General features: G+C 43.9%; 3 protein-coding genes, 1 long non-coding RNA gene and 1 pseudogene across 5 annotated transcripts in view; all 5 read right to left on the bottom strand.

The window, feature by feature from the left end:
- The window catches only part of TRIM71 (tripartite motif containing 71), an 87,946-nt gene extending 81,785 nt beyond the window's left edge, over positions 1 to 6,161 (bottom strand). Inside the window, exon 1 of the mRNA XM_040353074.1 lies at positions 4,977 to 6,161. Coding sequence (XP_040209008.1) covers positions 4,977 to 5,768 — 792 coding nt within the window. The 5' untranslated portion in view covers positions 5,769 to 6,161. The remainder of the gene's footprint in view (positions 1 to 4,976) is intronic.
- A 54,963-nt stretch (positions 6,162 to 61,124) lies between these two features.
- On the bottom strand, positions 61,125 to 82,602 carry LOC120940303. Its single transcript, XR_005749416.1, has 2 exons — positions 81,146 to 82,602; positions 61,125 to 62,079 (listed from the first exon to the last, which is right to left on the bottom strand). It is a non-coding gene; the product is annotated as an uncharacterized LOC120940303 (long non-coding RNA).
- Positions 82,603 to 85,802: 3,200 nt separating this feature from the next.
- Positions 85,803 to 133,486, bottom strand: TCAIM (T cell activation inhibitor, mitochondrial). Of its 2 annotated transcripts, XM_040353073.1 has the most exons (11): positions 133,356 to 133,486; positions 124,141 to 124,214; positions 119,239 to 119,374; positions 114,773 to 114,926; positions 109,383 to 109,629; positions 106,719 to 106,841; positions 103,744 to 103,841; positions 103,010 to 103,101; positions 94,019 to 94,251; positions 87,802 to 87,933; positions 85,803 to 86,336 (listed from the first exon to the last, which is right to left on the bottom strand). In XM_040353073.1, exons 2-11 carry the CDS (start codon positions 124,167 to 124,169, stop codon positions 86,105 to 86,107), a joined length of 1,476 nt encoding a protein of 491 aa, XP_040209007.1. In that variant the 5' UTR covers positions 124,170 to 124,214; positions 133,356 to 133,486; the 3' UTR covers positions 85,803 to 86,104. The 2 variants fall into 2 exon arrangements, with proteins under 2 accessions (XP_040209007.1, XP_040209006.1); XM_040353072.1 differs by lacking the exons at positions 124,141 to 124,214; positions 133,356 to 133,486 and adding an exon at positions 121,436 to 121,555.
- A 20,482-nt stretch (positions 133,487 to 153,968) lies between these two features.
- On the bottom strand, positions 153,969 to 419,816 carry TOPAZ1 (testis and ovary specific PAZ domain containing 1). The gene is made up of 20 exons (XM_040354381.1): positions 415,983 to 419,816; positions 376,598 to 379,679; positions 375,733 to 375,818; positions 363,311 to 363,420; positions 355,246 to 355,301; positions 353,936 to 354,006; positions 350,732 to 350,811; positions 348,332 to 348,457; positions 329,269 to 329,332; positions 327,164 to 327,315; positions 311,844 to 311,936; positions 295,149 to 295,264; positions 293,333 to 293,399; positions 290,377 to 290,551; positions 249,468 to 249,568; positions 218,714 to 218,879; positions 204,784 to 204,948; positions 192,931 to 193,134; positions 168,145 to 168,334; positions 153,969 to 154,292 (listed from the first exon to the last, which is right to left on the bottom strand). Exons 1-20 carry the CDS (start codon positions 419,380 to 419,382, stop codon positions 154,076 to 154,078), a joined length of 8,721 nt encoding a protein of 2,906 aa, XP_040210315.1. The 5' UTR covers positions 419,383 to 419,816; the 3' UTR covers positions 153,969 to 154,075.
- A 55,293-nt stretch (positions 419,817 to 475,109) lies between these two features.
- LOC120942186 lies at positions 475,110 to 475,213 on the bottom strand (annotated as a pseudogene).
- Between the last annotated feature and the right edge of the window lie 72,879 nt (positions 475,214 to 548,092).

The following is a 548,092-nucleotide window of genomic DNA, read 5'->3' as shown; positions in this document are numbered from 1 at the left end:
CGGCTTCCAGATTTCTTTTTTTTGGTCAAACATTAAATTTGAACAAGTTGAAAGCTGATTGGCTACCATGCACAGATGCATCAGACTGTGCACTCTCCAGTTTTAGTAAATCATCCCTTGCGGTTGCACTGGGTTTAAATTTACTAAACCTGGGGTGCGCAAAATTTAATACAGCTCTGCATAAAAACAGCTTTCAGGGTTTTTTGTCAAATGGAACAACCTGAAGTCAGAAGCTGATATGCATAAGCTATGTATGGTAGCCAATCAGCTTCTAACTTCAGCTTGTTCAATTAATAATTATTTTTTTTGTCTTTTGTCAAACATTAATAGAACAAGCTGAAGTTAGAAGCCGATTGGCTACCATACATAGCTTATGCACATCAGCTTCTAACTTCAGCTTGTTCAATTAATGTTTGACAAAAAAAAAAAAAAAACACACTAGAAATGGATTGATTTATATGCACAGTTGCACCATATTTTAGTAATTTGGGAAGAAAGTGCAAAATATGGTGCAACTGTGCATAGAAATCAATCCATTTCTAGTATGTTTGTTTTTGTTTTTTTTAATCTTTTGTCAAACACACTAGAAATGGATTGATTTCTATGCACAGTTGCACCATATGTTGCACTTTCTTCCCAAATTACTAAAATATGGTGCAGCTGCACATAGAAATCAATGCGTTTCCAGTTTTTTTGCCAAACGTTAATTGAACAAGCTGAAGTTAGAAGCCGATTGGCTTTTGACTTCAGGTCGTTCAATTAAGCTGACAAAAAAAAAAAAACACTGGAAACTAATTAATTTCTATGCACAGCTGCACCATATTTTGCACTAGTAAATAAATTGGGAACAGATAGTATGCACCCAAGAGCTGACTATTAGGGACATTTCCTGATAAATCCGACATTTAGTGCCATTCAAATTCCCGACTCCATCAAAGAACTATAAAAAAAGGGAAAACTATTCCTCTAAAGGATCAGGAGGGTTTTCCCTGGCAGACATTCATTTCTCAGCGAGGTTCTAGTAATCTCATTGCGATAGGAAACATTGCTCTGGTAGCACAATTTATAAATACACCCCAAATGACATAGCAGGTGACAAGCTGCAACACACCGGTGCCCAATTTTCTGACGCGAGTGTCAAGACACAATATTTACTATGCAATTTAAACATACTCACAACTTACGCTACACGACATACTGTGCAGAAAGGAATGCAAGCACGTGGATGTTGTAACAGGCAATCACGGATGGAGCAATCGTGCTTCAAATCCATATGCACTGCAGGTTTGCTTTTCACCTTTTCAAGGGACAGGTACTTGAGATAACAGACTGGAGTGTAATAATGTAGCAACACAAACAGACCCGTTAATAAGGCAGGACAAAGAGCAACACAGATGTGCAGGAACTTATAGCAACCAGATCTGGAAGGCGTTTCCAGGTTGCTATGGGCTGCTGCATGTTACACACCTTTCTCTTACAAATTTGGCTCCTCTAGAAGTAAATCGTTTTCATTCTATGGTGTCCACGCACACGATTATTGCTTGGAGTTTATAAAGTGTCAGCTTCTAGGAGCAGAATTTTTTGCATGCAGAAAGAACTGAAAGCTCCCGCTACTAAAGCTGGCACAAAAATGCCATAAGAAGCGATTTTCTGGCATTTGTTTCGCTTATTATGGAGCCAAACTACAGATAACCAACAATTCATGTCGGCTTCAAAAAATGCATTTTCTTACAAAATATATATATATATATATATATATATATCACAATCCAGACTTTGGCAACTGAGTGAAGTATATCTTCCTAATGTCACCAAACTGGATGGAAAGATGTCCTCCTAAAAAGGTCACAGATGGAAAGATAGTGCTCTGTCACCAAACTAGATAAAATTGTGTCTTCCTAATGTCACCCAACTGAATGGAATTGTGTCTACTAAGTGACAATTGGATGGAATCAGCTAGGGCCGAAACAACTAATCGATTAATCGACAACTAATAGATTATGAAATTAATTGATTACAATTTTCATAATCAATTAATCGGCCAGTAACATAATGGGGTTAAAAAAACCTAAAATTAGCCCTTTATAGTACAAAAAAGCAAATCGCTACTGTAAATATTACTTTCACTGTCCCACAGAAAAATGAACCCATTAGAGTAGCGATTATTTGCTCTTTTTGTACTTATTTTTGTTTTTTTAACCCCATTATGTTTCTAAACATCTCAGGCCTGGGGTCACACGCACCTCTGTTTTTTGCAGAAACACCCTACAGTTCATTTACATGTTTTTCTATGGGACACGTTCACATCCATGATTTTTTTTTTCCCAGCTGCTGCGTATTTGGAAAGGGAAAGGACTTTTTAATGCAAAACGGTGCTATTTTTATTTTTTTCAATATACTTCAATGGAGAAGCTGCAGAAAAGCATGTAATTCGTTTTTGCGGTAATTTGTGTTTTGTAATCTGTCCAACAACAAATTGGCCCAAAAAAATGTAAAAATGCAATTTTTTTTAAGGCTATTATCCGATTAATCGAAACAATAATCGGCCAACTAATCGATTATGAAAATAATCGTTGGTTGCAGCCCTAGAATCAGCTCTTCCTAATGTCACTGAAAAAAACTGGAGAAAATCTTTGCTTAATGTCACAAAATCAAATGGGAATGAGTCTTCCAAGTGTCACAAACCTGGATGGAATACAGTAAAACCTTGGATTGTGAGCATAATTCGTTCCAAAAACATGCTTGTAATCCAAAGCACTTGTATATCAAAGCATTTTTTTTTTTTTTTTATACCCTGTAAAAAAGGAGAAGAGAGGCACCTCTAAGTGTATCAATACGTTGCTAAATGTTGTACCTTCATTAAATGTAACACTATTGCTACACTTAGAGGTGCCTCTTCTTTTTTATACTCAGTTGTGACCCGACGCTACTCTTATATCAAGAGATTACTTGTATATCAAGGCAAAATGTATTAAAACATTTTTGCTTGTCTTGCAAAATGCTCTCAAACCAAGTTACTCTCAAACCAAGGTTATACTGTAATTGTTCTCTAATGTCACATCTATATATCTATATCTATATTAAAAATAAAAAATAAAATGTCACAAAACTAGATGGAAAGGTGTCCACCTAATGTCCTAAAATTGGATTGAATTATCTCTTCCCGAGGTCACGAAACTGCAAGGAAAGGTGTCCTCCTAGATTGGCAAAACGTGTTCTACCAACGTCACATGTTTTGAAGCACCAGACTAGGTCTTAAAGAAGCATTAACCAGTTTATTGCTGCGTTACTTTTTCTACAGTCCAATATAAAAAAAAAAAAATTATACAAAATACATCAAATCTGTTTCATGAAACACTATTCATAAGACATCAGACTTCAAAATAATATAATTTCACAACAAACAAAATCCAAACTCAAGTTTGTTTTTTCCCTGATTAATATGAAAACGAAGAGGACAAGCTGTTATGACTATAGGCACATTACTGTATTAAAAACAACCAGTAAAAATTATGACATCCTAAATGTCAACATGGCTCCACTGGACCACACACACAATCTTTCACAAATCAGGTTGTTCAACAATCAAATCTCAAAAAACAGAGAAAACGGAGCTTGTCACTGAAAAACACAAATACCAATAGTATAGAAAAGTTACACAAATGTTCCACAATCCACATTTTCTGTTCCACAAAGCAAAAAAAAAAAAAAAAAAAAAAAAAAAAAAAAAAAACACACACACCTTCTGAAACCACATCTAAGACACAAAACAAACCACTGTAAAGTAAAGCTAAAAATAAACACTTAATAATAATAAGAATAATAATAGTGGACAATGCAGATTGGCTTTAAACACACATACACACAATATTTTTTTAATATATATATATATATATATATATATATATATATATATATATATATATATATATATAAAATTATTATTAATAATAATAATAATAATAATAATAATAATAATAATAATAATATAGAGCAGCTGTGCATAACAACCAATCAGCTTCCATATTCAGTTAAGCTGTAAAAATAAAAAGCTAGATTTTGATTGGTTGCCATGCACAGCTGCTCCAGTTTTGATAACAATTCCTTGACAACAGCAACAACAACAACAACAACAAAAAACATAAAGGAAGGCCTTCTGATTGAGGAAACACATTGCTCTTTGCTGAGACTTGTAGTTCACCAGTTAAAATAAATAAACAGTTTACACAAAGCAAAAAATGTAACCCTTTGCCTGCAAGCTGCATTAAATGCACCAAAGAAAAGAAAATGCAATTTATTTATTTTGGGCGAAGTTAAGAATACTATTATGCCACACCAACATTGGTGAGGTTCTTAAAGTGGAGGTTCACCCAAAAACTCAATTATTAACATTAGATTGATGCTCATTTTGTGAAGGGGAATAGGGTGTTTTTTTTTTAAATCGAAGCAGTACTTACCGTTTTAGAGATAGATCTTCTCCGCCGCTTCCGGGTATGGGCTGCGGGACTGGGCGTTCCTATTTGATTGACAGGCTTCCGACGGTCGCATACAGCGCGTCACGATTTTCCGAAAATAACCGAACGTTGGTGCGCAGGCGCCGTATAGAGCCGCACCGACATTCGGCTTCTTTCGGCTACTCGTGACGCGATGTATGCGACCGTCGGAAGCCTGTCAAATAGGAACGCCCAGTCCCGAAGAGGCGGAGAAGATCGCTCTCTAAAACGGTAAGTACTGCTTCGATTTTAAAAACACCCGATTCCCCTTCACAAAACGAGCCTCAATCTAATGTTAAAAATTGTTTTTCGGGTGAACTCCAGCTTTAAGAACCACCAAACTAAATTCTGGTTTCATTTTTCAGTAAATTTAAAGAGAACCCCAATTGGGTTGCTATAGGCAACGGCCTAATTTTGTGCCATTTAATGAATCAGCCTGAGGCGAAGCAACATTGATAAATTAAAGTGGCATCATGGACTCACCTCCTCATCGTGCTGCTGACAGTAGGCCAATCTCTCGGGGTACATGGGCAGAATGGGGAAGGCATTTCCCTGGAAGGGCGATGAGGAGGATGAGGTAGTGGCGGCGCTGGACGCCGCAGAGTTGCAGGGGGACGCTGTGCCGCTGATGCACCCATGTCCTCTGCTTCCTGGTCCAGTGAAGCGCTCGATGAAGTGGTCCTTGGTGAGTCGCACCCTTTGGTGGGCCCGTAGGCAGTTGTCGCACAGGTTCTCCTGGCAGTCAAGGCAGTGTGAGCTCGCCCCGTTCCCCTCGTCGCAGGAGGAGCAGCGCGGTTCCATCTGGTGGGGTGGCGCTCGGCGCAGGAGGCTGGATGAGGAACACGAGGCCGAGCGTGGCCGCTGTTGACGCCGGGGGCCGCTTCCGCTGCCCCTGCTTCCGTTGCTCTGCGGCTCCTCCGAGGCCCCCACCACCGCGTCCAGCAGGTTGCTGAGATGAAGGAAGGTCGAGGAAGGCAAGGCGTCCATGCCCGCCTCCGACATGAGCACCTTGTGGTCGCAAACGGGGCAATGCAGCTGCATGGAGTCGCCGGGGCTCCGGTGGCCCTCCAAGCACTGGCGGCAGAAGGCGTGAAGACACGGCAATACGTGCAATCTTCGGGGGGGCGCGCCTAGGTTCCCGCTCCCTCCGGTGCTGCTGCTGGAGGTTTGGGAGGAAGATGAGGATGAGCTGGAGGAAGAGATGGGGGCAGAGGACACGCACATCTCCTTACACAGCGGGCACAGCTGGAAATCGGACTCCGGGAATGAAGCCATTTACAGGAGGAAAAGGGGCGATGGATGGGAAGGACACAATCAGACCATTTACAGCGGGCGGCTCTCCTCCATTCACCTGGGGCTGGTGGGGCACAGCGGGGGCTTTGTTTACTCGGAAGAATGGACCTCCCAGGTGGGATCAATAACACAGCAGGAGCTCAGCATTGCACAGGTCAGCAGTCCTCCTGGAGCCCGATGCCTACCATGGAAAGGGGGGGCACAGTCCTCCAGGATCCTGATCCCTACAATGGAAAGGGGAGGCAGTCCTCCTGGATCTTGATCCCTACAACAGGGGGCACAGTCCTCCTGGATCTTGATTCCTATAACGTGGGGCACAGTCCTGGATCCTGATCCCTACAATGGAAAGGGGAGGCAGTCCTCCCGGATCTTGATCCCTACAACAGGGGGCACAGTCCTGGATCCTGATCTCTACAATGGGGGGGGGGGGGCACAGTGCTTCTGAATCCTGATCCCTACAATAGGGGGGGGGCCACAGTCCTTCTGAATCCTGATCCCTACAATAGGGGGGGGGTCACAGTCCTTCTGGATCCTGATCCCTACAATAGGGGGGGCACAGTCCTTCTGGATTCTGATCCCTACAATAGGGGGGCACAGTGCTTCTGGATCCTGATCCCTACAATAGGGGGGCACAGTCCTTCTGGATCCTGATCCCTACAATAGGGGGGCACAGTCCTTCTGGATCCTGATCCCTACAATAGGGGGGGCACAGTCCTTCTGGATCCTGATCCCTACAATAGGGGGGGCACAGTCCTTCTGGATCCTGATCCCTACAATGGGATGATCCTCCTGAGCAGGGTGACAACTTGTACTACACAGCAGCACAGAGCTGCATGCCGGACACACCCCCCTCTGCCCGATCACACCATGCACCCACTGCAAGCCGCCTTCAATTATTCACCATCGGAGGATCACCTTTCCCCGGCCATCCTCCATGCAGTCAAATCATCCCGGACCGGATTCCTGGACGAATCAACAGCGATCCACCAAAAGAGACGATAAGCAGATCTACCGAGAGGAGCCACTCAGCACCGTGCAGGCAACGATCCGTCCATACAGCTCCCCCCTCCTCCCCATTTGTGGTGCCGCTCACATGTTGTCAGCGAGCGGCGATCTGCTTCTGTTCTTACACCCAGCTCTGCACGGCGCGTGCTGCCAATCTCCCCAGCCTGCCCCTAACACTGCACTTTAATGAGCAGCGCCGTACAGCGCACTTCCGCCAGAGCTTGGAGGAGAGGGGCGGGGCCTACACGAGGGGGAGTGGTGGGAGCGAGCTTGGAGGAGAGGGGCGGGGCCTGCACGAGGGGGAGTGGTGGGAGCCAACTGGAGGAGGAGGAGGGAACGCAGAAAAACAGGAAACACTGCCATCTACATTACACCACAAAGGGGGCGATTTACTGGGAGAAGAGAGGAGTTCTTACCGGTGGCGTCAGAAAAGGCTAAAATAAATTATTACATTTTTTTATTATATAACTGACCCCGACAATTGTTTCCATTTGTCTCCAAAATACTAATGAGAAGAGCACCAATCCAGCAAAAGCTATTTATTGTATTTTCCATTATTATTTACATATTTTCCCGAGTTTTATTGTATTATTTTTATTTTACTATTTTATTTTGATCATTTTTTTTTGCATTATTATTTTCTTATGTAAATGTTTTCCTAAGATTTATTGTAAAAGTATTTTTTTTTTTTTAAACTTATTGTAATTTCTATTTATTTTGATCGTTTTTATCTTTTTATTACTATTTTTCTTATTTAAATGTTTCCCCAAGTTGTATTGTATTATTTTTATTTTACTATTTTATTTTAATCATTTTTATTTGCATTATTATTTTTCTTATGTAAATGTTTTCTTAAGATTTATTGTAACATTTCATTTTTAACTATTATTGTAATTTCTATTATTTTGATCGTTTTTATCTTTTTATTACTATTTTTCTTATTTAAATGTTTCCCCAAGTTGTATTGTATTTTTATTTCACTATTTTATTTTATTTTGATCATTTTTATTTGCATTATTATTTTTCTTATTTAAATGTTTTCCTAGGTTTTATTGTATAATTTTTTAATGTTTTTTTTATATTAATGTATTTTCTATTATTGTAATATTTTTTATCTTCTTATTATGATTTTTCTTATTTAAATGTTTTACCAATTTTTATTGTATGTTCTTTAAAATGTTTCATTGCCTTAAAAACATGTTATTGTATTTTCTATTGTTTTAATCATTTTTATTTAAATGTTTTTCCACGTTTTTATTGTATTTTTATTTTATTTTGATCATTTTTATTTGCATTATTATTTTTCTTAGGAAAATGTTTTCCTAAGATGTATTGAAACATTTTTATGTTTCTTTTTTTATAATTTTTTTAATATTATTGAATTTAATTTATTTTTTAATCTTCTTTTTTATTTTTCTTATTTAAATGTTTCACTGAGTTTCATTGTATAATTTCTAGTTTATTTTAACCATTTTTATTTACATTATTATTTTTCTAATTTAAATGTTTTCCTAAGATGTATTGTATCATTTTTTTACGGGTTTCTTTTATAAATGATTTTACTATTGTAATTTCTATTTTAATTTTTATTACTATTTCTTATTTAAATGTTTTCCTAAGTTTTATTGTATCATTAATATTAATGTATTTTCTATTATTTTGATAATTTGTATGTTCTTACTAGTATAAATTTTATTATATAAGAAAAAATAGTAATAAAAACTAAAATAATAGAAATTACAATAATAGTACAAAAAAATAATAAAAGAAACACATAAAAAAAAACAATACAATAAATCTTATGTGTTTCTTTTATTATTTTTTTTGTACTATTATTGTAATTTCTATTATTTTAGTTTTTATTACTATTTTTCTTATATAATAAAATTTATACTAGTAAGAACATACAAATTATCAAAATAATAGAAAATACATTAATATTAATGATACAATAAAACCTAGGAAAACATTTAAATAAGAAAAATAGTAATAAAAAGATTAAAATAAAATAGAAATTACAATAGTAAAAAAATGTATAAAAGAAACCCATAAAAAAATGATACAACAAATCTTAGGAAAACATTTAAATTAGAAAAATAATAATGTACATAAAAATGGTTAAAATAAAAATTATATAATAAAACTTGGGGGAAACATTTAAATCTTACTATTTTATTTTAAACATTTTTATTTACATTATTATTTTTCTTATTTAAATGTTTTCCTAAGATTTATTGTATCTTTTTGTATGTGTTTCTTTTATAAAAATGTTTACTATACTATTATTGTAACTTCTATTATTGTAACTTCTATTATTTTGATTAATTTTTATCCTTTTATTACTAGCTTTTTTATTTAAATGTTTTCCTACATTTTATTGCATAATTTTTACGTGTTTTTTTTTTTTTATATTAATGTATTTTCTATTTTGATAATTTTTATCTTCTTACCATTTTTCTTATTTAAATGTTTTACACATTTTTATTGTATGCTTTTTAAAATGTTTCATTGCCTTAAAAACATGTAATTGTATTTTCTATAATTTTAATCATTTTTATTTAAATGTTTTTCCACATTTATAGTATTTTTATTTTGATAATTTTTATTTGCATTATTATTTTTCTTAGTAAAATGTTTTATTGTATCATTTTTTTTATGCGTTTAAAAAAAATGTATTGTATTTCCTATTATTTTGATAATTTTTATCTTTTTATTACTATTTTTCTTAGTTAAAAAAGAATACAATAAAAATTGGTAAAAAAAACATTTAAAAGAAGAAAAATAGTAATTTAAATAAAAATGACCAAAAGGAAATACAATACTAGTAAAATACAATAAAACTTGCGAAAACATTTTAAATAATAATCAAAGTAACAAAAAATACAATACAAGCATACCCCACTTTTACAATGGGGTTTATTTACTAAAGCTGGAAAGTGCAAAATCAGGCTCACTTCTGCATAGAAACCAATGAGCTTCCAGGTTTTATAACCAAAGCTTAATTGAACAAGCTGGGGTAAGAAGCTCATTGGTTTCTATGCAGAAGTGAGCGTGATTTTGCATTTTCAAGCTTTAGTAAATAAACCCCATTATGTACTTAAAAGTGGGGTATGCCTGTAACATGTCTTTAAAGAAATGAAACATTTAAAAAGGCAATTAAAATGTTATTTACATTAATATTTTTCTAATTTAAATGTTTTCCCCCAATTTTTATTGTATAATTTTTAATATTTTGTTGCTTTTAAAAACACGTTATTGCAACTTCTGTTATTTTGATCCTTTTTTTTTGTTAGCTTATTATGATTATTTTTAATTTTTTTTCTAATAAATATTAACAATATATTTAAAAAAAAACATGTTTTCAAAGCAACAAAAAAAAAAATCGTACAATATAAATTGTAAAAATAGTAATAAGATAAAAAATGATCAATAAACAGAAAATACAATAAAAAAAAACATAAAAACAATACAATAAAACTTGGGAAAACATTTAAATAAGATTTTTTTTTTAATAAGATGATAAAAATGATCAAACAATAGAAAATACAATAACATTAAAAAAAAAAACATAAAAACAATACAATAAAACTTGGGGAAACATTTAAATAAGATTTCTTCTTAATAAGATGATAAAAATATTTAAATGTTTCCCCAAGTTTTATTGTATTGTTTTTATGTTTTTTTTAATGCTATTGTATTTTCTATTGTTTGATAAGATTTTTTTTTTAATAAGATGATAAAAATTATCAAACAATAGAAAATACAATAGCATTAAAAAAAAAAAACATAAAAACAATACAATAAAACTTGGGGAAACATTTAAATAAGATTTTTTTTTTTTAATAAGATGATAAAAATGATCAAACAATAGAAAATACAATAACATAAAAAAAAAACATAACAACAATACAATAAAACTTGGGGAAATATTTAAATAAGAAACATTGTAATAAGAAGATAAAAATGATCAAACAATAAAAAATGATAAAAAAAAAACATTAAAATAATACAATAAAACCTGGGAAAACATTTAAAAAAGAAAAATAGCAATACGAAGATAAAAATGAAAATAATCGAAATAATAAAAAAAAAAACGAAAAATAACACAATAAAACTTGGGAAAACATTTAGGCTGGGTTCACACCAGTGTGAATCGGATGCGGGTTTCTCTTTTTCCAATTTGCATGTCAGGAGATTGTGACTGGTTCTCTATGGAGCCGGTTCTGTGCATTTTCTGGTCCGTTTTAGGTTTGAATTCAGCCAGAAATTTGGACCTGAATAGTTCAATGGAGACGCACCGGACCCCTGCTGCGAGCTCTATTTCTCAGTGTGAATGTAGCCTTAAATAAAAGAGATACCAATAAAAAAAATGATCAAAATAATGGAAAATACAATAACATTTTTAAAAATACTACAATAATTACAAATTAGGAAAACATTTAGACAAGAAAAATAATAAAAAGATTTAAAAAAAAAAATGATCAAAATATTTTAAAAAGCAAATAGCATTTTTACAAACAATTAAAAAGAAAATAATACAATAACAAATGATGAAAATATAAAACTGTAGTCACCATGGTGATGTAACAATTCGGAGCCATTCCTGGTATGAACTCTGTGCCTGTGTTCTTGGTGCTGAAATGTGTTACACTTGCGCAAGGCTTTGTTTACTTCCTGATTCCCTTACCCAAGACGACGGCGCCTCTACCTGAGAACCGAGGGACAGATGGTCTTTGGGTGAGGACATCATGGGCACCCTGGACAGGTAAGTGTCCATATTTTAAAAGTGAAATTCCGGCGGAACTCCGCTTTAAAGAATAACTAAAGGCAGCCTATATATTATTGGTGAACGACTAACAAAGCTCATGAAAATGACACACATTATTAAATATAATGAATAAAATCATTGTTACCCCAATTTACACCCACAAATGCTTTCTCTCGCTCCCTGAGCCTGTGCCGCTGGATCCAGATAGTGCTGCTGGGAGGAGTCTTCCAGAGACAGCACCTCATTGCCCTCCACTATACTAGCGTCTGTGTCTTGCACAGGGAACTACAGTTCCCATGATTCAGTGGACAGAGGCAAAGGCGGGACATGGGAGGGGCATAGGCAAGCTGAATGTGAGGAGAGTGGGCGGAGCCTTAGTGTGTTTTTTAAGTTGATTGACATGCTAGGGCTTTCTAAGCAAAGGAAGCAACATCCCCTAATGACGTCATGCCACGCGCTGTAGTCTCCTCAATAACAGCCTAACGCAAAAGGGGACGACGGAGACATTTGTAAAACGAGGAAGAACTGTTGTCTCCGCAATAAAGGAAACTGATAGGCTGGAGGGGGAGCAGGTATAATATATATATATAAATAAACAAACATACACATACACTGTGGGGCAGATCCACAGAAGAATTACACCGGCGTATCTATTGATACGCCGCGTAATTTCAAATTGCCCGCGTCGTATCTTTGTTTTGTATCTACAAAACAAGATACGACTGCATCTTGGCTCGATCCGACAGGCGTACGTCTTAGTACGCCGTCAGATCGTAGGTGCATTTTTCCGCCGGCCGCTTGGTGGCGTTTCCGTCGAATTCCGCATTGAGTATGCAAATTAGCTAGATACGCCGATCCACGAACGTACGTCCGGCGCTTTTTTTAACGTCGTTTGCGTTCGGCTTTTTCCGGCGTATAGTTATAGCTGCTATAATGAGGCGTACTCAATGTAAAGTATGGCCGTCGTTCCCGCGTCCAATTTTGAATTTTTTACGTAATTTGCGTAAGTTGTTCGCGAATAGGGATTTGTGTCGAATGACGTCACCGTCGTAAGCATTGGCTTGTTCTGGTTTAATTTTGAGGGGGTTACCTTGTGGGTGCGCTCCTGAGTCATACACTTGGCATCCATAGACGCCGAGTTTATAACTCGGCCCCTCCCCCCGGCACCCGCGTCATTGCATTTGATTGACAGCAGCAAGAGCCTTATGAATAGCTATCAATCTATCCAATCAAAGCCGGGACTCCGTGGAGAGAAGGATGTAGGTTTACAACCCCTTTAAGTTAAAGTATATCTAAAGACAAATGTTTTAGTAGTATTGAATAGAGAAATGCTAAACCCACTTGACTGTTAAATCCTCCTGATTTTTACTGCTGTATCTGCTGGGGATATTTGCCCTCATAATTTGTCCTAGAAACAACCGAAAATTAAGAAAAATCAAATATTACAGTTGTTACCAAAATAGGAATAGAGAAAAATCTTCAAGGAACGCCTATTTTGGTGACTATCCAGAGTGTATTGCTCTTCACTTTGAAGCAGATGTGCATGACAACCAATCAGCTTCTGTTTTTCATTTTCAAACCTGCAGAACTGAAGGAAGGCAAGGCTCTTTATAGCAGATCCATGCAATGTCTCTTCTACAATAATATGAAACTACCTGTCTGTTCTCAATCCTCTGCGGAATGTACACAGAGCTGCACATGCACAGCTCTGTTTATATTTCCGGCACAATGCCAGGCTGCCAAGATGAAAAGCTCCTCCAGATTCTGTCTGCTCCAGTTATGATAAATACCCCATTCTGTGCCTATTCCTGGTAGATTTGAATCCGGTACACAGACGCACCTGAGATCTGCCATGCACCCCGGGAGATATACTGTAGTCACCATGGTGCTGTAACAATTCCGAGCCATTCCTGTTATGAACTCTGTGACTGTGTTCTTGGAGCTGAAATGTGTTACACTTGTTATATACCCCTCCCCCTCTTTTCTACATTCAGTATCCCCTATGTGTTAAAATACTATTTATTAAACTCAAAATTGAACACCGCCCCCTCCCCCTTCCTATTTTATCTATGGGACAGGAAGAGAAGGGAAAGCCAACAGATAGCAAAAAAATAAACAACTCCATTATTTTTACAAAAAGTTTTGCCTACAGTTCTACTTTAAAAATAATATAAATCTAAACATCGTGGATTTTTCTTGGTTCAAAAAATATATATATTTTATTTTCAGATTGGTTTCTCCAAGTTTAAAAAGGTTTATTGACTATATAAATAAGTAAAACATTTCATGACCTATTATCATCTGCATATTACATGAAATTAGTTTAGCTAGCAAATCAATGGAACATTTAAATGTGGTTTTAAAGGGTCCATCTATTCTAGGCAGAATGTACGATAATCTACAAAAAAATGCAGAAACCTAAACCCCGTAAAGAAAAATAGCAAGCAAAAATACACTACATTCTATAATCAAACTTGAATCTAGAGGCCGGTGGTGGTGGTGGTGGTGGTGGTGGTGGTGGTGGGTCCCCCCCCCCCCACAAAAAAAGAACAGACACAAGGGCCAATAGTGGTGTTTTTTTTTTCTTTTGTTTTCTTTTTTTATTCCACTTCCTTTTCCTTGTGGGGTATAGAAGGACATAGTAGGAGAACACACGATTCAAGCAGAAGGGATGGAGGGTGTAGGGACAGAGCAGAAATACCCCAATGCAGTGAGGGAGAGGAGGATTATACTCTTAAATTTCCTTCTTTTTTTTTTCTTTTTTTTCTGGGGGGGGGGGGGTAGATTTATTGATAAGTTTTTGGATATGACAATTTTTAGATTTTTTATGCAATGTTTAATTTAATTGTGTAGTAAGTAAATGTTGGAACACAAGAATGTACAATGTTGTATGGAATGTGTTGAAAAAAAATAAAACATTTTTGATTATAAAAAAACTTGAATCTAGGGAATTTCTAGTTCAGGAAACTTCATATGAAAGTAATTGAAAAGGTGCGAGAGATTCATGAAAATCTCACAAGTATTAAATAAAATTAAAATAAAAAACAAAGGGTAAAAAAAATAAGAAAAAAAATATGTTTATTTGTATTTCTGACTTTTTTTTTTATAGGCACCAACATGTTAAAAAAGGGAATACTATCAATACAAAAATTTTTGAAAAAAAAGTACAGACAACCTTCATTGCTACTAGATTAGGATTTCTGATTTATTTAGGTCTATCTAAAGCCAAAGGTGTTTTTTTTTTTTTTTTTTTTTGCCGTCAGAATCTTATTGGGGAGATAGAACTTAATTTCCTGTTCCAGAGACACAGCATGATGTGAGATGAAATCTCTTCAAAGTGAAGAGCAATACACTCTGGATAGTCACCAAAATAGGCGTTCCTTGAAGATTTTTCTCTATTCCTATTTTGGTAACAACTGTAATATTTGATTTTTCTTAATTTTCGGTTGTTTCTAGGACAAATTATGAGGGCAAATATTCCCAGCAGATACAGCAGTAAAAATCAGGAGGATTTAACAGTCAAGTGGGTTTAGCATTTCTCTATTCAATACTACTAAAACATTTGTCTTTAGATATACTTTAACTTAAAGGGGTTGTAAACCTACATCCTTCTCTCCACGGAGTCCCGGCTTTGATTGGATAGATAGCTATTGATAAGGCTCTTGCTGCTGTCAATCAAATGCAATGACGCGGGCGCCGGGGGGAGGGACTGAGTTATAAACTCGGCGTCTATGGACACCAAGTGTATGACTCAGGAGCGCACCCACAAAGTAACCCCCTCGGGAGAGTGCTTCCCAGAGGGGGTTATCTAATGCAGGGAGGAGCCGTGAGAGCCACCGAGGGACCCCAGAACAGGATGATCGGGGCCACTCTGTGCAAAACGAGCTGCTCAGTGGAAGTATGACATGTTTGTTATTTACAAAAAAAAAAACTGAACCTCAGTGTCATTTTAAAGCGTATTTCCACTTTTTCAGAATATTTTAAATTTGTGCTCTCGTTCACGTAGTATAGCCTAAAAAATGTACTTTCTTTTTTAGACGTTCTGTTCTGGATATTTGAGTTCTGTTAAATTCTATTTGTTTCCTTTTTTGTGAGGAGCCTGGGCAGACGTGTTTGCCATAATTTACCCAGACTGTGCTGGCAGAGCCCAATTATCAGTTGCAAACTAGATTTGAACACTGCCTGTCCTAAAAAAAGTTGGAGGTTTAAGCCGGACACACATGGACCGAATGTCAGGAGACAACGGGCAGTTAAAAAAAAAACGTCCAACATTCGGCCCATGAGCATGTTGGTCTGACTGACAGAAGCCGGCTTCTGTCGATTGAGAATGTTGGAAAACCAGCATCCGAGCAACTCCCGTTCAGCGCTCTCAGCCAATGGTAGGCGTGGGGGCCATCCCCCTGTCAGAAAACAACAGCTCAGCGGGGGAGATCGCTGAACTAAACTCGCATAGAGCTGTCAGGTTTTATTTTCGTTCAACCCCACGTGTTGAACGAAAAAAACAAATGTTATGTACGGGGCTTTAGCATCTAGGCTTTTTGCATTGTATGCGAAGAGACTCCGCCTGTTCGTGGAACTGTGGGACACTTCGATATTGTTCAGAAATCACTGAGAAGTATTAAAACAAATATTAACGTGATACTAAACACACACTGTTTATTTACATTGTCCCTTCTACAAGGGTTCTTCAAAAGATTTCTTCACTTTTTTTAAACTCTTTCAAAAACAAATTGCATCACTAGTCCATTACTAAACTGCAAGGTCAGCCGGCTTGCCAGAAAGACTAGTCACATGACACTCAGACATGACCAATTACTCCTCACCGTATCCAACAAAAATATAGAAGTGCAGAAACTTTTTGAAGACCCCTCGTATTTCTGTGGAGCATGGCACTAGAATTTATTTTAATAATTTAAAAAAACAACAACATCTAAGTAGCCTTTTTTCTAATTAATATACTGTAAGTAAAATATGTGATATCCCTATCGGATGACATTGAGATGAAAATGGACAGGCAGTCTGTTTTTATCTGACCACCCCATAGAGAACAGCGGGCTGTGTCCGTGTCCCCTCTGCATAGGTGAGTGGACATGGACCTGTCAACTGCTTGTTCAGCGGGGATCAGCGGAGAGCCCCCCCCCCCCCCCCCCCGCTGAGCAAATGCATCCACTTGACGGATTCCACTCTGTCTGAAAGGTGCTGATAAGAAACTTCAGGTATGGAAGCTGTAACACTGTTTTTTTTAAAAAGATACTTAGTTTAAAGTCATTGATATCATTCTTGTTTTACTATTTAGTAAGTCACTGTTTCAGAAGAAACCTGTAACCAGTGAAGTCAGGATACCGAACCTGCATACTCTGACTTTTACATCTCGCTGCTCATTAAACTGACAGTGAAAAGTTGATGCACCATACCCGACAAAGAGGCCAAGTAGCCATAAAATGTGTTAAAGGTGTTTGTTAGAATTCAATAAAATAAAAATGATATTTCTAGACTCGTAGTGGACTGGTGTACCTTTTGGGATTCCCTATTTTCCATATTTTTTCTGGTGAATCTCATTCCTGCCACTCAACAGCCGCAGGTTTTAACAGATACATTGGGCATTTAAAGATACTCCATGGCTGAGACAATATGCAAACAGATATGCAATAGTCATATAATGTTGTTATTATTACTTGCCTCAATGACAAATAAGAATTCATCAAATAGTTATTCTCCTTCAATGAACGAGAGGTTAAATAAAAAGTAAGCAATATGAATTTTGGAAGATTGTTAGTTACCCTTAAAGCAGAGTTCCAGGCTTTTTATGTTTATTAAAAGTCAGCCGCTACAAAAAGTGTAGCTGCTGACTTTTAGTAAACAGACACTTACCTGTTCCACGGTCCAGCGATGCGGCCGCCCGGAGCACCACTCCTCTCCGCCGGCGCCTCCATTGACACTCTGGGCACCCGGTCATGACAGCTTACGGCTTCACGCCCGGGCACGCACTGTGCATGCGCGAGTCGCGCTGCCATCTCAGAGTGGACAGGTGATTTTACAGGACCTATCAAATTGCCTAGAGGGAGGGGCCGCCTAGGTGAAAAGGAGTCGCCTAGGCAGTCCGTAAGCGGAATGAGGAAGCGGGACAGGAAGTTCCGCCCCAAAACGAAGCCCCCCCCCCCCCCCCCCCCAAAAAAATGACATGACAAATGTGGCATGTAAGAGGGTGAATAGTGCTTAAAGGGGAAGTTCCACTTTTGGGTGGAAATCCTCTTTAATGACTGCAAAATACTTTGTCATAAGTGCATATTATTTGAATCTGATAATATTCACTTTCAAACAATGCATTAGTGCCAGCGTTCTGCACTAACAGAAAACAATGCACATCTGATTCTAATGTGAATAAAACAATGCTCTGTAGACTGAAGAAACGTATCCATACCAACTGAAGACGTTTCTTGATTTGGTCACTTTACGACAATAGGCAGACTAGATATTACTAATTAGGTAGAATATTTGATAATGTGCAAAGAAACAGGTTTTACTTTCCCAAAACATCTTCCAGGACAGCAACATGAGAGATTATCGATTAATTCTTCTACAAGAAACACTAGTAGAACAAGTGAAAAATATCTAAAGGAGGCCATACACGGTTCCTGCTGAACCGGCTGAGATTCGAACCGTTAGTGGGCAGGCTTGAAGTACCAAGTTGATAGATTGATCAACTTGGCTACAACCAGCCTGCCAGATTCTTTTACTTAGCAGCTGCTAGCGATAATCACTGTTTTCTGTCGATGGGGACGGTTTCTCCCACCCCTCCACCAGGACCATATAATTGCTCGGCAATTATCTTTACTGAGGTGAATGCCTTCACTGGCAGCAATTGTTGCCATGAGAACATCTTCTGAGTTATACTAATGTTGGAAAAGTGCAATTTTCTGTACCTTTTATACCACGAGAAGCAATATTAAGTGTGATCTCCATATGCCTGGTGGATTTGCTCTTATGTTCTTGCCTCTGACATTTATTTTATGCTGTAATATTCTACCTAAAAAACCCAATCAAAATGTTGTGAAATAAAAATATTACATGAAGAAAATCTTGGGTCTCACGACCGCCTCTATCCGGGCATTAACATGGGTAAAAAACTGTACTTGAGAGCCCTGAAAACATTACTTGTCAACATGGGATCAGAAAAAGGATTTGTTATGCCTTGTACACACGGTCGGACTTTTGACCATACAAAAGTCGTCTGTGAGTCCGTCGGAAAGATAGAGAACAGGTTCTCTATCTAAGGTCCGTCAGACTTCCGAGAGAAAAAGTCAGATGGAGGCTACACACGGCCGGACTTTCCGAGAAAAAAGGCCTGTCTGACTTTCTCGGAAAGTCCGGCCGTGTGTACGAGGCATAAAATGACTTCTTCCTCCTCTAGAAGCCCACCAGAGTTTAAGTTGGTGGCTGAATCTGTCAAAACTGGCAGAGGGCAGACACTGGGATACATTAAAAAGATAACTACACACATCCTTTTTTTTTTTCGTTTTGTTTTTATGAAAATAGCTTACCCTGTCTCACGAGGAAAAAGAGTGTGAAACAGAAGAGTAGTCCACTAAATGGGAAATCTCTTGGCTATTTGCCTGTAGCCAACACAAGCAGTCAACAGTTTCCTCAGCAGAAATCACATCATTACAAAACTGAATCTTCTCACAAGCACACAATTTGCATCATTGCCATGGGCATTCAAAGTCATTAGTCTGGGATGGGTCTTCTTACCTGGATTCAGAAGGTCAGTAACATTGCCTAGTTAGGCAAATTGGAATGTCAATTCGGTTTAATAAAAACTTATATAATGGAAGCTGTAGTTGACACCATGCACAAATTTGCAAAAAATTATGTATGGTAGGTTTAAAAGACACATTTCAGACTTGTCAGATGGACCTTCTTCCTCATCTCCTCATCTCAGGGACCTCACCTGATATTGGGAGATGAGAGTTTGGACTCTCAAGCAGAATCAGAGGGGGAGACAATTCGTTTGACTTCTCTCTGGTTGCCCAGTTTGTCAAAGTAGCCAAGGAGGTGATTGAGCCACAACTCCAGTGGTCTCGTGAGCCAGGTGGAGATGCCGGATTTTTCAGTACAATTTTCTTTGACAGTCGTTGCAGCAAATATATTTTCCTTATCCAGTATGAAAGTCCTTACAATTGTTAGTGAGATCAAGTGATTTGTCTCCAGGCAGGCTTTTTCAGTCACCCTAGCAATCATTCTAAAAACAGATGTTAGTCAGACTGTCTGGGAAGCACACTGTTTAGGACATCAGATTCAGGGCCATAGGCAACATGAAACTTCAGCTTATTCCTAGCAGATAGAGATAACAGAGATTCTGGAGATTTTGAGATAATTTAGAGACTGTGGGCAACCAGTGAAAATTTAAGACAATAGAACATAGGTTGCCTTTATTGAAAAATAAGGCACCAATATTTTGCCACTTTTACAGATAACACCACAGGTATGCATTCCTTGATAGCATCTTATCATCTAGGCGCAATGTCAATATGGAAATGCTGAGATGAATCTTTCAAGATCATAATGAAAGATCTCTGAACCAGTGTTACAGAGGATACATCTGGGGAGTCCCAGAGGTGGACCTAATGGCTTTGAAGGCCAACACATGGCTTTTGCTCGATTTCTATCATTTCCATGATCTGGGGTCTTGGCCAGGACACTCTGACAACGCCATGGAAGTTTCAATCAGTGTACATTTTTCCGCTTATCTCTATGATTCTCTAAGTGTGCCTAAGATACATCACAAAATAATATAGGTGATAACTAATAATGGTGCATATGGATTTGATTTTAAAACTCCAGCAAAGGCCTCATTAGAAGAATAATATAACACAGAATATATACTGTATACATATGCATACTGATAAAGTCAATATATGATCTGAAGGACCATGCAAAATATTAAGTAGAACTGATTGAATATTGGCCGGATATTTAAAGCCGACTTTAAGTCTGTTTATATCTTCCCTTTTGATTTGGAGGCAGAGATTTCCATTAAAAATAATAATTCTAAGGCCCCTCAACACAAACACTTATGCCGCGTACACACGGGCAAACATGTACGATGAAACCGGTCCGCCGGACCGTTTTCACCGTACATGTCTGCCCGGGGATTTCTGTACGATGGCTGTACTAACCATCGTACAGAAATCCGTGCGTAAACAATACACGGGGCATGTCCGCGCCATCGTCGATGACGCGGCGACGTGGGCGGCCCTGCCAGTTAAATGCTTCCACGCATGCGTCAAAGTCATTCGACGCATGCGAGGAATGGCGGGCGCTCGGACATGTACGGTAGGTCTGTACAGACGACCGAGCATGTCCGAGCGGGCAGGATTCCAGCGGGCTGTTTTAAAACAAGTCCAGAAATATTTGCCCGCTGGGAAAAGGCCCGGCGGGCAAATGTTTGCTGGAATCCTGCACGCTCGGGCTTACACACGACCGAACATGTCTGCTGAAACTGGTCCGCGGACCAGTTTCAGCAGACATGTTCAGTCGTCTGTACGGGGCCTTACTGTAACCCTAACACCAACCCTCCTCCTAAGCCCAGCCTTATAACCCTATACTTAAAAATGTAACCTCCTGTTAGCATATTAACCTCTCACGCACCAAGGTCTACTATGCTGAAGAAGAACGTTCCTGTTCTGAAGTCCCAGCAGTGGGTATCTAGCTTAGTTGGTACATATTTTATATTTTTGTTTTTCTAGATTTTTAAGCATGGATTTATGCTTGAACATGAATGTCTTCATATGATTTTGAAGTATCTTTGCATTTTTTTTTCAGCCATTTTCAGGCTTGAGCTTGTTTTTAATTATTTTCTCCACTGCAGGTGGCGCTTATCCACAGCGGCAATGCAGATGAGGGATGAAGTTGAGAGAAAGTTTCTCTATGGTTTACTTGGCTACAGGGAGGCAGCTATCCGATTGGATTCTGGTACCCCATGTGACTTTGGTGAAAAATTTGGGTCAGGCAAAGTCTATATTAGACCCTGGCACTCGGGTTGGCACACATTTTACATGTGGCTAGTGTAGGGACAGGTCACCTGTCTGACAGGGACAGTAATTAGAGCAAGGGAAAGTTACGGAGGAGTAGGGAAAGGTTACGGAGGAGTTGGGAAAGTGCAGGGACCACACCAACCCTCTGGAAAGCTTCACTCTTTGGGTATGAATGGGCCAGGCTGCATTGCGCTCCTCATGGCAGATGCTGTTGGCATCTCCGCGTCTCCAGTTTACTGTCCCATCACTGTTACGTGTTGTAAGTGTTCTTGGCTGGGTTTCCTCCCCATTGGCTGTTGTGGACCATTGAACTTTTGTTACAATATTTCTGTTACTTCGATTCGTGGGGTTGATTTACTAAAACTGGAGAGTGCAAAGTCTGGTGCAGCTCTGCATGGTAGCCAATCAGCTTCTAACTTTATCTTGTTCAATTAAGCTTTAACAAAAAAAACTGGTAGCTCATTGGTTTCTGTGCACAGCTGCACCAAATGTTTCACTTTCCAGTTTTAATAAATTGACTCCTGTGTGCTTTCGACCTGCCGCATCACGCTGTATCTACCTACATGTGCGTTTTTGAGGTGCTCCTATTGAAGTCAATTGGGACTTGCCCTAAAGAATCTCCTGTATTTTCTCTAAAGGCTCTATTCACACCTAAGCGAACTGCAGGAACAGATTTTTGTTTTTTTACTTGAGTGTTTTTGGAGCTGCATCATTCATTTGCATGGGCCTCCCTCTGCTCCAAAAATTTTCAAAATGAATCTCATGTACCAAATCTTGGCACAGAGCCAGGAGCGCTTGTGGTCGCGACCCCACGTTTGGGGCGCCATTAAGAAATAATGGCAATTGCAAACGCATTCTGTGTTTTCACCACGATTCTGCCCGCAATCCAGAATGCCCAGCTGTGAATGGAGCCCTAAGCCACATACAAAATATTTAATTGGACCAAGGAAGCACAAAAGTTTAGACCAAGAAGGTAACAGTAAAACACAAGATTCTACCTATGTTAGCAAATTTTCTGCTATTCTGCATTGCAAATGTAAATACAGTGGCAAAGAGTAGCCAAACATTGTCTGACATTTAATAGAGATGAAATATAATGCATACCTTCCTAGTCTGCCAAGATACCTCTACAGAAAACTCTACGGCCCATTAGTCAATCTTTCTTCTCATGCCACATGCATCAAAGGTAACATCAATCTAATAGTGTAAATTCTGCACAGATATAAAAATGTTTGTGCCAAGAATAGGCACAATGAAGTTGGTTTACTGATGGAGAAGATTATATTCACTTAGCGAGGGTCCCCTCTGAATACCCAGTCGTGTGCACGAAAATTTACAAAAATACAATTTCGGTCACGCATGAATGAACTGAATGTAGTGAACATTTTCTGTTCTATATTTGGAAATTAACCCCAGTGATTTTCACTGAATAGTGGGGATTGCTATATCTTATAACATACTAAAACTTGTATCTTTATAATACGTTTAGTTTGCAACTTAAAGTTATCAATGTGACATCACTTTTTGCCTTCTATGGCTGTGCACTGAATAGCTTGTTTTATTAAAATGACTGCAATGATATACAAAAGAAAGTCAAAAGCCGTCATCTGTCAGAAATAAACATTTGCATCTAAAAACAGTAACTGACCAACAAGCTAAAAAAAAAACTTCTTATTATTGCTTGGAGGTTTTTTCGGTGGAACGCAGCTCAAACCATTCAAGAGGGTTTAAATAATAGAAATGCTCAGAGCTGCTCTAAAACATCTGTTTGGCACGTGATTGAAGTGACTGACCCCTGCCACCAGGCCTAACTTCCTCAGTTAAGAGGGTTCCCGTTTTTTTTCCTGCTTGGTTTGTTACACAACATAAAAAAAAAAAAAAAAAGAACTCCACAAGTACTGCAACCTATAGATGTCTGTTCACAAAACCAACTGAGTTTAAACATGCCCCTTCATTTTTTGTTTTATTTAGGTTGGCTTAATCAACATGTTAAATGAAATTATAATTTACAAACCTCTGGTCAAATTTGTCAGTTATTTATAGTTTTTTTTTTTAATATCATTTGATCATTTTTCAATACCGTCGTTTTTTTTTGTTTGGAAAATTTTGGATTCTGAAACTTATTGATTCTGAAACTGTTGTTTTTTTTTAACAATAAGTCTTCAACATTAAACGTGATTGCATTGATGAAGGCAAATTTGTGTTGTATCTGATGGATATTTCAAACATCAATCTATTAAAATTATCAAATAGGGTAGGAAATATTTGTAATTATAGGTTTCCTCCTTTTATATGCACTAGAACACAGGACATTGTTTCTTTTCATGTAAAATTGACTTAAAAACATGTTTTAGTTTTTCAGAAAATGTTTTGGCATCCATATGTCACTCGCATATCCATACAAACAGACCACAAAATCACTTCCTCCTGTGATCGCAAGAAACACATGCTTGATTTGCAATCATTTTACAATGTAACTGCCAAGCTTGACAAATCTCAGACGTAAGGTTGCTAATGTCCAAGCATACAAATGCGTCAAGTCATGAAACAAAGTGCATGCACTATTCGTATTCTTATGCAATATTTTCTCAACATAATATCAAACTATATTACCGTTAAGAACCACTTAAATTACTTCCTGAATGCAATTGTATTTTTCATTTTTTTTAAATATAGAAAGTAATATTAAAATTAGGGTTGTCCCGATACCACTTTTTTAAGACCGAGTACAAGTACTGATACTTTTTTTCAAGTACTCGCCGATAACGATACTTTTTTTTTAATGTCATGCGACAGTGGCACATGTGTCAGTATTTTATTTTTTTACAATTTTTATTTTTTACTATTTTTTGTTATGTTTTTTTTATTTTTTTTTACAGTGCCTTCTGCTTCTTTTTTTTAGGGGGGGGGGGGGGTGGTGGATTGTGTCAGTATGGTTTTTTATTTACATTTTTATTATTTTTTACAACTCATTTTTTTTATTTATTGCAATTTTTTTTCTTTTTTTATCAGCCCTGTTGGGGGTCTTTGGTGAGATATCGGGGGTCTTGACAGACCCCTGACATCTCCCCTTTGAGACAGAGAAAGGGACTAAGGACACAGATTCCCCAGTCCCTTTCTCTGCAGCCTCAGCTAAAATTAATGGAGAGAAGATCCTCTCCATTCACAAACTGAAGCATCGTAAACACAGGTTACGATGCCGAGTTATGTGAATGAACAGTCAGTGATCACTTACTCTGTACATTCGGAAAAGGTAAGAGCCAGATTTAGCGGCTCCTACCTCCGCTCTCCATCCTGACAGATTGAGGGGGTTGAGGACATTAAGGGGGACACAGAGCGCGGAGGGGGAGAGCAGCAGGAGGGGGACACGGAGCGCGGACAGCGGCACGGAGGGGGACTAGGAGCCCGAAGCACAGACTGCAGCACGGAGGGAGACAAGGACCCGGAGGGGGACACGGAGCACGGAGTGGGAAAAGGACCCGTAGGAGGAGAGCAGCATGGGGGAGGATACAGGGACAGTCAGTGGTGATCGGTGCGACTTTGGGGGGGAGTTACAAGCACTGTTCACCCCTGTAAAACTTTCACTAAAGCAGCTGAAAAAGGGGGAAGATCAGTGCTTGCAACTTCCCTCACCACACCGATCACCCCTGACTGCCCAGGTATCAGGTGAAGCATCTGAGCATTTGCTCGGTATCGGTACCGATACCAATACTAGTATAGGTATCGGGACAACCCTAACTAAAATTATCACAACCTGTGGGTGTTTTTGGGAATAGGTCTTCTGTATTATAGACAGGAATTCCCAGATCACCAGATTATCAACAAAATAGGAGTGGGACAGACTACAGTTGTCAATAGCACCTTAGTACATTACCCAATGCACCTCTGATGTACATGAGTTGTAGAACACCTCAACGTATGATAACAAACAACTGTGCATTTTGGTGGGTTGCATCAGAAAAAAACAAAAGGTGCATGCCTGTTTTTTTGTGTCCGCTCTGATACGTTGGCAGCCCAAACGTTTAAATATGCTACCTTAACGAGATGCATGTAAACAAAAAGCACTGGACAGGTGTGAATGGTCCCTTAAAGAGACCAAGCTTGTCCAAATGAGCTGTTACCTTCACTACTAGATGTACCTGCTTTGAGCACAGTATGGATTGTTTGCAGCCCGGTGATGTTCCGGTGTTCTGTCGAGAAGTGCCCGGCTATCGAATAGTGCCCGGATGGAAGTGCGCATTCGCCGCATTGAGCCGAGTTGACGATCGGCTGTTGAGTTGCGTTGCTGAGGCACGTTCTTTTAGGAGAGGGGAGGATAGATACATGAAGGGGGCAAATATTTAAATGATGGGCAGTGGTGAGGGTGGAATTTTTAATCGAAGGCCAAACAAAACTGCAAAAGGAGATCATTGTAAAATTATTCATACACACAAAAACTACAGCAGGTCCCAAAGGACCACTTTCACAAACTTTTAGGCAGTGGAGTACATGCCAAAGGCATGTCTCAAGCGCTGTTCAGAAAGGACAGCACAGGCACACGGAGGAGGCATGTGGGAAGGCTAGTCTTTCTGTGGATCAGAAGCATACACCTAAAGGTGGCTCTATGGGTCCCTGTAAGGAGATGGTGCCAACTAAAAACTGGATCCAGCGAGAAGAGAATTTGGAGGGATGGAATTGCAAAGCACAAAAACGCTCAAAAAGAAAAACACACATTAGCGATAGTAAGTGCTTAGCTCTGCAACATGGTTTTTACATTAATAGGTTTAGTAACACTTCAAGTAAAAAATCCATGTACTTGAAACCATAATTTGTTCTGGTCTACAGTAGAAATCCAATGAAGCTAAAGCAGGGAATGAATTAAACTAAATCTGCCACGTCACATAGTTTTTATAGCAAGCTTTGAATTGCAATACCTTTATATTTAGTATCTCTTTATGTCAATTAGGTGACCATAGAGTTTACAGCATGTGTCAAGCCTATTTGTGTCCTCATAGTGAACATTTCATTTCCTAGATCCAAGATCCTATTACGGGTTGTGCAGACGTCAGAGTGTTATTAAAAGGGTTTGCTTCTTCAAAACACAGGGCTTACTTTTTTTGTTTTATTTTACACATGCCGCTGGACTGAGGTTTCCCTTGCCAAATACTGTTTTAGGCTACAACCGATAATTTGACTTTAGTGAAGAGAAGCAGGCAGGATAGTTCTGTATTTTTGAAATTCCAAATTGAATGTACTACATGAGTGATATAAGAGAGAGGAAGATACCGTAATAGGCATACATTTGCTGTGGGTTCATATGTCTGAGCTACACATGTTAACTAATAATAGCATGTGACGTTGCTAAACAGAACATCTTAGAATAGCCTTTACGTACAGTAAAGCTTTTGTAGGATGTTGTGCCAGAGGGGACTTGTACTAGAACTGGGTCACAAGGAAATGGAGTAAAAAGAAATCTCTTCTGTTATAGGCAGCAAACATTAAAAGCCGGCTGGATTGCAATTGTGTATATCATAAATGACCAGTTATATAAATAGGCATGCATAAACAGCTGTGGGCATAAATATCAAGAATATTTTTAATAAGACAAATATTTACATTTATATATTAATGTCTTTCAAGAAACCTAGAAAAAGAGATCTACAATTTACAGATGTTATCTGCAGCACCGTCTACTGGTAAAATCTAGTATAACATTGTGACCATGCAAAAAAATCCTGCCAACGTAATACATATTGACTTTACTGTTCCTCATTGTATATACATCAATGCCCTTACCATGGTCATACAAGCACACACCCCATATTGTTATGCCAGTTAACCTAAGGCAGGCCACAGATGTTCCTGCTGAACCGATCAAGATTCGAATAGTCTATGGATGGCCTTACTGTATATTTTTTCAACTATTTTGTTTTAGGGCGAAAAAAAGACACATAGACCATATGCAAACAATCCTAATGGGAACTAAACCAGGGAGCCTAATATTGTAACACAAGTTGGATTCTACTGACGTTTGCTGGAGCAGGGGGTCCGAGGAACACGGGGATCGCACTATGTTTCTACACAGAGGGGCACAAATAAAATATTTTATTCCTGTTAAAGTGGAGTGCCACCCACATTTACATCTTTACACCCTCCTCTTCAGAAGAGTGAAATAAAACATCATTGGCCTTTTTATTTCTTTTTTTTTGCTGGATTTATCTGGTTTTTAATTGAGTAATCTTTTTTTCTCCTGCCAACATCGCAGGCTCTCTGGACAGGTAAGTGTCCTTATATTAAAAGTCAGCAGCTACAGTATTTGTAGCTGGTGACTTAATTTTTTTCCCCCAGGCTGGAACTCCGCTTTAAAACTGGTTCTTTATCCGTGTGTAAAGTGCAGCAAGCTTCAATTGGATTATGCCAAAGATTATAATAAGGTTCATTTTAGGAAGCCTATACATCTTCAGTACTTTCCGAGTCTCTTACAAGGAACAAGTAGAGAGATCAGGAGACACAGAACTCCTAAATTTGGGCGGTTGCACCAGGTCCCAAAGACAATGGATTAGAATGAGTATATTTCAATGGGCGATAAGCAATGGGAGGTCAGTAATGGCAGTCACCTTACTTTTCTCTGGTTTCTTTAAAAATATACAGTTAAGGAGATAGAATGGTAAATGTTAACAGCAGCTCAGCATCAGCTATACAACACTCAAAAAACCAAAGTATATCCGAAGTATAACATTTTCCAACAGGCTGGTTGTACACAGGTCGATTGATAGATTGACTTGTGTACAACCAGCCTGCTCATACATGGATAAAAATTTGGCAGGTCCCTGCTGAAGTAACCAATTTTCGATTCATGTATGGCCGGCTTGAGAACCTGCTCTCAATCTTTTGCTGGCGGAAATTCCGACAGCAAAAATCTGATGGAGCTTACACACGGTTGGAATTTTCAATGAAAAGCTCACATCAGACTTTTGCTGGTGGAAATTCCACTCCTTTGTATGAGGCATTAGACATATTTTATCAAACACCTCTCACCTCCACTGATCGGACCGCTGATGGGTTATTTTTGCAGACTCATCTTGTACCGGCATCAATATCATGGTTGCCCCTTGCACGAGTCCAGGGCCGATCCTAGGCAGGGTGCACAGGGTGCATTGCACCCAGGCGCCTGCATAGGTGGGGGCACCAAACCTCTAACAGACCCTCTAACAGAAGCCCTCTCTGTGTCCATGACAGAGGCTCCCCTCCAGGTCCCAATAAAGTACTCTGCTTCTCTTCCTGTATTTTGTTTATTGTTAAGAGATCATGTAAGAATCCCAGGTTAATGAAGACTTCGTGGGGAAGCATCTCTGTGGTTGAGTCATTGCCATAGACACATATGTAAAGGGGAGGAGTTGGTAAAATGACGGCACCCATGTGGGGGCGCCAGAAATATTTCTGCACCCAGGCGCCTGTGACCCTAGGATCGGCCCTGCACGAGTCACTGAAAGAATGACAAGCTTAAGGTGGTAGTAAAAACACTTTGTCTTTTACCTACATGTATACCTATACTGTCTAAGGCTTACCTGTAGGTACTTTGAATATCTCCTTTAACTTGCACTGTTTAGGAGATATTCAGAGTGCATTCAGCCAGAGACATCACCAGCGCATGTGCTCTGAAGGTCCAGCATACTGTGTCGGACCTTCAGAGCCCATGCCGTAAACGCATGCGTGGGAGTCACGTCATCACGGCCTTGGCCACTCACTTAGCCGGAGGTCGCAAACCCAAAAGGAAGACGGAGTGAGGATGGAAGCCCTCTTAGCGGTGACAGCGCAAAGCTGGAGGACTTTGTTTTAGGATAAGTCTCACATAAAGTGCTAGCACAATATGACAGTGCCTTGCAGGGGATTTTTTTTCTTCTCTGTTCTCACCATTTGTTTCAGGGATGATTAACTAGCATACATTGTATTGCATTGTAAAATGGATGTTTTGCTGCATATTATTGCGACGCACAGTAAAATATGTGTTGCCATTCATTTAAAATGTTACACCAATACACTCATGAAGTAATTGCTAATGTAATGTAGTGTGCTGAATGTGATTTTTTTTGTTTATTAATGTACACTGCCAGCCCATTCAAAATAACGGGCTGAAAAAAGGGAGAAAAACATGTCCTAATGAGCATGCCCTATTGCAACCCAATATGGGAGCTTGAATACATGTACAGAGCATATATACAGCACAGTGGTTGGCATTTTTGCTGTACTGGGGCCCTGACTTTAATTCCAAGCAAGTATCCTATTTGAATGCAAATTGCATGTTGTTCCTATGTTTGCGTGGGCTCATTCCTGGAGCTCAGGTTTCCTCTCATACGAAAGAAAAATACTGGTAAGTTAATTAGTGTCTAACCAAACAGGTTCGAGTGTGTCATAAGGAATTTCAATTGTAAACTCCTTCAGGGGCAGATCTTGTTGTGAATGGTTCTATGAACTAAGTAATACCCTTGTTTTTTTTCTGCGAGTACAAAACATCAACTGAGATCCAGATCTTAATTTGTGGAAGAATGTCTGAATATATGAAGCTTTAAGCCTGCCATATGAAAGCAGTGATAGAAAAAAATGCATGAACATGTGTCAATACAGCATGATGGACATCATTAACATAAGACGGTAATATATCCACACAAAGAGTCATTGAGATGTTAAATCAAAGTTTGTCTAGATAATGCTGATGGGATCTCCCAAAAGAGTTACTGCAATTTTTGCATAGTAGGCCTTTGCATGGCCCATCCACTAGATTTGTAAACAATGTTATGGTCACTGCTGGAACAAGAATACCACCAGTGGATGGTAGACATTTTGGCTCATTGGCTTGGTGCTGGTAGATCTGGTACATTTTCCTATGGTCATTGGTTGAGATCTCCTATTTTATTGTTTTTTGGAAAAGAACCCAAAATAATTAGATACAATTTGAAAACTCATTAGCATCTGGTAGATCTGGTACATTTTCCTATTGTCATTGATTGAAGTCTCCTATTTTATTATTCTTTGGTGAAGAACTCAAAATAATCAGATTTAATTTGAAAGCAATCATTAGCATCTGGTACATTTTCCTAGGGTCATTGGTTGAAGAAGTATCCTATTTTATTGTACTTTGGTGAAGAACCCAAAATTATCAGATTCAATTTGAAGGCACTCATTAGCATCTGGTAGATCTGGTACATTTTCCTAGGGTCATTGGTTGAAGCATCCTATTGTATTGTACTTTGGTGAAGAACCCAAGACACCAAGCTATGCAGTGGAATAACGTCCTAACAGGATGTCGCCAATTTACAAGCCAACCTCGATGCTCTGTCTAATTGGGCGACTAAGTGGCAGATGAGGTTTAATGTTGATAAATGTCAAGTTATACACTTGGAGGCTAAGAATATGCATGCATCATACATATTAGGGGGAGTACAACTGGAGGGATTCCGTAGTGGAGATCTGGGGGTTTTGGTAGATCATAAGCTCAATAATGGCATGCAATGCCAAGCTGCGGTTTCCAAAGCGAGCAAAGTCCTTTCTTGTATAAAGAGAGGTATGGACTCCAGAGACAAAGATGTAATTTTGCCCCTGTAGAAATCATTAGTAAGACCTCATCTGGAATATGCAGTTCAGTTTTGGGCCCTAGTTCTCAAAAAGTATAATCGGGGAACTGGAGAAATTGCAGAGAAGAGCAACCAAACTGATAAGAGGCATGGAGGAGCTCAGCTATGAGGAAAGATTAGAGGAACTGAATTTATTCACTCTTGAGAAGAGGAGAATAAGGGGGGATATGATCAACATGTACAAATATATAAGGGATCCATATAGTGAACTTGGTGTTGAGTTATTGAATTTACGGTCAACACTGAGGACAAGGGGGCACTCTTTACATCTAGAGGAAAAGAGATTTCACCTCCAAATAGGGAAAGACTTCTTCACAGTAAGAGCTGTGAAAATGTGGAATAGACTCCCTGCAGAGGTGGTTTTGGCCAGCTCAGTAGATTGCTTTAAGAAAAGCCCTGGATTCTTTCCTAGATATACATAATATAACTGGGTACTAACATTTATAGGTAAAGGTGATCTGGGCAACATTCGATTGCCTCTCGGGTGATCAGGAAGGAATTTTTTCCCCTGCTGTAGCAAATTGGATCATGCTTTGCTGTTTTTTTTTTGTCTTCCTCTGGATCAACTGTGGGTATAGAATTGGGTATATGTGATTGTACGATATTATTATTATTTTATTTCTTATGGTTGAACTTGATGGACTTGTGTCTTTTTTCAACCTAACTATGTAACCCAAAATGATCAGATTAAATTTGAAGGCACTCATTAGCATATGATAGATCTGTTATGTTTTCTTAGGGTCACTGGTTGAAGATCCCATTTTGTAGAAACTCAGCGTCAGGTAGATGCAAGCAGCTTGGGAGTGTTCTGAATATTACCAGAAATATCATTAGTCGGTCAGTTTAAACAATAACATGAATAAAATGAATCATTCTTTTTGACAAAATTCCTGCTGAGAAGAGATCAGCAAGAGGTACTACAGTAATGTCAGCTGGCCAGTGAGATAACTAATTAAATTGCAGCTCTCATTAGAGTGATTAGCTGATGAGACCAAGATGTCATTCTCTCAATCACTAGGAAAGCCTCCTGCCAACAATTTCAGAGCAGGAAGGAGACAAATAGCGGGGAGCTTGTATTCCAGTACATGTGATGAGTCACACTGAGTCACTGAGACCATGAGCATGTGAATCAGACCTGAAGGAAGACTATCAGCCTTCTACCTGGAAATTTAAACAATCACATTGTAAATCTAGACGCTGCTTTTATTATGTGTCACTTTGTGACTTCCATCTGCTTTGTGTTCATTTTGCTTCTGGTTACATATTGCAAACTGTGGCACTGAGCAGATTGATAGACGTATGACGAGCCTCTGAGAAATGCCATAAATTTGTACGGGAATCACTTTGTGTTTTACTGTAAGTGTTATAAACCTGGATAATTAAAAGCAGCTACTAATCCCTTTAATGTGCTGGCTGGGGATTTAAACTAAACTGATACAGGTTTATAGAAGAAGGAGTGTGAAGAAAAGCTTCCTCCCATAGAGTACCTAATAAGCATTGGAATTATTAAAAATCTCCAGGCTAAAACTCAAATCTCTGTTTCGTATGTGTTAATGGAAAAGTTTCATACTTCGGTCAGCTGCCTTTGAATGCTGAATGTATCTTTTGAAAGAAAACATTACAATTTATATATTTTGGAGCCTGTAGCAGAAGGAGAAGCTTGTCTCAGCAAACATGTAGCTTATGAGCATTAAGGACAACCGGCTACTTTGCCACACTCACTCAAGTATAAACTACTATATTGCAAGAATATTGGTCCAGATCCACATAGAAAGATGCGCTACGCCGCCGTACCTTACCTGGCGTAATTTCGAATCCTTAAAGACGGCAGCGTAGTGTATCTCTGGCGGCGGAATTCAAATCGGCGATTAGGGGGCGTGTTTCATTTAAATGAAGCGAGTCCCCGCTCCGAATGAACTGCGCATGCTCCGTTTCTAAATTTCCCGCCGTGCATTGCGCTAAATGACGTCGCAACGATGGAATTTTTTTGAACTTAGAAGTGAATTACGTCCATCCCGATTCACGGACGACTTACGCAAAAAAAAAAAAAAAATTAAAATTTTGACACGGGAACGACGGCCATACTTAACATGGCAAGTCTAACTATACGCCGCAAAATACCAGCTTTAACTATACGCCGGAAAAAGCCGACTAGAGACGCCGTAAAAAAAATGCGCCGGCCGCTCGTACGTTTGTGGATCGTTGGAAATAGCTAATTTGCATACCCGACGCGGAAAACGACGTGAACGCCACCCAGCGGACGCCGAAATATTGCATCTTAGATCCGAAGGTGTACGAGGACGTATACCTGTCGGATCTAACCCAGATGCCGTTGTATCTTGGTTTGAGGATTCAAACTAAAGATACGACGCAGGTAATTTGAAAGTACGCCGGCGTATCAGTAGATACGCCGGCGTACTCTGTCTGTGGATCTGCCCCATTGTGTCCTGATAACTGTTTGGGGTTAAGCTTTTTTTCCCTCAGAGAATAGGTGCCGGTATTCCCACTTCTAAGCCATCCCTGGTCTCCACCAATATCCACCTCCGAGCATGATCCGCTGCAGCCAGCAACAATAAATCCCCAAGAAACAACAGACCTATCAGCAACAATAGATCACCCAAGGCAACAACTTACCCCCCCCCCTCCACACATCAAAATATTCCAATAATAGATCCTCCTAAAAACAATGGACCTCTGATGTAACAATGTAGTAGATCTACCAGCAGCCAGCATCAATACGTATACCCTACAACAGCCAATAACAATAGACTCTTCCCTCAACAGTAGATCCCCACCAGCAACAATAGGATCCACCACCAGCAACAATAAATCCCTCCCAACAACAATAAACCCTGTCAGTAACAATACAGTAGATCTCTCAGCAGACAACATCAATAGACCCTGCAGCAGCCAGCAACAAAAATCCCTCCCTCAATAGCAACAAAAATCCCTCCCTGGGCTCACTCGAGTATAAGCCGAGGGGGTAGTTTTTCAGCCTAAAAAATGGGTTGAAAAACTCGGCTTATACTCGAGTATATACAGTAATTATTTTTGTAATTCCTTTGTGTTCGGAAAATATGGGTTGCTGTATTACCTTTTTTTGCACTAAGTGCAATCTGTATTATCTGTGTCCTGGTTAAATAGATTCCCCCTCCATAATTATCCTGTTTACGGTTATCACTAAAATTGAAAAAGTCCCATAATTTGGGTTGTCATCAGAATAGGAGAGGGGAAATCTTTTAATGGGGACACTAGTTATGATAACTCTCTTATGACAACCAGGGATTCCCTCACTTTGGAGAGATTTCCTCTCGCTTCCTGTTTTGATTATGGAACAGGAAGTGAAGGGAAATCTTACCAATGAGACACAAGCCAATATAGCCCTCTGGGATTAAAACCCTCCCTTACTCTATCCAAAATGGAAAAAGAAAAGAAGCTTTGCCTTCAGTTCTACATCAGGCCTTTTTTTCCCAGTGGGAACGAGGGGGAATGTAGTTTTGGCACCTCCAGCACTGAATGGACAACTGCTATTTATGCTGACTGCTGGAGGATCTATTGTCCCTTGGGAGGTCTGTTGTTGCCGATGTTGTAAAGGAATTATACAAACAGTATAAATAACACCGCGCTACCTAAATAAACATACAAATGGCAGCCAACACCACAGAATAGATCAATTCTGCAAAAAACAAACAATTTAAACAAAAAAGTGTAGCGCTAAATATATGTGGAAAATTAGAAAAGGTTGAAGCAAATCTAATGACGTGTAATCATATAATGCAAAATGGTTAAAAGTCCACAAATGAAGTTAGAAAAAAAGGCTTAATGATAAAGTCTCTTAAATAATAAGAACAAATCAAAAAATTGGTGAGTCGATCAACAATATAGTGACTTGTCTTCGCAAACATCAAGTGAATCCACCACCGAAATAAATGGAGGCTTACCAGAATCAGTGGACCCAATTAGGCTTATACCTAGTGGGTCATACAGGCTTGTAAAGTGATGGTATCCTACTTCTAGAGGTATCATAGATGGCAGGCAGGAAGGAGAAGTCCAATGCAATGCAGTGAATGTACCAGGAGAAGGATTATCCCAATATCAGCCTTTGATGGTAAGGACTTGGACCCATGTGAATAGCTCAAAAACTCAGTACATGGAGAGGAATATAAGAGAAGGCAAAGATGCACATAGTGTAAATCTGTATATGAATTTTACTTGGCAGTAAAAACAAGAAATTTACACTCACATTTCAGCAGTAAAATCAGGCATAAAATCAAACAGCAGTAGAGTCAGCGGGTTCCCGACGTGTTTCGAATAGATCGTCATCTTCGGTTCCCGACGCATTTCGATCAAATAGATCGTCATCTGGGGTCAGCAATGTAAGTTCTAACAGCGGGCTATACCGCTCTGCAATCCGCGGCTCTCTTCTTCCATCGGAGGATCGCTGAGAGAACAGCTCCTGACCCCGCCCGCCACAGTGCTCGCCCCCTCTCCCACTCCCAGGCAGCCCAGCTCCTCGCCAGACCTTGTGTTTCACTCGCAAAATGCGAGTATGCGAGTGCAAAATTTGAGGTCTGCAGTATTGATCTATAAATGATAAGAGATCAAGCATCCAATAGGGGGCCACAACTCAGGATTCCACCGACTCCACCACCTCCATGGTACTTCACTAGTTATGCAAGTCCAGCACCTTCAAGTAATAATGGGTAGGAGAAAGGGTCCATTGCACCAGACGAAACACGCGTAGGGTGAGACCAGTGACACATGATGTTGTACACCTGCTGTTGATCTCTGGTGTGGTGCATTTTGCATGCGTTACTCTAACATTTTAATGGGTACATCTATTTTTAATAAATAATGTGGTTTTAGCATACTACTCTACAGTCCTTTGTTTTTTCTCCTAACCATTACTATGTTGAGGTGTAGTGAGTGTGAAAGTAGTGAGTACATTCAATTTGACATATCACAGCGATCTGACAATGCTAGTTAAGTCAGCCATAAATGGAGGCTGGTTCAGCAGGTGACTGGCTTACATTTCGATCCATGTGTGGGCAGTCTGGATGTATACAAGTTGATCTATTGATCAACTTTTATACAACCAGCCTGTTCTTTCCCAAATGACCAGTGCTGCTGGTTATAGACAGCAACACTGATCAGAATTTAATACTACAGTGGGAGGGATTCAACCAGCCAACGAATGTGTGGATGGGGGAGTCGAAGCATTTTTTTTTAATTCAAACCGCTGGATAAAAAAAAAAAAAATGTACGGGCTTCCTTACTGAATTGGAAAAGGACAGGCAGTACAGAGGCAGAGACAAGGCACAGGCAGGGGTGATATATACACACTCATTATCCCAGCTCACTGAAGCACTCGTCATGGTCTCTTAGAAAAACGACATAACAGCTTCATAGCATTTACAGTTTGAAGATCAACAATTAGCTTTTGCCCACTACCCGATCATTAAGATTTTAAATTCAGCCACGCAAGGAATATCAGTTTCTGTTAATGAGATCAAGACAGTTTCTGTTATAAAAACATATATATAAAACAGCAATACTAATTTTGTTAAAAGTTTATTATCTAGGCAATTAATTTGGCCTATATGCTAGGAAAAATTATAAGAATACTAAATGAAAAGAAAAATCACATTTACCTGGTTTTCTCAAGATGATTGGGATTGTCTACAATATAGACAATATGAGGTCCTGTAGATCACAGGAGTGCAGTTCTATCTGCACTCCTCTGACCCATTTTCAGCCGACAGTGGGCGTCACTCAGCTGCCCAGGCTCAAGAAAGTCGGGATCCACCTAGATGCCTAGACTGGCAGCTGGCTCATCCTCTCAGCAAGCCGCCTAAGAGTCTAAGCCTGCCGCTCTCACCCCCTCCATAGCCCAGAGCTTCAGTGAGCACTGATGGGGCAGAGCAGAGAGCTCTTTTTAGGTTTTGTTAGTGATGGCAATTATTTATGATAGACAGGCGGGTTGATTTACAAAAACTGGAGAGTGCAAAATCTGGTGCAGCTCTGCATAGAAACCAATCAGCTTCCAGGTTCTGTTGTCAAAGCTTAATTGAACAAGCTAAAGTTAGAAACGGATTGGCTACCATGTACTGCTGCACCCGCTTTTGCGCACTCCAGTTTTAGTAAATCAACCCCAGTGCTTTAGCACACCAAATTATATTTATGGTTAACATCTACCTTATAAGCAGAAATCCGGCCACAAATAAAATACAAATTAGTAGCCCCTTAGAAGATTAATTAACATAACCAACTTCTACTGTCATTTTTGCCTTTAAATTCAGAGGACAAAACCAGCTAAAATAGTCCAAGATTATTTTATTTGTTGGCAAAAACAAATCTGAAAAAACTGCCAACACGTTTCGGGTCAACACCACTCCCCTTCATCAGGGCTCATCAAGGATAACACTTGGATAGAGAAAACAGTGATTTCACAGGTCTATATTAGAACAAGAATTAAACGGTCTTGAAAGCTGTTGAGCAGCACTGGAGTTCTCGTTGTTGGAAAACCGAGGGAGTCGAGGGAAACCTTGCTGTGTGGGAGCCACCTTGCCAGAGCTATAGATCTTGTTTAAAGTATTTCCTCATCTGCATGCACTTGCCAGATTAAACGTTTCCAGTATTTTAGTATGTTGTCCTGAAATATCACTATGACGTGTAGAGCATACTATGCATTACACCATGAAATTTGACAATAGGATTTTCTTTTGATGTACCAAAACTATGCAATATAAGTAAAAACCAAAATAATCCATGCAATGTGTATCCAATCAGTCAGTCTTTTACAATACATAGTTGATAGTAGATCTAAAGGAAATCGTACAATTAGATGGCCAGCATTTGGGGATGGGCTTGATGTTCGATTTGAACAAATGAACATATGGGGCGCTTGCGGCAAGTTCGTCTGCTGAGGAGCACCCCATAATGCACTGCGAGATCGCAGTGCATTGATGGCTGCTGACTGGCCAAAGCATGCACCTGACCTGACCACGTTGTGCTGTGAGAGCCATGATTGGGCAAAGGCAGGGCGCCTTTAGCCAATCATGGCTCAGGGGCCAAGTCCATGCCCCACACTATAAAAGGCTGCTGCTTACAAGACAGCCGTATATAGTGAATGAATGGAGATTAGGCAGGTAGTATGTGTAGTGTGTAGCATATATAGTACAGTTCAGAGTATATAGTGCAGTCCGTGTAGTATATATAATACAGTGGAGAGTATATAGTGCAGTCCGTGTAGTATATATAATACAGTGCAGAGTATATAATGCAGTCCATGAAGTATATAATACAGTGGAGATTATATAGTGCAGTACGTGCAGTATATATAATACAGTGGAGAGTATATAGTGCAATCCGTGTAGCATATATAATACAGCTCAGAGTATATACGAACAAACGAACATATAGGGAGCTTGTGGCAAGTTCGTCAGCCAGGGCGCACCCCATAACGCACTGTGAGTTTGTGTATTGACGGCTGCTGATTGGCCAAAGCATGCACCTGACCTGCAAGCTTTGGCCAATCACAGCATGATGTGCACTGACGGCTGCCGATTGGCCAAAGTATGCACTTGACTTGCATGCTTTGACCAATTACAGCACAATGCGCTGTGGGAGCCATGATTGGCCAAAAGCAGGGTGTCAAAAACTGTCTGTTATGGTTTTTACTTTTTGATGCTTTTTTGGTGAAGGGGTAGGGGTACAATGTACCCGATACCCATTCACATGGGGGGGGGGGGGTGGGCAGGATCTTGGAGTCACTATTTTAACCAGTTGCCATGTACCCACCATCAAATGACAGCGGGGCGGCTCTGTTTCTGGAACGCCGTCATATGCGCATAATTGCCCAGCAGTGCAAGCAATCAGTGCCCATTAGTGATGCCAGTCAGTGCCGACTATCAGTGCAGCCTATCAGTGCTCATCAATTCCCACCAGTTCAGCCTATCAGTGCCTTTTTAGTGCACATCAGTGAAGGAGAAAAATTACTAAATTTACAAAATTACAAAACTAAGTAAAAAAACATTTTTGCTTCAAAAGTTTGTATTTTTTTGTTTGTTTTTTAGTAAAAAATAAAAAACCCAGCAGTGATTAAATACCACAAAAAGAAAGCTCTTTTTGTGTGAAAAAATTCATATGGGTACAGTGTAGCATGTCCGCGCAATTGTCATTCAAAGTATGACAGCACTGAAAGCTGAAAAATGGCCTGCGCAGGAAGGGGGTTAAGTGCTCTGTAGGCAAGTGGTTAAAGGGGGCTTCCAGATTCCGATAAGCCCGCCGTCCGCCCACAGACCTGAACAACCACAGCCCAGGTTTGTCAGGAAGAAGCTCTTGAACCCATCAACATGGGGTGGGGGGTGCAGAACCCACCTCCCCATGTTGAGGGCATGTGGCCTGGTATGGTTCAGGAGGGGGTTATGGATTTGTCCTCAATTTTTTTTTTCTTGATTTTTTTTATCTATATTGCCTGGAACCAGCAATTACCCCCTTCCTGACCAGAGCACTTTTTACAATTTGGCACTGCCTCGGTTTAACTGGTAATTGCATGTTCATGCAATGATGTACCCAAATAAAATTTGCATCATTTTTTTTCCCCACAAAAGAAGCTTTTTTTGGTGCCGTTTGATCACCTCTGTCATTTTTTGCGCTAAAAAAAAAAAAAAAAAAAAAAAAAAAAAAGCGACAACTTTGAAAAAAATAAATAAATATTCTTTACTTTTTGCTATAATAAATATCCCCAAAAACTATTTTTATTTTTTTAATTCTTCATCAGTTTATGCCAATATATATTCTACATATTTTGGGTAAAAAATTGCAATAAGCGTATATTGATTAGTTTGCACAAAAGTTATAGCATCTACAAACTATGGGAAATAATGGCATTTTTTTTTTTTTTTTTTACTATTAATGTCGGTGATACGCGATTTTTTGCGGTATTGCGACGAACAGATCGGACACTTTTGGCACATTTTTAGGACCATTGACATTCATACAGCTATCGGTGCTATAAAAATTCACTATTACTGTGTAAATGTCACTGGTAGGGAAGGGGTTAACACTAGGGGGCGATCAAGGGATAAAAATGTGTTCCCTCAGTGTGTTCTAACTGCATAGGGATAGGACTGAGTAGGAGAGGAGACATATCGCTGTTCCTACTTACTAGGAACAAACAACATGTTTCCTCTCCTCTGACAGCACAGGGATTTGTGCGTTTACACACACAAATCCCAATGCTAGAGCCCCGGCACGCAATCGCGCAGCCTCTGGCGACTCTTAAAAGGAAACCCCGGGTACGAAGTTTCACGCAGGGTTGCCATTCTACCCCCATAAATAGATGTGAGACGGCCAGGAAATGGTTAAGCATTATTAAAATCACTGCCCCTGAAATAAAAAATAAAAATAAAAAATTGCATTGATACATGTCTCCTGGGGCAGTACCCGGGTTCCTATACACCTTTTATGGCAATAACTTGCATATAAGCCTTTAAAATTAGGACTTTTGATTTTTCATGTTGCTGTCCCATAGACTTTAATAGGGTTTGCATGTTCTCTAAAACTTTTTTCCTGTTCGAGATGTTCTGGTGCGAACAGAACCGGGGGTTGTTCGGCCCATCCCTAGCCTTAATTTTTTTTTTATAAATAGCTTACTTGGAAAAATGTTATCAGGAGCATATTTAATGTAGAAGATGGCTTTAGAAGGAGCAGCCCTTTGTATGGTCAAAGGAAACATTAGCAAACAGCCAAGTTTTTTATTAATTAACATTGCTAAGAATTCCATTTTCCGAATGATAATGTCCATAGAAAGCTCTTGGGAATGGCTATTCACTAAAGGTTAATTGTAGGCTGTGAACAATTAATGTACATAAATGAATTACCCCCTGTGATTTTCCTGCCTACAGACAGAGAACAGGCAGTAGCAGCATCTCAGTGTTGGCTTGTGGAGTGGTGTGCATCGCATGCTATACAGTCATTATAAAATGAGACTAATCTGTAGAATTCTAATTTATTATATTAGTGGAAGAAACTCTGACACGAGATACAGCACAAGCCTTTGTCTTCTATAAACAGACTGCATTCATGTTATCTAATCAATTATTTTTAAATATGTTCAATTGTCTTATAGCCTGTTAATCATTTTATTATTACTAAATGGATAAAGGCCTGGTTCACACCTTTCGGGTGTAGTTTGTGTTTTTCAATACATGTCTTTGATCCATTGAAGTGGCCCTTTCCATAAAATGCATAGATGTGAACATGACCCATAGGGAACCATGGTAAATGGACTGTAGTGTGTTTCTGCAAAACTGAAACCCCCTAAAAAGTGCATAGGCGTAAACCAGGCCTAAAAAAGGAGGACCTGATGACATAATATAACATTAAATTATGTCTCTGCTATTTTTAGCAGAGACCCTAGAGAATGAAATGGCAGTAATTGTTTTTTGCACAGCCGTCATACACTTTAATTAATAATAATAAAAAAAGCATAATATATTCCCAATTTTTTGTGTATAATATGAAAGATGATGTTATGCCGAGTAAATAGATATCCAACATGTCATGATTTAAAAATGGGTGCACTCGTTGAATGGCGACAATCTACAGTCTATAGTGGAGCGTTAAAATCATGGTAAAATAGCGGTGTTTTACCGCAATTTTAATGCTCCGCTATAGGCGTATCCAGTGTGAAAGTGGTCTAATGAAGAAACATCAGTGGCAGTCCTAGCTTCACTCAGCAAGAGCCCACAGCGTAGCACTCGCCGCATGTCACTGGAGAGCATATTGAACACATTTTATAAGTGGTCAGAAACTTGTAAATAACTCATGAAAGAATAAAGGTACGTTAAAACCAAGCACACCAATGTTTTTTCTTGTGAAATTCCCAATAAGTTTGATGTGTCACATGACCCTCTTCCTATTGAAAAAACAAAAGTTGGATTCAAAATGGCCGACTTCAAAATGGCCGCCATGGTCACCACCCATCTTGAAAAGTTTCCCCCCTCACATATACTAATTTGCCACAAACAGGAAGTTAATATCACCAACCATTCCCATTTTATTAAGGTGTATCCATATAAATGGCCCACCCTGTACAGTACTTAAAAATCTCCATAGGCGTCGCTTGAAAAAAAAGGTAGCCAGTTTAGAGTTACAGAGGCTGACTAGTGCTAGAATTATTTCTCTCGATCAGACATTTGCGCCGATACCTCACATGTGTGGTGCATTCCCATTTTAACACTGTCCCGTTAAAAAAAAATGTAATGCTATTGCAAAAGATGTATAACAATACAGCATGACAGGCCCTCTCTATGGAGAGATATGGAGTCTAAAAGACAAGGCAAGTGACAATCCACAATGTGTGGCATGAGACGTGGCATGTGATAATCTGCATCTGGTGACATGACAAGTGACAATCTGCATCTGGTGACATGACAAGTGACAATCTGCATCTGGTGACAGGCGACGTGGCAAGTGACAATCCACGTGTGGCAGGTGAAACACTCTGGGCTCCCACTGATTCTGCATTATTTTGAGTTGAACCATTTAATTTTTTATAACAATGTAATAATAGAAATAATGTGCTTCAATCATCCTGACACCATAACAACCATGGTGTCGTGATGACTGAAGTGCTAACACCAGACATTTCCCCGATAAATTTACCCCAACAAAACATATTTTCTGGCAGTGCCCCTCCCGAGACTAGACTCTGGATCCTCCCCTGCGGTATTTAGGGCTACTTTCACACTGAGGCGGTTTAGCACTAAAAATTGCACCTGCAAAGCACCTCTCCTGTCACTCCAGTGCACTGGGGCGGTGTGCTTGTGGAATGTAAAAAAAAACTCCTGCAAGCAACATCTTTGGGACGGTTTAGGAGCGGTGTATACACCGCTCCTAAAATGCCCTGCCATTGAAATCGATGGGCAGCACCTGCAAAGCGCTTCGGCAGCGGTACTTAGCGGGCGTTTTTAACCCCTCCGGGTGGGGGGTTAAAAGCACACCGCTAGCGGCGGCAAAGCGCCGTTTTACTGCTATCGCCTCCACCTTCTCAGTGTGAAAGTGCCCTTAGAGTTGCAGTCTAGGGGAATGTCAACAGCCTCCTGCAGGCAAAATAAGTATTTCCTCATTATCCTCTCCCCCCCCAGCAATCACAACAACATTGTAACAAATCATCAAGTGAATGGCCGTCTGGTTCAATCAGCAAGGGATTTGTAAAAAGATTTTTTTGTGCCCATTCTGTTTTCAGAAACCAGAGCTTTCAGGACCCAAGTTGGATCTAAATGGCTGGATAAAAATGGACATGTACATCAGAACATTATCCATCACACTTACCAGCTAGCCTGCAAAAAAAAAAGAAAAAAAAAAAAAAAAGAAAAGAAAAACTGACCCTAACTATATATATATATATATATATATATATATATATATATATATATATATATATATATTATAGTGACATTGGGGGTTGTTAGCTCTCGTGGTAGATGCATTTTTGTGTAGCGAGTCCACACCAAACAGTCATATATTGTTAAGGGCCTGGTAGCCCATGTTTATTAAATAAGGAAAAAAAAAAAGTCCACTCAGGAGTCCCACGCAGGGGTTTAAATGTTGTTCAGAAGGTAACTGAAAATACTAGCCCATCTGGCTACTCTTCAACAGCACTGGTACCTTAAACCACCAGATCTTCCAGTCCAACAGTCTTGGATGCGTACAGTCTTTGGGCTCCTTAAACGCACACAGCTTCAAGCCCCTCAATGCACACAGCTTCTGGCTTCTTGGTCGCACACAGCTTGAAGCCCTTCAACGCACACAGCTTTGAGCTTCTTGGACGCACACAGCATCTATCATCACACAGACGCTCACAAGCAGCCACTGCTCCAACTCCACCTTCCTTTCACCAGCCCTTCATTATATGAGCTGTGTGCACCTGGGCACACACTCTGCAGGCTATCTATAAGATCTGGACACAGGGTTGGAGATCCCATCCCACCCATATCTCGGAGGAATCTCCAAGCCACAGAGCCCCTTGTAGAGATAGAAAAATCAGAGAAAACTGCCAGAGCAGTTTTCTATGTTTTTAATTTTAAGCTCCGCATTCAGCCGATATGCAGACTCTGTGTCCACTGCAACATCATTTTCATTGGGACAGAGCCTCGCTCTGCCACAATATATATATATATATATATATATATATATATATATATATATATATATATAGTTTATGTTACACACATTTCAAAATATATGTGGAAGCAGCAGTGCCTCGCCAAGGCTCCTCTGTAAAGTTCTTTAACTCAAAAAATTTGATAAACTATAAGATGGAGCATATATAGCAGTGGATAAATTAAGGGCAGGTATGCCCGGAGGGAGCCTATTACACTTTAAAGGGCTCAGGCTCTGATCATGTGCTTCATAGAAATCCATGTGTTCGGCGCCCTGCGTGGAGATTAGGGGCTGGGTGCATGATGATTAGGGGGGTGGCATTCTTGCGCCCCTTAAAGTGGCTGTCACTGCAGTCTCCTGTTATCTGCAATCTAATCCATGACTTACCCCCCCCCCCCCACTCGATAATGCATTTACGGCATTCAAAAAAAAAAAAATGCTTTACTATCCAAAGTTAAAACAACAAGGGCAGAAGATTTAATAGATGGAAAGACGAAAAAAAAGACTAAAGAGCCGCATATTTTACAACCCTGAGGAAGAAGCACTGTATTCCTCAGAAATGCATGCCAGTGAATCACTTCATCACCAAACTGATCTTTAGTGATAAAACATTACGGGATTAAAAAAAAATTGGAAAGTACAAAATCTGGTGAAGCTCTGCATAAAAACCAAATCAACTTCCATTTTATTTTTTGTCAAAGCATAAATGATTAAGCCGACGTTAGAAGCTGACTGGCTACCACGCAGAGCTGCGCCAGCTTTTACATTCTCCAGTTTTAGTAAATGAATCCTTATGCCTGCACCAGATTTGTATCTCTGCTGAAATGAAGAGATCAGTACAACACACTTTAGGGGCCAACCTAGTACCATATCGATTATACTGGTGATACAATATAACATTTTATTGTACAAATTTTCCTTTAGATTTACCAAAACCATAAATTATGAGATGAAACCTAAACATTTTAAATTTGTATGCAATTAGGCAGGTCCTTGCAATAGTTACATAAAAAACGATGTATTATTAAAAAAATATTAACAAAACATTAACAGCGCTAAAAAGAGCCTATGAATGGCTTATGAGTCCAATACTCATGTACTGCAATGGTAAATTGAGAAAAAAGTTTTATGAGACTATATATATATCACATATATCATGTATTCCCACTCTTTGTGAGTCAATAAATAGTCCGTGCAATTCCTCAGATGTACAGTTCTTTGTTAGGAGTGATCTCACAGTATAGTTGTTTGTCTGCTCAAATGCTGATAGGGACTCCCATCACAAATAGAGGGCCACTGACTTCCCAGAGAGAAGTAAGAATTGCACCTGCTCCCAATAACCAAAGAGGCAGAGGCAACCAACAGACTACAAGGGGATCTAATAAAGGACACACGAGGGGTGGATATGGACCCCCACAATACGGACAGAGTACATCTAATCAAGGATATGATGACCACTATGAAATCAGCACACATAATAGATATGATCCTCTACAGGACACTAGGGAGAATACCTATTATGCAACATCACCTAGACCAGTCCCTTTTTTAGGGAGAGGCATGAGGGGCAACTCTCGGGGACGAGGGAGGGGCAATCGACCATGGAGAGGACGAGGACAACCATCCCACAACCCCAACTTTACGAGAGAATGGTGGAACCCACCACAACGGGAGAACCATCACAGCCCGGCCAGGAACAACAGAACAGCAACAGGAGAGGATGCCGAGCAGGGCAACGTATCCAACAAAAAAAGGCCAAGACAGGGCGATTAAGTGGAATATACAACTTATCAACAGCAACCTTGACACAGAAGGAATCCAATATACTAAATGCGGGGTTAAAATGTACCACCACAAAATCAATAAATAAGTTCAATGTATACATTGACATACAGAAATACATTAGAAAAATACATTAAAAGATATTTCTTATCAAATAGTTTTGGTGTGAAAAGCAAGAAGTACTCTGAGATGGTCGGGATAGACAGTGGTCTTAAGAATAAGTCACTCTTTAACCCACAACAAACGAATAACCATCAAGTAGAGGTTTTTAAACAGTTAGTTTTAAAAGATCTTGAAATTTTACCAGCTAAGAAAAGCCTAAACCCCAGATATATAGAGGAAGGCATTAAAGCTCTTGAACAACGCAAGGACATCATTGTCCGACCGGCTGACAAAGGGGGAGGAGTGGTCGTGATGGACAAAACGTATTATCACACACAATTAAAAGAAATGTTGGATGACCAAAACACGTACCAACTTTTAAAGAAGGACCCAATGAAACAATACAGAGTTGATTTGCACAATCTGATAGATTATGGGTATTACATGAAGGTGATAACAAAGAAAGAAAAGTTATATTTATGCCCAAGTTTCAACAGGACTCCAACGATATATACTGTCCCCAAAATACACAAACACCCAACACTACCACCAGCGAGACCTATCGTAAATGGTATAGAGTCCGTCACAGCTAGGATTGGACAATATCTAGATCACTTCATGCAAGGCAGTGTCATCACTACCAAGGCATTTTTAAAGGATACCACCAATTTTATACAGAAGATAAAAGAAGTGAGATTTCCTAAAGATTCAGAAGTGTTCCTAGTAACAGCGGATGTTGCTGCTCTTTATACCAACATTCAACATGATGATGCCCTCCTAGCCCTTAATTGGGCTATGAGTAAAAGAGAAGATTTGCCTTTTGTTCAAAAGAAATTCCTGAAAATGGCACTAGATTACTGCCTCACCCATAATTATTTCTGGTATGGGGGGCAGTTCTACACTCAGAAGATAGGTGTGGCTATGGGTGCAAAGTTTGCACCCAGCCTAGCCAACCTATTCATGAGTGAATGGGAAGACAGATGGATATATAACAATAGGAAGCAAGAGTTGATTTTTTACCAGAGATATATTGATGATCTCTTTATCATATGGCAAGGAACGGAGGAATCACTCATTGCATACTCAGAGTGGCTTAATGGTAATAAGAATAACATCAAATTGGAATTCTCTTGGAGTAAACAGGAAATACATTACCTAGACGTTACGGTCATTAAAGGAGTAGATCACCTAACAACTAAAGCCTACTTTAAAGCAACTGATAGAAACAGCTTCATCCCAATTCAGAGTGGACATCATCCACGCTGGCTTCGAAATATACCTAAAGGCCAGTTCATGCGAATCAGGCGAAACTGCACGGAAGATGATGATTATAGAACACAATCTTCACTGATTCAACAGCGTTTTGTGGAAAAGGGGTATAAAGAAGAATTGCTAGATAAGATAAGACTCCAGGTGGGAGAGAGCTCACAGGTAGCCCTTCTACAACCCAAAGAACGCCCACGTGAACAAACACATGAATGGGGCTTTATATCAAACTATCATGACCAGTACCGTGAAGTGGAAATGATCTTCAAAAAGCATTGGAACATACTAGCTATGGATAAAACATTAAAACCAATGTTACCTGAATCTCCTGTGTTCATCTACAGAAAAACAGCAACTTTTGGGGACCAAGTAGTTCACAAAGTTTTAGACCCCCCAAAAAAACTCCAGATGTTTTGGAACAAACCAGGTTTTACAGCCTGTAGAAAGTGTAAATCTTGTCGCCAGGTATCCACTCATTTGAGGGGCATAAGTAGCTTTACATCCACAGCCAATGGCAAAACTTTTGAAATTAAAGAGTCAATTACTTGTGCTACAACACATGTGGTCTACGCTTTAGAATGCCCTTGTGGCTTAATGTACATAGGACGAACAAAAAGAAAATTGTCCAAAAGGGTGTCTGAACACATATACAATATTACTATTGGATATGAGGAGCATAGTGTTTCGCTACATTTTTTGAAGAAACATGATAAGAACCCCATAGGACTGAAGTTTTGGGGGATTGACCATGTTGGACCCAACTGGCGGGGTGCCAACATGGTCCGAGAAATCTCAAAACGCGAAACACAATGGCTGTACATGACCAACACTCTCAGTCCGAATGGCTTGAATATAGATGTGGACCTCAATTGTTTTATTAGCAACCACTAGAAAGACAGAAATCAGAATAAGATCAAGCCAATCTTGCCTTATTATTAAAAAAAATTCAGGTCCTCTATCTAACATAACATTTTTAATAATTTTAATATTTTTAATATTTTAATATTTTTAACATTTTTAATAGTTTTTAACATTGTAACATAGTAATATTTTCAAATATTTGGAATGCAATGATTATTACAGTCTAGGTGTTATATTTATATATATATGTATTTATAGAACAGTATTGGAATGACTCAGATCCATCTATCAGATGATAATAATGATTACAGTGAGAGGATTCTTATCATTGCTTTCTGTAAAATTAGCTATGTACAATTGTTGTGGATAAATATCAGAGATTGCACTCTAGCTATATTAATGATGGATGCTGCTATATATTTCTTTACATATAATGCTATCAGAGATGCATAATGGTTTCAATGTTTTTCGGCTGTCAGAAGTGTCTGCTCACACAGTAATAGGGTGACAGCCGCACATATATATTGTCACCAAGATATGTATATATTTATTTTTAGTTTGCATAAAACTATTATAAAATTTTAATTATTATAATAATATGCTTTTTAAAAAAAGTTTTTTTAAAAAAATTCTTCTAATTAATCAGTTTAAACAATATGAAATATAAATTTGTTTAAAAGTTATTCTAAATGATCCCCTTACTTCCCTCACTAGGATCAGCGACAATCCGAGAGGAATAACTGAGCCAGAGGGGTAACAAGGAAGGATACACGGCTCCACAATCGCATAAGAATGGCTGGAGTGCGAGTATTCATCAGCCGATTAGACACATCAGCTAATACAAGCGATGGTCAAAACGAGGGCTGGTTTCAGTGACTGGAACGCACGGTCAGCAAAGTGGGAGGACTTCTACCAAGGCTGCTGACGTGCGTCCAGTCAGCAAAGCAGAGGGGTGGGAACTCTGTATCCCGATCCCTTGGACCACGTGACCGCCGCGCACCAATCAGAGGTGAGCGGGAGACGTCACGGCAAATGAACCCAGAGCAATGGTGCACAGCTGATGGGGAGGTTCCCTACAGCCCTGTCAAATGCTGTCCAATAGGGTCCACAGAGGGGAGGAACCCAAAGCAGAGTCCCCACTATAAATTAAATAGACTAATACGTGTAGCCACGCCCTCTGAAGACGTGGACCTATCACGAAACGCGTCAGGGCGTGACTACACGACGATTCAGCTTGCAAGGCAGCCTAGCTTCTACCCGGGACTTACGAAGGGAAATTTGAGCCTGAGCAATTTGGAGCCATATTCCTGAGTGAGCAGAGGCAGCAGCCTTTATGACAAGCGCTTTTTTATCTTAAACTTTGTGTAAGCATGAGCGGGTAGCAGGGGTTTTACTGTTTAAATAAAAGGATTTTACACTATGCAAAGTCTCTCTTGCCTCCCTGCATGACTGCCAAGCTACACTGATTGAAGAGCACACGGATCATCACCATACACCAGAGGAGGAGAACCGATGCGTGATTACTACAAGTGGATGTATCCAATGCCTTTAAAGTACTACATTCTGGTGAGTACAAAACCTTAGGGGGAAATCACAGAGAGTCCCTATCAGCATTTGAGCAGACAAACAACTATACTGTGAGATCACTCCTAACAAAGAACTGTACATCTGAGGAATTGCACGGACTATTATTTATTGACTCACAAAGAGTGGGAATACATGATATATGTGATATATATATAGTCTCATAAAACTTTTTTCTCAATTTACCATTGCAGTACATGAGTATTGGACTCATAAGCCATTCATAGGCTCTTTTTAGCGCTGTTAATGTTTTGTTAATATTTTTTTAATAATACATCGTTTTTTATGTCACTATTTTATTATAATAGCTGCTTTTCTACTGCACAAAACAATTATACATTTAACTACCTTTCCATTGAGCGCTAGGATCAGAACAATCCGTAGGTTTTTTCTGATATAATTTCTTCCTTGCAATAGTTAGTTGAAGATAAATCTAAACAAAAATTAAATAAGAAAATGGTATAATGTATGGCCAGCTTACGTATTCATAAATCCAAATCAAACAATGAAAATGCAGACTTTAAATGTACCACACAAATGTAAACACACAAATCCCTGTGCTGTCAGGGAAGAGGAGCCATATCGTTTGTTCCTACCAAGTAGGAAAAATGATATGTCTCCTCCCCTAGTAAATGCCATCCCCCCATAGTACGAACACACTGAGGGAACACACAATTAACCCCTTAATCGCCCCCTAGTGTTAACCCCTTCCCTGCTAGTGACATTTACACAGTAATTAGTGCATTTTTATAGCACCGATCACTGTATAAATGCCAATGTCCCAAAAAAAACGTGTCAAAAGTCTCAGATCTCTCCGTCGCAATGTTGCAGTACCGCTAAAAATCACAGATCACGCCATTACTAATAATAAAAAAAAAGCCATAAATCTTTCCCATAGTTTGTAGACACTATGGCCCAGATTCACAGAGCCGGCGCACATTACGCCGCCATAGCGCAAATAATATACGCTACGCCAAAGCAGCGCAGAGATGCAAGCATGGAATTCACAAAGCCAGTGCTGCCAAAACTGCTCTGGGTTTCGAAGGCGTAGGTGGAAGTGGGCGTGAGCCATGCAAATGAGGCGTGACCCCATGCAAATGATGGGCCGAGCGCCAGACAGATACGTATCACCAACTGCGCATGCGCCGAGGCGCCCAGCCACACACACGTCCAACGTAAACTCCGTAAAATACGCCGGCTTGTGTTCCCTGGTGCAGACCTTTGCATGTCTGCTGCTGGGTTACACCTCCTTTATGGGGCTTAACTTTACGCCGGACGTACAACTTACGTGCACATCGCGTACTCTGCGTCGGGCGCGCGTACGTTCGTGAATCGCCGTATTTCCCCAATTTGCATATTTGAATAGAAAATCAATGGGAGCGCCACATGCGTCCAGCCTAAATATGCGCCCATGCTACGCCGGCAAGTTACGTCGGCGGGATGAAGCCTGTTTTGAGGCGTATCTTAGTTTGTGGGTCCGGCGCACAGATAGGACGGCGCACATTTGCACTTACGCGGCGTATCTTGAGATACGTCAGCGCAAGTGCTTTGTGAATCCGGGCCTATAACTTTTGTGCAAACCAATCAATATACACTAATAGCGATTTTACCAAAAATTGAGCAATATTTATTATAGTAAAAAATGTTTTTCTTTTTTTAAATTGTCGCACTTTCTTTGTTTTTAGCGCAAAAAAATAAAACCGCAGAGGTGATCAAATACCACTGAAAGAAAGCTCTATTTGTGGGAAAAAAGGGATGCAAATTACGTTTGGGTGAAGAGTGCTCTGATCAGGAAAGGGGTAAAATCTTCCAGGGCTGAAGTGGTAAATTTGCCAAGGCGTTAACGTCATGTGGTTAAAAAAAAAAAAAAAAAAAAAGAAAAAAAGAGATGACATTTATTTTTAGCCGAGTCAAAGGGTATGAGAAAGTTACAGTCACATGGCTAAAATAAATTTACTTATCCTTGTGTTAAAGCTTTGTGTATTGAGCCTATGGGCTCAATAAATTAACAACTTACAGCTAACGGGCACAGTGGTTATTTATATATAAAAAAAACAAAAAAAAAACATCTAAATTTTCTTTACTAATACCGTAGATAGTTGGACATCTGCATATACTGTAGCTCAGCAGTGCCATCATCTGGTCATTTTGCATAAATAGAGCTAAACAACAGCCAGATCTGAATCATCTGTTTTTGTTGCTGCTGCTTCAACTTTGGTATTTCTTAGAGTAGGATTGCTCTCAGTACCAGTAAGGCAAGTACTGGTATCGCAGGCCCAGCCTCATTGAAAAGCCAAAGCTTTAGCTATGTGTGGCACTCCTGGCTTGACAAAACTTGATGGAAACATTAAAGAGGTTGCAGCGAACAGCGACTACATTCAGTCCAACGCAGCCACTGTTTAGATATTCAGGCAGCTGCAAGTGCTGCAGCTGATTGAATATAAAATAGTGTGTATTCAAATAACAAGTAGTGGTGCCAAAAACAAAAATATGTGAAGATATTTGTGCAAAAAAAAGAAGTACAAACTGCCCCTTTTTTTCCAAGTGAAAAAAATTCACCTTAAAAATGATTAGAATAAGGTAAAAATTTGGTGCCAACACAGATAAATAAATCAATATACATCCTTAACTTCTTCAGACCCGGGCCATTGTAAAAAGACGGCAATGCCGGGAGGCCATCTTTTACGGCCTCGGGTCCTCCGGCCACTGGGCGGCGCGCGTACATGGCGCATCACTTGGATGCCGATGCGAATGCCTGGCGGCCGCGATGTCTGCCAGCTACCCGTGATTGGCAGTGACAGAGCAGGGACGTGGAGCTCTGTGTGTAAAGGCAGAGATCCACGTCCTGTCAGGGAGAGGAGACCGATGCTGTGTCCCTTGTACATGGGGACACTGATCGGTCACCTCCCCCAGTCAGTCCCCTCCCCCCACAGTAAGAATCTCTCCCAGGGTATACATTTAACTCCTTCCTCGCCCCCTAGTGTTAACCCCTTCCCTGACAGACACATTTATACAGTAATCAGTGCATATTTATAGCACTGTTCCCTGCATAAATGTGAATGGTCCCAAAAATGTGTCAAAAGTGTCCGATGTATTTGCCGCAATATCGCAGTCCTGACAAAAATCGCAGATAACCGCCATTACTAGTAAAAAAATAATAATAATAAAAAAAAAAAAACGTCAGAATTCTATCCCTTATTTTGTAGCCGCTATAACTTTTGCGCAAACCAATCCCTATACACTTATTGCGATTTTTTTACCAAAAATATGTAGAAGAATACGAATCGGCCTAAACTAAGAAAAAAAAATTGGGATATTTATTATAGCAAAAAAGTAAAAAATATTGTGTTTCAAAATTGACGCTCTTTTTTTGTTTATAGTGCACAAAAAAAACAAAAAACGCAGAGGTGGTCAAATACCACAAAAAGAAAGCGCTATTTGTGGGGAAAAAAAAAGGACGTCAATTTTGTTTGGGAGCCATGTCGCACGACCGCGCAATTGTCTGTTAAAGCGACACGCATGCCTGCTTTGGCTCTTAACCACTTCCCGACGGCCGTACGAATATGTGCGGCCGCGGGGTGGTTCTAAATCTCTGACAGGACGCATATATGCGTCCTCCGCTCTTCCAGGCCACTAGAGGGCGCGCGAGCGCCGCCGGCGGCGTGCGCCCGCCGCATTCCTGAGATACCGATGCGCGTGCCTGGCGGCCGCGATGTCCGCCAGTCACTCGCAATCGGCGGTTACAGGGACAAGGACATGGATCTCTGTGTGTAAACACAGAGATCCATGTCCTGTCAGGGGAGAGAGGAGACCGATCTGTGTCCCTTGTACATAGGGACACAGCATCGGTCACCTCCCCCAGTCACCCCCCACAGTTAGAACACACCCAGGGAATACATTTAACCCCTTCCATGCCCCCCTAGTGTTAACCCCTTCACTGCCAGTCACATTTATACAGTAATCGGTGCATTTTTTTTATAGCACTGATCGCAGTATAAATGTGAATGGCGCCAAAAATGTGTCAAAAGTGTCCGATGTGTCCGCCATAACGTCGCAGTCTCAATAAAAATCGCAGATTACTAGTAAAAAAAATTAATAATAAAAATGTATAATAATTCTGTCCCCTATTTTGTAAGCGCTATAACTTTTGCACAAACCTGACGCTTATTGCGATTTATTTATTTTTTTTACCAAAAATATGTAGAAGAATACGTATCGTCCTAAACTGAGAAAAAAAAAAGTGTTTTTTTTTTTTTTTTTAAATGTGCTATTTATTATAGTAACAAGTAAAAAATATTGACTTTTTTTCAAAATTGTCGCTGTTTTTTTTGTTTTATAGCGGAAAAAATAAAAACCGCAGAGATGATCAAATACCACAAAAAGAAAGCTCTATTTGTGGGGAAAAAAGGACGCCAATTTTGTTTGGGAGCCACGTCGCACGAGCAATTGTCAGTTAAAGCGACGCAGTGCCAGAAGCTGAAATCTCACCTGGTCAGGAAGGGGTATACGTGCCCAGTAAGGAAGTGGTTAAAGGAGTCAATGTACGGGTATGTTGATTCGCGGGAATGGACCATTTTGCCGACAGGTTATTCGCAGCCTTGCCATTTCCTGAACCCTTTTCCCCGCCAAAACATGTGAAATGTTGCATTAACACACGTTGGCATTGCCTTTTTTTGCATGAAAATCTTTATCAGCAATATATCACGTAAAGATTGTGCAGGCATCCAAAAAACATAAATCCAAAATCTTCCAGTGCGTTTTTTTTAATATTTGGTTTGAATTGTCTCGAATGGCAGACAATAGGTAAACATGCCCAATATGCAGCATGGAGGATTTTTTTCAGACACAGTTTAAAATGCATGACAACTCATCTGTTGGAATCAATCCCCAAGGCAGCACAGGACGTATCACAGCCAGCCATTCTTATATTTTTTTATCAAACACAGCTCCCGTCATGTAATGCTACCATCCCTTCTCCACTGCCAGCTCTAGAGATACCTTAGTCTCGGGCTGGAAGTGTGATTTGCTTGTCAGCAAGAGATTTAACTTCTTGTTGCCGTTTTAACATATTGTAAATTAAACTGTTGTTAACCAACTGTTCAATCTCTTCCAAACAAGTGATTCAAATCTGACGTCTGGTTCAGATGTCTTATCATTCGATTTGATTGAGCAGCTTGGCAGAATGTGTGAGGCCTTGTTATTTATGGATAGCGTTTTCTAGAACATCTCACTGTAAATACATTTCAAATCACCCAATCAAAAATGTTACATTTATCTCTAATGCCGCGTACACACACACACACACACACACACACGATCTGATGGACCGTTTTCATCAGACGAACCGATCGTATGTGGGCCCCATCGTTTTTTTTTTCCCCCCATCGGTGAAAAAACTTAGAACCTGTTTTAAAATTATCTGATGGTTAAAAAAACAATAGAAAAAAAAACGATAGTCTGTGGGGAAATCCATCGGGTAAAAATCAACGCATGCTTGGAAGCATTGAACTTCATTTTTCTCAGCACGTCGTAGTGTTTTACGTCACCGCGTTCTGACAGGCAAGACTGATGAAAAAATCCATCAGACCGTTTTCAATCGGATGAACCGATCGTGTGTACAGGGCATTACAGTGTAAAGTGCCTCTATAGCCAAATCCTTCTTTTTTTTATTTTATTTGGATAGAGTGGGAAATGGAAAGAACCTCCTTTTGGGAAATGTCCCTTTACGACCCGTCTTGGAGACACAAGAGAGAGGAAGAGGAAATCTCTCCAAAGTGAGAGGAAAGCCATTCTTAGCCAGTTGTCATCAAAACTACTGTTCTGGTAGCAACTGAAAGATGTTGGATTTCCCATTACTTTCTGTCCCAGTGACCAAATATTATACTGTACATGCAACAGCTCAGGATTTTGCATATTTTGCTCACTCGCGTAAATTGTTTGCAATATGTGATCCTTCCTATCAGCACTGCCAGTTCCCGAGTCTTAGCCTAGGTTCACACTGCTGCGAATTCAAAATCGCGGTAAAATGCGCGATTTTACCGCGATTTCGCGGCTGCGATTTTGGCGCGATTTCGGCCGCAATTTAATGTAAATCGCGGCCCGAAATCGCAAAAAGTAGTACAGGAACTACTTTTTGAAATCGCAGATGCGGCATCGCACTGATTAGGACAGTGCCATTGCCGACAATTGCCGCCGATTTGAGATGCGATTTGACATGTCAAATCGCATCTCAAATCGTTCCAAATCGTACCCAGTGTGAACCAGGGCTAAAGCAGTGTTTCTCAACCTTTTTTTCAGTTACAGCACCTTGTAAAATTCTGCACAATATTGAGGCACCCCATTCTAAAATGTAAAAAGCTAAACAAATAGTTTTATGTATCACAGCAGCATCCACAAACATAGGACACCCAACATTAGAGGTGAATTATGCTTACAATCAGTGCCGATCCTGACCTCCCAGGGGCCCTAAGCAAAATGACATGTCACATTAAAGTTAAGAAGCGGGGGGACTGCCGAAAATGACATGTCGGGGGAGGGGGTGTTCTGCTGTCGGAAATTACATCTTACATAAAAGTGAGAAGCGGGGGATGCTCACTTCTTACCTATTTTCCCATGCAGCCAGCGAGTTGAGAAGCGGGGTGAGGGGCCAAAAATTACTTCTCACCAGGTGGGGCCTCTAGTAATTTGGGGGGCCCTCTGCAGCTTTGCGGGGCCCTAAGCGGCTTGCATAGTGAGCCTATAGGGCGGATCGTCCCTGCTTACAATGCACACTGGTACTGACTAGCATTTCAACTTTTCTCTTTGCCCTCATTTTCTGTTCTTCACTTGACCCCAGTGCTGATGGAGAGGTGCAAACAAGTCCTCAGGCATCTGACATCCAGCTCATCAACCTTTGACGTCATTGGTTGTTCGGACACCGGCAGCTGACCTGCATGGGGCCCAAGGTTGCAATGCTGCACATTAAAAACTGTAGCCTTGTGTAACCCAAAAGCAGGCTTGATCCATCCACTGGCTTGTTGACATTTTTTGGGCAATTGGGGGAAATTTTCTAGGTATTTTTCCAAGGCATCTCAGAAAAATTTGGCATCCACGTTGAAAAAGGCTAACAGAGAATGGCTGGAATGTGGCGATTCTCTTGGAGAACAAAGTCTATCTATTTTTGTCCTCGTACACTTTTCCCTCAAATGTTTTTTGGGCAACTTGGGGCAATTTTTGCCATTTTGTCACGGCACCCCTGAATAACCAAGAAGTCATCCTGGTTGAAAAAGGCTGGTCTAAAGGAAGTGGTCATCCCATGCCCCCCCCTTGCTGTCTGGATGCACCACAGATGACTAAGAAAACTACACTTGCCAACATTCTAGAGACTTCTCTCTACAGTAGGGTGGTGTGCTGGGCGGTATTAGGCAGGAATGGGCAGTGCTGAAGCAGAGATGACTGACATGTGTCTTTCCAGAAAAATTGACACATTATGTCACTGTGTCATGCTGTAGTCCATTAAAAGCTTGGCAGACGCATACTGTTGCCACTGGGAATTGTGGGAAAAGGCAGAAGGGTTGTCACTGCACAAAGGAAGTAAAAAAAAAAAAACCTGGATTTGGAGATAATTTTGAAAGGTACATTTTGACACTTTTCATAAGGCATATGAGATGGCTGCATGGGAGACCCAGAACGAATACTCAGACTTAAAACTGTGAAACTATATAGGACACAATAATATAAATCGGGAAGCTTGGAATCCCAATGGCCATCCTGACCCATACAGGGAACAGCAAGACTCAGATAATGCATAAAAGGACACTCAAATATCCGAACAATAAACCGCCCAGGGACTGCGTTATTTTAACTGACAATTGCGCGATCATGCAACACTGTACCCAAATAAAATTGTCATTTTTCCCCCACGAATAAAGCTTTCTTTTGTTGGCATTTGATCACCTCCGCATTTTTTTTTTGCGCTATGATCAAAAAAAGACAGATAGATAATTCTGAAAAAAAATGGTTTTTCATTTTTTTTTACTTTCTGCTATAAAACACATCCAATAAAAAAATTAAAAACCTCAAATGTCTTCACCAATTTAGACCAAAATGTATTCTGCTACATATTTTTTTGGTAAACAAAATCCAAATTGGCGTATACTGATTGGTTTGCACAAAAGTTATAGCATCCAAAAACTATGGAATATAGTTATGGAATTTTTGTTATCCAACACTTTTGATACTTGGTGGGAACCAGTGACACCGATAAAGTTATCAATGCTAAAAATATGCACTGTCACTGTACTAATGCCAATGGGAGGGAAGGGGTTACAATCTAGGGCAGTGATGGTGAACCTTGGCACCCCAGATGTTTTGGAACTACATTTCCCATGTTGAACATCAGTTCCAAAACATCTGGGGTGCCAAGGTTCGCCATCACTGATCTAGGGTGATCAAGTTGTTAAACGTGTGGCCAACATGTTTTACTGTAGCGCAGTCACTATCACCTACTCATATTTTCAATTTTCTGGCGAGGACAGACTATCAGGTGACTGCAGCAGTGCCCCCTAGCTTTAGTTACCGATAGCGCAGGAGCTTTTCCATTTCACATGTTTTACGGTTTACTGTGTGTGCTGCTTTTACTAAGCAATAGGCATTGCAGGAAAAAAAAAAAAACGCACATAGCTGTTGTCAGAAGAGAGCCCTGTCTTGGTTTACCTACACAGGGATCTCTTCGATAATCTCCGGAGCCGATCTTTGGTTGCCAATGACCAACCAGCGGCCGGCACCCACTTATTACTTCGTGCTGCAGCCAATCACAGCACAGCCGGGGTGGCAAGGGCGCTACCTAGCCCTGCACGCTGATCATATACTAGGTACGTGATCCTGCGAAGGAGAGCCGCTGTACATGTACTGTATACGGTTGGCAATACACCATCCCAAAACAATAATAGATGAAAATCCTACTCTTCAGAATAATATAATACTGACCCTTTTTCAAATGTGAACCAAAAGTATGTAAAGTGCTCTTCAGTGCTCAATCTTAATATGCTGTTCCACGTGAATCCCACATGGAAAATATTGACACACTGCCACTCTGTGTTACTTTCCCAATCGATAAATAAGATGGACCACCCTTATAACGATGGGACCTGGTTACCATAGGTCCATACCACACTTTTCCCTTTTAAAGGAATGTATAAAATGAGCACCAACTCACCTCCTTGAGCCTTTACAACCACTTTAAAGAGGGACACAAGTCCTGTGCACAAGGATTTAAACTCACCCAGAGCCTGCCTTTGTCTCCCTCTGTGTTATTGCCAGCTCTCACAGCACTTTCTAGTTGTAATGTGATGGCGTAATCAAACTCGACCGGACATGTTTCATTATCAAGACTTTATCAAAGTGTTTTTTTTTTTTTTAGCACGATTTATTTCCCCCTTAAATTTCACCTGGTGATCCAGGCAGTAAGACTGTATTTTTCAACTTCCTTAAACAGACCAAGCTGTTCTAGGAGTTAGAGGGTTGAGACAAAGTATTTAAAGTGGAGCTCAAGTCAAGGTCCCTCGTCTGCATCTTCTCCATTGCTTCTTCAGGGTGCTGGTCTGTGGCCATCTTGATTGGCTGGTGCAGCATGACATCACTCCTGTGCATGCACAGGAGTTCAGTTATCCTGGCACGCAGGCAATAAGCAGTAATGTATATTGAGCTGTGTATGGACAACTCAGTGTACAATTTTAAGAACAGTGCGAGCAGGCAGGTGAATTTGCCGTGATTCGCAGCCGCGATTTCAGGGAATGCCAGTCTGAGCTGAATTCACTTCGCACACAGATCAAATTCGCACAGAACCCTTTTTTCCCGCAGCTTATATTCGCAGCGCATTGATGTAAACGGCACGAATGGAAAACAATGTTATTTTAATGACTTGCGAATTTGAGCAATCGCAACGGCTCAAAATTCGCAGCAGTGTGAACCTGTGAACTAATCTGTTAGTCAAGTCCATTTACATTTCTAGTGCATCCAACATTACCTGTTCCACAGGCTGACAATGTTGTTCAAGGGTGGCTTTATTGCCCCTCCATTAAGTGAAGACACCTAAAGGCTAGGTTCACAGACTTGTACGGATGCCGTGTTCATGCTACACCATGCAGTTTTGCGCACCTAAAAAACAAGCTGCCCTTTTCAATGGATGGGGGTGCCATTATGATTTAATAGCACCCATGAACATCTGCCATGTTTTTTTATGAGGGCCGGGGGAACACGATTAACACGCTTTCCTTGACCCACGTACGTGTGTGTGTGTGTGTGTGTGTGTGTGAGCCTAGCATAAAGCTGGCCATCCACAGATCAAAATTCAATCAGTTTGTGGCCATCCCTGTTCAATAAAAGTCAATTGTTTGAAGAAGAAAACTTTCTGGACAGCAACTGCATCCACTGATCAGTGTATTCTGACAGCAACAGGTGCAGCTGTCAGAATACAAAGTCCCAACGGTGGTCCAGGGTGGATAGAGGAAGTCATTAGTCTATGGCCAGCCTAGGAAAGGAAGTGTGGTACTGGCCAGATCACCAGATGAAAATAAAGGGGAAAAAGCCTAAAAACATAAAATTAATGTAGCCACCATATTTAAAGATTGGTAACTCCAAAACATTTCTGTTTTGGGGTTTAGTTCCGCTTTAATGTACAAGAACAAATAAAAAAAGTTATGTTCAAAAAGTTTAATGAGGAAAAACTTTCAAGTTTCTTCAATCATAATTGAATTAAAAGTGAATAGAACTATTAAAGTGATAATAAAAGGCTAAAATTAGTTTTCACACACTATTCAGCACTATTAGTCGCATTTGCATTAGTGCAGAAGGTTTGTCTTTTTAAGAGACACCTTTTATTGGCTAACAAATGTTATTGACTATGTAAGCTTTCGGGCCCCCTAGATCTTTTCCTCAGGCTTTCTAGAATTCATTTTGCATAAAGCGTTGAAAAAGATTTATAAATCAGGAATGCTTGCATCTTTAATAATTATGGTAACCAATGAAAAGTTGTAGCGCTACCCCCTCACGAGCCTCTGAGTATTCTGGGTACCCTGTTCCAACCCTGAGCAGAGTATTGTCTCTGCTGACACCACTAAAATACCTTGGCCAGGTGACTCCCTGGCTGTCACACAAAGGACAAATACGTATAAACTGATGAGATAAATGTTTAACTAGTTTGCCGGAAATGGCAAACTAAGCAAAAGAAACAGTTGACACAGTATTCCAAATGGCAAAACACCAACAAGAAAAGGCAATTTAACACAATACAGTACCACTTTAAACCACTCCCACCCATCCTGCAGGACTGAAGATTTAAATGCGAGATCCCAAACCAAAATATTTCCCCAAGTGAGTGGATGAGATTAGAAGGAAGGAACGAACAAACACTGGGCTAGCTCACTTGCAGGCTCTCAGTGAGAAAAATCAGGGTTTAACTCTCAGGAATTTAAGCAAGTACATTTGCCAACAGATATCCCAAACGCATGAAGAACTCTTCTTTCGGCTAGTTGGGGCCCTAATGTTGGTGCACAATAGGGATGTAGTCTCTTTGACTAAAACACAGTTGCCCAAAGAAGTGGTAAAATAGCAAACAGAGTTCCTCCTTTAGTAAACAATGATAGGGTGAAGAGTCACTTTAAAGATATCAAAGGGTAACTGGGATTGCTTTGAAAGGAAAAAGGGGAGATCGATTTTGGCTGAGGTATGTCCCTTTAAATGGAAACCAGCACTTGAAACGCCAAATTTATTTCTTCGATAGCTTGAGTCCACAGTGGAATCCTGTAGGCAGTGCTGATAAAGACAGTAAAGATGTTAAGACTGCAGGACTGGGTGGGTTGTGGCATTTGTGCCTAAAGATAGAGGCCTGTACTGTGAATTGTTCTGGACTCTGGAAACTTATTACAGTAGTCTTGAAGGAAATGGCAGCATTGTGTGGTTTAAGAACTCTCTCACCTGGTCTCACAGCACAGCAGGGTGAAATTATGACCTTGCGTTTGGAGGGAAACCCCTTTTGTCAGTCCTCTTGTATGGCTGTGTAGATGGTGATGACCGAGTCTACCTATCTACAGGTTCTGCTAACCTGCCTCCTCAGGATGGTCAACTCTCTGCTGTTAGAAGTGGAGAACAGTGTTAATTTAGTCAACGGAAACGTTTTAATCAAAGATTTCATCATTCATCATTTTTACAGTGATGAAAAAGGAAACTAAAAAAAAGTACAGCTCATTTTTATCCACTGACAAAAACTATGACGAAAATCTATTTTTTTTCCGTTAAAGAACGAAAACGGGACGAAAATGGCAAGGAGGGACATTTACTCTTGTGAACTACTGTTTTTATTGGCGTATAACAGTGCGTGCCTAATATATGACCTTATATGTTTTTACCAAAGGAGGGGGGCGGGGATCGGGTGATCAGCCCCAGGGCCTACACATTGGGGGGGGGGGGTCAGGTTGGCCGCCCCACCTCTCCTGGCCCTTGGACAGACCTACCAGCATAGGAAGTTAGTTAGCAAGTTAAAAAAAAAATCACTGCCAGCCCCTTTTACAACGCTCCTCGTGTGTCACTTGCATTATAAAAAAAAGCTTCTAAATACCTCAAAAGCTCCTTTCTTGTTGGCCGCTCTCCTCCTCTAAGTGTTGCTTTAGATTGGAGGAGAGCTATCATATGGCCATCCATGAAACGTCAGAGCAGTCATGTGACCGGGTCAATGAAAGAACCAAACTATTGAGGTATTTAGAGACTTTGATTTACAATGACACTGACACAGGAGGAGCAGTGTATGAGAAAGGCATGGCAGTGATTTGTTAGCTTTAGAGTACGCTGGCAGTGCTGTCCCAGGAGACTGGGGGTCTTTTTTCAACCTGACTAACTATGTAACTATGGTATTTAAATAAATACAATTTTTCATTAATACTCCCTTTCTAGTTTATTTACAGCGACATGTTTCATTTAAAGTCCCATTTCCTTCCCCCCTATTTTCATAAATGTTGGCATAGGTTATCTACCCCACAAACACGTTGGTTAATGTGCCTTTTAAAAACAGTGATTGTTATTAGTATGCAGTATAAAGTACTGTACTCCTTTCTTTAAACACACATCTTGCATCTTCTCAAGTGTGCACATCAAGATCAACAGAGTCATCTCTAAAATGTATTTCTAAAGGTGTGGAATTAATAAGATTTGATGAAAACTAAGTTTTGAAAAGAGCCCAGAGAGATTAGATGATCCACTAAGTTTTTATTTCTATTTCTGTCTGTGTCCCCCTGCTAGGGAGATACACCCGCTCTGGTTTCTGTTATTACTGAAACAAACATGTAGAGACAATTACATAATTTAAAGGAGTTGTAAAGGAAAAAAAAACGTGTTTGCTGAAATGGCTGTTTACAGGGTATAGAGACATAATAGTTAACCGATTCCTTTTAAAAATGATTAAAAATAGATAAAAATCAATCATATAATCTACCTACAGTTTAGTTTCGTTTTTTGCCTGTTGCTTCCTGTCTCTCTGATGTACAGAGCCAGAGAGCCAATAGAGGGCAGTGATGGTTTGTAAAACGAAACTGGATTGGTGCCGAGGGGTTTTAGACACACAGTAATCACACCTCCTTGATTAGTGACCACAGAGAGAAATCTCCCAGTACTGTGGTGATCAAGAAACAGACAACCAGGAAGTATCCAGAACAGAGAGGAAATTACAGCAACATCAAAGCAAAAACGAACAATGAGGACATGAAACCAGGACTGCAGTAAGGTAAAGAAAGCTATTTAGCTAAAAAAAAAAAAAAAAAAAAATTCCTTTAGTGACCCTATAAGTTGTTGCCAGAACAGGAATAAAGGGTAAATCATCCAAAGGGGACATTAGCTCTGGTGGCAACCAGGAAATCACTAAATTTAGAGGGATTTACACTTACATCCTGTTCTGGCTATATGACATGATGTGAAAGAGAAAACTACCCTATGTTAGACACAGATGGCAAAATAGAATCTGACAAGGGGTCATAATGGGGTTACATTTGGGTGACAACAGTGAAGAACAATATAAGAATAGCCTGTGAGAACTTACCCCATAATAGACTCAAAAAGCAAAAAAGGAATGGGCGGGGAAAAATAAAAAAAAAAAGAGAAGGGGGAGCAAGTATCTTGGAGCCAAGGTGAGTTATATCATGATAGGCTTTCCTATAGCTTTGTTGCTTATAAAACATGTATCATACATTTCAGTTGATGTTTAGAGAGGCCATCCGGGTCCGATTGTACAATCTCATTTCGTTTTACAAACATGTGTGTGAAAGCCTTCCTACTTGCATATAAAGTGGGTGTACTAATTAGGCCCTAAAGCCTCATACACATGATCGGACTTCCATCAGACAAATCCTTGAATTTTGGTCCGAAGGGCGTTGCCTGTGAACTTGGTATGCATACAGACGACACAACATTTTCAGCCAACAAAACCGAAACATGTGTTTTTCTGCTCTTTAGCGCCACCCTTTGGGCAACTTCTGCTAATGTTGTCTTAATGTTTAACATTGGTTCCGAGCATGCGTGTTTTTACTTTGAATTTTAGTTAGACGGATTTTCGTACACACGATCGGATAATCCGATGTACCAGATTTATTGCCAGACAGTTGATGAGCATGCACAGCCAACATTTGTTGTCGTTAATTCAGCCAACAATTGTCTGATGGAGCATACACACGGTCGGATTATCCTTCACAACACGTCCATCAGACAATTCTTGTTGTAAAATTGGATTGTGTGTAAGGGCCTTTAGAGTTACTGTTAAGTTTCATCAATGACTGAATCACGGGGCGTGACCGGATGCAGGAGGGAGTGAGAGTTAGAATGGTGGTATGAGCGTGTGAGCGTGTGAGGATCTCGCCTCCCTTCCCCTGTGAGTGATCCATGCTGTGGAACGCCGGCTAAGGATGGATCTCTTCGCCCGGAAAACAACATAGCAACATAGCAACACCACAGTCTCTACCTTGCCTCCCTCTGGTTGGAGCCGGGGTGCCGCTCGGTGCCGGGTGGTGGGTCTCGCGGCTGTGGATGTGAGCTTTTGCTCACTTGTATGGAGCCGGCTTTCGCTGCACGGAGGAGCGGTGGGTGACGGGAGCTGTGACAGAACCTCGAGATCTCGCGAGATTTCGGGACCTCGAGCGAGCGTGTCTTTTCGGATCACCGCTGCACGGACTGGAGCCGGAGAAGTACACCGGCGAGCTGGAGGAAGAACTACTGGCTCTTCCGGCACCAACGGAGGATTTCAATTGAGAATCTGATAGAGGAGCTAACATAAGATCTCCACAATACAACCCGGAGGGTACTGGTAAGGATTTATCTGAGTTATCTGAGGCTCTTGTATACAGTACACAATACATTGTATTAAGCAGATAATGCCCGTATTCTAACCATTGATGGATTTAAAAGGGCTTTATCACTCATAACCAAGGCTGTTACTTGTGGTGCCTCTCAGGTTCTCTTTATTCTCTCTATCCGCGTATTAAGACTCAAAACTATGGGACCACAAAAACTGGGATACAACTATTTTAAAAATATTAACATGTAGTAGCATGCAAATATCCTGCAACTTTTATGTGAATGTGCTTTGAAGCCGATATTTGATATCAATTACTAGGAACTTTCTATCACTCCTTTGAGACGCTCACTATCTATCCGGTCCCATAAGAAGAAAGTATTTACTTTGCCTGAATTTAAGAGTGGCCTAGACACGGGTTAAAATCCAACTAAATATACTTTCTACCCCCGATGTTCACTATGTCTAAAAGTGCACCCCACGTAGAGGGGGCTCCCGTCACAAGGTCCGCTAAGGACAAGGACAAGGACAAAGAAAGGGGTAGTCAGGCAGCAGCAGCCAAACTTGAACGTTTTTTTCATCCCTCAAAGTCCAACTCTCACTCCCCAGCTAAGGGGGGGACGGTATCGGCTGCAGTGCATCCTAAGGGTACACTACCCGTGTCAGCAGATAGGCGGAGCCTGGGGACAGTATCAGCAGTACCCCCCAAGACGCCTAACCTAGTGAACCCTACCGGTCCTAAAAATCATGCAAACAAGGGCCCGGGTGGGGGGAGAAATGAGACCGGGGCAAAATTGGCTGAAGAGACCAATGCAGGACCCATTGCAGACACTGCACCGGAGCTATCTCAGGAGTCCACACAAAAAAATGTTAAAACAAACACGCCAGGTGATGTAACAGCAAGCGAGGGCGATTGAAAGATCTTTTACTCGCCATAAACGCTTGCAAGGACTCAATCACTGGCCTAGAGACCCAGTTGAAAGGCATCAAGGAGGATTTATGTTCAATGGGGGACAAACTGGGTAAGACTATGGAAAGAACCACCATCCTAGAGGAAAGATTAAGTACGGTCGAGGACGAATTATACCCGCTTAGGCAAGAAATCTCCGGGCTAAAGAAACAAATGGACATGCAGGGGGCTAAGATCGATGACTTGGAAAACAGAAGTCGCAGAAATAATATCCGAATTATTGGTATACCGGAGAGGAGTGAGGGAGCCAACCCCATAGAATTCCTCGAGGGCTGGTTTAGGGAGACCTTTGGGGCCACAACTTTTTCATCCTTTTTTGGCATTGAACGCGCCCATCGGGTCCCCTTTAAACCGCGCCTGCCAACTGAGCGCCCTAGACCACTGCTTGTCAAAATGTTCAACTATATCGATAAAGTGACCCTGCTCCGAAAAGCAAGAGAAAAAGGAGAGATTTTGTATAATGGGGTTAAAATCTCACTGTATCAAGATTTCTCCCCCGATTTGCAGAGACGCAGAGCCGAATTTATTCCAATCAAGCGAACTCTTCAAAAACATAAACTCCCGTATGCTCTACTTTATCCAGCCCGCTTGCGTGTCTCTGCCTTGGGGGGAACTTCCTTTTTTGATTCACCGGCAAGCATAATGAGATGGCTTGAAGACAATAAGAAAGACATCTAGAGGTCTTAAGAACCCAGGGAACTTTTGTGTCTTTTTTTTTTCTTTTTTCTCCTCGGCTTTTTTTAGAGGCTCAGCTATTTATTTGCACTTCGCACTTTTTCAACACATTCACTAATTTAATAAACACAGCAATATGGTAATATGCCGAACATTGGTTAGTTAAATCACAGGAAATTATAGGAAATTTTTTCCCCTATATAAATAAAATAAACACTTAGACTACACAAAATGGGAAGAAAAGAAAGCAAGAGGCACTATACGGTAGCTAGGGGGGGGGAGGGAAGAGGGTTGCATGACTGAGTGTGGTAGAGGGAGGTATGAGAGTTCATCAATGATGAGTAGTATGGAGGTCACAGGTAGAGCCCCTTGGGGAGGCCTAAGAGGGCTAAGGGTGGGAGGATTGAGCAGGACGGGTAGGGAGAGGAGGGTGGGATTTAGTGGGGGAAAGGGGGGGGGAGGATGGGATGGGGTACACACCACTGTTAAAAATTCGATAACACTATTTATAACTTTCTTACTTAGTTTGTTCCTTTTTATTACTTTGTTACTTTTTAGGGTATGTCGAAGCAGGTAGACACTTATTGGGGTTTCCCCCCTCTTCCCCTTCTTCCTTTTTTTTCCTTCCTTTTCAAGGGAGGGGGAGGGGGGGAAACAGGGAGGGGAAGAATGGTAGGAAGTAAAGAAGAGCACCCTGGGGAGCCTCTCTCATATAGCCAGTACTGTATTCCCAGATGTTTATGCTTCCAGTGATGTTTCCCATTGGTATACAGAACTGTTATGGTTGACCAGATTTTGGACTTCCCTCCTCCCTTTTTACAGCCGGGAATTTTTTCTTTTTTCTTTTTTTTCTTCTCTTTTTTTTCTTCTCTTTTTTTTCTTTTTTCTTTTTTGTTGTTTGGTGCTTCCAGACACAAATTCGGTATGGGTCAAAGGTCCATGCATTTCTACGACTGCATTAAATTTTTTTTTTTTTTTTTTTTTTATTTGGATCCCTCTCGATACAGATAAGAGAGAATAAAAGGGGGACCAATGTTAAATTTAACTATAGGATATGGTAGATAAGACGTTCTGTATAAAATCTCTGAATGTGCGTGGAATGAGAGACTCCATTAAGAGAATGACCATTTTAGATATGTTGGGGGTGAGAGGAGCAGGCCTGCTCTGTCTGCAGGAGACGCACTTAACTGCAAAGACAGCCGCAAAGTTGAGCGGCCCAAAATTCCAGTCCACTTATCACTCGTACCACTCATCCTATTCTAGGGGAGTGAGCGTGCTGGTGGGGAGAGGAGTGGTATTCTCCTGCAGAGAGAGCAGGATAGACGTCCAGGGAAGGTTTATATTTTTATTTTGCTCCATTGAAAATAAATTATTTGTGATAGCCAGCGTTTATATCCCTCCTCCATTTAAATTTGATGTTTTACACAAATTGTTAGAGTTCACATTGGACAAACCAGGGATACCGATACTTATTATAGGAGACTTTAATGAAGCCCTAGATAGGACGCAGGACAGGTTCCCGCCGGGAAATAGACCTAAAACAAAGGGAGAGGATCGACTAGCACTATTTCTGGATGAAGTTGGACTATGTGACATTTGGCGTACACGTTATCCGCAGGAACGCCAATATTCCTGTTTTTCGAAGACCTACCATACTTTATCCAGAATAGACATGGCGTTGGGCAACGATGAGGCAGCAACACTGGTAACAAATATAGAATATGGCCCAAGAGGTATCTCCGATCACTCACCAGTCGAGCTGATAATAAAAGCTAGGGGTAAATGGTACCCCAGGGAATGGAAAATTAACCCTCAATGGCTCGAGCTAATGAGTGAACACGATACGGTGACGTTTGCTCTTAAAGAATTTTTACAGATAAATGAGGGAACTGCACCAGTAGGGGTGGTATGGGATACCCTAAAAGCCCACCTCCGAGGTCTCCTGATTCAAAAGATAGCAGAAATTAATAGGAAGAGCAGAGAGGGAGAGTGCGAGGTAAGGAACCAGTTGCTACAGGCAGAGAAGAGATACATTGAAGCCCCAACCCCGCACAGCTTAAAAGAGTGGTTAGAAAAACAACAGACATACAGAATGACTATATTAAAAAGAACAGAGGGGAAACGTATATTTCAGAGACAGAACCAGTTTGGAGAGGGAGAGCGAGTAGGGCGTCTATTGTCTCTACTTATTAGAACTAACTCCCCCCCCCTCCACCGTTACAGCAGTCAAGTTACCAAGTGGGGAAACATCTATCGACAAAACTGTAATATTAAACACCTTTAGAGAATTCTACGTATCCCTCTATAGCTCCAAGAGGAGGGAGGGGACTGAAGGGCCGGGAAACTTCCTACAGGGAATGTCTGTCCCTACCTTGATGGAGGAAGATAATATTGATATGGAGATGCCAATCACTCTAGGTGAACTAAAACAGGCAGTGGCTGGGATGTCAACTCAAAAGTCACCTGGCCCAGACGGGTTGCCCGTCGAGATCTATAAAAGATATGGCGATATTCTGCTACCAGAACTCCTCAAGACATTAAATTGGGCATTGACCCATGGAACACTCCCTACCTCTATGATGGAAGCTACCATCATTGTCCTACATAAGGAGGGGAAGGATCCAACTGAGGCCGCGTCGTATCGCCCCATATCACTTCTATGCACGGACGCCAAGATTTTGGCTAAAGTATTAGCAATGCGCCTAAACCGATATATTCAAACGCTCATACATTACGACCAATCTGGCTTCATCCCTAACAGGTCAACCAGTATCAATATCAGGAGATTATTCTTGAATATGCAAATTCCAACAGAAGGGGTGGGCTCCAGAGCTGTCTTGGCCCTGGATGCCGCCAAGGCCTTTGACAGTTTGGAATGGGACTACCTATGGAAGGTCTTGGAGAAGTTCGGGTTCGGCCCCAGGTTTATTGGTTGGGTGAGGCTGTTATACAACCAGCCAAGAGCAAAAATTAAAATCAACAACGAGCTCTCTGATATCTTTCAATTAGAGAGAGGAACTAGACAGGGTTGCCCACTCTCCCCCCTTTTGTTCGCGCTGGCGATGGAACCATTGGCTATTAAAATTCGAGGTTCAGAAGATATACAGGGGTTCCGTAGACTAACCAAGGAGGACAAGATCGCATTGTTTGCGGACGACGTCCTTTTTTTCCTGGGAGATACAGAAAATTCGTTAAAAAATGTGATCAAAACTGTGGGCGAGTTTGGGCTATGCTCTGGGTTGGTCATTAATTGGGAAAAGTCGGCACTATTGCCAATTGACTCCCTTGGTGTGCAGATACCCCATGGTGTCCCCCAGTTAAAAGTAGTAGATATGATGAAATATCTGGGGATATGGATCACGAGGGATATTAACAGCTTCGTCTCAAACAACTTAATTCCCCTCTTGTCCAAATGGGAACAAAAAAGAGACATCTGGTGTAGACTACCACTATCCATAGCGGGGCGATGCAACCTAATAAAGATGCTCTGGCTGCCCCAGCTACTCTATATCCTTCATAATTCCCCTGTCTGGATAGATCAAAAATGGTTCAAAAAGATAGAATCCATTTTCAGAGATCTAATCTGGAAGAAGGGACAAGCCCGGATTGGTCTTCGGACCATGCAGCTACCAGCTAAAGAGGGGGGAATGGCAGTACCCCACCCGAAAACATACTTCCTAGCTTCGCAACTACAACATCTTGCGAACTGTGGATTGGAGGGAGATGGGAATCTCGGTACACTGATGCTATTAGGGGCACCACACGGGACAATACTTGAGGCACTCGAGGCTGCCTCATTTATTTATAAGGGTCCAACTATAAAATTAATCCTTAAAGTATGGCAAACAACAAAAGTACTGTTGGGATACAAGGGAATAACAACGTTTGCCCCTCTTTGGTGCAACCAGAATTTAAGGGAATTAAAAGACATTGAGAGATGCAAGGAATGGGAGAGACAAGGGATAAAATGCTTGAATCAATTGTACGACGGAGAACACATGAAATCCTTTGCAGATTTGCGACAGGAATTCAACATAGCAAATAAAACATTTTACAGATACCTCCAGATCCGGCATGGCATCCAAGCCCAGTTCGGGTCACAACCCATTGTATGGTCCTCGGCCCCTACCCTCTTGAAAATAACCTCTTTAAAAACAACTAAAGGCCTGATCTCTGAACTGTACTCCAGGATAGGAGTTAAAACAATAAGTAGGGCAGGCCCCATCAAGAGTAGGATGGGGTGGGAGAAAGACCTGGGGCAAAAGACCACGGAACAGTGGAGCGCGATCTTGAGGGGGGGTACTGGTCTCGATCTCTCCGGCTCAGAAAGTATCACACCTGTTCCTTTTGCATAGAGTATACTATACCCCCAGGAGAATGTTCAACCTTGGGTGGAGAAGTACTGACGAATGTCCAAGGTGCAGAGCGACAGGCAGTCTCATCCACATGATGTGGAAATGCCCCAAGCTATTCAGATACTGGGAGGAGGTAATAGACACAATAAATAAAACTTTTAAAACGAATCTGGAAGCTGAATCTAAGACATGCTTACTAGGTAGTATCGAGGAGAACAGAGTGCCTGCTGGTGCCCTTGAGGTGGTGCTGAGATGCCTCTTCCAGGCCAGGAAGCTAATTGCGTGGAGGTGGCAGGCTCAGACTCCACCAACTGTTAAATCTTGGGTTGAAACCATCAACACAATGATCTGGAGCGAGAGAGTGACACTCACTAGACAGGGCAACTATGGAAAATATGTAAGGATGTGGAAACCCTGGCTAGACATAACGGGATGCCCTATATAATCGATATATCCTTTGACCAGCTATCTGACACCCCTATATGGGGAGGATTTATTTAATGTAACAAACTAACTTTAAGAAACTAGTCCAAGGTGTGATGGGAGGGTGGTAGGGTGGGAGAGGGGTGGGGGGGGGGGGAGGGCGGATATAAGGGAAGAGAACTTTGGATTTTAAATGGGGTTTTTCCCACTCAATCACAATGACACGGAGACGTAGGGGGGGGGGGGGGGGAAATGTATGCTTGCGTATGTAGTGTGCTAATTCCACGTAAACTGTTGTACCACTTTTTGTATTCTGTGTATGCAAACAACAATAAAAAATGTTATAATTAAAAAAAAAAAGAGTTACTGTTAAGTTTAACCACTTCCCGACGGCCGTACGACTATATACGGCCGCAGGGTGGTTCTACATCTCTGGGGCGCCGTCATTTGACGTCCGCCCCTTTCCGCGTTCCCCGCGCGCGTTTCCGAACGCGCAGCGGGGAACTGCTGTGCTGGCCGTGTCCCTTGGACACAGCCAATCACAGATCGCCGTGAACGGCCAATCGGAGCGGCCGTTTCCTAGGCGATCTGTGCGGCCAATGAGAGATGATCTCATATGTTTACATATGAGATCATCTCTCATTCCCAGCTCTCGCAGACAGCGGTGCTGTCAGGGGAGAGAGGAGACGGATCTGTGTCTCTTGTACATAGAGACACAGATCGGTCACCCCCCCCAGTCACCCCCCTTCCCCCACAGTTAGAACACTAATTAGGATACACATTTAACCCCTTCCTCACCCCCTAGTGTTAACCCCTTCAATGCCAGTCACATTTATACAGTAATTAGTGCATATTTATAGCACTGATTGCAGTATAAATGTGAATGGTGCCAAAAATGTGTAAAACGTGTCCGATGTGTTCGCCATAATGTCGTAGTCGAAATAAAAATCGTAGATCGCTGCTATTTCTAGTAAAAAAAAATAATTCTGTCCCTTATTTTGTAGGCGCTATAACTTTTGCGCAAACCAGTCGCTTATTGCGATTTTTTTTTTTTTTTTTACTAAAAATATGTAGAATACGTATCGGCCTAGACTGAGGATAAAAAATGTTTTTTTTAAAAAAATTGAGCTATTACAGCAACAAGTAAAAATGTATTTTTTTTTTTTAAATTGTCGCTCTATTTTTGTTTATAGCGCAAAAAATAAAAACCGCAGAGGTGATCAAATACCACCAAAAGAAAGCTCTATTTGTGGGAAAAAAAGGATGTCAATTTTGTTTGGGAGCCACGTCGCACGACCGCGCAATTGTGTCAGTAAAAGCGACGCAGTGCCGAATCGCAAAAAGTCCTCTGGGCAGGAAGGGGGTTTAAGTGCCGAGTAAGGAAGTGGTTAAGCAGATTTAAAAGTTTTGTGCAGATTGCGAAGGGTGCGGCCAGCTTTACAAAAGCAGTTTGACTATTCTAAAATACTGTCTATTGCCTTTTAGAAGTCTAAATAAAATACGCAACACAAGTATCAAGAAACACAATTCTCAGTCAAATATTGTTAAGTTTTTATTTTATTCACACACTTTAATAATAGTATAGTAATAATATGCATATTTAAGCAAGATATATTTTATTAAATTAAAAAAATGAAGTAGCAAAACAAAATGTATAGTTTTAGTCAAAGTCTAAACTCCAAGCAAGTCAAAGTATTCTAGTGATCACCCCCCTCCTCCAGATCTGGCAGTGATGTATCTTATCCCGGCAAGATCGCTTCCCATCAATGAATTGTACCCTCTAGAAGCCTCTGATCCAAACTCCTTTTTATGGAATGATCTATACAGGGAGTGCAGAATTATTAGGCAAATGAGTATTTTGACCACATCATCCTCTTTATGCATGTTGTCTTACTCCAAGCTGTATAGGCTCGAAAGCCTACTACCAATTAAGCATATTAGGTGATGTGCATCTCTGTAATGAGAAGGTGTGTGGTCTAATGACATCAACACCCTATATCAGGTGTGCATAATTATTAGTCAACTTCCTTTCCTTTGGCAAAATGGGTCAAAAGAAGGACTTGACAGGCTCAGAAAAGTCAAAAATAGTGAGATATCTTGCAGAGGGATGCAGCACTCTTAAAATTGCAAAGTTTCTGAAGCGTGATCATCGAACAATCAAGCGTTTCATTCAAAATAGTCAACAGGGTCGCAAGAAGCGTGTGGAAAAACCAAGGCGCAAAATAACTGCCCATGAAATGAGAAAAGTCAAGCGTGCAGCTGCCAAGATGCCACTTGCCACCAGTTTGGCCATATTTCAGAGCTGCAACATCACTGGAGTGCCCAAAAGCACAAGGTGTGCAATACTCAGAGACATGGCCAAGGTAAGAAAGGCTGAAAGACGACCACCACTGAACAAGACACACAAGCTGAAACGTCAAGACTGGGCCAAGAAATATCTCAAGAATGATTTTTCTAAGGTTTTATGGACTGCTGAAATGACAGTGAGTCTTGATGGGCCAGATGGATGGGCCCGTGGCTGGATTGGTAAAGGGCAGAGAGCTCCAGTCCGACTTAGACGCCAGCAAGGTGGTGGCGGAGTACTGGTTTGGGCTGGTATCATCAAAGATGAGCTTGTGGGGCCTTTTCGGGTTAAGGATGGAGTCAAGCTCAACTCCCAGTCCTACTGCCAGTTTCTGGAAGACACCTTCTTCAAGCAGTGGTACAGGAAGAAGTCTGCATCCTTCAAGAAAAACATGATTTTCATGCAGGACAATGCTCCATCACACGCGTCCAAGTACTCCACAGCGTGGCTGGCAAGAAAGGGTATAAAAGAAGAAAAACTAATGACATGGCCTCCTTGTTCACCTGATCTGAACCCCATTGAGAACCTGTGGTCCATCATCAAATGTGAGATTTACAAGGAGGGAAAACAGTACACCTCTCTGAACAGTGTCTGGGAGGCTGTGGTTGCTGCTGCACGCAATGTTGATGGTGAACAGATCAAAACACTGACAGAATCCATGGATGGCAGGCTTTTGAGTGTCCTTGCAAAGAAAGGTGGCTATATTGGTCACTGATTTGTTTTTGTTTTGTTTTTGAATGTCAGAAATGTATATTTGTGAATGTTGAGATGTTATATTGATTTCACTGGTAAAAATAAATAATTGAAATGGGTATATATATTTTTTTTGTTAAGTTGCCTAATATTCATGCACAGTAATAGTCACCTGCACACACATATATCCCCCTAAAATAGCTAAAACTAAAAACAAACTAAAAACTACTTCCAAAAATATTCAGCTTTGATATTAATGAGTTTTTTGGGTTCATTGAGAACATGGTTGTTGTTCAATAATAAAAATTAATCCTCAAAAATACAACTTGCCTAATAATTCTGCACTCCCTGTATGCATGTACTGTATATGGGAAGTCCTATGAGCAGGCCCGGATTTACTCCCTTTGCCGCCCCAAGGCCAGGTCCTTCAATGCCGCCGGGGGACTTTTTCGTCAAGACACCGAGTAGCGGGGGGGGGGGGGGGGGGGGGAGGGTGTTGCTGCCGAAAATGACGACATTGAGTGCTTGGCATTGCTACTGCCAAGAACTATCTCACCTCCTCTTCCCTCTGTTTTTTCTCCTCTCACCGTCTGCATGACAGGGGAAAGTAAAAGTGTCCTCTCCTCTCAGCCGCAGTGCCGCCCCTGCACCTACTGCCGCCCCGAGGCCTGGCCTTGTCTGGAATCCGGCCCTGCCTATGAGCACTTCTAAGCAAGCTCACAAGGCATACATTGGAAAGGCCAAAAGGCACGTTTTTGGGCAGTCCTATTAGCGCTTCTAAGTAAGCTCAGAAGCCCTAAACTGGAGGGACCAAAAGCCCTCACATAGTGTATAGTGAAGGTGACCATTCCGGAAGAATTCCCGATCCCAACAAAAAGAAGCACAGTTGAAAATTGTTTAGGAGAGCTTTGTTTCCGACCAGTCAGGTCGGGGATCAGTTTTGGAATACACTTTCTTGTTGGCCTGGACTAAAAAGTTCACAATAATTAAGAAGTCTCCCAATTTCCATAGGGTCAAGCAGGCCATCCAAATGTACATACAGTATCTCACAAAAGTGAGTACACCCCTCACATTTTTGTAAATATTTTATTCTATCTTTTCATATGACAACACTGAAGAAATGACACTTTGCTACAATGTAAAGTAGTAAGTGTACTAATTGGATAACCGTGTAAATTTGCTGTCCCCTCAAAATAACTCAACACAGCCATTAATGTCTAAACCGCTGGCAACAAAAGTGATTACACCCCAAAATGAAAATGTCCAAGTTGGGCCCAATTAGCCATTTTCCCTCCCAGTGTCATGCGACTCGTTAGTGTTACAAGGTCTCAGGTGTGAACAGGGAGCAGGTGTGGTACATTTGGTGTTATCGCTCTCACTCTCTAATACTGGTCACTGGAAGAAGTTCAACATGGCACCTCATGGCAAAGAACTCTTAGAATGTGGCCAAGACCATACCATGGTTTAACAGGACAGGTTCCACCCAAAACAGGCCTCGCCATGGTCGACCAAAGAAGTTGAGTACACATGCTCTGCATCACATCCAGTGTCAAGCATGGTGGTAGGAGTGTCATGGTCTGTGCCTGCATGAGTGCTGCCGGTGTTCTATCAGTTTGGGTTCCCCCATCAGATAGTGCCCGAGTTTAACTGCACATTCACAATTGGAGATCACGGAAATCTCAGAGAATTAATATCTGTTCCGTCAGCTGTTCTTGGAGCATGCGCAGTTAACAGGCCGCTCGCTCCCGATGCTTATCCACGCTCGCCATATCAGATGAGGGACCCATCTAGACAGAACAGCGCTGGCTGCACTCACAGCAATACAGCAAGGGGCAGATGGTTAAAAACCATTTTAACCCGCCTCTTTTTAAAAACCATCCACCCCTTGCTGTATTGCTCTGAGCGCGGCCATCTCTATCGAGATGTCCAACCTGTAAAAAATAAAATAAAAATCACTGCTCAATAATACACCCGCTCCATGCTGTATTGCTGTGAGCGTGGTCAGTGCTGTTCTATCAAGATGGGTCCCCCATCTGATAGAGTGAGCGCCGTCGATAAGCATCGGGAGCGAGCGTCATAACTGCTCATGGTCCAACTACAGCTGACGGAACAGATGTTCAGTCTGAGATTTCTGTGATCTCGGACTGTGCATGCGCAGTCCAACCTGGGCACTATCTGATAGGGGACCCAGAATGATAGGACACCCGCACTGGGGAGCTACGGTTCACTGAGGGAACCATTAATTCCATTGTGTACAGTGACATACTGAAGCAGAGCATGATCCCTCTCCCTTCGGAAACTGGGCTGCAGGGCAGTATTCCAACATAACGACCCCAAACATCTCCAAGATGACCACTGCATTGCTAAAGAAGCTGAGGGTAATGGACCGGGCAAGAATGTCTCTTGACCTAAACTATATTGAACATCTATGGGGCATCCTCAAATTGAAGGTGGAGGAGCACAAGATCTCTAACAACCATCAGCTCCGTGATGTCATCATCCAGGAGTGGAAGAAGTCTCCAGTGGCAACCTGTGAAGCTCTGGTGAACTCCGTGCCCAAGAGGGTTAAGGCAATGATGAAAAATAATGGTGGCCACATAAAATATTGACACTTTTGAACATTTTCACTTAGTGGCGTACTCACTTTTGTTGCCAGCGTTTTAGACATTAATGGGTGTGTGTTGAGTTATTTTGACAGCAAATTTACACCATTATACAAGCTGTACACTCACTACTAAGTGCCATTTCTTCAGTGTTGTCACATGAAAAGATATAAAATATTTACAAAAATGTGAGGGGTGTACTCACTTTTGTAAGATACTGTACATACATAGTTTTTAGGAGAGAAACCACCCATGACTGCAGGTATACAAATTCCTTCTTTCCTTATATTAGTGTGTATATATACACACACACACACACACACACACACACACACACACACACTCACTACTCCACATGTAGTCAATACCAAATACACCTCCAGACCTAGTTTGTGTAGTCTTCAGGACTCCACAAATATATAGACTTTATGTAGCCTTTCTTCTCTAGTGTGCAAATCAAGATCAACAGAAACTTTACATTTTAAAAGGAGTGGAATTGGTAAAATCTGATAAAACCACCCACCAGATCTAGATAAGAAGGTTCACTTAAACAATTTACCTTGGTATCAGAATCGGAATATAGAATTGTATAAGTATTGTAAAAAAAGGCATTGCAATCATTGGTAAAAATGTCTGTGTATAACTTCCTGACTTGTGAAGTTCTCATCATAGAGTAACAAATATGTGATCCAAGCTGTTAGCCCCTCATGTGCATCATTGGAGGGGGCAGAGCTTGTGACACCCTTTATAAACTTCTCTTCAAGACAGCATGTCACAAGCTCTGCCTCTAGTGCACACACTGGGGGTTGATTTACTAAAACTGGAGAACGCAAAATATGGTGCAGCTGTGCATGGTAGCCAATCAGCTTCTAACTTCTGCTTGTTTAATTAAGCTTTGACAAAAAAAAGGAAGCCGATTGGTTTCCATGTACAGCTGCACCAGATTTTGAACTCTCCAGTTTTAGTAAATCAATGCCAGTGAGTGCTTGAGGTTGGCATGAGGTGAAGGCACTGGCAGTTGGCACTGCTTTGGGTACAAGGAGAATGATATTACAGGCTATTCAAGCTGTAAACTGGCCACTTCTACTATAGCTAGCCACACAAGCAATGATTTGTGGGGCTGAATAAGAGGAATCAATCAATTCCCCCATCCATGCTAAACAGCATAGATGGAGGAATCTACACTGGTGGCTGTTATATTTAGACAGTAGCAACACCAGCAGTTGCCTGAATACCCAAAGAGTTAATTTTATTAGACGCAGCCCCTGGTTGATTAACAGTTTTTCACCTGGCTGCTCTCTTTTTGAAATTGACTTTTGTTGAGCCGAGTTTTGCCAACAGGGCTACCCAAGACTTGAATTTCAACAAATTCAGCAAAAAATTGGAGCTGTGTATGTCTTAATAGAGCTTGTACTTAAAACTATACAGTACTTAGCTGGCCTGTGCACTTGCCCCAATATACACAAGTTGGTCATAATCGATTTACTGGACTCAAGCTAAATTATTTAGGTGTGTACACCTGAAAACTTACAGTGCCTTGAAAAAATATTCATACCCCATAAAAGTTTCCACATTTTGTCATGTTACAACCAGAAAAATGATTTATTGGGATTTTATGTAAGAGACTGACACAAAGTGGCACATAATTGTGAAGTGAAAGTAAAATGATCAAAGAATTCCAAATTATTGCCAAAATAAATACCGAAAAAGCATGGCGTGCATTTGTATTGAGCCCCCTTTACTCGGATACCCCTAAATAAAATCTAGTGGAACCAACTGCCTTCAGAAGTCTTATTAGTAAAAAGTGTCCACCTGTGTGCAATTTAATCTCAGCATAAATACAGCTGTTCTGTGAAGTCCTCAGAAGTTTGTTAAAGAACCTTAGTGAACAAACAGCATCATGAAGGCAAAGGAACACACCAGACAGGCCAGGGATAGAGTTGTGGAGATGTTTAAAGCAGGGTTAGGCTATAAAAAAAATATCCCAAGCTTGGAACATCTCAAGGAGCACTGTTCAATCCATCAGCCGAAAATGTAAAGGAGTACGGCACAAATGCAAACCTACCAAGACATGGCCGTCCACCTAAACTGACAGGCCAGACAAAAAGAGCATTAATCAGAGAAGCAGCGAAGAGGACCATGGTCACTCTAGAGATCCACAGCTCAGGTGGGAGAATCTGTCCACAGGACAACCATTAGTCGTGCACACCACAAATCTGACCTTTATGGAAGTGTGGCAAAAAGAAAGCCATTGTTGAAAGAAAGCCATAAGAAGTCCCATTTACAGTAAGCCACGTGGGGGACACAGCAAACATTGAATGTTTAGGCCTAAAATTAAAACACTATGGGTGGCGGAAAACTAACACTGCACAATACCCCGAACACACCATCAGTAGGAACAGGGAAGCTGGTCAAAGTTGTTGGGAAGTTGGATGAAGCCAAATAAAGGGTAATCTTGGAAGAAAACCTATTAGAGTCTGCAAAAGACTTGAGACTGGGGTGGAGGTTCACCTTCCAGCAGGACCCTAAACATACAGCCAGAGCTACAATAGAATGTTTTAGATCAAAGCATATTCATGTGTTAGAATGGCCCAGTTAAAGTCCAGACCGAAATCCAATTGAAAATATGTGGCAAGACTTAAATTGCTGTTCACAGACACGTACCATCCAATCTGACAGAGCTTGAACTATTTTGCCGAGAAGAATGGGCAAACATTTTACTCTCTAGATGTGCAAAACTGGTAGAGACATCCCCAAAACGACTGGCAGCTATAATTGCAGCGAAAGGCGGTTCTACAAAGTATTGACTCTAAATACAAATTGTCCGCCACACTTTTCAGATATTGATTTGTAAAACAATTTGAAAACAATCTATAATTTTCCTTCTACTTCACAATTATGTGAAACTTTGTGTTGGTCCATCACATAAAATACCAATAAAATACATTTACGTTTTTGGTTGTAGCATGACAAAATGTGGAAAATGGAGTACAAAGACTTAAAAACACTGAAAATGTTATAGAACTTGAAAAAGGAAAAATTACAGTGTATACTATGTTTTCAAAGACCTAAAAAACAAAAAACAAAGCTACCACTTTATAAAAGATTGTATAAGTTGTTAAGCTTAAGAAGCTGCACAGAGATGATATACATACAAGGAACACCACTGTTTGTTATGGACATTGCCTTACCCCACCACAGCACTCATTACAGAAATGCAAGTTATAAAACCCAGAAAAGTAACTTCTTTATTAGTCCTTGATTTATGAAATGTTATTGAGAGACCATAAACCTGTAATTAGCAACCATTGTAAGTGCTACTTAAAGTTTCTCTCTCCTTTCCACATTGGTACAATGGTTTCTGCAATTGGTTGAACTCTTCTGCGAAGGCTCTGAATACAGCGATCATAGTTTTTGTATAAAAAATGGCAGTAGTGTGTGAACCACAAGAGAACTACCCAATATTTTAGAAAGTGAAACCGTATATATATATATATATATATATATATATATATATATATATATATATATATATATATATATATATATATATATATTTATTATTTTTTTTTTTGAATTATCAGTTGAAAAGGATAAAGCAAAATCAAAGCTAAAAGGAAAAAAAATATTTTCATCTGTAGTTTTGTTGGTGGGACAACGTAGAGGTAGTGGAACAATATATAATTAAGAACTTCCATTAAAAAATGTACTTTTATTTTAGTAGGAGTGTTTTTTTTTTATTATTTTAAATATATAGCCTCAAAAATAACGTCTACACAAAAGACAAAGTACAATTCACTGACCTCTATATACTTTGCCGCACATGGAATTCAGTAGTCAAATGTAACTCCTATAGACCAATTCTGCAGGAACAAAGGATATACTTAATACTGTGACTCAGAATTTGGTCTAACACTGAACTGACGAAATTACAAGTCGGATTTAGGATAAATACTTAAACAATCAAACAAAACAATTCAATGAAAAATGTGACATTGCCTGCAGTAATACAGTGAGTTCTACTAATCTACTAAACATGATAGGCATGATGTATCTATGGAAAGAAGATGTGCCCTTTAAAACACATGGATCAAACCATAGGCGCTCCATGTAAATAGACCATCATATGGTTCAACAGATTCGTGCTACAATTATTGTGGTACAGATTTCAAACATGTTCACACCTTCAGATTCAGCTCCCTATAACATTATGGCAACCCTTTATGGCAAAAAGATACACTAACATTTAATAAAATATATAAAATTCCAAATATGTGCATTTTTACATTGTTTCTTGAGCATTAACAATCCCAGATGTTAGAAGGACATTACATTTCAATTAAAAAAATGTATATACAACTGCCCTGGACCACTCTGGTCACACAGATCTATTCCCTTCTCCGATACAGCCATAGTTTATGGAGGACCAGAAGCCATGTTTTTAAATTTTATCTGCTGGTAAGATATTGCATTTTTTCACCGCCAATACACTCTATTACACGTAACACGTCTGAGGGTTTATGGGGTCCACGATACTATAAAGAGACTGAATAAAAAAAAATGTACATTTAAAAAAATTGAACCATTTTGATAATGATTAGACACATTTAGAGGTGTGTGTAGAAGTAAGCCGTACCCGCTTATCCTTTGGATTTAGTGCTCTTCTACATAAAGTGCTCTTCTGACCTTACCATTATTAATCTATGTTTTTGTGCAAAAATACATTTAAATCCAAAACCTCATTAATTTGTTTTAAGTATTCCAGTAACACTGATTATACGAAAAAAAAACAAAAAAAAAAAACAAATACAATTCTCTAGAGATCTTTTCACACTGGATTAAAATAAAGTGTTCTGATAATATATATTTACCAGGCAACTATCTAAGGTCTTTAGGTAGATGCTGTAATATCTGTTTAATTTCCAAGAGTTAAATCATAGTGCTCCACTGGAGTCAACGTCTTTAAATCTAAATGTCTGATTTCAAAGAAAAACGCAATGCATCCATGACAGCGAAACATGAGACCCATTTAAAACCAGTATGCTTTGATACACACACACTGGGGTTACTTTACTAAAGGCAAATTGGCTGTTCACTTTGCAAGAGAATTTTCACTTTAATTTGAAAAAAAAAAAACAGCATTTTTGCTTGCACGTTGAATTGTGAAAGTCAGCAAAGCTTCATCTCGTTCACTAAACTCCGGAAAAAAAATATTTTGCAAAGTGAACAGTCTATTTGCTCTTGGTAAATCAACCTCACTTTGGGCCAGATTCACAAAAGGGATACGATGGCGTATCTGCTGATACGCCGTTGTATCCCTGTTTCTATCTATGCGACTGATTCATAGAATCAGTTACGCATAGATATCCCCAAGATCCGACAGGTGTAATAGTTTTACACTGTCGGATCTTAGGATGCAGTACCGCGGCCGCTGCTGGGGGGAGTTTGCGTCGTAAACCAGCGTCGGGTATGCAAATTAGCAGTTACGGCGATCCACGAAACTTTTTCCCGTCGTTACGTCGCCGCAAGTGTTAGTTTGCCGTTGCACAGATAGGGCACCTTTTACAAAGTGTAAACTTACTACACCATGTAAAAGTATACCCGTCTTTCCCGCGTCGCTTTTGAATTTTTTTAAAATGTTTCTTTTTCCCGGAGCAAGTCTTTTTTACCCGTCACGATTCACAAAACTTTGGCGCGTCGTAAGTTCGCGCAAAGCACGTCGGGAAATTTGCGACGGGAGCATGCGCAGTACGTCCGGCGCGGGAGCGCGCCTAATTTAAATGGGACTCGCCCCATTTGAATTGGCCCGCCTTGCGCCGAACGGATTTAGGATACACCGCCGCAAATTTCCAGGTAAGTGCTTTGTGGATCGGGCACTTAGCCAGAACATTTGCGGCAGTGTAACCTAAATCGGTTACGTTACGCTGCGCCGCCTGGCTGTGAATCTGGCCCTTTGTGCCTAAAACGCATCTACGACTCTTTGATACATCTAGCATTGATTGGAAGACATATTACTGTTTAAACGACCAGTGAAAGATACACTGAATGACACATTTCAACAAAAAAGGGGATATCTCAATCATGACTTCCTACAGTTATACTTTAGCCATTGTCCAGCTTCTGTATTAAAGCACATCTCAACCCAAGAACAAAAAATGTGCAGCTTACCAGTTCTAATGCCGCGTACACACGGTCGTTTTATGTGATGAAAAAAAATGAAGTTTTTAAAAACGTCACTTTAATTGACTGTGTGTGGGGGAAAACGTCGTTTTATGTCTTCTAAAAAACGACCAAATAAAATTGAAGCATGCTTCAATTTTATGTGTCGTTTTTCAAAACGTCAACTTTTACTTCACAGAAATTGACCGTGTGTAGCAAAAACGTCGTTTAAAACGACGTTTTTTCATCCGCGCATGCCCAGAAGCTACTTATGAAGCAAGCTTCAATGGAAAAACGTGGTGAACGTAACCTCGCTTTGCTAGAACATTGTGAGAAAAACGATGGTGTGTAGGCAACTTCGTCTTTGAAAATTGAAGTTTCAAAAACGTCGTTTTTTACTTCACAGAAAATGTCGCTTTTTTTCATCACATAAAGTGATGGTGTGTATGCGGCATTAGATTTGGGGGTGCACAAGTTTTATTTTTTCAGACTTTTTTTTTTTTAGACCTGTAATCCTGCCATTAACACACTCCCTATCCTAGGATGTTCACTCTTGCACTGTATTTATAGGAGGGAGCCATGGGTGTCACCTAGGCTGGACTTGTCTGCTTTTACTAAACAACCACCCACCTTATACAGTAAGTGAGAGAAAAACAGTTTACATATGAAAGATAACATTCTTTGTTTCAGATCATCTCACAAGAAGTGACAAGGACACTGTATTTCTAGCAAGATCAGACGTTATTTCGCCTGTACTTGCTGAAAATTTTCTTAGCCTGAAAAATCAAAACCAAAGCAGCCACCATATCTAAGGATTGATAAACCACAATAGACCATGTATTGTTCTTTAGGTTAATTATCCTTCGCTATCCCTATGTACAAGTATGTACAAGTATTGTCTTCAAGCCACAGCAGGACTTAGTAACATGGTCCTATAGGTACTCCACTCCCTTATTAACTTCAAAGCAGAGGAAAACCAGAGAACAGATAGGTACATGTTAAGTCAACAGGGTACGGACAGCTATTAATGCCTGGGAATAGATGGTTCCCTACCTTGTCATATTCACCTAGATTAGTGTATGTGTGCTTCATTGTTAAATCAAAAGTGGAATGGCAAACATTTATGTACACAACAAAACATGACAGTCATACATGGACCAAAATTCAGCTGGTTCAGCAGGGACTGGCCAAATTTCGATCTATTGATTCAGTTGTGTACAACCAGCCTGTTGCATTTTTCCCCAATCAGTGGTGCTGGCAACACTGATCATTGTAATCTGCTGGTAGGGAAGATTTCCCCCGTCAGCAGAATACAATAGATCAGCAGGAAGAATTCCCACATCCACATCAAATGTGTGGATACGGAAATTGACTCTTTTTTTTTTTTTTCATTCAACTTTTCTCGAAAAAAAAAAAAAAAGTTAAAATAATGAATGTATGGGCAGCCTTACCCAAGAGGACTATGCTTTGTTATAATTAGGGTTGTCCCGATACCGATACCAGTATCGGGACCGATACGGAGCATTTGCGGGAGTACTTGTACTCCCGCAAATGCCCCCAATGCCAGATCCAATACTACCCCCCCGCCGCCGTCGCCGCATACCGCAATGCCCCCGCCGCCTAGTTAATCAGCGTGCAGGGAACATTACAGCTTTCATTTGAATAGCTGTCTGTTCCCCGCTACGCGCATAGACACTCCCCCTTGCTCGGGATTGGACGGGTGATCTGCACTTTGACAGACAGATCACCCGTCCAATCCCGAGCAAGGGGGAGTGTCTATATGCGGCGCGGCGGGGAACAGCTAATCAAATGAAAGCTGTAATGTTCCCCGCACGCTGATTAACTAGGCGGCGGCATCTAGGTATGGGGAGACATGGCTGCATCTGTGGGGGGACATGGCTGCATCTGTGGGGGGACATTTTAAAAAAAGTATCGGTATTCGGTATCGGCGAGTACTTGAAAAAAAAGTATCGGTACTTGTACTCGGTCCTAAAAAAGTGGCATCGGGACAACCCTAGATAATAGTGTGGCTCAAAACATCTACCACTGCATTACTGGCTATTTGACAAATCCAGAATAGGATTGATAAAAAAACGTGTTGCTTATTTCGTTTCCCATAGCTTTCTGCAACAAACTTGTTCTTTCGCTCATGCAAAGAAACCCCTTTGTGAAATTAAGTCACAGCCGTCCAAAAACTTTGCTAAAATAACCCAAACTGTGCAGATACAGTAAGGAGCAGGAATTCCCCCTTTCTGAAAGCGGAACATTCAGGGACACAAACAACTCAACCTGCTTAGCCCGTTATTCATGACCCAAACCATTTATTCCTAAATAAGCTACTACAGTACTGCCCAGCATTGTCTCCGTTATCATAGATAACAATTAGAACTTCCAAAGATCATGGCTAACATTCTCTTTGATTTGTACATTAAGGTTGTAATGCAGTCATTCTCCACTAATACAGTATTCACAGTCCAGTAGAACATACTGATATCTGAACTGCTCGATTGCAAAAATGCATAACAAATATATGTAGTTGAGTCTAGATATTAAAGATCTATGCGTATATTAAAGTATGTGTGATTGCCAATTACTGAGGTAAGCTATGATTTGCTTTTCCAGTTCCAGGGGATACATAAGTCTCCATCTTGCAGAATTGAGTAGTAATGAGAGACACAGAGGTGCATGCCATCCAGACTAGGCAATGGTTCTTCAATCAGTCGTCGACAACAGTCAATCATTTGTTTGCTGGATACACTGGGCTCCTTATACAGTCGGCTCAGAGATGCTCTGGCCTTGCAAGCTTTGGTCAGCTCCTGTTCTACAAATTTTAACCTATGAAAAAAAAAATATATATATATAATTTCAGACACCTAGATCGCATTATGGAAGAGTGGAAAAAAAAAACACATTTATCCAGATTACACAAGGAAGGACATTATCACCTGGAATACGAATCAGCAAAATAAAAGCCAATCCAGACACATTGCACCTAGAATGTATTAAATGAGGGCATGTATTAATTTAACCTCTTCCCATACTGTGGCCGAGTATTTACGGCCGCAAGGTGGCTCTGATCTGCCGGGAGGCCGTCTATATACGGCCTCCGGCCGCGCGCCACTGGGGGGCGCGCGCCCGCCGCGTCACACAGGTGCCGATGCGCGTGCCTGGCGGCCACGATGTCCGCCAGACACCCACGATCGGCAGTCACAGAGCCAGGGACGTGGAGCTCTGTGTGTAAACACAGAGCTCCACGTCCTGTTAGGGAGAGGAGACCAATGGTGTGTCCCTTGTACATAGGGACAACCATCAGTCACCTCCCCCAGTCAGTCCCCTCCCCCTACAGTAAGAATCACTCCCAGGGTACATATTTAACCCCTTAATGCCCCCTAGTGTTAACCCCTTCCCTGTCGGTCACATTTTTACAGTAAACAGTGCATTTTTATAGCACTGTTCGCTGTATAAATGTGAATGGTCCCAAAAATGTGTCAAGTGTTCGATGTGTCCCCCGTAATATCGCAGTCGTGCCAAAAATTGCAGATCGCTGCCATTACTAGTAAAAAATAATAAAAAAAAGTAATAATTCTATCCCCTTTTTGTAGGCGTTATAACGTTTGCGTAAACCAATCACTATACCCTTTTTGCTATTTTTTTACCAAAAATATATATATATATATATATATATATATATATATAGAGATAGATAGATAGATAGATAGATAGATAGATAGATAGATAGATAGATAGATAGATAGATAGATAGATAGATAGATAGATAGATAGATAGAATACGTATCAGACTAAACTGAATTTTTTTTTTTAATGGGATATTTATTATAGCAAAAAGTAAAAAATATTGTGTTTTTTTCAAAATTGTCTCTATATTTTTGTTTATAGCCCAAAAAATAAAAACCGCACAGGAGATCAAATACCACCAAAAGAAAGCTCTATTTGTGGAAAAAAAAAGACGTCAATTTTGTTTTGGAGCCACGTCGCACGACTGCGCAATTGTTATTCAAAGCGCGACAGTGCCGAAAGCTGAAATTTATCTTGGGCAGGAAGGGGGTATATGTGCCCAGTAAGCAAGTGGTTAAAAACTCTTTTTGCTAGTGTTGTCTATAGCAACATATCAGATTCCCCTGTATTATATAAGCCATTAAAATCTAGGTTTTGCTTTCTAGCAGAGTTTATATGGTAGATTAACTTTAGAAATATATTGTGATTACCTCTCAGTTGAAAAAACTCTCAAATGCTAGAGACAAATACATCCAAGCTATAGATCTTCATAGGGAACACTTACTCCTCTTTCCTTTTCAAGTTGTCTCTGGCTTTCTGTGCATGCGTCACAAGAAACCATTGCAGGGATGCAGGATCACATACAGACGGTATGCTGAAGTGTCCCATCTCATGTAACCGTGGCACAAAACGATCACTGTAATTTGAGAAAATAATGCTGTGTATTAGCAGCATACATTAAAGACAGAAAGAACAAATATATGGATGCTGCCATTGCGTAGCTCTTTCAAAATATATTGTCTGTCTGGAGGACAGACTGGAGTGCAGAATTGCTACAGTCACTGGTCTGACAGCATTTACAAAGCTTTATGTAAACTTTGGCAGCGCTCTTGAAGTTTTACTAAACCCACAACAGTAAAATCAGTCTGTATATGCAGTATAGCATGCTTGTTATACTCACTGTGGATAATGGGTAAAGAAGGATAATAGCGCAATTATCCTTCTTTACCCATTATTTACTTTGTTTATACCCAATTTAATTGCTGCTTATCAATCCGATTTTTTACCTTAGCGCAGTTGTTTCCAAATTTTTCTATACTCACTGTGGAACCCAAGGGGTGAATCCTCTGCATTGTGTAAAAAGGCCGTTTTATCCTGTACGCATAGATTAGGGATGAGCTGAACACCCCCCGGTTTGGTTTGCACCAAAACATGCGAACAGGCAAAAAATTTGTTCGAACGCGTGAACACCGATAAAGTCTATGGGACACGAACGATACAAGTTATTGTCATAAAAAGAGTTTGGGGACCCGGGTCCTGCCCCAGGGGACATGCATCAATGCAAAAAAAGTTTTTTCGGGAGCAGTGATTTCAATAATGCTTAAAGTGAAACAATAAAAGTGAAATATTCCTTTAAATTTTGTACCTGGGGGGTGTCTATAGTATTCCTTTAAAGTAGCGCATGTTTCCCGTGTTTAGAACTGTCCCTGCACAAAATGTAATTTCTAAAAGGAAAAAAAAAAAAGTCATTTAAAACTACTCGCGGCTATTTATAAATTGTCGGGTCCTGGCAATACAGATAAAAGAAAAAAATAAAAATAAAATAAAAAACACAGCAGGGGTCCCATCCCCCCCATTACCAGGCCCTTTGGGTCTGGTATGTATATTAAGGGGAACCCCGAACCAAAAAAAAAAAGCGTGGGGCCCCCCCCAAATTCCAGATCAGGCCCTTCAGGTCTGGTATGGATTTTAAGGGGAACCCCACAAAAAAAAAAAAAAATGGCGTGGGCCCCCCCAAAAATACATACCAGACTTATCCAAGCACGCAACCTGGCAGGCCGCATGCCCTCAACATGGGGAGGATGTCCGGTGGTTGTGGGGGTCTGCGGGCGGGGGGTGGGGCTCATCGGAATCTGAATCGCCACGAGTAGTTTTAAATCAATTACTTTTTTCCCTTTAGAAATGACATTTTGTGCAGGGACAGTTCTAAACACGTGAAACATGTTCTACTTTACAGGCATACTTAACACACCCCCCCCCCAGGTATGAAATTTAGAGGAATTTTTTACTGTTGTTTCACTTCAAGCATTTTTTTAAATCACTGCTCCCGAAAAAACGGCCATTTTTAAAACGTATTTTTTGCATTGATACATGTCCCCTGGGGCAGGACCCAGGTCCCCAAACACTTTTTATGACAATAACTTGCATATTAACCTTTAAAATTAGCACTTTAGATTTCTCCCATAGACTTTTAAAGGGTGTTCCGCGGCTTTTCGGAATTTCCGCGAATACCCCAAATTGTTCGAACAGCCAATGTTTGAGTCCAACTCATGTTCGACTCAAACATAAAGCTCATCCCTAGCATAGATCCTCCCCTCCTGCACTGTCTATCTGGGGAAGGCCAGCTAACACAGGCAGGGTAGCCGACCTGCACATGCTCAGTTATGTCTTATGCTGGAGAGAACATTTACTTGTTCTCTAAGCTAGCCAGGTCACATAAGGACATCACACACGTGGGCGTGTATATAGGCAGAAGTGGATATCTCCTCCTACTTGAACTCTTAGCACTGGACAAACTGTCCAGTTTATCATGTAACCATGGTATACAGATCATCCAAAAAGGTATACAGTGGCAGTATTTTAAAAAAACATTTATAAACCGGGTGATGCCATGGTACCAGGCGGCACTTTTAGAGGGGCGGCAAACTGACACCTGCCAGCCAACCCGTTCCCCGCTGCCTGCGGGGACACTTTCAGCTTGGCGGGGGAAGCAGTAAGCAAGTGAGCAGGCAGGCGCCGCTGCCTGCGAGGAGAGCCGGCCCCGCTGCTGTTAGTGGTGACAGGCAGCCGCAGAACACTCGCAGGCGGCGGGGGGGGGGGGGATATTGGGAGCAGTGAGCGCAGAGGGGAGCAGAGAGATGATGTCATCTCTCACTGCCCGCCCTCCTGCATCACCACAGTTCCGCCCTCACTGTGCAGCAGAGAGATTACATTATCTCTCTGCTGCCTGCCTTCTATCTGGGACACATGCAAGTGACAACCCACAACGTGTGGCAGGTGACGTGGTGACAATCCGCAACGTGTGTCAAGTGACAATACACAATGTGTGGCAGGTGACAATACGCAATGTGTGGCAGGTGACGTTGTGGCAAGTGACAACCCGCAACGTGTGGCAGGTGACGCAGTGACAATCCGCAATGTGTGAAAAGTGACAATACGCAACGTGTGCCAGGTGACGTCATGGCAAGCGACAACCCGCAACATGTGGCAAGTGACAATCCGTAACATGTTGCAGGTGACGTCGTGGCAAGTGACAATCCGCAACGTGTCAAGTGACAATCCACAACGTGTGCCAAGTGACAATCCACAACGTGTGGCAGGTGACGTTGTGACAATCCGCAACGTGTGGCAGGTGACAACCCACAACGTGTGGCAGATGACGATCCGCAAAGTGTAGCAAGTGACAACCCGCATCTGGTAGTGGAGTCCAAAGCAAAACGAAGTACAAACACACATCACAAGTTGTATGAGACATGAGAGTCTGAGAGGGACTTTCCTTACCCAGCCCTGATTAACCACTTAAGGACCGGAAGGATTTGCCCACTTAAAGGGGTTGTATGGATTTTTTTTAAAATAACAAACATGTTATACTTACCTCCACTGTGCAGTTCGTTTTGCACAGAGTGGCCCCGATCCTGCTGTTCTCGGGTCCCTCAGCAGCTGTTTCGGCTCCTCCCCGCATCAGCTAACCCCCTTCTGGGAAGCTTTCTCCCAAGGGGGTTAGCTTGCGGACGTGCTCCCTGTTATACACGCTGCGTCCATAGACACAGCGTGTATGACTCAATCCTGCCCACCCACGGGCCGTGTCATTGGATGCGATTGACAGCAGCGCAAACCAATGGCTGCGCTGCTATCAATCTATCCAATCAACGGCCAGACTCCGTGGAGAAGAGGACGCTGGGCAGGGCCGTCTTTAAGGCAGAGCAAAATGGGCAGCTGCCCTGTCATTGCTGTGGGGCCCAAAGCAGCTGTCTCATACTTGCCAACTATGCCAGTTTAAATTCCCTTGAATGCACCCTTGGAATCCTGTACCAGTGCATGACCATATAGTAGACCCACCTGGAGCGGTGACTTTTTCTTCTAGCTGCCTCATACTTGCCAACTATGCCAGTTTAAATTCCCTTGAATTTTTAGTCCTGTGCTGTGTCCTGATATCTCAGTGTGAAGTGCTGTTACTAATGCTGCCCAGCTCTGCCCTATTGTTGTGTACAGATCGCTCGACTTCAGACCCTGTGTTTACATAACAAATAACGATCATTCATATGTACATAACGGGGCCATTCATATGTAAATAGCAGCGGCATTTATATGTAAATAGCTGAGGCCGGCAGCATTCATATGTAAATAGCTGAGGCCGGCTGCATTCATATGTAAATAGCTGAGGCCGGCTGCATTCATATGTAAATACAGGCGGCATTCATATGTATATCATGCCCCTCTGCAGTGAGGAGATGATGTTCTGAACCTCTAGCAACCAATCGGTGAGTAGTATTACTGTACAGTAATCTCAAGCAACCAATCAACAAGAAATCATGTCCTATAGCAACCAGTCAGTAAGTGGTAATGATATGCTGTAACCTCTGGCAACCAATCGCAATCACTGCCTGATCTTATACAGTAAACTGATTTTAAAGCGGTGGTTCACCCTCCTTAACAACAGTCTAGCATTAAATTCGGCATAGTAGCGCGAGCTACAGTATGCCTGTCTGTATTTTTTTATCCCCGTACTCACTGTGCAATTGTATATTGAAGATTCCGACTCCTGCGGGGAATGGGCGTGCCTATGGAGAGGGAGGATGATTGACGGCCGGCTCTGGCACGTCACGCTCACCCGAAGACAGCCGGAGTAGGTCTCGGCTCTTCACGGCGCCTGCGCACAGGCTATGCGCAGGCGCCGTGAAGAGCCAAGCCTATTTCGGCTATTTCCGGAGAAGCGTGACGTGCCAGGGCCGGCCGTCAATCACCTTCCCTCTCCATAGGAACGCCCATTCCCCCGGAATCTTCAATATACAATTGCACAGTGAGTACGGGGATAAAAAAAATACAGACAGGCATACTGTAGCTCGCGCTACTATGCCGAATTTAATGCTAGAGGAAAAAAAAAAAAAAAAAAAAATTTTTATATAGGGTGAACCCCCGCTTTAAGTCTAGCTGATATTTATTGGATGTCTCAGAGCAGGTGGAGAGCAAAATTGCATTGGGGGGCCCCCCCAAGAATTTTTTGCCCGGGGTCCAATCAACATTAAAGACGGTCCTGACGCCGGGGGACATGCACAGCAGGTGAATGGGCTCAGGTAAGTAAAACGGGGGCCGTCATTGCCAGGTGTTTTTTTACCTTAATGCATAGGATGCATTAATAAATAATAACAAAACAAAACAAAAAAAAAAAAAAAAAAAGAAGAAGGAAAACCCCCTCTCTCCCCTCCCCCTAAATACTTTCCCTCCTCATCCGCTCCTCCCTCCCTCACTCCTCTGAACTTTCATCTCCCATCCTAGATTTTAACCCCCTCCATTCTATGAGTTTTCCTTTATCTTGCACAGGTGCTTTAAATCCGAGTCAATTGAATGGTATTTTGGACAGCTACTTTTTCTAAGGCTGGGTTCACACTATTCCGGTGCGAATATAAAAATGATTCATTCAGAGGTTCCCATCAGCTGCAGATTAGCGAACAGGGGGGGGGGGGGGTAGGAGGAGGGGGAAAGAATTCCTGTTCACAACAGAACACATCTGCGTCTCAAATGCGTTCCCATTCAAGATTATGTGCCTGCAATTCGCACTGCCTAGAAAACGCACATATGTGAACCAGACTCTTTGAAAACATATTTTCGAATGTTCTGCGAATTGGATGCGGTGTAAGCCGCAAAAACATGGCCTTTTAGGGATATATATATTTGCACAATTGTCAAAAGTTGGTCCAGTGGAACACAAAACCCAAGTTTCTCTGGTGAGAGTCCCAGACTGCCCATGCACAGGAGCTTATATGAGAACAAACTGACATTCTAAAACGACAATGCTAAATGCAAAGTGGTCAGAGAATTAATTCTTTTAAATATAAATAAGAACATGCACCCAACGCAGATGTTAAAGTGGAGGTTCACCCAAAAAATCAGTTTTTAACATTAGATTGAGGCTAATTTTACTAAGCAGAATCGGGTGTTTTTTTTTTAAAACTTACCGTTTTAGAGATCGATGTTCTCCCGCCGCTTCCGGGTATGGGCTGCGGGACTGGGCGCTCCTATTTGATTGACAGCCTTCCGATGGTCGCATACAGCGCGTCACGAGTTCCCGAAAGTAGCCGAACGTCGGTGCGCAGGCGCCGTATAGAGCCGCACCGACGTTCGGCTTCTTTCGGCAACTGGTGATGCGCTGTATGCGACCATCGGAAGCCTGTCAATCAAATAGGAACGCCCAGTCCCGAAGATCATACCGGGAAGCCACGGAGAACGTCGATCTCTAAAACGGTAAGTACTGCATTGATTTAAAACAAAACACCCAATTCTGCTTAGTAAAATTAGCCTCAATCTAATGATAATTTTTTTTTTCGGGTGAACTCCCGCTTTACTCTTACACAATTATGTAGAGGAAACTATTGTATTGCTCAAGGTGTTCGGTCGTTCCTGTTTTATACAAAACGCGCAGATGGTGCTTCAATGTGTTCTCTGGAAAGTCAACTCCTGTCATGCCATCTGTATGCGCACCCAAGAAAATGAAAAACACTCACTTTTCCAAAATCATCTGTAAGCCTCGTAGACTGCGAGGATGGATAGGAACTCTTCTTTTCAGCAGCTTGTTACAGAAGGCATCTAGGGCTGAGCAATATTCCTCTATGGATAGCAGTGGTTGCATCTCTTCGATGTGCATGATTTCGATACCTCCTAATAGATGGCTGACTCGGTCCTGTAGCTGCAGTACCTTTCCTTGAAGGAGGTAATAGCTCGGTATACTTTCAAAGAGCTTATTGATGAAGGGAGGAAATGAAAATGCAACAGGTCACTTTTATGTTCAAAGTACAAACCAGGAAGAGTAGGTAACAAGTGCACAAAAAGGTTTTCGAAAACACCAAAAGGTTCCAACAATTTGTTAACCCCATTGTTGCCTTGATGACTATATCATTTATTGTGTCTGAAAATGGAAGTTTTATGGGAACACAGGCTGGATTCAAATGAATGGGCTGTCAACGCACCAAAACGTCCAAAAAATGTATATGCTAATTATTTTTCAGCACAGCTCACCACAATGAATTGTATACCGTGTGTTGTACAGTTGTTTCCTTGGGGTGCTATTGAAAATGAATAACCGACAACAGTGTAAATGGACCCTAAAAGTTAATGGTTCCAACTTTCAAACAAACTGGGACCTGCAGCCAATGAGCCCGGATGTCGTTTTAAATACGGCACTGGTACAAATAGCCGTTATCCCAATGCCATTTTAAAATGTCACCTGCAGCTCAATTGGTTAAAGAAAAGGTATGCATTGCAAAATGGACTGTAAAAATGGGAAAGCAAAAATAGGAGTTTTGACTCACCAGTAAAATCCATTTGAGTACAGTACAGGACACAAGCACAGACATAGACTTGGCTATATGCAGCTACCTCTCAATTAACTATTTTTAATCCTTATGCTGCTAGCATCAACCCAGAAAGGAATGTATATTATATTTACTTATTTTAAACTTTTTTTTTCTTCATTTGCTTCCTAGAGTCTGGCCTAGGCCAAATTGATGTTATACAGGGTGGGCCATGTATATGGATACACCAAAAACAAAAGTTGGATTCAAAATGGCCGACTTCAAAATGGCCGCCATGGTCACCACCCATCTTGAAAAGTTTCCTCCCTTACATATACTAATGTGTCACAAACAGGAAGTTAATATCACCAACCATTCCCATTTTATTAAGGTGTATCCATATAAATGGCCCACCCGGGTGGATCCATATAAATGGCCCACCCTGTACATTTCATGAGTCATCACAGGCATGTTTTCTTTCATCTAGGAAGAGGGGCTTTCTCAGCCAACCTCCTGCCTGCATGTCTAAGCCATGGGTCTTCAAACTACGGCCCTCCAGTTGTTCAGGAACTACAATTCCCATCATGCCTAGTCATGTCTGTGAATGTCAGTGTGTTACAATGCCTCATGGGATGTGTAGTTCTACAACAGCTGGAGGGCCGTAGTTTGAGGATCCCTGGCTAAGGGTAGATGGCTGCAGCTAGAAATGCTAAGGGGGTGTTTTGCAAAAGGATTCCTCAACAAAGTAAAGCATGGAGACATGGATGGATGGATGGGCGAGTTTGCTTTGAATGTTACTCCGATTTCTTTTTTAAGACCAATGGTACATCTATTAACCCATCTCTGCATGCCAAGGTTCTAGGAGTAATCCTGGACTCTGAACCATCGTTTTGGCCCCACATCCAATCACTGTCTAAATCTTGCCGCCTCAGCATACGCGACATCTTCAAGACATGCCCCTTCCTAACCAATGACACTACAAAAGCTCCTACTTCACTCCATAATCATCTCTTGTCTTGACTACTAAACCTCCTTGCTCACTGGATTACCTTTACATCGGCTATTCCCCCCCTTCAGTCCATCATGAATGCTGCTGCCAGGCTCATCCACCTTACCAACCACTAAGTGTCTGCTACTCCTCCCTGTCAATCCCTCTGTTGGCTTCCGCTCACCCAACAAATTAAATTCAAAATAATAACTTACAAACCCATCCACAACTCTGCCCCCAACTACATCACTAACCTAGTCTCAAAATACCAACCTAATCGTTCTCTTCATTCCTCCCAAGACCTCCTGTTCTCTAGCTCCCTCGTCACCTTCCCCCATGCTAGTCTACAAGGCTTTTCCCCGAGCCTCTCCCATCCTACGGAACTATCTACCCAATCTGGCTGACTGTCTCCTACTCTGTTTGCTTTTAGACAATCCCTGAAAACCCTTCTCTTCAGAGAAGCCTATTCTGCCCCACCTAACAACTGTACTTTTATTTTCTCCTTCAGCTCATCCCCCACAGCTAATAACTTTTGTATCACGATGTATCACTTGACCCTCCTTTTTAGATTGTAAGCTCTAAAACGAGCAGGGCCCTCTGATTCCTTCTGTATTAAATTTTATTGTAACTGCACGGTCTTCCCTCATATTGTAAAGCGCTGTGCAAACTGTTGGCAATATATAAATCCTGTATTATAATAATAAATATAAAAAAAAAAAAAAAAAAATCGAATTGTATTTGCGTTTTTGGAGCTCAGATACAGTTATGTTCCGCTTTTAGGCGATCCTCTTTTTCCTTGTTTTTTTGCTTTTGCCCTTAGGTGATGGATGTCTCTCTACTTAGGGAGATTACTAGTTTCTTTCTTCCAGTACCAGCCACATAGACTAGTAGCACAGTTTACAGATCGGTACCCTAGGTACATCATTCAGACCATACCTGGACTAAGCTGGATAGGGGATGCAAGGCTGGCGTGTAATGCCACGTACAGCAATGGACACTCCTTGTTGGCAAGGTCTCGCTAGTATACTGTTGCAGAGTATCCTATGGAGATCTTGGCATAGATGACCTAGTCACCTTCTGCCATCTGGTGGATCTGTGAGCAGACCCATGTTGGTAGTATCCCACTTATTTGCCATTATTCAGCAGCCTTTGGTGCCTTGTTCACAAGACCATCAGCTTTTCCTTTTTGTGCAGCGAGTTGTGGGCTTTTTTTTCCCTTTTTTTTTAGACCTCTTTTGCACCTGTTCATCCAGATGCACATGATTCTGTGGTTAGAGTACTGATCTGTAGAGCCAGTAGATGAAATGGACCTTTGTGGGAGAACATCTCTTTGGAGGGCACTTGGACTCCCTTAGAGTGCAAAGAAACTTCTATCCTAGATGGTACTCCTTGGGACAAATTATGGCCTTCCTCTAGTCCAATCTGGATTTGCAGTTGGCCTTGAGTACCCTCAAGGGGCATATCTCACCCTGGCTGCCATTTCTAGTGACGACTGGCCTCTCATTACTTGGTGAAGGCATTGGCCTTCGTTTGGAATGGCTCCCAGTTGACACCTAGTCCTTTTTTGTATTCTAACAGCCACTGGCCGCTGTCAGAATTAGGGGTGCAACGGATCGTGACCGTTCCGTGATCCGAACGGGTCGCCCTGGTCGCACCATTTTTGGAGCTGCACTGAACTAGATGGCATGGTTGTTTTGTACCATGCGATCTGATGCAGGCCAGCGCAATGCATCTCAATGTGGGATGGGAAACGAACATGGATTGCAGCGTTTTCTTCACTGCGTAAGTGTGAATATAGCCTATACCAGGACACTGGACTTCGTTTTTTTTTCTGTCCTGCTCCGAAACATCTTAAGGAATTTTCTCTCCACTGTTTGGGATTTAAAGGTTTACCTCTTGGCTATAGATTTTTTTCAGCAGATTCTCACAGAGGTTGTTCCTGCTTCTCATTTCACCTTGTGTCATTGAATTAGGCAGCGCATTGTTCCGACCTATTCATGGAGGATTAGAGCGATTTCACACTGACAGCGCAGCAGCGTTAGTGGTAAAGCTTCGCTAGTTTTAGCGGCGCTTTACCCTTGTTTTAGAGGTGCTTTTCGGCAGCCAGCGGGGCGCTTTTACCCCCGCTAGCGGCCGAATAAAGGGTTAAAAGCAACTGCAAAGCGCCGCTGCCCATTGATTTCAATGGGCAGCGGTGCTTTAGAAGCGGTGTATACACTGCTCCTAAAGGGCCCCAAAAGATGCTGCTCGCAGGACTTTTTTTTTTTTAACGTCCTGCTAGCGCAGTGCCCCAGTGTGAAAGCACTCGGGATTTCACACTGGGACTGCAGATGAGGCATTTTTAGGCACTTTACAGGAGCCATTTTTAGCGCTATAGCGCATGAAAAACACCTCCAGTGTGAAAGAGGTCTTAGGGTTCTTTCCTTTCCTGTTAAGGCACTCTCCACCACCTCTGTGGGTGCCTCTTGGGCTTTTCAGCACCAGGCATCGGTTTTACAAAATTGTTAGGCTGCCACTTGGTCCTCTGTTCACATATTTGCAAGCTTGCTAGGTGGATGTTCAGGTCTATACTGATGCTTCAGTTGCAAGGTGCTACTGGCTGTGGTTAGAGTTCTTGAACTTCGGGTTGTTAGGGCCCATTTTTCTTTTTGAGTTTGCCCACTGTTCTATTTGTATAGCTTTTGAACCTCCTATATACTGTGGCTCTGCCTATGTCTTGTACTGTGTGAGAAAAAAAAATTGTATTTTTGATTTATCTGTAAAATCTTTTTCTTGGAGTACAGTACAGGACCCTCCTATCCTGGCTATGGATCCTTTTATTGTTTGCGAAAAATAAATAAAGAATTGTATGAGTAGGAGGGGGATACTTACAGCTCTGATTTGTGTAAATCCTATGATATTAGCTTGATGTCCGTGCCCTGTAGTGTACGCAGAGGAAAGGATTTTACCAATAAGGTTGAAATGCATACCTTTTCTTTAACCGCTTGAGTCACAGGTGCAGTTTTAACATGGCACTGGGATTGCCACTTTTTGTACCAGTGTTTTGAAGCATCATCAGGACTCTCTGGCTGCAGGTTCCGCCAGCTTCTATTGACACTGCCATTCATTTTAAATAGGAACCCAATGCACCACCATGCATTGTGGAGCACTTTGCTGTAAAATACTATAAAATATAAGTCAGTTTTTGGATGTTTTGGTGCATTGGCAGCCCATCCATTTGATTGAGCACATCATGAACAAAACAAATCATGGTGTGAATGGATCCTCAGTGACAGCTTGGATCCAGTGCCAAGCACAGCATTTAAAATTAAAAGCTCCTTGTTTTCCAATCCTGCTACAAACCACTCCACAAGACAATGAAAACTTGTTTTCTTGACAAACTGACAACACTATGGGACAAAAGGAAGATTCAAATAGAAATCGACTCAGGAACGCACAGGGTTAACACTATTATGTCTCAAACAAGAAAAAAAAATGCATTGTTTTTATGCATAGTTAGTAACACCCACTTAGAACACACATTAGACAAGAATAAAATGCAGAAAATCCATATTCACATGACTAAAGACATTTTGGGAACTGTTTTTTTTAAGAAAAGATGGCTTCAATGGGCCAGATTCAGGTACCATTTAAATTAGGCGCGCTCCCGCGCCGGATGTACTGCGCATGCTCCGTTCGAGAATTTCCCGACGTGCTTTGCGCGCAATTACGACGCGCCGACGTGTTGAGAATCGCGACGTGCGTAACGTACTTACGCCGGGAAAACAAAAAAATTCAAAAGCGACGTGGGAAAGACGGGCATACTTTAACATGGTGGAGTAATTTTACACCATGTTAATAGCAGCCCTATCTTTGCGACCGGAATCTAACACTTGCGCCGGCGTAACGACGGGAAAAACCTTTGTGGATAGCCGTAACTGCTAATTTGCATACCCGACGCTGGTTTACGACGCAAACTCCCCCCAGCGGCGGCCGCGGTACTGTATCCCAAGATCCGACAGTGTAAAACAATTACACCTGTCGGATCTTAGGGCTATCTATGCGTAACTGGTTCTATGAATCAGTCGCATAGATACTCTGAGAGATACGACGGAGTATCTGAGATACTCCGTCGTATCTCCTTTGTGAATCTTGCCCAATGTTCCCTAATTACAGCCCTAAATGTGCAAAGGTCCAAGAGTGTTTGTTTGTATGGTGTGGATATAAACAAATCTGCATCGGTTCTTTCTGGTAGTTGTCCACACTAACTGCTGCTCCGGCTTGCACAGAGCACATCTCTGAAATGCACAAAGAGTTTAGATGCAAATCAGGCTACCTTTCATTTAGCAGAGAATCTGCAGCAGTTTATGTTCATGGTCTCGGACAGTATCTACGAAATATTGATCATTACACTTGCCAAAGTTCTCTGCTTCTAAGACATGACCCTAACCACTTCCTAGATGTGTGCACGTTTTTTTAGCGTAGTGCAGAGGGGAGAATGTATGAATCAACCTGCAATCTTTAGTACCGTATTTAATCGGCGTATATCGCGCACTATTTTCCCCTTAAAATATGGGGGAAATCGTGGGTGCGCGAAATACGCCGATAGCCGCTTCGCCGCGCTCAGTTTGAAATCCTGCGCCGACATATACCAAGTGCAGTACACTCGGGTACATTCGGCCAGGCTTCGCTCGTGCTCACGCATAAACGTCACAGAGCGTGAGCGCGAGCTAAGCCGAGCCTTGCCGAATGTACCCGAGTGTACTGCACTCGGTATATGTCGGCGGAGGCGTTCGAACTAAGCGCGGGAAGCGGGGACTCGACGTGAGGCGCGCGCTGGAGAAGCCGGGAGGACACCATCGAGGCCGCAGACGGACCCTGGACGCTGGGAAGACACCAAAACTGTAAGTAATAAAATCATATAACTTTTTTTTTACAGGAATTTCGGGGGAAACATTAGGGGTGCGCGGTATACGCGGGAGCGCGTTATACCGCGATAAATACGTTATATATAGCACTTAGTCTGGCTTATTCCTCCTGTTCTGCATTGCTTTGCTGTGTAGCAGACTTGATACGTTTCCACACTATATGTTAAAAATCATCTGAATAAACGAGCAAAAAAACATTGGTTTATTTAATTGATAAATATCCTCGTGAACAAACAGATTATTTTTCCCAGGCCCTAGGGAATTGAAAACATATTGAGCATTCTTTGAAGAGAAGCACAGACAGAACATTATTACTAAAGTCTCCTGTATGCTATAAAACTAAACCTTTTCCTACAATATGGTTATAAATCAAACACTAAAACATTTCAGCAGCACATTGCAAGCATCCGGCATCTACCATGCTAGCTTTTCTTGCTTGAGAGCTACTTAATGCAGTTTCTCTTTCATCCTGCTCAGGAAGGCCAGGTCATTAGGACAATTTGGTGACCATGTCAGAACACACAGAAGGAATGCTGCATCAAATCAAGGATAGTAAAGGCTGGGTAGGCAAGCAATAATGGACACCGTGTAAATTAAAGACTTTTGTTTTTTTTGTATGCCTTTAATTAAGCAGTACCCAAGGATCACAAAACCTTTAGTAACTAGATCTAGATGCTATAGTGTTCACTGTATCCTAAAGAGTAACTTCATTAAGACTCAGGGGGGCAACAACATTAAAATGTATACAGAATATATAGTATGTACACTTCTCTTTCCTTCACATCCCTTGTTTCTTCTCCTAGTTGCTCCGAGTTTATGGCAGGCTTAGGTTTAAAAAGGAGCTTAAATTCAACACCAGGGCCTTGTGGCTTTTAGAAAGTGGGCCACACTTTACCCAAATATTACAAGTTATGCAACACATTTGAGCATCTGTATAGAAGAGTAGTGTATATGTTCATTTCCTTAAGGAGAAAAAAAGGTTGATCATTTGTTGGCAACATTGAAAAGCCTATTCATGCAAGGATGATTTAAAGGGGTTTCTAAAAGGTAAATGGTTTCACCCTAATGCATTTTCTGCATTAAAGTGGTTTTAAAGGCAGAAAGCTTTTTTATCTTAACGCATTCGATGCATTAAGATAAAAGCCTTCTGTGTGCAGCAACCCCCTCAGCCCCCTAATACTTACCTGAGCCCCATCTAGATCCAACGATGCTGCAGTAGTGTCTCGGCTGTCCGGGACTCCCCTTCTCATTGGCTCAGACAGAAGCGCAACGCGATTGGCTGGCAGGCTGACTGACTTTGACAGCAGCGGGAGCCAATCAGGAAGAAAAGGGGGTAGGCTGCCGCTCCATGTCTAAATGGACACAGGGAGTTGTGTCTCGTCTCGTAGCTCTTTCCTGAACAGTTCCTCTGTTATCAGCCTGATAACTCCTCGGACAATTTAGACAAAAGCAGCCTGAATATTCAGTTTGGGGAGGTTGCTAAAATAGATTAGCAGGGAGCATGCTCTATTACAAAACACCTCTTGAGAGACTCTGCATATGGTGAGAGGGGGTGTGTGCCTTTCCTCCAATCTCACACTATGTTAACCAGGAAGACAAAATCTCCTAACACAATCTCAACTTTGTAAACAGTATATCAATGTGAAGACAGCAGATATACATGTAAAACCTATGCAGGGACATTTGGTTCATCCCTGTGTATCATTCTGAGGCTGTTCAATGCACTGGGTGTATGGAGGGTTTACAGACACTAAGGTAAAAAAAAAAAAAAAAAAAACTTCTGTTGTTATTAAGATCACCGCAGCTCCCCCTCCATTTCACTTACATGAGCCTGATCTCAATATAGTGCTGTGCCCCAGAGCAGTGGCTATCTCTGCTCGCTCTCTCATCAAATGACAGAGAGGCAGCAGCAAGAACCATTGGCTTCTGCTGTCGATCAAATCCTGTAAAGAGGTAGCAAGAAGTGGGGCTGAGCCAGCTGTCTGTGTTTATGGACACTCAGGATCAAGCCAGCATGAGCACCTCATAGGAAGCAGGTTCTGATGGTGGCATTCCCTGAAGACAGGAGTGCCGGCAGGGGACCCCACAACAAGAGGATTGGGGCTGCTCTGTGCAAAACGATTGCACAGGGCAGGCAAATATGACTTAATAAATGAATTAAAATAAGCTTTAGATTTCGCTTTAACCTTCAATGTTTCTTCCAATAATTGTTGCATGCAGAGATGACAGTTGTTTACTAAAGAGTATTACAAGGAATTATCCATTATTTGTTCACTGGTAAGTGCTGACTACAGAATGATTGTAGCTTACCCTGGTCCAGTGGTGATGGACGTCTGTGGTCCCTAGCATTACATGTCCTGCTGCACTCATGCCTGTTCGATCTGTGAATATCACTACGCGTCCTAAGCAGAAAAATATGATCATGCAATAGCTACAGCAAGACAATTTAAAAAAGTCACAAACATTATTTTGCAAGATAAAGAGGCACATACATGAGGTATAACTGAAAAAACACAAGCTATTGGTGCACATTCAATGGATGTTTAACTACCAAAATAGGTCTGTGGATAAATTTGCCTGTAATGGCCCATTAAGCCTCCAAGTGATTAATTGGTAGGTGAGATAAAGATAAGATAAAGAACAAATAGGAATAATTATCCTGGGATAAGTTGACTATATCTATTATTGTATTGTATGTGTAGACCATGGGATCCAAAAATCCTGTGGCAATACAAATCTGTCAGCAATCAGACTGCTGAAAGGTGGGACAAGTAAACGGACCTTATTGTAAGGAAGCTTATTGCTGTACTAAATTACAGACAAAGAAATCAGGAAAATGCAGTCATACAAAAAAAAAAAAGGTATACATGTTCCACCCATGCCAATTACCCGTTTATCTCCTAAGAAAAGCAGCATGCACACATTATATATTCCCCACATTTCTCTCCAAAAACAATAACCAGACGATAGGTCAAACAAAGCTGCAAGATAATCTAAAGCTTTAGCAATACCACAACAAAATGACGTGTAGATGGAATAATTACCCTTTGCCATCTTTAAAGACTCACTGCTTTGTTGAGTTAGTCGGCTTAGACTATGAAGTTGCCCACAACGGTGAGCGATACCCCAACTTCTCTGCCATCTGTAAAAGAGGAAAAATAGAACTTCTATCCATGAAGCCAACTTCTTAATATAAAAAAAAAACAAAAAACAATAAATAAATGCAAAACGAATCTCCAAAATATAATTTGATAATTAACAGACATTTCTGTACAGTTACCTCTTCTGGTTAATAAACATAATATACATAAGCCAGTAGCAAGATTTGACCTCCGAGCTTTGTTTGTACCCCTTCTCCTGTCTTGTCTTGCTTCGACTAGCAGCAGTTTGCAGTGAAGCGTACACTATCTGCACAAATTCTAATGTACCAAAGCACTTAGAGAATGAAAAAACTTTTTTAAACCCAAGCTTCCTGAGTTCAAGGCAATAAAGCATCCTATGTTTTGGCTTAGTGCTACAAGATTTAATACACAAGCAAACTTTTATTTTTTTATTATAATTTAATTGAAAAAAAAACTTTATCTTATAAAAACACTTTAGTCACATTCAGAAAAACAGAGGCCTCTATAAACTTTACTCACATTTACAGTATGTAACACAAAGAAAGCATAGTATTGCGTGCTGACATAGTACTGTAATTTATCAGGTGAAGTAGGTATAGTACGAGAAAGCATAAACTAGAGGTCTTATTCCAAATTATGCATTAGGATGTAAACAAATCCATATCCAATATGTAGTTGCAACATAGTGAAAATGGTTTATTTATAGAACTGTGAAAGAAATAAAGCCATGCCTGAGAATTTTCTCTACGTCTTCATTATTCCGTACACCATATAAGCCAAAACCCAAAGCCAAGGCATTCTGGTCTTAACATTCAAATAAGAGATGCATGGTCAGGTTTAGTAGGGGTAATCCCTGAAACGGATAACAAGTTCCATATCTTGTTGAACCCATAGGGTGCACCCCTATAATCGGCAGATTGTGCGTTCAATGCAAACTTTTTAACAAGGGAATAGATGTCACCAGTCTGAAAATCTGTAGTTTTGGCATCCAAGTAACAGAAGAGCTTTTTATACAGCGGTATAGTTCCATATTTTACAAATAAACTTCCTTACAGTGGAGCACAGTTGTTGAATAATATTGAAAAATGTGTATAAATCTCGCGCCTGATAAATGTTAAAATTTAAATATAAGCCGCTATCCCCAACTGACCAAACTGGAAAGACGTAGTGAAAAAAAATAATATATAATATGTTAATTACTGTATTTATTGGCGTATAACACTCACTTTTTTACCCTGAAAATAGAGGGTGAACTGTGCCTGCGTGTTATACGCAGGGGGCTGTGGAAAGTTTTTTTCCTGAAACTTCCCTCTTAAAGTTAGGGTGCGTGTTATATGCTGATAAATACGGAAGTATGCTTTTACAAGAGTGCTATTTTTTTGGATATGAATGTTTTACGTGGACATGAATAAAGCCTGCCAATTTTATTAACCTCTTCCATACCGGCCAGTTATACACACACTTCCATACCAGGCCTATTCTGGCACTTCTCTCCTACATGTACAAATCATAATTTTTTTGCTAGAAAATTACGCAGAACCCCCAAACATTATATATGTTTTTTTAGCAGACACCCTAGGGAATAAAACGACGGTCATTGAAACCTTTTATCTTGCACGGTATTTGCGCAATAATTTTTCAAACGCCTTTTTTTGGGAAAAAAATTGTTTCATGAATTAAAAAAATTTAAAAACAGTAAAGTTAGGCCAATTTTTCTGTAAAATATGAAATATGATGTTACACCGAGTAAATAGATACCTAACATGTCACGCTTTAAAATTGCGCACACTCATGGAATGGCGCCAAACTTCGGTACTTAAAAATCTCCATAGGCAACGATTTGAAATTTTTTACAGGTTACCAGTTTAGATTTACAGAGGAGATCTAGTGCTAGAATTGTTGCTGGCACTCTAACGCACGCGGCGATACCTCACATATGTGGTTTAAACGGCGTTTAGATATGTCGGCGGGACTTGCGTGTGCGTTCGCTTCTGCGCGCAAGCTACCGGGGACAGGGGCGTTAAAAAAATAAATTTTTATTTCTTTTTTTTTTTTATATATTTATTTCTTTTTTTACACTTTTTTTTTTAATTTTTTTTTTTTTTTGATCACTTTTATTCCTATTACAAGGAATGTAAACATCCCTTGTAATAGGAATGTGTGTGACAGGTACTCTTTATGGAGAGATGCGGGGTCAATAAGACCCCACATCTCTCCTCCAGGCTGGAAAGCATGAAATCGGTGAAAAAAAATTCACCGATCTCCTGCTTGTGGTTGCTTAGCAGCCGCAATTGCGGCTTTGTTTACTTACGGGGACCCGGGCGTGACGTCATCACATCGCGCCCGGGTCCTCCGACGGTCATAGAGATGACTGGTGACCATCTGGTCACCAGTCATCTCTATGCTTCCTGCGAGCGCCGGACGATTCGTTCTCCGGGCCCCCGATGGCACGGGAGAGCCCGGAGAAGCACCGGATGGCGGCGGGAGGGGGGGGATGTCCCCTCCCGCCGCCTGTAAGAACGATCTAGCGGCGGAACCGCCGCTATGATCGTTCTTACGTTGTGCAGAATCGCCGGCAGTTTAGAAGGATATCTGAATGATGCCTCTTAGCTGCAGGCATCATTCAGATATCCACCCGGAAAGCCCAGGACGTCATATGACGTCCACTCTGAACGGCAGAAGCTCTTTGTGGACGTCATTTTACTATGGGCCGGTAGGGAAGTGGTTAAAGACATGAATAAAGCCTGCCAATTTTATTAAAGAATACCTAGTGATATTTGGACTACATATAGCATTCATCCAAATTATAATACAGCAAGAATGTTTTCACCCCTACTAAGGGATCACCAAATCATTACATAAATATTGTTAACAAATTATGGTGAACAATATCTTACCTGACATCAGACAGCTGAAGTTGGTCGGACAAATCTTTCTTCAAACGTTCTAGTTCTTCCCTTAGAGAAATACTGTCTTGCAGCTTCTTTAGGGCTACTTCTCGGTTACTTTCTAACCATGGACTAAAAAACAAAAACAAAAAAAACAAACAAAAAAAAAAACGAAATTGAGAGCCGGTAAAACTGAAGAAAAAAAATTACACAATAGAGTAATACAGATTGAGATTCAAACAGACATTCTTCACTGCAAGAAAGATCTATACATGTATTAACATTACAAATGGGTCTTACATGGCAGGGAAAAAGGGGAGTAATTATTGCTTACAAATCAATACGTCATAAAATATATTCATTTGATGGCAAGCCACCACTGTTATAAAGAAGAAATTCCATAACAGAATTATATGTGCTGATGACCCAGACCCCTTTTGAAAAGGCTAGTTTTCTGTCTGGCTTGATGATTCTCCAACTTCCCTGTAATGGAACTATGCATGCTGCCTGGACATCGATAACCATCATGCAGTGAGGACTACAAAGAACTGCATGGCTTGTTACAATTGGATTTACCAGATTGTATTCTGAGCTCAAAGGGTTAATTATAGAAGGGACTCTTCCACTGCTGAATGCTAATATTCCCTTTGCATAGCTAATGGACTCTCCTTTGTGTAGTACAGCTTCCTGTCAGGTGTATGCTGATGGGAGTATGTGTATAATTGTTTTAAAGGTTAATTGAATTCTATTGATAAAGGAAGGTGTCTGATCAATTTAATGTTAAATGTAAGCTTGGAGCCAAAACGTCTAGAAGACTGATTGGCTCAAGGGAATGTCATTATTTCAAAGTATCTGTATTGAAGCCCCCCCTGTGTGAGGAGGGGGGGGGCGGAGAGTGTCATTGTTCCTGTACAGTGTTGTAACCACATATAAGCGAGGTGAAATGTGCCATTAAAGACAGTCTACTTGACCCTTCAAACGTAGCCTCGTCTCGTTCTTGGAAGGGCGTTCGATGGGATATACCGGCTGTACCTGCATATTACAACTTGTCAGGGAAAAGGACGTCTCCAACGGCTGATACCCTCTCACTACCAGTGGGTAGCCGTTATATTCTCTTATTTAGTAATTCAATGACCCAGAAAAAAAAATTCATTGCAGATCAAATTATTTTTCCATTGATTTTTATAAAGAAAAAAAAAACATCTAGAGTCAAACCTACTAATTTTCTGGTGCTAGGTTTGGTCAGTAGTGAGGCCATTTCCAGACCTGCGGGCATTCAAAGCAGACTGCAACTGCCCCATTCAACTGTCATATGAAGTATTTCGTGTCTCTAACAAAAATCTTCGTTCAAAGGAACATGCAGTACTTACAATGTAATATAACAATAGTTAAAATGATTATTTTGGCTTTTTGTTGTCACTCTTAAATCAGAGCAACACTTGAGAAAATAAAAAGGTAAAACATTCTTCATAAGGTTAGGGACATTTTATGAAATGAACCGTAAAGAAATGGGCAATAATTCTTTATCGATAAAATCCTAACTGAACAGTGTCTGAGGGGTGGATTTGCATGAAACACACAAAAACAATGCAGGTCATATCAAGTCTTCTTCAAACTATTGCTAATCAACATAAGTATCAGACATGATCATCTAATTTGGTGCCATACACATTGTTGTAGTAAAGTGCTGCAAACAAATTTTTACAGCCCTGATCGGAGCAGCTGTATTAACCATCCGACATTAGTACAGTGATCTCCCCCACTGAGCTGTTGTGTTCTGACGGGGTAGGGGGGGGGGTGGCCCTCCCGCCAGAACAACATTGATTAGTGCCCTCTGCCATTGGGTTGATCAGGAGTCAGTCGGCTGCTGGTTTTCCAGCATGCTCATCCAACAGAAGCTAGACAGGCTGACCTACACACGGGCCGAATGTCTGACTTTTTTTAACCGGTAAATGTCTCCCAACATTCGGCCCGTGTGTACCTGGCTTTAGAGATCAAACAATTTATAAATATTCTGGTTTCCGTGCAGTTTTTGACTGCTGAAGCCTTTCATCTTGTGGCTTGATATAAAGTTGCAATCTGATGATCAGAGAAAGAGAGACAGAAGTAGTTTTTCCTCTTGCCTGCAGCAGGCTAATGATTTCTTCTAAAGCTGCTCATAGAATAATCAAAATTCATCTGGTTCAGAAGAACATTGACTTCTGTTGAATGAGAACGTTTGAATACTGTTGGCAACTAGTGGCTGCAGACGCTGAGCAGTGTATTCTGACAGCAGAGAGTCCTGCTGTCAGAATATAATGTTCTGACAAAGGGGGATTCCTCCACCCACCTCACTTGGATAGAGGAATCTGTTAATTTTTTTTTGTTCTGCCCGCTGGCTGAATGAAAAAATAAATAAAAAATAAATCATGTATAGGCCAGACTAAGTCTAAGTAAATTTCTTGATTGTAGCTCAAGGACTGATTTTTATAAAAAATAAAAGTACAGCTTTGTTATAACTATATTGCTGTATATTGTGACATGTCAGTAATTTATTAATGCTGAAAGGTCAACTTTAATAATGGTAAGAAAGTAGCTAGCAAAACAAGGTGAACAAAACGTAGTCCCTATTATAAGGGAAACGCCTACAAGAAGCAAAGAAACATTACTAATAATGCTTTGGATGTTACTTGCATAATAGTTATTTCTGCTCTATGTGCTTGTTCCAGTTCTGCCTCTGGGTCCTTGAATCCAGTGAAGGCATAATAGCTCTTGTTCCACTTGATGGGTCTGTAAAATGTGGTTGCTCCTTTCCTTGGAGATGCCGTACCTTTAACCGAACACTGGACATGGTCTGTGGATAAGCTGCATGAATTGAGAATACCCAACACCGTGCTGAGCAGGTCTCTGCTATCTAAAGTGAAGCTGACCGTTCGGAATCCTGACAAAAGCAACAAAAAGAAAAAGCTGACTTTTTTATTCATATAGGTACATTTATGCTAAGGATGAAAACACAAACCTAATGAGTCATATGCTGGTGTATTTTCTCATCCTACAAATACGGTACTTCCCAGTGCTATCTATATTTTTTGTACAGAACATTTGCAGTAACATGCACAAAGCATAATTCCCACTGATTAGGTTTAACCACTTGCTGACCGCTGGAACGCACGTTGATGTACGTTGGCAGAATGGCATGGCTGCGTATACTGGAGTACAGGTACATCCCCTTTAATATGCGCAGCCGTGGGTCGTGAGCGCCGCCGGCAGTGTGCTCGCAACCCGGTCGGGTACTCTGACTGCGCCCACGGGAACCCACGGACCCGATCGCCACTGGTGTCCCTTGATCGGGTCAGAGCTGAAGAATGGGGAGAGGTAAGTGTAAACAAACCTCTCCCCGTGCTTCCTAGTCAGACTGGCATTGACCGTCTGTTCCCTGTCATAGGGAACGACGATCAGTGACGTCACACGCCACCAACACAGTAAGAATCACTCCCTTAGGGCACACTTAACCCCTTCAGTGCCACCTAAACAAGCTGATCGCCGCCATTACTAGTAAAAAATTTAATAAAAATGCAAACCATGAATAAACGCTTATTGCAATTTTTTTTACCAACAATATGTAACAGCCTAACCCAAAAAAAAAAAAAAAAAAAGTATATATTTTTTGGGGGGATATTTATTATAGCAAAAAGTAAAAAATTGCATTTTTTTTTTTAAATTGTCGATCTATTTTTGTTTATAGCTCAAAAAATAAAAAACAGCAAAAAGTGATCAAATACCACCATAAGAAAGCTCTATTTGTGGGAAAAAAAAGAAAGTCAATTTTATTTGGGAGCCACGTCGCACGACCGCGCAATTGTCAGTTAAAGCAACGCAGTGCCGAATCGCAAAAAGGGGCCTGGTCCTTTAGCAACAAAATGGTCCAGGGCTTAAGTGGTTAAAAAATAAAATAAAAAAAGAAGATGCAGTTATGGCAGTGTTTAATTCTGTAAAAGTGGAGGAACAAATGCGTGTTGTCAACTGCACACCAACATTGTACTTCAACTTTAGTCAATTTGTAGAATAATTATGTATATAAATACATTACAAAAGTTTTAGGCAGGTGTGAACAATGCTGGAAATTAAGAATGTTTTCAGAAATATAAGGGTTACTAGTTTATTTTTATCAATTAACAAAATATCACATTTTATGTGGCTGTAGGCTGCCTCAAAGCCTTTTGTTACTTCATGTAATCCCAGACAGACTCAATGGGGTTGATTTACTAAAGGCAAATCCACTCTGCACTACAAGTGCTCTGCAAGTGCACTTGTAGTGCAAAGTGAATTTTCCTTTAGTAAATTACCCCCAATCTGTAGATCAGGGCTCTGTTGGGGCCAAACGATAACTTGCAGGACTCATGAATAGGATGTGGAAACAAGGCTATTTGACTCAACTATAAACGGAAACATAGGAACTGGGGTGCAGAAAAATGGCAGCATGTGCTCTGGACTGGTGAGTCACAATTATATATATATATATATATACACACACATACATATATATATACACATACATATACATACAGGGAGTGCAGAATTATTAGGCAAATGAGTATTTTGACCACATCATCCTCTTTATGCATGTTGTCTTACTCCAAGCTGTATAGGCTCGAAAGCCTACTACCAATTAAGCATATTAGGTGATGTGCATCTCTGTAATGAGAAGGGGTGTGGTCTAATGACATCAACACCCTATATCAGGTGTGCATAATTATTAGGCAACTTCCTTTCCTTTGGCAAAATGGGTCAAAAGAAGGACTTGACAGGCTCAGAAAAGTCAAAAATAGTGAGATATCTTGCAGAGGGATGCAGCACTCTTAAAATTGCAAAGCTTCTGAAGCGTGATCATCGAACAATCAAGCGTTTTATTCAAAATAGTCAACAGGGTCGCAAGAAGCATGTGGAAAAACCAAGGCGCAAAATAACTGCCCATGAACTGAGAAAAGTCAAGCGTGCAGCTGCCAAGATGCCACTTGCCACCAGTTTGGCCATATTTCAGGGCTGCAACATCACTGGAGTGCCCAAAAGCACAAGGTGTGCAATACTCAGAGACATGGCCAAGGTAAGAAAGGCTGAAAGACGACCACCACTGAACAAGACACACAAGCTGAAACGTCAAGACTGGGCCAAGAAATATCTCAAGAATGATTTTTCAAAGATTTTATGGACTGCTAAAATGAGAGTGAGTCTTGATGGGCCAGATGGATGGGCCCGTGGCTGGATTGGTAAAGGGCAGAGAGCTCCAGTCCGACTCAGACGCCAGCAAGGTGGAGGTGGAGTACTGGTTTGGGCTGGTATCATCAAAGATGAGCTTGTGGGGCCTTTTCGGGTTGAGGATGGAGTCAAGCTCAACTCCCAGTCCTACTGCCAGTTTCTGGAAGACACCTTCTTCAAGCAGTGGTACAGGAAGAAGTCTGCATCCTTCAAGAAAAACATGATTTTCATGCAGGACAATGCTCCATCACACGCGTCCAAGTACTACACAGCGTGGCTGGCAAGAAAGGGTATAAAAGAAGAAAAACTAATGACATGGCCTCCTTGTTCACCTGATCTGAACCCCATTGAGAACCTGTGGTCCATCATCAAATGTGAGATTTACAAGGAGGGAAAACAGTACACCTCTCTGAACAGTGTCTGGGAGGCTGCGGTTGCTGCTGCACGCAATGTTGATGGTGAACAGATCAAAACAATGACAGAATCCATGGATGGCAGGCTTTTGAGTGTCCTTGCAAAGAAAGGTGGCTATATTGGTCACTTATTTGTTTTTGTTTTGTTTTTGAAAGTCAGAAATGTATATTTGTGAATGTTGAGATGTTATATTGGTTTCACTGGTAAAAAGAAATAATTGAAATGGGTATATATATATTTTTTGTTAAGTTGCCTAATAATTATGCACAGTAATAGTCACCTGCACACACAGATATCCCCCTAAAATAGCTAAAACTAAAAACAAACTAAAAACTACGTCCAAAAATATTCAGCTTTGATATTAATGAGTTTTTTGGGTTCATTGAGAACATGGTTGTTGTTCAATAATACAATTAATCCTCAAAACTTGCCTAATAATTCTGCACTCCATATATATATATATATATATATATATATATATATATATATATATATATATATATATATATATATATATATATATATATATATATATATATATATATATATATATATATTAAGGATGCACCGATATATCGGTGGCCGATACATATCGGCCGAAAACCGCATTTTTGGGTCCCTGCCGAAACACATTAAAATTGCCGATAATGAACTTCGTGGGCGGGACCATTTTGTTTACAAGGGGGCACAGTTCTAATACATACATAGCCTGACAGACACACAAGCTGGCCGCCAGACATGTACAGCGCGGGCAGCGGCAGCCGCACTGTACAAATTGCGTGCCGACTGCCGATCGCGCTCCACCGGATTCCTCCTAGCTCCATTTCCTGTTTTTTGGACTCCCCCCTATGGGGGAGTCTTTTGGTCTAGTCCAGCGGCGTGAGCGGCGTGACGTCACGGCCGGAGGTGAGGGAGGACTCGGAGCGCTGGGCAGGCCAGGAGCTGTGTCGGAGCCTGTGACACAGAGTCAGACTAATCACACTGCCTGCCTAGGAGGAACCTAGTAGCAGCGTAACCTGATAAAATAGTAAGCACTAGCAGCACAGAACTTGTATGAAAGGAAGATTTAACTTTGTTTGTGTTAAATGGCTGGATTCGGGGGGGGGGGGGAGTGGTAAACTAACTGAGACTGACCAGCACTTTCCTAATGAAAAAATGGCAGATAAAAAAAAGAATTATCTGCTATTTTTTCACAGTGGCACAGTGAGGCTGCAATTAATGTTTTTTTTTGGTAGTCAGAGAAGGCAAGCATGGCTCAATAACACAAAGTTTTTTTTAAAAAAACGTTTGTTTGTTATTGAGCCATGCTTGCCTTCTCTGACTACCAAAAAAAAAAACATTAATTGCAGCCTCACTGTGCCATCATACGTCGCCACTGTGCCATCATACGTCGCCACTGTGCCATCATACGTCGCCACTGTGCCCATCAAACGCAGCCACTGTGCCCATCAAACGCAGCCACTGTGCCAACAGACGTCGCCACTGTGCCCAAACGCAGCCACTGTGCCCATCAAACGCAGCCATTGTGCCATCACACGTCGCCACTGTGCCATCATACGTCGCCGCTGTGCCATCAAACGCAGCCACTGTGCCTATCAAACGCAGCCACTGTGCCAACACACGTCGCCACTGTGCCCATCAAACAAAGCCACTGTGCCAACAGACATCGCCACTGTGCCCATCAAACGCAGCCACTGTGCCCATCAAACGCAGCCATTGTGCCATCACACGTCGCCACTGTGCCATCACACGTCGCCACTGTGCCCATCAAACGCAGCCACTGTGCCCAAACGCAGCCACTGTGCCCAAACGCAGCCACTGTGCCCATCAAACGCAGCCATTGTGCCAACACACGTCGCCACTGTGCCCATCAAACGCAGCCACTGTAACCAATTATATACTATTTGTGTCTAATTTTTTAATAAAAGTTTGGATTTTATTATATTGAATTGGAGCTTTTCAATTCTGGTTATTTTAAATCAATGAAGCTAATTAAAATGTCTCATGTAATGCATACAATTATTGGAAAAAAAATTTAAATAGGGGGAAAAAAGAAAAGTAATTTTCGGTTTCGGACTGAATTTTTTTTTCATTTCGGTTTCGTTTCGGTTCTGAAATTTCCATTTCGGTGCATCCCTAATATATATATATATATATATATATATATATATATATATATATATATATATATATATATATATATATATATATATATATATATATATATATATATATATATATATATATATATATATATATATATATATTTTTTTTTTACACACACGTTTGGGGGTTTCAAGTCAATTACTAGCAAAAAATACTGATTTTAACTTGTAAGCAACGAGTGTCATAGGAAGGCTTAGGCGTGAAAGGGTTAAGCATTTGTTACAGAAAGAAAAATGGGATTTATTAACCTGGTATTTTGGAGGATTCTTGGTCATTCTCAGAAATCTGCTCAGTTTCTCGAACATAAAATGTGAGCTGGGCTGGCTTGTGTGAATGATGTCCAGGCTTCTGAAGATTCTCCAGATATCCATTTAACCGTTTTAGGGAGTTTTCATTGACCTCCTTGAAAAAATAAAGACAATGATTGAAAAACATGGTCTATCACATAAAATCCCAATGAAATACATTTACGTTTTTTGTTGCAACGTGACAAAATGTTGAAAATTTCAAGGAGTATTAATACTTTTTTTTCAAGGCACTATAGTTCTTAATGACATTGGCTGTATGTTTTGGGTTGTCCTCCTGCAGAATAAATTTGGGGCCAATCACATGCCTCCCTGATGGTATGGCATAATGAATAAGCATTTGCCTGTATTTCTCAGTTTGGAACAACCTATCTGCCAAGTTCTTTAAAAAAAAAAAAAAAAAAAAAAAAAACTGTGTGTACAAGCACTGTAAACCTAAATTAATTGATGCTGGATTGAAGCCAAAAAGGTTAGTCGCATCAAATGTTGATTTGATTTTTCCGCCTGTTCGCTCACTTTGCATTTTTTTTTTTCACAAAAAGTATAATATATTTTTTTAAAGCATTTTTACTTGACAAATACAGTATCGCAAACATGAGTACACCCCTCACATTTGTGTAAATATATTATTATAGCTTTTCATGCGACAACACTAAAAAAAATTACACTATGCTACAATGTAAAAAAATGTTTTTTTAGATCCTTAGAGCCGGTTCACACAGGGTCAGCCCGACTTGCCAGCGACTCTGCAAGGCGATCTGCCCACAAATTCAGAGGCGACTTTCAAAATGACTTCTGTAGTCGCCCTGAAATCATCACAAAGTAGTACAGGAACCTTTTACTAAGTTGGAGCGACTTGAGTCGGTCCTATTAGAACGGTTCCATTGTAAAGAAAGGGACCGCGACTTGTCAGGCGGCTAAGTCGCTTGATGAGTCGCCCCTGTGTGAACCGGCTCTAAGGCTTCATTCACACCTGAGCATTTTGTAGCTTGAAGCCTGAAGCTACAAAAGGCTGGAGGGGAAAAACAAAATCTATTCTCTATGGAGATGGTTCACATCTATACTCCAAAATGCTTGAAGCTCAAACAAGTTCTGGAACTTTTTTTAGGCAGATTACAGGCGTTTTCCTGCTTTTTCACATTGGTGACCTGTACAAGATTGCGGCAAAATGCATCAAAATTGCGCGACTTTCTGCCTGAAGAGGCTACGCTCAGATGTGAATGGGGCCTCAGAGAGTTCTTTGCCATTAGGTGCCATGTTGAACTTCCAGTGACCAGTGTGAAAGATTGAGAGCAATAACACAAAATTTTAAATACCTGCTCCTCATTCACACCTTGTAACACTAACGAGTCACATGACACTGGGGAGGGGAAAATGGCTAATTGGGCCCAATTTGGACATTTCCACTTAGGATGTACTCGGTTTAGACATCAATGGCTGCGTGTTGAGCCATTTTGAGGGGACAGCAAATTTACACTGTTATACAAGTTGTACACTCACTGCTTTACATTGTACCAAAGCATAATTTCTTCAGTGTTGTCACATGAAAAGATATAATAAAATATTTATAAAAATGTGAGGGGTGTACTCACTTTTATGAGTGTGTGAATATATATATATATATATATATATATATATATATATATATATATATATATATATATACATATACATATATATACATATACATATACATATATATATACACACACACACACACACACACACACACACACACACACACACACACAGCATGGTCAAGTCGCCAGAAGAAAGCAATTGCTACGCAAATGCCACAAAAGTATCCCGCTTATATTACGCCAAACAGCACAGAGCCAAGCCTCAAACCTTATGGCACAAAGTCATTTTGGAGCGATGGAGACCAAAATTGAGCTTTTTGGCCACAACAATAAATGTGACATTTGGAGAGGAGACAACGAGGCCCATTATGAAAGGTACGGAGGTGGATCGGTGATGTTTTGGGGATGTGTGAGCTACAAAGGCACAGGAGATTTGGTCAAAATTGTTCGCAAGTTGAATGCAGTATGTTATCAAAAAAATACTGGAGGAACATTTGCATTCATCAGCCAGGAAGCTGCACATGGGATGTACTTGGACATTCCAACATGACAATGATCCAAAACACAAGGCCAAGTCGACCTGTCATTGGCTACAGCAGAATAAAAGTGAAGGGTCTGGAGTGGCCATCTCAGTCTCCTCACCTCAATATCATTGAGACAATTTACAGCACAGGTGTCAAACACAAGGCCCGCGGGCCTAATCCGGCCCATTTCATGTGGCCCTCACACCTCTCCTGCAGCTGCAGGAGAGCTCCAGCCCTCCTCCAGACCATTACTTTCTGCTTTCAAGCAATGCATCCAGCATCTTCCCAGCAGCAGCATAATGAAAGGGGGTGCACTGTGGTGTAAGGGAGAGTGGGGGACTCAACTTCTGATGGTGGGATGGCTCTTGACATCTAATGTAAAGGGGAGGAGATACGCTGGACAACTAATCTTACAAATTCAACTGGCCCCTTTGAGGGCAATCATAATGCTGATGCGGCCCACAATGAAATTGAGTTTGACACCCCTGATTTACAGGAACTGTAGGCTTTTTGCCAAAAAGAATGGGCAGCTATACCATCTGAGAAGATAAAGAGCCTCATCCACAAAAGACTTCAAGCTGTCATTGATGTTAAAGGGGGCAATACACAGTATTAAGAACTGGGGTATGTAATCTTTTTATCAGGGTCATTTGGGTAGTTACTTTTGCCATTATGATTTAAAAAGAGTAAACACAGTTGATTCATAACAAATGGCTTCAGCCAAACACTAACCATGAGTGAAAGAAAAATGTGTGTTATTATTCATATTCTCTGAAAAATGGTCAAGAAACCATAAATTCTGCGAGTGTATGTAAATGTACGAGCACAACTATATTATATATATATATATATATATATATATATATATATATATTACACACACCATAAAACCAATCTTTCTGGTGGTGCTAAACATTCTGCTATACACATCGAAACGATTATCTACTGCAGACTTCCATTGTAGATTATGGTTTCCATTCTTGGCTGAAGAAACAGAACGTATCTGTGAAATGTGCAACAGCTTTAGCAAGGGATGTTGATGTAGTCTGCTGTAGATATTCATCCCGTTCCCAAACACTGCTTTAATCAACAGCACACTTGTTTTCTGAGAATCAAGCCCTGTGTTAGATTAGTAATCACAATCTATTAGATTTGTATGGGTGAGCAGAAACCACATGCAGTGCACTTGCGTTAGGCTGAAAATGAAAAACACAGAGGCCCGGATTCAAGAAGCAATTGCGCCTGTGTAACCATAGGTTACACAGCGCAATTGCTTACTTGCCCCGGCGTTACGAATGCTCCTGATTCAGGAACATCGTAACGCCGACTGCAGCCTAAAATCTGCATGGCATAAGGCTCTTATGCCACGCATATCTTAGGCTGCATTCTTGCGATGGCCGCTAGGTGGCGCTCCCATTGTGCTCAGTGTATAGTATGCAAATTGCATACTAACACCGATTCACAATGTTGCGCGAGCCCTGCGTACGCAATTTACGTCGTTTCCGTATGGCGTGTTTAGATTAAGGCTGCCCCTTCTAATAGCAGGGGCAGAAAATGCTAAAGTATACCCGTCGTTCCCGCGTCGCAACGTTCGAATTTTACGTAATTTGCGTAAGTGATTCGTGAATGGCGCTGGACGCCATTCACGTTCACTTTGAAGCAAATGACGTCCTTGCGACGTCATTTGCCGCAATGCACGTCGGGAAAGTTTCCCGACGGAGCATGCGCTCTACGCTCGGTGCGGGAGCGCGCCTTATTTAAACGATTCCCGCCCCCTACGGGATCATTTACATTAGGCGCCCTTACGCAGGGCAAGTTTACACAGCGCACACGCAATTTACGGAGCTACTGCTCCGTGAATCGCGGGAAGCGCAGTAAATTTGCGGGGGCGCAGGGCAAAAACGCTGCCCTGCGCCTCCGTAACTAAGGGGCAAATCTACCTGAATCCGGGCCAGAGGAAACAGAGGTCATTCCATTGTCCCATTTGGCAAGATTTATTGGGTAAGAGCATTTGTAGTGAAGATCAACATCATGTTGATTGTGACAAACACATGGGGCACAGGTCACATCAATAAGCTTCTGATGAGATAGAACTTCTTCTGATATATTCAAATGACCTGGTTGGTCTATGCCCCATATGCCTAACAGGTTAGGTTTACCAATAAAGCAAAGGTAAGCAGCCAAGTCAAACAGTAAAACGTGGTATGATGCACCTGCAGATACACATTTAATAGTTTGTGCTTAAGAGTCCTTAATCTGTGTACAATGTTCAAAATGTTGGGAGAGTGGATGTCGGCGTACTTACTCTTTCTCTTGGATGCTGACCAAAGAAATCAGGATGCACAGCAAAATAGAAAGGTCTTAGAGCATTGACTGCATCTGCACCCGAGAGGTTCCTGGTTTGGAGTAGATATGCAAAAAGCACCTTACCCCAACACAGCCTGAAAGAAAAACATATGCATTAAAAACACATAAGTATGTGGACAGTGTTAAGATTCATAGTTACTGTCAAATTGAAAGTGGCTCTAAACCCAGACATAAAATAACTAGAATGATAACATAGCCATTAATATAGCAGAACTTAATATCATTACCCAAAAATAATGGAGATGAGATCTTGGTTACCTGGTAAATAGTTTATATACTGTACATCCCTACCCCAGAGGGATGGGTTTTGCTGTGGCCATGGAATTAATTAAGCCGATTAGTCAATTATATTCACCAGCTCAGATTTTATTCGAAAAATAGTTGGATTTTATTTTGACTTACAAAATTTTATCTTTTTCAGGACAACTACCATCTATAGCTACAAGGCGTTGCGATGGGTTTCAACATCGCCTCATCATTCGCATATATGCAGGATTTTGAGAATACACCTTTTTGGATGATATAATTTAGGAAGTATTGTAACATGGTTGCGCTATATAGATGGCGTGTTCGTGATTTGGCGGGGTGACGTCGAAACCCTTCATGTTTTTGAGGTGGCATTAAATAGTTTCAGTCAGGATATACAGTTTAAAATTTGTGTTGGAGGGTCTATGTCCGCATTTTCATCCATCCGTTGCAGATGAAAACGGGACATACATTGGTCCTTATGTGATTACAGGTGTCAGCGGCTGACCATTCGCTGACACCCGTAATCACCCGCCTCCGCAAAGCTACGCTTTTTCGGACGGAAGAAAATCCTATTTTTCTTCCGTCTGGCGGATCGGGTGAACATACGGTCCGTGTTCATCCGATCCCCCCATAGGGGAGAGCGGAGGAGGAACAGGGCGGTCCCTGCACAGTGTGCGGGGACCGCCCTGTCAGCCAACGGCTCAGCTGGGATTTTACGGAGGATCCCCGCTGAGCAAAGCGGATCATTACTGATCCGCCCGTATGAAAGGGCCCTAACATGCAAAAAAATAATATATATATATATATATATATATATATATATATATATATATATATATATATATATATATATATATATATATATATATATATATATATATATATACACACACACACACACACACACATACATATATACATACATATATACATGCATATATACATATATATACATATATACATACATACACACACACACACACACACACATACATACATACATACATACATACATATATATATGTAACTTGTAAACTCAATCAAATGTAGCCAATCACCTTCTCAGTGGAACACAAAGCCATTTGACTTTCAGCTGTGGTCATTTTGATTAGCTCAAAATTAAAAAAAGCTTTCCTGGAGCATTTCAGTCCCTGATCGTGCAACTGAAACAAACAATCAACTATGGGTGTCAAGGCACTGTCAAAAGACCTCCAGTATAAAAATTGTGCACAGGCACAGTCAGGAGATGGATACAAAAATAATTAAAATGCTTTACCAATGCCTAGAAGCACAGTGAAGTATATTATTAAAAAGTGGAAGATATTTGGTACAACACAGGCCCTCCCTAGATCAGCATGTCCAAACTGAATGAAAGAGCGAGGAGGAAACTGGTCAGAAGCTACCAAAAGGCCTACAGCAACTTTGAAGCAGTTGAAGGAATTTATGACAAAGCATGGTCATTGTGTGCACCCGACACCAATATCACACATTCTCCACAAAAATGGCTTGTATGGGAAGGTTGCAAGAAAATAGCCACTCCTCAAGTAAGGCCACATGCAGTCACCACTGAGCTTTACCAAAACGCACCTTGAAGATTCTAAGGCCACATAGAATAAGGTGTTATGGTCAGATGAGACTAAAGTTTAATTATTTGGCCTGATCACCAAACAATATGTCTGGCAGAAATCCAATACAGCTCATCATCCAAATAACATCGTTCTTACAGTAAAGCATGGAGGTGGCAATATCCTGTTATGGGGGTATTTCTCTGCAACAGGGACTGGAGCACTTGTCAGGGTAAAAAGGAAAAATAGATGGAGCAAAATACCATCAAATTTTTAAGGAAAATCTGCTGCTAGAAAGATGTCAATGGGAATTAGGTTTACCTTTCAAGATGACAATGACCCAAAGCACACAGCAAACATGACCACACAGTAGTTGAAAGAGAAAAAGGTGAATGTCCTTGCATGGCCTAGTCAGTGCCCAGACTTAAACCCCATTGAAAAACTGTGGAATGACATGACATGAAGACTGCAGTCCAGAAATGGTCACCATCAAATTTAACTGAACTTCAGCAGTTCTGCAAAGAAATGTGGGCAAATATTGAAAATTCTAAATGTGCAAAGTTAGTAGAGACCTATCCTAACACACTAAAGGCTGTCATTAAAGCAAAAGATGGTTCAATAAAATACTGACACAAGGGGGTGATCCTTTTTTTCCTTATTTTTTTTTCTGACATGTTGGTGTTAAATCATTCACGTAAATGTTATAAGCTGTACTAAGAAAATACAGCTGGATAAAAAAACAAAAACAAAACAAAAAACGGTGTCTGGATGAAATGTGTAAAAAGATTCAGAGATCAGGATTATCCGGAAAAAACAGGAATTAAAGAAAATTGATCAGTCCAACGATGGGGGAGTGTCACGTAGAGACAGAGGAAATGTTTGCCAATCTGTATGGAGTATCATGGGTACAGTGAGGAGATCCTTAGGATCATAAACAAATACACTGGCCCTTGCTGCAGCGATCTTATACAGAGATTGAGGACTTTCAAGTAGTACCCTTAAAAGCTTACCATAGAAATAACCTTCACCTGACAAGCGAGTACATATGGATTTTCAGGGTCAGAAGAGTGAGGGTTAGGAGAACCTTTTTAGATAGCAGAAGAAATGTGTGCTTTCCATGTCTCAACTGCATACAATGTCATTTAATTAGGAGAGGAGAATTTGTTATGCACCCAATTAGTTTGGATACACCTTTCCTTAGTTGCTTCATTTGTAATTATTGATGTTTGCTTTGTATAATTAGTCAAATGGCGACAAACCTGTCAAGCCATCTTTCTTGCATCTTTTTCAATGGTTTTGATAAACAGTGGTTCACACATGGCTTGAGAAATAGTATAGTATTGCTTGAAACAGTGTGTGATCTTTTTTATACACACACGGATGTTTGAAGGAAAAGATTTTTGCATTACGTGGATCTCTCATTCCACCCCTTTCTTGTACGATAATGGCAGAATAGTAGACCGCTATACTGTATATGAAATTATCCATTTGGACATTTCAAAATGTAAAAGTCAACAGGAGTGGCTCACTCCCTTTCATTCATAGCCATTACCAAAACACAACACAACGCAACCATTAGCAAAACAGAACCAAAAGCAAAGCATTAGCAAAACAGAACCAAAAGCAAAGCATTAGCAAAACAGAACCAAAAGCAAAGCATTAGCAAAACAGAACCAAAAGCAAAGCATTAGCAAAACAGAACCAAAAGCAAAGCATTAGCAAAACAGAACCAAAAGCAAAGCATTAGCAAAACAGAACCAAAAGCAAAGCATTAGCAAAACAGAACCAAAAGCAAAGCATTACCAAAACAAAACCAAAGCAAAGCATTACCAAAACAGAACCAACGCATTACCATAACATACTATTACTGCAACTATATTCATTACCATAACAGAACATAATCTATTACCAAAGCCATAACATTACCATAACCATAACATGATGACCATAAATAACCATCATCAGAACCACAAACATAACAATTACCATAACCACAACCATTTTTTCTCTACTTCTGCTAACTAATACAACCAGGTCTTTTCCCTCCCCAGCTTGTGATTTAGCAGTGAAGGAAAAGCTGTAGACTGATGAGCCCATCTTTCTGTCACACTTCTTTTTCTCCTGTCAGCATGTAAGGCCCCTTTCACACGGGGCGGATCAGTAATGAACCGCCCGTGAACCTCCACTTGCTCAGCAGGGATCGCTCCGTTGATCCCCGCTAAACGGGTGGATGACTGGGCGGTCCGCGCACACTGTGCAGGGACCGCCCTGTCTTTTCTCCGCTCTCCCCTATGGGGGGGGAAATCGGATGAACATGGACCATCTGTCTGTGTTTACCCGATCCGCCAGACAGATGGAAAAGTAGGTTTTCCCTCCGTCACACTTTGGCGGATCGGAGCGGGTCAGATGTCAGCGGGCATGTCACCGCTGACATCCGCGGCTCCATAGAGGAGCACGGAGCGCCCGTTCAGGTCCGCCTAAAAAACTGACAGGCGGACCTGAACAGGCCGCCCGTGTAAAAGAGCCCTTACTTGTTCACACATGGGCCGCCTATGACGTCATTGGCTGCATATACAGTAAATATCTCTTAAAATGGTACATGTTATGTACACAGATATGTACAGTACCTATAGGCAAGCCTTAGTATAGGCTCACCTATAGGTACAAATAATGGATCAGAGTTTACCAACCACTTTAACCTACAGCTGTATTTTTTTGTGTTATTTTATCTGCCTGGAGTTCAGCTTTTAGAATCAGTGACATGAGTCCACTGAAGAGCTGTAGGAGATTGGGAGCACTCCTTTTTATTCACCATTCCAAGATTTTTTTTTTTTTTTGAGAATTTCCTCTAAAATGGAGCAAGAAGATAATGTAATTGTATATTTAGAGATAACTATACACTCACTGTATTCTGAACACTGTTTATTTCTACAGTCACCTTCAGGTCAGCAATGTGTCACTCTACGTGATTTTCAAGACAGGCCTCTATGAAATATGAATGATTGAGGTCAGCTTTGAGTTCTTACCTCTTTGTGGCTTTGCAACCACCAAACATGTCAGTTTCACAGAGTAACTCAGCATGCAGAAATCAAAGAAGAACCTTAAACAAAAGAAAACAGAAAATGTGAGCAAGCATTTGGAGACACAGAAGCTTTTTGTACATAGCAGCTCTATACATTTCACTGCAGTGGGTGGCAATCCTTCAGCACTGCTGAAACGAATGTACAAAGCCTAGCATAAAATAACTTTCCTGGGGATAAAAGATAACTGCACACAGAATATCGCCTTACTCTGACTGAATTCTTATCAGTGCAACCTGAAAAACCAAATAAATCTACAATGTTATGTGTGTTTTTTTTAAAGAGAATGACCATTTTTGTAAAAAAAAAAAAAAATTCATCCGACACACTCCTTGGGAGCGTTGGATGCCGGGTCCCACACCATGTCTTGTGGTTAAAGTGTTTCTTATGCTGTACCATGTACTTGTATTAAAACATATCATGTTCTCTTTATATAAACTAGATAGACTTGTGCCTTTTTCCAACCAGACTATGTATTGCTTCCTTTGTGTGAAATCCCTGGTGTTCCTGCCAGTCCCCTCTGCTTTCTTTTTAAAAACTGACCACACTAGGCATGAAAGCACAGACTGTAATAATCGTGGGACAAAAGTACAGTGAGTGGGATAGAATAATCTAGACAGTTTTTATTTTATGTCACAATGTAGAGTATAATATTTCCTATCATCTGTGCCCAGTCTTGCCACACAGATATATATATATATATATATATATATATATATATATATATATATATAGAAAAAAGAAAAAAAAAATACTAAAATATATGAAAAAAGAAGAGGGGGGGGGGTGGTGCCATCCCGGCCCCTTACAGGTGTACTGCCTGTACCCCCCTGATGGCGGCCCTGACCCTCTCCAATGATATTTAATTGTCACCTGCTATAATCAACTTCTGTCCCCATCTATCCATATTAAACGTTACTGCAGAAGTCTCAACACCAAAAAAAAAAAAAATACAATATTGGTAGAACGATATGGGTTTTTCTCTGGCAGATGCTGATATTGGGGTGGCCGATGGCCGATTTTTGTGGCCGATATTTTAGGCCAATAAAAAAACAAAAAAAACAAACACACACACACACACACACACACACACACACACACACACACACACACACACACCCTCACCCACTCCTTCCTGCTTACTCCGGTCACTCTAGCACACACTTTATGTCCTCAGTACAGATGGCACTGGCACTCGTTTGGAACTGGCAGGTGGCACTGGCTTGGAACTGGCAGTGGTTGGCACTGGCAGGTGGCACTGGTTTGGAACTGACAGATGGCACTAGTTTGGAACTGGCAGATACCACGGATTGGCGGTGCACTGGTAGGCACTGGCGGGTGGCACTGGTTTGGAACTGACAGATGGCACTGATCTGCCATGCCTGCACAAAAGCATCCCGCAGAAAAGCACATATGTGACCCTAGGGTCAAGTGCATCTAACGCACAGTCACATTCTGTGGATACAAGGATTGTGGCTTAGGCCCCTTTCACATTTATACGACTTCAAAGTCGCGCGATTTGGGATCAGTACAACTCCGACTTTGGCATTAACCAATAAAAACATACATGGTGTGAGGCAATTCCTTTTCCTGGCACCGCAGTTGTCATTGCTGCTGCGGCAGTAGCAGTGCATGAGGAAGAAGAGGAGAAGCGGAGGCGGAGAAGACGTTGATATTGGGTACATCCCATCATTGCCAATCGTAAAAACAGGGGTCAATTTTGGGTCCTCTATAATGAAGCATGAGAAGAATGCTCCTTACATTGGTGGTCAGTGAGAAGAATGCTCCTAACATTGGTGGTCAGTGAGAAGAATGCTCCTTACATTGGTGATCAGTGAAAAGAATGTCCCTTACATTGGTGGTCAGTGGGAAGAATGCTCCTTACATTGGTGGTCAGTGGGAAGAATGCTCCTTACATTGGTGGTCAGTGGGAAGAATACTCCTTACATTGGTGGTCAGTGGGAAGAATGCTCCTTACATTGGTGGTCAGTGGGAAGAATGCTCCTTACATTGGTGGTCAGTGGGAAGAATGCTCCTTACATTGGTGGTCAGTGGGAAGAATGCTCCTTACATTGGTGGTCAGTGGGAAGAATGCTCCTTACATTGGTGGTCAGTGGGAAGAATGCTCCTTACATTGGTGGTCAGTGAGAAGAATGCTCCTTACATTGGTGGTCAGTGGGAAGAATGCTCCTTACATTGGTGGTCAGTGGGAAGAATGCTCCTTACATTGGTGGTCAGTGGGAAGAATGCTCCTTACATTGGTCGGTCAGTGGGAAGAATGCTCCTTACATTGGTGGTCAGTGGGAAGAATGCTCCTTACATTGGTCGGTCAGTGGGAAGAATGCTCCTTACATTGGTGGTCAGTGGGAAGAATGCTCCTTACATTGGTGGTCAGTGGAAAGAATGCTCCTTACATTGGTGGTCAGTGGGAAGAATGCTCCTTACATTGGTGATCAGTGGGAAGAATGCTCCTTACATTGGTGATCAGTGGGAAGAATGCTCCTTACATTGGTGATCAGTGGGAAGAATGCTCCTTACATTGGTGATCAGTGGGAAGAATGCTCCTTACATTGGTGATCAGTGGGAAGAATGCTCCTTACATTGGTCGGTCAGTGGGAAGAATGCTCCTTACATTGGTGGTCAGTGGGAAGAATGCTCCTTACATTGGTGGTCAGTGGGAAGAATGCTCCTTACATTGGTGGTCAGTGGGAAGAATGCTCCTTACATTGGTGATCAGTGGGAAGAATGTTCCTTACATTGGTGATCAGTGAGAAGAATGCTCCTTACATTGGTGATCAGTGGGAAGAATGCTCCTTACATTGGTGGTCAGTGGGAAGAATGCTCCTTACATTGGTGATCAGTGAGAAGAATGCTCCTTACATTGGTGATCAGTGGGAAGAATGCTCCTTACATTGGTGATCAGTGGGAAGAATGCTCCTTACATTGGTGGTCAGTGAGAAGAATGTCCCCTTCATTGGTGGTCAGTGAGAAGAATGTCCCCTTCATTGGTGGTCAGTGAGAAGAATGTCCCCTTCATTGGTGGTCAGTGAGAAGAATGTCCCCTTCATTGGTGGTCAGTGAGAAGAATGTCCCCTTCATTGGTGGTCAGTGAGAAGAATGTCCCCTTCATTGGTGATCAGTGAGAAGAATGTCCCCTTCATTGGTGGTCAGTGAGAAGAATGTCCCCTTCATTGGTGGTCAGTGAGAAGAATGTCCCCTTCATTGGTGGTCAGTGAGAAGAATGTCCCCTTCATTGGTGGTCAGTGGGTCATTGTCTTTATAGTTTGTCTTTGTAGTTTATCTTGTCTTTGTAGTTTGGGTCACACAAATCATAAATAGCTGGGCACTCACGGATAAATCGAATGATTTGCTCATTATCGAGGACGTCTCTTATTTTTACCTGTTTGGAGCTCATTGTTCCTGAGGGAATAACCAGGAAGTGAATGTTTGGTGGAAAAATGTGCTCGAGAGGGGCTTCTATGCTGAAAGGATTGGGTGGGACAAGGGTTAAAAAGCTGCTTGTGCTTACAAAGTCGTACTGAAATCGTGTCTATATTATTCAGGTGCGATTTGCATGCTACTTCAGGGGTTTAACATTGAGGTCTATGGACATCAACTTGCATGGAAATCGGACCAAAGTAGTGCAGGGACTACTTCAAAGTCATGCCAGTATGAATGGTGTTCATTGAAAATCATGGAGAATGACTTGTCATACGATTTTGCAGTACAAAATCGTGAGACAAGTCGTATAAGTGGGAAAGGGGACTTATGCGTGGTGTATAATTTCTTTTTTATAAAAAACAAACAAACAAACAATGGCTTGCATCATGGTGAGAATTAAAGAATGCCTAAAATTGTTTTGTATAAGCCCAAACATGACTGGTTCTCAATAAAGCTACAACCACAGTTTAACCTCTCCTCCAATTAACCTCTAAATATTCCCTCGGCTCGGACAGACTGGAAAAGGTAATCATAGCTGCTTTGCACAAGAGATTCGGATAGACCCAACGTAACCTAATAATGTAACGGAGAGAATAGGAAACCACAACATTTCCACACAGTATTACAGAAACGCTGATTAGTTAGAAATCTTTTAGTATTTATCAGTTATACGAGTCAGAATTTGAAGTAAAACTAAAAAGGCAAAACTTTTTTATGTTTCATTTTGGATATAGTAAGGGAGAGCTATAACCCCCTGTAAGGTTGATTTTTGCCATCTGTGTCCCATTGGGGAGATTTCGCCTCACATTGTGTCCCATTGGCAAAACAGGAAGTTAGAGGAAATTCTTTTAACCACTTCTATATTCTGGCACTCCTCTCCTACATGTAAAAATCATCATTTATTTGCTAAAAAATTACTCAGAACCCCCAAACATTATATGTTTTTTGAGCAGACACCCTAGAGAATAAAATGGCAGTCTTTTTTTTTTTTTTTTATCTCCCACGATATTTGCGCAACAATTTTTCAAACGTGGTTTTTTGGGAAACAAAAGTTTCATGAATTGAAAAAACAAAACAAAACATAATATGAAAGATGATGTTACGCCAAGCAAATAGATACCCAACATGTCACGCTTTAAAATTGCGCCAAATTTCGGTACTGAAAAATCTTTGTAGGCGATACTTTATTTTTACGGGTTACCAGTTTAGGAGTTACAGAGGAGGTCTAGTGCTAGAATTGTTCCACTCTAACACACGTGGCGATACCTCACGTGTGATTTGAACGGCGTTTACATATGTGGGCGGGACTTACATGTGCATTCGCTTCTGAGTGCGAGCTACCAGGGACAGGGGCGTTTTAAAAAATAAGATTTTTTTAAATTTACATTTTTTATCACTTTTATTTCAATTACAAGGAATGTAAACATCCGTTGTAATAGGAACAGGTCCTCTTTATGGAGAGATGCGGGGACCCCACATGTCTCCTCCAGGCTGGAAAGCACGAGATCGAAAAACAAAATTCACGATCTCATGCTTACCAGCTTTGTTTACAATCGCGGCCCAGACGTGACATCATAAAGGCCGCGCCCGGGCCTAGAGATGACTGGTGACCATTTCTCCAGGTCCCCGATGGCACGGGAGAGCCCGGGGAAGCACCGGATGTCGCCGGGGGGGGGGAATGTCCCCTCTCATCACCTGTAATAACGATCAAGCGGTGCAACTGCCACTATGCACAGAATCGCTGGCTGAAAACGAGGATATCTGAATGATGCCTGTAGCTGCATCATTCAGATATTCCCACTGAAAGTCCAGGACATCAAATGTCGGCCTTCGGCTGGAAGTGGTAAAGTAAGAAAATCTCCGGTTTGTCACCAGAACTAGGGTCTCAATTGGAAGATGTTCCCTTTATTACTATTCTGGGGACAACACAAAATTTGGGGTAATACTAAATAGGGCAGGGCTCGACAAATCCCGGGCGCCAGGTCGCCATGGCGACTAGAAATAGGGTCCTGGCGACTTGGCTTGGAAGGGGGGCAAAAAAAAAAAAAAAAAAAAAAAATTTTTTTTTTTTTGTGAGCTGGGGCCATCTGGTGGTGAGCCGTTGGTATTACAAGTTATTACCACCAGATGTGTAAGCTGGCGCCAACTGGTGGTGGCTGTTGGTATTACAAGTTAAGCATTACAAGTTAAACAGCAATTCTAATGTAATTTTTCACTATTTTCACTGCCATCTCCTTCCCTCTAATTAGAACCCCCAAACATTATATATATTTTTTATCCTAACACCCTAGAGAATAAAGTGGCGATCGTTGCAATACTTTCTGTCACGTCGTATTTGCGCAGCGGTCTTACAAGCGCACTTTTTGGGGAAAAAATTACACTTTTTTAATTAAAAAATAAGACAACAGTAAAGTTATCCCTATTTTTTTTTATAGTATGAAAGATAATGTTACGCCGAGTAAATTGATACCCAACATGTCACGCTTCAAAATTACGTCCACTCGTGGAATGGCGACAAACTTTTACCCTTTAAAATCTCCATAGGCGACGTTTAAAAAATTCTATAGGTTGCATGTTTTGAGTTACAGAAGAGGTCTAGGGCTAGAATTATTGCTCTCGCTCTACCAATCGCGGCGATACCTCACATGTGTGGTTTGAACACCGTTTACATATGCGGGCGCTGCTCACGTATGTGTTCGCTTCTGCGCGCAAGCTCGTTGGGACGGGGCGCGTTTTCTGGCTCCTAACTTTTTTAGCTGGCTCCTAGATTCCAAGCAAATTTGTCAACCCCTGAAATAGGGGGAATCAGCACAAACAGCAAAAAAACCTGCAGGGGTTCTAATCCCTCTCCTCTATCAAAAAATTATAAATAAAAAGTTTTGCCTTTAGTTACACTATAAATTGAACATGCAACAAATACATACATCAGATCACAAATGCAACACATTATGTACTAAAAATAAATGCCCTCTAGTACACCCGATGACACGAGATATGTGAGATTATAGCCAGTGTCACTAGAAGGAGGCCTCGCTGTCACATTTGTTTCTTCACAGAGCGTACGCCACAGCCAAGGACACTGCAATGTTTAACAGAGCAACACGTCCTACTCAGAAATGAAGGGCACAAAGATTTAATAGCTAACAGCTCTCACATCTAAATGTAAAGCGGTTGTAAGGTCTTATGTAAAAAAAATAAAAAAATAAACAGGTTTATGGTTACCTGCTCTGTGCAATTCTATTGCACAGAGCACTAAATCTATAGAGCAGAGCACTGGATCAAGCGATGACTCAGGTAAGTATAAGAAGGGAAGGTGGGATGGGCAATACTACCCAAATATTTTTTACCTTACTGCAGGGATGCATTAAGGTAAACATTTTAAGGGCTTTAGAACCACTTTAAGGGGAGGATAAACTACACCATTGTATCCCTCTTTGAAAGTTGCAGCTTTTAAGAAAAACTCTAGAAAGAAATGACTTTAAAACTGCTGGTATACAAGGAGTTAGGTGCAAAAGGCTGTAGAGGTGAGAGAGCTCCAGGAGGTGGCATACACCCTAATGCAGTGGTCATCAACCTTGTCCTGCAGGGCCCACTAACAGGCCAGGTTTGCAAGATAACTGAAATACATCACAGCTTATATCATTTGCTGCTCAGTGATTGCAGTATTCTAGTCTGCATCTCCCCAAGGTAATACATAAAACCTGACCTGTTAGTGGGCCCTGCAGGACAGGGTTGATGACCACTGCCCTAATGCACTTAAAGGGGTTGTAAAGGAAAAAAATGTTTTTCCATAAATGGCTTCCTTTACCTTAGTGCAGTCCTCCTTTACTTACCTCATCCTTCCATTTTGCTTTTAAATGTCCTTATTTCTTCTGAGAAATCCTCACCTCCTGTTCTTCTGTCTGTAACTCCACACCGTAATGTGAGGCTTTCTCCATGGTGTGGAGTGTCGTGCTCGCCCCCTTTCTTTGGACTACGGGAGAGTCCAAACCAAGCTGGTCCAAACAAATTATTTATTTTACTTGAGAGGAACTCCTGTGCTCCCATCTACTCTGTGGCCAATTTTGCCACTTGTGGTTTCAGCCGGGTCATTCCCTGGCTGTAACAGCGAATCAACCACAATCTGTGCTTGATTGTCCACTTTGAAGCAGGGAAGACCCCCGATATCTTCATAAAGAGTACCTGCCCAAAGCCATTACATAGGGGGCTTGTTAGTCCTCTTGCGATGGCAATTGAAGTAGAACTTCCGCTTTAAGTACTTGTGACCCCCTGACATGCCACATTTGGCATGTCATTGTTTTTGGGGGAGGGGGGGTACTTAGTATTCACAGGTATTCAGCTCCCACACCTCTCCTCCCTTCCTGCAATCTTCTGGGACACGTCACAGGTCCCAGATGATTGCATGGCCATTCACAGCGCGGCACGCCCAGCTGTGAAGCCACAGCCGTGCGCCCACACATGCAGTGCCGGTGTCCTATCATTCTGGGTCCCCTATCAGATAGTGCCCGGGTTGGACTGCGCATGCACAGTCCGAGATCACGGAAATCTCAGAGACTGAACATCTGTAGTTGGAGCATGCGCAGTTACGACGCTCGCTTCCCATGCTTATCGACGGCGCTCGCTCATCTTGATAAAACAGCGCTGACCGCGCTCACAGCAATGGGCTGGTGTATTATTGAACAGTGATTTTTTTTTTTTTTTTACAGGTTGGACATCTCGATAGAACAGCGCTCACAGCAATACAGCAAGGGGTGGGTGCATTATTGAGCAGTGATTTTTTTTTTACAGGTTGGACATCTCGATAGAACAGCGCTGACCGCGCTCACAGCAATACAGCAAGGGGCGGGTGTATTATTGAGCAGTGTTTTTTTTAACCCTCTGCCCCTTGATGCGAGCATGGCCAGCGCTGTTCTATCGAGATGTCCAACCTGTAAAAAAAAAACACTGCTCAATAATACCCCTGCCCCTGTTTAAAAAGCATCCGCCACCTTGCTGTGAGCGCGGCCAGCGCTGTTCAATCGAGATGGGTCCCCCCCCCATCTGATACAGCAAGCGTCGTGGATAAGCTCGCTCCAAGAACAGCTGACGCAACAGATGTTAAGTCTCAACGCTTTTTGTGATCTCCAATTGCGCATGCGCAGTTCAACCCGGTCACTATCTGATGGGGGGGACCCATACTGATAGAACACCGGTACCGCGGAGAGGATCGAGGCTTCCCTGGACCGTGGAACAGGTGAGTGTCTGTTTATTAAAAGTCAGCAACTACACTTTTTGTAGCTGCCGACTTTAAAAATGGTTGGAACGCCCCTTTAAAATTAAATTTAAAAAGAAAAATGTTAAGGTGTACAATTTTTTTTAATTAATAAAAATAATAATATTAATAATAAAAAAATGTAAATGAAAAGCCCCATGGCTCTGGTGTACAGTTGCAGTACAGAGTGGGACTCCTATGGGGATGGGGAGGTCCTGGCAGTGCAGGGGGAACCTATAGAACAGGGAATGTATCAGCGTGGCTGGGGGACCCTTTCAAAAGCAAACACAGGGGAGGAATTAAAACAGCAAAGTTATATTATCTGTTTTATGAAAAAAAATACTTTTATTTCCAATTTTGCCCCCCTCCTCCTCCTCCCCCAGTTTGTGCTCCCCCCTTACACCTCATATAATATACAGTATTTCCTCATGTGTGTACAGTCAGCCCTCCTCTCTGTATAACAAATTACCTTCTGTCCCCCCCAGCAGCCGGTCACCATTGTGTCACATCCATGACAGTCCTCAGTGTGTCTCTCTGATCTCCCAACACACGGCTTCCTGCTGCTTTGCCCACGTGATCCGGTTCTCCTCCAATCCCGGAGCGCATAGCGGCACGCCTCTTTGTGTACATGTTTCGATAAAACTTTATTTAGATAAAAGCAATCACTGCACCACTTCCAATGCATGGCTACGTGGGAAAAACACGGACTGAATGATGACAGCGCCTCTCGCCGATCCAACACATGAGGATCGTACATACCTCACCGTGTTCTATTAACCTCTATATGTAATTTGAGGCACAGGCCGATACAAAAAGGTATTAAAGTGGAACTTCGGCCATTTATAAGAAGAAAATCAGAGTCTGTAGCTATAAATACATAACTGTCCCTGATTTGGAGCAATGTCCCTCTTTCCTTCTCATTTCGGTCTGATCTATATGATTGTATATAAAATGCACTATTTATCTTTCAAAACGTGTTTCTCAGCGCTAAACCTTTCATGTGATTTCTAAATTGCTGCATTTGTAAATGTCAAAAGCCAATATAAAGGAATAGTAGTGGTAAAAAAAACAAAAAAACACCTTTTCCCCCCAGATTTATCCTTTAAGGTGGCGTGGCAGGGGGAGTGTCCTATGCCTACATACTTTTGTTAATAGCATCCTTCCCAGTTTTATGAGATGGGAATGAGGGGCGCTTATTATCAAAAGTATGCAGGGCAGGCATAGGACCAGTGGCGGCTGGTGCTAAAAACATTTGGGGGGCGCAAACTAAAAAAAAAACAAAACATCAATTGCTGCCACTGTGCCCATTAAACGCTGCCACTGTGCCATCAAACGCTGTCAATGTGCCCATCAAATGCAGCCACTGTGCCATCAAATGCGACTGTGTCCATCAAACACTGCCACTGTGTCCATCAAACGCTGCCACTGTGTCCATCAAACGCTGCCACTGTGCCATCAAACGTGCCACTGTGCCATCAAATGCTGTGACTGTGCCCATCAAACGCTGCCACTGTGCCATTAAATGCAGCCACTGTGCCATCAAACACTTCCAGTGTGCCCATCAAATGCTGCCACTGTGTTAAATGCTGCCAGTGTGAGTGTGCCGTCTGCCCGGCCCTTACCCTGTCTTGTGGAGCAGCGGGTGATGGCGATGAGCGGGGTCCTTCATGTCTCCTGCACTTCTCCCGTCTGGCGTCCAATAGCAGCGCCTGTTGTTTCAGCCAATCAGGTGACAGGTAACCAGACCTGAGCAACCTGATTGGCTGAGAGGCAGGTCAGTGTCATGGAAAGCGATGTATTCGGTTCCCTAACACACCACTAAGTAATCAGCGGGTGCACTGCTGTGCATTCGCTGTTTACCCTTTTGGAAGCCTATTAGAGCCCACAGGCTTTAACCAGACACTTCAAAAACACACCCGCTGCTGTAATTCATATGCCTGGCGCACGACAAAGGGCCAGGCACATGAATAGGGGGCGGCAGCGGCGACTATAGATAGATTCATGCAATGAATCTATCTATGGTGAGAAAGAGAGTGACAGGAGAGGGGGGGGGGGACGGACGGCTCTCCTGTGCCCTTTATGAATGCACCGCCACTGCATAGGACACACCCCCTGCCACACACTTCCCAAAAGTGGAGCCTCCGCTTATTTACTTCCTCTGGTGCTACATTTGGCACCTTTCAGGAAGGAGGAGGGGACGGGGACCTGTTTTTGACAAGTCCCTGTCCCCACTTCTGGGATACGGCACTGCCCCTCGGAAGTTCTGCCCCCTCCTCCTTCCTCTGGGCCAATTATAAAGCACAGCGTGCTTCACGAATGCGCAGTAGGCAACCTTTAGTGGAGATGGCAGCGGCAGCACTTGACAGCCGATCCAAAAATCTGCTGGGGTGCCGACATTGCGGGCTCCATGGACAGGTAAGTGTCCATATATTAAAAGTCAGCATCTACAGTATTTGATCTGATGAATAGCCATTTAAATCTGATGAAGAAACAGATGCTTTGAAGAAACGTTATCACCATGTTCTGACGTCACTTTCTATACGTCTCCGAGTGTGTTCCATGCTGGTTCTGAGACGACGGGATGGATGTCCGGTGGGTTATTCATCTCCTCCCATGTTAACATCTACACACCACCCCCTACTGGGGACCCGCTGAGTGACCACAGTATTTTAATTTTAATTAAATATACCATTCGTTGCATCTTCTGCTGCACTTAGTTTTTGCTGAGGAGCAATCGTGGGTGGTCACCGGGCGCCCACAGTGAATCGTGCCCGAAATTACGTGCCGGTACGTCGTTTCGCGCAATAGGGCCGCCCCCTGCCGCAGTATAAATGCTGTGGGCAGTCCTCAAGTGGCTAAAAGAAGATTTATACAAAAATAATAATAATTAATTATTCGTTAGACGCACAAGTGTTTTTTTTACCATTACTTTATATTGGCTTTCAGGATTTTTCAAATGCAGCAATTTAGAAATTGGATGAAAGGTTTAGCACTGGGAAACACTTTTTGAAAGATAAAAAGTGAATTTTATATACAACTATATAGATCAGACCAAAATGAGGGACAAATGAGGAAGAAAGAGGGAGCTCCTTTAACCGGTTCCCAACCACGTCACGCAGATATACTGTGGCACAATGGCTCTCCGAGGTGAAATCCCGTACGGATAGGTCCTACCCATTTTCGGCCGCCAGAGGGCGTGCATCCGCTGCATGGTCGGGACCCGATCGCCGCCAGCCACGAACGAACACCAGCATGGGGATTTGTGTGTGTAAAACACACAAATCTCTGTGCTGTCAGAGAAGAGGAGCCATATCGTTTGTTCCTACTAAGTAGTAAAAACTATATGTCTCCTCTACTAATCACTCCCATTACCTTTAGAACACACCGAGGGAACACACAGTTAACCCCTTCCCTGCCAGTGACATTACACAGTAATCAGTGCATTTTTATAGCACCAATTGCTGTATAAATGCCAACAGTCCCAAAAAAAGTGTCAAAAGTCTCCAATCTGTCCGTCGCAATACCGCTAAAAATCGCAGATCACCGCCAGTACTAGTAAAATAAATAAATAAAAATACCATAAATGTTTCCCATAGTTTGCAGACGCTATAACTTTTGCACAAACCAATCAATATACGCTTATTGCGATTTTTTTTACCAAAAATATTTAGAAGTATATATATTGCCCTAAATTAATGAAGATTTATTTTATTTTGGGTATATTTATTATAGCAAAAAGTTAAAAATATATATTTTTTTCAAAACTGTTGCTCTTTTTTGTTTATAGCGCAAAAAATAAAAACCGCAGAGATGATCAAATACCATCAAAAGAAAGCTCTATTTGCGGGAAATAAAGGACGCAAATTCCATTTGGATACAGCGTAGAACGCGCAATTATCAGTTAAAGCAACGCAGTGCCAAATTGTAAATACAGGACACAGTATGGAGTAATCACTTTGATGTTCTACAGAGAGAGCAGATTGTCATATTATATTGGAGAGTGGATCTTACTATGTGTGGGGGGTTGGCTTAGACCAGAGAGATAGCTTATTAAAGGGGTTGTAAAGGCTTGTGTCTTTTCACCTTAATGCATCCTATGTAGGGATGGGCTATCTGTTCGAGTCGAACATTGCCTGTTCGCTGAACAGCGAACAACCCTTTAAAAGTCTATGGGAGAAAACAAAAGTGCTAATTTAAAAGGTAATATGCAAGTTATTGTCATACAAAGTGTTTGGGGACCTGGGTCCTGTCCCAGGGGACATGTATCAATCCAAAAAAAAGTTTTAAAAACTTTTCGGGAGCAGTGATTTTAATAATGCTTAAAGTGAAACAATAAAAGTAAAATATTCCTTTAAATTTTGTGCCTGGGTGATATCTATAATATGCCTGTAAAGTAGTGCATGTTTCTCGTGCTTAGAAAAGTCTCTGCACAAAAGGCCCTTTCACATGTACGTACGGACAAACGGTCAATTTTTTACAAGTCCGTTTACGGACTTGTAATGCTTCCCTATGGGATTGCAGACATTAGCGGATGATGCATCCGCTAATGTCCGCAAAGATCCGCTTTTTCAGACGGAAGAAAACCCTATTTTTCTTCCGTCTGGCGGAACGGATCGGATGAATACGGACATAAGGTCCGTATTCATCCGATTCCCCATAGGGGAGAGCGGAGGAAAGACAGGGCGGTCTCTGCACAGTGTGCAGGGACCGCCCTGTCCGCCGACAGCTCAGCGGGGATTTACGGATGATCCCCACTGAGCCGACGGACACACACGGGGCGGATCAATACGGATCCGCCCTGTGTGAAAGGGCCCTTAGTCCATTACCAGGCGCTTTGATTCTGGTATGAAAATTAAGGGGAACCCCAAACCAAAATAAAAAAAAAGTGTGGGGGCCCCCCCAAATTCAATATCAGGCACTTCAGGTCTGGATATTAAGGGGAACCCTGCACCAAAATTTAAACAAAAAATGGCGTGGGTTTCCCCCCAAAAAATCCATACCAGACCCTTATCCGAGCATGCAACCTGGCAGGAAAAGAGGGGGAGACAAGAGAGCGCCCCCCTTCCTGAACCGATGATATGGGAACCTTTAGTGTCACTTTAAGGTAAAGTGAGATCTTCATTATTACACTGGATGGTCTCCACTAGCACATCACAATAGCGAAATATGGGTACCACCAGTTCCAGCACTGCACGACTGACAGTGTACTCTATCAGACAGCTTACCCATGTCATCAGTGGACAGGTCCCCATTAGGTTACAGACATACCACTGATCCACCAGTGTCTCTTCAGCCATGGACAGCAACCAACCATTCATAATTTTATATATATATATATATATATATATATATATATATATATATATATATAAAAATACTTTGTGCGCAAACAAAAAAATGAACTTAATAAATAAAACAAAAACACAGATCTACAGCAAACACAAAATGTGTTCCCACATCAGTAATATTGAAAATGTGTTGCGCTGCTCAAGACAAAATAAGTATGTGTAATAAAACACTCATAAAAAATATGATGAAAGTGTTACACTACTCAAAACAACCTAAAAAAAGTATATATAAAATAATAACAAAACTATACATATGTGATTACACATGCAAAGATAAAAACATAAACTGTGATGTTAATCGCTATATATATATAAAATATATATATAAATATATATATATATATATATATATATATATATATATATATACACTGCTCAAAAAAATGTAAGTTACTCTTTGAAAACACATTAGATCTTAATGAGAAAAAAATCTCATGCTGGATATCTATATTGATATGGGCTGGGTAATGTGTTAGGCTGGGTTCACACTACTACACTACTTTCATCCTACTTTGCTCTGCTACATTGGTCCTACATTTATCCTACATTGGTCCTACATCCATCCTACTTTCATGAACAGGATACTACTTTGGTCCGACTTCAATGATATTCAATGGGCCTGAAGTAGGATCAATGTAGGACCAAAAGTAGTACAGGGAGCATTTTCAAAGTCGGACCGACTTGTGTAGGACGCTACAAGACGCTCTCATAGGGAAACATTGAACACAGAGCAAAGTAGGATGAAAGTAGTGTAGTAGTGTGAACCCAGCCTTAGGAATGAAAGGATGCCACATTGTTTGATGTAAGTGAAAATTATCCACCTACAGAGGGCTAAATTCAAAGAGAAAAGATTATGCAGCAGTCCAGTCTGAAATTTATTAGCAGCAACTCAAAATGTTACATAGTTTGTATGGCACCCACATGCATGTATGCATGCCTGACAATTTTGGGGCATGCTCCTAATGAGACGACGGATGGTGTCCTGGGGTTATTTCCTCACAGATCTGGACCAGAGCATCACTGAGCTCCTGAACAGACTGAGGTGCAACCTGGCGGCATCGAATGGACTGAAACATAATGTCCCAGAGGTGTTCTATTGGATTTAGGTCAGGCGAGCGTGGTGGGCATTCAGTGGCATCAATGCCTTTATTCTCCAGGAACTGGCTGCATACTTTCGCTACATGAGGTCAGGCATTTTCATGCACCAGGAGGAACCGGAAACCCAGCACCTACTGCACCAGCATAGGGTCTGACAATGGGTCCAAGGATTTCCTCCTGTAGAGGTCTGTGCATTCCTCCATGGATATGCCCCCCCAGACCATCACTGACCCACCATCAAAATGGTCAAGCTGAACGATGCACAACAGGCATAATGTTCTCTTTCACATCTGTCACATGTGCTCAGGGTGAACTTGCTCTCATCTGTGAAAAGCACAGGGTGCTAGTGGCGAACCTGCCAATTCTGGTGTTCAATGGCAAATGCCAATCGAGCTCCACGGTGCCAGTGAGCACAGGTCCCACTAGGACGTTGGGCCCTCAGGCAACCCTCAAGTCTATTTCTGATTGTTTGGTCAGAGACATTCACACCAGTGGCCTGCTGGAGGTTATTTTGTAGGGCTCTGGCATTGCTTATCCTGTTCCTCCTTGCATAAAGGAGCAGATACCGGTCCTGCTGATGGGTTAGGGACCTTCTACGACCCTGTCCAGCTCTCCTAGAGTAACTGCCTGTCTCCTGGAATCTTCTTCATGCTCTTTAGACTGTGCTGGGAGACACAGCAAACCTTCTTGCAATGGCATATATTAATGTGCTATCCTGGAGGAGTTGGACTGCTTGTGCAACCTCTATAGGGTCCAAGTAACGCCTCATGCTACCAGTAGTGACACTGACCCTAGCCAAATGAAAAACCGTCAGAAAAGATAAGTAGGGGAAAAAATGTCAGAGGCGTCCACCTGTAAAACCATTCCTGTTTTGGAGGTTGTCTCGTTGTTGTCCATCTAGTGCAACTGTTAATTTCATCAACACCAAAGCAGCTGAAACTGATTAACAACCCCCTCTGCTACTTAACTGACCAGATCAATATTCCAGGAGTTTAATTGACTTGATGCAATACTCTGATTAAAAAGCGTTCCATTTATTTTGGAAGTATCTTCTTGTGAATAAACAATTTCAATCAGTGCTCCACCAGCAACTGAAATGCTTGCTTGCCTATTACATGGACCTATATAAAAATAATGGTCACAAAATGCTCTTTAACCACCTCCCGCCCTATAGGCAAATGCAACTACAGCACGGGCCTTAATTGCCGGGAGACCGTCATATGATATCCTCATGTGCATCAAGTTCTTGCGCACCCCCTGTGGGCCCGCACGGCATGCTCTGTGATCACGGAGTCTATGAGACTCGGCTGATTACAGATCAGAGTAAGGGGCCGAACCCAGCCCCTTACCATGTGATCAGCTGTCAGCCAATGACAGATGATCGCGTGATGTAAACAGACGATCAATAATAGTTTTTTTCTTTCCCCCTCACGCTGTCAGCGTGAGGGAAAAAAAAAAAAGCAGATCACCAGCTTCTGTCAGAGGGACATCAGTCCCTCACATAGAGAGCCATGGCTGCCTCATCTGTGTCCACCAGTGCCACCTATCAATACCCACCAGTGCTGCCAATCAATTCCCATTAGTGCCTCATCATCAGTGCCACCAATCAGTGCTGCCTATCAGTTTCACCTACCAGTGCCCACTAGTGCCAACCATCAGTACCACCTATCAGTGCCCTTCAGGTCCACCCATTAGTGACAAGACCTGAATATCATTAAACATCTGTGGGGTGATTTAAAGCGGGCTGTCCATGCTCGGCATAGTGAAATAAAGGTGGGGTGTTGGCGCTGCCCTACCTATAAACTGTTCCAAGCCGTGAGTGTGTACAGTGACCCTGAGGGGTACAAATATAGGTGATGGTGTGATGGTCAAATAACCAGCATAATGTGTGGAAACAAATGTGTGTCCCAACTACATGTGGTATGCAAGGTACCAGTGTCTACGTGCTGGCATGCATAAATAAACTTAGACAAAAAATAAATCAACACAAACTGTGATGCCACTGACAACCTGTCAGATAGCCTGTGCAGGCTTCCAATGTGTGTATAATGTACACTCATATAAATGTTAATGATGTTCACGAGAAAAAATATAAAAAGCATAAACACGTGAATAGTCCCATCAATATGTGCAATAAAAAAGCTTTCTCAAAAGGGAAAAATAAAATAAATAATGCAAAGTCAATGGAAGAGTGAAAAAACCTCCCAGGATTGGGATGGTTGAGTCCGTGCTTGCAAAGGTGCACCTATAAAGGTGAGTGCTCAAGTATGCAGTAGTGAAATTCCACGCAGTGATCATGGTGCTCCCCCTCCTGGGTCCCCATTCACCAGAGGCACTAACCCCTGCAGGGGTAAAGTGCAAGTAGTTAGCCTCCCACGGCTCTGGGATCTCCTACGACTCCTCTGCTGTACTTGGGACCTCCTTCACTTCCTTGTGATGAGTGGGGACCCAGGAGGGGGAGCACCGTGATCACTGCGTGGAATTTCACTATGGTCATCCTGAGAATAATCAGGATGCTTGGAGCTCACCTTAGAACCCTTTTCTTGGGAGTTCATCGAGTTAAACAGGATTCAGAAACATTTGGTTTATACTGTCACCTACAGAAGAATTTGGACACTGGTAACCAAAAAACAGTGACCAGCTTGGTAGAACACCTCACATTCTCAGCAAGTTGTAACCAAGTTGTCCTGAGAATAAGATTTCACACAGATCCCTTCCATTTTCTTTTCAGACCAGATCAGACCTGGAGGTAGGCAATTGTAAATAGACAAAGATCTGTTTACACCCACCTGTTCATAGGGATGAATGGACCTTCTGATCAGGGCCTGATTGGAATGGCAGAGAAAACGGGCCTAAGTCTCCTAAATCTCAAGTCCATTTCCAGGGAGAAAAGAAGTTCCTCCGCCTCCAGTCGCTGTGGGAGATGAAACTGAAGTAGAAGCCATCCTGGACTGTCGTTGGAGAGGTAGGACTATTCAATTTCTCAGAAAATGGAAAGGTTATCCAGTAGAAGAGAATTCCTGGGAACCCAAAGGCAATATACACACCCCTAGACTTCTACAGAGGTTCTGAGCCCGTTTCCCCAAAAGATGAGCCTGGTTGGGCATCCGGAGGTTGCCCCTTGGGGGGGGGGCACTGTCAGGGAAATAGCCAAGTTATTGGCATTCCTGCCAGTGTCCATCATGGCCGTACCAGACTTATTCCATTGCGCATGCGCGCACGCCAGATGGCACGCACACCAGATGGCACGCACACCGTGACTGTGTAGGCGCACCCCCGGCCTATTTAAACCTGTGTGCAAAGGAAATAGTCGCGCTAAAATAACATTTAAGGTGTGTATAAAAAAATTCAAGTGCTTGTCACATTTTTTATTCAATATATGCTACATTTTATTATTTCATTTTTTTACACGCATGAACATTTGCCATCTTTACTTACGGATTTTTTGTTTCACGCAGAAGGGATCTGTGTGATGTTTTGCATTTCAATATATTTTGCGCTCTTCACTATATGTCACGTATTTGTGTGGTAGTTATGTGCACTTGTTTAATATATATTTTTATTAGAATATTTCCATTTCAATAAGCACTTGAATTTTTCGATACACACCTTAAATGTTATTTTAGCGCGACTATTTCCTTTGCACAGTTGTCTCCACATGATTATCACAGTTTTTTTACGCAGCTTATTATTCACTTAGTTTAATTTTGTCATATAAGCACCATTAGCGCAGTATTTACCCTTTTTCTTACTATTTAAACCTGTCACTGGCGCATACAGGTTGCTGGAATATTATCAGCTTCCTGCGTCTCCGGTATCCTGAATCTCTGGCTTGACCCTAGGCTTACGTCTGAACCTGTGACTCTGCTTATCTCCTCGCATCTGACCCCGACTTGGCTGACTACTCTATTATCTTCTGCTCCTGTATATGACCCGGCTTGTTCCTGTAAATTCCCTTGGACCGATTCCTGTGTATGACCCCTGGCTTGGCTCCAGACTCCGTTCTTGGTTTACCTAAGGTACCGCACCAGAACCCTTCCTTGCACGGCTACCGAGTCCGCTCTTCCAGCGCACCCCAGCTACCGGGAATCCGTGCACCTTTGGGCCCCGCACTCCCTGCCTCATCCCCAGGGGTGCGGTGCACTTAGCCGCAAGGGGCGCCCTCTCAGCAATCCGGCCACACACCAGAGACTTGACAAGAACTATTTTTTGCCTAAGCAGAGGAGTGATTTTTCACGGGTAGAAATGTGCCCTTAACCCCAGTAACAGCCATGATGATGAGGGTGTTTAAAGCAGCTCAAAAAAGATGTTCACCTTTGAAGAGCATGCACAGCCCAACATTCCCAAGAGTTCTCCTCATAGTCACAGGTAGGAGGACTCCTATGAGAAATAGGATAGGAGACATCCATTAACCCCTCTACACTGTTGCACAGGGCTGTTGATTGCTGTTTCCTCTACACAAATAGAGAATTAGTGCAGAGCAAAGCTCATTCCCTTGCCATGAGTTTATTCAATTTCCCCAGTATTTGATAGACTAACATCATTGGTCATGGTAGATTGCAATTCATGGCCAGGCAAGGAACACAAGGTTTTGTAGTTTGTCTCTAGCCAATAATCTATAATATCCTTAATAACTAGCACATTCTTTTCAAGGATCATTCAAGCTTTATTATGGGACACTGCCACACTAACTGCAGGAACAGCCTACTTTTTAATAAAGGCCCCCATAAACAAGTTTTGGACCCCAAAATGTTTGGGAGATGTAAACAGTTTACCAGTTAGGACACAAAACAATCTTTTTTTTTTTAGCTAAATAGCTTCCTTTACCTTACTGCAGTACTGGTTTCATGTCCTCATTGTTAGTTTTTGCTTTGAAGTAGCTGTAATTCTGCTGTGATCTCCACACTTCCTGGTTGTCTGGCTCCTTATAACCATCGTACTGGGAGCTTTTCACGGTGGTCTAAGCTGTCATTACTGTGTGTCTAAAACTTAACAGAACCAATCAGATTCATTTTAAAAACAAAAACACTGCCCTGGATTTGTTTGTTTTTGTTCTGAGGGTCTCTTTACTTCACAGAAACATGAAACCAGTTTAAAACCGAAAGTGAAACTACAGGCACATTATATGATTGATTTTTATCTATTTTAATCATTTTTAAAAGGAATCAGTTAACTTTTATGTCTCTATACCCTGTAAACAGTAATTTTAGCAACATTTTTTTTTCCCTTTAGTGACCCTTTAAGACCCCTTTCACACTGGGGCCGTCCATGCATTAGCACTAAAGCGCCGCTTGTTTTTGTGTTGATTTAGCAATGTTTAAGCAGCGCTTTTTATCTGCTAGTGAGGAGCTTTTAACCCCGAAGGGGTTAAAAATGCCTGTGTCGCTTCTGAATCGCTGCCCATTCATTTCAATAGGCAGGGTATTTTGGGAGCACTGTGTACAGCGCTCCCAAACCACCCCCAAAGATGTTGCTTGCAGGACTTTTCCTAAAATCCTGTAAGCGCACCTCCCCAGTGTAAAAAGACACACTGAAATGAATGGGAGGAATTTTTCAGGTGTTATTTAGAGGCCATTTCTAGTGCTAAAGAAAACCATCTCAGTGTGAAAGGGGTCTTAAAGTAGTTAAGGCAGAATTTTTTTTTTACCTTACTGCAATCTATCCGTCACAACCAGTGACGAGGGAGTGGGGGGTGGGGCCGAGCCCCGCTTTGTATCTTATGGACACACAGAACGGAGCTGGGGAATGAGCACAAATGAGTGTCCCGATAGCAAGCCACTTGCTATGGGGGAAATCGTCAGGGGGGAGGAGCCAGGAGTGCAGGGGGCCCAAGAAGGGGATTGGGGCTGCTTTGTGCAAAACGATTACACAGAGCAGGTAAGTATGTAAATTTTTGTTTTTACTAAAATAACAAATATGTTAATCAATCACTTTAAGCTGGCATGCACCACATCAATAAGATCCAAGTTATGTCTGCTGCCTGCGACGCCTCAGGGACAGCCTCATTAGGCAAGGATTGTTGAGACTACTTATCAAATATATTCTCCACAACTGAAGGCTCAGAGGCTGCCAAGGATGTAGGCATATTATATGATTCTAAAGGGGAAGGTTTTAAGGTATGCTTGTGTCCAGATTCAGCAATTAAAGCGGAGCTCCACCCTAAAGTGGAACTCCCGCTGATCGGAACCCTCCCCCCCTCCGGTGACACCTTTCAGGGGGGAGGGGGGTGCAGATACCTGTCCAAAGACAGGTATTTGCACCCACTTCCGGCCACAGTCTGCGGGCAGAACGTCACCGCCCCCGCCCGTTGTGTTCTGGGAACACTCGGCTCCCAGAGCCAGTCAGCAGGCGCAGCGCAACTCGCGCATGTGCCGTGGGGGAACCGGGAAGTGAGGCCGGAGCGGTTCACTTCCTGGTTCCCTCACCGAAGATAGCGGAGGCGGCAGAGTGACGAGCGATCGCTCGTCCTCTGCTGCGGACGGCGCTGGACTCCAGGACAGGTAAGTGTGCTGATATTAAAAGTCAGCAGCTGCAGTATTTGTAGCTGCTGACTTTTAATATTTTTCTTTTCAGCGGACATCCGCTTTAAAGTTGCATAACTGTGGTGAAAGCCTCATGGGTTAAAACCAATGACGGCTCTAAAGAATGTATGAACTTCAACAGGACACGCTTCAGGATGTTGGTGTCAAGTACTTGAGAATGAACATGGCTTCAGCTAAGCAGACAGGATGTCCCCATACTGCTGCCGAAATACAGCGCTGTATACTGTAAGTAGCTATAGCCAGGGCTCGACAAATCCCGGTTGCCAGGTCGACTAGAAATAGCCTCCTGGCGACTTGGCTTGGAAGGTGGGCAAAAAAAAAAAAAGTTTTTGTCTGAAGTCCCAAGCTCTTCCTTGTGTGAGCTGGCGCCATCTGGTGGTGGCCGCTGGTATTACAAGTTAAGCATTACAAGTTAAACAGCAATTCTAATGTCATTTTTCACTATTTTCACTGCCATCTTCTTCCCTCTAATTAGAACCCCCAAACATATATATTTTTTATCCTAACACCCTAGAGAATAAAATGGTGATTGTTGCAATACTTTCTGTCACGCCGTATTAGCGCAGCGGTCTTACAAGCGCACTTTTTTGGGAAACAAAATTACACTTTTTTTAATTAAAAAATAAGACAACAGTAAAGTTATCCCCATTTTCTTAAATATTATGAAAGATAATGTTACGCCGAGTAAATTCATACCCAACATGTCACGCTTCAAAATTGCGTCCGCTCGTGGAATGCCGACAAACTTTTACCCTTTAAAATCTTCATAGGCGACGTTTAAAAAAATCTACAGGTTGCATGTTTTGAGTTAGAGGAGGTCTAGGGCTAGAATTATTGCTCTCCCTCTACCAATCGCGGCGATACCTCACATGTGTGGATTTAAACCCCGTTCACAAATGCGGGCGCTGCTCACGTATGTGTTCGCTTCTGCGCGCAAGCTCGTCGGGACGGGGTGCGTTTTCTGGCTCCTAACTTTTTTAGCTGGCTCCTAAATTCCAAGCGAATTTGTCAAACCCTGGCTATAGCTACATTTTATACAGCGCTGGCAGCAGCCACATTTCTTAGTATTGGAAATAGTTTGTTTGGGCGAGCAAGTTACTAATGCCTGGAATCAGACTTTATTTTCTGTACATTTTTCTATGTGAATGAGTAACAAATATAAAGTAGGTGTTATTCAAATCTGGCTGCAAAAGTGGAAATATAAGGGTTCATGCACACCGGGCTTACATAGGCATTTTAGATGCCTGGAGTAACTCCCGAGTACTTTCCAGTATGTTGAGACGCACAGGCCACATATATCCAGCCATACAAGTTAACTGATGTATGTGGCCGTGCACTAGTAAACACCAATGCTTCTTTGCATCAATCTTTATTTGTGCAAGCACATATTTTCCTGAAAGCAGGTGTTTTGTATTAAAAAAAATATGTTGGATGAGCATGCACGGGTAGACGCTGATGCAAATAAGCATTGGCTTTTCACTTGTATGGAAAGCTGCACATGTCACGTGAGGCTCCCAGAGTGTAGGAAGGTAAGCCAGGCATTTAAAATGCCTGTGTATGCCCCATGAATTTGAAACCTAGAGATAGATAAGGATGCTGGGCATTTGTAAGCGCCTAAAAATCCTAGTTACCTAGCTGTTTCTAGCTTTATTCATTTTTGATTTACACAGAATAAGCCTGAAAGTTCAGCTAGAACTGCTCATCTGTATACCTGTTCTATTTTTGAAATACAAATATTTAAGCCACTGGATCAGATGCCAGGCAACTTAACATTTTCAGATTGCCTCAGTATAGATTTACTTTAACCACTTGGTTACTGGCCCATAGTCAAATGACGTCCTGTTTTTAAAGATGGATATCTCAGTAACGGCAGCAGCTGCTGCCACAACTGAGGTATCCATCTTTAGTGCCGACGGTCCTGTACACGATAACGGCGGTCTCCGCGGCGAATTCGCCGCGAGATCGCTGTTATCGGTGGCGGGAGAGGGGCCCTCCCGCCGCTGTCCCGCGCCCTCCGCCGCTTACCGGATCCGTCGGTACCGGCGGAGGGGATCGCGACCATCCGGCAGCTGAGCGGGGACGAGACTGAAGGAAAAATCTCCTTCGCCCGTCCCCCATAGCTCTGCTGGGCGGAAGTGACGTCAAAACGTCAGTCCCGCCCAGCCTCTTAAAGAGACATTTTTTTTTTTGTCATTTGAAAAAATGACATTTCCAAATTTTTTTTTTTTTTTTGCATTTAAGCCCAAATATGAGATCTGAGGTCTTTTTGACCCCAGATCTCATATTTAAGAGGACCTGTCATGCTTTTTTCTATTACAAGGGATGTTTACATTCCTTGTAATAGGAATAAAAGTGATAATTTTTTTATTTTTTTTTATTTCAGTGTTAAAAATTGTAAAATAATTAAAAATAAATGCGAAAAGCAAAAAAAAAATTTTTTAAAGCGCCCCGTCCCGACGAGCTCGCGCGTAGAAGCGAACGTATACGCGAGTAGCGCCGACATATGAAAACGGTATTCAAACCACACAAGTGAGGTATCGCCGCGATCGTTAGAGCGAGAGCAATAATTTTAGCCTTAGGCCTACTCTGTAACTCAAAAAATGCAGCCTGTAGAATTTTTTAAACGTCGCCTATCAAGATTTTTAAGGGTAAAAGTTTGACGCCATGCCACAAACGGGCGGAATTTTTAAGCGTGACATGTTGGGTATCATTTTACTCGGCGTAACATTATCTTTCACAATATATAAAAAAATTGGGCCAAATTTATTGTTGTGTTATTTTTTAATTTAAAAAAGTGAATTTTTTCCAAAAAAAGTGCGCTTGTAAGACCGCTGCGCAAATACGGTGTGACAAAAAGTATTGCAATGACTGCCATTTTATTCTCTAGGGTGTTAGAAAAAAATATATATATAATGTTTGGGGGTTTTAAGTAATATTCTAGCAAAAAAAACTGTTTTAGTCTCGTAAACACTGAATCTGAAAAACAGGCTCGGTAACGAAGTGGTTAAGAAGGCAAGTCCGATTTTAAGGATTTTTTTTTAGTCCATACAGTTATGCCGCGTACACACGATCATTTTTCTGCATGAAAAAAACATTGTTTTTCAAAAAAGTCATTTAAAATGATCGTGTGTGGGCTACACATTTTTCAGGTTCTGAAAAACGACAAAAAAAAAATCGAACATGCTGCATTTTTTAACGTCGTTTTTCGGGTTGTAAAAAATGATCGTGTGTGGGCTAAAACGACATAAAAAACCTGCGCATGCTCAGAAGCAAGTTATGAGACGGGAGCGCTCGTTCTGGTAAAACTACCATTCATAATGGAGTAAGCACATTCATCACGCTGTAACAGACAGAAAAGCGCAAATCGTCTCTTACCAACACGGAATCAGCTAAAGCAGCCCAAAGGCGAATAGAACTTCCCCTTTATAGTGCCGTCGTACGTGTTGTACGTCACCACGCTTTGCTAGATCATTTTTTTTAAAATGATGGTGTGTACGCAACGTCGTTTTAATGATGAAGTAGGGTAAACGCTGTTTTTTGGACATGCTGAAAAACTACGTTTTTTTTCATGCTGAAAAATGATCGTGTGTACGCGGCATTATTGTTGACTCGGTTCTGAAAACGCTGGTTTCCTGTTTTAATACTGGCTAAATCACTGAACTAGGACAAGCATGCATTTAAGACTCCTAATCTGCATACTTGCTCAGGTCTGTAGTTTAAAACGTTTTGCAGCCGGTAGATTAACATGACAGCCTGGGAAAGAGCATGATCAGAAAAAAGTGTCATCATCGGCAGTCTCTATTTTTCTCAGCACAGTCTTTCTTTACAAACACTCCCCATTTTGAATTCTGCTGAGGTACACATACAAAAACGCACAAATCTTTTTGACAAGACAGAGAAAGTAAAATACATTAAATCCTTTTCAGAAAGCATTTCTAGCTTTGTTTTCAGGTCAGCACCACGTTCAGCGATGTGTGGATACGCCTGCCAGGTTCCCTGATGTATGTGAAGTCATGTGTGGACAGGTGCAGAGGTTGTGCTCTTTTTGCTACTGGGGAAAATGATCTACTTCTATACTAAAAGTCAGACATCAGATTCTTCCATCAATAATTGCTGATCGGCAGATTAAGTAGGTGGTTTCATAACTGGCACAGATATTCCAAATTTCAGCTCTATATAAATATATGAATATAAAGATATGTTACAGCAAAGTAATATAGCTTAAAAAGGTTGCAGCCCTGGTAGGTTATGCATGCATATTCTCGTTTGTGCAGGAGATAATACTTTGCTAAGCCAAAGAAACCAATTTACCATAAAAGGTTTAGTCATTGTGCTCCTTTTGCCCGCTGCCTTAGTTGGCACACATGGCAGCAGCTTAGAGCAGTAAATCTAAAATGATTTAATAGCTTTAGGGCCACTTAAGTTTGTTTCATGCTATATTTAACTGCTATTACCAAGATACCGTTCTAAATTAACCACCTCACCTCTGGAAGTTTAACGCCTTTACTACCAGGCCATTATTTTTATGATACGGCACTTCGTTACTTTAACGGACAATTGCGCGGTAGTGTGACACTGTAACCAAATAAAATTGATGTTCTTTTTTTCCCATAAATAGAGCTTTCTTTTGGTGGTATTTGATCACCTCTGCGGTTTTTATTTTTTGCGCTATAAACAAACTGTGACCGACAATTTAAAAACACATCCAATAAAGTAAAATGTAAAAATACCTAATTTGTTTCAGCAACTTATAGCAGGACTTCGCTATTACAAAAAAATCAAATAGTGGTGTTGCGCTCCCTCATGAAATAACATATAAACCTAGATATATGAATGCAGAGAGAATAAATTATCTAAAATTATATAAATAAATATATAAAGTGCTGCAAACAAGTGACTACAGGTGCAATGATATAAAGTGCAATGATAATAAATATTCAAAAATTGGTAATAATTCGAATAAAAAACAATGCGTGTAAAATTTGAAACAAATGAAAATAAAGTCCATTGTGAGTGTAGCAAAAGGTGCTAAAGTGCTAGCGAATCTCAGAAGGGGAAAATTAATTCCTCTGGATCCAGGGTGCAGTGTTGCTGGTGCTCTGTAACAGTGACAGGTGGCACTGTGACTTCTGTGAGAGGTGGCTCTTCGGTGTAAGTGACACCCGTGGGTGTACTACCTTCTTACCTTACTGCTGTAAGGTAAGCAGCATTGAAATATATGGTGGAATGCTAGGTCATTCGAATTGGGGGGAGGGGATTCTTCCTTCTCCAGCGTTTCCAGTAATGTGTGGATGCAAGATGGGGGGGCCACTCGGGGGCTCGAGTATGGATGGAGAAATAAGAGAATACAGAGCCTCTTGGTGTAGTACATTTGGCGTTTTAAAATTCACAATTTATTTAGATAAAAAAGGTACTCACATTTCAAATTAAATAAAGTGCATTGCATAAAAACGAGCAGCGAGCTCGGGACCTTGTTGCGTCACTTCCTGTGTTCGTATGCCTGCGTCCTACGCGTTCCATCACTCTCACATGGTTTCAACGTTGAAGTCACGTGAGAGTGATGTAACACGTAGGACGCAGGCATACGGACACCGGAAGTGACGCAACAAGGTCCCGAGTACCTTTTTTATCTAAATAAATTGTGAATTTTAAAACGCCAAATGTACTACACCAAGAGGCTCTGTATTCTCTTATTTCTCCATCCATACTCGAGCCTCCGAGTGGCCCTCCCATCCCGCATCCACACATTACTGGAAACGCTGGAGAAGGAAGGAATCCCCTCCCCCACTTCGAATGACCTAGCATTCCACCATATCTTTCAATGCTGCTTACCTTACAGCAGTAAGGTAGTACACCCATGGGCGTCACTTACACCGAAGAGCCACCTCTCACAGAAGTCACAGTGCCACCTGTTACAGAGCACCAGCAACACTACACTCTGCACCCTGGATCCAGAGGAATTGATTTTCCCCTTCTGAGATTCGCCAGCACTTTAGCACCTTTTGCTACACTCACAATGAACTTTATTTCCATTTGTTTCTAATTCTACACACATTGTTTTTTATTCTAATTATTATCAATTGTTTCAATTTATTATCATTGCACTTTATATCATTGCACCTGTAGTCACTTGTTTGCAGCACAGCAGCACTTTATATATTTATTTATCCAATTTATTCTCTGTGCATTCATATATCTAGGTTTATATGTTATTTCATGAGGGAGCGCAACACCACTATTTGATTTTTTTGTGATCCTTTCGTGGGTAGTGTTTGACCCTTACTGTGTTTGCAGCACACTTGAGCAACTGTTTTTACCCATAATAGCGCAGGAATACCCCCGTTTAACATATAGGACTTCGCTATTGCAGCAGACAAATTGAACACCTGACACTTTTTGGGAGACCAGTGACATTACAGTGATCAGTGCTAAAAACATGCAGTCACTTTATTAAAGAGGAAGTAAACCTTGATGGATTTTACTTCCTCTATCTTTCCCTGCAAAGGTAAAGCAGAATGGGCTACTATGCATCGCATGTGACACTTACCTGCAGTAGAAGCCCACGATGTCACGATCTTCCATACTGGCAGCAAGCGGACATTCTTCACCCCTCTTTTTCCGGGACTGCAAACTCCGGCTCTCTGACTGACCGGAGTCGCGTGGGAGCCACCTTCCACGGCATGACTCCGGCTTGAAACAGCACAGCGTGCCCTTTCAAGACAGTGCATGTGCCATTGTAGTCGTCGTGCGGGGAAATTGCAAATATATTTGAGACGGTGTAGGTCTCGGAGATATTGCAAGCACCTACAGGTAAGCCTTAATCTAGGTTTACCTGTAGGTGTAAGTTGTCCCTGGGGGTTTACTTTCTCTTTAATGACACTAGCTGGGAATGGGTTAACACCAGGGGCGATTAAAGGGTTAAAAGAGTGCCTAGCTGGTGATTCAGTGTATTAGGGGAAGTGCTTTTACTAGAGGAAGGAATGGATTGGTGTTGCTGCTTTACAGGAACACTGGATCCATGCCTTTTGTACTAATAGAATGGCAATCTGCCTTGTTTACATAGGCAGACTGACGTTCTGCCTGTGTACAAAACGATCAGCGGGTGCAGGCGGACATTGGTTCTGCGGAACCCGCTGATTAGCTCTCGCTGTGTAAAATCACAGCTGGAGTGAGTCGCCGGTGGTGCGCACGTGCGCCTGATACCCGGAAGTGCAGGATCGCGTATATATATATATATATATATATATATATATATATATATATATATATGAGTGTGTGATCCTGCGCAGATGGGCAGCCCTGTAGCAGTAAATGTGCTATAGGGTGGTCGACTAGTGGTTAAGTAGTAACATTCTTGATCAGTAATTGTCATGTACAGAACCTTCATTTTCATAAGCTAAATCAAGGCACTAAGTGTAGAAATTTCATACAATACACGTTAGTATGATCCAGAATAAAAGCAACAGGTGCAGTTAATTATACATTACTTTTTTTATTGTTTTGCATAAATCTTTAAACTAAAAAAAAAATTATATATACCCAAAAACAGGTACAGCGGAACCTCGGATTATGAGCATAATCCGTTCCAGGAGAATGCTCGTAACCCAAAGTACTTCCATATCAAAGCGAGTTTCCCCATTGAAGTCAATGGAAACAAAAATATTTGTTCCGCATTGACTTTAATGGCATGCAATACTGCATGCGGCCAGAGGCGCCGGAGAGCCTCGGAAACGGCTGGAAAGGCCCGAGGACAGCTCGGCTGACCTCGGAAAGGCTTGGGAACAGATTATTTCCGAGCAATCCCAAGTGGCGCAGATTGGGCCAAACGCGGTACTGCACACCGCTTTGGCCTGAATCCTGCTTGTTTTGCGAGACAACACTCACAAACCGAGTTAGGATTTTTTAAAAATACAGTGCTTGTATTGCGAAAACGCTCGTTAACCGTGTTACCCACAATCCGAGGTTCCACTGTATATTTGGCTATTATTTATTCACTTTTTATTGCATCACATAAACCTTTAAACTAGTCATGAACATGACATGACAATTAAATCCCATTATAAACAAGTAGAAATAAAACGAAACATATAACCATTAAACGGAATGTTCTTGTCCTTTTATTAGATTCAAAATATTTAACAATGAATACAATTCTGACAAAAAAAAATATATGCATAATATATTTGCTTGTTCAGATGGAGCTAATGATAACTCCAGACTTTCAAAGCCCAATTCCTGTTCCCGTTCAGCCACTTAACACAACAGTTGTGGTCTAGAGTGTAAACCTGCTCATTGCGGTTATTTACAGTCAAGTGCTTTATGAAAAGTCTGGGACTTGAAAGCCTGCTGGCTTCCAATAATCTTTCCGATGCGGCATGGTAGTTGTCTTTATCTTTAGAACTGTCCTCTTCCTTGCTGCTGGAAAACAGATGGGAGAAACAAGACATTTATATATACAAATTTAAACAAACACAAACCACATTGTCATCTGTATAAACAAAATGCTAGCTATAGAGAAAATGATTAATAAAAAGAAATACAGTCAGGTAAAGTTGCTAGTTAATTTGCATATTCCATGTGCACTTTGAATTTGTCTTTCATTTGTGAATTGCAGAATGTGCTAAAGTTAATCAACTGCCAATTAAATGACCTGGATGAGCCAATGTTTAGTCAAAATGCAAAGAGAAACAAGACAATCTTCAAGATCAACCACATTTTAGTTCAATCTTGCTTTATTAAAGTTTTAGAACATATGTTACATATACAAAGAATATGGAAAATACAGAGGTGGTACATTTCAAATCACCCACAAGTGGTAGAATGTACATATTAAAAAAAAAAAAAAAAAAGTATACTGCTTTGGCACTTAGTTGCTGGTGATACAAGACAGAAGGTACTGTACTAGGGTTGGAGTACTGCCATAACAGGTCACCTTGGGAGAAGCTAGGAGGACAGCCCAGCCAAATTGGTTAAACACGGCTCACATCGGAAAACCAGTGAAAAGTAATACTCTGTTGTTAAAGGGGTTGTAAAGGTACATTTTGGTTTCCTTTACCTTCGTGCAGTCCTCCTTCACTTACCTCATCCTCCCATTTTTCTTTTAAATGTCCTTATTTCTTCAGAGAAATCCTAATTTCCTGTTCTTCTGTCTGTAACTCCACACAGTAATTCAAGGCTTTCTCCCTGGTGTGGAAAAAGCATCTTGAGGGGGGAGGGGGCGAGCAGGCAAGTCAGGACACACTCTACTTTGCAGATAGAGAAAGGAGCTGTGTGTTAGTGGGTGTCCCGACACTCCTGCTCGCCCCCTCCCCCCTCAAGAGTCTTTCTCCACACCAGGAACAAAGCCTTGCATTACGGTGTGTAGTTACAGTCAGAAGAACAGGAAGTGAGGATTTCTCAGAAGCAAAAATGACATTTAAAAGCAAAATCGAAGGTTGAGGTAAGTGAAGGAGGACTGCACTAAGGTAAAGGAAGCTATTTAGGGATTTTTTTTTTTACCTTTACAACCCCTTTAAGTGCAACAATTAATAGAAAAAGGGTAATGGAGTATGCAAAACTAGCTTCCAGTAGTGGGTAGTGAGGTGACAGGGAACATAGCTGTTCAAGAAAAAAGTAAGGAGGAAAGAGGATAGCCAGGCTTAAAAAAGAAGAAAGAGCCCACGATGAAGAAGTGGTGTCAACATTTAAATATTATAGCTGAGATGGAGAAGTTGATTTACACCACCTTAGATAAAATCAAAATTTCGGGTATATTGGATACCTAGACAACTTTTCGCGAATCCGGTTATACCAGGAGCTTGTGCAGGATACAAACTGAGATCTAGAGAGAGAATTCTGAATTGAAGTTTCACAAACACACTAACCTCCTACTACACAAATGGTGGTGTCTCTGCAATACATCAGTATTGTAGAGAGGGCAGATGGTGGTATTCCCACCCCCTCTCCCTATTTAAAGCGGAGTTCCGGCCACAATTTCACATTTTTAAATATAAATACCCCTGTAATACACAAGCTTATTGTATTCTAGTAAAGTTAGTCTGTAAACTAAGGTCCGTTTTGTTGTTACAAACACAAAAACCCCAACCTCTTGGGGAAATGGGTTCAGGTAGGGATAGAGGGACCCATTCCCTGAGACCAGAGGCCCTGGCAGGAAAGCAAAACAACCACCCAGCCAGGTACAGAGGAGGGAGGAATCACATAGAAAGACCACCTTGAATAAGAGAGGGGTTAGTTGGCAAGGGAATACATCACAGGCAGTCATAGATGACAGTCCTGAGCCCACCCATAAGGCAAATCATACATGTTTGACATGCCTTCAAGATAGAGCATAGGGAGGAGGGAGAATGACATTCCCAGACAAAAAGAGCCACAGGGAAGCAGGAGAGGACTGGCTTCCAGAATACTTTGGAAGCCAATGCAAAACTATGGCTATTTTAGGGCTGAGCCCAGCACTCCCTTCTCGGTGCTCAGCTGAGAAGTTAATTTGGTTAATTGCCAGCATTCATCATTCCTCAGTGCCTCACCTGGTGATCATTTCCTGCTTGTCAGCCAGCCTCTTCTGGTTATTTAAACTGCCTGGCTCCAATGTCCCATGCCTTCGCCTTGGTCAACATATCTGAAGATTCTCTGCTGTGTTCCTTTTAAAGACTTGTCTGGCTGACATCCCTTCTGATTTCTGATCCTGTTTGCTGTGTCTGTCTAAGCTGATCTCTGGCTTCCTGATTTATTGGCTTGCACTGACTACCCAGTTTGATTACTGAACCCTGCTATGTTTTGACTACGTTTACCATTTGCACCATTTTTACCACTATATTAAAAAGGTGTGATTTTTTTTACTGCATTTTCTGTCTCCGTCTGATTCATGGTTCCTGATAGTAGGTGAAGGCCATGAATTCAGAAGCAATCCACCTAGTAGTAATAGTTTTTCCAGATTGAATGAGCAGGATCACCGCATGAATCCAATAACAATAATAATTTTTGTTGGATATTTTCCGGACCCTATTAATTTGGGTAGCCTCCGTGATGGGCTATGACGCTGTGGAGGCACTACTACTGTTATATGTCATCTTATCCTTTTTATTTTTTCTTAGTGTACAACCTTTTTATCTTTATTTTCGCTTTTAATATTATTATGAGTCATGTTGTTTGAAGAATTGTGTGGGATAGGGAATGCGCGGTGGCCATTTCCAATTAAAAACCCATCCCTCTTTGCAACCCTTTAAACCACGTTCAAATGTACCTGGGTTTTTGTGTACTAGACCATCCTAAAATTTCTTCATTATCTGGTTGAGAACCTGGAGCCATTTGTCAAAGAGACTGGAAGCGGAGAAGTGAATGACCACGGTCAGATGGTCTGTGACGACCTCCTTCACTTTATCCAATTTTCGGTCTCTTTGCTATACAAGTTGAAACAATTTGGCCACATAGACACTATCTGTCAGTCCAGCTGATCGATTTTATCAGGAGCCACACTGTCATTCATTCAGCTCCCACCGTCAGGTACTCAAACTGTGTTGACAACACTATTTGCAGCCACCTCTCGTCTCTGCAAGCCCTTGTTCATTCAATAACCCTTTATGCTTTTAGCAGGAATGGCCTCATAATTATTAAATTCTTCTGTGGAACAGTGTCCCCCCCCCCCCCCCGCTATTTTTGGTGTGTTCATGTTGATCTCATTGGTTATGGGTTAGAAGCAACCTCAGATTATGTACTATCCCATGTTGGAATAGTGGCTCATGGACCTGGACTTTTTGTGCACATAAACAGATACAGTAGATTATTTAGTGCAGGAATTATTGGGTCGACAGCGGGAACAGTCTATTTCTTTTTAAACTCCTATTCTATAGGGTTCAAGGCAACCAAATTGCCAGAAAAAATGACTTCTCCGAGCTGGGTTTATTACTATATAAGGCTTGATCAAGAATAAAAAAAAGGCTTTCTAGGAATAACCTTCTTTTTCGTGCTAAGAATATGTGGATGATGAGCAGCACTAGTTGTGTCCACTCAGAGACTAGAACGCACTGCTTAAACCAATGAGTCCACAGCAGTCAACATATGGCAAGAAAATGAAATCGTAATTTCATGAAACTGGCGGTGAAAAATTTGAAATATTGTAGATCAGACATAGCTGAAGAGTATTCTGCTTTAGTCAGACAGCTGCATGTTGTGTGCCTGTAGGGATCCCAATCTAGGGGGCTGGAGCAGTGTCAGTGTAAGACCTTGTGGACAGCCAAAAAAGCATTTATGGATGTTACTGACTGCCGCTTCTAGAAGTAGCAATAGCCTTTGGAGTAGATCAGACATAGTTGAAGAGAATCCTACTTTAGTCAGACAGGAGACGTTATGCGTTTGTGAGGGAGCTCGATTTAGGGGGTTGGAGCAGTGTTATACAAGACATCACTCCAAAGCAAGGGAACTGCTATCAAGAGAAATTTGGGTTTCCTCAGGGCCTGCAGCGGTATCTCCACCATTTGTCTCATGAGCTCCTGAGTTCTTGTAATTCATCTATTGCTAAGGGAGGATCTTCTCCTGCAAGGTAATCAAGAAATGGATATGGGCTATGGGGGCTCAGTGTGCTCATTATGAAAGAATTACAATAATGCACGCTCTGAGTTCCTGTGGCTGTGTCTCTGAGGTATCAGGCAACAGGTGAGACGGCAAACAATCAGCTTTCATCACCAGCAGCCATGGTGGCCATTAAGCGCGCAATCGCCAGAGGGGAACTTCAGGTAATGAGGTGGAAGAAATGGCTGCCAATTTTGAATAGGTAAACATTATGATGTTACCTATGAGGCTGAGCAAGTGAGAAAATAGTAGTCATATAGTGTAGCATCTACTATATATGTAGGTAATAACCCAACAAGGCATGTATAGCCAGGAACAGGTATGTAAAAAGGTACAGGAAAACCCTTTCTTACCTTCTCCATGTCATTGGAAGGGATCTTTAGTGTCTGGGTGCCATAGGACCACAGCCCTTGACCTGTGTAGCACCCTGTGGCCAATTCACTCCCTGCACCATGTACAAAGATCAGTGCTAAACACAGGAGGAACTAGCTCCCCAAGAAAACATTACACACCAGCTCTGCTGTTGCAGGTTCCGTGTATGGTTCCCCAAGATGTACTTCAAGGGTAACTGATCAAAAAACTGCCATTGAGCTATAGGGGGATAAGCAATTAGTCCATAAACAACATCGAAAGGTGCTACTACCCCAGATTAATAAAATTCCTTCTGAGCTGACGGGTGCGGGATGTGCAGTTGCTCTGCTGCCAAAGTGATAAATGGATAAAAGACAATCCGCAACTCCATACATGCTCTTTAAACCAATCAAAATTTATTATATCTCCATGAAGATAAAAGTACAGCAGAAGTAGACGCGTTTTAGCCGCAACCGCCTTGTTGAAACGTGTCCACCTCTGCTGTACTTTTATATTTATGAAGATATAAGTTCGGATTTAAAGAGCATGTATGGAGTTACGGATTGTCCTTTATCCATTGATAAGCAATTAGATCTTAATAGACGTGTCAGTCAAAGAAAGGAGGACAACTGGTGAAAAATAGAAAATTAATCTTCTCCAACAGGAGAAAGGGTGCATCACCGAAGGACACTAGCAAAAAACTGGAGCCTTCCAGAATGTTCAGTGTTTTCTTGTTACACTGGGGAAGCTTTTGCCAGTGTCCAATTACCTGAAAGTACCAGCACATAACTCATGGTCTAAAATCAACTCCTGTGCCCTTGACCGTATGATCAAGCTATCGAATTTTTGTACTTCTCGTACAATCTATTTCCTAAAGTCCACTGAGGGACAAAGGAATTCAGAGACTGTCATGTTACACTACAGTTTATTGGAGGATTAGACACTGACAAACAAATTAAACTGTGGCCAGCCCAGTGTAACCTTGCTTATTCTCATCATGCCTTAGTGTTTACAGAAAAGCATGAGCATAACATTACAGAGGTGTGGCATCTGTGTCCCTCAATGGGTTTCAAGAAATGGATTTTACAGTAAGTGCAAAAACACAAAATTTTCTTTCTCAACCATTGAGGGACACAAGAATTCAGAGACTGTCAGGATGCCCAGAAGTAATCAAACTGAGGGGTGGGCAACAGCAAAACACCAACAGGCCCACACAAAAAACAACAGAATTGGGGACCTGTTTGCAGTTCAAAAACCCGCATTAAGAACCTTAAGTCTTAAAGGGGTTGTAAAGGTTCATGTTTTTTCACCTTAAAGCGGTAGTTCACCCCCCCCCCCGACACATTTTACCATCGAGACAGGCATTGTAGCGCGAGCAACAGTATGCCTGTCCCGATTTTTTTAACCCCGGACTCACCTTGTAATCGGACATCGTAGATTTCGGCTCCCGCGGGGAATGGGCGTGCCTATGGAGAGGGAGGATGATTGACGGCCAGCCCTGGCACGTCACTCTCCCCGAAGACAGCCGGAGTAGGTCTCGGCTCTTCACGGCGCCTGCGCACAGGCTATGCGCACGCGTCGTGAAGACCAGGCCTATTTCGGCTATTTCCGGAGAAGCGTGACGCGCCAGAGCCGGCCGTCAATCATCCTCCGTCTCCATAGGCACGCCCATTCCCCGGTATCTTCGATGTACGACTACAAGGTGAGTACGGGGGTAAAAAATTCGGGACAGGCATACTGTAGCTCGCGCTACAATGCCTGATTTTAAGGTAAAAGAAAAAAAACATTTTTTTTTCGTCGATAGGGTGAACCCCCGCTTTAATATATCCTATGCATTAAAGTGGAAAAACATCCAATGATTACCGTGACCTCAGCCCCCCGTTTTACTTACCTGAGCCCTGGAAAGTCCTGTGCCGAGAATGCGCTCTTTCTTTGCCCGGGGTTCTCAGCTCCTTATTGGAGAGATTGATAGCAGCGCAGCCATTAGCTCTCGCTGATGCCAATCAAATCCAATGAAGTAAGTGGTGGGGGTCGGGCCGAGTCCTGCAATCGGCGGTTATCGACGCGGAATGCAGGACTCAGGATTGCGCCCACAAGGTAACCCCCTTGGGAGAGAGCTTCCCAGAGGGGGTTATCTGAGGCGGGGAGGAGTCGAGAGAGCCGCCGAGGGACCCCAGAAAATGCCGTTCAGGGCCACTCTGTGCAAAACGAGCTGCACAGTGGAGGAAAGTATGATAGGTTTGTTATTTAAAAAAAAAAAAAAATTGAAGCTTTACAACCACTTTAAGAGGATATCTGAAAAGACCTGAACATCCACCTGGTAAAAATTATGAGAATGCGTGAACAGAAGACCAGGTAGCGGCCTTGTAAATTTGAAAAACAGTTGCTAGATGCAAAAAAGCCTAAGAAGTGCTCACAGATCTAGTGAAGTGCCCCTTGACAGGAAAAAGTGGAACCCGATCAGTGAAACCATAAGAATAAATGAAGGTCTGTCTGTGCCGCCCAGAAATGGTGAAGTGATAAGCAGGTTCCCCTTCACAGGCACCATCAGCAATGTCAAATGGAGAGTCAGTCTTTCTAATGGAAGGCTGTGAAATAGACACACACACACACACACACACACACACACACACACACACACACACACACACACACAGTGCAAACTAAATCCAATGGGAGCAGAACTCTTTCTGATGAACTGGAGCTAGACAAAGGGACAGAAGGACAGTCTCATCTCACAGAGATGATCACTGCAACAAGATATGTACTTTTATGCATTAAAGTGGAGAGGAAAAAATTCCTGATTGGTTCAACGGCTGTTTCTGAAGAGCTGAGAAAACAAAACTGACATTCTATGGAGTCATGGGGGAGTGTACAATTGGAGCCATATTGTAGACACCACACACAAAAAAGTATATTGACCAAGAAGTAGGAGGCCAGCAGCCTCTGGAACAAGAACCCTGAGCCTTGATGGTGCCAAGGGCCAAATGCTGGTCCAGGCCCATCCATAAAAAGGCCAGGATTCGTCCGACTGATTATTTCCTGGGGTGAATTTCCCAGTATTGCACAAAGTGAGGTATGCTTTCCATGTGCAGTAATAGGTTTTGTGGGAAGTAGACTTCCTGGTGTTCATGGTAAACACTGATTTAGAGATGCCTCTATCCCTCAGTCCATGGGCTTCAACTGATATGGTGTTAAAGCCATCGATCCTGAAGCAAGTTTGTAAGTCAGCCCATGAGATAGAAGGTCTGGATGAGCCTACAGAGTATCTGCCAGGAATCGAATCATGTCACAAATGCCATCCATCTAATTCCTGCTGAGCAAAACGGCGCTTTTGCAAAGACACCTGCGCCATGATCTGCCAAAAAAACTGCCAAGTCCAGCGGCTCTTTTGCGAATGCACTGCTCTTGCAAGTGCACGTGCACTATGGCCGCTAAACAAACAAACTGCTGAGCACGGTGGCACTCTTGCAATCGCACGTGCGCCCTGGGAACCAAGGCAAAAATGGCGCACCATCATGAGCTATCATAAGAGTAAAAAACTGCCAGACACAAGCAAAAAGGTACACCTTGCAAACACCAACAGCTAGCCCTAAACTCCCCCATATGGTCACCGCACACAGGTGTCCAGTCTTTAGCTAGCTTGACCGATTGTTCCAATCATTGGGACACCCCACAATAATAATAATAATAAAAAAGGGGTTTCACTTACCCGTCCAGGGGCAGGGCCACTTATAAATGAAGGGCCCAATCTTCACCCTTCACAGTGGGTTTCTGTTACTTGAGGACCTTCAAGGACTGGGTACCCTCTTCATGTTTAGGGTTTATTCCCTTGGACCTGTACTCCCTGGAGTACTTCGCTCCGTGGTATCCAGGATTCCACTTTGCAGGATCCAGCGTACCCGGAGGCCGCATTACAGACAAAACCTTGCAGGATCTTAAGTCTTCTTTGCGAGGCTCGGGTACCATTTATCTAAGCATATAGCCTGTGTCAAATGGATCTGACCGGTCAATCCCTTGATTCATCTTGGAACCGTTTGTGGGACTAGAGACCCGGAGCTCAGAGAGCTCAAACAAACCTTGCCATCCACCTTGCAGACACTGGTAAAAAGCTGAAGTCCTTACTATATGGGAGGGGTTATATCTAATGCTGGCCATACATTATACATTTTTCTTATTCAATTTCCTTTAGATTTACCTTCAACTTTGTAATGAAAGGGTCTGCCTGATCGCATACAAATTGAAAGTGTTTAGGTTAGACCTCATATTATATGGTTTTGGTAAATCTAAAGCAAAATTGCACAAGAAAATTGCATAAATGTATGGCAAGCCTAAATCTGATTGTCTGCCAATGCAAAGTGTAGAAAGCAGGGGGGTAAATGGGAACATTAAGATGGGTATCTTTGATGTTCACAGATGCCATGTATTCCTCTTGTCTCAGCAAGACAGTTACTGACCTTGCCGGTTCCAAGTGAAATTAAAAAATTTGCTGCATTTTAAATCCACAAAAGGATGAATGCCTGTTTGGCTTTGGTTCCGTGATTGAGTAAAATCCTTGGCGTTACTGGCACAACAATCACCTAGGGACAAAAGGTGGTTTGAGGCATTTTTCAAATATAACTGTCCTCGTGTTTGGTTGATTTGGAACCCTTTTGAAACCACCGACTGAACCCATGGGTCTGGGATATTTGTGACCTAGAGAGAGGCGAACTGTAACAGATGGCCCCTTCTCCCCACACTTTTAGGAGGGAGGCAGTGGGGTCGCTTTGGGGGTGAACCGCACCCGGGTGACACTCCCCAGAGGGTGCGCTGCCGACTCGAAAATAGCCTGCCAGGCTGAGGACATTAGATCAGGAGGAGAGCTGGGCAGTATTCTCAGAGAGGGGGTGATTCTCCATATGGGCTTCACGTAACAGCATCATGATGTCAGAACGGTGTGGCCAGTCCTCAAAGTGCAGAGATCCCACATACCCGCCTTTCCTCCCAGCCTGTCTAAGGGGACACAGGAGAGACCGGACAGACTAATGGGGCGGAGACACTGGGGACACACAGACATCTCCAATCACGCCCTAAAACAAAAGGTGACAAGGCCAGTAGAAGGTTCTGTGAGCTCCAAGTGCGTAATCTTTCATTCCACAGAGACAGTCCTGACCCTTCCTCCCGCCCCCTGCTGGTGACATAATTTCCTCTTCCGGTTCAAACTGGACAGCGTGGAGCTGACTACTACCTGGTTTTCCTGAATGTACAGCTATTCAGCACATAATCACACCAGAACCTTTCCCAGCTACCCAGATCGTGCAAGGAGCCTGTGGGAAGCAGTAGAACTGCCAGGACTACATACTTATGATGAGCATGACTCCCACTTATATCTTGTAAGTGTTTTTAATCTTGTGCAATAAATGTTACTGCTTTAATACTACACTTAGAGAGACCCCCCCCCCCGTTTCTTTTATATGTTTTGCAGAGTTGCTGGACACACTCTGAGGATGTCTGCCACATTTTAAATCACCACTTACTGTGGTTCAACTTTGTTTTTACCTAAAGACTGAGTAATCACATGTACATTATTACAAACTAAAGGCATTGCCTCATGGAGTGCCAGATACCCAATTTACCTTCACTAGGACAAAGGTGACATTATCAGTGCACAACCTATGTGTGGAAAAAAGGCAGAGCGATGACATGTGAAGGGCGGATAAGGCAGCAACGTCAGAGGGCGGTCCAGAGGATGACTGCAGTTAGAGAGAGCTGTGTGTGCAGTGTGATATCAGGGTCAGTGGGGAGAGAAGGGGTACTCCGTACACTGTACATCTATACAGTAGTGACAAATCACTAACTGCATGTTCCATACACTGATTTTACACACCATTAAGGATGAGCTCCAGCGTGTTCGCATAGTACACATGCAGAGCCCGCCAGGGCTGCGCTAATCACAGCCAGGGAGACATTTCCCGATCTCTACAGCCGAGCATCGGGACAATGTCTCCCTGGCTGTGATTAGCACAACGCCATGCAGACTTCCTGGCGGGCTCTGCACGTGTACTATGCAAACACGCTGGAGCTCATCCTTACACACAATACACTGACTGTATACAATGCTCACTGACTGCATACACCATATACTGAATGTATACACCTCTCGGTGACTGTACACCAGGGGTGTCCAAACTTTTTTCAAAGAGGGCCAGATTTGATTAAGTGAACATGCGTGAGGGCCGACCATTTTTGCCTGACATTCTTTGAACCATTACAATTCGGTCTAAGTGTGTGTTCGTCTGAGCACTAATACACGGCCCAAAAATAATTCTCTTGCCTTTGTGGCTGTGTGTGGTGAAGAGATGAGCTTGGGCGTGTTATTTAGATATACTGTATATATTTTATTTGTGGCTCCAACAAATCCCAGAGCGCTGCTTAGGACTAAGGATGAGCTTGGGCGTGTTATTTGGATATACTGTATTTATCGGCGTATAACACTCACAGGCTTACCATTGCCATGAATGCAGCCTCACCATTGCCATGAATGCAGCCTTACAATTGCCATGAATGCAGCCTCACCATTGCAACCAATGCAGCCTTACCCTTGCAACAAATGCAGCCTCACATGTGCCATAAATGCAGACTTACCATTGCCATCAGTGCAGCCTGAACGATGCCCATCTGTAGCCTCGGAGGTTAGAGGGAGGGGGCGGGACGAGTGCCAACAGATTACAAACAGGAGAATGTCTTGTTTACCCTGTGGCCTCTTTAATACAAAGTCCTGCCTCCTATGATAGACAGAACAATCGTCCAATGGCATCCCAGGAGACGGGACTTCCAATAGAGACGCTGCTGAGTAAACAGGAGATTCTCTTCATGTAATCTGACAGAACTCGTCCTGCCCCCTCCAAGGCAGCGCCAAAGAATACAGTATATATCTTTTGTGGCCCTGGGGGCCACAAACAATATATATATCCAAATCCCCAGGGGGGCCATATTAAATCAACAGGGGGGCCGCATTCGGCCCTGACTTTGGACATGCCTGCTGTACACACTGCTCACTGACTGCATACACCATATACTGACTGTACACACTATATACTGTCTGTACATACCACTCACTGACTGTACTGCTCAGCACCCTGCAAAGCACTGTGGCAAGCTAGACAGGAGAGCGCTGAATGCGCAAGCCTGCCCATCGACTACTGCTCTGTCCTGCTCTTGCTGTCACTCTGCAGTGGCAGGCAACGCCATGTTTTACCGCACCAGATGATGACACCAACCCTAGTAACACCACTGGAGGGAGGGCACCCCTTCATTGTAAAGAGGTCTTTGACATATGTTTGGTGGCCCAAGAAGGCCAAACCTTGTGCCAAAAAGAAAGGCAACTGCTGTGTTAGCAGCACAATCCTGAAATAAAGAGTCATGTTGGTCAGGGTCTGCAGAATCTTAGAAAGAAGGAAAATCTTCAATAGAAATAGTGAGATGTTTGTTTGTGACAGAGACAGCAGGAGCAAATACAGAAATTGCTAAATTATTTGTGAACACTTTTTCCACTGGATAGAGTTCAGTGAAGATTTTGGGGAGAGTAAAAATCCTTTCAGGAGTCACCAATTCGTCAGACTGCTTCTATGCTGGTATTGGAAGACAATGAGGCTCCAAGATAAATTAATAAAGAAAAATAATAAACTAGTTAAGCTACGGGTAAGCTTCTCAGTGAAGCAGAAAAGGTCCATCACCTTTAGACATGAGCACAACACAGCGATCTTATGGAATGAGGTAGAGTTATAGGGGGAGACACCTACGAGCGTGTCCTCTAAAGCTTTGCCAGTGTCATCTGAAGGTACATGCCTTTAACCCAAGGTATATGAATAATCTGTGTCTAATACTGTACAGTTAAGATAAATATTAAAGAAAACTTTTGGGCTCAACATACTTGGTAAAATGGCCTCAATAGAACCTGTACTAAGATAACAAGGAGGCTATTATTGCTGATCTCCCCCTAGTAAGTGACTGGCTGTCATGTTGATGAAATGGTTTTCGTAATTTCTGAGTAAGTACCTTAACAAAATATGCACAACAGGAAGTCTTTCATCCTGTTTTACTCATCAACATACTTGTTCTTGGTCAGCGACTCAATGCCAGAGACAGCCTGGAAGCTAGAATTCTTAGAAATGGCAACCTCCATATTTCTCCCAGAAACCGTTTCCTTTAAAGCTGAACTTTCAGGGACTGTGGCCATCTGAAGATACCAGAGTGCACCAGGATTGCCAAAACTGAGGGTGCTCTTATGTGCACACAGATTCCAGAGTTGGCTCACCTTCCTACTGTCCTTTTATGCATGACACGATTGGTGGCAAAAAAAAAGAGGTGGTCCAGACCATTCCAGCTCTGATGGTCATTTGATTATTAGAGTACTCTAGGCTTTGGTGATCTTGGGTTGCTCTGGAAGTAATCTGTGAATGCCTTTAAGAACCTGAATGTGCCTGCTTTAAGGACCCGAGACCAGTTTACCAGCTAAGAGGAGCCAAAAGGTTCACAATAAACAAATTACAAACTGAAATATTTATAACTAAAATCTGGTCAACCCATGAACATAATCAATGGTGTTTAGCTATAAGCAAACCTTGCCAATTGTGCTCTTTTATAAGTCATATGTTGTCACTATAGAAAGTAGACATAGAATTATCAGCCAAATAACCAGACCAGAAGAGACAATGGGCCAGATCCACAGACAAAGTACTTTCCAATTTTTCCGCGTCGTATCGTTGTTTTGAATCCTCAAAACAAGATACGACGGCTTCTGGGTTAGATCCGACAGGTGTACGCCTTCGGATCTAAGATGCAATACTTCGGCGTTCGCTGGGTGGCGTTTTCCGTGTCGGGTATGCAAATTAGCGATTTACGACGATCCACGAATGTACGCGCGGCCGTCGCCTGTAGTCGGCTTTTTCCGGCGTATAGTTAAAGCTGGTATTTTTCGGCGTATACATAGACTTGCCATTTTTTTTTTGCGCAAGTCGTCCGTGAATAGGGATGGACGTAAGTCACGTCTAAGTTGCGACGTCATTTCGCGCAAAGCATGGCGGGAAATTTCTTGACGACGCATGCGCATTTCATTCGGCGCGGGGACGTGCTTCATTTAAATGAAACCCGCCCAATTTCAAATCCGCCGCCAGAAATACACTACGCCGCCGTAACTTACGGCGCAGAATCGCTGAGGATTCGAAAATGCGCCAGGTAAGGTACGGTGGCGTAGTGTATCTCTGTGGATACACCATGTATGTGGATTTGGCCCAATAACTCTAATCAGACTAGGCAGCAATAAATATGGTTGTCTATAGAGGATTACAAGCATACAAGTAAAACTTCAACTTACAAGATTTTTCTTAAAATAATCTGCAGATTTTGGCTGCATCCACCTGGGGGCTGAATGATGCTAGAATTTGATACCATGAAACGTTCAATTGTTAAAAGCATCTCTATTGCTGACATTAAAGAGGGAATGTAAAGGATTGTATTATTCACATGTTCATCCAAGGGAGGGTAGAAGCCCAATGATAAAGCACCTAAGCAAAAAAACAAAAAACAAAGTTATTTTAACAAGAACATTTTACATAAAATACACACACATTCACCATTAGTCATTCTTGCTATAGTAATATATGATGTTGCCTAGAAGACAACCAAGTGTATTGTCCATTCCACCTGCAACTCCTCCAAGGCTGGTTTGAAGCAGACAACTGGAAACTTACTGCAGCATTCTATCAAATCGGAGGACATTGAGGAGGAGGAGGGGGTCATTTACCACTGTGTGTGATTCTATAGTCATGTGGGCAGCACAGATAAGAAAAAGAAGGAGCTAAGAGGGAACTGAAACAGAAGCATGCTCCCTAGAGGACATCAGCTGGTCTACACAATCTCAACCTACTGTGCTGACACAGAAAAGATGGGAGGGACAGCTTAAGGCAGGATCAACCAGGTATACTTCACTCTACACAAAGAATGCTTTAGTGGCTTTGTGAGTATGAACACTCTATTATATATCATGTAACTAAAGTTTTTCATACTCTGGGTCTAATGACACTTTGTTATTGTTGTAACAAGAGGGCTGCTATGCTACATGCAGTAGTATAGATTGGTGTAGACAGGTTTTGTTTATGGAGGCATCTGAGGTCTGAATAGACCTACTGTACAGTATCTCACAAAAGCGAGTACACCCCTCACATTTTTGTAAATATTTTAATATACCTGTTCATGTGACAACACTGAAGAATGTACACTTTGCTACAATGTAAAGTAGTGAGTGTACAGCTTGTATAACAGTGTCAAGTTGCTGCCCCCTCAAAATAACAGCACAGACATTAATGTCTAAACCAGAAAGTCACTTAGCGTTAGGGGATGTACCAGCACCAGGCCAGTAGGCAAATCAGACCCCACAGAGGAACACTGAGTTAAAAACAGTGAAGGAAAGAAGCAAGACAGAGACTCATGTCTTCTAAACCTGCCAAACAGGGCAGTGACCTATAACAGTAAGGCAGCAGTCCTAGAATAAATTATTAAAGCAGTCCGAACGAACCACCTGGCAGGAATCTACATAGGCCAGAATCCCCCTTTCGCTTAAGCCCAACAGGGACAGAAGCAACCTTGCATAGCCCAGGGAAAGGATCTTGTTTACTAAAGCAGGTAGTACTGAGCGCACACACTACCACAGCAACCAGTACTTCCTCCAAAAGGACTACCATGCTAAAAAACAAACAAAAAAACAAAGCTGTTAAGCTAGGAAGAAAAAAAAAAACAAAGTCCACCAGAAACACAGAAAACCCAAAGATTTTGGGGAGCAGTGCAAGGTCTCTACCCAGAATTCAATGGCAGAAAAGAACACAGTATGTCAACTGTCCACACCCAGGGAGAGAAATGTTGACAAGGCTGAGAGAAGGAATCTGTCTAAGGCCCCGTACAGACGACCGAACATGTTTGCTGAAACTGGTCCGCGGACCAGTTTCAGCAGACATGTTCGGTCGTCTGTACAGCCGAGCGGACAGGATTCCAGCGTACATTTGCCCGCCAGACCGTTTTCAAGTGGGCAAATGTTTCTAAACATGTTTAGAAACATGCCCGCTGGAATCCTGTCCGTCGGACATGTTCAGTCGTCTGTACAGACTTACCGAGCGGCCGCCATCCCTCGCATGCGTGGAATGACTTTGACGCATGCGTGGAAGCATTGAACTGCCAGGGCCGCGTATCGTGTACGCGCGGATTTCTGTATGATGGTGTGTACAGCCATCATACAGAAATCTCCGGGCGGGCATGTACGCTGAAAACGGTCCGGCGGACCGTTTTCATCGTACATGTTTGCCCGTCTGTACGGGGCCTAAGATGGACACCGTTTCCACTCCAGATTGAACAAGACTCTGAACACAAGTACCAAAAAATATGGTTAACCTGACTGCCCGAAATTCTGAAATATTTGACTGGAACATCAGCTAGTAAAAGGCCCCAGATGCAGCAAAAGAGGAGTTAGATCCAGAGCAGGTATACATCAGTAGCAACCTAAACAAGCCTTGCATAGTTAGAATCACATAATTGGACAGAACCAATGGCGACTCAACCTATTCCAGTCAGTAGGAAGTCATTCAGATATCCCACAGTGGGAATATCTTGTAGATAGATCAATGGCAACATAAGTGATCTAAACCTTGGTGAACCCACACAATGTTGAAACTCTGAAAATATGGGAGTCCCACAGTAGTGATAAGGTGATAAAATGCTGGAATAAAAAAAAGCATACAAGTAAGCATCCTAAATATCCATACAGGCCAGAAAAATCCTGGTAAAGTAGACCAAGAAGAAAATTGGATTTTACACTACTAGCGGAAATATTTTAGGCTTGAATGATACAGATAGAGTCTGCAGCTACAATATAGACCAGACACCTCTACAGATAGGAAAGGCTGGAGTTGAAGATAACTCCGTAAAAAATGAGCCACCGTAGAGCCATGCACCACAGCCCAGAAAAAAGTCGCATGGAGATCTTCCAGGCCATGTGAGGATGCAGGCAAGAGGAACAGCACCAAAGTGAGTCGGGAACAATGCTGAAAGGCAGACCAATAATGGCTAAAAGCTATAAAGAAAATGTATTTAAATTGATCTAGAAGTACATAGTACTGGTAGTGAGACCGGGTCGAATAGTTATTTGTGTTATACTAATCTTAATTCAAACACCTTCCCACCAGAAAAGCTTCACCGCATGAGCGGATTTCTGCAGGGATCCAGCATACCATGTGAAAGAAATAGAATGTCCACATAGTGTAATACTGCTTAAAAATGTATTGTATCCCCCCCCCAAAAAAAACTTACAAGTTAAACGTACAATATGTAAACTGATTAGAAGCAAAATCAAAGTGCAAAATGCAGTCTAAGTCACCAGGTGGGCCATATAGGCCATGAGAAGATGTCTATGCGGACCGTTAGCTCTACTATCTCAGCGTCCTGTGGACCACATGTGTCACTTCCGGTTAACCGCAGTAATTACGTCACTGGCGCGTTTCGTCACTTCCGGACTTTGTCTGAGGGTGTAATCACATGACGTGGTAACGGTATTTAAATCCTAGATGGCAACGTCGCCTTTTGAGTTGTTAACCCTATCCGTAATCGCGCAAAGCTTACCAACATGTCATCAAGCCAAAAGGCCTGATACACAGGGAAACAATGCGTGCAGACGACTTTTTTTTAAAACAATGATAGCGATTGCTCAACATTATTAAAAGCAAATTCATGTGCAATATAGTTAAAGCGGTGGTTCACCCTAAAAACTACTTTTTCTTAGCTCCCCCCCTGTCGCGTAAGCCGCGTCACGATTGGCGAAAGGAGCCGAACGGCGATGCGCATGCGCAGTATAGCGCCGACTCGCCGTTCGGCTCCTTTCGCCAACCGTGACGTGGCTTACGCGACGGGGGGAGCTCGTTTTTGGGCAAAACGTCAATCACCAGCATGTGAGGAACGCCCACTCCCGCGGGACTCGCAACCCGGATGCACGGGTGAATATGCTGTACTAAGGTATGTACAGCATGAAAAAAATAATAAGAGCCTTAATCGGATTGTAATGTGGGGGGGCAGTGGAATAAGAAAAGGTAGTTTTGAAGGGTGAACCACCCCTTTAAACAATTAAACGGACATGGTGTAATTTGTATATGCAAGTACAATCATTATGCACATTAACCACTTAAGGACCGCCTCCTGCAGATATACGTCGGCAGAATGGCACAGCTGAGCACAAGCACGTACCTGTACATCCTCTTTAAGTGCCCAGCCGTGGGTCACGGGTGCACGCCCGCGACCCGGTCCGAAGCTCCGTGACCTGATCGCCGCCGGAGTCCCGCGATCGGTCCCCGGAGCTGAAGAACGGGGAGAGCTGTGTGTAAACACAGCTTCCCTGTTCTTCACAGTGGCAGCTTCATTGATCGTGTGTTCCCTGATATAGGGAAACACGATCAATGACGTCACATGTCCAGCCCCGCCCAGCCCCCTACAGTTAGAAAAACATATGAGGTCACACATAACCCCTACAGCGCCCCCTAGTGGTTAACTCCCAAATGGCAATTGTCATTTTCACAGTAAACAATGCATTTTTATAGCATTTTTTGCTGTGAAAATTACAATGGTCCCAAAAATGTGTCAAAATTGTCAGATGTGTCCACCATAATGTCGCAGTCACGAAAAAAAATCGCTGATCGTCGCCATTAGTAGTAAAAAAAAAAAAAAAATTATAAAAATGCAATAAAACTATCTCCTATTTTGAAAATGCTATAAATTTTGCGCAAACCAATCGATAAACGCTTATTGCGATTTTTTTTTACCAAAAATAGGTAGAAGAATACTAGGGCTGGGGAAATCAAAGATTAATTCCTCGATTAATCTTTAATTTTTTTGATCGATCAAAATTCTTTTGATCGATCAAAATTCTTGACGTCACCGAACAGCCTGGACAGTGAGACTGACCCTGCTGGATGTGACGTCACCCATTGGATTGAGGTACCTTTGCATCTGTGGAGCAGGAGGATGCATCAGGCTCCACCCATTGGATTGAGGTACCTTTGCATCTGTGGAGCAGGAGGATGCATCAGGCTCCATCAGGGGAAGGGGGCAAAAATAACCATTGTTTTCCTGTCCTAAGCAGCTTTGTGCAGACAATTCTTTGTGTATCGGCAACATCTGTTACGTGCGAAAGACTGTTCAGTTCTTCAGGGTATATTGTCAATAAAATTTGATCATGTCTGGCTAAAGTGATGCCTACTTGCCTACTATAAAGTGACTGACAGTCAATATACTAAATACGTTTTATAATTAAAGTTAAATTAACTTTCTACGTTTTTCTTAAAGTTTAATAAGAAAAAATTACTTACGCCAGTGCTACAGTTTGAATTTAAAACGTATTTGTGTGACTTGTGAAGTTAAGTCATGGATTGTGGAAACTAAATAGTGTCGGGTGATTGTATATAGTGTATACCACATCTACCATTGACTAATGCAGAGTTGCAATGCAAGGAGATCAGCTAAAAGTAGTTGGATCTGTATGTGCGTTATAATTAATCAAAATTAGTCGATTAATCGATTAAAAAAAATTGTAATCAGTAACAGCCCTAAAGAATACGTATCGGCCTAAACGGAGGGAAAAAAAATAGTTTTTTTATATCTTTTTTGGGGGATATTTATTATAGCAAAAAATAAAAAAATATAGATTTTTTTTTCAAAATGGTCGCTCTATTTTTGTTTATAGTGCAAACCCCCCCCCCCCCCAAAAAAAAAAATCGCAGAGGTGATCAAATACCACCAAAAGAAAGCTCTATTTGTGGGAAAAAAGGACGCCAATTTTGTTTGGGAGCCACATCGCACGACCGCGCAATTGTCAGTTAAAGCGACGCAGTAGCGAATCGCAAAAACTGGCCAGGTCCTTTACCTGCATAAAGGTCCGGGTCTTAAGTGGTAATAGAAAGAGTTGGGCGAGTGAGACCCCCCTTCTTCATTTCCATGTGCATCAATAGGGGATGCTGACACTAGAAATATATTCCATGGAGCATCCTAATATACCTAATATGATGATTGGACAAACTTTATAAATTGTCTGGAACTGATATATGTGTATATAGGAAAAAAAACAAAAACATACATACATGTGTGTATATATATATATATATATATATATATATATATATACACACACACACACACACACACACACACACAAATATATATCACCACCACCACCACCACAGTAAACACTAAAGAATGGGGATTCGTTTCTGGATTTCATGCCCAATACAAAGAGGTGGAGTCTATATTTAGACAACATTGGCATATTTTACTTGTGGACAAAAATTGAACACGGTCCTCCCACCAACACCCCAATTTATTTACCCTAAAGCCCATAGCTTTGGATATAAGGTTGTTAAAAAGGTCCTAAACCCTCCAGTACGTCCACCGTCCTTCTATGATTGCAACATTTTGTTTGCTTGCAGATGATTTTAAGGCGTAGGGAGGTGGCAAGGCCCATTAGGGGTCTGGATAATTTTATATCAACCTCCAATGGAAGAAACTTCGATATAAAAAACATTTTATCACCTGTAATAGTACACACGTAATTTACGCATTGAAATAGGCTGTACCAAGAGAATGCTGAGGGTACGCATAACCGAGCATATTCACAACATAAAAACAAGGTTTAACCACTTGACAACTGGGCACTTAAACCCACTTAATAACCAGACCAATTTTCAGCTTTCGGTGCTCTCACATTTTGAATGACAATAACTCAGTCATACAACACTGTAACCAAATGAAATTTTTGTCCTTTTCCCACAAATAGAGCTTTCTTTTGGTGGTATTTGATCACCTCTGCGTTTTTTTTTCCCCGCTATAAATGAAAAAAGAACGAAAATTTTGTAAAAAAATGAATATTTCTTCATTTCTATTATAAAATTTTGCAAAAAATGAACTTTTCTTCATAAATTTGGCCTAAAATGTATACTGCTACATATCTTTGGTTAAAAAAAAAATATTATTTAGTCTGGGTGAAAGTTATAAGGTCTACAAGCTATGGTACCAATTACTGAAAATTTATCAATTTGATCACATCTAAAGTACTGACAGCCTCTCTCATTTCTTGAGACCCTAACATGACAGAAAAGTACAAATACCCCCTAAATGACCCCTTTTTGGAAAGAAGACATTCCAAGGTATTTAGAAAGAGGCATGGTGAGTTTTTTGAAGTTGTAATTTTTCCCCACAATTCTTTGCAAAATCAAGGTTTTTTTTATTTTTATTTTTTTTCCACAAAAGTTTCATATTAGCAGGTTATTTCTCACACACAGCATATGCATACCACAAATTACACCCCAAAACACATTCTGCTATTCCTCCCGAGTATGGCGATACCACATGTGTGAGACTTTTACACAGCGTGGCCACATACTGAGGCCCGACATGCAGGAAGCACCATCAGGCGTTCGGGAGCACCCAGACCAGTTCTGACATTTCTCTCCTACATGTAAAAATCATCATTTATTTGCTAGAAAATTACATAGAACCCCAAAACATTATATATGCTTTTTTAGCAAAGACCCTAGAGAATACAATGGGGGTCATTGCAACTTTTTATCGCGCATGGTATTTGCACAGCAATTTTTCGAACGAATTTTTTTGGGAAATAAAACAGTTTTGTGCTTTTTAAAAAAAAAAACATTAAAGTTAGCCCAATGTTTTTGCATAATATGAAAGATGAAGTTACGCCGAGTAAATAGATACCCAACATGTCACCCTTCAATATTGCACACGCTTGTGGAATGGCGCCAAACTTCGCTACTTAAAAATCCCCATAGGTGACGTTTTAAATGTTTTTACTGGTTACGTTTTTAGTTACAGAGGAGGTCTGGGGCCAAAATTATTGCTCACGCTCTAACGTTCGCAGCGATACCCCACATGTGTGGTTTGAACACCGTTTTCATATGTGGGCGGGACTTACGTACACATTCGCTTCTGTATACGAGCATGCGGGAACAGGGGCGCTTTAAATATTTATTTTTTATTTTTATTGTTCATTTTACTTTATTTATTTTAGTTTGACACGTTTTTCCCCAAAAATAAATGTTTTGATCACTTTAATTCCAATTACAAGGAATGGAAACATCCCTTGTAATAGGAATATAGCATGACAGGTCCTCTTTACAGTGAGATATGGGGTCAATAAGACCCCACATCTCACCTCTAGGCTGGGAAGCCTGAAAAAAAACGATCCTGGCTTCGATCGCAGCGGTGAGTCAGAAGAAGCACCGGAGGGCGAAGGGAGTGGGGACGTCCCTTTTTGCCTCCCGTAAGAACGATCAAGAGGCGGAACAGCCGCCATGATCGTTCTTATGGTGTAGAGAATCGCCGGCTGAAAAAAATGATATCTGAATGATGCCTGTAGCTGCAGGCATCATTTAGACATCCCTGCACAAAGTCAAGGACCTCATATGACGTGGGCGGGAAGTGGTTAAAACACATTTTTTTCCCCAGAGTATTTTCTGGGTATTGCAGAGTATTGGCCGGGGTATTGCAAGGTATTGGTGCGGGGGTATTGCAGAGTATTGGTGCGGGGGTATTGCAGAGTATTGGTGCGGGGGTATTGGAGAGTATTGGTGCGGGGGTATTGCAGAGTATTGGTGCGGGGTATTGCAGAGTATTCTGTGGGGGGTATTGCAGAGTATTGTGCGGGGGGTATTGCAGAGTATTGTGCGGGGGGTATTGCAGAGTATTGTGCGGGGGGTATTGCAGAGTATTGCGCGGGGGGTACTGCAGAGTATTGCGCGGGGGGGTACTGCAGAGTATTGCGCGGGGGGTACTGCAGAGTATTGCGCAAGGGGTACTGCAGAGTACTGGCAGGGGGTACTGCAGAGTATTGCGCGGGGGTATTGCAGAGTATTGCGCGGGGGTATTGCAGAGTATTGCGCGGGGGTATTGCAGAGTATCGCGCAAGGGGTACTGCAGAGTATTGCGCGGGGGTATTGCAGAGTATTGGTGCGGGGGTATTGCAGTGTATTGTGTGGGGGGTATTGCAGAGTATTGTGCGGAGGTATTGCAGAGTATTGCGCGGGGATATTGCAGAGTATTGCGCGGGGATATTGCAGAGTATTGCGCGGGGGTATTGCAGAGTATTGCGTGGGGGTTTTGCAGAGTATTGCGCAGGGGGTATTGCAGAGTAATTGCGCAGGGAAGGCAGAGCATTGCAGAGTATTGTGCAGGGAAGGCAGAGTATTGCAGGGGTTAATGCAGGGATGGCTGAGCAGGGATGGATGGATCTGTGACTGCAATAGTCACAGATCCATCCCACACTGCTGCTGCCATCCGCGCTCTCCTCTCACACTGTACCGTTCGGTACAGCGAGAGGAGGGAGGGACCGGCGTCATCAAATGACGCCGGTTTGTTTACCTGTGATCGCGCCGTCATTGGACGGCGCGATCACATGGTAAAAGACCGCTGTTGTCGGTCAGTTACCGAGATCTGTGTAGCGCCGGGTCTCATAGACCCGGCGCGCACAGAATTTTCTGTGTGCACGCCCGAGGCGGCGCGCATCACTGCTTCTGCTGGGCGCCGTTTCAGAACGGCGACCACCAGTTAAGCAACCACCTTGCCGCCGTTTTTGGACGGCGGCTGGTGGTTAACTGGTTAAAGACCATGTGTCCCTGCACTTTAAATTTAAACACAAACAGGATGCATCTGGCCTAGAATTTAGGGGAGTAGAACATTTAGAGCCTCACTGGAAGGGGCATTAATTTAGTCCGTGAGTTATCAAAACGTGAAACCCAGTGGATTTTTTAACTGATGTTTTATCTCCCAAAGGTTTGAACATTGAACTTGATATTAACTGTTTTATTAGTGATACCTAGTGTTTTTAACTAATCGAATGATGCGATACAACCTTCTACTCTATTCACTGATGTTGACGTGGATTTTAATATCAGCAATCTTCATTATTCCACCTTTTTAATGTTTTTTATTTTTATTTTTGATCAGGATTTTTCAATGTTTTAACATTACAATATTTTAATATTCATACTTAACCATTTAACCACTTCAATACAGGGCTTTTATATCCACCTCCATACCGGGCCTATTCTGGCACTTCTCTCCTACATGTACAAATCATCATTCTTTTGCTAGAAAATTACTCAGAACCCCCAAACATTATATGTTTTTTTAGCAGACACCCTAGGGAATAAAATGGTGGTCATTGCACGGTATTTGTGCAATAATTTTTCAAACACCTTTTTTTGGGGAAAAAAATGGTTTCATGAATTAAAAACAAAACAGTAAAGTTAGCCCAATTTTTTTTTTAAATATGAAAGATATTGTTACGCCGAGTAAATAGATACCTAACATGTCACGCTTCAAAATTGCGCACACTCATAGAATGGCGCCAAACTTTGTTACTTAAAAATCTCCATAGGCGACGCTTTGAAAAAATTTACAGGTTACCAGTTTAGAGTTACAGAGGAGATCTAGTGCTAGAATTGTTGCACACACTCTAACGCACACGGCGATACCTCACATATGTTGTTTGAACAATGTTTACATACATGGGCGGGACATACGTGTGCGTTCGCTTCTGAGCGCGAGCTACCGGGGACAGTGGCGTTTTCAAAAATTTTTTTTATTCTACTTATGTAATTATTTTTTACACTTTTTTCTTTTTTTTTATCACTTTTATTCCTATTACAAGGAATGTAAACATCTCTTGTTATAGGAATAGTGTGCAACAGGTCCTTTTTAAAGGAGAGATGCGGGGTCAATAAGACCCCACATCTCTCCTCCAGGCTGGAAAGCATGAGATTGTGAAAAAAAATTCACCATTTCATGCTTACTAGCCGCAATTGCGGCTTTGTTTACTTCCGGGTACCCGTGCATGACGTCATTACATCGCGCCCAGGCCTCCGACGGTCATAGAGATGACTGGTGACCATATGGTCACCAGTCATCTCTATGCTTCCTATACGGCGCAGGGCGATCCTTTCTCCGGGCCCCCGATGGCACGGGAGAGCCTGGAGAAGCACTGGATGGCGGCGGGAGGGATGTCCCCTCCCGCCGCCTATAAGAACAATCAAGCGGCGGTACCGCTGCTATGATCGTTCTTATGGTGTGCAGGATTGCCGCCGGAACACAATGATATCTGAATGATGTCTCTAGCTGCAAGCATCATTCAGATATCACCGCACAAAGTCCAGGAAGTCATATGACGTCCACCCGGGATGGGAGATCCCCTTTGTGGACGTCATATGACTATGTTTGGTATTGAAGTGGTTAATAATAATTAACACACATTTGAAATATATATATATATACACACACATATATGATATTTCTTGTTATGCACACATGCATTTTCCATGCGCTGTTTTTTTATATATGTATATAGTTTTTATATGTGGGTATTGGTATTATTCCTATATACACATATATCGGTTCCAGACAATTTATAAAGTTTGTCCAATCATCATATTAGGTATATTAGGATGCTCCATGGAATATATTTCTAGTGTCAGCATCAACTGTCACCCACCTCTTTCTATTAATGGGCATAATGATTGTATTTGCATATACAAATTACACCATGTCCGTTTAATCACTTAAGCCCCGGACCATATTGCTGGTCAATGACCGGGCCACTTTTTGCGATTTGGCACTGCGTCACTTTAACGGACAATTGCGCCGCTGTGGCTCCCAAACAAAATTGGCGTCCATTTTTTCCCACAAATAGAGCTTTCTTTTGGTGGTATTTGATCACCTCTGCGTTTTTTAGTTTTTGCGCTATAAACAAAAATAAAGCGACAATTTTGAAAAAAAATAATATTTTTTACTTTTTGCTATAATAAATATCCCAATATCCCCCCAAAATATACATAAACATTTTTTCCCCCTCAGTTTAGGCCGATATGTATTCTTCTACATATTTTTCGTAAAAAAAAAAAAAAAAAATCGCAATAAGCGTTTGATTGGTTTGCGCACAAGTTATAGCGTTTACAAAATAGGGGATAGTTTTATGGCATTTTTATTAATATTTTTTTTTACTAGTAATGGCGCCGATCAGCGATTTTTATCGGTACTGTGACATTATGGCGGACAAAAATGCCACTGGCAGGGAAGGGGTGAACACTAGGGGGCGAGGAAGGGGTTAAATATGTTCCCTGGGTGTGTTCTAACTGAAGGGGTGGACTGACATGGGGAAATGACAGATCGCTGTTCATACATTGTATGAACAGACAAACTGTCATTTCTCCCCCTGACAGGACCGGGAGCTGTGTTTGCTGAATGGACTGAACGGCAAGATGATGTAGATCTACGTGATCTCGCCCAGCAGAGCCGACCTGCTTCCGTATAACTGCGGCGGCTGGTCGGCAAGCAGTTAATTGTTTAACTATATTGCACATGAATTTGCTTTTAATAATGCTGAGCCAATCGCTTTCATTGTTTAAAAAAAAATAGGATTTTTTGTACTCACCGTAAAATCCTTTTCTCTGACGTCCATGGACGGACACAGGTCCTTAAGTCTTGACAAGTGGGTTATGTTCCCTGTTTGCAGGAGAGGACTAGGCAGAAACATGTTAAATAGTTAAATACATGTTACATTAACAGAGTTGAACAGCCCCGCCCAGGGGGCGGTCCCTCCAGACATAACCCTCCACACTGCAGCATGCAGCCTCAGTTCGTAACAAGCAGTACAAACCTAAAAAGGAGGGGTGGGAGCTGTGTCCGTCCATGGACGTCAGAGAAAAGGATTTTACGGTGAGTACAAAAAATCCTATTTTCTCTTATCGTCCATGGACGGACACAGCTCCTTAAGTCTTGACAAGTGGGACGTCCCCAAGCAGTGTCAAAACGAGGGGTGGGAAATATATCAGTAAAACCAATTTTAACTTCACCCCAAAACAAGCAGAGCTCCTCAAACGGAGGAGATGCAACTTCAAATGGCCGCCTGCAAACACTAGCAGGCGAAAAAAAAGCATCAGAAGATGCACTCACAGCAACCATGTAAATTCTGGAAAGGCTATGAACGGACGACTAAGTCGCCGCCTCGCACACCTGAGACCGACGCATGTTGTCGGACCGGAAAAGGGGGGCCCGCCCCTTAAGAACACAGGCCTGTATGACAGCCTACCTGATCCACCGAGAAATGGTGGGCAATGAGATTGTCAGTCCCCTTTTGTGGACCAGACACCGACACTAAAGAGTCAGATCTTCCGAAACGGAGCCGTAGCAGGCTAGTATACCCGCAAAGTGCGTACCACGCCTAAAGCATGAAAGGCAACCTCCGTAGGATGCGGCGGCCGAGGATAGAAGGATGTGAGACACAATGTCCTTATTCTGGCGAAAAAGCCGAAACCACCTTCGAAAGAAGGGAAGGTCGCGGACGCACCACCACCTAAGGCTATGAAGGATCAAACATGGCGGCTTGCAAGACGAGAGCGCCAACTCAGAAACCCCTCTAACAGAGGTAAAAGCCACTTAAAGGGGCCACTTCTGAGATAGTGTCAAGAGAAAATCTCTCTGATGTTTCCAAAAGGAAGATTCCCGAAGAACCGAGAGCGCCAGAGTCAAAACTCATGGGGGAAAAGATGGGCCAAGGGGGGAAGGTATAGGATAAGCCCCCTCCACAAAAAAAGGTACCCACCAGGGAACGGCCGCAGAAAGGCCACTGAAAGAACACAGCCAAGGCTGAAAACTGCCCCCAAACGGTGCTCCAAGCTAATTTTTTGATCCACCAAGCTGTAAAAACAGCGAGTACGTCCGTGGACATCACTCCATCTCTTTGCACCCAGAGATGTAGGTCCGCCAGACACGACGGTAGGTTCACCGGAAGAAGACTACCGTGCCCTCAGCATTGTTGAGGTGACCGAGTCGGACAGACCCCGGTCCCTTAAAGTCTGGCTTCCAATAGCCCTGTTGAGCAAGTCAGTGACTGTACAACAACAGGAGGAAGAATGGGACCTCGAGACAGGAGGACCTCCTGCCCTGGCTACCGCCAGGGTACCTCCGCTACCAGGCGGCCGAAATGGGCTCACCCAGGATCTGAAGCTATTAAAATTGTCGGGATTCCTCAGCCTCCACTCTGTGGGGAAGCCACTACAATGGGGGAAAGGCATAAAGTCGCAGAGACAGACCCCACAGGGCCACCAGCGCAACTTGCGCGTCTGTACCAGATCGCTAGATCTGGCCACTAACCTTGATACCCCTGTGGCTGAGACGAGTGGCTAGGAGATCCATGCCCTGCGAGGCTCACCTCCTGCCAGGGAGTTGACTCCATGTACCAAGACCAGTTGTCCTGATTCAACATCAGGCGACTCCAGTAGCCCGCCTGCCGGCATACCTGATGGTAGCCTGAATCCACCGGCGTGGCGTTGTCAGGTTGAATCAAGATCGAACGACCTTGCAACCCCCTCGACCATGAGGAGAGGCATAGCCTGACCGCCCACAGTACTAGGGCAAGTAACGGTAGACAAGGTCTACGGCACCTGGTATTTCCAGGCGGACTCCCACCCAGGTGCTAACCAGGCCCGAGCTTGGGCAGTTACCGAGATTGGGCGCAGATAGGTCTGTGTGGTCCTAGGTCCACTCACGTCCAGCGACTCTGGGCCGACCGGACCCCCCAGACGCCCTCACAACCCTAGAGGTTGGCGTCCGTTGTAATCTCCACAGAAAGGAAGAAATCACCTCCCGGACCGAAAAGTCAGGGATCCCAGCCACCAATTCAAAGAGACACTGACTAGGTGGCGTACCTGAATCTGATGATTCAGAGACCAGAGATTCGTACCACTCGGACAGCATTTCCCTCTGGAAAAAAACACGAGTGTGGAACTGGGCATTCGGTACCGCCTCGGAGGAGGCTACCCACAGACCTAGAATTTGCTTGCAAACGGAGAGACCAATTGCGTGATGTCAATAATCACCACCGACTGAAGAGTCTGCAAGTTCTCCAAGGAGAAAAAAAGACCTTTACCACCGAGGAGTCCGGAAGTCGTAGGCACTCCAAACTGAGTCGGAACCAGGGCCGACTCCAAATGTTTAACACCCACCCGAATTCACGGAGGGTCCGAAAAGCCACAGACACAACCTCTGAGTCAGGAAGTCGTCTAAGTAGCCACGACGGCAAAGCCTCGCTGTCCCAACAAGGATAGGATAAGTGCAAAACTCCTTGGTGAAAATCATTGGTGCTGGCGCCAGTTCAAAAGGAAGGCCCACAACTGACAGTGGGCATCTCCATCGCGAGGCACAGAAAAACTCTATGACTTGCGCAAAGTGGAACAAGCATGTATGCGTCCTTATGTCCAAGGACGCCAGAAAGTCCCCCGGATGGAGCGCAGCTAAAAGCTATATAGGTAGCAGCCCCATGGTGGGTCGTACCTATGACCTTCTGCACCGAAGTGCAAGTGGCTACCCCACTAAACGAATGGATTCCGAGCGGGCCTACCCATCATTCACAAAGGCCTTTAGGTCCTTGAAGCCCAAAATCGGATGGACCATGCCCATCCTTGGGATCGAGAGCAGATTTGGATAGAGTCCCTCAAACCACTAGTCCTGCGGAAAAGATAAAATCACACCGCAGCTTAGCAAGTCCCATACTGCTCAAAGGCAGACCGAGCCGGGAGAGGGAGACACGAGGGAAGAAAACTGTTTGGTGGATCGGAAGGGACCCTATCTAGTACCCCGAAGATACCACCTCACAGACCCACTGTCGGAGAGCAGGGAGGTTCACCGAGCTGTTAACAGCAAAGGCGACCCCCCACTTCCGAGGCGGGCAGGGGAAGCTACATACATTGGCGGGTTCGGGTGCCGGCGCAATTGGCTTACGCACCCAGGGACAGACCAGCCCCCCAGCTGAGCCCTTGTCGGCCCAGGAGGTTCGCCCGCGGCCCCTGACTGACGGAAAAAGACCGCTTTGGAAAAAGAAAGACCCGGCCCACGGCGGGGCCCCTTCCCCCTGGAAGCCTGAGGGAGGAGAGCGCTCTTCCCTCAAGTGACATCCTTGATAATGTCAACCAGCGAGGACCCAAAGGTCTCCCACCCAAAAAGGGTAAATCAGTCAGGGCATATGTTAGAGGCCTGGCCAGCAGACCAACCAGAGAAGGCGCCATCTCAGAAACCAAAGCCCTGGATATCAAGGGCGCGGCTGCCATCCGCCCACAGCACACGGCGTGTGGGGAGGAAAAAATACTGTGGGGAGGAAAAAATACTGTGCGGAGACTGCGGCATCCGAGGGACCTGTGTGTACCGTAGGATTCAGCACTAGGGGTCAGCCAAGATGGCCGCCGAACGTCCTCGGAGCGTGGCTACGGCAATGGGAGTTTTCAATGCAATTGAAAACCACCCCAAAAATGGCGCCAGAGCCGGCCGAATGGCGGCAAAACGCAGCATTTAAACAGCAAAAGCCTCTAAGGCTTTTAAAAGTGTAAAAAAAAAAAAAAAATACACACAGAAACCTCACAGCAAAACTCAGGCCAGACACAGTCCCCTCAGGGAGGCCCCCCCCCCCCCCCGACAGCGGCAAATGTTTGCAATGCAGCAGAGGGAAAGGAGCAGGGGAGGGAGGAGAAAAGGCCCCCCAAACCCCGGAAATGCCCAGCCGTACCAACCCACCTAAGCGGGAGGGACTGTACTTACCTCAGAGCGAGCATTCGCTGACGCATTCCTGACAGAACTACAATCGCAATGGAGGTAGCTGTCGGCCCGGTCCACTGTGAGTGAGACAACACCACAGCCCAGTCATATGTGGACCTCGGAGCAAAGCTCACCGGCCACCTCAGGAGTCATAAGGTATGGCGTGGCAGACCAAGCCTCTTTGCAAAGGTGTGTCCACGCATGCTGGTTGGACTGAGAAGACTACAAGGATCTATAATATCCAGCCTGTCTCTCAGCCGACAGTTGAAAGAAGATTCTTTAAGAAAAAATTAAAAGAAAAGAAAATTTCTCCTCAAGGTGCTGGGCCCAAAGGGAGCCATACGTCCATCTCCTTTGCTAGGCAGAACGAAACTGAGGCTGCATGCTGCAGTGTGGAGGGTTATATCTGGAGGGACCGCCCCCCTGGGCGGGGCTGTTCAACTCTGTTAATGTAACATGTATTTAACCATTTAACAGGTTTCTGCCTAGTCCTCTCCTGTAAACAGGGAACATAACCCACTTGTCAAGACTTAAAGCGGGAGTTCACCCATTTTTTTAAAAAAAAAAAATCTCCCCTTAGCTTCCTGCTCGTTCGGTCTAGGGGAATCGGCTATTTATATTAAAATATGAGCAGTACTTACCCGTTTTCGAGCTGCATCTTCTTCCGTCGCTTCCGGGTATGGGTCTTCGGGAGCGGGCGTTCCTTCTTGATTGACATTCTTCCGAGAGGCTTCCGACGGTCGCATCCATCGCGTCACTCGTAGCCGAAAGAAGCCGAACGTCGGTGCGGCTCTATACTGCGCACCGACGTTCGGCTTCTTTCGGAAAATCGTGACGCGATGGATGCGACCGTCGGAAGCCTCTCGGAAGCCTGTCAATCAAGAAGGAACGCCCATTCCCGAAGCCCATACCCGGAAGCGACGGAGAGGATGCATCTCGTAAACGGGTAAGTACTGCACATATTTTAAAATAAATAGCAGATTCCCCTAGTAATAACGAGCAGGAATCTAAGGGGGAAAAGTGCCCTCTAAGGGTGAACCCCCGCTTTAAGGAGCTGTGTCCGTCCATGGACGATAAAAGAAAAAAAAGTTGTCTTCAGTGCATGGTCCCCTCCTTTTCGGAAACTGGACCACAGGGCAGTATTCCAACATGATACTGACCCCAAACACACCTCCAAGATGATCACCGCTATAAAAAGCTGAGGGTAAAGGTGATGGACTGGCCAAGCATGTCTCCAGACCTAAACCCTATTGAGCATCTGTGGGGTATCCTCAAACAGAAGGTGGAGGAGCGAAAGGTCTCTAACATCCACCAGCTCTGTGATGTTGTCATGGAGGAGTGGAAGATGACTCCAGTGGCAACCTGTTAAGCTCTGGTGAACTCCATGCCCAAGAGGGTTAAGGCAGTGCTGGAAAATAATGGTGGCCACACAAAATATTGACACTTTGGGCCCAATTTGGACATTTTCACTTAGGGGTGTACTCACTTTTGTTGTTAGTGGTGTAGACATTAATGGCTGTGTGTCGCGTTATTTTGAGGGGACAGCAAATTTACACCAGTCCTGCTTGTTCCGAGTGTAAAAAAAGTGCTTATGAAGCCTTTATAATGTGCAAAAAATATGTATTAGGTGCTGATGGAGTGTTACACACTCAGCCGGGTGTTTGCCTTATTGTGTAGAAGAGAAAATGTAAAGTGCTAGTGGTGTATTACACTGTCAAATGGGCGTTTACCTTTTTTGGACAAAAAATAAAATAAAGTGCTGGTAGTGTGTTACACCCTTGGCCGGGTGTTGCCTTGTTTATGGAAAAAAAAAGTGTTCCCTTAATGTATGTGACACATTATAATATAAAACAATAAATTGCATGAATTAAAATCACATTTGAAAGACTATCCATGCTTTTTCTATATATGCACTCACCAGAGTTTTCTGGGGTATAGCGCGGCCACAGTATATGTACTGTGTAGCAACCTGGAAGATAGTCAGCTCCGGATATGTTTGGTGTTCCTCCAAGAGTTATTATGAAGGAGAGAGAAGGTAGCCCATAGCATAATACTGTTAAACTATATATTTTTTAAATATATGTGGAAAAATACTCACATTTTACATATAATGTATAGACAAAACAAAAATGTGGACACTGGTGCTGGAAAAGACTGTTTGCGGCCGTGACCGGAAGTGATGTACTGACGTACTTAGACTCCGCTCTCCACTCCACGGATTCTATGTACGTCGGTATATCACTTCCGGTTAATTCATGCAATTTATTAATTTGCATTATAATGTGTCACATATATTAAGAGAACACTTTTTTTTTTTGCATAAACAAGGCAACACTCGGCCGAGGGTGTAACACACTACCAACACTTTATTTCATTTTTTGTGCACACTAAAAAGGTAAACACCCATTTGAGGGTGTAATACACCACTAGCACTTTACATTTTCTCTTCTACACAATAAAGGCAAACACTCAATCAGCACCTTATACATCATTTTTGCACATTATAAAGTCTGCACCCGGCAGAGGGTGCAACACTTCATAAGGAATTTATATATATATTTTTACACTCGGAACAAACAGGATTGGTTTATTTATAGTACCTTGATACAATCAGAACAGCGCCACACTTACACTCTTTACATTCGTCTGATTATATGTTGTCCCTGTCCATCTTGGTCCTCCTTTAACCACTTAACGACCCGCCCATAGATAAAAGACATCTACAGGGCGGTTCGTTAACTCTGGGAGGACGTCTATGTACGTCCTCCCAGAGTTAACGAACCCCCCCTGGGGCGCGCACAAGGGAGTGTCCGTGACCGCCGGGTCAAATGACGGAGCGATCACTTGTAAACAAACCAACGTCATCTCATGACGCTGGTTCCTCTCTCCCCTCTCTGTACCGATAGGTACAGTATGAGAGGGGAGAGATCCCATCCATCCCTGCCCTACCCTGCCATACTCGGCCACACTCTGCCCATACCCGGCCAATGCTGTATCCTGGCCTAGGCCAACAAGGCCCAGGCCTAGGGCAGCACGGAAAGAGTCTCCACCGGCTTGTGCTACACTGATAGTGTAACGCAAGCTGCTTCTAATTCTAATTTTGACTGTCCTATCAGTGTTTTCTGCTGCACCATTGGCATGGTTATATCTTCTTAGTCCTCTCCATAAAGGAGTAAGGGAGGGTTATAGCCCCTGTAAGTTTATTTTTTTTAACATCCCTGACTCATTGCAGAGATTTCCCTTCACTTCCTGCCTCATAGCCAAACAAGAAGTGAGAGGAAATCTATGCAAATTAAGGGAATACATTGCCGCCCCCCCCCCCCCCCCAGGCCCAAAGAACTAGTGTCCACACTCAAAAATTTCAGAATGGGTCTTAAACAGAAAGGGGTGTGGCCTTGACAGGAAGGGGTGTGTCATATTTAAATTAGGGTGTGCACAAGGTTAATCAGGCCTAGGGCAGCACAAAACCTAAATACACTACTGTACTCAGCCATGCTCGGTCGTACTGGGCCTCTGTATGTGGCCAGGCTGTGTAAGTCTCACACATGTGGCATCGCTGTACTCAGGAGTAGGAGAATCTATTTCGGGGTGTAATTTTTGCTATGTACATGCTATGTGTTAGAAATATTGTATAAATGGACAACTTTGTGTTAAAAAATAAAATAAAAAATGTTTTAACCACTTCCCGCCCACCGTCATACGACGTCCTTGAATTTGTGCAGGGATATCGGAATGATGCCTGCAGCTACAGGCATCACTCAGATATCAGCTTTTTCAGCCAGCAAACGATCATATCGGCTGTTCCACCACTTGATCATTCTTACGGGAGACGAGAGGGGACCGCTCACCGCTACAATCAAAGCCAGGATCGTTTTTATATTTTTATTTCAGGCCTCCCAGCCTAGTGGTGAGATGTGAGGTCTTATTGACCCCATATTTCAATGTAAAGAGGACCTGTCATGCCATATTCCTAATACAAGGGATGTTTACATTCCTTGTAATAGGAATAAAAGTGATCAAACATTTATTTTTGGGGAAAAACGTGTTAAACTAAAATAAATAAAGTAAAATGAACAATAATTTTTTTTTTTTTAAAGCGCCCCTGTCCCCGTGTGTTTGTATACAGAAGCGAACGCATACGCAAGTCCGGCCCACATATGAAAACGGTGTTCAAACCACACGTGAGGTATCGCTGCGAATGTTGGAGTGAGAGCAATAATTTTGGCCCTAGACCTCCTCTGTAACTAAAAACATGTAACCAGTAAAAATATTTAAAGCGTTGCCTATGGGAATTTTAAAGTAGCAAAGTTTGGCGCCATTCCACAAGCGTGTTCAATTTTGAAGGGTGACATGTTAGGTATCGATTTACTCGGCGTAACTTCATCTTTCACATTATGCAAAAACATTGGGCTAACTTTACTGTTTTTTTTTTAAAAGCACAAAACTGTCCTGTCCCCCCCCCCCCCAAAAAAACGCGCTTGAAAAATTGCCGTGCAATTACCGTGTGAGGTAAAACGTTGCAACAGCCGCCATTGTATTCTCTAGGGTCTTTGCTATAAAAACATATATAATGTTTTGGGGTTCTATGTAATTTTCTAGCAAATAAATGATGATTTTTACATAGGAAAATAAATGTCAGAATTGACCTGGGTGCTCCAGAACGCCTGATGTTGCTCCCTGCATGTTGGGCCTCTGTATGTGGCCACGCTGTGTATAAGTCTCACACATGTGGTATCGCCATACACGGGAGTAATAACAGAATGTGTTTTGGGGTGTAATTTGTGGTATGCATATGCAGTGTTTGAGAAATAACCTGCTAATATGACAATTTTGTGAAAAAAATTTAAATAATCTTGATTTTGCAAAGAATTGTGGGAAAAAATTACAACTTCAAAAAACTCACCATGCCTCTTTGTCATTCAAAATGTGAGAGGGTTTAAGTGCCCAGTTGTCAAGTGGTTAAATGATGGAGTCCTACTCTTTTGAGAAGTGTATTGGTTAGTTTGGTATCTTTGGTAGAATGGTGCCAACAGGCCCTTTGGGCATATGTACTATACATCAATATGAGAAAATGTTCTTTTAGCCGTTTTTGGTCCGTCTCCCATACCTGCTGGGAAGAGGGTTTAGCATCCTGGTATATTGCCCTGGATTGGACTACTAATTTCCCAGCCTTGGGCGAATACTGAAGCCCTGACCCAGTGGTTGGCCAGCATGATCTTTGTTACCCTTGACATTGACTTGTAGGTTGTATTTTGTGCTGTGTTTTTTCTCCTTTTAGATGCTGTGACACCCACTTTTTCTGAAGAAGCGGCCTACTGCTGCAAAACATGTAGAAATCTACTAACTATGGAACTGTTTCCCATGCATTTCATTGTATCAATACTGCTATAGAGTGTCTATTGAACATCACTGTTGCAGTGGAGAATTTCTATGCATGGGTACAGTATTACAGCCAATTTTGGAGCCTCTCTGGGCTTTCTTGATTATATATTGTCTTTAATGTATATATTGGAATAAAACTTTCACATACTGTGCCTTGAAAAAGTATTCATACCCCATGAATTTTTTTTATGTTACAACCAAAAACATTAATGTATTTTATTGGGATTTTATGTAACACAAAGTGGCACATAATTGTGAAGCGAAAAGAAAATGATAAATGTTTTTTTTTTTTTTTCAAATACATTTCTGAAAAGGGTGGCGTACATTTGTATTTAGCCCCCTTTACCCCTAACTAAAATCTAGTGAAACCAATAGCCTTCAAAAGTTACCTAATAACCTACGAGTCCACCTGTGTGCAATTTAATCTCAGTATAAATGCAGCTGTTCTGTGAAGACCTCAGAGTTTTTTTTAGAGAACCTTATTGATCAAACAGAATCATGAAGGCCAAGGAACACAACAGACAGGTCAGTGATAAAGTTGTGGAGAAGTTTAAACCAGGGTTAGGTTATAAAAAATTTTCCCAAGCTTTGAACATTTCACAGATCACTGTTTAATCCATCATCCAAAAATGGAAAGTGTATGGCACAACTGCAAACCTACCAAGACATGACCATCCACCTAAACTGACAGGCCAGGCAACGAGAGCAGTAATCAGAGAAGCAGCCAAGAGGCCCATGGTAACGCTGTAGGAGCTGCAGAAATCCACAGCTCAGATGGAAGAAACTGTCGACAGGACAACTATTAGTTCTACACTCCACAAATCTGGCCTTTATGGAAGAATGTCAAGAAAAAAAGCCATAAGAAGTACCTTTTGCAGTGCGTGTGAAGCCATGTGGGGAACACAGCAAACATGTGGAAGAAGGTGCTCTGGTCAGATCAGACCAAATTTTTACTTTTTGGCCTAAAAGCAAAACGATATTCGTGGCCACCACTGTGAAACATGGTGGTGGCAGCATCATGTTGTGGAAATGCTTTACTTCAGTAGGGATAGGGAAGCTAGTCAGAGTTGATGGGAAAATGGATGGAGCCCAATACAGGGCAATCTTAGAAGAAAACCTGTTAAGAGTCTGCAAAAGACTTGAGACTGGGGCGGAGGTTCTTTTTCCAGCTGGACAACGACCCTAAACATACAGCCAGAGCTACAATGGAATGGTTTAGATCAAAACATATTCATGTGTTAGAATGGCCCAGTCAAAGTCCAGACCTAAATCCATTTGAGAATCCGTGACAAGGATTGAGCTATTTTGCAAAGAAGAATGGGCAAAAATTTTACTCCCTAGATGTGCAAAGCTGGTAGAGACATCCCCAAAAAGACTTGGTGGTTCTACACAGTATTGACTCCGGGGGGAATACAAAAGGCACACCACACTTTTCAGATATTCATTTGTAAAACATTTTGAAAACCATTTATCATTTTCATGCCACTTCGTGTTGGTCTAGCACATAAACTCCCAATAAAATATTTTCGTCTTTGGTTGTAACATGACAAAATGTGAACATTTCAAGGGGTATGAATTATTTTTCAAGGCACTGTAATTGTTGTTGTGTCAAAGTTCTTAGAGGTACAGAGAAAGTTCACGACAGCTGAAAAATCCCTAGCTGACATGAACAGAAGGTGGGGATAGAGAGCAGCCGGATCAACCAGTTTTTTTTGCAGAATACAGAAAATGAATCCCATAGTGACTAAGTGAGTATGAACAGCATATTTTATATGGCATCTAGCCATGGTTCACATGGAGCGATTTGGCATGCAATGAGTGAGTGAGTAACTTATATAGCGCTACAAATGCGAACTAAATCGCCTCAAGGCGCTGTAGCCAATGTGGTCATCCAGCCATGCTTCAGAATAGATGAGTCTTAAGTTTTTTTCTGAATGCCCGATTTTGACAATTTGACATGAGGACTCAAGAGCAGAGATCTCACCACTGGAACATCAGAGGATTTAACAAACCTATTCTTTAACTCCCAGGCAACTAACAAAAACTGAAATGTTTTAGTCTTGGGAGGACTGACCCTTTTAAAATGAAATGAACCACTTCCCACCCATAGGCCATCATATGACATCCTGGACTTTGAGTGGGGATATCTGAATGATGCCTGCAGCTACAGGCATCATTCAGATATCATCTTTTTCAGCCAGCGATTCTGTGTACCGTAAGAACAAATCAAAGTGGAAGTTTAGTCTCCCCCCCCCCCCCTTCCGGTGCTTCTCCAGGCTCGCCCCTGCGATCGGCAAGCTGGAGAATGAATCGGTCGTCTCTGCAAGTTTACCATAGAGATTTCTGGTGACCAGATGGCCCCCAATGACCCTCAGAGGCGCATCGTTATGATGTCACATTCGGGACAGAGGAAGTAAACAAAGCAGAGGATGCTGCTGGAAAGATCGAGTTTATTTTTTGATCTCAGCCTTTCCAACCTGATAGAGAGATGTGGAGCCTTATTGACCCCACATCTCTTCATAAAGTGGAGCTGTCACAAACTATTCCTATTACAAGGGATGTTTACATTCCTTGTAATAGGAATAAAAGTGTTAAAAATATTTTTTTTAAAGAGAAAGTGTAAAAAAAAAAATGTAATAGAAAATTTAAGTGCCCGTCTCCGTGTGCTCGCGCACAGAAGCAAACGCATACGCAAGTCGCTCCCGCATATGTAAACGACGTGAGATACCACCGCAAACGTAAGAGTGAGAGCAATTTTAGCCCAAGACCTCCTCTGTAACTATACACTTTTTAAGTACCGAAGTTTGGCGCCATTCCACGAGTGTGCACAATTTTAAAGCGTGACATGTTAGGTATCGATTTACTCGGCATATCATCTTTCACAATATGCAAAATATTTTCGCTAACTTTACTGTTTTTTTGTTTTGTATTCATGACATAAAAAGTTTTAAACGACCGCCATTGAATTCTTTATAGTCTCTGCTAAAAAAAAAAAAAAAAGTTTGGGGGTTCCGATAAATTTTCTAGAAAATGGAGGAACAAAGTGCCAGAGTTGGACTGGATGGGAAGTGATTAAAACAACACAGCTGTTACTTACGCTTATAATGATCCCTTGCTTTACGCCAAAGACCACTGTGTCCAAGTGCTGTGATTAATTCTTGCAGGTTGATATAATCTATTGGTATTTTCTTTAAAACCATGAAGTCTACAATGGAGGAAGATATGCTCAGACTCCGGTTTGACACTGCACAATTCAACACTTTGTTAAAGAGCAAATTGTATTGGGAAACATTGAATTCAGCTGAAACACAAGAAGAAACCAATTAAAATGTAAAATTCCTGACCCCAGTGTATTTTTGAGGATACAGAGCTACATAAAAAACACACAAACAGTGCTATGACAGGAGATTAGAACAAGAGAAATTGAACTTTCCAAAGTTTTTGTTCTACTTTTAACACACAAAAACATTGTTATTATGAAAGAGCACTATACCATCAAGGCTTGCTCAGATTTAAAGTATAAGTTCACCTTTGGGAACATGTTACATGGTCCACCAGACATGTAACATGTTCCCAGTGCTGCAGCCACCATCCACTGTGCCAGCAGTACGGGGAGAAACTCCCATGTCAGCCATCGCTGTTTGAAAACGGCAGGGCTCCACCCACCTGTCCGCGTCATACGTAAACACAGCTCTGTGTGTATGTATGAACTACAAGCCCCAGCTTCCTTATCAGCTGTCGGTTTGTAGTTCTCAATGAACCACCATGGCGCTGTGGTAATTCATTGAGTTTTCCTGTCAGTGAGTATCAGCTTACCCGTATGGCACCAGACCTGCATGGCACCATTGATCTTCTGATCACTGGTGTAATGCTTTACAGGCTTCTACTACAAAAAAATAATAAATGCACATTTTTTTACCTGCAAAAAGATGTGCATTTATTATTTTTTTAAAGAAAGGTAAACTAATAATAATAAAAATCCAGAACCACTGGATAAACTATTGCTTACAATGTTAGCTGTAACTTTCAGTTACCTATTCATGCTTTTCTGAAACATAGGCTTAAGAGAGCATTCTTTCAAGAACTGGACATCCAGGAACCGAAGAGTGGTAATTCTCTACAACTATAAAAGGAAGGCCATAAATACCATAAACTTGTCACTTGAGCACAAGGTATATACACAGTATCTCACAAAAGTAAGTACACCCCTCAAATTTTTGTAAATATTTTATTATATCTTTTCATGTGACAACACTGAAGAAATGACACTTTGCTACAATGTAAAGTAGTGTGTGTACAGCTTGTATAACTGTAAATGTGCTGTCCCCTCAAAATAACACACAGCTATTAATGTCCAAACCGCTGGCAACAAACGCGAGTACACCCCTAACTGAAAATGTCCAAATTGGGTTTAAAGTGTCAATATTTTGTGTGGCCACCATTCTTTTCCAGCACTGCCTTAACCCTCTTGGGCGTGGAGTTCACTAGAGCTTCACAGGTTGCCACTGGAGTCATCACCCACTCCTCCTTGACGACATCACAGAGCTGGTGGATGTTAGAGACCTTGCGCTCCTCTACCTTCCATTTCAGGATGCCCTACAGATGCTCAACAGGGTTTAGGTCTGGAGACATGCTTGGCCAGTCCACCATTGGTCGACTTGGAGGTGTGTTTGGGGTCGTAATCATGTTGGAACACATGAGGGGATCATGCTCTGCTTCAGTATGTCACAGTACATGTTGGAATTCTTGGTTTCCTCAATGAACTGGAGCTCCCCAGTGCTGGCAGCACTAATGCAGCCCCAGACCGAGACACTCCCAGCACCATGCTTGACTGTAGGCAAGACACACTTTTCTTTGTACTCCTTATACAAAAAATGTGGTTTTAACCTGGATCAACCAATCAAATAAATTTGACAATAATCATATATCTAAAAATAATTCAATGAAAATATTCCAGCTTCATCCACAAGGGATGCAGTTCTAATGGTCAAGGGCAAACAACAACAAAACGAGAGAAAATAGTTCCCCCGAAGAAGACCAATATTAGAACACTATGGAAAAAACACTGAATTGTATTAAGTAGAAAAATTATAGTGCAACAAAAGACATATAGAAAATGGCAGATAAACAGAGTGGTATCACAGTTAAAAAAGACAACGTTGTCAATTAAAATCAAGGGAATCGCAGCTGCACATCACACATACATAACCCAATGACCAAACACACCTGGTTCAGGGTGTACTCACTTTTGTTACCAGTGGTTTAGACATTAATGGCTGTGTGTCAAGTTATTTTGAGAGGACAGCAAATTTACGCTGTTATACAAGCTGTACACTTACTACTTTACATTGTAGCAAAGTATCATGTCTTCAGTGTTGTCACATGAAAAGATACAATAACATATTTACAAACATGTGAAGGGTGTACTCACTTTTGTGAGATACTGTATGTTGTAACACTACTGTGCAGCAAATGTACATTAGGGACAATCTTCACCTAGCTCCCAAAACTGGAAAACTATAGCAATGAACCTCTGGAAGCCCTCTAGGTTCAGTCAGTACAGAGGGGATCAGGGAGAAAGATATAATAAAAAATTTACAGCAATGTGAGGGGTGTACTCACTTTTGTGAGATACTGTAAAAACAATAAAAATGCAATGTGAGATGAGTAGGAAAGCTCATGATTCAAAAGAACATATATAAGATGTGTCAATTTGACCATATGGGGCAGCTGGGCTTATAACACAGAAAAAATCCTCATAGTGATAAATATGACCACATCCATTCAACACTTATTTATGTTATTTGGGCGCGGACACTTTTGATTTTGATTATCTTGTATATGTGATGATACACATACATTTTTTGTTTTGAGATTATGATTGATATTAGGTTGTGCTGCACTTGCGTGTATAAAAAGATTATAAATGTTTTGGTTGTAAAGATGATAAATGGTCGTAAATTCAACCACTAAGCTGACATAACCTTTTTGATTCACTATCTCTGTACACTCTCTCCTCTGTCCAATTGTGGGGAACACAAAACAATTTGTAAATCAATCTACACTATGATGGGAAACGATTGTTATTAATACACTATAATCCTTCATTGAGCTGAAACGATTAGTTTTTTTACATGGCAAATGCTCCCCTTTTGCCCTCCCCTATACAGTTTTTTGTCTTGTTCTCCCACGTCCTTGTTCTCCTATTTGTTGTACTTGGTTTTGTTAACAATTTAGCACTGTTTCTTGCCATGGCTGCCTTTAGTGGGGAGGTGTGGGAGGGTCTTATGAATAAAATTCAACAATCACAAAATTCAGGAGAAATTTCCCATGTAGACTTGGATCGAGCCTTTCTTAGACTACAACGTCTCTTAGAAAGAAAAGTAAGAATATTCTGGCACAATAGGTATTTTGAGAAATATACTGAGAATCGTACTGTCCCTTGGGGACTCAGGATTAAAATGTTTCCCAATTTGAGAAAAATTGAAGAATCTTTAAAGTCTAGATGAGAAGAACATTTACAGTCGTGCTCCTTCGGGATGATGTCCATCTTATGCACTCAATATGAACAAGAATTAACTACTTAGTCTTAGATGAACAGATACAAAAATGGTATGCAGATTATGGTCTTGTTGGTACAAGCACCAGATTTAAGAAAAAGGAACAAGAACTAAAAGAACATATTGGGGGTTATACTCTGGATATCATCCGAACTAAGGAGAATAAATTTCTATGCAACAATAATGCCCACACTAATGGCTTTGCCTATAAATGGACTCAAAACACTAAGACCAGACCATTTAGACCGACTAACCAAAGAAATACTAAGAATGATGAAACTGTACCTAATCTGTCTTCTGCTTCTTCCCTTTCTTCCAGTCAGTCAACAATATAACGTGATCTATCCGACGATAGACTACCTAAAAAGCATAAAGTAAACTACGACACTGCTTCTACTGAATCACTGTGACACCAGTTGGGCACTATGTTACCTTGTCGGTCACAGCCGGATCACTCTAAACAAGCACCTTCACAACTTCCTCTATGCTTCACCCTTTGCCACACGCATCTCGTGGCCCCCCAAGTATCAGCCTCACATACTATTGTATCCACGGCACCCTCTACTTCGACTATCGCACCCCCTATGCACTTAGACACCACTACTAAGGTGAGCAACGAGTGACATAATCATTTCTCCCCTAGGAACATCACTAACAGCAGATATTAAGCTAGCACCTATTTTTTTAGGGAAGGACCAGGACCCTATTCAAACTTATAACCTGTACTTGACATCTCTGATCATGAATTTGTTGGCCAAGAATTAACAATTATTAATTTGTCCTCCTATGTATTATCTGAAGCTAAAAAGACAAGTCTTAAAACAGGGCTAAACTTTTTGCCCAGATTCACAGATCGATAAATTATTAAAGATCTACACATTTTTGCCTGCAGGCTCTTATACAAGGACATTTTTGACAAACCAATTTCGGATTCACCACCATCAGATACTTTTTCAAATATTCAGGAAAATATTGAGGCGCACCAGGAATTTGAGAACTTGATGGATCTGTGGTAGGAGGGACATGTCACCCCTTGGTTGGTTTCCCCACCAGGGCTGTCGGTCGCTGGCATGTCCTTCACCCCTCCACAGTCCTTTAAACCAAAATCAAGGATGTTCCCACTCTTGAATACTAATCCCAATATTTGGGCCTTTATTCAACAGACCACTAAGGCTATAGAAGATCTTAATCTTGCCTCTCAGGCATCTTCCAATCTCACTTTACAACAAAAAGCCGCCAGTAAATCACTTCAAACCAATTCTAAAATAATCATCAAACACGCTGATAAAGGGGGAAATTTGGTGATTATGGAAATATCTCAATATGAGACTGTGTGTAAGAATATTTTATCAAATCTAGACTGGTATCTCAAAAACAGTCCTAGATCATTTTTGTGCCAAATATCGTACAATCATTCTCAAGGCCTATCAACAGGGGATCATAGACCAGAGTACCTGGAGTTTTTTTTACCATTAAAGATCCAAAAACTCCTACATTCTACACTTTACCCAAGATACACAAGTCCCTTACCCAAGATCCCGGACGTCCTATAATTATTGTCTGTTTAAGCCTTACCGAAAATGCAAGTTCTTTGGTAGACAGCTACCTGTATCCTCATGTGACATCACTTTTCTCCTATATTGCCCGCGGGACCCGATCGCCGCGATTGGTCACCGGAGCTGAAGAACGGAGAGATGTGTGTGTAAACACACCCTCCCTGTTCTTCACTGTGGCAGTGTCATTGATCGTCTGTTCCCTGATATAGGGAAAGACGATCAATGAAGTCACACGTCCAGCCCCACCCCCTACAGTTAGAAACACACATGAGGTCACACTTAACCCCTACAGCGCCCCCTAGTGGTTAACTCCTAAACTGCAATTGTCATTTTCACAGTAAACAGTGCATTTTTATAGTACTTTTTGCTGTGAAAATGACAATGGTATAAAAAATGTGTCAAAATTGTTCGATGTGTCCGCCATAATGTCAGTCACGAAAAAAAAAAAAAATCGCTGGTGGCCATTAGTAGTAAAAAAAAAATATTAATAAAAATGCAATAAAACTATCCCCTATTTTGTAAATGCTATGAATTTTGCGCAAACCAATCGATAAACGCTTATTGCGATTTTTACCAAAAATATGTAGAAGAATACGTATCGGCCTCAACTGAGGAAAAAAACGTTTTTATATATATTTTTGGGGGATATTTATTATAGCAAAAAGTAAAAAATATTGCTTTTTTTTCAAAATAGTCGCTCTATTTTTGTTTATAGCGCAAAAAAATAAAAACCGCAGATACCACCAAAAGAAAGCTATTTGTGGGAAAAAAAAGTACGCCAATTTTGTTTGGGAGAACGTCGCACGACCGCGCAATTGTCAGTTAAAGCGACGCAGTGCCGAATCGCAAAAAGGGGCAAGGTCCTTAACCTGCATAATGGTCTGGGTCTTAAGTGGTTAAAGATACCGGGGGGGGGGTAAATCTCCCCTATGATTGTAATAGGTAGCGACAGGTACTCTTTAAAAAAATTGGGGTTTATTAGACTCTAGATTTGGCCTCCGCCATTAAAGCATCCGACCACACCAAGATCGGTGTGATAAGATGTATTCCCAATGGCGCAGTTTGTATCCAGCAAAACCAAAGTCATGAAATGCTCGTAGCGTCCAGTTTATTAGGCCATAGAGATGATTGGAGCTGTTCTGGTCTCGGATCAGTTCTCTGGTCAGCAGGCAGAACCATCGGCTGCATTCTCAAGTTCCCCAGTGGGACAGAAGAGCCAGAGAAACCATGGAAGAAGGCAGGAGAGGGACGTTCCCTCCCACTGCTTGTAAATCAGTCTAGTGGCTAATCAGCCGCTAGGATTGCTTTTACATGAAAGCCGATCGCCGGCTGAAAAAAACAATAAGACAATAAGAGGCATCATTCCCGTATAATCATACCATTACGTCGCTGGTCCTTGTTGGGCATATATTGCAATGTTTTTTTTTTATGCAGCCCTTGGGATATACCAAAAAAAAGAACCCAGATTCCTCCACTTACATCGATTGATCTGTGGTATGCCCACCATTAGAATACCACCCTGCATCCACCCACTTCTAATTATGGGCATACATGCACCGTTCTTTTTTTTCGTTGAGCCCAAAAAAAAGGACCCAACAGATTCCTCCATTTAAATTGATTGTGAATGAAGAGATCTCCGCAAAGAAACGTGAATAAAAATATATGCCTAAGCAAAGGGGTGAACCCCCCCCCCCCCCATGTCCACTCCTGCCACCTATGCTTTGGTATATACACTTTTTTTTTTTTTAACTGTGGTGGTGAAATCACCTCTTGCATCGCTGTAATCACGTATTTACGTACAGTGAGAGCAAACCCTGTTGCTGTAAAAATAAATTAGTGCAGCAGCTGAATGGCATACCTGCAAAGCAAGCAATGGTTAACAATAAAACACAGTATAAGGCTTAATTCACACCTCAGCGTTTTGCAGCTTGAAGCTCCAAATCACTGGAGGGGGAAAAAAAACTATTATTCTCTATGGAGATGGTTAACATCTCCACTCCATGTCACCTGAAGCCAAATGCCTGAAGCTCAAAAAAGTTCTGGAGCTTTTATTGTAGCTTGAATCGGGCAGATTTGAGCGTTTTTGGCGCATTTTTCTGCTCCAATAATTTTTTTTTTAATATTAATAATATATGAATAAATAAATGTAAAATAGTAAAATTAATATGTAATAATACATTAATAAATAATAAACATCTAGCCTTGAAAAAAGTTAAATACATTATTAATGATAATAAAAACACAACAAACACACAAACTCGAAAAAAAAAAAAAATAGGGCTGTGGAAATTAAAGATTAATTCCTTTTGGATTCCTTGATTAATCAATGTTTTTGATTGATCAAAATTCTTTTGATCGGTACTAGTGGTGCAACGAATTGTAAATGATCCGTGATCCGAACGGGTCACCATATGCGGATCGACACACTTGATCCGTGGACCTCCGCTGCTGCCTTGGCCATAGGAAAGGCCATGGCTTCAGCCTAGCTCCCGGAGCGGCGGCCATCTTGGTCCACCCGGCGGTGGCCTAAGTGAGCCTAGAGCGGCGCGCTGACGTCATCACCCGGCCTCAACTGCTTGTGTTCTGCCGGCTTCTCTGGTAAGACTAAGCAAGCACTAATCTTCCTATACAGTGGGGGAGACGTGGACCATATAACAGTGGGGAAGATGTCTGTGGATATTACAGTGGTGGGGAAGTCTGTGGATATTACAGTGGGGAGATGTCTGTGGATATTACAGTGGGGAGATGTCTGTGGATATTACAGTGGGGAGATGTCTGTGGATATTATAGTGGGGACTATATATGGTGATGATCTGAAAAATGTATGTGCGCTATAATTAAACGAAATGAATCGATTAACAAAAAAATGATTAATCGAACACGAAAATTTTAATCGTTAACAGCCCTAAAAAAAAACTTAGTAATAATATATTTTGTGTTAGGGTGATTATTTATTATAATTTGTTTTCAAAGGAGGAAAAGGTTAAAGTTAAGGGTTATTTATTGAATTTATGATTTTTATTTACTTGTGTATTTTTTTTAAACATATATTTATTTATTAATTTATTATTGTTTGTATAATAATAAATAAAAAAAATAAAATAACTATAACTTCTAATCCCAACCCTAACCTAAACTCGAACCCCTTACCCGATTGAAAAAACATTGGAATAAATGAATATTAATAATAAAAGAAGAAACAAAAGCTAATGGAAAAGCTATGTTTTTCAGGGATACCCCAAGGATGACAGAGTACATTGTCGCTGAAGTGCATGAACCACAAGATTTTCTCATATCGATTCCTGGCTGTAACGGTCAGGGGTTTACACCGTTTACGATATTCCATTCCACCAACCCAAGACAGCTTATCTGACACTCCACAATCCAGCAGACACGATCCATATGGATTTTCCCAGAATAACGAGACACAAGCTCTGTTCTCTGGTTCCAAACGAATGAATACTTTAATGGTAAACTCAGCTCTTCTCATACAGTTAGCAACCAAATATGGACAATGACTCAACTCCACCCACAACATGACACAATGAACTTCAATACACATTCCTTTAGATGTAAGTCAGACTTTCTGGCAACGAATCTACATGAGTCAATTACTATAGCTGACATGGCAGACATCATGACTTTTAGAGTGTGTTAACTCACAACACATATTAGCATCAATGGAACTTTCACACAATACAGGGTTAGTTAGCATAGCACCATGAAATATCTTAGGAGCCAGGCTTAATTAACACAATAGAATGCAATCACAGCAAGCTTTCATCACTACAGCCAGGTAGCTGGAGGCGATTAACATCAATTAACATCTCAACAGTCTATGTTCCACATTGAAGGAGACACTCTATTGACCTGTTGTGTTCAGAAGGAACAACTTGTAATATTTCAAGATATCCTGCAATACATGAATCATTACTGTCCCATCTCATGAAATCCATGATATCAGTTCTCAGTCATCCTATGCCCCCAGTGGACATAGGATGACCCTAGACCCAAGAGTCATTGGTGAAGCTGACACAGGAGTACCCCACATCCTTCAAGAGCCTCTGGGTCCCACGGGCCATACCGTTGCATCTCTCCCCTTTCGGTGGGAGACTAACACAGGAGGCGACCCCAGACAGGTTGACTCCGAAATTAGTCCATAGTTCCATTCCTCCAATGCTGGTATCCCCACAGTACCCCAAATAAATTGCTCCAAACAGAGCATTACTCACCCAGCCAACCTCTGCCTCTCTCAGAGAACATGCCTGCCGCTGGGGAGAGGCTTGGACGGGCCCTTCTCCCTGGAGTCCTTTCAGCCGCTGGAGAGAACACAGGGTAACTGGGCTCAGTTCATCATGCTGTTGGGGATCTGGGCCAGCTGCCCCCCATCCCTGGGGTATACAAGTGGAGACTGAAGTCCCATCCACTTCCACAGGAACTCCCTGTCCTGCTAGTTGAGAGCAGAGGCCCATGGCACTCTGCTGGGCTGCTGTGAGTGAAGACCACAGTCCCATCCCACAATATCAGCTCAAGCTGCAGTGGTGTGCAGCGGTCAGTAGCATCCTGCCCTGCTGCCAGTGATTCAGCTGGGAGTAAAAGCTTTACCACCTCAGCTTGTTGCTGGAGAGAGGGGCCAACTGCCCCGGCTCCCTGGAACTCCACATCATCCGCTTCGGCTTCAGGGATGGCAATCGTCCAATCTTCCACTGCCGATTCATCAGCCAGGATTTCAGAGTTGTCATCTGAAATTTCCTCATGGTCCCAGGCAACGGGAGCCCCACCCTGCTGCTGAGCAGAGTCTAGCAGCTGTCTGTAGGCGATCTCCAGCTCCCATTCCTGAACGGCCAGAAACTGCAAATCTTCCTGTAACCAGTGTCCTTTCGAGACATTCAATTTTTGCTCACACTTGGTGACACACTTCAGTATCCTTTTTTTTTTCCATAGGCGGCAGTTTAAAAGTCCCTATAGGTAATCAGTTTATAGCTACGCAGCTCTGTTGCTAAAATGATTGCTCTCATTTCGGTGTTCACGTGTTACATTTGTACATGTGTGTATGTGGGGGGCCTCAAAAATGATATGTACTTGGGTGTAACTAGTAAAAAGCCTGAGGCATACTGGTACCTGGAGGGGTTATTCTGAGCTGGCCTACACTTTGTCAATATGCCATCTTTTTGTAAGTAGGCAGAATAACTCGAAGATTCTAAATGATCCCTTGTGGATGAGAAAGAAAACAATTAGAAAGGCTTCTGCAATAGCCAATTGCCATGCAATGCCTGTCTCTTTCGCTTGGCCGATAGGAGATGAGGAGGCAGTCCTGCCAGAGCCAGGTTTGTCACACAGGCAGATGAAAGGAGAGGAGAAAGACCATTAATATAGGAGCTGGATGTAGTAAGGGTTAAATTGAGTGGTGGGCTGAGGAGGGACAGAGACAGACAGGATGGAAGCAAGCACCTGTCATTTAACCTGTGGAGCCAGCTCTCAAGCAAGCAGAAAGAATCGTGTGAGGTGGCTTCCAGAGAGGGAGCAGAAGTGAATAACCTTTACAGGTGGAGAGCTGGCTGGACATGCGCAAGGAGTGTGGCAATGCAGCAGTCAGTGAACTGGCTGCTATATTGTTGTCAGACACAGTAAGGGAGCCCGTGGACCTGGCATGATTAACTAGGTATTTACTAATAGGAAAGAGCTTTGCTGTTACAAACACACAGGTTTCAAATAACATTTTAAAGAAAGAGACACATACAGTTTTTAGGTTTAATTAAACTTTAACTATGATTATTTATTCAGCAAATCAAATAGTTTGGCATTAGAAAACTGGCGTAATTTGCAGTCATACATGATTAATAAATCATACGTCAGTCATTTCAAGCAGTAATATATGTATTGGCTTTATTTTTTATATTAACACTTTAAACAATTGATTTCTTAGTATTATTCCTTTTTTATAAGCTCTACAGTCAACCATCATTAAAGAAGAACTCCAGGATTGTGATTACATTTGCACAGTAGTCCAGTATAGCAAGTTAAGCAAAACTGCTGACAATGTATTGCTCAAAACTCAGTTTTAAAAGCTGTGATGTCATCATTCTGCGCTGAAAGTTTCTCAATCCACAGGGTCTTCTAGGGGGAGGTTTTTCAGAAGCGATGATTCCACTTTCTATTAGTGCTTGTTGCCGCTCACTGAGACTACACATCCCAGCATGCCCGTTGATATAGAGTCGTTTTGGGCAGGTCTGTGCGGTGGTTCAATGTGCTACACAGTGGGCTTCAGGCTCCCTCCACCCACATCGCTTTACCTTTGCGCTCATTTTAGGTCAGTATACTGTACATAGTTTCCCCACGGTGCGGTATGGGAAGTGGATGTGCTAAGGCTTGCTTTCTCTGAGCCACACATATCCTGGTCTGCCAGTGAACCGTCTGGTCATAGGAGATGGGACAGACCAAGATGCAGCGGCCAAACCATTCAATTACACAACACAGTGGGTGGCTGAGACTGGGAGTCCGAGACTCCTTTCTCCACCCACTGCAGTGAGCAGCAGTGTGATACTAAAAAATACATGGGTGATTGAACAAGACCAGTGGCTGAGGGGATAGAAGACACATCAGTCTTGTAAACAGGATAGGAGGGGGAAAGAGGGCTATTCACTGAACAAATAAAGCTTGATTCCTCAAAGACAGATTGACTTTGCTCTGTAAGATTAACAACTTGTTTAAAAGGTATGGAAGCACCTGTACACATATGTAATACAATTTCTGCCCGGAGTTCTGCTTTAATGGACGGCTTTCCTACTTATCAATTGTTTTTAAAGAACTTAATGAATTACAGAATAAAATTACCTTGGGATTCCTTAAAACCAGGTAGATTTTGAAGGACTTCATAGCACATGCTGTACATACTTTTACACAACGCTTCCTGCACAATACTGCAAAGCAAGCTATGACGCTTCAGAACATCCATCTGGTCACAGGGCCACACTGCACTGTGTATATTCCAATCACACTCTAGAATCCGCATTAATGGGAGGGGGAAAAAAAAAAAAAAAAAAAGATAAACGCATTAGAAAGGTATGTGTGAATCAATAATTATTTTGAACCTCTCCTTTGAACAGGAAAAACTTCTCGCCTTGCCAAAGATCCTACAACTCACCCAAGGTAGCCTATCCCTCCCAGACTTTTGGCTGTACTATTGGGTGGCGATTTATATCACCGTGTGGTAGTGGTTCTCTCAGCCAGAGGACAATCCAGCAGTTACTGTGGTGGCAACACTCGTAGGGTCTTGTGCCACTCGCAGCAATTTGGTTTTTCAAGGCCCTAGTTCTCAGTCTTCGCTCATCGGTCTGATGAGAACCACCATCATAGTCTGGAGTCAGGCAAGAGCATGGTATTGCTCCCTTGTCTCTCCTCACATGCCTCTAAGGGCCAAATCTACCTTTCCCCTTAATTGCCCTGCCAGATTCACAAATCTGGAATACTCAAGGTGTCGTAGCATTAAAACATTATGTCTGAGGGCAAATTGATGAGTTTTGCTGAGCTTAAAGTGGATGTAAACCCAATTAATGAAATTTGAGCTGGGCACATATATCTGTAGCGTTTTCTTGTTTCTCTCCAAAACACTGAGTCCTGTGTTTTTCTTCTGTCCCGTAGCTCTGTTATCAGCCTGATAACTTCTGACAAGGTCTCTGACACAGGAGATAAAAGCAGCCTGAAGTTTGTGTCATGAGAGGTAGCTATAAATAGATTAGCAGAGTGCTGCACATTCCTTCCTTTGCCAGTTTGGAAGGGAGGGGGGTTGTCTTTCCTCAAATCAGCTGTCTTGGCTGTATGCCAAAAATCCACTCCCAGTGCTGAACAGGAAGAGAAAATCTGTAATACAATGTGCACTTTCTAAAGAATTTATAAAGATGAAGACAGCAGATATTTATGTAAAACCTATTTAGGGAGATTTGTTTCATCCCTGTGTATCATCTGAGGCTGTTCACTTCACTGGGTATAGGAGAGGGTTTACATCCACTGTAAGGTGATTGTTATTTACAAACAGGTTATACTTGCCTGCTCTCTGCAGTGGATTTGCACAGAGCAGCCTGGATCCTCCTCTTCTTGGGTCCATCGCCGGCACTCCTGGCCTTTCCTTCCTGTCGAGTGACCCCACAGCAAGCAGCTTGTTATGGGGGCACCGGAGCCGAGCTGTAGCTCAGTGTGTCCATTCAGACACAGAGTTGCGGTTCGGCCCCGCCTCTCTTTTGGCTAGCTTGATTGACAGCAGCGCGAGTCAATGGCGCCACGGCTGCGTTTCAGTCAATCAGGAGGGAGAGCCCAAGGTGGCCGAGGTATTCGTGTACATCGCTGGATAGAGATGGGGCTCAGGTAAGTATTAGGGGGGCTGGTGCAGAAGGCTTTTTATCTCAAATGCCTCTACAACCCCTTTAATATGAAATACAATATCCTTAATTAGGATAGGTTGTTTAGATAGCTACAACTAAAACATGTAGTGCAATCACAGTTTCGCCCTTCACCTTTGAATTTGACCCCCTAGAGAGGCTACCCACTTCAACAGGGGAAACCTTTGTCCTTTTATCTATCTGAGACTCTCCGTCAATCATTTGGTCAAATTGAGGAGACTTTTTCCGAAATGGCAAGCTGATCTGGCGGATTTTTTAGATGACTGGGATGAATAAATAAGCCACTATATTACTGTGACAGACTCACCTGGGACAGGGTTTTTTGGAGGGGACTGAATGCTAGCCTCCTACCTTGTGATCATGGGCCCTGGCATTTGGGGGAACGGTGCTCTTTGTGAGCTGTATGCCTGGGGACCCTGTATATGCCACATTAGAGTGACTGAGTCATACTGTTGGGACATACAGTGTAAGGCAGGGGTGGCAAACTCAAATTCATCGGGGGCCGCATCAGCAGTTTGATTGCCCTCAAAGGGCCAGTTGTATCTGCACTCGTTTTCTTGCGCTGCGTAGGGAGCGCAGGGTTCAGGAGTGCGCTGCGTAGGGAGCGCAGGGTTCCGGAGTGCGCTGCCTCCTCCTCTCTGGTGTCACCCCCCTCCTCTCTGATGTCACTGGTATCCACCCCCTTCTCGGGTGCCACTGGTGTTCCCCCCTTCTCTGGTGTCACCCCCCCTTCTCTGGTGTCCCCCCCTCCTCTCCGGTGTCAATGGGGACCCCCTCCTCTCTGGTGTCACCCTCCTCAGTGACCCCAGTGAGGAGGGGGACCCCAGTGACACCAGAGAGGAGAGGGACCCCAGAGAGGAGAGGGACCCCAGTGACACCAGAGAGGAGAGGGACCCCAGTGACACCAGAGAGGAGAGGGACCCCAGTGACACCAGAGAGGAGAGGGACCCAAGTGACACCAGAGAGGAGGGGGACCCCAGTGACACCAGAAAGGAGGGGGACCCCAGAGAGGTTGGGGACCCCAGTGACACCAGAGAGGAGAGGAGGGGGACCCCAGTGACACCAGAGAGGAGAGGAGGCCCAGTGACACTGGTCCCCCTCCTCTCCTCTCTGGTGTCACAGGTGTCCCCCTCCTCCGCTCAGTACAATATGCCATGTACAACAGCCATGCTCCCTGGGTGATCGTGTCTCTCCTACCTGCAGGTGCAGATCTCTCAGTTCTCCTCATGTCTGCGGTTGTGGTCCCGGGTCTGTGAGCTGAGGCGGTGCAGAGTGTCACGCCGTGCACTGGTTACTAGGCAAGCAGACTGTGGTGGAGCAAGATGGCGGCGGCGAAACGTCACTTCCTGACGAGACAGCCGCCGCCGGGTGTACCAAGATGGCCGTCGCTCCGGAGCTAGGCCAAAGCTGGGGACTTTCCTATGGCCGAGGCTCCGGAGCGCATCGCATGGTGTCACATATCGGTTACAAGCCGTTGCATCCGCCGCGCGGGCCACATGGCAAGGCATGGCGGGCCAGATTCGGCCCGCGGGCCTTGTGTTTGCCACCCCTGGTGTAAGGAGATGCTCATGCCATCACCTCCAGCCATCTGTCTGTTCTCTGTGCTAATTGACCCTGATATTGTGTGAAGATGTCCTGTGTTTACACTTATGATAATGTGTATTGTATAGCAGGTGAGCGAGGAGACGTGACGACTATGAGTCACCACGGCTGTCTAAATGATTTAGTTAATTGGCTCATGTTAATTTATGTTCTGGTTACCTCCTCTTTAATTGTATATAAGACTGGCATTTTGGTTCTAAGAAACACTCCATGTTTAGCACACAAACAAGTCTCGTCTCGTTGTGTGTTGAGAGCAGCTGGAATATCCGATATCTATATCCAGCCTGATAGAAAGCGGTATATGACGGAAACACTCAAGCGGAGTGTGGGACGTTCTGTTACATTGGTGGCTAGCAGCAGGATACTTTCTGCAGTCTGGGACATCCAACCTCCACCTGGATCCAATGTCAGGATAGCAGGAGAGGAGAGGTGCAGATACCAGCCGCCATGGAAGAGGAATTCGGAAGGAGGTTGCGAGAGAAGCAGATACAGCACAGAGGACCAGTATCAGAGCAAGTTCTGCTAGGATGGTTTGATTCTATTTGCTGTGAACTCTGGAAGAAAGTGCTAGCCCGTGAGTAGCAACACCAGGGAAAAGTTCTCCCCTCCAACCAGGAAAGGTACTGGTCGCATTATGGATTGCGGGGGCTGTTATTGGGAGAAAAACCGCACAAGGAACAGACAGCTGAATTAAGCAGGCTGGTCTGGGCAGATGCGGCTGGATGAGAGCTACAGAGCTCTTCGGTGGCATGTATCCCAAGCAAGTCCCTGGATAGCGGATGACAGCCCAATGGAAGGCTTAAGCTACGGCAGCCTGGGACTGTTGTATATGAAGCTGACAGGGGACTCCAACTTTGGGAGTGATTGGAGTGGCGGTTGGACGAAATCATGGATTTCAGAGAAGGGCTACTGAACGTCTCGGAAGTGCACTGGAAGATTTGGAGTTTCTGGCCATTCAGGAATGGGAGCTGGAGATTGCCTACAGATGGCTGCTAGACTCTGCTCAGCCCCAGGGCTGGGCTCCCTTTGCCTGGGACTATCAGGAAATACCAGTGGACAACGCTGAAATCCTGGCTGAAGAGTCGGCAATGTGGCAGAGTAACAGTATGCTTTGCCAACCTGCCCCTGCAGCTATAGACGCGGAGGTATTATGGCGGATGCAGCAAGTGCTGACTGACCTTGATGATCCTGTTTCTGCATGGGATGATCTTGAATGGAGGAATGTGCCTGTCCAGCAGCATGCCAGAAAATCGGCAGGGGTAAATCTGGAAATTGCCATTCCCAAAGCTGAAGTGCTGACCGCAGGGCAGAGCTCTGCTAACCTCTGCCCAGTACCTATAGCATCTTCTGGGTTTCATGGACAGGAGATGGTGAACCTCTATCTCCAGACACCAGTTGCAGAGACAGGGGATTTAATAGACTTTTCTGCTGAGGAAGAACAACCTGATGAGCCTCCAGCAGAAGAGCTGGTATCAGGGCCAAACTTCACTGTGCTATGCCCAGCACCAAGGGTAGTATCTGTGGAGTTGAAAGGAACTTCCCCAGCTGAAGCGCTGGTCACCAGACAGAGGGTTCAAGACCTCTGCCCCACACCTGTGGCAGTTCCGGAGTCTCAAGGTGAGAAGGTGGCGATCACTTCCCAGCAGCAGATACAGGGGAGAAGGGAGAGGAGGTGTTCATCGTTAGCCCAACAGTTGGCCAGGGTGGATTATGTGGTCTTTCTTCCCCAAAGATCCGTGCATCTGGGAGACTGTACCACAGACATGTTGTCCCAGCAGCTAGATGAGGGAATGGAAAAGGAAGCAGCCAGCTCACCTCCCCAATGGCAGCTACACAGTTTGAGTGTGGAGGAATCCAGCCTCCTTCCCCAACGGTTAGCTGGAGCGGATGATGTGGAGTCCCCAGCAGAAGTGCTGGCAAAAGGGCAGAGCGCCGCTGGCCCCTGCCTAGCTCATACAGTGTCTCTACAGCTTCAGGAAGCTGGAGTAGGTGGCCCCTCTGCCCAGCAGCAGACCAAGCCCCGGAATGTTAAAGCGGAGGTTCACCCTAATTTGAAAGTCAGCGGTAAACACAAGGGCTCAGTGTATGTATTACAAGTTCGCTGTCCAAAACAAATTAAAAATCAATTGCATACCTTTGTTCTGTCTTTTGAACCAGGCACTTCCTGGTTTGGCTCCCGCGGGAGTGGGCGTGTTGCTTCAGCTGCGATCGCCGCAGTGATTCCTGGGATTACTTAGCTCCTGGGAGCACAGCGTGACGCTGCCCAGGAGACGATTCTCTAGCCTAGCAGAAGAACTCTTGCGTGATTTTACACGTCACATGACTATTGCATTACAGCATTCACCGCATCCCGGAAGAATTTGCTTGTGGACTTGAGAGTGGAAGCAAGATGGAAGCCTCCAGGAATTATTTTTATAAAGTCTCTTTTGCGGCAGAAAAACATTCCGGGGGCCTATGAAATAAGGACACGTGAGTACCCCATTAACTATGTGAAGAGCGGCAGATGGATATAAAAAAAAAAAAACGTATTCCTGCGGAACCCCCTCTTTAAAACCACCCAGCTGAAGCGCTGGCAGCCGGACAGAGAGTCAATGAGCTCTGCCCCACACCTACTGGTGTCCACTACTCCTTGCAGCCAAGATTGGGGGTCATGCGGACAGACTATGTGAGTTCACTTTGTCCGACTAACGCATGTCCAGACCAGGTGGAGGTCTGGGACCTTGTTAGTCGACTTTTGATGGGGGAGAAATGTGACAGACTCACCCGGGATAGGGGCTTTTGGAGGGGACTGAATGCTACTCTCTTACCTTGCGACCATGGGCCCTGGCATTTGGGGGAACGGTGCTCTTTGTGAGCTGTATATGCCATATTAGAGTGACTGAGTCATACTGTTGGGACATACAGTGTAAGGAGATGCTCATGCCATCACCTCCAGCCATCTGTCTGTTCTCTGTGCTAATTGACCCTGATATTGTGTGAAGATGTCCTGTGTTTACACTTATGATAAAGTGTATTGTATAGCAGGTGAGCGAGGAGACGTGACGTCTATGAATCACCTCGGCTGTCTTAATGATTTAGTTAATTGGCTCATCTTAATTTATGTTCTTGTTACCTCCTCTTTAATTGTATATAAGACTGGCATTTTGGTTTTAAGAAACACTTCATGTTTAGCACACAAACAAGTCTCGTCTCAGCAGCTGGAATATCCGATATCTATATCCAGACTGATAGGAAGCGGTATACGACGGAAACACAAGCGGAGTGTGGGACGTTCCGTTACAATTACTAATATGTTTTTTTACCAAGGATAGGTTTATACAAAATTCCTCTACAGGGCACACTACACTCCCCACTGCCTTACTGTTATGTACCCTATAATTATCCCCCTATCATAGGTGTCAGCTTGCCAAAAGCAATTTTTTTAAGTGGTTTGGACCTGCCCCAGGATCCGTCCTTTTTGGGAAGCAGTACTTAAAGGGGTTGTAAAGGTACATGTTTTTTCACCTTAATGCATTCTATGCATTAAGGTGAAAAAAACATAAAAACATCTGAGGATTAGTGCCCCCCCCAGTTTACTTACCTGACCCCTCAAAAGTTCAGTGCCGTGAACGAGCTGGCTTCTTGGCTCATTCATTGGTTGATTGAAAGCAGCGCAGCCATTGGCTCGCGCTGCTGTCAATCGCATCCAATGACGCGGCGCGCTCGCATGAAGGTGGTTGAATCTTGCGGGAGGAGCCGAGACAACCGCCGAGGGACCCCAGAAGAGCAGGTTCGGGGCCACTCAGTGCAAAATGAGCTGCACAGTGGAGGTAAAGTATGTAAGTATAACATGTTTGTTATTTAATTTTTTTTTTTTTTTTTTACCTTTACATACCCTTTAAGGCTAGGTCACCGGCAACATTAATATCCTCAAGTTTGGATCCTAAGGTATTGCTGTTGGGTGTCCTGGGTTGTGCAGAACGGAGCCATTATTTAAAATTGTTGTCTTTTACAGTACTTTTTGTACTTGTACTTTGTACTTGTAAGAAAATCCTTATAAAATGGAAGACTCCTCTAGCCCCTACTATATCTTCTTGGTGAGCTGCCATTAAAAATGTCTTGCCCTTCTAAAAATGAACATAGGAAAGCCATAATTGACTCCTGTGGTGTAAAATAACGATCTCTTATATTTACCCTTTGTCCACCCTTTCCCTGTTTTTACCTACACCCTCCTCTCCCCTGCCTTCTTCCAACCCAACTCCCCATCTGAGTTTTTCCTCCAAATCAAAGGGATTACGATGGTAATGCCTGAATACTTGATTCTACCTGCCTTTATATGGCAAAATGAGGATGTGTGGACATTGGTTATCACTTCCTAATACTAATATCGTGCGTGACCTAGTTTACGTCTGCACTACTGACCCCATCTAAAATGTATACTGTACCGTTTGTGAACCCCGTTAGTCATTTTAAAAATATGTTGTAAGCTGTACTTCCTATGTATATGCTGCAATTTTTTAACCACCTACGGACTGCACGCTGCAGGAATGTCACTACTTTGGAAAGGAATACCGTTATTATGGTAGCAGCTAGCTACCATAATCCCGGTACTCTCTTCAAGGGCGGGCGATCTGCTCTCAGATAATATGTGATCTCTGCGGCAGATTCCCCGCAAGATACCTTTAATCGCGGCCCTCCCTCCCACCGCTCTCTGGTGCCCCCGGCAGCAGCTGAGGCGAACGGATGCTGTCCCTGGCTGGGTATGAAGACGAGTGAGGGGAAGATGGCCCCCACCCGTCTCCATATCATTGCAGGGCGGAAGCGACGTCAAACTGTCACTTCTACCATAAAGCTGGTCAGCACAGGGAGGCATGAAGTGCTCTAGAATTTCCTGGTAGAGGGCTGCTCTGACTTTGGACCAACACCAGCAATGACATGGCTCCCCAAATCATCACTGTGGAAACTGGACCTCATGCAACTTGGATTCTGTGCCTCTCTACTTGTCCTCCAGTCTCTGGGACCTCGATTTCCAGTCTGTGATGATTTGGGGAGCCACGTCATCTGCTTGTGTTGGTCAACTGTGTTTTATCAATTCCAAAGTCATCACAGCCCTCTACCAGGAAATTCTAGAGCACTTAATGCTTCCCTCTGCTTACCAGTTTTATAGAGATTGTAAAAACAGAGAGGAATTGAAATTGGAACATTAATTGAGGAAAGGCCAGGTGACACTGCCGGGTGAGACGGTGACGGTTTTTCCATCTGCGAGCACTGAGGGAGTTATGGCGCCAATTGCCCGACTATATACAGGTGCATTGCGTTGCTCCTCTCGCCCTGCACGACTGCATGAAGCTAGCGGCGTGCCACAGTGTCGGCCGTGCATGATCGGTCCAGGGTGGTGTGTGTCTCCTATTCAACCCCTTCACATTGGACACTGGTAGCACATAGAACCTCGATCCATACCCTAGAACGAGGTATTTTTCAATTTTCAACACTCACTACACTAAGCCCCACTCTTTCCACCTTGATTCTTGTCCCACAATGGCAGACTTCTATTGGCGCGCCGCTACAGCTCCCGGCAATGACCTCCCCTGGGTTGTCCACAGCCTCCAGCTCAACACCATCACTGCACAGACACCCTGTAACTAGAATGCCCTAGGGGGGTCTTTCATATTCACCCAATTGTTGCTCCTTAACAGTATTTGCTCCAGACAATTTTTGTGGAATACAATTATAGTTCTTTATCATAGATCCAGTCCACGTGCTTCGCTCCTGAAAATTGGCCACAGCCATGTAACGCGTCGAACTACAGATGCCGTGCACTTTGTCGTATCCAGTTCAACCATGCTATATTACCCAAGATAATAGGCTCCATGGGTGTCCGTGTCAATATCTTCTTGGATGTTATACCTAGTATCTACCACAGGGATCCATGAGGCCCTACAACGGGCCATTTTGTGTGTGTGTGTGTATGCGTGCGATCCATTGGACCTTGCATTGCCTTATTGCAATATCTTGTTTATTTCTATGATGGGGATTAAGAGAGGGCCCCTAACCACATTCTCTACAATAATTTGTATATGTGTAATTATGTTTATTGTTCGAATTTGTATAATTACCATGTATGAATCGAATTTGTTTTTTTTGTATTATATCATCATAATACACCCTGGTTTTAAAAATATTTAATATCAATTTTACTCAATAAATTATAATATCTACTTTGGACATACTAGTTTCATTTAAAGTCCCAATTTCCCTTTCTTTTCATTCCTGCCCCCCCCTAATTTTCCTCAGTTTGATAGAGATGATGATTTCATTTTCCAGCAGAACTTGTCACCTTCTCTCACTGCCAAAAGTACCAATACCTGGTTTACTGCTCATGGTATCACCGTGCTTGATTGGCCGGCAAACTCGCCTAACCTAAACTCCATAGAAAATCTGTTGGGTATTGTTAAGAGGAAGATGAGTCACCAGACCCAGCAATCCAGAAGAGCTGAAGGCCACTATCAAAGCAACCTGGGCTTCCATAACACCTCAGCAGTGCCACAGGCTGATCGCCTCCATGACACAACGCATTGCTGCAGTAATTAATGCAAAAGAGGCCCCAACCAATTACTGAGTACCGTATATGAACATACTTTTCAGTAAATCAACATTTCTGTTATTAAAAATCCTTTTTTTTTTATTGGTCTTATGTAATATGCAAATTTTCTGGGATACCGAATTTAGGGTTTTCACTAGCTGTAAGCCATAATTATCAAAATAAAAAAAAGAAATGCTTGAAACATATCACTCTGTGTAACACATCTATAAATAATATAGGAGTTTCACTTTCTGATGATATAATTTTATGAGATGCACACACATATATATATATATATATATATATATATATATATATATATATATATATATTACACACACACCAACCACTATATTAGGTCCATCCGTTCAATTGTTTGGGAACACAAATTCCTAATCAGAAAATCATATGGCAGCAACTTAATGCATTTAGGCATCTAGGAGGTGGTGAAGATGACTTGCTGAAGTTCAAATCGATCAGAATGGAAAAGAAAGGGTATTTAAGTGACTTAACGTGGCATGGGCTGGTCTGAATATTTCAAAAGCTGTTATTCTACTGGGATTTTCAGCCACAACCATCTCTAGGGTTTACAGAGAATGGTCCGGGGAAAAAAAAAGAAAAAACATCCAGTGAGCGGCAGTTGTGTGGTCGAAAATGCTTTGATGATATCAGAGAAGGGGCAGACTGTTTCTAGATGACAAAAGGGCAACAGTAAGTCAAATAACAACCACTCGTTACAATGAAGGTATGCAGAATACCATCTTTGCACACACAACACATTGAACCTTGAAGCAAATGGGCTACAACAGAAGACCACACCGGGTGTCAGCTAAGAACAGGAAACAGAGGCTACAATTCGCACAGGCTTATCAAAATTGGACAATAGAAGATTAGAAAAACGAAGCCCGGTCTAACAAGTCTGCGACATTCAGATGGTAGGGTCAGAATTTGGAGTAAACAACATGAAAGCATGGATCCATCTAGCCTTGTATCTACGGCTCATGATGGTAGTGTAATAATGTGGGGGATATTTTCTTGGCACACTTTGGGCCCCTTAGTACCAATTGAGCAATGTTTAAACGCCAAAGCCTACCTCAGAATTGTTGATGGCCATGTCCATTCCTTTACGATTACACTGTACCCATCTTCTGATGTCTACTTCCAGCAGGATAATGCACCACGTCAGAGCGCAAATCATCTCAAACATGAACATGACAATGCATTCACTGTCCTCCAATGTCACCAGATCTCAATCCAATAGAGCACCTTTGGGATGTGGTGGAACGGGTGATTCACATCATGGAGGTGCAGCCGACAATTCTGCAGCAACTGTGTGATGCTATCATGTCAATATGTACCAAAATCTCTGAGGAATGTTTCCAACACCTTGTTGAATCTATGCCATGAATAATTAAGGCAGTTTTGAAGGCAAAGGTGGGTCCCAACCCAGTACTAGCAAGGTTGCTTTCAGAAATAGAGCATTTATAATAGAGTTATTAGTTTATTTTTTTATAAATTAAAAGAAGAGAAATCCACATCAATATTTCGTATGACCGCCCTTTGCCTACAAAACAGCATCAATTCTTCTATTTACACTTGTGCACAGTTTTTGAAGGACCTTAACAGGTAGATTGCACCAAACATCTTGGACAACTAACTACAGATCTTCTGTGGGCGTAGGCTGCCTTAAAGTGGATGTAAACCCTCTTCTATACCCAGTGAAGTGAATAGCCTCAGATGATAGAGATTAAACAAATCTCCCTATACAAGTTATTTGTATATCTGCTGTCTTTGCCTTTATACACTGTTTAGAAAGCACACATCATTTTTTTTCTTCCTGTTTTAGCTGTGGGAGTGGAGTCTTCGCATACACTGTGTGACAGCTGGTTGGAGGAAACGCACCCTCCACATAGGCAGAGGAATGAAGGATTGCGCAGAGCTGTGCTGTGAATAGACCAGCTCTCTGCTAATCTATTTCTAGCACCCACCGACACAGATTTCCAGCTGCTTTTATCTCCCGTCTTGTAGAATTTTTTAGAAGTTATCATGCTAATAACAGAATAACAAGTAGTATAAAGACATGGGACTTAGGGCTTTGGAGAAAGATAAGTAAATACTACAGATATATGTGCCCAGGTTAGATTTCATGAAATCGGGTTTACATTCACTTTCAATACTTCCATCTCTTTAAGTTATCCCAGAAACAGACTCAATGGTTTTTGAGATTAGGGCTCTGTAAAGGCCAAACCATCACTTCCAGGACTCGTCCTTCTTTAATGACATTGGATATATGTTTGGAGTTGTTGTTCTGCAACAAAATAACTTTAGGCCAATCACACACCTCCCTGATGGTATGGGCATGATAAATAGATATCTGCCTGTATTTATCAGCATTGAGGATGCCACTGATCAGGCAACATCGAGGAGTTTTAGGAGGAAAGAAATTTTCAACCCAGTGTTCCGCTAATTGTGAGTGCAGGTAAGCACAGCCTTTATATAAGCTTGGGCATTGCAGGGTTCTCTTCAGGAGACAGGTGTGCTCTCTGTCCAGGAGACATATGTACCCCCCATCAGGGGACAGGTGTGGGCTCCCGTTAGGAAAGGTTTTCCACTTAAAGGGGTCGTAAAAGTTTTTTTATTTTCTAAATAGGTTTCTTTAAGCTAGTGCATTGTCGGTTTACTAACCTTTTTCTTCGATTTCCCTTCTAAATGTTTTTTTTCCTTTGTCTGAATTTCTGACTTCCTGTTTCTCCTCAGTAAGCTTGCCCCCATCATCCAAACCCTTCCGGCTGGGGGTTAATCAGCGTGCTCGCCCCCTCCCTTGGGACTACATCCCTGCGGGGAGAAGCTGTGAACACAAAGTTTCCCCACAGGGATGTACTTCCAAGGGAGGGGGCGAGCACGCTGAATAACCCCCAGCCAGAACAAATTGGATGATGGGGGCAAGCTTAATGAGGAGAAGCAGAAAGTGAGAAATTCAGACAAAGAAAAAAAAACATTTAGAAGGGAAATCTAAAGAAAAGGTAAGTAAACCAACAATGCGCTAGCTTAAAGGAACCTATTTAGAAAATAAAAAACAAAACGTTTACAACCCCTTTAAGAGACAGCACTCAACCTTACAAATGAGATTCCTTGTCCATAGGGCTGGGAGAGTGGAGACAAATGGCCTAGGGGACTTGAGCTGAGACGACTAGATGAAGAAATATGGAGGTCTCGGAGGAGTGAGAGCCCTGGGGTGCCAGGAGATAAACTATCAAGAGGCCAAGGAGTGGGCCCAAGCAGCCGGATGCTGTAACTACAGGCTGAGTGAGCCAGGAAAGCTGGGTCAAACTATCTGAGGGACCAGTGAAAAGAGCATTGGCCCTGCTGAAGTGGGGGCAAGGTGGTTTGGAATTATTTTTGTGTTAATCACTTTGATGGTGGAAACCACTGTGTGGGCAGGTTTTCTGTGTTTTTGGCGTTTTACAAAAAGTGGGCCGAGAAGCCCTTAAACAAAGCTCACACTGGCAGAATCTCACTACTACCACCACTGAGTTAAAAGAGAAGTGCGAGATTCAAAAATAACATACATTCATAGTCACCTATGTAGATGCAGCATCAGTCCAAAGCGGCAGCTGTCCCCGCCACCTTTACACCGAGAACGGAACGATCAAAGACCACTGATCACTCAGTTCTCTGGTCAGACTGAGCGCTGGGCTGTGTAGGGGACGGGAGTGGCTGGCTGATGCTCTCAGCAGTGCGCTGGGAGGCTGAGCCAGCTGCTGGTCAGGCATTTGTGCGGATCCTGACATTACTGTCATGGATCTCTGCAGAGCCTGGACCAATTTTGTGACATTAGCCTGCTGTGGGCTAAATTTGGGTCACAGGAGAGCAGAACTAAGTGCAGTCCTGTAACCCACAGGAGAAGTATAGCCAAAAGAGCTTTGGCCATACTTATTCTTTAAAAATGCCCCAAGATCAAATTACTTGAATTGGTCCAAGCTGGACGAAAAGTAACACGCCTAAATGTCAGCTTTAAAAACATGTAATCTATAACATTTTAAAAATATCCCAAAGCCATTCTAACAATTCAGTTTACTTTTTCTCCAGATACCCAGAATTAGCTCAACATTTTGTATTGAGGGATGATCTTGTGCAAATCATTTATATGTAATGTGGAGCTTAACACATTCTAAAAAAAAAACATGAAATATATTTTTTTTACCTCTTAACGTCTGCACTGCACTGTTTAGTCTTCCACACATAAGAAAAATCTCCACAGCAACGTTTACAATTGCACATCGTGAGGCAACAATTTCAAGACCAGTGATCCCCTTTAACACCTTGTAATTAATCTTCAGCTCATGGAATTTGTACAGCACTCTTCTTCCCTTCCAAAGAAAAAGCATTAAAGCGTACTAGACATGCAATGCACCTTAAAATGAAACTTTGCAAATGAATTTCAGAAAAGGTTTGCGTTAAAAGCAGCATTTGGAGTTTAATCTACATACTGACCACATGGCCCAGTATGACACAGGTGTCTATGTATTTAGAGGTTTGTCTGTAGTTCAGTTTTAACAAGCATAAACGGGCAATAAGTATGTTGAAGAGTCATGGGCATTGGGGGGTCCGGGGTGTATACTGCATGGCAACATGCAAAAAACAGTGAGAATCCAGCCTATGACAATTATTGTATGTAGACCCATGTTTTGTTAAGTTGTCCAATTGTATACCATCTAGGGCACAGGTGTCAAACACAAGGCCCGTGGGCCAAATCCGGCCCTTTGGGCCATTTCATATGGCCCTCGCACTTCTCCTGCAGGAGAGCTCCAGCCCTCCTCTGGTCCTCCTCCAGACCCCTACTTTCAAGCAATGCATCCAGCTTCAAGCAATGCATCCAGCTTCTTCCCAGCAGCAGCATAAGGAAAGGGGGTGCACTGTGATGCAAGGGAGAGTAGGGGACTCAACTTCTGATGGTGGGGTGGCTCTTGACATCTAATGTAAAGGGGAGGGGATGCGCTGGACATCTAATCTTACAGATACAACCGGCCCTTTTGAGGACAATCATAATGCTGATGCGGCCCACGATGAAATTGAGTTTGACACCCCTGATCTAGGGCATTTATAAAATATTAAGGGGGGGGGTTGGCTCTTACCTCTCACCTGTGTTGTCTGGTACAGCTCTAATTATTACTCACACATCTCAAGTTGTCACTTAGGCCCCCTTCACACTGGGGCGGTGGTTATGTCAGCGGTAAGATAGCGGCGCTTTACAGTCAATTTCGTGGCACTATTCGGCTGCTAGCGTGGCGTTTTTAACCCCAGCTAGCGGCCGGAAAAGGATTAAAACTACCTGCAAAGTCCCACTGCAACTACATCGCTTTGCCGGCGGTATAGCCGCGGTGCCCATTCATACCAATGGACAGAAGCGGTATAAACACCGCTCCAAAGATGCGGCTAGCAGGACTTTTTTTTAGCGTCCTGCCAGCACACCGCTCCAGTGTGAAAGCTCTCGGGCTCTCGGAGCGGCTTTTCAGAGCACTTTGCAGGCGCCATTTTAAGCATTATAGCGCCTGCAACGCGGCCGCGGGACCGATCGCCGCTGGAGTCCCGCGATCGGTCCCCGGAGCTAAAGAACGAGGAGAGCTGTGTCTAAACACAGCTTCCCCGTTCTTCACTGTGGCGCTGTCATTGATTGTGTGTTCCCCGATATAGGGAAGCACGATCAATGACATCACACGTCCAGCCCCGCCCCCCTACAGTTAGAAACACATATGAGGTCACACTTAACCCCTTCAGCGCCCCCTAGTGGTTAACTCCCAAACTGCAATTGTCATTTTCACAGTAAACAATGCATTTTTATAGCATTTTTTGCTGTGAAAATGACAATTATCCCAAAAATGTGACAAAATTGGCCGATGTTTCCGCCATAATGTTGCGGTGATGACGAAAAAAAAAAATCGCTGGTCGCCGCGATTAGTAGTAAAAAAAAAAAATTATTAATAAAAATGCAATAAAACTATCCCCTATTTTGTAAACACTATAAATTTTACGCAAACCAATGGATAAACGCTTATTGCAATTTTTTTACCAAAAATATGTAGAAAAATACATTTCGGCCTACACGGAGGAAAAAAATTGTTTTTTTATATATTTTTGGGGGATATTTATTATAGCAAAAAGGAAAAAATATTGAATTTTTTTCAAAATTGTCGCTTTATTTTTGTTTATAGCGCAAAAAAGAAAAATCGCAGAGGTGTTAAAATACCACCAAAAGAAAGTTCTATTTGTGGGAAAAAAGAGACGCCAATGTTGTTTGGGAGCCACGTCACATGACCGCGCAATTGTCAGTTAAATCGACGCAGTGCCGAATCGCAAAAACTGGCCAGGTCCTTTACCTGCATTTTGGTCCGGGTCTTAAGTGGTTAAACTTGTGCTACAATTTTTTTTAATCAGTTGTTGAATTGATGTGGTGCTGATCTTCTCCAGTGTTTTCGCGGCTCCTGGTCTACAGCTCTAATCCTGCTTATTGATAATTACAATAGCGGACCATGGTTGTCCACTTGCAGTTTCCACTAGAGGCACATGTGATGAATGAGGACCTTCATGGTAGAATCACTAGGTTGTAAACCCTTATGCCGCGTACACATGACCGTTTTTCGGGTTCTAAAAAATTACGTTAAAAAATTACATTAAAACGGCCTTGCCTACACACGGTCGTGAAAAAATGCTGTAGAAAAGCGCGGTGACCTACGACACTATAAAGGGGACGTTCCATGGCGCCACCCTTGGGGCTGCTTTTGCCGATTTCGTGTTACCGCGTGTTAGTAAAAGTTTGGTGAGAGACGATTCGCGCTTTTCAGTCTTCGTGCTTTAAAGATCGTTTTCTGGTGTTCAGTTTGTGCTTGTGGGTTCGTATCTGTCTTTCAGTGCTTGTAGTCAGTTCGTATCTGTTTTTGCAGTGCGTTCTTGTCCGCTCGTTACTGTTTTTCTGGTCGTTCTTCAGAGGCCTTGCTGTTCTTCAGTGCGTACTTTTAGTATGTTCTGATTAGACGACCGTTTTCTAGTCATGTTGCGGGTATGTTCTCGTTGCCGAGATCGTGCTGTGCTTGGTGCTTTATCCCGGCTCCGGTCCATGAACAGGGTGAGGAGGAGTTTGTGGGCCAAGAATTGGTTGCTCCAGCAGCACCAATTCTGTCATCCCAGACACCTGTTCTGCTATAATCCAAGTCCTGCAGGAGGACTATATTAACCTCTTTCCCACCGGGCTTGTTTTTCAGATTCGGTGTTTACAAGACTAAAACTGTTTTTTTTGCTAGAAAATTACTTAAAACCCCTAAACATTATATATATATTTTTTTTCTAACACCCTAGAGAATAAAATGGCAGTCATTGCAATACTTTTTTTCACACCGTATTTGTGCAGCGGTCTTACAAGCGCACTTTTTTTAATTAAAAAATAAGACAACAATACATTTTGCCCAATTTATATATTGTGAAAGATAATGTTACGCCAAGTAAAACGATACCCAACATGTCACGCTTAAAAATTGCGCCCGCTCGTGGCATGACGTCAAACTTTCTCCCTTAAAAATCTCGATAGGCGACGTTTAAAAAATTCTACAGGTTGCATTTTTTGAGTTAGAGGAGGTCTAGGGCTAGAATTATTGCTCTAACGATCGCGGCGATACCTCACTTGTGTGGTTTGAACACAGTTTTTATATGCGGGCGCTACTCGCGTATGCGTTCCTTCTGTGCGCGAGCTCATCGGGACGGGGCGCTTTAAACATTTTTTTTTGTTTTCTTATTTATTTTTATTTAGTTAATAATTTTTTACACTGAAATAAAATAAAAAAAAAATTGATCACTTTTATTCCTATTACAAGGAATGTAAACTTCCCTTATAATGGAAAAAAGCATGACAGGTCCTCTTAAATATGAGATCTGGGGTCAAAAAGACCTCAGATCATATATTTAGACTTAAATGCAAAAAAAAATTTAATTTTTCAAATGACAAAAAATTTTTTTCCTTTAAGACGCTGGGCGGGACTGATTTTTTGACGTCACTTCCGCCCAGCAGAGCTATGGGGACGGGTGAAGGACATTTTTCCCTCACTCGCAACCCCAGTCAGCTGCCGAACGGACCCGATCGCCTCCGCCGCTACCGATGGCTCCGGTAAGTGGCGGAGGGCGCGGGAGAGGGGGGGTGCCCTCTCCCGCCACCGATAACGGCGATTCGCCGCGGAGACCGCCGTTATCGTGTACACCACCGCCCACTGAAGAGATGGAGATCTCGGTTGTGGCAGCAGCTGCTGCCGTTACCGAGATATCCATCTTTAAAAAGAGGACGTCTTTTTGACATGGGGCGGTGGTCAAGAGGTTAAGGTAAGTTTTGTCCTTTAACCTCACAATCTATGTATTTAATGCTTGCTAATGTATAATCAGTCCCTAATTAACATGTTTGTAATATGCTGTAAATGTCCCCTTGCTTGCTGTAAGATTTGAATGCTCCTTTTTTGGCCTACATGCATATTTCCAATAGCCAACCTCTCCAACATTCTATCCTGGGCCCAAACACACCTAGCCTAGTCACTTCCCAAAGTATTTTGTCTGCTCCATTGTAGTGCTCCATTTGGTGTCTCCCTATATCACAATGTATTTTGTCTGCTCCATTGTAGTGCTTGCCCAATACCCCCCCCCCCCACCCCTAAAATGTGTGCATTTAATATTTTGTGTGATCCTTTATTTCTGAGGTCCCCAACTTATCTTGAACCCCCCTCCCCAAAAACAAAATATTTTTGGGCCATCAGAGGTCGTGATGAATCTGATCAGTGATCCATTATTTTTTTGGTCTTTTTTTTTACTCCACAGTTCCCTTCTATGCCACAGGAATGGCAGACTGTGGCATGGGAGTTCTCGCAGCGTTGGAACTTTACAAATTGTGGAGGAGCCATTGATGACAAGCACGTCCGCATCGTGCCACCACCCCGTTCGGGATCCTATTATTTTGATTACAAAGGGTTCCACAGTATTGTGATGATGGCGGTGGTGTCGGCCAATTATGAGTTTTTATTTGTGGATGTGGGGAAAAATAGGTGGATGGATGTCTGACGGCGGAGTGTTTGCCCAGACCGAGTTCGCCCAACGGCTCCAATCGGATGACCTGGCATTGCCACCTGCAGCGGAGAATGAAGAGGGACTACCCTTCATGTTCATTGCTGATGAGGCGTTTGCGTTGGGTCCCCCACCTGATGAGGCCTTTTCCCCGAAGAACCCTCACCCCTGAGAGGAGGGTGTTTAATTATAGGCTGGCCAGAGCCAGAAGGGTGGTAGAAAATGCATCATGGCCAGCCGTTTCCGCTTATTTCTCACTTCCATCAACCTTGCGGAGTACAAATGGAACCATGTCGTAATATGCTGTTGCATTCTGCATAACATTTTAAAGAAAAATTCTTCAAATTATTTATCCATTGGGCCTGATGAGGCCATTCAACAAACACAAATGCCATTGCCGGCCCATGAAGCTGGCCCTACAGGCTTGGCCCCCAAAAGCGCCCGTGATGTCCGGCAAAAATATGTGGATTATTTTATGGGTAGAGGGGCCATTGCAATGCCTGATGATCTTTGATGAAAAATGTCAAATACAATTTTATTTTGTAATGAAAGTCTGTTTTTTTTATTTTCTAATTTGGGTTTCTTTTATCTTTCTCCTAGGTTATCCTAGTGCCATGTGTATTTTCCTTTACAAAATACCCCTCATTGTCAATGTAAACACCACAAATATTTATTTGTTCTTTTAGGCAACACTGATATAAGAAGCCACACATTGTTGAGTATAAAACATTTTTTATTGTTTCACATTTTAAATGTGTAATTTTTTGGGGTTATTTTTTTTTTAAATATATATTTTTTTGTGAAAACTTTTTTTTAATTCCAAAAATATATATTTTTTTGTTTTTGTAAAAATCGTTTTTTTTTTTTATAATATTCTAAAAAAAAATGATTTTAGATCAAATTTTTTTTTTTTTTTTATCTAACATTTTTGTTTTTCTTGTTAAAACGCATGAACAATGTAATTCTCACATAAATAGTTCAAGATGTCGTTTCATGTTTGTGTGCACAATAATTGGTCGTATGAATCATCGTTCATTCGCTCACTAATAATAAAATACGATCTTTTTGTCTGATACAGTGTTAACTACATTTGTCCATGCCTAAATAGACATGATGACATTTCTAATACACAGTATCAGACAAAAAGATCATATTTAATTATTAGTGAGCGAATGAACGATAATTCATCCAGATCCAATTATTGTGCCCACAAACATGAAACTTGATATCTTGAACTGTACTACATTAAAGAAAAAGCACATGCAGCACCATGATATTAATAATACTAATCTGAGTACACAGGAAAATTACCGTATTTATCGCGGTATAACGCGCTCCCGCGTACCCCTAATGTTGCCCCAAATCCTGTGAAAATTTTTTTTTTTGTACTTACAGTTTTGGTGTCTTGCGCGGCGTCCATCGGCGGCCTCGTCGGGTCCGGCGTCCGTCTGTGGCTTCGGGTGTCCTCTTCGTCGGGTCCGGCGTCCTTCTGCGGCTTCGGGTGTCCTCTTCGTCGGGTCCGGCGTCCTCCCCGCTCGTTTCCCGCGCCAAGTTTGAATACTGCGCCGACATATACAGAGCGCAGTACACTCGTGTATTGTCGGGCAGGCTCGGCAACTCTCGCGCTGATGTCCTGTACGTCCAGGACGTGAGCGCGGAAGGAGCCGAGACTGCCCGACTATACTCGAGTGTACTGTGCTCGGTATATGTCAGCACAGTATTCAAACTCGGCGCGGGAAAGCGGGTATCGGCGTATACCGCGCACCCACGATTTTGCCCTGATTTTCAGGGCAAAAAAGTGTGCGTATACGCCGATAAATACGGTACTTACTTTTTATAATGACTCTTAATCTTCTGGTATTGCTCCGGCTCCCTCAATTTGATGTCAGACCACCTTTTGCGGAGCTGTTCCTTGGATCTGCACACCCCAAATTTGTGGTACAGACTTTTGACCACTTTGTCCATTATTTTGGCCTTCACCTTATTAGGGTATTTGTATGGGCCATGTTTAACATCATAATCCTCCCTCCTCAATATTGCCACACTTTTCCTCAAACGCCACTTTTCCTCAAACGCCATGTTTGTGGCCTTGTATCTCCGGGATCTGGTGTGTGGTTCCGCCTGGGTTCGCTCCTGGCTTGAGGTTGTCACTTGCTGAGTGTCCGCCATGTTGTCTTGCATTAGACGACCGAGAAGGGGCGGGGAAAGTACTAGAACGAATGTCAGGGGCGGGGAAAACGTGCGGAGCTTCACACATGCGCAGTGTATATAAAGGTATACCGCATGGGTCAAAACGACGTTCAGTGTGTGGAAGAAGGCGGAAGGAACGAACGAACGTGTACGACGACGGTACGTAACATGTTTTTTGACTTTATTGATCAGTGGATGAGTTTGTGGCCTATATATGGTGAGAAAGTTTAGTGGTAGAGGCTTGACTGACATTAGCTTTTTTGTATTGATTTTGACTTGCAGAAATCATGGATGCTTTCAGAAAACATGAGTTTATGACTGAGTTTGTGCAGAGATGGAGGGATCTGCCAATATTATGGCAGACAAAAAGCAACCTCAATAAAAACAAAGAAGCCAGGAAACAATCACTGGAGAGCCTGCTTGTATTTGTAAAGACAAAGATCCCCACAGCAACAATCCAGGATGTGAATAAAAAAAATTGAGACCATTAGGGGCACATATCGGACTCAACGAGCGCTAGTCTTGAAATCAATGAGGTCAGGAGCAGCTGCTGATCAAATCTATAAGCCAAACCTATGGTACTACAGCCAACTCCATTTCCTGGATGACCATCTGGAGTCGAGGTAATCCCTTTCAACCCTTCCCCCCAGAAGTAGCTTCAGCCTTCCCTGCAGCCAACCCTCCAGCCTTCCCTGCAGCCAAGAGCAGCCATCCTCGGAGGAACAACCAGAGTTTCTAGAGGAGACCGATTGTGACACATGGAGCCAGGTATTGTAATTTGCTAACGATTTTTTGTAATAAAAGTATAATGATGTTAAATTGATGATACTAGTGCTCAAAATTTAAGGATTGAACAAAAAGTGTTGGACATATCAATAGACAGTAGTGGCCAAACATGATGGGGACAAGAATGAAAAATGCAGGGGTAAGAATGATTGTCTGAAAAATGTGTGTGATATATGAAGACAAAAAATAAACTATGTACCTTTTTTTTATACAGAGTAAAGCCAGGAGGAGGCAGAGCCCACTGGGAGCCAGGAGGAGGCAGAGCCCACTGGGAGCCAGGAGGAGGTAAAGCCCACTGGGAGCCAGGAGGACAGAGCCCACTGCGAGACAGGAGGCAGGCCCCAGTGGGAGACAGGAGGCACACAATGTCGCAGATTCCTCCTCTCCGTACTCCTGCGAAAAGGGCCAGGAGGATTCTTCAAATGGAGGAGACCCAGGCCCTTATTCGGGAAGCTATTGCGGCCCTCCGAGAGCCCCCCACCGCAGAAGAAGTATTTGCAGGCCTAATTGCCAGCAAGCTGCAAAATCTGGAGAGGGGCCAGCGTCTGCGCTGTGAAACCCTGATCTTTAAGGCTATAAACATGGCCATATTGGGGAAGCCCGATGACGACACCGACATTGTGCGGATCGCTCCTCCTGTTCCTGCTTCTGCTCCTATTCCTGATCCTGCTCTTGTTCCTGCTCCTGCCACAACCTCTACTCCAGGGACCCAGGCTCCGAGGACTCGGTTATCGAGGGCTGCAGGGAAGACTGCAGGGAAGGCTAAAACCAAATCCAGGAAATTAGTAGATATGTGATTCTCTCATGGTCCCAATTATTTTGTTGACATCCTTGGTTGTTTTCTGTGGGGATCTGCGTCTGCACAAATGCAAGCAGGCTCTCCAGTGCTGCCTTCCTGGCTTCTTTGTTTTTATTACCTGAGTTTTTTGTTTGTCTTCAGCCTATATTTTATGTAACACCAGAATAAATGGATTTTTTGTTTTCAGACAAAACTTGACCATGTATTTTTATTAAAAATAGAGAGCTTGCTAGTGAGTAGACAGGGACATTTAAAAAAATAAAAATGTTCTAATTAACAAGGGACACTAACCTCCTTGTGGGTAAATTATACTAAATAATAATGTTTAGAGCCGAAACCACTAATCGATTAATCGACAACTAATCGATTATGAAATTAATCAATTACAATTTTCATAATCGATTAATCGGCCAGTAACATAATGGGGTTAAAAAAACTAAAATTAGCCCTTTATAGTACAAAAAAAGCAAATCGCTACTGTAAATATTACTTTCACTGTCCCACAGTAAAAAAATGAACCCCTTACAGTAGCGATTTGCTCTTTTTGTACTTATTTTTGTTTTTTTAACCCCATTATGTTACTAAACCGCTCAGGCCTGGGTTCACACCTCTGTTTTTTGGTGCTTTTTGCAGAAACACACTACAGTTCATTTACATGTTTTCCTATGGGACACATTCACATCCATTACTTTTTTCAGCTGCTGCGTATTTGAAAAGGACAAGGACTTTTTAACGCAAAACAATGCAATTTTTTTGGTTCAATATACTTCAATGGAGAAGATGCAGAAAAGCATGTGATGTGTTTTTGCGGCAATTTGTGTTTTGTAATCTGCCTAAAAAATAAAAAAAAATAAAAATTTTAAGGCTATTATCCGAATAATCGAAACAATAATCGACCAACTAATCGATTATGAAAATAATCGTTAGTTGCAGCCCTAATAATGTTGTTGTGGTAACTTGACACACTCAACAAAAAAAAAATCAATGGAAAGCAGTCTAAAATATTATCCAATTAATAACCAAAAAAGATCTACATCTAAAAGATTTAAAAGATGCAGAAAACTTTTTAGAGGGAGATCTGGCTTCCAAAAAATCAATAATATTCATGAGATAACAATAAATAATAAAGTAACAAGCGTGTCATAACTATGTGAGAATATCAGCAGCAAAAGATTTGGATTAGTGTAGCATTAAAAAGAAGAAAAGAATGCGCTGCATTACACAATGCAATAATTTACAACGTAACGAATGTGCCATCTCCATTACGAACGCTAGTTTTACCAGAACGAGCACTCCCGTCTCATAACTTGCTTCTGAGCATGCGTGTTTTTTTCACGTCGTTAAAGCCCACACACGACCATTTTATACAACCTTAAAAACGATAACGTTAAAAACGTCGTGAAAAAATACAGCATGTTCGAAATTTTTAATGGCCATTTTTTAGATTGTGAAAAATGATCTGAATGAAGCCCACACACAATCGTTTTTAATGACATTAAAAAAAAAACGTCATTTTTTAAGAACCTGAAAAACGGTTGTGTGTTTACGCGGCATTACAAAAAAAACTGCTTCAAACAAGGGTGGACATTTCAGCAAGACAATGATCCCAAACACGAAGCCAATGAAACTCTTGATTTGGTTACAAAGAAAGAAAATAAAGCTGCTAGAATGGCTCAGCCAATCACCTCACTTAAATCCAATAGAAAATCTATAGAAAGAACTAAAGATCAGAGTTCATAGAAGAGGCCTTCCGAACCTTCAAGATTTGAAGACTGTTTGTGTGGAAGACCGGGCCAAAATCCCACCTGAGCAATGCATGCGACTAGTTTCTCTATACAGGAGGCATCTTTAAAAGCGGAGCTCCGCTGAAAAAAAAATACTAAAAGCCAGCAGCTACAAATACTGCAGCTGCTGACTTTTAATATTAGGACACTTACCTGTCCTGGAGTCCAGCGCCGTCCGCAGCAGGGGACGAGCGATCGCTCGTCACTCTGCTGCCCCCGCTATCCTCGGTGAGGGAACCAGGAAGTGAAGCGCTCCGTCTTCACTGCCCGGTTCCCTACGGTGCATGCGCGAGTCGCTCTATGCCTGCCGATTGGCTCCCGCTGTGTACTGGGAGCCGTTGAAGTCATGCCCGAAGTCTGCCTGAGACTGTGTGGCCGGAAGTGGGTGCAAATACCTGTCTTTAGACAGGTATCTGCACCCCCCCCCCCCGGAAAGGTGTGAAATGTGACACCGGAGGAGGAGCACTTTAGGGTGGAGCTCTGCTTTAAGCTGTCATTACCAACAAAGGATTTTGTACGAAGTAAATTTCAGTTAGAGTGTTCAATACTTTTTCCCTGTGTCATTCCATTTTATTACACATAAGTTAATTTCTGAACTTATTTGCTTTGGTTTACTTGTCTGGATTGCAGAGGTTGTTACCGACATGTAGTTACATTTTTTTTTAATATCAATAGCACCTTTAGAAATGTATTTACCTAGAAAAATTGTGAGGTGTTCAATACTTATTTTACCTGCTGTACACCCAATGAAGTGACTATCCTCAGGTGATACACAGATTAAAGTAATCCTCTTACATAAATTGTACCCGTTTACAGTCATGGCCAAAAATATTGGCAACCCTGCATTTATGTCAGATAACCAGGCACCACTTCGCCCAAAAATGTTTACAATTACAAATGTTTAGGCATTCTCATGTTCATATCTTTTGTTTGTATTGCTAGAAAACACAAAAAGTGGAGAAACAAAATGCATTATCTGACACATTTCAAGCAAATCTACAAAAATGGACAAAGCTATTGGCACCCTCTATTTAAAATTTGGCAGCACACCCCTTGGGGAAAAAACTGAAATCAATTGCTTCCTGTAACCATAATTTCTGCTGGAATTTTGAACCACTCTTCTTTCACCAACTGCTACAGGTCTCTCAGATTGGAAGGGTTTCTTTTCCCAACTGCTGTTTTGAGATCTCTCCACAGGTGCTCTATGGGATTTAGATCTGGACTTATTGCTGGCCAGTTCAGTTCTCCAGCGCTGTCTTAACCCATTTCTGGGTGCTTTTTGACGTGTGCTGTGGGTCACTGTCCTGTTGTAAGACCCAACTTTCTGACACCTGGCCCGACATTGCACACCAGAATTCTTTGGTAGTCTTCAGATTTCACGATGCCATGCACGCCACGCAGTCAAGACATCCAGTGCCTAAAACAGCAAAGCAACCCCACCATTTTTGACTGTATTCTTTCAAGGCCTAATTTTTTTCCCCCTGGAAACAGCATAATGATGGGCTTTATCAAAACGCTGCAATTTTGTTTCCTCTGACCACAGAACATTCTCCCAAAAGGATTTTGGCTTCCTCAGGTAAGTTTTGGCAAACTGCAATGTGGAATTTGTATGTTTCTTGTCAGCATTGGGGTTCTCCTGGGTCTCCTACCATAGTGTCGTGAAGGTCAGCTTGAATTTTTCTGGAAATTGATCGAGGTTCTTTATCCACCATTCGAACAATCCATTGCAATCTTTCTCTTTTGTCCATGTCCAGGGAGATTAGATACAGTGACATGGGCTGTAAACTTATTGACAATGTTGCGCACAGTGGACACAGGAACATTAGGATCTCTGGAGATTGACTTGTAACCTTGAGAGTAGGGTTGTCCCGATACCGATACTAGTATCGGTATCGGGACCGATTCCGAGTTTTTTCGGCGGTACTCAGACGCCGATACCCCGCCCCGATACACAAATAGAATACTTAACCCCCCCCGCGCCGCCGCCGTTACGCCGCTGACTGTGTAATACGGGCGGGAACATTACAGCTTTGAATAGCTGTAATGATTTGCGCCACGCATAGACACTCCCCCTTGCTCGGGTGAACTGTCCAATCCCGAGCGAGGGGGAGTGTCTATACACGCAGCGCGGCGCCAATCATTACAAAGCTATTCAAAGCTGTAATGTTCCTGGCCGGCCGTAGTACTTTACACAGTCGGCGGTAGCAGGTAAGCGGGCCATGGCTGCATATGGGGGGGACACATGGCTGGATGGGGGGATACATGGCTGCATGGGGGGATACATTGCTGCATGGGGGGAGACAATGGCTGGATGGGGGGATACATTGCTGCATGGGGGGATACATTGCTGCATGGGGGGGACAATAGCTGGATGGGGGGAGACAATGGCTGGATGGGGGGAGACAATGGCTGCATGGGGGGAGACAATGGCTGGATGGGGGGGATACATGGCTGGATGGGGGGAGACAATGGCTGGATGGGGGGAGACAATGGCTGGATGGGGGGAGACAATGGCTGGATGGGGGGAGACAATGGCTGGATGGGGGGGAGACAATGGCTGGATGGGGGGGAGACAATGGCTGGATGGGGGGGAGACAATGGCTGGATGGGGGGGAGACAATGGCTGGATGGGGGGGAGACAATGGCTGGATGGGGGGGGAGACAATGGCTGGATGGGGGGTGACAATGGCTGGATGGGGGGGAGACAATGGCTGGATGGGGGGAGACAATGGCTGGATGGGGGGAGACAATGGCTGGATGGGGGGAGACAATGGCTGCATCTGTGGGGGGACATCGCTGCATTTGGGGACACATTTTAAAAAAGTATCGGTATTCGGTATCGGCGACTACTTGAAAAAAAGTATCGGTACTTGTACTCAGTCCTAAAAAAGTGGTATCGGGACAACCCTACTTGAGAGTGTCCATGTCTTTCCACAATTTTTGTTTGCAAATCCTCAGACACACATCAGAAAGGTTGAGTACATTTTTCACCATTTTAACTGGTTGCCGGTGTGATTTCTATATTAACAGCACCCGTTAATCGATACAGGCGAGTTTAATTACTATGACAGGAGCATCACAAACTTGGAATGTAATTATTTCTTACAATTTTAACAAAGGTGCCAATAATATTGTCCAGTCCATTTTTTGAGTATTGCGTGGAATGTGTCAGGTTTGGCTTTTTGCTTCTCCACTTTGTGTCATACCTATACAAACAGGAGAAATAAACATGAGAATGTTTAAACATTTGTAATTGCATCTATTTTCTAGGCAAAGTGGTGCATTATCTGACAAATGAATGGGTGCTAATATTTTTGGCATTGACTGCATCTGCAATTTATAAAGCTTGTCTGAGCCGTCAGAAAAAATTAGGCGGAGAGCTGAAATTACATTTTGCTCTGAGCTTAAGGAGGAGAGCTCTGAGAACTGATTTGAGGGAAGGGACACAGCACACCCCACTTCACACAGAACACAGGAGCCGAGCTGAGGATGTCAATCAGCTGAAGATCCACTCCATTACCTTTCTTTTCATGGTGTAAGGAAAACTTGTCAGAATATGCTCATAGCTGATAGAGGATTGAAGCGGCAGTTAGAAATGACACTTAGTGCTCTTAATTGAGAGAAGTATACACTACAGAGGGATATACTTTTTTAATATTTTTTGTCTGAGGTTTAAAACCACTTTAATTGCTTGCCGACCAGACACTGTCATTAAATAGCGGCAGGTTGACACCGCTGCGCAAAGCACCGCCGGCCACCCACGATCGCTTCACAGAGAGCCAGAACAGGGATCTGTGTATGTAAAGAAACAGATCCCTGTTCTGACAGGGGAGTAGTGTGAGATCTGCTGTTCCTAGTGATCAGGAACAGCGATCTCTCTCCTCATCCAGTCAGTCCACTCCCTCCACAGTTAGAAACACCTCCCTAGGGAACACTTAACCCCTGTCATTGGATACGATTGACAGCAGTGCGAGCCAATGGCTGCGCTGCTTTCAATCAACCAATGAATGAGCCGAGAAGCCGACCGAGAAGCCACCGCGTTCATGGAGCGGGACTTTCTAAGGGTCAGGTAGGTAAACGGGGGCTGCTAATGCTGAGATGTTTTTTCACCCTAATGCATAGAATGCATTAAAGGGGTTGTAAAGGTACAATTTTTTTTCCTAAATAGTAGGGTTGTCCCGATACCACTTTTTTAGGACCGAGTACAAGTACCGATACTTTTTTTCAAGTACTCGCCGATACCGAATACCGATACTTTTTTTTTTTTTAATGTGATGTGACAGTGGCGTTTTTTTATTTTGTTTGTTTTTTTTTTACTTTTTTTTTTTACAGTGGCGTTTTATTTTTTTAGAGGGGGGTAGTGGATTGTCAGTGTGTTTTTGAATTTTTTATTACCATTTACATTTTTTTTTTTTTTTTTTTTTATTTATTGCAATTTTTATTTTATTTTTTAATCAACCCTGTTGGGGGGGCTTTGGTGAGATATCAGGGGTCTTAACAGACCTCTGACATCTCCCCTTTGAGACAGAGAGAGGGACTAGGGATACAGATTCCCCTGTCCCTTTCTCAGCAGCATCAGCTGCGCTGAAAATGAATGCAGAGAAGACAGCGTCTTCTCTTCATTCATAAACTGAAACATTGTAATCAACAGGTTACGATGATTCAGTTCTGTGAATGGACAGAGTCATCGCTGACTCTGTCCATTCGGAACAGTAAGGAGCCGGGTTTACCGGCTCCTACCGCCGCTCTCCATCCTGACAGTTCCGGGGGGGGGGGGGGCGCACAGGGGAGAGACGGAAACAGCGGGGGACGGACGGGGGGAGAGAAGGAAACATCGGGACGCACGGGGGAGAGAAGGAAACAACAGGACGCACGGGGGAGAGAAGGAAACCGCGGGGGGGCACGGGGAGAGAAGGAAACATCGGGACGCACGGAGGGAGAGGAGGAAACATCGGGGGTCACGGAGGAGAGAAGGAAACAGCAGGGGGGGCACGGGGGAGAGGAGGAAACAGCGGCGGGGGACAGGTGGAAGAAGGAAACAGCGGCGGGGGACAGGTGGAAGAAGGAAACAGCGGCGGGGGACAGGTGGAAGAAGGAAACAGCGGCGGGGGGCACAGAGGGAGAAGGAAACAGCGGCGGGGGGGACAGAGGTTGAGAGACTGCATAAAAAGGGAGGGGGGCTGGAGGAGGACACAGGACAAGTATCGGGTAAAGCATCGGGAGCATTTGCCCGAGTACAAGTACTCGGGCAAATGCTTGGTATCGGTCCCGATACCGATACTAGTATCGGTATCGGGACAACCCTACTAAATAGCTTCCTTTATCTTAGTGCAGTCCTCCTTCACTTACCTCATCCTTTGATTTTGCTTTTAAATGTTCTTATTTCTTCTGAGAAATCCTCACTTGCTGTTCTTCTGTCTGTAACTCCACATAGCAAGGCTTTCTCCCTGGTGTGGAGTGTCATGCTCGCCCCCTCCTTTGGACTACAGGAGAGTCAGGACGCCCACTAACACACAGCTCCTTTCTCTATCTGCAACGTAGAGAGCGTCCCGACTAGTCCAAGGGAGGGGGCGAGCATGACACTCCACACCAGGGAGAAAGCCTTGCATCACTGTGTGGAGTTACAGACAGAAGAACAGGAAGTGAGGATTTCTCAGAAGAAATAAAGACATTTAAAAGCAAAATCGAAGGATGAGGTAAGTGAAGGAGGACTGCACTAAGGTAAAGGAAGCTATTTAGGAAAAAAAAATTGTACCTTTACAACCCCTTTAAGGTGAAAAAACACATACCTTTACAACCTCTTTAACACCTTCCCTGCAGGTGACATTTATACAGTAATAAGTGGCTAGTTATAGCACTGATCACTGTATAAATGTCACTGGTCCCAAAAAAGCGTCAAGTGTTCGATCTGTCTGCCACAATCCTGCTAAAAATCACAGATCAGCACCATTACTAGCTAAAACAATTAATAAAAAATGCCATAAATCTATCCCCTATTTTGTAGACGCTATAACTTGCACAACCCAATCAATATACGCTTTTTGTTTTTTTTCTATTCTTTTGGGAGATATTTATTATAGCAAAAAGGAAAAAATATTGTTTTTTTTTTAAACAAAAAATTGTTGCTTTTTTGTTTATAGCAAAAAAAAAAAACAAAAAAACGCAGAGGTGATCAAACACCACCAAAAGAAAACTATTTGTGAGAAAATAAAGAACATTCATTTTGTTTGGGTACAATGTCGCATGGCTGCGCAATTGTCAGTTAAATGGACGCAGTGCCGTATCGCGAAAAATGGCCTGGTCATTAAGGGGGCAAAACCTTCTGGTCCTTAAGTGGTTAATGGGAGCTACAGGTTTAAAGATTATTAACACGCTCTATATTACATTACTATATCCAAAATTATCATAGGATTTTTGCACTCACAGTAAAATACGTTTTTTTGGAGTTTGTCAAGGAACCCAAGAATTTAGATACTGTTGAATTATATTTCCACCTATGAGAGGATTGGACACTGGTAAACAAAAACAATACTGTAGAACAGCCCCAGGATAGGCGCTCTTATGCCTGGCATGCCTCGGTTTAGTGCAAGCGGTACCAAGAGCATGAACAGAAACACAGAGGAAATGGACCTGTGTCCCCCACTAGACTCCAGAAAAAATATCACTGAGAGTATATTGAGAGACACAGGAATTCAGATAGTGTTGGGACATCCAAAAGCAGACCAACTGAGGAGCGAGTGACACAGCAACAACTGCTAAAAGACCACTACTAGTTCAAGAGTGCCTGAAGGACTTAGACACAATTCTAGACTGGATGAAGAAAAGCTCCCTATCAAAAGGAGACTTGATAACATGATCAGAGAGAGGACATGAAGAATCAACCGAATGAACAAGATCAAAAATGAAAAGATCCCCAACAGAGGGAATGACTCCTCATGACAGGGGCACAGCAATTTAAAATAAAAAACACACCTAAAACTGGTGAAACCATGACTAATTAATGAGAACAAAAAAGGTCAATAACAAAAAAAAAACATATCAGAAAAGAATATGTCCAGGTGAGAAGACCAGCCAATCGACATAGAAAGACCCAAGGCCTTTGTACCCCTGATCCTCTAGAATCAAAAGGAAGGAAAAGCTATGACTAAAGGGGTTGTCTGACCTCACTAGGCAAAACCCAACAAGGAAAAACCTAGTATCAGCAAAAGTACCACAGCCCACAAAAGGTGCTCTAGGGACTCCCCAGATGGATCCTGCTAAAGTACTGCCCAACTTGGACAAGCGATAAAGTTTCTGATTCCTCAGATCCCGATGCAGCATTAGATGCCATGGAGCAAGGGACAGGAATCTTTGCAGTACGGCTAAAAGTTATTGCCTTATCAAGGAAAAAACAAGGGGATCTATCTGAAGAACTCTCCGCTAAACACAGAGGATTCACCAAGAGATGGGGATCTAACCCTAGGTGAAAAGATCCTATAATGGTAACAATACATACTCTGTCTCCAGTGAAGATATCTGCAGAGGGAGACTAGTGTGTTCTGCCAGCTGACAATCCACAGACACAGAGCTCTCCAGCAATTATCTCCAGAAACTACTAGTTAAGACGTACCAACTTCCAAGGCGTTGTCCTTAAAGGGAATTATTGTGAGCCAGACAAACTCTCTGCATCACCAAGAGCAAGGACCAGATTAACTTGGTCAAGGAAGGACTCCTACTCCTCCTTGTTAATGAAAGCATGGTATTACTCAGATGGTGTCCACCAGACTCTGAACTAGGCAACCTGACCAAAGCAGGATCCCCCTTGATGTGTAAAGAAAAATCTGTTCTAAAGAGCCAGAAAATAATCCATGGGATGGTGGTTCCAGAGAATGAGGCTACCGGATACGGGAAGAAGAAACCATTCCAGTTACCTGAAAAGGCATAAGAAAGCACCAAGGTTTATCTGGTTGATTGAGACAGACCTGTTGGGCTGCACAGAAACCAATCCCATAACAAGAGAAGGGAGACGAAAATGGGCGAGAAAAAGATGGGGGAATGAAATCCCTCAACAGAGGGTTCCCCCAATGGTCAACGCTCCCTGATGTCGAGGGGCCTGTCAGTGGACCTTTGTAGCGAGGACTCAAGCTGTAAATTCTCACCCCCAAATGACAGTCATCGACATCAGAACCCATAAAAACCTGATCCAACAGATCTTGGGCTGAAGTCACATCTAAGCATTGCATTTGTGTGCATCTTGCTACAGTGCTTGAGCTTCTGCCATTTTTGTATTAGTTAACAGCATCCTTTGTGACATCACTTGTTGCTGTGTGGAGAAATCAACTTAAAAACGTGCATAAATGCTCGACAAATAGTGGACATTGTGGGTTTTTGCACGCTCCAATGTAATTCTATAGACCCCAAAACACCACAATTTGCCTGATTGGAGCACGGCAGGTCACAAGACCAGAAGCGTGTTACAACCAGGAAGTGTCTGCAGACAGTGTGCAACAAGGAGTGGAATTAGCAGAGGCTGTATAAAGGAAAAGAGGACAGGCTGTGCAGCTTTATAGGGTGCACTGACAGAAGGGGAGGATAGACTGTGCTATTTTCTTACACTAGGAGCACTGGCTGAGAAGATCATTTATTAGAAAAAAAAAACACACTGAATAAGACAGGTCAAATTATTTGGTGGGTAACTATTTTGTTCTGAATGTAGGTGAAGATTATAAGAGCTCAGTGTTTTGCATGGACTCTATGTGTGAAAGGGGCTTAGGTATCTAAAGCAATTTGTGGAGACATTCAAGCAGCTCTGCGATTAGGGCTCACGCCTGTACTGGAGATCCAACCAAACATTGTGCCGGTCAGAGGAAACATGAATAGATAACAAAAAATGTGAAGTGCCAATAGAAGAGGGATACGAAGCCTACAATGTCTTCACTGGAGACAGAAAGGAGCCCATATCTCACAGTGTTTGGACATCTTTTCCTTTGGAAATCATACATATTGCTCCCTGGTGTTGCAGGCACCCTTTCCATGACAATGGGTGGACAGAGAGTGTGGGGCAGCTTCAGTTTCCTTTACACACCCCTCCCCCTCAAAGATGGAAACAGTTTTTTCCCATTTTCATTAAAATTTATTTTAATTTTCAGTTTGCACTGTCTCCATGCCATGCCACAGCCGCCACACAGCTGGAGGCCCCTTTCACATGGGCTGTCCGATCAGGTTTGTCTGTCAGTTTTTCAGGCAGACCTGATCAGACCCTCCAGTCTCCTCTATGGAAAGGTGCATTTCATATATTTTTTTTCGAACACCCTAGAGAATAAAATGGCGGTCATTGCAATATTTTTTGTCTAAAATTCTATAGGTTGCATCTTTTGAGTTACAGACGGGGTCTAGGGCTAGAATTATTGCTCTCACTCCAACGATCGCGGTGATACCTCACTTGTGTGGTTTGAATACCGTTTTCATATGAGGGCGCTACTCACGTATGCGTTCGCTTCTGCGTGTGAGCTCGTCGGGATGGGGCGCTTTAAAAAAAAAAAAAATTTGTCTTCTTATTTACGTTTATTTATTTTATAAATTTTTACACAAAAAAAAACCCAAAAAAAAAAAAATGGGTCACTTTTATTCCTATAAACATTCCTTGTAATAGAAAAAGCATGACAGGTCCTCTTAAATATGCCGACGGCTCCGGTAAGCGGCGGGAGGCCCTTCTCCCGCCGCCGATAATGCTGATCTTGCTGCGAATCCGCCGCGGAGACCACCGCTATTGTTTAAAGGACTGCTTACAGGAAAAATGGATATCTGTCAGTGTGAGGCGAGGAGAGCCGAACACCGGCTTTTCTTGTTTACCTGTGATCAGTTGTGATTGGACACAGCTGAGCCCATGGGGAAAGAGTCGCATCATTGGCTTTTTACCAGGACACACCGTGCTGAGACTGGGGCGACGTCATATGACTTTGTCCCAGAAAAACGGAGCATCCCACCCACCGTTATTTATCTATATGGCAGACAGGAGGTAGTTAATGATGTTTTCAAGAGCTGGTCCGCTGCAATGCTGTCCCTCAAAAGCCATGCATATCGTGCCCGCGGATCCCGCATACTCTATGTTCGCCAGTGGCTCGCGATTGCGGCGAGGAGAGGCAGAACAAGGCATTTTCATGAATATGCATCAAGTCTGTCTGCCTACCTGATCTCCATGTGTTCATTAGAGGCAGATCCTGTTCTGGTTCCCCTTTTTATCACTTCCTCTTCCTGTATGGCTCCACCCTAGTCCTCCCAGGAAGCCTATATTAACCTTTGCTCTACAGGTCTGCAGTGCTGTTCAACAGTGTTCCTATGCTTAGTTCCTGTCTGCAGTGTAATCGCTAGTTCCTGTTTGCAGAGTGCTACGATCATCTTCCGTGTACCGTTTTGGCTTGTCCCCGACTTCCTTGTCTGCCTGTGCCCCTGACTATTTGCATGTTCCACGGTTATCCTTGTCTGCCTGTTGCCCTGACCTCGGCCTGTCCAACACCACTGTTTGTCCTGCTGGCTGCTCCCCCCTTCTCCCTGCGGAGTGTGACTTGAGGAATCTCGGGGATGCGACCTGGACCCAGTTGCGGCCAAGACCATCCCTACCATCAAGGGCTCTGGTGAATACAAAACTGGGTCTTAGACTCCGCGCCCTGGGTGATCTTAGGTTCACGCTTCGTCTCTGCTAGCAGCAGTCGGCCATAGGATTCACCACCCTGTGGTGCATCCCTGACCCCTACGGGGTGCACTTGTCACCTGGCTACAGGTGACCTGACAGTTTGAACAGCCATGAATCCGGCCGACATGCCGCTCCCCGCAGATGATCCATTACAGTGCATTGTTCGCAGACTCGAGACGCATGAAGCTAATCAGGATCAGGTGATGCGTTTCCTTCAGGATCTGGCTTCCCGCTTTGATCAGCTTCAGACCTCGCTGGGAACCCCGAATCCGCAACCCCAAGTACAACCAGCAGCTGCACCTGTTGCACCAGTCGCAGAGTCGCATTCACTGAAGTTATCACCTCCAATCCGTTTTTCTGGAGACTCCAAAGCCTGCAGGGGATTCCTTAGCCAATGCACTATTCATTTTGAGCTCCTGCCCCAGTACTTCTTGTCTGATCGGGCCAAGATAGCCTATATAATTTCTCTCCTCTCTGGGGAAGCCTTAGCCTGGGCTGCCCCTCTGTGGGAATTGAATGATCCAGTGGTTTCTAGCCTGCCTGTTTTCTTGAAACTTTTTCGGAATATCTTTGAAGAACCGGCTCGTGTCTCTTCAGCAGCCAGCGCCCTTTTACGTCTCCGCCAAGAATCCCGCTCAGTGGGACAATATTCTCTTCAGTTCCGTATCCACTCAGCTGAACTGAGTTGGAACAATGAGGCCTTAGTCGCAACCTTTTTGCATGGCCTATCTGATAGAGTGAAGGATGAACTAGCAGGAAGAACCATCCCCACTGATCTGGACGGAGTGATCTCCTTGTGTAATCAGATCGATATTCGCTTTCAGGAAAGGACCCTAGAAAAGCGACGCCAACATCCCTTGGCCCTTAGTCAGCCTGAGCTCCCCTCTCTTCGACCCGTGGAGCATCCCTTGCCAACTGAGGAACCCATGCAGCTGGGTCGGACCAGGCTATCCCCTGAGGAACGTGCCAGGCGCAGAACTCTAGGCCTGTGTCTATACTGTGGGGGCAAAAGTCATTTTCGTGACACTTGCCCTCTTCGCCCCGAGAAACGCTCGGGTTCAATACATCTGGAAGGTGGAGTATTGGATCCAGAAATATCTCCTTCACCTTCTCGTCTTTTTCTTCCTGTGTCCCTTCATTTTGGTGCTTCTTCTCATTCGGTCTCGGCATATCTGGATTCCGGAGGCGCTGGCAATTTCATAGACTGGGAAATCGCATCGTCCATGAGACTTACCCTTTTGCCCCTCACCACACCATTGGTGGTCTCGGCGATTGATGGCACTGTTCTCCCGGGGGGTCCTATTCGCTTCCAGACAGTCCCTGTTAAGATGTCAGTAGGCACACTTCACCAGGAGTGGATATCCTTCCTTGTTCTACCTAAGACCTCAGCTCCTATCGTTCTGGGTCTTCCTTGGTTAAGACTCCATTCTCCTCACATTGACTGGACTGCCGGACAGATCCTGGCTTGGGGTCCCTCCTGTTCCACGTCTTGCCTACCCAAGGTTGCCCCAAAAGAGAAACTTCCTGTTGCCACCATTACAGAATCTTTTGCTCGTCCTACCACATGTAGTGGTGTCCGGAATGTGTCCTGCAATAGTCAGGCTGATGCACTTTCTAGCCAATGTAGCACTCTGGATGAGGAGCCCGTCTGTGAACCTGAGCCGATCATTCACTCCAGTTTACCGCTGACTGTCCCTAAAACGCACAGCCAGGCTAACTTGTCTGCGAGTTCTGCAGTCACTACGCCTTGTGATGCGATTCGGGTAATCACTACACCTGACTATGCTATTCAATCGGCCTCTGCATCAGCTATGCCAGGTCAGCCCATGCCCAGTGAGCCTCCTACCTTTTCTTGTTCAGGCCCTCCTGCAACCTGTCTAAGGGGCTCAATCCATCCTTTGGATGGATTGCCTCATTCGGCCAAATGGGGTTTTCTACCTTGTTTTCAGGGCTCTCTGCATTCTGCTGGTTTCCCTGCTATCCAGCTTGACTCCTGTGCCCGGTCACCTTCTAACCAACCTGACTTCAGGGTTCCTCTGACCTCTGCCCAGTCTGATGGTCCTGTGCTTAATCCCCAGTTCATCTTTAAGGGTCTGCTTGATCCTCCTCGGATTCCTGTTGACCCTCTCATGCCCTTACTTATTCCTAAAAGGCCTTTGGTCCTCAATAAATCCTCTCCTCCTGTCCCTACTTCGGTTCTGGTCAATGAGGATACTCAAGTTCTGGATTCTCGTCTCTGCAGAGGCATTCTTCAGTACCTTGTGTTTTGGAGAGGATTTAGTCCTGAGGAGGCGTCTTGGATTTCTGCATCTGAGATCTTTGCACCCCATTTGTCGAGGAGGTTTCTTCTGGGATTCCCCTTTAGCCCTGGCTCCAGGCTGGGGAGGGGCCTTAAGAGGGAGGGTACTGTCATGAATATGCATCAAGTCTGTCTGCCTACCTGATCTCCATGTGTTCATTAGAGGCAGATCCTGTTCTGGTTTCCCTTCTTATCACTTCCTCTTCCTGTATGGCTCCACCCTAGTCCTCCCAGGAAGCCTATATTAACCTTTGCTCTACAGGTCTGCAGTGCTGTTCAACAGTGTTCCTATGCTTAGTTCCTGTCTGCAGTGTAATCGCTACGATCATCTTCCGTGTACCGTTTTGGCTTGTCCCCGACTTCCTTGTCTGCCTGTGCCCCTGACTATTTGCATGTTCCACGGTTATCCTTGTCTGCCTGTTGCCCTGACCTCGGCCTGTCCAACACCACTGTTTGTCCTGCTGGCTGCTCCCCCCTTCTCCCTGCGGAGTGTGACTTGAGGAATCTCGGGGATGCGACCTGGACCCAGTTGCGGCCAAGACCATCCCTACCATCAAGGGCTCTGGTGAATACAAAACTGGGTCTTAGACTCCGCGCCCTGGGTGATCTTAGGTTCACGCTTCGTCTCTGCTAGCAGCAGTCGGCCATAGGATTCACCACCCTGTGGTGCATCCCTGACCCCTACGGGGTGCACTTGTCACCTGGCTACAGGTGACCTGACAGGCATTTTCCTGTTCTGCCTAGCAACACGACAGGGATCTACTGCTCCCTGTTATCGGGAGCAGTGAACTCTGTCTTGTTGTAGTGAGCCCATCCCCCCCACAGTTAGAATCACTCCCTAGGACACACTTAACCCCTTGATCGTCACCTAGTGTTTAACCCCTTCCCTGCCAGTGTCATTTATACAGTAATAAGTGGCTATTTGTAGCTCTGATCGCTGTATAAATGACAATGGTCCCAAAATAGTGTCAAAAGTGTTCGATGTGTCCGCCATATTGTCGCAGTCCCGAATTGCAGATCGCCACCATTACTAATAAAAAAATAATAATAAAAATGCCATAAATCTATCCTGTATTTTGTAGACACCATAACTTTTGCGCAAACCAATCAATAAAAGAATACATATTGGCTTAACCACTTTAGCCCCGGACCATATTGCTGGTCAATGACCGGGCCCCTTTTAGCGATTCGGCACTGCGTCCATTTAACTGACAATTGCGCGGTCGTGCGACATGGCTCCCAAACAAAAATGGTGTCCTTTTTTTCCCACAAATAGAGCTTTCTTTTGTTGGTATTTGATCACCTCTGCGGTTTTTATTTTTTGCGCTATAAACAAAAATAAAGCGACAATTTTGAAAAAAATATGAATATTTTTTACTTTTTGCTATAATAAATCCCCAATAATATCCCCAAACATATATAAAAAAAATATTTTTTTCCTCAGTTTAGGCCGATACGTATTCTTCTACATATTTTTCGTAAAATAATCAATAAGCGTTTATTGATTGGTTTGCGCAAAAGTTATAGTGTTTACAAAATAGGGGATAGTTTTATGGCATTTTTTTTTTAACTAGTAATGGCGGCGATCAGCGATTTTTATTGGTACTGCGACCTTATGGCGGACACTTCAGACACATTTTTGGGACCATTGGCATTTTTTTAGCGATCAGTGCTATAAAAATGCCACTGGCAGGGAAGGGGTTAACACTATGGGGCGAGGAAGGGGTTAAGTATGTTCCATGTGTGTGTTCTAACTGAAGGGGGGTGGGACTGACTAGGGGAAATGACTGATCGCTGTTCATACATTGTATGAACAGACGATCTGTCATTTCTCCCCCTGACAGGACCTGTGTGTTTACACACACAGCTCCCAGGTTTTCGCTCTGTAACGAGCGATCGCGGGTGCCCGGCGGTGATCGCGCCCGCCGGGCACGTGGGTCGGCACCAGGGGCGAGAGTGCCCCTATTGGCTGAAACGCGAGATGACGAATAGCTACGTGATCTCGCGCAGCCGAGCCGACCTGCCGCCTTATAACTGCGACGGCTGGTCGGCAAGTAGTTAAATGGTGGAAAAAAAAATAGTTTTTTTATATATATTTTTTGGGGATAATTATTATAGCAAAAAGTAAAAAATATTGCTTTTTTCCCCCAAATTGTCGCTCTTTTTTGTTTATAGCGCAAAAAATATATAAAAAAGTTGCAGAGGTGATCAAATACCACCAAAAGAAAGCTCTATTTGTGGGGAAAAAAGGACATCAATTTTGTTTGGGTACAACCCCAGATGATGTTCTTTTGAACGAAACACGTCGGGAAGGACTACTGATGTCACTGTTACCCTGATGTTATGAGCGCCTTTATATCACTGCAAATGTGAGTTTTTTTCTTCTTTTAATAAATGCTGTGACATATCTTACAGAATTATGTGTTATGGCATCATAATGTGCACCCCTACTTTTCTTCTTTTACATATCCTATTGGTTGGATGCCATAACACATGACACATGATTGGGAGCCCTCCTTTGCTGTGTCTTTAATACTATTGGAATCCCTGTCTGAGTCTCTTGGACTTACAAGCCTGAGGTTCTATCGAGATCTCCAAGTATTCGAGGCTCCTGTGACACCCTCCCATGGTGTATCGACTCTCATAAAGTTTGATTGACCTAGTGGGTATATGCTCATCTGGGTTCAATCTTTCCAGTGAGCCTTATGACATACGGTGGTGGATCTCCTATAAAAAATTTCTTTTAAGTAGTCACTATTAGAATGGGTTCACTCACTCATTAATTGGACTTTTTATTATTGGACTTTCTATCACATTTTTCTTTCTAGCGGTCATTACTAGAAAGGTTTTAATCACTCAATAATTGGACTTTATATGGAATTTGTTTATATATGTAGTCTTCAAATGAGTTTTCTTCACTATGGTGTACACATATGGTGATGATTATCATTTAATTTTTTTAAAATTTGTCATACTCTAGCGCTACACTTTTCCCAATTTTTATATTGCATTTTTGATCTATTTTGCTGTGTTGGCTGCTGCACTTTTTTATTTTTAGAGATAGCGCGGTATATTTACTTTTATTTTTTACGTCTCTCGACTGCGCAATTGTCAGCTAATGCGACGCAGTGCAGAATCACAAAAAATGCTCTGGTCAGGAAGGAGGTAAATCTTTCCGGGGCTGAAGTGGTTAAAATGGGGATGCACTGAATTGTTTGGATTTAGTTTCCATAAAATTGTGGGTCAGTATGCTGAATGGTTTTAATAGCTGATGTTTGCACCGCAATATTGTATAAAGCAGTTAGTACCCCCCAATCATTATTTTCCTACAAATAAGGTTGGTAAAATAGTGCGGTTAAGATCTCTAAAATGAAAAGTATTAAAATAAACTACCAACAGTTTATTTATGAACACAGATGTTATGTTCTTTAACAGCTGTTCCTGAACCCAATTATGAAATGGCAAAAAAAATAAAAATAAACTACTGCAAATAATTTCACAAACAATTCTATTTATCCTGATTACAGGCACCCCAAAGAAAGCGGGCAGAGAGTTGTTTTTAATGAGACATTTATAAAAAAAGCTCAAGCTATATTTTTCTTGGGACACAAGATATTTTATTAGAAATGATGGAAGATGAAAGTTAACCACTTAAGCCCCGGACCTTTAGGCAGCTAAATGCCCAGCCAGGTTTTGCGATTCGGCACTGCGTCGCTTTAACAGACAATTGCGCGGTCGTGCGACGTGGCTCCCAAACAAAATTGGCGTCCTTTTTTCCCCACAAATAGAGCTTTCTTTTGGTGGTATTTGATCACCTCTGCGGTTTTTATTTTTTGCGCTATAAACAAAAATAGAGCAACAATTTTGAAAAAAATACAATATGTTTTACTTTTTTGCTATAATATCCCCAAAAAAATATATAAAAAATTTTTTTTTCCCTCAGTTTAGGCCGATACGTATTCTACATATTTTTGGTAAAAAAATAGTGTAGTAGGGGATAGTTTTGTTGCATTTTTATTAATATATATTTTTCTAGTAATGGCGGCGATCAGCAATTTTTATTGTGACTGCGACATTATGGCAGACACATCGGACACTATTTTGGGACCATTGTCATTTTTACAGCGAACAGTGCTATAAAAATGCGCTGATTACTGTAAAAATGACACTGGTAGTTAAGGGGTTAACCAGGAGGGTGCGCTGTACGGTTAAGTGTGCCCTAAGGGAGTGATTCTTACTGTGGGGGGGGGGGGGGCCTTGCTGGGCGTGTGACGTCACTGATTGTCTTCCCTATGGCAGGGAACAGACTATCAATGACAGGGTCACTAAGAAGCACGGGGAGAGGTTTGTTTACACTTGCCTCTCCCCGTTCTTCCTCTATGTGCCCCGATCGCGGGACACCGGCGGCGATCGGGCCTGTTGTTCCCGCGCGGATGGTCACGGATAAGAGGACCAGGTCGCGAGCACGCCGGCACTCGCGACCCACGGCTGGGATCTTAAAGGGGACGTACATGTACGCCCTTGTGCCCAGCCATGCCATTTTGTCGACGTATATAGTCGTGCGGCGGTTCTTAAGCGGTTAAATATGAGATCTGGGGTCAAAAAGACCTCAAATTTTCACTAAAATGCAATAAAAAAAAAATGATAAAAAAAAAAAATTTCCCTTTAAGAGCACTGGGCAGAAGTACGTTTTGATATCACTTCCGCCCTGCAATGATTTGGAGACGTCTTCCCCTCACTCCTCTCCATGTCAGGCAAGGAAGAGGATCAGATCGCTCCGTCGGCGGGCGGTCCGAAAGTGGTTAACCTATATATAAGGCTAAAACTTAGTTATTAGTTCACTGGTTAAGGACTATGGGGGGTGGATGTTAAAGAGAAAAAAAAAAGCATCCTTAACAACTAGTCATAATACAGTAGGTCAGCATGCTCAAGCTCCTCTTGTGCAGGAGCAATGCTACCACCGGAGGGGGAGGAAGCAGAGACACAGGGAAGGACAGAAGGGAGCATTGGTTCTCAGAATCTGATGGGAGTAGGTGGGGGAAGGCCGGTTTAGATCAACAGCTACTGGTGAGCACCAAGGGGGTAGGAGGCTGTGCGAGGGGTCACTGTTTATATCCCAGCTTATTGTTAAGAAAGCCAGCATGTGCCAGCTCCTTAAAAGTCATCTATTCACTGGTTAAGCAGGGCTCAAAATTTCAAGTCCTGAGCTACTAGCCAGGCCTCAAGGCCACTCGCCACCAGTTGCCCCGCCCAACCCCTACCATGTCCCGCCCCCTAATCCCGCCCCTAGACACGCCCTCAAATCTCATGAAATTACACTTAAATGTTTTATGTAGAATTACGTTATAAAAATAAATATTAACAACAACTTTATCCGTGCCCAAAAATGCAGCCTGCCCATGTCTACCAATGCAGCAAAATGTCCCCATTTTCCAGCCAGAGTGCCCCCACAATTGTAGCCAGAGTCCCCTCACCCACACTGCAGCCAGAGTCCCCCCACAATTGCAGCCAGAGATCCCCCCCCCCACACACATTGCAGCCAGAGATCCTTCCCCCCCACACACATTGCAGCCAGAGATCCTTCCCCCCCCCCATGTTGCAGTCAGAGATCCTCCCCCCCCCCACATGTTGCAGCCAGAGATCCTTCCCCCCCCACACACACATTGCAGCCAGAGATCCTCCCCCCCCCACACACATTGCAGCCAGAGATCCTTCCCCCCCCCCACACACATTGCAGCCAGAGTTTCTCCCCCCCCCTGCATCCTACCTGTGCTGGGTAGGAGAGGAGAGGAGAGGAGGAGCCGCCGCCGCATGGTTCAAACCGCGGGGAACATTACAGCTTTCAATTCAATAGCTGTAATGCTCCCTGCAGCGCGCGTCTTATACAGCCCCTCCCCTCTTGTCCGGGAAACTTTGATAGACATATCACCCATCCAATCCTGGGATGGGTGATATGTCTATCAAAGTTTCCCGGACAAGAGGGGAGGGGCTGTATAAGACGCGCGCTGCGGGGAACATTACAGCTATTGAATTGAAAGCTGTAATGTTCCCCGCAGTTTGAACGCCGCGGCTCTGCTCTCCTCGCCCCCCCCCCCCCCCTGCTCTCAGGCAGCCCACATTAGCCAGCCCTCAAAATTTACTCCCAAAATGCGAGCAGGCGAGTTAAATTTTGAGGGCTGGGTTAAGTACAGTGGCACGTGCCCACTCCTTAAAGCGGTGGTTCCCCCTTGAAAACAACTTTTTTTTATTCCACTGGCCCCCCACATTACAATCGAATTAAGGCTATTATTTTTTTTTGGCTGCTGTACATACCTTGATACAGCATCTTCACCCGTGCATCCGGGTTGCGAGTCCCGCGGGAGTGGGCGTTCCTCACATGTGTTTGATTGACATTTTTCCCAAAAACGAGCTCTCCCCCCGTCGCGTAAGCCGCGTCACGATTGGCGAAAGGAGCCGAACGGCGATGCGCATGCGCAGTATAGCGCCGACTCGCCGTTCGGCTCCTTTCGCCAACCGTGACGCGGCTTACGCGACAGGGGGGAGCTCGTTTTTGGGAAAAATGTCAATCAAACACATGTGAGGAACGCCCACTCCCGCGGGACTCGCAACCCGGATGCACGGGTGAAGATGCTGTATCAAGGTATGTACAGCAGCCAAAAAAAAATAATAGCCTTAATTCGATTGTAATGTGGGGGGCCAGTGGAATAAAAAAAAGTTGTTTTTAAGGGGGAACCACCGCTTTAACAAGCATAGTGACCTAAAAACGAGCCCTGTGTGAGTTTCCTATTGACTTTAATTGAAGGTGCATCTTTTGTGTGCTTTTTAAATGCGCACCAAGGATGCAGCATGCAGGACTTTTCAAACCGTGGTGCAAACTCAGCGCATGTGATGCGAAAAGTCTCAGGATTTAAAGGCAAATAATTCTGGATGCACTTTTGTCCTGCGAGGTGCGGTCCAGTGCGGCAAAATCGCATCAGTGTGAAAGGGCCCTAAACCAGACTCGTCTCTAACTTCTCACTGGGAGCCTAATCAAAGCATGTGTCCTGGTCACTGGTGCCAAAGAGACTAAAGCAAAAAGCAGATGCAAATAGTGGTGCCTTAGGGGTAAAAAATACATGTGCAGCGGGTGGAGAGTGGATTTATGGAATTATAAACGTGTGCTGATGTTTACTGTAATTCTCATTCCCGAATTACATTTCAAGACAATGAGAATAAAAACCTAATTTAACAACACCTATTGTTAAAGGGTACATCTTTATTTGTATGAGAAATCGAATAATAAATACTCTATGTCAAATATAAACACTGTCAAAATATATTTGTCATATTTCATACCTTTAGCCAAAGTTCTTTCCTGTAATAGAAGAACATGACTGAAATTCCAATTCTTCCCACAATGTTTATGTGCAGTTCATTAAGCTGAGGGTGTTTGAATACTGTAAACAAAACGCATTTGGCATTAGGACATTTACTGTACAAGCCTCATATACCAGGTTACCTATCTGCCACAAGATTAAAGGGGTTGTAAAGGTAAAAACATGTTTTCCTAAATAGTGCAGTCCTCCTTCACTTACCTCATCCTTTGATTTTGCTTTTAAATGTCCTTATTTCTTCTGAGAAATCCTCACTTCCCGTTCTTCTGTCTGTAACCCCACACAGTAATGCTGTGTCAGTCCACGAACGGAAGAGAAATAGGATTTTTATTACAGCTTACCTGTAAAATCCTTTCCTTAGAGTACATCATGGGACACAGAGCCTTAAGTAATTACTTAATGGGTCATAGACCACCTTTAGGTGCTGGACACTGGTTAAACTCAATCCAGGAAGTTCAATACCTATATAACCCATTCCTCCATCCAGGAGCACATCAGTTTTTGAAGCAAAGCAATATACCTAAAGGGGTTGTAAAGGTAAAATTTTTTTCCCTAAATAGCTTCCTTTACCTTACTGCAGTCCTCCTTCACTTACATCAGGGGTCATCAACCTCCGGGCCGTGGACCAGTACCGGTCCGTGGCCTGTTGTCGAGCGGGCCGCCATTGGAGCAGGAGGTGAGCCCTGTCACGGAACGCAGTATAGTTAGCAGCCTGTATGTATTCTGCCATTTCTCCCGAGCGGCCGGCAATGTCAGCCTTTTAGCAAGGCAGGGGGCGGGCTACAGATCGTGACAGAGAGCGAGAGCTGCCAAACTTATATTAACAAGCGGGCGATTGCCCACTTGTTATTATGAAGAGTCTCTCGCTCTCTATCACGATCTTCAGCTGTCCCGCCCCCTGCCTTGCTAATAGGCTGACATTGCCGGCCGCTCGGGAGAAATGGCAGAATACATACAGGCTGCTAACTATATTGCGGTCCGTGAAAGGGCTCACTTCTTGAGGAAAGCATGAGGAAATAGACATAGGCTGCAGGGAAGGCAGCGATTAAAATTGGCACTATGCAGGGAGTACTGTGATTGGAGGGGGGAGGGGGGTGCATAACTGCAGGGAGGACTGTGATTGGAGGGGGAAAGGGGGTGCATGACTGCAGGGAGGACTATGATTGGGGTAGGGGGGATGCATTAATGCAGGGCAGACTGTGATGGGGGTGGGGGTCATGACTGCAGGGAGGACTGTGATGGGGTGAGGGTCATAACCGTAGGGAGGACTGTGATGGGGGGCCATGACTGCAAAAGGGCACTGTGAAGAGAGTGTAATCCTTGCAGTCCAGGCCCCTTTATATTACAGTGCAGGGTGGGTTGTAACACTCCGCAAACCACCCGCCTTCCTTATGACGCCACCCCCCCACCGGGCCCTTAAAAACGTGGCTATACCAAAAGCGGTCCCCGGTGCCACAAAGGTTGGGGACCACTGACTTACATCATCCTTCGATGTTGCTTTTAAATGTCCTTATTTCTTCTGAGAAATCCTCACTTCCTGTTCTTCTGTCTGTAACTACACACAGTAATGCAAGGCTTTCTCCCTGGTGTGGAAAAGGCCTCTTGAGGGGGCGAGCAGGAGTGTCGGGACGCCCACTAACACACAGCTCCTTTCTCTATCTGCAAAGTAGAGAGCGTCCTGACCCTCCTGCTCGCCCCCTCCCCCTCAAGAGCCTTTCTCCACACCAGGGAGAAAGCCTCGCATTACAGTGTGTAGTTACAGACAGAAGAACATTCTCAGAAGAAATGAGGACATTTTTTTTTTCTCAGTCAAAGGTTTTTATTGAACAAAAGTAAAAGAACGTACAAAGAACTCCAGAGCATAAGCAATAAACACAGTCGGTGTGGCGCAGCACACATCTATATACTTGCATGTAGAATAACCCCCGTTCCCTCCCCTGAGTGGACAGTTCACAGTTTTCAAGTACATGCCGACACCCCCTATCCCCTCCACACATCAACATACTCTAGCAAGTAGACAGCATATCACAACGTATACATGCTCCCACCCCATTCAGACCTAAAACAAACGATCATACACAAGATCTATCGGACCCGGGACGTTCAGCCACGGGGCCCACAGTTTATCATATTTAGAGCTGGTCCCTCTCCGTTGATATACAACTTTTTCCAACCTCAGTGTAACCCCTATCTGTGTGATCCACTTCTGCACCGTGGGTGGTTCATCAAGCGAGCCTGAAATAGGGCTCTACCAATAGCCTGCCTAGGGAGATCCTCCACTAGGAGGCCATCAGCTATCCCCAGTAGACAAGTCTTAGGCTCCAAAGATATCTGAACCTGGAAAGCCCTGTTAATAGTGTCAATGATCTTTGTCCAGTACAAGTGGAGCTTTGGGCAACGCCAAAGCAGGTGGATAATATCGCTGTGGTCCCTACAGCACCTGGTGCAGGTGGGATCCACCTCCAGTCCCATGCGTGCCAGTTTGGCCGGTGTGTAATGGACCCTTAGGAGTATGTAGAGCTGTGAAAGTCTATGCGCCACATCCAGGGAGCACATGGGGACCGCCTGCAGGGCTTCCTCCCACTGCTCATCCTCAAACGCGCCCACATCCTGTTCCCACCGAGACACCACCTTCAGAGGGGCGCCCGGTAGGAAAAGAATCAACAGCATGGCGTAACAACTGGATATAAACCCCTTATAGGTATTCATCTCAAACAGATAGTTGAAGACCGGTGCCAAGTCCATGGACAGAACATCTGCCTCCCCCTGTGTATCAAACACGTGTCTAAGCTGCAGGTAATAAAAGTGCATGGATGCCGGGTAGCCAAAAGTCTGTGCTGAGCTCCTGGAAGGATCTCAGGCTGCCTGCTCCAATTAGAGACACCCCATATTGTTTCCACTTCAGACCATAAGGTATTGTAAATGTTTCCAGGTAGTATTGATTATCCCAAATGGGGCTGTATTTAGTAAACCCTGTCATCCCCTGGAGCATCCTGACCTTATTCCAAATCTTCTGCATGAGAACATACGTGGGAAACCACTTGTTAGATTCAGTGTATCGTAGGGCCTCCAACCCCTCCGCCACCTCCCCCCCAGTCATGAAACTGAGCAGCTTGGCCGAAGAGTCCTGTAAGTTCAGCTCCAGGTCCCGTCGAGGGCCCACAACTCGCACAATATGCTGCATTTGAGAAGCCAGGTAATAGAGCCAGGGATTGTGCAATGCCAACCCACCGCCATTCTTTGAGCGTTGCAGTTGCTCAAGCTTGACTCTAGGGGGTTTTGTAAGCCATTTCAGTGAACGAAACATTGAGTTAATAATTCTAAACTTCTTCAGGGGAATGACCATTGGGGAATTGTGGAGCACATACAGTAATTGTGGCATGAGGATCATCTTTATCAAGTTCACCCTTCCCAACGGGGACAGCTTCAGCTTACTCCACACCTTGACCCGATCGGGGCAGCGATTGATCAGAGGGGTGAGGTTGAGATTGACATAGTCCAGCAAACATGCGGTAACCTGGATGCCAAGATACCGAAAAGACGCGGAGACCAGGATGTCTGGTATAGTCTTTGAGGACGAGGGAGGCTGGCGGTCAAGTAATAGGAGAGAGGACTTGGTCCAAAAATAAGGACATTTAAAAGCAAAATCGAAGGATGAGGTAAGTGAAAGTTTTAAATCCCAAAAAAGAGGGGAGGGACCTCTGTGTCCCATGATGTACTCCAAGAAAAGGATTTTACAGGTAAGCTTTAATAAAAATCCTATTTTCTTTATTGTACATTATGGGACACAGAGCCTTAAGTAATTACTTAATAGGATGTCCCATAGCAATGCCACTTGAGGGGTGGGAGAAAACAACCCGCAGGGTACACCCAGACTTGAGGATCTAGACTGCTGCTTGCAGCACACTGCGCCCGAAGGCGATATCCTCACACCTCCTTACATCCACCTGATAACATTTTGTGAATGTATGCACTGAAGACCAAGTTGCGGCCTTACAGATCTGAGCCATGGAGGCCTGATGACGCACTGCCCAAGAAGCACTATCCGACCTGGTAGAATGCGCCTTAACTTGAAACAGGGGAATCTTACCCCTTAAATCATAAGTTTGAATTATAACTTGCCAAATACACTTAGCGACAGTGGATTTCGACGCTGCCTGTCATTTCTTAGGACCCTCTGGCCGAAAAAATAAGACATCAGTCTTACGAATCTGAGCAGTTGGCTTTAAATAGATTTTCACTGCTCTCACCACATCAAGACAATGTAATGACTTTTCTTCCCTGGAACATGGTTTTGGAAAAAACGATGGCAGGACAAGATATTGGTTCAGGTGAAAACTTGAGACCACATTGGTAAAAAAAAAAAAAAAAAACTGGACGAGGGCGCAACACCACACTGTTCTCATGAAAAATCAAATATGGATCTTTACAAGAAAGAGCAGCCAATTCCGAAAACCCCCTCCTTGCTGAGGATTGAGCAACCAGGGCATATTAAGCCACAGCACCCCTTGCATAAAACCCCGGACTAAAGAGTGTGTAGCAAGTGGTCTTTGAAATAAGACCGATAAAGCCGAGACTTGGCCTCTTAACCACTTAACCCCCGGACCATATTGCTGGTCAAAGACCAGAGCCCTTTTTGCGATTCGGCACTGCGTCACTTTAACTGACAATTGCGCAGTCGTGCGATGTGGCTCCCAAACAAAATTGGCGTCCTTTTTTTCCCACAAATAGAGCTTTCTTTTGGTGGTATTTGATCACCTCTGCGGTTTTTATAATAAATATCCCCCATAAATATATGAAAAAAAAACAATTTTTTTCTTCAGTTTAGGCCGATACGTACAGTGCCTTTGCGAAAGTATTCGGCCCCCTTGAACTTTGCGACCTTTTGCCACATTTCAGGCTTCAAGCATAAAGATATTTGCACAGTGCTCCTTGGGATGTTTAACCACTTAAGGACAGAAGGTGTTTTTCAGATTCGGTGTTTGCTAGAAAATTATTTAAAACCCCCAAACATTATATATTTTTTTTTCCTAACACCCTAGAGAATAAAATGACGGTCATCGCAATACATCTTGTAACACCGTATTTGCGCAGCGGTCTTACAAGCGCACTTTTTTGGGAAAAAATTAACTTTTTTGAATTAAAAAATAAGACAATACATTTGGCCCAATTTTTATATATATTGTGAAAGATAATGTTACGCCGAGTAAAATGATACCAAACATGTCACGCTTTAAAATTGCGCCCGCTCGTGGCATGGCGTCAAACTTTTACCCTTAAAAATATCGATAGGCGACGTTTAAAAAATTCTATAGGTTGCATTTTTTAAACTACAGAGTAGCTCTAGGGCTATAATTATTGCTCTCGCTCTAACGATCGCGGCGATACCTCACTTGTGTGGTTTGAATACCGTTTTCATATGCGGGCGCTACTCGCGTATGCGTTCGCTTCTGCGCGCGAGCTTGTCGGGACGGGGCGCTTTAAAAAAATTTGTTTTGTCGGACCTGCCTGGTGTGTTCCTTGTTCTTCATGATGCTCTCTGCACTTTAACCACTTGCCGTCGCCGCACCGTCATTATACGTCCACAAGGTGGCTCTCCTAGGCGAGACCACGTAAATGGACGTCCTACCTCTTAGCCGCCACTAGGGGCGCACGCGCGCCGCCGGAGGCGCGCGTGCGCGCCCCCCGCTCGCCCCCGACTCCCGTGCGTGTGCCCGGCGGGCGCGATCGCCGCCGGGCACACGCGATCGCTCGGTACAGAGCGGGGAACGGGAGCTGTGTGTGTAAACACACAGCTCTCGTTCCTGTCAGCAGGGGAAATGCTGATTTTCTGTTCATACAATGTATGAACAGAAAATCAGTGTTTCCCCTAGTGAGGCCACCCCCCCCCCCCACAGTAAGAACACACCCAGGCATACTTAACCCCTTCCCCGCCCCCTAGTGTTAACCCCTTCACTGCCAGTGGCATTTTTATAGTAATCTAATGCATTTTTATAGCACTGATCGCTATAAAAATGCCAATGGTCCCAAAAATGTGTCAAAAATGTCCGAAGTGTCCGCCATAATGTCGCAATACCGAAAAAAAAATCGCTGATCGCCGCCATTACTAGTAAAAAAAATATTAATAAAAATGCCATAAAAATACCCCCTATTTTGTAAACGCTATAACTTTTGCGCAAACCAATCAATAAACGCTTATTGCGATTTTTTTTACGAAAAATATGTAGAAGAATACGTATCGGCCTAAACTGAGGAAAAAAAATGTTTTTTTATATATTTTTGGGGGATATTTATTACAGCAAAAAGTAAAAAATATTCATTTTTTTCAAAATTGTCGCTCTATTTTTGTTTATAGCGCAAAAAATAAAAAACGCAGAGGTGATCAAATACCACCAAAAGAAAGCTCTATTTGTGGGAAAAAAAGGACGCCAATTTTGTTTGGGAGCCACGTCGCACGACCGCGCAATTGTCTGTTAAAGCGACGCAGTCCCGAATCGCAAAAAGTACTCTGGTCTTTGGGCAGCAATATGGTCCGGGGGGTAAGTGGTTAAACGGACCTCTGAGACTATCACAGTGCAGGTGCATTTATACGGAGACTTGATTACACACAGGTGGATTCTATTAATCATCATTAGTCATTTAGGTCAACATTGGATCATTCAGAGATCCTCACTGAACTTCTGGAGAGAGTTTGCTGCACTAAAAGTAAAGGGGCTGAAAAATTTTGCACGCCCAATTTTTCCGTTTTTTATTTGTTAAAAAAAGAAATATCCAATAAATTTCGTTCCACTTCATGATTGTGTCCCACTTGTTGATTCTTCAAAAAAAAAAAAATTTGTTTTATATCTTTATGTTTATAGCCTGGTATGTGGCAAAAGGTCGCAAAGTTCAAGGGGGCCGAATACTTTCGCAAGGCACTGTATTCTTCTACATTTTTTTTTTTTTTTTTTTACAAAAAATATCACAATAAATGTTTATTGATTGGTTTGTGCAAAAGTTATAGCGTTTACAAAATAGGGGGTAGTTTTATGGCATTTTTATTAATATTTTTTTTTTTTACTAGTAATGGCGGCGATCATGATTTTTTTCGGTACTGCGACATTATGGCGGACGCTTCGGACACATTTTTGGGACCATTGCCCTTTTTATAGCGATCAGTGCTATAAAAGTGCATTGGATTACTATAAAAATGCCACTGGCAGTTAACACTAGGGAAAGGGGTTAAGTATGTTCCCTGGGTGTGTTCTAACTGTAGGGGGGGGGGGTGGCCTCACTAGGGGAAATGACTGATCGCTGTTCATACATTGTATGAACAGACGGTCAGGCATTTCTCCCCTGACAGCACCCGGTCCTCGCTCTGTAACGAGCTATCGCGGGTGCCCCGTGGCGATTGGGCACGCGCACGGGAGTCAGGGATGAGTGAGGGGTGTGCGTGTGCCTCCGGCGGCGCGCACGCGCCCCTAGTGGCCGCTTCGAGAGCCGACGTATAGCTACGGGCTCTCACGCAGGGGAGCCGACATGCCACTGTATAACTGCGGCGGCTGGTTGGCATGTAGTTAATAGTACTTAAGGCCAATTTCATGTCTACCCCTAATTGTAGAAAGGCAAGCATTCTGCCTATAATATATCTGAGGGTGCCAACCCTTGGATTCACACCAGGAAACATAAGCCCCCCAGACCCTATAATATATAGTTCTGGACGCCGGCTTCCTTGCATTAATCAGGGTAGAGATACAGTGCCTTGCGAAAGTATTCGGCCCCCTTGAACTTTGCGACCTTTTGCCACATTTCAGGCTTCAAACATAAAGATATAAAACTATTTTTTTTTTGAAGAATCAACAACAAGTTGGACACAATCATGAAGTGGAACGAAATTTATTGGATATTTCAAACTTTTTTAACAAATAAAAAACTGAAAAATTGGGCGTGCAAAATTATTCAGCCCCCTTGCTTTCAGTGCAGCAAACTCTCTCCAGAAGTTCAGTGAGGATCTCTGAATGATCCAATGTTGACCTAAATGACTAATGATGATAAATAGAATCCACCTGTGTGTAATCAAGTCTCCGTATAAATGCACCTGCACTGTGATAGTCTCAGAGGTCCATTTAAAGCGCAGAGAGCATCTTGAAGAACAAGGAACACACCAGGCAGGTCCGAGATACTGTTGTGGAGAAGTTTAAAGCTGGATTTGGATACAAAAATATTTCCCAAGTTTTAAACATCCCAAGGAGCACTGTGCAAGCGATAATATTGAAATGGAAGGAGTATCAGACCACTGCAAATCTACGAAGACCTGGCCGTCCCTCTAAACTTTCAGCTCATACAAGGAGAAGACTGATCAGAGATGCAGCCAAGAGGCCCATGATTACTCTGGATGAACTGCAGAGATCTACAGCTGAGGTGGGAGACTCTGTCCATAGGACAACAATCAGTCCCTGTATACTGCACAAATCTGGCCTTTATGGAAGAGTGGCAAGAAGGAAGCCATTTCTTAAAGATATCCATAAAAAGTGTAGTTTAAAGTTTGCCACAAGCCACCTGGGAGACACACCAAACATGTGGAAGAAGGTGCTCTGGTCAAATGAAACCAAAATCGAACTTTTTGGCAACAATGCAAAACGTTATGTTTGGCGTAAAAGCAACACAGCTCATCACCCTGAACACACCATCCCCACTGTCAAACATGGTGGTGGCAGCATCATGGTTTGGGCCTGCTTTTCTTCAGCAGGGACAGGGAAGATGGTTAAAATTGATGGGAAGATGGATGGAGCCAAATACAGGACCATTCTGGAAGAAAACCTGATGGAGTTTGCAAAAGACCTGAGACTGGGACGGAGATTTGTCTTCCAACAAGACAATGATCCAAAACATAAAGCAAAATCTACAATGGAATGGTTCACAAATAAACATATCCAGGTGTTAGAATGGCCAAGTCAAAGTCCAGACCTGAATCCAATCGAAAATCTGTGGAAAGAACTGAAAACTGCTGTTCACAAACGCTCTCCATCCAACCTCACTGAGCTCGAGCGGTTTTGCAAGGGCGAATGGGCAAGAATTTCAGTCTCTCGATGTGCAAAACTGATAGAGACATACCCCAAGCGACTTACAGCTGTAATCGCAGCAAAAGGTGGCGCTACAAAGTATTAACTTAAGGGGGGGCTCAATAATTTTGCACGCCCAATTTTTCAGTTTTTTATTTGTTAAAAAAGTTTGAAATATCCAATAAATTTCTTTCCACTTCATGATTGTGTCCCACTTGTTGTTGATTCTTCAAAAAAAATTACAGTTTTATATCTTTATGTTTGAAGCCTGAAATGTGGCGAAAGGTCGCAAAGTTCAAGGGGGCCGAATACTTTCGCAAGGCACTATAACTGACCCAGAAAGCCCAGGTTTCTTCAGAATGTGGGATTGAATAGCCAAGCCGTTTAAATTTAGAGACTGTAAGGAAGGATGGAATATCGGTCCCTGTGAGAGCAGATTTGGTCATAGTGGGAGGGACCATGGGCCCTCCACTACCATCTTTACGATTTCTGCATACCATGACCTTCTTGGCCATGCTGGTGCCAAACGAATTACTGGCTTTCTTTCCAGCTTGATCCTACAAAGAAGTTGAGGCAGCAACTGAATAGGGGGGAATGCATAGATCAGTGAGAACTGATCCCATGGGGTCACCAACGCATCCGTTCCGCATGCGAGTGGATCCCTTGTTCTGGCCATAAAGTTGACTAACTTCATGTTGAACCAGGACGCTAGAAGATCTACGTCTGGAGTCCCCCATCTTTGGCAAACAGCCGGAAATATGTCATGGATGGTGAAGAGACCATTCCCCAGGGAATAACTGCTGGTGACTCAAATAGTCCACCTGCCAATTTTCTACTCCCGGAATGAGGACTGCCGATTTTCTACTCCCGGAATGAGGACTGCCGATAGGCTCCGAACATTCCTTTCTGCCCAAGTTAAGATATGGTTCACCTCTCTCTGTGCGGAGAGACTTTTGGTGCCCCCTTGGTGATCGATATAGGCCACAGCTGTGGCATTGAAATTTTGATTATAGCCTCACATAATGTACAGTGACAATTGGCAAAAAAGTACCATCATCCAATTTAAATAGGAAAACTAAACCAGGTGGGAATATGCTGGCAGTTGCTGATGCTGCCCAACCAATATAACCACCTAAAGGGAGGACATGCTGGACTATCTGTGGCATTGTCAGATTGAATCCTGACAGAATTCTCTTCAGCAGATTCTGGGTTAGAAACCACCAAGTGAGGCTTTGGGACACTCTTGGGGACAGCCGCATTGCCAAGTCTAAAGCTTGAACTGTCTTGTTCCAAACAGACAGGATACTGTTTTGCACCAGTCTTGAATGGAACTGGGCATAGGGAACTGCTTCGAATAAAAACCACCATGGCTCCTAGCAACTTCATGCAAAGGCGAATGGGGGGATCGCCATTTGACCCGACCATCCGCACCAGCTCTCTTATGGAGTTTATCGTTGCCTGAGGCAAGAACACCTTTTCCTGGGCTATGTCTATGATCAGACCCAAGTACTCCAGCCTTCTTAGTGGTATTAACCACTTCCTTACTGGGCACTTAAACCCCTTCCTGACCAGAGGACTTTTTGCGATTCGGCACTGCGTCGCTTTAACTGACAATTGCGCGGTCGTGCGACGTGGCTCGAAAACAAAATTAACGTCCTTTTTTCCCCACAAATAGAGCTTTCTTTTGGTGGTATTTGATCACCTCTGCGGTTTTTATTTTTTGCGCTATAAACAAAAATAGAGCGACAATTTTGAAAAAAAAAAAAATATTTTTACTTGTTGCTATAATAAATAGCTCAATTTTTTTTTTTTACGTTTTTTTTTATCCTCAGTCTAGGCCGATACGTATTCTACATATTTTTAGTAAAAAAAAAAAAAAAAAAATCGCAATAAGCGACTGGTTTGCGCAAAAGTTATAGCGCCTACAAAATAAGGGACAGAATTATTATTATTATTATTTTTTTTTTACTAGAAATGGCGGCGATCTGTGATTTTTATTGGGACTGCGACGTTATGGCGGACACATCGGACACTTTTGACACGTTTTTGGCGCCATTCACATTTATACTGCAATCAGTGCTATAAATATGCACTAATTACTGTATAAATTTTTTTTTTACTAGAAATGGCGGCGATCTGCGATTTTTATTGGGACTGCGACGTTATGGCGGACACATCGGACACTTTTGACACATTTTTGGCGCCATTCACATTTATACTGCAATCAGTGCTATAAATATGCACTAATTACTGTATAAATGTGACTGGCAGGGAAGGGGTTAACACTAGGGGGTGAGGAAGGGGTTAAATGTGTATCCTAATTAGTGTTCTAACTGTGGGGGAGGGGGGGTGACTGGGGGGGGTGACCGATCTGTGTCCCTATGTACAAGAGACACAGATCCGTCTCCTCTCTCCCCTGACAGCACCGCTGTCTGCGAGAGCCGGGAATGAGAGATGATCTCATATGTAAACATATGAGATCATCTCTCATTGGCCGCACAGATCGCCTAGGAAACGGCCGCTCCGATTGGCCGTTCACGGCGATCTGTGACTGGCTGTGTCCAAGGGACACGGCCAGCACAGCAGTTCCCCGCTGCGCGCTCGGGAGCGCGCGCGGGGAACGCGAAAAGGGGCGGCCGTAAAAACACGGCCTCCCAGAGAAGTAGAGCCACCCGGCGGCCGTATATAGTCGTACGGCCGTCGGGAAGTGGTTAAGGAAGATTTCTCCAGGTTGAGAATCCAACCCAACTTTCCAGATAGTTGGTTGTAGTGCGTACGCTTCTCTCCAAACGAGCCACCGACTGATCTATTAGTAATAGATCATCTAGGTATGCTACGGCTGTTATGCCCTGTGCCCTTAACCTGGCTAGAGGTGGGGCCGGTACCTTTGTGAACACCTGGGGTGCTGTGGCTAGCCCGAAGGGCAGGGCTACAAACTGGAAATGCTGTTGTTCTAACTTGAACAGCAGAAACCTTTGGTGAGCGGGAAATATAGGGACCTGGAGATATGCATCCCTGATGTTGATGAATGCCAGAGTTCTCTTTCTAGAAGGGTAGAGACTACTGACCTGATCGTCTCCATGTGGAAGGAGTGGATCTTCAGGAACTGATTTTGATTTTTTAGATCCAAAATGGGTCGGACATCTCTGTTTGGTTTTGGTACCATAAAAAGGTTTGAATAAAACCCCAAAACCTTGTTCTTTTGCGGGTATTGGTATGATCACCCCTTGAGATATTAATCGGTTTAGTGCCTGAAACAGAAATGGTCTTTTCTCTGAATCTTTGGGAAGCTTCACCCCCAGGAAACGAGACGGTGGTGGAAAGTGTCAAAATTCCAGCTTGTACCCCAGCGTTATCGTGGAGATGACCCATCTGCCCTGAATTTCCTCTTTCCAGACGAAGTCTCCCCCTGACCTTGGCGAGGGGTGTTGCCTCTTCATGATGAGGCTTTAAAATTCTGCTTTGCAGGTTTCCGACCCCAGGACTTCTTTTGACCCTGGGTCTGGCTCTGGGATTTCCTTCTAGAGAGACGGCGGAGGCAGTCGCCACTGCCTAGAGGCGGAAGCACCTGGTGTGGGGGAAAGAGCCTGTTTAAATGAAGGGCTATCCAGAGGATAGAAATTTGAAAATCTCTTGGGAGGGAGAAAATGCTTATCCGGATGATCCCATTCAGCAAAAATAAGCTGTACTAGGAATGCATGTGCAGGAAACGCATGCAAAGGCTGCAAAGGTTTTAAGGAACCCAAGAAAGAGACCAAGCTTTCAGGAGAGACTGTTACAGAGGGAAGAAAGTAGAACGAACCATCTCGTAGGAGATTGTATCTGCAATTTCTCAGATTGAGAGGCTAAAAAAGGTTCATCTACCGGTGTTTCCTCCGCAGAGGAATCCATGGTTTGCTTTTCTTCCTGTTCCCTTTGCAAAGGTTCTGCAGTGGGGGAGGGGGATCTAGTACGCTTCCTATCCATTTAAATGGAGGATGCGAGTAAGGCCGCTAATCTTTCTTCCAGACCCTGCAGGAAGAAAGAAAGGACATCTTTAGTCACGCATGCAGGGGCCGAGATGTGAGAAGCAGTTGCACCAACAATTTGTTCCAATTGCTCACTCTGGCTTGCCATAACTGGTAATTCAGGCGAGGATGACAGCGTGGAAATGCAACTCGAGATCCTATCGCCTGGGGGTGGAACCCCTTTGGTTTTTGTGGTGTTTTTGTACTTGGGACTATGCCTACCAAAAAAAGAGAGGCATTATACAATTTGCACCTAATTGTTGAATATAGGCATGACACAATATAGCCGCTATAAAGTTCAGCCTGGTGTTGGGGAAAAAAATGTCCTTCCTGTATCAGGAATGCCAGTTTGCAACCCTCACGTATCCCAAAGTCCCTGTGTGCAGACTGCTTGTTTCCTCCTCATCAGCCGAAGAGAGGCCGACACAGCTTTAGTTTTACCTGTTTGCCTGGCGTGCGTCCTTATGGACTTTTCACGGCACTGTGCTTAGGCCCCACCCCTTCCAAAAACTCCACTTTTTTTAATGTTCCCTCACTTGTACACAACGCTTTGAGGGGGGAAAGGGAGGGGGAGGGGAGGCAGAAACCCGGTTAGTAGCAGGCATAGTAAGGTATGTGCATAGACTCCCTCTAGTGGAGAAGTAAGGCATGACAACACTTTCCCCATGATGGAAAGATACATAGGTGTTTTTAGTACCTAAGTTTCTTCCCTTACCTTATCACCGCTGCAGGATTTGCTGAATAGACAATCCAACCTTCACCCATCACTGCGGGTTTCCGTTTAGCAAACTTTCAAGGACCGGGTGCCTTGTCGGGGGTTCCAACTCCTCTGGACCTGTAGAAAGGACCCCACCAAGAGGCTAGGTAATGTAGCAAGACCAAAGCCCTGGGTTCCTGCCCTTCAAAGAGAGGCATTACAGGCAAAACCTCGTGCTTCAGATACAAGGCCCCAGGTACCATCCTTTTAGGCCTTAGTGGCACTTTGAATGGATCTGGTCTTTATGGAGGCTATTTAAATCCAGCATGGATCCCTCCCGTGGAGCTCCTCAGAGCACACCTTCACTCGTGACCAACACCTTAGACACTGGCGAAAAAAACTGATGCGCTCATGGAAGGAGGAGGGGTTATATAGGGAGTGAACTTCCTGGATTGGGTTTAACCATTCTCCATCACCTGAAGGTGGCCTATAACCTATTAAGTAATTACTTAAAGCTCTGTGTCCCATGATGTACGATAAAGAAATAGGATTTTTTCGTCATAATTGCCGGTAAAATCCTTTTCATGGAGTACATCATAGGACAATAATACCTACTTGGATTATACTCCACCTAGAGGTGAATGGACACTGGGAGATCAATCAGATCAATCAAACAGGAAGTTCTCCCCTATATATCTCCTCCTACACAGGAAGCACTTCAGTTTTGTTACAAGCAATAAATTCCCAAAAGAGGGGCGGGACCTCTGTGTCCTGTGATATCCAAAAAAAAAAAAAAAAAGGATTTTACAGGTAAGTATGACGAAAAAATCCTATTTTCTTTATTGTAAATCACAGGACACAGCCAGTTATTATAATTAACAGCTACTTGGGATGTCCCAATGTGTCTCAACTGCTTCTTGGAGGGGGGCTCAACTGACCATCATTAAAGCCACAGTACTCCCCTCATGTACACTGAAAGAAGCCCCTAGTGAGAGAGTTTCCAGGGAGAATCTCCCTGTCCATCCATGCAGAAGTGCAATGCTTAAGGGAAAAGCTCCAATTGCTACATGGCCGACAAAGGCTCCAGATTCTTCTGCTACATGATTTGCCCATAAAAGCAAAGCCTGACAAATCCACACAAATGCAATGGCAGATTGCATGGCCACACTAGCCAGAGTAGAGTGTCTTAAAAAGTACTTTCTCAATTTTTTGTCCACAGGGCCTTGAACACCAGGACTTAATGCACCAAGACAGCAAGGGCCTTATTTAACTAAAGGGGTTGTAAAGGAAACATTTTTTTTCCCTAAATAGCTTCCTTTACCTTAATGCAGTCCTCCTTCACTTACCTCATCCTTCCATTTTTCTTTTAAATGTCCTTATTTCTTCTGAGAAATCCTCACTTCCTGTTCTTCTGTCTGTAACTACACACCATGATGCAAGACTTTCTTCCTGGTGTGGAGAAAGCCTCTTAAGGGAGCAAGCAGGAGTGTCAGGATGCCCACTAACACACAGCTCCTTTCGCTATCTGCAAAGTAGAGCGCGTCCTGACTTGTCTGCTCGCCCCCTCGAGAGGCTTTCTCCACACCAGGGAGTAAGCCTCTCGAGGGGGCGAGCAGACAAGTCAGGACGCGCTCTACTTTGCAGATAGCAAAAGGAGCTGTGTGTTAGTGGGCATACTGACACTCCTGCTTGCTCCCTTAAGAGGCTTTCTCCACACCAGGGAGTAAGCCTTGCATTGCGGTGTGTAGTTACAAACAGAAGAACAGGAAGTGAGCATTTCTCAGAAGAAATAAGGACATTTAAAAGCAAAATGGAAGGATGAGGTAAGTGAAGGAGAACTGCACTAAGGTAAAGGAAGCCATTTAAGGAAAAAATAGAATTATTTGTACTCATCGTAAAATACTTTTCTCTGAGTCCATGGATGGACACAGCTCCTTAAATCTTGACAAGTGGGTTATGTTCCCTGTTTACAGGAGAGAACTAGGCAGAAACATGTTAGATAATTAAATACATGTTACATTAACAGAGTTGAACAGCCCCGCCCAGGGGGCGGTCCCTCCAGACACAACCCTCCTCACTGCAGCCTCAGTTCGTAACAAGCAGTACAAACCTAAAAAGGAGGGGTGGGTGCTGTGTCTGTCCATGGACTCAGAGAAAAGGATTTTACGGCGAGTACAAAAAATCCTATTTTCTCTTATTGTCCATGGACGGAAACAGCTCCTTAAATCTTGACAAGTGGGACGTCCCCAAGCAGTGTCAAAAACGAGGGGTGGGAAATATATCAGTAAAACCAATTTTAACTTCACCCCAAAACAAGCAGAGCTCCTCAACGGAGGTGGTGTAACTTTTTAAACACTTGCCTGCAAAAACTAGCGGCCGAAAGAAGCATCAGAAGATGCACTCACAGCAATCATGTCAATTCTGGAAAAAGCGTGAACGGACGAGCAAGTCGCCACCTTGCACACCTGTGAGACCGACGCATGATGTCGGAAAAAAATCCAGGAAGTACCAATTGCCCTGGACGAAAGTGCCGTGACCGGAAAGGAGGGCCCGCCCGTTAAGAGCATAGGCCTGTATGACAGCCTGCCTGATCCACCGAGAAATGGTGGTGGACGAGACCGCCAGGCCCTTTTGTGGACTAGACACCGACGCAAAAGAGAGTCAGAACTCCGAAACGGAGCCGTAGTAGGCTGGTACCAGAGTCAAAACTCATGGGGATCCCTTCGCACCAAGAGATGTAGGCCTGCCAGGTGCGACGGTAGATCCTCCGGAAGAAGACTACCATGCCCTCAGCATTGTTGAGATGACCGAGTCGGACAGATGCCGGTCACTTAAAGTCTGGCTTCCAATAGCCATGTTGAGCAAGTCAGTGACTGTACAACAGGAGGAAGTATGGGACCTCGAGACAGAAGGACTTCCTGCCCTGGCAACTGCCAGGGTACCTCCACTACCAGGCACCCGATATTGGTGTACCAAGGACGCCAGGGTCAATCTGGAGCGATTAGAATCATCAGGATCTCCTCAGCCTCCACTCTGTGGAGGAGCAGCCGAGGAAGCAACTACAATGGAGGAACGGCAAAAAGTCGCCGATACAGACCCTACAGGGCCACCAGCACGAGTGACACGTCTGTACCAGATCACTAGACCTGGCCACTAACTTCGACACCCTTGCGGTGGAGACGAGCAGCCAGGAGATCCATGCCCTGTGGGGCTCACCTCCTGCAAGGGAGCCGAAACACCCCAAGCACAAAGACCAGTCGCCCTGATCCAGAATCTACCTGATGGTAGACCGAAGCCACAGCCGCGTTGTCCGGCTGAAACCAGATCGGAGCATAGCCTGATCGCCTAAAACAGTAGGACAATGAACGGCACTAGTCAGGCCCGACCCTGGGTAGCTACCGAGACCAGACGAGAGCGGGCACATTCAGGGAGGTGTGGCCGTAGGGCCGATTGGACCCCCCAGGTGCCCCCACAACCCGTGAGGCTGGCATCCGTCGTAAACACCGACCACTGAAAGGAAGAAACAACTTCCCGGACGGAAGAGTCGGGGGTTTCTCCGTCACCAACTCAGAGAGACTGACTAGGTGGCGCACCGGAGTCTGATGATTTCAGAGATTTTTACCACCTGGACAGTATTTCCCCTGGAAAACCTAAGTGTGGAACTGGGCATACAGTACCGCCTTGAAGGAGGCTACCCACAAGCCCCCGGACCAGCAGGCGCCCGGAAAGAAGACCGAGTGCGTGATGCCAATACCTTCACCGCAGACTGAAGAGTCTGCAATTTCTCCACTGAGCTACACCTTCTGAACACCCACCCGAATCTTTGGAGGGTCTGAATGGGAATAACACATCCACTAGGTCTGAGACAGAAGCTGCTCTCAGAAGAAAGTCGTCCAAGTAGCCAATGAGGCAAAGCCTCTCTGTCCCAACAAAGTTAGGATAAGTGCGAGCTCCTAGCTGAAAACCCATGGTGCTGACGCCAGATCAAAAAGGGAGGGCCACAGGCTGACAGAGACCCTCTCTCATTACGAAGCACAGAAAAAAAAAATGTGACATGCGCAAAACGGGACATGCATGTATGCGTCCCTGATGTCCGAGGACGCCAGGGCATCCCCCGGAATGGATTCCATGCGGAACTACCCGACGTTCACAAAGGTATTCAGGGCCTGAGGCCCATAGAAAACCCCAAACCTCTCATCCTGCAGGAAAGGTAAAATTATCCCGCAGCTTAGCAAGTCCCAAACTGCCCAAGGCAGACCGACGGCCGGGAGAGGAAAACATGAAGAACGAACTTTGTTCTGTGGATAGGAGGAAACCCTATCAAGTACTCCGAAGAGACCACCTCGTAGAACCACTGGTCAGAGAGCAGGGAGGTTTCAATGAATTGTGAATTCCACCCCTTCCACCTAGAGACAGGGAGGGAAGGCTACATACATTGGCAGGATTTGGGTGCTGGCATGATCGGCTTACGCACCCAGGGACGGATTAGTCCCCCAGCTGGGCCTTTGACGGCCTGGGAGGCTTGCCCATAAATAATACACACACATAGTGTGTATATCTATAATATGTAGGTGTATGTACACATGCCTTTGGAGGAAACCAGAATACCCGGAGGAAACCCACGCAGACACAGGGAGCGACAATGCAAGCTCCAGGCAGATTGGCATCAGTGTCCGGATTCGAACCAATGACTCTCTTGCTGCCAAGTAATGGAGTTAACCACTACACCACTGTGTACATTAAACCATTCTGAAAAACAGAAGCCCTGGATAACAAGGGCGCAGCATTCAATGAAGCATCACAGACCTATATGAGGCCCTGGACCAGCTGGTCCGCTAGCCTAATAACTTCGGGAGAGAGTCGGTGCTCCTCCACTGTCTGGTGCAAAATGCTCACTCCGTGAGTGACAAAGACCTCAGAGTAGTGGCGACAATAGGCCGCAAGTCAGACCCCAGCATGTTAAACATGGAACGGGTCAGTACTTCGGATCTTCTATCAGTCAGATCCATAAAAGCGGGGGTTCCCACAGTAGGGAGAGTGGTCACCTATACATGACACCCGGAGGGTCCACCACCGGAGAAGAAGCCCACCTTTTGAAAAGGCTCTCCTCCAGCTGCACTATCCAGCAGTGAGAAGCGCACCCATAACTACCTTATCCTGCTTTTTTTTTTTTTTACTACCCAGATACCTGGTCCATGGCTCCATAACAGAGCATTCCCCAGGGGATGCCACTACCAGCATGTTGGGGAAGGACCCAGATACTGACTCCAAATATTAATAATATTTACATAGTGTGTATGTATAATATGTAGGTGTATGCACACCTGTCCTTACAAATAAACAGAAGCTCCTAGAGCCCTATTCAGGGCATCTCACCCACTTGCTGCGCTGACCAGGGGTACCCAGGGGACTCACCTGAGGATGAGACTGCCCAGCGCTGCCGTCAGCTCTCAGCACACGGCGTGAGAGGAAAAGAACCGTGAGGTAACTGTGTGGCATCTGCAGGGACCTGTGTGCGCTGTAGGATACAGCACTAGGGGTCAGGACTACTCCAAGATGGCTGCCGACCGCAATGTAAGCTGTGCCATAGCGTGGCTACGTCAAAATCGCTGGCAATGGGAGTTTTTAATGCAATTTAAAAACCTCCCAAAAAATGGCGCCAGTGCCGGCCAAATGCCGCGTTTAAACAGGAAAAGACTTTAAAGGCTTTTTAACAGTGAAAACCCCCTCACAGGAAAGCCCCATACAAAAAAGAAAAAAAAAAACACAGGCCAGATAACACAGTCCCCTCCCCCCCCCCTCCTGACAGCGGCAATGTTAGCAATGCAGCAAGGGAAAAGGAGCAGGGAAGGGAGAAGAGGAGCCCCGAACCCCAGGAATGCCCAGCAGTACCAACCCACTGAAGCGGGAGTGACTGTATTTACCCGTCCGAGCGAGGACTTGCTGACGCATTCCTGACAGAACTACAACCGCAATGGAGGTAGCTGTCGGCCTGGTCCACTGTGAGTGAGACAACACCACAGCCCAGTCATATGTGGGCCTCGGAGCAAAGCTCACCGGCCACCCCGGGAGTCATGGGGTATGGCGTGGCAGACCCAGCCTCTTTGCAAAGGTGTGCCCACGCTTGCTGGTCGGACTGAGTAGACTACAAGGATCTATATTATCCAGCCTGTCTCTCAGCCGACAGTTGAAAGAAGATTCTTCAAGAAAAAGTAAAATAAAATAAAATTTCTCCTCCCTTTGAGAGAAAAGGTATTTAGAGGCATACAGTTGTGCTCATAAGTTTACATACCCTGGCAACATTTATGATTTCTTGGCCATTTTTCTGAGAATATGAATGATAAAATAAACACAAAAACATTTATTTTACTCATGGTTGGTGTTTGGCTGAAGTCATTTATTATCAATCATATACATAGATATAATAAATTATAAACAAGCACGCAACCAAAATTTAAATAAAGTGTCATTATAGAAATTCCTATGTGAAATAGTCAAATCAGTAATTGTGCATATAAAAATATACGCAAAAAAACAGTGAACAACAAGAGGCAAATGTATTCAAAGTAAATTATGTGCTAAATGTTCATTGTGTGAAAAAAGAACAAAGTCCCAAAGCATAAAAATAGGACACTTCTAGGATTTAATCCAATAGCTACTGCAATATTCAATGGAGTATCTGGAAGGAGTCTTGGTCTTATTTTCAGCCAAAAGAGTGTAATATTACTGCCGCTTACCGGACTGAGAGCATGTGCATCAGCCTGCCGACCACGATAAATGACCACCTCGATCAAGGAGGGATGCTTCCGTCTAGTTGGATGAGGATTTCACCTTCAGCTGTTCATCAGACCGGATCACACCACACAGCAAGGATCACACAGGAAGGAAAAACAGGCAGAATCCACTCAGCTTTACCAGGAACTTGATCTGGGAATAGTAGGCTCAGCAAAGAAGGGACAATAGAGTCTTCATGGTGAAGTATATCAAAAATTGGAGGTTTATTTAAAAAAACAGTCAAGTGTCACAACAACCAAAAAATAAAAATAAAAATAAATAAAAATAAATTTCACAGCAGGTGTCCACAGCAAAATAATATAAAAGGCACAACGATAAAAAAAAAAAAAAAAGAGTTCCTTTGCACATCAGCCAAGGATCAAACCTAAAGCTGAATAGTATGGTGCTCCACCTGGCGCGGTTCCCCAAAAATGGCTTCAACTGGGATCGGAGGCCGACTTCCCACGCCAGCACATCACACTTATATACTTAAAAGGCAGGCAGGACACTGGAAGTGACATTTTTCAACCCCACCTCCGTAGTCACTGGAAAAATTGAATCAAACTAACTGAATAGACCTATCAGAAATACATCTGACATATCCTTCAGCAAAATAGATATATGTATGCGAGAAAAAGCTCCCTCTTTAAAGAAAGAGTTCTCCTGCATAATCGCATACAGCTATACAAAAAAGGAACAAACACTAAATAGACAATATAAATAAATCATTTAAGACTGCATAAATAAATCACTTAAGATTGCATACAGAGAATGCGAATGCAATGATAAAAGACGTGTATGAAACATATTTGTTAATGCAAATATATATGACCTCCATTGCTATAAGCCCTTTGGCTTAAATGTGGAGTGGGATATCAATTTTTTTTTATTGATAATAGGTAATCATCTTTGGTTTTTACTCCTTTTTTAAGTATTTTTAGAGTATATTTGCATATGCAAATATGTTTCATACACGTCTATTATCCTTGTATTCGCATGTATGCAATCTTAAGTCAGGGCTCGACAAAATCCGGGCGCCAGGTCGCAATTGCGACAAGAAATTGTGACTTGGCGCCCGCCGGTAATTTAGGCCGCGGCTCAGTTAGCGGCCTGGAGGTGTGTTTGGGGTCATTGTCCTGTTGAAAAATAAATGATGGTCCAACTAAGCACAAACCAGGTGGAATAGCATGCCGCTGCAAGATGCTGTGGTAGCCATGCTGGTTCAGTATGCCTTCAATTTTGAATAAATCCCCAACAGTGTCACCAGCAAAGCACCCCCACACCATCACACCTCCTCCTCCATGCTTCACGGTGGGAACCAGGCATGTAGAGTCCATCCGTTCACCTTTTCTGCGTCGCACAAAGACACGGGGGTTGGAACCAAAGATCTCAAGTTTGGACTCGTCAGACCAAAGCACAGATTTCCACTGGTCTGATGTCCATTCCTTGTGTTCTTTAGCCCAAACAAGTCTCTTCTGCTCGTTGCCTTTCTTTAGCAGTGGTTTCCTAGCAGATATTCTACCATGAAGGCCTGATTCACACAGTCCCCTCTTAACAGTTCTAGAGATGTGTCTGCTGTAAAAGGTGGCTACTTTGAAGAACCTAGAATATGAAATATATTTTCAGTTGTTTCACACTTTTTTGTTATGTATAATTCCACATGTGTTAATTCATAGTTTTGATGCCTTCAGTGTGAATCTACAATTTTCATAGTCATGAAAATAAAGAAAACTCTTTGAATGAGAAGGTGTGTCCGAACTTTTGGTCTGTACTGTATGTAATTTTTCACTGCCATCTCCTTCCCTCTAATTAGATCCCCCAAAAATTATATATTTTTTTTATTCAAACACCCTAGAGAATAAAATGGCGATCGTTGCAATACTTTGTCATGCCGTATTTGCGCAGCGGCCTTACAAGCGCACTTTTTTTTGGGGGAAAAAATAAATTTTTTTAATTAAAAAATAAGACAACAGTAAAGTTAGCCCAATATTTTTTTTATACTGTGAAAGATAATGTTACGCCAAGTAAATTGATACCCAACATGTCACGCTTCAAAATTGTGTCCGCTCGTGGAATGGCGACAAACTTTTACCCTTTAAAATCTCCATAGGCGACGTTTACATTTTTTTACAGGCTGCATGTTTTGAGATACAGAGTAGGTCTAGAGCTAGAATTATTGCTCTTGCTCTAACGATCACGGCGATACCTCACATGTGTGGTTTGAATACCGTTTACATATGCCGCCGCTATTCACGTATGCGTTGGCTTCTGCACGCAAGCTCGTCAGGACAGGGCGCGTTTTCTGGCTCCTAACTTTTTTAGCTGGCTCCTAGATTCCAAGCAAATTTGTCAAACCCTGTCTTAAGTGATTTATTTATGCAGTCCTAAATGATTTATTTATATTGTCTATTTAGTACATGTTTGTTCCTTTTTTTTGTATAGCTGTATGCGATTATGCGGGAGAACTCTTTCTTTAACCACTTAAGGACCGGACCAATATGCTGCTAAATGACCCAAGGGGTTTTTACAATTCGGCACTGCGTTGCTTTAACAGACAATTGCGCGGTCGTGCGATGTGGCTCCCAAACAAAATTGGCGTCCTTTTTTCCCCACAAATAGAGCTTTCTTTTGGTGGTATTTGATCACCTCTGCGGTTTGAATTTTTTGCGCTATAAACAAAAATAGAGCGACAATTTTGAAAAAAATGCAATAATTTTTTACTTTTTGCTATAATAAATATCCCCCAAAAATATATATAAAAAAAAAACATTTTTTTTCCTCAGTTTAGGCCGATACGTATTCTTCTACCTATTTTTGGTATAAAAAAAATCGCAATAAGCGTTTATCGGTTGGTTTGCGCAAAATTTATAGTGTTTACAAAATAGGGGATAGTTTTATTGCATTTTTATCATTTTTTTTTTTACTACTTATGCCGGCGATCAGCGATTTTTTTCGTGACTGCGACATTATGGCGGACACTTTGGACAATTTTGTCACATTTTTGGGACCATTGTCATTTTCACAGCAAAAAATGCATTTAAATTGCATTGTTTATTGTAAAAAATGACAGTTGCAGTTTGGGAGTTAACCACAGGGGGCGCTGAAGGAGTTTTGTTTCACCTAGTGTGTGTTTACAACTGTAGAGGGGTGTGGCTGTAGGTCTGACGTCATCGATCGTGTCTCCCTATAAAAGGGATCACATGATCGATGCAGCCGCCACAGTGAAGAACGGGGGAAGCCGTGTTTACACACGGCTCTCCCCGTTCTTCAGCTCCGGGGACTGATCGCCGCACTCCAGCGGCGATCGGGTTCGCGGGACCCGGTGCTTCGGACCGGGTCACGGGAGCGCACCGCGGCAACCGCGATCCACGGCTGGGCCGTGCCATTCTGCCGACGTATATGTGCAGGAGACGGTCCTTAAGTTGTTAAAGAGGGAGCTTTTTCTCGCATACATATATCTATTTTGCTGAAGGATATGTCAGATGTATTTCTGATAGGTCTATTCAGTTAGTTTGATTCAATTTATCCAGTGACTACGGAGGTGGGGTTGAAAAATGTCACTTCAGGTGTCCTGGCTGCCTTTTAAGTATATAAGTGTGATGTGCTGGCGTGGGAAGTCAGCCTTCGTTCCCAGTTGAAGCCATTTTTGGGGAAACGCGTCGGGTGAAGCACCATTTCCTAACACCATCACACTCATATTATTCAGCTTTAGGTTTGATCCTTGGCTGATGTGCAAAGGAACTCTTTTTTTTTTTTTTATCGTTGTGCCTTTTATATTATTTTGCTGTGGACACCTGCTGTGAAAATTATTTTTATTTATTGGTTGTTGTGACACTTGACTGTGTTTTTTTAAATAAACCTCCAATTTTTGATATACTTCACCATGAAGACTCTATTGTCCTTTTTTTCTGAGCCTATTATTCCCAGATCAAGTGCCTGGTAAAGCTGAGTGGATTCTGCCTGTTTTTCCTTCCTGTGTGGTGTGATCCGGTCTGATAAACAGCTGAAGGCGATATCCTCATCCAACAAGACGGAAGCATCCCTCCTTGATCGAGGTGGTCGTTTATCATGGCCGGCAGGTTGATGCACACGGTCTAGAGATCTCTAGAGGTCCTCTCAGTCCGGTAAGCGGCAGTAATATTACACTCTTTTGGCTGAAAATAAGACCAAGGCTCCTTCCAGATACTCCATTGAATATTGCAGTAGCTATTGGATTAAATCCTAGAAGTGTCCTATTTTCATGCTTTGGGACTTTGTTCTTTTTTCACACAATGAACATTTAGCACATAATTTACTTCGAATACATTTGCCTCTTGTTGTTATTCACTGTTTTTTGGCGTATCATTTTATATGCACACTTATTACTGATTTGACTATTTCACATAGGGATTTCTATAATGACACTTTATTGAAATTTTGGTTGCGCTCTTGTTTATAATTTATTATGTCTATTTATATGTTTCTTTGGGCCTTAAGTATTTAGGCTTTCATGAGCAGCAGCACCATTTATTGTTTGATCATTTTTTCACAGTCAATTGTTTGATTTTCCACATTCACTTTTTATTAGATCAAGCGCAGAGTTCTTTTCTCTTTTTTTTTTTCTGCGTTTTTGTTTTTTAAATCATAAATCACAACAGAAACTACCCAAATGACCCTGATGAAACGTTTACATACCCTGGTGATTTTGGCCTGATAACATGCACACAAGTTGACACAAAGGGGTTTGAATAGCTATTAAAGGTAACCATCCTCACCTGTGATCTGTTTGCTTGTAATTAGTGTGTGTGTGTGTGTGTGTGTGTGTGTATAAAAGGTCAATGAGTTTCTGGACTCCTGACAAACTAAAATGTGTCCCCAAATGCAGCCATGTCCCCCACAAATGCAGCCATGTCCCCAAAGAGAAAGCCATGCGCCCCCCCCCCCCCCGCCATCGCTTAGTTGATCAACGCGGGGAACATTACAGCTTTCATTTGAATAGCTGTTTGTTCCCCCCGCCGCGCCTCGTCGTATATAGCCCCTCCCCCTTGTCCGGGCACTTTGATAGACAGATCACCCATCCAATCCTGGGACGGGTGGTCTATCAAAGTGCCTGGACAAGGGGGAGGGGCTATATATGACGAGGCGCGGCGTGGGAACACAGCTATTCAAATGAAAGTTGTATTGTTCCCTGCGCTGATCAACTAGACGGCGGCGGTGGGGGGGGGGCCGGGGGTGAGGTCTTGGCTTTCTCTTTGAGGACTGCTCTGCTCTGCTCTCCGCCCCCTCGCCGCCCGCTCTCTGGAAAAAAATAAAAGTATCGGGTGAAGCATCGGGAGCAATTGCGCAAGTACTAGTATCGGGACAACCCTAGTTCTGTTGAAACCAAACCACTGTCAGGTAGACTAAAATTTCAGCCACAACTGCCAGGAAAACTGTTTGGGATGCAAAGAAAAACCCACAAATAACTTCAGGTGAAAAACAGGACTCTCTCAAAACATGTGGTGTGGCTGTTTAAAGATACACAATAGGGAGGCACTTGAAGAAAGATGGTCGAGTCGCCAGAAAAATAGGATTTTTTGTACTCACCGTAAAATCCCTTTCTCCGACGTCCATGGACGGACACAGCTCTTTAAGTCTTGACAAGTGGATTGTGTTCCCTGTTTACAGGACGGGACTAGGCAGAAACATGTTAGATCATTAAATACATGTTACATTAACAGAGTTGAACAGCCCCGCCCTGGGGTGGTCCCTCTAGACATAACCCTCCTCACTGCAGCTGCAGTCGTAACAGGCAGTACAAACCAAAAAAGGAGGTGTGGGAGCTGAAAGAACACTGCCCCCAATTTTTGATCCAGCAAGCTGTAAAAACAGCAGGCCGATGGACCCAGAGTACATCCGTGGACGTCACTCCATCTCTTCGCACCAAGAGATGTAGGTCCACCAGACATGACGGTAGGTCCATCGGAAGAAGACTACAGTGCCTTCAGCATTGTTGAGGTGACCGAGTCAGACAGACCCCGGTCCCATAAAGTCTGGCTTCCAATAGCCATGTTGAGCAAGTCAGTGGAACTATGGGACCTCGAGACAGAAGGACCTCGTGCCCTGGCAACCGCCAGGGTACCTCCGCTACCAGGCGCCCGAAATCGGCGCACCAAGGATCTGGAGCTATTAAAATCATCTGGATTCCTCAGCCTCCACTCTGTGGAGCAGCCGGGAAGCCACTACAATGGGGGAAAAGCATAAAGTCGCCGAGACAGACCTCACAGGGCCACCAGCGCAAGTTGGCGCGTCTGTACCAGATTGCTAGATCTGGCCACGAACCTTGATACCCCTGCGGCTGAGACGAGTGGCTAGAAGATCAATGCCCTGCGAGGCTCACCTCCAGCAAGGGATTTGACTCCATGAGCCAAGACCAGTTGTCCTGGTTCAACATCAGGCGACTCCAGTAGCCCGCCTGCCGGTATACCTGATGGTAGCCCGAAGCCACCGGCGTGGCGTTGTCAGGTTGAATCAAGATCGGACGACCTTGCAACCCCCTCGACCACGAGGAGAGGCATAGCCTGACCGCCCACAGTACTAGGGCAAGTAACGGTAGACAAGGTCTACGGCACCTGGTATTTCCAGGCAGACTCCCTCCCAGGTACTAACCAGGCCCGAGCTTGGGTAGTTACCGAGATCCGACGAGAACTGGCGCATATAGGGCTGTGTGGACGTAGGTCCACTCAAGTCCAGCGACTCTGGGCCGACCGGACCCCCCAGGCGCCCTCAAAACCCTAGAGGTTGGCGACCGTTGTTATCTCCACAGAAAGGAAGAAACCACCTCCCGGACGAAAATATCAGGGATCTCAGCCACCAATTCAGAGAGACAGTGACAAGGTGGCGCACCTGAATCTGATGATTCAGAGACCAGAGATTCGTACAGCATTTCCCTCTGGAAAAAAACACGAGCGTGGAACTGGGCATACGGTACAGCCTCGGAGGAGGCTACCCACAGACCTAGGATTTGCTTGCAAACGGAGAGACCGATTGCGTGATGTCAATAATCACTGCCGACTGAAGAGTCTGCAAGTTCTCCAGGGGGAAAAAAGACCTTTGCCACCGAGGAGTCCGGAAGTCGTAGGCACTCCAAACTGAGTCGGAACCAGGACCGACTCCAAATGTTTAACACCCACCCGAATTCACGGAGGGCCCGAAAAGCCACAGACACAACCTCTAAGTCAGGAAGTCGTCTAAGTAGCCACGATGGAAAAGGCTTGCTGTCCCAACAAGGTTAGGATAAGTGCAAAACTCCTTGGTGAAAACCATTGGTGCTGGTGCCAGTTCCAAAGGAAGGACCACAACTGACCGTGGGCATCGCCATCGCGAGGCACAGAAAACCTCTGTGACTTGCGCAAAGTAGAACATGCATGTATGCGTCCTTAATATTCAAGGACGCCAGAAAGTCCCCCGGATGGAGCGCAGCTAAAAGCTATACAGGTAGCAGCCCCATGGTGGGTCGTACCTATGACCTTCTGCACCGAAGTGCAAGTGGCTACCCCACCGAAGGAATGGATTCCGAGCGGACCTACCCATCATTCACAAAGGCCTTTTAGGCCCTTGAAGCCCACAATCGGATGGACCATGCCCATCCTTGGGACCAAGAGCAGATTTGGATAGAATCCCTCAAACCACTAGTCCTGCTGAAAAGATAAAATCACACCGCAGCTTAGCAAGTCCCACACTGCCCAAAGGCAGACACTGTTCGGTGGATCGGAAGGGACCCTATCTAGTACTCCATAGATACCACCTCGCAGACCCACTGTCGGAGAGCCGGGAGGTTCACCGAGCTGTTAACAGCAAAGGCGACCCTCGACCTCAGAGATGGGCAGGGGAAGCTACATACATTGGCGGGTTCGGGTGCCGGCGCAATTGGCTTACACACCCAGGGACGGATCAGCCCCCCAGCTGAGGCCTTGTCGGCCCTGGAGGTTCGCCTGCGGACTCCGACTGACGAATAGAGACCACTGTGGAAAAAGAAAGACCCGGCCCACGGCGGGGCCCCTTCCCCCTGAAGGCCTGAGGGAGGAGAGCGCTCTTCCCTCCAGTGACATCCTTGATGTCGTCCAGCGAGGACCCAAAGGTCTCCCACCCAAAAAGGGTAAATCTGTCAGGGCGTATGTTAGAGGCCTGGCCAGCAGAGCAGCATCCAACCAGAGAAGGCGCCAACTCTGAAACCAAAGCCCTGGATATCAAGGGAGCGGCATCCAGTGAAACATCACAGATATATACAAGGCCCTGGACCCGCAGGTCCGTTAGCCTAATAACTTCGGGAGAGAGTCGGTGCTCCTCCACTGTATGGTGCAACATGCTCACTCTGTGAGCGACTGGGATTCCAGAGTAGTGGCCACAATAGGCCGCCAGACAGACCCCAGCATGATAGACATGGAACAGGTCAGAACTTTGGATCTTCTCAAATCCATACAAGCGGGGGTGTCCCGCAAAAGGGAGGGTGGTCACCTATACATGACCCCCGGAGGGTCCACCACCGGAGGAGAAGCCCACTCTCTTAAAAAGGCTCCCCTCAAGGGGCACTGAGCTGCCAGGCGGTGAGGGACTACAAAAGCCCTCAGTGGCTTTTCTCATTCCGCATCTTAAAAATTAGCAAGGAAGGGCACAGAAGGAAAACCTACACAGAGCGGTCTAATTTGTGTGATCCCAAAAAAGGGATTTTTAATACAGCTTACCTGTAAAATCCTTTTCTTGGAGTACATCACGGGACACAGAGCGGCATATTCATTACTAGTGGGTTATATGGAGTACCTTCAGGTGATGGACACTGGCAATCTCAAACAGGAAGTGCCCCTCCCTATATAACCCCCTCCCATAGGAGGAGTACCTCAGTTTTGTAGCAAGCAGTATGCCTCCCAAAATGGTCCCTATAAGAGGGGTGGGAGCTCTGTGTCCCGTGATGTACTCCAAGAAAAGGATTTTACAGGTAAGCTGTATTAAAAATCCCTTTTTCTTTCTCGTACATCACGGGACACAGAGCGGCATATTCATTACTAGTGGGATGTCCCAAAGCAATGCTTACAATGAGGGGAGGGAGACATCTTCCCAAGACAAAAGGATTTAATTTAGAGATATACTCAAATCATAATAAATCCAACTTAGTTGAGAAAAATAAATTTAAATTTTAAATTTTACTCAAAAGGGAGCCCCCGGAATCCGAGGGTCTCAAACTGCAGCCCGCAGCACTGCCTGCCCAAAGGCTGCATCAGTATTCCTTCTTACGTCCAACTGGTAGAACCTTGTAAACGTGTGGACAGAAGACCAGGTTGCCGCCTTGCAAACTTGAGCCATAGAGATCTGGTGGTGTGCTGCCCAGGAGGCGCCCATGGCCCTAGTAGAATGAGCCTTTAATGATAACGGAGGAGGCAACCCCTTCAAGCCGTAGGCCTGAGTGATTAACTGTTTAATCCACCTCGAGATGGTGGATTTTGCAGTTGCCTGCCCCTTCTTGGGCCCATCCGGTAAAATGAACAACACATCTGTTTTCCGGATCTTCTCTGTAGCTTTAAGATAGGCCTTCATGGCCCTGACAATATCCAAGGTATGCAGCAACCCTTCCTTTCTGGAAGTAGGTTTAGGAAAGAAGGATGGTAATACCAAATCCTGGTTTAGATGAAAACTGGATATAACCTTTGGTAGGAAGGAAGGATGAGGGCGGAGAACGACCTTGTCCTTATGTAAAATAAGATATGGTTCCTTACAGGATAAGGCTGCCAGTTCCGATACTCTTCTGGCGGAAACTATGGCGACCAAAAATACTAACTTCCTTGTCAGTAAAACCAAAGGAATTTCAGCCAACGGCTCAAAAGGTTGTTTCTGTAAACCTGACAGAACAAGATTTAAATCCCACGGACAAAGCGGGGATTTAACTGGAGGATTAATACGTAAGACCCCTTGAATGAAGGTCTTAACCAGCGAGTGGGTGGCCAGCGGCCGCTGAAACCATACTGACAAAGCTGAAATCTGTCCTTTGATTGTGCTTAATGCCAGTCCTCTACCCACTCCTAGCTGGAGAAAACGTAATACTCTATCAATGGTAAACTTACGAGAAAGCCATAACTTGGACTCACACCAGCCTACATAGGCCTTCCAGACCCTGTAATAAATCACCCTAGAGACCGGTTTCCTGGCTCTGACTAGGGTAGAGATTACTTTCTGAGACAGACCTCTACCCCTGAGAATCATGGATTCAGCTTCCAGGCCGTCAAATTTAGATGCCGTAAGGCAGGGTGGAGGATCGGACCTTGCGATAGCAGTACTGGCCGTAGAGGAAGAGTCCAAGGGTCTCCCACTACCATCCTTAGGATTAGTGAATACCATGCCCTTCTGGGCCATGCTGGAGCTACCAGGAAGACTGGTATGTGCTCCACCCTGATCCTGCGCAGCAGGCGGGGTAGTAACTGGAGCGGGGAAAATGCATAAAGAAGTTTGAACTGATGCCAAGGGCAAACTAACGCATCGGTTCCGCAGGCCCTGGGATCCCTTGTGCGGGACATGAACCTGTCTAGCTTCTTGTTCAGTCTCGATGCCATGATATCCACGTCCGGCACTCCCCATTTCTGGCAGAGTGTCTGAAAGACCTGTGGATGCAGAGACCACTCCCCCGGCAACAGAGTCTGGCGACTTAAGAAGTCCGCCTGTAGGTTGTCGACTCCGGGAATGAATATAGCCGATATGCAGGGCACATGGGCTTCTGCCCACAAGAAAATCAAGCTCACTTCTTTCTGAGCGGCTTGACTCTTGGTTCCCCCTTGGTGATTTATATATATGCCACCGCCGTGGCATTGTCCGATTGTATTTTCACCGGGAACCCTTGTAGTTTGGACGTCCAAGCCCTGAGGGCTAGTCGAGCAGCTCTGAGCTCCAAGATATTGATGGGCAACTGCTTCTCAGCCGCTGCCCAAGAGCCCTGGCGAGTGCAACCATCCAAAATTGCTCCCCAGCCCATCAGGCTGGCGTCTGTGGTTACTATCTTCCAGGTCACAGGACTGAAAGTCTTTCCCTTCAGGAGATTCTGAGGGTTTAACCACCAAGCTAGACTTTGCCGCACTCTTGGTGAGAGCGGCCAAGGAATTTCTAAGGCCTGAGGCCTCTTGCTCCAGGCTGACAGGATGGCTGCCTGCAGGATGCGAGTGTGGCTCTGAGCGTACGGAACCGCCTCGAATGTGGCCACCATCTTGCCTAGTAGCCGCATACATAGGCGAACAGTTGGCCTTCTCTTGCTTAGAACCATTTGTATTAGCTCTTTGATGGCCTTTAATAGGGGTAGAAACACCCTCTGTTGTTCTGTATCCAATCTCATGCCGAGATAATCCAGCTGCCTTGTGGGCAGGAATGCTGACTTGTCTTGATTTAGGACCCAGCCGAACCTCTCGAGGTACTGAACCGTGAGGGCCACTGCTCTTTCCAGGCCAGGAGACGAATGGTCTACGACCAAGAGGTCGTCCAGGTAAGCCAGGACCGTGACCCCCTGGATCCTTAGATTGGCTAGGATTGGGGCTAGGACCTTCGTGAATACCCGGGGGGCCGTAGTCAACCCGAAGGGGAGCGCCACAAATTGGAAATGACGCTGAGCCACCGAGAAGCATAGAAATACTTGATGTGGCTGAAAAATTGGCACATGAAGGTAAGCATCCTTTATGTCTATGGACGCCCTGTAGTCGTCCTTCTGGAGCACGGCGACAGCTGACCGAATAGTTTCCATCCGGAATGAGCGGACCTTTAGATACGCATTTACTCCCTTTAAGTCCAAAATTGGCCTGACATCGCCGTTGGGCTTTGGGATGATAAACAGGTTGGAGTAGAACCCCAATCCCTGTTCCCGGACTGGTACTTCTACTATCACCTTCTGGCATAGCAGATGATTCAATGCCGCCATCAATGCGGCTCCTTTCACAGGGTCGCCTGGTACTCTTGACTCCTGGTAATGAGGAGGAGGGAATTTTAGAAATTCTAGCTTGTAGCCCGTGGTCACGGAAGACCGTACCCAGCAGTCGGAAATGGTGGCCTCCCAAACCTCTGCAAAGAGACGCAGCCTTCCCCCCACCATCGTGGGTGGGGGCGCCCCTTCATAGGGCCGACTTGGGGGCTGGCTTCGCAGGCTTGCGGTACCACTGCTTCTTGCCCCCAGTGGCTTGGCCCTGTGGCTTATTGTTAATGCCTGATCTTGCAGGAGGCCGTCGATACGGTTTGGTATTAGAGGGCCCCTGCCCCGGGGAGGGCTGGCGCCTAAATGCGGGCCCTCTTCTTGACTGGCAAGAGAGTGCTTTTGCCGCTTGATATAGTCTGAATATATCTATCCAAGTCTTCTCCGAAGAGACGTCCTCCATGGAAGGGAACCCTACCAGGAGTTTTTTGCACGGGGGCTCAGCCTCCCAATTCTTCAACCATAAGAGCCTTCTCATATGGATTAGAAATAAGGATAAACGTGACGCCTGCTGGATGGAGTCCTTGATAGCATCCACCGTAAAGCGTATAGCCCTGGGTATATCCAAATTCCTCTGCCTGCTGGGCAGGGATAAGTTTAAGCATTTGCCTAGTCTTATCTGATAATGCTTGGGCCACTCCAATAGCAGCCACAGCGGGCTGAACTATCGCCCCTGCTGAAGTAAGGGAGGCCTTAAGTAATGTTTCCAAGCGTTTATCAACCGGATCCCTAAACACCTGCAAGTTTTCTACAGGACAAGTTAAAGATCTGTTCACACATGAGATGGCTGCGTCCACAGTAGGGACAGCCCATCTCTTTGAAAACTCTTCCTCTAAGGGTTACCTGTCTGGCTTAGCCCAGTCCTGAAAAATCAGGTCCTTTAACAAAGGATGTACCGGAAATACCAAATTGGCTTGGGGCGCTTTCAGGGAGCCCAATGAGGATACCGCGGAGGCCAGAGGCTGAGGCACAGGTATCTTAAAAGCCAACCGCACCATATCCGTTAGGGACTGAACCCACAGTCTTTCTGCGTGAGAAGCTGAAAAAAGGTTCCTCTATTGTAGAATCCTCAGAACCTAAATGGTCAAGGTGATCCTGACCTCCCTCTGTCTGGTCTCCTTGATCCTCCAATTCGTCAGACGGAGAGGATATCCTCATCCAGAGACTCAGACCTGGGAGACGGGGGATCTAACCCGCTTCTTCCCTGCCAAAGATGCCGTAATTAGAGCGGCCATCCTCCTTTCCAATCCACCCAAGGTGGAGGCTAACATCTCTTCCGTTACATAGGAAGGAGCTGGTTGAGTAGGGCCAGCCATAGCACCTAGCAACCCTGATGGCTCACCTAGGACAACAACTTCCGGGCATTCCGGAGTAGTAGGGGCCACTAGATTTTGGATATCCTCAGAGCCCGATGGAGAACCTTTTGGTTTTTTAACCGTTTTAGCGTTCTTAGCGCTACCTGCACCCTTAGGAGCCATAATATACAAATTCTGAGGCACTCCGCTAGTATACAACTGACTGTAATAGCTGGAGAAAATACACATATAATCAAATAAATGTGAAACAATAGGATAGGGTAATGTTAGAGGGACTCCAAACCTCCCATAACCTATAAAAAAGGGAAAATCAATACTGAGCCCCAAGGGCTTCAACCAGAAAAAATCTTTTTATTTTTTTTTTATTTTTTTTTTGTCTGGTATTGACCCCCTAATGCTGGGCTAGGTGAGCACCCTAAGTGCTCAAAGGCGCTGCTTAGTACACAGGCTTGAATGCAAACTTTTAAGCCAGAGGCTCCTTAGTAAGGTGTACTTCCCACAACTGCCACCGGGTGTCACTGTGCCAGAAAGCTCTGTCAAACCTTCCTATGCTGTAGCCAGCATCGCTGCTCCGTGTCCCCTCACAGCCTTTACAGACTGAACAGCCCTCCAGGATTTATCCTCCCTGTGTGCAGGGGGGAGGAGCCGTCCGGCGTCAACCGCCCCCTCCCCGCGGCGTCACCGCAAGCGCGCGCACAGATAAGTAAAAGCGCGCGCACGCGCGCGCGTCAAACGCCGCTAGGGGAAGCAGGAAGCCATGTGGAGAGGAGACACCAGGACCTTAGACGCTGGAGCAGCAGACACAGGTAAAAGGGAAGCTTTAAACTGTCTCCCTAATGGTATGGTTCCTTCTCTGTGGAACACCCTGCCCAAAAAAAGGCCCTCCTTGTGACAGAAGCAGCAGCAGCCTACTAGCCCAGCCAGGGGAACTATACCTGGGTGTTTTGAGCCATCCCGTTTGAAAACTTTGTGGTTCTCCTTTGCCCATGCACAGGAGGCATAAATAGGCTGCCCAAGAATCCCCTGTAGGAAGCCTACTGACAAACCAAGTTTCGTAGGCCCCCTGCTTACCTTTCCACGCCGCAGGGTATTGCTCTGCAAGAAGCCCAATCTTCACCCTTCACCGTGGGTATGGTCATAGACCTTCAGGGACTGGGGTCTTAAAAGAACACCACAACCTGGACCTATACAGCACCACTGGCAACAGGTATTCTCTAGGTTAGAAACCAGACCTGGAACCCAGGGTCCAGCCCTCCAAGGAGAGGCATTATAGGCAAAACCCCATCCACGAATTGGGGCCCGGGTACCGTCCACTTTGGCTATGAAGCACCTTGGACGGATCCGGTCAGCTGGCCCTGGTCCCAAGGACTACTACAGGCACAGCCTCAACGTGCACCAACACCTAAGACACTGGCGAAAAAACTGAGGTACTCCTCCTATGGGAGGGGGTTATATAGGGAGGGGCACTTCCTGTTTGAGATTGCCAGTGTCCATCACCTGAAGGTACTCCATATAACCCACTAGTAATGAATATGCCGCTCTGTGTCCCGTGATGTACGAGAAAGAAAAAGACAGAGCCCTCAGCGGAAACCCAGCTGCACTATCCAGCTATATGGAGTCCCGTACAGCAGTGAGAAACGCACCTCTAAGTGCCGTATCCTGCACCCCCAGGTATCTGGTCCATGGCTCCATTGTGACAGAGCATTCCCCAGGGGATAAGGGGGGGGGCACTCCTTTGACCCCCGCCCGTCCGCAGTCCCCCACCCTGGCACCAAGGTGTCCAGGACAAACAGTAAAAAACATCTCAGGTATTAGGCACCCGCTGCCATCACAAACATGTAGGGGAAGGACCAGATACTGACCCCAAATAGAGCAACACATAGGCCCGGATTCTTGAAACACTTACGCCAACGTAGCTCTATATACGCCACGTAAGTGCACAGACGCGCCGTCGTATCTATGCGCGTGATTCTCAATGCAAGATACGCCTGAAATGTGGCTTCATCCGACGTAAGTTTCCTACGCCGTCGGAGCCTGGGCGCATATTTACGCTGGCCGCAAGGGGCACTTCCATTGATTTACGCGTCGAATATGCAAATGACCGAGATACGCCGATTCACGAACGTACTTGCGCCCGTTGCAGTAGTATACGCCGTTTACGTAAGGCGTACAGTTCTTCCACCTATAGGAGGCGCATCCCATGCAAAGGTATGGACGACAGAACAGCCGTCGTATTTTACGTTGTTTACGTAGTAGTACGTGAATGGGGCTGGGCGTAGGTTACGTTCACGTCGTAGGCATTGAGCCGTCGTATCTTAGGGAGTATGTTCGACGTGATTCTGAGAATGCGCGTGCATGTGCCATTCGTTCGGACCCTTATTTGCATGGGGTCACGGTTCATTTAAATAGATCACGCCCACAGTCCACCTACTTTGAATTAGGCGGGCTTACGCCGAATGATTTACGTTACGCTGGCGCACTGTAGGGAGCGAGTGCTTTGTGAATACTCCGCTTGCCTCTCTGGGATACATCGGCGTAGCGCATATGAGATGCGCTACGTCGGCACAAAGATGCACCAATCTACCTGAATCTGGGCCATAGTGTGTATGTATAAAACGCCATTGTGTTTTACCACAAAACAGAAGCTCCAATGCCCTATTCAGGGCAACTCACCCTTCGCTGCGCTGGTCGGGGGTATCACCGAGGAGGAGACTGCCCAGCGCGCCATCCGCCCACAGCGTGTTGGGAGGAAAAAACACTGTGAGGAGACATGCGGCATCCGAGGGACCTGTGTGCACCGTAAGATTCAGCACTAGGGATCAGCCAAGATGGCCACCGAACGTCCTCGGAGCGCAGCTACGGCAAAATGGCCGCCAATGGGAGTTTTCAATGAAATTGAAAACCAGCCCAAAAATTGCACCAGAGCCGGCCGAATGGCGGCAAAACGCTGCATTTAAACAGCAAAAGCCTCTAAGGCTTTTAAAAGTGTAAAAAAAAAACACACAGAAACCTCACAAAAAAACTCAGGCCAGACACAGTCCCCTCAAGAAGCCCCCCCCCCCCCCCCCCGACAGCGGCAAATGTTTGCAATGCAGCAGAAGAAAAGAAGCAGGGAAGGGAGGAGAAGAGGACCCCCAAACCCCAGGAATGCCCAGCCGTACCAACCCAAATAAGCGGGAGGGACTGTCTGTACTTACCTCCGAGCGAGGACTCGCTGACGCATTCCTGACAGACCTACATCGCAATGGAGGTAGCTGTCGGCCCGGTCCACTGTGAGTGAGACAACACCACAGCCCAGTCATATGTGGACCTTAGAGCAAAGCTCACCGGCCACCCCAGGAGTCATGGGGTATGGCGTGGCAGACCAAGCCTCTTTGCAAAGGTGTGCCACGCTTGCTGGTCGGACTGAGAAGACTACAAGGATCTATAATATCCAGTCTGTCTCTCAGCCGACAGTTGAAGAAGATTCTTTAAGAAAAAATGTAAATAAAAGAAAATTTCTCCTCAAGGCGCTAGGCCCAAAGGGAGCCATACGCCCTTCTCCTTTGCTAGGCAGAACAAAACTGAGGCTGCAGCGAGGAGGGTTATGTCTGGAGGGACCGCCCCCTGGGCGGGGCTATTCAACCCTGTTAATGTAACATGTATTTAATGATCTAACATGTTTCTGCCTAGTCCTCTCCTGTAAACAGGGAACATAACCCACTTGTCAAGACTTAAGGAGCTGTGTCCGTCCATGGACGATAAGAGAAAAATCTTACTACGCAAATACCACAAAATATCCCGCTTACAATACGCCAAACAGCACAGACGCAAGCCTCAAACCTTCTGCCACAAAGTCATTTGGAGTGATGAGATCAAAATTGAGCTTTTTGGCCACAACCATAAACACTACATTTAGAGAGGAGTCAACAAGGCCTATGATGAAAGGTACACCATTCCTATTGTGAAACACGGAAGTGGATCGCTGATGTTTTGGAGATGTGTGAGCTACAAAAGCACAGGGAATTTGTTCAAAATTGATAGCAAGATGAATGCAGTATGTTATAAAAAATACTGGAGGAACACTTGCATTCATCAGCCAGGAAGCTGCGCATGGGACGTACTAGGACATTCCAACATGACAATGATCCAAAACACAAGACAAAGTTAACCTGTCATTGGCTACAGCAAAATATAGTGAAGGTTCTGGAGTGGCCATTTCAGTCTCCTAATAAAATAATGATAGCGCTAATATCAACTAATGTGAGTACAGTTAACAACCTGTGCAAATAAGAGGGATAAACACAACTGGTGATAAAATATAAATGTAAGATATAAATAAAATTATATAACTGGTGATGATTCAATTGAAACACCCTTGGCTGAATATAAATCACACAAAAAAATAGACGTAGTGACCCATGACTAAGTCACGTGACAAGTGACGTAACGCGTGGGGGAGGAGCCTATGTGACGGGACTCGATCCTAGTAAGGAGACCATTGAACTGAGCGGCAACCTTACATGAGCCTGTGTCAAATGGAGGATTCGTGAGTGCATACACCGTCGGTGTAGTCCCTGTCCCCTTTCCTTATTCATACAATATTGCACTAGGAGGCTTGTCCTCTCTTTTTTTCTCTCTTTTACATGTCGCTGGAGCGAGTTTGAAATATCTGGTGGGGCTGATTTCTTTAAAGCAGTGTTTTTTCCTATCTCAAGCAGCAAAAGGGAAGCGTTGGCTGCTTGTAGGACTTCCTATGTGATTTGCTATTGCTTTTTCACTTAACCCTCACTGAATTTTGTGTGATTTATATTCAGCCAAGGGTGTTTCAATTGAATCATCACCAGTTATATAATTGTATTTATATCTTACATTTATATTTTATCACCAGTTATTGTGTTTATCACTGTTATTTGCACAGGTTGTTAACTGTACTCACATTAGTTGATATTAGCGCTATCATTTTATTATTCACATTTGGTTTGGTTCACCGTTAGATACGCAGCTTTTATCATTTATTGATTTTTGTTGGAGTACTTTCACTTGTCATTTTTTACATAATAGCGCTGTAGTACCACAACTTTATCTGCATTTCAGTCTCCTGACCTCAATATCATTGAGCCACTCTGGGGAGATCTCAAAACCTGAAGTTCATTCAAGACAGCCCAAGAATTTACAACTGGCAGCTTTTTGCCAAGAGGAATGGGCAGCTTTACCATCTGAGAAGATAAGAGCCTCATCCACAAATACCACAAAAGACTTCAAGCTGTCATTGATGTTAAAGGGGGCAATACACGGTATTACGAACTAGGGTATGTAAACTTTTGATCAGAGTCATTTGAATAGTTTATGTTGCGATTATGATTTAAAATAAGAGTAAAAACAGTTGATTGATAATAAATGGCCTCAGCCAAACACGAACTATGAGTGAAAGAAAAGTTTTTGTTTTATCATTCATATTTTCAGAAAAATTGTCAATAAATCATAAATTATGTAAACCTATGAGCACAACTGTAGACTTAAACACTAAGGCCCCATACACACGAGAGGATTTATCCGCGAATACGTTCCAGCGGAACGTTTCCGCGGATAAATCCTCTCGAGGATTTCAGCGGATTTCTCTGCGATGGAGTGTACTCACCATCGCATTGAAATCCGCGCCGAAATCCTCTGGCGATGACGTGTCGAGCCGTCGCCGCGATTATGATGCAGCGACGTGCGCGACGCTGTCATATAAGGAATTCCACGCATGCGTCGAATCATTACGACGCATGCGGGGGATCCCTTCGGACGGATGGATCCGGTGAGTCTATACAGACCAGCGGATCCATCCGTTGGGATGGATTCCAGCAGATGGATTTGTTTAGCATGTCAGCGAATATTCGATCTGCTGGAATCCATCCCAGGGGAGATATATCCGCGGAAACAGATCCGCTGGAGTGTACACACCATAGGATCTATCCGCTAAAACCCATTCGCTGGGATTTTTCAGCGGATGGATTCTATCGTGTGTATGGGGCCTTATACTGTGAGCCAGATAAAGGAGAGGGGCTGCCAGTGTCATTTTGTAAATTTTTATGTACTACGAACAGCGGCGGGGGGGGGGGAGTTGATAAGTTGACACTTATTAAAGGGGGCTCCCAGATTCTGATAAGCCCCCCGCCCGCAGACCCCGACAACCAACGGCCAGGATTGTCGGGAAGAAGCCCTGTCCTTATCAACATGGGAACAGGGTAATTTGGGGGTGGGGGGCCCAGGGCACCCCCCTGCCCCAGAGCACCCACCCCCCCATAATGAGGGAATGCGACCTGGTACGGCTCAGGAGGGGGGGTGAGGGGGGCTCGCTCGTCCCCACTCCTTTCCTGTCCGGCCGGGCGGCGTGCTTGAATACGGGTCTTGTATGGCCGTTTTTTCAGCGTAGGGGATTCTCCTTACAATCCATACCAGACCTAAGGGCCTGGAATGCCCCTGGGGGGGAACCCATGCCGTTTTTTTATTAAAAAATTTGGCGTGGAGTTCCCTCATGATTCATACCAAACGCCGCCGCTAGAATTGGTATGAATGACGCGCTCGCTGGAATGTGCTTTTCCTATTCCAGCGAGTGCGAGATGTTGGCACCATGTCGCCGAGAATCAGCGCGATGCCGTCGTGCTGGAAACACATTCTCGGCGACAGGTACTGTAGATTCATCCTTTCTATCCGGGTGACATTTATCAACAAAATAGAAAATGATGAGAAATTCAAAAGTAACGGTTGTCTCTCGAACTGGAAAATCCTTCACTGGCGACACTTGTTCTGGGGACAGCTGTCAAAGAGAGATATATATTTTTGTGGATAGAAATCTCTCTAACGGGACACAGATAGGAAAACCATAAACTGGCAGGGAGTTTAACCATCACCTACTCTATGAAAAACAGATAAAATAAAATACATACCCTTTACGTGAGCTTCACAAAATCTGCAACTCCAATACAGATTTGCATCAGTGATAAGTCAGAACATCAAGCAAGTATTATTATTTGAACTGATGGGTGTGACATGGCTCCTATTTTAGCTAGGGATTACCTCCACAACCATGTCAGAAAATGTTACATGTATACTTACTTGTGTCTGCAAATTCACAATAAGGAACGTCTGGTCTGTCATCAATGGACTCCTTCATTAGAGCTTCAGCAATGCATTGTAAAAAGTTATTTAAATCTGTTAGGTTTTCACGTCCTGTACAGATATTAACACATAAAGTTCCTAGTTTCACCCAGTCACTGTTGACTTTACAATGCTGAAAAAAAAAAAAACATAACTAAACCAAGTTTCTATTTAAAGTGGAATTTCAAATTACTTATGGACTTTATGGTAAGTTGTTAAATGAACAAAATAAAACATTTCAAGATTACACTCGCCCTAAGGCCCCTTTCACACTTGCGCGACTTCAAAGTCGTGCGATTTTGACGCGATTCCCAGCTGCGATTTTGACAAAACAGTCATATGACTGTGGATCCGACTTTGCCCACGACTTGAAGTACGACTTCAATGAGAAGCGACGCGACTTTGACCCCCCAAATAATTAGGGGGAACACCGCTCAAATATTTTTTAAATGGCATGGGTTCCCCCTTCATGGACATACCAGGCCCATCGGTCTGGTATGGATTTTAAGGGGAACCCGCACGTCGAAAAAAAAAACATGGCGTGGTCCCCCCAAAATCCATACCAGACCCTTATCCGAGCACCAGCCCGGCCGGTCAGGAAAGGGGGTTGGGACGAGCGAGCGCCCACTCTTCCTGAGCCGTACCAGGCCGCATGCCCTCAACATGGGGAGTGGGTGCTTTTGGGCCATGCGCCCCCCTCCCACCCCAAAGCACATTGCCCCCATGTTGATGAGGACAATGGCCCCTTCCCGACAACCCTGGCCATTGGTTGTCGGGGTCTGCGGGGGGGCTTATCGGAATTTGGGAGCCCCCATTCACCGGGGGAAAATTGTGTCAAAAATAAAACACACTACAAAGGTTTTTAAAGTAATATATTAGACAGCTATGGGGGTCTCTTCCGACTTCTCCGCGCTCTCTGGTTCTTCTCCCCGATCTCCGGTGCCTTCTGCCGGGCTCCTCCGCTATCTACTGCCAGCTCTTTTACTAGCGTTGGCCTGGTCTTCTCCGACATCTTCTTCCCTCTTCTCCCGATGTTGACACAATTGCTCTCTCCCGCTGTAATGCCGTGTGCGCAACGACTTATATAGGAATGGGGCAGGGTCACCGGGTGATGTCATCCGGTGACCGCGCCCCCTTATGGCCCCGTACACACGAGAGGATCGATCCGCTGGAATTGATCCGCGGACCGGTTTCAGCGGATAGATCCCCTGGTGTGTACGATCCAGCGGATATTTTTCCGCAGATTTTTTTCCCCGGGGATGGATTTCCAGCGGATCAAAATTTCTTAACATGCTAAGAAATCTATCTGCTGGAATCCAGTCCAACGGATTGATCCGCTGGTCTGTACAGACTCACCGGATCAATCCGTCCGAATCCATTCCTCGCATGCGTCGTAATGATTCGACGCATGCGTGGAAGTCCTTAAATCACAGCGTCGCGCACGTCGCCACGTCATCATCGCGGCGACGGCGCGACACGTCACCGCGGACGGAATTCCGCGGGGATTTTGATCTCATGGTTAGTACAACCATGAGATCAAAATCCGCCAGAGGATTTATCCGCGGAAACGGACCTCCGGACCGTTTCCGCGGATAAATCCTCTCGTGTGTACTAGGCCTATGACGTCACATTCCCAGCATGCCTCGGGGCGGTGAAATCATAGGGGGGCGAGGTCACCGGATGACATCACCCGGTGAGGCCAGAGAGCGCAGAGAATTTGGAAGAGACCCCGAAAGTCAGAAGAGACCCCCGGAGCTGTCTAATAAATGACTTTAAAACTCTTTGTAGTGTACAAAAGGGGCTCCCAGATTCCGATAAGCCCCCCGCCCGCAGACCCCGACAACCAACGGCCAGGGTTGTCAGGAAGGGGACCTTGGCCTCATCAACATGGGGGCAAAGTGCTTTGGGGTGGGGGGGTGTAAGGCCCCCCAGCCCCAAAGCACCCACCCCCATGTTGAGGGCATGCGGCCTGGTACAACTCAGGAGGGGGGCGCTCGCTCGTTCCCACCCCCTTTTCTGACCGGCCAAGCTGGTGCTCGGATAAGGGTCTGGTATGGATTTTGGGCGTGGGGGTTCCCCTTAAAATCCTTACCAGACCGATGAGCCTGGTATGCTCATGAAGGGGGAAACCCATGCCGTTTTTTTTTTTTTTAAATTGGAGTGGAGTTCCCCTTCATGCACAAGTCGTGCACAAGTTGCATGCCAAAGTCAGATCTGCTAATATGGAATCCGACTTCAGAAAAAAAGTAGTGCAGTAACTACTTTAAAGTCGGCACGACTTAGTCGTGCCAATATGAATGGTAGCCATTTAAAATCATGGAGAATGACTTGTCATGCGATTTTGCAGTCCAAAATTGTGGGACAACTTGTATAAGTGTGAAAGGGGGCTAAGCAGTATATTTATTGAAAAAAAAGAAGAAAAAAAAACACACATTTGCAGAGCTATTCATCACGTGAAACTGTGTCCTTGCTGTGTAGATGCACCCTCTCTATACTGGTGACGATCATCATCAAAACAGAAAATGGAGATACAAAACATTACAGTTGTCCTAAATGTGACTGCCGGCAACATCAAATGTTTTTCAAACATTTTCATCCAAAGACAACCCTGTCCTCAGGGCCCACTAACAGGTCAGGATTGCAAGATAACTGAAATACATCACAGGTGATATAATTTGCTGCTCAGTGATTGCAGTATTCTAGTCTGCATCTCCCCAAGGTAATACATAAACCTGGCCTGTTAGTGTGCCCTGAGGACAGGGTTGATGACCACTGCAAACAGCTCAGGTGACTAGTCCGCAAGACATGCATATGCAGTAGCTGAAGTTAGATGCCCTTGGTTATTATGTTACAGCTATGCTTTCATTGTGACCCAATGGTAAACAAAGAAAAGTGCAAAAAAAAATTAATATACCTCAATTTCACCCATTGCTGCCTCCAAGTAATGCTCCAAACTCTTCTTTGGAAGATGCTCCTCAATCCTTGATTAAAAATATTGTTCATAAACAGTAATAAAATACCAGTGAATGTAACACAAGAAATGCATTTTATTTGTAATAATCTCTGCTTTATTTCCCTTAAAGTGGATCTTATAATTTGCCTATCAAGTGTAAATAAAATATTCTCTTAACCAATTGAAGACCAGGCATTTTCTGGCACTTGTTTCCATGTGAAAATAGTAATTTTTTTGCTGAAAAATTTGTTAGAACGCAGAGGCCCTAGAGAATAAATTGTTGGGTTTTTCAATTTTCTATGTAACACGGTATTTGCGCAGTGGTTTTTCAAACGTAGTTCAAATGCAGGAAATTTTAATGCAAAAAAAAAAACACAATACATAGCTCAATTTTTTTCGTAAGATATAAAAGATGATATCACGTAGACTAAATAGAGAACAAACATGTCACACTTTATAATTGCGCACAACAGCGACAAACGGTGTGAATTTTACTATTCATATGCAATGCTTTAAAAACCTTTACAGGTTACCAATTTAGATGTACAGAGGTGGTCTAGTGCTATAATTACTGCCCATGATCTGCGACGATACCTCACATGCAAGGGACAATCGCGGTTTGCATGTAGGGTGTTGGTTCACCATTTAATTTTTTTGGGGGAAAAGGAGAAATTACACTTTTAAGTATTAGCGTTAGGGGAGGCGGGGTTCTGATTAGCAGAACTTGTTCTAAGTGGGCAAGTGACAAGTTAAAGTAAAAGTGTCTACTCCATTGGATTAAAAAAAAAAAAAGTAAGCTTGTGGAATTGATTGCTTGTACCATTTGCCGGTGTATAAAATGACCGGGCGTATAAGACGACCCCCTAACTTTACAATTTTTTGCCTGTACCCACCGTATCATATTTCTTTCTTCTGCAGCCATATTGCTGGAGCCATGTTCTTCTTCCTTCTGGCTGGAGCTGGAACCAATCACGGCGAGCAATGTATTCTATTAATGAATACAAAGCCTGCTTGGATTGGCAGAGGCTGTATCAGCCCATGCCTCTCTGACTCTCAAAGCCAATACGAGCAGGCTACTGTATGTAGCCTGCTCGGATTGGCAGAGGTTGTTACTCCAATCCAAGCAGGCTCTGTATTCATTTGAATACATCACTCACCGGGATTGGCTAATCGGTATATACTGTATGTAACCAAAGCTACATACAGTATTACCGCACATCCAGCAGGCATCCGAGCAGCATATAAGACGACCCCTGCTATTTGGCCATATTTTTTAAGTGTAAAAGTTAGTCTTATACGCCAGCAAATACAGTACTTACAGTAATGATCTAAAATGCCAACTTGAACTTTATCCAAAATTAAAAAGCTACATTTCTCAGCTTGGGAATGAGTACAAAGTATAGAAGAACTAAGGAACTAAACTGGCCTTGGCCTGGGAGGAAGGGATACACAAGTATTCATGGACAACTAATGAGGCCTTAAAGATGCATTCTATGCAGTGCAGCTCTCCCCAAGACCCCCTTATTCTTACCCGAGTCCAATCTCAATCCCTACATGACAGATATACTGCAGCCAACACATGTAAAGACTAGTAAATACCAAATAAAACATTGCAATAATGCGGCAATGTGCCCTGATGCTTAATTTTTCCTGTCAAATTTGAGTATTTTAGTTACTTTATGTTAAAACACAGACGCATGTTTAATGTGCTTCCAGAGACGTGCCAATAAATATTTACAAAAGTGCACGCCCAGCATATTTGCAAGCAATTACTCACTTTGATTTCACAGATAGCAGGAAGTTAATAGCGCCTCTTGAATTGGGGAGCTGGGTGACGATTTCTATTATATGGTCCATTTGTGGTAATGTAAGTATCATTCCAAGATCAAGACACTGTCAAGAAAGAAAGAAAATAAAACAATATAGTGACAATTTCTGACATGAAATGACATAAGAAATGGAAAAATATATTGTGTAAAAAACGTAAAAGAAAAATCACACTGAAGAGAAAAATAGAATGTATTCAAGTATAAATGCGTGGCATAGCGGTAACATTGTAAAAATGTAATATTTCTGCGTTTACCATTTCTGACAGATCCCACTGTGGTTTGGGGCTCATATTAATTAACTAATGTGGCAGATCCATAGGTGTTTACAGGGGGTATGCCTGGGCACACCCTAATCACTTTGTGTGGTGCAAACTCCCTTTACTTCCCCCCGTAGTCCTGCAGTCTTCGCTCCTCTCCCCCAGGCTGCTGCGTAGGAAGTTTCAGGATGAAGAGCAGTGGAAGAGGCTAAATAAATGTGTAATTTACTTGTCCCTTTATTTTCAAAATGAACACACGCACTTTGTCAATTCATAACTGAAGCATAGTCAACTATCTTTACTATGCCTCAGTTTATGAATGAACAGATTCATTTACTGCACCATGCAGCTGAAGCTGCAGAGAAAGGCATGTGCGTTTGAGCTTTGGGGATATGCTGCGCACACCTATGGGCAGGATCCAATAGCAGATGATCTTGCACCATTTCCCAAAAACTTTATAACAAGAAAAATTACTGTCTGGATTAGTGTCCAAAGAAAATAGAGGGACTTTAATGGTGCCTAACACACATAAATCTATAAAAACAAAAAGTTTGTCTATAACTAATCAGCACAGCAAAAGGCTGATTGGAAAAATAATTGGAGCAATAATCACTGTCCCTGCTGGGAGAATACAATAGCTCAACAGGAGGGATTCCCGCATCAACACAGGCTGTGTTGATGGGGGAATCAAGCAAATTTCTTTCCTGCAACCTGTGGTCCATCTGTCCATCTTTGGGACCGAGAACAGATTTGGGTAGAATCCCTCACACCTCTAGTCCTGCAGTAAAGGTAAAATTACCCCGCAGCTTAGCAAATCCCACACTGCCCCAAGGCAGACCGACGAGCCGGGAGAGGGAGACACGAGGGAAGAAATCTGTTCGGTGGATCGTAAGGAACCCTATCTAGTACTCCGAAGATACCACATCGCAGACCCACTGGTCAGAGAGCAGGGAGGTTGACCGAGTTGTGAACAGCAAAGTCGACCCCCCACCTCAGAAACGGGCAGGGGAAGCTACATACATTGGCGGGTTCGGGTGCCGGTGCGATCGGCTTATGCACCCAGGGCTGTTTTAGTCCCCCAGCTGAGCCTTAGTCGGCCTGGGAGGGTTCTCCCGTGGACCCTGACTGAGGAAAATACAACTTTGGTGTGGGAAAGGAAGGACCCAGCCGTTGGCAGGGCTCCTCCCCCCTGGAAGCCTGAGGGAGGCGAGTGCTCTTCCCTCCAGTGACATCCTTGATAATGTCATCCAGCGAGGAACCAAAAGGTCTCCCACCCATAAAGGTTAAATCTGCAAGGGAGTATGTTAGAGGCCTGGCCAGCAGACCAGCATTCCAACCAGAGAAGGCGGCAACCATCTCTGAAACCGAAGTCCTGGGTAAAAAGGGCGCGGTATCCAGCGAAACATCACAGACATATTACAAGGCTCTGGACCAGCTTGTCTGCTAATAACTTCGGGAGAGAGTCGGCGCTCCTCCACTGTCTGTTGCAAAATGCTCACTCTGTGAGTGACTGGGACCCCAGTGTAGTGGCCACAATAAGCCGCAAGGCAGACCCCAGCATGGTAGACATGGAACAGGTCAGTACTTCGGATCTTCCATCAGTCAGATCCATACAAGCGGGGGTTCCCGCAATAGGGAGAGTGGTCACCTATACATGACAACTGGAGGGTCCACCACCGGAGAAGAAGCCCACTCTCTTAAAAAGGCACTCCTCAAGGGGCACTGAACCGCCAGGCGGTGAGGGACTACAAAAGCCCTCAGCGCTTTTCTCATTCTGCATCTTAGAAATTAGCAAAGAAGGGCACAGAAGGAAAAAACCTACACAGAGAGGCCTGATTTGTGTGATCCCAAAAAAGACAGAGCCCTCAGCGGAAACCCAGCTGCACTATCCAGCTAAAGAGAGTCCCTTGCAGCAGTGAAAAGCGCACCCCTAAGTGCCTTATCCTGCAGACCCAGGTACCTGGTCCATGGCTCCATGACAGAGCTTTCCCCAGGGGATAACAGGGGGGAGGGGGCACTCTTAACCCCCGTCCGACCGCAGTCCTCCCCCACCCTGGCACCAAAGTGTCCAGGACCAACAATAAAAAGCATCTGTGGGAATCCCAGGCACTAAACACCTGCTGCCACCACAAGCATGTTGGGGAAGGACTCCAAAGTTTAGTAATACATACACATAGTGTGTATGGATAACATGCCACAAAAAAACGGAAGCTCCCAGGCCCTATTCAGGGCATCTCACCCTTGCTGCGCTGACCAGGGTACCCAGGGGACTCACATCAGGAGGAGACTGCCAGCGCTGACATCCGTCCTCAGCACACGGCGTGTGGGGAGGACCGAAGGGACATGTGTGCACCATAGATTCAGCACTAGGGGTCAGAACTACCCAAAGATGGCTGCCGCCCCCCCCCCCCCCGACAGCGGCAAATGTTAACAATGCAGCAGAGGGAAAGGAGCGGGGAAGGGAGGAGAAGAGGACCCCCGAACCCCAGGAATGCCCAGCCGTACCAACCCACATAAGTGGGAGTGACTGTACTTACCCGTCCGAGCGAGGACTCGCTGACGCATTCCTGACAGACCTACAACCGCAATGGGGGTAGCTGTTGGCCCGGTCCACTGTGAGTGAGACAACACCACAGCCCAGTCATATGTGAACCTCGGAGCAAAGCTCACTGGCCACCACAGGAGCCATGGGGCATGGCGTGGCAGACCCAGCCTCTTTGCAAAGGTGTGCCCACGCTTGCTGGTTGGACTGAGTAGACTACAAGGATCTATATTATCCAGCCTGTCTCTCCGCCGACAGTTGAAAGAACATTCTTCAAGAAAAAATTAAAATAAAATAAAATAAAATTTCTCCTCAGGACGCTGGGCCCAAAGGGAGCCATACGTCCTTCTCCTTTGCTAGACAGAACGAAACTGAGGCTGCAGTGAGGAGGGTTATGTCTGGAGGGACTGCCCCCTGGGCAGGGCTGCTCAACTCTGTTAATGTAACATGTATTTAATTATCTAAAATGTTTCTGCCTAGTCCTCCCCTGCAAACAGGGAACAAAACCCATGGACGGACATACACGGTCGAATTTCGAGCGAATTTTCTTTTCAAAATCAAAAAGTTTTTTTTTTTTTTGGTGATCCGATGGTGCCACCATTGATTTTCAAAATTCGGCCGACCAAGCCTTCATGTTGCTACAGAAAATAATTTTTGTGTCCGGGAATATTTTTTTTCTCTCCGGGAATTTTCTTTTCTGGAACATGCGCATTTATTTTCTATTATATTTGTCGCACGATTCTCCCATCATTGATTAGAAAATCGTTTATTTTTCAAAACATTTCCAACATGTCTGATTCCTCAAATTTGATTGCCGCACGAAAATCGGCTGTTGCTGCAGCCCACTAACGGTGCGAAATTCGTACGATTCTTTGATACGATTTTCGAAAGAAAATTCTTTCGTAATTGGAAGCGTGTATGACTGGCTTAAGTCTTGACATTAGGGACGTCCCCAAGCAGTGTCAAAAAACGAGGGGTGGGAACAGCAATCAAACTTCACCTCAAACAGAGCTCCTCAACGGAGGAGTTGCAATCTTAAACAGCCACCTGCAAAACCTTGCGGCTGAAGCAAGCATCCGCAGACGCATGCACGTCAACCTTGTAAAACTTAGTGAAAATGTGAACGGACGACCAGGTCGCCGCCTTACACACCTGTGGGACAGATGCTTGATGTCGGAGAGCCCAGAAGGCACCAATTGCCCTGGTCGAATGCGCCGTGACAGGAAAGGGAGGCGCCCGCCCTTTAAGGGCACAAGCCTGAATCACAACCTGTCCGATCCCCCGAGAAATGGTGGCCGACGAGCCCGCCAGGCCTTTCTTTGGACCAGTTACCGACACAGTGAGTCTGACCTCCTAAATGGAGCCGTAGCAGACAGATACACCCGCAGAGCACGTACCTAAGGAATTTAACGCAACCTCTTTGGGATGCGACGACCAAGGACACAAGGATGGAAGTACAATGTCCTCATTCAGATGAAAGGCCGAAATCTTCAGAAGAAACGAAGGCTGCGGGCGTAGCACCGCCTTATCCTTGTGGAGTGTCAAGTAGGGGGACTTTCAAGACAAGGCCGCAAACTCCGAAAACCCTCCTGACAGAGGTAATGGCAACTTTCTGAGAGTGTGTCAAAAGAGGCATATCTCTGATGTTCTCAAAAGGGAGGTTTCTGAAGTACCGAAAGCACCAGATTCAAATAAGGCGGAGGTAGTGGTGGTCTAACCGGAGGAGCCACGTCAGACCCCTTGCACAAACGTACTCACCAGTGAATGAGCTGCCAAGGGTCGTTGAAAGAAAACAGCCAAGGCTGAAATCTGCCCCTTAACGGTGGCAGATTTGCTTAAGACAAGTTTCTGATCCACTGTAAAAACAGCAGGATCCTGGAAACCGAATATGCCGTGGACGCCACCCCATCTCCTCACACATAGAGATGTAGGCCTTCCACGTGCGATGATAGATCTACCGAGAAGATGACTTCCGTGCCCTTAAGAAGCCAGGAGATCCACGTCTGATGTGCCCCATTTCAGGCAAATGAGACGAAACACAACCGGGTGCAACGACCATTCTCCTTGGTCCAGCATCTGGCGACTTAGGTAGTCCGCTTGCCAGTTTTCTATGCCCGGAATGTACACGGCTGACAGAGCCGGCACGCTCCGCCCACCGCAGGATGTGAGCGACCTCCGATGCTGCAGTCAAGCTTATTTCTCCTTGATGGTTGACATATGCCACCGCCGTGGCGTTGTCCGACTGGATCCTGGCTGGACTCCCCTGTAGCCTCTGTGACTATGTCGAGAGGCACTGCCTGATCGCCTGAAGTTCCAGTACATTGATCGGCAGGCGGGATTCATGTGTCCAGCGCTCTTGTGTTGAGTGAACACCCCAAAATCCCCCCCCCCCAACCGGTCAAACTGGCGTCCGTCATGATCACTGTCCAGTGAAGGGGAAGGAACGACTTTACGGACTGAAGAGCCGGAGATCTCAGCCACCAGACCAGGGAGGTTCCTGACTAGTTGGCTCACCCGGATTTGACAATTCCTTCAGCAAGACAAGTGTGGAATTGAGCATATGGTACTCCCTCGAAGGAGGCTACCATAAGACCCAGGATTCGCATGCAAAAGCGCAGCGACGACCACCTGCGGGATGCCAACAGCTTCACCGCAGACTGAAGAGTCTGCAACTTTTCCAAAGGGAGAAAAACTCTCGCCTCTGAAGAGTCCAGAATCAAACCCAGGTATTCTAGGCGCTGATTTGGCACCAACACCGACTTCTGGAGGTTCAGTACCCAACCAAATTCTAGAAGGGTCTGACTGGCAATCGTCACATCCTCCTCTAATTTTGAGTCTGAAGCAGCTCTCAGAAGGAGGTTGTCCAGGTAGCCCACGATAGCGATACCTCGCTGTCTCAGCAAGGCCAGAATCGGGGCGAGCACCTTGGTGAAAATGCCAGGCTAAAAGGGAGAGCCACAGATTGGTAGTGATCTTCCCGACTGCAAAACGCAGGAATCTCTGATGCCTGACATATATGGGGACATGCAAGTAAGCGTCCTTGATATCCAAGGATGCCAGAAAACCCCCCAGATGGAGTGCAGCGACCACAGAGCGAACTGATTCCATCCTGAACCTTCGTACCTTTACAAAGCCGTTGAGGGCCTTGAGGTCCAGGATTGGACGGACCCCGTCCTTCTTTGGGACTACAAACAAATTGGAGTAAAATCCCTGAAACCTTTCCGACGAACCGGAGAAAGATGAAGGTTGGAGGGAAAAAAATAGGATTTTTTGTACTCACCGTAAAATCCTTTTCTCTGAAGTCCATGGACGGACACAGCTCCTTAAATCTTGACAAGTGGGTTATGTTCCCTGTTTACAGGAGAGGACTAGGCAGAAACATGTTAAATAGTTAAATACATGTTACATTAACAGAGTTGAACAGCCCCGCCCAGGGGGCGGTCCCTCCAGACATAACCCTCCTCACTGCAGCTTGCAGCCTCAGTTCGTAACAAGCAGTACAAACCTAAAAAGGAGGGGTGGGAGCTGTGTCCGTCCATGGACTTCAGAGAAAAGGATTTTACGGTGAGTACAAAAAATCCTATTTTCTCTTATCGTCCATGGACGGACACAGCTCCTTAAATCTTGACAAGTGGGACGTTCCCAAGCAGTGTCAAAAAACGAGGGGTGGGAAATATATCAGTAAAAACAATTTTAACTTCACCCCAAAACAAGCAGAGCTCCTCAACGGAGGAGGTGCAACTTTAAACAGCCGCTGGCAAAAACTAGCGGCTGAAAAAAACATCATAAGATGCACTCACAGCAACCATGTAAATTCTGGAAAAAGCGTGAACGGACGAGCAAATCGCCGCCTCGCACACCTGTGAGACCGACGCATGATGTCGGGAAAAAAAAAAAAAAAAAAAAAAAAAAAAAACCCAGGAAGCACCAATTGCCCTGGTCGAAAGTGCCGTGACCGGAAAGGGGGGCCCGCCCTTAGGAGTCTAGGCCTGTATGACGGCCTGCCCGATCCACCGAGAAATGGTGGTCGACGAGACCGCCAGGCCCTTTTGTGGACCAGACACCGACACAAAAGAGAGTCAGAAGCTCCGAAATGGAGCCGTAGTAGGCTGGTATACCCGCAAAGCGCGTACCACGCCTAAAGTATGAAAGGCCGAAACCTCCTTCGGAAGAAGGGAAGGTCGCGGGCGCACCATCACCTAATCCTTATGGGGGATCAAGCATGGCGGCTTGCAAGACAAGACCGCCAACTCAGAAACCCCTCTAACAGAGGTAAAGGCCACTAAAGGGGCCACCTTCTGAGATAGTGTCAAGAGAAAATCTCTCTGATGTTTCCAAAAGGAAGGTTCCTGAAGAACCGAGAGCACCAGAGTCAAAACTCATGGGGGAAGAGATGGGCCAAGAGGGGAAAGTATATGACAAACCCCTTGCACACAAAAAAAAAGGGGACCCACCAGGGAACGGGCCGCAAAAAGGCCACTAAAAGAACACAGCCAAGGCTGAAATCTGCCCCCAAACGGTGCTTTAAGCAATTTTTAGATCCAATCCAAGCTTTAAAAACAGCAGGACCCTGGACATTGAAAGTACGCCCGTGGACGTCACTCCATCCCTTCGCACCAAGAGAGGTGCGACGGTAGATCCTCCGGAAGAAGACTACGGTGCCCTGTTGAGATGACCGAGTCAGACAGACCCTGGTCACCTAAAGTCTGGCTTCCAATAACCATGTTAAGCAAGTCAGTGACTGTACAACAGGAGGAAGTATGGGACCTTGAGACAGGAACCTCCTGCCCTGGCAATCGCCAGGGTGCCTCCGCTACCAGGCGCCCGATATCAGCGTACCAAGGACGCCGAGATTAATCTGGAGCGATTAGAATCATCGGGATCTCCTCAGCATCCACTCTGTGGAGCGGCCGAGGAAGCAACTACCATGGAGGAATGGCAAAAAATCACCGATACAGACAACACAGGGCCACCAGCGCGACTGACGCGTCTGTACAAGATCACTAGACCTGGCCACTAACTGACACCCTTGCGGCGGAGACAAGCTGCCAGGAGATCCATGCCATGTGAGGCTCACCTCCTGCAAGGGAGCCGAAACACCCCAAGCACAAAGACCAGTCGCCCTGGTCCAGCATCTGGCGACTCCAGTAGTCTGCCTGCCGGCATACCTGATGGTAGACTGAAGCCACGGCCGTGGCGTTGTCCGGCTGAAACCAGATTGGTCGACCACAAGGAGAAGCATAGCCTGATCGCCTAAAATAGTAGGACAATGAACAGTAGACAGCACCTGGTATTCCCAGGCGGTCTTCCACCAGGCACTAGCCAGGCCCGACCCTGGGTAGCTACCGAGACCAGACACATTCAAGGAGGTGTGGTCATAGGTCCACGCAAGTCCAGCGACTCAGGGCCGACTGGACCCCCCAGTTTTTTGAACCTCCAGGTTCACAACCCGTGAGCTGGCATTCGTCGTAAACACCGACCACTGGAAGGAAGGAACAACTTCCCGGACCGAAGAGTCGGGAATCTCTGTCACCAACTCAGAGAGACTCTGACTAGGTGGCGCACAGGAATCTAATGATTTCAGAGACAAGAGATTTTTACCACCTGGACAGTAGTTCCACTGGAAAACCAGGGTGTGGAACTGGGCATACAGTACCACCTTGAAGGAGGCTACCCACAGACCCTGAACCAGCAGGCGCCCGGAGAGAAGACCGATTGCGTGATGCCAATACCTTCTCCGCAGACTGAAGAGTCTGCAATTTCTCCAGGGGAAGAAGGACCTTTGCCACTGAGGAGTCTGGATCAACACTAGATACTCCAACGCTGAGTCGGAACCTAGCATGCCCATAATTTGAACCCTGGGTCGCACACATGTAGGGCAGGCTTGCTGCCACTGAGCTACACTTTCTGGCCTAAACGTTTAACATCCACCCGAATCTTCGGAGGGTCTGAATGGGAATAACCCATCCACTAGGTCGGAGACAGAAGCTGCTCTCAGAAGAAAGTCGTCAAAGTAGCCAATGAGGCAAAGCCTCGCTGTCCCAACAAAATTCAAATAAGTGCGAGCTCCTAGCTGAAAACCCATGGTGCCGACGCCAGATCAAAAGGGAGGGCCACAGGCTGACAGAGACCCTTCTCTCATCACGAAGCACAGAAAAAAACACTGTGACATGTGCAAAACGGGACATGCATGTATGCGTCCCTGATGTCCGAGGACGTCAGGACATCCCCCGGATGAAGCGCAGCTACCACCGAACAAATGGATTCCATGCGGAACTACCCGACGTTCACAAAGGTATTTAGGGCCTGAAGCCCATAGAAAACCCCAAAACTCTCGTCCTGCAGGAAAGGTAAAATTACCTTGCAGCTTAGCAAATCCCACACTGCCCAAGGCAGACCGACGTGCCGGGAGGGGAAGACACAAGGACAGAACTTTGTTCTGTGGATAGGAGGAAACCCTATCTAGTACTCCGAAGAGACCACCTCGCAGACCCACTAGTCGGAGAGCAGGGAGGTTTCACTGAATTGTGAACCTGCAAGCCGCCCCTCCCACCTAGAGACAGGGAGGGAAGGCTATATACATTGGCAGGATTTGGGTGCCGGCGTGATCGGCTTATGCACCCAGGGACAGATTAGTCCCCCAGCTGGGCCTTTGACGGCCTGGGAGGGTTGCCCCTAAATAATACACACACATAGTGTGTATGTACATTATGTAGGTGTATGCACACATGTCTTTGGAGGAAACCGGAGTACCCGGAGGAAACCCACACAGACACAGGGAGCGACAATGCAAGCTCCAGGCAGATTGGCGTCAGTGTGCAGATTGGCGTCAGTGTGCAGATTCGAACCAATGACTCTTTTGCTGCCAAGTAATGGAGTTAAGCACTACACCACCGTGTGCATAAAACCATTCTGAAACAGACGCCCTGGATAACAAGGGCGCAGCATTCAATGAAGCATCACAGACCTATATGAGGCCCTGGACCAGCTGGTCCGCTAGGCTAATAACCTCAGGAGAGAGTCGGTGCTCCTCCACTGTCTGGTGCAAAATGCTCACTCTGTGAGTTGTATACAGCACTAGGGGTCAGGACTACTCCAAGATGGCCGCCGAGCGTTCAGAACGCGGCCACAGGAAAAAGGCCAGCACAATGTAAGCTGCACCATAGCGTGGCTACGACAAAATGGGCGCCAATGGGAGTTTTCAATGTAATTGAAAAATCTCCCAAAAAAATAGCGCCAGCGACCACTGAGACCCCAGTGTAGTGGCCACAATAGGCCGCAAGCCAGACCCCAGCATGGTAAACATGGAACGGGTCAGTACTTCGGATCCTCTATCAGTCAGATCCATACAAGTAGGGGTTCCCGCCCGGCGGTGAGGGACTACAAAAGCCCTCAGTGGCTTTTCTCATTCCGCATCTCAGAAATTATCAAAGAAGGGCACAGAAGGAAAAAACCTACACAGCGGTCTGATTTGTGTGATCCAAAAAAGACCGAGCCCTCAGCGGAAACCCAGCTGCACTATGCAGCTTAGGAGAGTCCCTTGCAGCAGTAAAAAGCGCACCCATAAATGCCTTATTCTGCTTTTTTTTTTTTTTTTTTTCCAACTAGGTACCTAGTCCATGGCTCCATAACAGAGCATTCCCCAGGGGATAACGGGGGAAGGGGGCACTCTTTTACCGCCCGCCCGCAGTCCACCCCCACCCTGGCACAAACTGTGTCCAGGACTAACAATAAAAACTCTGTGGGAATCACAGGTGCTAACACCTGCTGCCACCACCAGCATGTGGGGAAGGACCCAGATACTGACTCCAATATTTACATATAGTGTGTATTATAATATGCACACCTGTCCATACAAATAGACAAAAGCTCCTAGAGCCCTATTCAGGGCCTCTCACCCACTTGCTGCGCTGACCAGGGGTAACCAGGGGACTCCCTCAGGAGGAGACTGCACAGCGCTGCCTGTGAGGAAAAGAACCGTGAGGTAACTTTTGCAGGGACCTGTGTTTAAACAGGAAAAGCCTCCTAGGGCTGTTTTATTTAAGGATAAGACACAGATACAGCATAAAAAGCAAAACCATTACAGGTGTCACCAATCAGTCAGCGTCTGCTGAAGTATAATCATAAACATCTGTGCTCATCACAGGGCTTTTTACCTCACAGGAAAGCCCAATACAAAAAAGAAAAAACACAGGCCAGATAACAGTCCCCTCAGGAATGTTAGCAATGCAGCAAGGGAAAGGAGCAGGGAAGTAAGGGGAAGGGACCCCCGAACCCCAGGAATGCCCAGCTGTACCAACCCACCGAAGCAGGAGGGACTGTACTTACCCGTCCGAGCGAGGACTCGCTGACGCATTCCTGACAGACCTACAACCGCAATGGAGGTAGCTGTCGGCCCGGTCCACTGTGATTGAGACAACACCACAGCTCAGTCATATGTGGACCTCGGAGCAAAGCTCACCGGCCACCTCAGGAGTCATGAGGTATGGCGTGGCAGACCAAGCCTCTTTGCAAAGGTGTGCCCACGCTTGCTGGTCGGACTGAGTAGACTACAAGGATCTATAATATCCAGCCTGTCTCTCAGCCAACAGTTGAAAGAAGATTCTTCAAGAAAAAGTAAAGTAAAATAAAATAAAATTTCTCCTCAGGGCGCTGGGCCCAAAGGGAGCCATACGTCCTTCTCCTTTGCTAGGCAGAACGAAACTGAGGCTGCAAGCTGCAGTGAGGAGGGTTATGTCTGGAGGGACCGCCCCCTGGGCGGGGCTGTTCAACTCTGTTAATGTAACATGTATTTAACTATTTAACATGTTTCTGCCTAGTCCTCTCCTGTAAACAGGGAACATAACCCACTTGTCAAGATTTAAGGAGCTGTGTCCGTCCATGGACGATAAGAGAAATCTGTTTGGTGGACAAGAAAGAAATTCTATCTTGTATCCTGATGAAACCACTTCGCACACCCACTGGTCGGAAAGCAGGGAGGTCCACCAAGTTGCAAACTCGCAAAGGTGACAACCCACCCGAGTGTCGGGCAGGGGCAAACTTTCATGCAGTCGCAGATTTGTTCACAGGTTTGTTTGGCTTGCGAACCCAGGGACGTTTTTGTCCCTCAGCTGGTCCCTTGTCGGTCTGGGAACGCTTACCTGCGGGCCCGGACTGCCAAAAAAACGCTTCTGAACGAAAAAGGAGGGCCCTGGCCTACGGCGTGGCTCCTTACCCTTCCTGGCTTGTGGGAGCTGCATGCTCTTACCTCCAGTGGCATTCTTAATAATGTCGTCCAGCGAGGCTCCAAAAAGCCTCTCACCCTTGAAGGGCAAATCCGCCAGAGCTTTCTTGGAAGTCTGGTCCGGGGACCAGCATTTAAGCCAAATTAGGTGACGTAGTACTACAGCAGATACTGATGCTCTGGAAAGCAAGTGAGCTGTATCCAGGGCATACTTAAGGCCATGCACCAACTGGTCGGCCAGTTCCATACATACTGAGGAAACCTGCTGCTTCTCCAACTCACGGTGCAACAATTTAGCCTATTCTGTAAGTGTCCGTGACACTAGGGCCGCGGCCAATACTGGTCGCAAGGCTAACCCGAGCATGGTAAACATGGACCGGGCCACCGCTTTGGACCTCCTATCTGCAGGGTCCTTAAAAGCAGGGGTCCCCTCTACCGGAATTGTGGGGGAGGTGCCCATTTGTTCAGAGGCTCTTTTCAAAAAGGGTAACGGGTCGCCATGCGTTTTGGAACCAAAAATCCCAGCTGCGGTTGTTCCCATTCCTTGTCTATAAACGTATCAAAATAAGTCACGCAAGTTAACACCTTAGTAGTGCGGGTTGGCTTGTGGGACCCAAAAGGGACCGACACCTCAGTAGAGGCCCCAGCCACATCCTCCAGTTTGAGGGTTTCCCGCACTGCGGTGATAAGTGCTCCAACAAATGCTTACTCCTGCTCTGACCCGGACACAGAGTCCTCCTCACTGTCCGAATGGTCCTGGTCCGCATACTACTGACAGTTCAGAACAGGGGTCCTGTGTCACAGCCATGCCCGAGTCTGAGTCAGAGCTTTCCCCAGAAGATGATGGGGGGGGGGGGGTTGAGGTGGCGTTTTTTAACCCCCCTTTAACCCGTACACAGCTTCCACCCTGGCAACAAATGATTTCAGGACTGCCGATAAAGCGTACACAGGTAACGCAGGTGCAGGGGCACCAGTTGCTACCATCAGAATGTCTGGGGAAGAAACGCCAGCTTCTGACGCCATGCTGACCCACTCACCTAACAGCCATTCAGGGACTAAGTCAAGGTACAAAAAAATGCCCACCCTTCTAGCTGCCCAGACCGAGGGGTATTCCCAGAGGACTCACCGCCCTGACCCAGGCACTGCCGTCTGCTCTAACTCCTGCACAATGTGTGCCTGAGATGTCTCTGAGGTGATCGGTCATTCGCGCCGTTCAGAAATTACAAACTAGTGCTAGAGGTCAACCAATGATAAAAGCCCAAAAAGAAGGTCGCCGGCTGCCTCAGGAAAACAGACCGCGGCTACAAGAAAATGGGCGCTGCTGTATTAGCAATAAAAACAGCGGTGCAATAGAAACAAAGCGCGGCCACAGGAAAATGGCGCCGGCGCTTCCAAAATGGTGCCAATTCATCCCTGAGTTAAAAATAAAGTCTACAACACTACTGGGTACCCAAACAGGGGCCCCCCAAAAGGCAGACCACCCACACTAGTGCAGACCCTGACACCCTGCGCAGGCCCCAGCAAGGACCTGGAGCCCCCCTTAGGGACCCCCCGGCGAGGTACACAGCAGGCCCAGCAAAGCATAGGGAGGAGGGATGGATGGGGAGAGAGGAAAGGGAGGACTAGAGACCCCCTTATCAACCACCCCAGGAATACCCAGCTATTCCATCCTGTCAAGACAGGAAGAACCTTACTTACCCGTCCGTGCGAGGACTGCTGGACTCGTTCCTGACAGAACCATCATCGAGCAGTACGGAGTGGCTGACGGCCACGGCCCACTGTGACTGGACAGCAGTAGCCCAGTCATATGTGGGCCCCCGGAGCATATAGCTCACCGGCCACCCCATTGAGCAAACAGGGTAAGTCGTGGCCAACCCAGCGCGTAGCTAAGGCCTGCTCACGTTGGACGGCCGGACTGGGGAGACTACAAGGATCTATATTATCCAGCCTGTCATCCAGCCGGCAGTTGATAGTAGATCTCAGGATCAAAAAGTAAAAACAAAAATAAAATAAAAAAATTCTCCAGGACCAATGGGCCCCTAGGGAGTCAGGTCCTTCTGCTACACTAGGCAGAAAAAAACTGAGCTGCTGAGTGCAGGGTGAGGGTTTATGACCAGAGGGACCGCCCCCTGTGCGGGGCTGTTCAGCTTTGGTATAATTACATGTTTTTAAATATCCAACATGTCTGCCTAGTCCTCTCCTAATAGACGGAACATAACCCTAATGTCAAGACTTAAAGCGGTGGTTCACCTGAATTTTTTTTTAAAAAGCCAGCAGCTAAATACTGCAGCTGCTGACTTTCAAAAAATGGACACTTACCTGTCCAGGTCGCCCGCGACGTCGGCAGCCAAAGCCGAGCGGTAGCTCGGCTTTTGGCTTCCCCTGCGCTGCGGCTTTACTGCCCGGTTCCCTACTGCGCATGCACGAGTCACGCTGCGTCGTTCCCACTGGTCCCCGTTGTGTTCTGGGAGCCGAGTGTTTCCCAGAACACAGCGGGAGGGGGGGGGGGGGGAAGACTGACGCGGAGTCTATACCAGGAAGTGGTGCAAATACCTGTTTTATACAGGTATCTGCACTCCCTCCCCCCTAAAAGGTGTCAAATGTGACACCGGAGTGGGGAGGGTTCCGAAAAGCGGAGGTTCACTTTTGGATGAACCTCCGCTTTAAGGAAGCTGTGTCCGTTCATGGACCAAAAAGAAAAGGGGTTTAGCTTATTTCTGCATTACAACAATTTCAGTTTATGTAAATTTTGGGGGATTGTTGAAAATACCAGGTTCACAAACCAGTTTAACAGATGTTTAACCGTCAAAAATTGTATTGGCTATTCTAAAACAATTTTTTTTTTTACTAATTTACCAATACTGATTTATTTACTAATAAAAGTGGAATTATTTGGTCATTTAGTGATTCAAAACACTCTGGGCCAGATCCACAGACAGAATACGCCGGCGTATCTACTGATACGCCGGCGTACTTTCAAATTACCCGCGTCGTATCTTTAGTTTGAATCCTCAAACCAAGATACGACGGCATCTGGGTTAGATCCGACAGGTGTACGTCCTCGTACGCCTTCGGATCTAAGATGCAATACTTCGGCGTCCGCTGGGTTGCGTTCACGTCGTTTTCCGCGTCGGGTATGCAAATTAGCTATTTCCGACGATCCACAAACATACGCGCGGCCGTCGCATTCTCTTACGTTGTCTCTAGTCGGCTTTTTCCGGCGTATAGTTAAAGCTGCGTTTTTGCGGCGTATAGTTAAACTTGCCATGTTAAGTATGGCTGTCGTTCCTGCGTCGAAATTTGTTTTGTTTTTTGCGCAAGTCGTCCGTGAATCGGGATGGACGTCGTTGCAACGTCATTTAGCGCAATGCACGGCGGGAAATTTAGAAACGGAGCATGCGCAGTGCATTCGGCGCGGGGACGCGCTTCATTTAAATAAAACACGCCCCCTAATCGCCGATTTGAATGCCGCCGCCAGAAATACACTACGCCACCGTAAATTACGGCGCAAAATCTTTGAGGATTCGAAAGACCGCCAGGTAAGGTACGGCGGCGTAGCGTATCTCTGATACGCTGCGCTGATCTATTTCTATGTGGATCTGGCCCTCCATGTCTAAAGCCTTAATGTCGTCCTACAACATTATACCCCTCCACCATAATTTGCACTTGGGATGAGGTTTTAGTATTGGTGTGCGGCTTTTCTTTTCTCCAAACAACTGTTCTAGCAGGGCTGTGGAGTACTGAAGTAATCTGAAAGTGTTGAATGATAGGGTGGTCATTACATTATATTTTAGACTGCAGAAATCTGGAAAATGTATATTTGGTTCTTAAGATTAAAGGGGTTGTAAAGGAATTTTTTTCCCCTAAATAGCTTCCTTTACCTTAGTGCAGTCCTCCACTTACCTCATCCTTCGATTTTGCTTTTAAATGTCCTTATTTCTTCTGAGAAATGCTCACTTCCTGTTCTTCTGTCTGTAACTACACACCGTAATGCAAGGCTTTCTCCCTGGTGTGGAGAAAGCCTCTTGAGGGGGCGAGCAGGCAAGTCAGGACACTCTCTACTTTGCAGAGAGAAAGGAGCTGTGTGTTAGTGGGCGTCCTGACACTCCTGCTCGCCCCCTCCCCCCTCAAGAGGCTTTCTCCACACCAGGAAGAAAGACTTGCATTACGGTGTGTAGTTACAGACAGAAGAACAGAAAGTGAGGATTTCTCAGAAATAAGGACATTTAAAAGCAAAATCAAAGGATGAGGTAAGTGAAGGAGGACTGCACTAAGGTAAAGGAAGCTATTTAGAGAAAAAAAATATTTCCTTTACAACCCCTTTAGGGGGTAACCTAATAGCATACATGGTACTCTAGAGTCTGTTTATATGCAAATACTTACCCGTTGCATGTTCTCCTATGTGTTACAATAAAACCGCTTTATTAATTTATATATGAGAAGAGTAAGCCTCTTGTAAAAGGACAACAAAATACCCTCTCTACTATTAATACAGTTACCATAACTAAATGTTTATTGTACCTAGGATTGTAAACACAGCACCTAGCAAAATGAATACATAAATAAAGTACTGCTGCCTCATAAAATAGTTGCATTTCAAAAGAGTTGAAGTATATCTTACCTTGCTTAAGATACCCATTAAACTGGGTACCGTTGCCTGAACACGATAACATGCAACATGCTCAAACACTTTGATGATGTTTTCTACTGAAGGCTGAAATTAAAAAGAGTTTCAGTCTCACATAAATATATCACGACCCAACTTAACTTTCTACTTTTTTTTTATGACTCTTACAGAATATAATAATTGAAGTATTTTAAAGTCCTAAAACCTTTGGTTTATTCAGCTAAAAATATTATATTCTTCGCCAATGAATGTGGCATATGCATCAGCTCCGTTTAGCTACATTTTATTTAATTTTACTTCCAATTCTTTATTTAACCACTTGCTTCGCAGGTGGGATCTCCCATTATGGGTGGGCGTCATATGAGACGCGCCTGCTGCGCCGGCCGTGATAAGGGATATCAAAATCCTTCCAGCCTCGGTAGCCTACCGAGGCTGGAAGGATTTTGATATCCCTTATTTTGCTTTTTTTTGTTTCTACATTTTTCATCTCATTGTTGTCAAAACTGTGATGTTTTATCAAGAAACTTCTTTCATTAAAGAGGTGTTACTTGAAGTCCTCCTTTTTTTCTTTTATCTCTACTTGTTAAACACTCAGAGGAGAAGCTGTGTATGCCGATTATCCTACAACACGGGAGTGGATTGAAAGCGCTGCTGCACCTGGAGAGCACAGGACGCCAGACCCGATCCACCTGCATGAACTACAGCTCCCTTGTGATATGCCTATATGATCTTCCTTCTGGTAAGGGGCTAATCTGCCCGCTTTATACTTTATTATCTACATTGCATGGATGTTCATATATTTCCATATTGAAGAAAGACGATACATCACTGTTGCCAAAATCAAGATTGTGACTTTTCCTTGTGGACTTTCAATTGATTCCAGGCACACAACACCACTATCACTCACTCTTCCTTCAGAGCTGAACCACTCCTGGTACCGCATTGGTGGTTTCTATAGGACACTGCAGTGGCATTGTCGGGCTGAACCTTGATAGGGTAGTCCTGAAGCTCCACCATCCAGGACTGTAGGACGAGACGTACTGCCCGTAATTCCAGGATGTTGATGGACAGGATCTGTTCTGTCCATGACCTGAGGGACTGGCATCTGTAGTCAGTGCTCTTCAAGTTAACGGGAGAAAGGATTTTCCCTTTCGCAGGTTCTGAAACTGCAACCACCAGTTTAGGCTTAAGCATGCCTGAGGAGATAAGCACATTGAATAATCCAGGGCTTGTTCTCTCCTGTTCCAAGCCAACAAGATGTCTTGTTGTAGAGGCCTGGAAGGAGGATATCATCCTCCCTAGAAGACTCATACAGAGCCAAGTAGAGGGTTGCCTGGTTCCCCCTTTATTTGACACACCTGATCTTCAGGGCACAGATCCCTGCGGGTGGCAAGAATACTCTTGCTTGGACCGTATCTAGGATCAGACTTAATAATTTAGACCTTAAACTGGTTTAAAGGTTGACCTTTTGGTATTTATGATTCAGCCTAAGCTTTCCAATACCGTAGTGTACATGTTATGCTCTGTTCTAGAGCCTGTAGTGAGTGATCTCTGAGGAGGAGGTCGTCCAGATTCCCGAGCACCAAGATCCCTTGGGCCCCTTAAAAGACCCAGTACTGCTGCTAGGACCTTTTGAACACCCGGGAGCTGTAGCAAGTCAGAAGGATAGAGCCACAAACTGAAAATGATTTTCCTCTACTGGAAGTCCCAGGAACCTCTAATGAGGCCGAAAGATAGGTACGTGTAAATATGTATCCTTTATATCGATGGAGGCTAAAAAGTCTTCCATCTGGAACAAGGCTACAACTAAGTGGACAAACTCCATCTGAAAATCTGATTAGTAGATACTGGTTCAGGGATCTTAGGTCCAAAAAATGGGCCCTGTGACCCCATTTGGTGTTTAACCGTAAAACGGGTTCACTCCTTCAGATACAGGAACCTGTACAATCACTCCTTAATGCACTAAATGATGTAGTGCCTGGAGCAAATTTTTTTTGGAGGATCTTAAAAACCTCTGGAGGGGAACCCCCCCCCCCCCCCGCAACTCCAGCTTGTAGCCTTGGAATATAGTTGGGGTGACCAACTCGTCCTGAATTATTGTTCTCCAAATGCCTGCAAACTGCAGCAGCCTTCCCTCCACCCGATAGAGTGGGGGCCAGTGGCGGAACTACTGCCATAGCGACCCACGCGGGCGCTATGGGGCCCGCAGCTGAGTGAGGATCAGGGGGGCCTGGACTTCCCCGTGCAGGTGGCTCCCTCCCTCCCAGCCTGCACTGCCCAGCTCTCTGGCCGAATCTCCGGCGCTGTGTGACACATTACAGAGTGACTGTGTGATGTGACTAAGGGGGAGAGACGCGCTAGTGCCTACTCATGCAGACACAGCCTCGGGCTCCCCCCCCTCTGCGGAGGCTTGCAGAGGACACCGTCCACTGCCCTACTGGTCACATGCTGATGATGCTCATCAGCATGTGACCTGTCTAGAAAGCGGGAGGAACAAACAACACAGCCAGTGTCCAGAGCTACTAAGGGGACACCGAGTCGACCGCTGGGTAAGTGCAGAGCTGAGGCTCTTTCCTACAGTTCAGTCTCTCTCCAGTGTGGGGCTTGTCATGCTGGTCTTTCCAGGGACATGGCTGCTGAGCTGATTGAATATTGCAGTCTAGTGTTCTCCCTGCAGTACCATCCTGGCATAATTACTTTATGTGCAGTGCTCACTCAGTAGCCTTTATCTTTATCTATCTATCTGCATTGATTTTTTGGGGTTTTATTTGGTAATTAAAAGTCCACTGCCCTACTGACACCGCTCACTGCCTACTGACACCGCTCACTGCCCACTGACACCGCTCACTGCCCTACTGACACCGCTCACTGCCCTACTGACACCGCTCACTGCCCTACTGACACCGCTCACTGCCCTACTGACACCGCTCACTGCCCTACTGACACCGCTCACTGCCCTACTGACACCGCTCACTGCCCTGCTGACACCGCTCACTGCCCTGCTGACACCGCTCACTGCCCTGCTGACACCGCTCACTGCCCTGCTGACACCGCTCACTGCCCTGCTGACACCGCTCACTGCCCCACTGACACCGCTCACTGCCCCGCTGACACCGCTCACTGCCCCGCTGACACCGCTCACTGCCCCGCTGACACCACTCACTGCCCCGCTGACACCGCTCACTGCCCCGCTGACACCGCTCACTGCCCCGCTGACACCGCCCCGCTGACACCGTCCACTGCTCTTCTGACTGACAATGTCCACTTTTAAGGTAGGCTAGGTTCATATTTTAACTGTGACATTTATTTTATTTAATCATATATTATGGGCAAATGCTTTTGTTTTATTTAACCATGCCCCTTTAAGTCCACCCCCTCCACTGTTAACACAATTTGGCCACAGCCACTGTTCACTGCAGCGCGCTATGCGTGGCTCCTTACTACTCTCCTAGGGTAACTCAAAATTGTCCCAAATCTCTTGCCATCCTATAGCATGTACTACAAAAAGAAATTGCTGTACGCCGCTAAAATGTTCGGGTTTGGCTTGACGAAAAGGTGGCAACTCTAGGCCCGGTGAGGATAAGAGTATCGCCGGCATGGTCTCCCAGTCAGGGGAAGAGAGAGGAGAGGAAGAGGCGAGCTGTCCGTATCAGCAGAGAGCGGAATTGCCCGCTGTAATAGCTTTCATTAGAACTTCCAGTGTTCCCGGGGCTCATGTCACATAGCTCCAAATCTTGGTCCGGCACCTTTGATCGACAGAACGCCGGTCCAGTGTCGGACATGTGACGTCATCAAATGCGTCGGCTGGGGCTATGTGACGATGATCCCCGGGAAGATGGGAAATTCAAATAAAAGCTATTACAGCGGGCAATCCCGCTCTCTGCTGATCTGCCCGGCTTGCCTCTTCCTCTGCACAGGTGAGGCTGTTTTGGACACAGGCAGGCCAGGCTGTATTGGGCACAGGCAATGCTGTATTGGGCACAGGCCAGGCTGTATTGGGCACAGGCAACGCTGTATTGGGCATAGGCAACGCTGTATTGGGCACAGGTCATGCCGCATTGGGCACAGGTCATGCTGTATGGGGCACAGACAGGCCAGGCTGTATTGGGCACAGGCAGGCCAGACTGTATTGGGCACGGGCAATGCTGTATGGGGCACAGGTCACGCTGTATGGGGCACAGGTCACGCTGTATGGGGCACAGGTCACGCTGTATGGGGCACAGGTCACGCTGTATGGGGCACAGGACACGCTGTATGGGGCACAGGAAACGCTGTATGGGGCACAGGAAACGCTGTATGGGGCACAGGACACGCTGTATGGGGCACAGAACACGCTGTATGGGGCACAGGACACGCTGTATGGGGCACTAGTGCATTGACACTAGGGCGGCTCTGGGGGGCCCCATACAACATTTTGCTAAGGGGCCCTGTGATTTCTAGTTACGCCCCTGGTGGGGGCGTCTCCTCAAATGGAGGGCTTGGTGGAAGATTTAGAGGAATTTTGGACCCAGGGCTTTTTCTGGTCCTGGCCTTGCCCCTGGCTCTAGCGCCCTGTTGGCGGCGAACTTCCCAGGCACGGAGACCTTTGAGGAAGCAGTCCCTGAAGTTTTAAACAAGGGACGCCTGGTGCTTTTAGAGAATTCTTACCTCGGGAAATCCTTTTGGATATATTTGTCCAAATGATTACCAATAAACGTTCTGTAGAGGCGCATTGCAGGCGGTATTACCACGGTTTCCCATTGTTTTAAATGGGAAGGAGCGGTATACATATCCTTCCTCTCACCGCTCCACAGATGCTGCTTGCAGGAGATTTTTTTCTCTCCTGCCAGCCATGTTAAGTCAGTTATGTGAATGGACAGAGTCAGTGATCACTGACTCTGTCCATTCGGAGCAGTAAGGAGTATTTAAGCAGTCCTCCTATTTAAGCAGTAAGGAGGATTTACCGGCTTCTACCCCGCTCTCCATCCTGACATTTCCAGGGGGTGGAGGAGGAGCACGGAAGGGGAGAGAAACACGGCGGGATACACGGCGGCATACACAGGATACACGGTGGCATACACAGCGGCTTTCAGCTGCTTTAAAATCAGCGGTGATCGGTGCTTGTAACTTCCCCACGCACTGATCACCGCCGAGAGTACCGGGTGTCGGGTGAAGCATCGGGAGTATTTGCCCGAGTACAAGTACTCGGGCAAATGCTTGGTATCGGGACAACCCTACTTTAAAACTTTTATTGTAAAAAATTGAACATGCGAAACACTCACAATTTTGCAGTGATTAGAGAGCCTTTATGGTCTGATGTCCCGACCGGAAACATAATACGAACCCTTCTAAACAGGGAAACCCAGCAGTCCAGGGGGGTGATGCCGATGTACCGCACGTTCCGCCCTACTAGTTTCGCGAGAGATCACTTCATCAAGGGGCACCGAAAAGCTGAAACTACCTTCGGAAGAAAGGAAGGTTGCGGGCGTAGCACCGCTTTATCCTTATGAAGGACCAAGTAAGGAGACTTGCAAGACAAGTCCGCCAACTCAGAAACACGTCTGAGAGATGTAATGGCCACTAGAAAGGCCACCTTCTGAGACAGCGTCAATAGAGGAATTTCTCAAAAGGGAAGAGCCGCAAACTGATAGTGGTCTTTGCCGATCGCAAAGCGCAGAAATCTCTGGTGCTTGGTGCAGATTGGGACATGCAAGTATGCGTCCTTGATGTCCAGGGACGCCAGAAAGTCCCCCGGGTGAAGCGCAGCAACCACTGAACGAATTAATTCCATCCGGAACTTTCGCACCCTCAACGGCATTGAGGGCCTTGAGGTCCAAGATTGGACGGGCCCCGTCTTTCTTTGGGACTACAAACAGATTTTAATAGAATCTTTCCTCCAGTGGCACAGGTAAAATTACCCCGTAGCTGAGCAAGTCTTGTACTGCTCCCATTAAGGCAGACCGACGAGCAGGAAAAAGGGGAAGATTTGAGGGAAAGAATCTGTGTGGTGGAAAAGAAAGAAACTCTATCTTGTACCCAAAGTGACCACCTCGCAGACCCCCATTGGTCGGAGAGCAGGGAAGTCCATCAAGCTGCAAACCCGCCTCCCCGAGTCTGGCGGGGGGAAAACTTTATGCGGTAGCAGGCTTGTTTGGCTTGCGTACCCAGGGACGCTTATGTCCCCCAGCTGGACCTTTGTCAGTCTGGGAGGATCTACTTGCTGACCCTGACTGACGAAAATACCGCTTCTGCATGGAATAGGAGGACCCCGACTTACGGCGCGGCTCCTTTCCCTTGGTGGACTGAGGGAGAAAAGTGCTCTTACATCCAGTGACATCCTTAATGATGTCATCCAGCGAAGTACCAAAAAGCCTCCCACCTTTGAAGGGTAAATCAGCCAAAGCTTTCTTGGAAGCTTGGTCAGCGGACCACAGGAAGTGAAGGACCTGTGCTGCCGATCTGCTGTTCTGATCTGCTGTTCCTGATAGCCTGCTGGATTGCCCTGCACAGCTGCGCTCTGAATGCTCGTACTCTGACTCTCGCACGCCGCTGCCCGCCCACTCTCCCCGGCCGCCCTGCTCGGAAGCTTCTTGGTTGCAACGGTAACACCCGGCAACCCCTCCTTCTAGTGTGCTGATTGGCCGGCTGGCTAGGCCCCGCCCATCCCTGGGTTGGTTTTCAGACATGGCCGCCCCGCGCCCGTTACCCAGGAAGTGAAGGACCTGTGCTGCTGATCTGCTGTTCCTGATAGCCTGCTGAATTGCCCTGCACAGCTGCGCTCTGAATGCTCGTACTCTGACTCTCGCACGGCGATGCCCGCCCACTCTCCCCGGACCAGTGCCAAGAAGGCTGCTCCATTCACCATAACATCTCCGCCCAGGCCATGCACCAGTCCAGGCTCGCTAACCATGGAAACCACACAGATCAGGATTGCAGGTAGGGGGGCCATCAAGCCCCAACGTTTACTTTACACCAAAGATTGCTTACTTGAACTAAATAATTCGATAATTACCCTACACCCTGACATCATCGATGTATGTCAAGTATTACACATTGCTAAAAAATCTGGGACGTCTCTCGGTAGGCCCACTGGACCGAAGCAGGGTCTTTGCACTGGTCTGATCAACGCCAGGTACGCCAACAAACATGCCACGGAAATTTACGATGTCATCTTGGAAACAGTGCTAGACCTTTTAGCCATTACGGAAACCTGGTTCGTACCAGGCTGTCTTGACATAATTGACAAGCTCCTTCCCGAGGGATACAATATTACATCTAAAAGCAGACCCACCAAAAAAGGTGGGGGGGTGGCACTCATCCATCGGGAGGAGCTTACCTGTATCGAGGTCCCCTCACATACTATACCGTCTTTTGAACACCTGACGATCAAATGCAGCACAAATGCTACAAATTCCATGCTGGTAATTATCATATACCGCCCACCAGGTTACGACCCCTGCTTTATTAGCGAGTTCATGACCCTTATCACCGACTGTGCTACTAAATACCCTTCAATAATTGTCATGGGTGACCTCAACCTCTGGTTTGCGGACCCTCTCGACCTATCAGCTCAAGAGATCTTAGCAGACATGGACAGCCTAGGTCTCCAAAAGACAGTAAGGGAATATACACATGAAAAGGGGCATCTGCTTGACGCAGTATTCTCGGTAGTGGGAGAATCCACCGTCCCCACAATCAAGCAAGTGATCTAGTCTGATCATTACCTAGTGCAATTTCAAATTCTCAACCTAAACATCTCGGATAAACCAAAAGAAGCACCTATGCAACCCTCCCTCCCATACAGAAACTTGAAAAAAATCACCACTGAATCATTTCACAACACCTACTCGAACCTCGAATCCTACATAAACCCTCTCGAGAAAGACTGCTATGAAGCTCTACTTGACGACTTTGAGGATAGTATCAAGCAGTTAGATGAGAAACTCAATGCTTTTGATGCCAAACTTAAGGCCACGCTGGATATAGTGGCACCCCTCTCCCAATCCAACTTCAGGCCAAAAATCCACAAATCCAACCCATGGTACACCCCCAAATTAGCCACCCTTAAAAATAACTGCCGGAAGCTAGAAAAGGAAATGGCAAAAAAACAAAACCCAGGCTAACAAAATCCTTTACAGAATACAGACCCGCGCTTACTTCCAGTTAGTAAGGAAGCATAAGAGAACAGCCCTAGCATCCCGCATCGAACTAGCGGTCAATAGTCAAGCGGAATTATTTAAAATCAGTAATGAGCCGTTTAATCCATCCTTGGCCTCCCAACAAATCGCCCAATCTCAAGCCCTATGTGACAATCTGCTTGAGGCCTTTACCAACAAAGTTCATGACATCCAAGCTGGCCTAGGTCCCCCAGACCCTGTCCCCCCAGCCAACCCCACAACCAAGATCGAACGGCCCAATCACATGACTCCCCTTTGCTCCTTTCAACCAGTAACAAAAACTCAGCTCCTCAGCTCCATTAAACACCTAAAACCTTCCTACTACGCCGATGACATCTGTCCAGCCTGGCTGCTTAAGGATAATATCAACACAGTCATCGATGAGATTTTGATCCTGGTCAACCTCTCTCTGACAACTGGAGAGTTTCCAGACAAATGGAAACATGCCCTGGTCACATCAATTCTAAAAAAAGCACGCTGGATGCTAAAGTTATGTCCAATTACCGTCCCATCTCAGGATTATGCTTTCTGGCTAAGTTGGTGGAACATGAGGCTCTTATGCAACTCCAAGTACATTGCGAATCACAAAATCTCTTCCACGATGCCCAATCAGGGTTTAGACCCAAAAGAGGGATCGAGTTATCCATCCTGGCGAGTCGAGAAACGCGGGGGGGGTCGGCGGCCTTGGTACTGCTTGACCTCTCCGCGGATTTCGATACTGTCAGCCACAAGATCCTCCTGGCTCGGCTACAGGACGAATTCCATATTACAGCCGTATCCCTCACCTGGATACGCAACTTTCTGACAGGCAGAACATTCCAAGTAAAATTGGGTTCATTCAGGTCAGCGAGGGTGCCCCTCTTCTGCGGGGTCCCTCAAGGCTCGGCAATCTCCCAGTGATTGTTTAATTGCTACGTGAGGCCCGTGGCAGACATCATCTCCTCATGGGGGTTGGCCACTCAGGTATACGCTGACGACATACAAATTGTGGCCAGCGACGTTCTCAACCCCATGGCAGCCCACCTTCTCTCGCGCTGCCTCTCATCTATCCAGACCTGGATGAAGGACAACCATCTGGCCCTGAACGCATCTAAAACTGAGGTACTTCTCACAGGTCCACCACAACGCCTAAACCTGCTTGCAGAGTGGCCCGTATCAATGGGCCCGTGCCCCACTCCATCCAGCCAAGTAAGAAACCTGGGTGTCATATTTGACAACAAACTTTCATGGATCCCACAGGTGAGGAATTGCACCAAGAATGCCCTTTACTACCTTCGGATGTTTCGACGGGTAAAACACCTGCTCTCCCAAACACACAGAAATACACTAGTACAGACCTTAGTCATCTCACGCCTTGACTTCTGCAATGTGGTATACCTTGGACTCCCAATCAAATGGCTCTCCAAGCTGCAGCTGGTGCAGAACCAGGCAGCTAGGTTGATTACGGGGACTTCCAGATGGGACCATATATCCCCCATTCTCAGACTACTCCACTGGCTCCCATGCGCAAAGAGGATCGAATTCAAGGCTCTGTACATTATGTACAGGGCCTACAAACAACAAGGCCCATTGTTCATTAATAACATGGCCATACATTACCACCCCCCCAGGGCCTTGAGATCGGCCGACCTGGACTTTGCTGCCACCCCTTTAGTAAGGCTGTCCTTGATCGGTGGCCGCTCCTTCAGAGCCAGAGCCGCCACACTTTGGAACCTTCTCCCGTTGCCTCTGAGACAGACTACCGCTCTTATAACCTTCAGAAAGGCCATGAAAACTTTCCTCTTTGAGGCAAGTTGATTTTGACCACCCCTAATCAAACTACCTTGGTCCTCTTCCCCTCCCCTGCCCTCCTCACCCTAAACCTCCTTGTTCCACCTCCTTTTGTTCATGTTTGTCTTGTATTGTTCATATGCTATACATGGCTTTTCCTCTTATCTATGTACACGAGCCACCGGTTCGTCTACGTAGTCTCTTTTTTTTTTTCTTTCTTTAGATTGCTTTTTGGTTCAGAATAGATCAGCAGGTCTCCTTCCAGCGCTTAGGCACACCCTCTTGGGTGTATGTGGCTTGTAAAGAAAATTAAAATCAATCAATCACCACCATGCAACGGAGACCCCAGCATGGTGAACATGGAACAGGTCACCGCTTCGGACCTCCTATCAGTAGGGTCCTTAAAGGCAGGGGTCCCTTCTTCCAGGAAAGTGGTTACTTTATTTAGCCGAGAGACCAGGGGTCCACGACTGAAGAGGACCACTTTTTCAAAAGGCTCTCCTCAAAAGGATAACGGACCGCCATGCGCTGAGGTACCACAAAGGACTTCCGTGGCGGTTCCCATTCCTTATCTATGAACTTATCAAAGAAAGTAACATAAGGAAAAACTTTAGCGTTTCGATATGTGTGACCCGAAAGAGACAGAACCCTCTGTGGAAGTCACAGCTGTATCCTCCAGCTTGAGAGAGTCCCTCACAGCATCAATAAGTGCACTCACAAATGTGCCCTGTCTTGCGCGGACCCTGGCAAGGGGTCCTCCTTACCAGGGAGGTCTTGGTCCGCATCCTCTGACATACCAGAACCGGGGTCCTGAGCTGCAGCCAGGCCCGAATCCGAGTAAGAGCATTCCTCAAAAGATGGTGGGGGGAGGGGGCGCTTTTTACCCCCCCCCCCTACGCCCGCACGCCACTTCCACCCTGGCAACAAAGGACTCCAGGACTGCCGACAGTGTATTCATGGGAACCGCAGGTGCAGGGGTACCGTTTGCTGCCTCTGACATGTTTGGGGAAGAATGTCCAGGTACTGACTCCATAACAACCCACTGACAGCCCTCACGGACTAAGTGAAAACACTCAATAAGTCCAGTGATGGTGCTGCACACCGTACAGGAAGCCAGTACTAGAGGTCAAAACCCACTCCAAAATGCCTGCCAGATGCCTCAGAGAAAAGGGCGCAGACCACAAGAAAATGGCCGCCAGCAATGCCGACCTGTGTCACAGCTTGGCTACGGCAAAATGGCCACCAATGGACATTTCAATAGAAACAGCAGACAGTAAAAATGGCGTCGGCGCTTCAAAAAACAGCGCCTGAGCACCGCGATGTGGACGAGAAGGCCGTGGCAGAGACTTCCCAGGAGCTAGACCACCCCCCCACAGAAAGCGGACCCCGACAGCCTACAGTTCCCAACTGGGACCTGCAGTCCCCCCACAGGTACACCCCGGTCCCAAGTGCAGGAGGGAAAAGGGTGACAGAGAGCAGGGAAAGGGAGGACAGGAGAACCCCTTAATCCCGGGAATGCCCAGCTGTTCCATCCTGCCGAGGCAGGAGGAACCGTACATACCTGTCCTTGCGAGGACTAGCTGGCGCGTCTCTGACAGGCCTACAACCGAGTGGTACGGAGTAGCTGTTGGCCCGGTCCACTGTGAGTGAGACAGCAGCAGCCCAGTCATATGTGGACCCTGGTGCATATGCTCATTGGCCACCCCTGGAGCCATGGGGTATGTCATGGCCGACCCAGCGCGTAGCTAAGGTTTGCTCACGCTCAATGGCCGGACTGGGGGAACTACAAGGATATATAATATCCAGCCTGTCACCCAGCCGGCAGTTGACAGGAGAATCACAAAAATGAAATAAACATTTCTTTAGGACTCTGGGCCCAACGGGAGCCAGGTCCGTCTCCTCTGCTAGGCAGTAACAAACTGAGCTGCATGCTGCAGGGTGAAAGGTTATAACCGGAGTGACCGCCCCCTGGGCGGGGCTGTTCAACTCTTAAAATTACATGTTTTAAGATAACCAACATGTTCTGCCTAGTCCTCTCCTATGAACATGAACATAACCCAAATGTCAAGATTTAAGGAGCTGTGTCCGCCCATGGACGAAAAGAAAAATATTGTTGTTTTTTTTTTTTGTTTTTTTTTTTCAAAATGTCTCTCTTTTTTTGTTTTCAGCGCAAAAAAATAGAAACCGCAGAAAGGATCAAATACCAAAAGAAAACCATTTGTGGGGAAAAAAAAGGACAAAAATGTAATTTGGGTACAGCGCAATTGTCAGTTAAAGCGATGCAGTGCCAAATTGTAAAATGTGCTCTGGTTAGGAAGGGAATAAAATCTTCCGGGGCTGAAGTGGTTAAAGCATCACCTATGGCAAGTTTTGTGCAAGATCACAGGCACATGCAAACTTTAAGAATTGGCATGTTGGGTACCTATTTACTTAACGCAACCTCGTTTATTATATTTTTGTGTGTTTGCACTAAAATTCAATTTGGCTTATTTTTTTCTGAACATCTGTGCTAAACAGTTGTGCAAATATTATGTGACGTAAAATTTTTCCACTATTCTCTTTTTATTCTACAGGGCCTTTGCCTTCAGAAAATATATATGTTCTTAGATTTACATAATTTTTTGCCAAAAATTAAGATTTTTACGAGTGCAAAAATGAAAGCAATATACGGCAATCTGGGTACAGACTGTCCCGTTTTCCTTTTAAAAGAGTGGGAAGTACCCGAGTACCTTATAAGGGGCTCTAGGCGAAAGTTGAAGTAAAGTTTGTGACCTATGGTGTGATGGTGTATATATTTGACCCACCCAACCCCCAAGATTTCAGTTGTGCCTCCCATCCTCCATGGAAGCTGTGCCCATTAGGCTTCTTCTCACATCCCCATATTGCACACAGTCTGGGCACAGGCAGCATAGCTCCTCCTCCCCAGCTTAGATCGATTCTCTTACAGACAGCCTCTATCTGTACACTGTGTAGCTACCCAGTATGCTGCACAGCCCTTTTGATCTGGTAACTTCACAGATCAAAAAGGCAGAGTCCGCATCAAACATACAGAACAGAAGGAAAGGAGGCGGATCCCTCCCCACAGGCATTTTCTTGGATTTTGACAGAAAGGGTGCACTTCTGAGAGGGCTGGAAATATTTTTATGCATTAGAGCAGGGGTCTTCAAACTACAGCCCTCCAGTTGTTCAGGAACTACAATTCCCATCATGCCTAGTCATGTCTGTGAATGTCAGTGTGTTACAATGCCTCGTGGGATGTGTAGTTCTACAACAGCTGGAGGGCCGTAGTTTGAGGATCCCTGCATTAGAGAATAGGATGAAGCTAAAAAAGCAAACCCATACTTTAAAGTTGCCTAATTTAACTATACGTTAAATGTGTGCATAACCTAAGGATTATACTATTTAGGTCTGTACAGCACAGCAGTAAGACCCATTTCACACTGGGTCCACGGGCGCGTTAGTGGTACAGCGTCGTTTGTTTAAGCAGCGCTTTACCGCTGTTTAACCTCAGCAAAGAAGGGGTTAAAAACCAGGGCTGTGGAGTCGGAGTCGAGGAGTCGGGGGAAATTTTGGGTACCTGGAGTCAGAGTCGGCAAACAATGCACCGACTCCGACAAAATTTAGATTGGAAAAAAAAAAAAAAAGCAAGTTTAAATATCCCAATTCACAAAAAGTTATAATTAATGACTTCTCTACTGTAAGAATAAAGACCAATGCATGCAGTGCCTCGCGTAACCGCAAAACGAACACGTTAAGTGACCGTGAAGAAGCATGCTTTTCATGTGCTTCACTATATGGCACGCAACGCACAATTAGGAGCTGCAATACTTATACTTTCCATAGTGTTGTGTTCTGCTTTTACAGGGAACGCATGTTAGAGAACCAGTAAGTGTCCAAATAAAAAATTCCAACAGGAGTTTTATAAAGCACTAAAAGAAGATGAAAAGTATGATCGCTCATCAAAACTTACTGTTGAAGAAGCCATCCTTGTTTATCCAGAGATCGTTAGTGATGTGGCCAGAATAGTTACTGCAATGCCACCCACCCAAGTCAGTGTCGAAAGATTATTTTCAGCCCTAAAAATAATAAAGTCTAAATTAAGAGCCTCTATGAAAGAGGATCTGGCAGAGGCAATTCTCTTCCTTAGAACTCTACATTGAATTGATTTGCATTTGCTAAGCCTATAACTACATTTCAAGATTAATATAAACCATTTCTAGGTTTTACAGATTTTGGTTTTTGGTTCATTATAGATAAGCTTTCTTTTTGTTCTAAAACAACCAAATAATATGGTTTGTATTTTTGAACTGGTAAAGATCCTGTTTCTGATGTTTATGCCTGCTGCTACTATCCAGCCACTTGATTGATTAATATTTTTTTTTTTATAAAACTTTGTTTTCATTGTGTTTGTCTTTTGCTTAAACTGTGCAATACAGTAGACTGTTGGCTTCCCAGCCAGTAGTCCTGGGGTAGGTTGCGTTTCTTTCCCTCAAGGAATGTATAAAATACATTTGCATATTAATACAGAGGAGTCGGAGTCGGGGAGTAGGAGTCAGAGTCGGAAGTACATAAAACTAAGGAGTCGGAACATTTATCTACCGACTCCACAGCCCTGTTAAAAACTCCCACGTTGTGGTGCTTTCAAAGCACTTTTTAGGCGCGTCGGACTCTGCACATTCATTGCAATGGTTAGGGGCGTTTTGGAAGCACTAAGGCTATAATAAGGCTTACCTATATGTACTGAAAATATCTCCTAAAAGGTGCGCCATTTAGGGGATAGTTACCTTGTAGTGCCATCTCTTCCCTAGCGTGTGCCGTGACTGGTGGCATGTGCGGAAGTGACGTCACACGGCTCCGGTCAGTCACAGAGCCGGAGTACGTGGCCCCGGAAGGAAGAGGGGTGAAGGTGGATGCTTCTACCAGTGGGAACATTGCAGGCTTCATTTGCAGCTAAGTGCCACATAATGCGTTGAAGTAGACCTATAGAATTCCCCCCCCCCCCCCATTTTAGATTTAAAGTAAGAGGGTTATAACCATTTTAGGGTGGGGGATGGGTTGTCACGTTTGCCTTTGGGAAGATTTGATTCAGGTTCTGTCCCATAGCCAAACAGGAAGTGTGGAAATCTTTCCCACTCTATTCCTGTTCTGGGGACAACCCGAAATTTGGGATTTCTTTTTACTTACACTGATAATGTTAAACAGAGAGCGAATCTCCCTAATGGCAGCACAGACAGCAACAAGACATCACAGGGGTTCAAATTCATCATAACTCTATCCAAAACTGGAAAACAAAATTCCCTTTGGTTATAATGTAAGAGTTAAACACTGGATATATTAACACTATTATGAAGTTTAACTGGTTGTTCAGCTGTCACTGAACACACTTACCAGAATATTGGCAGATGTTGCAGTTTCTAACAAATGCAAAACCTCTTGCCGCCAACTCCGTTTAAGCAACCGATCAAGAAGAGCATTGAAAACACCTTCATCAAAATTCATTCGGTGTAGATATTTGCTGTAGTACTCTTTGAATACCAAAACTAACACAAAAAAAAACACACAAACATTGTTATACATTTTTTAAATGCTTACAGTATCTGTCTTTTAGAATATGTATATAGAGAAAAGACAGTGTCCACATTACATCTCCTGAACTGTGCATATGAATTTGAAAAGTGCTCATGTTCACTAGTAGCTACTGGCAGCCATGGTATGGAAGCCGAACAACTTTACTCTCAGCTGGTGATTGCTGTCAAGTGACACTGAATATATGACTCCTTTTGCCAACCATACATAGGACATAGGAGACCAACAATTCACTAAATAAAAACCTAGAGAATTATTATTTTTTGTCCATAAGTTGATTGGCCTATTGTGTACAGTTGTCATTTGTGTCGACATGTTAGTGTTAGTTATGATGGCTGTTATGTTACATGTGATGGTTATTGTGATACTCAATTTAATAAAAATATTTGAATGCAAAAACCTTGACAAAATGTAACACCCTTTCTGCTGTGCAAAAAAATCTCTTTCTAACATTGATAAAATGGTACAAAATTGGCATGCAAGATGACTTAATCTTGCTGCTCGCCTATACAGGCTTTGTTAAACGGGTTGTTAAGGCAGTGCTCACAATCACTGCCAGCCCCTCTGCTAGAATAAAGTATATAGTGTATGTAGTTTTCTAAAATGTATCTTCTAAATACCTTATTTCTCCTCACTGATCACATGACTGCCTGTCGTTCTCTTCCTCCGATGTATGAAACTACAGAGGGAGGGGCCGAGATCCCCCTCTGACATATGCTGGGCGGTCACGTGACCTCCCTCGGTAGTACATACATCGGAGGAAGAGAGCGAAGGGTGGTCACGTGACCGCTGATCGGCGTGAAGAAGGAAGGTATACAGAAGATGAATTTTTAAAAAACGACATACGAGTACACTATATACTACATGCTGGACCAACACCAGCAGATGACATGGCTCCCCAAATCATCACGGAATGTGGAACATTTTGCATTTCATTTGGAATTTAAGGTCCCAGAGTCTGGAGGAAGAGTTGAGTGGCACAGAATCCAAGTTGCATGAGGTCCAGTGTGAAGTTTCCACAGTCAGTGATGATTTGGGGAGCCATGTCATCTGCTGGTGTTGGTCCACTGCGTTTTTTATCAAGTCCAAAGTCAGCGCAGCCCTCTACCAGGAAATTCTAGAGCACTTTATGCTTCCCTCTGCTGACCATTTTTTTGGAGATGGCGATTTCATTTTCCAGCAGAACTTGGCACCTGCCCTATTGCCAAAAGTACAAATACCGGATTTATTGATCGTGGCATCAATATGCTTGATTGGCTACCAAACTCGCCTGACCTAAACCCCATAGAGAATTTGTGGGGTATTGTCAAAAAGAAGGTGAGACACACCAGACCCAACAATGCAGACAAGCTGAAGGCCACTATCAAAGCAATCTGGGCTTCCATAACACCTCAGCAGTGCAACAGGCTGTTTGCCTCCATGCCACACCGCATTGATGCAGTCATTCATGCAAAATGAGCCCTGACCAAGTACTGTATTAAAAATGTTATGTAATATTAATTTTTTTTTGAGATACTGAATTTTGAATTTTCACTAGCTGCAAGTCACTCATTAAAATAAAATACAGAATTGCTTGAAATCTATAACTCTGTGTGCAACACATCTATAATATATGAGTTTCACTATTTGAATTAAGTTACTGAAATAAACTTTTTGATGATATTTTAATTTTATGCACCTGTATGTTATACATAGAAAATTAAAACCAGCACTTCTCCATACATAAATAAAATTACCCCCCCCCCCAAAAAAAAGGCCATTCCCAGCAGAACACACTGAATATTGTTCATTTTTTCTGAACTGCATTGCAATGCAGAGCTACCAGCTCCCACTACACACAACCTACAAGCAAGAAAGAGAACAAAGACCTTTGGGGGGGAGAAACTTGTCTTACATTTTGTACTTACATGCACGTTGTATAAAACTTGTACGATTTTCATTTATCATTAAACGCAACAAATCCATACATAGCTGAAGAAGAGAAAAAACAAGATTTGAAAAACTCAACATAATCTTTGGACTTATTACAATATCTTTATCTTGAAGTCTATTGAGACACATGCAAAGTCTTTCACTTTCATGTTACACTGCCACCTACAGGAGGATTGGACAATTGCAAGAAAGGAAAGAATAAAAACTTTAGGCCAGGCCAGGATAACCACTCCTACTTTGTAGTACTACTTTGCAGGCCTCAGTGAAGTAACAAAGTAGTACCGAGAGCATAATCACAGAGAAGTGAGACCTGCTATACAGGTGCATCTCAATTTTTTTTATATATCATCAAAAAGTAAATTTCAGTAATTCAATTCAAAAAGGGAAACTTATATGTTATATAGATTCATTACACACAGAGTGATACATTTCAAGCATCTTTCTTTTAATTTTGATTATGGCTTACAGATAGTGAAAACCCAAAATTCAGTATCTCAGAAAATTTGAATATTCTAGACTCATGGTGTCACACTCTAATCGGCCAAGTAACTCAAAACATCTGAAAAGGTTTCCTAAGCCTTTAAATGGTCTCAGTCTGGTTCAGTAGGTTACACAATTGTGAAGGAATGCAATGAGCATAATGATAAATTAGAAATGTCTATTCTCTATGCATCTTTAATATAAAGTCTATATTGCTTTTTCATGTATACCACTGCTATAATCCTTCCTCACTCAAATCAGCTCCTAATAGCATCCCTCCCAAACATGGCGGATACCCCCCCACTCCCACACAGTTTTAGGAATGCGGAGGTGAAGACACATCAGAGGCGCGGCTAAGATCGACACCCCATCTTGTACTCTTCTTGTATTTCGGACAATTAGATGCGCTTTCTAGTTCACATTAAAGGGGAGTTCCAGCCATTTGTATGTTTATTAAAAGTCAGCAGCAACAAAAAGTGTAGCTGCTGGCTTTTAATAAACAGACACTTACCTGCTCCAGCGACGCGCCGGCCGGGGCTCCGCTCCTCTCCCCCCCTCCCCGGCCGGCGTCTTCATTCTCAGTGTGGGCACCCGGCCGTGACAGCTTTCGGCTTCACGGCCGGGCACCCACTGCGCATGCGCGAGCGGCGCCGTGTAATTGGCCAGGAGATCGCCTAGGACCTGTGACGTGTCCTATAGGCGATCGCCTACAGCAGCCCCTTCCTGAAGGCGATTAAGCTTAGTCGCCTACAGGAAGGAGGAAGTGGGACAGGAAGTCCCACTCTTGCTGAAGCCCCCACTCCCCCCCCAAAAAAATTACATGCCAAATGTGGCATGTAAGGGGGAGAGGAGTGGGTTAAGAGGAAGTTCCAAATTTGGGTGGAACTCCTCTTTAACATAATAGTGACGTATCATGCTGTATGTAGAAGTTTCTCTTGCCTGCAATAAACACAGATAACGGTGTGCTTCAACTGAGACGGAGTGTCAGTGGCTCATTCCTAGCCATGCATGGTGATCTGAAATATGTAATATGGAACAGCAGTAGAAACCACATTGACCCCTTTGAGGTTAAGAAATCCATCAAAGATGTTGCCCAACGTAGGGCCCCCAGGTTTTTTGACTGAAAGAAGACCGCAATCTAAGGGCTAAGCTGCCGATCGGGACAGACGAATACAGGGATTGATCACCCCTTCTGTCGTGAGTATATATATATATTTACTACTATACAGAAATTCGTTCTATCTAGATTGGCAATTAGTCCTGTGTCGGCTTCCTGAAAGTCAACAAAGAGGCAGGTAATTTTTATATCTCGCCTGGGGCTGTTTTAACGAACCTGCTATCGGATTTCTACTGACTGTGTATTTGTTTAATGTTTGTATTGTTCGGTGTCTGCTGTCCTTTAAATTTGCAAAGTCAGCAAGCTGAAAGTTGTTGCAAGGATTACGCTGACCCAGGAGGTAAAAGCTCATTTGCCCCTGAGAAGATGTGTAGGTTGCCCAGAAGGCTTGGCACTTTACAGGGCGGGAAACTTTGTAACAAATGTCTTTTTAGACGGGTGTCTCAGGGTTAATGGCTAACCCATGAGGGTGAATCTTAGCTGTTGATGCTTTTGCGACTTGACAGACAGCAGGAGTCATGTTTTGTTCTCATTGTGTTTGTGTGTTCTGAGATTACACGTACATTTCCCAGTGAAAGAGGGGGAGGATAGATTCCGGTGTATAATAAATGTTCATCCTTGACTAGATAGGAAATCACTAGTGTAGCATGAGATGAAAGGAATCAGCAAGGAAAGGGTTAAAGAATTTGGAAGTGGAATGCAAGTGGACAGAAGGTTTAGAGTAATTAACAAGGTCTGTTGGATGTTATTGCAAGTAGATTATAAAGAGGACAGAAGTCAAGCGTTGGTCGTTTAAAGAAAGTTTGTGAATTGGAAGACTGCCAGGCTGAAGATAAAGGAATTCTATGTGATAAAAGTTTATTGCAAGTTTCTGAATGTTTGCTTTGTACAGCAAGAATATCGCACAAAGATGGCGATTGTTTTGTATATGCAAAAACCTGACCCCCCCCCCCCCGCTTTGGAATGTGGAGGGAAGGACGGGGAAAACCCAACCCTCCACCTAACGCCCAGTTTCTTCCCACTACCCAAGCCAAGCCCAGTGCACTTCCTCCCGGCAGCCATCTTAGTGCACCCATGCTTTCACTTCCTGCCCAGCCCAGTGCACTTCCTCCCGGCAGCCATCTTAGTGCACCCATGCTCTCACTTCCTACCCAGCCCAGTGCACTTCCTGCAGGTGGCCATCTTGGTACACCCAGAAGGCCTAATCAATGCATATACCCAGTTCTCCCTGTTTTAAACCAGTATGGCTCCTACCACACTCCTGTCTTCCCCAATACAGAAGTGTCACCTTCACAAGCCGGATATATTAAATGATGGAGAAGCGTAGAGTGGGAAGATCAACAACAGGCAGCGAGGCCATCCGCTGATTTAACCCCCAATCCAGCTCCAGACTCACAATTCGGAGAGAATATCAAACGTATGCGGCCAACCGTAAAGAACAATGCCCCCTTGTCAGCCCCCGCCCCAACACCAGTCTCGGTTGCCAGAAGGGGCACCTGTGATGTATGTCGCTTTTACCCCAACACAAGCAGCGGCCCTAGTGACAAGTCCACCTGACCCGGAGAAAAATGCCCTTCTACCGCAGGATGGTGCAAATACAAAAAAAATATTCAGCTGCTTGGAGAGATTTGATCAGTTTATGCCAAATTAAAGCAGGACATGTTTTTGTGGCCGGTCATGCAAGCGGCCTTCAATGATGCCCGCCTGACAAGTGCCACTTTCTGTTCCTCAGGTGTGGAGTTCTGTGCCCAACTCCACAAATGGGCAAAGGAGAAATTGACGGATCAGACCACCACCATCCAAGATATTACCCAAGATGAAGGGGAGTCTGTGGAGAAGTATGATGCCAGACTCGTACAAGCCTTTGATGATGTGGGCTTCTCTCGCCATGAAAAGGCGCAAACACACACACGTCATCAACTGTTTTTGTCTCAGGGTTCAGAGAGGATACCAGAAAAGGCCTGATGGTGACTCGCCCCGAATACTGCTCTATGTAGATGTCCAAACTACTGTTGGTGGCCAGAGGTATAGAAAATCAACGCCCCTCATGGTGGCCCATGATGGAGAATGTAGAGCCCCAAGACGTCCCAGACAAGACGGACCCCCGTGAAGGACAACGCGGACATCAGCAACCACCACCACCATGCCCCAACTCTCACTAGGGACTGGGCAAAACTGTGTCACCCCTTATGACAGTGTCCTCTACCTGTCCCATGAATTTGCTTGGAGCTGATGTGCTGTCCAGACTACAGGCCTCAATCATTTTCACGCCTGAAGGAGAAGTGCAGCTACATACTCCCTTATCCCCAGAAGACTCATCTGCCTTGTGTTCTCTGCCTCGCATGATGATACTTCATGAAGCAATACCTCCAAGTACAATACAACAAGACGTACTTGACAGAATCCCTACGTGCCTATGGTCCACGGGACCGAAAGACATTGGTCATTTGAAAGTGCCACCCGTTTTAGTCAAGCTCATTGCCCCGGAAACCACAATACCCCTTGAAGCAAGCTCAATCCACAACCATCTCAAAACAGGTTGAGACTCTTGTGTCCAATGGAGCTCTGATACCCTGTACTTCTGAATGCAATACACCCTTGTTCCCAGTGAAGAAACGGACCCCAAGAGGAGAACCAGAGAAATACAGAATGATCCAAGACCTCCGAGCAGTTAGTGAAGCCACAGTGTTGAACACCCCAATTGTGCCAAATCTCCAAGCTAGTTTGCCAAAGCCATAACTTCAATACTTGATACATGGCAAAAAAAGAACACCCTACAGTGACTCTTCTCATATATGTGGACAACCTTCTTCTGTGCACAGATGGCCAACCCACTGCAGAAGAAAATTCAGAAAGTCTACTATGCTACCTTGCTGAACAAGGCCTCCAAAGCCAAAATACAGTGGTGTTCCAAGACATATCAAATCGGACCGAGTGGCTGCTATCCAGGACATTCCCCAACTACAGGCCACTAAACAACTGCATGCTTTTCTTGGGCTCATATTTTACTGCAGGGCGTGGATCCCTGATGCATCGATCCTCATGCAACCACTCTATGATGCTCTCAAGTCTGTGCCGTCTAACCTGTCAAGCAAAGCCCTGGACAATTTCTTTCTGCTGAAGCAAGCAATATCTACAGCTCCTGCTTTGGGCCTCCCAGATTATGGAATACCCTTTAAGCTGTTTGTGTCAGAAAGAAAAGGCCATGCAACAGGGGTCCTAGCCCAACCACATGGAGGCCGGACTAGACCCATTGGGTACTATTCATGCCGCTTAGACCCCGTGGCTAGGGGTGGCCCTTCCTGCTTAACAGCTGTCTTTGCTGCCCAAGCACTACTGGACAAAAAACTTCAGACCTAGTTTTAACACACCCCCTGCTTCTTCTGGCACTGCATGACATTGCTGCCATCTTGAATTAGGTGCAACCCCTACACCTGTACACTGCCAGACATCTTCGGTTGCAAATTTCCTCCTCCTTCCAGACAATGTGACCCTCCAAAGATGTCTCACTTTCAACCCGGCCACACTTCTGCCGTTTTTCGAGGGGGGACAAGATGGAGAAGATGAAGAAGGAATCGGAGAAGGTGAAGAAAAAGACCCCTGTACTGTTCCACATGACTGCCTTGAAATGATGCGCATGGAAACCACACGTTTACCTACAGTGAGTGAAACTCCTCTGGAAAACCCTGACTACATACTCAGAATTTGAAATTCTACAATCAGGAGCATTACCTCCAACTGTATCTGCTCAGGAAGCGGAGCTCCATGCCCTCACTACAGTGTGTCAGAAGGTAAAAGAGCCAACATTTGCACAGACTCAGGGTATGCCCTGCGAGTGACCCATGACTTCAGTATCATCTGGAGGGCTACAGGATTTCTGACAGCGGCCGGAACACTGGTGAAACACAGCCCAGCCATCAAGGAGTTAATCGATGCACTACTCCTGCCTGACCAAGTGGCTGTCTTGAAGGTTAAAGCACATGGCAAACTGAATTCTCAAGAAGCCAGAGGGAACCACCTAGCGGATATAGCTGCCAAACAAGCAGCGAAAGACCAACGAAAAACGGCTGAAGTGGCCGAAGAAGAGAGTGAATCTTTAGCACAGATGCAAAATAACAAAATGCAGCTCACACAGAAGAACATTTGGAATGGATCAATAAAGGAGCAGAATATGAGGGAGATCTATATCTGATGAGAGGGATAACCACCCTAACCAGAAATGACTGCGCCTCATGTGCAGTATGTGCAAAATGCAACCCGGGGAGGACAAAGAAGACACCGGAGAAGCATTTGGCGAAACCGCTCTATCCGTTCCAGAGGATACAGATTGATCACATACAGATGCCAAAAAGTGGCCGATATGAATATGCCCTAGTGGTGGTGGACATGTTCTCTGGTTGGCCAGAAGCCTACGCTGTAACAAACATGACAGCCAAGACCACAGCTAAGAAACTACTAAGTGAGCTAGTATGTAGATTTGGGGTTCCAGAGGTGATCGAGAGCGATCAGGGCCCAGCCTTTACAGCAACCCTTACAAAAGAGATTTGGGCAGCACTGGGAGTTCAGTTAGCTCCACATCCCCCATACCACCCTTAAAGTAGTGGGAAGGTAGAAAGGATGAATGGGACTCTAGAGGACAGGATGTTAAAGATGGCCCAAGAGACTAACATGAGTTGGCCAGACAGTTTGCCCATTGCCCTGTTCAGTGTCAGCCCCCCCCCCCCCCCCCGGGGAAACATGCTCTGTCCCCTAATGAAATTCTGTTTGGTTCAGCCCCCAGACTTGGCTTCCCACAGTAGTTGCAGTTACAATCTGATGTGTTTTGCTATGTCACACGTTTGTTTCATTAACTAATATCTGTTCTCAAGTGTTTTCTCCCATTCCAGATCCTGAATTAGATACAGGAACATACCAACTACTGCCTGGAGATTGGGTGCTAGTAAAGAAGTTTGTGAGGATCTCTTGAGCCAAGATATGATGGTTCGTTCCAAGTTTTGCTGACCACAGCCACCTCAGTCAAATTGGCTGTGAAGAACATCTGGATACACACTTCCCACTGCAAGAAAGCTCCACCCCCTGAGAAAAAGATCCCACCCACTTCGTGCTGACTATACTGCATATGCTTTTTTCTGTTTGGTCAGCAGGTAGCAGGTAGCCATTACACAAAATGACAAATTATTCACCACATTCTAGTATAACTCTTCAAACACACGTGTGGCCACCTTTATCTTTGATTACTGTAACATAGTCTCCTGTCCTCCAGTTCCCTGGCAATGTAACTTATACCGTGACACACCCAGTCACAGGAGGAAGCGAGCAGCTGCCTCCGGAAGCTTTGACCCTCATGTGAACATAGAAGTCATAGGGGTCTCAAGGGGGGTTCCTGATCAATTCAAAGCCAGGGACCAGGTAAATGCTGTATTTGCCCTTTGTAAAGAAGTTAATGAGCAAGGCTGTAGATAACAGAACACCTACATTTCTCCACCAAGAAGAAGAGGTTCCCCTATATGAAGGAAGCGGATAAACCTTTTTCTCCTTTACAGTCACTCCCCGTCCATAATTTCACAGTCCTGTAGTGATTTAGGGAAAGGATAGGGAACCCAGTGGTGCGACCTGGGTTCAGCTGCAGCGAAAGCCATCCTCACCACTAGAGGCTCTGGGGAAAACCTGCTGGACCTTAGACTCCGTGCCCTGGGGAATTTTGGGTCCTTTAGTTTGAGGGACAGATAGAAAATAGCCATTTTAGGGGGGTCTGTGAAGGAATGCAATGAGCATAATGATAAATTAGAAAATGTCTATTCTCTATGCATCTTTAATATAAAGTCTATATTGCTTTTTCATGTATACCACTGCTATAATCCTTCCTCACTCAAATCAGCTCCTAATAGCATCCCTCCCAAACATGGCGGATACCCCCCCACTCCCACACAGTTTTAGGAATGCGGAGGTGAAGACACGTCAGAGGCCCGGCTAAGATCGACACCCCATCTTGTACTCTTCTTGTATTTCGGCCAATTAGATGCGCTTTCTAGTTCACATTAACATAATAGTGACGTATCATGCTGTATGTAGAAGTTTCTCTTGCCTGCAATAAACACAGATAACGGTGTGCTTCAACTGAGACGGAGTGTCAGTGACTCATTCCTAGCCATGCATGGTAATCTGAAATATGTAATATGGAACAGCAGTAGAAACCACATTGACCCCTTTGAGGTTAAGAAATCCATCAAACAATCATGGGAAAGACGGGTTGTAGTGATTTCAATTAAATTCTGTTGCTGCAGGGAGCCCTTATGGCTAAGGGGAGCTGGCTCAACTTTCACCCCAATTCGTTGCCAAATGCAGATTTGAACATTTTTGCAAAAATGTTGATAGAGAGATTGAAGTTTCTCCTCCCATCGGTGATGCATCCAGATCAGATGGGCTTTATCGTGGGTCAGGAGGCTAGAGATAGTTCTATTAGGGCCATCCAGCTTGTTCACTGGGTACGCACGCACCAAATGCTCCCACCATACTTAACCACCAAACACTTTAGGACCGCCCGCCTGCATTGTACTGCAGACGGGAGGGAGGCTCATACAGGCACAGTGACGTACCTGGACTTTGCTGCCTTCTTCTGGGTTCAGGGAGCACGACAACATGTAGCAGAATACATTTTTGAAGAATTTGATATTATATTTTTTTAGCAAAAAGTAAATAATAAATTAAAGCGCCCCTGTCTCCCCCATGCACAGAAGCACACTCAAAAGTAGGTCATACCCACATATGTAAACTGTGTTCGCATCACACATGTGAAGTAGACACATTAAGTTTGTGTGGAAGTAACAGAAACCACAAATAGCTATGTATATTCTGAAACGCTCCAAACGATCTGGCAGTTTCATGCATCCTAGTAGTTCGCTGACAGCTCCTGCATCTGAGTAACTGTCTGTCCATACAGGGATACAGGCAGACAGCTTTCAGCAACCTCTGCAGGAGCCCTACATTGCACCTGAGATCCACTGATTGTGGGTGCAACGCTCTGCAAGCTCAACTGTAAAATAAAATAAATGCACTTTTTTTTCCCTGCAAAAATTGTGCATTTATTTTAATATTTTTTTAGGGCTGTTACTGATTAAAATTTTCGTGTTTGTTTAATCGACTAATTTTGATTAATAACGCACATACATTTTTCGGCTCACCACCATTCATAGTCCCCACTGTAATATCCACAGACATCTCCCCCACTGTAATATCCACAGACATCTCCCCCACTGTAATATCCACAGACATCTCCCCAACTGTAATATCGTCCACATCTCCCCCACTGTACAGGAAGATTAGTGCTTGCTTAGTCTTACCAGAGAAGCCATATGAACACGAGCAGTTGAGGCCGGGTTATGACTTCAGCGTGCTGCTCTAGGCTCACCTATGCCGCCGCCAGGTGGACCAAGATGGCCGCCGCTCCGGGAGCTAGGCCGAAGCTGCGGCCTTTCTTATGGCCGAGGCAGCAGCGGAGCTCCGCGGATCACGTGGTGTGCCGATCCGCATATGGTGACCCGTTCGGATCACGGATCATTTACGATCAGTTGCACTACTAGTACAGATCAAAAGAATTTTGATCGATCAAAAAAATGAACGATTAATCAAGGAATTAATCTTTAATTTCCACAGCCCTATATTTTTTTTTTTAAAAGCTAAACTTATCCTTTAAAAAGGTTGTAAACCCGATAAAAAAAAAACCCTGCAAGACAAAGGCATAATGAGCTAGTATGCACAGTATACTAGCTCATTATGAATTACTTACCTTAGACCGTACCCCCCCTCCGGCCAGCTACCTCTCCGGTGGGTTACTTCCGGGTATCGCGGCTTCTGGCGATGTGATTGGCCGGAGCCGGTAAGACGTCACTACTGCTCATGCGTGCGGGAGCCGCCGGCAACAGCACACAGACTGAAGCAATGGCACATACGTGCGATTGCTTCAGTTTGCATGTGCCGATGACATCGGCACATGCAGAGGACAGGGGATATCTCCTATAACATGCAGGTTTAGGAGATATCCTGGGTAGCTGCAGGTAAGCCTTATTATAAGCTTACCTGTAGCATAAAGTGGTTGTAAAGGGTTTACAACCACTTTTAGCCTTTGTGGGTGAAACATGTGACAGAGGAGACGCTTTAGGCGGGGCTATGCTGCTTGTCAGCTGCCTTGAACAAACAGACATATCAGTGACGTTTTGGAGCTTTGTTTGCTGCGTACACATTGAGCAGGAGAGGGCTCCTGCAAGCAGCACTCAGTGCTTACAGTGAGGGGAATTCGAGAGTTCTGTGTGAGAGGTGGTTCTCTGTACAATCTATAGACACCACAGATCTAACATTACCCTCTATCCCTGTGAAGAAAAAATTAGTATACATACCTTTTTAGAAGCCGGTCTGACCCGCTCCGACCATATCCCACACCGAGCGGTCAGCCACGGCTTCACGTTAGGTGGGTGCAGAGGAGATGGACGACAACAGAAGCCCAATAGTAACTCTATGGGCGACGTCATTTCCCCATCGATTTCACAGCCGTTGTCGGCTGTGTCCTCTGCAGAGCTTCCACCGCTGGAGATCGGGTCGGAGCGGGTCAGATCAGCTTCCCAAAAAAAAAAAAAGGTATGTATACTCATTTTTTCTATAAAGGGATTAGTATTAGAGCCGGATTTTAGGAAGAAGAAAGAAAGAAGACGACTCATTCACACAAGACATAGTGCACATATACAGTATAGCTGTGCAGGGCTTTGAATCAAGACTACAACAGGGGGAAGGGAGCTGGACTAAGGGGGAACCATCAGTGTAGTTGAAAGTGCACTGGGGTCTCAGCTCACAGTCTACAATGAACACTATGCCTCAACTCCACACGATTCTGCCTTGTAGTGTGACACACGATTCTGCCTTGTAGTGTGAGTGCAACACATGACAAGCAAAGAACTCCCCATGATCCAACATTGTAGTGCGAGTCCAACGCATGACGAGCAGAGAATTCCACATTATCTAACATTGTAGTGTAAGTGCAATGCATGATAAGCAGAGAACGCTGCATGACAATATCAGGAACCATGAATCAGACGGACAGAAATGCAGTAAAAAAAAAAAAAAAAAAAAAATCACACCTTTTAATATAATGGTAAAAATTGTACAGATCAATGTATGTGGTCAAAACATAGCCAGGGATCGGTAACCAAAGGGGGTAGTCAGACAGGCCAATAATCAGGAAACCAGAGATCAGCGTAGTCAGAGGCAGAAGAACAGGATCAGCTGGGCAAAGTCTTTCACAAAAACACAGCAGAGAATCTCCAGATATGTTGACCAAGGTGAAGGCAGGAAAGGAATGAACAAGGCAGTTTAAATAGCCAGAAGGGGCTGGCTGTAGGCGGGACTGACTAGCAGATAATGATAACCACTGGGGACAATCCTAACATGGATTCTCCTAAAGTGCATACAGCATTTTCTCAACTTGCAGCTATTTGCTAAACCTCGCACTCCTGTCTAGGAGACACTAAGTAGGACATTAGTCCACATCATGCAAAATAGACCCAGAGCGCTATAGCCATCATAGGAGCAGGAATGTCTTTAAGCATTTGTTTAGTCTGGTCTTTTAACGTTTTACAAACGCCAATAGCAGCTACTGCCGGCTGCACGACTGCTCCTGCCGTAGAAAAAGAGGCTTTTAGAAGAGTCTCTAAACGTTTATCGACCGGGTCTTTGAACATTTGTTTGTTCTCTACCGGGCAAGTCAAGGACTTATTTACGCAGGAGATGGCTGCGTCCACAGCCGGGAGAGCCCATTTCTTTGAAAATTTCTCTTCCATAGGGTTGAGAACAGAAAATCTCTTAGGAGGCAGAAAAATTCTGTCAGGTTGCACCTAATCTTGAAAGATCAAATCCTCCAACAGAGGATGGACCGGAAAAAACGCTTTACTCAGTGGCGCTTTCAAGGAGCCCAAAGAAGATACTGCAGGGACCTGAGGCCCTGGTAAGGGCAGCTTAAATGCTGAGCGGACCATATCCGTTAAGGACTGGATCCACAGACTCTCCGCTTGGGAGGCAGAGAACAGTTCTTTTATAGTAGATTCTTCAATCTCTGAACCCTCTAGGTTCTGGTCCAATTGATCCTCTCGAGATTCTAATTCCTCCGGGGAGAGAATCTCAGCATCCAAGGATACATACTTAGGCGATGGGGATCTAGTCCGTTTTCTGCCTGGAATAGACTTAGCAATCAAGGTTGCCAATCTTTCTTCTAGCCCACCCAGGGTGACGGCTAGCATTTCCTCTGTGACAAACACAGGGCTGGGTAGATTAGGGCCAGCCAAAGCACCAAACCCCCCTAATGGCTCATCCAAGGCGACCACCTCTGGTTTATCAGGTGAGGACAGAACTGGCATAGCCTGACTAAGATCCTCAGAATCAGAGGGGGAACCTTTCTGTTTTTTAGCATTTTTTGCACCTTTTGATCCCGAGCCTTTGGGAGCCATGATACAATACCGAGGTACTCCACGTACAAACAACTGACTGTTGTAGCAAGGAGATAATACAATATGGCTAGGGTAACAATAGGAATCCCTAATGCCCTAAGCCAGTGGGAAAACAAAAACAGTATGCCTTTTTTTTTTTTAAACAATACTGCCCCACAGGACTGCCAGTATCCACAAACTGCTGAAAAGGGGAATTTTAGGCTTAATGAAAACAAGGTCTTTAGGGAGCAAGCTCAAGACCCGCAGTACCCTCCTACGCCACGGGGTGCCGCTGTGTTTCCTCGGCACGCCGCCGCTCTGTGTCCTTCTCTCAGCACTTCAGCCCTGTACTGAGCTGAAGATAACAGCGTGGAGGGAACGCCCCTTCCTCTGACGCTGCCTGACGCTCCCCACCTCCCCCACACGGCGCGCATATACCACGTGCACACGTGCGCGTACCCGGCGGGGAGAGGAGCCATGCAATGCTGGAGGCTCCATGAGGACACTGAAGGCTCTGACGCTGCCTGACCTGAGCGGCCCCCGGCCGGGTAAGATAATTTAGGACCCTAAGGAACCTCTTGTCATGGGATAGGCCCTGTAAAAACCGAGACCTTCCCAAACCCTGCTGAGCAGCAGCAGCAGCAGATACCAGCATGGACAGGGAGACATGCGCTTGGGGGAAGGATAGACCATCCTGTCTTACACAGACATAGTGGAGCAAAAGGTTGTCAATGCAGAGCATACTTAGGCTAACCCCCCAAGATCTCCCCTGGAGCGCCTGCTGTCGAACCAAGTCCCGCAGGCCCCCCTCTTACCTGCTCCATGCCGCAGGACTTTTTGCATAGCAAGTGGTCCAAACTTCACCCCTCTCCGTGAGTAGCGTACTAGACCTTCAGGTACTGGGGTCCTGGGAAGGAACCCTTTGCCCTGGATCTATACAGCACCCTGGCAACAGGTACTTCTGGCCTTGAAAGGCTTCTGGAGAGAAGCATTATAGGCAAAAAAAACACGACTTGGGGCCCGGGTACTGTCCACTTTGGCTCTGAGGCACCTTGGAGAGATCCGGTTAGCCTGCCTTGGTCCCAAGGACGTGGAGGCAAAGCTATCTCGTGACCAACACCTAAGACACTGGCGAAAAAACTGAGGTACTCCCTCTATGGGAGGGGGTTATATAGGGAGGGGACTTCCTGTCTGAGACTGCCAGTGTCCATCACCGCAAGGTAGACTCTATAACCCGTATAGTAATGACTATGCCGCTCTGTGTCCCGTGATGTACGATAAAGAAAGAGATAATATTCAAGGCCTGCACAAAGACTGGAGCAGCAGCAGGAATGGCCTGCAACACAGGTTGTACTGGAAAAGCCACAGTGGGAGGATCCAGGAGAGCAGTGCGAATCAGGAGCGTCTGTAACGCTATGACAAACTGATCGATGCTGTGCAATAAAAATATTAGCACTAGGTGGCTTGCCTGCATCTTCTAAATTCATGGCCTTCGCCTACTGTCAGGAACCATGAATCAGACAGAGAAATGCAGTAAAAAAAAAAAATCACACCTTTTAATATAAAAATGGTACAGATCAGTGAACGTGGTCAAAACATAGCCATGGATCGGTAACCAAAGCAGGTAGTCAGACAGGCCAGTAATCGGGAAACCAGAGATCAGCATAGTCTAAGGCCGAACAGGATCAGGAACCAGAAGGGACACCAGCTGGGCAAAGTCTTTCACAGGAACACAGCAGAGAATCTCCAGATATGTTGACCAATGTGAAGGCAGGAAAGGAATGAACAAGGCAGTTTAAATGGCCAGAAGGGGCTGGCTGTAGGCAGAACGGACGAGCAGATAAAAACCAGGCGAGCCACTGAGGGATCAATAATTGAATAATTACTGCCAATTACCCGGGAACTGAGCAGCTTGAGCACAGAGAAGGGAGCTGCTAAAAGCCCAGCCCTGACAGACACACAGAGAACTCCCTATGATTCCGCCTCATAGTGTGTAATGCTGCAGTATAATGCACTGAATTCCTCTTTGCAGTGTGTGTCATGTGTTGGTGTATACATTGCAGTGTGTGTCATGTGTTGGTGTATACATTGCAGTGTGTGTCATGTGTTGGTGTATACATTGCAGTGTGTGTCATGTGTTGGTGTATACATTGCAGTGTGTGTCATGTGTTGGTGTATACATTGCAGTGTGTGTCATGTGTTGGTGTATACATTGCAGTGTGTGTCATGTGTTGGTGTATACATTGCAGTGTGTGTCATGTGTTGGTGTATACATTGCAGTGTGTGTCATGTGTTGGTGTATACATTGCAGTGTGTGTCATGTGTTGGTGTATACATTGCAGTGTGTGTCATGTGTTGGTGTATACATTGCAGTGTGTGTCATGTGTTGGTGTATACATTGCAGTGTGTGTCATGTGTTGGTGTATACATTGCAGTGTGTGTCATGTGTTGGTGTATACATTGCAGTGTGTGTCTTGTGTTGGTGTATACATTGCCAGTGCGTGCCACATGTTGGCGTATACACTGCAGTGTGCGTGTCCTGTGTTGGCGTATACACTGCAGTGTGCGTGTCCTGTGTTGGCGTATACACTGCAGTGTGCGTGTCCTGTGTTGGCGTATACACTGCAGTGTGCGTGTCGTGTGTTGGCGTATACACTGCAGTGTGCGTGTCCTGTGTTGGCGTATACACTGCAGTGTGCGTGTCCTGTGTTGGCGTATACACTGCAGTGTGCGTGTCCTGTGTTGGCGTATACACTGCAGTGTGCGTCATGTGTTGGTGTATACATTGCCAGTGTGTGCCACATGTTGGTGTATACACTGCAGTGTGCGTGTCCTGTGTTGGCGTATACACTGCAGTGTGCGTGTCCTGTGTTGGCGTATACACTGCAGTGTGCGTGTCCTGTGTTGGCGTATACACTGCAGTGTGCGTGTCCTACGTTGGCGTATACACTGCAGTGTGCGTGTCCTACGTTGGCGTATACACTGCAGTGTGCGTGTCCTATGTTGGCGTATACACTGCAGTGTGCGTGTCCTACGTTGGCGTATACACTGCAGTGTGCGTGTCCTACGTTGGCGTATACACTGCAGTGTGCGTGTCTTACGTTGGCGTATAGAATACAGTGTGCATGTACTGGGTTGGAGTATATACTACAGTGTGCGTGTCCTGTGTTGGAGTATACACTACAGTGTGTGCAATGTGTTGACGTATACACTGCAGTGAGCATTCCAGCTTTACAATGACTTCCCCCTCTCTCTCAGCTGTAAGCCAAATTGAGGCTTGGAAGAGAGGAGCTGCTGCACAGTCTGCAGAAGTTTGGGAGGGGAGGGGAGGGGAGGGGCTGGTCCTGGGCAGGACAGGGTGGGTTTCCTGAAAGCTAGGCTGGATTTCTCACACAGAGACCGACAACCTTTTCAGAAAGTGCCTGAAAGCTACAAAAATTCAGCTCAGCAAGCAAAATTGTCTGGCTTAGATTAGACTTTCTAAACGCAGCAAACCTGAAAATTAATATTATCAAAGTTAAACATATTGAACACACCAAATCATGGGACAACAGGGTATTTTGTGGGATTATAGCGGTGCCAAAATCTGTGAAAAATACTAATCATGAGCACATTTTCAATTTTTGCTGAACTTCCCCTTTAAGACTAAAATAGTAGAGTCGACTACCGAAAGACAAAATGAGGAAAAAAAGTTGCGCTAACTGTAAATATTGTAAACCAGTAGCAGCTAGCACCAACAAAAGACAATATTGTGTACAAAGAATAAAAAAGAAAAAGTGCAGCGCTAAGTATTCAGTGAAATGAATCAAAAAATATGGTAAATAATCAAACTTCAGTGAAAAATCAAAGAAATTTAAAAAAGAAAAAAGAGGGGGACACACCCCCAAGTAATGTGGCAGGTAAATAACCTGAAAGGCAGCTAGAAAGTGAAATCTAGCTGGATAATGTGTAATATAAACACACCGTGATAAGTGAGGGGACACAAAAATAAATAATAATGAGAACCTCAAATGAAGTCCATATAATTTATACGTGTAACTCCAAAATGTAAATGTGATAGTCCAAGGTCAAAATGGCCTATACAGTCCAAAAAAATATATATATGCAATGTATTTCCTTTTTTGGAATTGGTCAGAAGTTCTTTGTGGAAAAGACCAAATGACTGTAGAGGAATGGAAGATGTTGTGATCTTCTCAGGTATGGAACTCAGATGTTCTTAATAAGCAGTTGGAACCTCATCAGCAATCCATAATAGTATCCAAATAAACAGGTATAAAGATGGGTACTCTTACCGGAAAGTGTGGACATACACGTCAGCGACGGTATGTCAAACACGCATGTACGAGCTCCTAGGCAGCCGTGATGTCAATGGGGAAGCTGTTTGATGTGCCCAGCCTTTAATCCGCCAGGACGGGTCCAATCCAATGAGAGGAGACAGCTCGTGCAGGTGTGATTCTCAGATGAAAGAGTGTAATATGCAGGCCAAACGTAGAAACCATGTAAGGGAAAACGTACTCACATAGTGCGGTTAATCCCAAAACAAGCCTTTATTAGGCATAGAAAATAAAAGCCATAATAAACAAAAAACTGGATAAAAATATATAAAATAGATAAAAAAGTACAAGCCCAGTGAAAGACGAGTACAAGTGATCACAAGTAAAATATGGCGTAATGAGCAAGTAGCATATGAGCTATGTACCCGACATGTTTCGAGCGACAGAGCTCTTCAACTGGGGCCCAGTTGAAGAGCTCTGTCGCTCGAAACATGTCGGGTACATAGCTCATATGCTACTTGCTCATTACGCCATATTTTACTTGTGATCACTTGTACTCGTCTTTCACTGGGCTTGTACTTTTTTATCTATTTTATATATTTTTATCCAGTTTTTTGTTTATTATGGCTTTTATTTTCTATGCCTAATAAAGGCTTGTTTTGGGATTAACCGCACTATGTGAGTACGTTTTCCCTTACATGGTTTCTACGTTTGGCCTGCATATTACACTCTTTCATCTGAGAATCACACCTGCACGAGCTGTCTCCTCTCATTGGATTGGACCCGTCCTGGCGGATTAAAGGCGGATTAAAGGCTGGCACATCAAACAGCTTCCCCATTGACATCACGGCTGCCTAGGAGCTCGTACATGCGTGTTTGACATACCGTCGCTGACGTGTATGTCCACACTTTCCGGTAAGAGTACCCATCTTTATACCTGTTTATTTGGATACTATTATGGATTGCCGATGAGGTTCCAACTGCTTATTAAGAACATCTGAGTTCCATACCTGAGAAGATCACAACATCTTCCATTCCTCTACAGTCATTTGGTCTTTTCCACAAAGAACTTCTGACCAATTCCAAAAAAGGAAATACATTGCATATATATATTTTTTTGGACTGTATAGGCCATTTTGACCTTGGACTATCACATTTACATTTTGGAGTTACACGTATAAATTATATGGACTTCATTTGAGGTTCTCATTATTATTTATTTTTGTGTCCCCTCACTTATCACGGTGTGTTTATATTACACATTATCCAGCTAGATTTCACTTTCTAGCTGCCTTTCAGGTTATTTACCTGCCACATTACTTGGGGGTGTGTCCCCCTCTTTTTTCTTTTTTAAATTTCTTTGATTTTTCACTGAAGTTTGATTATTTACCATATTTTTTGATTCATTTCACTGAATACTTAGCGCTGCACTTTTTCTTTTTTCTTTTTTAGACTACCGAAAGACAACTGTTGGTTACTTTTGGGAATAGCAGGTGAACTTCCCCAGAACCATTAGGAGAGTATGGGCTGAGGTGACAATTCTGCCGAGATCCATAGTATTTCTGAAAAATGCCACAATGGTCTGAAAAGGGCCGAAAGCCACATTTCAACCATGTCTAGTCTAATTGGGTTTGGGTATGGACTCTCCAAAGCTAATAAGAAGCTGCTATGTAGAGAGCAGCTTAAGCAGCTGAACAGCAAGGAATTTTGACTGAGGTAACCAGGAAAAGAAACCTCAGCCGTATAGCAAAAATCTTCATTGATGTCACTAAGAAAAAGATACCATGAAGATCGAAGGCTAGTAGAAATGAGTTTGGGACTTTTTTTTTTTTTTTAAAGAAAAAGGCATCCAAATTCTTAAAATTCTTCTGTAGGAAGCAGTATAATACAACTTTTTCTGAATTCTTATTCCTCAATGAAAAATAGAGAAATGGTTTAGGGCTCATTCATACCATCCGCAGAGACCTGCAGTTTCCTGCAGCAGAAAACCGCAGGCCTCTGCAAGACACCTGTTTACACCAAAATGCAGGTGTGATGTCCAGTGCGGAGCTTTGTGGGATTATGCAGAATGTCTGCAGTTTTTCTCACAGATCCGCAAGGCAATACAGACAGCACCGCTCTGCATTCACCATGTGTGATAGGAAGTTAAAGGAAAAGCAGAGCAGTGCTCTGTGTCTGTAGTGCCCGCCTCCTGTCAGATGTGAGGAAGTCACTAATAATCTACGATGAGGGGAATCTGATGAGGAGTCTCTGGATGTTGAAATCACTAATGAGGGAGGCACAGATGATGGGGTGATGGCACAGCATGTGATGCCAGTCTGTGCATAAATTTTTTTTTAAAAAAAAGACATGCATAAAAACTGACTGAAACGCACATGAAAATTGAGGTAAACTGATGTCTCTGCAGTTGAAATCTGTGCGGTTTTCCCAGTATGAACAAGTCCTGAATTAATTCATCCGCAGACGCATCATTAGAAAAGACACAGAATGTGACAAACACTTTCAGACTGACGACAGAACAACAGTGGCATAATGGGTGAGCTCCCAGGTTCCAAGTGCTGGGCTGAACAGTTTGAGGGCAGAACTGCACGACTTGGAAATAACTTAGCTGGGGAAGTCCAAGTTCGTTTTCTGACCACATAAAAAAAACTATTTCATTTCTCTAGTTATAAATAATCAATTAGGAAAATATTCTTACCTTCTCATCACTTTCTTTAGGCACATGCAAAAAAGGACACTGTGCTTTATAGCAGCCAAATGGGGAGCAGAAGAAAAACCTGCAGTATCCAAGTGGCAGCCTAATATGCTGTAATGGCTTGCAATTCTGTGTGAAGTATAAAACAAGCAGATCAATGCAACTGCACATATAATCATCATTCTAAAAATAATTCACAATAAAAATTTTCAAAATGTGCAGAAAAATCTGCCGTCAGACCTCCAAGTCTAAAACGCTAGCTGCCTAGATATCTCTCTTACATCAATATATCCCAAACCAATGACTTACTGATCTGCACATTTGTTTTAGGCTCAGTGTTTAGCAGTTTCAGAAAGAGGTTAACAATAACATCCCCATATTTCCCTGACAAGTCTATTCTAAAAGCCATCCTGTCGGCATTGGACCATGGGCATAGGCAAGGTTTAAAATATCAAAAATAACTTGTCCAGAGGGTGGCATATCAAATTTTCCTTTTTAAGAGATATCAACGCTGATGCACTGACATTTAGGGGTGCATGAAATAGGGTGCCCCCCAGGGTGCACTGCAGATTCTCCAACTGGCTTCTGCTTCACAACAGTACACAATAGTAACATAGCAGCCAGACGGAGGAACCACATCATTTGGTGGAAGGATACCCAATTCCACACATGCAAAGGGTCACAAAGTGTAATGTGGTGTCAAGGTCACTTTAAACAAAATCAGTACATTTTAGAAACTGCATTTCCACTGCCAAGTTGTTATATTATTGTGGTCTTTACCTTTAAGGGACAGTGTGTGTGTGTGTGTGTAGAAGTGAGTGTGTTTTTTAGTTGTATTTTCTCCAAGTCAGAGAAGTAAGGTTAGCTAAGTTTTAGACGTTTAGCTCCCCACTGAGGCTGAACTATCTTTAGAGTGAGCGCAGGGCACATACAGTAACTGGAACACTCTTCAGGCAGCTGGAGATTACCTGTCTAGTAAAGTCCCGTTTTTGTTATACTCGCAGCACCTTTGGAATATGTCAGTTTATTTTAACTACTTCAATACCGGGCACTTTCACCCCCTTTCTACCCAGGCCAATTTTCAGCTTAAAAAAACAAAACAAAAAAAAACAACCTGCAAGGCTCATCTACACAATGGCACGATCCGCATACATGCACAGAGCAGGCAGCAGGTGTGTGTGGAGCTGTGATAGAAGATCTAGAAGCAAACGGTCACAGTCCACTCTGTGTGTATATAGAAGGAGCTGTTTTAGGTGAGGCCGCGGCTTCGGCCTAGTCCGCCGCGATCCTGGGAGAAGGCCGCGGACTAGGCCGAAGCCACGGCCCCCCCGCCTAAAAATTTAGGACCGACGCTCCGCGGTCTAGGTCGAAGCCGCGGCCTCGCCTAAAACATCCTGCCCACAGTGCGCCACAATCTTTTCCCAGGATCAAAGCGAGCTGCGGCCAGGATTTTTTAAGCGAGGCCGTGGCTTCGGCCTAGTCCGCGTAGCGCCGGTCCTATGTTTAAAAAAAAAAAAAAAAAAAAAAAAAAAAAAACATTTTTTCCCCCTCAGTCCTAATTACCTCCTTGCACTCCTCCCAGCCGCTGGCCCAGCATTTCAATGAACTGCTCCCGAATCAGCACCTCTTCTCTCCGGCTTAGCACCTCTTCCACCCAGAGGAGCAGGGTGCTCTTGTGCCGGGAAACCACCGACTCCAGAGCCCCCATGTCCCTGAGCCCAGTTGCCGCCTCCCTAAGCCGGGCCTGCTCTAGTAATACCCTAGGTGAGAGCGACAGCAGCGGTAATGATGAGCCGTCAGGGATTACCAGTTGGACTGCACTCTAGCCGCTTTCTCCTCCAGCCACTGATGTCATGCTGCTCTCCTACTGCTCCATCCCCGCTAATGTCCACCTTCCTTGCCAAGACCCCACAGCCCATGCGCCAGGACACTATTTCTAGTCGCCATGGCGACCTGGATTTCTCGAGCCCTGATCTAACATGTTTCTGCCTAGTCCTCTCCTGTAAACAGGGAACATAACCCACTTGTCAAGATTTAAGGAGCTGTGTCCGTCCATGGACGATAAGAGAAAAATCTGTATTTTGTGGTAAAAAATGGGAAAGCCATGGAAGGCGGGTGGGGGAAGGCCATTCCCTCCCACTGCCTGAAATAGCAATCGAACAGCTAGTTAGCTGCTCCAATTGCTATTACAAAAGCGACGACCGCTGGCTCTAAAAAATGGTATAACCACTGCAAGTCAATCGAGTCGTTAAGTGGTTAAACAAGGAATTCATGCCACAGAAGTCCTCAACATATACAAGAAGCCAGTGTAATTAGATCCCTATAAAGATATTCCTATAAAATATTTTTAATGCACTAGCCCTTTATTAAAACAAAACCATAATTTGCTAAAAAAAAACTTACAAGTTTGTTTTCACATGTACAATTCTCCCATCTGTCTGGAATCATTACATCTGGTGGAGACTCTTCTTTCCTATGAAAATCTTAATTGAGGGAAGAAATAACAAATAAAATTCACATGCCTATTGCAAAGAGAAAGCTGAAAATCTTAAAACGTAAAACGTAATTTCACTTTCATGGGAGAATAAAAAAATAAAAATAAACTTGCAGCACTGTAATTTTCTGGAAAATACAATGCAATATGGCCACCTGCAAGCTTTGTGTACAGAATGCCCCCAGGAAATGTAATTTGCTGCTTGTGTGATTGGCTCACTGATTTTCCCAGAAAGTCTGAACTAAAATACAAATCAGATTTTGAGCATCCCCTGCAACAAAAATATAATTTTGGCGATATACTCTTGAAGGGAAATCATATCCTAAAGGGATGCAGACCCTTGCCAATTTCCTCAGAGCCCGTGCAGGTGCAGCAGCTGAGTGATAATTATATCATTATAACCCCCACCATACAGACTGACTCAGCACATGGACACAAACTAAAATTTGTTCAAAATAACAAAAAGGTAGGAATCTGCAACAGAGTTTGATAAAATCCCTGCAATGTACATAGATCACCCAGAAGGGAATGTTTTTTTCTCAACAAAAGTGGAGTTACTCTTTAAAGAAGTTAAAGCGGGGGTTTCACCCTTAGAGGGCACTTTTCCCCCTTAGATTCCTGCTCGTTTTTACTAGGGGAATCGGCTATTTATTTAAAATATGTGCAGTACTTACCCGTTTACGAGATGCATCCTCTCCGTCGCTTCCGGGTATGGGCTTCGGGAATGGGTGTTTCCTTCTTGATTGACAGGCTTCCGAGAGGCTTCCGACGGTCGCATCCATCGCGTCCGATTTTCCGAAAGAAGCCGAACGTCGGTGCGCAGGCGCAGTATAGAGCCGCACCGACGTTCGGCTTCTTTCGGCTACGAGTGACGCGATGGATGCGACCGTCGGAAGCCTCTCGGAAGGCTGTCAATCAAGAAGGAACGCCCGCTCCCGAAGACCCATACCCGGAAGCGACGGAAGAAGATCAGCTCGAAAACGGGTAAGTACAGCTCTATTTTAATACAAATGACGATTCCCTAGACCGAACGAGCAGGAAGCTAAGGGGAGAACAATTTTTTTTTTACAAATGGGTGAACTCCCGCTTAAAGTACTTCATATTATTAAACAAATGTTGCAATATAAATTTAATATGAACACCTGCACGCAAAACAATAACACAAAAGCATAAGCGTAAAAACCTACAGTTTCCCTGTGGGTTAAAATACTATATACCGTAATTGCCTACTGCTCCAAACCGTGTGCATAATTATTACACTGTGGTACCTAAATTATAGATACAAGACCGAGCAGCGATCTACCCCGAGTTTGTACTTTTGTTTTTTTCGTTCAACCCGCTGGGTTGAACGAGAAAAAAAAAAAAAGAAGGCTACAGTAATGCCCTGGTTTGCAAGCATAATTCATTCCAGAAGCATGCTTGTAATCAAAAGCACTCCACCACCATGTATTCAAATAAAAATGATAAAAATATGAGCAAAAGCTCAAAATTAATGTACTGTACTGTAGTAAGGAAACTGTATCGATGTGCTGGGGGAAAAAAAATTACAGACAATATTAAGGAGTTTGGTGGCTCATCCATGTAAAGCCGCTGTGTATATGTACAGTAAAGCCACTGGTGTACAGTATACAGCGATGTTTATGGTCAGAGGTTCGGGGGCGATGGTGGCTCCAGCACTTCCTGGAGAACTTCGGAGACACTCAGGAACTGTTGAATCACTTCCGGGTGCTCCAAACGCACGTTAAGCCCGCCCCACCTAGCTGGGAGTGTCTGAGCGTCTCCAGGAAGTTCTGGGAGCCACCAGCGCCCCCAAAACTCTGGCCACATACAACGCTGTACTATATACTGTATACCAGTGGCTTTACTGTACATATACACAGCAGCTCTACATGGATGAAATCCAGTTAACCACTTAAGGACCGCCTCCTGCACATATACAGCGGCAGAATGGCATATCGGGCTGGGCACAAGCACGTACCTGTACGTCCTCTTCAAGTGCCAGCCATGGGTCGCGGGCGACCCGGTCCGAAGCTCCGCGGCCGCGGGAACCCGATTGCCGCCGGAGTCCCGCGATCGTTCCCCGGAAGCGAAAGAACGGGGAGATGTGTGTGTTCTTCACTGTGGTGCTGTCATTGTCGTCTGTTCCCTGATATAGGGAAAGACGACCAATGACGCCACACGTCCAGCCCCGCCCCCCTACAGTTAGAAACACATATGAGTCACACTTAACCCCTTCAGCGCCCCTAGTGGTTAACTCCCAAACTACAATTGTCATTTTCCACAGTAAACAATGCATTTTTATAGCATGTTTTGCTGTTAAAATGACAATGACCATCCCAAAAATGTGTCAAAATTGTCCGACCGTGTCCGCCATAATGCGCAGTCACGAAAAAAAATCGCTGATCGCCGCAATTAGTAGTAAAACAAAAATAATTAATAAAAATGCAATAAAACTATCCCTTAGTTTTTATTTTACCAAAAATAGGTAGAAGAACATGTATCGGACTAAACTGAGAGAAAAAAAGTTTTTTATATATATTTTTGGGGGATATTATAGCAAAAAGTAAAAAATACAGATTTTTTTTTCAAAATTATCGCTCTATTTTTGTTTAAAATAAAAACCGCAGAGGTGATCAAATACCACCAAAAGAAAGCTCTATTTGTGGGAAAAAAAAGGACACCAATTTTGTTGGGAGCCCACGTCGCACGACCGTGCAATTGTCTGTTAAAGCGACGCAGTGCTGAATCGCAAAAACTGCCAGGTCCTTTACCTGCATTTTGGTCCGGGTCTTAAGTGGTTTAAAGTGGTTGTACCAGAGGTGCGGGGGCACCGGTGACACTTGGAACGGTTCACTCGGCAACACTCTGTTCCTGAGTCTCTCTGGCACCCACCCGCCCGCCTCTATCTACATGCAGTATTGCATGCAATAGAAGTCAATGCGGAAAAAAATTAATTTGTTTCCATTGACTTCTATGGGATAATTGCTTTGATATGCGAGTGCTTTGGATTACAAGCATTCTCCTGGAACAGATCATGCTCGTAACCAAGGTTCTACTGTATTTGACAAACACTGTAAAAATGCAGAATAATGTAGCCCAGGCACCAGTCTTACTGTGCATCCACTGGAGACGAGTTTCATTCAGTGCAGGTTCTGTCTGCAAGCAAAAGTGATTCTGAGGGAGCCTAGAAATGCGATTGTTAAGAAAAGAGTATTGAAATGGCGGGCTGGAAGATACAAACAGGTTTAAATAATGAATGTTTTTATTTTTTTTGGCACAATAAAATAAAAATGTTCTCATCAGAAATACATAAGCTTAGAACCACTTTGAAAACTTGAGGACCTTGGGTGCAGGAGATACACCCCAAAAAATATCAACAGTTTTAGGACACATCTCCTATGCTCTGCTCTTCTCCTCTGTAAACCAATACGACAATAGCAGAAGCAGTTGTCAAAATGTAGCAGCTCCTGTGTATAACCGTTATGATAGTCTGCAGGTGTCATTTAGGACAAATTCACACAGGAGCGATTCAACACTCTGGCCCTCTGTATTGCCGGCTGGCTAGGGTGCAGTATGATGCACAATTGCTTATTAGTTTTGTATGAGCTTTATTTGAAGGGTACAAACTGTACACCCCATTCACTGCAATGTCCAACAGCCCAGAACACTGCGCTGCCTGACATTGTAGTGTGATTTGGGCTAGTGCACTGCAATACAATGCATCTTGTCTTGCATTTAAGCGCAGAGCTAGGCTGCACTGCAGTGTAAATGAGACACATATTAAACAATTGTTTCCTTGTGTGGCCTTGCGGTGACAGACGTTTTACCGTGCAGTAAAATGTCTGTTAGCTGCACAAAGTGTGAACTAACCATAATACATTGTAACAAAAATTACATAATATATAATGTGCCATTAATATGTAGATCAAAGAAAACATTACAAGGGGGAAAAAAAGAGAATTCTTACTATGTGTGCCATTTAAAGTGTAACTAAAAGCAAACGTTTTTTTTTTTTACATTTTAGATGGGTAAGGGATGGTTATAACCCCTGTCAAGTTTGGTACTTCGTATGACAAAGCCAAAACAGGAAGTGAAAAGCCAATCCCTCCAAAGTGGGGGAAATCTGTGGTGTCACCAGAACTATTGTACACATTGGAAGATTTCTCCTCTATTATCGTTTCAGTGTTAACCCATAATTTGAGATTTTCCTTTGCTTTCACTTTTGATGGTAATGGTAAACAGGACAAATAGAGCGAATCTCCCTAACAGGGGCCCAGACAGCAAAAAGAACTGCCAAGGTGTTCCAAGCCCTCTCCACCCTATCCAAAACGAATTAAAAAAAATAAAGTTTTGCCTTTAGTTGTACTTTATTATGCAGCACTAAACAGAATGGACAAAACATTTTAAAGGAGAGTTTACCAACCTGTGCTCACCTCCCCCAGATAGCTTTTCGGTTTGGCTGATCAATTTAGAACTTTCCTGAAAAATAATAAAATTGTATTTTTTATAGCTGAAGCAGCAAAAAAGAATTGTGATATACCTGTTAATTCTATATCTTAGCGTACAGTACAGGAGACCATGAATGTCGCCATCTTCAGTTGATTGGACTCAGGAAAACGCTTTCAATGGCTCTGTCCCTTAGTGTCCCCATATAACCCTAACCCATTCTGTGAGGGTCCAATTTTATTAAGCAAGCAAAAAAAGATCAAAGAGAAGAGAGCAAAGGGCAAGAAAAAGTTTGTCAACCTCTTGGTATTAACAGATTTTCTGCAGTAATTAGCCATAAAAAGTGATCTGATCCTCATCTAAATGACATCAATAGACAAACACAATGGGGTTGATTTACTGAAACTGGAGAGTGCAACATCTGGTAGCCAATTCAGCTTCTAACTTTAACTTGCTCAATTAAGCTTTGACAAAAAAAAAAAAAAAAAAGAAATGGAAGTTGATTGGTGTGACGGTATCGTATGATATCCCCGTCAAAGATTCCCTTCCTTCCATAAGAACATCACCCAATATTCCACTAGGAGGAATATTCCTGAGATCGCCCATTAAGTCACACATGAGTCCAGGCTTACTGCTAGAACAACACAGACTTTTAATTGGTAAAAAAAAACAGAGCTTATATGTGGTTACAACTGTTACAATGACAAATCTCCCGCCCCCCCGCCCTTACACAGTGGGGGGTCTTCAATACAGATCCTTTGAAATAAGGATATTTCTTTGAACTAATCAGTATCTAGCCGGTTCGGCTCCGCATATAGAGAGATAATTACCACAATGAAGCCAATCAGCATAATTAAACATGAGCCACTTGTCTAATCACAGTAACCAGTAAACACAGGGCTAGAGCAATTAACATTTGAAACAGGACTGGCTGCAGAAGGGTAAATACCATTAACAGCCTTAAACAAGCAGGAGGATTAAACTGAGACATATAGGCAAATGCATCACAATTGGTTTCAAAGCACAGCTACACCAGGTTTTGCACTCTCTAGTTTAAATAAGGCTGCTTTTACATTGGTTCGTGCGTTGACATTAAAACGCCACTAGTTTTAGCATCGCTATTCGCCCAGCGGCTGATGAGGGGTTAATGATGATCGGATAGATTTGGAACCGATCATCTCCAGGCCCAGACCAATGATTTCTGGCCTGGACCTGGTGATTGGTCCTGACGAATGAAATCCTCCTTTGCCTGTGTAAGTGTAAACACAAACAGGGAAAGTGATGTCATCTTTCCTCGTGGAATTCTTTTTGCTCCAGAGAAAGGAGAGTAGTGTTGGTGAGTTGCACCAACACTACACTAATACCAGTACACATTCACCCCCTGATCGCCCCACCCAGTTAACCCCTTCACCCCCTGTCACTGTGTCACCCAGTGCAGCGTTTATATTTTTCTTTGATCTGTGGTGGTCATTAGTGACACTAATCAGTGTTAGGGCAATTAGTAGCAGCCCCAGATAGGAGCTAGGGACCCCCCCCCCAAAACCCCCTAATAAAGGTTTAACCCCTTGATCATCCCCAGTCACCAGTGATCACTGTATTAGTGTCACGGGTGGCGCTAGTTAGTTAGATATTTTTTATAGCTTCAGGGCACCCGCTGTATTTTACTAAATAAAAGGTATAATCCCCTAATCACCCGGCGGGTGATATCAGTTAGGTTTTAGTGTCAGTCAGGGTCTGGCGTCGCCCCAGAACAGCATCAGATTAGGCCAGTAGCGCCAACACCCACGCATGTGCGCAACATACACCTCCCTTAGTAGTATAGTGTCCGTAAACGGATCAATATCTGATCTATACTAGCGCCCTTAATAGTTTAGGGTTCCCAAAAAGCAGTGTTAGTGGGATCAGCCCAGATACCTGCTAGCACCTGCGTTTAGCCCCTTCGCCCTGCCCAGCCCACCCAAGTGCAGTATCAATCGATCATTTGCAAAACACAACACACATACTGCAGCATTTGCAGAGTCAGGCCTGATCCTTGTAAACGCTTGTAAACAATTTTTTTTGTAGCGTTGGAAGCAGTCGCTGGCAAGTCAGGTGCTCTTTTTCCTGTGAGTATCACTAGTTTACCAGTAAATTTAGAGGCCAAAATGTCCAATCGAAGGTACACTAGTGAAGAGGCCTACATGTTTCTGAGCATGACCGATAGTGAAGAGGAAGTAACCCATCTGTCAGATTCAGGCTCAAAATACAAACCCGTAGACAGCAGCAGCACCCTGACAGATGGCTCTGACAGCGGAGTAGTGGTTCCTGAAAAGGTCAGGTGTACCCAACCTCGTTCTTCTTCAGCTGTCGTTGAGGTGCAAGAACAGCAGGGCTCTCGTCTGGAGCAGAGAGACAATACTAGTGCCGCTTATCCTTCTGGTGAACTGGCAAGCACCAGCGGCCTAGTACATCCTGGTCGTAGTCAAACCAGCACTGCAGCATCACGTGGTGACGTGGCAAGTCCCATAAGTGCAGTTCAAGCTGGTGAGATGGCTAGCACAACTAGTGTCCCGCTGCCATCAAGAAGACATGGACAAGTCCGTCGAGCCCATAGTGCCCTTCCTGCTGCATTTTCCAATCTGAATTGGGAGCCCACCACTTCTGCAGCACCCATACTTCCCCCATTCACTGGCCAACCCGCAAATTCAGGTGGAAAGAGTTGATTTTACGTCGCTTGATTTTTATTGTGTTTTTTCACGGAAGATCTCTATAGATCTATTGTGACCAAAGCAATTTATATGCTGGTCAATTCATCGCCGCTAATCCCAGTTGACCCTTACCAGAGATTGGAAACCAATTACGGTTTCCAAATTTAGAGACCTTTCCTGGGCTGATCCCTCCTCATGGGCATAGTTTAAAAAAATGTGAGTTGCGGACATATTGGTCCACTAACCCAATTCACCATATGCCCGAGTTCTCTGTCTCCATGACCAGGACACGATACGAGCAGATCTTGCGGTTCATGCATTTCAATGACAATGAACTCTGTCGTCCTCAGGGTGACCCTGGATACGATCAGCAAATGCAGCCCCTCGTAAACCACTTCAACCAGCAGTTTGCAGCTTTGTTTACTCCCATCAAGTTGTCTGCGTTGAGTCCCTAAATACGTTTTCTGGCCACTTGGCATTCAAACAGTATCTTCCAAGCAGGCGTGCCAGATACGGGATCAATATGTATAAGCTCTGTGACAGGGCAACAGGCTATACATATAGTTTTAAGGTTTACGAGGGAAGAGATGGTTACATAGAGCCGGAGAACTGCCCCATACTACATAGGCTGGTAAGATTGTGTGGGACCTTAGTGTCACCCCTTATTCCGGAAAGGGGTACACTTGTAATATGGACAATTATTACCAAGTGTGGACACTTTTTAGTCACTTGTTTGATCATGGGATTGGCACATCGTGGCACCGTGCAATCCTACGGCTTGTAGATTCCCATCTTAGGTGGCGGGAGAGGAGAGGCCTTCTTGAGGTGTGAGAATAATTTGCAAACTGTGAAGTGGAGGGATAATGAGAATGTTTTCGTTCTGTCCTCCCTTCACGCACACACCATGGTCCAAATTCCTACAGTGACTGGTGTTGTGGAGAAACCCCTCTCTGTGTCCAAGAATATAACCTTAATGTGGGAGGGGTGGACCTCAACGACCAGTTGTTGGCGCTGTACCTAATTGCCCATAAGGCCAAACGCTAGTATAAAAAAGTGTCTGTATACTTATTAGAGGTCGACCGATATGGGTTTTTCTCTGGCCAATGCCGATATTTGGAAATCGGGGTGGCCGATGGCCGATATGTGTTGACGATTTTTGCGGCCGATATTTTAGGCCGATTTTTTTTTTCTTTTCCCTCATCTCAAAAAACCTAGGGTGGAGAGGTGGGGAGGAGATAATTGTGTAGGGTGGAGAGGTGGGGTGCAGCCCGTCAGTGCCCACCAGTGCAGCCCATCAGTGCCACTTCATTAGTGCCCACCAGTGCAGCCTATCAGTGTCCATCAGTGCCACCTCATTGGTGTCTATCAGTGCCCACCAGTGCCACCTCATCAGTGCCCACCAGTGCAGCCCATCCGTGCCACCTCATCAATGCCCACCAATGCACCAGTGCATCCCATCATTGCCCACCAGTGCATCTCACCAGCGCATCACATTAGTGCCAACCTGACCATTATGAATGTTTTCACCAAACATAGGGAAATGGGTCTCCCCAGGAACCTTTAGCAATGTCTGCAATCCCCAGCTTTGCAGATGGACCTCTGTCTTTCGCTCTCACTCGGCTCAAAATGGTTTCTCCTTTATACATATGGACTGTGCATTTGGGACTCATCAGTTTTCCTTTTTCAGTCTTTTTTCACATACAATTTTTTACTGTATTAGCGCTGCACTTTATTTTAATCTAGTTTGTATCTGACTTGAAGGTGCTAGCAGCTGTAGTCTGTATTCTATATTTCCAGTACAGCATTAGCCTTTGGGCTATTATTTCTTGCCCTTGACACTAAACAAATCTTAGAACCTCCGTGGCCCTGACGTGCTGCCCCGCCTTTGCCTACAATCCCCAGAATGCAGAGCGGGCCTGTAACAGCTGATCGGCGGCGGCCGCTGCCGACATCCTCCACTCTGAAAAAAACGTCCCCTGATGTGCTGCGCGCCCTGCCTACAAACCCCAGAATGCAGCCGGTAACTGCATTCTGGAGTTTGTATGCAGAGGCAGGGTGCGCAGCACGTTAGGGGACGTTTTGTTTTCAGAGTGGAGGATGTCTGGCAGCGGCGGCCGCCGATTGGCAGCCGCGCTGGGTGTACCAAGATGGCCGCGGCTCCGGAGCTAGGCCGAAGCCTTTCCTGATGCTGTGACTGCGGCGGCAATCCACGGATTGCCGCCGCGGTCACAGCATCAGGAAAGGCAGCGGCTTTGGCCTAGCCTTGGAGCCGTGGCACCGCTAGCGGCCATGTTAAATATCGGCCTAATTTTGGATAAAAATCGGCCGATGCCGATTTCTCCAAAACGGCCAAATATCGGCCGATATATCGGTCGACCTCTAATACTTATTATGAATGCTTATGTGCTATACAGGATGAACTGGATCCTTCCTTAAATTCCTGGAAGAGATCACAGCCCTTCTGTTTCCAGACAGTGCTGTGGCCCAACTTCCCAATCCAATCCGGCACCATGGGAGGCATTTTCCGCATGTCCTCCCTGGTACCCCTACCCAAAGAAATCCCCAAAGAAGACGTTGCGTCGGTAGAAAACGCAGATATAGGCGTGACAACCGGCTTTTATTGTCCCTCCTGTCCTGACCAACCTGGTCTTTGCATTGTGACTGTTTCGAACGCTACCACACACTAGTGGAGTATTAGCATAGGGTACAGCACTACAGTCCTAGGCACACTTACACAGGTCTCGAAAGATGAAATGGCCATCACATGTTGAGAGACCCTAATCTGGAACGTTTACAGGTTTATATAAAAGTGCCAAAAAAATAAAATAAAAATACACACAAAAACACAACAAAAACAAACAAAAAAGCCTAAAATAGTTGTGCTTTTATTTTTCTTTCTATTGTTCTCTCTCTTACGTTTTCTCTCTATTGTCCTCTTTTGTTGTATATCTATTGTTCTCTTTTGTTACTATATATTTTTTAGAACTAACGTTTTATTTTCACTATTTATTTTTGTATTTGCTTTGCAGGTATGGTATATGTATTACTATTATTCTGTAATGCTACTTTGTTTTATTGTTAACCATAATTTGCTTAGCAGGTACGCCATTAAGCTGCAGCATGGGTTTATTTATTCTGACAGCAACAGCGTTTGCTCCCACGATACGTAAAGCTGTGACTTCTCCCGAGTATGGGGATAACACATTGTGGTGAGACTTTTTGTGAGCCGAAGCCGCGTACAGACCCCAAAACCATAAGCACCGCCTTCAGGCTTTCTAAAGGTGTAAAATTGTGATTTTACTTACTACCTATCACAGTTATGGAGGCCATAAAATGCCCAGATAGCACTAACCCCCCCCCCCCCCCAAATGACCCCATTTTGGAAAGTAGACTCCCCAAGGTATTTGCCAAGAGATATGGTGAGTATTTTGCAGCTCTCATTTATTTTTGAAAATTAAGAAAGAAAAGAACTTTGTGACAAAAAGCGAGATCTGCAAAATACCCCACACGGCTTTTATTTTTTGGCTTTGGGTTTCCCCTCAAAAGCCATACCTGGTCGAAGGGTCTGGTATGGTCTTGAGGGTGGACCGCATGCCATTTTTCTTTTAACTTTGGCGTGGGGTTCCCTCACAACATTTTTACCAGACAAAAAGCCTGGTATGGTTTTTGGGGGGGGACCCTACAGTTTTTGTTTTGTTTTTATTTTAGCGTGGGTTTCCCCTTCAAGATCCTCAGAGCATAAGTCACTTTGATACAACTTCAATGATATTCAATGTGCTGAAAATGGACCAAAGTAGCGCAGGAACCTTTTTAAAAATCCGACTGACTTGTGTCAGACCGTTAAGACGTCTCTCATAGAGAACCACTGATTTATACACATCATGTGGCATGTACTCTCAAAGTCTGAGCGCATGTTGCACCAGTGTGAACCAGGCCTAGGATATGTTACACTGCTCATCATTCTCAGCCGAGTGCACAGAAGAAACTGTAAGCTAATCAGAGATGGACTCTGGGGGAGAGAATGTGGAAGTACACTTGCAACCCCTGTGTTCTGAGTCAGCCAACATGGCAGAGATCTCACTCAAATTCCACCATGGTCACAGAAAATTATTTCCTAGATAACACAGGGTAGAGAGCTGTGCCTGAGGGAGAGCTGATGAAGACTCCAAGGAGAGTGTGGACTCAAGCAGGAAACAGTAATCCAAGCTATTGGTGTAAGGTCTTTTAGGAAAAACACTACATTCTATCTAGGGGCTGTTAATGACTTGTGAACTGGAAAAGCCCACAGGACCACTTCAGTTATGCTCTACAGATTATACGTAAAGTGAGACTATACCAACAATGGTTATTCACAGACCAGCTGCAGAAAGAGGGGTTAACGGGTACATCTCTCACCATGCCTCAAACTAATCTGTTAATTGTCCAGTACAAACTCATTCATTTGAATATGTATATTAAAAAGGAGAAGTCCAGCCTGAGCTTTTGGGTCACAGGAGTGCAATTTGTTTTGCACTTCGGTGACCCGTTTTCAGCGCAGAGCGGTCTGAAGTCCACTCTTCGCTGGCATCACTACCATCATTCGGGGCAGCGTGTCATCACGACTTCCAAGTCGGGACCCGCCAGCTGCCTTGATTGATGGCAGTCTCAGTGAGCAGCTGAGATGGCCGCTCCCCTCCACGGCTTTAGAAGTAGAGCAGAAGTGGTGCTGACTGACAGTCAGCATCGCTCTGCTCGGGGAAGAGTGAGAACCAAGCCATCTGCAGTGTTCGGTAGCTCGGTTCTCAGTGCAGAGACGCCGGGGGACAGATGCAGCATCGGTCTGATGCTGCATCCACGAGGCAAGTATGAATAGCAAAACCAAAAAAAATAAAAAAACATACTTCTCTTTTAAAGCGGAGTTCCACCCAAAAGAAAATTGGAAATTCTGCTTAATCTACTCCTCACCCCCCTTACATGCCACATTTGGCATGTAATTTTTTTTTGGGGGGGGGGGTGGGGGCTTTAGTAGGAGTGGGACTTCCTGTCCCACTTCCTCCATCCGCGCAGGGACCGCCCATATTCCCTAATGCGGCAGACCTGGGACACGTGTAGGCGATCACCTGGGACACGTGACAGGTCCCAGGCGATCGCCTGTCCACTCAGGGAGCGCAGCACCGCTCGCGCATGTGCAGCGAGTGCCCGGCCGTGAAGCCGAAAGCGTTCACGGCCGGGTGCCCACAGTTAGAATGGAAGCACCGGTAGAGGGGGGGGGGGGGGGAGTGAAGCTCTGGGCGGCTTTATTACTGTAAAGTTATTTGTGTACAGTATGGTCATTATGTTTGCATTTTTTACAGCTATTTCAGAAAATCAAAGCACCTGGTTTGGTAGTTCTAGGGGGTCTTGGTCTTCCAGCTCAGTGAGATGTTCAGGTCTCCCAGGCCCTTCAGAGAATGAGTTTAAGTCACGTGTCCAATTCCATCTATTTCCTAAAGCAACAACGCATCACATTATGTGTTAACAACAACAATGCAGCATGTCCACATTTCATGAATCACAATGCACATGTATAAGCCCTGACATTCTGTTTTAATTTTTAGATCATCATCGCTGCATACAATGCTGTGTAAAGCTGGGTATACGCGTATCCAGAGTCGGCCGGTTCAGCAGAACGGCGCTGATCAGTGTAATGGGATGGGGGTGGAGTTTCCCCTGTCAGAAAACAATAGCGTGATGGGGGCAATCCCTGCATACACTTCATTTGTGTTGATGCCGAGATGTGGGAGGTCATTTTTTTCACCAGTTGAACAAAGCAACAAAAAAAAGAAATATATATATAGATTTTTTTTTTTTTAAATCAACGTGTATAAGACTTTCACATTCTGACAATAAGCACTCCTACTGGTGTCAAATATACCACCTTTATTTAAGATTGGCTAGATGATCCAGCTTACCAAATGCGGCAGAAAACAGATCACTTAAAAGTACAACTTATAGAAGATTTTCATACCCTAGGAACAAAAATAAATAAATTCAACAGCTACAAATACTTAATAAAAGAACACTTACCTGTCTCCAAGGATCCAGCACAGTCCTCACCCGAGCTGGTTTTTCACCAGTCTTCGGGTACCCAGCACCAGCATCTTTAGTATTGCAAGCAGCTGCGTCTCCTTGGGGCTTCACAGCCGGCTGTGTTCTGCGACACACCTTTCATGTGTCCCAGAAGGCTGCGGGCAAAGGGGCGGTGCAAACTTCTGCTCGGATCACCTAGGCCTGGTAAAAAAAACAGGGACCGACTCCGCAAAAAAAAAAAAAATAGCTTCCTTTTTGGATGACATTCCACTTTAACCACTTAAAGGACTGGAAGAATTTCCCACTTGACCACATCAATACTGGGCACTTTCGCCCCCTTCCTTCCCAGACCAATTTTCAACTTTCAGCGCTCTTACACTTTCAATGACAATTGCGCGGTCATGCTACACTGTACCCAAATTAAAATGATATAATTTTATATCATTTTGCTCTCACAAATAGAACTTTCTTTTGGTGGTATTTATACATGACTTTTTTTTTTTTTGTTTTTTTTTTTGCAATATAAGTGAAAAAAGGGTGGAAATTTGGAAAAACAATATCGTCTTCTTTCTATTTTAAAAGAAATCCAATAAAATCGAATTTTATCATAAATTTAAGCCAAAATGTATTCTGCTACATGTTTTTGGTAAAAAAAAATACTATTAAGTGTATAATAATTGGCTTGTGTGATCACGGACAGATGTACGCAGATGATCATGTACAGATGTGCACAGGGGATCACAGACATATGTGTGTAAATGATCACTGGGAAATATTATTTTACCGTTACATATGTGGGGGACAGGTGTTTTTACTATGTGGGGACATGTGTGTTAACTTTGTGTGTTTTACATTGTGGAGACACTAGACTGGTGATCAGTGAGTAAAAAGATGTAAAAAACAGCTCATACTCACTGATCACCAGCCGGCTGCAGCAATCCGCTCACGATCGCCTAGCAACCGGTTTTCTGTTTACATCACATGACGGCTGTGATGGGACACGGCCGCCATGTAATCAGGAGGGCCAATCACGTAGCCCTCCTGACGATTTGAGATGCACAGTAGCCTGCTCAGATTGGCTTTGAGAGTCAGAGAGGCGTGGGCCGATGAGGTTACAGCCTCTGCCAATCCAAGCAGGCTTTGTATTCATGAATAGAATACATTGCTCACTGTGATTGGCTCCAGCCAGAAGGAATAAGAATATGGCTCCAGAAGGAAGAAATATGAAGCGTCGGGGGCCTTAGCACCTTGCGGACCTCTTCCGGGCGCACAAAAAAAACGCTTTGGGGTAGTAAAGGAGGGTCCTTGCTTGCGGCGAGGCTCCTTGCCCTTCCCAGACTGTGGGAGCAGTCACCCTTAAAGGGCAAATCTACTAAGGTCTTTTTAGAGGACTGGTCCGCAGACCAGCATTTCAGCCACACAAGGCGGCGCAATACCGCAGAAATAAGAGCTCCAACAAATTCCTTGTCAGCAACTGACCCTGAAGCAGAGTCATCCTCACTGTCCGCGTGGGTTAAGCCCGCATCCACTGACACTACAGAACCAGAGGCAGCAATAGCAGGGTCCGATTCTGCGTCAGAGACATCCCCAGAAGCAGGCTCAGGGAGGGAGCGCTTTTTACCCTCCCTTCTGGGCACTAGCTGCTTCAAACCTGGCGAGAAAAGACTCCAGGACAGCCGACATTGCCTCAACAGATGTGGCAGGGGAAGGGGCATCAAGGGTTACCTCAGGCATTGCTGGGGAAGAAGTACCTGGTTCAGGCTCCATAATGCCCCACCGCTGTGTCACCCTCACTGCAAAGCAGAAAAACACCCACTGGTCACCTCCTGGCCGCTACAACAGAGTATGGGGGCCCCCAGGGAACTCACCACCCCACCCGGTGCAGCGCGGGCTGAGACAAGTCTGAGGTGTGCTCAGAAGCCGGCTGCGCTGCGTCTGTCCCCTCAGGCAGATTCACGGTCTTTTTGCAGCGCTAAAACGGCCGCACGAGGCCAAACAAAATCCAAGATGGCTGCTGTATGTGAAAAAAGCACCCTAAGACCACAGGAAAATGGCCGCCGAGCCATATAAAACGTGACTACGGCAAAATGGCGGCCGTTGCGCATTTAAAAGTACCCAAAATGACACAGCACACAGCACAGATTAACACAGCGCAGCACACAAAAGACCAGCGAGTGAACACACACAGGTCCTGGTGTAATAAAGAGACCCCAGAAAGCCCCCCCTCATAGCCGCTATCCAAATGGGAAAGGAGGGAGAGGAAATAAAGGAGAGAGGAAAGCAGGGCAAGCCCTCAGTTGACCTCCCAGGGGAAAATTCCAGCCATGCCACCTTACCTGAGCAAGGGGCCACTACTTACCCGTCCTGCGACCACCGGCTGGAGGTATCCCAGACAGAACCAACGTCCGCTAAACGGCATGGCTGTCGACCAGACACCACGTTACACGTTGTGCAAAGTGATGCTTTAGCTGCAGGATAATAGGTTCCAGGGAGTGGTCCATCTGCTGGTGCAACCCTGACCCTGAAGACCCCCGTAAGCAGTTATACTTACCTGGGGGGTGGACTTGAATAGGGCTTTCCCTAATATTCGCTGAGCTGCTGGGATTTAAAAACACACTATTGTTAGCGCTCAGGCCATCCTGGGAGCCAGAGTGCTGCTGCCTTAGGGGTTAACTATAGGGTGCTGTGGTTTAAAGAGGTTGTAATTAGGGTTGTCCCGATGCCACTTTTTTGAGACCAAGTACCGATACCTTTTTTCAAGTAATCGCCGATACTTTTATTTTAATGTCTTGTGACAGTGGCGGTATTTTTTTAATATATTTTTTTACAATTTTTTGTTTTTGTTTTTTGGGGGGGGGGGAGTGAATTGTCAGTGTTTTTTTTTTTTTTTTTTTTTTTTTTAATTTACATTTTTTTTTTAAATATTTATTGCAATTTTTTTTTTTTTTTATCAGCCCTGTTGTGGGTGTTTGGTGAGATATCAGGGGTCTTATCAGACCTCTGAAATCTCCCCTTTAACCACTTAACGACCGCCGCACGCCTATATACGTCCGCACAATGGCACGGACAGGCAGAAGGGCGTATATATACGCCCTTGCCTTCTAGCGGGTGGGGGGTCCGATCGGGACCCCCTCCGCTGCGTGCGGGATCCCTCGGGGAGCGATCCGGGACGACGGCGCGGCTATTCGTTTATAGCCGCTCCGTCGCGATCGCTCCCCGGAGCTGAAGAACGGGGAGAGCCGTATGTAAACACGGCTTCCCCGTGCTTCACTGTGGCGGCGCATCGATCGAGTGATCCCTTATATAGGGAGACTCGATCGATGACGTCAATCCTACAGCCACACCTCCCTACAGTTGTAAACACACACACACACAGTGATCCTTAACTCCTACAGCGCCCCCTGTGGTTAACTCCCAAACTGCAACTGTCATTTTCACAATAAACAATGCAATTTAAATGCATTTTTTGCTGTGAAAATGACAATGGTCCCAAAAATGTGTCAAAATTGTCCGAAGTGTCCGCCAAAATATCGCAGTCACGAAAAAAATCGCTGATCGCCGCCAATAGTAGTAAAAAAAAAAAATTAATAAAAATGCAATAAAACTGTGATACATTTGCCTATATGTCTCAGTGTACTGCTCCCTGCTAGCCATGGGTAGAGGTAGAAAGGAATTTCATGTGTGATTCATTCCTCTGACAGGTTATTGACGTGCTAATGTCCCCTCACTATTCTAAACGTTAATTGATCTATTGTGTTGTGTAAAGAAGATCTGTGTTTACCCTTAAAAGATGTGTATTGTATCATCAGGCTAAATGATTAGAGAAGTAGTGTTAATTATTCTGATTGCTTCAGTGTAGTAATTAACTCCAGTGATGTCTTTATCTAAAGAAACGTGTCTGCAGGGTCGGCTCCGACTTGTCTCCTATAATCTGTATGGGAAACCCCACTGTGTGAGGGGGGCGTTCCTAACAGGCTGTAACCACATATAAGCTGAGTTTTTGTGTCAATAAAGTGTCTTGGTTCCAGCATCCAGTCTTGACTCATGTGTGGGGAATCCTGTGATGTTTTTGTATGGAGAGGAGGGAATGCTTGACGGGGATATCATACCGATACCGTCACAAATTGGTTGGCAGCAGCGGGATCTTCCCTTCTACTCTCCTTCACACCCGGATTCCAAGCAGACACTGGAAGAACTACTGGAAGGATTGCTAGCAACAAAACCAAGCGGGTCATCATAGCGGAATCAATGGAGATAGACCAGGAGGACAGGATTGCAGCAACGCCAGCAGTACAAGAGATGGATACACCAGTGATTCAGGAGGAGGAATCGCCAGCCAACAAGCTAATGAGAGAGAAGCTAGCGTGGTTCGGCCCGAACCCAACGCCGGATGTGGTGCTGAAAGTGATGGACCTGTTAGCGGAGGAGGCTAAACAAATAAGAGACGCAGAACTACAGAAGGATAAAGAAATAAGGGACGCAGAACTACAGAAGGCTAAAGAAATAAGAGACGCAGAACTACAGAAGGATAAAGAAATAAGGGACGCAGAACTACAGAAGGCTAAAGAAATAAGAGACGCAGAGCTACAGAAGGATAAACAAATAAGGGACGCAGAACTACAGAAGGCTAAACAAATAAGAGACGCAGAGCTACAGGAGGATAAACAAATAAGAGACGCAGAGCTACAGAAGGCTAAACAAATAAGGGACGCAGAACTACAGAAGGATAAACAAATAAGGGACGCAGAACTACAGTTAAAACTGGCAGCAGTCCAACAAGCAGCCGCACCTTCTCCGAACAGTGAGTACAGCACAGCAGACGCAAGGAAGATTCCGTTTAGCGCTTTTAAAGCTTTTGATGAAAAGGACTGTGAAATTGATAACTACCTGGCGGATTTTGAGCGACAATGTAACCTGCACCGAATAGCTAGAAGAGAGTGGGTTGCAATATTGTCAGGCAAACTGTCAGGCAAAGCTTCTGATGCTTTCCGGACCGTGCCAGATCAGGATATCCATAGCTACGCCCGGGTTAAAGAAGTGCTCCTGGCTCGTTATGCAGTAACCCCAGAGTCCCACCGACAGAAGTTCAGGGACTCACGCAAAACCACAAAAGACTCTACGCAGAATGGGGCATGCCAGCTGTCCCTGTCGGCCTCTAACTGGGTTAACAGCAGCCAGGCCACCACCGCAGAGGACATTTTGCAACTAATGCTCCTGGAGCAATTTTACAATCACATCCAGACGGATGTCAAAGATTGGGTGAGAGATCGCAGGCCCATGACTCTACCAGAGGCCGCTAAGTTGGCGGATGAATATGCGGATACTCGCAAGACGAACCAGATCACACCACAGGAACAACCTCCACCACAAAACGGTGCCCTCCCACCCACCAGCCGCTAGATACCAACCTCCTAACAGACCGGTGACATCTAGCCCTCGCTATCCACGCCAGGAGGACAACGAACAACGCTGCTTCCGGTGCAAACAGTTGGGTCACTTCAAGCAGAATTGCCCCATGAATGACAACACCAGGTCAAATTGGTCTCAACCTGGGTACCGCCCACCAGCAGCAGCCCATTGTGTAGACTCGGCTTGGGATCCCCAGGAGCGGGGTCGAGAAGAACCATTGGGCACCCCTTACGAAGCCCTCATGGTACAATCTGCTATTACGGACAACAGGGAACACCATTGTCAGCTGGTCATGGGCTCCAGCCCTGAGCCGGAGGGGCCCTGGAGGGAGCTGGGCAGAAAGAGGCACCGCCGGCCACCCTTCAAGAAGAAGAGGTCCTGGAAGCCGTATAACAAGCTGACCTGGGAGGAGAAGAAGCGACTGGAGGAGAGGGAGTCGCAGCGGGCGTCCCAGATGCGGGCCGAGATGTTCGCCAAGGGCCCACCGGTGGCCCCTTACACCACCACCCAGTTCCTGATGATGGACCACGTGGAGAGCCTGCAGGACATGAGCAAGCAGGAGCTGATCCGTGAGTACATGGAGCTGGAGGAGTGCATAAGCCGCATGGAGGAGGAGGAGAACAACCACCTGAGGTCACAGCGGGCTGACCCCCCCAGGCTCCATGAACTGGAGATGGAGCTGGAGAAGCTCCAAGAGGAGAACCGGCGGCTGCGGAGGGAGCAGGGGGTGGCTGACCTTATGGGGCTCTGAGTCCCCTCTCCCCCCCCCCCCCCCGACTCTGAGCACCAGTGCTACAACAAATATAACTTTTCCTTTTTATGAATCTCCTGTGATTGTCACTTCAGAGCCATAACCTGCCCCCTCCCATAGCGGGACACCTAGACGGCGGCGCACAGACCCATTCGCTGTCCTCACACTGACTTCTGGTGACTTTGCAGATCGCACAAAGACTTGGGGACTGACCGGCGTGTGATCTGACGACCCGGTGACATACCTGAGTCTGAAGCAGTTGCCAAGGGAGGTCAGTCATGCCAAACGGAGTTAACCTCGGACTAAAAGCTCTGAACCCGTCAACCCTACTGGACCAGGGAAGGTCCAACCGGATTTGCCGGAGCAGGGAGAAAAAGGGGGGCCATTGTGATACATTTGCCTATATGTCTCAGTGTACTGCTCCCTGCTAGCCATGGGTAGAGGTAGAAAGGAATTTCATGTGTGATTCATTCCTCTGACAGGTTATTGACGTGCTAATGTCCCCTCACTATTCTAAACGTTAATTGATCTATTGTGTTGTGTAAAGAAGATCTGTGTTTACCCTTAAAAGATCTGTATTGTATCATCAGGCTAAATGATTAGAGAAGTAGTATGTTAATTATTCTGATTGCTTCAGTGTAGTAATTAACTCCAGTGATGTCTTTATCTAAAGAAACGTGTCTGCAGGGTCGGCTCCGACTTGTCTCCTATAATCTGTATGGGAAACCCCACTGTGTGAGGGGGGCGTTCATAACAGGCTGTAACCACATATAAGCTGAGTTTTTGTGTCAATAAAGTGTCTTGGTTCCAGCATCCAGTCTTGACTCATGTGTGGGGAATCCTGTGATGTTTTTGTATGGAGAGGAGGGAATGCTTGACGGGGATATCATACCGATACCGTCACAAAAACTATCCCCTATTTTGTAAACACTATAAATCTTGCGCAAACCAATCGATAAACGCTTATTGCAATTTTTTTTTACCAAAAATAGGTAGAAGAATACGTATCGGCCTAAACTGAGGAAAAAAAAAAAATTTATATATGTTTTTGGGGGATTTTTATTATAGCAAAAAGAAAAAAATATTGAATTTTTTTCAAAATTGTCGCTCTATTTTTGTTTATAGCGCAAAAAATAAAAACCGCAGAGGTGATCAAATACCACCAAAAGAAAGCTCTATTTGTGGGGAAAAAAGAATGCCAATTTTGTTTGGGAGCCACGTCGCACGACCGCGCAAATGGCTGTTAAAGCGACGCAGTCCGGAATCGCAAAACCTGGCCTGGGCATTTAGCTGCAAAATGGTCCGGGGCTTAAGCGGTTAAGACAGAGAAAGGGACTAAGGACACAGATTCCCCAGTCCCTTTCTCTGCAGCCTCAGCTGAAATGAATTGAGGGAAGCTCCTCTCCATTCATAAACTGAAGCATCGTAAACACAGGTTACAATGCTCAGTTATGTGAATGGACAGAGTCAGTGATCACTGACTCTGTTCATTCGGAAAAGGTAGGTTTAGCGGCTCAAGCATTTTTTAGCACGATCGTGTGTATGCAAGGCAGGCTTGAGAGGAATCACGTCGAGAAAAACTTTGTTTTATTCCATTACATCAAAAACGGTCGTGTGTACGCGACATCAGACAAGCTTTAAAATTCTGAAATTTGAACGGATATATAGAAGAAAGTGCTGCAGATATACACGTACAACTTTTGTAGGACGATTTGTTTAACCACTTCCCGCCCGGCCTATGGCCGATTTACGTCCGGGAAGTGGTTATGAAATCCTGACAGGACGTTCTAGAACGTCCTGCAGGATTTCATGCCGCGCGCGCCCGTGGGGGCGCGCATCGCGGCGATCGGTGATGCGGGGTGTCAGTCTGACACCCTGCATCTCCGATCTCCGTAAAGAGCCTCCGGCGGAGACTCTTTACCACGTGATCAGCCGTGTCCAACCACGGCTGATCACGATGTAAACAGGAAGAGCCGTCGATGGCTCTTCCTCACTCGCGTCTGACAGACGCGAGTAGAGGATAGCCGATCGGCGGCTCTCCTGACAGGGGGGGTTAGCGCTGATTGTTTATCAGCGCAGCCCCCCCTCGGATCGCCACACTGGACCACCAGGGATGCCCACCCTGGAGCACCAGGGTGGGCAAAAAAAAAAAAATGACAGAAAAAAAAAAAAAAAAAAATGACAAAAAAAAAAAAAAAAAAAAAAAGCATAAAGAAAAAAAAAAAGATGCCAGTCAGTGCCCACAAATGGGGACTGACTGGCAACCTGGCAAAAATCAGTGCTGCCACCCCAGTGTCCATCAGCGCCACCCCAGTGTCCATCAGTGCCACCCCACAGTGCCCATCCATGCCCAGTGCCCACCTATCAGTGCCCATCTGTGCCACCCATAAGTATCCATCAGTGCCGCCCATAAGTATCCATCAGTGCCGCCCATGAGTGCCCATCTGTGCCGCCCATGAGTGCCCATCAGTGCCGCCTATGTGTGCCCATCAGTGCCGCCTATGTGTGCCCATCAGTGCCGCCTATGTGTGCCCATCAGTGCCGCCTATGTGTGCCCATCAGTGCCGCCTATGTGTGCCCATCAGTGTCGCATACCAGCGCCGCCAATCAGTGCCACCTCATCTGTGCCCGTCAGTACTACCTCATCGATGTCCATCAGTGCCATCTCATCGGTGCCCATTAGTGCCGCCATATCAGTGCCCGTAATTGAAAGAGAAAACTTATTTACAAAAAAATTAACAGAAAAAAAATAAAAACGTAATTTTTTTTCCAAATTTTCAGCCTTTTTTTAGTTGTTGCGCAAAAAAAAAAAATCGCAGAGGTGATCGAATACCACCAAAAGAAAGCTCTATTTGTGGGGAAAAAAGGACGCCAATTTTGTTTGGGTACAGTGTAGCATGACCGCGCAATTGCCATTCAAAGTGCGACAGTGCTGAAAGCTGAAAATTGGCTTGGGCAGGAAGCTGCGTAAGTACCTGGTATGGAAGTGGTTAATCTCTCTATCACCTGAGGCCAGTCACTTCACTGGGTATATGGAAGGGATTACAACTAGGGATGTCCCGATACCGAGCATTTCCCCGAGTACTTGTACTCGGGGGAAATGCTCCGATGCCTCACCCGATACCTGGGCAGGCAGGGAAGTTGCAAGTCTTCTCCCCCGTGCTCCGTGCAGTCTTTCCTCCCCCCATTCTCTCTGCAGTCTTTCCTGCCCCCCGTGTTCCGTGCAGTCTTTCCTCCCCCCCGTGCTCTGTGCAGTCTTTCCTGCCCCCGTGCTCCGTGCAGTCTCCCCCCCCCTGTGCTCTGTGCAGTCTTTCCTCCCCCCGTGCTCCGTGCAGTCTCCCCCCCCCGTGCAGTCTTTCCCCCCCCCACCGTGCTCCATGCAGTCTTTCCCCCCGCCCCCCCCGGCTCTGTGCAGTCTTTCCTCCCTCCCGTGCAGGCTTTCCTCCCCCCGTGCTCTGTGCAATCCCCCCCCCCCCGTGCAGTCTTTCCTCCCCCCCGTGCTCCTCTTCCCCCCCCCCCCGTGCCGCTCTTCTCTCCCCCCCCCCCCCCCAATTTGTGAGGATGGAGAGCGGAGGTATGAGCCGCTAAACCTACCTTTTCCGAATGAACAGAGTCAGTGATCACTGACTCTGTCCATTCACATAACTTAGCATTGTAACCTGTGTTTACGATGCTTCAGTTTATGAATGGAGAGGAGCTTCCCTCCATTCATTTCAGCTGAGGCTGCAGAGAAAGGGACTGGGGAATCTGTGTCCTTAATCCCTTTCTCTGTCTTAAAGGGGAGATTTCAGAGGTCTGATAAGACCCCTGATATCTCACCAAACACCCACAACAGGGCTGATAAAAAAAATAAAAATTGCAATAAATATTTAAAAAAATAAATAAAAAAAAATGTAAATTAAAAAACAAAAACAAAAAAAACACAATGACAATTCACCCCCCCCCCCAAAAAAAAACAAAAACAAAAAAATTGTAAATATATATATTAAAAAAATACCGCCACTGTCACAAGACATTAAAAAAAAAGTATCGGCGATTACTTGAAAAAAGGTATCGGTACTTGGTCTCAAAAAAGTGGTATCGGGACAACCCTAATTACAACCTCTTTAAACCACAGCACCCTATAGTTAACCCCTAAGGCAGCAGCACTCTGGCTCCCAGGATGGCCTGAGCGCTAACAATAGTGTGTTTTTAAATCCCAGCAGCTCAGCGAATATTAGGGAAAGCCCTATTCAAGTCCACCCCCCAGGTAAGTATAACTGCTTACGGGGGTCTTCAGGGTCAGGGTTGCACCAGCAGATGGACCACTCCCTGGAACCTATTATCCTGCAGCTAAAGCATCACTTTGCACAACGTGCCAAGGTGAGCGCCCATGCAGAATCCAGTACCAAATGCAACATTACTGGCCAGACCCACATCTTTCCCTGGTAGGGTCGTGTTACAGACCCCCAAGGTTCATCTGAGGAGTCAACTGGTCCAGAAAAACTGCTAAATAGAAGCTGTAATGGCTATGAGCAGCTTGACACTTGATAGGAGAATCTTAAAGCAAAACATTGTGAAGAAACCAAAAAAACTGTTTGCTTCTCTCAGAGCAGAGAAAGGGAAGGGTTTATATTACAGCTATCCTTGCAACTTTGTTTGCCAATGCCCAAGCACCTGAAGATAGCTAAACAACCCAGCGGTCTAAGACCAAGGTCCTTTAGGCAACATGCACACTAGAGATGTGCAAATGTCTTCATGCAGAAGCCGAAAGATCCGAAATAAAAAAATGCTTTATTTTCTTATCCATTATATTTTCGTATAGTTGCAACAACAGTTCAATATAGATAGAAGATTTGAGATGACAGTGACAATAGCAATCTGTGGGCCAGATTCTTGTAGAATCTGCGGCGGGGTAGCGTAAGCCATTTACACTACGCCGCCGCAAATTACTGGAGCAAGTGCAGTATTCTCCAAGCACTTGCTCCGTAATTTGCGTCGCCGTAGTGTAATTGGTCCGGCGTAAGGCCGCGTAATTCAAAGGGGGCGGCTTGTATTTAAATTAAGCGCGCCCCCGCGCCGATCGAACTGCGCATGCGCCGGGCGGAAAAATAGCCCAGTGCGCATGCTCCAGCTCACGACGGAAAACGTCAATGACGCCGACGTGAGCGTAATTGACGTAAAGTCGTATTCGCGAACGACTTACGAAAACGACTTAAACGACGGAAAAAGCCGATGCTGACCCGACGCCATACTTAACATGGCATACGACGGACCTACGTAAACTTAGGAAGTGGCAGATTAGGACGACCTGCCTAGCAACAGTCATTTCTGGCAAGTATAAAAAAAATATTTTTTTCATTTTTTTCCCCAAATTTCGGGAGCCTCTTTGTCTATTTTTTTTTTGTTTGTTTTTTAGGGTGGACCTCCGCTTTAAGCCTAGTGTGCATGGAGCCTCAATGAATAGATTAAAAAAGCAATTTGCGTACCTATGTATTGGTTAAACATTTGGTTGTCGAAACCAAATTAATATTGTTTTATCCTACCAGTTTGAACGCCGACAACCATAAAGTATGCATTTGTCCCTTACCTGAAACCTTCTGGTCCTGCCCAAACAAGCAGCAGTTTAGTACTGGAGTATTCTCTTGAGTACAAATCTCCATTGGTGAATCAATACTGTAAAACAAATTCAAACCTCAGATTTAAAACACATATTTGATAATGTGTTCTCAAAGAAAATACATGATGAACTCTTCCTGGCACAATTTTTTTTTAAATAAGTCTTCACTTTAAAAATAAAATGTACATTTTTTTGCAGGTAAAAAAAAAAAAAAAATGTGCATTATTTTTTGTAGTAGGGGCCTGGGAAGCATTGCACCAGCAATCAATAGATCACTGATGTCAGTATTTGCTTGCCCGTAAATCCCATACGGATAAGGGGACACTACCTGACAATGAACTGCCATAGCGCTCCACAGCACCGTAGTAGTCTATGGAGAACTAAAAGCCGACAGCCGCTAAGGATGCCGGGCTTGTAGTTCATTCAGATATACAGGGAGGGGGTACATGTAACATGTTCCCAAAGGTGAACTTATCATTCAATGCTCTCCCACCATAGTGCCATGTGCCAAGACTCTGTGATAAACACCCTCCTTTGAGAGCAAGTAGGCAACACTTCAGGGTTGCAGTGATGATCGGGAACAAATCAAATTGGTTTTGGATCATGTGACCACTAGGTCAGCACTGACTTTGTGATCACATGCAGGCTGTAGGATTCAACAAAAGAAAGCCTTCAGGCTGCAGTATACATCTGTGGTGCCATCTATTAATAGTGCATTTGTCAGAATCTGCTGCACTATTTAAAGCGGACCTTCAGTCATTTTTTCAACTTTCCATCTATTAAATCTTAGCTAAATTAGATTTTTAAAACAAGTAATCAAAAAGTGTCTCAATACCTGTCATGCTCAGGAGATATTGGTTCCGGTAGAATGTTCCTCATCAATGCATTCTCTTTTGGTACAAGATTAGCAGCACTGCAAAACTGTGGACATTTTATCTCTTCATTCAAACAGCCAAAAAGATCTGGATCATCTGGAATAACATCTATAATCAAGACATCATCTTCAGGTGCATCACTCGGGGAATCGGGCGAGGCGTCACTCGGGGAACCGGGCGAGGCGTCACTCGGGGAACCGGGCGAGGCGTCACTCGGCTCATCGGGTGCGGCATCACTTGAGGATATTCTCTCTTCATTCAAACAGCCAAAAAAAGTAACGGGTGCGGCGTCACTCGGCTCATCGGGTGCGGCGTCACTCGGCTCATCGGGTGCGGCGTCACTTGAGGATATTCTCTCTTCATTCAAACAGCCAAAAAAAGCAACGGGTGTGGAGTCACTCGGCTCATTGGGTGCGGCGTCACTTGGCTCATCAGGTGCGGCGTCACTCGGCTCATCGGGTGCGGCGTCACTCGGCTCATCGGGTGCGGCGTCACTTGAGGATTTTCTCTCTTCATTCAAACAGCCAAAAAAAGCAATGGGTGCGGCGTCACTCGGCTCATCGTGTGCGGCGTCACTCGGCTCATCGGGTGCGGTGTCACTCGGCTCATCGGGTGCGGTGTCACTTGAGGATTTTCTCTCTTCATTCAAACAGCCAAAAAAGGCAACGGGAGCGGCGTCACTCGCCTCATCGGGTGCGGCGTCACTCGGCTCATCGGGTGCAGCGTCACTCGGCTCATCGGGTGCAGCGTCACTCGGCTCATCGGGTGCAGCGTCACTCGGCTCATCGGGTGCAGCGTCACTCGGCTCATCGGGTGCAGCGTCACTCGGCTCATCGGGTGCAGCGTCACTCGGCTCATCGGGTGCAGCGTCACTCGGCTCATTAGGTGTATCGTCACTTGAGGAGCTAGGTGCCGTGTTGCTCGGGAAACCAGGAGCGAAGTCATTTGGGGCAAAGGGTGCAATGTAATTCAGGACAAAGGGTGCAACTTCACTCAGGGAAAAGGGTGTGTTGTCACTTAGCCTACTGGGTGTGGCATTACTCAGGACAAAGGGCATGGCCTCAATCAGGGCAAAGGGTGTGGCATCAAACAGGGCAAATGGCATGGCGTCAAACAGGATAAAGGGCGGGGGGGCATAGGGCGGGGCGTCACTTGGGGCAACAGGCGGGGCGTCCGTCGGGGCAACAGGCGGGGCGTCCCTCGGGGCAACAGGCGGGGCGTCCCTCGGGGCAACAGGCGGGGCGTCCCTCGGGGCAACAGGCGGGGCGTCACTCGGGGCCACAGGTGGGGCGTCACTCGGGGCAACAGGCGGGGCATCACTCGGGGCATCACTCGGGGCATCCCTCGGGGCAACAGGCGGGGCGTCCCTCGGGGCAACAGGCGGGGCGTCACTCGGGGCAACAGGCGGGGCGTCACTCGGGGCAACAGGCGGGGCGTCACTCGGGGCAACAGGCGGGGCGTCACTCGGGGCAACAGCTGCGGTATCACTCGGAGCAACAGGTGCGGCATCACTTGGGGCAACAGTTGTGGCGTTACTCGGGGCAACAGATGTGGCATCATTTAATGCATCAGATGAGTTGTCATTCAATGCAAGTTTATATCCTGGTGATTGCTCAAGTTCTGAATTAGCATCACTTGCATTTGCATAAAGTAAAGCATAATCTTTACTGAGAAATCTCTCACCAAAATTTGAATTACTTCCACTGGATGGGGAAGAATGTGTTTCACTTGGTAAAACTTTGCTAAAATAGTCCAGAATTGGAGGGCTACAGTATAACATGTCACTGTTTTCTTTAACATTTAACAAAGAAACAGAGTTCAAATTTGGCTCCTTATCAACTCCATGTGTTAAAGGATACCTGAAAGTTGGCAGCTTTAGTTTTATAATTCGGTTTCTTTTTGCGACAGTAAACGTTTTAGATGGTGTCTCCAAAATGGGATGATTTTGATTATCTTTTTCATGTTCATGTAAAAAGGGTTCACTACATGAGCTGCTAATAAATTCTTCCAATTCAGGAGCTGGTGTTAAATCGTCTAACGGAAAATCCAACTTTCTCTTTTTGCATAGAGTTTCACTGTCATTTTCTGTCCTCCAATTCAGAGATTGATCATCTGCATTAATCTCTGTATTTTTATCGTCATGTCTTTTATGTGAAAAAGTCCAAACGCTGGTTCGAGCGCAAGTACATTTCCATACAGTTTTTCCTGTAAATGGTTCAACGCGTTGGCATGAAATGTTTTCGGCCACAACTTCAGGTAGTTGGGAATGTGTTAAATAAGGAGACATACTTGTAAAAGGGGAATGCATGCTTGAAAGAGAGGTATTACTATGTTCCTCTTCTGAAACAAGATATGGCGAAGTTCGCCAACTACTCCAAAAACCGGAAGGATCATATCTTTGAAATGTGTTCTGTTGCAGACCTTCATCTAATAAATCGAAATTTACAGGCATACAAGAATTATTGTTTGACTCTTCCTGCAAAGTACTATCACAAAAATCATCTCCTGTATGTTGTACATTACATTGGAGGTCTTTATCTTTCTCAGCTGCATCAGCACCTGAACGTTGCAAGGTCCCTTTTCTTGGTCTTTTTTCAAAGTCAATTTTCCCCCTAACCAACCTTTTCCTTTGATTTTGTATTTTCTGTTGAGAAGTGATTTCCAAACCAAAGTTTTTTAATGCAGAAATACTTGTGCTACACGTTGCTGCAATGTCACCCGTAGAGACCAATTGCTCCAAGTTTGCTTTTTTAACAGACACCAAACTTTTTGACTCGGTTACTTTTTTGGTCTGTCTTCTAGGGAGGCTGTCACAATTGGGAAACATTACTGTGGGATTTGGTAAACCTGGAGGATGACAAGCCTTTGAACAACATTGATTTTTGCTTTTTTGTTGTTTTTGTTTCTCAATGATTTGCTTCTTCTTCAGTGTTGAAACAGGAGCACATACAGACATCCCGAGTTGTCCATGTACTGTAGTCCGTATTTTTTTTAATATTTCTTTGACCGTTCCACATGGATAAGGACAGATACTTCCTTTTCCTAAAAAATGAAAACAAACAAATTATAGATAAGTTGCAGTTTTCTAAATTCTGTATTAGACAGCCTAACTATCCTTACAGTTCCAAATCAGGCTGATTGGTTAATGATACAAGAGTTTAAAAACATGAACACCTCTCAATACCTAAATACTAACCGCAATAAAACGGTTATTAAAGTAGTATTAAATTAGTAATAAAGTTTGTTTGTTTTTTTAAATAACAAACATGGTTATACTTACCTGCTCTGTGCAGTGGTTTTCACAGAGCAGCTCTCTCTTCTTTTCAGGTCCCTCGCCGGCACTCCTCCCCCTTGAGCAGTGCCCGCAGAGAAAGCAGCTTGCCCTGGGGGCTCCCAAGGCACTGCTCTATGTGTCCATAAGCCAAAAAGCCATGGCTCACCCCACGCTCTCCCTCATTGGCTCACTGGCTGTGATTGACAGCTGCACACATTTTTACCTTCATGTATAGAATGCGTGAAGGTAAAAAAAATCTTCAGCCTTTAGAACTACTTTAAAATGGTTGTAAAGCCACTGTGTTCTCTTCATAGAAACCCCTAGTGTCCGAAAATTTTATGTGCCCAGTGTATGTGCGTTAAATAAAAAATAAATGCGGTTTTATACCATATTTCAGAGCGCTGCTGGGCGCTAACATGACTGCCCGCCTAACTCCTTTCCAATCTGACAGCTACAGCAACAGGGGCAGAGAATCCCCCGCTGATGTCGGGAGGAGAGAGGCAGGTGGTCATGTCAGTACAGAGTGGCGTTCTGAAATAAGGTAAAAAAAAAATAAAAAAAATACACTGGTACATAACATTATTGAACACAGAAAAACTGTATGAAGATTGCCAAGTAATTTTATCAGCAAGCGGGGAGGGTGGGCACTGACACGAGCTGACAGGCAGAGAAGGAGGGAGGGGGAGCAAGGAGAGACAGCGGATGACAGAGGCACGTAAACTGACCACAGTATTAGGGGCTCAGTAGCCATTAAAACGTGGTCAGTTTACAGAGGGGCGGGCAGCACCAGGCAGGATCAGGCAGTTATTTTAAATTATACAAAGGGCAAAATTATACAGCACAAGCACTGCTTTAAAGGAACAGGATTCACTTTTTTTAGGGTAACAACCGCTTTAATTATCATGTACTGTACCTAACAGACTGAGACAAACATCTTTATTCAAATTAACGATCGCAGTTCACTTGCACGTTCATACAAAATAATACACTGAATATAAAAATGGACAAAAGAACGTGTCATTTAGTAGCATGTCAGTCAATTCCAGCCAGTAGACACTGGTGTTTACAATGACAACAGCAGAGAATCCTAAAAGCTAGGTACTAGTTTTGATTTTTTAATCATGCCATCGCCTGGAACATAAATCTAAAAGGATAGTTTTGCCTTAGCGAGATGTGATGTGAACTGTAGAAGTAGTGCGATTGAAGATTTAATTCTGTGTTATTAAAGATATAGGCCCGGATTTACAAAGGAGTTACGACGGCGTATCTCCAGATACGCCCTCGTAACTCTGAGTGCCGGCAGTCGCAACTCGGCGCCTGATTCATAGAATCAGATACGCCTCACAGTTGCCTAGATACGAGCGGCGTAAGTCTCCTACGCCGTCGTATCTTAGGGTGCATATTTATGCTGGCCGCTAGGTTCATTAGCATTTGAAAAGGACAGAGCCAGTTATTAGGATCGAAGTGACACCTAGATGCCAATAAAAGTTCCCATTAGAGTAAACATAGATTGCCATCTTCCTGAGGCCTCAAAAGAAAACTGCTAGTCATCTTAGTTACACGGATCCGCAGGGGGGCATTCACAAGGGCCCAGCCATTCTGCAAACTTTAATATCACCAGATCTAAGGAACCCATTGTTTCTCTCATAAAAGCTAAAATATTAGCGGCAGAGAGATGCAAATAATCAATTTTGATCGCACGCGTGATGGGTTACATGTACATGTAACTCTGTATTTGCAGCGTGTGTAAAATCAGAGGAAAAAAAACACAAAACCTTTAAATGGCGAATGATTGCAGCAGGCAGACAGTAATTGGTACTGTTGCGATCGGACTGATCGCAAATCCTATTCATGACCCAGCAATCAGCGCTGTTCTGGGCCAATTCGACTCTGGTAATTTCAGAACAAAAAACAATCCTGTGTGCTGAGATAGGAACACCCTCCAGGGTTGATTGGCCAAGGGCAAAAGTCCAGCCCACATCTATATTTCAATAAATTGGGGAACACGAGATATGGACGTTGGTCTTCCACAAATCCAGTTCGAAACTGGGGAGTTCCCACATGTTCCAGTATGCTTCTATTAACCACTTACCCCCCGGACCATATTGCTGCCCAAAGACCAGAGTACTTTTTGCGATTCGGGACTCTGTCGCTTTAACAGACAATTGCGCGGTCGTGCGACGTGGCTCCCAAACAAAATTGGCGTCCTTTTTTCCCCACAAATAGAGCTTTCTTTTGGTGGTATTTGATCACCTCTGCGGTTTTCAGTTTTTGCGCTATAAACAAAAATAGAGCGACAATTTTGAAAAAAATGAATATTTTTTACATTTTGCTATAATAAATATCCCCCAAAAATATATAAAAAAACATTTTTTTTCCTCAGTTTAGGCCGATACGTTTTCTTCTACATATTTTTCGTAAAAAAAAAAATCGCAATAAGCATTTATTGATTGGTTTGCGCAAAAGTTATAGCGTTTACAAAATAGGGGGTAGTTTTATGTCATTTTTATTATATTTTTTTTACTAGTAATGGCGGCGATCAGCGATTTTTTTTTTCGGTACTGCGACATTATGGCGGACACTTTTGACACATTTTTGGGACCATTGGCATTTTTATAGCGATCAGTGCTATAAAAATGCATTGGATTACTATAAAAATGCCACTGGCAGTGAAGGGGTTAACACTAGGGGGCGGGGAAGGGGTTAAGTATGCCTGGGTGTGTTCTTACTGTGGGGGGGGGGGGGGGCCTCACTAGGGGAAACACTGATCCTCGGTTCATACATTGTATGAACCGAAAATCAGCATTTCCCCTGCTGACAGGAACGAGAGCTGTGTGTTTACACACACAGCTCCCGGTCCCCGCTCTGTACCAAGCGATCGCGTGTGCCCGGCGGCGATCGCGCCCGCCAGGCACACGCACGGGAGTCGGGGGCGACTGGGAGAGAGGACGTCATATTACGTGCTCTCGCCCAGCAGAGCCACCTTGTGGACGTATTTCGACGGTGCGCGGTCGGCAAGTGGTTAAAGAACAGACTTCGGTAAAGTTTATTTCTGTTTTTATCCGTTTTTATTTTCATAGCAAATTGCTAATTGTGTGTCTTTTTGTATTTTTTTTAAAATCTTTTTTGGCAACTCTTTTTTTTGTATATCTTTTATGCACTGCCCACTTTCGGGATATTAAACGATAAAATTGACTGTGTACTAAGCTAGGACTCGTATCTCTGGAGAGATTGTTGTAATTTAGTGCCTAAATACTCGGTCCAAGTTACATGCCAATTGGTATGCAGTGTTGGCAGATTGCATGCAGATTGTAAGCCAACAGATCTGCCAGACAAAGATATGTGTGTGTGGTGGCCCAGCAAACCAGTCTGCGGACAAACTCTTGGGTGGCGGAAGGCTATCATTTGATGTGTGTCTGATGTGTGGACAGTGGGAAGAGTGATTAACAAATGGGGTTCTAGCTTGTAGAATAGCTGGGCAACCGTAGAAGTGTGTGCTAATTGCTAGACTGCGCCCCAACCCTTAGAGTGCACCAGATTGTATGCAAGATTCGTATCTGCCTGTGTGTGGTCAGCCAGTTGGATTGGAGTCTTCCTCTAGTGGCGGCCAAAAGGTGAATCACAGCCAGTCTTACTCAGTATAAGGTCCCCCTTATACCCCCCAGTCACGGAACCACGTCATGGTTAGCTAGTCGCTGTGGGCGCACGTATCCGTGACACTGGTCACTGGAGTTCAACATACAAAAAGGTAAAAGCTGCATTTCCTAGAGACAAGCCATGCATGCAAAGTCAAGGTACAGGGTCCTGGATGGCATTGAGTAGGGTTGTTTTTCACATTTGACAGCAGAAGTCAGTCTACTGTTGTTGGCAGTGTATTAATAGGCATGAATGCCTGGGTCTTCAGAAGACTGCATCCGTTTATTGTTGTGCCCCCCTGAGCTTCTTTCGTGAACTCCTAAAATTTTAAAGGGAAACTATAATTTTATTACATACATACATCCATTCAGACTCACATCCATTCATATACACTTAAATACAGTCATAGCCCAAAATATTGGCACCCCTGCATTTCTGTCAGATGATGCATCACCTTTCCCAGAAAATTGTTGCAATAACAAATGTTTAGGCATTCTCACGTTGGGTCTTTTGTTTGTATTGGTTTGACACAAAAAAGTGGAGAAACAAAAATCCAAATTTGACACGTAAAACTCAAAAATTGGAGTGGACAAAATTTTTTGCCACCTTCTCAAAATTGTAAGAAAGAATTGCATTCCAAGTTTGTGATGCTCCTGTAAGTTGTAAACTCTCCTGTATCAATTAACAGTTGCTGACAATATGGAAATCACAATAGAAACAAGTTAAAATGGTAGAAAAAAAAAAAAAAAAAAAAATCTAAACCTTTCTGTTGTTCTCCATGTGCTACATGGATCACGGAGAAGAGAAAAAGCAGAAAATAATTTTCTGAGGATTCGAAAAAGATGGGAAAATCTCAAGGTTACAAGTCCATCTCCAGAGATCTTAAAGGGGTTGTAAAGGTTTGTTTTTTATTTTCTAAATAGGTTCCTTTAACCACTTGCCTACTGGGCACTTTCACCCCCTTCCTGCCCAAGCCATTTTTCAGCTTTCAGTGCTGTCACACTTTGGAATGACAATTGCACAGTCAACACTGTACCCAAATTACATTTTTATAATTTTTTCCACACAAATAGAGCTTTCTATTGGCGGGATTTGACCACCTCTGCGTTTTTTATTTATTGCGCTATAAACAAAAGAAAGACAAGTTTAAAAAAAAAAACACAGTGACCCCCTTCCTGATACACCGTTGTATCTCTGAGTGCGGGCCGTCGTATCTATGCGCCTGATTCAGAGAGCTGTCACACTTTGAATGACAATTGCACGGTCATGGAACACTGTACCCAAATTACATTTTAATAATTTTTTCCACACAAATAGAGCTTTCTATTGGCGTAGAGCTTTCTATTGGCTATTCCTGTTCCTCCTCAGTAAGCTGTTCTGGCTGACTAACCACTGCTTGGATCAGGGTTTAACAAAATCCGGGCACCTGGCCGCAATTGCGACAAGAAATTGTGACCTGGTGCCCGGGGAAGCTTAGGCCCTGTGAAGGCCGCAAAGCCGCGGCCTCAATTACCGGCCGGGGCGGCAGGGGAGGTTGGGGCGCACAGATCCTGTGTCTTTGTGCGGCCCCATCTCCCCCGCCGGGTGTGAAGGCTTACACTTTGAAAAAATGAGCAGTGAGCTCAGGGGAACATTCCTGTTAAGAAGAAACAGGGACCAGCTTTGAGACTACCGGAATGGCAGTTGTGCAGTATTCAGCAGGTTGCACAGCCATGATCTCAGAAGAGCAGGGTAGGCATCCTTAGTGGGGATAATTGAGAATATGGGGGTCATTTAAAGTATAACTGAAAAAAGAACAGTTTTTTTTAAACTAGTGTTATTTATTTGTCCCTTCTAAATGAACCTGCCCTAACCCTGCAGTAAAAATCAAACCAGAGTTTTCCCTCATCCATGCATTGCTCACTGAGTTTTTCAATCGAGTAAATTACTTTTCTGGGTGGATATTTGCAATCCACTATACATATACATGTAGAGAACTGGTAGAGGGGTTCGGTGGGACTCCTAGGTAGCGGACTATGGAAAGTAGAATAGAAAATGCAGTGGAATCTCCTGTACAGGAAGCCCAGGCATCAATGGGACATGTATAGTATATGAAGTATAGTACATTTGTAACAGAATAGGTAATTAACCAAAATGATCAGATAGAGAGTGACTATAATGCTACGCTGAGTAAATTGATACCCAACATGTCACGCTTCAAAATTGCGTCCGCTCGTGGAATGGCGACAAACTTATACCCTTTAAAATCTTCATAAGCGACGTTTAAAAAAATTCTACAGGTTGCATGTTTTGAGTTACAGAGGAGGTATAGGGATAGAATTATTGCTCTCGCTCTACCAATCGCAGCGATACCTCACATGTGTGGTTTGAATACCGTTTACATATGCGAGCGCTACTCACGTATGCGTTCGCTTCTGCGTGCGAGCTTGGCGGGACGGGGCACGTTTTCTGGCTCCTAACTTTTTTAGCTGGCTCCTAGATTCCAAGCAAATTTGTCAAACCCTGGCTTGGATGATGATGGAAAGCTTACTGAGGAGAAACAGGAAGTGAGAAATTCAGACAAAGAAAAAAAACATTTAGAATGGAAATCAAAGGAAAAGGTAAGTGAACCAACAATACACTAGCTTAACCACTTCATTACTGGGCACTTAAACCCCCTTCCTGCCCAGACCAATTTTCAGTGCTGACGCATTTTGAATGACAATTGCACGGTCATACAACACTGTACCAAAATGATATTTTTATAATTTTTTTCCCACAAATAGAGCTTTCTTTTGGTGGCATTTGATCCTCTCTGCGATTTTTATTTTTTGCGCTATAAACAAAAAAAAGACAAAAAAAATGAAAAAAAAAAAAACACAATATTTTTTACTTTTTGTTATATTAATATCCCAATTTTTTTTTGTTTTATATTTTTTTCCTCAGTTTAGGCCGATATGTATTATTTTACATATTTTCGTAAAAAAAAAAAAAAAAATCTCAATAAGCGTATATTGATTGGTTAGCGCAAAAGTTATAGCGCCTACAAAATAGGGGATAGATTTATGAATATTTTTTTATTTTTTACTAGTAATGGCGGCGATCTGCGATATTTTTGTCAGGCCTGTGATATTGCGGCGGACATATCGGACACTTTTGACACTATTTTGGGACCATTCACATTTATACAGCGAGCAGTGCTATAAAAATGCACGGATTACTGTGTAAATGTGACTGTCAGGGAAGGGGTTAACACTAGGGGGTGAGGAAGGGGTTAAATGCATTTCCTGGGTGTGATTCTTACGGTGTGTGGAGGGGACTGACTGGGGGAGGTGAGCGATGCTGTGTCCCTATGTACAAGGGACACAGATCGGTCTCCTCTCTCCCTGACAGGACGTGGAGCTCTGTGTTTACACACAGAGCTCCACGTCCCTACTGTCACTGCCGATCGCGGGTACCTGGGGGACATCGCGGCCGTCAGGCACGCGCATCGGCATCTCATCTCATCGATGTGCCGGGCACAGTTTTTCCCCGCTGCGCGCCCCCAGCGGCGCACGTGGGGAATGCACATAGGCAGTTGAGAGCCGCGCTGTGGACGTCTTTCGTCTACAGCGCGGGTCTCAAGTGGTTAAAGGAACCTATTTAGAAAATAAAAAACAAACCTTTACAACATGTTCCTGGGTCAACTTCCAGACAAATTTAAGCTGACCTTCAGGCACCGGGTACAACTGTCAGCTCGCACTATATGTCGCTATCAGAATGAAAAGGGAAACTATGGTAGGAGACCCAGGAGAACCTCACTGCTGACATAGAAACATAAAAAAGCAAGATTGGAGTTTGCCAAAACATACTTGAGAAAGACAAAATCCTTTTAGGAGAATGTGCGGTGGACAGAGGAAAAAAAAATTGCAGCTTTTTGGTAAAGCCCATTCTACTGTTTTCAGAAAAAGAAATGAGGCCTTTAAAGAAAAAAATAGTCCCTACAGTAAAAAAAAAAAAAGACTGAGGTTCACTGATGTTTTGGGGTTGTTTTGCGGCTTTAGGCACTGGATGTGCATGACATAATGAAATCTGAAGACTACCAAAGAATTCTGGGGTGCAATGTAGAGCCCAGTGTCAGAAAGTTGGGTCTCCATCAGAGGTCATGGGTCTTGCAGCAGGACAATGGCTCAAAGCACACATCAAAAAGCACCCAGAAATGGTTTAAGACAATGTGCTGGAGAACTGAACTGGCCAGCAATGAGTCCAGATCCAAATCCCATAGAGCACCTGTGGAGAGATCTCAAAACAGTTGGGAAAAGGAACCCTCTTAATCTGAGAGACCTGGAGCAGTTGGCAAAAGAAGAGTGGTCCAGTAGCGAGGTGCAAGATACTCATGATTACAGGAAGCGATTGATTTCAGTTATTTTTTCCATGGGGTGTGCTACCAAATATTAAATTGAGGATGCCAATAATTTTGTCCAGTCCATTTAACCACTTCCCAATGGCCGTACGACTATATACGGCCGCAGGGTGGTTCTACTTCTCTGGGGCGCCGTCATTTGACGTCCGCCCCTTTCCGCGCTCCCGAGCGCGCAGCGGGGAACTTCTGTGCTGGCCGTGTCCTTTGGACACAGCCAATCACATATCACCGTGAACGGCCAATCGGAGTGGCCGTTTGCTAGGCGATCTGTGCGGCCAATGAGAGATGATCTCATATGTTTACATATGAGATCATTTCTCATTGCCGACTCTCACAGACAGCGGTGCTGTCAGGGAGAGAGGAGACCGATCTGTGTCTCTTGTACATATAGACACAGATCGGTCACCTCCCCCAGTCACCCCCCTTCCCCCACAGTTAGAACACTATATAGGGAATACATTTAACCCCTTCCTCACCCCCTAGTGTTAACCCCTTCCCTGCCAGTCACATTTATACAGTAATTAGTGCATATTTATAGCACTGATCGCAGTATAAATGTGAATGGTGCCAAAAATGTGTCAAAAGTGTCCGATGTGTCCGCCATAATGTTGCAGTCGCAATAAAAATCGCAGATCGCCGCCATTACTAGTAAAAACAAAAAAAAATAAAATAATAATTCTGTCCCTTATTTTGTAGGCGCTATAACTTTTGCGCAAACCAGTCGCTTATTGCGTTTTTTTTTTTTTACTAAAAATATGTAGAATACGTATCGGCCTAGACTGAGGATTAAAAAAAATAAAATAAATGTAGCTATTTATTATAGCAACAAGTAAAAAAAAATATTTTTTTTCAAAATTGTCGCTCTATTTTTGTTTATAGCGCAAAAAAATAAAAACCGCAGAGGTGATCAAATACCACCAAAAGAATGCTCTATTTGTGGGAAAAAAAGGACGTCAATTTTGTTTGGGAGCCACGTCGCACGATCGCGCAATTGTCAGTTAAAGCGACGCAGTGCTGAATCACAAAAAGTCCTCTGGGTAGGAATGGGGTTTAAGTGCCCAGTAAGGGAGTGGTTAAGAAGTTGTGTAGAACGTGTCAAAGTTAAAACCAGCTTACAAAATACAGCTGAAAATACAACTATAATATTATTCCGCAATACAGGGCCATCTTTAATGTTGATTGGACCCTGGGCAAATATCTTCCCCCCCCCCAGCAGTTTTGCTTTCCACCTGCTCTGAGACATACAATAAATATCAGCTAGACTTAAAATCAGTTTACTGTATCAGATCAGTCAGTGTTGCGATTGGTTGCCAGAGGTTACAGCATATCATGACCACTTACTGACTGGTTGCTAGAGGTTACAGCACACATTACAGCTCACCGATTCGTTGCTAGAGGTTACAGCACATGATTTCTTCTTGTTGATTGGTTGCCAGAGATTACTGTACAGTAATACTGCTCACTGATTGGTTGCTAGAGGTAACAGCACATAATTTCTTCACTACAGAGGGGCATGATATACATATAAATGCAGCCATTATTTACATGTAAAACACAGGATCTGCAGGTGAGTCATCTGTACACAACAATAGGGCATAGCTGGACAGCATTGGTAGCAGCACTTCACACTGAGATATCAGAACACAACACAGGACTACAACTTCAAAGGATGAGGGAATTTAAACTGGGATAGTTGTCAAGTATGAGGCAGCTGCTTTGGGCCCCACAACAATGACAGGGCCCAGGGTAGCTGCCCCTTTTGCCCTGCCTTAAAGACGGCCATAACGCAATATTTGCTATTTACACAACTTTTCTTTTTAACCTTAAAGCAGAACCTAAAGGAGAAGCTCCACTCTTGCTCCGTCATATTTTGAAAAAAAAATTGTAGCTGCTGACGTGTAATTTTAAACCACTTGCCGACCACCGCGGTCGTTATACATCGGCTGTTTGAAGAGCAATATCGTTGTTATGGCAGCAGCTAGCCGCCATAACCCCAGTAACCTCTTCTTCAGTGGGTGGTCGGCTTTCAGATAAAAAGTGGTCTCTGCAGCGGATTCACCACAAGATCACTTTTATCGGTGGCGGGAAAGGGCCCTCCCCCCCCCCACTCCCTCCGCTGCTTACCGCAGCAATCAAATCCTTGCATTTTAGTGTAAATATGAGATCTGAGTTTTTTTTTACCACAGATCTCAGATTTAAGAGGTATTGTCATGCTTCTTTTCTATTAAACGGGAGGTCTACATTCCTTGAAATAGGAATAAAAGTGACCCAAATGTTTTATTTTGTCAAAATAAAAAATTTAAAGTAAAAGAAGAATAAAAGTTTCCCTTATTTTTTTCTTAACCACTTCCCACCCAGTCAATAGTATATTGACGTCCGGGAAGTGGTTCTGAAATCCTGACTGGACGTCTATTGACGTCCTGCAGGATTACTTGCCGGCGCGCGCCCGTGGGGGCGTGCAGCGCGGCGATCGCTGATGCGGGGTGTCAGTCTGACACCCTGCATCTCCAATCTCGGTAAAGAGCCTCCGGCGGAGGCTCTTTACCAATCACGGCTGATCACGATGTAAACAGGAAGAGCTGTTGATCGGCTCTTCCTCACTCATGTCCGATAGACGCGAGTAGAGGAGAGCTGATCGGCGGCTCTCCTGACAGGGGGGGGTTCGCGCTGATTGTTTATCATGTTTCGAATTTATTGTATAAAATGATCTACAGATTTCATTGTAATTTATGCTTGATGGAATTGCTAAAATTGTTTTGTTCTATTTTAGAGCCTTCCACTGAGATGATCTAGTCTTAAATCCCCTGACGAAGCCAGTGTCTGGCGAAACTAGTAGGGTAGACATGATCCACAACTCTATATCTCTATGTACAGCTCCCACGATCTACTTTGTTGAATTGTTTTGTGAATCAGATTTTATCTTGTAAACCTTAATAAAATATTTTCTATTTTTGATAAATAAAAAAACATGTCTGGTTTCTATTCTGGCACCGCGATAATCCCCTACCCTCCTAATCCCTTTATTTAATTTAGGGAGGAAGCAGGTGCTCCTCCACAGTCTGTGCAAAACCTTGCCCAGAGAGTGTCAGAGACACCAAGGTTTCGGCCACAACAGGTCACAATGCATACCCCAGCATGGTAAACATGGAGCGGTTCAGCGCCTCGGACCTCCTATCAATAAGGTCCCTGAAGGCAGGGGTCCCTTCTATAGGGAGAGCAACAACCTGAGGAGATTATTATTTTTATTTTTTTAACTCTCCTCAAAAAGGGGGAAAACCCCAGGCGCTGAGGAACTAAAAAGACTTCTGCTGCATTTCCCATACCTTATAAATGAACTAGTCAAAGAAAAATAAAATAAGAAAAAGCTTTCACAGAGCGGTCTGATTTGCACAAAAAAGACAGAGCCCTCAGAGGAAACCTCTGCTGCACAGACAGCATAAGGGAGTTACAGCGCACTGACAAGTGGTCTACACACGTCATAGGAGTGTGGGAGGAAACCGGATTAACCAGAGAAAACCCACGCAGACATAAGGAGAGAGCATGCAATCTCCAGGCAGTTTGTGTTGGAGTCCAGATTTAAACCCGTGACTCTCTTGCTGCCAGGTGAGGGAGTGAACCACCACACCACCGTCCACGTCTCCATATAAAACAGAACCGGGGGAACCTGAGCCGCAGCCAGGTCCTCGTCTAATATAGATCATTCCCCAGGGGATAGAGGGGGCGCTTTGTACCCCCCCCCTCACATCCGCACTCCGCTCCTACTCTGGCTACAAAGGATTCCAGGACTACTGACAAAGTGCCTGTGGGAATCCCAGGTGGCGGAGCACCAGCTGCCACTTCAGGCATGATTGGGGAAGAGACTGACTAATTTCAAAAGCTCCCAGGGCCCTATGCAGGCTAGACTGAAAACCCACCCTCTTGCAATGCTGAACGGGGGGTCCCAGGGGACTCACCATCACAGGAAAAGACTGCACAGCACTGCTGCCCGCCCTCAGTACACAGCGTGTGTGAGAGGAGGAAAAAACATGAGGTAAACTGTGCTGCGCGCCATAGGGACCAGCACAAGATGGCCGACCGCAATAGTAACCTGCGCCATAGCACGGCTACAACAAAATGGCCGCCAATGGGATTTTCAATAATAACTGAAAATCACCCAAAAAATTGCGACAAAACTCAGCATTTTCAACAGTGAAAGCCCAAAAAGGCTAAACAGTGTGCAAACTCCTCTTTTAAAAACACCCCAGCAGTAAAAAGAAACACACCGCAGTCCCCTTAGTAAGGTGCACACCCTCAGTAATGTAATGCAGCAGAGGGAAAAGGAGCAGGGAAGGGAGGATAGGAGGACCCTCGAACCCCAGCCGTACCAACCCACCGAAGCGGGAGAGACTGTACTTACCCGTCCAAGCGAGGACTAGCTGACATATTCCTGACAGGCCTACAACCTCAATGGAGGTAGCTGTCGGCCCAGTCCACTGTGAGTGAGACAATACCACATCCCAGTCATGTGTGGACCTCGGAGCAAAGCTCATGGCCACCCCACGAGTCATGGTGTATGTTGTAGCAGACCCAGCCTCTTTGCAAAAGTGTGCTCATGCTATCCAGCCTGTCTCTCAGCCGACAGTTGATAGAAAATTCTTTCAAGAAAAAACAAAAAATTTCCTCAGAGCGCTGGGCCCAAAGGGAGCCATACGTCCTTCTTTGCTAGGCAGAACGAAACTCAGGCTGCATACTGCAGGGAGGAGGGTTATGTCTGGAGGGACCGCCCCCTGGGCGGGGCTGTTCAACTCTGTTAAAGTAACATGCATTTAATTATCTAACATGTTTCTGCCTAGTCCTCTCCTGTGAACAGGGAACATAACCCAGTTGTCAAGATTTAAGGAGCTGTGTCCGCCCATGGACGATAAGAGAAAAAACTTTTTTGAATTCTAATGCACAAAAACACACTATATTGCCCAAATGTTTGGTACAATATAAAATAAGATTTTATGCCGAGTACATAGATACCAAACACGCTATGCTTTAAAATGGCGCAAACCCATGCAGCAGCGACAAATCACATCCCTTTTTAGGAACGTTTACAGTTTACCACTTTAGATTTACAGAGGAGATTTACTGATAGAATTATTGTCCTCGATCTGACATATGCATGGTGCAATTGCTTTTTACATGCAAAACGAGATCGATGCATGCGTACGCCTTTGAGCGCGAGCACAGGGGTGCTTTCATTTTTTTTATTATTTATTTTGCTTTTTTTTTTTTTTTTTTTACATGGTCCCTTTATTTTTACGTTTTTTATCATTTTTATTGTTACCACAGGGAATGTAAATATCCTCTATGATAGCAATAGGTAGTGACAAGTACTCTTTTTTGAAAAAAATTGGGATCTATTAGACCCTAGATCTCTCCTCAGCCCTTAAAACATCTGACTTCACCAAGATTGGTGTGATAAGATGCTTTCCCAATATCCCAATAACGCTGTTTGTATACGGCGAAACTAAAGTCATAAAAACGCTCGTAGCTTCCGGTTTCTTAGGCCATAGAGATGATTGGAGCCGTTCTGGTCAATCGCGAGTTCCCCAGTGGGACAGGAGAGCCCTAGAAAACCATGGAAGATGACCATAGGCATCATTCAGGTATAACCACTCAAACTGCAGCAACATAAAAGTACGTCGCTGGTCCTTGACATATATTGTAATGTTCTTTTTTCCCCCCATGCAGCCAGTGGGCTGAACGAAAAAAGAGAACCCAACAGATTTCTCCATTCACATCGATTGATCGGTGGTATGCCCACCATTAGAATAACGTCCTGCATCCACTCACTTCTAATTATGGGCATACAAAAAATATATATGCTGAAGCATAGGGGCAATCCGCCCCTAATGTCCACCCCTGCCCCCATGCTTCAGCATATATGCTCTTTTTGTGAAAGCGAACAGTAACAGTACAGTATAACAGTAGGTAGGACATACCTGCAAAGCAAACAATAAAACATAACAGTAGAAAGGGAGAGGGGCTTTTTTTATTAATTTGTCTTACACTTTTTTTTGTAACCTTAAACGTTCCAGGTTAGAATCTCTCAAAATGTGATGGCCATCTCATCTTTCGAGACCCTGTGTGATAGTGTTCCCTAGGACTGTGTTGTGCTGTACGCTATTCTAATACACCACTAGTGTGTGGTAGCAAGGGAAACAGTCCCAGATGCAGGGACCAGGTTGGTCAGTACAGGAGGGACAAAAATAGCGGGTGTCACGTAGAGGTCGACCGATATGGGTTTTTCTCTGGCCGATGCCAATATTTAGAAATTGGGGCGGCCGAGGGCCGATAGCCGATATATGATGCCGATTTTTGTGGCCGATATTTTAAGCTGATTTAAATAAAAAAAATGCACACATCTTACCCACTCCACTCCTCGATTGCTCCTGTCACTCTAGCACACACTTGATGTCCTCAGTACAGGTGGCACTGGTTTGGAACAGGCAGGTGGCACTGGTTGGCATTGGCAGGTGGCACTGGTTAGGGCTGGGGAAAAAAAAAATATATATATATTTTTTTTCCCATAGGACCGGCGCTCCATGGACTAGGCCGAAGCCGCGGCCTCGCTTAAAAAATCCTGCCCGCAGCTCGCGATCCTGGGAAAAAGGCCGAGAGGCCGGACACCGCTCGCGGCATTTTCCTCAGGATCGCGGCGAGCAGGATTTTTTTTAGGCGAGGCCACTGCTTCGGCCTGGTCCGCGGCCTTTTCCCAGTATCGCGGCGGACTAGGCCGAATCAGCAGCCTCGTTTAAAAACTTAGGATAGGCGCGGTGTCCATCAGGGAAAAAAAAGTGTTTCGAATCGTGAAATACGTTTTTTTTTTAAATTGCAGATATTTTTGGGGACAAAATCGCCCAGCTCTGGCACTGGTTTGGAACTGACAGATGGCACTGGCAGGTGGCTCTGGTAGGCATTGGCGGGTGGCACTGGCTGGCAGTGGCGGGTTTCACACTGAGCCGAGTGTAACTGTGTGTGAAACTGACAAGTAACACAGAAGAGAGAGAGTGCTGTGGGAGTGGGCTGAACCCAGCCGGGGTGGGCGGGACCCAGCAGCTATATTACACCAGACAATGATTGGGCTGCTTAAGAATGGGGGTGGGGCCACATACATGTAGCGGCCCGCCCAAATACCATCCCATTGACTGGTGTTCTATAGCTGCTGGGTCCCGCCCACCCCCGACATCGAGCTCAATTTCTGACAGTTCCTCTCTCTCTCCTTTGTTACTTGTCAGTTTCACACACTCAGCGCGGCGCTTGATGCTTGCCAGAGCCGCTGAGTGTGGAGAAGGGAGGAGGAATGGCGGTCAGTGTTAAATAAATATCGGCCTAATTTAGATAATAACCGCCGACGATTTATCAAAAATGCACAAATATCGGTCGACCTCTAGTGTCATGCCTATGTCCACATTTTCCATAGACACAACATCTTCTTTGGGGTGATTGTTGGGTAAGGGTACTAGGGAGGACATCTGGAAAATTCCTGGTGTACTCACTGTAGAGGTCTTCTCTCCGTTTACTGGAACTAAAAATGGCTCTACGAGGGGAGAGGACATCACTTCCTCTGCTGTGTTTACATTACAGAAAGCAGAGGACAGTCTGTCATTCGCCAGAACCGATCAGCAGGTCCAGGCAAGAAATCATTGGACTAGGCCTGTAGATCATTTCCCAAACTAATCCGATCACCACGGGCACGCACAACGCACCTGCCGCAGTATATGTATGGTGGGCAGTCCGGAACTGGTTAAGCAGTTGCCGACCAGCCGCCGTCTTGTTTCTGCGGCAGGTCGGCTCTCCTGGTCAAATCGTCGTAGGTGTATGACGGGCGGGCACACCTGGCGTCCCTGAGGCGATCGGATTCGTTCCAGAACCAGGCTAATGATTTCAGGGCTGTGGAGTCGGAGTCGGGGGAAATTTTGGGTACCTGGAGTCGGAGTCGGAAAACAATGCACCGACTCCGACTCCTACTAAATTTAGATTGGAATTAAAAAAAAAAAAGCAAGTTTAAATGTCCCAATTCACAAAAAGTTATAATTAATGACTTCTCTACTGTAAGAATAAAGACCAATGCATGCAGTGCCTCACGTAACCGCAAAACGAACACGTTAAGTGACCGTGAAGAAGCATGCTTTTCATGTGCTTCACTATATGGCACGCAACGCACAATTAGGAGCTGCAATACTTATACTTTCCATAGTGTTGTGTTCTGCTGTTACAGGGAACGCATGTTAGAGAACCAGTAAGTGTCCAAATAAAAAAATTCCAACAGTAGTTTTATAAAGCACTAAAAGAAGTTGAAAAGTATGATCGCTCATCAAAACTTACTGTTGAAGAAGCCATCCTTGTTTATCCAGAGATCGTTAGTGATGTGGCCAGAAAAGTTACTGCAATGCCACCCACCCAAGTCAGTGTCGAAAGATTATTTTCAGCCCTAAAAATAATAAAGTCTAAATTAAGAGCCTCTATGAAAGAGGATCTGGCAGAGGCAATTCTCTTCCTTAGAACTCTACATTGAATTGATTTGCATTTGCTAAGCCTATAACTACATTTCAAGATTAATATAAACCATTTCTAGGTTTTACAGATTTTGTTTTTGGTTCATTATAGATAAGCTTTGTTTTTGTTCTAAAACAACCAAATAATGTGGTTTGTATTTTTGAACTGGTAAAGATCCTGTTCCTGATGTTTATGCCTGCTGCTACTATCCAGCCACTTGATTGATTAATAAAAAAAAATTAATAAAACTTTGTTTTCATTGTGTTTGTCTTTTGCTTAAACTGTGCAATACAGTAGACTGTTGGCTTCCCAGCCAGTAGTCCTGTGGTAGGTTGCGTTTCTTTCCCTCAAGGAATGTATAAAATACATTCGCATATTAATACAGAGTCGGAGTCGGGGAGTCGGAGTCGGAAGTACATAAAACTGAGGAGTCGGAGTCGGAGTATTTATCTACCGACTCCACAGCCCTGAATGATTTCTGGCCTGGACCTGGTGGTCGGTTTAGGCAAATTGCAGACTGTCCTCTGATTTTTTATTTTTTTTTGTTGAAAAGCCTGTGGCGTGCAAAACACAACCCAAAAACTCCACCCGGTGCAGGGAAAAATGTGCACACACATAAAGAGTGACATCACAAAAAACTGCGACGGGTGCATACGTCAGTGGTCCTCCGAAGAGTACCTGTCTCTGATCCCCCTGGGCGTTAGGCTCCTGACAGGGAAAAGAGTTACTGTGGTCCATACAGCCGAAGCCATATGGACCCATCTTGGTCCAAGCAGCCGAAGCCACAAGGACCCAACATCCTCGGAGGGACTGCCGAAACAGAACCCTCCGATTGTGTAATGTAAACACAGGCCAAGGAAGTGTAGTCACCTCCCCTTGTGAAGACCTTTTCGTTTGCAGTGCGAGAGGAGAGGACATCTTACTGTGAGTACACAACACTAACACCAGAACACGTAGACACACTTGTCTTCCCCCCACCCCCCAATCACCCCACCCCCCCCAGTTAACCTAGTTAACCCCTTTACTCCCCGTCACTGTGTAACGAAGTGCAGTTTTCAGATTTTGCCCTGATCACTGTACTGGTGTCACTTGTGACACTAATTAGTGTTAGGGCAGTTAGTAGTAGGCCCAGGTAAGTTTAGTGTATCCCCCATTAACCCCCTAATAAAAGGTTTAACCCCTTGATCACCCCCCAGTTAACTCTTTCACCCCGTCACAGTGGCATTAGTATAGTGCACAGATCTCTTTTCTGATCACTGTATTCAGGTCACTTATGACTCTAAACAGCATTAGGGCAGTTGCCTTCAAAGTTACCTGGCAAAGTCGTGCCGACTTTCAAGTCGATGTAGTGTAAAATGGCACTGAGGGCCAAAACAACCAACCATAAGTGGCACATCTGAGCTCTAAAATATTTCAAAATGCAAAATGGCCGCTCGTGTATAAGTGCTTAATTGTCTGCGACTCGATGCCCGATGCTCCAAAAGCTACACTTTTGAGGCATATTTGAGTATTTTTGACCCATAGTCTACAAGGAAAATGCCTGTAAACTGAGAAATGTGTCTTTTTTTTTAGGCTAGAACAGTGGTTCTCAACCCTACATGTGCCGTGACCCCTTGATAAAATGTCCCAAGTTGTGGGGACCCCTAACTAGAGCTGCACGATTAATCGTCAAGAATCTTTATCGCGATCTTTTTCCTCTTGACACAGGGTTTCACAATCTTTGACATGAAAATAATTTTCTCTCTGCACTTTGGTATGCAAAGAATTTCCTCTCTGCTCTCAGCCAAAAGTCAAAGTCTGGGCAATCTGCCAAGTCTGGGCAGCCTGCCAAGTTTTGAAAACATTCTTTATCAGTGGAAAGTTAAGTCTAAACATTGACTTCTACATCAAAGGAATAAACTTCTGTATGTAAATAAGGAACGTTTAACCGCTTAAACACCAAGGCCCGGATTCACAAAGCACTTACACGGCGTATATCGAGATACGTCAGCGTAAGTGTAACTATGCGCCGTCGTATCTGTGCGCCATGCCCACAGAACTAGATACGCCTGAAAAATAGGATTTTTATAACAGCTTACCTGTAAAATCCTTTTCTTGGAGTACATCACGGGACACAGAGCTGCATAGCCATTACATGTGGGTTATAGAGTCTACCTTCAGGTGATGGACACTGGTGTAATCAATTAAACAGGAAGTTCCCTCCCTATATAACCCCTCCCCTACTGGGAGTTCCTCAGTTTTTGTAGCAAAGCAATAAGTGTCCCAATATCCCCAGACAAGAGGGGTGGGAGCTCTGTGTCCCGTGATGTACTCCAAGAAAAGGATTTTACAGGTAAGCTGTTATAAAAATCCTATTTTCTTTATCGTACATCACGGGACACAGAGCTGCATAGCCATTACATGTGGGATGTCCCAAAGCAATGCTTACTGAGGGGAGGGAGACACCAACAACGCAGACCGCCATCAGACGTGAGGACCTATAATGCTGCCTGCAGCATACTGCGCCAAAAAGCTGCATCCTCTTGCCGTCTTATGTTCACCTGATAGGAGTTAGTGAACGTAAGCACAGATGACCAAGTTGCGGCCTTGAAAATCTGCGTCATAAAGGCTTGGAAATGCATTGCGCATAAAGCGCTTACCATCCTGGTAGGGAGCACCCCCACAAAAAAACAGGGGGAATCCTACTCTAACCACAAGCCTGAATAATAACCTGATGAATCAACCTTAAAAACAGTTGATTTTAGACGCTGCCTGCCCTTTCCTGGGGCCTCCTGGTAGCGCAACAACATCAGTTTTCCGTATCCGAGCAGCCGCTTCAGATAGGCCTAGACCCTTCTTACTGCAACGAGAGAGAGAGTGTAACCATTTTAATAGCTGACCTGAACACTGCCTGCCCATCTAGGGTCTTCTGGCAGCCCAATAAAAACGTCAGCTTTCTATATCTGAAACCTTCAGATAGGTATTTAACTGCTCTCATCTCAATTGAGAGAAAAGCAATAACCTTTCCTTCCGTGAAACAAGGTTTTGAAAAAAGGGAAGGTAAGAATATCTAGATTCAAATGAATACTAGATCCTTCTAGTAAATAAGGTTGGGTGAGGATGAAAATCACTCTACTTGTAAGAATAATTGAGTATGGCTCTATACCAAGAAAGTTGCCAATACTGAAACTCTTGGAGGCTACCACAACCAAGAACACCAATTCCTTGTTAAAGGATGAAGAGAAATATGGTGCATCGGCCCAAAGAGCTGACCCTGTAAGCCGACAAAACTAGAGCCAATCCTCCGAGCACAAGGGCGACCCAACTGGTGGACTTATACAAGGGGTGACGTGCATAACAGCCCGGACCAAAGAGTGTGAAGTAATCGACCTTTGGAAGCAAGGCCGAGATCGGATCCTTGATATAACTTACTGCTAGCTCCGTCTCCTTTCCAAATGTAGGAAGGCAGGAATTTTACCTTTGACAAACTTCCACGGATGCCACCATCTGGTTTCACACCAGGAACATGGGCCTTCCAGACCGTAGTATATCTGGTCCTGGAGGCCAGCTCTCTTGTATGAATCAAGGGAATTGCCGCTGATTCTGAAAGCCCCGATCCTCGAGAATGTGGTCTATAATAGCCAGACCATTAATTCACCTGTTGCAAGGCAGAATGTAATACCCCCTGCAAAGTAGGCCTGGACAAGATGTAAGGGACTGTGGGTCCTCTACTACCACCCTTACTGTTCCTGCACCGAGAGGTCGTCAGGGTTATGCCGGAGTAATCAGGCCAGCTTCCGTTCTCCTCTAAATGTTGCATAGAAGCCACAAAAGTCGCGGCACTGGGGGGAGAGACACAACCAGTGACAACTGGCCCCCCCCCTCGGATTACAAACACATCTGCCCCGCATGCGGGTGGATCCTTTATCCTTGACCCCAAGCTGTTCAATCTCTTGTTGAGCCTGGACGCCAATACATCTTATGTACAGGGTACTATTTCTGTGACATTTGGTCAGGAAAACAGTCGGGGTGTAGAGGTCATTCTCCCGGAGACACTTGTTGACGGCTCCAGCGAATCGCCTGCCAATTCTGCATTTCATGAAATGACGAATGTCAATAGGCAAGGCACAAGCTCCTCCTTGGTAAATTAAGTAAATCACTAGTATGGCATAGTCTGATTGTACTCTGACAGAACCAACCTGCCACCTGAACGTTCAGGCCCCTAAGCCAGATGCTCCATCGGTAGCTCTAGCTGACAGATAAGGCTCCCTTGGAGCTTGACTACTTCCCCTGGGCCATGGTCTCTTCCTGACCTGGCAAACCCTTTTAGTTAAGAATCACCAAGAGGAATTCCAGCATATCTCTGGGACCTGGTTCTTTGGATAATGCTAGGTCAAGATCCACTCTTTCTAGGCCGACAAAATACTGTTTATAACAGCCCTGAATAAAAGTTAGTATAGGGAACTGTCTTGAATGAAGCCAGCATCTTCCCTAGTGCCTTAATCAAAAGGCCAAAAGTAAGGAACTGTTCCTTGCCGTGACCACATAGACCAGTTTTCTTATAGCGATGGTCTTGTCTGAGGCCAAAAAAACTCTCCTTTTTGGACTGCCAAACATACCCAGCTTCTTGTCAAATGAAAGAATGTATCTTTAGAGTTCCAGATACTTGACCATGCTGGACACCCTTAGGTCCAGCCATGCTACTGACTGACCCATCAGCAGGAGTTTGCTTCGGTATGCCATTACTGCTATACCCTGGGCCTACAGACCTGCTAGAGGCGGGCCCTAGCACCCTGACAACCCAGGCACGGAGGCTAACCCAAAAGGGCAAGACCACCAACTGGAGATAGTGCTGTTCCCCTGCGAAACGCAGACAACCTCTGCAGACCCAAGTAAATAAACACATATGCAACTGGCTCCACATGTGTGTATGTGGCAAGTGTTAAAGCCATATGCCTCAATGGAAGTGTGTGTACATGGCAGCGTGTGTTCCTGGAAGCATGAATTCATATAAATATGTTTTAAGAAAAACATGCATATAGCATGTGTGCTCTGGAACAAGCATCTTGCAAGCAAGCATGCGATATAAACGTGTTATGCAACAATGTGCAACATGAACCCATGCAGACACGTATTTCTATGCAAACACAAGGAATCCTGTATTGCTTAATTAGGCCGCCATGTGCAACTTTAAAGTAATCATGCATCCTTATGCGATTTAGCATCTTCCATGCGATCAACATCTTATGCATTTTAAGCACTACTGTGCGGACAAGAACCCTTGTGTGACCAAGGACTCTTGTGTGACCAAGCACCCCTGTGCGATCCAGCATCCTTATGCACTCAAGCATCTTAATGCGACTTTAGGCATTTCTGTGAAACAAGCCTCTCTATGTGATAAAGTATCCTTGGGTAATCCAGGACGCTGTTGATCCGACAACCATGTGTGATCCAGCTTCTTTTTGCATTCAAGCATCTTTAAGCGATCTTTAGGCATTCTTGTAGAAACAAGCCTCTCTGTGCGACCAAAATATCCTCGAGTAATCAAGGACTTGGGTGATCGGGTAATCATGTGTGATTCAGCATTTTTATACCTTCAAGCCTCTTTATGCGATTCTAGGCATTTCTGTGGAAACAAGCCTCTTTGTGTGACCAAATATCCTTGGGGAATCAAGGACTTGGGTGATCAAGTAATCATGTGTGATTCCAGCATTTTTATGCATACAAGCATCTTTATGCGAACTTAGGCACTGCTGTGGAAACAAGCCTCTCTGTGTGACCAAATATCCTTGGGTAATCCAGGACGCAGATGATCAGGTAACCATGTGTGATGCAGCATCTTTTTTGCATCCAAGCAACTTTATGCGATTTTAGGCATTTCTGTGGAAACAACCCACTTCTGTGTGACCAAACATCCTTGGGTAATCAAGGATTTGGGTGATCAGGTAACCATGTGTGTGTGATCCAGCATTTTTATACATACAAACGTCTTTATGCGATTTTAGGCATTTCTGTGGAAACAAACCACTTCTGTGTGACCAAACATCCTTGGGTAATCAAGGATTTGGGTGATCAGGTAACCATGTGTGTGTGATCCAGCATTTTTATACATAAAAACGTCTTTATGCGATTTTAGGCCTTTCTGTGGAAACAAGTCTCTCTGTGTGACCAAATATCCTTGGGTAATCCAGGACTTGAGTGATCAGGTAACTAGCATCTTTATGCACTCAAGCATTTCTATGCAACTCTAACAAACATGCAACACCATACAGACAGAAACATGTATCCTTATGCGATCCACAATAAAACATGCTTTGTTACTTGTTTTTATCCCACATGCATTCCAAACTCATGTATCTTATGCAACATGCGGACTGGTAAAAAGGAAGTTATCCTCTGTAGATGTGCGTTTCCTCAATTAAGAGACGTTAGCAATGTGTACCAGCAACTGTGCATCCCTCAGATGTGCATTTGGTTAGCCTGAAGCCGACACCAGGCTGAGGACCATATGGAGGTCTTACTAGCCACCTATAGGAAAACCTCTCTTTACACTCTAAGGAGAAGATAGAGGCTTTGGCCGAGTAGGCAGAGGGAAATTATATGCAGCATGAATCTCTGAAAAGACTGCAGGTGCAATCAGAACCTGTAGGGCTATTGATAGCTTCTCCTCGTTAGGCTGCAGCTCCTGTCTCCTGTCCTCTGACAGTGAACCTTCATCCCCAGCTCTTCTAATCCCTTTGTTTAAGGATTAAAGCAGGAAAAGGGACACACCCTGCTTTTTTTTTTTTTGCTTCTTGTGAGGATGCTGCGAACATAGCAGTTAACCTCTTGTAGAACAACAAATCACACACCTTAGACACTGATGAAAAAACTGAGGAACTCCCAGTAGGGGAGGGGTTATATAGGGAGGGAACTTCCTGTTTAATTGATTACACCAGTGTCCATCACCTGAAGGTAGACTCTATAACCCACATGTAATGGCTATGCAGCTCTGTGTCCCGTGATGTACGATAAAGAAATAGGCTTCCTCCGACCGACGTAACTTTCCTACTCCAGCGTATCTTCGGCGCATATTTACGCTGGCCGCAAGGGGCGCTCCCATTGATTTACGCGTTAAATATGCAAATGGCTGAGATACGCCGATTCACGAACATTACTTGCGCCCGTCGCAGTAATATATGCCGTTTACGTAAGGCGTACGTCTGACGTAAAGTTATTCCACATATAGGGAGGCGCAACCCATGCAAAGGTATGGACGACGGAACAGCCGTCGTATTTTACGCCGTTTACGTAGTACTACGTGAATAGGGCTGGGCATAGGTAACGTTCAGTGATTCGACGTATCTTAGGCGTTCGGTCCGACGCGATTCTGAGTATGAGCACTGGGAAGCGTCCACGGGACGGCGCATGCGCCGTTCATTCGGCCATTCATTTGCATGGGGTCACGGTTCATTTACATGTAGCACGCCCACCTTCCACCTACTTTGAATTAGGCGGGCTTACGACAACGGATTTACGTTACGCCGGCGCAACGTAGGGAGCGAGGGCTTTGTGAATACTGCTCTTGCCTCTCTGAGTTACGTCAGCGTAGCGCATATGAGATGCGCTACGCCGGCCGAAATATGCGCCGCTCTACGAGAATCCGGGCCCAAACCTTTTTCTGACAGCTCTTTTCAAGTTAAAATCATTATTTTTTTTGCTAGAAAATTACTTAGAACCCCCAAACATTATATACATTTTTAGTAGAGACACTAGAGAATAAAATGGCGGTTGTTGCAATATTTTATGTTGCACTGTATTTGCGCAGCAGTCTTTTTAAATGCAATTTTTTTGGAAAAAAAACTAGCCAGTAAAGTTAGCCCATGTTTTTTTTTTTGTATAAATGTAAAAGATTTTACATCGTGAGAGAATCGTGATCTTCATTCTAAGCAAAAAAATTGTGATTCTCATTTTGGCCAGAATCGTGCAGCTCTACCCCTAACAGTAAAATGATTTTAGTAGCGTGGGTTGTCAGCATCCAAGGCAAGACAAGTAATATGCACCCCTAACCCACGGACATTTAGCGCTCCCTGAGTCCCCTCCACTCGTACAGTATTAAAACCCCTATGGTACATTTTAGGATGTACCACTCTTTCTCTTTGTTCTCCTTTTATCTCTCTCTATCCTTTTTTTTTTTGTCCCCCCCCCCCCCAAATCCCTCTCTCTAGCCGTCTTTTTTGTTCTTCCTCCCCCCCGTTTTCCTCTCCCTTCCATGTATTCTCTATTTTTATGCCTTCTCTTACTCCTTGGTGGGGGAAGGGGATGAGTGGCAGTACTGGGGGTGGGGGGGGGGGGAGTTCTGATCAACCAGCTTAGGTGCTCTTGATCAAGGTCATCTGCTGATCTGGGGACTGTAGTGAGAACTTTTAATGGCAACTATAATCACAGGTAGTGTTACTATGTCTCAGACTAGGTGGTGTCTCAAAGCAGTGACACCTATGCTGAAATCAGGAGATAGGGTCTCCTCCAGCCCCTCCCACTTCACATTCCTCACCAGTCTGCAGACCTCTAGTCTCTGCCCCCCAGCCATGCCGTGATCTGAATGGGCGGCTGCGAAGAGGCCGAGTGGGCGTCTGTGGGCTCCAGGAACAGGCCACACGCTGGGAAGCCGCAAAAAGGCTGGGAGAGTGGTGCGGGCTTCGAGAAAAGACCAGGATTTGGTGACCCCTGGAAAATCATAATTTGACCCCCGAGGGGGTCCCGACCCCCAGGTTGAGAACCACTGGGCTAGAAGAACTGGTTTTCTCCCCTTAGCGATTTTCATTGGCTAAAACCCAAAATAGTCTGAAGCCTGAATACTAGTGCTGTCAAACGATTAAAATTTTTAATTGCGATTAATCGCATTAATGTCATAGTTAACTCACGATTAATTCGTCATAAATTTTGATCGCCGTTTTCTAGCTGATCTAAAACCATTTTTGACATAAAGGGACACTTTTGGACAATCTACAGTTTTCACCAGGGCTGTGGAGTCGGAGTCGAGGAGTCGGGGGAAATTTTGGGTACCTGGAGTCGGAGTCGGCAAACAATGCACCGACTCCGACTCCTACTCCTACTAAATTTAGATTGGAATTAAAAAAAAAAGCAAGTTTAAATGTCCCAATTCACAAAAAGTTATAATTAATGACTTCTCTACTGTAAGAATAAAGACCAATGCATGCAGTGCCTCACGTAACCGCAAAACGAACACGTTAAGTGACCGTGAAGAAGCATGCTTTTCATGTGCTTCACTATATGGCACGCAACGCACAATTAGGAGTGGCAATACATACTTTCCATAGTGTTGTGTTCTGCTTTTACAGGGAACGCAGCGTCCATGTGTAACCTAGCCTCTCACTGATAAGGGATTAAATAAAACATTTTTTATGCAGGACTAGAGAGTGAGACACTTGTATAAGTGAAGGGAATGGAGGGCCAATAGTTCAAGACTGAAGCTGTAAACCAGGGATATGCAATTAGCGGACCTCCAGCTGTTGCAAAACTACAAGTGCCATCATGCCTCTGCCTTTGGATGTCATGCTTGTGGCTGTCAGAGTCTTGCTATGCCTCATGGGACTTGTAGTTCTGCAACAGCTGGAGGTCCGCTAATTGCATATCCCTGCTGTAAACCATTGGAAAAACTGCTGTCATTTAGCTAAGGCTATAAAAACTTGTAAACTCCGATTGTTAGCTTAAACTTTAAACATGACTATGGGATTCTCCTAGGAAAATCATGTTTTAGAATAAATGCCCCTTCCTGGATCCTCCCACTGCCCTATCTTCAGCAGCAGATAAGCACACAAAGGAGAAAGCAGCAGCCCAACTACATAAAACTTTGTTTTCATTGTGTTTGTCTTTTGCTTAAACTGTGCAATACAGTAAGTAGACTGTTGGCTTCCCAGCCAGTAGTCCTGTGGTAGGTTGCGTTTCTTTCCCTCAAGGAATGTATAAAATACATTTGCATATTAATACAGAGGAGTCGGAGTCGGAGTCGGAAGTACATAAAACTGAGGAGTCGGAGTCGGAACATTTATCTACCGACTCCACAGCCCTGGTTTTCAGGCAGAAAGAATAGTTTTTATTTTATAAAAGTACATGTAGGACACTGAGCAGACCACTAGGGACAAGGGGGTGTGTATTTTTTACATACAGTACTGTAATCTATAAGATTACAGTATACTGTGTGTATTGTGTTTGTTTACTTTTTTTAATTTGGCGCCGTTCTCCGCTCCCGTGCGTCGTAACGTCGCAGGGAACGGAGATCGGCGGCACACAGACACTGTGAATCGAGCGAGGAGGACCCGCTCGATCACACAGCGGGGTGGCAACGCTGGATCCAGGGACAAGGTGAGTAACTTACCTGTGAATCCAGCGAGAAGGTAAGCCGCGCCGCTGCACACTCTGCACGTCCACCCCGAGCGTTAATCGCGCGATAAAAATATTGACGGCGTTAACATGGGTTTGCGTTAACGCCGTTAATATCGCGTTTAACGCACAGCACTACTGAATACACATGTAAAATGCAGGAAATATGCTTCTAAAACGCTCATAAACACTCAAAATACAAAATTGTATATTTTGGAGAAAAAAAAGCCAATATGTGTGTATGAGAAAATAAGTGCTGGCCGCTACGCATACAGTATATAGCTTATTCTGTAATGAATATCAATGGGTAAGTAACAGTGCAGCTGTAGCTCATGGGAGCCACAACAGATGTATTTTACTCTGTACAGCCATGTGCAAGAGCCCTTAGAACGTATTTCAATATTTAATAAAATGATGCTAAAACATAGAAAATGGGAGACGTTACCAGAAGCAACCAATCAGCAACAGTAACTATAAATATTGGGATTGTTAACTTTAGTAACAGCCCTAGTTTCCCATATGAAAAGCAATAATGGTAAATCACTTTTTAGAGGGTGGTCGACAGGCAGCTGGGGGGCAATATGTCACCCATTCTCTGCTTGCTTTAACCCTGAAAAGCCTGTACCACCCCATCGTAGCCACATGCTGTTGCAAAGAAGATGCAGCGCAGCCCCATTTACGTGAACAGGGTGGTGTGTTTTTGCTGTGGCATGTGTACAACCCTGTACAGCTGCCTTCCTTTGCAGAGCTTCAGGAGATGTGTGTGTGTGGTAAAACTGTGGTACAACCATCTATTTCTACCCTTTATAATGAGCCCATAAAATGTTGGTCCACAGAGAAAACAAATGTTGTACAAAAGGTAAACCCCACCACCCAGTGCCGATCCTGACCTCTCTGGGGCCCCAAGCACAATTCTGCTAAAGAGCCCTGTACCTTTTTAATGCCCATTTTTCACATCGAGAAAAATGTTCTGGAGCCTACACATGACCGTTTTTAATGACCAATTTAAAAAATTGCATTTTTCTTGTCATGAAAAACGGTCGTGTGTACGCGGCATGACAGTGTTTACCAGTACACAGTGGCGGTGCGCCCATAGTGGGCGCAGGAGCGCCGCCCCCTCTCGCTCCTGCACCGCAACAGAAAGCAATACATAGATTCATGCATTGCGTGAATCTATGTATTGTGGCCGGCGACGCTGCCGCCCACTATTCAGGGGGTCGGACCCCTGGCGAGCGCCGGGATCTGAATAACGGCAGCTGGTTGGCTGTGTGGAAGTGTCTATCAGAACCACCGGCTCTGATAGGCTTTCTGATTACAGCCTATGGGCTGTAATTGGCTTCCAAATAGTTAACCAGGGGAAGCACGGTGCGTGCATTCCCTGGTTAACACTGACACGCATCTCCGCCAATCAGGTTCACCGGATCTGGTTATCAGTAACCTGATTGGCTGAAGCAACATCGAGGGCGGGAGAAGACATCGAGGGATCGTGAAGGAGGGTGGCTGACGAGAAAGGTAAGTGCCGGGCGGGGGGGCAATCTGGCGTCATTTTAAGGGGCAATCTGCCGGTAATTGATGGGCACAATGGCAACAATGGCATGGCAAAGTGGCTGCGTTTGGCATGGCACAGTGGCGAAAATTGATGGGCACAGTGGCTGCGTTTGATGACATGGCACAGTGGCGACAATTGATGGGCACAGTGGCTGCGTTTTGCATGGCACCATGGCAACAATGGCATGGCACAGTGGCAACAATGGCATGGCACAGTGGCGACAATTGATGGCATGGCACAGTGGCGACAATTGATGGCACAGTGGCTGCGTTTGATGGCATGGCACAGTGGCGACAATTAATGGGCACAGTGGATGTGTTTGGCATGGCACAGTGGCGACAATTGATGGCATGGCACAGTGACGACAAATGATGGCACAGTGGCTGCGTTTGATGGCATGGCACAGTGGCTGTGTTTGGCATGGCACATTGGTAACAATTGATGGGCACAGTGGTGACAATGGCATGGCACAGTGCCAGTGGCGACAAGTGATGGGCACAGTGGCATGGCACAGTGGCTGCATTTGGCATGGCACAGTGGCGGCAATTGATGGGCACAGTGGAATGGCACAGTGGCGACAATTGATGGCATGGCACAGTGCCGACAAGTGATGGGCACAGTGGCATGGCACAGTGGCTGCATTTGGCATGGCACAGTGGCGGCAATTGATGGGCACAGTGGCAACAATGGCATGGTACAGTGGTCGACAACTGATGACATGGCACAGTGGCGACAATTGATGGGCACAGTGATGACAATTGCTGGCACAGTAGCTGCGTTTGATGGCATGACACAGTGGCGACAATTGATGGGCAAAGTGGCATGGCACAGTGGCTGCGATTGGCATGGCACCGTGGCGACAATGGCATGGCACAGTGGTGACAATTGATGGCATTCAGGGGTTTTTTCCCCACATAACATTCAGGGGGTTTTTTTTCCCCACACAACATTCAGGGTTTTTTTTTCCCACACAACATTCAAGGTTTTTTTGTTTTTTTTTTACCACATAACATTCAAGGTTTTTGTTTTTTTTTTACCACATAACATTCAGTTTTTTTTACCCACATAACATTCAGGGTTTTTTTTTTTTTTTTCATATAACATTCAATTTTTTTTTTTAGCACATTCACCTCATAACATTGCACTGGCAAAATGCGATCTCACCGCTGCTGTGCCGCTCTCCTCAGTCTCCTCAGAGTGACTGACGACTCCACCCCCTCTCCCCTCCCTCTCCCTCCGGAGCAGGGAGCTTCAGCAAGTAGCCGCTCGCGGACTACAGCTCCCATGAGCATTAGCGGCGGCCGTCTCAATGACGTCACCTGACGTCTGACTCTGATTCAGCGCCGTGGGCGGCCAGTGTTTAGGAATCCGATACACAGAGCTTCCCAGTGGGGCCCCGAGTCAATCCGGGGGCCCTAGGCAGCTTGCGTAGTCTGCGTATAGGGCGGATCGGCCCTGCCACCACCACCCAAAGAAAAGCATGAGGGAAAACTAGGCGATACATGGAATGAGGGGGTGGTTCTATTACAACATCTTTCATTAAATAATTAAAGCTGAACTGCAGGCATTATCTGTATAGAATACCAACAAAGCTCCAGCTTAAAGCAATGCAAGTATACATATTTGATACCTGAGGGACCACTCAGTGCTACTACACTGATAGCCACAATCTTCCGAGTCAAGTCCCAAGTAGTTTTGCCTCTGCACACCTACTACAAGGGGTCCCCTCGCTCAGCACTGCCCCCATTTACAGATTCACTTTGTATTTTTATCAACAAAAACACGTTGTTCTCTGATTGGACAGGGTGGAAGTCATGATGTCACAAACCCCCCCCCCCCCATCCACAAAAAAAAGGCATTCTGTGTACCGCCTAGTGCTGAGAAAGCAACCGCCTATGGTGTCAGTGTGCAGATGGGAAGCCACTCGGCATAGGAGCTAAAAGATTGCGGCCATCAACGTAGTAGCACTTACTACTACAGCAACGGTCACCTTCCCCAGCATCCCATCAGGAATGAAATATGCACACTCACATTGGTCCTGGCTGGACTAGTCTAGTCCACCCCCCAAATCTATGTAATACTTTGGTATTACCAAATAAACAGGCTCATAGAGGAGATGTAAAAATTGCTCTGGTCCATAAAAGGTATACAAGTACACAAGCTGACGTGCTTCAAGTCCTGACGCAGTGCTAATAAGGAACATGCCGATAGGAGAAAAAAAACTGACAGAGAGATGAGCTCATCCGTCTACTACTCGTCTTTTCACTGTCCAGTCACAGGCTGGAGAAGGCACAAGACTTGTAAACGTTACTAAAGCGCTTGCCAACCGTATACTGTACATATAGGACGACAAGGTGGCTCTCCTGTGCAGAATCACGTACCTGTACGTGATCCTGCACTTTGGGGTCTTGGGCGCACACGAATGCCGACATGCTCCCGCTACAATTGGACACAGCGGGAGCCAATCAGCAGGACCCAACGATCGTTCAGGAGAGAAGCAGAACAGTGGTCTGCCTATGTAAACAAGGCACATCTCTGTTCTTAGAAGAAAAGGTAGTGATCCTGTTTCTGGAAAGCAGGAACATGGATCTCTGCCTTCCTATAATATAAAAACCTCCCCCACAGTTAGTAAGCACTCCCTAGGCACACATTTAACCCTTTGAATGTCCCTGATGTTAACCCCTTCCTTTCCAGTGTCATTAGTACAGGGACAGTGCATATTTTTTTTAGCCCTGATCACTGTATTAGTGTCACTGGTCCCCCAAAAGTGACAAAAGTGTCACTTAGTGTCCGCTGCAATGTCGCAGTCCTGCTATAAGTCACTGATCACCACCATTACTAGTAACAAAAATATAATAAATATATATAATATACAGTCAAAAAATATTCCATAAAATATATCCCATAGTTTGTAGACGCTATAACTTGTGCAAACCAAACAATATTCGCTTATTGGGTATTTTTTTTTTACCAAAAATATGTAGCAGAAAACATATTGGCCTAAATTGATGAAGAAATTTGATTTTTTACATTTTTTTTATTGGATATGTTTTATAGCAGAAATTAAAAAATATTTTTTTTTCAAAATTGTCTGTCTTTTTTAGAGCGCAAAAAATAAAAAAAACGCAGAGGTGATCAAATACCACCAAAAGAAAGATCAATTTGTGGGGAAAAAAGGTCAAACATTTTATTTGGGTGCAGTGTCTGGCAATGAAGGGGGCGGGCGGAAACCTTCCAGAATGGAAGTGGTTAAAAGTGTAAATTCACCTTAAAGTGGCTGTAAACCCACTTTTTGTACTTTTACCTACAGGTAAGCCTATAACAAGGCTTACCTGTAGGTAAGGAGAATATCTCCTAAACCTGCACGGTTTAGGAGATATTCCCCTCGCAATGCGCCGCTGCGCATGAGCAGGGGGGGATCTACGGCAAAAGGACCGGCAGCCGCCGGACCTTGCCGAGTTTTAAATCTCCCGCGCGCACGCACAGGAGTGACGTCATCGCCGCTCCAGCCAATCACAGTGCTGGAGCGGCGATACCCGGAAGACACGCCGAGGCAAGATGAAATCTCGCTCGGTGTGAACCAGGTAAGTGACTACACACCTCGTTCCGAGGTAAGTATTTCATAATGAGCTAATATGCGGTGCATATTAGCTCATTATGACTTTTCCCTTACAGGAGGAAAAAAAAAATATATATTTCATGTGGGTTTACAACCGCTTTAACAGAAAATCTGTAAGGAGACCTTAGAATGGATCTAACCCCCAAAGTCTTACTGTACCTGAGTCCCGGGGATTTGAAATCCTCGCGGCTTGCTCTCCTTACAGCTCTGACCAGACGGGCTAGACGGATGGTCAGCTGCATCCACGTGACAATTAGAATGACTCTTTTCCGTACACGCTGAGAGGCATTGATAATGGAGTAAGCAGCAGTGATTTTAAATCCCCGGACTAGTGAAGCAGCTTGCCGGTGTCTGACTGCAGGACTCTGGTACAGCTGGACTGGGGGGGGGGGGGGGGGGGGGGGCAAAGATTTTTTTGTAAAGGTGAACTTACACTTTAACTACTACAGCAGAGAAAAGGTTCAAGTTTTCTGCACTACCAAACAGACATATGCTGTATGAGGGGACTCTTTAAATCTAAGGACTAAAAAGTAAACAAAAATCTTTTGGCAGGTAAATAGCTCCCAAAGATGAATTTAATTTGTCTGTTTTCCTCAAATTCAGCTTGGGGGACTTGGATAGAAGGTGCTTGACATAAGAAAGAAACTCACGTCAATAGTGGTAAAAATAGGTATCATTTTTTCAATAGGTCCACGGGCTAAATACGCTTGTTTCATTTTGATCCATTTCGCTGCTCTCAGATCAAGGGCCCTCATTGGTCTAGGCACTCACAGAGCCTAGGTAAGGGATGATAAAATTCAATTGGATAAGAGCCATAGGAAAGCTTTACAGATGAAATACAATGTGGCATGTGCCTCCATAGTCAGCATAGTATTTGTTATTAGAAAGCTTTGGACAGCTGCCATGCCAATCTGGGGAGAGGGTAGTATTAGATGCACTAGCAAATCTGACTGACAAATAAGAACTTAAAGGAAAAAAAAAATGTTGTTTAAAATAACAAACATGTTTTACTTACCTCCGCTGTGCAGTTCGTTTTGCACAGAGTGGCCCCGATCCACGTCTTCTGGGGTCCCTCGGCGGCCGTCTCTGGTCCTCCCCACACCAACTACACACGTTCATGCGAGAGAGCTCGCATTGTGTGTAGTCCTTGCGGGCGCGCTCCTGTGATACAGCGAGCAGCCATAGCCGCTCACTGCATCACTCGGCCCCACCCCTCGGCGCACCGCGTCAATGGATGTGATTGACAGCAGCGCCAGCCAATAGCTGCGCTGCTTTCAATCCATCCGCTCTAGCCAATCAGCAGCCAAGCTGAGCGGCGAAGAGGATCTCAGGACCGAGCGCAGGACTTTCGAGGGGTCAGGTAAGTATAACGGGAGGCCGGTATACTCTGAAGTTTTTTCACCTTAATGCATAGAATGCATTAAGGTGAAAAAAAAACTTTCCTTTACAACTCCTTTAACTCGTTAACAGCAAAAGTTTTTTTTCCTTCTGGGATGAAAACGTTTTACATGAATTCACCCCGCAGGTAAATGTTTTGTGTCAACCCTGTCACTTTTGTCAGACAGCTTGGTCTGTTAAGGCAATTTTTTATTCTTTGCCAATAGACAGTCTCTTTATTGTCTGTTCACAATCCTTTGCAGATTCATGCACAGCTCCGTTTCCATATCAGGCACAGTGCCAGTTTGAATAACTCCCCACACGTGTGCGGAAGTGATGTCATCCCAACGCCAGCCAATCAAGGCTGAAAATCTGGGGACCATTGGAACTAAGCAAAGTATTGCTGCCCTTAGTTATGCTTGAGACCAAATTCACACTGGACATGTCAAATCGCCGGCAAAGGCACCATCCAAAAATCGGTGCGACGTGGACTTTGCAGCGCCGCACCGATTCCCAAAAGTAGTTCCTATACTACTTTTGGTGACTTCGGCAGCGATTTCAATAGACATATGTGAATAAACTTGCACAGATGTCTGTCAGATCGCTCCCGAACTTAGACTACATTGCCGGTTTAAAATCGTGCAATGAACTTGCACGATTTCAAACCCACCCTCAATGTGAACCTCAGCTTAAAGAGGAAGTAAACACACAAAAAAAAAAAAAAAAACACACCACCTGCAAGACAAAGGCATAATGAGCTAGTACGCATAGCATACTAGCTCATTATGTAATACTCACCTCCGATCGAAGCCCCTGCAGCCGTCCTCGTACACCGTTTGGGAGGCCAACATCTTTCCCGGGTTTAACTTCCGGGTATGGCGGCACGGCCTCCTTTAGGAACGGCTAAAGTGCGCCGTAGACATCGGCGCCCATGATTTTTGTAATTATCTCCTAAACCATGGAGGTTTATTAGATATTTCAAGCACCTACAGGTAAGCCTTAATCTAGGCTTACATGTAGGTAAAAGTGGTTGTAAAGGGTTTACAACCACTTTAAAGCAACACTAAAGGCACTTTTTTTTTTTTTAAATAACAAACTTGTTATACTTGCCTCCACTGTGCAGCCCGTTTTGCACAGAGTGTCCCCGAATCCGGTCTTCTGGGGTCCCTCGGCGGCTGTCTCGGCTCCTCCTCGCAAAAGCTTTCCACCTTCATGCGAGCGAGCTCGCATGGTGGAAAGCTTTTGCGAGCGTGCTCCCGTGATACAGCGGCGGGCATAGCCGCCGACTGTATCACTCTGCACCGCCCCCCCCTGTGATTGACAGCAGTGCCAGCCAATGGCTGCGCTGCTATCAATCCGTCCAGCCTAGCCAATCAACGGCCAGGTTGGGAACCGAAGAGGATCACGTGGACGCACGCGGGACTTTCGAGGGGTCAGGTAAGTAAAACGGGGGTTCGGGGGGGGGCCAGATGTTTTTTCACCTTAATGCATAGGATGCATTAAGGTGAAAAAACATTTACCTTTACAACCCCTTTAAGGGAAGTTGAAAAATAACAGACTTAAGCCAGTCATACATGGATTGATGCCAGCTCAGCAGGGACCAGCGGAATTTTAGTTCATGTATGGGCAGGATTGTTGTGCAGAAGTAGGTCGGTAGATCCATTGACCAGCCTGTCGGAACAATGAGTGCCACAGGCTATAGCCAGCAGCGCTGATCAGTTTATCCTGACTGAGGAAAATCTCCCCGCTATCAGAAAACAATGCCTCAGCGGGAGTGATTTCCCAACATCAACATCAAATTTAAGGATGGAGGAATAAAGTTTTTTTTTTTCCATTCAACCAGCTAGTTGAAAGAAAAAAAATAATAATTACGTTTAGGTTGCCTTTTACAGGCCAAAAAGGAAATAAAAAGCATAAAATGCATCCACCACGTTTAAAGCGGAGTTTCTTCCTAAAACATTTTTCTACCTTTACATTGTGCTCACTTGCAACAATGACAGTATGCGTTTTTTTTTTTTTTTTTCGCTGTACATACCTTCGTACAGCTATTTTCCCCCCACGGCTTCCGGGTAGTGAATCACGCGGGAGTGGGCGTTCCTATCCAGCAGGTGATTGACATGATGACAAAAACTACGTCCCCCCAGTCGCAATAAGGAGCGTCACGAGATGCCGAAAGAAGTTCGGCTTCTTACGGCAACTCGTGACGCTCCTTATGCGACGGGGGGAGGTAGTTTTTGTCATCACGTCAATCACCTGCTGGATAGGAACGCCCACTCCCGCGGGAGGCACTACCCGGAAGCCGGGGAAGAAAATAGCTGTACGAGGTATGTACAGCAAAAAAAACAGCATACTGTCATTGTCGAGAGCCAGCTCAATGTAATGTTAGAAAATAGTTTTTAGGATGAACCTCCACTTTAAGATTTGATAAGCTGCAATATTATATATAGTCACGTAAAAAATAAAATTTTTAATTGGAACGTCCTGCCCTTCTAATCTTAGTTTCTAGAAGCTGATTTGCACTTTTATTCCATTGGCATGACAAGGATATTACCGATGTATGTGAAATCTTACTTATTCAAAGAAACATTCTAAAATTTGCCTTTTTCCTTTACAAATCAAACCTTTTACTCGATGGCAAGGCATCCCTTTTAAATTCTCCAATTTCTTCTTGTTCAGGAATCGTGCTGTTCTTCCTCTCTTTCTCACATGTTCTTTCTTATCACTGCTGTCCTCTAACACCCGCTCTTGTATGATGGTGCCATCAACAGAATCATTGACAGCAACCAGTCTTTTCCCCATTTTAACCAGCGCACGTCTCTTCACTGCTGTCCTGGTTTTGTTTTCTGTTCTTCTTCTCTTTGCCTCTGGATCCTCGCTGTCATTATTACAACCTAGCACCTTTCCTTGCACACTCATCCCAGTACAAAGTGCATCCTGCTCATTTGCCCTCTCACACATTCCACATTTATGCCACTTCCTCCTGGTCAACCTAACTGGTAGTTTGTCCATCTTGTTTTTCTCACGTTCCTTCCTGCCATTAGAAAAACCTATCGCCCAACGTTGATTTATTTTCCCAGTAGGAACCACATCACCAACAGCTTTCTTTTTCATAACCTCAGATTTCAGCACTTTACATTTCTCAAGGGACATACTGTTCAGTGTTACTGCTTTTCTTCCTCTCACCTTTCTCTCTGGTTGCCTCTCAAAATTAGAACAAGCTGCCTCCTGCCCTGATAGAGTAGGAAGAGTATGACCAAGCACAGACAGTGTTTTTCTATTAAGCATCCCTGGTTTTCTCCCCCTCTTCTCCGATTTATTTTCAACACTACTACCCCCAGTCTTCTGCATTGATAAAGTAGGAAGAGTATCACTTTGCTCCACCAGCTTCTCTAGTGTCTTCCAGTTCAGTGTTCCTGGTCGTCTTCCTCTCGTTTTTGGTAATTGCATCCCATTGCTTCCATTTCCTACGTCCTGCTTAGTCAACTTCTCTTGTGTCCTATTCAAAGTGCTTGGTTTTCTCTTCTTTTTTTCTGGTTTATTAATACTACTACTCCCGGTATTCTGCATCGATGCAGTAGGAAGAGTATCGCTATGTGTCTTCAGCTTCACCAGTGTCTTCCCATTATGGATTCCTGGTCTTCTTCCTCTCGGTTTAGGTAATTGCGCCTCATCTCTCTTAGGCTCTACCTCCTCCTCAGTCGGCTTCTCTGGCATCTTTCTTTTCAGCGTCCCTGGTTTTCGCTCCTTCTCCGATTTATTTTCAATGCTACTACTACTCCCGGTCTTCTGCATTGATACAGTTGAAAGAGTATCACCATGTGTCTTCAGCTTCACCGATGTCTTTCTATTCCGTGTTTCTGGTCTTCTTCCTTTCAGTTTAGGTAATTGCATCCCATCTCTTCTAGGCTCTACCTCCTGCACAGCCAGCTTCTCTGGCATCTTTTTATTTGGCATAGCTGGTTTTCGCCCTCTCTTTTTCTCTGGTTTATTTTCAATACTACTACTCCCGGTCTTCTGCATTGATACAGTAGGAAGAGTATCACTATGTGTCTTCAGCTTCACCAGTGTCTTCCTATTAAGCGTTCCTGGTCTTCTTCCTCTCAGTTTAGGTAATTGCACCTCATCTCTCTTAGGCTCTACCTCCTCCTTAGTCAGCTTCTCTGGCATCTTTCTTTTCAGCGTCCCTGGTTTTCGCTCCTTCTCCGATTTATTTTCAATGCTACTACTACTCCCGGTCTTCTGCATTAATACAGTTGAAAGAGTATCACCATGTGTCTTCAGCTTCACCGGTGTCTTTCTATTCCGTGTTTCTGGTCTTCTTCCTTTCAGTTTAGGTAATTGCATCCCATCTCTTCTAGGCTCTACCTCCTGCACAGCCAGCTTCTCTGGCATCTTTTTATTTGGCATAGCTGGTTTTCGCCCTCTCTTTTTCTCTGGTTTATTTTCAATACTACTACTCTCAGTCTTCTGCATTGATACAGTAGGAAGAGTATCACTATGTGTCTTCAGCTTCACCAGTGTCTTCCCACTATGGGTTCCTGGTCTTCTTTTACTCGGTTTAGGTAATTGCACCTCATCTCTCTTAGGCTCTACCTCCTGCTCAGTCGGCTTCTCTGGCATCTTTCTTTTCAGCGTCCCTGGTTTTCGCTCCTTCTCCGATTTATTTTCAATGCTACTAATACTCCCGGTCTTCTGCTTTGATACAGTTGAAAGAGTATCACCATGTGTCTTCAGGTTCACCAGTGTCTTTCTATTCCGTGTTTCTGGTCTTCTGCCTTTCAGTTTAGGTAATTGCATACCATCTCTCCTAGGCTCTACCTCATGCGCAGCCAGCTTCTCTGGCATCTTTTTATTTGGCATAGCTGGTTTTCGCCCTCTCTTTTTCTCTGGTTTATTTTCAATAGTACTACTCCCGGTCTTCTGCATTGATACAGTAGGAAGAGTATCACTATGTGTCTTCAGCTTCATCAGGGTCTTCCTATTATGGGTTCCTGGTCTTCTTCCTCTCAGTTTAGGTAATTGCACCTCATCTCTCTTAGGCTCTACCTCCTGCTCAGTCGGCTTCTCTGGCATCTTTTTTTTCAGCGTCCCTGGTTTTCGCTCCTTCTCAGATTTTTCAATGCTACTACTACTCCCGGTCTTCTGCATTGATACAGTAGAAAGAGTATCACTATGTGCCTCCAGCTTCACCTCTGTCTTTCTATTATCTGTTTTTGGTCTTCTTCCTTTCAGTTTAGGTAATTGCATCCCATCTCTTCTAGGCTCTACCTCCTGTGCAGCCAGCTTCTCTGGCATCTTTTTATTTGGCATAGCTGGTTTTCGCCCTCTCTTTTTCTCTGGTTTATGTTCAATACTACTACTCCCGGTCTTCTGCATTGATACAGTAGGAAGAGTATCACCATTTGCCTCCAGCTTCCCAGACGTCTTTCTGTTCAGTGTTTCTGGTCTTTCTCTTGATTTAGGTAACTGCATTCCATCTCTCTTCCTTTTGTATTGCACTGGTTTGCAAGAACCAGTGGGCTTCACATTTCCACTTAGAACCGCTGGGTCAGAAACCTTCTGCTTTCTAGGTCTGAGAGAAACCCTTCTTGTTTCTTTTTTCTGGCTATCATCTATCCTAGTGTCCTCACATCGCTGAGTGCAATAAATATGCGCCCTTTGCACTGAGTTTTGCTCACTACCTGACGTATGGATTGATTGATCTAAAATCCTTGCCTTTCTTACTTTTTTTTCTCCTTGCCCACATTTTTTGTCACTCCCACTGCTTACCAAACATGCAATACATTTTCTTTGATTTCCCTCTCTTACTTTTGGTACACTTTCCACAAGCTTGGACGTACCGATTTGTCTCTTAGCCTCTCCATTAGCTTTGCTCAAGCTACCCGACTCCCCCCCGCTTATCTGTTCAAGCAATGGCAGTGTACATTTTTTCTTTTGCACACAAGCACCACTAGCATGCAAGTCTGGTATATCATTGGATGCAAGGCCCTTTCTTGGTATTCTTATGCGTAAGCGCATCATTAGCCAATGAATGAACGGTAAGTAAATAAATCAATTTGTGAAAAAAACACTGTTTAACAAAATCTAACAATAAGTTTTATAAATCTTAGTTTAAAACTGCTTTTAAAAAAAAAAAAAACATTCTGGCACTTTTGAAAAGATTTAAATATTGTATACAACAGGCATAGCACACACACACAGTCTGTAAAATCTGCCAGGCTAAGATCTCAAGATAAAATCTAAAATGCTCCCACCAGGCTCTCAGTTGTAGAAAACCAAAATGCATGCACGTGGTCCATCAGTCTACACTACGCCATGTGCAGCGACTGCAGATGACCAGCGTGCTGTCATGCAAGTCCGGGACACAAGACACGTGTTTGCTGGGATCGGCTCCCTGCTATCTGCACACAATCAGCATCCAGTCTTCACACTCCGCTGTCAGCCATTGCCTGAGATTACACACACACAGCCAGCCCGGCCTCACTCACCACCCCCACCACCAATGTGACACCACCGCGCCGCTGTCACCTCGCACAGGGGACGGGGACAGCAAAAAAAAACACCCACATGTAGCGCCTCCGGAACTGACGTCTCCTCTGGTGCCCGGCAGGGGACTGGACCAGTCACGTGCTCCGCATCACTTCCTGTCCTGCATAACCTGGGAAAATTATAAAAGCGACAGTGCCCAATAATAAAGAGGTGCTCTAGTGAGAGTAAACATGGCCGGTACATTATTAAACACTCCCATATTATAGTGTCATTCACTTAGGGTACAGAGCAGCCTGTGGTCAAGGTTGGCTGCAGTAGGGACAGTACTGTACAAAAACAAATTCTGTATATTGAGGGCTCCGTCTGGGCCGGTTCACACTAGAACGAGTGCGGTCCTTCGTCTTCCGGTTTTGAATACGCACTGGAACATGCAAAAAGTAAAGCAACATCACTTTTGCAAATTGTACTGTGGTGTGTGGCTTGGTGCTGCATTTGCAAGCTGCGCCTGTAATGCCATTAACAATGAATTGGCACTGTTGCCCAGTGTAGGGTTGCTACCTCATGTTTTTAAAGCTGAACACCTATGAATTATACAGGTTCTGAGGACAATTTCATGCAAAAAATACCACTTAAGGACCGGACCAATACGCAGCTAAATGACCCAAGGGGTTTTTACAATTCGGCACTGCGTCGCTTTAACAGACAATTGCGCGGTCGTGCGACGTGGCTCCCAAACAAAATTGGCGTCCTTTTTTCCCCACAAATAGAGCTTTCTTTTGGTGGTATTTGATCACCTCTGCGGTTTTTATTTTTTGCGCTATAAACAAAAATAGAGTGACAATTTTGAAAAAAAATCAATATTTTTTACTTTTTGCTATAATAAATATCCCCCAAAAACATATCTAAAAAACATTTTTTTCCTCAGTTTAGGCCGATACGTATTCGTTTACCTATTTTTGTTAAAAAAAATCGCAATAAGCGTTTATCGATTGGTTTGCGCAAAATTTATAGCGTTTACAAAATAGGGGATAGTTTTATTGCATTTTTATAAAAAAAATATTTTTTACTACTAATGGCGGCATTCAGCGATTTTTTTCGTGACTGCGACATTATGGCAGACACTTTGGACAATTTTGACACATTTTGTGTGTGTTTACAACTTTAGGGGGGTGTGGCTGTAGGACTGACGTCATCGATCGAGTCTCCCTTATATAAGGGATCACTCGATCGATACGCCCCCACAGTGAAGCACGGGGAAGCCGTGTTTACATACGGCTTTCCCCGTTCTTCAGCTCCGGGGAGCGATTATAAACGAATAGCCGCGCCGTCGTCCTGGATCGCTCCCCGAGGGAACCCGACCGCCGCAAGTACCGGGGGGGTCCCGATCGGACCCCCGACCCACGTCTAGGCAGGCACGTACAGGTACGTTGATGTGCCTGTCCGTGCCATTCTGCCGACGTATATGTACATGAGGCGGTCGGGAAGTGGTTAAGGACCGAGGCTCTTTCTGAGATTTGGGGTTTACAAGTTAAAGGGGTTTTCCCCCTTTTTTTTAAGTTTATTAAAAGTCAGCAGCTACAAAAAGTGTAGCTGCTGGCTTTTAATAAACAGACACTTACCTGCTCCACGGCTCCGGCGTCTTCATTCTTAGTGTGGGCACCCATCAGTGACAGCTTTCGGCTTCACGGCCGGGCACCCACTGCGCATGCGCGAGCGGCAGTGCGCATGCGCGAGCGGCGCCGTCCGATTGGACATGCGCTCCCTACAGGGAGGGGCTGTGAAAAGGCGATTAAGCTAATCGCCTTTCCATCCCCTCGGCGGAAGGAGGAAGTGGGACAGGAAGTCCCCTTCTCCTGAAGTCCCCACTCCCCCCCCAAAAAAATTACATGCCAAATATGGCATGTAAGGGGGCGAGGAGTGGGTTAAGCGGAAGTTCCATTTTTAGGTGGAACTCCACTTTAAAAACAAGTTATTTTCTATCAAAAAAACCTAGAACCCCCAAACATTATATATATTTTTTTCTAACACCCTAGAGATTAAAATGGGGTTGTTGCAATACTTTTTGTCACACCGTATTTGTGCAGCGGTCTTAAAAAGCGCACTTTTTTTGGAAAACAAATCACTTTTTTTAATTAAAAAATAAGACAACAGTAAAGTTAGCCCTTTTTTTTTTAGATTGTTAAATTAATGTTACGCCAAGTAAATTAAGACCCAAAATGTCACGCTTCAAAGTTGCCCCCGCTCGTGGAATGGTGACAAACTTTTACCCATAAAAATCTCCATAGGCGACATTTAAAAAAAAATCTACAGGTTGCATGTTTTGAATTACAGAGGAGGTCTTCTATGGCTAGAATTATTGCTCTTGCAGCGATACCTCACATGTGTGGTTTGAACATCGTTTTCATATGTGGGTCGCTGCTCACATATTCCGTTCGCTTCTGCGCGTGAGCTCATCGGGATGGGGTGCTTTAAAATATGTTTTATTTTTTCTCTTATTTATTTTACTTTATTTTATTTGGACACTGTTTTTTGGGTCACTTTTATTCCCATTACAAGGAATGTAAACATCCCTTGTAATAGAAAAAAGCATGACAGGTCCCTTTTAAATATGAGATCTGGGCTCAAAAATACCTCAAATCTCCTATTTGGACTAAAGTACAATAATAAAAAATAAAATAAAAAATGTCATTCTAAAAAAGTCCCCACGTTTTGACATTGCTTCCGCCCTGCAGTGATATGGAGACGAGTGGGGGCCATTTTCCCCTTGTCACCATCTTCCCCTTGTCACCATACACAGCAAGGGGACAGACATGATTGCCTCCTCCTCCGGTAAGCGGCAGAGGGCACAGAGAGCGGCGGGAGGGGAGGCTCTCATCGTAGATAAAAGTGATCTTGCAGCGTATCCGCCACAGAGACCACTTTTATCTTTATAGATACCGGGGTTATGGTATCTAGCCGCTACCATAACAAAAGTATTTCTCTTCAAACAGCTGATGTATTCCTGCGGGGGGCGGTCCGTAAGGCCCCTTTCACACGGACGGACCATTCAGGTCCACCTGTCAGTTTTGACAGCGGACCTGAACGGCCGCTCCATGCATCTCTATAGAGCGTCGGATGTCAGCAGAGACATGTCCGCTGACATCCAACCCGATCCACTAAAAATAGACGTATGGGGATAAGTCCCCATCCGTCCATGGCGGATCGGATCGTTTTCATTAGATCGCTCCATAGGAAACAGCGGCGCCCGACAAGCCCCTCCCCGCTCAGTGAGCAGAGAGGAGCTTGTCATCCTTCGGCTCAGCGGAGACTCCGCCTAGTGTGAAAGGAGCCCAAATGGTAAAGGACCAGAAGATTTTCCCCCTTAATGACCAGGACATTTTTTATGATACGGCACTGCGTTGCTTTAACCACTTCCGGACCACCCTCCGTCATTATACAGCGGTACTTTGAAGAGTAAGGTGATCAGATTTTTTAAATGAAATCTGGGGACACATTTTTTTTTTACTAGCAATGGTGGCAATCAGCGACTTAAAGTGGGTCCACTGGTTGCCTAATCCTGGTGTGCCTTTCAGTTTTCTTCTCTCCTATCTCTCTCCCTCATCTCCCCCCGATCCCCCTAAATATTTTCTCCCCTTCTCTGGACTACACACAGTGATTCTCCCTGTACACCCGCAAGTTTTTTTACTTTTTAAGTGCATGTTCTCTCAGTGTATTATGTACTTCACCGATTTGTGATTGGTTTTGTTTTTTCAGGAATAAAACTTTCCTGTTAACAATGAATTGACATCTTAAATTGACTTAATTCGGATCCGTGCATCAGTCCCACACGGTTGTGCACTCGGGGAAGACTTGGAGATCCGCACAGCCATCCACCTGTCATTGATTTTAACAGGCTGGCTGAATGGAACTCCTGTGCGGGTAAACACAGACCTCTGCACGGGTGTACAGAACCGTGTACTCATGTAAAAGAGGCCTTAGTATGCCACATACAGTATCTTTTGCCTAAACACATAGCATGCTGCATTGATCTGAAGGATGTTTCATTTTTTTACACTTCAATAAAGTTAAAAGGAAAACATTTTTTTTAGCTGAAATTACTGTTTACAGGGTATAGAGACATAATAGTTAACTGATTACTTTTAAAAATGATTAAAAATAGATAAAAATCAATCATATAATGTACCTACAGTTTCTAGTTTCATTTTTGCATGTTGTTTCCTGCTTCTGTGATGTACAGAGCCACAGAGCCAATACAGGGCAGTGATGGTTTGGAAAACAAAACTGATTGGTGCTGAGGGGTTTTAGACACACAGTAATCACACCTCCTTGATTAGTGACCACATAGAGAAAGCTCCCAGTACTGTGGTAATCAGGAAACAGACAACCAGGAAGTGTGGAGATCAGAGAAGAATTACAGCAACTTGAGAGCAAAAACGAACAATGAGGACATGAAAACAGCACTGCATTAAGGTAAAGGAAGCTATAAAGATTAAAAAAAAATTCCTTTACAAACCCTTTAAAGTGGAGTTCCACCCAGGAAAACATTTTTGGCCAAAAAATCCTAAAACCCTTTTTTTTTTTTTATACTCGCCCAAAATACCTGTAGCGGCACGGGACCTGCACCAAACGAGGGATCGGCATCGGGGGGCCATCAGCGCGGGCGAGTAGGACAGGTAAGTGCCCGTATTAAAAGTGTTTTTTTATTGTAGGAGCCTGAAAAGCATTGCACCAGCAATCAGCCGATCGCTGGTGCCATGCAGGTCTCCTGCACAATGTCAGTGTTATCTGCTTACCCATACAGGCAGGGCTGTCTTAATGAGAGGGCACACCTGGGCACTGTCCAGGGGCCCCAGCTGCATTGGGGGCCCCTGCACTTTGCCCAAAGCAGCTGGTCCTTGAGCCCATGCTGCCCTGAAATTGGGGGCCCCATGATGGCACTGAGAGTGATCGATACACAGGGGAGGCAGTCTGCCTCCTACCTACTTGATGTCTGTTTACCTGCATTGTCATCATTGTAGGGTCCCCAGAGCATTACTTTGCCCAGGGGCCCAAGATGCAATTAAGACGGCCCTGCATACAGGTAAGCCAATAATCCCTGACAGGAAGACTCAATGAACTACCACAGTGCTGTGGTAGGTCACTGAGAAGTACAAGCCGACACCTGCTAAGGATGTCTGGTCTTGTAGTTTATTCAGACCCACAGAGCTGTGTGCATGAATGAGGCGGCCATATGGGCATGTCCGCGCTATTTTCAAATTGTGGCAGCTAGTATGGGCAACTTCTTCCTGCACAGAGGGTGGCGACTGCACAACTAGAAACGTGTTACATGTTCCACCCTAAAATTGGGTGGAACATGTAACATTTTCCAAAGTGCAGTTATTCTTTATGGCCTTTTGCCTTGATCTAAACTGTCCCAACCTCACCCTCCACAGATCCACACTTAACAAAAATCTATCGCTTGCAGCCTTCGGACCAAAAAAGTTTCCCACACCTGGCCGCATTCATCCAAGTCGGACTCCCGCTGCATTGGCACCCCATAGACATCTATGGGTCGAGTAATGCAAAGGTGTGGCAAGCAGGAGTCTTTCAGCACAGGATGTACACAATCTCCAAGGGCTGAGGGTGACAGATCTTGTAATTACGAATCTGTGTGGGGGTGAGTGTGGGCACAATCTGTCAGAAATGACTCATGAACATTGCAGAGGAACCAGGCTGCCCACAGAAATCACACTCAGTACTTTGGATTAAAACAAATACACACTATACGTAGAAGGTTATGCTTTGTTCATTTTTCATGTCATAGGTTTGTAACTGCTTTAGGCTCCACACAAACTAGCTAAAAAAATTTAAATAAAAACTACAGTGCTCACGGCAGAAAAAAAACCTGCAAATGTTGAGCATAGGAGCGCTTAGCATTTTTTTTCTGCCAGAAAAACGCTCTAAAAAAACCCGCAAAAACAGAAGTTTTTTTTTTTCTGTCTCTAAATGCTGAGCTTAAAAAAAACGTCTCTAGACTACCTAATGTGCATGGACACATGGGATAGAATTAGTTCCTTCTACAGGCAAAATGCTAAGCTCCTCCAATGCCCCTTTCACACGGGGGAGGTGCGGTGGAGGTATAGCGCCGATATACCGTCGTATTTACCGCGATATTCGGGCGCTAGCAGTTTTAGCCCCCGCTAGCAGCCGAAAAAGGGGTTGCGCATTGCTGGCGGAATTACTGCGGTTTCCCATTGATTTCAATGGGAAGGAGCGGTAAACACCCCGCTCCTATAACGCTCCAAAGTTGCAGCTAGCAGGACTTTTGGAGCGGTCCTGCTAGTGCACTGCTTCAGTGTGAAAGCCTTTGGGCACGATTTTTTCAGGCGGTATAGCAGCGCTATTTTTAGCGATAAACCACCTGAAAAACGTGTCAGTGTGAAAGGGGTCTTAGAGCAGATTTTTTTTAACTGCTACGGGACTGCTCCACGTACAAGGCGGGCCAGTTGCACCAAATCACGTATCTTTAAAAAATAAAAACCGCAGAGGCGATCAAATACCACCAAAAGAAATCTCTATTTGTGGGGGGGGGGGACATCAATTTTATCTGGGTACAGCATCGCATGACCGCACAATTGTCAGTTAATCCAAAGCAGTGCCAGATCGCAAAAAAAGGCCTGGTCAGGAAGTGGGTAAAACCTCTGGGAGCTGATGTGGTTAAGTTAGTGTGCGTGGAGCCTTAAATTAGGGAGTAATATGATACAATCTTTGAGCAAAGAATCAGCCTTTTAAAGTTCACCTTTTTAAAAAAACAAAAAAAAAATGTAAATGCACATCTTTTTGCAGGTAAAACACTGTGCTTTTATATATATATATATATATATATATATATATATATATATATATATTTTTTTTTTTTTTTTTGGGAGACTGTAAAGCATTGCACCAGCAGTTCGCAGATTCAATGCAGGGCTCTTGCAGAATGAATCTATCCACCCCCTATTAAGTAGTCCGGACCCTTTTTGGACGCCGGGTGCCTGAATTACAGCGGCGGGGGTGTTTTTTTTTTTAAGCACCTAGGGTGGACTCGGAACGCAGAGATTGGCCAAGTCCTGCTGTCTGTTTTATTGGATGCAGCAGTAAGGGCTCGGGAGCAAGTGTGCACGAGTGCCCCCATGGGAAATGGCTTCCTATGGTGCATGGGACAGAGAGGAGAGGCCAGGGCCTGAGAAGAGGAAGTTTAATGCCGCTCTCTGCAATTCTATTACACAGGTTTGTTATTTTTATTTACAACTTTACAATCACTTTACCTACCTAGAGCGCTCAACAGGGCTCTGGTAGTTAAGGCCCCTTTCACATGTCCGTTCCGCTCATCCGTTATTACAAGTCCGTTAACGGACTTGTAATACATCCCTATGGGATCGCGTCCGTTAGCGGATGGAGCATCCGCGTCCGTCGGGATCCGCTTTTCCCGAACGGAAGAAACTCTATTTTTCTTCCGTTCGGCGGAGCGGAACTGATGCAGACGGACAGACGGTTTGTCTGCATCAGGTTCCCCATAGGGGACAGCGGAGCAGAGACAGGGCGGTCCCTGCACTGTGTGCGGGGACCACCCTATCCGCCGACAGCTGAGCGGGGATCCCCGCTGAGCCGACGGAGACACACGGAGCGGACCCGGAAACGGTCCGCTCCGTGTGAAAGAGCCCTAATTGAGAACTACAATCTGACAGCATTGTGCCTGTAGTTTCCCATTCACAGAAATCTGTGAACGAATGAGGTGGCCAGGTGGGGTCTTTTTTAAATTCTGACAGTAGGTGCGGGGAGAAGATTCCCAGCCTGCTGTCACAGCGGGGGCGAATGGGTGCGGCACTGCTGCAGCAGTAACATGTTACACCCTGAATATGGGTGTAACATGTTATCAAAAGTGAACTTATCTTTTAATGCATGTGCGTTAACATGCGCTGCTTTAGGCCCCTTTCAGACTGGGGCGGGAGCCGCGGTGGCGGTATAGCGCCGCTAAAAATAGCGGCGCTATACCGTCGGATTTGCCGCGGGTTTTGGCCGCTTGCGGGGCGGTATTAACCCCCGCTAGCGGCCGATAAAGGGTTAATACCGCCCGCAATGTGCCCCTGCAGAGTCGCATTGCGGGCGGTATTGCCGCGGTTCCCATTGTTGTAAATAGGAAGGAGCGGTATACACGCCGCTCCTCTCACCGCTCCAAAGATGCTGCTGACAGGAGATTTTTTTGTCTCCCGCCAGCGCATCGCCTCAGTGTGAAACCCCTCGGACTTTCACATTGAGTATGCAGTGCAGGAGTTTTTCAGGCGGTATAGCAGCGGTATTTTTAGCGCTGTACCGCCTGAAAAACTCCTCAGTGTGAAAGGGGTCTTAAAGCGTACCTCCACTTTTGTTGGGGAAAAAAAAAAAAGAAAAACATTCCCCTCTGAGTGATCAATGTACATTGCAATGATTTTACCAAAATGCTGTTGCAGATTTTGCTGTTTGTCTATGACTGTCGATGTGCAAAGTGAATCGGAATGGGAGAGACTTTAATAATAATCAGCTGCTGCACTTGCAGTTCTAATGTGGAAAATTGCAGGGTCTGAATCCCTTTAGAGTTTATTAACCCTTTGGGATCTTACCAAAAATTGCATTTTTTTTGCAGAGGATTCCTAAAATCTGACTTGTATCTTAGTGCAGGCTTGTGGGAAAATTCGTGACCCAATCACGCAAGCAGGAATTTACATTTCTGAGGGGTGTTGTGTATACTAACTGTGTACAGAACCCCTCCAGGTTGCCGTATTGAATTTTACAGAATATGCCAGCGCTGCAGATTGAAAAAGAAAGGTAGTTTATAATAACATTCAAATACAATATGACTTGTGTAGCAATTGTATATGCTATATTTGTTTTGTAATTTTTTTCCCATGAAAGTGGAGTTCCCCTTTAAGGCAGCCCTTACATTTTAATCAGATTGTTAAAGCACCTAGATCAGAATTGCTGTATTTTTGCATTGCAGAGAACTGTAGTATGCTGCACAGCAGGAATATCGGGACACCATTCACAATGAATGGCACCGCAGCACACCAATGCACATAGCCACAGTGCACTGGTATGAATGTCCATAAATGAAATAGGAAGGCTGCATGTAGACTTTTCCCTAAAAATACTCACTGCTTGGCTTTTATGCTTACCCACTAGCGTCAGTATATTTTAAATATGCGCTTTTTTCATTTTATTTCATCTCAGTGGTGTCAATCTTCTCTAGCCTCTTTCTGTCACTTCCTGTATTCATGCACTCGTTCCAGCCAAGACCTCTGTTCTGGACCAGCTTCCTGACAATGACAACGATGGACCATATGCATTGGCACAACCACTTCCATTAGGGTGCATGTGGCAGAGTGTCATCACAGGAGCACAACTGGGAGACCATTGTCATTTTATAAAAACAAGTGCTCAAACAAGGACCTTAACCACTTCAACCCCCCAAGATTTGGCTGTTCAATGACCAGGCCATTTTTACGATATGGCACTGTGTCGTTTTAACTGACAATTGCGTGGTCGTAAAAAACTGTACACAAACAAAATGTATGTCCGTGAAAGAATCCCAGTGCGCATTCTCCAAATTACGCCGCAAATCGTCAATGCTTTAGACGTGAATGTAACTTACGCACAGCCCTATTCGCGAACGACTTACGCCAATTTTGTTTGGGAGCCACGTCGCACGACCGCGCAATTGTCAGTTAAAGCGGCGCAGTGCGGAATCGCAAAAAATGCTCTGGTCTTTGACCAGCAATATGGTCCGGGGCTTAAGTGGTTAAAGGAGAATTAACAAAGAAAAGGTTTAATTAAATCTACAAGTGCTTTTTTTTTTTACCACTACTATTCCTTTATATTGGCTCTTGAAATTTACAAATGCAGCAATTTAGAATTTGGATGAAAGGTTTAGCGCTGGGAAACACGTTTTGAAAGTTAAAACGCGCATTTTATATACAACTATATGGATCAGACCAAAATGAGGGACAAGTGAGGGGTAAAGAGGGACAGGGGGGACATTTTGGACCAAATCAGGGACAGTCCCTCAAAATCAGGGACAGTTGGGAGCTATGGGCTCTGGGCCTCAGTATAACGGCAGCCTCCACCTAGAAAAAGCAGGAGCGATATTGGAGACAATTTGCAACACACGCTAATTTTGGTAGCATGATTAATTTGGAATGTATGTTCCTTGCCAAAGAACGGTATTTTCTATCAAGTTGTTATAGGTAAAGTTCTGCTTTAATGTGTTTAACCACTTAACGACCGCCGCCTGTAGATATACGTCCACAGAATGGCACGGCTGGGCAGATGGACGTACCGGCACGTCCTGTACATCTACCCAGCCGTAGGTCGCGGGCGCGCGCCGCGACCTGGTCCGAAGCTCCGGGACCGTGGGACCCGATCACCGCTGGGGTCCCGCGATCGGTCCCCGGAACTGAAGAACGGGGAGAGCCGCGTGTAAACACGGCTTCCCCGTGCTTCACTGTGGCAGCTGCATCGATCGTGTCATCCCCTTTATAGGGAGACACAATTGATGACGTCACTCCTACAGCCACACACCCCTACAGTTGTAAACACACACTAGGTGAAACATAACCCCTTCAGCGCGCCCCCTGTGGTTAACTCCCAAACTGCAACTGTCATTTCCACAATAAAGAATGCATTTTAAATGCATTTTTTGCTGTGAAAATGACAATGGTCCCAAAAATGTGTCAAAATTATGCAAAGTGTCCGCCATAATGTCGCAAAAAAAAAAAATCGCTGATCGCCGCCATTAGTAGTAAAAAATAATTTTTTTTATAAAAATGCAAAAAAACTATCCCCTATTTTGTAAACGCTATAAATTTTACGCAAACCAACCGATAAACGCATATTGCGATTTTTTTTACCAAAAATGTGTAGAAGAATACGTATCAGCCTAAACTGAGGGAAAAAAAAGTTTTTTTATATATTTTTTGGGGGATATTTATTATAGCAAAAAGTAAAAAATATTGATTTTTTTTCAAAATTGTCGCTCTATTTTTGTTTATAGCACAAAAAAAAAAAAAAAAAAAAAAAACGCAGAGGTGATCAAATACCACCAAAAGAAAGCTCTATTTGTGGGATAAAAAGGACGCTAATTTTGTTTGGGAGCCACGTCGCACGACCGCGCAATTGTCAGTTAAATCGACGCAGTCCCGAATCGCAAAAAAGGGCCTGGTCCTTTACCTGAATTTTGGTCCGGTGGCTTAAGTGGTTAACTGCTTGCTGACCGTATACAGTACATATACAGCAGCAAGGTCTCCACTCTCCAGTGCAGGATCACGTACCTAGTATATGATCCGCGCGCCGGGCTAGGGAGCCCGTCGCTGATTGGACGCCGGCATCCGACGATCGGCTGTAGGTAAACAAACACAGGGCTCTCTTCTGATAGCAGCCATGTGCTTTTTTTTTTTCTTCCTGCAAAGCACATTCAACCCCTTGATCACCATAGATGTTAACTCTTTCCCTGCCAGTGTCATTAGTACAGTGACATGCATAGTTTTAGCACTGATCACTGTATTGGTGTCACTGTTTTTTTTTTTACCTAAAATACATAGAATATACTTTGGCCTAAATTGACGAAGAAATTCGATTTTTTTCATTTTTTTATTGGATGTGTTTTATAGCAGAAAGTAAAAAATATATATTTTTCTTCAAAATGGTCTTTTTTTGTTTATAGGACAAAAAATAAAAACCAGGAGGTAATAAAATACCACCAAAATAATATTTGCAGGGGGGAAAAAAGGACATACATTTTATTTGGGTACAGCATCGCACAACTGCGCAATTTTGAGTTAAATTAAGGCAGTGCCATATCGCAAAAAATGGCCTGGTCATAAAGGAAGTAAATCCTTCCGGAGCTGAAGTAGTTAAGAGCCATTCAAAATGAATGACACAGCAATGCATGTAACGTGCATTACCGCATTGCCATGGTGCAGATGGGATCCCTGGATCTCAGGCCTGCGACTGGCTTCATTTTATTCAATAGTAAATTCAGTTCCTCCCTTCCAACCATAACTGGTACTTCCTAAAGTAATATTTACTGAGGTATTTACTGAGGAGTTTCACATCCTTTTTTTTTTCTATTATTTTCTGTTTAAGATAGAATCAGGTACTTACAGTATCACAGACTTCTATCTTCATGTTGAGCAGTCAGCTCACCTACTTCAGTCTGGGGAAAAGTAAGTGGCCTGGAAGGGAGTGGATCTCCTGACCACACTGCCTAATCCATTGCCACGGAAACCAATTGCCACAGCTGTTCTTAGGCTGACCCACATTATGCATCTTTCATGGAGGGGCTTCTAGAGAGTGCCTCATGCATAGAAATGTCTTCATATTATTTGAGTGGCATTATAGGAAAGCAGGATGAAACAGCATGATCTGCTTTATTTGATATTCCTTTCCAGTATACTTTTTTTATCCTAAATAAAGATGGAGAACACTAAGACACCTTTCACACTGAGGCAGTTTTCAGGTGTTTTAGCGCTATAAATAGTGCCTGTAAATTGCCTGAAAACCGACCCTCCCATTCATTGCAATGGGTGCTTTCACACCCAGGTGGTGCGCTTGCGGGACGTTCGGAAAAATGTCCTGCAAGCAGCATCTTTGGGGCGGTTTGGGAGTACTGTATACAGCACTCCCAAAAACGCTCCTGCCCATTGCAATGAATGGGCAGCAATTTCCAAAGCACCACAACACAGGAGTTTTTAACCCCCTTCTTTGGGTTTAAAAGTGCCCAGCTAGCGGCTAAAAAGCTTAACCACTTCAGCCCCGGAAGGGATGACGTGCCATATCGCAAAAAATGGCCTGGTCAGTAAGGGGGCAAATTAGGGTTGCTACCTCATCTCTTTAAACCCGAACACAGATTAAACAGGCTCTGAGACTAATTTAATGCAGATAAGGCACTAAGTGAGTTTAACCACTTCCATACAGGGCATTTTCACCCCCTTCCTGCCCAGACCAATTGTTAGTTTTCAGCGCTGTCAATGACAATGCACGATCATGCGACGTGGCTCCCAAACAGAATTGACACCCTTTTCCCCCCACAAATAGAGCTTTCTTTTGGTGGTATTTGATCACCTCTGCGGTTTTTATTTTTTGTGCTATAAACAAAACAATAGCGACAATTTTGAAAAAAAACACAATGGCCCGGATTCACAAAGGAGTTAGGACGGCGCAACTCGGCGCCTGATTCATAGAATCAGATACGCCTCACAGTTGCTTAGATACGAGCGGCGTAAGTCTCTTACGCCGTCGTATCTTCGGGTGCATATTTACGCTGGCCGCTAGGTGGCGCTTCCGCATATTTCCGCGTCAAATATGCTAATTAGCTAGATACGCCGATTAACGAGAGTACGCGCGCCCGGCGTATCAAGATACGTCGTATACGTAAGACATACGCCGGCGTAAAGTTACCCCTCATAAAGCAGGGGTAAGTCATGTTAGGTATGGACGTTGGAAACGTACGAACAGCGTCGTATTTTACGTTGTTTGCATAAGTCGTCCGTGAATGGGGCTGGACGTAAGTTACGTTCACTTCGAAAGCATTGACTATTTGCGGCACTGGGATACATTCACAACGTCAATTACGTCGGGTCACGAAGCATTAGCATACAACACGCCCACACCAGCCTACTTTGAATTGCGCAGGCTTACGCCGGCACAGTTACACTACGCCGCCGTAACTTAGGGCGCAACTTCTTTGTGAATACGGGACCTGCCTCACTAAGTTACGGCGGCGTAGTGTATCTGAGATACGCTACGCCCGCCTAAAGATAGGCGCGTTTACGTGAATCTGGGCCAATATCTTTTACTTTTTGATTTAATAAATATCATAATTTTTTTTTAAAAAACGTTTTTTTCCTCAGTTTAGACCGATGCGTATTCTTCTACATATTTTTGGTTAAAAAAAGCGCAATAAGCGTTTTTCAGTTTGCGCAAAAGTTCTAGCGTCTACAAAATAGGAAATAGAATTATGGCATTTTTTTTTTTTTACTAGTAATGGCGGCGATCTGCGATTTTTTTTTTATTGTGACCGTGACATTGCGGTGGACACATCGGACACTTTTGACACATTTTTGGGGCCATTCACATTAACACAGCGATTAGTGCTATACAACTGCACTGATTACTGTGTAAATGTGACTGGCAGAGAAGAGGTTAACACTAGGGGGCGCTGAAGGGGTTAAATACTGTATGTTCCCTAAAGTGTGTTCTAACTGTTAGGGGAGGGGGATTTACAAGGGGAGGAGATCGATGTGTGTTCCTCTGTACTGGGAACACACATCAGTCTCCTCACCGCTGCCAGGGCATGGATCTGTGTGTTTACACACACAGAACCAATGCGGCGGGGGGGCACGCGCCCCCTAGCGCCCGGAAAAGCCAGGACGTTAATCAACCACAGAACCTCTGCAATTCATATGTGTTTGGGTTCAGGCTGGGTTCACACTATACTACATCCCATTGATCCTACATTGGTCCTACATCCATCCGACTTTCATGAACAGGATACTACTTTGATCCGACTTTGCCCTGCGACTTGAAGTCCGACTTTCAATGAGCGGGATCCGACTTGGATCCCTGCCAATATCAGGCACTGTGTTTGATATGAATCTTGAGGGGGAACACCACGCCAAATTTCAACAAAAAAAACGGCATGGGTTCCCCTCCAAGAGCATACCAGGCACATGGGTCTGGTGTGGATTTAAAGGGAAACCCCCTACGCTGAAAAAACGGCATGAGGGTCCCCCCAAAATCCATATCAGACCTGTATCCGAGCAGCAGCCCGGCCGGTCAGGAAAGGGGGTGGGGACGAGGGAGCCTCCTTAACCGTGCCAGGCCGCATGCCCTCAACATGGGGAGGTAGGTGCTCTGGGGCAGGGGGGCGCCCTGCGGCCCCCCACCCCAAAGCACCCTGTCCCCATGTTGATGAGGACAGGGCCTCTTCCCGACAACCCTGGCCGTTGGTTGTCGGGGTCTGTGGGCGGGGGGCTTATCGGAATCTGGGAGCCCCCTTTGACAAGGGGGCCCCCAGATACCGGCCCCCCACCCTAGGTGAATGAGTATGGGGTACATCGTACCCCTACCCATTCACCTGGAAGAAAAGTGTCAACAAAAATAAACACACTACACTTTATTAGTCAGCTCCTGGGGTCTTTTTCCGACTTCTCCACTCTCTCAGGGTTTTCTTCTGACTTCGGGGGTCTTCTTTCGTCTTCTCCGCTCTCTTCTTCTGCTCTCCGCGCTCCCCGGTTCTTCTAGTGTGTTTATTTTTGTTGACACTTTTCTAGGGTGGGGGGCCGGTATCTGGGGGCCCCCTTGTTAAAGGGGGCTCCCAGATTCCGATAAGCCCCCCGCCCGCAGACCCCGACAACCAACGGCCAGGGTTGTCGGGAAGAGGCCCTGTCCTCATCAACATGGGAACAGGGTGCTTTGGGGTGGGGGGGCCGCAGTGATTTTCACACGTGTGATTTTCACACGTCATGCGACATGAGCTCCCAATGTCGAGCGTTTGTCAGACTAGTGTGAACCCGGCCTTAAAGCGGGGGTTCACCCTAAAAAAAAATTCTAACATTACAATGAGCTGACCTGTGACACTGACATTATGCTAGTCTTTTGTTTTTCGTACATACCGTTTTATCTGTATTTTCTCCCCGGATTTCCCGCGGGAGTGGGCGTTCCTATTCACAGGGAAAGTGATTGACGTTCTTCCGACCGGCGCATACAGCGCATCACAAGTTGCCGAAATAAGCCGGGGAGAAAATACAGATAACACGGTATGTACGAAAAAAAAAAAAAAAAAGACCAGCATAATGTCAGTGTCACAGGTCAGCTCATTGTAATGTTAGAATTTTTTTTTTAGGGTGAACCCCCGCTTTAAGGGCCGGGTTCACACTGGTGCGATGTCAAAAATCAGATGTGATTTGCATCGCACTGCAGTGAAAATCAATGATGCGATCATATGGCTGAATTTGCAGCAAACTCGCACAGGACCCTTTTTTTATCCGCAGCAGAATCGGATCGCATGGGTGTTCACACCCATGCGATCCGATTCCTGTCCAAGTTTGCAGTTCGCACTGCGATAAATGAACTGATTTGGGGGTGTCATTAACTTTTAACTGACACTCCCAGCAGTTTGCATAGGGCAGTGTGAACTGCCGCCGGGAAACATGCGATGCGGGAACCCACAGTGTACTCGCAGGGTTCCTGTATCGCAGCAGTGTGAACCGGCCCTTGGATGAGGTGACAACCCTATATTGTCCCCTTAATGACCAGGCCATTTTTTGCGATACGGCACTGCGTCACTTTAACTGACAATTGTACGGTCGTACAACGATGTACCCAAACAAATTTGACATCCTTTTTTTTACCCACAAATAGAGATTTCTTTTGTTGGTATTTGATCATTTGATTATTTTTTGCGCTATAAACAAAAAATGAGTGACCATTTTGAAAAAAAATATTTAGTTTAGTTGCTATAATACCTATCCAAAAAAATTGAAAAAATAAAAAAATGATTCATCAGCTTAGGCTTATATATATTGTTCTATATATTTTTGGTAAAAATAAATTTGCAATAGGCGTTTATTGTCTGCTTTGCACAAAAGTTATTGCGTCTACAGACTATGGGATAGGTTTAGAGACTTTTTTTTATTGTTTTTACTGGTAATGGCAGCAATCTGTGATTTTTTTTAGCAGGATCTGGCACTTTTTGGGGACCAGTGACATTATTACATTGATCAGTGCTATTAAAATGCACTGATCAACAGATACGTTGATTCGTGCAGGAGAGCCAACCTGCCACAATATATCTGCGTGAGCTGGTCGGCTAGTGGTTAAACAGCAGTAAAGTGACGCTGAAACTAGCTGCACTTTACCGCTAACGGCCGGTGCATTCAGTGTTAAAGCAGCCTAAAGCCTTATGCACACGACCGATTTTCAGACGACCGTTCGTCCTTTTTTTTTTTGCATGCTAGTCTCATGTCGAAAGTGAAGAGGTTCGCTGTCCTCTCCTCACTGACAACTTCCGTGTGAGGAGAGCCAATCGCCTACCAACCGGCTCTCTATACATCACATGACGGCTGTGATTGGACAAAGCCATCATGTGATTAGGAGGGCCAATCCCAGAGCCCTCGTGCTGATCGGAGATGTGCCGTTTCTGGGTGACACAAGCACATCGGGATCGCGCAGCTGCGCAGGCCCCTCCTTCTGAGGGATGTTCCTGAACGTCCACTCAGAAGGAGGAAGCACCCACCCAACAGTATATATGCAGTGGCTGGGTGGGAGGTGGTTAAGACACAGGAAGGAGTTCACCATCTGACCTCATTAACACATACCCTTCACCTGCCCTCCCCCTTCAAGGAGATCACTCTTACCCACCTCTGTAGGTGTACATTTTTCAATGCAATCAGTGATCACCGTTCCAACTAAATAAACAGCCATAGATTGTTCATTTGGAGTGTTCAGGAGCTGAGTGATCAGATAACACCCTATGTGGATCAGAGCTGCAGTATTGAAAACAGGAGAAATATGTGCCGTGTTCCATAAAGCTCATAATACACTTTGCAATCTGATTGTACAATCGCCTTTAGATCTACCATCAACTATGTAGTACAAGTGCCTGCCTGATTGGACACAGAGTGATTGGATAGATGGTGTGTGCCTTCACTGGTGTGCACTTATGAGAATGCACTGATGGGTTGCACTGGTAAGAACGATGAGCAGGCACTGATGAGGCTGCACTAATAGGCGGCACTGATAGATGGCACTGATAGGCGGCACTGATGAGTAGACATGTGCAGAACGAAAAAACAATTTTGTTTCGTTTTGATTCGCTATTTACATACATTCGTTTAGTTAAATTTGTTTAATTTTTTTTTCGGGATTCGTTTTGTTTATTCATTTTCGAATTCATACGAAAGGTTTTCGAATCAATTTAGAATAGTTGTCTAATTCGAAAAGTTTTCAAATAATTTTCGAATAGATTTCGAATTTAAAACGTTTTTTAATTCAAATAGTTTTCCAATTTACAAAGAAATAAAGGATTCCTTTATTTTCTATTCTATTTTATTCTCTTTGGAAATTGGAAAACTATTTGAATTCAAAAATGTTTTAAATTCTAATTTGAAAACTATTCGACTTTTAAAATGATTCAAAAACTATTCGAAAACGATTTGAATTAGAATTTTGGCTGAATTCGAATTTTGTTATTTCGGGTTCGTTTAAATTCTGTACTATTCTAATTCGGAAATTCAGGTGCATCCGAATTTCCAAATAACAAAACTTCATCTGAATTTTAATTCATAATGAAACAAACCGCACATATCTAGCACTGAGAGACTGCACTGGTAGGCAGCACTGATAGGTGACACTGACGAGGAGGCACTGATTGGCAGCACTGATTTGCAGCACTGATGAGCATTGATTGGCAGCAGTATTGGGTACTAATTGGCAGCACTGGCAGGCACTAATTGGTAGCACTGGTGGGCACTGATAGGCAGCACTGGTCGGCACTGTTGGGACTGTACTGATAATCAGACAAGCCGGTTATCTGCTCTCATCTCCTCGCCCTGTTAGCATGAGGAAAGGAATGCCGATAACCAGCTTGTGTTTACATCGTGTTTAGCTGTGATTAAACACAGCTGATCACATGGTAAAGGGCTGCTGTGATTGGCCCTTTATTCTGATCTTTGATCAGCTGTGCCCTTGTGCTGCAGCAGGCGCGGCAGGTGTGATCACAGGAGGACGTCATATGACGCCCAGTGAAGCGGCAATGTTTCACTTCCCGATTCCCTAACCAAGGATGGCGGCGGGTGCAGCCGAGGGATAAGCGATTGCTCATTCTCAGCTGACGACATTGCGGGCGCGCTGGACAGGTAAGTGTCCATTTTTTAAAAGTCAGCAGCTGCAGTATTTGTAGCTGCTAGCTTTTAAAAAAAAAATTGTCGGAACCACCGCTTTAAATTAGTAAAAAACACTAAATACAGAAAAGGGGGATTTACGTCATGGTAAAAAGGCATAATTTTTACAATGCTACAGTGTGTATCTAGCCTCAGTGCCCAGGTAGGGTGATCGTTAAGGTAGGAGCAATCACAAAAATTATCCCCTATGTCTGTATCTCTCTCTGCAGCAGCTGAATGCAGAGGGTTTCTCAACGAGGTTGAGATATACTTTGAGATACTGCCCCAGGCATTTCCCACAGACAGAAACAAACCTTTGGCTCCGAGCTTTGCAGTCCCAGCCTTGCCTCCCTCACCTCCCATGCCTCCTGGTACCTAGGCGGTCAGTGAAGGTGAGCCAATGGACTTGGGCTTCACACGTCTCCCTGTGGATGAGAAAGCCGTTAGGAGGAGGGAGAGATTGTGCCTTTAGTGTGGCCAGGCAGGTCACTTTTTGAAGTCTTGTCCTACCCGTCCAGGGAACGTCCGAACCTTGAGGTCCTGTCACGGACAGACCTTAGGTGGCGTTGTTTCATCCCCAGTTATCCAGAAGGATAAGCCCCTGGTTCCAGTTACCCTTTTTTGGGCTGAGTAGTCTGTCGAGATACAGGCTCTAATCGACTCTGGGGCAGCAAGGCTTTTCATTGATGTTGCCTTTGTATTGAAGCACTGCAGGTGCGTGCCACTCCACTTGCCATTGAGGCTCTTGACGGGAGACCTCTACAGCCTGCCCAGGTGACTCATGAGACTGCTCTGTTGTCCATGGTCATAGGGGCTCTTCACCATGAGATAATCAAATTCCAACTTATTTCCTCACCTAAATTTCCGCTGATTATTGGTTATCCTTGGTTACAGAGGCACAACCCCTCTTTCGATTGGCTTTGTGCTGAAGTTCTCTCCTGGTCGCCACAATGCAGTAAGACATGCTTTCAGAAGGTGGCTAAGGTCCTGTGCACCTCTTCACTCTTCTCCCTGCCGGAGGAATATCGCGATTTTAGCGATGCCTTTGACAAAGGTCAAGCTGGTAGTTTGCCTCCACACCGGTCGTATAATTGTGCAATTGGCCTTCAACCTGGTGCCATACCCCCTCGTGGCCGGGTTTACCCTTTGTTCGGTCTTGGAGGATAAGGCCATGGAGGAGTATGTTGCAGACGCACTTTCTCAAGGTTTTATCCGCAATATCCTTAAGGCCTTTGAGAGTCTCAAGGCTGCCTTTGTTTTTGCTCCTGTTTTGGCACATCCTAATCCTACTTTACCCTTTATACTTGAGGTTGATGCTTCTGAGACTGGAGTTAGCCCTTCTGTCTCAACATCTTACCCCTGAGAACGCTATTCATCCTTGTGACTACTTTTGCAAGAAATTGTCACCTGCAGAATGCAATTACGAGACTAGGAACAGAGAGCTGTTAGCGATCATTTTAGCCCTGGAAAAATGGAGACATCTCCTCAAAGGTAGCACTGTGTCGGTTCTCATTCTTACTGACCCTAACAATCTCACATTCTTGTCTGAGGCTAAACGCCACTCTCCCAGAAGGGCACAATGGGCTGTTTCCTTGTCAAGTTTCAATTACACTGTCTCATTCTTACCCTAAGAATGTAAGGGCTGATGCTTTGTCACAACAATTTTCCTCCACTTCCAAGATGGAGTCGGTTCCAGTTCCTGTGATTCCTCCTGATTGTATTCTGGCTACAGTCTCACTTGGGTGACAACATTTTTGCCGCTCAGGTCCATGCTCCTTCTGAGAAACCTTGTGACTGCTGCTTTGTCCCTGAGGCCCCGTACACACGTCCGAGGAACTCGACGGGCAAAACTCATAGTTTTGCTCGTCGAGTTCTGTGTGAAGCCGCCGAGGATCTCGGCGAGCCAACTTTCCTCATTGAACAACGAGGAAATAGAGAACATGTTCTCTATTTGGCTCGACGAGGAACTCGTCGGCTTCCTCGGCCAAAAGTGTACACACGGCCGGGTTTCTCGGCAGAATTCAGCTCCGATCGAGTTTCTGGCTGAATTCTGCCGAGAAACTCGGTCGTGTGTACGGGGCCTGAGAGTCTCCGTACTGCCAAGCTCCAGACTTACCAATCTCCCAAGGCTGCTGGTCAGCATGGGAAGATTCAACTCTTTTGGGCCATTTCTAAACAATTCTGGTGGCCTAGTCTATGTGCTGATGCAGCCGCCTTCGTAGCGTGTGTGCTCAGAGTAAGACTCTACAACACCTTTCAGGGGGTCTCCTACAACCCATACCCAATGGAGAGAGGCCTTGGACACACCTGTCTATTGATTTTATTGTGGAGTTACCCAACTCCCAGGGCAACACAGTTATCCTTATGGTGGTTGACCAGTTCTCAAAAATGTCTCATTGTATTGCCCACATCATTCCACTTGGACACAAGTCCAGGAGGCTTTGCGACATGCCAATGATAGGTACAGACTCCACACTGAACGCAGACGCCTGCCTGCGTCCTCCTACCAGGTTGGGGACAGGGTCTGGCTGTCATCTCACAACCTCCGACTGTCAGGACCTGGGCTTGAACCTGGGACCTCTTCTGTGTCTGGCATTGACTCTTCCCACTGAGCTATCTGGGATGCTGGACAGCTCCCTGTCTGATCTGCTGGACAAACCTACTGTATCTAATCCGTTGGACAACCCTACCTTGTGTCTTGATTGCTGTTGAACCTTGAACCCCTGATCCTTCCATTAACTTCCTATAAAAGCCTTGTCTCAGCACTTCCTCTTTGTCAGGTTATTGTGCCTTCTCAGCCAGTGCCTTGCTATTTGTCTTCCCTGCTGCCATCTGTATTTACTACCACTCGTGATTGATCCTTGGCTTGTTCCTTGACTACTCTACTGCCTGATCCCAACCTGCAACAACTCGTTACTGACCTTTTTGGCTTGCTTACTGACCACGCTGCTGTTTATCTGCTTATCCTCTACTGGCTTGCTCACACCCTGGTGAGGCAAACCTGAGGACCGTGACCTGGTACTAGCTTGCAGCTAAATCTATCTCCACCATCAGAAGATCTGGTGAACACCAGCTAGTACTTAGACTCTGCACCTCAGGGGAGCCTGTGTCATCTGCCAGAAGTGTCTGCCTGTATTCCTGTCCTGCCACTGCTATAGCAATTGGTCTTTAAGCCTGACGCCTGATCGTGACACCGACTCTGTGTTTCCTCTCTAAAGTTGGCACCTCGGTTTATTGGGCCTTTCCATATACTCTGCAGGATTAACCCAGTGGCTTACGTTTTAGACTTTCCTTCTAATATGCGTATCTCAAATGTATTCAATGTCTCCTTATTAAAACCTTTGGTCTGCAACCCCATAACCACCTCGGTGCCACATCCTTACCCTGTACAGTTTGAGAACCATGAGGAGTATGAAGTTGTTGACTCCCATAGGTTTCATGGGCGCATACAGTACCTGGTGCATTGGAAACGGTACGGAGGAACGCTCTTGGGTCTCATCCTCTGATGTACATGCCCCTGTCCTCCTCTGTGATTTCCATAGACGTTTTCCCCTCAAGCCTGGTGGTCCACCGAGGGGGGGTCATTGAGGAGGGGGTACTGTCAAGGCTGGGCTCAGCCCTTTCGTTTCTGAGCTGGCCGCTCTGCTGTTGTTTAATTGCCAGCTCCTATCTCTCCACAGTGACTCACCTGTTGATATTCTGTTCGTCAGTCCTGCTTACTTAAGCCTTCCAGCCCAGATCTTCTCTGCCTTCTCCTGGTGAACATCACAGAGACTCTCTCCTGCGTGCCTGTTAAATACTTGCTTGGCTGACGTCCCTTATGGTTCAAGGTCCTGTTTGCAGTTCCACTATGCTGATCCCTGGCTTCCTGACTTCCTGGCTTGTCTGACTATCCGTTCCGGTAACTTTGGCTATGTTTTAAATACGTTTGTTCTATTTATTTATTTATTTATTATAAAACAAGTATGATTTAACTGTACTTCTGTCTTGGTCTGATTCATGTTTTTTGACAGATTGCTTTCCCCACCATACCCAGGGTTGCCACAATATCAGCCTGGAATGGGTTCAATCATCCGCCCCGGTGTTTCATGTGTTGCACACCAGCACTGAAACTAAAGGATTCATCATCCAATGCTACCAAATGCTGCTGGTGAAACACCTGCAATCCGTAACCTTATGCTCCTTAAATGTAGCGCAGAAAGTGTCCCAACGATATATCTTGTTGAGAGTTCATTACATCCCGACAAAACTCCATAAGATGGGTGGGTTGCTAGACCCTTTTTGTAGCCGCTGTCTACGGCACAGCGGAGACCTCATTCATCTACTGTGTCCAAAACTTCATAGGTATTGGAGCGAGGTGGTGGGTACGCTTAACGGAGTGTTTCAAACAAAAATCCCCATAGACCCTCTGTGCTGTTTGCTGGGCAAGGTCCTTAACCTGCATATTGGTCCGGGTCTTAAGTGGTTAATGATGCTTTTTTTTTTAGGCAAACAAGGATTGGTGATAAAGCATCAGTGGAGAGGAGACACATTTTTCCCATATTAACTCTTACAGGAGAGAATTTCCCTTCCTAGGGGTAGATTTCCTCTGACTTCCTGTTGTCTCCCTCCGTTTGTAAGTAGGAGTCGTTTGTTAAGGCCCATACACACGGTCAGACTTTTTGCCAACAAACTTCAAAATTAGCAAGTTTTCAAAATAGTCCGACCGTGTGTATGCTCCATCTGACAAACCCTTTTCGGATTTCATCGGACAAAAAGTTCCGTCTGCAAATGATGCCTAGTCCGACCGTGTGTACAGCAAGCAATCGGACTTTTGTACAAAGTATAAACGCGCATGCTCAGAAGCAAAGACCAGCCGGAAGCATTCTGTCTGGTAGAACTAGCGTTCGTATTTGAAAGAGCACATTCGTGACGCGGCAAGTTCTGAAATCAAGAAATGCAGCGCACATTCTCTTCTTCTTTATAATGTGATAATACTAAAAACTGCTTTGCTGGTGATACTGACGGAGTAAAAACAATTGTCTTTACTTTGGATTAGTGTATTTTGGTTGTATGAATCAAACATATTTTTATATATTTTTTTGTGGGTCAAGTTAGCACAACCCCATTGCGCAACATGTCTGCTTGATGAACGGACGTTCAGAAACGAGCAAAATTCCACGAAACTGAAAATCGCGAATGCACACAGACGAAACCTCTACTAAATTCTCAATTAGCAGAAGGAGCCCAAAGGGTGATGCCGGAGAATTGAAGTTCCTCTTTTAAACTCTCATCAGTACGTTGAAACGTCACCACGTTCGTGTTTGTTGCCGAAAAAGTCAGAGCGTGTGTATGCTATGGGTGTGACCAGACAACTCCCTTCAGACAAAAATCAAAGGGAAAGTTTGTTTGATGTCCGATCGTGTGTACGAGGCCTAAGTCGGATGTTTAAAAGTAGGGGCCTGCCCTAAATACTCTGCAGAAATTTGGGCCTTAGGTGTTGCCACAACACTGTAAGCCCTCACAGTTAGTCTTGGTGGGCGCAAGAACCGCCCTTGATGTGAAATATTAGATCAAGAATTGTAATTACATGCCCCTGTTGAACAGGGGCAGAAAAATTGGACCTTAGGCACTGGTGCTGGTGCCACAAAACTGCAACCCCTCACAGATACTTTAGTTGGAGCACAGGAATGAGCCCTGCTGCAAAGTATTGCAGCAAAAAAAATAATTACACGCCCCTGTTAAACACGGGCAGAAAAATTGGGCTTTAGGCACTGGTGGTGGTGCCACAACACTGCAACCCCTCACCAATACTCTAGTTGGAGCACAGGAATGAGCCCTGATGCAAAGTATTACAGCAAAATTGTAATTACATGCCCCTGTTAAACAGGGGCAGAAAAATTGGGCCTTAGCCACTGGTGGTGGTGCCCAGAAACAAAAATGTTCTTACAAACATGAACATTGAGGAAGAGGAGGATAGTCACTCAGCATAACAGGATATTCACGCACCATCAGCATAGGCAGTCTTGAAGGGATCTCAGATTCATAAAAAAATTATTTGGTTACATCAGCATCAGGTGCTTGGTAGCTGGTGATCCAAGACGTATTCATTTTTATGAAGGTCAGCTGATCGACCGAGTCGGTGGACAGGCGCACCCTGTGATCGGTTACAAAGCTGTAGCTGCTGTATTTGTAGCTGCTGGCTTTTAATATAATTTTTTTGGTGGGACCTCCGCTTTAAGGTGAAAAAACACCTTACAGTGTCCGGCCCCCCAGCCCCCCAGTTTTACTTACCTGAGCCCCAAATTTCCGTGGGTGCGATGCCGCGTCGCTCTCTTCACAGCTTCTCAGCTCTTCATTCGATAGATTGATAGCAGCGCAGCCATTGGCTCCCGCTGCTGTCAATTAAATCCAATGACGTGGGTGCCGGGGGGCGGGGCCGAGTCATACACTATGGACGCCGAGTGTATGGCACACTATGAACTGAACTAATCTACTTTGTGGACTAGGGGTTCATTGGACCCTTTTAGGTAACTCTTGCTGCTGGGCATCCAAATGGGTCCCTTATATTCTGTATTGTTTCTAGAAGGAAAGGCTGGAAAAAAAATTGAAGCAAACTGGTAAGGGAGCCAAAGGACCCAATTTGTTAGATAATTTTTAGCCAACATCCTATGGCCACTAATCCATCATGTGGAGTGGACAATGAGACTAAATTACAGTTAACAATCATTATTTTGTGTTAATAAATATATTAACCACTTGCTTACTGGGCACATATACCCCCTTCCTGCCCAGGCGAAATTTCATCTTTCAGCACTGTCACGATTTGAATGACAATTGCGCGGTCGTGCGATGTAGCTCCCAAACAAAATTGACATCCTTTTTTCCCACAAATAGAGCTTTCTTTTTTGGGGTATTTGATCACCTCTGCAGTTTTTATTTTTTGCGCTATAAACAAAAATAGAGCGACAATTTTGAAAAAAACACAATATTTTTTACTTTTTGCTATAATAAATATCCCATTTTTTTTTTTTATATTTTCTTCTCAGTTTAATCCGATACATATTCTACATATTTTTGGTTAAAAAAAAAACAATAAGCGTATAGTGATTGGTTTGCGCAAACGTAATAGCGCCTACAAAATATGAGCATTATGACTTTTTTTTTATTCTTTTTTTTTACTAGTAATAGCGTCAATCTGCGATTTATGTCAGGACTGCGATATTACGGTGGACACATAGGACACCTTTGACAAATTTTTGGGACCATTCACATTTATAAAGCGAACAGTGCTATAAATATGCACTGATTACTGTATAAATGTGACTGGCAGGGAAGGGGTTAACACTAGGGGGCGATCAAGGGGTTAAATATGTTCCCTGCTAGGTGATTCTTACTGTGGGGGGAGGGGACTGACTGGGGGAGGTGACCGATGGTTGTCCCTATGTACAAGGGACACACTATTGGTCTCCTCTCCCTAACAGGATGTGGATCTCTGTGTTTACACACAGAGATCCACGTCCCTGGCTCTGTGACTGCCAATCGCGGGAGCGTGGCGGACATTGCGGCCGCCAGGCACGCGCATCGGCACCTGAGTGACGCGGCAGGCGCGCACATGGCCCCCAGTGGCGAGAGGCCAAAGGCCGTATTTGGACAACCTGCCGGCATTTTAGAGTCACCTTGTGGCCGTAAATAGTCGACGGCCGGAATGGCAAGTGGTTAAAGTGTACAGTATCTAAACCCAAACCCTTAAAACAAACACGTTGTTGCAAATATTCCTTTTTTACAAAAACATGTCAGCAAAGGTTATTCACAGACATTTGCTGCCTTAGTGTGGCAATTCCTACTGTTTTTGCTGTCCCTTGCTGTCCCTTGCCACCCTTTCCTGAGTATGTTGTACTTCTGATTTAGACTACAAGCAGCCAATGTACAATGTTCTGGCACATTCTACTGTAGACACCACAGTGAAACTTTGATATGCTGGCTGGATGTTAATATGAAGGAAGTTCTTATTTTTAGAAAGTTTACTTTAAAGAAAAATAAGAAATGCATGGAATATTTGTTTTACACAAAAATATTGTACTTTCAGGCCATGTCCTGTCTTTGTGGTACCAGTTTCTGGGAATGTAAGTGAGCGGAAATCTTCCCAACAGGGACACAGACAGAGATAGATATGGTCTTTGTTAAAAATCCCTTCTTCACCTTCTCCATTTTTGCCTTCTGTGACTAATTCTTGAAAAATTTAATATTTAAAGCTTACATGAACTTCATCTGAATTAGCATAACCCTTCCTGAAGACTATGGCGCTCATGATACTTAGAAAAATCAAGTATTGTGACCAAACGAGTGTGAGATCAAATAATTTCCTTGAAACATTTAGCAGAAACAAGACATACACTGACTTTAAGCCTAGCTAAAGTGGAATATTTTACAAACATTAGACATACCAAGTTGCATTCTAAAAATTGACATTGTTGTTCAGCTTTCCTCACCAAGCAGATGGCAGGTAAAATAAGGACAGCCTGGTTTCAAATATGTTAATGATCAATGTGTTTGAACATTTCAGTGCAGTACAGGGATGTGGGATTGTAAGCTGTAGGCAACTATAACTATAATATTACAAAATATTAAAGGAGTTGTAAAGGAAAATGTTTTTTCACCTTAATGCAATCTATGCATTAACCACTTAAGGACCGCCTAACGCCGATATATGTCGGCAGAATGGCACGGCTGGGCACAATCACGTACCTGTACGTGATTGTATAATGCCCAGCCGTGGGTCGCGGGCACACGCCCGCGGCGCACACCCACGACCCGGTCCGAAGCTTCGTGACCTCGGCCGCGGGACTCGCGGACCCGATCGCCGCTGGAGTCCCGCGATCGGTCCCCGGACGATGGCGGCTTCATCGATCGTGTGATCCCTTTTATAGGGGGACACAATCGATGACGTCACACCTACAGCCACACTCCCCTACAGTTGTAAACACACTTGAGGTCACACATAACCCCATCAGCGCCCCCTGTGGTTAACTCCCAAACTGCAACTGCCATTTTCACAATAAACAATGCATTTTAAATGCATTTTTTGCTGTGAAAATGACAATGGTCCCAAAAATGTGTCAAAATTGTCCGAAGTGTCCGCCATAATGTCGCAGTCACGAAAAAAATCGCTGATCGCCGCCATTAGTAGTAAACAAATAAATAATGAATAAGAATGCAATAAAACTATCCCCTATTTTGAAAACGCTATAAATTTTGCGCAAACCAGTCAATAAACCCTTATTGCGATTTTTTTACCAAAAATAGGTAGAAGAATACGTATCGGCCTAAACTGGGGAATTTTTTTTTTTTTTAATATATTTTTGGGGGATATTTATTATAGCAACAAGTAAAAAATATTGAATTTTTTTCAAAATTGTCGCTCTATTTTTGTTTATAGCGCAAAAAATAAAAACCGCAGAGGTGATAAAATACCACCAAAAGAAAGCTCTATTTGTGGGGAAAAAAAGGACACCAATTTTGTTTGGGAGCAACGTCGCACGACCGCGCAATTGTCAGTTAAAGAGACGCAGTGCCGAATTGCAAAAAGGGGCCTGGTCCTTTAGCTGCATTTTGGTCCGGGTCTTAAGTGGTTCAGGTGAAAAAACATCTGATGTCGCTGGCCCCCCCCCGAGCCCCGTTATACTTACCTGACCCCTCGAAAGTCCAGCGCGGTCCCGATATTCTCTTCGCCGCTCAGCCTGGCCGCTGATTGGCTAGCGCGGATGGATTGAGAGCAGAGCAGCCATTGGCTGGCGCTGCTGTCAATTACATCCAGTGACGCGGCATGCCGAGGGGCGGGGCCGAGTGATACAGCGAGCCGCAATGGCCGCTCGCTGTATCACGGGAGCGCACCCGCAATTAGTGACCACCATGCAAGCTCTTGCATAACTGTGGTGACTAATTGCGGGGAGGACCGAGACAGCCGCCGAAGGACCCCAGAAGACGCGGATCGAGGGCACTCTGTGCAAAACGAACTGCATAGTGGAGGTAAGTATGACATGTTTGTTATTTAAAAAAAAAAATCAAATTAATTTGAAACCAGACCACTGAATTGGGTAAATAACGGCTGTGTCTTTATTAATGTTTTTGAGCTAATTACAAACAAAACATAAGTAATAATACTTTAAATAATCTCATATCAAAGTACAGAATATTTGAAACACCACCCAGCCACTACGACTCAGGCCAAATAATTCATTACTTTTAACAAACTTTATCTCTTTCCCCCTGCTCCTTCTTTTGTAAAAAGAGGAAGGGTCCCACCTCATAATAAGCCGCCACAAGGGAAGGGGAGTGGGGATATGGGGGGGTAATGCGGGGAGCTGTCCTGTTAATCCCCTCTGGTGACTGGCAAAAAACTATGTCCGGAGCCCCTTTTTATAGGGGAAACCGAAAATTCCAGACCCTTCATGTGTCCTTTACTGGCCAATCCTGAATGACCACCCTGGATTCTGAAATGTTCCTGGGGATCAGCTGACTTTGCTGGCCTATCAGAACCTCCTTATCACTTCTATTACTTTGGGGAGCTATAAACTGCCACCGCCTCAATCTCATGAGGAAAAGGGGGGGCCTTGAAACCATCCCCCCCTTTTCCTTTACATTCTCCCTTTACTGGAAACTGTTCCTTTTTAAAAGGAAACTGGCATGATTAAAATATTGTAACTTCCATTGGTGAAACAGCCAAAGCGTAACAGGAATTCAACTGCCTGAGCTCAGACACTCATTTACCAAAGGAGTAGAGAATATTTACTTTGATAAAATGAACGTTCCCTTAGCTTAACAAATGAAGTCACTTTGCTATGTGAACATTCTCAGCCTATCTAGGAAATCCGCCAAACCATCTCCAGTTTTCTGAATGTGCTGTATTTGACAGAGGGCAACTGTCATTTGTAAAGTACAGGCGGTCCCCATGTTACAAGCATCCAACTTACAAACGACTCCTTCTTACAAATGGAGGGAGACAACAGGGAGTGGGAGGAAATCTACTCCTAGGAAGGGAAGTTCAATCCTGTAAGACCCCTTTCACACTGGGGCTGCGTCCACATAAGTGATAAAGTGCTGCCCATTTAAGTGGCACTTTAGCGCTGATTAAGCCAAAGAATGGGTTCAAAATGCCCCTGTTGCGGACAGTGCTTCCGAATCGCACTTTGGAAACGCTGCCCATTCATTTCAATGGGCATGGGCAGGGCATTTTGGAAGCACTGTATACAGCGCTCCCAAACCGCCCCCAAAGCTGCTTCTTGCAGAACTTTTCCTAATGTCCCTCAAGCGCACACTGAAGCGGTTTTCATGTGCTATTTAGAGGTTATTTCTAGCGCTATAACTCCTGAAAACCATCTCAGTGTGAAAGGGGTCTAAAGGTTCGTACACACGGTCGGACATCCAACAAAATTTCCCTTTGATTTTTGACTTAATTGATTTGTCCGATCACACCCATAGCATACACACACTCTGACTTTTTCGGCAACCAACACGAACGTAGTGACGTTTTAACGTACTGCCACGCGATTCAAAGAGGAAGTTCAATTTTCGTACGTCACGCATTGCGTTCCATCAGCTACTATATAGTTAGTTGACGTTTCGTGTGAGTGCTTTCCCGATTTCCATTTTCGTGCCTTTTTGGTCGTTACTTTGCGTGCATTCGCTCGATAACGAAATGTTGCGGAATCCAGCGTGAGAACGGGCTGTTTATGGGCTTGGAGTTCTGGCTATTGCTCAAGCCCGGACCAGGACCAGGAAGAGGAGGACTGTTTGGACCAAAAATTGGTTGCTTCAGCGGGACCAATTTTCCCATATGTCATTGCTCAGGGAGCTGCAAGAAAACAATCCGAATGATTTTCGGAACTATCTTCGGATGTCAGATGCCTGCTTCCAGCGTCTTCTAAACTTGCTGTCCCCATATATTAGCAAGAAGGACACCTGTATGAGGCCTGCTATTCCTGCAGAGCAACGGCTCATAGCCACTTTGCGTTATTTGGCCACAGGAATAAGTCTCCAGGACATCAAGTTCACCACTGGGATCTCTCCCCAGGCTCTGGGACACATAATTCCGGACACTTGCTGTGCCATTATTTAAGTCCTGCCGAAGGACTATATTCGGGTAAGTTTTTTTCTTTGTTTTCACATTTGATACACTTCATGATTTCTCTAAAATATTTTATTTGTACTTTGTATTTTTTGTATATATTATGTTATTGTCTACCCTCTGGTGTGTCAATCACAAAAACCCAAGTTGGTTGCAACCTGATCCTTCATTGGTTCACCATATTGGTCCCATGGAAAAGGAGAGAGTTCTTAACACTTGCCAAACTTTAAGCATTCAACATTATCTCCCCAAAATGTATTTAATCTGCCACCAGAGGGAGTCAGGAAGCATATTATTAGCTCTGCTTGTCAATTTTTATTCAACAAATGTTTGGATATATTTTAGTGTTCTCTTGCCCCTATAATGTATGTGTTAAAATTGCTGCTAATATTTTGTGCTCAAGTATTAACTAATTTTTCTTTGCTTGACTCCACAGTTTTCCTTCAAACCCTGAGAATGGCCCAGTTTGCCAATCAGTGGAATTTTCCCAACTCTTGGGGTGCCATTGATGGCAAACATGTCCGAATTGTTCCTCCACCGGCCTCAGGCTCTTATTTTTATAATTATAAGGGCTTTAACAGCATAGTTCTGCTTGCTATTGTTTCTGCCAATTATGAGTTTTTATATGTTGATGTCGGTATGAATGGTCGTCATTCTGATGGAGGTGTCATGGCTCATACCGAATTCTATCAGCGTCTTACGTCTGGCACCTTACATTTGCCACCTGCGCAGGACAACGTGGAGGGCCTCAACTTTGTTTTTGTGGCAGATGAGGCGTTTGCTCTTGGGGAACATCTTTTGAAGCCCTTTCCAATGAGGAACCTCACCCCTGAGCAACGGATCTATAACTATAGACTATCTTGTGCCAGAAGGGTGGTTGAAAACGCCTTTGGCATTTTGTCCCGTCGTTTTCGGCTTTTTCTGACTGCCATTCACTTGGCGGAATACAAAATTAATCATGTGGTGTTATGCTGCTGCATCCTCCATAATTTTCTACGGAGGAATGCTGCTAACTACATTGGTTCCGGCCATACTGATGACCCCTCAGGTGGACGGCCAGCTGAAGACGCAGTGATGCCAGCCCTGCAACTAACTAGACCTGCTGTCTCCTCCCAGAATGCCCGTCTGGTGCGGGAGCAATATATGGACTATTTTGTGGGTAGAGGGGCAGTGCCTTGGCAGCAAGATCTCCTGTAGTTTTTTGAGAAGCTTTCTGATGTTCCTTTTGAAAACCCAAATTTCAATTTCAAGATGCTGTTATCTGTGATTATTACTATTATTTTACTGATTTCTGAAATGTTGCTGTGATTAGCATTAAATATTTTGAACCAAGCAAATGTTGAATTAGCCTTTCTAAATTTTGAAACAGCTATGTGTAGTATTATTATGCCTTTTGGTTCTGCTACACCCCTTTTCCACTAATACACTATCACTTTCCCCATACAAATATGCAAATATACTGGTAGTAGTGATCAGATAAATAAGAAGCCACACATTTTTAGAAAAAATATAATTGTTCAATCCTGCACAATCCAATGTCACTTTTTGGCAGTTTACAAAATACAAAAACATTGGTAGTTCAGGAATAACACAATTGTGTATGTTTTTTTTAAACGCTAAACATGCATCTTTTAAAACCCAGCCCTAGACATTGCCAAGTGTTTTGAGAAGAAATGTTAACATTTTCAGCTTTCTTCACGCACCAAACTCAAATTTACTAATGTAAATGTCTGTCCAGATGCACTTTTGTTCATTCTGTGTTGCATTTTTGGGTGGGGCAAAAAGGCATGCACAGTGGTCTCCATGCGCTCCGTGGGTTATGGTTGGCTGTAGCTCACAACATGTAGTCATCCTTATCACCGGAAACGGACTACCATGTTGTGAGCTAGAGCCGACCGGAACCATAATGGAGTGCATGTCAAACACTGTGCCTGCATCTTTGTCGCATACAAAAATGCACACCAAAATAAATGGAACTGCGTCTGATGTGAACTGACCCTTAGCACAGTCTTTCTCAACTCTCCTTCTCCTGGTGCAATCCCAGGGTCATAATGACAAGTTGTTCCACTTTTGTCCTCGATACATTGGGCATTTTTGGATGTGCATTTTTGTCTGATTTTAAGGTCTAGACCTTAAAAAAGAACAAAATGACATTTGTAGGCACCAGGAGAAGAAGAGTGGATAAACACTGAGCTGAGACCCAGAAATCACACATAAAGATTGTAATTTTGTGGTAATGACCAACCAATTAAAGTATTGTATTGGCGAAAAAAGTCACATGGTCAAAAATGTGCGTAGTGCAAAGAGAAGTAGTGCAAATTCTTGGAATTCTCACAAACTGAGCATGTGCAAACAAGGCTAATTGCAAATATTTCCAGGATAAAACAATGAACACGAGGGAACATTTGAAACTAGAAATGTACGATAGAAAACAACTAAAATTTTGCTAACAGGTCGTAATAATCCCTGATTCGTCTCTGAACACCAGTGGCAGCCTCCTTAAGATTTTCCAGCTCTGTCATTGCCTGCAGCATATCAGCACTGATCCGACCAATAGTGCATCCTGGTAGTTGGTGGCCTTGGAAGAAGATAACAAATTTGAATGGGTTTGATGGTCAAGTGACTGAGGCAATCCAAAAAAATAATCTGGTCTATTTTCAGGAAATACTTACCTAAACCTAGACACTCAATTAGTCCTAACAACCTTTTTGATCTTCATAATACACCTACACTACTAGGGAATGTACACACTACAGATAATACTCTGTAAATCTTGGGCCAGGTGCATATCCATGTGTCTTCACATGCATCTACCTAAACACCACTGCCACCTCTCCCTTCTACATGCTCAAATGTTGAATACACTAAATAATTTGCTACTGTGGTGTAGGCGTGTGTGTGGTGTGGACATCGAAACAAGAAACAGGTGTTGATTTTGCAAGGCACATGTTCAAAAAACTTACTGGGGCAAACAACAACTTCCGAAGGCTCATCTTGTATTTCTTGCACTCCTTCACCCTCAGCATATCTGGTGTCTGGGGATGTGCTGTCCACTGGTGGCTCTTTGCTGGGTCCGGCGCTATCCTCCAAATCCTGCAAAGGTTGGTGCTGAGCACACTCACAATCCTCTAAAATGAAAGAATAAATCATCTATGAATCCTCGCCAAAATTACATTATATTAACATAATCACATGTGCTGCTTTTAAAGTACACCAGCCTTGCCCTGGTGAACCAGTTTGCTCCACACTAGTGCACTACACTATGCATTATTAAAATAAACGCAATGCTAGGGAAAAGGAGTATGATGTCAGTAAAAATGTGTGAATACATGTCTATATATTGGCCACATTAAACAACTCAGGCAGATGACACCCATCACTCTTGTTTCCTATGGCAATATGGTTTATATGATGTGAAATCTACCAGGCGTGACTCTGCGTGACTCTGATCCCCAGGGCCTCTCCTCTACCCTGCAAATGTGTCATTAATGGTCAGTGATGAACCACGCATCTAACATAAAGTGTAATGTACCCCTTAAGTTCTGCCCTGAGCCCATGGCCTTTGTCCTACCTATAAACACCCCTGTCACTGGCAAAAGCACATTAGGATTTTTATTAACTTACGTTTTGGGGCAGATTTTGGGCCTGTTGTCTCCCCTGTTCTCTCCCCTGTTGGAGCCCGGCCAAGGGAAGCCTCCCTTTGTCCCCTGGGGTGTCTTTCTCTGTGCCTTTGTCCTGTGGAAAAAAATAGAATACAGTATATTAAGGATTTGACAAAAGTAGCCAAGACATAAGAACAACTTTACAATTATAATGAACTGCATGTAAACTTGCATTAACTTCTTCTGTAGGCCCCACCAGAAAAAAAACACATTAAATTTCATCCATCTATAATGTACAGACAAATAATTCTCTAATTACATGTACTTACTTCTTTTGATAATGGTGCGGTGAATGGCTTCAAAATTTTCTTGCTCTCTGTGCTTCAAATCTGACCATCGTTTGCGGATTTGGTCTTTCGTTCGTTGGACACCATAATCTCCTTCCAATACCACAAGGACCTTCTCCAGAACCCAGTCTTTATGGCTGTTGGGCCTATCATAATTTTCGAGTTTACAATCGTAATCGTACTTCTCAAAGATGCAAACCATCTCCACCATCTCCCCCTTGCTCATGGGGGTGGCCTTGTGTTTTCTATAAACGCCTCCACTGCGGGGCCTATTCATTTTCGTGGGTTCCGCCATCACGTTCTCCCTCACACATCCCAGAATGTCGCATGAAGAAAAAGGAATGTGGTCCCGCCCCAGCGTCATGACGCACGTAGAGCGAAGCTTCACGCATGCGCAGGCTATATAAATCAAGAACGAGCGCTCGATGTCACGGACGCATGCACGAAGCTAGCGGAACGACTCTACGTGCAGCCGAAGGTATACGCGGAACGAAGGTAGGTGAATACATTGGGATACTAGTGGTTACTGCATGATTTAGCTTAGAGCAAACAGAGATTGTATAAGCAGGTTAGGAAGTTAAAGCAAGCACTTATTGGTTGTATTGTATCCTTTATTGCAGATATCTCCTAAAAAAACATGCCTAAAGCAAAGGGTGGAAAGCTGAATTCAAAAGCATTCATCACAGCTTTTATTGAGCTGTATAGATCTCACACATGTCTGTGGCAGGTCAACAATAAAGACTACTCAAATAAAAATAAAAGGCAGGCAGCAATTGATGAACTGGTGGCAGAAGCAAAGACTGTGTACCCCAGGGCCAACGAGACACAAATCAAAGCCAAAATTGGGAGCCTGAGGAGCACTTTTCTGAGGGAGCTCAAGAAGATTGAGGGTTCAAAAAGATCGGGAGCTGCAGCAGATGATGTGTATGTGCCCAAGCTATGGTACTTCAGCAGCCTAATGTTTTTAAAGGACCAAACTGAGCCACAAAAAACATCTTTCCACACTTCCATCTGCATCAGCAGAGGCCACAGATACTGAGGCTGAACCAACTCAGGATGAGGAGGAGGAGGAGGAGGAGGAGGAGGAGGAGCTCAGCTTGACACAGGTATAGTATTCATGAAAATATGGGCATTCAGATATACTATGATATTAATGTGTTGTTATGATGGCAAGAAAAAAGAAATGATGCTCCTTTTTCAGACACAGGACGTTGCCAGCCAAGAAGAGGCTGGGCCCAGCAGACAGTCCACACAATGCAGAATCCCTACACTGAACCCTCCTAGGAAAAGGACCAAGAAGAGGCAACACCTAGATGATGCAACAGCCAAATTTTTGAGTAGGGCCACATCGGTCATCACCACAGCACCCGATAGTGCAGAAGGGTTTGGCTGTTTTATAGCCAATAAACTACGGGAAATTGATGCCGATCAAAGGGAGCTATGTGAGGGGATCATGGTCTAGCTCCTTAGCAAGGCCAGGAGACGGGAGCTAACCCCTATTTCACATGTATGTGATTTAGAACATGCACCTCCAGCCAATCTACAACAGGCCTACCAACCACAGACAGCCTACCAACCCCAGACAAGCTTCCAAGCACACCCAGCCTACCCACACCAGCCAACCTACCCACACCAGCCAGCCTACCCACACCAGCCAACCTACCCACCCCAGCCAACCTACCCACCCCAGCAAGCCCACCCACCCCAGCAAGCCAACCCACCCCAGCAAGCCAACCCACCCAGCAGCATGGGGGTCAGTGGCCAACTCAGAGCCCAGATTTTAGGGGATACTAATTTTTCTAAAAATATTATGATTTGGAACATATTTTTTCTATTATTTGAATTTGAGTGTGTAATTTTAGGTTTGGCTTACAAAACAATGAAAGAATAATGGCAGAAAATCTTTAGTTTTAATATATTATTGGTTTTTGTATTGTGGTGGGAGTGCAAAAAAATATAAGGCCTCAGCTGATGAGGTTTGAAGTGTGGAGAGTGTTGGTCGTGGTTCAGTTTGGTATGCAGAAATATCAGCCTGTTGAAGTACCACAGCCTGGGCACAGATTTGTCTGCTGCTGCTGCTCCCCATCTTTTGGAGACCACAATCTTCTTGGGCTCCTTATATTTAAGTTCATGCTCAGGTCCCCAAGTTTGGAGATTATAACATAATTTATGTATGCCCTGGGGTACAGAGGCTTTGCCAAGTCAACCAGTTCTTCAATTGCTGCCTTCCTGTTGTTTTGTATTTGGATCTGTCATTCTTTTTTACATTTTTTTTTAAATAAAAGGATGATGCTAAAAACTTGTGGATTATGTGTGGAAAGTCAAATGTCAGTTTGTGAGTAGGCAGGCCCTTTGCTAAAATTGAAGGGACACAAATAGAGTAGTTATTACTTTGCCCAGCATAAAGAATTGGTGATAATGTTTTTTTAGAATTTGACAGAAATATAAAAAAAAAGTCTGGATTCATATCAAGAAAATACACTAATCCAAAGTAAATACATTTGTTTTTAATCCGTCCGTATCACCAGTTGAGCAGATGTACATATTAGGACATTATAAAGAAAAAGAGAATATGCGCTGCTTTTTGAGATTTCGAAACTTGCCGCGTGACGAATGAGCATTTTCGAATACGAACGCTAGTTTTACTAGACAGATGGCTTCCGGGTGCTCTTTATTTCAGGGCATGCGCATTTAGACTTTTTAGTAAAGTCCGATTGTTTTCTGTACACACGGTCGCACTTTGCACAATCGGACTTTTCGGAACATAAAGTTGGTCCGTTCACAGACCCAACTTTTTGTCCGATGGAAGCCAAAAAAGTTGGTCCGATGGAACGTACACATGGTCGGACAAATTTGAAAAGTGCCGGATTTTGAAGTTGGTTGGCCAAAAATCCGACTGTGTGTACGGGGCTTTAGAGTTATCATGGAAAAAAATTGTCTGCATGAGAGCTGTATCACCAATTCTTGTTTCTACAACAACCCAAATTTTTCAAAATCCAAATGTCACATATACAGAAAGTGAGGAGGAATCTTCTGCACAGACAGCAAAACAAATGTTACCCGGGTGTTAACCCTTCCCTATGCTATTCAAAAATTATGGTTTTGGTTGGAGCTACACTTAAAAAATGTACCTGTTCCGACTTACAAACAAATTCAACTTAAGAATAAACCTGCATTATAGTTAAAGCCTACAGTATATTAAAGACTAAGGCCCAGATCCACGTACCCTGGCGCATATTTCCGTCGGGCGTAGCGTATCTCTGATACACTACGCCGCTGTAACTTACAGCTTTGTTTTTGTATCCTCAAAGAATTTCCGCCGTAAGTTACGGCGGCGTAGTGTAACTTTGGCGGCGTAAGGGCGCGCAATTGAAATGGATGTGATGGGGGCGTGTTTTATGTAAATACGTCTTGACCCGACGTAAATGACGTTTTTTTTCAACTGCGCATGCGCCGTCCGTGGGGGGTATCCCAGTGCGCATGCTCGAAATTAAACCGGAACAAGCCAATGCTTACGACGGTGACGTCATTCTACGCAAAGCCCTATTCGCGAACGACTTACGCAAACAACGTAACATTTTCAAAACGGCCATTACAACGGCCATACTTAACATAGGATACGCCTCATATAGCAGGGGGTAACTATACGCCGAAAAAAGCCTTACGGAAACGACGTAAAAAAATGCGTACGTTCGTGGATCGCCGTATCTAGCTAATTTGCATACTCGACGCGGAAATCGACGGAAACGCCACCTAGCGGCCAGCGTAAATATGCACCTACGATCCGACGGCGTACTAAGACGTACGCCAGTCGGATCGAGCCCTCATTCAGTCGTATCTTGTTTTGTGGATACAAAACAAAGATATGACGGGGGAACTTTGAAATTACGCGGCATATCAATAGATACGCCGGCGTAATTCGTTTGTGGATCTGGCCTTTTACTTTAGATATTTTGGGGAATATACAAACATTGTGATATTTTTATTGCTGTCTGTAATTCTGGGTGGCAGATTCAATCTACCTATTTGTATTTGAAAAAATGTTACAACTGTCATGGGGCAGGAGGTAAGGGGGAATAGAGTAGGGTATTTCCCCTCACTTATTTTGCTTTGCCCTGCTGTAAATTTTCCGATTCCTGAAAAACACAACCATGAACCCTTCTCTATTTACACCAATCTGTAAAAAAGACTGTCAGGAACATCATGTAAAAGTTCATGCCATGTGCATTCACATAAACATGTACACGTTTTCAGGCATGGAACTAACTGCGCACCCATACGCATAATAGGAATGTGCACACAATGGCACACATGGGCACATGTACCATAGATACTGGGCTATCTAAAACCTGGCTCCTGCATGAAATCATTGCTGAATGGTATTTTAGCTTGAGTTTCTATTATCCCTGCTCCTGAACTTGCTTGACCATGTTATTGACCCAGCTTTCGTCTAAAATAGTTTGTGATAATTGTGTCTGCTTCCTAAAAAACAAAAGAAGACCAAAAAAAGTTCCCAGCTCAACTTACCGACTAACTTGCAACCAACTGAATTATCCTGTCTAACAGTATGAGTTAAAAACAGGGGTTTAGTCTGCACACATTTGCAAATACATGCATAAGCTACAGAGCCCCGTAAGTATTTTCTGTAGTCCTAACTAAATTTTTTCTGAGCGCCTCCACAGTGGAAGCACATGCATTTAAATGGATAGGCAGAGGGCAGGTGAGCCTTGAGGGAGCCTACCCCTCCCATTCACAGGGGTGCACTGGACACCCAGCACATAGCACCATGGCAGCAAAAGTGTCCAGTGCGTCCCCCTCAGCAACATTTTTTGTCTATGTTTCCTGCCTACAAAGATGCATATACATACATGTATCTGAAGTGATAATATCTTATGCTGCCTTTATTAACCAGACGACAATTAAATTTGGCCAAACTGCACTTAAAATCTGAAGCAGATAATCTGATTGTTAAAGGTCATGACACAGTGGAGTTAGTGAAAGAGACAAAAGATTGCCAGCATCAGGTTCACTGTAGAGGCACACGCCTGATTACATATGTGTCTCCCTCACTGGCTGGAGGAATGAGGCAACAATCTGTAGCTGGATATTTAGGTTTTGCAGCCAGCGAGGAAGCAACATATACATTTCAAGTCAGGTCATATTAATAAAAGCCTGGGCAACCCCAAAACTGAGTCAGGAGCACCAGGATACCTTTATTCTGTTACGATTTGCCAGGTTGTAATGCAAGTTAGAGTCAAATCTAAAGCCTCATACACACGATCAGACTTCAAACAAACTTTTCTGTGGATTTTTGTCCGAAGGTCGTTGGCCGTGAACTTTGTATGCATACACACGCACAGGGCCGCCATCAGGGGGGTACAGGCAGTACACCTGTAAGGGGCCCGGATGGCAACCCCCTTTAAAAAAAAAAAAAACGTTTTTTATTTATTTTTTATAAAAAATATATATTTTTTCAATATATTTTTATTTTATTTTTTATTAAATGGCCAATTTTTTTTTTTTTAGGGGTCCGGAGGTCCCCAGGGGCCCGGAACCCCCAGGGCCCCAGATGGCAACCCCCCTTTTTTTATTTATTTTTTATAAAAAATATATATATTTTTTTCAATATATTTTTATTTTATTTTTTATTAAAGGGACAATTTTTTTTTTTTTTTAGAGGTCCGGAGGTCCCCAGGGGCCCGGAGCCCCCCCCTTTGTTATTTATTTTTTATAAAAAAAAAAAAAAATTCAATATATTTTTATTTTATTTATTATTAAAGGGCCCAGAGGTCCCCAGGGCCCCGGATGGCTACCCCCCTTTTTTTTATATATATATATATATAAAAAAAATCAGGCGGCGGCAGCACCCCCCCCCCCCCTGGTTCTCTGCTCCAGGGGGCCCATGCCTGAAGCTGTGTAAGGGGCCCCATAATTCCTGATGGCGGCCCTGCACACGCAGGGGCGGACTGACCATTAGGGCAGTCGGGCACCGACCGAGGGCCCGTGGCCAGTAGGGGGCCCGTGAGCAGGGACAGTCACACTTTGAGAAGGTGTTCCGTTAGAGCTCAATCCCAGGGTTTGTCAGTAGCAGTGTCACTGCTTCCAAATACATACACTGCCTGACAGTTTATGCATTTAGAAGTTCTGAGTCTTCCTTCTGTCTCACCCCTCAGTGTTCTCCTGCACACTAGCAGGTGGCAGAGTTTGCAGCACCCCTCCCCCTAGCTGACAGACATCGGGACAGATATCTCCTAAGCAGGCACAGTACACTAATCACTATCTATCTACATAAACATCCCTCATCACTCTGTGTATGTCCCACATAATGAGAAGTTCATTTATGACTTTTCCATTTAACCCTGTGTTATGCACACCCTGTACAGTCAAGTGTACACTCACCACATAAACTCTACACACTATACAGAAAACATTCCTCAAACATGCCAGTGGCAGCTGGTGCTCAAATTTGTTTGGGGGGGGGGGGGGGCGCAAACGGAAAAAAACCCAAAAAAACAATTGCAGCCTCACTGTGCCTATCAAACGCAGCCACTGTGCCATGCCATCAAATGCAGCCACTGTGCCATGCCATCAAATGCAGCCACTGTGCCATCAATTGTCACCACTGTGCCATGCCATCAAACGCAGCCACTGTGCCATCAATTGTCACCACTGTGCCATGCCATCAAACGTAGCCACTGTGCCATAAATTGTCACCACTGTGCCATGCCATCAAACACAGCCACTGTGCCATCAATTGTCACCACTGTGCCCTGACATCAAACGTAGCCACTGTGCCATAAATTGTCACCACTGTGCCATGCCATCAAACGCAGCCACTGTGCCATCAATTATCGCCACTGTGCCATTAATTGTCACCACTGTGCCCCTAATTGTCGCCACTGTGCTCCCAATTGTCGCCACTGTGCTCCCAATTGTCGCCACTGTGCTCCCAATTGTCGCCACTGTGCTCCCAATTGTCGCCACTGTGCCCCGCAATTGTAGCCACCGTGCCCACAGTAAAATGCCCCCCCCTGGCACTTACCTTTCTGGCTTCTACGTCCCTCGATGTCCCTTGTCCCGCCCTTGATGACGCTTCAGCCAATCAGGTTACTGATTACCAGAATCAGATTACCTGATTGGCTAAGACGCCTGTCAGTCTTATCCAAGGAACGTACCGCCGGTACGTCCCGAGGATAAGCTTCAGGAAGCCGCCTACAGCCTCAGGGCTGTACTCGGAAAGCCGCTGGCTCTGATAGGCACTTCCACACAGCTAACCAGCTGCCGTTATTCAGCTGGCAGGACATTGAGCGCCGGTCAGCTGAATAACGGCAGCTGGCTGGCTGTGTGGAAGTGCCTATCAGAGCCATCGGCTGTAGTCGGCTTCCTGAAGCTTATCCTCGGGATGTACCGGCAGTGCGTTCCTTGGATAAGCCTGAGCAGCGAAAATATACAGATTCATACAATGCATGAATCTGTATATTTTAGTGGCTGTGAGAGAGCCAGCCACTGGCTGTGAGCAAGCGAGCCAGAGGGGGCGGCGCTCCGGCATCCCTATGGACGCACCGCTCCTGATGAAAGCACAATGTTCATGGCTATTTGCATGTTACGAAAACTGTATGAACACTGATCATTTAGAGAATCATGTATGTTTATGGAAAATGTATATTTTTTATGTGCCAAGTCCCCTTTCACATAGGCTTTCCGATCAGGTCTGCCTGTCTGTTTTTCAGATGGACCCGATTGGACCCTCCAGTCTCCCCTATGGTGCGGCAGATGTCAGCGGTGACATGTCCGCTTACACCTGCTGCTATCCAATCTGATCCTGTCCGCCAAATCAGATGGATGGTGGACGGTGGTCCTATTTTCCATCTGTCTGGTGGATTGGATGGAAATGGACAGGCAGTCCTCAGAGGAGAGCGGGACTGACAGGTCCGTCTCTGCACAGTAAGTAGAGAACTATCTGTCATCCGTCTGCTCAGTGGATCAATCCCCCGCTGAGCAAAGCGGAGCCCTTCAAAACGAACATGCCCCGTGTAAAAGGGGCCTAAGGCCGAGTACTCACGACCAAACATGTTCGCTGGAAATGTCCGACGGGCTGTTTCCGGCGTACAAGGCTGTTTTTTCATTTGGCCCGCTGGCTTGTACACACCAGCGGACCATATTTCCCTGCGGACCTGAACGCGTGCACGTAATCCACGTTTGACGTCACTATAAAGGGAAAGGCCAAAGTCAACGGCGACGCCCTCTGTTCCGCTTTTGCTAGTTACGGCTTTGCTCGTGTTAGTGAAGGTTTGGTTAGAGCTGATTCGCGCTTCTCGGGCTCCAGGCTTTAGCAGGTAGTATTTTCTCGTTCAGTGCGTGTGCTTGTGGGTACGTAGTTGGCATTCGGGTACAGGCGTGCAGTTCGTTCTGCTTTGCAGATTCGTACTGTGCGTTCGTATCTGTGTGTCGTGCGTTCTTTGCAGGTACCGCTGGATTTGATTGTGCTTTCTGTTGGAGTGTGTTCTTGACTGACCAGCCGGCCGGTTTGAAGCCATGATGGAGCAGCAGCGTCAATTTTCGCGAGTTGGTGCTGTTTATGGGATGGCTGCTGGATATGTTCATTATTCCAGTACTTTGGCCAGAAACAGGGGGCGGAGGCGTTTCTGGACCAAGAATTGGTTGCGCCAGCGTGACCAGTTCTCACATATGCCTCTGCTTAGGGAAATCCAGGAGAATAATCCTAATGATTATAGGAATTTTCTCCGCATGACGGACCCCGTATTCAACAGTCTGCTGGATCTTCTGTCCCCCTATATCATGAGGCAGGACACTGTGATGCGCCAAGCCATCACGGCCGAGCAGAGGCTTATTGCCACGTTGCGGTACCTGGCGACTGGGAGGAGCCTGCAGGACCTCAAGTTCTCGACAGGCATCTCTCCGCAGGCGCTTGGGGTCATCATACCGGACACGTGTGCTGCCATCATCAAAGTTCTGCACGAGGAGTATATTAAGGTAAGTTACCTCATTTTAACCTCACAATGTGTCTTTAATAATGTTGGCAACTAACATTTTTTTTTTATTCCCAGATATGCTGTGTGTTTAACTAACGTTCCATTTTCTCCCTATGCATGTTGATATCAGCTTTTACATGTTCTTTTTATTTTGGCCTACCTGCATCTTTGGATCTTACCCAATATTAACCTGTCCAGCATGCTATCTTCGGGCCAACCCCCACCTTGCCACTTTATATATTTGGGGTTTTGTTTTCTAAAAACAGTTTAAACACCCCCCACCCCCCCTTAAAAGTGTTTTTGTCCCCATCAGAGGGCTGTGGAGTCTCTTATTAATTAAGTGGGCCTATCTATTTGTGCCCCGAAATTCTCCCTTCATAATTTGCAAATGCTATTTTAAAAATGTAAAGTTGCACAAGGATGCTTGTAGGATTATGTTTGCTATGTTTATGTGCCAAAGTACTAAATCTCTTTTTTTGTTTGTCCCCACAGCTACCCTCCACACCACAGGAATGGCAGTCTGTGGCTTCCCAATTTGCCGAGCGGTGGGATTTTCCTAACTGCGGTGGAGCAATAGATGGGAAACACGTCCGCATTGTGCCCCCACCCCACTCGGGGTCCTTCTATTATAACTACAAGGGTTATCATAGTATTGTGTTGATGGCGGTGGTGTCGGCACAGTATGAGTTTCTATATGTGGACGTGGGGAAGAACGGCCGGATGTCAGATGGGGGAGTGTTCTCACGGACTGATTTCTATGATCGTCTCCAAACTGGTGGTCTGGCATTGCCACCAGATGAAGATAATGTGGAAGGACTTCCGTTTGTGTTCCTAGCGGACGAGGCTTTCGGGCTTGGACCTCACCTAATGCGGCCTTTTCCCCAGAGGACCCTCACCTTAGAGAGGAAGGTGTTCAATTTTCGGTTGTCCAGGGCTCGGAGGGTAGTCGAGAATGCCTTTGGGATCCTCTCCAACCGGTTCCGCCTGTTCCTGACATCGATACATTTGGCGGAATATAAATTGAACACCATTATATTTGCCTGCTGCATTTTGCACAATTTTCTACGCAGGCACTCCCAGACGTACCTAGCCCCCATGGGCTCTGAGGCAGGACTACCCTCAGAGAACATTCCTGGCCTGGACACTGGTCGCGCTGGCTTGGCCCCCCAATCTGCTCGTGAGGTACGCGACAAATATGTTGAGTACTTCATGGGTCGGGGGGCCATTGCTATGCCAGATCATATTTCTTTCTAATCCGGCCCCCAAAAGAAAGGAATATTCTCAGAACTAATAAATAATTAGACCATTGGACTTTATACAGTTGTTTGTCATTACTGCTTTTTCTCTATTTTTCTGTCTTCCAGGTTCTCTCCAAAAATAGTGCACTTCTAGTGCCAAATTTACTTACTCAGATGTATTAACTAACCACATTTGCACATTATTCACTCATCTACAAACTGGGTATTCAGTCTAGAAATAAGAAGCCACTCATTTTTCTGCTTTTGATGTCACAATTATATTTTTTTATTTTAGTCATTTTTCTACAAGAAATGTGTATTTTTTGGCAGAAAACATTTTTTAATAATTTTTTTGAGAAAATATTGGCTTAGAATTATTTTTTTATTTTTCTTTATTGACAGTGATTAGCAATAATACAGATCGAAACACAATGTAATAATAATTTCACTGAAACTATACGCCAGAATTTTTTGGCTTGTCTCCTATATATCTATCTCTAGATATATATATATATATATATATATATATATATATATATATATATATATACATTTCTAAACATATATTTTTTCTACTTTTGTTCAAAATTAAAGGTTTTATTTATTTTGTTTTTCAATAACCCAGAATAATGTATATGTTTCCTTTTTTTTGGGTATATTTTCAAATTTTTTTATTTTTTTGTTTTAAAATTTTTTTTTTTTTTTAGAAGACATTTATTTACATTTAGAAATGTTTGGGTATTGTTTTTCTACAAAAATATTTTTAGCTTTGTATTTGTTTGTGTATATTTTTTTTTTAACAATTTTAACACAACAAAAAATTATTACATTTTTTAAAGATAATTAGTTAACTTATATCTTTAGGTGAGATTTCTTGTTCGTTTTGTGATCTGAAACTGTAAACATTTACAAACAAAAAAAGATCAACACCAAACAAAAATATAAAAAAAGAACAGCAGTCAGTCATTGATGGTGTGCTTTCACACTGGAACACGCCAAAATTTCTAAATGCACACATTCAGTGAAAAATCGCCAAATGTCATTGGTTAAACAGACAAATGGCCACATGTGCTATCTGACATCATGGGTGATCAATGTCTGTGTTTTGTGGGAGCAAACCCTTCTTCCTCTCAACTACTTGAGGATCGAGGAGGGGTTTGTACCCACAAAGCACAGACAATAGATATTCTGTGATGGCAGATAGCACATATTGGCACACTGTGCATGCATTTAGAAATTTTGGCGTATTATAAAGTACAAAAATTTAAAATTGTTTTGTGGGCGGGGGATGGGCGGGGGATGGGCTTTTGTGTTTCAGTCTTTGACACGGCCCATCATGTCAATGATATTTTTGTAATTCTGTTCGATGACTAGCATCCTTTGGCGCATGTTGTCCATTTCCGTGCTGCACTCTGAAATGACATTTCGCACATTCTGCTCCATGACGACCATCCTTTCCCGCATATTGTCCATTTCCGTGCTGCACTCCATTACTTGCTGTACAATTATTGAAGCACTTGCACGTGAAAAATGTGCTACACCATCTTCATCCCCTAAAAAGAAACAAATTGGCATTCAAAATATGTAAATAGTTTCCGGCCTATCTGCATATGTTTGGCCCTATTAATGTTGGGGTGACACTGACCTGATGGCCTGATAATTTCCACATCCCCAATTTCTTCATCTTCTATCACTCCTCCTTCTTCCACCACCTCAGCCTCATCCTCCACGACTCCTCCTTCTTCCACCACCTCCCCCTCATCATCCACGACTCCTCCATCTTCTTCCAGAACTCCTTCTTTATCCATCACTACCCCTTCAAAATCACGCAATTCTGCTTCGTCAAGTTCCGCCTCATCTTCACCGAATTCTAAATCCAGAGTTAAGTCTTCCTCCTCTCTTCCTTCCACATCCTCCTCTCTTCCTTCCACATCCTCCTCTCTTCCTTCCACATCCTCCTCTCTTCCTTCCACATCCTCCTCTCTTCCTTCCACAGCCTCCTCCTCCTCAACATGTGGAGGTGTTTGATTTTGGGGGTGTCTGGCCCTCTCTGCCTCCTCCAATTGCTGGCGTCTTCTTTCCCCTATAAGAAATAAGAAAAAACAAAAGGTATACTCATCAGCACACTGATATTGGATATCATAAATCGCACACATTGCATAGACGATACATTTATGATGATTTTTGTTTGTTTATTCTTTCAGCAATCCTCCATTTTTGGCGTAGTTCTAGGCCAAGCTCTGATCCTGCCCCTTTTTTGCAAAGAAGTGACACAAATGGATGTCCCCCCAAAACATTAATTCTCGTCGACCCTCCAAATAAATATCCTTTGATTGTTGAGACACAGGTGCTTTGCATTTCCAGATGTTAAAACATCAGCTTTATTTGCATTTTGGAGAATGAATCTTGTTTGCCTGTCACATTCACTCAATTTAATTTATGTGATTTTGCTATTCAACAATGTTTGAAAACAAAGTTTGTGGCCAGTCAGCCATGTCCAGGTGTGTTGTTCCTGGACTCACCTCGCTTTTTGGCAAAACAATGTCATATTACGCATGTTTACTATTTCACAAAATTTGTTAAAGGTTGTTATTTTACATAAACACAATACAGTATCTACACGTGTTCAAAAGTACAAGCAGGCCAAGGAGGCAGATGTGAAAAACTACATGTCAACACATTATTGCAGACATTCCCCCCCCCCCCCCTTAAATAATATGGACTTACTTTTACGCAGAATTTTGAGGATCTTCTTCATGTGATGTGGCTCCCTCAATTTTAAATCGGACCAACGCTTCCGGAGTTGCTCCTTGGACCTGGTGACACCAAACATTCTCCTCATTCTCCTTGCCACCTTGTCCATTATGTGTGACTTTCTACGGTTCGGTGTTTTGTAGGGCCCACATTCACCATCATAATCCTTCCTCCTCATGATGTAAACCAACTCCACCATTTCTTCAAACGCCATATTAGTGGCTTTATATCTTTTAGGCCTGGATCGGGACGGTCCTGCCTCTGTCCTTTCACTTGCGCCATGAGAGCTCCGTGCCCGCTCGTGTGACATCGCCATCTTTCCTTCCCACAGAGATTAGGGGCGTGGAAACGAGGAAATGTCCCGTCAGGGGCGGATATGTGGGCGGGGATTCTTGCATATGCGGAGTGTCGCGAATGCCAACAACGTATTGACGTAGGTTACACAGAGAATATTCGCGCGATTCCAGAACCTACACAGTTAACGCCATATTTACTTTTTCAATTGATTAGGGGCATGGCAAAGGTGACGAGGGCGGCGTTTCATACATACGCGGAGTGGATAAAAGGCGCTTGACGTGATTACGTAGGTTACGTGTTAATTCATCGAGCGTAACAAACGAGGATTTGGAGAGAGGCAGGTAAGAAATTTAAACATGGGATCAGCAGCGGGCTATAAAATGTAGAGCCATGGGATGGGGGTTTGGTCTGTTGGTTGCACAGTTTTATTAAGCTATTATGTCTCTTGGATACCAGAATGTGATTTTCGTACCCAAATGCTTTTGGAGACATCACAAAATAGAGATGTCAAAAATGCTGTGACTCATTAGCAATTATGTAGGGTGTATTCAGATCAGGCCAAGTATTGTTCTGTGTTGGTTGGACAGAGGTCATTAGGAAGTTTCTTTCAGGTAATCAATGCTGAGGGGCAGGATATCTACACATGCAATAGTGCCTTGATGAATGCTGTCATTTGTAATAATTGTGTATGGTTGTACATTTCTATTATTTCCTGCAATGTAACCAAAGGGGCGGCATGTTTTTAAAAAATGTTAGCTACAACCAACCAATGGGGCAGAGCTGGCCAGCATTTTGGAAACAAGAGACACTCTGTTTGTATTTCTATATAGGTCCTACTTTTTTAACAACATATTCTAGCAATGTAAATGCTGAGCATTTTTTAAATCGTGTTTTTGGTTTCTTGTTATTTTTGTAATCTAGAATAAAATTATAACAATCAAGATTTAACAATGGATCTCCTGCAGACCCAAGAGATTATCCAGCACTTGCTGGATACATTTAGGGAAATGCCCATCCTGTGGGATTCAAAGCAGCCCACCTACCATAACAAGGACGTACGAGCGGCAGCACTTGAACAGCTAGCAGCATACATGAGGACATGGGTGCCAGAATGCAGTGCCAACATGGTGAAGGATAAACTTGCCAACCTCAGGGGCACATATAGGAGAGCATACAAAGCTCACCAAAAGCAGCTAAGATCTGGAGCAGCAGCAAGACCACCAAAGGAACCCAAGCTGTGGTATTACAGCCAGATGTCATTTTTGCGGGATCAACTGGAAGGCAGGCCATCTATGTCAAGTCTGAATCCCAACCTTCCCTCCACGCTACCTCCCAGCGGGACTTCCCCAGATCACCACAGCCCTGCAGAGTCGGATGAAGAGGGCCTGGCTGACAGAGAGGCAGATCTGCGCCTCTACGATGATGAGGTATAGTAGTTTCATAACTATTTATGGAATAATATTAATTATTGTTTGATTCTTGACTTGATATTGGTTAATAAAATACAAGCTGTGAAGCAAAAATGAAAAGTCGTGGGCAAACAAATAGGTGTCAGGGATGACAACTGCAGGGGTCAGAGGGTCAGTCTGTTTTCAAGTTTAAATTCAATGCAAAAAATAAGATTCAAGCATGAAAATGTGAGTGATTATATTTAGAAATATATTACAACATGTCCCTTTTTTTTACACAGGAAGAAGAGACCAGCCAGGAGGTGGCAGATCCTCTCCTCACTGACAGCCAGGCCGAAGGGGTCAGTGGCAGCCAGGAGGAGGCCGGGCCCAGTGGCGTTCAGCAGCTACCCAGGACAACCACCACCAGCCAGGCTCCTCCCCTTTATATTAGGCCACCAGGCCGTAAGAAGAAATTGGGGGCAGTGGAGGAAGCCAGCCTCCAAATGATTAGGGAGGCGAGTGCCATCATGAGGGCCCCCCTCAACCCCACTGAGGCCTACAGTGCCTCCGTGGCACATGATCTGAATAAAGGCACGGAGGAGCAGAGGCAATTGGCCAAGGGCATCATCAACCAGGCCCTTTGGTGGATGGAGAGGGAGCTGCTGACCCCAGACACTGGGCTATGTGACCCGGCCCGGCTTGCTGAACATCATACTCCTGCTGCCACATCATCCCCACCTGCAAGGGCCCAGGGAAGACCCGCTGGAAGGCAGCCTGGAAGGAAGGTTGCAAGGAAGAGGAGACGTTGATGCCCTGCCTTCCATTTGATCCCCCACAAATGGCATCTTGTTTGGACTATCACAGCTTGGGTTCCTTTGGTGTTATGTGCTGCTGCTTCAGATTTTAGTTTGTGTGCCTCCTGAGGTTGGCTAGTTTAGCCTTCACCATGTTTGACAATGCAAGTTTGCATGTATTTTGCTAGCTGTTCAAGTGCTGCCATTCTGTTTGTGTTCCTTTTTATCATTTGCTAAAATAAAAGCCTTTTTGTTGAATTTAAAAACGTGCCTATTGTTTGGAATACTGTGGGTATTATTTTAGGCATAAAACATTACAAACAAATAAAATGTTTCATCTAAAATATTCACTAACTCATGTGGGGGGGGGGGCATTTGGTGTGCCAACATGGTAGACAATTTAAACAACCTTCAAAAAAATCCAGTTAAATATACAAACAAATGCAAAATCCTAACAATTTGCTAATAAAAATTTCTAAATGGTGACATAACTATAAACACATAAATAAAGTGGCAAAGATAAACATTAAACATTAAAAGCAAAAAAATATACATGTGGAGGACCACTAAAAATATGATACGTCGGGCCAATAAAAGATTGCTAAAATCTTACTACATCACAGCTAACAAATGTTACTTTTCAGTATGGAACAACTCAGTTGAAATAACATGAGCTAAATAACTGATTATTTCTAGCAAGAGAAGAATGAATAAAACGACGGCATCAAGTGTTGTTTATTGTGTGGTTTGCTTCAGTGTTCTATTGCTAGAATTAATCTTTCTAGTGACGAATGTGCCATATCCCAAACAAACGTGAGTTTTACCTGAACGAGCGCTCCCGTGGCCTCATTTAGTCTGAGCATGCGCGGGGTTTTTGTACGTTGGTTTTGTGTACTCACCACCAAACATGTCCGTTCGGACAGGATTTGAGCGGACGGTTTTAAAACAAGTTTGCATATAAATGTCTGCTGAAAAACGGCCCGGCGGGCAAATGTACGGTGAAATTCTGTACGCTCGTAACTACACACGACCAAACATGTCTGCTGAAACTGGTCCGCGGGCCAGTTTCAGCAGACATGTTTGGTCGTGAGTACGGGGCCTTACAGTTAGGCTTGGTTCACACCTGCAGGGGCAACCAAGCAAGCACTGGCATTTTTTCACACGTGTAGAGCAGCCCATTCTTTTCAATGGGCTGCCCTACACGCTAGCAACATGGAAAAGTCATGAAAGAGTCCAGTTTGATGGGCGCGTTTGCAAATGCATGGGAGTGCCATTAACAATTAATAGAAATGCTGTGCGTCTGCTAAAGGGCAGCTCATTTCTGTGCATGTTGGGAAAGTGTAAACATTGCATGCATTCCCTACATTCATAGATCTGAACTTATAGTCATGAAGTGTTAAGTTTGTGTTGAGTTTACACTTTTGATTGTACAGGGTTTGGATAACGCAGGGTTAAATAAAATGGTAAAAAACAAAACAAAAAAAAAAACATATTATCTAGACATAGACAGAGTTATTGGGGTTGCATATATCTCTTATAAAAGGAGGTTGTTCTCTTTGAGAAGTACCATTGTAATATTTATTGTTTTATCTATTTGAAGATGGTTGCAGACCTTTTTGGATTATAGACGTCTTTATCCGAGTACTTCTCAGCCCCTGCCCAGCTTGCATCACCCCCAGGCCACTCCATACATCCAGCTGACAGACATCACTTTGAGCTACTTCCTACCCCCCAGCTGTGTGACATAATTCCAAGGTCACTTTTCATTCTCTACCTTCCCAACATTGCTCCCCAGTCACCCCACAGACACTGCCACTGAAATAAATGCCTAAAAACTAACTCACCCCTACCAACTGTCTCACAACTCCATCCCTTGTGGTACTTGGGGGGGACACCTGCAGTTATTCCCAACATGGGGGATAATGTGTGGATAGAGCGGGTGGGGGAAATGACTGAAACTGATCTTTTGTGGCTTTCACTGCAGCAGTTGAGAGATTGATTCAATTATTTCCCCCACCCACTGCACTAATCTGGATTTCTCTCACTGCCTGAACCCCTCCCTCGCAGCATTGCCAGCTTCTCTCCCACCAGCAGTAGTTGTGGGCACATAGGGGAATCTGTCAGGATGGAGAGTGGGGTAGGTGCCTGTAAATATGTCATTTACCAGCCCCTTTATTTTCTAAGTTAACACAGCGAGTGATGGATACTGTATTCATTCATAACTGAGCATAGTAAACTATGTTTACTACGCTTCAGTTTATGAAGGGGCAATGGTCTGTCTCCTGATCATTCATTTTCAGTGCAACAAAGGCTGCAGAGAAAGGGACTGTGGAATCTCTGTCCTCAATACCTGACTCTGTCTCAAAAGTGAGACTTCAGGGGGTCTGTTTAGACCCCTGATATCTAACCAAAGCCCCCTCCCCCAACAGAGTTGTAAAATCTGACTTGAAGTAGTAGTAAATTCTGTACTACCACTTGTACCTACAGTTAATCCTATAACAAAGTCTTCTGCCACTCTGCATGTTGCAAAGCTAGGTGCCCCTCCACAAGGCCCTGCCGCATTAATGTTGCATCAGAAAGATGGCTGCCGTGTGGTGGCCATCTTTAAACCTGGGGGCCCCAATGATTCCCTAGTGCCCGGGGGCCCCATGAGTTGTCAGTCCGCCCCTGTACACACGACAGTACTTTTTCAGCAAACTTTCACGTGTTTTTTCTGCTCTTTTCTGACACCCTTTGGTCAACTTCTGCAACTATTGGTTGATTTTAACATTGGTTCTGAGCATGCGTATTTGTACTCCAGACTAAAGTCTGATGGATTTCTGTACACACAGCAGGACTTTTGTTGCCAAAAAGTTTGTCTGTTTGCAGAGCGAACTTTTGCCTGACGAAAAAGTTTGTCCGATGGAGCGTACACACAGTCGGATTTGTTTGAAAACCTGGAAATTTTGAAGTTTGTTGTCAATAAGTCTGATCGTGTGTATGGGGCTTAATTCTGTTTGTGGGGGCAGCATAGAAAATATTCTGGGCTCCCCTCCCAAGGAAAAACAACCCAGGATTGCATCTCCTATAATAAACAATATTTTAGCATTCCAAACAATTTAAAGCGGGAGTTCACCCATTTATTTATTTTTTTACCTTTTCTCCTTAGATTCCTGCTCGTTTTGTCTAGGGGAATCAGCTAGTTGTTTTAAAATATGAGCTGTACTTACCGTTTTCGAGATGCATCTTCTCGGTCGCTTCCGGGTATGGGTCTTCGGGAGCGGGCGTTCCTTCTTGATTGACAGTCTTCCGAGAGGCTTCCGACGGTCGCATCCATCGCGTCACTAGTAGCCGAAAGAAGCCGAACGTCGGTGCGGCTCTATACTGCGCCTGCGCACCGACGTTCGGCTTCTTTCGGAAAATCATGACGCGATGGATGCGACCGTCGAAGCCTCTCGGAAGACTGTCAATCAAAATAGGAACGCCCAGTCCCGCAGCCCATACCCGGAAGCGGCGGAGAAGATGCATCTCATAAACGGTAAGTACGGATCATATTTTAAAACAACTAGCCGATTCCCCTAGACAAAACGAGCATCCATCTAGGGGGAAATAGTGTCATGTGCGGGTGAACCTCCGCTTTAACATTTAATAGCTCCAAAATCACTATGCACATTTTCAGCGTGTTTCTGAAACGCACAGCAGCACACATTTTCTGTGCAGTTTTTTTTTTTTTTCTATTGAAAAGCCTGTGGCGTGCAAAACACAACCCAAAAACTTCACCCGGTGCAGGGAAAAAGTGCACACACATAAGGAGGTGCAACAAAAACCTGTGACGGGTGCATACGTCAATTGGCCCTCCGAAAAGGGCCCAACCCTGATCCCCCGGGGCGCAAGGCTCCTGACAGGGACTGAGGTATCAGTGGTCCATGCAGCCGAAGCCACATGAACCCATCAAGGCCCATGTAGCCGAAGCCAGCACGAGCCCAACAGTGAGGCTCCCCCGAAGGGAGACCCCATGAGAGCAGGCGAACTAAGCCAGAAGGCCATGTCCACCCACTCCCAAGACGTTCAGGGCAGGCCCGAGGACCAGCACCCTACTAATCACACATAAAGTGCAGTGCACCAAACAAAAATAAGTGACAAACTAGACAAACACGGGGAAAATAAAAAAGGAAAGTGGGGAAGAAGGAAGATGGGAGAGTGAGGAAAGTGACCAATGTGCAATACATTGGCCGGCCCTCCGGCCAGGAAACAAAAATTCCTCTGGTCCTAGCCAAAAGGCCTGGCCCTAGAGGCAGGTGCTAAAAAAGTGTGTGTGGAGATAAGTGACCAAAAAGGTGCCACACGTTGAGTGTCCCTCACACACTCAGTGCAATGTATGGCACCCCTGGACTGCCACTCCAGGGGCACTATCTCCACAGGCTTTTCAATGGACCCTGGTCCACGGCCCGGACAGTCACGGCCCCCTTCCCACCTCAACCAGAAAGGATCGGGAGCTACCGGAGGCTCAGGGAGAGTGCCCATACACCTCTTTCGCTCCTTACCTAATTATACTCGAGAGGCACTAACTACACACTAGACCTTCCCCCGAAGGGTCGGGCCAGCTTTCCTTCTCGAGAAACTGGTAAGGCGGTTTAGGAACCGCATCAAATCCAGGCCAGAAGGCCAGGGCCCCGGCCTTCCGCTAAGATCTCATGCCTCTCCGCTCTCACCAGGAGCACCCTTCCAGATGGCTCAGACTTGACTAGTGGCCTGCCCCCAGTACTGTCGGGTAGCATGGCATAGCCCCTGCTGAAACCATCCTTCCAGGTGCCTATCACATCATTGGATTACATCCGCCCTCTACTAAAGAAGTGCTTCAGTGTCCGCCGAAAACTGATAAGAACAGATACTACACTTGATCTTAGCCAAAAGGCCGAGAAGCGACATTTTCTGTGCAGTTTGCCATGCTTTGGAAACAGGCAGATGTGAATGGAGCCTCATTGTTCTTGTGTAAATGCACTAATTTCCCTTTCAGGCCCCATTCACACCTAATGTAGTGAGAGGGCACGTTTTTTGATGCGTTTTTTCCACAACATGCAAAAGGGAGCCCATTGATTTCCCCCTATGCCCTTTGACATAATGCCATGCCATGGGACATTTTGGCGTGTTGAAGTTTGCACACTTTTTACTGCGTGTTTTGCTGTGTTTGTTGCTTGTTTCTTCATGCAGCAAAATGTGTATTTGCTTCTGTGTTTTGGGTGCCCTTTACCATAATGTCACTGAAATCTTGACTAGTAAATTTGTGTATAAAGGTGGCCAAACACTATACAATGTGATTGTACAATCTCTGTACGATCTCCTTTAGATTTACTAAAACTATATAATAGGAGGAGCCATGTAGCTATCCAATCGGGCAGGTCCTTGCACTACATAGTTGATGGAAGCTCTTTATTTTCGCAGGTTCGTTTTTCATCAGTCATAACGCCATACAATTATTTGTGTTTGAATAATGTTGTAGAACTTTTTATTTCAATTTTGCCATGTTCACCTATCAAATGCTATGGATCTATTTGTATTATTGCTCTTTTCCTTGTCAAATCTGAATTCAATTGGGGAATTGGATTTTATACTATCATTATATGCCAACTCCCTTTCTGGGTAGGGTTAAATTGTATAATTGTATGCTATGTCCTTCTCATTTAGCAAGATGCTATGAACAAGGCCACATGCCGAAATGATCACTGGTATGCCATAAATAAAGTCTTTCACAGAATTTTGGAGTTGTCGGCTTTCTCTACTAATTTCATATTGTATCCAGTGGATGGAGGACACTGTAAGGATTCCATCACTTTATCAAGCATGTGTTCCCTTGTTAGAGCACTGCTATTTGCTTTTTGTATCTGTGTAGATCTAAAGATTGTACAACCAGATTGTATAGTGTATGGTGAGCTTACATGACTTCCAGGACACACTTCTCCTGTTTTCAATACCTGTTCAAATATTTTATTGAAAGCAACAAAAGTTTTAGTACAAAGGTACAAGTAAGAGTGCAAGAGGTACATTTGTATAGCTAAAGCACGGAAAACACCATGTTGGGTCAAAAAAGGGTACATAGGAAACATCAAAGGGAGGATAATCTGCTATACAAAAGTAGTCTGAAATTCTAGGCATAAACAACATATGAACAGTCAGGGAGAAAAAAAAGGGAGGGGGGAATAAGAGGGAAGCATGTGCATTATGCAGGGCTCCCATACATGCCCAAGTAATTAACAGAGGGAGCTATTTAGCACCCCAACTGGGGACAATACCAAAGAGCTTAAGAGTACTGGGAGACTGCAGGTTGGGAAGAATAAGGGGGTGTACTAAGGGGAATGCCTAGCTAGGAGCTCAAGCTACTTCTCTCCACCGGAAAAAGGCTTCTTTATCAGATCAACTGTTGCAACGTCAAGATCTGATATACTGGAACCAAATGTGCCAAGTTAGGATTCCGCCAAACTTGAAGGGCATACAAAAAGAAGAAAAGGCCTCCGCATAGTGTAAATCCAAAAAAGCTAGCAAGCTTTACTAAGAAAAAAAGTTCCAAAAACAAAACTTAAAATATGAAAAAGATAAAAGTATATAAAATATAAAATGCTTCCGAAATAGGCAAAAAGAGAGGGTTCGCGTGGTATAGGCAGCTGGAGCTGACGTGCGGACCCGATGCTTTTCAGTCTTAACCAGACATCAACTTTAAGACGAAACGCTTAATTTGTCACTTGGGAATAGCTATATTCCATAATCTCACTTGTGTCATATTTACCATTGATGGATTGTTCCATTTATTCACATTCACAGCGCTACACTTTATATTTTATTGCACTATTACAATTTTTGTCTGATTGTTGTGTTTAGCAGCTGTTTTCTTCGTTTATCGCAATATTTGATTTTTTTTTGGTGGTATTTTTTTTTAAATTCTATATTTTATTGTTTTTTAATCGATTTTATACAAACAAACATACTTCAATTGCATACGTATCACATATATAACATATCTCAAATCGATTCTGCAATAGAAGGAATTTACAGAGCATTTCAGTTCCAAATTTTTTCCTTTTCTAGATATACTGACGGTATAGATCATCTTCATCGTCCTTCTTATTTATCAAACCGGCACAACAGAAAACAAAAACAGAACAAAAACAAACCAACCAAAAAAAAAAAAAAACAGAAGAAGAAATAAATATTCCTCTATTCTGCCTCCGCCAGCGCACAGCCATATTCTCTAGAGCAGACATACGCTGACCATGTTGACCATTTTTTATTAAACTTCTCTTCTCTGCCTTGAATAGTAGCACTACCTCTTTCCATAGTATATATTTCAGCTACTTTTTTAAGCCACTGCGAGACAGAGGGAGATGATTCCCACTTCCAGAGAGCTGATACACATGACTTGCCTGCATTCAGAAGGTGAACGGTCATCGAATTACTATATTTACGCCTTTTTGGTGGTATTTGATCACCTCGGCGGTTTTTATTTTTTGCGCTATAAACAAAAATAGAGCGACAATTTTGAAAAAAATGAAATATTTTTTACTTTTTGCTATAATAAATATCCCCAAAAAATATATTAAAAACGATTTTTTTCCTCAGTTTAGGCCGATACCTATTCTTCTACATATTTTTGGTAAAAATTGGTTTGCGCAAAAGTTATATCGTTTACAAAATAGGGAATAGTTTTATGGCATTTATGGATCAGTGATCTTTTTGATGACAGAGACATTATGGCGAACACATCGGACACTTTTGACACATTTTTGGGACCATTGTCATTTTCACAGCGATTAGTGCTATAAAAATGCACTGATTACTGTGAAAATGACACTGGCAGTGAAGGGGTTAACCACTAGGTGGCGCTGTAGGGGTTAAGTGTTCCCTGCATAGTGTTTCTTACTGTATGGGGGATGGGCTCTGTGTCACATGACACTGATCTTTGCTCCGAGTACACGGAGCCAAGATAAGTGTCATTCTCACTAGGCAGAGCAAGGAGATGCTTGTTTACACAAGCATCTCCCCACTCTATACCTCCGTGAGACGATCGCGGGGATCCCCCTGGCGATCGAGTCCGCGGGACCCGCAGTCCGACTCATGGGGAAGGCAGCAGGGTTGCGAGCGGCAGGCATTTAAAGGGCCATGTACAGGTACGTGATTATGCCTGTCCGTGCCATTCTGCCGACGTATATATACAGTGGGCGATCCTTAAGCGGTTAATGGAGGAGTATTCAACAGGACACTGAGGCTGAGTATAGAAGAAATAGAAAGCTTTTTATTTTCTGCAAAAGAGGTACATTAACCACTTGAGACCCGCGCTATAGAAGAAAGACGTCCACAGCGTGGCTCTCAAGTGCCGGGTGGACGTCCCTGGACAGCCTGCTATTTACATTCCCCGCGCGCACGCCACTGGAAGCGTGCAGCGGGGAAACACTGTGCCCGGCGCATCGCTGAGAAGCCGATGCGCGTGCCTGGCGGCCGCGATGTCCGCCAGGTTCCAGCGATCGTTGGTGACAGCAGGGACGTGGAGCTCTGTGTGTAAACACAGAGCTCCATGTCCTGTCAGGGAGAGAGGAGACCGATGCTGTGTCCCTTGTACATAGGGACACAGCATCGGTCACCTCCCCCAGTCAGTCCCCCTCCACACACAGTTAGAATCACTCCCAGTTTACACATTTAACCCCTTCCTCACCCCCTAGAGTTAACCCCTTCACTGCCAGTCACATTTATACAGTAATCAATGCATTTTTTTAGCACTGTTCGCTGTGTAAATGTGAATGGTCCCAAAATAGTGTCAAAAGTGTCCGATATGTCAGCCGCAATATCGCAGGCCTGACAAAAAAAAAACCGCAGATCGCTGCCATTACTACTAAAAAAATAAAACATTTAAAAAAGTTCATAAATCTATCCCCTATTTTGTAGGCGCTATAACTTTTGCGCAAACCAATCAATATACGTTTATTGTGATTTTTTTTTTACAAAAAACATGTAGAAGAATACGTATCGACCTAAACTGAGGAAAATTTTTTTACATTTTTTTTTTAAAAATTGGGATATTATTATAACAAAAATAAAAAAATTGAGTTTTTTTTTCTTCTAAATCTTCTGTCTTTTTTTGTATATAGCGCAAAAAATAAAAATAAAAACCGCAGAGGTGATCAAATACCACCAAAAGAAAGCTCTATTTGTGGGAAAAAAATTATAAAAATATAATTTGGGTAAAGCATGGTATGACCGCGCAATTGTCATTCAAAATGCGTCAGCGCAAAAGCTGAAAATTGGTCTGGGCAGGAAGGGGGTTTAAGTGCCCAGTAATGAAGTGGTTAATGGTATATTGGTACATAGGAAAGGATTTAGAGGGGGAATAAAAAGACTTTCCTGATCTTTAATGATGGGAAGTGAAGCAAAATAGATTGTTAAACTTCAGAGTTAGAAGAAATCAGTTCTCTGCAAAGTACCTTAATGATACCTTAAATTGCAGGTTTACTTTTCAAATAGCAATATCAGCCCTTGCCATTTTTTCTTTCTTGGTAGATGAGTTGTATGGAATTTTTTTTTATAGTAAGTAAATTGATGTTTTTGCTTTTCTAAGGTAATAACTATAATGTAACAGCAAAAATGTCCATTTTAATTTGGTAATGTGGGTCTAAAAAAAATTATAATGCTGTGTTAGAAGGTTTGTAATTTGTCATTTTTCTTTCAATTGGCTAGGTTGTTATATAATTCAACTACAAATCTTACTTTTTGGAAGATGTGAATAGATTGTAGCCTTTCTGTCTTACTTTATTTGCAATTAGTCTTGGAGAATACGGTGTGCCAGTGAACAATTTCAAAATGCCAATTTCCAGTTTAGTGGTATTTCACATTGGAGTTGCCTGTCTCCATAGAAACACAGATGAAGCATGCAGCAGTATTTTGCAATCTCGCTTTTCTCATTAACAATTTACATGGTACAGTAAATGGAAAAAAATCTGAAAGAGAACAAAGTTCTGGATAAAATAATGAAAAATAGTAGGTGCGCACAAAATGTCAGCATTATTAACATTCCCGTTACAGTATACATTACAGAATGGAATGACTGAGAGGGGCACCGTGTCTTGTAAATCTAGGTAGCAATTTTCTTGAAGCGCATGCCATTTTTTTCACCAAATAAACACTGCACTCATTTTATGAACTTTATTGTGGTTTTAAAGTGTTACTAAACCCAGGACCCTACACTAACTATATCTGGTCCCCAACATGGAAATGCAATTATTTTAGTAAATATAAACTGCTAAATACCTTTTTTCATCAGCAGTTATAGCAGTCTTGTGACTTCTATCAGTGCAGACACTGATAGAAATCACAAGACTGCTATAACTGCTGATGAAAAAAGGTATTTAGCAGTTTATATTTATAAGCTTTAACCAGAGTTAAAGCTTGTAAGAGGAGTTTTCATTCTTCTCTGACTGTCCTGTGAGGCTGCATGACCTCTAAAACTTCGTACACATGACCGGTTTTCCTGCCAGGAAAACTGCCAAGAGAGCTTTTGGCCCGAAAAAACAGACGTGTGTATGCTTCCTCGCAGTTTTCCCGACAGGAAAACAGCCGGGAATCCCCGGGGGGAAAAAGAGAACCTGCTCTCTATTTTCCCTTTGGGATTCCCGGCGTTTTTTCCCCCCAGATTTACTAATACTTTCCAATGAGAAACACTGCGAGGCAGTGCTAATGGAGCATACACACGGCCGGGTTTCCCGGCCAAAGCTCTCATGGCAGTTTTCTGCTGGGTTCTTGGCTTTCCACTCGATTTTCCCCGCTGACATTTTACCGCCGGGAAAACCGAGCGTGTGTACAGGGCTTGACTTTCTGTCTGGGCCCTGTGCTGATCAAATGCACCCTCCCAAAAAATAAAAAATTCTCTAGCAATACACAGCAAACTGAGCATGTGCCAAGTGCCCCAAGGCTCTGTACTATCATCAGATGGATTGGTGTCAGTAAAAGAAGGGGAGGATCAGAGAAGACAGGATCAAACAGCCTTTTTAGACAATGCGCAGGATTATCCCCTTAGGTTTCACAGTGAGTATAACAAGCATGCCTTACTGCATATACAGACTGATTTTACTGTTGTGGGTTTAGTAACACTTTAAATTATGGCTGCCATACAGCTAGCAATGCTCATTAAAATATTTACGAAGACTTTGCTAAAACATAGATTGATGAACTCCTAATTATTATGCCACTTAACTCTTCTTAAATTGGTCCTGAACGCAAAAAGTAAAGATTTTCCATCTTATAGGGAACATCTAAAAATGTTAGGTGTGCCTAAGCAGCACTCTGTACAGTACCCTTGAGTTCTTACTAAAAATGGCACATTCTGTGCCTTGTCCTTCATAGCTGTGCTGTACATCTGCAGTTTGAGATGACCTATTGTAAGCCACCACTGCCTGTGACTTCTAATCTAACAAGATTTGAAATGGTATTTGGTGATGTTACCACTGTGCTGCTTATTGTTCTCCTTGCTGGAGAGGCAGCTCTACCTGAGGATATGAAGTGCAAGGATATCCATGCTTCTGGTTCATTCATTCTGTGGATCTAAACTATCTGCAACTCTCCTGCTGGTTGCCGAGTATCCAAAATCTTGCAAAAAAAATGCCCCTGTTCTCTGCTAGAACATCATCCAGTGCTTCCCATGATTTTAACAGAAGAATGATGACATCTGTAGTACAAGAGCTGGGGGTAATGTAAGTATATATACTAGTTTTATTCTCTACAGTTTTTTTTACTTTTATACTGATACAGTGAAAGCTCGGTTTAAGAGTAACGCGGTTAACAAGCGTTTTGATTTGTGAGCAACTTTCTTTTTTAAATTCTGACTCGGTTTGCCAGTGGTGACTCGCAAGACAAGCAGAATTCAACCTAATAGGGCCTACAGTACCACATTTGGCCTGAGGTGCAGGGGCGCCGGAGCCGAGCAGAGCTGAACAGCGACGATCGCAGCCGTTCGGCAATGCTTGGAAAGACACGGAAATACTCAGTTTCCGAGCCTTTCCGACGTTTGCCGAGGTCAGCCGACGTGTCCTCGGGCCTTTTTCAGCCATTTTCGAGTCTCTCCGGCCCTCCCCCCACCTCTGGCCGCATGCAGTATTGCATCCCATTGAAGTCAATGCGGAACAAATTATTTTCATTTCCATTGACTTGAATGGGGAAACTCGCTTTGATATGCAAGTTTTTTGGATTACGAGCATTCTCCCGGAACGGATTATGCTTGTAATCCGAGGTTCAACTGTATTTAGTGTATGGGAAAATGGGTCCTGATCTATTGATTAAACCTTGCTCTTCACTGCAAAGCCAGCTTTATTGTTGAAGTCCTGGTCAGCAGGCAGAATCCAAACAGGTTGACCCCTGCTGAAGGCTACTTTCACACTGGGGCGGGGGACATTAGTGGTAAAGCGCCACTAATTTTAGCAGCGCTTTACCGCTGATATAGCTGCAGTTTTTGGCCACTAGCAGGGTGCTTTTACCCCCTAATAACGGCCGAATAAATGGTTAAAAGCGCCCGCAAAGTGCCACTGCCAAACCACCTTGCAGGCACTTCAGCAGCGGTGTCTATTGATTTCACTGGCAGGGGCAGTGTATACAGCATCCCCGCACCGCCCAAAAGATGCTGCTTGCAGGGCTTTTTCTAAAGTAAGACAAGCGCACGGCCCCAGTGTGAAAGCACTCGGGCTCTCACACTGGGGCTGCAGGGGAGGTGTTTTTCAGGTGCTTTATAGGAGCTATTTTTAGCCCAAAAGTGCTCGAGAAACGCCCCAGTGTGAAAAGGGTCTTAAAGACTACTGTAACAGTCAGTTGTAATGGTAACAACATGTAATTTTTTTTTTAAACATACAGTTCAGTACAGGTTTAGTATAATCCAATAATGCTCATCTAAAAGCCTGCATAAGATCCTCCTAGCTGCTCCTGGAGCCTACTAAAAAGAGCCTTGGTAGAACCTAGTTTACTTTTCATTGACAGCAATAGTTTCTTTCAACCACAAAAGTATAGAATACAAGGCGACAAATTTTACATGAATTTCAATGGCAGATATTACAATTTGTACCATCTTATTATTTTGCACTGCAAACAATTCCAGACCCCATAGAAAAAATGGAAAAAACGCGCTAAAAGTACTAAAAAGAGAACAAAAACAACAACTGTAACACAAATGATAGTATAGTATAGTATAGTAAACAATCGGTACAAGAGCAAAAATAATAAGAAAGGAAAAATCGCGCTGCCCCTTAACTAAGTGAAAACTAAATAAAAAAATCACCAAATTAAGAGTGTCAAAGGAACAAAAACAGTGATATACAGTCGTATGCAAAGTTTAGGAACCCCTGACAATTTCCAAGATTATCATTTATAAATATTTGGGTGTTTGGATCAACAATTTCATTTTGATCTATCAAATAACTGAAGGTCACAGTAATATTTCAGTAGTGAAATGAGGATTATTGGATTAACAGAAAATGCACAATATGCATCAAAACAAAATTAGACAAATTAGACAAAATTAGCAAAAATGTAGGCACCCTTGTCATTTTGTTGATTTGAATACCTGTAACTACTTAGCACTGATTAATTGGAACACACAATTGGTTTGGTGAGCCTTGAACTTCATAAACAGGTGCATCCAATCATGAGAAAAGGTATTTAAGGTGGCCAATTGCAAGTTGTTGTTCTCTTTGACCCTCCTCTGAAGAGTGGCAACATGGGGGCCTCAAAACAACTCTCAAATGACCTGAAAACAAAGATTGTTCTACATTATGGTTTAGGGTAAGGCTACAAAAAGTTATCACAGAGATATAAGGTGTCAGTATTCACTGTGAGGAACATAGTGAGGAAATGGAAGACCACAGGCACAGTTCTTGTTAAGGCCAGAAGTGGCAGGCACATAAAATATTGGAGAGGCTAAAGCGAAGGATGGTGAGAACGGTCAAAAACAGCCCACAGACCTCCTCCAAAGACCTACAGTACAACATCAACTTGCTGCAGATGGTGTCACTGTGCATCCTTCAACAATTCCGCGAACTTTGCACAGGGAAAAGGTGTATGGCAGAGTGATGCAAAAGAAGCCTTTTCTGCACACATGCCACAAACGGAGGTGCTTGAGGTATGCAAATGCACATTTGGACAAGCCAGCTTCATTTTAGAATAAGGTGCTGTGGACTGATGAAACAAAGATTGAGTTATTTGGTCATAACAAGGGGCGTTATGCATAGCGGCAAAAGAACACAGCATTCCAAGAAAAACACTTGCTACCCACAGTAAAATTTGGTGGAGGTTCCATCATGCTGTGGGGCTGTGTGGCCAGTGCCGGTACTGGGAATCTGGTTAAATTTGAGGGTCGCATGATTTCCACTCAATACCAACATATTCTTGAGAATAATGTTGAGAAATCAGTCACAAAGTTGAAGTTACGCCGGGGCTGGATATTTCAACAAGACAATGACCCAAAACACGGCTCAAAATCTACTTGGGCATTTATGCAGAGGGACAAGTGCAATGTTCTGGAATGGCCATCCCAGTCCCCAGATCTGAATATCATTGAACATCTGTGGAGTGATTTGAAGCGGGCTGTCCATGCTCGGCAACCATCAAACCTCACTGAACTGGAGATGTTTTGTAAAGAGGAATGGTTCAAAATACATCCATCTAGAATGCAGACACTCATTACAGGCTATAGGAGGTGTCTAGAGGCTGTTATTTCTGCTCTACTAAATATTGATGTGATTTTTTTGTTGGGGTGCCCAAATGTATGCACCTGTCTAATTTCATTTTAATGCATATTGTGCATGTTCTGTTAATCGAATAAACCTCATTTCACTACTGAAATAATACTGTGACCTTCAGTTATTTGATAGATCAAAATGAAATTGCTGATCCAAACACCCAAATATTTATAAATGATAATCATGGAAATTGTCAGGGGTTACTAAACTTTTGCATATGACTGTATAGTATAGATGTGTAACCAATGACTTATGATAACATGTCAAGTCTGTCACTATTAAATGAATTAGTAGTGTAAAACATCAGTTGCCATAAAAAATCACATACCAAACAATAAACATGTGCCAATAGTGATATCTTGCAGAAAACATAAAAATGAAATAGAAATCAGTATATATGAATACTATATTAAAAAATATACACAATTATAATCATAAATGCTATATCTATATATGCTGTACACCCATGTCAAGATCCAAAATCTGATGAAAAAGTGTGTCCAAAAAAAAGTGATGAATCCTCCACCAGTGAATAATGATGGCTCCTTACCGACTTGCCCTGATCCCTTATGACAGGGGTTCGTTAAGCACATGTAATTAGAAGTCTCACTTCCACAATGCAGAACAGGAAAACTCAATCTTAAATCAGTGGATCTCATCCAGCGTGAAGTTGCAAATCACCAGTATAAGTACCTTACATGAAAAAGATAATAACAGCTCCACATTGCGCATTACAAGTATAAAACAAATATTAGAAAAAGTGTATTGCACTTACAACATAGCAGAAAAATAATGCCTTAATCTGGTGTGCCGGCCGGTACACAAGTTCCAGACACCCATCCTGCTGGGGGATCATATTGTAGCTAGAGGTGACGACAGCGCACTGGTTAAGGGGCAGCGCGAATTCCAGAACAGCAGCAAATAAGCTTGCAGGAATATTTACCATCTCCTACTCTGCTCAATACTAAAAATGAATGTTTTTTGTTTACAGTATTTTTCCATCTTCACCTTTTTTAAATTTATATGTTGTAACCATGGTTGATCTGACCACAAAACAGCCCTGTATGGCCTCTAAACTACCCATTGATTGTAACTGTAAGTCTGGCCATATATTATAAAATGTTCTTGTACTATTATCCTTTAAATTTACCAAAACTAAATACTATGAGGTCAAACCTAAACACTTTCAGTATGTATTTGTCAGGAGCGTGTGTGTTCCTGCTCTATCATAGGTGCTGGTTCCAGCATCCTGGTTTTGGCTGTGGCATGCTCCTTGTTTGTCTGTCCACCTGCAAGGTGATTGAGGTGGTCAAACTGTGATTTTACACAGCGGGGCCCGCAGACTCAATGTCCGCCTGCACCCGCTGATCGTTCAGTACACTGACAGAATGACAATCTGGCTATGTAAACAAGGCAGATTGTCATTCTGTCAGTACAGAAAACATTGATACTGTGTTCCTGTAAAAAAGAAACAATGATCCATGTCTTCCACTAGTAAAAGCACCAGCCCCACTACACTGACACATCACCTAGGCACACAGTTAACCCTTTGATCGCCTCTGATGTTAACCTCTTCTCTGCCAGTGTTATTAGTACAGTGACAGTGTATACTTTTAGCAATGATAACTGTAATAATGTCACTGGTCCCCAAAAAAGCGTCAAAGGTGTCAGTTAGGTGTCTGATTTTTCTGCCCCAACATGGCAGTCCCACTATAAGTCATTCATTTTTTTACTAGTAAAAAAAAAACATCCCATAGTTTGTAGACTCTACACATTTTGTTTTTGTCTGAATTCGTTTTCGTCCGAAATTCGTTTTCGTCCGAATGCATTTTCGTCTGAATATCAGGTATTTTCGTTATCGTTTTAACAAACGAAAACGAATGCGCAGAATACGAAAACCGAAAGATCCGACATAAACTAATGCTTTATTTTTTCGTTTTCCTTGCAACAACAGTTCGATATAGATAGGAGATTCGACATGACGCTGACAATAACAATCTGTGTCTATCGAACCTGTGGTCGAATGGTCGAATGTGCCTAGCCTTAACTCTATTAGTCCAAGATTGTTCTACATAGAGAGAAAAGATTCGACATAGGGAGAAAAGATTCGACATTATAGAGAGAAAAGAGTCAACATTATAGAGAGAAAAGATTTGACATTATAGAGAGAAAAGATTTGACATAAAGATCAAAGATCAATGCTGGAATTGGGTGTGGGAAGTAAAATAAAAATAATGATGATGATGAATGTTATTGGCTGATTGTAACCAAAGAGGAGGAGCAGTAAAATAGCTAGAACTAACTCGACAATTCAACATGAACGACGAAGATTCGACAAAGCATCGAAAAACATACAAACGCCGAATCTGTCATTGAAGGCTTATGGTGTCTGTCGAAAGTTCTATGAAGATTCGACGGAGCAGTTAATTTGTATGGAGCTGCAATCGTACATTTTCGGTCAAATGCTCAGCCCATAGGCTATAGAAAAATTCTAATGTTGGTTGACTAGTAATAATTAATAAATATAAGTATTACTAGTTATACAACATTAGAATTCTACTATAGCTAGCTTGTAGGCGGAACATTCGACCGGAAATGTACGATTGCGGCGTCGTACAGTTTCGCTGCTTCATAGAATCTTCTTTAAACATTCGACAGACACTATAAGCCTTCAATGACAGATTCGACCTTAATTCATTCAGATTTTCGGACGAATGAAATTTCTAACGGAAAACAAAATAAATAAAAACAAATTTCGGGAGTAACTAAATAAATGTATTTTTCGGACGAAAACGAAATTCCGAAACGAAATATTTCAGTGTGCATATGTCTAGTAGACGCTATAACTTTTGAGCAAACCATTTAATATAAGCTTATTGGGATTTTTTTTTGCAAAAATATGTAGCAGAATACATATTGGCCTAAATTTATGAAGAAATTCGATTTAAAAAAAAAAAAATGGGTCACTTTTATTCCTATTGCAAGAAATGTAAACATCCCTTGTAATAGAAAAAAAGCATGACAGGACCTTGAAAAAAAAAAAATAATTTTCTCCTTTTAAGAGCTATGGGCGGAAGTGACGTTTGACGTTGCTTCCGCCCTCCCATGCCAAGGAGCTGTGCGGAGGCCATCTTCCCACATCCACGGGAGAGGATGCAATCGTCTCAGCCACTACCGGCGGGTCCAGTAAGTGGCGGAGATGACAGAACGCGGTGGGAGGGGGGTGGACACGCTGCTGATGAAAGTGATCTTGCAGCGAATCCACCGCAGAGACCACTTTTATCTTAAAGAGAAACGCATGCCGTCAAAGTACAGTCGTACGGGTACAGCGATTTGTGTGAAGTGGGTAAAAATTACCTTTCCTTTTCAATCTGCAACCGCTGTAATTTTCTGTAAAATGCAATACAATATGGCTACATGGAGGTGTTCTGTACATAGAGTGTGTACAGAACGCCCCCCCCCCCCCCCGAAATATAATTTCCTGCTTGTGTGATTGGCTCACTGATTTTTCCCAGGGGTCTGCACTAAGATACAAGTCAGATTTCAGGCATCCCTTGCAACAACATTTTTATTTTTGGTGAGATACATATAATAGGAAATCACGGCTAAAGGGATGCTGGCCCTGCAATGTTTTCTCCAATAGAGGCCTGCAGGTGCACAGCTGATTGATAATTATGAAACCACTCCCATTAGACCAGTGGTTCTTAACCTTGTTGGAGGTAGTGAACCCCACCAGTTTCATATGCGCATTCACCGAACCCTTCTTAATTGGAAAAATAAAATATGATTTTGCGTGTGATGGGCACAGTGACTGCGTGTGATGGGCACAGTGGCTGCGTGTGATGGGCATAGTGGCGACAATTGATGGCACAGAGGCTGCATGTGATGGCATAGTGAGGCTGCAATTTATATATATATATTTTTTTGCTAGTCAAAGAAGGCTCATTTAAAATAACACAAAAACATTTTTTTTTATCTGCCATTTTATATTAATAAAGTGCTGGTCACCTCACCTCAGTCAGCCTCCTCCCCTCCCCCAATCCAGACATTTAATTATATGCTCTTAACAGGTTCTACTTACTTTTAAACAAGTTCAGTAGTCTTTTTTAGCACACTGTCTGCTAGGTTCAAATTCCACTAGTCAGGCAGGCTCCTCGAGCCTAGTCCTTACCTCTCTAGCTCGTCACAGGCAGCGCCGACACACAGCTCTCTGCGCAGCGCTTCGAGTCCCCCCCCCCTTCCGGCCGTGAGTGGAGTGACGTCACGCCGCTGGAAGGGACCAAGAGACTCCTTTATAAGGGGAGTAAACAGGCTGCAGCAGACAGGAAAGGGAGCCGGGAGGTGCACTCGGCACACAATTTGTACAGTGCCGCTGCGCCCCCCCTCCTATACAAACTGGTATCGCCCAGGGCACCCGTCCGCCCCTGCCTTGTACCGGCGGCCCTGTGTGACCTCCGCCGAACTCCCGAGACTCACTCACCGAACCCCTGGGGTTCGATCGAACCCAGGTTAAGAACCACTGCATTAGACCCTCTAGGCCCGGCACAGAGGAACAAACAGGGATTTCTTCAGAATAACAAAGTTGCAACAAAGTTTATTAAAATCCTTGCAATGTACATGATCAAGGCACTGATTTACAAAAGGCAAGTACATGGTTCACTTTGCAGTGGAAGCTGCACTTTATAAGGAAATGTTACCCAGAGCTTAGTGAATGTGGTAATATTTCACTTTGCAACCCAATCAAGTGCAAGGAAAATAATAAAAAAAGAAATGAATTTTTGCTTGTAAAAGATTGGATGATGGAAGTCAGCAGAGCTCCCCCCACGCTCACTAACCTCTGGGGAAACTTCCCTTGCAAAGTGAACAGTCTATTTGCCTATAGGAAATTAGCCCCCAAGTGTAGCTTCCTTTAGACATGGTCTAGGAACCCTTTTTCTTGTGTGTGAAGCGCTGGCCCCGTGGGGTTCCTACGTGTTACAGCATTCACACATTTCACCCTGCTCCCAGACAGAGGCGGCTCTAGGCTTTGTGAGGCCATAGGCAAATCTGAGCCATGAGGCCCCATTCACATCCATAATGGGAAAAAAAAAATTCAAGCGATAAAAATTAACTGTAAAAATTGCATATATTAAGAGTTTTACATTTTATGAACTATGAATTCACCATTTTTTGAGTTTTCTCTAACCAATTCTTTGGGCAAATTAGGCGGCCGCGAGGCCCCTGTGGGGGCGAGGCCTAAGGCGATCGCCTAATTTGCCTAATTAGAGAGCCGCCTCTGCTCCCAGACATCCTTTAGACACACTTCTCTGTCAATGAACAGTCTCTTGCTTGTTTTTGTTGTTTTTATTAGGGGATTGAACTTGGTTGGGGAAAAGGGACATGGCCCATAGGATAAATGGTACTTTGTAGAATAAAAGTAGCTGCGTCACACTTCTCAGCGAAGTAAAAGTAACTGTGCATATACTTCTTAGTAGAACAAACTCTAAACGTGACAGTCCTTTCCTCAAAACACTGCCTCCATCACACTATTTAGGAGCACTTACTTCACCGTCCAACTTTAGTCTCCTGTTACACCATCAGCACATGACTAGGCCTCACTCTGAATAAGTCCCAGTGTCTTAACTTGATAGCCCTTTGCATGCCGGGGTCTGCAGTACCACTCTGTGGTAGCAACCGATTTGATTGAGAAGAAGAAATGTACTTGATGGACTACTGATACCAGAAAGTCAGATTTGCAAATCCTGCCCACCCTCCTGGCTGCAGCGACTTAACACAAAACTCCCATAGTCTCTCCCTCTAGCTCTACATCCAGCTCCCCTTGCATGTCTCTTCCAGAGTTTTCCACTCACGACACCTGGCCTGGATTCCTCCTGAATGACTTTACTCCGGACGTGCTGACCAACTGTCCCTTCCAGCTCCTGTTCCAGGACACCTCTTCATGACTTTTAAGGAGAGTCTCCCTCCCAGCTCCCAAGCTCCCCGCCTGACATACACCCCCCACAAAGGGGGTTCCCTCAGATACGACAGTTTAACACTCCCTCATCCAGTTCACCCTGCCGACAACTCCCATACCTCCCAACCGTCCTGGATTTCGCAGGACCCCCCGCGGGTAATCACTCGCGGGCCCGCGATTGCAGATCCACGCAATTCCCCCCCCCCCCGCTCAACAACAACTTTGATCAGTGGAACCCCCCCCCCCCTGCTGAACAACTCTGATCCGCGAACCCCCCCGATCAACAACTCTGATCCACGCAATCCCCCCCCCGCTCTCAACAACAACTTTGATCCACGGATCCCCCCACTCAACAACTTTGTCCCCCCCGCGCTCAAGAACTTTGATCCGCGGAACCCCCAGCTCAACAACTCTGATCCCCGGAATCCCCCCCCCCGCTCAACAACTTTGATCCGCGGAACCCCCCACCACTCAACAACTCTGATCCACGATACCGAACCCCCCCCCCCCGCTCAACAACCTTGATCCACGGACCCCCCCCGCTCAAAAACTTCGTTTGGGGGGTATTCTCATTTGTCCCTCATTCTGAAGTTGAAAAGTTGGGAGGTATGAACTCCTCCCCCAGCAGGCTGACCGTGGGTATATGTAAGAGGCCTGCCTCGTGCTAATCCTAGTTAGGGATTGGTCTGGGCTCCCATATGCACCTCTATGCCCTGCCCCTTTTCCAGAACCTTCTTCCTGGAAACAGAGGAGGTGCCCAAGAGCTGAGGCACATGTCAGTCACCTACTGCTATACTAAACAACTCCCCTGCCCCCAGATCAAAACAAACAGGCCTAGCTCACGCATAGGCCTAAATAAATGTACCTGCGCTGGCAGCTTACACAAAAACCTACATATAGCACCTACCTACCTAAGGTAGAGGGTGCTACATGTGTTTAAATGAAGTAGAGGAATTTCAAGTATAACCACTGCAATCTCTTCAGTATCCCTCACATAAAAAGCTTATATGTCAGAGAAGTTTTGTAGAGCCGCCATTCAAACCTGCTTCTCCGCATTGTTTAGTCCAGATTGGTGATACATCCAGCAGAAGAAGAGAGGAATCTTCCCTTTACATGACAGGTTCTTACATAAATAAATATATTTGTAAATGCTTAATATAAAGTAAATATGAGTTCGATTCACTATTCTTTTTAGGACATAACGCATTCAAAAATGCATTGCAATGAGTAGACATGAAGCAGTGCTTTTCAGTAACTATTTTATTTTTTCACTTTTATTGCCTGACCATGATTTCTCAATATAAACCAATATTTTTACCAAATGTAATTCAGATGTTATACTGCAAATTAATTAGCATATTAATAGGAGCAATTTATGTATGCAAATATTCCTGAACAATTTGCAGGCAAATACATATCAAAAGGATATGCGTATTTCTGGTAGTTTTGTGTATTCTGTTTTATCAAATGCAATCTAATTCCAACTTGTGAACAAATGTTGTTGCTTTCACACAAATTAACAAGACAGAGAATATTCTAAATGCAACTGTTATTCATAAATTGAACCACAACAGTCTATTTCAAAATATATATTTTTTTCATAGGCTATTCATCTCTTTTGTCAGGTAATGTCAAATTTCATAAGACTTGAAGTTATCACTGCAGAAAAACTGCAAAATGATGTGAAAAAGACCTATTTGCATCTTCATGAAATATACATTACTGTCAAACACAGAATCCATACAATTAGTCTTTGAGAATATATTGTAATATGTCAGATTTTTAGAGAAAGATGCAGAATGCAAATGTCTTGAGAGGGTAAAAACGAAATAAATGCATAAATTAAAATGTACAACACCTCTGTTAAATAGAGGGAATTGACTAAAAGGTTCAGCACTTTAAAGTCAATGGCCCAGATTCTCAAAGGACTTACGACGGCGCAGCGCCATGTACGCCGTCGTAAGTCCTAATCTGGGCCGTCGTATCTATGCGACTGATTCTTAGTATCAGTTACGCATAGATATCCATTAGATCCGACAGGCGTAAGTCTTTTATGCCGTCGGATCTAAACTGCAATTTTTTTTTTGCCCGCTAGGTGGCACTTCCGTCGATTTCCGCGTTGAGTATGCAAATTAGCTACATACGCGAATTCCCGAACGTACGCGCGGCCGACGCAGTAAAGTTACGACGTTTACGTTAGGCTTTTCCTGGCGTAAAGTTGCCCCTGCTATATGAGGCGCAGCCAATGTTAAGTATGGCCGTCGATCACGTGTCGAAATTTTAAAAAGTTACGTCGTTTGCATAAGTCGTCCGTAAATGGGGCTGGACGTCATTTACGTTCACGTCGAAACCAATGACGTCCTTGCGACGTCATTTGGAGCAATGCACACTGGGATATTTTACGGACAGGGCGCATGTGCAGTTCGTTCGGTGCGGGGACGCGCTTCATTTAAATGATACACGCCCCCTACCCGCCGAATTTGAATTCCGCCGGGTGATTTACGCTACGCCGCCGCAACTTTACAGGCAAGTGCTTTGTGAATAAAGCACTTCCCTTAAAAACTTGCGGTGGCGTAACGTAAATCGGATACGTTACACCGCGGCAGAGATACGCCCAAGGTACCTGAATCTGGCCCAATGTTTTTTTTTATATGTTAGTCATCCTATAGATATAGGGGCAGATCCACAAAAGGATTACGCCGGCGTATCTATTGAGTCGTTCGCGAATAGGGATTTGCATAGAATGACGTCACCGTCGTAAGCATTGGCTGGTTCCGGTTTAACTTGGAGCATGCGCACTGGCATACCCCCACGGACGGCGCATGCACAGTTAAAAAAAAACGGCGTTTACGTCGGGTCACGACGTATTTACATAAAACACACCCTCATTACATCCATTTGAATTCCGTGCCCTTACACCGCCAAAGATACACTACGCCGCCGTAACTTACGGCGCAAATTCGTTGAGGATTCAGAAAAAAAAAAGTTGCGGCGGCGTAGTGTATCTTAGATACGCTGCACCCGGCGGATTCTTACGCGCAGGTACGTGGATCTGCCCCATAATGTCTTGGTAGAGTTTTATTTCAGCACATGATAATGCAAGATCTGTGAGTCCAAGGTGTAATATGTGCAATTTTTACTAAAGCCAAGCCCTGCAATAGTCCCTATGGACCCAAGCATGGTTGGGTGGTTAAGAGTGGGGAATGGGGATTGTCTATTGATCTATTTTGTTCCCAGGAACAGGTTAGCATTGCTACAGGCTCCAGCGGTTGAACCAGTTAACCGCTTAAAGGGTCACTAAAGGAAATATTTTTTTTAGCTAAATAGCTTCCTTTACCTTACTGCAGTCCTGGTTTCATGTCCTCATTGTTCGTTTTTGCTCTGATGTTGCTGTAATTCTTCTCTGTTCTGGACACTTCCTGGTTGTCTGTTTCCTGGTGACCACAGTACTGGGAGATTATAGTTTCATTTTACAAACCATCACTGCTCTATGGCTCTGTCTAGCACAGAGGCAGGATAACATACAAAAACGAAACTAGATGCAAAAACGAAACTAGAGGTACATTATATGATTGATTTTTATCTATTTTTAATCAATTTTAAAAGGAATCAGTTAACTATTATGTCTCCATACCCTGTAAACAGTCATTTCAGCAAAAAAAAAAATTCCTTTACAACTCCTTTAATGACTGCCGCACGACTATTTACGTTGGCAGAATGGCACGGCTGGGCACATGGGCATACAGGTACGTCCCCTTCAAGATGCCCAGCCGTGGGTCGCGAGCGCGCTGCTGGCAGCGCACTCGTGATCTGATCCTGTCCTCCGTGACCGCGCCCGTGGGACCCGATCGCTGCCGGTGTCCCGCGATCGGGTCACAGAGAGGAAGAACATGGAGAGGTGAGTGTAACCAAACCTTCCCCGTTCTTCCTAGTGTGGCTGTCAGTGATCGTCTGTTCCCTGTGTTAGGGAATGACGATCAATGACATCACACGCACAGCCAAACCTTCCCACAGTAAGAACATTCCCTTACAACACACTTAACCCCTACAGCGCACCCTCCTGGTTAACCCCTTCACTGCCAGTGTCATTTTCACAGTAATCAGTGCATTTTTATAGCACTTTTCGCTGTGAAAATGACAATGGTCCCAAAAAGGTGTCAAAAGTGTCCGATGTGTCTGCGGTAATGTCACAGTCACGAAAAAAAATTGCTGATCGCCGCCATTAGTAGTAAAAAAAAAAAAAATTATAATAATGCCATTAAACTATCCCCTATCCCGCTATAAATTTCGTGCAAAACAATCAACGCTTATTGCGATTCGTTTTTTACCAAAAATATATAGAAGAATATGTATCGGCCTAAACTAAGGAAAAAACGTTTTTGTATATATTTTTTGGGGATATTTATTATAGCAAAAAGTAAAAAATATTGCATTTTTTTTTTTTAAATTGTCGCTCTATTTTTGTTTATAGTGCAAAAAAATAAAAACCGCAGAGGTGATTAAATACCACCTAAAGAAAGCTCTATTTTTGGGAAAAAAAGGACGCCAATTTTGTTTGGGCGCCACATCGCATGACCGTGCAAACAGGTCCTTTACCTGCATATTGGTCCGGGTCTTAAAGAGGAGTTCCACCCAAATTTGGAACTTCCTCTTAACCCACTCCTCTCCCCCTTACATGCCACATTTGGCATGTAATTTTTTTTGGGGGGGAGTGGGGGCTTCAGGAAGAGTGGGACTTCCTGTCCCACTTCCTCCTTCCTGTAGGCGACTAAGCTTAATCGCCTTCAGGAAGGGGCTGCTGTAGGCGATCGCCTAGGACACGTCACAGGTCCTAGGCGATCTCCTGGCCAATTACACGGCGCGGCGCCGGGCCGCGCCGCTCGCGCATGCGCAGTGCCGCTCGCGCATGCGCAGTGGGTGCCCGGCCGTGAAGCCGAAAGCTGTCACGGCCGGGTGCCCACACTGAGAATGAAGACGCCGGCCGGGGAGGGGGGGAGAGGAGCGGAGCCCCGGCCAGCGCGTCGCTGGAGCGCTGGAGCAGGTAAGTGTCTGTTTATTAAAAGCCAGCAGCTACACTTTTTGTTGCTGCTGACTTTTAATAAACATACAAATGGCTGGAACTCCCCTTTAAGTGGTTAAAGTAACTACAATCTATTCTTACCAATGATCTTTGCAAACTGGGATATGCAATATACCATTAAGTTTCAATATAGTCTATGGAGAGAGTGTTGCACCTTGGATAATAATTTAAATGGTAATAGGTCCTACAGTTAAGAAAAGTAAACATTCAAAGATCACTATGCCAACATACTTTACAAAATCTAGTTAGCTGTTAAAGCAGGTAACTGTCACACAAGAATAACTTGGGGCTGGTGACTGATGAAATTATGGAAATGTTGACTGAATTCTATTATTGACTTAACTATTATAGATAATATAGGACAGTGATTATAGTAATTAGTTGGTAAATGTAAGCTAAAGGGGAGGTGATAAAAGACACTGGGGGTTATTTACTAATGATGGAGCGTGCAAAATCTGGTGCAACTCCACATAGAAACCAATCAGCTTCCAGGTTTAAGGCCCCTTTCACACCTGCGGACCATATGTCCGCTTTTTCATCCATTCGTTTGGGGATAAAAAAAGGGACATACATTGGTCCATATGAGATTGCGGGTGTCAGCGGATGAACATCCCCTGACACACGATCTCGTCCGCCTCCGCAATGATCCGATTCTGCAGACGGAAGAAAACCCTATTTTTCCTTCCGTCATCGGATTGGATGAACACGGACCGTATATCTAATCTAAGATACACTATGCCGCTGTAACTTACTTTTTTTTGTTTCGAATCCTCAACGAATTTGCGCCGTAAGTTACGGCGGCGTAGTGTATCTCTTGCAGCGTAAGGGCGCGGAATTCAAATGGATGTAATGGGGGCGTGTTTTATGTAAATACGTTGTGACCCGACGTAAACAACGTTTTTTTTTTAACTGCGCATGCGGCATCCCTGGGGGTATCCCAGTACGCATGCTCGAAATTTAACCGGAACAAGCCAATGCTTACGACGATGACGTCATTCTACGCAAATTCCTATTCGTGAACGACTTACGCAAACGACGTAAATTTTTTTAAAATTGTACGCGGGAACGACGGCCATACTTAACAATGAGTACGCCACCATATAGCACCTTTAACTATACGCCAAAAAAAGCTGAACGAAAACAACGTAAAAAAATGCGCCGGGCCAACGTACGTTCGTGGATCGTCGTAACTAGCTAATTTCCATACTCAACGCGGATTTCTACGGGAACGCCACCTAGCGGCCGCCGAAAAATTGCAGTTTAGATCCGACGGCGTACTAAGACGTACGCCTGTCGGATCGATCCCAGATGCCGCCGTATCTTGTTTTGTGGATACAAAACAAAGATACGACGTGGAAAAATTTAAAATTATCAGTAGATACGCCGGCGTTATCCTTTTGTGGATCTGCCCCTTTCTGTATATAAGGTAATAAGAAAATATATGGTACACTGGAGCGAACACACAGGTAGATAGTATATAGAAATTGCCGGCATATTGCTAATTAATTAGTGATACAGTCGTTTAGGTAATTTTTGTTAAATTTTTATATGCAACTGCCTGCAATATTCAACATGTTATATACACATGACATTGTATTATCATTAGTTTTTTTTTAGATAATGAGAATGCAGTTCATAAAATACTACACTAGATGGCACCAAACAGAAAATAACAATAGGATATACCAATATATCTAGTAAGGATGATTAGGAATCTTGTAGAGTTAATCTGCATATTTTAAGTGCAATACAAGAATGTCCACAGACGATTGTATCTTACAACACATTTATTTATTTATTAGGTGTTAAAATATACCTGTATTAAGTAGAGCAGTATGAAACTACAGGCTGCTTAGCAGGAACCCATAAAAATGAAAATATAAGCGCCGCTTTTTTTGGCCTATACAAGTTACAGCTCTATCATTCTTCTTTTTTTTTTTTTTTATCAATACATGTTTATTGATTTTAATGCAATACCAGATAAGAAACAAAATAAGAAAATAACAATGAGGCAGAGAAAAAGTAAATGACAAAAGGGCATTCACTTTAGAAGGTTTGCCTCGCAGGGCAGTGCATATAGAAACACATTGGGGGTTATTTACTAAAGGGTAGCGGCGTGCTGACGTCCATAACCGCATACTGTGTTCACACTATGTCAGCTCTTTTCCTTTTCCATATTGGTTTTAAACTGCACTGACCATCGGTCCATTGTGGGAGAAATCTCGGCTCTTGGATATCCTGCCACACAAGCCCTTGGCTGGGGAGTAAGCAATCTGCCGTCAGAAGATCTCTAGTTGGGATCTTCCCCTCTGGTAAGGGACAGTGTGATTGAAAGGTGGAGGTGTCTTATCTATCTGTGCACTATTCTGAGGTTTTCTCGCATTGATGTCACAATCCACTTTAAAGAGAATGATAATTTATTGCATCATCAGATGCACTTTTTTGTGTTTTGCAACAATAGACTAATTTTTCACTTTATAATTTTTCTTTTGGTTTAACCACTTAACCCCCGGACCATATTGCTGGTCAAAGACCAGAGAACTTTTTGCGATTCGGGACTGCGCCGCTTTAACTGACAATTGCGCGGTCGTGCGACGTGGCTCCCAAACAAAATTGGCGTCCTTTTTTTCCCACAAATAGAGCTTTCTTTTGGTGGTATTTTATCACCTCTGCGGTTTTTATTTTTTGCGCTATAAACAAAAATAGAGCGACAATTTTGAAAAAAAATTATATTTTTTACTTTTCGCTGTAATAAATATCCCCCAAAAATATATAAAAAAACATTTTTTTCCCTCAGTTTAGGCCGATACGTATTCTTCTACCTATTTTTCGTAAAAAAAATCGCAATAAGCGTTTATTGATTGGTTTGCGCAAAAGTTATAGCGTTTACAAAATGGGGGGTATTTTTATGGCATTTTTATTAATATATTTTTTTTACTAGTAATGGCGGCGATCAGCGATTTTTTTCGGTACTGCGACATTATGGCGGACACTTCGGACACTTTTGACACATTTTTGGGACCATTGGCATTTTTATAGCGATCAGTGCTATAAAAATGCATTGGATTACTATAAAAATGCCACTGGCAGTGAAGGGGTTAACACTAGGGGGCGGGGAAGGGGTTAAGTATGTCCCTGTGTGTTCTTACTGTGGGGGGGGGGGGGGTGGCCTCACTAGGGGAAACACTGATCTTCTGTTCATACATTGTATGAACAGAAGATCAGCATTTCCCCTGCTGACAGGACCGAGAGCTGTGTGTTTACACACACAGCTCCCGGTCCCCGCTCTGTAACGAGCAATCGCGGGTGCCCGGCGGCGCGCACGCTCCCCTAGTGGCCGCTCGAGGAGCGGACGTATAGCTACGGGCTCTCGCCCAGAAGAGCCGACCTGCCGCCGTATAATGACGGTGGCTGGTCGGCTAGTAGTTAAGTATAACCATTGGGACTTTTTCACTTCACTTATTGGACAAATCATTTTGTTCCATGCGAATTCATTTATCTGTACCATATCACTATGTGTCATAGATACTTGTATGTTTATATTAGTTGCGCAGCTTGTTTTCCATTGTACTAGTTTTTTGTAGGTATCTCACTTTTTAAGCTGCTAGCATTTCATTTTTAATCGTTGGTTCACCTATCAGACAGCGCAGTATCTCCACATTTTCCACAAAGATATAGGGAAAGCAAGGCCATCTGATTCAAGTATGTACAGCGTAGTTCCTTTTCTTCCAGGTCCTAATTATATAAGGCTAGTTGCTGAAAAACGTATTGGAAAATATGTCCTGATAGGTTTAAATTGTTGCCATTTAGCTAGAGTAAGTAACAGAAATGTGATCAGAATTGTGATCAGGGCACAAGATATGGTCTGATGTGTGTACACACCATCGTTCCAAAAACCGATCCGGTGAGAATGCGGTGATGTCAAACACACGACGTGCTGAATAAAATGAATTTCAATGCTTCCAAGCACGCGTCGACTTGATTCTGAGCATGCGCGGGTTCTGTACTAACCACCGGTTTGGACCGATCGGGCAGCGGTCCATCGGTTCGGTTTTGAAGCATGTTTTAAAATTTTGGACCGAAGGAAAACAGACCGATGGGCTATACACACCGTCGGTTTGGACTGATGAAACTGAACCTCGGTCCATTCTCATCGGTTTTGTCCGACCGTGTGTACGGGGCCTAAGAGGGGAAAAAAAGATGGTGGATGCAGTATGGGTAAGATGCAAATGTGTCTATCCAATTATGTCACCCAGAGTAGTTACTATAAAGAAAATATGTGCCTAATCATTTTATATCAAAATACCATCTGAGGCAATAAACATACCTTGACTTGAAAAAGTATTCATACCCCTTAAAATTTTCCAAATTTTGTCATGTTACAACCAGAAATGTGAATGTATTTTTTTGGGGATTGTATGTGATAGATCAACACAAAGTGGCACAAAATTGTGTCGTGGAAGGAAAATGAATAGTGCTTTTAAAGCTGTGCTTCTGCCCTGCCCCCTGCTGTCCTGTTCCCTGCTGCCCCGTACCCTCTCCAGCCCAACATCCGCAAATACATTTTCTTTCATGCAGGTTTCCTTCAGGTCCTTAGCCCATAGGACTGACTGAGGCCCAGTAGCAGTAACATCTCTGGAAAACACACACATGCTCACCTTCCAGGGGGAGAGAGAGATAAACTAATTTGATCCTCCCAAATGTTTATCTTCTCCCTAACCACACCTTCTGGGTCAGCCTCCCAGGGATTGGCTTGGTTCAGATATGTATTCAGCACCTCACTGATTGATCCTCCTATTTTATTTCTGGAATCTTCTTCCAGAAGTCACCAGGTTTAGCTGGCTACAGCAGGCCTGCTATATATACCAAATTTAGCCAGCCAAGGCAGTGGCGCTACATATGAATATGCAGATACATTATATTGTCATAAGTATTGGGATACCTGCCTTTACACGCACAAGAACTTTAATGGCGTCCAAGTCTTAGTCCATAGGGTTCACTATTGCGTTAGCTCAACCTTTGCAGCTATAACAGCTTCAACTCTTCTGGGAAGGCTGTCTACAAGGTTTAAGAGTGTGTCTATGGGAATGTTTGATCATTCTTCCAGAAGCGTATTTGTGAGGTCAGGCACTGATTTTGGACACGAAGGCCTGGCTCGCAGTCTCCGCTCTAATTCATCCTAAAGGTGTTCTATCGGGATGAGGTCAGACCTCTGTGCAGGCCAGTCAAGTTCCTCCACCCCAAGCTCGCCTGTCCATGTCTTCATGGACCTTGCTTTATGCACTGGTGCACAGTCATGTTGGAACAGGAAGGGGCCATCCCCAGATTGTTCCCACAAAGTTGGGAGTTTGAAAATGAAAATGTCTTGGTATGCTGAGTGCTGACACCCAAAGAGTTCTCTTCACTGGCAAAGCCCAACTCCAACCTCTAAAAAACAACCCCACACCATAAACCCTGCCTTCACCAAATGATTTGGACCAGTGCACAAAGCAAGGTACATAAAGACATGGATGAGCGAGTTTGGGGTGGAGGAACTTGGCCCGCACAGAGTTCTGACCTCAACCCAGAGAAAGTGCAGAGAAGAGCAACCAAACTGATAAGAGGCATGGAGGAGCTCAGCTATGAGGAAAGATTAGAAGAACTAAATCTATTCACTCTTGAGAAGAGGAGAATTAGGGGGGATATGATCAACATGTACAAATATATAAGAGGTCCATACAGTGTACTTGGTGTTGAGTTATTCACTTTACGGTCAACACTGAGGACAAGGGGGCACTCTTTACGTCTAGAGGAAAAGAGATTTCACCTCCAAATACGGAAAGTTTTTTTCACAGTAAGAGCTGTGAAAATGTGGAACAGACTCCCTCCAGAGGTGGTTCTGGCCAGCTCAGTAGATTGCTTTAAGAAGGGCCTGGATTCTTTCCTAAATGTACATAAAATAACTGAGTACTAAGATTTGTAGGTAAAGTTGATCCAGGGTAAATCCGATTGCCTCTCGGGGGATCAGGAAGGAATTTTTTCCCCTGCTGTAGCAAATTGGATCATGCTCTGCTGGGGTTTTTTGCCTTCCTCTGGATCAACTGTGGGTATGGAGTTGGGTGTATGGGATTGTATTGTGTTTTTTATTTTGTTTGTTTATTTTTTTGAGGTTGAACTGGATGGACTTGTGTCTTTTTTCAACCTGACTAACTATGTAACTATGTAACTATGTAACCCGATAGACCACCTTTGGGATGAATGTGGACAGCCTTTCCAGAGGGTGGGCAGACTCAAAATTAAACCCTATGGACTAAGATTGGGCTGCCATGAAAGTTCATGTGCGTGTATAGGCAGGTGTCCCAATACTTTTGACAATATAGTGTACTGTATGTATCCATGCACACAGTCAACATGCCCACAACATATAATGGAAATGGTCTCAGACACTTAAAGGAAACCACAACAAAAATACAGAGGCTGTCATTACTAAACTCTCATGAAAATGCTGAACACCTGGCACTTATACTAGCCCTCTTGTTTCTATACTTGAGGTCGCTGATCTGGAACTTCTGAACAGTCTCTGATTTTTCCAATCTGTATATTGGTTCTTGGTCAGTAGATCAACATAACAGTCAGGCAACTACATTTGCAATAAAAGGAGCGCAACAGCAGCCACTTTATTTCCCACATGACAAGATTACTTTAAATCTGGGTAGAAGAAGATGCAAAGAAATTTAGTTGAAGTAAATACTTGCAGCTGTCTGGACACATATCTAACTGCCAGAATCAATAGACTTTATTTTCACATATTATGCGGTGAATGACATTTATAGATTATAACGTATCAGCTTATCTTGAAACTTTTTATTAAAACTTACTGTCAATCATTTTTTAATCCACTACTATATGTCAGGATTGTTTGTATAGGTAGGGGAAAACCATTCATTAACCTCTTGGTGCCATAAATGCTCTTCACACCCATGAAGAAATCTGTACTGACAGAATTTGTAATGACCTTCAAAAAATTATAGTTGCCTGGCTACTTTTTTATTTAACCACTTCCATACAGGGCATTTTCACCCCCTTCCTGCCCAGACCAATTTTTAGTTTTCAGCGCTGTTGCACTTTGAATGACAATTACGCAATCATGAAACACTGTACACAAATGAAATCTTTATGTTTTTTTCCCCCACAAATAGAGCTTTTGTTTGGTGGTATTTGATCATCTCTACGGTTTTTATTTTTTGCACTATAAACAAAAGAAGAGCGCCAATTTTGAAAAAAAAACACAATATTTTTTAACTTTTTCATTTAATAAATATAAAAAATAAAATAAAAAATGTTTTCCTCAGTTTAGACCGATATGTATTCTTCTACATATTTTTGGTAAAAAAAATCGCAATAAGCTTATATTGATTGGTTTGCGCAAAAGTTATAGGGCCAGATTCTCGTCCAGCGGCGTATCTTTGTGGCGGCGTAACGTATCCGATTTATGTTACGCCTCCGCAACTTAGATGGGCAAGTGCTGTATTCTCAAAGCACTTGCTCCGTAAGTTGCGGCGGCGTAGCGTAAATCGGCCGGCGTAAGCCCGCCTAATTCAAATGTGGGACAGGGGGGCGTGTTTTATGTTAATCTTCTGTGACCCGACATGATTGACATTTTTCACGAATAAATATCCCCAAAAAATATATAATTTTTTTCTCAATTTAGGCTTATACGTATTCTTACGCAATAAGCGTTTATTGATCGGTTTGCGCAAAAGTTATAGCGTCTACAAAATAGGGGATAGTTTTATGGCATTTTTATTAATATTTTTTTTTTACTAGTAATGGCGGCGATCAGCGATTTTTATCATAACTGCGACATTATGGCGAACACATCGGACACTTTTGACACCATTTTGGGACCATTGTCATTTTTACAGCGATCAGTGCTATAAAAATGCACTGATTACTGTAAAAATGACACTGGCAGTGAAGGGGTTAACCTATAGGGGGGGCTGAAGAGGTTAAGTGTTCCCTAAGAAGAGATTCTTAATGTTAGGGGGCGTGGCTACACATGACACATCACTGATTGTTGTTCTCGATGACAGGTAACGCGATCAGTGACAGTGTCACTAGGCAGAACGGGGAGATGTTGTTACACACAACATCTCCCTGTTCTTGAGCTCTGTGACTCGATCGCGGGACACCAGCCGCGATCGGGTCTGCGGGCGTGGTCACGGAGCTTGCGGCAGGGTCGCGAGCGTGCCGGTGGTGGCTGCGCGCGCCAGCGGCGGCGGCTGCGTGTGTGACCGCACGTCGTGCCATTTTGCCAACATATACCAGCGTGCTCTGGTCGGCAAGTGCCTTCTTATTGTGCATCTTGAAATAGGCACACCACGTGTTTTCAGAGAGTCCTCTAATTTACCTGAAGTTATTTGTGGGTTTTTCTTTACATCCCGATCAATTCTCCTGGCAGTCGTGGCTGAAATTTTATTTGGTATACCTGACCGTGGTTTATTTTCAACAGAACCCCTCATTTTCCACTTCTTTATTAGAGTTTGAACACTGCTGATTGGCATTTTCAATTCCTTGGATATCTTTTTATATCCCTTTCCTGTTTTATACAGTTTGTGAAGGACTTTTATGCAATTGCCTATATGCTTCAGTTTAATTCTCTCCCTGCTATTTTAAAGCGGTCCTCCACCCTAAAGTGGAGTCCCGCTGATCGGAACCCTCCCCCCCTCCGGTGTCACATTTGACACCTTTCAGGGGGGAGGGGGGTGCAGACACCTGTCTAAAGACAGGTATTTGCACCCACTTCCGGCCACACGATACGGGCGAAAGACGGGCATTCCGTCACATCCCGTCTGTCGCCCGTTGTGTGCTGGGAACACTCGGCTCCCAGCACACAGCGTGTGAGCCAATCGGCGGGCGCAGCGCGACTCGCGCATGCGCCGTAGGGAACCGGGCAGTGAAGCCGCAGCGCTTCACTTCCTGGTTCCCTGAGCGTGGATGGCGGGGGGAGCAGCAGAGTGACGAGCGATCGCTCGTGCTCTGCTGCGATCGGCGCTGGACTCCAGGACAGGTAAGTGTCCTAATATTAAAAGTCAGCAGCTGCAGTATTTGTAGCTGCTGACTTTTAATATTTTGTTCCCATGGCACATCCGCTTTAATGTCTGTGTGTTATGTGTAGAAGGTGATTTCATGTGGACCCGAGTGACTCATTCCTCTGCATAACAGACTGTTGAAAGGCTAATGTCCCATCACCAGCCAGCTCTCTATTCTAAAGGGTAATTGATCTATTGTGTGTGTGAAGAAGACCTGTGTTTACCCTTAAGAGATGTGTATTGTATCGTCAGGCTAAATGATTAGATAATTGGCTCATGTTAATTATTCTGATTGCTTCGTTGTAGTAATTAACTTCACTGATGTCATTATCTAAAGAAATGTGTCTTGTCAGGGTCGGCACCAGAGTGTCTACCTATAATCTGTATGGGAGCCCCAGTGTGTGAAAAGGGGGTGGAGATTTCATTGTTCTTTGATTGATGATTAGCTTGTAAACTGTATATAACTAGCAGAATGCTGCCATTAAAGAGTGTCTCTTCCAGCATTAAGCTTTGGCTCATGTATGGGTTATTCTGCGATCCCAGGGATATTCCTACTCGTGGAATATTGGGTGATTTTCTTTTATGGGAAGAAGGGAATGCTTGACGGGGATATTTTCTACTACCGTCACACAGTTCAACTACCTTTTCCCACAGATGCTTTGACAATTATTTTGCTTTCCCTTTGTATCAGAATCCAGAAACGTCAGTGCAGCACTGGATGAAAGATGCAAGGGTCTGTCAGGAGTCCAGAAACTCATTGACCTTTTATCCACACACACTAATTACAAGCAAACAGTTCACAGGTGATGATGGTTACCTTTAATAGCCATTCAAACCCCTTTGTGTCAACTTGTGTGCATGTTATCAGGCCAAAATCACCAGGGTATGTAAACTTTTGACCAGGGTCATTCAGGTAGTTTCTGTTGCCCTAATGATCCAAAATAAATAAACACAGTTGATTGATAATAAATGGCCTCAGCCAAACACTAACCATGAGTTAAAGAAATGTTTTTGTGTTATCATCCATATTCTCTGAAAAATGGCCAACAAATCATACATTTTTCCAGGGTATGTAAACTTATGAGCACAAGTGTGTATATATATATATATATATATATATATATATATATATATATATATATATATATATATATATATATATTTCTATAGATATATATCTATAGATGTGTATATATATATCTATATATATCTAATATAGCTATATCTATCTATCTATCTATCTATCTATCTATCTATCTATCTATCTATCTATCTATCTATCTAATTTTAAACAAGCAAACATTATGAAAAAAAAATAAAAAATAACACGGATGCAAACCCCTAGTAATTTTTATGTAATGGCACCGTTATAACTGTAAAAATATTTGATGCACCTGTTTTATTAATGGACCATCCCCTGCCAGCTGTGTTTTCATAGCTTGCAGTAACATGCAGAAATACTGCGTTTTTTAATAAAAATAATGGCTATTAATGTCAAGATTTTATGTCTTTTCTTGAACAATTTTGCTGAGGTATGGCAAAGCAATCTATTTTTTCCTTCCGTTTCAACAGTCCTATTTTTTACTGTTTGATTTTTCAGAATAACCCAGTTTTGAAGCGGCTTCTATCAGCCAGAGTCTATTTATAGAACTCACAAGTGGGACCATAATTATCAGCATGAGGCAGTGTGGGATTACAAAGTACTCAACTGATGTGAAGTTGTAGTCGACTGAAGTTTCAACGTCCTAGGCTACCATCTTTAGAATTCCCTTGATAAGGCATTGCTAGATGGAAATAGTTAAATGATTGCAGCATCTATTATAGTGTGGACTGATTTAACCAATATTTTTTTTGAACAGAAATGCTTAATTGTATTAATGTTAAATAGTGAGGTCTGACTTTTTGTGCCATGCTTTTTGTGTCTGACAATTAAGTTAATTACTATTGAACATTTCCAGGAGCATTTAACTAGCATTTGCCCTCGTCCTGTCAAGGTGCATTTTTTTTTGAGCACGTTATATGCCTAGTGTGACAAGAACAGGGTTATTTTCATCATTTAAAGCCGAACTCCGGGTGAGAAGCTAAATACAAAGTTGAAATGTATAAATTAGAACTGTTTACCAGCCAAAAGATTTGCATTTCTGTCCATCTAGTACTGAGATGTACCCCCCCAGGCAGCTGTGCCAGGGTAGACCATGCACCAAACCCCTAAAAAAGAGAGAACAAATACCGTATTTATCGGCGTATACCGTGCACTATTTTGCCCTTCGGGTGTCCTCTTCGGACCCGCCGAAGAGGACACCCGACCCGCCGAAGAGGACACCCGACCCGCCGAAGACGGACGCCCGAAGCCGCAGATGAACGCCGGACCCGACGAGGCCGCCGATGAACGCCGCGCAAGACACCAAAACTGTAAGTACAAAAAAACTAAAAAACTTTTTTTCCACAGGAATTCGGGCCACTTTGGGGGTGCGCGGTATACGCGGGAGCGCGTTATACCGCGATAAATACGGTAAACACTCCTTCAAATTTTACATTGGGGATAGTAAGGGTTCCTGTTCTACACTGTATTGTCATCTAAAAATGAAGTTAGGCGCTCACTGGATTTCTGGTAGACCAACAGATATTTTTATGTACTTGCAGTGAAAAATAGGATTTTTGTACTCACCGTAAAATCAATTTCTCTGAGTTCATAGATGGACAAAGCAGCAATTGACCTTAGGGTATTATATCCTTTCTTCCAGGAGAGACTAGGCAGAAAAAACAGCACTTCAAGTGTTAAAACACTTTTCAGTACAGCTCCTCCCAGGGGGCTTGGTCCCCTGGGTATAACCCACTCTCTGACTCAGTAGCTCCAGTTCGTAACAAGCAGTACAAACAAAAAGGAGGGGTGGGTGCTGTATCCGTCCATGAACTCAGAGAAATTGATTTTACGGTGAGTACAAAAATCCTATTTTCTCTTCCGTTCATGGACGGACACAGCAGCAATTGACCTTAGGGACGTCCCCAAGCAGTGTCAAAAAATTTGAGGGGTGGGAAAAAACACAGCAAATAAGCTTCACCACAAACAAACCAGAGTTCCTCAACGGAGGAACTTCAACCTGAAACAGCCGCCTGCAAAACCTTGCGGCCAAAGGAGGCAACCGCAGATGCACTCTCACCTTGTAAAACTTGAAAAGGTGTGGATTGACGACCAGATCGCTGTCTTACACACCTGTAAAACAGACGCCTGATGGCGGAAAACCCAAGAGGCACCAACCGCCCTGGTCGAATGCGCCGTAACCAGAAAGGGAGGCGCCCACCCCTTTTGGGCATAGGCCTGGAGCACGACCTGTCTGATCCACCTGAAAATGGAGGCCAACGAGACCGCCAGACCTTTCTCAGGACCATTCACTGACATGAACAGTGAGTCCGATCTCTGGAACGGAGCCGTAGCAGACAAGTACGCCCGTAGGGCTCGCACCACGTCCAAGGGAAGTAACGTGGCCTCATTCGAGTTCTTTGGCTGAGGACATAAGCATAGTAAAACAATGTCCTCATTACAAAAGAGCCCTGCAAGACAAGGCCGTCAGATCAAAAACTCATCTGATGGAAGGAATGGCTACTAAGAAAGACCACCCTCTGGGACAGAGAGAAAGAGGAATCTCCCGAATGTCCTCAAACAGAGCCCTTTTGAAGCACCGAGAGGACCGAATTCAAGTCCCACGGAGGCCGTGGAGGACACACAGGAAGGTCACAAGCCTGACCCCCTGTACAAATGTACACACCAGGGAGTGCGTCGCCAACGGTCGCTGAAAATAAACAGCCAAGGCAGAAATCTGACCCATAACCCAACAGCCATGCCATGCCGTTAAAGCCAGCGACTGTAAAACAGGGTGAGGAAAAATCGGACCCTGCAACAAAAGATCTACTCTAAGGGGTAGAATCCAAGGGACGTCTGCCACCAGACACACCAGGTCCGCGTACCAGGAAAGGCGCGGCCAATCCGGAGCGACCAGGATTGTTGGCGTCCCCTCCGCTTCCACTCTGCACAACAGGTGAGGGAGAAGCTTCAGAGGAGGGAAAGCGTAGATTTAGGCGATAGTGACCCCACGGTGCCACCAACGCGTCTGACGCGTCCGCCCAAGGGTCTCTTGACCTGGCGACGAAACGTGACACCTTCCGATTGCGACAGGACGCCCGAAGGTCCACGCCTGGCGTGCCCCATTTTTGGCACAACTCTGAAAACACTTCCGGGTGCAACGACCATTTTCCCTGGTCCAGTGTTTGGCGACTTAGGTAGTCGGCTTGCCAACTCTGCAGCCCCGGAATGTACACGGCCGACAGGGCCGGAGCGTACCTTGTGGCTCACCGGAGGATGTGTGCAACCTCACCACCGCAGCCGAGCTCCGCGTGCCCCCTTGATGGTAGACATAAGCCACGGCTGTGGTGTTGTCGGACTGGATCCTGACCGAACGGTCCTGCAGACCCAGAAACCACTTGGGGAGACGCAGCCTGATAGCCCAGAGCTCCAGGACATTGACTGGCAGGCGGGATTCCACCTGAGTCCAGCGCCCTGGGTTTACTGGACACTCCAGAACGCCCCCAGCCGGAGAGGCTGGCATCCATCGTGACCACTGTGCGATAGCACGGCAAAAATAATTTCCCGGTCCGAAGTACCGGAGATGTCAGCCACCACACTAGGTAGGACCTGACCAGGCGACTTCACCCAAATCTGGTAATCCAGTGACGAAGGGAGCTTGTCCCAACGTGACAGAATATCTTTCTGTAACACTCGGGTGTGGAATTGGGCTTACGGAAACAGAGTCATCCTCACTGACCGTGTGGGCTAAGCCTGCAACATCTGACATGACAGAACCAGAGCCAGCAGCAGCAGGGTCCAGTTCCGTGTCAGAGCCATCCCCAGAAGCAGGCGCAGGGAGTTTTTTTTTACCCCCCTTCTGGCCATTTGTTGCTTCAATCCTGGCGATAAAACACCTAAGGGACTGCCGTAAGGGCTCTACAGAGACCGCAGGGGCAGGGGCACTAAGGGTTAACTCAGGCATGGTTGGGGTAGAAGCCTATGTTCAGACTCCATGTGGACCCACCGCTTATGCCTCCTTAGTACTGCAAGGCAGACACCCAACGGTCACCCTCCCAGTTGCAAAACAGAGGGCAGGGGACCCCCAGGGAACTTACCACTCGACCCGGTTGTAGTGTTAGCTGAAGCGCTGAGAAGTGCTGGCTGCGCTGCGCTGTCCCTCAGGAAGCTATTCGCGGGCTTTTGCTGCGCTATTACAGGCACTAGAGGCCAAGACTTTTCCAAGATGGCTGCCGTATGCAGGAAAAACAGCATGCGGGCCACAAGAAAATGGCCGCCGACCTATACACACTGCGTCTGCGGCAAAATGGCGGCATACACGTGTTAAAAAACACACAGTGACACAGCAGAAAGACACAGCCCAGCACATATAGCAACTCCCCCAACAAAAACAACAGCACCTTACAGTACACGGTCCCCGGTAGTGACAGAACCCCAGGAGGGCCCCCCCCCTTACAGCCGCCACCCAGCATGGGGAAGGAGGGAGAGGAAGAGAGAGAGAGAAGGAAGGGCGGACCCTCATTCGACGTCCCCAAGGAAAGCACCAGCCATACCACCTTGCCAGGGCAAGGGGCCACTACTTACCCGTCCTGCGACCACCGGCTGGAGGCATTCCGGACAGAACCAACGTCCGCTAAACGGCATGGCTGTCGGCCAGACACACTGTGACAAAGCCATAAAGACCGGTCATATGTGTGCCCTGGAACATGTAGTTCCCCGGCCACCCCTGGAGCAATGGGGCATGTCGTGGACGACCCAGAGCTGAGCTGAGGGCTGGCACACGCTCGATGGCCGAGCATGGGGGGACTACAAGGATCAAGATCCAACCTGTCACCCAGTCGGCAGTTGATAGAAGATATCAGGAACAAAAATGCAGGAACAAAACAAAATAAAAGCGAAAAAATCGCAAAAAAATTCTAGAGTACATGGACTCCAGAAGGCCATGTCTACTCCTGGGGCTAGGCAGAAAAAAACTGGAGCTGCTGAGTCAGAGAGTGGGTTATACCCGGGGGACCACGCCCCCTGGGAGGAGCTGTACTGAAAAGTGTTTTAACACTTGAAGTGCTGTTTTTTCTGCCTAGTCTCTCCTGGAAGGAAGGATATAATACCCTAAGGTCAATTGCTGCTGTGTCCGTCCATGAACGGAAGAGAAAAACATTTTTTCCCCTCACACACATCTAGTAAATGTAACCCTTTCACTGCCACTGACATAAGTGTTCTCACTTTTTAAAGCGGATTTCCAGTCGTTTTTGTGTTTATTAAAAAGTGTATACAAAAAGTGTAGCTGTTGACATTTTTTTTAAAAGGGTAAATTTATTGATGTTTCACAGAATAAAAAAATCTCATGTAGTACATGGTTATATAACAGTAATAGAACATTCATTCAACTAGAATGATGGTTTCTCAATATACATCAGTGTAAGTATATATGAAAAGAACAACGTTTTCACAATGAGTCCTGAAGTGCAACCAACTTAACATATACAGAACACTCACAACCTTAGTGTAAAAATATAGTCTGCATTAAGCCTCATACACACGATCGGACTTCAAAAAAACTTTTTTTGATTTTTGTTTGAAGGGAGTTGGCCATGCACACCCATAGCATACACACGCCAGGACTTTTCTGCAAACTTTCCCAACATCACATGTTTTTTTGCTGCTCTTTTCTGCTCTTTACCGCCACTATTTGGTCAACTTCTGCTATTGTTGGTTGATTTTAACATTGGTTCTGGACAAAAGTCCGATAGATTTCTGTACACACGATAGGACTTTGCACCGTAGGACTTTTGTTGCCGAAAAGTTTGTCCGTTTGCAGAGCGAACTTATGTCTGATGAAAACCCGAAAAAGTTTGTCCGATGGAGGGTAAACACGGTAGGATTTTTTTGAAAACAAAGTTTGTTGTCAAAAAGTCCTACCGTGTATGGGGCTTAAGTCTAACAATAATATCCATTCCAGGATGAACTGTGCTCATGTGATACCCCTCTGTAGAGCCTTCAACGGCATGTCACTCCCAATCCATTTTTTAGTATGTTATTGCCTACATGTACGGTATTTAAATATCAATATCATCAGAGACTGAAGTGATCCATTCTGTCCATAGCTTCTCACATTTTTTAGGGCATCCCCTAGAGGTTAGCTTGAACAGCAGTGGTGCTCTATTAATCAAGTCCACCCAGAATTGAACAGAAGGGAGAATAGGGTTTTGAGTGCTAGGGCTTTCTTAGCATAAAAAAACACCACTATATTTAACAGGGTCTTTTTATTACTGGACAGAGCCTCCTCTCCAAAGTCTCTTAAGAGACATCTGGCTGGGGAGTAAATCTTTGGGATGGTCATCCTTTCCTCTAGAAATACAAGGACTGCTTTCCAAAATCGTGTGGACACGTGGACACTGCCATATCACAAGAAAATAGTCCCCTTCCTCAGTATGACAGCAATAGCATTACGAGGAATTCGCTCTACCCATCCTATACAAGTGAGCTGGGGTATAGTAAATTGAAAGCGGTACAATTATTTTGCATGGAAATTTGGCGTTTTATATTGTAGGCCTGCAATTCTTAGGAATAACTCACTTAAATCTGTCCAAACAGGAGTCTAGTAGACATCCCGGGTATGATAAAGTTTGAAACACAAAATCATAAATTATAATATAATAAATAACTATAAATAATTATAATTATTTATAATTATTATAAATTATTCAATAATGTAATCAAATCAAAAACACTGAAATTTGCTCAGTTGCAGAATTGTCGCTGTCATTATTTTTATTGTTTGACAAATTTCCCCACAAATCGCTATCGCTCAATTCTGCAAGTGATTCTAATTTATTGTCGCTGTTTTCTAGCTGTCTAAAAGGCCTTTTGATGTAAAGGGACACTTTTTGGTTTCTATGGACAATCTCCAGTTTCCAGGCAGAAAGAACAGTTTTTATTATATAAAACTGCATACAGGACACTGGGCAGACCACTAGGGACAAAGGGGGTGTGTAATTATTTGATACAGTATTGTAATCTGTAAGATTACAGTATACTGTATGTGTATTCTGTGTTTCACTTTTTGAATTTGGCGCCAAACTCTGTCCCCGTGCGTCGTAACGACCATTTTTAAAACTTTTTTTCCATTGATACATGTTCCCTGGGGCAAGACCCGGGTTCTCAAAGACGTTTTCACCGGCCTTACTATAGACACCCAGCAGGTACAATATTTAAAGGAATTTATCATTTTTTTAATTTTTTTATTTAAGCATCATTAAAATCACTGCTCCTGAAAAAAATACAGTTTTTAAAACTTTTTGCCATTGATACATGTTCCCTGGGGCAAGACCCGGGTTCTCAAAGACATTTTACGACAATAACTTGTATATTAGGCTTTAAAATGAGCACTTTTGAATTCGAACGTTCGAGTCCCATAGACGTCAATGGGGTTCTAAATGTTCACGCGAACGTTCGGTCCGTTTGAAGGTTCTGGTGCAAACCGAACGTGGGGGGGGGGGGTATTCGGCTCATCCCTACCGTACACACAGCGGAAATACATCGCAGGATCCAGGGACAAGGTAAGTAACTTCCCCCTGTATCCTGCAATGCAATCGCGAGTCCGTCTTGGGGATACCGCATTTGGTATGAAAAATTCACCTCAAGCCAGACTCGGGAATACCGCTAAGGAGGTTAATTGAACAAGCTGAAGGTAGAGGCTGATTGGCTACCATGCACATCTGCACCAGATTTTGCACTTTCCAGTTTTAGTAAATCCACCCCATTTTGTATTCTTTTGTGTTTTTTTCCCCAGGTATTAGACTTGTATCCTTAGATCTCTATTTGGAATGATGTAAGATGTAGATAATTAGCAGGTGCTAAAAGGTGCTGGCACATTGCCGACAGCGGCAACCAGTGATTAGTGTAATGAATTAGTACCTGACCAAATTTTAAGGATGAAATGCTGCAGGACCTTTCCTTGCTGTGCTCACCCAAACATTTCAACCTCTTGTACTCAGCAGCCAGATGTTGTAGTAAGGAAAGTGGTCTGTAATTAAGAGAAAATGTAATTGTCTTGAAGAATTATTACCATGATGTAGATGCCTGCTGAGATTGGCGATCTATAACTTTAATATTATAGTACAAATGAATATATAGCTGCAAAACATTACTATTGTAAACTACCGAATTGTAACATACACTGTAAAAATATATATAAATGCTTTCTTGTGAGAAAAAAAAAATATATAAATGCATGCAAAGCTAATTGTTAAAAGAGAAGTAGCAAAAAAAAAAAAATCATACTCGCCTAGATTGCTGCAGCACACATCCCAGCTGATCCCCTGCTGGCTCTACCTCGAGAACTCAGTTATCCCCCTCCACTCTGAGCAGAGGGCAGCGACTGTCAGTCATCGTCTCTCTGCTCTGCCCTTTCAGCGCTCACTGGAGCACTGGGCTGTAGATGGGCATGAGGGGCCAGTTCAGACTCTCAGGAGCATGCTGAGAGGCTGAGCTAGGTGACGGTCCAGGCTTCTGGGTGGATCCCGACTGTAAAGTAAGGATCTTACCCACGCATGGACTGGCTGAGTGAGGTCAGCAGACAGGTTCTAGCTGCACTCTTGTGGCCCATTGGAGAAGCATAGTCAAAATACTTTGCCTATAAATACAAACTAAACATAGCCCAAAAAATATAATATCCAAACTAGGTATATATAAACATACTGAACACCCCTCACCCCTGAATTTATATGTTAAAAGAGATCGTGTGTACGCGGCATTAGATTCCTGTCGTTTTACTTCCAGTAAGACAAAAAGGGATCACTCTGAATAAACCCAACTTGCTGGCTGTACTTTGTTAATGTAATAAAGTCTCTTGAATGGTGTTGCTGGAGCAAATCAATAAGCCATACAATACCTCTCCCCAGTGGCTCAGTGAGTTTGGTAGCTACATAGTCTCTTAGATGGTATTACCAGAGTGCTATACTAGGCCAGAGATACTCGATACCTCTCCCCGACGGCCTAGCAATGGCAGCACATGGCAATAAGCGGACTACTGCTCCCAGCCAGTCTGTAACTGCAAACGCTGTGTTCCCGGCCACAGCATTCTGCACTACTCTCAACAATCCTCCTCGTACTTCTTCCACACTGACCTTCTCCAAAGTGCAAGTCCTGTGTTCCCTGGTCACAGGAGCCTGACACTATCTCCCTGGTAAAGATCTTTATCCCGGAATACATCCTAGCGGCTCCTCTGGCCCTCCTCCACGCTCGCCACATTCCCCCATGTGGGGACGCCCTGCAGCAACTGCCTATTCCTCCATTCTCCTTTCTCCTGCACTGACAGAATCCCCCCCAGCAGCATGTGACCTCAGCTTATATGGGAGGCCTGCCCCCTGCCAATACTGAATAGGGATTGGTCAGAGCTCCTCACATGAGCTGCCTGTCCCTCAAACTTCAGGTCCAACCCCTATTCCAGAACAATCTTCCTGAAAGCAGGGAAGGCGTCTCTGAGCCAGAGCACAGGTGATCACACCCACTACTGCACTGAACACTCCCAGATAGGGAGTTGACATGGGGGCAGAGGTGAGAGGAGTCGAAGCTGGAGCTTTAAGATATAGTAGGGGAAGCTGGAGCAGGATGTTTGTGTTAATAACAAAGATGGTGGCCTGTTAACAGTCTGAGATGCTAGACAGCACCTTTTGTAGTTCAGAAGGCAGACTCACTGAATTCTGTGACACAGCAGTGCCTACCCTCTGGACGAAATTAATACCTTTTACTGACTTCTGCAGAGTAAGGATACTCACCTAGCCAGCGAATCCAGTGTTGAGCTGCTGGGATTCTCCTCTCTGCAGCCACTGCACAGGTCCGGTGCCGCCATGCTGCCAGTGACAGCTTCCAGCTCTTCTAGGTGAAGGTGCCCCTTGGCCCGCCCCTCCCCCTTACTGAATGGAGCTGCATGTCATGCATCACAGGAGACACCGGGGGCACGCGTCATTTGCCTAGGCAAATTACAGAAGTTGGGGGGATGGGTCGAGCCTTTTCGCTCTGAAAATAGAGGTAAGTTTTAAAGAAAAATAAAGAGTGCTCCTGGAGAGTGAAGGTCCGCTTTAACTTGAAAAAGGACTAACTGGTACAAGTCTCTAGCTGGGTTAGTTGTCACAGGAAGCAGAAGGCATGTAGCTTCGTCAGCTGGCACAGGAGTCAGAAGATCTGTAGCTAGGGCCACAGGCATGCGAGTCAGCTCTAGACAGTGATATGACAGTTATTACTAATAGCAAAGTAGATTTGACCGTTTTCCCATAAATCCAGTCAGTGTAGTTATTATTACAAAGGTAACAAAAAGCTCTCAACTAAAATTCTGGAAAGTAGGTTTGCGCCTATTTGGCCCCTAAACATGACCTCACTAGTTAAATGTTCCTGCTGCTCTCCAAGTCCTGCAACATGAATGTGTTATTGTCTATTAAAAAGAGCTGCCAAATATGATAAACCTGTATTCAAGTTAGATATTTTTTAATCTGTATCATTACACTGCTGGATGCATAGTCTTCCTATGGAAAATAAATGACTGTGAATAATATATTGTGAATTTACCTTTGTGTTTTAACAATTTTTATCCCCAGGCCTCTATTTCCCTATATTTCCTTGAGTCCATGAGTGTTTTTTTTTTTTTTTTCAATTATGTATTTTTTCCTCACATTTTATGTTAAAGTATTTAAAATCTACCCTAACATATTGTAAATTTTTTGGGGAGACAGATAGGGCTTTAATCTGGTAGCAGATTTAGATACATATATTTTTATTTCCATGGTATTTATTGGGAAGAAATTGTAAAAAAAAGTGAAAAAAAGTATTTATTATTTTTTTACTAGCATTTACATACATTTCGCACTCTAATATACCCCAAAATATGATCAGATATGAAATATCATCAATGGCAATGTCATCAAGATCATCTGATATCATTGTTGCTACTACATTACATACAGTATATACATATATATATTAAAGTGTTACCAAACTCAGGACCCTGTATTCACTACAGTATATCTGGTCTCCCACAGTACACAGAACATGAAAATGCAACTATTTTAGTAAATATAAACTGCTTAATACCTTAATACCCTTTCTCATTAGCAGTATATAGCAGTCTTGTGACTTCTATCAGTGTCTGGTTAAAACATGTAGGAGGAGTTTTCATTCCACTCCGACTGACCCCAGACCCTCTGTCTGGACAGTGCTGATTGGCCCTGTGCCGATTTTAAGAAAAAAATAACTTCTCTGGCAATACACACTAAACTGAGCATGTGCAGAGTGACTCCAAAGGCTCTGTGTTATCCGCAGATGGATTTTGGACAGTGGAGAAGATAGAATTAACCCCTTATGTTCCAGAGTGGGTGGAACAGGCATGCTTTACTGCATATACAGACTGATTTTACTGTTGTGGGTTTAGTAACACTTTAATAGACACAATTACACACTGTACACTGTAGGATAAGCGGTATGTGTAGTAGGACTGGAAACATTTATTAGACCCCCCTAAGGGGCTACTCACAAGAGGTAAGTAAAAACAGGCTTATCATAGTAAAAAGGTCTGGAATGCCAGATGGAGAAAAGCATTCTAAATGTTTTTTTTCTTTGTCTGAATTTCTCACTTCCTGTTCCACTTCCTGACTAACCCCCAGCCAGAACGGCTCGGATGATGGGGGCAAGCTTACTGAGGAGAAACTGGAAGTGAGAAATTCAGACAAAGAAAAAAAAACATTTAGAAGGGAAATCAAAGGAAAAGGTAAGTGAACCAACAATGCACTAGCTTAAAGGAACCTATTTTAAAAATAAAAAAACAACCTTTACAACCCCTTTAAGGCCTCATGCACACTGAATATTTTTTGCTATCTCTTCTAGAAGACTTTCCTCCTGGCAGTGGTGTTTAGGCAGAAAATATAACCCGTTTAGGTATGTTTAAGCGCACCAGGTGCTTGGGCTTTAATTCATTTTATTGGGCAGATTAATAATTTATTCTACCCATTTAAATTAAAGTGGATGCAAACCCTCACATATACCCAGTGAAGTGAACAGCCTCAGATGATACACAGAGATGAAACAAATCTCCCTACATAAGTTTTACATGTATATCTACTGTCTTCAGCTTGCTATATTCTTTAGAATGTGCACATCATGTTAGAATTTGTTCTTCCTGTTCCAGCAGGGGGAGGGGAGTCTGGGCATACACTGTGTGACAGCTGATTGGAGGAAAGGCACACCCCCTCCATATAGGCAGAAAAACAAAGATACTTGCAGAGCTGTGCTGTGAATAGACAAGCTCTCTGCTAATCTATTTATAGAACCCACCCCAACACAGACTTCCAGCTGCTTTTATCTCCCATGTTGGAGAACTTGTCTGAAGTTATCATGCTGATAACATAGGCACGAAGCAGCAGAAAGACACAGGACTTAGGTCTTTGGAGAGAGATAAGAAAACACTGCAGATATATGTATCCAGGTCAAATTTCATGAATAGGGTTTACATCCACTTTAATTAACATTCAATCGCTATACGTGCTTAGCGATAACACGCGTTTAGTTACATTAACACGCTTTTACATTTGTCAAGCATTTGTTCTGTAAAACGGTCCTGTTCCTGGAATAAATAAAATGGCAGTTTTTTTTCTGCCTCTAAATGTCTATGTGTGCACGGCCACACATGCTCTCATGCAGGGGCATTTAGAGGTAGAAAAAAACAGTCAGATCCCCATAACAGCAGCGACAAAAAATGTCCGGGGTGCATGTAAATCAAATGCATAATTTCCCATGTGTCAATGACGTTATTTTTTTATTCTTTGGTTATCATTAGTTCATTACATAGTGCATTTGTTTTACCAGAGTACAAGCTGCAACATGTTTTACGCCTATTTTTATCACATTGGAAGTGTGTGTGCTTTTGTGTCCTGATTATTATGAATATTAATGTCATGTTTTTTTCTGCTGATTGAGGAAACAGCTCCGTGCATACATTGTTATAAAGTAAATTAGGATAATCATGTGCTAAACATAGTCTCTACACCAGTTAATCTAAATTTTTTTTTTTTTTTAATGTAACCATGTTTTCAGTCAGAAGATGGCAGCGTTATGATGTTAGGCTGCTGTCTTTGTTCCCTATTGCTATTATCTTCCTTATAGACCTATGTGGCTGTTTCTTTGCAGATGAATCAATTTTTATGAAATGATAACTAAACCTTATGCAATGTTTTTCCTGTGTTTAAGTGGTTGTAAACCCTCACATATACCCACTGAAGTTAATAGCCTCAGATGATACACAGAGATGAAACAAATCCTCCTACAAACTTTTTTTTATATATCTGATGTCTTCCCCTACACTCTTTGAAAAGTGCAGCTTGTGTTAGAAATCTTTCTTCCTGTTTCAGCGGTGGTCATGGAGTCTCCACTTACACTGTGTGACAGCTGATTGAAGGAAAGGCACACATCCCCCTCCACATAGGTAGAGAAAGGAAGGAACACGCAGAGCTGTATTCTGAATAGACAAGCTCTCTGCTAATCTCACTCTAAGCTCCTTCCCCGACACAAATTTTCAGCTCATGTTATCTCATGTGTTGAAGAACTTGTCAGAAATTACTCTGCTGATAACAGAGGAACAAAGCACCAGAGAGAAACGGCACTTAGAGCTTTGGAGAGAGATAAGTAACCATTACAGATATGTGTGCTTAGGTCAAATTTAATGAATGGGATTTACAACCACATTAATGCTAGTTGTATCAGTTCCACCTACTTCCTATTGTGACTTTAGATCTTGTATCATTATGGTATTTACTTGTTACATAGCCACTTGCCAAGCACACACTGTACATATACAGTGACAGTGTGGGCTGGCAGTGCTGAATCATGTATAAATGCATGATTCTGCATTTATGGGTAGGGGGGCGCGTGCCAGCCTGCCTAATTGTGCTGTGATTCATCACAGCACATGCCAATCACCGGGTACCAGCCAATGATTGACCACCGGCACCCATCGATCGGCTCTGAGTCTCATGGAACACAGCTCTGTGAGTGTTAACATCCCAGAGCTGTGTTCATGACATGGGATCTAGTTGGTTTTTCATTATTTGCTAAGCAGGGAATGAAAACGACTAGATCCCCAGTAAAAGTAGCACACAGTACACACATAAACACTTGTTAGGCACATATTTAACCCCTTGATCAACCTAGATGTTAACCCCTTCCTTCCCAGTGTTATTAGTACAGTGACGGTGCATATGATTAGCACTGATCACTGTAATAATGTCACTGGTGATGTCAATGGCACTTAGTTCCCACAAAGTGTCAGTCAGTGTCAGATTGAGCACTGTCCCGCTATAAATCCCTTATTTGATTTTTTTATGGGATACGTTTTATATCAGAAAAATATATTGGTACAAACATTTTTTTTTTTTCAAAATTTTAATATTTTTTCGTTTGTATCGCAAAACATGAAAAAACCCAGTGGTGATCAAATACCACCAAAAGAAAAAAAAATCTCTATTTGTGAAAAAAAAAAAAAGATATTTTGGTACAGCATTGGATGGCCACGCAATTGTCAGGTAAAGTAACGCAGTGCCAAATAGCACAAAATGGCCTGGACATGAAGGGGGGTAAATCACATGAAGGGCCAAGTGGATAGTTAGACAGGTTGAAAAAAAGCCTCTGTTCCTTCTAGTTCAACTGATAAAAATAATTGTTATAGTTTCACCTATATAAGGCTTATTAAACAACACTATGGGGTAGATCCACAGAGCCAGTACGCCAGTGTATCTACTGATACGCCGGCGTACTTTCAAATTTCCAGCGTCGTATCGTTGTTTTGAATCCTCAAAACAAGATACGACGGCTTCTGGGTTAGATCCGACAGGTGTACGTCTTCGTACGCCTTCGGATCTCAGATGCAATACTTCGGCGTCCGCTGGGTGGCGTTCACGTCGTTTTCCGCGTCGGGTATGCAAATTTGCTATTTCCGACGATCCACGAACGTACGAGTGGCCGGCGCATTTTTTTACGGCGTCTATAGTCGGCTTTTTCCGGCGTATAGTTAAAGCTGCTATTTCGTCGCGTATAGTTAGACTTGCCATGTTAAGTATGGCCGTCGTTCCCACGTCGAAATTTGATTTTTTTTTTTTTTTGCGTAAGTCGTCCGTGAATCGGGATGGACGTAATTCACGTCTAAGTTTAAAAAATGACGCCGTTTCGACGTCATTTAGCGCAATGCACTGCGGGAAATTTAGAAACGGAGAATGCGCAGTTAATTCAGCGCGGGGACGCGCTTCATTTAAATGAAACACGCCCCCTAATCGCCGATTTGAATTCCGCGCCGTTACGCTGCTTGAGATACACTGCGCCGCCGTAACTTACGGCGGGAATTCTTTGGGGATTCGAACCGCCCTAATGTAAGTTACAGCGGCGTAGCGTATCTCACATTGTATTTGTATGTGGATCTACCCCTAAATCATTTCTTTCCTTTTTTTTTTTTTTAAGAATTAGCTCAGTGTAAACACCCGGTACTGACATGGAAGCCAACTAATGAAAGCTTGTTTCTGAATGGTAATGTTACACTATTTTCTATTTTCAGCCTAAATCAGGGGTCTCCAAATTTTTCAGTACTAGACCCCCCTTATATCAGGGTCCCTATAAGAGCCCCCCTTACATCATAATCACCATACAAGTCCCTCTTTACATGAGGTTCCCCATCAGAGTCTTTCTATCAGTGTCCCCATAAAAATCCCTCTTACGACCATAAAGCCTACAGCGGGGCAGTAGCTGCAGGGTGGGACTGGGAGTTTTGGGAGGTCTGGACAGATGAAGTTTCATTCTCCTGTGGATGCTGCGGCAAGCAAGCAACCAATGACGGGGATGATGAGATGTTGGAAGGTGCAACATTTTTTTGTAATATCAGATATTTCTGGATTGTTGAAACCTGGTTACACCTAAGCCATCCGCATACTGCTGGGAGTAGTCTTGGGATGCCAGTCAAGCAGGATTACCCAGCAAGGTGTGTATAACAGAAGAAGAAGAATGTGTATCAGACTCTTCATCTGGAAAAAGGATTCATGTATACCCCCTGGCGGTGGGGTATTGGAATGGGAGAGCTTTGCTTCAGACCACCTGGTGATGGGAAGATTAAAGTGCCTAATTGCCTTGCCTGCAATCAGAATATCAAAAGGCCAGCTATTGCTGAAATGCTGACCTGGGTCAAATTTGATGGTATTATGGCAGTGCCACCTGGTGGAGACAGCAACATACTTCCTGGAGGATGTTCAGGGGAATAACATACTTCCTGAGGATTACGATGAACAACCCCTTATAGCTTCTCATTAGACAGAGAGCTACATGGGCGGGCAGAGGGTGTTTGTGTGGGTTGCGTTTGAGTGTGCTTTAAAAAGTGAGGGCAAATGACAAGGCTCTCTCTTTTCTCATGAAGTCCAGCTGAGAGACACCCAATACCGAGGACGACCTTACGTAAAGTATGATCTATGCTCTTTTATTTCTATATGCCCTGTAATATTCATAGTTTTGTATATTAGTTTTCTAATTTCTTTATAAACAAACAAGGCTGTTGTTTATTTGAGTATTGTGTTTATTTTTATAGCTAATATTGGTATTATATCATCACCATTATCACCATTAATATTAGGTTTGATAGACTAGCTAACTATAGGAACCGGCAAGATAATACATAGTTATAAATTAGGTAAGGGGGAGGCCAAAACTACCCCTTATTATTTCATATGGTACCCCAGAAACAGGAGTGTGGAATAAACTTTCAGTGTGAGTTATTGTATTATTTTTTTATTTTCATGTAGGTTGGAAAAAATTCCAAATGGTTAGGTTTTGTCTACCTGAAAGGGAAGTTATTGCGTAGGTCTTAAGTTAATAGCTGCATGCATTTTTTTTAAATTTAAAATATTTTTTTGAAAAACAGCATTCACTTTAATTTTTTTTCTCTTATAATGGGGATCCATTTTATCCTAAAGAAATGACGATTGTTTTAATAGTTTGTTCAGAGTCATAGAAGCAAGGAAAAACTAAATTCCTGGGCTCCAAGGGTGGTTCTATAAGCAAAAATAGCAAGTTAATAGATATTGTGGATAAGAATTCGATTTTTATTTTTCGTTCCCAGAGTCCTGGTGGAGCGAGAGATTGGCAAGGTGTCTAGAGCATGGATGGAAGATGGTCATCTGGTTGGCAGTTTGTCCACACCATGCCACATCACAAATTTGTTCTGACAACATCCAGGGGAGAAGGGATAAACAAGAGGGTTCAGAGTATAACTTGCAATTTAAGGTTTCTATCCTTATGGACAATTTAGATGCTGCATCTGAAAGACTTTGCCTATCGACAGGACTTGTGAAACGTATCACCGGAGTCTCTCCAGTCATTTTATAAATGCGAACGTACTGTATATACAAGTGCAATGGGTTAGGGGTTAGAGAAGAAATATAACATATCCAGTCATTCAAAACAAGATGTAAACTATGGGGTTTTCGGTGAGGAATTGGAAGAATGTTTTTGATGCTTGACATATATTGGCGTAACATGATGCAGGTACCCAGTAGGCTGATGCTTAGGCATAGTGAGGTGTCCGTTGGCCAGGCTAGGGAGCCCCAGATGACACATTAAGGGGGTGAAAATTTGGTGGGACACCACTACACATAGGGGAGATGTGCCTGGTTGGTGTCTCACCTGAGCAGTTGGAACCCTGCACATGTAATGCCAGTGACTACTCACAAAAACATGCTCCGTTGGAGAAAGGGGAGCCACTCGAAATAGATCTAAGTTCTTCCCAAATGCAGGCTATCAGGGTACAGTATGCCTTCACCACATGGCACTTTAACAACTCTCAGTGGTTGATAAAAACCCAATTACCCAATATTTGCGGAATATACACTGAATCAAGTGTGGTTATTATCCCAGAGGTGTGCGGACACATAATGATGTTCATTCAGGACGCTTATTTCTGAGGAGTAACCGAGAGAGAAGAGATGTATTCAGCATTATACTTGGAGGAATAGGAGCAGAGATGGGTGTTGTTAACAAAGTGGATATCAGTATCTTGAGGAACAAAGTTTTGGCCATACTTCAGACAGTTGGCAGGGATTTGTTACTCAAAGAGAGATACATGACATCCTTAACCAGTTGCCGACTGTGTCACGCAAATATACTGCAGCACAATGGCACTGGTGGGCGAAATCCAAATAGGGTATGTCCTACCTGTTTTCATCCACCAGAGGGCACGACCTGCATGGCAGGGGACCCGATGCGTGTGCACGAGCGCCAGCATGGGTATTTGTGTGTATAAATACACACATCCCTGTGCTGTCAGAAGAGAGGAGCCCTATCGTTTCTTCCTACGAAGTAGGTAAAATGATAGAGCTTCTCTCCTAGTCACTCACATCCCCACACAGTTAGAACATGCAGAGGGAACACATATTTAACCCTTTGATCACACCCTAGTGTTAACCCCTTTCCTGCCAGTGACATTTACACTGTAATCAGTGAATTTTTATAGCACTGATCGCTGCATAAATGCCAATGGTCCCAAAAAAGTGTCAAAAGTCTCTGATCTGTCCGTCACATTGTCGTAGTACTGCTAAAACTCGCAGTTCACCGCCATTACTAGTAAAAAAAATAATAATAATAAAAATGCCAAAAAATGCCAAAAATCTTTCCCATAGATGGCAGACACTATTAGCCGGATTCAGGTAGAGCGGCGTATCTTAGATCGGCGTAGCGCATCTCATTTGCGCTACGCCAACGTAACATAGAAAGGCAAGTACAGTATTCTCAAAGCACTTGCTCCGTAAGTTTCGTCGGCGTAGCGTAAATGGGCCGGTGTAAGCCCGCCTAATTCAAATTAGGAAGGTAGTGGGCGTGTTGTATTAAAATTAGCCGTGACCCCATGTTAATGAATTCCCGAACGAACGGCGCATGCGCACGCATGCTCAGAATCACGTCTAATTTACGCCCTAAGATACGACGACTCTTTTCCCTGTTAAAAAAAAAGATACGACGACTCAATGGCAACGACGTGAACGTAACCTACGTCCAGCCCCATTCACGAACGACTTACGTAAACGACGTAAAATCTGACGGCAGTTCCGAAGTCCTTACCCTAACATGACTTAGACCAGCTATTTGGTGGTTTATCTTTACGCCGGAAAAACGCCTTACGTAAACGGCGTAGATTACAGCGATGGGCGTAAGTACGTTTGTGATTCGGCGTATCTAGGTCATTTACATATTCAACGTGTAAATCAACAGAAGCGCCCCTAGCGACCAGCGTAAATATGCACCCAAGATACGATGGCGTAGAAGACTTGCGTCGGTCGTGTTAAGCCAGAATTCAGGCGTATCTAGTATTGAGAATAAGGCGCATAGATACGACGGCACATCTGTACACTTACGCTGTGTATCTGTAGATACGCCAGCGTAAGTGTTTCTGAATCTGGCCCTATAACTTTTGCGCAAACCAATCAATATACGACGCTTATTGCAATTTTTTACCAAAAATATGTAGAAGAATATATATTGGCCTAAACTGAGAAAAAATATGTGTTTTTAAAAAAAAACGTTTGTGGATATTTATTATAGCAAAATGGTAAAAATATTTGTTTTTTCCAAAATTGTCGCTCTTTTTTTGTTTATAGCGCAAAAAATAAAAACCGCAGAGGTGATAAAATAGCACCAAAAGAAAGCTCTATTTGTGGGTATGAAAGGACGCAAATTTTGTTTGGGTACAGCATTGCACGACCGCGCAATCGTCAGTTAAAGCGATGCCGTGCCAAATTGTAAAAAGTGCTCAGGTCAGGAAGGGGGTAAAACCTTTCGGGGCCAACAAAGTCACATAAATACCCAGGTTAAGGTGGCTCAAGATTGTATCCACCATTTTAGGAGGTTGGTAGAGAGTGTGGTAGTACAAGCTAAAAATGTATCATGGGCTCTGGCGTGCAGTTGAAATATCAACCAACATCATGCCTGATGTGCAGTCTCTGTATAAGGGGCAGTAACCCTAAAAGGTTAGCATCCCAGCTCAGTAGTATTTTACCTAAACACATTGCTTTCACTAATCCAAAGTGGTGGTCGAAAGCCTGGGTGGGTTGTACAAGTTTGGATTATGAAAGTTGTTATGCTTTCTCGTTGATCTGTATATTAGGTGGCGACAATGAGCTAACTGACTGGGGATTCTACCTTGTTGCATCCAAGGCTAAATTACCCACATGTAATCAGAGAGCAGAGAAACTGGAGGAAGGTTAATATTTCCCTCTGTCAGAGGCATAACCATGATGTCCTCTGTATGCCAGTTCAATACACAGTGGTGAAGGAGAAATGTTGGAAGATGCTTCATTCTGTGTTCTGAATGGGGAAATCATTGCTGGGAAGGAAGCACCTGTCTATTATTTGGGACATGGAAGAGTTTGTTGCTTTGCCCTAAAGGACACCAATGTAATGTTAGTCATGGAACTAGGGTGTTCCATGAACCTAACAATAGCTAGAGGTGCATGGTGTACCCTGGGCAAAGCCTCTGAAATCCAAACACAAGAATGGAATTATGTGGTACTGCATATTACCAATCTGTCAGTAGACATCAACTATAACCACCCTGTTATTCTGAGAGCCCTGAATATGGGAAGGAATGGGATGCTTAATTTGTGGGTTGTCTACTAAACATATTAAACTGTTACTGGGCTCAACATATATGTGTATATAATTTGATAACGTGTTGTTTTGTGTGCTATTATAGTTTGATGTACATGTATTAGGTTAATGATATGGATTACCCAGCAGGGTGTGTATAACAGAAGATTGCATATCAGACTCTTCATCTGGAAAAAGGATTCACACATACCCCCTGGCACTGGGGTGTGGGAATAGGAGAGCTTTGCATCAGACCACCTGGTGACGGCAAGATTAAAGTGCCTAATTGCCTTGCCTGCAATCAGAACATCAAAAGGCCAGCTGTGGCTGGGATGCTGACTAGAGATGTACAGAACTGTTCGCTGGCGAATAGTTCCCGGCGAACATAGTGTGTTCGGGTTTGCCACCGCGGGCGAACATATGCGATGTGCGATCCGCCCCCTATTCGTCATCATTGAGCAAACTTTGACCCTGTACCTCACAGTCAGCAGACACATTCCAGCCAATCAGCAGCATACCCTCCCTCCCAGACCCTCCCACCTCCTGGACAGCATCCATTTTAGATTCATTCTAAAAGCTGCAGTCTTAGTGAGAGGAGGGACAGTGTAGCTGCTGCTGATTTAATAGGGAAATAGATCGCTAGGCCAGTGTATTCAGTGTCCACTCCAGTCCTGAAAGACTCATCTGATCTCTGCTGTAAGGACAGCGTCTTGACAGCACCCCAAAAAGCCCTTTTTAGGGCTTTTTTTTTCTTCCTCTGTAATCTAATGTGTGTTGCGGTGGTTTACAGAGAGAGACAGAGAGAGAGAGAGTGTAATTTTTTGGAGTTAGATAGAGCAAGCAGGCTAGTCAGTTAGAGTTACAGTGTGTAGAGGATATATATGCATCCCAGGTGTTGTATATATATTTATACACTGTATTGAGTTTAGCTACATCCGCTCTTCCTAATATACTGACAGCACCCCAAAAAGCCCTTTTTAGGGCTAGTACATCAGTCTGTTTTTTTTTTTCCCCTCTGTAATATAATTGCAGTTGCCTGCCAGCGTGTGTGTCAGGCTCACAGCCAGGGCAGGTGCAAGGATTTTTTCCAACTAAGGCGAAGGTGCATTTTGCCGCCCCCCCCCCCCCGGCGCGCACGCACACACCATACATTATATCTGTGCTTCATTAAGCTTTAATGGTTATGATGCTTAAAGTGATCATTTAACTTATTTATCTTTTACAGGGAAAGATAGCATAGATGGCGTTATTCTGCATTGCGTTGTATAATGAACTATTGCTGGGATTTGTTGTTCCTCTGTAACTGCTGGTATTCTGCATTGCGTTGTATATAATGTACTATTACTGGGATTTGTAGTCCTCTATAGCTGGTGATATTCTCCATTGCGCTGTATAATGATTATACTGCGCAATGCAGATTACCACTGACCAGTTATAGAGGAACTACAAATCCCAGCAATAATACATTATACAGCGCAATGGAGAATACCAGCAGCTATAGAGGAACAATAAATCCCAGCAATACATTATATAAAATGCAATGCAGAATACCAGCAGATACAGAGGACTACAAATCCCAGCAATACATTATATAAAATGCAATGCAGAATACCAGCAGATACAGAGGACTACAAATCCCAGCAATACATTATATAAAACGCAATGCAGAATACCAGCAGTTACAGAGAACTACAAATCCCAGCAATAATACATTATATAAAACACAATGCAGAATATCAGCAGTTACAGAGAACTACAAATCCCAGCAATACATTATATAAAAGCAATGCAGAATACCAGCAGTTACAGAGAACTACAAATCCCAGCAATAATACATTATACAGGCTGCTTAATATATTAATGCAGGGATTTAGTGTCTGTCAGAGTTTGGTCTGTCACTGTGAAGCGGGCATAACCCTTACACTACCTGATCGATACAACATCATACCTGATGTTTTAAAGCACGTTATTTCAAACAATTTTGGAATGTTAGGTGATTTACACCATTTATGGATTAAAACCTGACTCTGCGTCAACTACGTCATTTTCCATGGAAGTTTTGCAATGGATCCCCCTCCGGCATGCCACAGTCCAGGTGTTAGTCCCCTTGAAACAACTTTTAAATCACTATTGTGGCCAGAAAGAGTCCCTGTGGGTTTTAAAATTTGCCTGCCTATTGAAGTCTATGGCGGTTCGCCAGGTTCGCCGGTTCGCGAACATTTGCGGAAGTTCGCGTTCGCCGTTCGCGAACGGAAAATTTTATGTTTGCGACATCACTAATGCTGACCTGGGTCAAGAAGTTTGATGATAATATGGCAGTGCCACCTGGTGGAGACAGCAACATACTTCCTGGAGGATGTTCGGGGGAATAACATACTTCCTGGGGATTAGGATGAACGGTCCCTTATAGCTTCTCATTGGACAGAGGACTACACAAGCGTGCAAAGGGTGTTTCTGTGGGTTGTGTCTGAGTGTGCTTTAAAAAGTGAGGGCAAATGATGAGGCTCTCTCTTTTCTCATTGAGCCCACCTGAGAGACACCAAATACTGAGGACAACCTTACATAAAGTATCATCTATGCTCTTTTATTTCTATATGCCCTGTAATATTCATAGTTTTGTATGTTAGTTTTCTAATTTCTTTGTAAATAAACAAGACCGTTGCTTCTTTGAGCATTGTATTTATTTTTATAGCTAATATTGTTATTATATCATCACCTTTATTATCAGAGCTTTGATAGACTAGCTAACTATAGGAACAGGCAACATTGTTATAAGCAGCCTCTGCTGATCCAAATCTGTGATCTGTGCACATTGAGGCTATGCCACTGACCCAGCTGCTGGCTGTATAAAATCTTGTAAAGGGCCAGATGTGACCCCCTGGTTGTAGTTTATAGGCTCCTGGGCCAAATCATATGCTGATTTTCCTTATAAAATGCATACATTGCATAGGTGTGCGCAGCCTATTGTATATGAGTGTGCACCCCAAAGCTCAAACACACACACATGTGTCTATATGTATGTGCATGTCAGTGGGACAATGCATGGTGTCAGTAGGGCAGAGGACGGTGTTGGTATTGAAGGGATTGGTGTCAGTAGCTCTTTATTTTTATTATTTTATTATTTTTTACTTTTTTTTTTTTTTTGGGAGGCTTTGTTGAAATATCAGGGGTCTAAAAAGACAGGGACTGAGGACATAGATTCCCCAGTCCTTTTCTCTGCAGCCTCAGCTTCACTGGACAGTGAATGAATGGCAAGTGCTCTGTGCTAAACTGCTTCATTTTTACACCCCCCTCCCCTCTGCATCAGTGGGGATCTGCGGCACACTGGGTGATTAGGGTGTGACCAGGCCCACCTGGCACACCCTGTGTGCACACCTATGATACATTGTATAAACAAGCATCCACTTAATAGGAAAATCTGAGCCTGACTTACATATGTGAAAAGGCTAGAAAAAGCCACAGTCTATAGAAGCAACATTTTCAGGGTTCACAGGGTGTCTCATGGTTTATGTAATAATCATCTTTTTTAATGCAGTAGATATTCAGATATACTCTATACTGTAAAATAATTTCACTTTGGCTACATTCACACTACATATTCATATTAATGGTCATTATTAATGTACCGTTAAGTTGCAAGATGAAGCATTAGACGTGAAGAAGAGATTGCAGTGCCCAGCCATACCATCTGCTTACCTCTATGAAACATTACCAGTTTATAACTGTTATATATAACCACATCCAACATGTATGTAGGAATACCTTGTATCATATGTCAGACTACACAAATGCAGATTTCTATACAGTTTTATCTAGTAGGAGCTTATATGCTCAGACTGTAACACACAGACATCTATAATTTGACATAAAATCTTTGTAGCATCCTTTTGTTGTCGGTCTCATTTTTCCTACTGAGCTTTATTTGCCTTTATATAGCAAAGTACAATATTATGCTTGCACTTGATTTTTTGTGTTTCGATTTGGAAGAATATATGCATTTAACCAGTTAAAAGATGAAGCAATTAGTGTTGCCATGGTTACCGTTTCAATTTCTGTAAAATGCTGTTGTATTTGCGGCCTAGCATTTATATATATAATGAATTCTATAAATTATGCAACACAAATTATATTTAGTACATCAGGATCATTTTGTATTCAGCGAGGTACATGTTGAAAGAATGTGGATTTAATCTGCACGGTCATGATTTCTTACATTGATACAGACATATTTTTAACATCCCAACCTGGCATACTTTTGTAATTACAGTTCTTTGTAGAAAGAAACACATCGATTTATTAAAGAGAGTGTCCATATTTTAGCAAATGTTATCAAGTCTGTCCCAAAAGTTCCATTCACTCTGTATCATTCACACATTTTTAATTTGAATGTATTACAGACTATGCAGGTAAGTTACAAAATATTATAATGGCTTTGTGTCGAACTGGTTACAAAAATTCTATTTTTGAGCTTGTCAAAGCAAGGTTCCACCCAAAAATGGAACTTCCACTCATTTGTCTCCCCCCCCCCTCCAGTGCCACATTTGGCATCTTTCAGGGGGGGGGGGAGTGGATATCTGTCTTTGTTAGCTACCTTGTCCCGACTTCCGGGAGACCAGGCCGCAGCTAATTACATCAGCAGCTCTGCTCCCTCCTCCTTCCCCTGACGCCGTCCCAGGAGAAGAGTGCAGCAGTGCCTCACGGATGCGCCATAGGGACCCGGCCAAAGTCATAATGCTTCACTGCCGGGTTCCCTTACCAGCGATGGCAGCGGCACAGCTGCGGTGCTGACATCGCTGGACTCCAGGACAGGTGAGTGTACCATTATTAAAAGTCAGCAGCAGTATGTGTAGCTGCTGGCTTTAAATTTTTGCAGGGGTGGGCGGACCTCTGCTTTAACTGCAAGCTATAGACAAACTAAGCAAAACTCTGACCACTAAAGCAATATATGTCATGTTTTAGTTGCTTTAGTTGAGATTAGCTGTAGTTCTCAAATATGGTACAGGGGTAGACAAAATATTTTACAGGAAGCCATTCATTTACAAAGCTATAATTAAAGTCAAAACTTTTATTTTTAGTTTTGGATGGACGAGAGAGGATATAGAATGCTGGTCAGTTTTTGTTGCTGTCTGTGCATTCATTAATGAGATTTACCCTCTCTATTTGTCCTCTTCACCCTTAGCACTGAAAATGAAAGTAAAAGAAAATCCCAAACTTTGGGTTATCCTCAGAAAATAAAAATAGATCTTTCAATAGAGACACTAGTTATAGTGATCTGGAGGTCCTCAAGAAATTCCCTTACTTTGCAGGGATTTCCACTCTTATTTTTGGCTATAGGACAGGAAGTGAACGGAAATCTCCACAATGGGACACTGATGGTGAAAAAAATCTAATAGGGGTTAAATCCCCCCCTTGCTCTAGCCAAAATGAAAAAATGTTTTGCCTTTAGTTCTACTTTAATTTCCTTTTTACACTTGGGTTAGGATTACATGAGTGAACATGCAGCCCTGCTGTGTCAATAATATTTGTTCTTAGATCAGAGCCTCTGAAACCTAGTACAGTGGAACCTCGGTTTAAGAATAACTTGGTTTGAGAGTGTTTTGATTTGCAAGCAACTTTTTTTTTTAAATTCTGACTCGATTTGCGAGTGTTGACTCACAAGATGAGTAGAATTCAAGCTAAATAGGCCTGCAGTACCTCATCTGGCCTGAGGTACGGGGGCGCAGAGGCCGAGCAGAGTCGAAAATAGGCCTGCATTACCTCATTTGGCCTGAGGTACGGATGTGCAGGAGCCGAGAAAAGCCGAACATTGGCCTGCAGTACCTCATTTGGCCTGAGGTACGGGGTGCAGGAAAGAGCCAAAGTGTCCTCGGGCCTTTTCGGCCATTTTAGGCGCTCTCTGGCGCACCCCACCTCTGTCCACATTCGGTGTGGAATCCCACTGAAGTCAATGTGGAACAAATTATTTTTGTTCCCATTTACTTCAATAGGAAAACTCGCTTGCTTGCTATGCGAGTACTTTGGAATACAAGCATACTCCTGGAACGGATTATGCTCGTAATCCGAGGTTCAACTGTACAGACTTTTAGCTCATGTCTATACATTGCTATGAGAGCATTATACTGGTCAGGCTATGAACATTCAAGTTTATTTTACATATTATTAATAAGAAGTAAATGAGATTTAAAACAAGTTCTCACCTAAATCTGCATCTGCAGGAATTGTGGAGCAATTCATCCTTAAGTTTTACAGCAGAAACAATAATATTGTTCAAATAGTTCTCTTAGGCTCCTAGCTAATTTCCTCATGCTTCTCCTCTCAGCTATGACTTGGGAGACTTTAAGCATTCTGATCTCTAATGAAAACACAGAGCAGAAAATAACTTTAGTGCATTTGCTGTGAGGATAAATTGCTCCTCAGTGCTTTCAGGTTCAGAGGTCAGTGAGGGCTTTTTTAACCACTTCAGCCCCGGACTATATTGCTGCTCAATGACCGGGCCCCTTTTTGCGATTCGTCGTTTTAACTGACAATTGTGCGGTCGTGCGACGTGGCTCCCAACAAAATTGCCGTCCTTTTTTTCCAACAAATAGAGCTTTCTTTGGTGGTATTTGATCACCTCTGCGGTCTTTATTTTTTGCGCTATTAAACAAAAATAGAGCGACAATTAAAAAAAAAAAATGAATATTTTTTACTTTTTGCTGTAATAAATATCCCCAAAAATATATATTAAAAAAAAATTTCCTCAGTTTAGGCCGATATGTATTCTTCTACATATTTTTCGTAAAAATTATCGCAATAAGCGTTTATTGATTGGTTTGCGCAAAAGTTATATAGCCAGATTCAGGTAGACGTGCCTAACTTAAGGCAGGCGTAGCGTATCTCATATACGCTACGCCGCCATAAGTTAGAGAGGCAAGTACAGTATTCACAAACAACTTGCGTCCTAAGTTACGGCGGCGTAGTGTAAATGTGCCGGCGTAAGCGCGCACAATTCAAATGTGGAACAGGTGGGCGTGTTTTATGTAAATTAAGCATGACCCCACGTAAATGACGTTTTGAACGAACGGCGCCGTCCGTGGACGTAACCCAGTGCGCATGCTCCAAATTACGCTGCAAAGACTCATTGGTTTCGACGTGAACGTAAATTACGGCCAGCCCCATTCACGGACGACTTACGCAAACGACGTAAAACGTGAAAAATTTTACGCGGTTCCGACGTCCATACTTAACATTGGCTGCGCCATCTTTTTGGTGGTTTATCTTTACGCCTGAAAACGCCTTACGTAAACGGCGTATCTTTACTGTGACGGGCAAGCGTACGTTCGTGAATAGGACACTTTTGACACATTTTTGGGACCATTGGCATTTTTATAGCGATCAGTGCTATACAAATGCATTGATTACTATAAAAATGCCACTGGCAGGGAAGGGGTTAACACTAGGGGGCGAGGAAGGGGTTAATTATGTTCCCTGGGTGTGTTCTAACTGAAGGGGGGGTGGGACTGACTAGGGCAAATGACAGTTCACTGTTCATATAATGTATGAACAGTGAACAGTCATTTCTCCCCCTGACAGGACCAGGAGCTGTGTGTTTACACACACAGCTTCCGGTTCTCGCTCTGTAACGAGCAATCGCGGGTGCGGGCACGCGCGTCGGGACCAGGAGCGAGTGGGCGGCGCGCGTTCCTCTATTGGCTGCAATGCGAGATTACGTAAAGCTACGTGATCTCGCGCAGCCGAGCCAACCTGCCGGCGGCTGGTCGGCAAGTAGTTAAAAGCTTATTTACTGCTTGTTAAAATAATGGTTGGTGTTACTTCCAAATTAAACACTTTGCACAATCTATTTCTTCTAACCATAGATATATGATACAATGGGAACATGTTTTAAATAGCAAATTCACTTGCAAAGAGTGGGGCAAAATGTGGGGCAATGCTCATAATTCTTCTATTTGTACAACTTACAAGGAAAATTAATTCAAATTTTTTCTCTATCATTGGTATAATACTCCTGCCCGCCTACATTACTTCCAATTCAATATCCCTGATTGATGCTGGAGATTTGGGCAACACTTAGGAAAACAGTTTCATATCTACTGGTCATGCCCAGAGATATGCTATTTTTGGTTAGAGGTGAGGTAAAAATCCTTTTACAAACTCTCTAACAAACACATGTTGAACTTGACCCGGCCATATTTTGCTTGGTCTGTTATCATCAAATATGCCCAAGGATGCTAAACCTTTGGCCTCATATGTGTTAACAGTAGAAAGATACTTCTTGCATCTTGAGAAAGATGAGCTGTGCCTCGCCGAATCGTTGACATAAATTAAACTACATTGGAAAATTCCTCCTGTTGTAAGTCCCATTGTGTGCACCTTCTGCCTGCTTCGTAAGCAGTGAGATGCTTGATAGCATTTTATTGGCATCAGGTACACGGACCATCTATCTTTGAACACCATGCACATATACAAGAGATCAATCTTATGGAAGCTTTTACCGCTTGACTAAATAATTTGCTTTCTCACTTTGAGCAAGTTTGGAAACCATGGACCCATGTTGAGGCCTCCACTTAGGTTACCTTACAGCTGTAGTCCCTCCTCTCCCCATTTCTTCCTGTTGCCTCTTGCTCATGTTTCCTTCTTTCCTGCACTTATGTTCTCTTTGCTTTCTTTTTTTTTCTCATTCTTTCAGATTCAATTTTTTAACCTTAATTTATTGGATATTTCAAACTTTTTTAACAAATAAAAAACTGAAAAATTGGGCGTGCAAAATTATTCAGCCCCTTTACTTTCAGTGCAGCAAACTCTCTCCAGAAGTTCAGTGAGGATCTCTGAATGATCCAATGTTGACCTAAACGACTAATGATGATAAATAGAATCCACCTGTGTGTAATCAAGTCTCCGTATAAATGCACCTGCACTGTGATAGTCTCAGGCCTCGTACACACGACCGAGGAACTCGACGGGCGAAACACATCGAGTTCCTCGTCGAGTTCCTTGTTGGACTTGTTCCGAAGCTCGACGGGCTTGCTTTGCGTACACACGTAACAGACAACAATTTCCTCGTTCTCCAGCGCGGTGACGCTCACCACGTACGACGGGACTATAAAGGGGAGGTTTGAATTCTTTGGCGCCACCCTTGGGGCTGCTTTTGCTGATATCGTGTTTCCGCGTGTTAGTAAAAGTTTGGTGAGTGACGATTCGCGTTTTCAGTCGTCGTGCTTTCATATCGTTTTCTGCCGTTCAGTTTGTGCTTGTGGGATCGTAGCTTGTTTATCGGGACGTGCGGTCAGGTCGTATTGTTTTACATTGCGGTTCTGTGCGCTCGTTTTAGATTTTCAGTGCGTTCTTCCTAGCACTTGCTGTTCTTCAGTGCGGTCTGATTGTGCGGTCTGATTACACGGTCGTTTCTAGCCATGTTGCAGGCACCTGATCGTCGTAGGCGACTTCGTGCTATGCAAATGTATGGTTCAGGTCTTGTTGCTTTAGACCTAGACCCAGCCATGAACAGGGTATGGAGGAGTTCATGGACCAAGAATTGGTTGCTCCGTAGGAACCAATTCTGTCATATGCCTCTGCTGCGGGAGATCCAGGAAAATAATCCTGTAGATTACAGGAATTTTCTGAGGATGTCTGATCCCGTCTTTCAGCACCTGTTGGCTTTGGTGTCGCCTTATATTACCAGGCAGGACACTGTTATGCGGGAAGCCATCAGCGCTGAACAGAGGCTAGTTGCCACCTTACGGTATCTGGCAACTGGGAGAAGCTTGCAGGACTTAAAGTTCTCGACGGGCATCTCCCCCCAGGCTCTGGGCCTCATCATCCAGGTTCTGCAGGATGACTATATGAGGGTAAGTTTTCTCCTTTAATATCACATGTAATGTATTTAATGTATGCTAATGTATTGTAATTATTCCCTTCCTCCCTACTTACCATGCTTGTAATGTACTGTGAATGTCCCCTTTGCCCCCATGCATGCTCTAAGCTCTTATTGATGTCCCTTTTTAAGGCCGACATGTCTATTTCCCTTCACTTATCTCCCCAGCATGCTATCCTGGGCCCTAACACACCTAGCCTAGTCACTTTCCAATGTATTGTGTTATATCCATTGTAATGTTCCCCCCTCCAAATGTGTATTAAAGTGTAGGTTCACCCAGAAAAAGAAAAAAAATCTTGGTGAACCTAGACTTTAATAGTCATTTTGGAGAGGGCTAGATGAGTTTGGGAGTTCCAGATTTTTTTTTTTTTAACTCCCAAATTTGATCATTGATCCATCAGAGGGGGTGATGTAAGTGCTAATTGTGCGTTATATTTTAGGTGTAAAAAGCTCTTTTAATTAAAAAGTTAGAATAATTATTATGTCTTTGTATAACGTGCTTGCAATGTTATGTTCCAAATTTTTTGTAACAATTATATTTTTCAATTACACAGCTTCCGTCCACGCCACAGGAATGGCAGACTGTGGCAGCGGAGTTTGAGACGCGTTGGAACTTCCCCAACTGCGGGGGAGCCATCGACGGAAAGCTCGTCCGCATCGTGCCTCCACCCCATTCTGGTTCCCAGTTCTACAATTACAAGGGGTTCAACAGTATTGTGCTGATGGCGGTGGTGTCAGCACAGTACGAATTTCTGTACGTTGATGTGGGCAAGAACGGCCGGATGTCGGATGGGGGAGCTTTCAGGCAGACTGAGTTTGGGGAACGACTCCAAGACGAAGATCTCGCATTGCCACCGGATGCGGACAACGTGGAAGGACTCCCCTTCGTCTTCTTGGCTGATGAAGCTTTTGGCCTGGGACCCCATCTAATGAGGCCATTCCCCCAGCGCACCCTCACCCCAGAGAGGAGTGTTTTTAATTACCGGCTGGCCAGAGCCCGGAGAACGCCTTCGGGATAATGGCCAGCCGGTTCCGCCTGTTCCTAACCTCGATCCATATGGCGGAGTACAAATGGAACTATATCATATTTGCATGCTGCATTTTACACAATTTTTTGCAACGAAATTCGCCAAACTATATGGCCACGGTTGGGCCTGAGGCTGGACTTAACAATCCGGATCAAATGTTGCCGGGCCTGGAACCTGCCTGTACTGGCTTGCCCCCCCAAAGTGGCCGTGCAGTCTGTGACCAATATATGGACTATTTTATGGGTAGGGGGGCCATTCCCTCCCAAGCCAATTTGGCTTAGCTTTGTTTTATCCCAAATTATAAATCAGTGTACCCAAAAATTTGAATTTTGTCGCTTGTTTTTTTTAGCTGCCTCATCATTTTACATAATGTACTACATGTAGTGTCAAGTGTATTTTCCTTGCCAACTCGCAACCATTTCCCAGGTAACACCCAAAGTAAACACATGTAAAGTTACAGGTTCTTTAATCAAAACACCACACACTTTTTTTTTTAAAGATTATTTTATTTATTTTAACAATCTTCTTACAAATTGTTTATTTTTACATTTTTTTACAACATTTTTGGAAGATATTTATTATAATTTTTTAAGCAAAATAAAACAAGACAATATTGTTACGAATATTCAAAAATCAAACAATCCCTGTATATTTTTTTACAAAAATGGAATTTTTTTTTCTCTTTATTTTTTTTGGAACAAAAATACAAAATCCACTTTGTCAAATTTTTTTGGAATTTTTTAGATCAAAAACCCCCAAAACTTTTTTTTTTTTTTAACATCAAATTTACAATCACTTTTTTTTTTTTTTTTTTTTTGATTATCAAAAATACAAAAATCACTTTATATATATTTTTTGTTTTTTTTTTGATTATCAAAAATACAAAAATCACTTTATATATTTTTTTTGTTTTTTTTTGATTATCTAATATACTAAAATCACTTTATATATATTTTTTGTTTTTTTTTGATTATCAAAAATACAAAAATCACTTTATATATTGTTTTTTTTTTTTTGATTATCAAAAATACAAAAATCACTTTATATATTTTTTTTGTTTTTTTTTGATTATCAAAAATACAAAAATCACTTTATATATTTTTTTGTTTTTTTTTGATTATCTAATATACTAAAATCACTTTATATATTTTTTTGTTTTTTTTTTTATTATCAAAAATACAAAAATCACTTTATATATATTTTTTTGTTTTTTTTGATTATCAAAAATACAAAAATCACTTTCTATATTTTGTTTGTTTTTTTTTGATTATCAAAAATACAAAAATCACTTTATATATTTTTTTTGATTATCTAATATACTAAAATCACTTTATATATTTTTTTTGTTTTTTTTTGATTATCAAAAATACAAAAATCACTTTATATATTTTTTTGTTTTTTTTTGATTATCTAATATACTAAAATCACTTTATATATTTTTTTTGGTTTTTTTTTGATTATCCAAAATACAAAAATCACTTTGTAATTTTTTTTTATAATAAGAACTCCAAAACTCAGTTTTTGGGTTGGGTCATTCACACTCTCCCCAAAATGTCCAATAAATTTTTGAGCTTATTTTCCACCCTCCTGGTCCGATGTTTAATTTCACGGTTGGCCAGATGGATCTCCTCAACTTCCTCTCTGCATGACCATATTTCACTGATCAACATCTGGGTAGTCTGCCTGTCCAAGCCACCACCTGCTCGTGAAATGGGGGACAAAACCATTTAGTACAATTAGGCAGGCCAAATTAGATGATACTTTACCGGATGTGGTGGCAGCCTCATCCTGATCCCGCGGGGGTTGTCCTTCGATAGCCTCCTGGCTTGCTGCTTCCTGTCGCCTTACAAGAATGAAGAAAAGGTGTTTCAAACATTATTGAAAAATATTGAAGTCCTGAAAGAGGAATATGAATAATTGTTACAATAAATTATGGGACTATTGTTGGTTTTTAACACCCCTCTAAGCAGGACACAGGATTGTAGGCATTGCCAAAGATTAAGCAAAATCTGTGTACCTTTTTTTTATTTTTAAACATGGAAGCCAAACAAGTATCCACTGGATGACCTCACCTTTGTGTTAGCCACTAAATCTTTATTTTTTTGTGGCCAACAATTGTGCTACTGTGAGACCGCATGTGTCCCCAACTGCTGAGCAGACTATCCTTTTCCTGTATATTCACTTAATTTGGATTACTAAAAACACATCTAAATTAATTCCACAATGGATCTCACCAGGGCCGCTGAGCAAAATCATGGGGCCCCGTACAGCCTACCTGACGGGACCCCCTTCAGCTCCCCCCCTGGCCCCGCCTTGAAACTGTCTCTGCAGCACGTTACGGGATTGGCGGCATTGGTAGGCACCTGGAGCAGAAAACAGGGGGGGGGGGGCTGCCGTCTGAAATAGAAATTGCGAAGCGGAGGGGGGCCCTTTACAAATTACTAATAAAACTAAAAATTGAAAAAGTAAAAATAGTAATTTTCATAAATAAATAACTAAACATTTATTTAAACATGAAAAAGGGGGGGGGGGTTGCCATTCAGGGCCCTGGGGACCTCTGGGCCCTTTAATTACAAAAAAAAAATCTAATTAAAAAAAATAAAAATGGAGACCTCATGAGCCCTTTAATCTCTCTCTCTGTCTCTCTATATCTATATATATCTATATATATATATATATATATATATGTATATATATATACATATCTAAGGACTAAAAAAAAAATAATCAGAAAAAAAAAAAAAAATGTTGATGGGCAAAATCTTTGGTCGTACGAGTCGTCGTTCTGTGAATTAACGACGACTTTCACGACAAATAGTTGGGCCCACTAACATGAAATACATAATACAGTACAACCTTCAAGAAAAAGCACATGGCGAGAATTACAAACACAAGACAGGATTACCCATAAAAATTACTTACTTTTTCTAATTTCTCGCCTGATGTTTTGAAGGGTCTCTTGTTCCCTCAGCTTAAGGTCCGACCAGCGCTTTCTCAGCTGCTCCCGAGACCTTCGGATACCAAATTTGCGGAAGATCCTCCTTTCCACTTTGGACATTATCAGGGCCTTCAGTTTATTAGGGTGGAGATATGGCCCGTGTTTCCCATCATAATCCTCCTCCCGGAGGATCTGGACCATCTCCACCATCTCCAGGAATGTCATATTGCTGGCTTTGTATCTTCGAGATGTGCCAGTGTATCTCTGGGCTGGGGCAGGCATGTTGGGGTGCTCGGGTGCTGCTGCCATCTTGTTGATGCGGGGTCAAGGAGAGAGAAGGGGCGGGGAAAAGACTAAAAAGAACGTCAGGGGTGTGGAGACGGGCGGAGCGTCACGCATGCGCGTGTATAAAGGGATACCACGTGAATGAAGGCGGCGTTCAGAATCTGTAGAAGGAGACGGAACTATCGACCGTGTCATACGACGGTACGTAACGTTTTATTTCAACTTTGAGTTTGGCGGCTAGCTAGATATGGGGTTAACCGAGCAGAAAGCAACAAAAAACATAAATTTCGATGTCAGTCAGCCAAGATCTGACATGGAAATGGCCATTTATAGTGCCGTCGTACGGGCTGTACACGTAACCGCGCTTTGCTGGAACATTTCTCAAAAACTGCTGTGTGGGCAATGTCATTCTTTTTGCATGAAAGGTGTATTTTTTTGCATGATGAACCTCGTCGTTTTAGGCATGAACCTCGTAGTTTTTGGCATGAATCTCGGCGTTATGCTTTGTGTTTCACCCCAAAATGATGATCTACGCCTCGTTACACACACCAGGGCTTCGTTTCCTGAACATGACCTGCTCAGATAATTAGTTCTTGTCGATTGCGCGACGAAAGATAAGGGGCGAGAAAACATACACACATGTGTCGTACGTACGTTGGGGGGTGCGGAGGAAGACGGTTGACCGACGAGTGTGTAGCTATACTTTGATTTTGTGTCGTCAGTGGCCTATACTCAGGGCCGCTGATAAGCCAGTACAGCTGGCCCTGTTGTAGGGGGCCCAGGGCCAGCAGGGGCCCGGATGGCAACCCCCTTTAAATAAATAAATATATATAATTTTATAATTTTTTAGATTTTTAGTGGTCCGGAGATCCCCAGGGCCTGGGATGAAAACACCACATTTTTAAAAATAACCCAATAAAAATTTTATATCTTATTTTATTTTAAATAACTCTATATATATATATATATATATATATATATATATATATATATATATATATTTTTTTTTATTTTTATTTTATTTTTTTGGATTAAAGGTCCCCAGGGCCCCGGATGGCAATCCACCTTTTTTTTTAATTTTTTATTTTTTTTAATATTATTTTATTTTATTTTATTTATTTTCTTCTTCTTCCATATATATTAAAGGGATCATGAGGTCTAGATGTGGCAAACCCCCTTTTCTTAAATTTTTGTGAAAAATGAATTTTTTTATTTTAATTAAAGGGCCCAGAGGTCCCCAGGGCCCTGAATGGCAACCCCCCCTTTTTTTTTCTAAAATGTTTCTTTCTTTATTTTATATATTTTAATTTGATTTTTTCAGTTTTAATATTAATTTGTAAAGGGCCCCACTCCGCTACTCAATTCGCGGCAGCCCCCCCCCTCCCCTGGTTGTCTGCTCCAGGTGCCTACCAATGCCGCCAATCCCGTAACGTGCTGCAGATACAGTTTTTAAGGTGGGGCCAGGGGGGGAGCTGAAGGGGGCCCCGTCAGGTAGGTTGTACGGGGCCCCATGATTTCTATCAGCGGCCCTGCCTATACTGCAAAGACATTTAAGGGCTATATGGGGATAAAGATTACTCCAGTTTCTAGACTGATTGTGTGTTTTGCATATTTTTTGTCTTGCAGAAAAATTAATAAGTTCAATAACCCCGATTTTCTGGCCATTTTTATTGACAAATTGAGAGAGCTGCCTGTTCTTTGGGCCACAAAAGACCCAAGGTCAAAAAGTAAAGAGCGAAGAAAGGCAGCACTCAATAGTCTGCTACCATTTGTACGCAGACAGGTTACAACCGACATGCTGGATACTCGCATTGGGACCTTGAGAGGCTCATACAGAAAGCAACGGAACATGGTCCTGGCTTCTCAGAGGTCTGGAGCAGGAGCAGGTCCCATCGCTGTGGTACTACAGCAGACTGTCATTTCTGGATGAGCACCTGGAAGTTAGGGAGTCACTTTCTAGCCTTCCCCCCAGACAGAGAAGATCTAGCTCCAGCCTTCCTCCCAGACGGGGAAGAGCAAGGTCCAGCCTTCCCTCCAGCCTTCCCTGCAGCCAACCTGATCCTCCTGAAGGGGAGCCCTCTCACAATCAAGAGGAGCGTTCCTCCCTGGAGGAACAGCCGGATTTGCCTGCATGGAGCCCGGTATAGTACTTTAAATGTGTTATTTGGTGGTGTTGAATTGCTGACAAAGAGATGTTAAAGCGGATGTTCCATTTCAAAAAAGTAAAATTGACAATTATGCAAATCATAAACACTGTAGCTGATGACTTTCAAATTATGACACGTAACTTTCCTAGCCGCCAGCGATGTCAGCCCCCGCCGAGGCCCATACTCAATCCTAGCAGCTCCAAGCGCAACCATCCATAGTTAAGGGAAACAGGCAGTGATGCCGAACGGCTTCACTGCCCGTTTCATAATGCGCATACGCAAACAGCGCAGCGCTTTGTGAATGGGCCGGCTGCTTTCGGGGACACACACAGTTCCCAGAATGCAGCGCGTCCCATTCACAAGTTGACACCCAGTGTAGGAGGAGGAACATAATACACCACGGCGGATGAAGAGGCAGATTTTTTAAGTCCACATAGCAACAGCTAGTTAGGGGGAGTAAAACTTCAACATTATTTTAATGTAATTTTTTGAGTAAATTGGTTTAGTTTTAATTTTTGGTTCTGGTGGAACCTCCACTTTAAAAAATGTTAAAAAAAAAAAAAAATTTGGGCAAAATGTGGTTTCCATATCATTAGTCAGTAGTTGCCGCCAAAGTATTTTTGAAAATAATGCTAACTCCTGGGGTCAGAATTATTAGCTTTTCAAAATATTGACAAAAAAATATCAACAGTCAGGAGCTGTAAATTGTGTGTGAATTTTAACAACCACATTAAAACTGACCCTTTTTGATACACAGGAGGACACCAGCCAGGAGGTTCAGGAAAGTGCCAGGCAGGAGGAGGCCAGGCCTAGTGCCACAGAGGAGGTGGCAAGGCCTAGTGCCACAGAGGAGGTAGCAAGGCCTAGTGCCACAGAGGAGGTGGCACGGCCTAGTGCCACAGAGGAGGTGGCAGGGCCCAGCAGCAGCACAAGGTGCCAGGTGCCTCCCATCCGCATACAAAATGGAGGGATATGAGGGTCAGTGAAGCAGCACTGGCCCTGATCCGTGATGCACAGGCCGCCCTCCAGCAGCCTACCACCACCGAGGAGAGTTATGGCAGCCTGGTGATGTCAAAAATGGGGCAAATGAGTGAGGAGCAGCGCCTCCTATTTGAGCCCCTCCTCATAAGCCTGCTCAATAAGGGGGTGAGGGGCCTAATCACTGAGGACACAGTGATTTGGACCCCCGGCCGTAGTCACCCACCATCTAATTATCCTCCTCCTCCTGCTCCTGCAAATCTTCAGACTTCTTCTTCTCCTCCTGATACTCTTCTAACTTTTCAAACTCCTTCTCCTCATCCTCCTCCTGCTCAGGAAACTTCTGAAACTCATCAGACTTCTTCTTCTCCTCCTGATCCTCTTCTAAATTTAACAACTCCTTCTCCTCATCCTCCTCCTGCTCAGGAAACTTCTGCAAATCCTAATTCTTCTCCTTCTCGTCCTGCTCCTGAAACTTTGCCTCCTCCACCTCCTACAACTTCTCCTCCTCCTGGCACGAGTACTACTCCACTGGCACCACCTCCAGCCAAGCAGAGAAGGAAGGCTGCAGAGAAGGCTGCAGAGAAGGCTGCAGATCAGGCTGCAGTGAAGGCTGCAAGGAAGAAGGCTGTCCGGAAGACCAAGAAGTGACTCCCTTGCTTCCAGGTGGTGTGACAGAAGGCAGTCTGCTGTGGGATCACTTCCTTGGGACATCTGCCTGACCTGCTCCTGTTCCAGACCTCTGGGAGTCCAAGACCAGATTGTGCTCCTTCCTGGATGAGCCACTCAATGTCCCAATTCGAGGATCCAGCTGCTCAGATGTAACATTGTGCCCCACCTGGCTTTGCACAAATGCCAGCAGGTTATTGAGTGCTGTCTTTCATTTATTATATATATATATTTATTTTATTTGTTCTGTTCATGACCGAAATAAATGGTCTTTTTTTGTTTGAAAATTGGCCTTTATGGAAGAGTGGCAAGAAGAAAGCCATTTCTTAAAGATATCCATAAAAAGTGTCGTTTAAAGTTTGCCACAAGCCACCTGGGAGACACACCAAACATGTGGAAGAAGGTGCTCTGGTCAGATGAAACCAAAATCCAACTTTTTGGCAACAATGCAAAACGTTATGTTTGGCGTAAAAGCAACACAGCTCATCACCCTGAATACACCATCCCCACTGTCAAACATGGTGGTGGAAGCATCATGGTTTGTGCCTGCTTTTCTTCAGCAGGGACAGGGAAGATGGTAAAAAAAGATGGGAAGATGGATGGAGCCAAATACAGGACCATTCTGGAAGAAAACCTGATGGAGTCTGCAAAAGACCTGAGACTGGGACGGAGATTTGTCTTCCAACAAGACAATCATCCAAAACATAAAGCAAAATCTACAATGGAATGGTTCACAAATAAACATATCCAGGTGTTAGAATGGCCAGGTCAAAGTCCAGACCTGAATCCAATCGAGAATCTGTGGAAAGAACTGACAACTGCTGTTCACAAATGCTCTCCATCCAACCTCACTGAGCTCGAGCTGTTTTACAAGGAGGAATGGACAAAAATTTCAGTCTCTCGATGTGCAAAACTGATAGAGACATACCCCAAGCGACTTACAGCTGTAATCGCAGCAAAAGGTGGCGCTACAAAGTATTAACTTAAGGGGGCTGGGAGCTGCGGTGGCTCAACGCGATTGGCACTGCGCTGACAAGCCATTCACCTCTGCAGCTAGGGGTTCGGATCCCGGTCTCGGCTACATGTGAATTGAGTTTGGTGGTCTCAGCCCGGCTCCCGGTGGGTGTGCTATGCGAGGTAAGCCTGCGCTTAGTACGCCCACCCCCCTCCCACAAAAACCACCACACTTACACGCACTCGAAATTGGGTTAACATCACGCACTTTGACCACGCGGTCTCTAAAAAGAGAGGCGAAGGACTAACGGGGCTGGTTGAGCGAGCTAATCTTCTCACTCCCTTATAGGGAGTCCCTCTGCCCCGTTGGGCTTCAAAGCGGAGCAGGTAGGGCGGGCTGTGTGGGAGGACCCCCTCACACACCTGCCATTGCCACCCGGGCCATGGAGAAAGGTGGCAGATTGCCTCTGGGGGAGGCCTGCCTACTCCCAACTCCTGCAGTCCGGCTCCTCTCTCGAGTACACGCACAAAATACACTTTAAAAAAAAAAAAAAAAAATTAAGGGGGCTGAATAATTTTGCACGCCCAATTTTTCAGTTTTTTAATCTAATCTAAATTAGAACTACAGATAAGATCAATATATTTTAGGCTGGAAAAGTATAGAGATAGTAGCGTGTTACCATTTCTTTTTAAAATCCTTATTCCTCCAATTAATGATACATAGTGCAGCAAAAATCAGTCTTTTTTTTCTCTCTCTCAGTATAAATAACATCAAAGGACATAATCAAGATGTTTTTTTGTCACATAGTTTAGAAGGACACCACTTCTTCCTGGCTGCTGTCATTTCTGACATGTTCCCATGCTCTACTTTCACCGACTCACTTTGAAGGACCTCAAGTGTGCTCTGCATAGAAAGAAGTCTGTATCATCCTGACAACTCCCATAGAGAATTTCTATCTCATAGAAGCAGCGCTAATAACTCTTTTCTCCAACTTCACATCCCATCTGGGAGGCTGATATCAGCAGTTCACAAAAATCCCAGTCTAAAAATCCACTGTTTTATCCACATCCTTATTATCAAATTGTGTCACTTGCTTATAATAACAATCAATGGTGCCATGCGTATATTTTTCCAAACCTGTGTAAGTGGCTTTGTAAAAAAGGGAAAATTGTCTTAAGCAGATAAGCTGTTGTTCATAAGTAGTGGTACTGACACTGGCCGATGCAAGTCATATAGGACATCTTTAAACATAGCAGTTTGATCTTTATTAATCACAAGTTAATTTGGTATCATAAACAGCTTAATGTTTCATATTTAACATAATGATTTTGTAAGTGCTGTTAGGTCCAAACACTAAGTTAGGTTTTACCTAAATCACATTTAAATTCTCATGCCGTGTACACACGGTCGTTTTTTGTCTTGGAAAAAAACGTTGTTTTTTATCGTTTTTTTTTTTTTTTATATAGTAGTTTTAGCCCACACACGATCACTTTTTATGACACAAAAAAAGACATTTTGAAAAACGACATAAAAAATTGAAGCATGTTCGAATTTTTTTTTGGTCGTTTTTTAGAAGACAAAAAACGATGTGAAGCCCACACACGATCATTTTAAATGACGTTTTTAAAAACGTTTTATTTAATCACAAAAAACGACCGTGTGTACGCGGCTTTACAGTATATTTCTATTTGCACTGTTAAATATACCATTAGTAGCATTATTGCCAAATCTGTTCAAATAAAATAAAAAATACCTGCTGATCCTGTTCTATAGTTCCAGCACACACTTCCGGTTCTGCAGTGAAAACAGTAAGTGAGTCCCATTGTTACCCTAGAACAGAAATTGTATTACTGTCAGGATCCCCAGATGAAGCAAAAGAAGAAAAAAGAAAACAAATGTAGCCATTACATCATGGGCTTGTGAGCTTCAAAGTGATACATTTTGTTCTTGGCTTTAGATATGCTTTATTATAAAACTCCAGTTTTGATTAGGAAAAGACCTCTCTAGGTGAGGTGAACTATATTTTTTTCAAGGATTTCAAAAATCTTATTGGTGTTTCTTATTTTTTTCAGTACTGGATATATATTTAAAGCACATACCAGCCCTTTTATCTAAATGACTGCTAAGTGGGAGGATCTGCCACCACTATCACTGTGTGATTACTGTCAGTGTTGTAATAGGAAAAGAAGTAGACTATGCATCTCTTTCATCTGCCAGACTCTTTGAAATTGCCTTTCCAAAACTAAAGCTTATTTTGCAGGGTCACCTATAATTTGACTTTGGGATTAGTGCATATTTGTGGGGAGAGCAGTAAGCCAATTACTTAAGCTGTTTTCCAG

This window comes from Rana temporaria, chromosome 5 (assembly GCF_905171775.1).
Source record: "Rana temporaria chromosome 5, aRanTem1.1, whole genome shotgun sequence".
Classification (NCBI taxonomy): domain Eukaryota; kingdom Metazoa; phylum Chordata; class Amphibia; order Anura; family Ranidae; genus Rana; species Rana temporaria.
Note: the sequence above shows the minus strand (reverse complement) of the source record. Positions and strands in the feature narration are given on the sequence as shown.

Coding starts and splice junctions, on each gene's coding strand:
- TOPAZ1 (XM_040354381.1), bottom strand. CDS start 419,382: ATGATGCGCTTACGCATAAGAATACCAAGAAAGGGCCTTGCATCCAAT. Junction 193,135..204,783: donor TGGTTTTAAGGAATCCCAAG/GTAATTTTATTC, acceptor CTTGTGTTTCAG/CTGAATTCAATGTTTCCCAA. Junction 154,293..168,144: donor ATTATTTTAAGAAAAATCTT/GTAAGTTGAAGT, acceptor TCTGTTTTCCAG/CAGCAAGGAAGAGGACAGTT.
- TCAIM (XM_040353072.1), bottom strand. CDS start 121,518: ATGCAAGGACATTCACCTTTTTCTCTTTCAACTACTGTGTGGTCATGT. Junction 106,842..109,382: donor AGAGCAGAAATAACTATTAT/GCAAGTAACATC, acceptor TTTGTTTTTTAG/TCCATGGTTAGAAAGTAACC. Junction 87,934..94,018: donor TTACAGATGATTTTGGAAAA/GTGAGTGTTTTT, acceptor CTCAAATTACAG/TGATCGTTTTGTGCCACGGT.